The sequence below is a fragment of the Lithobates pipiens genome, unplaced genomic scaffold (genome assembly GCF_037356315.1).
Source record: "Lithobates pipiens isolate NorthernLeopardFrog02 unplaced genomic scaffold, aLitPip1_a1.2 Scaffold_23, whole genome shotgun sequence".
Lineage (NCBI taxonomy): Eukaryota > Metazoa > Chordata > Amphibia > Anura > Ranidae > Lithobates > Lithobates pipiens.
In genome coordinates this window covers 118,855,808-119,432,523 of record NW_027507785.1, presented here as the reverse complement: position 1 = coordinate 119,432,523, position 576,716 = coordinate 118,855,808, and the positions used below count along the sequence as shown (strand labels likewise).

Below are 576,716 nucleotides of genomic sequence, written 5' to 3'. Positions count from 1 at the left end.
CATCAGGGGCTTCATAGCTGGTAATCCAGGACTGATTCATTTTTATAAAAGTCAAACGGTTCACGAAATATGTGGACACACATGTTCCATGACAGTAACAAAACCCCCTACAGCACTGAATGCCCATTCCGAAAGCAGGCTGGATGCAGGGCACCCGAAACAACTCAATAGCATAATGGGAAAGTTTTGGCCAGTGGTCTATTCTCATGACCCAGTAAGTCAGTGGATCATCAGATGGAAAGCTCTCCATCTCGATTTTGGCCCCAAGGTTATAGTCCACCATGTGATGCAGACACTGCCGACAGGATGTGGAAGCTGACAGCCCAGGACGGTGAGGACTAAAAAAATTCAGAAATGCCTCACTTTAGGCGGATACCTTCTCCAATGCTCCTCTCTTGACCAACAGAAGACTCAAAACTAAGTTTTCCATGACACTGCAACCTAATGACAGCATCTGGAACTTCCTCCTCCCAGCCACGTACTACTCCCAGGGGTCCTGGTGTTGGAAAGCCATCACTTACAGATTGACACATATCTTCCTCTTCTTCAAAGCCTATGAAAGTGCCAGAATCCTCCTCCTCCTCCTCCTCCTCCCCCCCTCTCTCGCCCTGTGTGTTCTGTGACATAGGAATGATGGTGTCTGGATAAAGTGGGCCTTGAGAGAAAAGGAAGTCCTCTTCCTCCTGCTGCTCTGCCTCCAGTGCCCTGTCTATAATGCCATGCAGAGTCTGCTCCAGCAGGAACACAACAGGGATTGTATCACTGATGCATGCACTGTCATGGCTCACCATCCTTGTGGCCCCCTCAAATGGTGAAAATACAGTGCATGCATCCTTAATGATCAGCCATTGGCGTGGGGAAAAAAACAGAGGTGGCCTGAGCCTGTCATCATTGCGTTCTGGCACAGGAACTTGTTGACCACCCTCTGCTGCATGTATAGCTGCTGCAGCATTCCCAAAGTTCAGTTCCACCCGGTGGGCATGTCACAGATCAGGCGGTTTACGGGCAGGTGGAATTTTGGCTGAATTTCAGCCAACCGAGAACTGGCTGTGTATGACCGCCTGAAATGGCTACAGACTCTTCTGGCCTGCTTTAGTACATCTTGCAACCATGGGTACATACTTAGGAAACGCTGCACCACCAAATTGAGGACATGTACCAGGCATGGCACATGTGTCAACTTTCCCTGTCTAAGGGCGGGCAGGAGGTTTGAGACATTATCGGACACCATCATTCCTGGCTCCAGCTGGCATGGTGTGAACCACCTCTGCAAGAATCTCTGCTCCGGTGTGGTTCCTGTCCCCTAAACACACCAGCTGAAGCACTGCATGGCACCTTTTAGCCTGACTCTGGGAATAGCCCTTTGAACGCTTAGGGCAGTGATGGCGAACCTTGGCACTCCTGATGTTTTGAAACTACATTTCCCATGATGCTTCACTACACTGCAGAGTGCATGAGCATCATGGGAAATGTAGTTCCAAAACATCTGGGGTGCCAAGGTTCGCCATCACTGGCTTAGGGGGTACCTGATGTTCATAGGACAATTCTGCAGAGGAGGCCATGGAGGTGGTGGAGGAGGAGGTAGAGCTCATAGATCTGGCATCATCACCACCAGCTGTATGGAGATGTGGGGGCACAACAAGCTGCAGCGCTGTTAATGGAGGCTGCCGAGAGGTAATGACTCGGTATCGCAGGGGCAGACTGAAGTGGTTAAAGAAGAGGAGGAAGAGGAGGGACACATTTGTGCCCCTTTTGTGTGGCTTTTAGGTGCTCTTGCCAACTGGCTGAGTGGTTGGACGTTAAATACCCTGTTAACCACTTCCCACCCGGCCACTGCATATAAACGGCCGGGTGGGAGCTCTCTACTCCTGACAGGACGTTCCTGAACGTCCTGTCAAAGTAGCGGGCGCGCTCCCGCGCAGCTGCGCGATCCCGACGCGCGCGTGTCCCCCGCACACGCCACATCTCGGATCGGCAGGAGGGCAATGTGTCTAATCACAGCCATCGTAATGTAAACAAAGGGGGATGGGTGGCAGATAACCGGTGATCGCGCCGCCACGTGCCCACGCAGCGGCGCGATCCCGATCTGCCTGAGACCCCCGGAGACTGGAGAGCAGAATACAACAGGAGGGCCATGTGATTGGCCCTCCTGATCACATGACGACTCTGTCCAATCACAGTCGTCATGTAATGTAAATAAATAGAAAGCGGTTGTAACTGCTCTCATCTCTTCCTCTCCTCACACAGAACCTGTCAGTGAGGAGAGGAAGAGAAATCTGTGCTTCAGCCGGGAAGATCAGTGAGTTTATAGCTATTTGTCTGCTGTTTACCCACTGATCACCCAGCTAGTGTCCCCCAAAAAACACAGTGTCCCCAAAAACACCTATCATACAGAACAGTGGGCACATCAGCCTGCCATTTGACACATCAGCCGCCCGCCATCACCAGGCGCATCTGGCCCGACATCACCAGGCGCATCTGGCCCGCCATCACCAGGCGCATCTGGCCCGCCATCACCAGGCGCATCGGCCCGCCATCACCTGCCGCATCTGACCGCCATCACCTGCCGCATCTGACCGACATCACCAGACACATCTGACCGCCATCACCTGCCGCATCGGCCCGCCATCACCAGGCGCATCCGACGCCCGCCATCACCAGGCGCATCCGACGCATTTGATGCAACTGCCCATGTTCAATTCATATATTATTTTTTCTAAGAGCACCCAAAGTTCCCTGACCTATCTAAGATTCCAAGAAGATGTTATCACAGCCCCTGTCTATCCCCATGGCCAACCCACTCAACTAATTCGCTCTGATGCAGTAGCCAGACTCCATGAAAGGCACTTTCCCCGACATCCTCCCTCCTACCCAAACAGGTCGCAAACCCCCAAAAAAATGCAGTGTGTGTACAAGTAGAGGAATTCGCCGCGACACCCGATACTACTGTCCAGACTGTCCCTCCCAGCCAGGCCTCTGCATTGGAACTTGCTATCGAAGCTATCATACTTCACTACACTATTAGTAAAGTGAAGATGATTTCTTTCCAGTTTCCACTTTCTGCCATTTCTGTGTATGACCCGGACTGTTAAATGACTATGCCTCTGCCAGACATGTTTCTGCCTTCAACGTGAATTGACCTCGGCCTGTTAAATGACCATGCTTTTTGCCTGCCTCCTGAACTGATCATTTGCCCTGCCACTGTACAGCACAGGGGTCTCACATGTGAGGGGCTCCAGAAAAAGTTTTCCGAGTGGAGAAAACATTTTTCTCCAGGTTTTTCGTTTTCTCGGATTAGGGTCTGGAGGCTTCGTAGAGATTTGGGTGGGAAGAAGCCTCTACCCCTGTCCTCGGGTCTTACCTGACCAAGGCCCAATGTACAAAGTGCCGCCTCCTGCCATCTAAACTGGCCCTGCCTTTGCCTGCCACCTGAACTGGACATGCCTATGCCTGAACTGCCTGCTAAACCTTGGACTGTACTGAACCATGTTCATAAATTTCCATATCTGTCTGCTGCCTGGACAATTCCTGGACATTTCCTTTGGCTGTCTAGAAAATGCTTTGACTGCTCTGGAACAGTGTCCCTGCCTGCTAAAACCACAGGTGAGCCTTTTTTTTACCCTTTGCTCAGCAGAATGTATTTTGGGGTGTAATTCTTGGTGTGTACATGCTATATGTTAGAAGCCTGAAGGTGGTACTTGTATGTTGGGCTTCTGTATGCGGCCAGGCTGTGGAAAAGTCTGACATATGGGGTATCGCCATACTCAGGACGAGTAGCAGAATGTATTTTGGGGTGTTATTTTGGCTATGTACATGTTATGTGTTAGAAATATCTTCTAAATTGACAACTTTGTGGAAAAAAATGACCAGTTACACTTAACGGTAACGGCTTTTCTAGGAAATCTTCCAGGACGGCACACCTGAGATGACTGGTCCACCTGACAGGAAACACAATCAACAACAAGTTTAAAAGTTCCCATCCCTCCCTCAGACCCTCAGTTATGGTAAAGAAAAGCCCACACCGGTGTCAGAGGGAACATTCTGTGAGGAATGAATATACCACACCAATAAAACAAGGGTAGGGAAGTAGGCCTGCCGTCCTGGAAGATTTCCTATAAAAGCCGTTACCGGTAAGTGTAACTGGTCATTTTCTCCAATCATCTTCCAGGACGGCACACCTGAGATGATAAGCAAGAAGTTCAGGCCTACCTTTAGGGCGGGACAACCGCTTGTAGGACCTTCCTGCCAAATGCCAAATCCTGAGGGGACAACAGCTCCACTCTGTAGTGCCTCAGAAATGTCCTATGGCTCGTCCATGTTGCTGCTCTGCAGATCTGGTCGATTGAGGCACCTGCCCTTTCTGCCCAGGAGGTCGCCAGGGATCTGGTTGAATGCGCCTTAAGGCGGGCTGGCACTGGTTTACCTGCCTGCCTATAAGCAATAGATATGGTTTGTCTGACCCATCTAGCCATCGTTGCCTTAGAGGCTTGTAGACCCTTTCTCTTCCCTGAGAAGGTGATCAATAAGTGACTGGACCTCCTAAAGTCTCTCACCCTTTCTAAATAGACTAGGAGACAGCGCCTGACATCTAAGAAATGGAACCTTCCTTATTCTTGGGATTCTGGCAAAAGGACGGGAGAATAATCTCCTGTGAAATAACGAAGCCACTTTTGGCAAATAAAGGGGATCCTGAGTGAGGATTACCCTATCCTCTAGGATACGTAAAAATGGCTCTTTAATTGAAAGGGCCTGTATATCACCCACCTTTCTGGCCGTAGTGATAGCCAGAAGGAAGGCCAACTTAAATGATAAAAGTCTAACAGAAATTTGAGTCACCGGCTCAAAAGGCCCCTTTGTTAGGGCATCTAATACCAGGGACAGGTCCCATGGAGGGCAACTGACCGACCTGACTGGGACTACCCTTTCCCTGGCCAACAAAAATCTTTTTATCAGTGGTTCTTGTCCTAGCTCCCTGTCAAAAAACACGGACAGGGCTGCCACCTGGACTTTGAGGGTGCTGACTGCCAAACCCTGGTCCACCCCCTGTTGAAGAAAGTCTAGGATGGTAGCTATCATCTGGAGAGCCCCCTCCTTAGACTGCATACATTTTTCTGGTGACGCCTTTCCTACTGAGAAGAAGAGTGTCTATCACTCTCTCCGAACAGCCCCTGTCACGAAGTATTTCCCTCTCAATAGCCATGCTGTCAGAGAGAGACGTCCCGGTTCGGGGTGAAAGACTGGACCCTGACTGAGCAGACCTCGTTGCCCCGGCAGATGCAGCGGGGGAGCTACCGAGAGACTCTGAATGGTGGGAAACCAAACACTCTTGGGCCACCAGGGTGCTATCAGCACCAGGTCTGTCCTTGAGTAGGTTAACTTCTGTAGAACTCTGGGAAGGAGTACCAGTGGGGAAAAGGCATAAGCCAGCCTGAAATCCCACCCCTGTACAAGAGCGTCTATCCCTTCTGCTTCTTGATCCTTGTAAAGGGAGAAAAACCTGCGGACCTTCGCATTCCTAACAAATCTATTTCTGGCTTGCCAAAATGTCTGCACACCAGGAAGAAGATTCCTTTGCTCAATCCCCATTCTCCCTGAAGGATGGGCTGTCTGCTTAGGAAATCTGCCTGCAGATTGAGCGAGCCTTTTATATGAATCGCTGACAGTGAAAGGACCTTCCTTTCTGCTTCCCCAAGGATCTGTTGTGCTAACTCCCTCAGTTCGCCCGACCTTGTCCCTCCTTGGTGGTTTAGGTATGCAACCGTGACCAGGTTGTCTGAGAGGACCTGAACCTCTCTGTCCTGCAGCTGCTCTTGGAAATAGTCTAGGGCTTTGCCTACTGCCAGAAGCTCCCTGAAATTGGAGGATTCCCTGGCTTGGCTGCGGTTCCAGGACCCCTGGGTATATCGGTCTCCCAGATGAGCCCCCTCAAGCGCTGGCGTCCGTGGTCAAGACCAATGGGTCTACCTGGGACCAGGGGGCGACCTTTCAACAGATTGTGTGGGTCGAGCCACCACTGCAGAGAGAGAGAGACCTCCTCTGTGAGGGACACTCTCCTCTCCAATGTTTCTCTTTTTCCTCCCCATGAGGCAAGTAGGAAGGCCTGAAGCTGCCGAGAAAGTAGTTGTGCCCAGGTTACTGCCGGTATGCAGGCGGTCATGAGACCCAGCGGACTCATATCTCAGAGAGGCTTCTCCTCTTTTGAGAAGGGTGACAACCGCATTCTGGACCTTCACTACCTTTTCTATTGGTAGGAATACCCTCTGTGCCTGGAAGTCTAACAGGTAGCCTAGGTATAGTTTGGATTGAGATGGCGTCAGTGAGGACTTCTCCCGACTGACCATCCAGCCCAAGGTCTCCAGAGTCTCTAACATGATGTCTCTGTCTATCACCGCTTGCCTCTCATCCACACTGTAGATCAGCAAGTCGTCCAGGTAGGGTATTAACCCTATCCCCTGCAGGTGTAGGTATGCTACGACTTCGGCCATCACCTTTGTGAATACCCTTGGGCTTGCCGCCAGCCCAAAGGGAAGAGTTCTGAACTGCCAGTGTTGTACCTTCTGCTGTATGCATACTCCGAAGCGTAGGTACTTCTGGTGTTCGGGAGCAATGGGTACGTGTAGATATGCGTCCTTCAGGTCCAGAGTGACCATAAAGACTCCTGCCTGAAGATGTTTTCTTACTGAATAAATACTCTCCATTCTGAACCTCTTGGGAAGTAACGGTTGAGTCCTCTCAAATTTATTATTAACCGAAATCTGCCTGAGGGTTTTGGAACCACAAACACATGTGAGTAAAAACCCTGGGACAACTGACTGGCTGGTACTGGAGCAATAACCCCTTGCTCTGCCAGCTCCTTTAAATTTCCCAGTAACCCCTCTGCCCTGGCTGGGTCCCTGGGAAGAAAGGTAATAAGAAAATTCTGTGGGGGAAGACTCTGAAATTCCAGTCTGTACCCCTCCTTTAAAAGATTTATAATATATGGACTGTGTAATCCTTTCCCACTGGGGAAGGAAGTCGCTGAGTCTTGCGCCTACCCTTACGGTGGCGTCATTTGCCTTCTTTCTGAGAGGCTCCGGAACTGGAGAAAAGAATTGCACTTTTTTCTTTCCCCTTTCCAAGGTTCCACTTCTTCCTCTGTTCAACTTTCCCCTTGTGATGAGTCTGAGTGGGGGCCTTGAAAAAAATCTCTTACCCCTTTCCCTCTTGGGCCTCACAGGGAACTTCTTTTCCCTTTTCAGTAGACCGGGACAGGATATGATCTAGCCCTGACCCAAACAACAGGGAACCCTCAAAGGGAATGCCACATAAGCGAGACTTGGAAGTGAAATCTCCATCCCAGGTCTTTACCCATAGGGCCCTCCTGGTGGAGTTTAGAAGTGCTGCTGACTTAGCTGTGGTCCTAACAGTCTCCACCGCTGCATCTGCCACATACGCTACCGCTCGACTGATTACCTCCAGCGAGTCTACAATTTCTTTAGTCTCCTTACCCCGGGAGACGTGATCCATCAATCTGCCAAGCCAGGCGTCTGCATTTCTGGCTACACAGGCGGAGGCTAGGGCCGGCGCCATTCGCCTCCCAGGCCCTTATGAGTAATGTCTCAGACTTTTTATCCATCTGATCCTGGATGTTTCCAGAGTCTTCGAAGGATAAATCAGACCTCTTAGACACCTGTGCTAGGGCTGCATCCAAACGAGGAGTTTTAAAAAAAATCCTCCTCCTCCTCATCCTTAAAGGGACACCTTCTCTTCCAAGCTTTCAGTTTGAGAAGCTTACGTTCAGGTTCCTTCCATTCTCTGAGGACTATATCCTTCAGAGACTGGTGGATGGGAAAGGTTCTGGCCTGTAACCTTCCTAGGCCCCTATACACCCTATCCTGTGCAGAGGGGACCTGGATATCTTCTGAGGTATAAATGGCCTTTAATAGGCCTTCCATGTCCTCAGTCGAGAACAAGAGTTCCCTAGGCTTAGCCTCCCCCTGGCTATCCTGGTCTGAATCTTCCTCCCCAGTACTAAAATCTGGGACCTGACCTTCCTCCACCTCAGACAACAGGGAGACCTGGCCCTGGGAACTTTCCGTATAAGATGTGGAAAAGTTTTCCTGTGAATGAGGGGTCTCTCTCCCAGAAGGACCCTCATCCTGACTCTTCAATAGAGTAGTTTGGAAAGACTGGAGGGTGGCTAACATCTCTGACTGTAAGTGTCACGACCACTCTGACGTTTCGGCCAAACACAGGAGTCTTACCCGTCGGAACCCGTCGTGGAGAGTCCGTCGTTCCCCTTGGACGCGCGCTAAAGCGAACGAACGCTTTCGCGTCGACGCGAACGCGCACACACACGCACGCAGGTCACGAACGGGTGCACGTGTACGTGCAAGGGCGCGCTGACCCGTCGTACGTCCGTTTGGCGCCCTAAGGCCTTCTTTAGTCACTGGCTCCCTCCTACCCGTGCTGTCCAGTCTACAGCGTGTCCGTGATCTTGCTTCCAGTATCTGTACCCGTTACCTTGGTTCCTGATATCCGGCTTGTTCCTTGACCCTGATCCGTTGCTGCCTGCCTACGACCTCTGCTTGTCTGACCACGTCTCTGCCTCATCCTCTGTACCTTGCTGACCGATTCCTGCTGACCCGGCCTGTACCCGACTCCGCTGTTCCTGTTGCCTGCCTGAGTTCCTGTGTTACCGGACATCTGCTCTCCAGCCAGTCTCCGCACTTGTGCCTGCCCGCTACAGTCAAGCACCTCCTGCTCTGCCAACTTGCTGTCGGTGCCCAGCTGATTCTCCGGACCAGTACTACCTGCCAGGCACTTGTGCCCCCTGAGCTATTGAATACCTGTCTCCACCTCCAGGGGTTCTTTAACCAGGGGATACGAGGGGCCGCTCCCTGCATTCCAGGCTCAACTACTAGGTACGTGACAGTACTGGACAGCCATGTCCGAGCCTGCGCAGGGAGCCTCCCCCATGGACGAGCTCTGCCACCATCTGGCCGGCCTTACCCAGGCAGTTAAGAACCTTCAAGAGGGCTACGGTAGACTGGAGGAACAAATCCAGGCGCTATCCGCCTCTGCACCAGTGGCTCCTGGGGTCCATGCCCCACCGTCAGTCGTGATGCTCCCACCTGAGCCCAGGGTCCCAACTCCGGAACGATTCGCAGGAGACCGGAGCAAGTTCAGGGCGTTCCGCAACTCTTGCAAACTCTATTTCGCCCTACAACCCAGAACATTCTCTCTTGAAGCGACGAAAGTGGGATTTGTCATCTCCCTGCTAAGCAACGAACCCCAGGCCTGGGCACACCGTCTGTTGGAACGGAAGGACTCATCTTTAGACTCCATGGACATCTTCTTCCAGGCAATGTCCAGGCTCTATGAGGACCCCCAGTTAGCCGCAACTGCAGAAGCAGCCCTACATGCCCTGCAACAAGGTCGCAGACCTGTGGAGGACTACGTCTCAGAGTTCAGACGATGGAGTGCAGACACAGATTGGAACAACGCGGCCTTGCGGTACCAGTTCCGCACGGGTCTCTCCGAGGCTCTGAAGGACGAGCTGGCACGTGTGGGTGTGCCCGAGACCCTGGAGGCCCTGATAGACGCTTCTATCCAGATTGACAGGCGTTTGAGGGAGCGCCGCCAAGAACGATCTTCCGCAACTTTCCGTCCGATTTGGATGCTACCACGGGTGCCTAGTCACCCAACCCCGCCTGCTCCAGTCGCATCCACATTGGACACCCCGGAGCCCATGCAGCTGGGGCTACTCCGCCCATCTTTGACTCCAGAAGAACGCCAGCGTCGTCGGGTCAACAATCTCTGCCTATACTGCGGAGAACCAGGGCACTTTGTTCGTTCCTGCCCAGCCAAGACGCGTAAGTGCCTCCTTGTCCCACCTGTTCCCTCACCTGTGTTGCCTGATAACATCTCCCATCTAGCTGTTCCTGTTCTCTTACAGCTTCCAGGAAGGACTGTCTCAACCCACGCGGTTATTGATTCCGGGGCATGCAGTGGCTTTGTAGATTCGTCCTTCGCCCGAAAGAACAGGATCCCTCTTAGACCAAGGGAGAAGGGGCTCTCGGTATACCTGGCCGACGGGTCTACCTTGGAATCAGGACCAGTAACCCAGGAGACCAGTCCTCTACCCGTTGTCATTGCCGGGACTCACCAAGAACTCCTTTGCCTAGATGTCATCCAGTCTCCTCTGTTCCCCATCATCCTAGGCATGCCCTGGTTGAAGGCACACAACCCACGCATTGATTGGGCCACCGGAGTAATTGAATTTTCCTCGGACTACTGCCACCGGCATTGTTGCCCGACCCCCAACGGGGACTCTTCTGTCCTTCTCTGTTTGGATTCTGATGAGGAAACCCGACAAGCCGTGCCTGAGCAATACCACGCTTTTTTGGACGTCTTCAGTAAGAAGGGAGCAGAAACTCTCCCGCCTCATAGGCCTTATGATTGCCCTATTGAACTGCTCCCGGGGGCGGAAATCCCCTTCGGAAGGATCTTCCCCCTATCCGAATCCGAGCTGAATACCCTAAAGACCTATTTGGACGATAATCTCGAAAAGGGGTTCATCCGACCTTCCACCTCCCCAGCCGGCGCTGGGATCTTCTTCGTGGAAAAGAAGGACCATTCTCTGCGCCCATGCGTGGATTATCGGGCGCTAAACAAGATCACCGTTAAAAATCGCTACCCTCTGCCATTAGTACCTGAACTTTTCCAGAGACTGGGTTCCGCTAAGCTGTTCACAAAACTGGATCTTCGGGGTGCCTACAACCTCGTCCGTATCAGAAAGGGCGACGAGTGGAAAACAGCCTTTCGTACCCGCTTCGGACACTACGAATACTTAGTGATGCCATTCGGGCTGTGTAACGCCCCGGCTACGTTCCAGCATTTTGTCAATGACATTTTTAGAGACTTTCTTGATTTGTTTGTGATTATTTACTTGGATGACATACTAATTTTTTCCTCCACTTTAGCCATCCACAGAGAACATGTCAAGAAGGTTCTGACCCGCCTCCGTTTCCACGGCCTGTACGCCAAGCCCGAAAAATGCGTTTTTGAAAAAGAGAGTATTCAGTTCCTCGGCCTGATTATCTCAGTTCGAGGGGTAGAGATGGATCCCCAGAAGATCTCTGCAATCCAGGACTGGCCTGCCCCCTCCGATAGGAAGGGAGTTCAGCGATTCGTGGGCTTCGCGAACTTTTATCGCAAGTTCATAAAAGGATTCTCCTCTATCATCGCCCCCATTACCGGGCTAACCAAGCAGGGCTCTAAGTTCCGCTGGACCCCTGAGGCACAAGAGGCCTTCAAGACCCTGAAGAAATTGTTCGTCTCAGCTTCAATCCTGAAGCACCCTGATCCCACTCTACCGTATACCCTTGAAGTTGACGCTTCGGAAGTAGCAGTCGGAGCTATACTCTCCCAGAGGCAGGGACCCAAGTCCTTACTTCACCCAGTCGCCTTTTTTTCCCGCAAATTAGCTGAAGCCGAAAGAAATTACGACGTTGGTGATCGCGAGCTTTTAGCAATTAAGTCTGCACTTGAGGAGTGGCGCTATCTGCTAGAGGGGGCTATCCACCCAATTCTGGTCTATACGGACCACAAAAATTTAGAATACCTGAAGACAGCTAAAAGGTTGAAACCTCGTCAAGCCAGGTGGGCACTCTTTTTCTCGAGGTTCGTATTCCATATAACTTACCGTCCCGGATCCAAGAATACGAAGCCTGACGCGTTGTCTCGCATGTTTAGCCAGCCGGAAGATTCGTCTCCCATCGACACCATTCTCCCTGCTGGAAACTTTCTCTTACTCCAAGGAGATGTGATCTCTCAAGTCAAGCAAGCCTCCATGGGCGCCTTACCTCCACCCGGCATTCCGCTGTCTTCCAACGATGACCTTATGTGGCATGGGAACAGGATCTTTATCCCCCAGGCAGTTCGGACCCTGGTTCTGGCCTCCTGTCATGACCATCCCATGGCTGGCCACTTCGGAATATTCAAGACACTAGAATTGCTCAGGCGCAATTTCTGGTGGCCGCGGATGAAGGAAGACTGCAAGAGTTACATACAGGCCTGCACCACCTGCATTCGGAGTAAGGGCGACAAGTCTAGAGCCTGGGGCTTACTAAGACCACTACCTGTTCCTGATAGACCATGGAGAATGATCTCCATGGATTTTATTGTTGAACTTCCCCCTTCAGAGAACCATACAACGATCTTTGTCGTAGTCGATAGGCTCACTAAAATGGCTCATTTCTTGCCCATGAAGGGCACCCCCTCAGCCACGGAGACAGCTAACGCTTTCATAAAGGAAATAGTAAGACTTCATGGCATCCCCGCCAACATCACATCTGATAGGGGGGTGCAGTTTACCTCCAGATTCTGGAAGGCACTCTGTGGAACTCTGAAGATCGACCTCTGCATGTCCTCGGCCTACCACCCGCAGACCAACGGTCAGACCGAGAGGACGAATCAGACCTTAGAACAGTATCTTCGCTGCTTCTCGTCCTTCTCACAAGACGATTGGGTCTCCCTGCTACCCATGGCCGAGTTCGCCTATAATAACACAGCCCATTCAGCTACCAAGCAGTCTCCTTTCTATGCGAACTTCGGGTACCACCCGTTGTTTTTGTCTGGCAACCTTCCCGAATGTTCGGTACCAGCGGTTCAGAAGAGGCTTAATTTCTTTGAAGAGAATAATAAGCTCTTACAGGAAACCTTGGCTAGGTCGCAAGAACATAACAAGGAAGTTTTCGACAGAAGGAGAAGAGGGGAGCTGGACCTTAAGGCCGGGGATCGGGTCTGGTTGTCCACCGTAAACCTCAGACTATCCTGTCCCTCCAAGAAATTGGGCCCAAGATTCCTGGGTCCCTTTCCGGTCAAAAGGAAGCTAAATGACGTGGCTTTTGAGCTAGAACTCCCTGAGTCCTTCCGAATTCATCCGGTCTTCCACGTATCGCTTCTCAAGCCTGCAGTCAAGGACCCCTTCTCTGACAGGATTTCCCGTCCTCCGGAACCTGTGTTGGTCGATGGGGAGATGGAGTTCGAAATTGAGGCCATCCTGGACTGTAGGAAGAGAAGAAACCAGGTCCAATTCTTAGTCAAGTGGAAGGGGTACGGACCCGAAGAGAATTCCTGGGAGCCAGAGGCCAATATCCATGCCAAGAGACTCATCCGTGCCTTCAAGAATTCCCACCCGGACAAGTGGGCTCGGTTGGGCATCCGGGGGCTGCCCCTTGGGGGGGGGCAATGTCACGACCACTCTGACGTTTCGGCCAAACACAGGAGTCTTACCCGTCGGAACCCGTCGTGGAGAGTCCGTCGTTCCCCTTGGACGCGCGCTAAAGCGAACGAACGCTTTCGCGTTGACGCGAACGCGCACACACACGCACGCAGGTCACGAACGGGTGCACGTGTACGTGCAAGGGCGCGCTGACCCGTCGCACGTCCGTTTGGCGCCCTAAGGCCTTCTTTAGTCACTGGCTCCCTCCTACCCGTGCTGTCCAGTCTACAGCGTGTCCGTGATCTTGCTTCCAGTATCTGTACCCGTTACCTTGGTTCCTGATATCCGGCTTGTTCCTTGACCCTGATCCGTTGCTGCCTGCCTACGACCTCTGCTTGTCTGACCACGTCTCTGCCTCATCCTCTGTACCTTGCTGACCGATTCCTGCTGACCCGGCCTGTACCCGACTCCGCTGTTCCTGTTGCCTGTCTGAGTTCCTGTGTTACCGGACATCTGCTCTCCAGCCAGTCTCCGCACTTGTGCCTGCCCGCTACAGTCAAGCACCTCCTGCTCTGCCAACTTGCTGTCGGTGCCCAGCTGATTCTCTGGACCAGTACTACCTGCCAGGCACTTGTGCCCCCTGAGCTATTGAATACCTGTCTCCACCTCCAGGGGTTCTTTAACCAGGGGATACGAGGGGCCGCTCCCTGCATTCCAGGCTCAACTACTAGGTACGTGACAGTAAGGCCCTACATTCTTTCACAACCTGGGCGGTCTCCTTGCCTGTGAGCTTAAAGATACATCTGTCGCAGAAAGGCTTGCTGTGGTCTTGTGCTAATTTAGAATTACAATAACCACAACGCCTGGACTTCGAAGTAGCCTTTCCTTTAGACCTACAGGCTGACCCCTGGGTAGAGCCTTCAGTCCCTGGAAACAGTAAAAAATAAACAATTAGCTACTCATGTCCTAAAGGGGCAAGGGGGGTCTGCCTCAGAGTACCCTGCCCCTACAAAACACAGCTGGATCACTCACCCCCTGTGGCGACCTCAATGGCTGTTTGCTCAGACGGACCTTCCACTTCCATAGCGATTTAGCTGCCCTGCAGGATCGCTGGATCAGGTGCTGTCTTGAGCGTTCCCCTTGTTTGTCTTGGAGATGCTGCAATGCATGAAGCGCTTCACCAGAAATGCTGCCTGGGTGCTTTCCACTGCACCCTCTGCCGTTTAAATGACTGCTGATTGGCGCCATTTTTTGGAGGTCCATCACCCGGAAATGACGTCAGGCCCTCCCGCCGGACTTCCGGTCTTGCGCAGTGATGCTGGAACGCACGCCGGCGTCCAGACTCAGCGAGATCTCCTCTATCCGAAAACTCGATGCCCGGAAGTGACGCGTCTTTCGACGAACTTCCGGACATGCGCAGTAGTGCTGGAACGCACGCCATCCGCGTTCAGCACTGCTTGGAAAGATGCAGCTCACCGCCTCCACCAACGAACACAGTTCTAGGTAAGGCACAAACACAAATGGGGAGCAGCACGATTAGGATAACTCCCCTGTCCCCTGCGGCTGAAAACAAGGCTTTCCTGAGGAAAGACCTTGAGTGAGGATTACCATATCCCCCCCCAGGTGCCCCTGGGGGTTACACGAGACCATCACAGACCCTGTCTGTCTGAGTCCCAGGAAAAATAACCCTGTTTAGAGAAAAACGGGGTCCCAGAAAAAAACAAAAAAGGAGAAACTTGGTTTCGCTGCCATCCTGTGGGAAACACAATCAAGAACTGAGGGTCTGAGGGAGGGGTGGGAACTTTTAAACTTGTTGTTGATTGTGTTTCCTGTCAGGTGGACCAGTCATCTCAGGTGTGCCGTCCTGGAAGATGATTGGAGAAAAATAGGTTTTTATTTTCTTTCCACATTTTCCAAAAACTTGTGGAAAGAAATGATATGTTCAAAAGACTCATTATGCCTCATAGAATATACATTGGGTTGTTTTCTTTGCAAAATGGAGTCACTTTGTGGGTAATTCCATTGTCCTGGTGCTCCAGGGCCTTCAAAAATGTGATAGGTACTCAGGAAATGAAATGTGTAATTTATGCCTTTAGAACGCCTGATGGTGCTACATGGATGTTGGGCCTCTGTATGTGGCCAGGCTGTGGAAATGTCTGACACATGGGGTATCTCCATACTCAGGACGAATAGCAGAATGTATTTTGGGGTGTAATTGCAATTATGCCTGCACCATGTGTGAGAAATAACTTGTAAATATGATAATTTAGTGAAGAAAAAAAAAAAATATATATATATATATTTCTTAATTTTCCAAAGCATTGAGGGGGAAAAATTGCAACTTCAAAAAATTCACTATGCCTCTTACTAATTACCGCAGACTGTCTTCTTTCCAAAAAGGGGTCATTTGGGGGGTTATTGTACTGTCCTGAAATTTTAGGGCCTCAAGAACTGAGATAGGCCATCAGTGCATTAGGATTGATACATTTTCAATAATGCATAGCATGGCTTGTAGGCTCTATAACTTTCACACAAACCAATGATCATACACTTATCAGGATTTTTTTTTACCAAAGACATGTAGTAGAATACATTTTGGCCTAAATTTTCGCCAAAATTAGATTTTTTTGGTTTCTTTTAAAAGAGAAAGTAGAAATTTTTTTTTTTTTTTCAAAATATTCGCTCTTTTTTCGCTTATATTACAAAAAATAATAAATGAAGTGGTGAATAAATACCACCAAAAGAAAGCTCCATTTGTGTGAACAAAATGATAAAAAATTCATTTGGTTACAGTGTAGCATGACTGAGTAATTGTCATTCAAAGTGAGAGAGCACTGAAAGCTGAAAATTGGTCTGGGAAGCAAGGGGGTTTAAGTGTCCTGTATTGAGGTGGTTAACCACGTGGTACCCAAATGGTTGGTGTTTTTGCCATGTTTGATGTGCCCGAGACACAGTTAGCAGATAGTAGCAGTGCAATCTGCTGCAGATGTGCTGAAAAAGGCCCAGACAGCTGAGCTTTGGGGAGTGGGCTGGGAGATAACAGCTGCAGAATGTGATGGAATAGGGTGGCTGCTCTCTACTCTCTTGATGTCGACCTCCTTGGGGTTGTGCCGCCTCACCTTCAGTTTCCTCTGCTCTATCATGTTAAGCAGATTGCATTTTCAATCACGATTTGGTGTCATTGTGTTGAGATCTCTGGTGGAGGTATATGCAATCTATTTGGATTAATTTCTATCACATTTTGCAAGAATCTTCATGTTGGTGGATTTGGAATCACCTATCAAAAAACGTTGTTGTGCTATACTGATGGGAAGCTTATGATTAATTTTGAATTAATTGTTAAATAGTCACTTGATCACTATTGGTATCAGATAGAGATATTGTTTGCACTCATTTCAGTTATATGTTATAATATTGTGTATTATGTTTTTTTCCTATGGTTTACTTGATAGGATTTGCACTAATACATTTAAATTAAGTAATTAGAGCGCCCCATAAATCACTATTAATACCGAATGCACTGTATATAGGCTATAGTGAATGCAGAGTGTAATATATATATATAGTGACATTGGGTTGTTTAGCTCAAGTGGTTAGATGCATTTTCAGTCCACATCAGGCAGGCATTTATAGTTAAGGGCCTGGTAGCCCACGTTTATTAACCACTTGCCGCCCGCCCTATAACAAATTGACGGGGGCAAAGTGGTTTCATAATCCTGATCGGGCGTCATATGACGTGATCAGGATTATGAGCCGCTGCGCGCCCCCGGGGGCGCGCATCGCGGCGATCGTTGTTGCGGGGTGTCAGTCTGACACCCTGCAACTACGATCTCGGTAAAGAGTCTCCGACGGAGACTCTTTACCACGTGATCAGCCGTGTCCAATCACGGCTGATCACAGTGTAAATAGGAAAAGCTGGTGATCGGCTTTTCCTCACTTGCATCTGTCAGACGCGAGTAGAGGAGAGACGATCGGCTGCTCCTCTGACAGGGGGGGTCTGTGTTGATCGATTATCAGCACAGCCCCCCCCGAGGATGCCCACACTGGACCACCAGGGATGCCACCAGACCACCAGGGATGCCCAGGACAAGGTATGCCAACCTAGACCACCAGGCATTCCAGTCAGTGCCACAATGGATGCCAATCAGTGCCCACAATGGGCATCACTGATTGGCATGCATTATTGTTTGGCACTGATTGGCATCCATTAGTACAGTATATTATAATACAATGCCGCCTATCAGTGCCCATCCATGCCCACCTGTGCTGCCTACCCATGCCCACCTGTGCTGCCTACCCCATGCCCACCTGTGCCACCTAACCCATGCCCACCTGTGCCGCCTAACCCATGCCCATCCATGCCAATCCGTGCCAGCTATCAGTGCCAATTTGTGCCACCTATCAGTGCCCATCCGTGTCGCCCATCAGTGCCACCCATCAGTGCCACATATCAGTGTCCATCAATGCCACCTCATCAGTGCCACTTCATTGGTGCCACCTCAAAAAGCAAAAAATAAAAACCGCAGAGGTGATCAAATACCACCAAAAGAAAGCTCTATTTGTGGGGAAAAAATTATAAAAATTTCATTTGGGTACAGTGTAGCATGACCGCGCAATTGTCATTCAAAATGCGACAGCGCTGAAAGCTCAAAATTGGTCTGGGCAGGAAGGTGTTTAAGTGCCCGGTATTGAAGTGGTTAAAGGAAAAACAAAACAATAGTCCATCCAGGAATCCCACGCAGGGGTTTAACTTCATTCAGCACACAAATTAAAACAGACCAAGCCACCTGGCTCTCAATTGTCAAATTGTCAGCAGTTCCTCTGCTTGCTCCCAACAGATTTATCAATTCTTTCCAGCCCCCTGGACTCACCGACTTCCTTAGTCTTCCTGACTCTCAAGGCTGTCAGCCTTTTCCAGCCCCTTACATGGACTGCAGTCTCCCACAGGGCAGACCACTCTCCAAACACAGGCTTGTCTTCAAGCAGCAGCAAGCTGCTCACACTCTACTCCCAACAGCCCTTCGTTATATGGGCTGTGTGCAGCTGGGCACACACCCTGCTAGCTATCGTCAAGATACCCGGACACAGGGTTGGAGATCCCGTCCCACCCATGACTCTCAGGGATCTCCAAACGACAGAATCCCATTTGGAGCTAGCAAAACCTGGAGAAAACTGACAGAGCAGTTTTCTCCATTTAAACACTACACTCTGTAGTCTTGCAGTCCGCAGATATGCAAACTCTGTGTCTGTGTCTCTTTTTCCTCCAATTTCATAAGGACAGAGCCTCGCTCTGTCACAATATATATATATATATAGATATATATATATATATATATATATATATATATATATATATATAATATTAATACACCACCTCAAGTGTATTAGAAACTGTGCACAATGTATTATATACTGTGTACACCACCTGAAGTGTATTCAAATCTGTACACACTGTATTATATACAGTATACACCACCTGCACTATATTAGAAACTGTACACCGGCTGCACTGTATTATATACTGTGTATACCACCTGAAGTGTATTAGAAACTGTACACGCTATTATATACTGTGTACACCACCTGAAATGTATTAGAAACTGTACATCGGTTGCACTGTATTATATACTGTGTACACTGTCTGAAGTGTATTAGAAACTGCACACACTGTATTATATACTGTGTATACCACCTTTACTGTATTAGAAACTGTACACCGGCTGCACTGTATTATATACTGTGTACACCGCCTGAAGTGTATTAGAAGCTGTACACACTGTATTAAATACTGTGTACACCGCCTGAAGTGTTTTAGAAACTGTACTCACTGTATTATATATTGTGTACACCACCTGCACTGTATTGGAATCTGTACGCCAGCTGCTCTGTATTATATACTGTGTACACCGCCTGAAGTGTATTAGAAACTGTACACACTGTATTATATACTGTGTACACCACCTGCACTGTATTAGAAACTGTACACACTGTATTATATACTGTGTACACCACCTGCACTGTATTAGAAACTGTACACTGGCTGCACTGTATTATATACTGTGTACACCGTCTGAAGTGTATTAGAAACTGGACACACTGTATTATATATTGTGTACACCACCTGCACTGTATTAGAAACTGTACACTTGCTGCACTGTATTATATACTGTGTACACCACCTGAAGCATATTAGAAACTGTACACACTGTATTACAGGCTGTGTACACAGCATGTACTGTATTAGAAGCTGCACTGTATTATATACTGTGACACCACCTGAAATGTATTAGAAACTCTACACTGGCTGCACTGTATTATATACTGTGTACACCACCTGAAGTGTATTAGAAGCTATATACACTGTATTATATAATGTGTACACCGCCTGTACTGTATTAGAAACTGTACACCGGCTGCACTGTATTATATACTGTGTACACCACCTGAAGTGTATTAGAAACTGCACACACTGTATTATATACTGTGTACACTGCCTGCACTGTATTAGAAACTGTATACCATCTGCAATGTATTATATACTGTGTACACCACCTGAAGTGTATTAGAAACTATACATACTGTATTATATACCATGTACATCATCTGCACTGTATTATATACTTGGTACACCACCTGAAGTGTATTAGAAACTGTATACACTGTATCATATACTATGTACACTGCCTGAAGTGAATTATAAATTGTACAAAACCGAATGCACTGAATATATAGGCAGGTACTCGGGTACTCTGAGGGGTAGTGGAAGGTACTTAAGTACCCTGATGGGCTGGTGACAGTTACTTAGCTACTCTGATGGTCTGGTGACAGCTACTCGGGTACTCAGATGGGCTGTGACAGGTACTTAGATGGGCTGGTGACAGGTCCTCTATATTACTGGGGTGGACAATCAGTGTGATTGGGGGTGCATTGTAAGCGGAATGTGAGGAAGAGAACCCGGTAACAGCTCGTTACAGCAGTTTGTTTACATTCTGTGACCGGCTATGATTGGACACAGCCGGTCATGTGGTAAATAAATGTATTTGTGTAACATTATATCATGGTTACATAACATTTTATATTATAGTAAATAGTGATCAGCTGAATTGCCCTGGGTTTGGGTTCAGGCAGGGCTTGGCAAACTTCAGTCAAGTTTAGATGTCAAACATTAGTTTTCATTTTTCAAGCCAAGAGCAATTTCATCCAATACAGAAGATTTTTTTTTTTTTAGGACTCTCGTTTTCCAGAGTTTAGCCTTTGCTAGAGGGGCACCCCCTCCATGTTGAGGCCAGGTATGGTTCAAGAGGGGGAAGTGCGTGCTTGTTTACCCCCATTATGGAGACATTTGGGATCGGTGTTCAGTTTTTCTTTAAAAATACAAACACTGCCCCTGGCCCGATTCAATTTTTACAATTTCTTTTTTCATTGGTACATGTTTTCCAGGGCAGTGCCCATGTCCCAATTATCATTAAGCCAGGAAATGGGCCTTTTTAACTTAACAGATTTGGCTCCCATTGATAATTACAGTGGCCCTGTGTCCCATGATGTACGATAAAGAAAATATGATTTTTATAACAGCTTACCTGTAAAATCATTTTCTTTGAGTACATCACGGGACACAAAGGTCCCTTCCCTCTTTAATACACATATATTACTTTGCTACAAAACTGAGGTACTCCCAGTAAGGGGAGGGGTTATATAGGGACTAAACTAAAGGAAGCTAAACTTCCTGTCTAGGGTGTGCTAGTGTCCATCACCTAAAGGTGCCTATATAACCCATACAGTAATTACTGTCGCTCTGTGTCCCATGATGTACTCGAAGAAAAGAATTTTATAAAAGTAAACTGTTATAAAAATCTTATTTTATGCATCTACATTACTTACAATTGTATATGTATGCCTTATACTATAATGTATGTACTACAGTGCATCCGGAAAGTATTCACAGCGCTTCACTTTTTCCACATTTTGTAATGTTATAGCCTTATTCCAATATGGATTAAATTCATTATTTTCCTCAAAATTATACAAACAATACCCAATAATGACAACATGAAAAAAGTTTATTTGAAATCTTTGCAAATTTATTAAAAATAAAAAACAAAAAAATCATGTACATAAGTATTAACAGCCTTTGCCATGACACTCAAAATTGAGCTCAGGTGCATCCTGTTTTCATTGATCAACCCTGAGATATTTCTACAACTTGATTGGAGTCCACCTGTGGTAAATTCAGTTGATTGGACATGATTTGGAAAGACAAACACCTATCTATATAAGCTCTCACAGTTAACAGTGAATGCCAGAGCACAAACCAAGTCATGAAGTCCAAGGAGTTGTCTGTAGACCCTTGAGACCGGATTGTTACGAGGCTCAGATCTGGGGAAGGGTACAGAAAAATGTATGCAGCATTAAAAAGGCCCAATGAGCACAATGTCCTCCGTCATCCGTAAATGGAAGAAGTTTGGAACCACCAGGACTCTTCCTGGTGGTTTGCCTGGTTCACCTGGCCACAGGAGTGCATACCTCTGCATTACTACTCATCCCTGAACTTTCCTTATTTTATGGGGCCTTGCTGTGAGTTAAATTTTGCGCTGGTGATCTTTGATCCTGTTGTTCAGGTAGATCTCCACCTTTTGTGATTTTGCAAGAAAAGAAATGTGGGAGCTACAAATGCTGACTTGTTTTTAACCACTAGAGATCCGCGCTATAGCCAAATGACGGCTACAGCGCGGACCTCCTTTGCCGGGACTACGTCTATTGACGTCGTCCCGTGCACGAGCGGCCTGCACGCCCCCTGAGGGGCGCGCCGCGCACTCTGTGATCAGCGAGTCTATGAGACTCGCCTGATCACAGAGCGAAGCAAGGGGTCGATCCTGACCTCTTACCACGTGATCAGCTGTCAGCCAATGACAGCTGATCATGTGATACAACGGAGCCGGTAATCGGCTATTTTTCTCCTCGCGGTGACAGCGCGAGGAGAAAAAAAAAAGAGCCGATCGCCGGCGGCCATGATCGGGACATCAGTCCCGATCACGGCCAGCTTACCAGTGCCCACCTGCCCCCTGCCAGTGCCACCTCAGTAATTAAAAAGTGCCCCCCCATCAGTGCCACCCATCAGTGCCCATAGTGCCACCCATCAGTGCCACCCATCAGTGCCCACAGTGCCACACATCAGTGCCACCCATCAGTGCCCACAATCTGCCTTAACAACGATGCTGCACCCTAGTGCCACATATCAGTGCCCATCAGTCCCATCCATCAGTGGTACCTATCAGTGTCCCTTAGTGCCACCCATCCGTGCCACCCATCCGTGCCACCCATCCATGCCATCTTATCTGTGCCCATCTTTGCCCATCAGTGCCGCCTTATCTGTGCCCATCAGTACTGCCTTATCTGTGCCTATTAGTGCCGCCTTAACTATGCCTATCAGTGCCCACCAGTGCAGCCGATCAGTGCCCACCAGTGCCGGCTCATCAGCGCACTTCAATGAAGGAGAAAAATGACCTGTTTGCAAAATTTTATAACAAACTATTAAACGTGATTTTAAATTTTTTTTTTATTTTGCATCTTTTTTTGTTTGTTTAGCAAAAATAAAACTCCCAGCTGTAATTAAATACCACCAAAAGAAAGCTCTATTTGTGGGAAAAAAATGATAAAAATTTCATTTTGGTACAGTGTTGTATGGCCGCGCAATTGTCATTCAAAGTGCATCAGCGCTGAAAGCTGAAAATTGGTCTGGGCAGGAGGGGGGTTTATGTGCCCAGTAAGCAAGTGGTTAAAGGTGTGTTCTTTAAGTTTGCCATTCTAAACCTTTACCTAGAGCAGTGATGGCGAACCTTGGCACCCCAGATGTTTTGGAACTACATTTCCCATGATGCTCATGCACTCCGCAGCGTAGTTGAGCATCATGGGAAATGTAGTTCCAAAACATCTGGGGTGCCAAGGTTCGCCATCACTGACCTAGAGAGTCAGTCTCCTGGTACAATTGTACACCCAGCATAGTGGGAATAGTCACATGTGCTTGTTGCAGGTAAGTGATTCAATGGGTAGTTAAGCCACCTCTCAAAATGAGAGCTCAAGAGTTTCTACCCTTAAAAACAAGTCTGTAAGAACACATCCTATATTTTATTTTCACAGGTCTACTTTAGGAATTGCCGTCTACTGAGATGAGAAACTATTACTGTCATTTTGTCAACCATTCAACCTTTTTGGAAGTGACAATAAGTGCGCTCCTGTGACTCACAGGTAAGGTATAGACCAAAAAGTTCTGGCCCTACTTCTCCTTCAAGAGACTTGTTTTACAGTGCTTTTATTTTTCTACATATTTTTGGTAAAACAATTGCAATAAGCATATATTGATTGGTTTGTGCAAAAGTTAAAGTGTCTACAAAATAGGGGAAAGATTTAGGGCCCATTTTTTTTTTTATTATTGTTTTTACTGCGACATTGCGGCGGACAAATATGACCCTAAGTGACACCTTTTGGTGACCAGTGAAAACCAATACAGTGATCAGTGCTATAAAAATGCACTGATCACTGTATAAATGGCATTTGCAGGGAAGGGGTTAACACTAGGGGGCAATCAAGGGGTTAAGTGTTCTATAGGGAGTTGTTTCTAACTGTCAGGGGAACGGACTGACTGGTATTAGAGAGAGATTGCGGTTCCTCGTCTTTCTTTCCTCCCCTGTCAGAACAGGGCTCCACCTTGTTTATATTGGCAGATCCCTCTTCTGCTTCTCCTCACCGCGATCGCCGGTGGCCAGCGGACATCGGACCTGCAGGCACACTCCCTCACCCACAGTACCACATGCACAGACCAACGTACAGGTACGTCAGTTTGCGCAGCCAAGCTGCCTTGCCGCAGTATATATGCGGAAAGCAGTCAGCAAGTGGTTAATGTTTTACATTTTGAACACAAATCACACAAAATGTATCACTTATTGTTAAGTCTCGTTTTTGTCCTATAAAAATAACAAACATGTTATACTTACAGTGGATTTGCGCAGAGAAGCCCAGATCCTCCTCTTCTTGGGTTCTTCTTCTGTGATCCTGGCCCCTCTCTCCGAAGAGTGCCCCTGCAGCAATCAGCTTGCTATGGGGGCCCCCGAGCCGAGTCACAGCTCCCTGTATCCATTCAGACATGGAGTCCAGACCTGCCCCCACTCTCTCCTGATTGGCTAGTTGACTTGACAGCAGTGGGGGCCAATGGCGCTGCTGCTGTGTCCCAGCCAAACAGGAGGAAGAATCTCGGATGTCTGAGACACTCGTGGACATTACTTGACAGAGAGGGACCTAAGGTAAGTTTTAGAATGCATCAACTGCTTAGAGACTGCCCCGCGTACATTTACTGCAGCAGGGCAGCCGCTCTATGACAGATCACATACCTAATACGTGATCTGACACTTTCGGGTCTGGGGCCCAGCGGCAGGTACCGTGGACTTGATGTCTGCCAGCACCCGCCGATCAGACAAAACACAGTCAGAACAACAGGCAAGGCAGATTGTCGTTCTGTCAGAGGGGAATATACTGATCCTGTGTTTCTGCTAAGCAGGAACATGGATCTTTGCCTTCCCCCAGTCAAAGCACCTCCCCTATAGTTAGTAAGCACAACATAGGCATACATTTAACCTTTTGATCGCCCCTGATGTTAACCCCTTCCTTGCCAGTGTTATTAGTAGAGTGTCAGTGCATTTTTTTTAGCACTGGTCACTGTATTAGTGTCACTGGTCCCCAAAAAGTGTCAGGTGTCTGATTTGTCCGCCACAATATCGCAGTCCTGCTATAAGTCGCTGATCGCCGACATTACTAGTAAAATAAATAAATAAAAAATCCCATAGTTTGTAGACGCTATAAATTTTGTGCAAAATAATCAATATACGCTTATTGGAAATTATATATATATATATATATATATATATATATATATGGGAAGGATCCATGAAAGGAAAATTACGGTAAGTATGGATAACAATTTTCCTTATTCCTGGACCTCCCCATGTCAGCCATGTCAAATATTGATGCACCAAGCAATATTAAAAAGGGACGGAATACAAAAAATAAGCCAAACCCTCAATGCAATGCTACTAAAATTTTTAATGGGCAACAGCCACTGTAATAACCATAGAGACAAATGTTTCCTCAGGCGGACAAGCCAAATTAAGCCTGTAATGCCTAATAAAAGGTGCTGGGTAGTGATGGACGAACTTCCGACGGGACGTTTCGCGAACGCGAAACGCGAACGGACACAAACGTTCGCGAAAACGACCGTTCGCCGCGGGCTCCATTGACTTCAATGGGAGGCGAATTTCGCAAACCTTTAGGTCGAATTTGCGGCCACGGGGTAATTATTAGGGGGTAGCACGTAGTCCCACCACCTGGACAATAGCATAATACATGTATGAGGTGAATTTGGGATCGATAACTACAAGCATTTTTTTTTTATTTGGGAAATTGTTCTGACAATTCAGGACTATGGAGCTAATGAAGGCAATGGAGGAGAGGGAAGGTCAGGGACCAGGGTAGGCAAACAAGAGGGTGCAGGAGATACAGAGCACTGACAGCAGCACCGTAATACAGAGCACTGACATCAGCACCGTGACATACAGCGCTGACAGCAGCTCCGTGACATACAGCGCTGACAGCAGCTCCGTGACATACAGCGCTGACAGCAGCTCCGTGACATACAGCGCTGACAGCAGCTCCGTGACATACAGCGCTGACAGCAGCTCCGTGACATACAGCGCTGACAGCAGCACCGTGACATACAGCGCTGACAGCAGCTCCGTGACATACAGCGCTGACAGCAGCTCCGTGACATACAGCGCTGACAGCAGCTCCGTGACATACAGCACTGACAGCAGCTCCGTGACATACAGCGCTGACAGCAGCTCCGTGACATACAGCGCTGACAGCAGCACCGTGACATACAGCGCTGACAGCAGCTCCGTGACATACAGCGCTGACAGCAGCTCCGTGACATACAGCGCTGACAGCAGCTCCGTGACATACAGCGCTGACAGCAGCTCCGTGACATACAGCGCTGACAGCAGCTCCGTGACATACAGCGCTGACAGCAGCTCCGTGACATACAGCGCTGACAGCAGCTCCGTGACATACAGCGCTGACAGCAGCTCCGTGACATACAGCGCTGACAGCAGCTCCGTGACATACAGCGCTGACAGCAGCTCCGTGACATACAGCGCTGACAGCAGCACCGTAAGCAGCCCCAGGAGGAAGTCAGCACAGCACAGGGATGGTGTGATCCCCTCATAATAAGAACCCCCAGGACGAAGTCAGCACAGCACAGGGATGGTGGGAGCCCCTCATAATAAGAACACCCAGGAGGAAGTCAGCACAGCACAGGGATGGTGGGAACCCCTCATAATAAGCAGCCCCAGTAGAAATATGACACCGCTCAACCTCTTCAAAGAGGAGGGTAGGGGCATATAGTACGGTGTGCTTTTTTGGGTCAGGGAAGTGAGCCAAATGAATTAAGAAGGTCTGTGTGCTTGATTCCAAAAATTGTTTATAGACATATACATGGTCTACTGATCACATGTGTTGAATTCCTCCGAGATCCATGCCTCATTCATTTTTAGAAATGTGAGGTAGTTAACACTGTGGTGAGCTAGGCGAGTACGCTTATCGGTCACAATCCCCCCTGCTGCGCTGAACGTCCTTTCGGACAGGACACTGGATGAGGGGCAAGCCAACAGTTCGATTGCAAATTGGGCAAGCTCTGGCCAGAGGTCAAGCCTGCCCACCCAGTAGTCTAGGGGTTCATCACTCCTCAGAGCGTCCACATCGGCCGTTAACCCAATGTAGTCGGACACCTGACGGTCTAGGCGTTCCCTGATGCTGGATCCGGATGACACCTGTCGATGGGTCGGCTGAAAGAATGACCTCATATCCGAAGTCACCAACACATCTTCAAACCGGCCTCTTCTTGCAGGCGCTGTTGGATTGGTACCCGCAAATCCTTCTCTGGGAGTGGGAATTGCTCCTCTGCCAGCGCACGCAAAAGCAGAATGCAGCATTTCTCGAAGCAAGGCCTGGAAGTGCTGCATTCTGACAGCCCTCTGCGACGGCGGTAACATTTCCGCCATTTTGTGTTTGTACCGGGGGTCTAAGTACGTTGCCACCCAGTACTGGTCCTTGACCCTCATGCTTTTTATACGGGGGTCCCTATTAAAACACTGGAGCATGAAGGCCCCCATTTGCACTAAAGTGGAAGCGGTGTGGTGGCCTGGCTCCTGCTCATCATCCAGGATAATGTCGTCCTCTTCATTCTCCTCTCCCCATCCTCGCACAACAGGGATCCCAGAAAGGTTTAAAGCATGCTCTTCTTGCTCCTGCTCATCCGCCCCGGCACCATCCTCCTCTGACTCCTCATCAGACTCCTGTTGTTGACTTGTCTCAGATAGAGTAGCCCCCCCTGGGAATTCATCCAGCATTGCGACTTCCTCATCTTCCCGCTCCTGCTCCTCCACAGCCTGATCAATGACACGACGCAATGCACGCTCCAGAAAGAAGGCATAAGGTACCATGTCACTGATGGCGCCATGGCTGCGACTGACCAGTTTGGTGATCTCCTCAAATGGCCGCAGAAGTCTGCATGTGTCGCGCATGAGCAGCCACTGGCGCGGTGAAAAAAAACCCAGCTCCCCAGAACCGTTTCTTTCGCAGAGTTCATACAGGTAGACGTTAACTGCACGTTTCTGCTGGAGCAGCCTATCAAGCATATAGAAGGTTGAGTTCCATCGCGTCGGGCAATCGCAAATAAGACGTCTGACCGGCAGATGGTGTCGCCGCTGAATGTCAGCAAGGCGAGCCATGGCCGTGTAAGATCTTCTGAAATGGGCCGAGATTTTCCTTGCCTGCCGCAAGATGTCCTGGACCCCAGGGTATTTGACAAGGAATCGCTGCACGACCAAGTTTAAGACGTGTGCCATGCACGGCACGTGCGTGATTTTGCCCTGTTTCAATGCGCTAAGCAGATTGGCACCGTTGTCACACACCACTTTACCAACTGTCAAATTGAGCGGTGTTAGCCACTCATCTGCCTGTGAACGCAAAGCTGAAAGGAGTGCCGGGCCAGTGTGGCTCTTTGCTTCCAGGCACAACAGACGCAGCACGGCATGGCAACGTCTCACCTGGCATGTGGAATAGGTTCTGGGGAGCTTGGGCGGTGCAGTGGAAGAGACGCTAGCAGCGGAAAAGGAGGAGGCAGCTGAGGAGGAGAGGGAGGAGGATGGAGTAGGAGGAGGAGAAGAAGAGTCAGGCCTGCATGCAATCCGTGGCGGTAAAACCAAATCTACACGGGTGCCACGGGTTACATGCTTGACGGCCGTCAGAAGGTTCACCCAGTGGGCAGTAAAACTGATATACCTTCCCTGCCCGTGTTTGCTAGACCACGTGTCTGTGGTCAGATGTATCTTGGCACCGACACTGTGTGCCAGAGATACATTCACTTGCCGCTGAACATGGCCATATAGCTCTGGGATGCCCTTCTCTGAGAAATACTTCCTTCCTGGGACCTTCCATTGTGGTGTTCCAATGGCCACAAATTTGCGAAAGGCCTCCGAGTCCACCAGTTTATATGGCAGTAGTTGGCGGGCTATGAGTTCTGACAAGCCAGCCGCCAACCGTTGGGCAAGAGGGTTATCCGGCGTCATCATTTTTTTACGCTCAAACATTAGGCCCACGGAAGCCTGCCTTTTTGCAGAAAAATGTGAGCTTGGCGTGATGGAAGGTGGAGTGGAGGACAATTGTGAGGAGAGAGGAGAAGGAGAAGTAGAAGACGAGGCTGGACGGTGAGAGCCTGCAGTGTGGCTTTGTGTGTTCCGTTGCTCCCACTGGGCTCGGTGATGGCTGCTCATGTGCCTTCTTAAGGCGGTCGTCCCTAGGTGAGTATTGGGCTTACCGCGACTAACGCGTTGACTGCAAAGATTGCAGATGGCAACGCTATTGTCAGCAGCGGACACGTTAAAAAAAGCCCACACTGCGGAGCCATGTGCCGGTGTCCTGGGAGCGCCAGATGTGACCGTACATGGTCGATGACTCGCTCCTGATACATTTGCAGTCTGCTTTGTCCCTGCTGTGCAATGTAAGTCATTGCTGCTTCTCCTCCCTATCTGCTGGTCCATATCTCCCTCTGAACTCCCCTCCTCTTCCTCTCTTGTGGGCACCCACGTGACATCACTAGACACGTCATCATCAACGTCACCTTCCCCACCGCTATAAGTAGAGTAGGCAGCAACACCGGGGACCAACCTCCTCCTTGGGCTGATCTGGGTACTGGCGTCAGACTGCTGAGTAGCGCTTGTTGCTACCTCCTCTTCCTGATCCAATACCAAGAGTGGCTGCGCATCAGAAATGTCCTCTTGATATGGATCGGAAAATAATTCCAGTGACTCAAGCGGAAGGTATGTGGTGGTGGTGGTGGTGGTCGTGTTGTTGGTGGTAGTGTCTTTGGGGGTGCACATAGCAGAGAGTGAAGAAGAGGGTGCAGATCGAGAGGATGAGGAGGGTGCAGAAGAGTAAGGCTGAGCGAGCCACTCAACCAAGTCTGGTGCATCCTTTAAAGTAATTGAACGCACCTTCTGCAACTTCCCACTTTGGCTCAAGCCTGTTGCTCCTGCCCTACCCCTACCACCCCTGCGGAAGGGCCTGCCTCTTCCTCTGCATGTCATTTTTTAAATGACCCTGTGACAAAACTCTTAGTCCCTATACCGCTGAAGGACTGCTGCAGTATAGGTGAGCGGTCAGCAGTGGTGCACGTCAACCCTATCTATTGTGGACCTATAGCGGTCCTTACAGAACAGCAGACTGTACCGCACTCAAGCCTATGTACCGTAGCACCCTATACCAAGTTACCAGTCCTTATAAGAACTTTTGTGGACCAAGCAGGTTGTGTATTAGTGTTTAGCAGACTGTACGTCAGTCCCTATACCGCTGAAGGACTGCTGCAGTATAGGGCAGCGGTCAGCAGTGGTGCACGTCAACCCTATCTATTGTGGACCGATAGCGGTCCTTACAGAACAGCAGACTGTACCGCACTCAAGCCTATGTACCGTAGCACCCTATACCAAGTTACCAGTCCTTATAAGAACTTTTGTGGACCAAGCAGGTTGTGTGTTAGTGTTTAGCAGACTGTGCGTCAGTCCCTATACCGCTGAAGGACTGCTGCAGTATAGGGCAGCGGTCAGCAGTAGTGCACGGCAACCCTATGTATTGTGGACCGATAGCGGTCCTTACAGAACAGCAGACTGTAACGCACTCAGGCCTATGTACCGTAGCACCCTATACCAAGTTACCAGTCCTTATAAGAACTTTTGTGGACCAAGCAGGTTGTGTGTTAGTGATTAGCAGACTGTACGTCAGTCCCTATACCAATGAAGGACTGCTGCAGTATAGGGCAGCGGTCAGCAGTAGTGCACGGCAACCCTATGTATTGTGGACCGATAGCGGTCCTTACAGAACAGCAGACTGTAACGCACTCAGGCCTATGTACCGTAGCACCCTATACCAAGTTACCAGTCCTTATAAAAACTTTTGTGGACCAAGCAGGTTGTGTGTTAGTGTTTAGCAGACTGTGCGTCAGTCCCTATACCGCTGAAGGACTGCTGCAGTATAGGGCAGCGGTCAGCAGTGGTGCACGTCAACCCTATCTATTGTGGACCGATAGCGGTCCTTACAGAACAGCAGACTGTACCGCACTCAAGCCTATGTACCGTAGCACCCTATACCAAGTTACCAGTCCTTATAAGAACTTTTGTGGACCAAGCAGGTTGTGTATTAGTGTTTAGCAGACTGTACGTCAGTCCCTATACCGCTGAAGGACTGCTGCAGTATAGGGCAGCGGTCAGCAGTGGTGCACGTCAACCCTATCTATTGTGGACCGATAGCGGTCCTTACAGAACAGCAGACTGTACCGCACTCAAGCCTATGTACCGTAGCACCCTATACCAAGTTACCAGTCCTTATAAGAACTTTTGTGGAACAAGCAGGTTGTGTGTTAGTGATTAGCAGACTGTACGTCAGTCCCTATACCAATGAAGGACTGCTGCAGTATAGGGCAGCGGTCAGCAGTAGTGCACGGCAACCCTATGTATTGTGGACCGATAGCGGTCCTTACAGAACAGCAGACTGTACTGCACTCAGGCCTATGTACCGTAGCACCCTATACCAAGTTACCAGTCCTTATAAGAACTTTTGTGGACCAAGCAGGTTGTGTGTTAGTGTTTAGCAGACTGTGCGTCAGTCCCTATACCGCTGAAGGACTGCTGCAGTATAGGGCAGCGGTCAGCAGTAGTGCACGGCAACCCTATGTATTGTGGACCGATAGCGGTCCTTACAGAACAGCAGACTGTAACGCACTCAGGCCTATGTACCGTAGCACCCTATACCAAGTTACCAGTCCTTATAAGAACTTTTGTGGACCAAGCAGGTTGTGTGTTAGTGATTAGCAGACTGTACGTCAGTCCCTATACCAATGAAGGACTGCTGCAGTATAGGGCAGCGGTCAGCAGTAGTGCACGGCAACCCTATGTATTGTGGACCGATAGCGGTCCTTACAGAACAGCAGACTGTAACGCACTCAGGCCTATGTACCGTAGCACCCTATACCAAGTTACCAGTCCTTATAAAAACTTTTGTGGACCAAGCAGGTTGTGTGTTAGTGTTTAGCAGACTGTGCGTCAGTCCCTATACCGCTGAAGGACTGCTGCAGTATAGGGCAGCGGTCAGCAGTGGTGCACGTCAACCCTATCTATTGTGGACCGATAGCGGTCCTTACAGAACAGCAGACTGTACCGCACTCAAGCCTATGTACCGTAGCACCCTATACCAAGTTACCAGTCCTTATAAGAACTTTTGTGGACCAAGCAGGTTGTGTATTAGTGTTTAGCAGACTGTACGTCAGTCCCTATACCGCTGAAGGACTGCTGCAGTATAGGGCAGCGGTCAGCAGTGGTGCACGTCAACCCTATCTATTGTGGACCGATAGCGGTCCTTACAGAACAGCAGACTGTACCGCACTCAAGCCTATGTACCGTAGCACCCTATACCAAGTTACCAGTCCTTATAAGAACTTTTGTGGAACAAGCAGGTTGTGTGTTAGTGATTAGCAGACTGTACGTCAGTCCCTATACCAATGAAGGACTGCTGCAGTATAGGGCAGCGGTCAGCAGTAGTGCACGGCAACCCTATGTATTGTGGACCGATAGCGGTCCTTACAGAACAGCAGACTGTAACGCACTCAGGCCTATGTACCGTAGCACCCTATACCAAGTTACCAGTCCTTATAAGAACTTTTGTGGACCAAGCAGGTTGTGTGTTAGTGATTAGCAGACTGTACGTCAGTCCCTATACCAATGAAGGACTGCTGCAGTATAGGGCAGCGGTCAGCAGTAGTGCACGGCAACCCTATGTATTGTGGACCGATAGCGGTCCTTACAGAACAGCAGACTGTACTGCACTCAGGCCTATGTACCGTAGCACCCTATACCAAGTTACCAGTCCTTATAAAAACTTTTGTGGACCAAGCAGGTTGTGTGTTAGTGTTTAGCAGACTGTGCGTCAGTCCCTATACCGCTGAAGGACTGCTGCAGTATAGGGCAGCGGTCAGCAGTAGTGCACGGCAACCCTATGTATTGTGGACCGATAGCGGTCCTTACAGAACAGCAGACTGTAACGCACTCAGGCCTATGTACCGTAGCACCCTATACCAAGTTACCAGTCCTTATAAGAACTTTTGTGGACCAAGCAGGTTGTGTGTTAGTGATTAGCAGACTGTACGTCAGTCCCTATACCAATGAAGGACTGCTGCAGTATAGGGCAGCGGTCAGCAGTAGTGCACGGCAACCCTATGTATTGTGGACCGATAGCGGTCCTTACAGAACAGCAGACTGTACCGCACCCAAGCCTATGTACCGTAGCACCCTAGACAGACCAAGTTACCAGTCCTGATAAAGAGCTTTGTGGAACAAGTGAGTTGTGAATGATTAGCAGACTGCAGCAGAAGGGCAGCAGTCAAGTATAATATTCTTTCTATATTTGGAAGAAAGAATATTATACGTGTACAAGCCTATTACCGTACCACTGATACCAGTCCTGAAAAGAACCTTTGTGGAACTAATAGTAACAGCAAGTCTTTAAAATTATCCTCACTGCCTGACACACTGCTTCCTGCCTGTCCCTATACAAATTGGCAAAAAAGAGTAGGCTGGAACGATTAGCTGGAACAGCTCTTTTGTGGACCTGATAGTAACAGCTAATGATGATGATGATGATGATGATGAAGAAAGACTAATCTGGCTGAGCTGTCCCTAAAATAGCAGCATACAGCGCTCTGTCCCTTTATCTAAACTGACAAAAGAAACTCAGGCTGCTGACCTAACACCTATACCAGTCCTGAAAAGAACTTTTGTGTACCAAATAGCTAGCGTTTTCTCTGTCCCTACTCCACACAGGATCCTTTCCCTACAGTGACAGAAGAAAGAATGTAAAATGGCCACCGGATCGGGTGTATTTATAGGTTAGGGGGAATGTCCAAGTGTCCATGAGCTGTCATGTCTCAATTGGTTGTCCTGTAACACATGATAAACGTGTCACGAAAGGTTAAAGTTCTTGTATACATTAAACACGTAAGTCCGCCGGGGCGAACGACGGAAAAAGGCGTTCGAACCCGCGGACGGCGAAAGTCGGAAATTCGCCGCGAAACGACCGCCGGGCGAACCGTTCGGCCATCACTAGTGCTGGGTGCGCTCCAGCTTGCTGCTCTGCAAACTACCTCAGGGGCGACCTTTGCGTTTGCTGCCCAGGATGCTGCCATACCCCTCTTTGAATGTGCTTTGATCTCTGAAGGAGGAGGAAAGCCCAGCGTTTTGTATGCAATATGTATGGTCTTTGACAAATCAGGAAGACACAACTCTGGATGTTGCCTGCATACCCTTTTAGGCCCCATTGGGAAAAACTTCAACTGATCTGCTCTTAGTCCATTTCAGGTAGGTTGAAACCACAGAGACCAGGTCTAAACTACTCCACTCATCATCAGCTGTATGCTCCGGAAAGGTTGGGAGAATGACCTCCCAGTTCATATGAAATTATATGGCAACCTTAGATAGTAAGCTTGGTATCGGCCTAAGGACTATCTTGTCTGGGAGCACCAAACAATATGGTTCTGTAGATGAGAAGGCGCACAACTCGGAGACTCTTCTGGCCAAGGCAACGGCAAGTAAAAAACAAAAAAAAAAAAACTGTCACCAATGGATGTAGAGCATATCTTGAACATGACATAGCCGACAAAGCGGGGATTTGACCCTTCAGGGAATTATAGGCTAACCCTTAGAGACCACTCCGCAGCAACTCCAAAATGTTAGATACTTAAAGAGATCCAAGGTCCCAACCCTTTTTTGTAGTATTCCAGATCTGGTGATTCGTGGACCCCTTACGAGCCTGTAATAATGTCTCCACTACACCGCCTGAGAGACCCAAGCCAGTTAAAGCCTCCCTTTCACTTCCAAGTTAATAACTTCATCCTCCTGCGGTTCGGGTGTCAGGCCCACTCCACAGGAGATTTTGACAAGGAGGCAGTGGGATTGGCGAGCCCAACTTCATCATCCAAGCCAGAGGGAACCAGGGCTCCCTGAGCCAGTAAGGTAAGACTACTATTGCTGTGATCCTTTCTCGCTGAATCTTCAGCAGGATTTTGAGAGCCAATGGAAGCAGCAGAAACACATACACCAAGGGGAAGTTCCAAGACCTGGACAGAGCACCCTGACCCAATGCCTGTGGATGCCAGGTCCAGGAGAAGAAGCAAGGCAGTTGAGTTGAAAATTGTCCTCCAATGTCATACGATCTATTGATTCAGGACCCATTCGTTGTGATCCTCAAGGCCTCGACTCAAGTGATCTGCTAAAACATTCCCAGGCCCTGGGAGATAAGATGCTGTAAGAGAGCCGAGATTCTTCTCTGTGCATAGGAAGATTGACATGCCACCTGAAGGAGAGGGCGACTTCTTGTGCCTCCTTGATGAGACACATAAGGCATCGTAGTTCTTATCCAAAGAATCTTGATAGCTTGACTTCTCAATATATGTTGGAACGCTAAGAGAGCGCATCTGACAGCATCCAATCCCAGGAAATTTGAACTCTTCGCCCCACCACTGCCTCCTTGTCTTCGCCCCACCTGCTGTCCCAGGCAGTGTGCCCCACAGGCTGCCAGACTGGCATTGGTCATCACCACTATTGGTTCTGAGGCCTTCAACGGAACTCCCCAGGAAAGATTGCGAGCTACTGACCACCAAACCAGGGACCAGATTATCGTAATTTAAACAAAAAACTGTTTGGGACTTTAAATGAGGCACGGGTAAGCGCCTCCATCCCGGTATAAGGTAAATTTGAAAGGAAGTCGGGACTTTAAAAATGAAGCGGCTGAAGTGTGGAGGTCAGAGTAGAAAAATAATTTAATTGAATTCATAACAATGTATGATACAGAGTAAATTCATATACGGTATATATTCTACTTGACCTCCACACTTCAGCCGCTTCATTTTAAAGTCCCAACTTCCTTTCAAATTTAGATTATCGGAATTGGCAGATAGATTTCCTGGAACAAGAAGTGACAATCCCACTGTAGAAGAAAGTTGCATTGAAACCTCCTTCTGCGCCACCTGACCACATGGGACTACCTGGCTCCCTTCCATGAAAAACTGTCTGTAAGTACTGGCCTCTCTGAATCCTTCTTTGGATCTCTTGTTAAACCAAAAGGGCTGCTGTTGTCTTTTACTCTTCTGTGGGTTTAGGCTAGATCTGCTGCCGAAAACCCTCTGAATTGCTGATTCTTGCTGAAGTCTTCCCAAAGAGTAGCTTCCCGTCGAATGGAACCGAACATAGACTGTGCTTAGAAGCCTTATTGGCTGACCAATGCTTCAACCATAAGGCTCTGCGGGCTGTGATGGAATGAGCCATTATCTTTGCTGTCATCTTTTGAACCAGCTCCCTGACCTGGTCAACAGCCAGTTCAGCCACAAAGTCTACAGTAGTCTTGAAAACTGCAAAATAGAAGAACTGCCACTTCCCAGACTTCCATCTGAACATCCATCCACCAGCTCCGCTACCCACAGTCTAAGGATGGATTCACACCCATGCACTCCCAGCGCTCCGTGCATTCCGCAGTCCTGCACCACAGAACACGTCCCATAGGAGACCATGGTAAATGAAGGGTAGTGCAAAACTGAAAAAAGCACCAAAAACTGTACAGGTGCGAATCCAACCCAAATGCTGCTGCCATAGAAGTGAGCACTACCACCAGCCTTCAGGCTGCTCTGGCCAAACTATAAAACCTTTTTAGGTCTGCATTTATTCTGCCATCCATAGGATCCCTAAAGGAGACCGAATCCTTCAGCAGAACCGGAATGTGGCAGGTGAATCTAGGTAAAGAAGCATCCACCTTAGGCATAGTGTCCCAAGGGTTATAGCTTCAATACTCTATTATGTACATTGAGCTTCTTCTCAGGCCCTGCCCACTCATCGTCAAATACTTCTTTAATTTCAGAAATGAATGGGAAGGAAGCTAAAGATTTCTTTAAATATGGGTAGTATCTCTGCTGTTTCTTTGGAGGCAACAATTCTTCCTGCCACTTCATCGCATCCACCAAGGGGGGAACCAGTGCAAAAATCAAACGTATGTGATTCTGAGACCATCTCCCCTTAGATCTGAATCGCTATCGACGTCAGAGTTAGAACGCACTGAAAACACATGATCTGAATCTGCAGATGCTGAAGATACAGCAGGATGAGCAGGATTCCTTGAAACACTGTTTAACCCTTCCTTGACTGCGTTCTTAATGTAGGATTTAACCTGGCGTGCATTTGCAGCATTGTCCTGAGCCACCTCCTTGAAGCAAGATGCACACCCGCTTTCCTCTGATGACCTCAGCTGAGCAGGCCCAACAGGATCCTGGGCTGGTGATGAAGACATATCCGAAGAAGAGGATCTTCTTCTCTGTCTGCGCCCGGATTTGCTCTTTCTAGAGGCTTTCTTATGTCTTGACCTCTCTTGGCTCGGGTCAGAGTGACTAAAGTGAGGTAAGGGCGAGGGAGATGTGGAATGCTATGACAAAAGGCATCTATCCAGCTGCATGCGACTCTGCGATTTGTCATGTATAGTCCCCTTTTTACTCCTTTGAGGCTGGAATGCTGATTAGGAACCTCTTTGCGGGCGTTTAGCTCACACTGGGCCCTTCTCTCTGTACAACACAGAGGATGTGCTCTCTTTAAAAAAATAAAATAAAAATAAATAAATAAAATAAACTTCTCCATCTGAATCTTCAGTGCTAAGACAGCAAGGCAGGTAGGGAAAACTCCCCAGATCTTTAAAGGCACAGTAATGATAGTCCTGGAAATCAGGCTTACCAGAGCAGAGTAACAGATTGATCAGCTGCAGGCTGAGATTAACCTAGAGGACAGAGCCTGCTGCAAACCAGCAGTGAGCATTCTGGTTTTTGCTAGGCAATCCAAGAGGAAGCTACCTCTGACCTCACCTGCTCAACTCTGAGCTTCCTGAAAGGAATACATGTGGAGGTGGTGAATTACAAGTCCCAGCGAGCCAAACCACTGCCTGAACACACAAAAACATGGAAGGAGAGAGTGCCAGCACTTGCCTAATGAAGGTATATACAGTAATTTATACTGCCAGTGACCTTTGCCAGTAATACACATTCATTTATACTGTACCATACAATCCCAGCACCACGGCAACCCACCTCCTCAGGAGATTTACAGTCTATATGGGGGGGGGGGTCTTCTGATCCGGGAGAGGCTGAACCTGAACAGGATGGATGGTGGATGGAGAAAAAAAATAAAAATAAAATAAAAATAAATAAATAAAAATAAACTTTAAAAGGCATCCAGACTGAGGACAAAAAAAGAACACTGGTGTGGGCAGGCAGCCGCCCTTTATGGGCTAAGAAAAAGGTGGACCTGGAGGGGTCAGAGGGGGCGGAGCTGACCCATAGTAGGCTGACATGGGGAGGTCCAGGAAATCGTTTTATAGCAGAAAGTAAAAATGTTTTTTTTTTTTCAAAATGGTCTGTCTTTTTGTTTATAGCGCAAACATAAAAACCACAGAGGTGATCAAATGGCACCAAAAGAAAGCTCTATTTGTGGGGAAAAAGGGACAAAAATTTTATTTGGGTACACTGTTGCGCAATTGTCAGTTGAAGTAACGCAGTGCCCTATCGTAAAAAATGGCCTCGTCAGGAAGGGGGCGCTCTTGGCGTAAACCTTCCAGAGCTGAAGTGGTTAAGGTAAAAAAAACCTTCTGACTTTATAATTCCTTTAAATTATAAACAACACAGCATTAGATAAAGGCTTCATTTTTATTTAACAATCATGCACACCTTTTTTTGTCTTTTATGTTTTTCTGCCGCGCAGCAAAGGGACACAATTTTTCTAGACATAAATGTATCATAATGCTTTGAAAGATATTTCTTTTTATTATTTTGGACAGTTCATCTTTTCACTTTAAAAGGGAGGTTATTTTTAAATGATGCTGTAAGCTTGAGGATTTGTAAGTTCAAAATTGGCTGTCAGGCTGGAAAGCGAAGCACAACATCTGGTTCATTTTTCAGTGTGCTTTAAACTACTTTATTATCAGAGGGCTTTACAGTTGGTGTGCTGTGGTGCTGTGAGTCTTATTGGCAGTAGCGGATTGAAGCTAATTGTAATAGGCTAATAGGATAAGGCTGCTGGGCAGAGTTGTGCCTTCCTATGTGCAGTTTCCCACTATGGCCACCAGAAAGCAGCCTTGTTGCTCTAAATGTCAGATCAAATCATCTTAGATGAGTAAGGGGATCTGCATACATTTTAAGGATCATCAAATCTGTGTGTGTGTGTGTGTGTGTGTGTGGGGGGGGGCTTCTCTCTATCCCCTTTCCAGTGCAGCGCTGGCTGCTTTACGGACCTACTGGTGTGCCAAACACTGTCACATGGAAGGCATTCTTATCACTATGCAAATACTAACTGGGTAAAAAAAACACCATTAGAATCTGAAATACCCAGACCTTTAAAGCAAATTCTTGGAATTCCTCTTTAATACCTTTGTAAAAATGTGTATTGGCGTTCTTTAAGATGGAACATGCATTAATTAAACACATATCAGACTACAAATTTACACTAAAGTCTTTTAAGCCTTGAGCGTAGCTCAACATATCACCAGATGCAATATTTACAAAAGACCCACGTCTGTACCTTCAGGGGGAATAAGACTTCCCAATTTAGTATGGCTGTCTATGATTATAAAATGATGATTTTGAAAAAAAAAATTGTATGGTTCTCAAGGGGTTTGCCTATGTCATTTTGATCAGTTATAAATAAAAAGTGGAGAAATACAGTACATGTCATTGTAGGTACTGGCAAGGTATAGGAGATTGTTTTGTTTAGTAGATTCCCTGCCACATTGAACTGGCAACATTGCAACATCGCATTTTTTATTTTTCAAAATGGTTCTAAAGGCTGAAGGTTTTTGTTTTTTTGTTTACCTGTATGCATTCTTTGCATTAATCACTTCAGCCCCGGAAGGATTTAGCCCCTTAAAGCAGAGTTGCACCCAAAAAGGTAACTGCTGCTTTTCCGGTTCCTCCGGTGTCACAAATAATTGAAGTACTCTGGACGGCCGCACTCCAAGATAAATTAAAATGCCTTTTATTCGTGAAGCAGAATCACACAAAAGTGGGTCATAGCAAAGCACAATATATAACGTGTTTTACACTACCAAGAGTGCTTACTCATAGCACATTTGGCACCTTTTGGGGGGGGGGGGGGGAGGGGGAGCATATACCTGTCTAATACAGGTATTTTGCTCCCACTTCCGGGCATAGATACCCGAGTCACCCGCCGGTATCTACGCCACTTCTGGCGCCTTCTCCGTTCCCACACACATGTCCCCGAAGACAGCAGGGACAAGTGGGATAGCGAGTCGCAAGGCGAGTTGTGCATGCACAGTAGGGAACCAGGAAGTGAAGCCGCAAGGCTTCACTGCTGATTCCCTAACCGAAGATGGCGGCGGTAGTGTCAGGGCTGGCTTAGCCCTTCCTCCCCTGGGCTGGCTGCTCTGCTGTCGGCTAATTGCCAGCTCTCTTCTCTTTCCACAGTTACCAGCTGTTCCCGATGATGCTCGTCTGACCTGCCTATTTAAAGCCTTCCTGCTCACTTTTTCATTTGCCTTCGCGTTGGTCACATAACAGGGAACCATCTCCTGCTGTTTGTTTCAAGACCGGCTTGCTGACATCCCACCTGGATTCTTATCCTGCTTGCGGTTGCTCTCCTTGGATCCCTGACTTCCGGCCTGGCTGATTACCCGATCTGGTTAATGAACTTTGGACTGGCTGACTACCCGATATGGCTACAGGACTCTGGCTATGCTTGACTACGCTTTTTTCTATTTACCTATTTACCAGCGTCTATGGCTGGGTATTTCAGGGTATCACCGAGTATGGCTGGGTATCTCCGAGTATGGCTGGGTATGGCAATTTATGGCAGGGTATTGCAGAGTATTGGCGGGGTATTGGTGGGGTACTACAGAGTAATAGCAGGGTACTGCAGAGTATTGGGGGGTACTCCAGAGTAATGGTAGGGTACTGCAGAGTAATGGGGGGTACTGCAGAGTAATGGCGGGTACTGCAGAGTAATGGCGGGTACTGCAGAGTATTGGGGGGTACTGCAGAGTAATGGGGGTTACTGCAGAGTAATGGGGGGTACTGCAGAGTAATGGCAGGGTACTGCACTGCAGAGTAATGGCAGGGTACTGCACTGCAGAGTAATGGCGGGGTACTGCAGAGTAATGGCAGGGTACCGATCTCTTTCCCCTCCGCTGTACCGATCGGTACAGAGAGGGGAGGGAGGAACAGGCGTCATAACATGACGCCGGTTTGTTTCCAAGTGATCACTCCGTCATTTGACGGAGCAATCACGTGGTAAACGGCCGCTCATCCGTGATGCGACCCGGCGGTCACGGATGCTCTCAAGTGCGCACACCTCGGGACACGCGAGAGCAGAATTCTGGGAGGCCGTTAATTAACGGCCTCTCAGAGTTAAACAACCCCCCTGAAGCCGTTAATCGGCAATGGGCAGTTGTTAAGTGGTTAAAGCTAGATCACTAGCTATATAGGTGAGGTGAATATAGTGGTGTATACTGCAGTCAGGGCACAGACAACAACCACTACACAGCAGCAAGATAGGAAATCAGCCAAAAACGATTGGTGTTTACTGTGTTGAAGGTACACAGAACACCCACTGCTTCAGATGCTAAGTAACACACTACACGAGGCCGCCTCAAAGGCGGCCTTATATAGTGTGGGGCGTGCACTACACAGCCTGAGCTATGATTGGCCACAGGCAGGATGCCTGTGGCCAATCATGGCTCTCCTCGCTGCCGGCGCTGCGATTGGCCAAGCATGCGGGGTCACAGTGCATGCTTGGCCAATCATGGGGCAGCAATGCACTGCGCCACCGCAGTGCATTGTGGTCCGCGCACGCGTCACTCGAATTTTGACGCGAACGGCCCAAACGTTCGGAATTCGCCGAACGGCCGAACAGCCGAACAGCCAATGTTCGAGTCGAACGTACGTTCGACTCGAACACGAAGCTCATCCCTACCCTGGACTCACCTGTCTATGGATTTCATTGTGGAATTGCCCAACTCCCAAGGTAACTCTGTTATCCTTATGGTGGTTGACCGGTTCTCAAAGATGTGTCATTGTATTCCACTTAAGAAGTTGCCCACCTCTAAGGAACTGGCTTCCATTTTTGCTCGGGAGATCTTTCGCTTACATGGGCTACCCAAGGTGATTGTCTCGGATAGGGGCAGTCAGTTTGTCTCCCGGTTCTGGCGAGCCTTTTGTGCACAGTTGGGAATCCAGCTTGCGTTCTCTTCTGCGTATCACCCGCAGTCTAATGGGGCCGCAGAACGAGCCAATCAATCATTGGAGCAATTCCTACGTTGTTATATTTCTGACTATCATAACAACTGGTCTGACCTATTACCTTGGGCAGAGTTCGCTCACAACAGTGCCTTGAATTTTGCCTCCCGATTGTCTCCATTTATGGCGAATAATAGTTTCCAACCTTCCATGTTGCCTGAATCGTTTGTTCCGCAGAGTATTCCTGTGTTAGAGGAGCATCTTCGTGGTCTTCGTTCCACTTGGGTACAAGTTCAGGAGGCTTTGCATCATGCTAATGATAGGTACAGACTCCATGCTGACCGCAGACGCCTGCCTGCGCCTTCCTACCAGGTTGGGGACAGGGTCTGGCTGTCATCTCGCAACCTCCGGCTTCGTGTTCCCTCACTGAAGTTTGCACCTTTATTGGGCCGTTCCGTATCCTTCGCAGGATTAACCCAGTAGCTTACGCGTTGGACCTTCCTCCTAGTATGCGCATCTCTAATGTGTTTCATGTCTCCTTATTGAAACTGTTGGTCTGTAACCGATTTACCTCCTCGGTGCCATGTCCTCACCCTATTCAGGTTGAAAACCATGAGGAGTATGAGGTACAATCCATTGTTGACTCCCGTAGGTTCCATGGGGGCATACAGTACCTGGTGCATTGGAAAGGGTACAGTCCGGAGGAACACTCCTGGGTTTCATCCTCTGACGTACATGCCCCTGTTCTCCTCTACGAGTTCCATAGACGGTTTCTCCTCAAGCCTGGTGGCCCTCCGAGGGAGAGGGGTCATTGAGGGGGGGGGGGGGGGACGGCAGGGCTGGCTTAGCCCTTCCTCCTCTGGGCTGGCCGCTCAGATGTCAGCTAATTGCCAGCTCTTTTCTCTTTCCACAGTTACCAGCTGTTCCCGATGATGCTGGTCTGACCTGCCTATTTAAAGCCTTCCTGCTCACTTTTTCATTTGCCTTCCTGTTGGTCACATAACAGGGAATCTCCTGCTGTTTGTTTCAAGACTGGCTTGCTGACATCCCACCTGGCTTCTTATCCTGCTTGCGGTTGCTCTCCTTGGATCCCTGACTTCCGGCCTGGCTGATTACCAGATCTGGTTAATGAACTTTGGACTGGCTGACTACCCGATATGGCTACAGGACTCTGGCTATGCTTGACTACGCTTTTTTCTATTTACCTTTTTATTTTTATTAATAAACAAGTGTGATTTGATTGTACATCTGTCTCAGTCTGTTTCATCGTTTCTGACCGGCAGCAACAGTCAGCCGATGGATAGATCGGCTTTGGGTGCCGACATTGTGGGCGCCCTGGACAGGTAAGTGTCCTTATTTTAAAAAGTCAGCAGCTGCATTATTTGTAGCTGCTAACTTAAGAAAAAAAAAATGGTGGACCGCCGCTTTAACCACTAGCCGACCAGCCGCCGCACCTCCGCTTTAACCACTAGCCGACCAGCCGCCGCAGTTATACTGCGGCAGGTTGGCTCCGCTGGGCAAATCATCGTAGCTGTATGTCACTCCTTTAAGACGTCACAGCAGCTACGCATCCCTGAAGCTGATGCTTGTGCCCGGTGGGTGCGATGGCCGCTGGGTACCCATGATGGCTTGTGACAGAGCGAGAACCGGGATCTGTGTGTATAAACACACAGATCCCGGTTCTCTGAGGGGAGAGGACACAGATCGTGTGTTCATACTAAGTATGAACACAGATCTCTCTCCTCCCCTAGTCAGTCCGATCCCCCCTACAGTTAGTAAACACCTAGGGAACACAGTTAACTCCTTGATCACCCCCTTGTGTTAACCCTTTCCCTGCCATTTAGACAGCAATCAATTACTAATTTTAGCACTGATCGCTGCATAAAAGTCAGTGGTCTCAAAATAGTGTCAAAAGTGTCCAATCTGTCCACTGCAATGTCACAGTCCTGATAAAAATCGCAGATCGCCTCCATTACTAGTAAAAAACAAAAAAAGACATAACTCTATCCCCTATTTTGTAGATACTATAACTTTTGCGCAAATCAATCAATATATGCTTATTGCTAATTTTTTTACCAAAAATATGTAGAAGAATACATATTGGCCGAAACTAAGGAAAAAATTATAGATATATTTTTTTAAATTTGGATATTTATTATAGCAAAAACTACAAAATATTTGAAACGCGTAGAGCTGTCAACTTCCGTTTTGTGTACACAATATTCAACAAAGATTGGACGTTCCTTCTTTATTTATCTCTTAGTGTTTTTGTATTTTTTCCAAGTGACACTTTAATGTGTCACATATCCATATATTTACTATTTAGTCCTTGTTGGAATGTATATTTTGATGAAATTTAAAATATTAATGTATGGTTATGTGCAATAACATGTAAATATATGACTATTTGTATTTATTAAAACCCGTTTTTTATTTAAATTTATTTTTCTGCTTCCGTGTGCCTCATATAAAGTCCCGCCCATTGCTTCCTATTTTTGGTATCGGACGTTGTTTGTCTTATGGCTGTGCTCTTCTTTGTTATGTTCCAGGGTTGCAACGCGTACTGGGGTTTCCCCCCCGCCCTGTTCTGACGTAGGGTGGGGCCTCCTTCACTGCGCGTCAACGTCATGTCTCCGGCGCCGGATATCTGGCGTCCTCGTGGCGTACTTGTACTGGCTGCCTGGTTTTTCACCTCCGACCATCGGAGGGCTCGGTCTGACCCTCGCAGCTGCCTAACCTGGTTGGTATGGCAGGCAGCTGGACACCGTCCTTGCCCCCTCACCGTCCTTGCCCCTCCTTGCCGTCTCCACCCTCTGTAGGTTCTCACACTTTGGTCTTTTTTATCTCTCCTCCTTTGCAACTACATGTACAATGGTTTCCTTACGCTTCATTCACGTATTTTTAGGTACTCACACATTTGCATCTCCTTTTTCCTTCTTTGTTTATATTTAATTCCTTTTTCTTTTCTTTTTTTTCTTCCATCACTTGATTTCGTTCACTGACTCTTTACTTCTTTAGTCTTCCCATTTTTTTACTTTTCTCACTATATTTCTCACTTTTTAACCTTTTCTTGCCCTTTTGTCACTTTTTTTCTTAATTTCATACTTCACCTTTACAGTCACTTGTCACGCATAGATTTTTGATTGTTTATTTTTTAGATGTCCCTTCACTACGAGCCACTCTACTTTCAACACTGAATCCCGTGCCATATTCTACACTCTGACCTGCTTGGGGTGTCATTTGTGCTCTCTGGGTTTCGCCTGGGTTGTGCCCCCTCAACCCAGGTCTATGGCATTTTTGGCCAGCCTGACTACCAGTGTGCCACACCACCTCTGCGCAAGTATATATGTAAGTCTGTGGGTCAAGTGTACATATGGGTTTTTTTCATATGGTATATTTGTCCACCTTTTCCCAGACCATGCAAAATATGGTTGTTTTCTCTATTCTTAGGTTACCATTACGGTCTTGCTCCTGATGAGTGACTAAAAGGTTACAAAATGCGTAGAGCTGTCAACTTCCGTTTTGTGCAGACAATTTTCAACAAAGATTGGACGTTCCTTCTTCATTTATCTCTTAAGCCGCGTACACACGGGCTGACTGTCTGGCCTACTTAGTCCGCCGAAACACATTTCAGCAGACAGTCCGCTCGTGTGTGGGCTTCAGCGGACTTTTTCAGCGTGCAGTCTGGCGGACTAAGTATTTCGGAATTTCCGTAATACTGTCCGTCGGACTCGCATTTCGGCGGACAATCCGCCCGTGTGTGTGCCAGTCCGCCGTACTTTTGAAATGAGCGGACTTTTCCCGCTCGGAGAAAAGTCTGCTCATTTCGAGCGGGTATCCAGGTAGGTGGGGCCCGCGAAGGAGACGTCGCTGGCCCCGCCGCCTGGTATGGACTTAAAGGGGAACCCCAACGCCGAAAAAAATCAGCGTGGGGGTCCCCCCCAAGTCCACAACAGACCCTTGTCCGAGCACGCTACCCGGCCAGCCAGGAAAGGGGGGCGAGCGAGCGCCCCCCCTCCTGAGCCGTACCAGGCCGCGTTCCCTCAACATGGGGGAGAAGAAGAAGAAGAAGAAGAAGAACGGAAGGCGACGGCGGCGACAGAAGACCGGGCCACTGCCTGTAAAAGAGCTATAAGAAGCCGCGGTGGCCCGGCAGAAGAACCGAAGAGGGGGACAAGACCCCTGAAGTCGGGAGAAGAGGCCGGCGGCGAGGAAGAAAGCCGGACTTCTCCGCTAGCAAAAGAGCTACAAGAAGATAGCGGAGGAGTCCGGCGAGAAGACCCCCGAAGACGGAAGACCCCCGGAGCTGTGTAATAAAGTATTTTATCTCGTGTGTTGTGTTTTTTTTGGTACTTTTATTTTACAGGTGAATGGGTAGGGGTACATTGTACCCCATACTCATTCACATAGGGTGGGGGGCCGGTATCCGGGGGCCCCCTTATTAAAGGGGGCTCCCGGATTCCGATAAGCCCCCCGCCCGCAGACCCCGACAACCAACGGCCAGGGTTGTCGGGAAGAGGCCCTTGTCTCATCAACATGGGGACAAGGTGCTTTGGGGTGGGGGGGCCGCGCGGCCCCCCCTTCCCCAAGGCACCCCCCCATGTTGAGGGCACGCGGCCTGGTACGGCTCAGGAGGGGGGGGGCGCTCGCTTTCCTCCACGTGTGTGGGCGAGTCCGTTCATTTCAAAAGTAGGGCGGATAGTATGGCGGACTTAGTACGCCGTATTAGTCCGCTCAAAAAGTGCCGTGTGTGGGCAAGTCCGTTCATTTGAAAGTATGACGGACTGTCCGTCGGATTGTCTGACGGACTAAGTTGGCCAGACAGTCCGCCCCGTGTGTACGCGACTTTAGTGTTTTTGTATTTTTTCCAAGTGACACTTTAATGTGTCACATATCCATATATAATTGGTGCTTATTGAATGTCAAGTTCTTCATTTATTTACTATTAAGTCCTTGTTGGAATGCATATTTTGATGAAATTGAAAATATTAATGTATGGTTATGTGCAATAACATGTAAATATATGACTATTTGTAGTTATTAAAACCCGTTTTTTATCGAAATTTATTTTTCTGCTTCCGTGTGCCTACTATAAAGTCCCGCCTATTGCTTCCTTTTTTTTCTAAATATTGAACCCGGGATGGAGGAGGGGATCTGAATGGCCCCTACTACCTCATTTAAAGTCCCAAATATCTTTGCTCCTTTTTCTTAATTACAAAATATTGTGTTTTTTGCAAAATTGAAATTTTTTTTGGTTTATGGCACACAAAATAAAAACCACAGAGGTGATTAAATACCACCAAAAGAAAGCTCTATTTGTGGGGAAAAAAAGGACATACATTTTGTTTGAGTACAATGACACACGACTGCGAAATTGTCAGTTAAAGTGACACAGTGCCGTATCGCAAAAAAATGGCCTGGTCAGGAAGGGGGCAAATCCCTCCGGGCCTAAAGTGGTTAATGCCCAGGCCATTTCTTGCGATACGGCACTGCATCCATTTAAATGAGAAGTGCGCGGATGTGCTTCGTTATATACACACAAAATGAATACACTTTTTTCCAAACAAATAGAGCTTTCTTTTGCTGGTATTTGATCGCTTCTGCGGTTTTTATTTTTTGTGCTATAAACAAAACAAGACCGACAATTTTGAAAAAAAAAACAATATTTTTTTACTTTCTGCTATAATACCACTGAGGAGGTAGCGGGGGTGGCATTGAGTCGCAGTCTGTGTTTCTGTGAACATACAGAGCCAGCTTGGGAGCAAGCCCACACAAGTGCCCCCCTATCAAAGTGGCTTTCTATGCTGGGTATTTTGTGGTGTCAAATATGCTGTGTATTTGGAGCCAGTAAGACCAGGAGAGGTCTGAAAAGAGGAGGATCCAGATTGCTCATTGCAAAACCACTGTACAGAGCAGATTAGTATGACATGTTTGTTATATATTTTTACAATCACTTTAACCACTTGAAAGGTTTTATCCAGAGGGCATTTATTGCTATTCGGCACTGCGCTGCTTTAACTGATAATTGCATGGTCATGCAAGGTTATACACACACAATATTTGTGTTTTTTTTTTTTTTTACACAAATAGAGCTTTCTTTTGGTGGTATTTGATTACTACTAGGCTTTTTATTTTTTGTCATATAAACCAAACAAGACCAACAATTTGGAAAAAAAAAAACAATATTTTCTACTTTCTGTTATAAAAAAAAAAAATCGAATTTCATCATAAATTTAGGACAAAATGTATTCTACTACATATATTTTGTAAAAAATAAATAAAAAGTCTATATTGGTTTGCTTGAAAGTTATAGCGTCTACAAGCTATGGTATACTGTATATACTGGAATTTACACAGCTTTTACTTTCTGACTGCCTATCACATTTCTTGAGGTGCTAAAATGCCAGGGCAGTACAAAACCCCCCAAATTACCCCTTTTTGGAAAGTAGACACCCCAAGACATTTGCTGAGAGACATGTTGATCCCATAGAGGATTTTATTTTTTGTCACAAGTTTTAAAAAAAATTATTTAAATTTAAATGATCACCGTTTTGGAGGCCCTGAAATGCCAGTATAGAACAAGCATCACCCCCAAATGACCTCTTTTTGGAAATTAGACACCCCAAGGAATTTAATAAGAGGCATGGTGAGTATTTTGCCGATATTTTGTCATAAGGTTTTAAAAATGAAAAGAATAAAATAAAAATATAAATTTTCGTTTTCTTTTTCCAAAAACTTGTGGCAACAAATGAGATCTAAATGTGAAAAAACTTTCTGCCCTATCCCTATGTATAAACCACTCAACTATTTCTACTCAACACTTTATACTATAGGAAGCAGTTAGCACCACTATTCATCCAACCTCCTGTACAAAATGCAATAAATATATATAGTCACAAAAAAATGCAGCGCTCTCCTTCAATAAAGTGCGTTCAAATTATATATATATATATATATATATATATATATATATATATATATATATATGTGTGTGTATATATATATATATATATATATTACATTTAAGTGAGTCCATCTTTTCTTTTAAATATATATACAGTCCATCAATAAATGATACAATGTCCATAACAAAAGTGCAGTCCCACAAACCAAAAATTCTTCAGTAATTGCCTCTTTTTTTTTTATAAATTCTTTATTTTTTCATCTTTTCTTTCCATAGATTTCACATTACATTTCGTTATATATCTACAACTTCTTTAACAGCTATGTCTTATAATATTTCAATCCATACCTCAATTCCATGTCATCCTCCCCCATCCCTCACCCTTCCCTCCCCCCACAACCCGCCTGCTCTATCATATTTCAAATGTTTTACATCATACTTTCTCTATAATTTAGATATGGAGCCCAAATCTTCTGATATTTCTCATCTTGATCTCTCATTGTCATTGTTAAATTTTCCATTTGTTGGATTTCTGCAATTCTCAGAAACCACTGTGCTCTATCTGGAGGGCTGCTTTTTTTCCACAGAACCGGAATACATGCCCTTGCTGCTATCAATAAGTGTCTCAGCAAAGAATTTTTGAATCTTTCTATTGCCATTGGGATATCCAGCAACAGAAAAGTTGCCGGTTTATCTCCCAGGTCAATTCCTGTAATCCTTACAATAGTATCAGCTACCATCTCCCAGAACACTCTAATTTTTGGACATTCCCAAAATATATGTAGTAGTGTTCCCTCTGCTCCATGACATCTCCAACATGTTTCTGATATCTGGGGGTAAATTTGATGTAACACTTTTGGTGTTCTATACCACCTAGTGAGGATCTTATATCCCCCTTCTTGATATCTGCTTGCCATCGAGGCCTTTTGATTAAACAGCAACATCTTATCCTTTTGTTCTGGGGAAAACCTAGTCCCTAAGTCTCTTTCCCAAGCCTGCAGAAAGGGCAATTCTTGTGGAGTCTCCTGTTCTATTAACATACTATAAAAATAAGACATCAAATGTCTCAGTTCCTCTCCTTTCAAACAGATCTCTTCAAACTCAGTCAATGCCATTATTTCTACGTATACTTTTGATTTAGATCTAATAAAGGCTTCTAATTGCCTCATTCTGAAGGGATCTAGCCCTAATGTCATTCCTATTTCAATATCTTTTTTAGTCATTAACTGATTGCCTACCGAGAAATGACAAATTCTGCTCATGCCTCTGTCTCGTATTGTTTTAAATTTTGGATTTGTTATTCCCGGTAGAAATGCCGGGGTACCCAGGATGGGAAGGAGCGGGCTGGGAATTCTTGAAATAGATGTTTTTCTGAATACTCTTTTAGTTATTCGTAATGTCTCCCCTAGTATTGGCTGTTTTCTCATTCCTACTGGTATTTCTGTATCTGGAATCCACACTAATCCTTCCAATGGGATATCTATCGCTGCTTGTTCTGTCTGTATCCACGGTTTTTCATTTTTAAGCCTACACCATTCCACTACTCTGGCTAAATGTGAAGCTTCCTGGTATTTTATTGGGTCTGGGAGTCCTATCCCTCCTTTTCCTTTGGGGAGTACTAAAATATCTCGATCACCACAGTGCGCTTCACCCCACCTATAGGTGTCTTCTCACCTGCTTGGATGAACCTCACTAATTACAGGAGGTCTATATGTGCTTTGCAGTGTTATACGTGGCACCGCATCCACTGGCTGTACACTCCAAATCTGTAGCTCTTAGCATGGTATCAATCATATAGGAGGCAAGAGGACAGAACCAAAGCGCAAATCACTAAAAAAAATATTTATTTCCATATAAAATCCACTCACGTTTCAAAAGTAAAAATTTTGCATTTCACAATACAAAACACAAAAATTGTATTGTGAAATGTTCGTTATTTACTTCTGAAATGTGAGTGGATTTTATATGGAAATTAAATACTTTTCATTAGCGATTTGCACTGGTTCTTTCCTCTTGCCTCCCATATGATTGACACCATGCTAAGAGCTAGGGATTTGGAGTGTACAGCCACTTATAACACTACAAAGTGCATATAGACCTCCTGTATTTAGTGAGGTAGATTCAAGCAGGTGAGAAGACACCTATAGGTGGGGTGAAGGGCATTGTGATGACCGGAGTCAATTACTGAAGTGTTTCAGGTATACAGGTATATGGGACTGCACTTTTGTTGTGGACATTGTATCATTAATTTATTGATGGACTTTATATATATTTAAATTTAAAAGATGGACTCACATACATTTATTTATATATATATATATATATATATATATATATATATATATATATATATATATATATATATATATATTTATTTATATATTTTACACTGTCTTCAGATATTTTTGATGCACTATAATTTGAATGCACTTTTTCACTTTATTGAAGGAGAGTGCTGCACTTTTTTGTGACTATAACAAATGAGATTTACAAAATACTCACCATGCCTCTTTGCAAATACCTCTGAACCTGTTATAAAAAAGGAGGATCCACCATCATGGGGTTTGGTGTTTGCCTGCCGACATCCCCAAATTGTAGAACAAAAAAGGTTTGAAAAATTATGATTTTAAAGGCAAGCAACACACCAATATGCGTAAAACTTATCACAATTTATTGAAACCGTTAAAATCATGTAACTCGAACATGGACACAACAATTGTATTATATAAAAGAAAACATGGCTGTATTACACAGACATCAGGGTATATAGAGGGTTACAATCAGTAGATTTCTCCATTCAACCCAATACGCTTCAGGTAGGTAACCTTTCTTTGGGGGTATTTAATGAAGAAGATATCTGCTTATTTCTATAAAAAGAGATAAAACATGACATTATAGTGACATGTCATACAAGGCATACAGAGATTTAGAAAACAGCCATGTAGTACTGTTGTTGAGAATGTAGTATAAGAGAACCCAGATGGACCAGAGGAAGTGCACTAACTGAGGGTAGGATCCCCAATGACACCCCACGGAGGTCCCAACATGGGGGGCACCCTGACAGGTGATGGGTACTGTGGGTAAAAATGGACATATATCGGTGTAATGAATTTGAAAACCAAAACTTCCGACGGGACGTTTCGTGAACCACAAACGTGGCCAAAAGTTCGCGAACCGCAGGGTTCGCAGTGGACCCCATTGACTTTAATGGCAGGCGAACCTTAAAAACCTCCAGGTCATATTTTCAGCCACAAAATACTTACTAGCTGGGCACACATAGTCCCACCACATGGACACTGACATAACAAAAGTATTAAGTGAATCTGGGATCGACATTGACAAGTATTCATTTTTTTTTTTTATCTGTGAAATTTTGACAATTCAGGAGCGCATGAAGGCCATGGAGGCGAGGCAAGGTCACGGCAGGCTATGAAGGGGGTGCAGGAGATGATCAGTGCCACAGTCAGGGCAGGGCAGTCCTGTGCCAGCGTCCCAACCTGTGCTTGAGCCCCTCCCTCTGCCCGGCCCTTACCCCTACCTATGCAGGGCTCCACTGCGGTGGTCCGGAGGTGCCAGTCCAGTGCTGATCCTCAGCCATGGTGCTGGCACTGCCTGCTGATTGGCTTCTCTGCTGCTATCTCCCTCACTGAAACCAGCACCGTGATAGAGACTGAGCACTGACACCAGCACCGTGATAAAGAGCACTGACACCAGCACCGTGATAGAGAGTGCTGAGACCACACCAGCACCAAGATAGAGAGAGAGAACTGACACCAGCACCAAGATAGAGAGAGAGCACTGACACCAACGCCGTGATAGAGAGCACTGACACCACACCCGCACCGAGATAGAGAGCACTGACACCACACCAACACCGTGATAGAGAGCACTGACACCACACCAGCACCGAGATAGAGAGAGAGAACTGACACCAGCACCGAGATAGAGAGAGAGCACTGACACCAACACCGTGATAGAGAGCACTGACACCACACCAGCACCGAGATAGAGAGCACTGATACCAGAAACTTGCTGCAGGATCCAAAAATATGACACCGCTCAAACTCTTCAAACAGGAGGGAAAGGGCATATAGTACGGTGTGCTTTTTTTGTACAAGGAAGTGAGCCAAAGGTAGAAAAAAGGTCCATGTGCTAGATTATATAGATCGTTTATAGAGTTATGCATTTACATGGTCTACTGGTCACATGTGTTGAATTCCTGCGAGATCCATGCCTCATTAATTTTTATAAATGTGAGGTAGTCAACACTGTCGTGAGCTAGGCGACCACGCTTATCGGTCACGATCCCCCTGCTACGCTGAACGTCCTTTCGGACAGGACACTGGATGAGGGGGCAAGGCAACAGTTCCATTGCAAATTGGGTAAGCTCTGGCCAGAGGTCAAGCCTGCCCACCCAGTAGTCCAGGGGTTCATCACTTCTCAGAGCGTCCACATTAACCCGATGTAGTCGGACACCTGTCGATCTAGGCGTTCCCTGATGCTGGATCCAGGTGAGACCTGTCGATGGGTCAGCTGAAAGAATGATTTCATATCAGAAGTGACCAACACATTTTCAAACCGCCCTCTTCTTGCAGGCGTTGTTGGATTGGTACCCGCAACTCTTTCTCTGGAGGTGGGAATTCCTCTGCCATCGCACGCAAAAGCAGAATGCAGCATTTCTCTAAGCAAGGCCTGGAAGTGCTCCATTCTGACAACCCTCTGTGATGGTGGTAACATTTCCGCCATTTTGTGTTTGTACCAGGGGTCTAAGGTACGTTGCCACTCAGTACTGGTCCCTGACCTTTATGCTTTTTATACAGGGGTCCCTGTTAAAACACTGGAGCATGAAGGCCCACTAAACTGGAAGCGGTGTGGTGGCCTGGCTCCTGCTCATCATCCAGGATAATGTCATCCTCCTCATTCTCCTCTCCCCATCCACGGACAACAACAGGGATCCCAGAAAGGTTTAAAGCATGCTCTTCTTGCTCCTCCTCATCCACCCGGCACCATCCTCCTCTGACTCCTCTTCAGACCCCTGTTGTTGACTTGTCTCAGATAGAGTAGCCCCCCTGGGAATTCATCCAGCATTGCGACTTCCTCATCTTCCTGCTTCTGTTCCTCCACGGCTTGATCAATGACACGACGCAATGCACGCTCCATAAAGAAGGCATAAGGTACAATGTCACTGATGGCACCATGGCTGCGACTGACCAGTTTGGTGATCTCATCAAATGGCCGCAGAAGTCTGCATGTGTCATGTATGAGCAGCCACTGGCACGCTGAAAAAAACCAAGCTCCCCAGAACCTGTTCTGCTGCAGAGTTCGTACAGGTAGTCATTAACTGCACGTTTCTGCTGGAGCAGCCTATCAAGCATATAGAAGGTTGAGTTCCATCGCGTCTGGCAATCGCAAATAAGACGTCTGACCGGCAGATTGTGTCGCCGCTGAATGTCAGCAAGGCAAGCCATGGCCATGTAAGATCTTCTGAAATGGCCTGCCGCAAGTTGTCCTGGACCCCAGGGTATTTGACAACGAATGGTTGCACGACCAAGTTTAAGACGTGTGCCATGCATGGCACGTGTGTAATTTTGCCCTGTTTCAATGCGCTAAGCAGATTGGCACCATTGTCACACACCACGTTACCAACTGTCAAATTGAGTGGTGTTAGCCACTGATCTGCCTGTGAACGCAAAGCTGAAAGGAGTGCAGGGCCAGTGTGGCTCTTGGCTTCCAGACACAACAGACACAGCACAGCATGACAACATCTCACCTGGCATGTCGAATAGGTTCTGGAGATCTTGGGTGGCGCAGCGGAAGAGACACTAGCAGTGGAAAAGGAGGAGTCAGCCTAGGAGGAGAGGGAGGATGGAGTAGGAGGAGGAGAAGAAGAGGCAGGCCTGCATGCAATCTGTGGCGGTAAAACCAAATCTACACGGGTGCCACGGGTAACATGCTTGACGGCCGTCAGAAGGTTCACCCAGTGGGCAGTAAAAGTTATATACCTTCCCTGCCCATGTTTGCTAGACCACGTGTCTGTGGTCAGATGTATCTTGGCACCGACACTGTGTGCCAGAGATACATTCACTTGCCGCTGAACATGGCCATATAGCTCTGGGATGCCCTTCTGTGAGAAATACTTCCTTCCTGGGACCTTCCATTGTGGTGTTCCAATGGCCACAAATTTTCGAAAGGGCTCCGAGTCCACCAGTTTATATGGCAGTAGTTGGCGGGTTATCAGTTCTGACAAGCTAGCGGTCAACCGTTAGGCAAGAGGGTTATCCGGCATCATCATTTTTTTACGTTTGAACATTTGGCCCACGGAAGCCTGTCTTTTTCCAGAAAAAAGTGAGGACGGCATGATGGAAGGTGAAGTGGAGGACAATTCTGAGGAGAGAGGAGAAGGAGAAGTAGAAGAGCCTGGACGGTGAGAGCCTGGAGTGTGGCTTTGTGGGTTCCGTTGCTCCCATTGGGCTCGGTGATGGCAGCTCATGTGCCTTCTTAAGGCGGTCGTCCCTAGGTGAGTGTTGGGCTTACCGCGACTTATGCGTTGACTGCAAAGGCTGCAGATGGCAACACTATTGTCAGCAGCGGACACGTTAAAAAAAGCCCACACTGCGGAGCCATGTGCTGGCATCCTGGGAGCGCCAGATGTGACCATACATGGTTGATGCCTCGCTCCTGATACAATAGCAGTCTGGTTTGTCCCTCCTGTGCGATGTAAGCTCCGCCTGCTTCTCCTCCCTATCTGCTGGTCCATATCTCCCTCTGAACTCCCCTCCTCTTCCTCTCTTGTGGGCACCCACGTGACATCACTAGACACATCATCATCGACGTCACCTTCCCCACCACTATAATTAGAGATCTCGGAGTAGTCAGCAACCCCGGGGACCAACCTCCTCCTTGGGCTGATCTGGGTACTGTCGTCAGACTGCTGAGTGATGGTTGTTGCTACCTCCTCTTCCTGATCCAATGCCAAGAGTGGCTGCGCATCGGCAATGTCTTGTGATGGATCGGAAAATAATTCCTGTGACTCAATCGGAGGTTATATGGTGGTGGTGCTGTTGGTGGTAGTGTCTTTGAGGGTGCACACAGCAGAGAGTGAAGAAGAGGGTGCAGATCGAGAGGATGAGGAGGGTGCAGAAGAGTAAGGCCGCGTACACACGCAGGGACTGTTCGCTGAAACTGTCCGCTGAAACCAAGTTTCAGCGGACAGTCCGCTCGTGTGTGGGCTTTCAGCGGACAGTTTCAGCGAACAGTCCGCTGAACAAGGTTTTTCGGAAATTCCGAAAAACTGTCCGCTGAAACCTTGTTTCAGCGGACAGTCCCCGCGTGTGTAGGCTTGTTCGTCAAACAAAGTTGCGCGCATGCTCAGAAAGGATTTTCACGCCGAAAGTTATAATGCAGTGTATAGGACGTCGTATTTTTCGTCCCGTCGTACGTGCCGTTCACGTCATCGCGCACGGTTTCAGCAAACTGTTCGTCCGTCGTGTGTGGCCATGTCCGTCCATGCTAATTTTGAGCGGACTGTTTGCCGAAACTGTTTGACGGACAAAGTTGGGCGAACAGTCCCCGCGTGTGTACGCGGCCTAAGGCTGAGTGAGCCACTCAACCAAGTCTGGTGCGTACTTTGACGTAATCAAACGCACCTTCTGCAATTTGGCACTTTGGCTCAAGCCTGTTGCTCCTGCCCTACCCCTACCACCCATGCGGAAGGGCCTGCCTCTTCCTCTGCCTGTCATTTTTTAAATGACCCTGTGACAAAAGTCTCTAGAAAAGTGCAGTATATGTGGAAGAAGGTATATAACACCCTGCTTCAATCTGTCGTTTTGGGGGGCCACTGGTCTATCACACCAGTTATAATATTTTTTTCTAATTGCGTTTGTCACTCTTTGTAGTATCGCTGCAGAACCGCTCAGCAGTCACAATTCTGCACAGTGGAAATGCACTATACTATGCTTTCTATATTTGAAAGTATTTTATACGTGTATTACACCCCTATATACTGCACACCAAATAGTACACCTATACCAGTCCTTAAAAGGACCGTTGTGGACTTAATAGTAGCTAGCTAGTAGCTAGTGAATTGCAGACTGTCCCTGCTCCAAAAACCAAACTGTCCCTCCCTACACTGAGAAACAAGTGTACCAGTCCTTAAAAGGACCTTTGTGGACCTAGTAGTAGCTAGCTAGTAGCTAGTGAATTGCAGACTGTCCCTGCTCCAAACTGTCCCTCCCTACACTAAGAAACGACAGCTGCAGAATCGGTCAGCAGCACAGCAGTGCACTATAATATGCTTTCTATATTTGAAAGAAAGTATATTATACGTGTATTACAACCCTATATACTGTACACCTATACCAGTCCTTAAAAGGACCTTTGTGGACCTAGTAGTAGCTAGCTAGTAGCTAGTGAATTGCAGACTGTCCCTGCTCCAAACACCAAACTGTCCCTCCCTACACTGAGAAACGACAGCTGCAGAATCGGTCAGCAGCAGAGCAGTGCAGTATGATATGCTTTCTATATTTGAAAGAAAGTATATTATACATGTATTACAACCCTATATACTGTACACCTATACCAGTCCTTAAAAGGACCTTTGTGGACCTAGTAGTAGCTAGCTAGTAGCTAGTGAATTGCAGACTGTCCCTGCTCCAAACACCAAACTGTCCCTCCCTACACTGAGAAACAACAGCTGCAGAATCGGTCAGCAGCACTGCATGCAGTACACTATAATATGCTTTCTATATTTAAAAGAACGTATATTATACGTATATTACAACCCTATATACTGTACAAGTATACCAGTCCTTAAAAGGACCTTTGTGGACCTAGTAGTAGCTAGCTAGTAGCTAGTGAATTGCAGACTGTCCCTACTCCAAACTGTCCCTCCCTACACTGAGAAATGACAGCTGCAGAATCGGTCAGCAGCACAGCAGTGCACTATAATATGCTTTCTATATTTGAAAGAAAATATATTATACGTGTATTACAACCCTATATACTGTACACCTATACCAGTCCTTAAAAGGACCTTTGTGGACCTAGTAGTAGCTAGCTAGTAGCTAGTGAATTGCAGACTGTCCCTGCTCCAAACACCAAACTGTCCCTCCCTACACTGAGAAACGACAGCTGCAGAATCGGTCAGCAGCACAGCAGTGCAGTATAATATGCTTTCTATAATTGAAAGAAAGTATATTATACGTGTATTACAACCTTATATACTGTACACTTATACCAGTCCTTAAAAGGACCTTTGTGGACCTAGTAGCTAGTGAATTGCAGACTGTCCCTGCTCCAAACACCAAACTGTCCCTCCCTACACTGAGAAAAGACAGCTGCAGAATCGGTCAGCACTCAACAGCACAGCAGTGCACCATAATATACTTTCTATATTTGAAAGAAAGTATATTATAAGTGTATTACAACCCTATATACTGTACACCTATACCAGTCCTTAAAAGGATTTTTGTGGACCTAATAGCTAGTGATTAGACTGACTGTCCCTGCTCCACACAGCATCTTTTCCCTACACTGAAAAAAGACAGAATGTAAAATGGCTGCCAGATCAGGTCTATTTATAAGGTAGGGGGTATGTCCATGTGCTGAAATGTCTCAATTGGCTGTCCTGTACCCCATGATGGATGTGGCCTGGGTCAGAGTTCTTCACAATGTAAAGGCATATGTCCACCGCGAACAGCGCCAGAAGTCCGCCAGTTTGGCGAATCGCGAACGAGCAAAATTTGCCGCGAACCGACCACCAGGTGAACCGCAAGGCCATCTCTAAATGCCTCCTTATTAAAGGCATACCAAAAGACTAGTTTATAAATGCATTACCTGTGTCCCTGCAGAAATAAAGAGTTTTTCTGTTGCACAGGGGAAAGGCAGACTGTTCACAAAACGACTATCTAGTAAGGGTCACTGCCCATAGTATATAAATAAATACAGAGGGATCATAAGGATGCATGCCTCCACAGGAAATACCCAGAAATGCACTTTTGTGTGGTCAGGAATGGGCTTTCCTTCTTGTAAGGGTGTTAGACAACCTAGTAGTGGTTCAGGTCATCAATTCACTGTCTGGGTCCTCCCATCCTGTAATCCCACTTTTGCAACATCTTGTTTTGTGTTGTCTTCAGCTAAATGTGTTTTTGTGTGCTATGCATCTTCCTGGGGCAAAGAATACATTGGCTGACACTCTCTCTTGCTTTCTGTTGGACAGGTTCCAGAAGTTGGCGCTGTGGCGGATTGCGTTGGAGTCACCTCCAGTTTGATTTGAAGATCCTTGAGCGAGTCGATGTGGTCTTCATACACCAAGGTCTAGCGTGAGTGGGGGGAGCTTCTTCAGCGGGCGGGGGTGGATATTGTCAGTTCTGAGATCAAACATCTCTTGATTTATTTTGTTTGTCTGAGTTTCACTGATGGTGTGACTATTTCCACCATGAACCGCAAGTTGGCCTGGGTGGCCTTGCTTTTTAAGTTTTGGGGCATCCCGGATTTTACCAAGGAGTTTTTAGTAAAACAGGCCTTGAGAGGTTATCGAAAGGGTTCCCGGAGGCCAGACGGCCGCCAGCCAATCACTTTTGACATCCTACAATCCTTGCTCATACAGGTGATTGCGGTGTGTTCTTCTGGTTTCATAGCTATGTTATTCCAGGAGGCCTTCGCTTTGGCTTTTTATGGAGCCCTCATGGTGGTCCTAGTTGGTCAGTACATCCAAGACTGCTCAAAGAGGCTTGCCAGCGGCTGATGTCCGCTGTGATGGCATTTCCATGGACCTGTTTATCCACTGATCTAAGATGGATCAGGCAGGTAAAGGGGCGCATTTCACGTTTGCATAGGGTTCAGGGTTCGCCCATCTGCCCAGTTTTCACGGTTGTGGAGTGTATACAGTTTTGCCCTGTGGGAACTGGTTCTTTTCTCATTCATTTGGATGGTTTGGCCCTGTCCACTTTCCTGTTCTTGTCAGTTCTTCAACGCTGTCTAAGCCCTTGTACACACGGTCGGACATTCTGACGGAAAATGTCCGATCGGAACGTGTTGTCAGATAATCCGACTGTGTGTGGGCTCCATCGGACTGTTTACGTCGGAATATCCCACGGACAAAGTTTTAGAGCTGGGCTATAAAACTTTCTGACAACATGATCCGATCGGACTTTGTCCGATTGTGTGTAGAGAATTCCGATCGGACAAAGTGCCCTGCATGCTCAGATCAAATTTCTAGACCAAAGCTATTGGCTACTAGCCTGAACATAGTCCCGTCGTAACAAAATAACGTCATCACGTTCTGAAAGATCGGATTTTCAGACAACTTTGTCCGACCGTGTGTATGCAACACAAGTTTCGGACAAAATCCGTTGGACAAAATCCGATGGATTTTGTTGTCGGAATGTCCAACCGTGTGTACCAGGGCTAACAGCCGCTGGGCTGGAGGCACCCAGTTACTCTTCTCATTCATTCCGCATCAGGGCGGCCACTGAGGATTTGACAACGCGGTGGTAAGACGCATCAGCAGGTGTCCGTCCTCATTTTGGTTTAAGCATCACCGTGTGTCTTATGTGTTAGTTCTATTACGTGAGCTTTTGTGGCTTTTGTGGCAGGTTCTGTGTTATGTCTAATGTTTTATGATTTCTTTTCAGCTCATGCTTGCCCCGTCTGGATTTTGGGCCACTCCTTCATTCATTGGGGGGGCCAAGAGGGCTAATGTCAGGCATAATGGCCCTCAGCTGGGCTTCCCTAGGTCCAAGGCTAGCATCAGGTGGATAGGTGTTTTGGTATTGTTGTGGAGTAGGATGGTCCCGGTGGTACATAGGGTTTCACGATGGGACATGGCCCTGAACATCCTGGTCTTGCACACTGGAGGCAAGGATCTGGGTGTCCGGTCTAGCAGACACATTATTCGGGACGTCAAGTTTGACATCCTCCAGCTGCAGCTGGCTTTTCCTTACACAGTGATAGTTTGGTCTGACATTATAGGCCACACGTCTTGGCGTTTTTGCCAGGTCTGTGGATAAATTGAACAGGGCCAAGAGTTAAGGTTAATAAGGAGATTGGTAAGTTCATAATGCGAACTGCAGTTTTGTGGTTCAGCATCGGGAGCTGGAGGTGAATACCTGGCAGTATTTACGCAGCTACGGTGTGCATCTTAATGCAGTGGGCACGGATCTTTGGTCTCTAGGATTACAAGACGGGGTACAGAGGGCATTGCATTTTTGGCAGGGCACAAAGGTGTGAGGCTTCACACTTTGCGCTGTGGCGGTTTGGGTCTTTGGAGGCATTTTAAAACAACCTGCTGTGATTATCTTATTAGGGACCCATCTAAGGTATGGAGTCCCCAGTAGAATGCCAGTTACGGCGGATTAACTGGTAATTACAATTGTGGTATTTGCAGAATGGGGCTTATCCCCGGGGCCAGTGTGGTGCGTCTGGGGACCTGTAAGTAGTTATGCAGACACAAAGTAGATAATTTAATACTTGGCGCCTCCAAGCATTGGCAACCTTAATTTTATGGTTATTGTAATATTTTGGTTTCCTGTTTTAAGGAATGTTTGTTATATATTTTGTTATTGTTTTAATAAAGGGGCTGAAATGGCCAATTTTACTCCAACATTTGTGTCATGGTTCTTGGTAGTTTTAGTTGGGGTAAAAAGGGTGGGGTTGTATAGCATTTAGTGGTACAAAGGGTTAGGATTACATCCTGGGTACCTTTGTCATGCTTCCCATTTCTGTATGCCTTGTATTATATGTCACTATAATGTCATGTTATATCTCTTTTTATAGAGATAAGCGAATACCTCCTTCATTAAATACCCCTGATGAAAGGTTACCTACCTGAAACGCATTGGATTGAATGGAGAAATCTACTGGTTATAACACTCTATACACCTTGATGTCTGTGTAATACAACCATGGTCTCTTTTATATAACACATTTGTTGTGTCCATGTTCGAGTTACATGATTTTAATGTTTTCAATAAATTGTGATAGGTTTTACATATATTGGTGTGTTGCTTACCATTAAAATCCCAATTTTCCATGGGGTAAAACCTTTTTTGTTCCAAAACTGTGATAGGTAGTCAGGAAGTGTAATGAAGAAATAACACCCCTTAAAAGCCTGAAGATGCTTACTGGATTTTGGGGTCCTGTACATGGCTAGACTGCCAAAATGTCTCTCACATGTGGTATCCTCATGCTCGGGAGAAGTTACAGAATGTGTCTTGGGATGTAATTCCACATATACACATGGCATGTGTGAGAAATATCTTAAACTATCTTATTAAAGCGGCACCTTTGAGTAAAAAAAAATTTTATTTCCAAAAACTTGTGGCAAAAAATAAAATCTTCCGTGCACTTAACATGCCTCTCAGCAAATACCTCAGGGTGTCTACTTTCAAAAAAGGGTCATTTGGGGGTGTTTCAACTGTCCTGGCACTTAATCCTCAACATTAAAAGCTCATGCCACACATCACCCACTTTTCTAACCACTTGAAGACCTAACATGAAAAAAATCTTTTTTTTAATAAACATATAACGTTATATATTCTTTAAAGCAGAGGCCCTAAGAGCCGGTTCACACAGCGGGCGATGCGAGGGGACACGACTCGCCTCGCCTCGCTCTCGCAAGTCGCCCCCGTTCTGTACAATGGAACCGTTCTGAGAGGAGCGACTCGAGTCGCTCCGACTCAGAAAAAAGGTTCCTGTACTACTTTTGGGCGACCTCGGGGCGACTTGCATTGACTTCTATACAGAAGTCATCTGCAAGTTGCCGCCGAGGTCGCGGCAGGTCGCGGCGAGGCAAGTCGGAGTCGCCTCGCCTCGCCTGCAGTGTGAACCGGCCCTAAAGAATAAAATGGTGTGTGTTGCAAATTTTTATGCCACAAAGTGTTTGCGCAGCGTTTTTTTAAATGCCAAGTTTTTGGAAAAAATACATTTTTTTCAATTTTAATGCACAAAACACAATATATTGCCCAATTGCTTGGTAAAATCGAAAAGATGATCTTACGCCGAATAAATAGATACCAAACATGACATTCTTTAAAATTGCGCACGCCCATGCAACATCGACAAATTACATAAATGTTTAATATCCATATGTGACACTTTTAAAGCCTTTAAAGGTTACCACTTTAGATGTAAACAGGAGGTCTAGTGCTAGAATTACTGCTCTCGATCTGATATTTGTGGTGATACCTCCCATTCATGGTGCTTTTGCTGTTTACATACCGACCATATACTGATGCTTGGGTTCGCCTTTGCACACAAGCACGTCAGGATGGGGGTGCTTAATTTTATTTTTTTAATTATTTATTTTGCTTTTTTTGAATTTGTACACTGTTCATTTCATTTTTTTTAATTACTTTTATTGTTATCACAGGAAATGTAAATATCTCCTGTGGTAGCAATAGGCAGTGACAGGTACTCTTTTCTGAAAAATCTGGGGTTTTCAGATTCTAGATCTTTCCTCTGCCCTTAAAGCATCTGAACACACCAAGACCAGTGTGATCAGATGCTTTCCCAATTTAAAAATGGCTCTGTTTATATCCGGCAAAGTAATGAAATGCTCATAGCTTCCGGTTTCTCAGACCATAGAGGTGATTGGGGGGTAATGTCCTCTCCTGCTACTTGTAAAAGCAGTTCAGTGGCTAATTAGCTGCTGGGATTGCTTTTATATGAAAGCTAACCAATGATACCAGGATGATTCCTACATGCATGATCCAGGTATAACCACTCAAAACTCAGCGACGTAAGATTACTTGTCTGGTCCTTGTGGGGCATGCAATGTTCTTTTTTTATGCAGCCTGATTGATGTGGATGAAGAAATCTCTGCCAGAAAAATGGTGTGGTATGCTCACCATTAGAATATATACCGCCCTGCATCCACCCACTTCTGATGTTGGGCATACATGTGATGTCCTTTTTTTTGTTCAGCCCACGGATTCCTCAATTCACGTGGGTGAACAAATCTCTCTATGCCGAAGCATAGGAGTGATCCATCCAGCCCCCCCATGCTTGGGCATATACATTCTTTTTTTTAAATGATAACTCTCCTCCAGCAGCGCTGCAAGCACTGGCATATGTATCCTGAAAGCACACTCTGCTGCTGTCAGAATAAACAAAAAAGGTTAGTGCTGCAGCTGAATGGCATTACTGCAAAGCAAACAAAGGTTAACAATAAAACAGAGTAAAAACAGAACATTAACTCACTAAAAGGACAACTACTTTTATAACTTTTTTATTTAGTTTTTTAGTTTTTTTTCACTTTTAATGTTTTTTTTTTACTTTTTTTTAAACTTTCTTTGCAATTTAACCACTTGCCGTCTGCCCACCGTCAAATGATGGCTGGGTGGTGCGGCTTTCGTTCTGGACTTCATATGAAGGCCTCTCAGAATGACCTCTCGCTGATCACCAGTGCCCTGATTACAATTAAGTGCCCACCAGTGCCAGCAATGATTGCCCACTACTGCCAGCAATCGGTGCTCACAATTGCCACCAATTTGTGCCCACAAGTGCCAGCAATTAGTGTCGACAAGTGCCAGCAATCAGTGGCCATTAGAGATGCCAGTCAGTGTTGGCGATCAGTGCTGCCCATCAATGCCCATCACTGCTGCCCATCAATGCTCATCACTGCTGCCCATCAATGCCACCCATCAATGCCCATCAGTGCTGCCCATCAGCGACGCCTATCCATGCGGCCTATAGGTGCCCACCAGTGCTGCCTATCTGTGCCCAGTGCCCATCAGTGCCACCCATCAGTGCAGCCTATCAGTGCTCATCAGTGCCACCTATCAGTGCCCATAAGTGCGGCATATTCATGCCTCCTCATCAGTGCCAATAATTGCAGCCTCATCAGTGCCTATGAGTAGTGATGGCCGAACGGTTCGCCCGGCGGTCGTTTCGCGGCGAATTTAGGCTGTTCGCGATTTGCCCGATCGGCGGACTATTGCTGCCATTCGCCCCGGAGGACTTCCGTGTTTTCTGTGAAAAAACTTTGACTTATGATGACACATCCATCATGGGGTACAGGACAGCCAATTGAGACATTACAGCACATGGACACTTGGACATTCCCCCTAACTTATAAATACACCCGATCCGGCGGCCATTTTAGATTCTTTCTTCTGTCACTATAGGGAGAGGTTGCTGTGTGGAGCAGGGAGAGATTGCAGTGACCCAAATCGCTAGCTATTTGGTACACAAAAGTTCTTTTCAGGACTGGTATAGGTGTTAGGTGTATATAGGTTTGCTGTGCTACTGACTGCTGCAGCAGCCTGAGTGTCTTTTGTCAGTTTAGAGAAAGGGACAGGACGGTGTGTGCTGCAGGGAGAGTCAGTTTAATCATTAGCTGTTACTATCAGGTCCACAAAAGTGCTATTCCAGTAACCAGTTATTGTTCCAGCAGCCTCTGTTTTGTCAGTTTATATAGAGACAGGCAGGAAGCAGTGTGTGAGGCAGTGAGGGTCAGTTTAATCAGTAGCTGTTACTATATTAGGTCCACAAAGGTTCTTTTCAGGACTGGTATCAGTGGTATGGTAATAGGCTTTTACACATATAATATTCTTTCTTCCAAATATAGAAAGAATATTATACTTGACTGCTGCCCTTCTGCTGCAGTCTGCTAATCATTCACAACCTACTTGTTCCACAAAGGTCCTTTATAAGGACTGGTAATAACCTGGTGTAGGGTGCTATAGTACATAGGGTTGAGTGAGGTACAGTCTGCTATTCTATAAGGACTGGTATAGGTCCACAATACATAGGGTTGAGGTGCACTACTGCTGACCGCTGCCCTATACTGCGGCAGTCCTTCATCAGTATAGGGACTGACGTACAGTCTGCTAATCAGTCACACACAGCCTACTTGTTCCACAAAGGTCCTTATAAGGACTGGTAACTTGGTCTGTCTAGGCTGCTACAGTACATAGGGTTGAGTGAGGTACAGTCTGCTATTCTATAAGGACTGGTATAGGTCCACAATACATAGGGTTGAGGTGCACTACTGCTGACCGCTGCCCTATACTGCAGCAGTCCTTTATCAGTATAGGGACTGACGTACAGTCTGCTAATCAGTCACACACAACCTACTTGTTCCACAAAGGTCCTTATAAGGACTGGTAAGGTATAGGGTACTACAGTACATAGGGTTGAGTGAAGTACAGTCTGCCATTCTATAAGGACTGGTATAGGTCCAAAATACATAGGGTTGAGGTGCACTACTGCTGACCGCTGCCCTATACTGCAGCAGTCCTTCATCGGTATAGGGACTGACGTACAGTCTGCTAATCACTCACACACAACCTACTTGTTCCACAAAGCTCCTTATAAGAACTGGTAATAACCTGGTGTAGGGTGCTATAGTACATAGGGTTGAGTGAGGTACAGTCTGCCATTCTATAAGGACTGGTATAGGTCCACAATACATAGGGTTGAGGTGCACTACTGCTGACCGCTGCCCTATACTGCAGCAGTCCTTCATTGGTATAGGGACTGACGTACAGTCTGCTAATCACTCACACACAACCTACTTGTTCCACAAAGGTCCTTATAAGGACTGGTAAGGTATAGGGTACTACAGTACATAGGGTTGAGTGAGGTACAGTCTGCCATTCTATAAGGACTGGTATAGGTCCACTACTGCAGCAGTCCTTCATCGGTATAGGGACTGAGAGTTTTGTCACAGGGTCATATAAAAAATGACAGGCAGAGGAAGAGGCAGGCCCTTCCACAGGGGTGGTAGGGGTAGGGCAGGAGCAACAGGCTTGAGCCAAAGTGGGAAGTTGCAGAAGGTGCGTTCAATTACTTTAAAGGACGCACCAGACTTGGTTGAGTGGCTCGCTCAGCCTTACTCTTCTGCACCCTCCTCATCCTCTCGATCTGCACCCTCTTCTTCCCTTTCTGCTATGTGCACCCCCAAAGACACTACCACCAACAACACCACCACCACCACCCCCACCACCACATACCTTCCGCTTGAGTCACAGGAATTATTTTCCGATCCATATCAAGAGGACATTTCTGATGTGCAGCCACTCTTGGTATTGGATCAGGAAGAGGAGGTAGCAACAACCACTACTCAGCAGTCTGACGACAGTACCCAGATCAGCCCAAGGAGGAGGTTGGTCCCCGGTGTTGGTGCCTACTTCGAGATCTCTACTTATAGCGGTGGGAAAGGTGACGTTGATGATGACATGTCTAGTGATGTCACGTGGGTGCCCACAAGAGAGGAAGAGGAGGGGAGTTCAGAGGGAGATATGGACCAGCAGATAGGGAGGAGAAGCAGGCGGAGGTTACATCGCACAGGAGGGACAAACCAGACTGCTATTGTATCAGGAGCGAGGCATCAACCATGTATGGTCACATCTGGCGCTCCCAGGATGCCAGCACATGGCTCCGCAGTGTGGGCTTTTTTTAACGTGTCCACTGCTGACAATAGTGTTGCCATCTGCAGCCTTTGCAGTCAACGCATAAGTCGCGGTAAGCCCAACACTCACCTAGGGACGACCGCCTTAAGAAGGCACATGAGCTGCCATCACCGAGCCCAATGGGAGCAACGAAACCCACAAAGCCACTTCTTCTTCTCCTCCTCCTCCTACTCCATCCTCCTCCCTCTCCTCCTCAGCTGACTCCTCCTTTTCCGCTGCTAGCGTCTCTTCCGCTGTGCCGCCCCAGCTCCCCAGAACCTATTCGACATGCCAGGTGAGACGTTGCCATGCCATGCTGCGTCTGTTGTGCCTGGAAGCCAAGAGCCACACTGGCCCGGCACTCCTTTCAGCTTTGCGTTCACAGGCAGATCAGTGGCTAACACCGCTCAATTTGACAGTTGGTAAAATGGTGTGTGACAACGGTGCCAATCTGCTTAGCGCATTGAAACAGGGCAAAATCACGCACGTGCCATGCATGGCACACGTCTTAAACTTGGTCGTGCAGCGATTCCTTGTCAAATACCCTGGGGTCCAGGACATCTTGCGGCAGGCAAGGAAAATCTCGGCCCATTTCAGAAGATCTTACACGGCCATGGCTCGCCTTGCTGACATTCAGCGGCGACACAATCTGCCGGTCAGACGTCTTATTTGCGATTGCCCGACGCGATGGAACTCAACCTTCTATATGCTTGATAGGCTGCTCCAGCAAAAACGTGCAGTTAACGTCTACCTGTATGAACTCTGCGGCAGAACCGGTTCATGTGCGACACATGCAGACTTCAGCGCCCATTTGAGGAGATCACCAAACTGGTCAGTCGCAGCCATGGCGCCATCAGTGACATGGTACCTTATGCCTTCTTTATGGAGCGCGCATTGCGTCATGTCATTGATCAAGCTGTGGAGGAGCAGGAGCGGGAAGATGAGGAAGTCGCAATGCTGGATGAATTCCCGGGGGCTACTCTATCTGAAACAAGTCAACAACAGGAGTCTGAAGAGGAGGCAGAGGAGGATGGTGCCGGGGCGGATGAGGAGGAGCAAGAAGAGCATGCTTTAAACCTTTCTGGGATCCCTGTTGTGCGTGGATGGGGAGAGGAGAATGAAGGGGACGACATTATCCTGGATGATGAGCAGGAGCCAGGCCACCACACCGCTTCCACTTTAGTGCAAATGGGGGCCTTCATGCTCCAGTGTTTTAATAGGGACCCCTGTATAAAAAGCATAAGGGTCAAGGACCAGTACTGGGTGGCAACGTACTTAGACCCCCGGTACAAACACAAAATGGCGGAAATGTTACCGCCCTCACAGAGGGCTGGCAGAATGGAGCACTTCCAGGCCTTGCTTTGAGAAATGCTGCTTTCTGCTTTTGCGTGCGCTGGCAGAGGAGCAATTCCCACTCCCAGAGAAGGAGTTGCGGGTACCAATCCAACAGCGCCTGCAAGAAGAGGCCGGTTTGAAGATGTGTTGGTGACTTCGGACATGAGGTCATTCTTTCAGCCGACCCATCGACAGGTGTCATCCGGATCCAGCATCAGGGAACGCCTAGACCGCCAGGTGTCCGACTATATCGGGTTAACGGCCGATATGGACGCTCTGAGGAGTGATGAACCCCTGGACTACTGGGTGGGCAGGCTTGACCTCTGGCCAGAGCTTGCCCAATTTGCAATCGAACTGTTGGCTTGCCCCTCATCCAGTGTCCTGTCCGAAAGGACGTTCAGCGCAGCAGGGGGGATCGTGACCGATAAGCGTACTCGCCTAGCTCACGACAGTGTTAACTACCTCACATTTCTAAAAATGAATGAGGCATGGATCTCGGAGGAATTCAACACATGTGACCAGTAGACCATGTATATGTCTATAAATAATTTTTTTAATCGAGCACAGAGACCTTCTTTCTTCATTTGGCTCACTTCCTTCTCCAAAAAAAGCACACAGTACTATATGCCCGTACCCTCCTCTTTGAAGAGGTTGAGCGGTGTCATATTTCTACTGGGGCTGCTTATTATGAGGGGCTCCCACCATCCCTGTGCTGTGCTGACATCCTCCTGGGGCTGTACCTCTGCTGTGCATATTATGAGGGGCTCCCACCATCCCTGTGCTGTGCTGACATCCTCCTGAGGCTGCTTATTATGAGGGGCTCCCACCATCCCTGTGCTATGCTCATTATGAGGGGCTCCCACCATCCCTGTGCTATGCTCATTATGAGGGGCTCCCACCATCCCTGTGCTATGCTGATTCCTCCTGGGGCTGCTTACGGTGCAGGTGTTAGTGCTGTGTATCACGGTGCTGATGTCAGTACTCTCTATCACGGTGCTTTTGTCAGATGACTCTATCACGGTGCAGGTGTCATTGCTGTATGTCATGCTGCTGATGTCAGTGTTCTCTGTCACGGTGCTGCTGTCAGTGCTGTATATCACGGTGCTGGTGTGAGTGCTTTATGTCACGCTGCTGATGTCAGTGCTCTCTGTCACGGTGCTGCTGTCAGTGCTGTATATCACGGTGCTGGTGTGAGTGCTTTATGTCACGCTGCTGATGTCAGTGCTCTCTATCACGGTGTTGTTGTCAGATGACTCTATCACGGTGCAGGTGTCATTGCTGTATGTCACGCTGCTGATGTCAGTGTTCTCTGTCACGATGTGACCAGTAGACCATGTATATGTCTATAAATAATTTTTTTAATCGAGCACAGAGACCTTCTTTCTTCATTTGGCTCACTTCCTTCTCCAAAAAAAGCACACAGTACTATATGCCCGTACCCTCCTCTTTGAAGAGGTTGAGCGGTGTCATATTTCTACTGGGGCTGCTTATTATGAGGGGCTCCCACCATCCCTGTGCTGTGCTGACATCCTCCTGGGGCTGTACCTCTGCTGTGCATATTATGAGGGGCTCCCACCATCCCTGTGCTGTGCTGACTTCCTCCTGGGGCTGTACCTCTGCTGTGCATATTTTGAGGTGCTCCCACCATCCCTGTGCTATGCTCATTATGAGGGGCTCCCACCATCCCTGTGCTGTGCTGACTTCCTCCTGGGGCTGCTTATTATGAGGGGCTCCCACCATCCCTGTGCTATGCTGACATCCTCCTGAGGCTGCTTATTATGAGGGGCTCCCACCATCCCTGTGCTATGCTCATTATGAGGGGCTCCCACCATCCCTGTGCTATGCTCATTATGAGGGGCTCCCACCATCCCTGTGCTATGCTGATTCCTCCTGAGGCTGCTTACGGTGCAGGTGTTAGTGCTGTGTATCACGGTGCTGATGTCAGTACTCTCTATCACGGTGCTTTTGTCAGATGACTCTATCACGGTGCAGGTGTCATTGCTGTATGTCATGCTGCTGATGTCAGTGTTCTCTGTCACGGTGCTGCTGTCAGTGCTGTATATCACGGTGCTGGTGTGAGTGCTTTATGTCACGCTGCTGATGTCAGTGCTCTCTGTCACGGTGCTGCTGTCAGTGCTGTATATCACGGTGCTGGTGTGAGTGCTTTATGTCACGCTGCTGATGTAAGTGCTCTCTATCACGGTGTTGTTGTCAGATGACTCTATCACGGTGCAGGTGTCATTGCTGTATGTCACGCTGCTGATGTCAGTGTTCTCTGTCACGGTGCTGCTGTCAGTGCTGTATACCACGGTGCTGGTGTGAGTGCTTTATGTCACGCTGCTGATGTCAGTGCTCTCTATCACGGTGCTGCTGTCAGTGCTGTATATCACGGTGCTGGTGTGAGTGCTTTATGTCACGCTGCTGCTGTCAGTGCTGTATATCACGGTGCTGGTGTCATTGCTGTATGTCACGCTGCTGATGTCAGTGCTCTCTATCACGGTGCTGGTGTCAGATGACTCTATCACGGTGCAGGTGTCATTGCTGTATGTCACGCTGCTGGTGATCATCTCCTGCACCCTCTTTGCCTACCCTGACCTTCCCTCTCCTCCATTGCCTTCATGCGCTCCACAGTCCTGAATTGTCACAACAATTTCCCATATAAAAAAAGAATGCTTGTAGTTGTCGATCCCAGATTCACCTCATACATGTGTTATGTCATTGGCCATGTGGTGGGACTATGTTTGCACAGCTTTTAATTATTTTGTGGCTGCAAATTTGACCTGTAGATTTGCGAAGTTCGCCTCCCATTGAAGTCAATGGGGCCCGCCGCGAACGTTCCGGTTCGCAAACTATCGGCCGTCGCAGTCCGCGTTCGCGAAACGTCCTGTCGGAAGTTCGTCCATCACTACCTATGAGTGCCTCCTCATCAGCGCCCATCAGTGAAGGAGAAAAATTATTTATTTACAAAACTTTCTGACAGAAACTAAGAAAAACTATTTTTTTCTACATTTTTGGTCTTTGAGTGATTAAATTCCACCAAAAGAAAGCTCTATTTATTTGAAGAAAATGATAACAATTTCAAATGGTTACAGTGTAGCATGACCATGCAATTGTCATTCAAATTGTGACAGCGCTGAAAGCTGAAAAATGGCCTGGGCAGGAAGGGAGTTAAGTGCCCTATTTTGAGGTGGTTAACCACTTAAGCCCCGGACCAATTGTCATCCTAAGGACCAGAGGTCTTTTTACAATTTCGCACTGCACTGCTTTAACTGGTAATTGCGCGATCATGCAATGTTGTACCCAAACAAAATTTGCGTCCTTTTCTTCCCACAAATAGAGCTTTCTTTTGATGGTATTTGATTGCCTCTGCGATATTTATTTTTTACGATATAAAAGGAAAAAGACTGACATTTAAAAAAAAAAAAGATATTTTCTACTTTTTGTTATAAGAAAAATCGAATAAACTAAATTTTAGTCATACATTTAGGCCAGAATGTATTCAGCCACATGTCTTTAGTAAAAAAAAAATGTCAATAAGTGTATATTTATTGGTTTGCGCAAAAGTTATAGCGTCTACAAACTAGAGTACATTTTCTGGAATTTACACAGCTTTTAATTTATGACTGCCTATCTCATTTCTTGAGGTGCTAAAATGGCAGGGCAGTACAACCCCCCCCCAAATGACCCCATTTGGAAAGTAGACACCCCAAGGAAATTGCTGAGGGGCATGTTGAGCCCATTGAATATTTTTTTTGTCCCAAGTGATTGAATAATGACACAAAAAAAAAAGTTTACAAAAAGTTGTCACTAAATGATATATTGCTCACACATGCCATAGTTATATGTGGAATTGCACCCCAAAATATATTCTGCTGCTTCTCCTGAGTACGGGGACACCACATATGTGGGACTTTTTGGGAGTCTAGCCGCATGCGGCACCCCGAAAACCAATCACTGCCTTCAGGATTTCTTATGCCGTGTACACACACGATCAAACAATCAGTGGAAAAGTCCGGCAAACTCAAGTCCGCCGGACAATCCGCCCGTGTGTAGCCTCTGGCGGACTTTTTTTACCCAAAAGTCCGCATTTCGGCGGACAATCCGGCTGTGTGTGTGCCAGTCCACCGTACTTTTGAAATGAACTGACTTTTCCCGCCCGGAGTGCGTCTCCAGGTAGCCGGGGCCAGCGAAGAAGGCGTCGCTGGCCCCGTCACCTGGTATGGACTTAAAGGGGAACCCCTACGAAAAATCGGCGTGGGTCCCCCCCTAGGTCCACATCAGACCCTTGTCCGAGCAGAGCACCAGAGGATGCTGGGACTGTGACATCATAATAGGCGGGGACATCATCTGGTGATGTCCCTATGTAAGTCGCCGTGTGCCGCTTCACTGCCATTGTGAGCAGAGGATGCAAAGAGGCAACATCTGAAGAGAAGAAGAGAAGAACAGAAGACGGCGACAGCGGCGACAGAAGACCTGTAAAAGAGCTAGAAGAAGGCGCGGTGGCCTGGCAAGAAGAACCGAAGAGGGGGACAAGACCCCCAAAGAGGAGGACAAGACCCCCGAAGTCAGAAGAAGAAGGGCGGTGGCGGCGAAGAAGAAAGCAGGGCTCCTCTGCTAGCAAAAGAGCTAGCAGAAGATAGCAGAGGAGTCCGGCGAGAAGACCCCCGAAGACGGACAGAAGACCCCCGGAGCTGTGCAATAAACTATTTTAACCCGTGTGTTGTGTTTTTTTTTACTTTTTTTTTACAGGTGAATGGGTAGGGGTACATTGTACCCCATACTCATTCACATAGGGTGGGGGGGCGCCCGCAGACCCGGGCAACCAACGGCCAGGGTTGTCGGAAAGAGGCCCTTGTCCTCATCAACATGGAGACAAGGTGCTTTGGGTTGGGGGGGCAGCGCGGCCCCCCTTCCCCAAGGCACTCCCCCATGTTGAGGGCATGTGGCCTGGCACGGCTCAGGAGGAGGGGGGCTCGCTCGTCCCCACCCCCTTTCCTGGCCGGCCGGGTAGCGTGCTCGGACAAGGGTCTGATGTGGACCTAGGGGGGACCCCCACGCAGATTTTTCAGCATAGGGGTTCCCCTTTAAGTCCATACTAGGTGGCGGGGCCAGCGACGCCTCCTTCGCTGGCCCCGGCTACCTGGAGACTCGCTCAAAATGAGCGGACTTTCCTCCGCATGTGTGGGCGAGTCCGTTCATTTCCAAAGTACGGCGGATAGTCCGGCGGACCTAGTACGCTGTATTAGTCCGCTGAAAAAGTGCCGTGTGTGGGCAAGTAGCTCGTTCGGAAAGTCCGTCAGACTAAGTGTGTACGCGGCATAAGGGTGCAAATTTTTGATTTCACTCCTCACTACCTATCATAGTTTCGAAGGCCATAAAATGCCAAAATAACACAAAACCCCCCCAAGTAACCCCATTTTGGAAAGTAGACACCCCAAGGAAATTGCTGAGGGGCATGTTGAGCCCATATTTTTATTTTTTTGTCCCAAGTGATTGTATAATGACACAAAAAATAAAAAGTTTACAAAAAGTTGCCACTGAATGATATATTGCTCACACATGCCATAGTTATATGTGGAATTGCACCCCAAAATATATTCTGCTGCTTCTCCTGAGTACGGGGATACCACATATGTGGGACTTTTTGGGAGCCTAGCCGCGTACGGCACCCCGAAAACCAATCACTGCCTTCAGGATTCCTAAGGGTGCAAATTTTTGATTTCACTCCTCACTACCTATCACAGTTTCGAAGGCCATAAAATGCCAAAATAGCACAAAACCCCCCCAAATGACCCCATTTTGGAAAGTAGACACCCCAAGCTATTTACTGAGAGGCATATTGAGTCCATGAAATATTTTATATTTTGCCACAAGTTGCAGGAATATTACAATTTTCTTTTTTTTTTTGCACAAAGTTGTCACTAAATGATATATTGCTCACACATGCTATGGGCATAAGTGGAATTACACCCCAAAATAAATTCTACTGCTTCTCCCGAGTACGGGATACCACATGTGGGGGACTTTTTGGGAGCCTAGCCGCGTACGGGACCCCGAAAACCAAGCACTGCCTTCAGGATTTAAATATAAAACGCTACCAAAAAAAACTGTTAGCGATTGCAGGGATCAGGCCTGACTCTGCAAATGCTGCAGTTATGTGTTTAGTGTTTTGTAAGTGACAGTGATCAATCGATACTGCACTTGGGTGAGCTGGGCGGAGGGGCAAAACGCAGGTGCTAGCAGGTGTCTGGGCTGATCCCGCTAACAATGCATTTTTTTGGAACCTTAAACTGCTGGGGACGCTAGTATAGATCTGATCAGATATTGATCTGTTCAGATTCTGTACCACTACGGGAGGTGTATGCTTTGCGCATGGGTGTTAGCGGTACTGGCACTAACCTAGCACTGCCTGGGGCGACGCAGACCCTAACCCTAAAACCTAATTGATATCACCCGCTGGGTGATCAGGGGGTTAAACCTTTATTGGGTAATAAATGGTGGGTGCCCTGATGCTATAAAAAGCAAACTAACTAACCAGAGTCACCCGTAACACTTATACGGTGATCACTGGTGAAAGGGTTAACTAGGGGCAATCAGGGGGTTAAAATCTTTATCAGGTAGTATATGGGGGTCCCTGACGCTATATAAAAACCTGACGGGAACCTAAATAACTAACTGGCTAACCAGTGTCACCAGTGACACTTATACGGTGATCGCTGGTGAAAGGGCTAACTCTAGGGGCAATCAGGGGGTTAAAACCTTTATTAGGTAGTATATGGGGGTACCTAACGCTATAAAAACCAGGAGGAAGCCATTGGGTGGAGATCAAATAAGTGTCTAAAAAGTGTCACGCTTGTATAAAAATTGTCCACGTAAAAGTTGTGATAGGGCATTTAATGGGTTAACTGGGGGACAATCAGGGGGTTAAAATGTACCTATCTGTAGTTTAACTGTGTCTGTGTGGTGCTCACTATGACCGATCTCTTCTCATACTGGAACCGAAAAGACCTACAACAGGTCCCCAACTGGGCAGCAGGCAGCGGCAGATTTCCAACTCTCTTCCCCAATGTCACTTGTCTTTGCAGGGAATTCACCAGCCTCAGACACAACCCCACCTTAAACGGATGATTCAAGGCGCACACCGGCCTTTTGAAACTTCCACAGCTGCTCCGTGCATAAGCCTGGCCACAGGTCCATATTGAAGATAAGTGGCTTCTGTTCACTTGGTGTGAGCTGGGTGAGTATCTCGTTGCAGTGCCCACAGCGGATCCAGCCACTGCAATAGTAGACACAGTCGCTCCACCCCTTCGATCATCCCGAGAGCGAATCCCCCTCGACGCTCCAGCCTAACACCAGTGTCCACCAGTGTCAGCTCCTGCAGATCAGGCAACCAAGTCAGCATTGGGTACACACGTGCACCTTCCACCATCTTGCTCCTCTCTTTCAGTTATAGCAGGGCACTCTTGGTCTCCTCTGGGGCGTAGCTCCACCTCCAAGCTTCCAGACTGGTTGGAGCCCTCAGATCCAATAGAGCCGGCCATTTCCCGTGTGCTCCGCTGTAACCCCTTGTTAACTGTACTGAAGTTTGCAGACACAACAATGATGATGATACACTGGCACTTGCAGAACTTGTCTGGAAATGTCGCTTGGCACCGATTGTGGCAGCAAGCATTTACCCTGGTTTCCAGGAGCAACAGCAACATCTATAACATTCATCATATTGTAGTTAGCAGGTTTAGGACAGTCAACATCAGCTGTAGTTGGGCAACTGATAGAACCCCTCCTGCAGGTCCCCACTGGCTTACCCCGATTACCATGGGCAACAGCATTTTTGTGCACTCTTTACTCCACTTCCACTGACGGGCACGAGTAGAGGAGAGCTGATCAGCAGATACTTTGAAAACATGGCTAACAAGCAAACTGAACCGAAACCACCAGTTTACTTATGTAGCTTAAATCAAGAGGAAGATTTGACTCAGTTTTCATCAATTCTGTTGGCTAGGTTTATCAAGCTTTTTTTTTTATTGTTGTCAGCTGATGAGATTTTTGGCTTGTTCCTGCTTTTCACTGTAAAAAAGTTGAACAGATTTTACAGTTTAATAGTCTTAGCCTATATACCTATTATACAAGTTTAAGAATTTTTTTTGAAGGACCATACTTTATTTGTTTTGCACCTTAATGAAAGTGTATGCAAGTTATGGTATAAAGTTTAAATGTTGATTGTTTAAGTATAGGCATAGCAACATTAGTGTTAGGACAGTAGTGTGAGGTATTGTTGCAACTAGGCACATACATTTTGTAACAGGTGTAATGGTAACATGTACTGGGCCTCTCACAAAGCTGTGTGAAAGGACAAGGATGCCATGTTATTCAGAATTCACCCATGACAGTTTGTCATACAAGTTGGTGAATAGCAGCAGTGACCCCCTTTTATTCATCCCCCCAGGAAACAAATGATACAATACACACACTGATAGCTAATGCCAGAACCTCATTATCAGATCAGGACGGGAGCAGACCCTCTCATGCCTATTAGCCAAATTTACACTTTATTCTGGAAACCCTAAGAAAGCTGTCTGACTTGCCCTCTTGAGTGATTAGAGCATTACAGTGGTTGTAAACCGCTAAAGAATAATAAAAAAACAAACAAAAAAAAGACAGTGGCATAATGTGCTAGTATGCACTGGGTTCGCGGTCTCCGGTGCTGTGAGGGGCCGGAGCAGTGATGATGTCACTCCTGTGCATGCATGCAAGAGCCACTGTTTCTGGAACGGGCTCTGAAGGTCCGGCACTGTAAGCCGGACCTTCAGAGTGCTAGCGCCGATGATGTCATCAGCTACATGCACTCTGAATATCTCCTAAATGGTGCCAGTTTAGGAGATATTCACAGTACCTACAAGTAAAGCCTTATTATAAGCTTACCTGTTGATACAAGTAATGTAAAAGAGTTTATATCCATTTTAACAGGTACTTGGTCATAAATACCTTAGCTGAAGTAGCAATCCACATTGCTGGCCTTTTCCTCTGGGTAGAATCTATAATCCCAGTTTATTTCATAACTCATGAATTAATAAGAGTACAGACAGAATAAGGACATATTTACCTCCCTTAAATTGTAACATTTTTAATCCAAACACCCCTATAATAGGCAATATGGGGAGCCAACGAGACAGAACAACCTAGGTAAAGTAAATCTACGAAACCTGCCATATTCATATCGATTTCAAAGCTTATTTCATGCTGGACAATAATATGCATGTTAGCAAACTGTAACCTGTAGGTATTCAGTGATATTGATACTTATAGAAAACTGTACCTGGGACACAGTCATAAACACAGTGACATTCCAGGGCCCACTCCTCATCCACTTAATTGGTCAGATGGTCTCTGTCAACACCCCCCTCGATACCAAAGAAAAGTGGACTGTAACCACATTGGACATCTCTCGTGTAACCTCAAACCAAGGAATATCTGTCAAGTTGTATGAGAGGCAATATACAGTATCACCTTGCTCATTGACTAAAGTCTGCTGAAACAAGGACTTGCAAGTATTTTTCATTTTCAACTCCTTTTTGTTTCTCTGTTGCATTATTGTTTCTTTGTAATACCCTTTTCCTGTAAATATTTTATTTGCACCATTTTTTTACCTCTTCATTATTAAACCATATTTTGAAAAGGGTTAAAACTGTCTCTAATGCCTAATTCAAACTCAAAGGGGGTTATTTACTAAAGAAAAATCCACTTTGCACTGAAAGTCCACTTAGGTCCTGATGGGTTTACTTCCTCTTTGTCTCCCTGCAAAGGTAAAGCATAATGGGCTACTATGCATCGCATAGTAGCCCATTGTGTGTCACTTACCTGACACAGGAGCCAGTGATGTCACCGCTGTCCCCTGTAGTCCGGAGCCTCCATCTTCTTCTGGGTATCGTTGCTCCAGCCACTCACAGTGCCGGAGCAGCGTTGACGTCACTCCCGACATGCGCATGGGAGCCGCCACTAATGGCAAATCGCTGTTAGCAGCGGCATGCCGCTAACAACAATAGCGCGCCTGCTCGCCGCTGTCTACAGCGCATGCGCCGTAGACAGCTGTGACTGTCTTTTAGTAAATATCTCCTAAACTGTGTAGGTTTAGGAGGTATTTACTTGGACCTACAGGTAAGCCTTAATCTAGGCTTACCTGTAGGTCAAAGTGGTTTGTAAGGGTTTACAACCACTATAAGGAAGACATTCTTGGGAGAAGCAAAGAGTTCCATGTTGAAGAAAAACAGAGTTCAAGGCAAGATCATGGAGGGGATTGTCCGGGGAGCTGTCCAGCATTCCAGGTGGCTCAGCATGGATAAGACACTACCAGACACAGCAGAGCTTGTGGATTCAGACCTGGTTCCTGACAATAATGCAGAGTATCCCTTGGCTCAAATGCTGGTATGCCAAATGTCACTGCAAAAAAACACTCATTGCATATGCCTTTTTAGTGCCTACCTGGGCAATTTTATCAAGCTTGTCATTTGGGGAGGAGCACTCTTTTGCAAAGTCTTGGACCCAGTTCTACTGTCAGTCTTGAACCCCCAAAGACTCCAAACCTGTGAACAAGTCCTTCTTGCAATTAGGGGACACCTCTTTTTCTCAAAGTAAGAGGATGTCTTTTGGCATTTGCAACTACTTGGTCTGTAGGCATCATGGTCAATTGGGTGAAGGATGTAGTGTTCAGAGATCTCAAGCTAGAATTTCAAGCTCTACCTCCACCTTGCTTCATATTGTCAAGCCTGCCAACATCCCTCTGCTCCATGCTGCTTTGACACAACTCTTCTCTAAAGCCGGCCATAACATGTTTGAATCTCTACTAGTTCAGCAGGGACCAGCCAAGATTGAAACCATCTATGGGCAGGCTGATTGTACCCAAGTTAACTCATCAATCATCTTGGGTACAACTAACATATCGAATTTTTGGCATGCGATTATTGCCAGCAGCTATATCCGCATTTGGGCAACCCCTTCTCAGCATTGTTAGCCCTTCTGTCATTAGCTCTCAGTCCTTCCCAGCACCCCTCTCTATTGCTTTGGGCCTTGACCTTGAAAGAAATACTCATATCATTCCTATGGATCAAGTAGTCCCTGGTGTGACCCACCAATCTCTTCAGGTGTATGGGATGGTCTTTTCCCCTCTCCTAGGGGACTCCACTTGCCGGGTTGTCCCCATACCTACGACTTCAGTCTGGCTTCCCAGTACAGATAGTTCCCTCTTTATCAGGGGACCCTGCTATGGGGCAATGTCCTGGATTGGACATCACATAGGTACTGCAATGCCTTTACCTCCAGGAGGGTGTGGTCCTCCCTGCAACATGACAAATAATTGGCATGTACGATGTATGTCACAATGAGTACTATTCTTGGCTACACTGTCCTTTTCAAAGACAGCACATTTGCATTTAGCTATGCTCAACCGGTAGTCTCCACACCAAAGGGAGAGGTTAATATCCCATATCCTCATATTCTATATATCATCATATCCTCATCACTTATGCGGCAAGCAGAAACTATTGCTGGAGGGCTCTGCATTTTCAGCAAGTGGAACAGACTGGATCCCTGTTGAAGGTATCCCTTGTTGGGGATGGAGTACATCTAGAGCCTGAGACGTAAACGCCAGGTATTATGTCCTCCTTCTAGGGCTGATCTGCAACCTCTTGAGAAAGATTCTCCAAATACTTTTTCTTGTTCTGCCTCTGTTTGAGTGCATGTTCTCAGCAAAAAAGGAAACCTTTCTTGTTCCTGCTTGAAGAGTAGGGATGAGCCGAACACCCCCTGGTTCGGTTTGCACCTGAACTTTCGAACGGACCGAAAATTCGTACGAACTTTAGAACCCCATTAAAGTCTAGGGGACTCTAATGTTTGAAATCCAAAGTGCTCATTTTAATGGCTAATATGCAAGATATTGTCCTAAAAAGGGTTTGGGTACCCGGCTCCTGCCCCATGGGACATGGATCAATGCCAATTTTTTTTTTTAAAACGGCTGTTTTTTCGGGAGCACTGATTTTAATGACGATTAAAGTGAAAAGCGAAATATTCCTTTAAATATCATGCCTGGGGGGTGTCTATAGTATGCCTGTGAAGTGGCACGTGTTTTCCGTGTGTCTTGTACGGATATTAAGGGGAACACCATACCCAAATAAAAAAAAATAAAGGAGTGAGGCCCCCAGACCCTATATACTCAGAACAGCGTTACACAGGCAGTGTAAACAAGACAGGGACTGTGTAGGTTTGTTGTGTTAAGTAGAATCCGTTTGTAATTTTGAACTGGTACATTTTTAAAGTAGCTCCAGTCAAAAAATCTATTTTTAAGCTTTCTGGAAAACATAGGGAAGGGTTATCACTCCTGTATAATTTTTTTTGTCCGTCTTTTTTCATCTCCCTTCCTGTTGTCTCCTTCCGTTTGCAAGCAGGAGACATTTGTAAGTCGGATGTTTGAAAGTAGGTGCCTGCCCTATATGCTCTGCAGAAATGTGGGCCTAAGGTGTTGGTGTTGCCACAACACTGTAAGCCCTCAAAGTGACTCTTGGTGGGGGCTGGAGCGCCCTGCTGTGAACAATTATATCCAGAATTATAATTACATGCCATTGTTGAACAGTGGTAGAAAAATTGGGCCTTTGGTGGTTGTGGTGGAGGTGCTAGTGCCACAACACTATAAGTCCTCACAGTTACTCTCAGTGGATGCAGGAACGGGCCCTGCTGTGAAATATTATATCAAGAATTGTAATTACATGCCCCTGTTAAACAGGGGCTGAAAAATTGGGGCTTAGGCACTGGTGCCACGACACTGCAACCTCTCCCAGATACTCTAGTCGGAGTGCAGGAATGAGCCCTGCTGCAAAGTATTGCATCAAAAATTGTAATTACATGCCCCTGTTAAACAGGGGCTGAAAAATTGGGCCTTAGGCACTGGTGCTTGTGCCACGACACTGCAACCTCTCCCAGATACTCTAGTTGGAATGCAGGAATGAGCCCTGCTGCAAAGCATTGCATCAAAAATTGTAATTACATGCCCCTGTTAAACAGGGGCTGAAAAATTGGGCCTTAGCCACTGGTGGCGCCACCCAGAACCAAAAATGTTCTTCCGAGCTATCTGCAGGATCATCGAGGAGGAAGAGGATAGTCAGTCAACATAACAGGACAGTCACTCAGCATCAGCATAGGCAGTCTTTAAGGGACGTGACATTTCAAAAAAAATTATTCGGTTTCATCAGCTTCAGGTGCTTGGTAGCTGGTGGTGATCCAAGACTGATTCATCTTTATGAAGGTCAGTCGATCAACCTAGTCGGTGGACAGGCGCACCTTGTGATCGGTTACAAAGCCTCCAGCAGCACTGAAGGTGTGTTCCGAAAGAACGCTGGATGCAGGACAGACCAGTAGCTCAATTTCATACTGTGCAAGCTCTGGCCAGTGATCCATCCTCAAGACCCAGTAAGCCAGAGGATTGTCGGTGGGAAAGGTGTCCAAGTCTGACTGTGCCCCTAGGTATTCCTGCACCATGTAAATCAGACGCTGGCGATGGTTGCTGGAACCGATCATACCTTGGGGCTGCGGACTAAAAAATTGTCCGAATTCATCGGTCAGACGGCCACCTTCTCCACAGCTCCTTCTGTGACTGACTGAAGCCTCAGCAACACGTTGTCCAGGACTAGGAGTTTGTAACTTCCCAGTCTCTGGGAACGCGTTGCACAGACCTTTCTGCAAGGCCTCCCATAGATGTCTCATCCTCTGCTCCCTCTGCGACGGCAAGATAAAGTCTGCAACCTTACCCTTGTACCATGGATCAAGGAGAGTGGCCAACCAGTAATGGTCCCTCTCCTTGATCCGAAGAATACAAGGATCCTTTCACAGGCTTTGCAGGATCAGGGAGACCATGCAGCATAGGTTAGCTGAGGCATTCGGTCCGGAGTCCTCTGGGTCACTAAGGACAACATGATCCACAGCCACCTCCTCCCAGCCACGTACAAGTCCACGGGTTTCTTGGGACTGTAATGCCACGTACACACGACAGGACTTAAGTCCGGCAGACTTTCAACGGAGTTCTGACGGAGTTCTGACAGAGTTCTGACGGACTTTCCGAATGAACGGACTTGGCCACACACAATCACACCAAAGTCCGACGGATTCGAACGTGATGACGTATGACTGGACTAGAATGAGGAAGTTCATAGCCAGTAGCCAATAGCTGCCCTAGCGTCGGTTTTAGTCCGTCAGACTAGCACACACACGAGTGGATTTCTGGGTCCGGCAGAGTTCTGTCAGAAAAATTTGAAACATGTTCCATTTCTAAAGTCTGTCAGACTTTTGCAAATCAAAAGTCCGCTGCAGCCCACACACGTTCGAATAGTCTGCCGGAATCATTCCGTCAGACTTTTGATGTTGAAAAGTCTGGTCGTGTGTACGGGGCATTAATCATCCCTAAAAGACTGCTGCTGATGATGCTCAGTGCCAGGCTCCACCTCCATGCTGACACAATCCTCCTCCTCCTCCTCTTCCTTGTCCTCTTCCTGTGTGATGGGTGGGACAGCAGGAACACTGTCTGGATAAAGGGGGCCTTGAAAGGCAAGGAAGTCCTCCTCTTCCTGCCTCTGTTCTGCCTAAAGTGCCCTGCCCATTATTTCAAGCAGCGTATGCTCCAACAGGTGGACAAAAGGTACAGTGTCACTGATGCATGCACTGCCACTGCTCACCATCCTCGTGGCCTACTCAAATGGTGACAGGACAGTGCATGCATCCCTGATCATGCCCCCCTGTCCTGGTGAAAAAAAAAACTGAGCTCCCCTGACCCTGTCCTGGTGCCGTAGTCGCACAGGTACTCATTGATGGCCCTCTGCTGTTTTTTTTTTTTTTAGCAAATCAGATTGGAGGTAGGCGGGTGTAAAAGAAGACAAATCTGTTTAAATCTGCCTTTTCATAGAGGTGAATGGAGGGTCCAATTGAGTTGGACTGATTGTGTGAAAGGGGCCTTTCACACTAATGCAGTGCAGTGCACCCGTGTCTTTCCTGCGGGTTAGCTACACTTTGCCATAGACTTCTATTATATCCTGCAGGTGTGGTGCCCTTTCTGAAGGCACACCAAACCCACAGGTAATAACAGAAGTCTATGCCTCAGTGCAGGTAACCTGAAGGTGCACTGCACCTGCGGATCAGTCTGAAAGCAGCCGGTAACCACTGCGCAAATATGCCCATATATACAGTGAAATTTTAGTAATAAACTGACCTTTAATAAGTCTTCCATTCAGGTATCGCTTGCCTTTGCTGTCCCCGGCAGAGTGAATTTGGTATCACTCCGACTGTGGTAAGAGACGGCGCTATACAGGAAGCATCAGCTTATACAGCTCTACTCCACAGCTGCTTGCTTTGCCGGCTTCATTAACAACACAGATGCTCTGGGCTTGCCAATCTGCCATTCCATGGAAGGAGGTCACGAGCCACATCAGGGGGCTCCGCGGGCCACATGTGGCCCCCGGGCCACTGGTTGGGCACCCCTGATCGATACCATTAAAGTGGTAGTAAACCGCTGCATTTATAAAAAAAAAATCCCAAAATCCATTATGAAAAACCTTAGAACAAAAGCCTCCATCGGTGTACAGTCACTGCTTCCAAATTCACCCGGTCTTTCTTCCGGGTTCTCAGGCTGCAGCTGCTTGAATGACTGAGCCGCAATTATGTCATTGCAACAGGACAGCACAGCACTTTGAAGCCATGGCACAGGTATGCTGTTCCTTCAGAGCGCATGCGTCGGTGAGGTCACTGGCTGCCAGAGTGAATATCTCTTAAACAGTGCATGCTTTGGAGATATTCATTTTACCTACAGCAGGCATGTCCAAAGTCCAGCCTGTGGGCCGCAAGCGGCCCTTGTTCCAGTTTGATGTGGCCCCCACAGTGCGAAGAGCCAATCACAGGCACTGTGACTATTCCCGATCTCTGCATCTGCGGACTGCATTATTTTTATTATTGGCGGTGGCAATGTGCACTGTTGGCTTCCTTGCGGGCTTGGGCACATAGACTTGTGAACACGGCCAACCACATGCCCTGGCTCATACTAAGAATGAGCGTGGCACTCGGAATTTGTAAAGGCTAAAGAAGATAGATATATTAACAGCATAAAAAACATAACACGCTCGAGCTTTGGGGGCCACAGATGTATATACTTGGGGGGCCACATCAAACCGGAATGCGGTTCCTTTCCTTTTTAGAGATACAGAGAGAGAGAGATAGATAGATAGATAGATAGATAGATAGATAGATAGATAGATAGATAGATAGATAGATAGAGCCTGAGCTCATTGTTACCCTGAGCGGAGAAGAGAAGATATACAGTATATATTATATATCATTATATATCATTATATATTGTCATCAATGTTATGAAATGAATGGTATGCCATTTGCAATAAACTTTGCATAAAATATTTAATTTGCATTTAATTTTAATGGTTCAAAAAATGTCAGGCAAAATGGTCGGCCCTCACGCATGTTCACTTCATGAAATCTGGCCCTCTTTGAAAAAAAGTTTGGACACCCCTGACCTACAGGTAAGCTTTATTATAACCTTACCCGCAGATAAAAATCACAGAGTGGAGTTTACTACCACTTTACTTGGTGGCAACAAATTGCCACAAAGCATAACCAGAGAATTTTGTTGCTGCCACAGAGCAGCTTGTGCAACATGGCGCCAATGTGGACAGATTATTGCTGTGGCTTTCTTTGTTACTTGATTCTGAGCTGACACTCTTGGCTCCGGTGTGATTCTGCAGTCACAGGTAGCTTTGCATAATAAATATTTTAACTTGTTACACAGTGGAAGATTATGTGTATTTTTTTTTAGAATGAACAGAATGTCATCTGACCTATGTAAATCATAGTGCTATCATGGTATGCTGTGAATTGCAGTTCCACAATTAAGCGGATAGCCATCAATTGCTTCCTTTCGTGCTGCAATGTATTTTGACTTTGTAAATAGTGAGGACAACTAATTACTGCAGCATAAATCTAATATTAGGGGCAAAACAATAGAATGGTATCGCCTGCAGCTTGTAAGGTATAACTAATATATGAAAGAGGCCTTATCGAAATTCTGTGCTTCTAATTTCAGGTTGTAAGAATCTTCTTAGTTGCTAAGGGCATAGACTGAGTCACAGAACTCCAAGGAGACGAGCAGCTAGTAGGCCTATTTAATATAGTATGATGAGCGAGACTGTATTATAAAACTACATATGATGACTTCATTTTGTCAGCGCTTTGTATCATTTATTACATTTGTTAACCCATGCAATCGTTTCAGTGCCCTAAAGACAGACTGTTAAATGTCAATGTTTATGCAGACCTAACTTTATTCTTTATAGTGTATATTTCATTTCATTAATTAATAGTAGACCATATCTATTAATGCGATTAAATAAAACAGAGCTTGACACAGTGTGTTCTTGTTACCAGCCAGTGAGAAATACGTAATGAATTTTTATGTAATAACAAGGTGTAAGAATCAGTGATGTGCCGCTATTCCTACTGCAGCTACTCTTGTGATTCCCACACTGTATAGCTAAGATGATGTCTCTGTTATTCACTTTTGCATCTTCTGTGTTTCCTGCCTGCTCTTCAGACTATGGAAGACCATCAGCACAATGCCGTGATCCTTCCTGTGTCATCCTCTTCCTAAAAGCTGCCTAAAAAACATTAGGTACCCAGTGCCCAAATACACGTTAAATTGGAAATTGTGTTCAAAACAAACAAAATAACCTAGCGGCGGGGAAAGTCCCACACTTTGTCTGATTTCTGTGCAAAGGATCATGGGAAGATAATATAAACCTAGATTTCAGGTAATTATATCAGCTTAAAACCTTTGCACACAGTCTGTATTAAAATATTCTCCTGTAACAGGCTATATCTGTGCTACTGGATCCATAATTGGCTCCAGGGGTATAATAGAATGATTTGCATAGCCCCGCCCACTATTCTAAACTGGAGAATGAACCCCTTTATTTTAGATGTGTGTTGGAAGAGAGAATGGTCTTTTGTTATAAGAAGGCTATGCTGTGCTAAGCAATTACACTGTCACGGTTTTGAAAAATGGAAACATACTGAACCGAGCTCAAGAAATTAAAGCTGAACTCCAGCCAGGAGGCATAAAATAGTATTAACAAAGTGCTTTTTTAAATTTCTTTCACTATTTTTTCGCCCCCAAAACCGTCCCTCGTGTCTTCTCTGTAACTGACGGGTTGTGCAACCAGGTGCCGTTGTTTACTTCATTTAGAAATGGCTTCCTGTCATGTTTCCTCTTCTGGAGAGGTTATAGCGATAATAAACACAAAAACAAAAATGTAATATACAACAGATTACTAATCTTGAGATGTGGTGGCTGCATTCGTTTTCTTTTTTTAGTTTTTTTCCACCTCTGTTTTCACCTGGTGATCTGGCCAGTAACACACATCCTGTTTTAGAGTGCCCCCACTCTGGATGAAGGAGCACAGAGGTACCTTTGGATGGCAGCGTTGTCTGCTGAATGAATGTAATGGCTAGAATGGCCTCAGTAGCGGTGCTGACCGGTCCACCAGGATATACAACAACGCCATACACTCTGCAATACTGTAACCACTTAAGGACCGCCTCCTGTACATATACGTCGGCACTTTGAAGAGGGATATCTCGGTAACAGCAGCAGCTGCTGCCACAACCTAGGTATCCCTCTTTACAGGAGGCGGTCCTGTGTCCGATAACGGTGGTCTCCACGGCAGGTTCACCACGAGATCACCGTTATCGGTGGCGGGAGAGGTGCCACCCCTCTCCCGCGCCCTTTGCCGCTTACCGGAGCCGTCGGTAGTGGCGGAGGCGATCGGGTCCTATCGATGGCTGGGTATGGATGGCGCAAATACGGTGTGAAAAAAAGTATTACAATGACCGCCATTTTATTCTCTAGGTTGTTAGAAAAAAATATATATAATGTTTGGGGTTCTAAGTAATTTTCTAGCAAAAAAAACTGTATTAAACATGTAAACACCAAATCTGAAAAAGAGGCGTGGTCCTTAAATGGTTAAGGAGATGCCAGCCCCTGTGATTTTCAGTCTTGTGTCTGCTGCTTAAACCCGACTGCTTCACTATACACATGATGCTAATTAGCGCTTTACCTGGTTACCTCCGAGGAGTTTGTGGTTGGCAAATGTAGGCCATTTTATTAAAGCCCAAGTCTAGGAAAAAGTAAAAAGTAAAAAGTATATGTAGCACCCTCTTGTGTGTTCTGTTTCAATATGTTTATTGGAAAGTTGAATAAACAGGAATAAACAAGAGTCTACAATCTGCTCCTTGTGCGCCCTCGCACCTCTTGTGTGTTCTAGAAGTTGGTACGTTAGGATTTAGGCCCCATACACATGGGCCAAATGTCAGGAATAGGCGATTAAAAAATAAATAAAAAGGTCCAACATTCGGCCTATGTGTATGTCAGTCTGTCGAAAGTTCATGCTGGAAAAACCTGCAGCCACCCGACTTCCGATCAGCGCTCTTGGCCAATGGCAAAAAGCGATGATCGGAGTGTTTGGGCCCTATCAGAACACAACATCTCAGCGGGGGTGATCACTGGTTAGTACAGTGGCTCCGACTGAAGCTGTTTGACCAAAACTGTCTAACCGGGGCTGCATGAAAAAAACTGTATTGTGTACCCGGCTTTAGAGTAGGTAAAATACAGTTTGGCTCAGAGCTAACCCTGCGCCATGGATTCTGGCTCAAGTTTCAGTAAGGTTCAGGGTTGGGTGACTCATCTTCGCAGCTCTCTGGTGCCCCCCCCCCGGTCTAGAAAGTTGGAGAATCTCCTAGAATTAGTGGGAGGAGGTTAGGAGGAGCTGCAATGACTATTCATGGAGCCTCAGCCAGTCCTCAGAAGTAGGCTTGAAGGGGGCTGAGACCACTCCAAAAAAAGACATGGGCCATGCCAGCAAGGGCAGGTGAGTGTAAGATGGAGATACAGTGTTGAGGAGGCTGTCGGTGGCCCTCAGGGGTACCCCCTAGACTGGAGGGGAGGTGTCCTGCCTTGGGCCAGAACTCGGGTGCTGGAAGGATCCTGCCAAAACACATGGGAGGAAATCTTTCCTTAAAGTGATAGTAGAGTCTTTTTTTTTTTTATAACAAACATTATATTTACCTCGTCTGTGCAGTTGGTTTTGCACAGAGCAGCCTGGATCCTCCTCTTCTCGGGTCCCTCTTTGCTGCTCCTAGACCCTCCCTCCTTTGAGTGCCCCTCAGCCAGCAGCTTGCACCCAGGCCAAGTCAGAGCTCCGTGTATCAATTCAGATACAGAGCCTCAACCTGCTCCACCTCTTTCTCCCCTGATTGGCTGACTGACTTTGATTGACAGCTGCAGGAGCCAATGGTGCCGCTGCTCTGTCTCAGCCAATCGGGAGAAGTGTCCTGGAGGGATGAGGGGATTGCGGACATTGTCGGAGAGAGAAAGGGCTCAGGTAGGTAATTAGGGGGTACTGGGGGGGGGGGGGGGGCTGCTACAAGCAGAAGGTTTTTTATCTTAACCACTTCAGCCCCGGAAGAATTTACCCCCTTCCTGACCAGAGCCACTTTTTGCGATTCGGCACTGCGTCGCTTTAACTGACAATTGTGCAGTCGTGCGACATGGCTCCCAAACAAAATTGGCGTCCTTTTTTTTCCCCACAAATAGAGCTTTCTTTTGGTGGTATTTGATCACCTCTGTGGCTTTTTATGATTTTGCACTATAAACAAAAGACTAGCAACAATTTTCGAAAAAATTGCATTATTTTTTACTTTTTTCTAAAATAAATATCCCCCAAAAATATCTAAAAAAAAAATTTTCCCCTCAGTTTAGGGCGATACGTATTCTTCTACATATTTTTGGTAAAAAAAAAATCAAATCGCAATAAGCGTTTATTGATTGGTTTCCGCAAAAGTTATAGCGTCTACAAAATAGGGAATAGTTTTATGGCATTTTTATTGATATCTCAGCAGGCACTTAGACACCTAGACACCTTACTGCCCAAGCCAATTTTCAGCTTTCAGCACTGTAGCAATTTGAATGATGACAATTGCATGGGCATACAACACTGTACCCCAACAAATTTTTTATCAATTTGTTCCCACAAATAGAGCTTTCTTTTGGTGGTATTTGATCACCCCTGCAATTTTTATTTTTTGCGCAACAAATAAAAAAAGACAGAAAATTTGGAAAAAGAACAAGTTTTTCTTTGTTTCTGTTAAATTTTATTGTAAATAAGTACGTTTTCTTCTTCAATGACGGGCACTGATATGGCTGCACTGACGGGCACTGATAAGGCAGCACTGATGGGCACCAATGAGTTCGCACTGATGAGGTGGCACTGATGGGTACTCATAGGTGGCACTGATGGGCACTCATAGGTGGCACTGATGGGCACTCATAGGCAGCACTGATGGGCACTCGGTGGCACTGATGGGTACTTATGGGTGGCACTGATGGGTACTTATGGGTGGCACTGATAGGTGGCACTGATGGGCACTGATAGGTGGGCACTGCTGGACAGTCATCAGTGTCATCAGTGGCACTGATGACACTGATGGGTGGCATTGCTGGGCATCACTGATTTCATTTGTTACATGATGGTGCCAGTCAGTGCCCATTTTTGGGCGCTGATTGGCACAGATTGGACATTCATTTGCACATGTGGATGGCCAGGGGTACATACGTGGCCATCCACATGATGCCCCCTTCCCTGGTGGTCCTGGCGGCATCCTGGTGGTCTAGTGTGGGCATCTGAGAGGGGGGCTGCGCTGATAAACAATCAGCACAGACCCCCCTGTCATGAGAGCTGCCGATCTGACAGACGTGAGTGAGGAAAAGCCGATTAACGGCTTTTCCTGTTTACATCGTGATCAGCCGGACACGGTTGATCACGTGGTAAAGAGCCTCTGCCGGGGGCTCTTTACCGAGATCAGTGTAAAATCTAAAATCTAAAATCTAAAATCTGATTGGGAGCCAGTCAGATTATTCTGCAGTGATTCAGATGGAGCAAGCAAGTTGTGCAGGAGGAAAGTAAAGGAGACTGTATATAGCTGTATATAGCAAGATGTCCTTGAAGTTGTTGCTGAAGTCAAGTGAGCATCCCATAACCTCCTATCCCTATCCAAATATTAATTCTCAAATTAATAACAAAAACAAAGTCATGGACTGTTCTCTGACTCTGGGTGCTTGTGAAGATTCGGTGTGCCTGGCTGTGCAGGAGTGGGGGATCCAAGCTCATCAGCAGTCCCTACAAGGTGTGCTATATATATCTTACAGTGGGGCTGCTCTGCACTGAAAGTGTTAAATGTTCATTTAGGTTTAGGGACCAGGAAAAGCAGTTTTACTTACCCAATCCTCTGCTTCCCTGTTAGATAGTGCTCCGCTATGCTCTTGCGATGTGCTTAAGTCTAATGCAGGGATGTAGGCCCTGAATTGGTTGTGGTGACATCAGAGGGTATCCAAGTACTGGAGAACAGGGTAGAAGTGGCTGCAGGGACTGGTCTTGCAGCACAGAGGGGCCTGTAGGAACGGAGGAGTCAGGTAAGTAAAACAGTTTTTTTTCTAGCCCGCTAGGCATAAACTACCATTTAACCCATTGCTGTGCAGGGGCAGCCTCACTGCAAGTGGAGGATTTATACTTTTGGCAGAGTTCAGCTTTAAACTTGGGGTCTTCAAATAGGATCGCCCATGTCAGACAATAGTGATGGGGCGTGGTATGACAGTGGCACCTGATTGTACTACTCCAGAGGGAAGCAGGCAACCCACCACCCCGACAATATTGACCCCTTCTTCTTGGCAGGATTCCCCCTGCAACAGATACCAAAGTATAAAGGGCCAGGTTAGGACATGGGTGTATGGGCCAAGACACTGCAGGACCTGATCCATTCATCTGGAATCCTGCCTACTCAGCAGACACAACTGGCCTATAATGATTTAAAAATCAAAAAACATGTTATACCTGCTCTGTGTAATGGTTTTGCACAGAGCAGCCCATATGCTCTGTTTCTCGGGTCCCCTGCTGGCGCTCCTGGCCCCTCCCTCCTGTTAAGTGCCCCCACAGAAAACAGCTTGCTATGGGGGCACCTGAGCCAAGCCACAGCTCCCTGTGTCCATTCAGACACGAAGCCGCAACCCAGGCCCCACCTCTTTTCTCTCCTCAATGGCTGAGTGACTTTGATTGTCAGCAGTGGGAGCCAATGGCACCATGCTGCTGTTTCAGCCAATGAGGAGGGACACTGCTGCAACATCGCTGGATCGAGATGGGGCTCAGGTAAGAATTAGGGGAGCTGAGGGGGCTGCTGCACACAGAAGGTTTTTTATCTTAATGCATAGAATGCATTAAGATAAGAAACCTTCTGCCTTTACAACTAATTTAAGTCTGCACCTCCCAGAGGAAGATCAGGATTCCTTTGACAAGATATTTAAAGCGGACCTTCAGTAATTTTTTCAACTTTCCATCTATTAAATCTTCTGCCCTTGTTGTTTTAACTTTGGATAGTAAAAATTTTTTTTTCTGCCACTAAATATCTTTTACAACCCACTTCCTGTTTCTTGTCTGGTTAAAAAGCCTAGGGTTATGGCATCATGGGCAGCTCTCTCGCTCTCACTCTCCAGAGAGTTTGCCAGGAAGGGAGGGGGGATGAGTCATAAGAGGGCAACGAGAGCTGCAGGGCTGCAGAGCTGGAGGTGTGCCTCTGTGTAAATCCAGGACGTGAACATGCAGCAGCCTTAAGCTGCCCACAGTTAAAATGGTTGCACCCAGACTTAGTGGAGGGAGATTTCTGCAGCATATTTGGCAAGTACAAAATCACAGTATATAAAATAATATGAAAAGTGGTTGGAGGGAAGCTTCAGAATGGCAAAGATGTTTTTATTATAAATTATGTGAGCAGATTGCAGTTCCTCTTTAAAGCTGAACTCTTAAAAAAACATTTTTTAGTCATTTGCTATGTAAAAATAATCTACATCTAATGACCTGTGTCTCATGTGCAGATTCTCCTGCATTGGGTAAAACTCTTATTTTCATTCAACCATTACACTACTATAAGCACCAAATTTCCAGCCCTGAAACTTACAGATTAGGCTCTAGTAGAGTGATGGTAGTGGCTTGCCCACTTTGTCTGTTCATGGAATACAAGGCATTTTGTGAATGAATGAGGTGAGGGAGGGCATATGACTGCCACACCCTCCCTTTGTCCATTCATGGAATGCCTTGTATTGAAAATAAGAAATTTACTCAACACAGCAGCATCTACACATGGGACACCCACGCTTTTTTCTACACAGCAAAAGTTAAAAAAAATATATCATTTCTAGCATTCAGTTCTAACTGCTAATAGCCAAACATTAGGGGACCTTAGAGCTCACTTCATCAGCAGAAGGCGGAGAATGGGAGAATCTATTCCACAATATGCACTGGAACTTCAAGGCATAGCATGGGAGAGGCTGAGTAGGGTGGCCTGGCTGGGGTGATGCAGACAGATAGCTGAAGGAACATTCTGTAGATGAGCTGCTGTCCAGCAAGATCATAGAAACCTTTCTAGAGAGTAAGGAGATGCCCTGGGTGTGTGGGCGGGACTTACCAACCTCAGGGGCAGACAAGGTCATCATTCTTGTGGTGTTGAGGCTTTTAAACTGGGCCACATTCAGAGAGACTGCTCCAACCATACAAAGTAAAAGCTGTTAAATTAGTATGTCCTACTACAAGGAGTCAACAGATGCAGTTAAGACTGAATTCTATCTCTACTACCTCAACTAAGTTCTGGCCATTGTGCCCACAGAAGAACTTGAACACACTACAACTTCCTAGATATGGGAGTGTAATAGCCTTTCTGAAGTCCAACACTTTCTTAAAGACTGGTCAGGGGTGGAACTATAAGAGTACTAGAGACAGAGATATCTACACTGTAAAACCCTCAAACCCATGAGATCTAGAGAAAGGCTGAAGGACCCACATAGATGACCATCAGAGGTTCAATTGTTGCTGCTTCTTGCTTTTCCATCATTACTTCTAAGGCCGCGTACACACGGGCGGACTGTCTGACGGACTTGGTCCGCTGAAACGTGTTTCAGTGGACAGTCCGCTCGTGTGTGGGCTTCAGCTGACTTTTTCAGAGGACAGTCTGGCGGACTAAGTCTTTCGGAATTTCCGTAATATTGTCCGTCCAAACTTGGTTTCAGCGGACAGTCCGCTCGTGAGTAGGCAAGTTGGACGGACTAAGTATGGCGCATTCTCAGAAAGGATTTACACGGCCGAAGGTTGCATTGCAGTGTATTGGACGTCGTATTTCTAGTCCCGTCGTACGTGCTGTACACGTCATCGCGCAAGCTTTCAGCGGACTGTCTGTTCATCGTGTGTGGTCAAGTCCGTTCATTTAAAAGTAGGACGGACTGTCTGTCGGATTGTCTGACGGACTTAGTTGGACGGATAGTCCGCCCGTGTGTACGCGGCCTAAGACTCCCAGGAAAAACTATGCATCCTGACAATAATACATAGCCCAATGGTCACCCAGCTCAGGTCCATGCTACCACTCTGGGGCCTGAGGACAGAGACTGGTACCTCACATCTTGGAAGATGGAGCCCATGCTCAACACCTTAAGCTCTCCTAGAGATATAAGTTTAGGAAACCACTGTGTGCCTTGAGCAGAATGAACTTGAATGGTCTGCAAACTTACCATGGACAGTGAGTTAAAGTGGGGTGGCATATAGCAGAGTGCCTGCACATGTCCAGGGAATAATTGCAAACAGGCAGCAGAGCCAGAGCCTAATAGCACACAACTTCTCCAAAAGACCCAGCTACTAAGGGAGTCTCCCCAGTTACTACCAGAGTACTCTAGATCCAGTGGGGTGGCACTGTTCACCTGTCTTACTAGAACTACCCTGGACTTCACTGTAAGGGATGATCTTAATGAAGATAATTGCAAGTAGTAATGTTCTGTACTATTTTACTGAAATAGTGATTCTCTTATCTCTCTGTTGTTATAGGGTCTCACAGAGACTAAGCTAGGCAGCCACATAATACCCTGATTGAGTAACAAAGATATTGCCGTGAAGAGTTTTGTTTCTGTAGTTTTCATAATTTTGAAGCATATGCATGTTATTTTGTCATCCAGAGCTTGTTGTGCCTTATATATTCTAACTTTGCACTAGTTTAGTAAACTGCAATTTACAGTTACTCTCTGATCAATTGTCTGATTACCCATTCTGTTAAATATACTGTACATAACTAAAATAAATGCAATTTTTTGAGCTCTTCTTTAAGCTAGTCCTTGAAATAAGACTTCAGTTTCATATGTGTGCTGAACAGTTAAACAAACATATGCATCTTCAAGCATGCTCACATTGCAGTGGACAGAGAGTGTGTAGGTGGCATTATCTCAGTGAAACCATAGTGATTGGAAAAATTAAACCAAATCAACCTGCTATTCCCCGAGAACAATTGGCTGGAGATTTTGTATTGTATTCATGAATACATTATGGGTAGCTTAAATCAAATCTCTCACGTCATATACACCGACCAATTAACCATCTCCTAAAAGAAGCATCACAGTGTGGATGAACATAACTTTAGTTAGAAGAACATCAGTTTCTGAGCAAATTCTCTTAAATGCTTGACTTTGCTCATGGTTCCCTCTATTTCCATCATACCAGATCCCTATTTTGACACGTCTCATTTGGTGGTTGGCAGCTGCCGAGGATTATGAGATGACCTGGGATGAAGGGTTATGCAAGCAGGACCTATTAACTTAGCCACCCTGTCACTATAGTAAACCACCCCCTATAGAAAAAAAATAGTAAATGTTTACCTTTTCTGCTGTCTTCTTCAGTACCGAATTCCACTCCATTGATGAGATACCCCCCCCCCCCCCCCCCAAAAAAAAAAGTCCACTAGGGCATTGACATTTACAGGAGTGTGAAAATCAAACATGATATTTTGCTTTGCATTAAAAAAAAAACAAGTTTGCTTTAAGATACTGATTTACTAAAGTGTGACACGGGGTGATATACAGTAAAGTGCATTTGAATTCACGTTAAAGATACAATCCTGTATGGGAAAAGTTTCATGTTTTTCAATTTCCTGCACAAAAGTGAGTCACATTTTAGTAAATCGGGCCCAAAGTCTTCATCCTCCAGAATTTTGGCTGCTTTCTGTGCACACAATTGCTATTTGCATGTTATGAAGTAAAGCTCTCTAGTGGGGGAAACTATGAAAAATGGTCCAATATGTCTGACCAAAATGACTGTCCAGTGATAGCGTATCCTAGATGACCACTTTATCTTAAATCATTTTTTTAATTGGTGAGTTACATGCTTTTTATTTGTACAATATAGATGTTTGCAATCTGTTTTATTCTGTCTCTATGCAAATATAGATCAGACTGCGGTGAATGTTAGTGTATCTGTTAGATGAGACACAGAGCTAATGGCAGTGAATGCTGCAGGTGGGTGGACGCTCAGTTGCCCCCACACAGCTCCTGCTGCATGACATGAGATGCTAGGTGCAGAACATTCCTCACTGTGATAGTGGACTGCAGGGGATAAACAGGCCTGCAGTGCGGGAGAGAGAGAGAGAGACAGAGCACAAGGGGAGAGGGAGGAGGGAGATAAACGGAGAAGGAGGGGGATAGATACAGAAAGGGAGGGTGGGGGAGTAAAAAAAAAGAAGGATAGAAGCAAAGAAGAAAGAGAAAGGAGAGAGAAAGGACAGAGGCACAGGGGGCGACATTGGGGCTTATTAGGTGGGATTTAAGATATGGGGGAGGGTGGGAGACACAGTGATAGAATTGGACATGTTAGATTTAAATAGACTGCAGTAAAAAGAATTTAACCTCTTGTGGGAAATTTATCATCAACTATTACACTATAGTTGTTTTTTTTTCTTGCTTTCAAGGGTTAATAGATATTGCCATCTTCTAGGAGCCAATATATCAGAGACAGGGTTTTCTACAGTGCTTGGTTGCCATAGATAGTTTGGTAGGAAATTAGGACCTGACATTTTTTTCTTCTTCTGTACGGTCTGTTTTGACAAATACTTACCGTCCTTTAAGGTTTTCTTGGTTTTCTAAATGATAATTTATCACTGAATGTATAAACCAATGTAATGAGCATATCATTATGGCTGCTATTGATGTTATCACGTAAATTCACTGGAAACCTCTGATCATGTTTGCTGTGAGAGCCTTCTGATAACAACCTTCTGATAACAACCTTCTGATAACTGCTACCAATCCTTTTGAATGCAGTTGAATCCTTTACAGTAGCAGTGACTATACAGTATGTGCATTTCCAAATCTCCTTTGGTGGGAGCCAAAAGTGTACACAGCAAAGGGTCCATCTAACACCAAGCCACTTAGTTTTGTACCACAAACACACACATATACACAGACCCACACAATGCACACACTAATCACACTAGGTATTTTTAAACCAAAATGCCATCCCTGTTGGAGACCCATCAGTGCAGGATTATCATTCTTGTACCCTTCCTGTACTTGCAGATGAATGGGAACTGCCATTGGTGAACTAACTCTAGTTCCTGGGCTGTCATGCTGACCCATAGCTCCGAATTGTCCCTCATTTGGAAGGACAGTCCCTCTTTTGGGAACAAGCCCCTCTGTCCCTTGTTCCTTCTTAGTTACCCCTCCTTTTTGGCCTAATGTATAGGCCTCTATTAAAAATGTACTATTTATTAAAAGTAAGTACATACACCTTTCACCCAACCTCCAATTTATTGCATATGTTATTAAGAAAATCTGGTATAAAGGAAATCTAGTGGTGAAATCTGTTTAATCAATCATATTTTGAATATTAATACTGTGTGATTCACATGATTGAGGGCATGGTAGGGGTGTGGCCCTGCCCACATGCTGCATGCTACATTGTGTCCCTATTTTCCATCTTAGGCCGCGTACACACGGGCGGATTGTCTGTCCAACTTAGTCCGCTGAACCGTGTTTCAGCGGACAATCCGCTCGTGTGTGGGCTTCAGTGGACTTTTTCAGCGGACTGTCTGACGAACAAAGTCTTACGGAATTTCCGTAATTTTGTACGTTCAAACTTGGTTTTGTCCGTCCAAACTTGGTTTCAGCGGACAGTCCGCTCGTGTGTAGGCAAGTTGGACGGACTAAGTATGGCGCATGCTCAGAAAGGATTTACACGGCCGAAGGTTGCATTGCAGTGTATAGGACGTCGTTTTTCTAGTCCCGCCGTACGCGCTGTACACGTCTTCGCGCACGCTTTCAGCGGACTGTCTGCTCATCGTGTGTGGTCAAGTCCGTTCATTCAAATTTTGAACAGACTGTCTGTCGGATTGTCTGACGAACTTAGTTGGGCAGACAATCCGCCCGTGTGTACGCGGCCTTAGAAAGTTGGGAGGTATGCTGACCTAATGGCTTCAATATATAAATGAGTACATCAGGAATTGTGACTTCACATCAGTTAAAGTAATTTTTGTGAGTGTTACTTTTTAAAGTATACATCCTGCCCAAGAGCAGACACATCAATAGATACCTTCCATTGCTTTCATGTATAGAAAAAGCCTCTTTATTGCTCTTCTCTCAGGGACGTAACTACGGGGGTTGCAATTTGCGACCCGGCCCCATGCTCCAGTGGCTAGTGTGGCTCCTCTGTACATCTGGATAAGAAGGGCGATGGGGGAGGATAATAGAGGAACCAATCCCCTCCTTTTCCTCCTGCAACCACTGAAAGCCTGCTTTTCCTCTTCTCCCTCAAGCAGGCATCCAGCGGCTGCAAGAAGAAAATGGAGGGGATCGGTTCCTCTGCATGACACCTCTGCTCTCCCTACTATCCAGCTTCTTTTGCTTTCTTCTACTCCCGAGCCCCTGTGTGCTCCCCTGCCCCCTCCCCCCTCATCCCCCAGTAGCTCTGCTCCCCTCCCCTGTCCTGCCAGCTGCTGCAGGGGATGTGTCAGGATGGAGAACGGGGAAAGAACCAGTAAATATGTAATCTACCGACCCCTTCCTTTTCTGAATGGACAGAGTCACTAATCAGTATTGATCAAAGATTCTGCCCATTCATATCTAAAGCATAGAACACAGTTTACTATGCTTTGGTCTGTGAATGAACGGGAAGCTTTGTACAGAGCTATTCCTGTCCATTTATTCTGTGTCCTCAATTTCGTTTATCTGTCTGAAACATGAGAGGTCTGTTTAGACCCCTGATATTTCACCAAAGCCTCCCAATGGGGGTCCTAAAATAATTGTAAAAAATAGAAAATAATTGTAACAAATAACACCAGTGACAGAACTGCCACTTTCCCAAAGGTAGCATTTGCGATCGGGCCCTGGCATTCTGCCACTGAGCTCGAAAGGAAGGGGTTCATGGGGGCTTCATGTTTCATGAGTTCATGGGGGCTTCATGTTTTTTTGCACTGGGCTCTGTAGGTACTAGTTAGCCCCCTCTAATTTAGTTTCACCTTGTTACTGTTCAGTTTTCTGGTTCGATGATTATGTTCCACTGAAAGTAATCCCCCCTGTCCAGTGAGAGTGTCTTTATTGGAAACTGAGGTAGTCTCATTGGACTTCAATATCAAGGTGAACTTCGATCAGGAGGGCCACAGAGGAAGCTTGTGGTGTCTGCTCTTGAGCTACAGGGCTACTGTTGATACTTTTTTTTTTACTTTAAAACTGAATAAATTTCACTTTGAAAGTATCTAGAGCACAGTGCCTTGAAAAAGTATTCATACCCCTTGACATTTTCCACATTTTGCCATGTTACAACCAAAAAAGTTATTGTATTTTATTAGGATTTTATGTGATAGCCCAACTCAAAGTGGCACATAATGTGAAGTGAAAGGAAAATGATAAATAGTTTTCATTTTTTTTACAAATAAATATGTGAAAAGTGTGGCGTGTATTTGTATTTAGCCCCACTGAGTCAAAACTTTGTAGAACCATCGTTTGCTGCAATTACAGCTGAAAGTCTTTTTGGGGATGTCTCTACCAGCTTTGCACATCTAGAGAGTGACATTTTGCCCATTCTTCTTTGCAAAATAGCTCAAGCTCTGTCAATTGGATGGAGAGTGTCTGGCGTCTGTGAACAGCAATGTTCAAGTCTTGAAACAGCTTCTAAATTGGATTTAGGTCTGGACTTTGACTGGGCCATTCTACCGCATATGCTTTGATCTACACCATTCCATTGTAGATCTGGCTGTATGTTTAGGGTGGTTGCCCTGCTGGAAGGTGAACCTCCGCCCCAGTCTCAAGTCTTTTGTAGACTCTAACAGGTTTTCTTTTAAGAATGCCCTGTATTTGGCGCCATCCATCTTCTTATCAACTCTGACCAGCTTTCCTGTTCCTGTTGAAGAAAAGCATACCCACAACATGATGCTGCCACCACTATGTTTTACGGTGAGGATGGTGTGTTCAGTGTGATGTGCAGTGTTTTCCACCACACATAGCGTTTTGCTTTTAGGCCAAAAAGTTACATTTTGGTTTCATCTGACCAGAGCACCTTCTTCCACAACATGTTTTCTGTGTCCCATATGGCGTGTTCCAAACTGGAAATGGGACTTCTCATGGCTTTCTTTCAACAATGGCTTTCTTCTTGCCACTCTTCCATAAAGGCCAGATTTGTGGAGTGCACAACTATTAGTTGTCCTGTGGACAGATTCTCCCACCTGAAATGTGGATCTCTGCAGCTCCTCCAGAGTTACCATGGGCCTCTTCGGTGTTCTCTGATTAATGCTCTTCGTACCCGGCCTGTCAGTTTAGGTGGACTGCCATGTCTTGGTAGGTTTGCAGTTGTGCGATACTCTTTCCATTTTCAAGTGATGGATTGAACAGGGCTTGGGATATTTTTTTATAACCTAACCCTGCTTTAAAGGTCTCCACAACGTTATCCCTGACCTGTCTGGTGTGTTCCTTGGCCTTCATGATGCTGTTTGTTCACTAAGGCTCTCTAACAAACCTGAGGGCTTCACAGAACAGCTGTATTTATACTGCTGAAACTACACACAGGTGTACTCTATTTACTAATTAGGTGACTTCTGAAGTTAATTGGTTACACTAGATTTTAGTTAGGGGTATCAGAGTAAAGGGGGCTGAATACAAATGCACAGCACACTTTTCAGATATTTATTTGTAAAAAAAATTGAAAACCATTTATCATTTTCATTCCACTTCACAATTGTGTGCCACTTTGTGTTGGTCTATCACATAAAATCCCAATAAAATACATTTATGTTTTTGGTTGTAATATGACAAAATGTGGAAAATTTCAAGGGGTATGAATACTTTTTCAAGGCACTGTAAATACACAATACATTATTCCAGCAACAAAAAAATTCTCAATGTTTGTAAGGAGAGTAAAACTTGGATCCAGATGGATCGCTCTGAATGGCAGACTGGCAATCTGGAACATTTTATTACATATAGGAATATGTTACTGACAATCAGCCACGCAATGAGGGAGATTTACGCAAACCGGTGCACACAGAATCTGGTGCAGCTGTGCATAAAGTAACCAATCAGCCTCTAGGCTTTGTTGTCAAGGCTTAATTGAACAAGCTTAAAGAATATGCAAATCCAACATTTCATACTCCTGATACGTACCATGTACTTGTATGTAAAATGGCCCTGTTCTCGTCGTATTGCTTCCTTTGTGTGAAATTCCTGGTGATCCTGCCAGTCCCTCTGCTTAAAAACTGACTACACTCGGCATGGGAGCAAAGCATTGTCAGTTCTCTAGCTGTGCCTGCTCTCCTCCAATGATCAGACTTGCTCACACACACCCCCCTGCACTGCCTAGCACTGGCATGACCAGTGTAATGCTGTTTCTCCTCCCTCACCTCTCTGCTGAGAACAGATGCCATGTGATCACTTATAAAAAGGAAAAAAAAAGGTATAATGTTTTTTAAATCTATATACAAATGTTCCACCTTTCATTTCTATTTTAAACTTGATTGTTTTACAAGGTAAGGGTTTACATACACTTTAGGTTAGAAGCCAAGTGGTTACTACCAGATTCTGTGTGCACCAGTTTTAGTAAATCTTCCCCAATGTTGAAGCATGAAGAGGATGCTTAACAAGTATATCTAGTTGTAGTTTGCCACATCCAACTGGATTTACTCTGTAATGCTGAAACATTTTGAAGCTTGTCCAAGCCACTATTTCAGTTCTGAATGTCAGGAAAATTTTCCAGCATTGTTATCCAAACAGGTAGCACCAACAACTTGCAACATTTCTGTCTCTTGTGTGAGATAAATGCTGCTACCCTGTCTTTTGCTAGCTGGTGTTTTTATTTTCCCCTTACCAGGTCACAATTGTGCATAAGATGTTAACAGAAAAATGTCCTAGTTTGAAAATGAGCTTTAATGAAATGTTACTCCGAATTCTTGCTTACCATTTAAATGAAAATCCATAAACATTCTTAGGGAGTTTGCACTATATTTTGGTGCACACTGTTAAACATGAAAACATATATAGTTAATTTTGATGTAGCATTGATCTCTCTGTATAAAGGTGGCAACTGAAAGTTTCTCTAAGAATTGTTCAATTTGAGTGTACTGGTCCATGGGATTCTGGGAGATTCCGGGAGCCCAATTCCCATGATGATTGATAATCAGTAGCAGCTTTGCTAGAATTGGAAACTCAGCATTGGGTAGAGTAAAGACGTTCGTCTTTTAGGCTTGGTGAGCAGCATGTGGCTCACAGCAGGGGTCCGGTGCATCCTGGTTCACTGATTCAGGCCCGATTTCAGCTCGAATTTTGGGCTGAATTCTGACCTGAAACAGACCAAAAGACGCACAGCATTTTTGTCTAAAATGCACCGGACCCGCTGCAGAGATATGTGAACCAGCTCCATAGAGAGCCAGTCAAAATCTCCTGCTATTCCCTGCATCCAATTCGCAATGGTGTAGAACCCAATCTCATTGAGATCTTATAAAATGGACAACATAATAAATAATGATTTTGTTTTAATTAACTTTTTTCATTATTTATTTTTTTTTTTTTACAAGCCTGCATTTTATTTAATATATGTGCCACTGGAAATGAATGGTAATTCCAATGCATATTGTAGGCACCTTCTTAAAGTGCCCTCTATTGCTTAAAGGCATGTAGAATGGTGGTCGGGGGGGGGGGGGGGGGTTGAGGGGTAACACACTCTATAACTGTCCATCCAATATGCCATTTATTTTAGGCAGCTATCAATGAGGGGGGCAATAAAATAAATAAAATAGTCCAATGATTATTATTACAGAAGCTCTGTCAACATCTAGGACTGGGATGTTTCAGGACTGGGAAGTACTTGTTAGATCACCATGCAATCCTATTTTGAATGACATCACAATGGATTGAAAATGTAAAATCCACTGGAAACCACATGATTATAAAGAACACAAGTTATATAAACGGATATACTAACTATTAACTAACTAAATTACAATGTGCTGTGGGAGAAGTGGAAGATGCGGAGTGGGAAGAAGTCCTAGATAATTAGAAATTGGTCTCACCTAAAGTTTCTGACCGACTCACCCAGATGTATATTCTACATAGGGCCTAAGTGACTCCAGTTCATGTTTCACGCTACAAGCCGTCTTATAGCTCCTCTTGCCCTCTTTGTTTACAAGTAAGTCAATTTTTTCATCTCATATGGTCGTGTCCTGTGGTTCAGTCCTTTTTAATCAGATTTTTTTACATGAACTCATGCCCCCCCTGTCCTTACATCCCAAGGCATGCTTGCTGGTTATCTTCCCAGAGCCCGATATAAACACATTTTTAAAAGCTTTTTTTTTGCATGAAACATTATTCACTGCTCGCAAAGTGATTGCACATAATGCAGGCAACCCCTACTCTATTTGTAACGTGGGTACGGGAGGTGAATTCTACCCTCTCATACAAAAAAATGATCTATGTCCACAGAGTATGCCCGGCTAAATACAACAAGGTGTGGGACAGATGGTTAGCGCAACCAGCCACATGCTTTTAAGGCAGTATCTGAATTATGTTATCATTTTGAGTTGTTTACTCCTTAGTCAATAAAGTTGTTTTTTGAACGTGAAACTACATGTGTTGTGGTGTTCAGTGATGCAAGATTGTTGTTCCATTTCCGGATTAACTGCACAAGTACAAGGTTTCCAGCTGCCAGGGCAGCTTAGAAAAATACAAATAAATAGGGTTGTCATTTCATCAGCCAGTTGCAGTGCTGTTCTCGTGTTATTTTTTGACATATAACAGTTTGACTGGGTGTACACCTTTTTTTTCAATCTCTTTGGCATCTTACCTCACTGTATTTCTTAAGCAAATTATTTTTTGTAGATCTGTTTAAACGTTTCTTACCTGGACATCCTGCCAGTAACAGCACTTCTTGTTTAATGCTGATAAATCACTAACACTAATACTGCCTAGAAATTAAAAGCATATCAACCTCCTTCTGTTGACTGTTGGGCTGCTTTTTCTGATAGACCGAGTGGAAAGCCCAATGGCCAATGGAAGAAGCGTAACAATGCTGCTGCTAATTGTGAGGCAGTGGCTTTGCATTTTTCTGTTACTGGCATGTTTTCTAGATAAAAACTTTTGCAATCAATGTAAAAAAAAAAGTGGTACAAAAATTGTATACAACATTACACATTACACTAAACGTACTCAAAACAGATGTTGGTTTACATACACTCTAAATGGTTGTTTCACCCAAAGTGATCGTTTAGTTACAGAAGAAGTCACAGACATGGATCTTCCAGGATCTGTTTCCACCTACCTTGGATTTTGTGTGTGCCCTTTCACCTTCTGTTGGTTCTGCTCGATCCCCTGAATCCTCCTTAAAATATAATACTAATATAACCCAAAAGGGAGACCTTTTCAAACCCATACCATACTATGTGGACCTGTTGGTGAGCCCATAAAGATTCAGATAGCTTCATAGCCTTATCCATGTAAGCATCTTTACTTTCACTACCAAACACATTTGTAGGTAGACAACATGCTATTACATACATTGAGTTCATTGACTTTTTTAGTGTTTTTTAAACCATACTGTATGCTTGCATGTATTAATACTTGCTTAGAGGTCTGTCTAAGCTTTCTTTTATAACTCCTTATCTAAGAACGTTGAATTCTCTGGTAATCGTATTTGTTTTCGAGGACTTCCTTCCCCTGTCTACTCCCCTTCTTTTTTCCTATTCCCTTTTAACTGAAACTTTGCCTTCATACCATGGCCTGGGTATTATTAGTTTATTGGCAATATGATGTTTATAGCCCCTTTCTATGTATACACTGTAACATAGTGTTTTGATGTATGACTTGTTATATTTGTTCTTTTACTTTATATACTCTTTAAAACTTTTGAATAAAAAGACATTTGACCTAAAACCCAACAGGGAGTGCAGGACCCTCCTGTAATGAATACACGGGCAGTGCAAGTCTCGAAACTCAGGGACAGAAATCTCACTGCTGGAGCTGTTGAGATATATAAGATATATGTAGGAGATATAAGGCAATTTTACTCTTCAGCAGTTGCCAAACATTGAAAACAGTGATCCATAAACTAAGGCCCATAGGGTGGGTGCTGCCTTTTGCTTCATGTTAACCAGTCCTTGGGGCACAAGTGCATTATTTCTCCCACTGAAACCAAGAATTTGACACTATTTCCTTTACTGCCAACAATAGGGGCCATCAGTGATGGGGCACTATTCCTCCCATTGATAGCTAGGGTGGGGCACTATCCTCTAGCTGATACCAACAATTAGGCACTATTTCTACCACTGACTCCAGGGATGGGGCATTGTTCCTTCTAACCACAGGTGTTAGGTATTTTTTTAATTTCATCACTCACCAACTCTAGGGCATTTTCTATTCCCAGTAACCACAGAGCCTAGGGAATAGTTTTCTCCCACAGACCACTGATGCTAGGAAATTTCCTACTCCTAATGACCACAGTTTTACCTACTGAAAGTTTAACAGTGAACTGGCTCTTTGTTAAGAATGCCTGAGGACCCCTAATTTAAAGTGTATGTCCAGCCATGTAAAGAGCCTACAGAAGTTCTATCTCTTGCTCTCTTTTTCCACAAAATAAAATAAACTAAAATTTTGGCTGTAAGGACACATTTAAAATAAGTCTTGGTTAGAATGTCCCTTTAATTATCCATACCGCTACCATAGCTAAAGTTTTACTGATGCAGTATGTGATAATCATTATGGGCGGTGTAATAATGTCCATAAGCATGTTAAGCCAATATACAATCTTGTCTTATAGCTGTCTGTTTGTAAAGATTCACCACACATTAGCTAAAACATTCACTTGTTTCAAAAAGATTTACAACATCTAGATATCTTCATATAAAATGCTAGGGCCAGTAATATTTCTATTTTTATAAAGCAGAGAATGTTATACGATTTGCCAGTTAAGTTATCTGAACAAAAGTATTGCAATAAATTCATCCATGGTGATGCTGCAGTGATGTTATTTCTGAAGCTGGTCATACACATTAGCACATGATTTAAAGTGGTTGCAAAGGGTGAAGATTTTTTTTTACCTTAACCCCTTCCTGACCGCCGCACACCGATGTAGTCTCTACTTTGGGGACGGATATCGTTGTTATGGCAGCAGCTAGCTGCCATAACCCCAGTATCCCCGTGTTTGGCTGGTGGTCCGGTACAAGATAAAAGTGGTCTCTGCAGCGGAATCGTTGCAAGATCACTTTTATCGGGCCCCCCTCCCTCCGCGATCCAATGCCCTCCACCATTTACCGGAGCAGTCGGCAGCGGAGGAGGCGATCGTGTCTGTCCCCTGGGCTGACATGGAGACGAGTGAGGGCAAGATTGCCCCCGCCCATCTCCATGACACTGCAGGGAGGAAGCAATGTCAAAACGTCACTTCTGACCATAGCTCTTAAAGGGCCATTTTATTTTTTTAAATTTTTTTAGATGACAAATAATTTTTATTTTTTTTATTGCATTTTAGTGTAAATATGAGATCTGAGGTCTTTTTGACCCCAGATCTCATATTTAAGAGGTGCTGTCATGCTTTTTTTCTATAACACCCCTTTCACACCAGGGCGTTTTGCAGGCACTATAGCGTTATCCGCCCTAAAGAAGCTGCACCATTGTGTGTAGTGTGAAAGCCCCGAGGGCTTTCACACTACAGCGGTGCGCTGGCAGGACGTCAGAAAAAAGGTCCTGCCAGCAGCTTCTTCTGGAGCGGTGAAGGAGCGGTGTGTTTACCGCTCCTCCACCGCTGCTCCCCATTGAAATCAATGGGGCAGCGCTGTAATACCGCCGGCAAAATGCCGCTATTGTGGCGTATTGCTGGCGGTTATAACCCTTTCGCGGCCGCTAGCGGGGGTAAAAGCGCCCCGCTAGTGGCCGAAATGCGCCGCAAATCCGGCAGTAAAACGCCGCTAAAAATAGCGGCGTTTTACCACCAACGCTATGGGCGGTGTGGTGTGAAAGGGGTCTTAAAAAAGATGTTTACATTGCTTGTAATTGGAATAAAAGTGACAAATTTTTTTTTTTACAAACTGTAAAAATAAAAAGTAAAAGCTAAAATATGCAGAATCGAATGCATACGTGAGTAGCGCCCGCAGATGAAAACGGTGTTCAAACCACACGTGAGGTATCGCCGTGATCGGTAGAGCGAGAGCAATAATTCTAGCCCTAGACCTCCTCTGTTATGCAACACATGCAACCGGTAGCATTTTTTAAATGTCGCCTATGGAGATTTTTAAGGGTAAAAGTTTGTCACCATTCCATGAGCGGGCACAATTTTGAGGCGTGACATGTTGGGTATCAATTCACTCGGCATAACATTATCTTTCACAATATAAAAAAAATGGGCTAACTTTACTGTTGTCTTATTTTTTTAATTAAAAAAAGTGTATTTTTTCAAAATAAATTGCGCATGTAAGACCGCTGCGCAAATACGGTTTGACAGAAAGTATTGCAATGACTGCCATTTTATTCTCTAGGATGTTAGAAAAAAATGTATAATGTTTGGGGTTCTAAGTAATTTTCTAGCAAAAAAAAAATGTTTTTAACTTGTAAACACCACATCTAAAAAAGAGACCTGGTCTTACAGTGGTTAATGCATTCTGTGCATTAAAAGAGTACAGCCAAAGCTCATTTGGCTGTACTTCTCCTGTGGATCACAGAGGTGCAGTTCGTTCTGCGCTCCTGTGACCCGTTTTCAGTAGATAGTGGCCTGAAGCCCACTGTCAGCTGACGTCACAGAGCAGGTCCAGGCTCAGGCAAGGTTGTGACAATGAAGTCAGGATCCACCCACATGCCGGACTGTAACCCGGCTCAGCCTCTCAGCGAGCTGCTGAGAGCCTGAGCTGGCCACTCCCTCTTCCTCCACAGCTCAATACTCCAGTGAGCGGTTGAGGGAGGGGACAGTCGCCAGCTCTCTGCTCCCTGAGAAGCCCTGAGAACTGAGTGATCAGCAGTGTTTGATTGCTCAGTTCCCAATGTTAGCACCAGCAGGGACACTTGCAGCAATGATGCATCCACCTAGGTGAGTATGATTAAAAAAAAACCCAACCCCATATTTCTCTTTTAAGGTAAAAAAACATCTAAGTGCAGCACCTTCCCAGCCCCTTCCCAGCCCCCCTTATACTTACCTGAGTCCGATCTTGATCCAGAACTGTGCATGAGAGCAGAGCCTGTCTTCGCTCTCTCCCTCCTCATTGGCTCAGGAACCAATGGCTCCTGCTGCTGTCAATGACAGCCAGGGATGAGGGAAGAGCTGAGCTGAGCTCTGTGTGTCTATGTGTGTGTGTCCTGCACAAGTACTCTATTAGAAAGAAGCTTGCTATGGTGGGCACACGGCTGGGAGGAAAGGAACCAGGAGAACTGGTGGGGGAACGCAGAAGTGGAGGAGTGTGACTGCCCTGTGGAAAACCATTGCACAGAGCAGGTAAGTATAACTTGTTGTTCTTTTAACAAAATAAAATTTGATCCTTTACAATCACTTTAACCATCTCACAATATATCCTGGGTCAGTTTCTCTCTTAAACAGGTACTATCTAGTTGCACAACCATTCCTGTTTGAGGAAATGTAGGGGGAGCCATGCGTAGACAACATTAGCTAGGTTTTTTACCATTCTTGGGAAAACGTACTTAGGCCTGTTGAGTATTACTTCATAGACAATTGATTGTCGTCTGTTCTAACCAAAGAAAGCCAGATCGGGTAACTATTATCTATTGCTTATGATGTCTTTAGTCCATATCAGCTGAAGATTCAGAGGAGTCCATCATGTTTATTTACCCTTTACAACCTTTAGCGGTAATCTTCATGAATCCAACAAATGCCTCTACACAATGTGAGTAAATCCAGATCTTCGAATGTGCCTGGATTTGTCAGTTTATTTTCTAAATAATTTACCTTGTTTTTGGGACAGTGTGCTACAGGGCAGGGTCTCCATTGACATATAGTTTTGGTCTATACCAGCAAACGCCCCAAGGTTCATCAATGGTCACATTATCTTAGCCACACACTTCAACCTTACAAACAACACTATACACATCACAGGCATCACTGTCAACAGCAGTCTCTCCATTTCAAAGACATTGCTACACCATGACAGGTATACACATCACAGGTACAGCAAGGGCAACTTTTAAACTCATCTCTTGTTTGGATGTCACAGTGTTTAGCGGAGACAAAAAATAAATAATAACAATCATGTTATATCCCAAGACCCCATAATGAAAGAATTCACCATATCCACCTTCTCTCCAGGACTTCTGTTACATATTTACATTTATTTATATCTGATTTTTTTTAGTTGTCGTTTTATTAAAAAAAGAACAAAAAGAAAATAAAAAAGGTTGTTTTGTTGAATTATCCTTATAAATTAAATGGTAGTCAGAAAATCCCTACTAGCTTCCCCAGTGTTTGTTTTGGGACTTTAGCTTATAGTTTCGACCTGTGCCTCCCAGAGAGGGCCAGAAACCACAAGGTTTATAAACAGATAGGCAAACACAGACAATGCCAGGCCAGGCGGTTAAAACCAATTTTCATATCATTAAGCAAATTAATAAATAATCTACAAAAAATATTTTGAGATGGGCTGATTTTCATTTTTTTCAGATTTTCCCTGAGGCCCCAAAAACTAAAGGTTCAGTCCACTCAAAACTAGTATTTCAGCTAATGGGTGGATACTGATGGGCTAAAGCACGTGATGGCTTTGTACATATCTCAAGGTATATGATAGTGAGAACTCTGCACGGGAAAAGTTGGAGGCACCTCATGTAGAATAAATGCAAACTTCAGCAAAGAGAACCAGGTTCTTTTGCAATGGCTGAAGAAGGTAGGTGGATACGGACATACAGACACAGAGTTCTCACTGTCAGAGTCCCCAAGAAGCCACTATGTGTTTCATCCTGCTGCCATCCACTAAACCTGAAATGACAGTTTCACATGGACTACCCCTGTAAAAAAATAAATAAAATTGGGGCAGTTTTTTTTTTAAAGGGACATTCAAGTGTAACTTTCATTAAGATAGATAAATAGATACATTAGCAAGCAATAAAAATTTCACCGACACACAGAGTTGGATTCTTTCAATTATAATCCATGTGTGATGTTATATAATTCATCGTATTGTTTCATATTCTAGTCTCTATAACTCTTATTACTCAGTATAAACATCTTCCCATAATCCTCTTACTATGCCACATAATCCTCCTATATAATTCCTCTTACTATGCCACATAACTGCTCCCTATAACTTCTCTATAAACTGTTAGTTGATAATCCTATATCTCTAATTGCAAACAATAAATCTCAGTTTGGCAGTATTTAACCTCTTGCAGTAAGCGTCTCAGCTATCGTGTAGTCTGAGAAGAGAAATTTGCAATGACTGCATCATTTTCAGCACACTGCATGATACAGTCAGGGCTACATTGTGCAACGCTGTTAGCGGGTAACTGTGCGAGCAGCAGAGTTTGTGCAGTTATCAAAATAGCACGCTGTATGCAGTATGTTGTAAAGTACAGTAAAGAATAAACTGTCATTTTGCATCAGATATAATTTACATTGTATGCTGTCTGATTTTTTTTTTAAGGCATTGCAAAAACAAAGATTATGTGTCAAATGTAATAATCTATAGCAAGATAGCAACCAATTCAATTTCAGTTTACAGTTGCCAGAATTGTGAGATTGGTTCCTTTGGGCCAATGCATATTATTGTAATAATACTATAAAATACACGCTTATGTGGCTTTTCTACTCCTGAAAGTATATTAAAGGCTAAACCACTGCTACTCCAGGGTAAGGGACAGTGCACTGTGCATGCTCAGTTTTGCAAACAGGGAGACACTCGCTCCTGTGATGTTGGGGGGAAGCGTATAATGTCTAGAGCTTCTGTGAAAGTACCCAGGACAGGAATGTCAGCAAATATTGGAGTATCTGAGCCAGAGTTCAGTGCTACCGAAAATGGCCTACAAGTATGGCTCTTCCAGCAATCAGTATTTTTTTAAACTAAACAGGTATTTTTATTCTACTGGGGCCCCTTGTCTAAACAGTAATTTTTATGATAAAGGTCAGCCAACCATTACATACTGAAATAAAAACCCAAATCCTGCTCATTTAAAGCTGAACTCCAGGATAAGTGAATTATGTCTAAATTCTTGAGTGCTGGGGTGCTTATTATTTGTTAGCCTATGTGTCCACAAGAACAGGCATTTAGAGGAGTTCAGTGGGTGGGGCATTTAGAAGCAGAAACCCCCCCCCCCCCCATAATCCAGGAGCAGATTTGTGGCAAAAAACTTTTGACGCACCAAAACGTGTGTAAACACATCTAAATGCGCCTGGTCGCTACATGCTTTAGGTGCTTGAAATTGAATTAATTTCAGTGGCCAGACATTTTTTTATTTTGGACAATAAAATGAATTAACACTCAAGCTCTTGAAAGTCTTAAACGTGCTACATGAGTTTAAAAGCGTTTTTTTTTTCTTCGCTCAAAGTGTTGCTGCCAGAAGAAAAGGAGTTTAGGAGAGTTAGCAAAAACTCCAGTGTGGATGAGGCTTTTCTTGAATCTTGGTGTGCTTTGTGTATTCCATATCTTTGCCTCTGTACAGAAACTTCCTGTAATAAAGACCGGCCCCTGCTGATCTCTGCCCTCTGCAGGATGACTGGGCTCGTATCTGCCCCTTCCTGTAGCTTTCTGCAGACATCCTGTAGTAGGAGGGCCTGCTGGGTTCCTCCCACAGCTTTGCTTTCTGCACAGGCTATGTGGAGCACAGCGGTAAGGTCGTTGCTACTTTTACAAAGCAATACCTAAGTTTACCAAGACACTTGGTGCACACTAAGTGGATTTATATTCTTTGCATCTATTTATGAATATATTTAAATAAATGTGTATGTCCTGGGAGTTCAGCTTTATATTCAAAAGTAGTAACATAAGTGTGGAGGAACCATTTCTACAGTATCCAGTGCTCTGTGCTACCTCTAAAAGTCATATGACCTAAGGCCAATGTTCACAAATTGTCTTCTGAAGAGGTGATTTTCTCGAACTTTTTGAGGTGACCGACATTAGAGAGACCCTTGTGCACTGGGTACCAGTATGGATATTAGGACACAGGATGTGGGTGTTATTTCAGTAAAGGTCCAAATAATGTTCTACTCCTCCATGTGCAGTAAGTAGGGTTTTATATGTTACTATATGGGTGTTTAGAAAGGAAAAGGAAAGGAAATTTAAGGAGAAAGGAAATTTAAGCATACAGAAATAGGAAATACAATGCTGTAAAAACGTGTTTGCATATTTGTCACACTTAAATTTCTCAGATCATCAGATTAATTTTATATTACACAAAGATAACCCGAGTAAATACAAAATGAAGTTTTTAAAAGATGGTTGCATTTATTAAGGCAAAAAAGATGTCCAAACTTGCTTGGCTTTATGTGAAAAAGTAATTGCCCCCTAAAGCTAACAACTGGTTGTGCCACCCTTGGCGGCAACAACTGCAATCAAGCATTTACGATAACTGGCAATGTGTTTTTCACATTGCTGTGGAGCAATTTTGGCCCACTCTTCTTTGCAGAATTATTTTAATTCAGCCACATTGGAGGGTTTTCCAGCATGAACGGCCTGTGTAAGGTCATGATACAGCATCTCAGTTGGATTAAAGTCTGGACTTTGACTAGGCCACTCCAAAACCTAAATTTTGATTTGTTTGAACCATTTGGAGGTGGACTTGCTTTTGTGTTTTGGATCATTGTCCTGCTGTATAACCCAAGTGCACTTGAGCTTGAGGTCTTGAACTGATGGACGGACATTTTCCTTTAGGATTTTCTGGTAGAGCTCAGAATTCATGGTTCCATCAATTATGGTAAGTTGTCCAGGTCCTGAAGCTGCGAAGCATCAGCAGACCATCACTCTACCACCACCATGTCTGACTGTTGGTATGATGTTCTTGTTATGAAATGCTGTATTCGTTTTATGCCAGGTGTAAGTGAACGCACATCTTCCACAAAGTAAAATATTTGTCTCATCAGTCCACAGAACATTTGCCTAAAAGTCTTGGGGATAATCAAGGTGTTTTTTGGTAAATGTGAGATGAGCCTTTGTGTTCTTTTTGGTCAGCAGTGGCTTTGGTCTTGGAACTCTCCTATGGATGCCATCTTTGCCTAGTCTCTTTCCTATTGTGTAATCATGAATACTGATCTTACCTGAGGCAAGTGAAGCCTGCAGTTCTTTAAATGTTGTTCTGGGTTCATTTATGACCTCCTGGATGAGTAATCGTCATGCTCTTGGAGTAATTTTTGTAGGCCTGTTCACCACTGTTCCAAGTTACCTTCATTTGTGGATAATGGCTCTCTCTGTGGTTCACTAAAGTTCCAAAGCCATATAAATGGCTTTGAAACCCTTCCTAGACTGATGCATGTTTGTTTCTAATCTGTTCTTGAATTTTTTAGATTGTGGCATAATGTGTGGCTTTTTGTGATCTGTTAGCGTGCTTCACTTTGTCAGACAGCTTCTAGTTATGTGATTTCTTGATTCAACAGGTCTGGCAGTAATCAAGCCTGGATGTGGCAAGTGAATTTAACTCAGCTTTCCAAAAAATGGTGCTTAATCACAGTTCATTCATGATTTAGCATGGGAGGGGGCAATTACTTTTTCAGATAGGGCGAGGCAGGTTTGAACAACTTTTTTCCTTTAATAAATGAAATAAGAATTTAAAAACTGCATCTTAGATTTACTATTTTTTTTAATGATCTGAATCATTTAAGTATGAGAAATATGCAAAAAAATAAATAAAAAATCAGGAAGGGGGCAAATGCTTTTTCACAGCATTGTATATACTCATCCTGCATTTTCTTGATTGCCCTAGAAACACATCTTTTAAAACACATTTAATTTTATAAATACAGTTAGTAATAGGCTGTGCCTGGTATTCCAAGGATCACCATAAAGAATTGTGATGATCCACCTACAGATACAACCATTTTTTATTTTGCCCACTAAACCTCATCTTTTTTTTTTTGAGTATGGTCTCATGTATTCTGCTGAGTTGTAATCAGACGCAACATATACCTTTTTTATTCAGATTTTCTCTCTAGTAGATATCTAGAAAATTGCTATATGTATTCACATCTGCTGCTATCTGAAAGTACTCAGAGACTACATCAGAAGTCATCGCCAACTTATTTACTCTTTTCTGACTGAGTTAAACCTGTCAGAAATGTTAAACATTTGAACCACTAGTCCTACATAACAACCAACACCACACGATGTCTGCTATTTACATTTAGACTCTATTAGACTCTATAGAGCTTCTTTGATTGAGTTCAGATTTTTACAGGGGCCTGGCTTCCATGACTTCTAATTTAACCTACCCTATCCTGTCCAGTAAGAGTTCAAAGAACATAGAATTGCTCTTACTGAACAGGGGAATGGCAGATATAACGTATCATTTCACTTTTAAATGCTTCAGCTGACTGACATTGATAGGGCACATGGCAACCTATGTGGATCCCATTCCAGTGACTGATCTGCTGTATTGGCCCATGCACCATGGGAATCCTGATATGTGTATATAAAGGTCCGACCACTGTTTGTTTAGTTTGAACCAGCTCTTCTTTGCTGATTGAAACTCTTTGATCTTCTATCCCATCTAAAGACTGCTATATTATATTTTAATGAACAAAATTCATCTTTCTTATTGTACTTGGGCTCTAGCAGTCGAACAGTGCTATAAAAGCAGGGGGTTCATTACATTTTCCTACAGACCCAAGAGCCACCAATGACAACATCTGTGCAGATTCTTTTCCCTGTCTGGATGACCACACATGTAGTAAGGAAAGATTTTCTCAATTGTTACCTATTTTTAAAATGCAACAGTCTTATATACTTTATTTATAAGTCCTAAACATATGGGTTAGTAAGGATTGTGCTGGTAGCTGGAAAAGCTAGTTGTTGCTATCTTTGTGTTTCTTTGCATTGCAAACTGTATCCCATACAACTTCCATTTGAAATCCTGCCATATATTTGCACTAATGCGTTGATGCAATATTTGTATATGTAAAATATACACTGTATAGTGGATAAGTAATTTAAATATATACCATACTTGTAGCTCATCTCCAGTGCTGATTTGATGCAGCACTAATCTACTTTATGTTTGTAAAGAAAATTAAATATATATTCTTTTTATAATAAAAATGTTTCCAATATGTAAGATAGATGTCACAAATCTTATTAAACATACATTCCCTGTAAATTAAATACATTGACTTAACACTATATGATAATAGAAAAATAAATAAATATATATATATATTTTTCACATACATATATTTATATAGAAAGTGATATAAATATATACATTTATATATATAGATATAGTTATACCTATATATTTCTATGTATAGACTTTTATATGTATGTGTTTATATTTCTTTGATGACTGAAGGAAAACTGACTAGCATTTATGTTTTTATTTTCTGAGATTTCTTAATAATGTCTTTGATGTGGGAATATTATTAATCTTTGTTACAGTGCAAATGTTTTCTAAAAAAAATTGGTTTTAAAAACCTGGCTTGGCATTTTCTGCATCCGTTCTTATGCAGCCCCTACTAAATTTGTAAAAGAAAAAAAAAAGAATAAATAATAATAAATTAAATAATTTCAGACAAAAATATAGTATAATTAAATAAAACAAATCCTATGACCTACCCACTTTTCCCTACCCAGAAAAAACATGTTTGTTCATTGAAAATCGCTTCACATTTTTTTTTCTCCCCTTCCCCATTTATTTATTTTTTTTGCCCCAGTATTCTCGTCCTTTTGCTTTGATCGTTTTTTCTTTTTAAATGAATCAGTTAAATGAACAGGTACATAGAGGGAATTCATGCATTTTTTTCTTCGTTTGGTTCATTCTATCCTTTTTGGGAATTTTTTTTAATGTGTTTTGATTTTTTTTGTCTTTTTTTTAAGAAATCTGTTTTTTCTTCTTCTTTTAGCACTTTGTTCTCTGTACTTGCACGTTCTTGCTCAGTTTGGGTCTCTAGCCCTTTCAGTCTCTTTCATTCCACCATTGAACCTTTGTTTAACCCTTTCACTCTTACCAGATAAATATAATGAAAGGGTTAAATTCTACAGTTTGCTTGTACAGGGTAAAGGTATACAAAAAAATACCAAATTCCATGAAATATTGAAAACCCTCTAAGCAAGATAAGAAATTAAAACATTATACTTCATAATTCCTTTGCACGTGTGTGTGTATATGTACGTATGTGTATACACACACACACATACTCTGTCATTTTGCCTTTGCACACAGTAATGGTATACACGATGGTGATGCAGTATGTTGTTCAATGTGGCTATATATTGTTATCACGTTCCCAGTAAATATGCTGCATAAATGTTTTTAATAGTAATGTTTAAACATGGGTACCCACTATCATATGTTTCTTTTGTTTTGCAAGGCAATTTTTATAATTATTGTTATTAATCCCCATACAAGCAAAACTGTGTGTTTAGACAGAATGCATTTTTCAAAAAATAGAACCCCAAAATGTTATATATTAGCATGTACCAATTAAAGCCTTTAAAGGTCTTCCACATGTTTCTAAATTATGATGTTTACTGCATATTTGATGCAACAGTGGTTCTTATATTTAAAGTGACATAAGCTGGTTCTAGACATTGGATATGACTTTCTGATTTGGTAAGATGTTCTGTTTCAGACAATCCCATAGACCATGTAGGATATTTGTTTCAAAGCAATTGTGTGTAGTTATGCTAATGGAAACATTTTGAGGCTATTTTTGAAAAAAAGCCCCTGCCCTAGCCATATAGATCTGTGTATCAGACTTTGTTTAATTGCTTTGTACAATAAATTTCGCTGAAGGTCAAGTGAAGAACGTATTTTCCTTTATGTTGAGTTTCTGGGATGGCTTCATGCTCTTTCCTGGCTCTGGCTCTTATTTTAAAATAGAAATGTTAAAATTTGATTTTAGTTTATGGGGTTTAAAAATATGAATAAAAATTGAAGGTTACTAGTATATGACTTCAGCAGTTTCTTTTTACACTTATTTCCATTTTTACGTGGTTACAGTAGTCTAGAAACGGCTGGGCTACTATTGAATACCAAAACATTTGAAATTAGCATTTAAATGTTGTAGTGTCTGTGTAGAAATGGGAAGGCTAGCTTTGGAACCTAATTTAGAACCAAAAGAGTTCACTTGTTGATTAAAATGACAGCCAAAGGCTTGATACACAGATCCTGATCTCTAGACCACACTACTTTAGCTTTCTGACCCTCTTTGTTTTATCCCTCTTTGTCTTTCTTTTCTTGCTCCATCCTGTTTCATACTGGGGTGGTCCTGCGGTTGGCTGTGTTGGTGTGCGCAGAGTCCTTATTATCTTTGGGTATACAGTTATGAACTTGGAGGAAGCTGTTATCCGAGTTATAAGTGGCCGTGGGGGTTCCAGCCGACTTGAGGGGGTCGCGGCTCAGCGTGTACATGGAGATCTCAGTGGAGGGAAGGGTGTTGAAGCCCTTAAGGCCCACAGGAGAGGCATCACGGGAGTGGGATGGCTCCGTAGATCGGGAACTGGAGCGGCTACGCCTCTGATAACGATAGCGATAGCTCGGAATGCGAGTGATTGCAGAGGACTGGAGGTAGTCCGTGGCCCGTGCTGTGGCCCTCAGTTGTTTGTGGCGGTCAATGAACATGTGAACAGCAAGCACTCCCACCATTTCAGCAATAATGAAGGAAAGGGCCCCAAAGTAAAAAGACCAGCCATATGAGTAGCTGTTTTTCTTTGAGTCGCTTTTGGAAGGGTCACCTGCATTGGCTGATATGTAGACAATGATTCCAATGATGTTGCTTAGACCTGTTAAATTTATACAGGAGAAAGAAGGTTAAAGTATTATACTATAAGAAGATGCCAACTGTAATTCAGAACTAGAACACATATAACATGGTAATTCTTAATGCTATGCGAAACATCACTAAAAGCGTGGTCCTAGGCATTAAGTCTTCTCCTTCAGTCACTAGGCAATCAGTATGTCCACCAACTTAGAGGGCAACTGGGGACATGCAATTGAGTTAAGAACTATGGGGAACTTGTGAAAAAGTGGAAGTATAGACAGTCAGCTGAATTCAAAGATAAAAAGAACATACATGTTTACTATTTTATCTGCAATGGGATTGGGATTTTTAGCCACTGATTTACACATATTGGCCATAATGTTCAGCCACACCTCTATTTTAATTGGACAGAGGTGATGATGCCAATTCATTGTACAAAGGGCAGGGAGGCAACACAAAAAGAGCATTGCTAAACTGGGAAAAAACTGCCTGGTACAGTTTCAGAAATGTGTGTGAATCACAAGACTGGCTGAATAGGATTGCCAATCCTTTTGCAGGTAAAACAGTAAACATATATGTATTTCAATGTTGTTTTTAGCTGTTTACTTGAAGTCATGCTTTAACTGGTATTCCTACCTTATTTGGGCAAAAAGACCTGTTTGTTCAGTTACCTCTATTCTGCATCCACCACAGCTCCTCAGTATAAAAGGAAAGCACTTGATGAAAGAAGGTGAAGTATTTTATTTTAGCACATTCATTACATTTCATCCAACATTTCAGATGTTCTGACAGCACGGCTTCTTAAGCAGTGGGACAGACACAAATGAAGAACTGTGCAGCACTAAGTCAAAAAGCCCTGAGTGAAAGTGTATATCCTACATCCTGGAACTTTCATACATAGATGCCATTGTCTTATTCTGCCTTTGGATGCTGTCAGATAAGACAAAATGCTGCTACATCCATGAATATAGATAGATAATAAAGAGACAGGCTTTTTTTTGGTGAGACACTTGCTGGTAGGATTGTGGATGGGTATATGTGTCACCTAGGTTTCTCACATACACATGGTGAGTGGCGCTAGGGTTTGTGTCTGTTATGGTCAAAACAAATTTTGTTGTTTTTTCAGATCCTAATAGGCCCTGTTCTGGGCCCCGGAGCTTTTGTAGAGCTTTGGGATAAAGCCTCCAGTCCTTTAGGTTCAAGGGCTCTCTCTGCTGTTACAGCCTGCTGCTGGGTGAAAGGCTGACTATTGACAGAATGCTAAAGGGGCTCATGAGCAGATATTTTTGTTTGCTTTATGTTATGGATTTGCTGTACAAGGCCCTCCTGTATTAGGCTAATTGTTTATTGCTTTGCTGAACAAAACTGGAAAAACCTGCTTGGATTGTTACTAAGATGTGCTTGTCTAGCGCATGCTGTACCCTTCACATTGGAAGCAAAAAAAAAAACATTCAGAAACATAATTTTATTTAATAAATATTTTTACAAATACCTGGATCACTAAAAAATTTTATCGATCTAAAGTCAGACATGTTAAAATATTTTTTAGCACGAAGCTTTCTTTAGGCTGGGCTTTTATAAGGATGTGGCTCATGGCAGGGGTTAGGTGCATCCATGTTATCTGTTTCACGAATTGGGCCCAAAATATTTCCTGAATTCGGACCTGAAACAGAGCCAAAGATGCCCTGGGCCCCTGTGCAATCCGCACCGCAGCCTCCATAGAGAGCCGGTTACAATCCCCTGTCATGCAAGTTGGATGCGGTGAAAACTTCATCCAATTCGCATAAGTGTGAACCCAGCTTTAAGAGAGGAGAAAGCTAACGTCTCGGCTGGTTTTAGCATAGAGTGGATAGCCTTAAATGCAAAAAATCTCAGCACAGGAGATGTGAGTATGCATATGAGTTTTCATTAGGGAGTGTCAGTGTGAGAGTAGGGCTAAAAAATGGGTTAATGTGAACATTGGGGTTACTGGGAAAGTAATTGTGATGTGATGGGTGAGGTTTCTTAGAGGGTAACGTGAGGATTGGCGTTACAGGGAGGGTTAAACTGACCAAAAAGTAAATTATCACTTCGTGGCTGGCCCTGAAGCCATTCTCCTGCTTGACATCCTTTGAATGAAAAATCAAAGGAGTTGTGCAGAAAAGTTTCAGCCAAACAGTGTCTGTATTCAAATAAATGCATAAATGCAACCACCGTACAATAGTCACAGTGGAAAATTGGTCCAGATTCTGAAGCTGAAAAGGGAAATGTGAGGGATAGGGTTAAAGGTTAGTGTGAGAAATTAGTGTATTTATGAGGGTTAGAGGTACAGGAAGGGTTAGTGTCAGGGTTGGGGTTACAGAGAGCATTGGTGTGAAGGTTGGGGTTACAGGTAGGGTTAGTGTGAGGGTTGGAGTTATAGGGACATTTAGTGTAAATGTTGGGGTTACAGAGGAGGGTTAGCATGAGGAATGAGGTTACAAAGAGGGTTATTATAAGCAGGGCTTTTTTTCAGCAGGAACGTGGGGGAGCACAGTTCCGGACACTTCCAGTAGTGAATGTATGCAATGGCAAGGGGTGCTGGGGTGTGACATAGGGTCTACTTATGCTGTCTGCTGGGTTATCTATTGTGCTGGAGGGGATCTATTTTTGCTTGGCAATCTATTGTTGCTGGTTGAGGACCTGGGGGGGGGGGTTACTGGGGGTCAATTGTTGCTGGAAGGGATTTACTGCTTCGATAGTGGTCTACTGTTGCTGGCTGTTGGAGAGCCTATTAATTATGGCTGCTAGGAGATCTGTTGCTACTGCTGGGGGGTCTATTGTTTGGGGGGGGTCTATTTCTGCTGGCTGCGGGGGATTTATTTTCTTTCTTTTGTTGTTGTCATTACCAAATTCCATTAAAATTACTTAGCACTACAAAATGATACTTGGCTCTATATTCTCTAAAAGGGGCCATACTGGGAGCTGGGTAGGGGGTGGAACCAAGGGTCCGTGCTCAGAGGTGGGTAGGGGCAGAACCAAGGGTCAGTGCTTAGAGGTGGGTAGGGGGCAGAGACACAGAGTGACTTAGGCCCTTTTCACATTGCCACAACTTGAAAGTCGCATGATTTTTATTTTGAATTTACAGTGATTTTGATGTGATTTCAGAGAATGCCTGTGTAAACTTGAGATCTCTGGACCGCATCAAAATCGGACCAAAGTAGTACAGGGACTACTTGGAAGTCAGTGCAACTTTAAGGTGCACAGATATGACTGCTACTCATTGGAAATCATGGGGTATGACTTGTCATGCAACTTTGCAGTCCCAAGTTGCAGGACAAGTCTCACAAGTGTGAAAGGGGTCTTAGAAGGTGGGAGTTCCTGGACCTATTCTCTGAGAAAAAAAAGCACTGATTGAAAGTAATAGGGTTACAGGGAGGGTTACTGTAAGGAATGGGGTTACAAGGAGTATAAATATGGGGGTTGGGGTTTCAGAGAGTCTTAGTGTGATTGTGGGGGGACCCTATGGTAGGGTGCAGCATGGTACAGAGAACACCCAGATGAAAACCAGTGCTGAGTTTTCAGCATAGAGGCAAAATATATAACAGATGTGCATGCATTTTGGACTAATTTTCACAAAATTTTCAATGAAACCCTATAACTCCTGTAAATTACAATTTTGCATCCTAGGACCACTTTAGAACACTTTTTGCCCAGACAGTATAAACAGTACCAAACAAAAGTATCTAAACAGAAAAGTATTAATTCTGTATGAAGAATGATATATTTTACCTGCAGACACAAAGAAAATTCCAGCACTTAATATGATATTGTGTCGGGTTTTGTAGAACTCGCTGGCAGCAATGCAAAGCCCTCCCATGAAGAGCAGAATTACACTGAGGATAGGGAATATACTGGAAGCCCTCACAGCCCCTGTAAAAAGAAAGTGTAAAAGTAATGGAGATCATATATTTATGTTCAGACTTTAAACCTTCTAACAGTATTATTATACAGGAATATTTATTATTATACAAGATTTATATAGCGCCAACAGTTTGCGTAGCGCTTAACAAAATTAAGGCAGACATTACAGTTAAATTACAATTTGCTACAAGAGGAATAAGGGCCTTGCTCATTAGAGCTTACATTCTAAATTGATACAAAAGGTAATAGCTGTAGGGGTGAGCTGATGGAGAAAGTAAAGCAGTGTATTAGTTAGAAGCAGGATAGGATTCTTTAATGAGAAGGGTTTTCAGGGATGGTCAAAAGATGGATAGATTAGGGGACAGTCGGACAGATTGGACAGATTGGAATAGCGAGTTCCAAAGGATGGGAGAAGCTCTGGGGAAATACTGAAGGCAAGCATGGGAGGAGGTGACAGGGGAGCTAGAGAGCAGAAGGTCTTGGGATGACCAAAAAGAGTGGCTTGGTTGGTATTTTGAGACTAGGTTAGTGATGTAGCTGGGGTCATAGTTATGGATGGCTTTGTAAATTATTGTTAGTACTTTAGTATAGCATTAAAGGGGTTGTGGCATCAAAAATATACCATGATTATGATTTGTCCTGGAGTAGACTCAAAGGTTATAATAATAGTGCTAGAAACATTTTTTGTATTCTGCATTGCACTGGTTCATGTACTGTTCATTACAAAATGACTAAACATTGTTTAAACGTGTTTTACAGAGAACCAGCAAAACCGAGTCCCACTCTTCTGCTTACTCACCAGTGTCTAGCCTCCTGTTGTAGACTAAGTTGTGGCAACTATTGCGCTGCTTTGCATTCTCTCAATACATCTGTCCTTTGTGCGCTGTATTGCTTGCCATTCATTGAGGTCAGAAATGGCCACCTAAATATTTCTTTTATTTCTCTTGTGACAAATTTCCTTTACGAAAAGCACTAAAATGGTATACGCAATAAACCTTGCTGGTTTTCTAAGAATGGATTTCTAAACCATATATTAAATTTTTCCAGCAGGATGTAGTGATTTTTGCTCAGGATGTGGACACATATGACTTTCTTTTAAAATGTCTGTCATCAGAATGGGCTGCCATTGCCTGCCTCTTTCTAAAAATGTTAGATGCCTGCCTGTGTCTGACCCAGAACAAGCCTGTTGTAAATGTGTTCTAAGAAAGTGTCCGAATTACACAGAAATGTACTTTTTCTGGATCAGCAAAGAAGTCAAAGCATCAGAATAATAGCCAAGGAACTAGCATTTTCAAACGCAAAGGTCAACAATGTCTACTCCATTGATCTCCCACAAAAGGGGTCCTTTAATATTTAACATTTTCAAATTTTTTTAAAATATTATTTTACAGGAATAGTTTGTGTTCTTCAAACACTCTATTTTTTTTCTCACGCCCACGTGCAAGAGCCCTTAAGGAACAATAAACCTAAGCCCCATACACACTATCAGTTTTTCTGCTGAGTTTTTCCTTCAGGTTTACCAAAACCATGTAGTAGAAGGGCCTGCCTGATTGCATACAAATTGAAACTCCTAAGGTTTGACCTCATATTATATGGTTTTGGTAAATCTGAAGGAAAACCTCAGCAGAAAAACTGATTGTGTATGGGGCTTAAGAGCATTGTTATTAAAACAGCTACTGTTAAAACCAATATTTGAATGTTTCAGAAATGCAATAGAACTGAAGAAAAGTTCTGCCTATTTGGGAGGTATTATCCTGTGCACAGCTTAATCTGTCTTATAAGCACAATAAAACTACTGCGGTCCACCTTTCCTCAAATTATAGGTGGCAATAGGTTAGCATATTTAAAAGGGATCTTTAATGTGTATTGTTCATGTTCCCTTGCAACTGTCTGTCTTATCTCTGACTCCATTTGGGAGGAAACACTGTAGAAAGAAGAAAAAAAAAGTGTTTTAGGGAGGAAAACGAGGTTGCTTGAATGGAACCGGTCACAAACTAAGAGTGATCATAAATATTGCATGTAAAGTGGGAAAATAATTATTTGATGCCCTGCAGATTTTCAAAGTTTGTCAACCTACAAAGAAATAAAGGGACTATAATGTTTTTATCATAGGTGTATTTTAAATGATAGAGAGAATATCAACCAAAAAAACAAATTTCTTCCCCCAAAATTGGCAAGTCGAGTTATTTGTCAAAGAGCAAATTTTGGTCTCATCTGACCACAGCACTTTCTCCCAATCTTTCTCTGAATCATTTAGATGTTCATTGGCATGACTGTACACGTGCCTTCTTGAGGAGGGGGACTTGCCGTGTTTGGAGGAAGAAAAATGCTGACTATGACCCTAAGAGAAATTTGTATGAACGACAATTTTGTGCATTATTTTGTGCCACATCCAATAATAGAATTCAAAAACAAAAAACCCCTCAAATGGACTTTTAAGGCACATATCAAATAAAAAAGTATAATAAGGTACAAGAAAAACGGAAAATTTATATCAAATACTTACCGTAATTTTCCTTTCCTGATAGGCTCCATGGCAGCATACGTGTGGGTAGCCCCGCCTCCACGATTACCCAATAGGACCCAACTCCCATAAATCTTTGCTCCTGGCCACTATCAGTGTTCCGTAACTAGCCGACTCCAGACATTTGGGAGGGAACTCCTGCTGCCATGGAGCCTATCAGGAAAGGAAAATTACGGTAAGTATTTGATATAAATTTTCCGTTTTCCTGAAAGGCTCCATGGCAGCATACGTGTGGGAAATAACTCGCCAAACACACCCGGGTGGGCAAAATGTCGAGCAAAGAACAAAAGTTTATTTAGCATTGTCAACCGACAAAACTTGCAAACCAAAATTAACAGAAGACAGAGCCGCTGGCTCTACACAGTAATGAAAAACAAAGGTATTAATAGAAGACCAAGAGGCCGCTCTGCAAATAACTTCAGGCGCCACATGGCGAGAAGCTGCCCACGATGTTGAAATACTCCGTGTTGAATGAGCCGTTAATGCCTCAGGAGGAGCCAAGCCCTTTGCTCTGTACGCCCTCTGAATGATCTGAACGATCCAGGTAGAGATAGATCTAGCCGAAGCTCGCAATCCTTTATTCTTGCCATGAGGGAGAACAAAAAGAAATTTCGTTTGTCTAAAGGGAGCTGTGACTTCCAAATATTGTTTCAGCGCGTGTCCTACGTCCAGAGGATGAACATCCTGACTCTCTGAGTTTTTGAAAGTGGGAAGCACAACTTCCTGATTCTCATGGAAGACCGAGGTTACTTTGGGATGCGATCCCAACATGGGAATCAATACTGCCCTATCTGGAAAGAAAGTCAGAAAGGGTTCTTCCGAACCTAGATTCCTAATCTCAGAAACTCTCTTGGCTGAGGTTATAGCTACCAAGAAGATGGTCTTGAGAGTGAGATCCCTTATGGACAGAGGCTCCGTAGAATCCTTTCCAAGGTTTGAGAGAAAATCCAGCACTAAAGGGAGGTCCCATTTAGGAAACCTTGGTTTTCTTTGGGGTCTGAGCCTAGTAGCTCCCTTGAAGAATTGTTGTACCAGTGCATGGTTTGCCCAGGAAATACGTAAAGGCTGAAATAGCCGATACTTGGACTCTCAATGAACTGATAGCTAGAGGTAAATCAAGGCTTGTTTGAAGAAAGCTTAGTATGTCTTGTATTGTTGGAGAACTGCAAGAATTTTCTCTGGAGGACATATGGGCCGAAAACTTGGACCATATACGCTCATATACCCTATTAGTACTCCCGCGTCTGGAATTGAGAAGGGTTGGGATGACCTCTTCCGGACAACCAAGAGCTTCTAGCCTTTCCCTCTCAAAAACCATACCTTGAGGTTCAGACATGATGGGCATGGATGTAACCTTGTGCCTTGAGATAGCAAATCCGACCTGAGAGGCAGGGGAACTGGCTCTTGATAACTGAGGAGCAGCAGTAGAGGGAACCAAGGTCTGTTGGGCCAGAAAGGAATTACTGCGAGAATCTCCACCTTCTCTGACCTGAGTCTCCGAAGGAATTGCAGGATCACCGGAACTGGAGGGAAGGCGTAAGCTGTCTGAAACTTCCAATGTTCTGTGAGGGCATCTATCCCATATGCCTGGGGATCCCTGAACCTTGAGTAATATTTCGGAAGCTTCCGATTGCACGGGGAAGCGAACAAGTCGACTTCCAGGGACAATCCTAAGGTCAGGAGCCAATCGAATACTTCCCGGTGTAGAGACCACTCGTTGTTGTCCAACTCGACACGCGATAGGAAGTCCGCCTGAACATTCTGCACCCCTGGGATGTAGACTGCAGAAAGGTTGGACAAATTCTTCTGAGCCCAATTCATTATTGGCTCCGTCTCCTGTAACAGGGACCAGCTGCGAGTTCCCCCTTGCTTCTTTACGTAAGCCACCGCGGTTGTGTTGTCCAACCTTAGCATGACCGAGGCATTCGCTGTCAGATGATGGAATGACCGAAGCGCCTGGAAGGCCGCTCTTAGCTCCAGAACATTGGAGACGACTCTCTGTGATGGAAACGTCCACCTGCCCTGAGCGACCTCCGAAAGGCAGTGAGCGCCCCATCCTTGGTTGCTGGCATCTGAAGTTACCGTGACCCATGAGATGGGAATGATTGAATGGTGGTTGCGCAGGTTCTTCCCCTGTAGCCACCAAAGAAGAGACGTCCTCATGGCTGGAGTGAGGAATATGCGCTGTGTCTGGCTGGATAAGTCCCACTGTTGTAGAAACCCCTTCTGAAAGGGACGAGTGTGCCACTGGGCCCACTTTACCATGGGAATGGTGGCTGACATTGTGCCAATCACCCTCAGACATTGGAGGGCCGAGAGATGGGATGCTGCAAGGGCTGCATGAATCCTGTCTCGTATGACTCCAACCTTCTCTTCTGGAAGGGCGATAGTACCTTCTGCTGTGTTGAACTGCGCCCCTAGGAAAACAAGAGACTGAGTTGGATCTAGGTGACTCTTTTCTAAGTTCAGAAGCCACCCGAACTCCTGTAGAGTGGAGATGACTAGGTCTTTGTGCTCCAAGAGCTGATCTTTGTTCTGGGATAGCAGAAGAAGGTCGTCGAGATAGTGATGGAGACGAACACCTTTGACTCTGAGAAAGGCCACAACTGCCAAAAGAACTTTGGAGAAGACCCGTGGGGACGTTGTTAACCCAAAGGGAAGACATGTAAATTGAAGATGTTGAATGCCTACTGCAAAGCGGAGGTATTGTTGAAACTCCTTTGCCACGGGAACATGGAAGTAAGCGTCCTTCAAATCGACTGATATCATCCAGTCCCCCAGATACACGGACTGCTGGATGGTAAGCAGAGATTCCATCTTGAACTTCTCTTTGCGAATGAAGGAATTGAGATGGGTCAAATCTATTACCGGCCTCCATGTGCCGTTTTTCTTTTGAACCAGAAACAAAGGGGAATACATGCCCTCTCCACGTTCTTCTTCTGGAACGGGAACGGCTGCGCCTTGATCCAGTAAAGAGTTCACGTAGGTCAATAGGACTTGTTTCTTCTCTTTTGATTCTGGAAGATTTGTGGGAATAAATCTTAGCTTTGGGGTGCTGATAAAACCCCACTTGTGACCTGAGGAAATTGTTTTTACAGTCCAAAAATCCCGAATTGAGGCCGCCCAAACATGCCTGAAGTGGAGAAGACGAGCCCCCACCTGACAAGTTTGAGCGGGCCCAATTTCAAAAGGATTTCGCGGAATCCTGCTTGCCGGACGAACCCCCTTTTGAGGTATTTTTGAAAGAAGATTGCCTGGATCTCCATGACCTTGAGAATTCTCGACCAGGTCTATAGCTCCGCGCCTCCCTGGCACGATCAGGGCCTTGTCTTCTAGGAAATGGACGCCTTTGATTTTGAAGACGTCTGTCCTGGGGAAGAAACCCAGATTTCCCACCTGTAGCCCGGGATATGGCAGTATCCAGCTTGTTACCAAACAAAGATGACCCCTCAAAGGGAATACGGCACCAGGCCTGTTTGGATGCTGGATCCGCCAGCCATGGACGGAGCCATAACGCACGGCGAGCTGAGACTGCTGCTAACATATCCCGAGATATCAGGCGGATAACATCAATAGATGCCTCCCCCAAAAAGGCAGACGCCATCCTGATTTCTTGAATAGGGGAGTCTTTTGCTGATTCAATAGAAATACCCCTCAGGAATTCCTCTACAGAATCAGCCCATGATTCTATGGCCTTGGATACTGCTGCCATTGCAAGCACTGGTTTGCAAGCCATTCTAGAAGTCAGATATATCCTCTTAAGGTCTGAATTGATCCGCCTTTCCAAAGGATCTTTAAAGGATACCGTATCCTCTAAGGGTAGGGTTACATATCTCACCAAACGCATGAGCGCTGCATCCACCAGTGGTGCTGACTCCAGGTGCTTCACATCCTCTTCTTTAAAGGGATATAATTTCAGGATTTTTGACTGCATGGAACCCTTTTTATCCACCTTGCTCCATTCCTCGGTAATAATGTCACCCAACTCTGAAAGGAAGGGAAAAAAATTGTCGCTCCTTATTGAGCTGTTTAAAGAACTTTCTCTGCTTTGGTGGGGAAGTAATAGGGTCTTCCCACTTCAGAGCCTCTCTCACTGCTTTGACCAATGAAGGCACCAGTCCATAGTCAAAACCTAAACCAGGATCCTCACAGTCAGATTCACTATCTGAGATGGGAGCAGATAGGCGGCTTGGCTGAAAGGATTCCCATGTCTCCTGCAATGGGTTCTCTCCAGGTGGAGGAGCCAATAATTCTGACGGGGATTCACACAGCTGTAGAGCATCCCTCTCCTGCAGAGACTCCTTCACAACCCGTCTTACTATTGACTCCAAACGCTGGTCTGCACCATCCCTTTCATCTGCAGCTTTGGAGAAGCAATGATCGCATAAGGATACGTCCGAAGGAACAGGCATCCTGCACCCCCAGCATGATTTTTCCGTACGCTTGCTGGAGTGAGCAGCAGGGGGGTGAGAATAATTCTTATTATGCTGTTCAGATCTTGACCTATGCTGGCTAGATCTTGAGGAGGATTTATGGCGGTGTGATCTTGATGATCCACTGCGTCTAGAAGTGTTAGGTTGTGGATCAGACCCAGAAGGGCTGTAAGGGTAAAACAGACAGAGAGAGAAAAGGATATACAGTCAATCCTACCTATGCCAAACACTCTCTCCAATATATAAAAAGCATAAATACTAAAAGACCTACCTAACATGAGCGGGCTGGCCACTAGGAGGCAGTAAGGCGTCCATATTCACAATAAACCCACAGTTTAAGAAACACTGCAACCAAAAAAATAAAACACACATTTTTTTTTTTTTTTTTTTAAAAAAGCATTTCCCCAGCCTAAGGGACACGCTCTTACCTTAAACCGCCGCGCTGACAGCCCCGGGAAGTCGCTGCGACCACTGCAAACATTCCCAGGGTTCTGACAGCTTCCAAAGCCTTTTAAATTTGGTGCCCGTGACGTCATCGCCGACGTCAGACGCGAGGCGCTCGCGCGCATGCGCGGGAACCAAGCCTCGGTCTCATACCGGGTTCGCACATGCGCAGAACGCCTGCATAACCCGGAAGTAGGAGAGAGGTTTGCTTGGAACGCGGAAGCGAACGCAAACGGCATGGAGGAGACCGCAAGACAAACAAAAGAAATACACACAAATACAATGCTGCCATGGATAGATAAAAGGCTCACCACTCCACCAACGATCACCTGGCCGAACGGACTGGAACACACACACGCCATACCTCCAGCAGATAATGGTCACCCATAACAACGGGACACAGACCGTGCGCACTCAGGTAGGAAATCCTTTCTTCAGCGCTACTCTGCAAATACTCTCCATACCCTGCTTAACAGTCAGGGCCTATCGGAGGAAAATTTCTCAGTCAATCAGCCAATCGATCGTCGTGAAGTTTTATTTCCAGGAAAGAAACCATCTGGTCCTACTGGGGAGGACAAAAAAGGAACACTGATAGTGGCCAGGAGCAAAGATTTATGGGAGTTGGGTCCTATTGGGTAATCGTGGAGGCGGGGCTACCCACACGTATGCTGCCATGGAGCCTTTCAGGAAACAGTAATTTATTAATTATAAAGTATCATAAAAACATAAAAAGTACATTAACATAGAAGCCACCACTGCACATAAGGTAAGTTGTGATACTCTTGCACCCGATGCGTTTTGGAGTAAAAATATACCTCCTTCCACAAATTGCAACTACACTGGAGTGCATACACTGCTCCCTCAGTGTGACAAAATCCTTTTCCATCAAAGAACGTGTATAGCACCCAAACCAGCATACACGTTCTTTGATGGAAAAGGATTTTATCCCTGCAGGAACTGTTATGCCTGTCGTCACTCAAAACATTTTCAGAAAAAGTGAACTGAATTTGTGGCCACCACTACAGGCCAATCATATACCATTTGTGATTTTATAAGTTGTCACACTGAGGGAGTAATGTATGTACTCCAGTGTAGTTGCAATTTGCAATATGTTGGCAGAACCAAGAGAGTCCTGAAAGTAAAAATACAGGAACATGTGCAAAACATAATAAATGGCTTCCCTAAACACAATGTATCAAAGCATTTTGCATTAAAACATAATAAAGATCCATCTCAACTCCAGTTTTGGGGTATATAAAAATATAAAAAAGCATGGAGAGGAAGTCATATAATTAGAACAATAAGCCAGAAAGAATCAAAATGGATATATACTATGCATACACTTACACCTGGGGGTATGAACATAGAGTTTGACCTGAAATGCTTCCTGAGTAATTTCTAGTTTTTTATCAACAATTTTATTCCCAAATTTTTATCTTCTAGTAATTCTCAGGTTTCTATTATGTCTAATTTTAATATAATAGATTATTGGATGTATGTATTTAGAGATTCTTTTCTGTGCCACCTTGACGGCTGTCTGGGTGGACATGTGTTATGTCACCCCGGGCTGCTAGGCTGGAAGCCTGAGTCCTATATCAGGGACACATACCAGGGACCCAGCAGGATAGCGGGGGCGACGCTTGAGGAGTATACAGCGGGATAGCTGTGGAAGAGCTCAGGGGGATCCAGTGACGACTGGAATCTGGAAGTCTAGTGAGAGACTGGGAGCTCAGTGAGTGAAGATCTACAGTGAGATACTGTGAGATAAGAAATGGACTGTTCTGTATTACCAAGAGTTACTTACAACTACCTTTTATTGACTGTTGCAAGATTGGTTGCCATAGGAGACAGCGGTCTTACTTATACATTAGTGTTATCTGGCTGGAGTCTTTCCACTGTATAGCTGTCTACCTATAGAAGTCTCAGAGCCCACCAATTAGCACTGCATTTACTCAAGGGTGTCTGGCCCTAACCCTCTCTCCCACAGTTCTGTTAGGAGACAATAAATCTCTTGTTCGCATTCAAAAATTGACTGTCACCCAGCATTTCTTCTTGCATTACACCTACCATGCCTGGTAACCCACTTTACAAAGAAGGATGTCTGCTCTCCCTGACTCTGGGCCTCTAGGGGTCAGGGACCTGCAACACCAACAAGGGTTTCTTCACCAAGTACTAAGTCATGTTTTGCTTGGGAATCAAATATTTATTTGACTCACTGAACTGCAACTCAATTAATAACATTTGTTGCATGGTGTTTTTTTTGTTTTGTTTTTTAGATTTTTGGTTGATATTCTGTCTATCATTTAAAATACACCTATGATTAAAATTATAGACCCTTCATTTCTTTGTGAGCATACTTACAAAATCTACAGGTGATCAAATAGTTATTTTCGCCACTGTATATAATATATACATAATATATATTATGGGTAGAGATGACCTCTGGTGTGTTCGCATGTCCTTAATTTCCCATGATGCGTGGTAATAATTAGAGATGAGCTTTAGCGTATTTGGAAGCTCATCTGAACCTACATGGCCAAGCCTGCCAATAGGCTATCACCTGTAATGGAGCAGTCTGCAACAGGTGCATTCTCCACTCAGCAGCCGCCCTTATACACACAGCAGCCGTCTGCGGGGCAGGGAATGCCTCAGTCATAGGTGATTGGCCCATTAGGAGTGACAGCGTCCTGGCAGGCTCAGTCATGTGAATTCAGATGAGCATCTGAACACACTGGAGCTCATCTCTATTTATGAACCAGGAATCATGGGAGGATAAGGCACAGCACAAATATCAATATCTTAAGGCTTACATCTCTGTTGTTGTAATGATTTTACATGGATAACCAACAAAAACGGCAATATTTTTGACCAGATACTAGCATGTGTCTTTGAACTATCTGTCTACCTATAGAAGTCTCAGAGTCTGCCAATTAGCATTACATTTACTCAAGGGTGTCCTGGCCCTAACCCCCCCTTCCACAGTTCTGTTAAGAAACAATAAATCTCTTGTTCGCATTCAAAAAGTGACTGGCGCCCAGCATGCCTTCTTGCATTACACCCATCATGCCTGGTAACCCACGTTACAAAGAAGGATGTCAACTCTCCCTGACTCTGGAGGTCACCATTAGGCCTCTAGGGGTTGGGGACCTTGCTACACCAACAAGGGTTTCTCCACCAAGTACTAAGTCATGTTTTGCTTGGGGATCAAATATTTATTTTACTCACTGAACTGCAACTCAATTAACCACTTGCCGACCAGCCGCCGTTATTATACTGCGGCTGGTCGTCACGATCCTGCGAACTGTCGTAGCTGTACGTCGGCCCTTTAAATGTCGGGGGAGCCGATGTGTGGGGACGGCAATTGTGATGACCACTGGTCACGCGTAATCGCAGGCATGAGAGCCAGAACAGGAATGTGTGTGTGTAAACACACAAATCCCTGTTCTGTGAGGAGGGGAGAGACAGATCGTCTGCTCCTACTAGCTAGGAACAATAATATCTTCTATCTGTTTTATCCCCCCACAGTTAGAACACAAACGAGGGAACACATTTAAACCCTTGATCGCCCCCTAGTGTTAACCCCTTCCCTGCCAGTGACATTTATACAGTAATCAGTGCATTTTTACAGCACTGATCGCTGTATAAATGTCAGTGGTCCCAAAAAATGTGTCAAAAGTATTCAATTTGTCAGCCGCAATATTGCAGTTCTGACCATTACTAGTAAAAAAAATGTATAAAAATGGCATAAATCTATTCCATAGTTTGTAGACACTATAACTTTTGCACTTATGTACGCTTATTATGTTTTTTTTTTTTTACTAAAAATATGTAGCAGAATATATAATGGCCAAAACTGATGAAGAAATTTGATTTTTAAAAACATTTTTAGGGATTTTTATTACAGCAACAAGTAAAAAATATTAGTTTTTTTCAAAATTGTCGCTCTTTTTTTTGTTTATAGCACAAAAAATAAAAAACGCAGAGGGGATCAAATACAGTGCTTTGCAAAAGTATTCACCCCCTTGGCTTTTTACCTATTTTGTTACATTACAGCCTTTAATTCAATGTTTTTTGTAATCTGAATTATATGTGATGGATCAGAACTCAATAGTCTAAGTTGGTGAACCACTCTATCCAATAAGATACAACTACAATGACCTTAAGCTACTCTACGGAGCAAACACTCAACTCCCTGAACAAGGCATTACTGCAATCAGCAGACTCGGTAGCCCCAAAATGCAGGGCTCTCATCAGGAAGAAAAACTCTGGATGGTTTAATGGCTCCCTCTTCCTACTAAAGCAAGAACGCAGAAGAGAGGAAAGAACATGGAGAAGAAATCCCACGAGGAAAACCACTCAAAAAACAAAGGTCTCACAGAGAATTATCGCAAAGCAATCTTCAAAGCTAAAAAGAATCACTTGTCATATACAATCTCAACGGCCTTAAACTGCCCGCGGGAACTGTTTAAAATAGTCAATCAATCAATGAACCCGGTATGCCTAGAGCCCCCAGCAAATGAATCCCAAGATTACTGTGACAAACTGTCGAATTTCTTCATTGATAAAGTCGAAACCATCAGGAAAACAATTTGTCAGAAGAAAACAGCCAACCTCAGCCATCAAAAACAAAAAGAGGATATCTACACCAACATTCCACAACCGCCAAAATTTTCACTTACCCCAATTACCGCGGACACCACGAAAAACATCATCAATAAACTTTGTGACAGTACCTCACCAATTGACATCATCCCCACAAAACTACTGAAAGAATGTTCCGACATTGTGGCTCCCACTATAACGCACCTCATAAACCAATCATTCCAAGAAGGGATCGTTCCTAGCACCTTCAAACAAGGCATCGTCAAACCTCTGCTAAAGAAACCTAACCTCGACCCTCAGGACCCAAACAGGGCCAATTACAAGCCTTAACACCATTTCGAAGATCATGGAGAAGCAGTGGATGACAGAGAGTCATGTCTCCTGGTAATGTTAGACCTCAGCGCAGCGTTTGATACAGACCACAATACTCTACTCGTCCGCCTCACAGAAGTAGCCGGAGTCCAAGTCGCAGATCTCCAATGGTTCGTGTCCTTCCTAGGAAATTGTTCACAGACAGTGAAACTAGGAAAATTCTTCTCTGAATCCCGGGCAGTCACCTGCGGAGTCCCTCAAGGATCACCTTTGTCACCAGTTCTCTTCAACATTTACATCCACCCACTCCTCCAAATCGTCAGATGTTCAGACCTTTGCTTCCACTCATACGCTGACGACACGCAACGTTATTTCCGTATCACTGGACAAAAAGATCACCACCAACAACTAGAAAACTGCCTCAATTCAGTAGAAGACTGGATGACCACCAACTCCCTCAAACTCAACGAATCAAAGACAGAGCTTCTTATCCTACACCCAAATCATAATTCCGTAACCAAAACCTCCTGGACTTCACCCACAGTCTTTGGGCAGACCATCTCCCCAAAGACCAAGGCCAAGAGTCTTGGGGTTATTTTAGACTCACAAATGTCAATGGATGCACAAATAGGAGCAGTAGTCAGTGGATCTCACCATCTGCTACGCATGCTATGCAGACTCATCCCTTTTATCCCAAAGAATGACAAAGCAGTGGTAGTTGGAACAATCATTAATTCACGACTGGACTACGCAAACTTTCTTTACATAGGATTACTACAATATCAACTGTGTTCAATACAGTTCCGCACACACAGCTCATGTGTAAGGTAAAGTCTACAGGTTTGGAAATATCAGTTTGTAAATGGATAGAAAACTGTCTAAAAGACAGAATTCAGAGAGTAGTGGTTAATGATTCTTACTCTGAATGGTCTAAGGTTATCAGTGGTGTACCCCAAGATTCAGTGCTGGGACCCTTACTTTTTAATATATTTATAAATGATATTGGGTCTGGGATCAAAAGTAACATTTACGTCTTTGCCGATGACACCAAGCTATGCAGTGGAATAACGTCCTTACAGGATGTCTCCAATTTACAAGCCGACCTCAATGCTCTGTCTAATTGGGCGACTATGTGGCAGATGAGGTTTAATGTTGAGAAATGTAAAGTTATGCACTAGGGGGCTAAGAATATGCATGCATCATACATACTAGGGGGAGTACAACTGGGGGAATCCATAGTGGAGAAGGATCTGGGGGTTTTGGTAGATCATAAGCTCAATAATAGCATGCAATGCCAAGCTGTGGTTTCCAAAGCGAGCAAAGTCCTTTCCTGTATTAAGAGAGGTATGTACTCCAGAGAGAGAGATATCATCTTGCCACTGTTCAAATCATTAGTAAGACCTTATCTGGAATATGCCGTTCAGTTTTGGGCACCAGTTCTCAAAAAGGATATCGGGGAACTGGAGAAAGTGCAGAGAAGGGCAACCAAACTGATAAGAGGCATGGAGGAACTCAGCTATGAGGAAAGATTAGAGGAACTGAATTTATTCACTCTTGATAAGAGGAGATTATGGGGGGGATATGATCAACATGTACAAATATATAAGGGGTCCATATAGTGAACTTGGTGTCGAGTTATTCACTTTACAGTCAACAAAGAGGACAAGGGGGCACTCTTTACATCTAGAGGAAAAGAGATTTCATCTCCAAATATGGAAAGGTTTCTTCACAGTAAGAGCTGTGAAAATAGGGAATAGACTCCCTGCAGAGGTGGTTATGGCCAGCTCAGTGGATTGCTTTAAGAAAGGCCTGGATTATTTCCTAAGGCCGCGTACACACGCGGGGACTGTTCGCCCAACTTTGTCCGCTGAACAGTGTTTCGGCGGACAGTCCGCTCGTGTGTGGGCTTCAGCGGACAGTTTCAGCGGACAGTCTGACGAACAAAGTTTTTCGGAAATTCCGTAAAACTGTCCGCTGAAACTTGGTTTGAGCGGACAGTCCGCCCGTGTGTAGGCTTGTTCGTCAAACTAAGTTCCGCGCATGCTCAGAAAGGATTTACACGGCGAAGGTTGCATTGCAGTGTATAGGACGTCGTATTTCTAGTCCCGTCGTACGTGCCGTTCACGTCATCGCGCAAGTTTCAGCGGACTGTTCGTTCGTCGTGTGTGGCCAAGTCCGTCCATGCTAATTTTGAGCGGACTGTCCGCTCAAACTGTTTGACGAACAAAGTTGGGCGAACAGTCCCTGCGTGTGTACGCGGCCTTAGTGTACATAATATAACTGGGTACTGACATTTATAGGGAAAGTTGATCCGGGGAAAATCCGATTGCCTCTCGGGGGATCAGGAAGGAATTTTTTCCCCTGCTTTAGCAAATTGGATCATGCTCTGCTGGAATTTTTTTCCTTCCTCTGGATCAACTGTGGGTATAGAATTGGGTATATGGGCTGGTATGATATTAATATATATGTATATATTTTTTTTTTGTGGTTGAACTGGATGGACTTGTGTCTTTTTTCAACCTAACTATGTAACTATGTAACTACTTAACTTGCGCGATTACAACTGATCCAAAACACGGCGGCAAGGCTGATAACAGGAAAAAAAACCTGGGAATCAATCTCTCCTTCCCTGAGGAGCCTACATTGGCTAACCGTAAAAAATCGGATCACATTCAAGACTCTCTGCCTCACCCATAAATGCGTGCATAGAGAAGCTCCTCAATACCTAGCTGAGAAAATAAACCATTACACACCAAACCACAGTCTTCGATCAGCCAACAAAAACCTCCTCCTTATGCCCAAAACCCGGTACAAATCTAAGGGGGATCGGAGATTCACTGTCCAAGGACCTTGGCTATGGAATGCTCTACCAATCAACATCCGCCTGTAAGAAAACCACCTGGCTTTTAGGAAAAAACTCAAGACCTTCCTCTTCTAGCTGATGATCAAAGCTCGTCACAGTGCCTTGAGGCGATTCAGTTCGCGTTGTGCTTCATACAAATATTTTATTCATTCACAAAAATATATACATAAAACTATTTTTCAGAAATAAAAAACTGATAATTGGCATGTGCTTATGTATTCACCCCCTTTGTTATGAAGCCCATAAAAATCTCTGGTGCAACCAATTACCTTCAGAAGTCACATAATTAGTGAAATGATGTCCACCTGTTTGCAATCTAAGTGTCACATGATCTGTCATTACATATACACACCTTTTTGAAAGGCCCCAGAGGCTGCAACATCTAAGCAAGAGGCACCACTAACCAAACACTGCCATGAAGACCAAGGAACTAAGGGACAATATTGTTGAGAAGTCAGGGTTAGGTTATAAAAAAAATCCAAATCTTTGATGATCCATAGGATCACCATTAAATCTATCTTAACCAAATGGAAAGAACATGGCACAACCTGCCAAGAGACGGCTACGCACCAAAACTCACGGACCGGGCAAGGAGGGCATTGATCAGAGAGGCAGCACAAAGACACATGGTAACCCTGGAGGAGCTGCAGAGTTCCACAGCAGAGACTGGGGTATCTGTACATATGATGACAATAAGCCGTACGCTCCATAGAGTTGGGCTTTATGGCAGAGTGGCCAGAAGAAAGCCAATTCTTTCAGCAAAAAGCAAAATGGCACATTTTGAATTTGCAAAAAGGCATGTGGGAGACTCCCAAAATGTATGGAGGAAGCTGCTCTGGTCTGATGAGACTAAAATTTTACTTTTTGGCGATCAAAAAAAAAAACGCTATGTCTGGCACAAACCCAACACATCACAACACCATCCCCACAGTGAAACATGGTGGTGGCAGCATCATGCCATGGGGATGTTTTTCAGCAGTCGGGACTGGGAAACTGGTCAGAGTTGAGGGAAAGATGGATGGTGCTAAATACAGGGATGTTCTTGAGAAAAACCTGTACCACTGTGTGTGATTTGAGGTTGGGATGGAGGTTCACCTTTCAGCAGCACACACTGCTAAACCAACACTTGAGTGGTTTTAGGGGAAACATGTAAATGGGTTGGAATGGCCTAGTGAAAGCCAAGCCCTCAATCATATAGAAAATCTATGGTCAGACTTAAAGATTGCTGTTCACAAACGCAAACCATCCAACTTGAAGGAGCTGGAGCAGTTTTGCAAGGAGGAATGGGCAAAAATCCCAGTGGTAATATGTGGCAAGCTCATAGAGACTTATCCAAAGCGACTTGGAGCTGTGATAGCCACAAAAGTTGGCTCTACAAAGTATTGACTTTAGGGAGTGAATAGTTATGCACATTGACTTTTTCTGTTATTTTGTCCTATTTGTTGTTTGCTTCACAGTAATAAAAAAACATCTTCAAAGTTATGGGCATGTTCTGTAAATTAAATAATGCACATCCTCAAACAATTCATGTTAATTCCAGGTTGTGAGGTATCAAAACACAGAAAATTCCAAGGGGGGAGGGGTTAATACTTCTGCAAGGCACTGTACCACCAAAAGAAAGCTCTATTTGTGGGAAAAAAAGACATCAATTTTGCTTGGGTACAGCATTGCACGACCGCCCAATTGTCAGTTAAATCAACGCAGTGGCGTATAGCAAAAAATGGCCTGATCATTAAGCATGCAAATCTTCCGGTCCGTAAGTGGTTAATAACATTTGTTTTATGTGTTTTTTTGGGGGGGATTTTTTGATGATATTCTGTCTATCATTTAAAATACACCTATGAAAAATTATAGACCCTTAATTTCTTTGTAAGTGAGCAAAATTACAAAATCTGCAGGGGATCAAATAATTATTTTCCCCACAGGCATTTCAAATAAAGTCCTTCATTATATGTTCTACCACCCATGTTGTTTACCTCCTAACCTGTCCTTGCGGATTACAATACATAGGGCATACGGCAAGACCACTCCAAGTAAGATTAAATGAGCATATTGGAAATATAAGGAGAGGTTTTAAAGGTCACCCGGTTTCCAGGCATTACTTGGAGGTACGTAATAAAAACCCAGGGGTACATGGTTTATAGCTATCGATAAACTCAAATCACATTGGAGAGGTGGACCAAACAGACGTGCCATTTCCAAACTCAAAATGATTTGTATATATTGCGTCAAATGTCTTAGACCTTTGGGCCTAAATGCTGACATTAAAATCAATGCTTCTTTTGACAATTCTTAATTTGTACATTTGTACATTTATATATAGATTTTTATGGTTTTATTTATTTTTATCTATGTAACTTTATATGTAAAGCAATTTTTATGTTTACATGTATTTTTCTTGAATTTACAGTAATGTACCTTATGTTCACTAGAGGTCCTCATCTCAAAGTGACGATAGGCTAATATTACATTTTTATTGGGTATTTTAACATAAATAGGTTATTAATTAATGCCAGTTTTTTTAGTATAATTTTTAACTAAATTTATTACCGTTATTGCCTTCTATATGAATTTAGAAATAGAATATCCTTTGTCTACGATTAATAAAATAGGTAGACATACCCGGAAGTCACATTGAGGTTTGGCTTCCTGTGTGTGAAGAGAGTTTATATATTTAGGCTGTAAGATAGCTGCTAGGTGAAAATGAGGGTGGAATGACTTTTTGATATGGCTGCCATGTGAAAACGAGGCTTGGTTGTCTCTCTATGTGTATATAAGGTGATGGCTTAGCGCTTAGCCCGTGTCCCTGGAAGACGTCACGTATGACAAAACATGTCGGGTGGAGCTATGCGCTGAAGTCATCACGCCCCACGTGACCCTGAAAGTGTGGGTGTTTCGGATTTTATTGCCGGCAAGTGTTTTTTATGATGTTTGTAACATCCAACCAGAGATTATATACCGTATATACTCGAGTATAGGCCGACCCGAATATAAGCCGAGGCCCCCAATTTACCCCCAAAAAAACTGGCAAACTTATTGACTCGTGTATAAGCCGAGGGTGAGACATGCCTGTCCATCCCTGTGTGTGTGTCCGTCCATCCCTGTGTGTCCGTCCATCCCTGTGTGTCCGTCCATCCCTGTGTGTCCGTCCATCCCTGTGTGTCCGTCCATCCATCCCTGTGTGTGTCCATCCATCCATCCATCCCTGTGTGTGTGTGTGTCCATCCATCCATCCATCCATCCCTGTGTGTGTGTGTCTCCATCCATCCATCCATCCATCCCTGTGTGTGTGTGTCTCCATCCATCCCTGTGTGTGTGTGTGTGTGTGTGTGTGTGTGTGTGTGTGTGTGTGTGTGTGTGTGTGTGTGTGTGTCCAGCCTACCTTTGTCCCGAGCCTCCGTCCCGTGCCTTGCCTCCTTGCCTCCGTCCCGTGCCTTGCATCCGTCCCGTGTCGTGCCTTGCCTTGCCCCCGTCCCGTCCCGTCCCGTGCCGTGCCGTGCCTTGCCTTGCCTCCGTCCCGTGCCCTCTTCGTCGGCGGCCATTGTAAAATTCAAAAGCTGCGCCGCCGCCTTCGCCTGTGATAGGCGGAACACTGAATTTCCCAGCAGCCTGTGTTCCGCCTATCACAGACGTCGTATCATCCTCGTCCGTAGTACGAGGATGATACGATGTCCGTGATAGGCGGAACACAGGCTGCTGGGAAATTCAGTGTTCCGCCTATCACAGGCGAAGGCGGAGCCGGAGGCGCGGCTTTTGAATAGAATGGCCGCTGTCTGTCTGCTCGACACGCTGATCGAGCGGGCAGACAGCGATGACTCGAGTATAAGCCGAGGGGGGCACTTTCAGCCTCAAAAAAGAGGCTGAAAATCTCGGCTTATACTCGAGTATATACGGTACAATAAATCAGCTTTTTTGAAAAACAATAACGCACTATTGGAGCCTTTGTTCTTCTATATGCTCCATGCTTACTTGAGAGATTGCGCTTTTGTGGAAGGGGGAGCAGATGGTAGCCATATATCGCAGAGGACGCCTGGAGTCTACCTACACACCTTAGAGCCAAGACCCATCTCAGACCCCACCGAGGGCTATATCTGCAGGCGTGTGTGACCTCATTACAACAGGAGGTCCACTCCTTTCGGGTAAGAGTCTCTATCTCTTTCCCTTGGTGGTGGTGGAAGCTCTAAGAATCTCTTTTCCATCTTTCTGGATCTCTACCGTCATAGAACTTGTTTTATTTGCCATTTTTCAGAGACTCTATTTTATGAATCACTCTTCACTTTATTGGTTTCAGTGAGTTATAGTGTGTTAATTTTTCAGTTTTACATTTTGTTCACTAGTTTTGAATAGCATGACTATTTTCGTTTATTAGTATATAATATATACATAATAGATATTATGGGTAAAGGTGACCTCTAGTGTGTTCGGATGTCCTTAATTTCCTATGATGCATGGTTCATAATTAGAGATGAGCTCTAGTGTATTCGGAGGCTCATCTAAATCTACATGGCCAAGCCTGCCAATAGGTTATCACTTGTAATGTCTGCAGCAAGGGCATTCTCCACTCTGCAGCCGCCCATATACACACAGCAGCCATCTGCAGGGCAGGGAATGCCTCAGCTATACATGATTGGCCCATTAGAAGTGACAGCGTCCTGGCAGGCTCAGTCATGTGAATTCAGATGAGCATCTGAACACACTTGAGATCATCTTTAATTATGAACCAGGAATCATGGGAGGATGAGGCAAAGCACGCACTTCAATATCTTAAGTCTTACATCTCTGTATTGATTTTACATGGATAACTAACAAAATCTGCAATATTTTTGACCAGATAATAGCATGTGTCTTTGAACTAGCTGTCTACCTATAGAAATCTCGGAGTCTGCCAATTAGCATTGCACTTACTTAAGAGTGTCCTGACCTTAACCCTCTCTCCCACAGTTCTGTGAAGAGACAATAAATCTCTTGATCGCATTCAAAAAGTTACTGGCGCCCAACATTTCTTCTTGCATTACACCCATCATGCCTGGTAACCCACTTTATAAAGAAGGATGCCAGCTCGCCCTGACTCTGGGGGTCACCATTAGACCTCTGCGGGGGTGGGGGACCTTGCTACATTTGTCGTCCATTGTGGGGAAAAGGCATTATTCCTGCAGCAGTCACCCCTAACAACCGGCTACAGCTACATCAGGATTTCGCATAGCTCTATGGGATGGTGACAAGTAACATCTTTACTGCGTATAGACTGTGTTATTGAGCATTCCACCAATGTGGGGAAGAACCAACATGTCTCATTGCTCATGGGAGAATGTAAGCTTGGTCTTTTGTCACTTTACGCAAGTGCTGCAGGAGTTAAAAAAGACTCCATTAAAGTTTTGGCATGCCACAAAGAGAAAGAGGTGGGTGCTGAAGTTTCCCGAAAGTGTGTGGACCAATCCTTTGGCAGGGGGAGGAGACAACGCTCTGCAGAGGATAAGGAAGTGCTGCCATGTGCATCCGATTGTTGGGTGGAAAGATAGTGCAGCTTGGAGATACCATGTCGGATTGGAAGAGGTATGCTTTAGGTATTGGCTCTGGTCTGAGTGGGTCTAAGGGCATCCTGACTGACACCAGAGTTTGGTATACACCTAGGGGTAGCCTTGCCCTGTATATGGCCGGAGGTTATGAGGCCTTAAGACTGATCTCCGGGAAGTGTTCCAGTTTGGCCACACACCTGCGGCCTCGGATCGTCTGTAGATGCTGCAAGGAATCCTTGCTTGAGGTAGTCACACCGGTCCAACGTCTGCAGACACTACAGGCAGATTGGGACAATAGTTTCACCATCCCGGCTGGTGACGGCATTAAAGCTCCATACTCAATATCAGTTTTTCTGCTGAGTTTTTCCTTCAGATTTACCAAAACCATATAATATGAGGTCAAACCTTAGGAGTTTAAATTTGTAGTCAGGCAGGCCCTTGCACTACATGGTTTTGGTAAACCTGAAGGAAAAACTCAGCAGAAAATCTGATAGTGTGTATGGGGCCTGAGAGTCCCCCTGCTATCACCTGGCAGCCGCCAAGATGGTGCCGGCCCGCCATATAGCCCAGGACACAGCAGAGGTTCCCAGCGTGGCTGATCCCCCTCTACAGATTATTGTCACACCATGCCGCCCTTCTCACCACCCAGTGATCTCTCGCCCTGCCTTCCCAGATCACTGGCAGCCTCACCAGACAGAGAGGACACCCCGCAGAGCCTAGAGCTCCCAGCTTCACCCTCAGCTCCCATCCAATCTGTGTTTCAGCCCAGGAGACAAGGAGGAACAGAGGCAACTATCCACGCATCTGAACACAGTGAGTACACTCTATTGCACACAGCAACCAGCTCCCTCTCCATGCCTCTTTTGAACTAAGACTGTGGGATTTCTTGCAGCAGCTACCCACAAGAACTGATTTGGAATAAATTGTTCAGAGAATGGAGACAGCCATGAAGAGTGAGATACAATCTATCAGACAGGATACAGCAGTGCTGGACTCCCATGTCACTGTAGTAGAGCAAGAACAGGTTATACTGTCCCAATCTGTGAAAACCCTGCAGACTTCCCAATCTGAACTAACTGACCAGATCATACAGCTGCATCTACACCAAGATGACCTGGAGAATCACAGCCGCAGGCAGAACATCGGGTTGAGGGGATTTCTCGAAAGTGTCCCAAATTCATAATTGCGCTCAACAGTGCTTAATGTCTTTAACCGTTACCTAGACCACCCACCAGACTCTGAGATCATCATTGACAGAGTACATAGAATCCTGGGCCCACGATCGGATCCATCCGACAGACCAAGAGACTTCCTATGCTGTTTACACTCCTTCACCCTCAAGGAAGATATATTACAGAAAGCCTGGTGGGTGGGAGTCCTGGAATTTGATGGCGCAGCTGTCCGCCTCCTACCTAATGTATCCAGAAAGACCCTCCTAATGCGACGATCACTCAAACCTCTTCTAGATGGTCTCGGGGAGAAAGGTCTCACATACAAGTGGGGTCACCCATTCCACCTCAAAGGCCCGTTCCTTTGCGGCACCCTTCGGAGCTTCCAAACCTTTTTTCCTTTGCTGACTTTGAACCGATTCCAGTACCCAATTGGCTGCTTACTGTTACCACCAGAGATCCAATGCGCCAAGCTCCCCCGGGTAGAACACAAAGGGCCCACTATAGTCGACTGTCGACGTGGTCGTGGGAACCACTCTAAAGCTAGACGAGGGAGAAACTCCCGCTCACAACCCCCGAATAATGAAGAAGTGGCAGGCTGATCCTACATACGCAAACTGCAGAAACCCATACAGTTCAGTATTCCTTTTTTCATGTTTCCCAGGTTGAATTTTGAGTTTAACTCTCTTTTATTGTTATTCACGGGGGTCATGCCAGGAACAATATGTGTAAGGCCTGTGAACTGAGGGCCTTCCAGCGTACCATTCAGCCTACAACTGGTCCACGGATGAACAAAGGCTTCTCTGATCCCACATAATCAATGGCATGTCTCCGTTTTTTTTTTGACTGACCCAGTACTACGCTTGTTACCTTCAATTCTGACCTAATGCCTCTCACATAGGTATACTCCGAAAGTTCTGCTGGAGCAATGGTCCTTGGACTATGTGCAAGATCAGTTGCTCCCCTTTTTTCTTTTTAGGGCTGGTCACCACTACCGAATAGTAGGTTATGCTATTCCCTATGATGATGCACACACACACATATATATATATATATATATATATATATATATATGTTTGGGGATATGTATGTACTAGCGAGGGTATTTATGTATATATGTGTGAAAATGTGAGGACGTAAATGTTCTCTTAACTGACACCTTGCTATTCACAAGTTCCACAATTTGGTTACAGTTTTTCAGGTACCGCTTTGAGGCCATGGCCCTGCCTTGGGGTGGCCCCAGCTGACCCGCGGTGCCTAGATTTGGGTACCGCTTGGCTAGGCAGCCTCGGGACTGGGTCGTGGAGCCGGTGTTATCCTCAGTTACGGCTTGATACCAAGGCAAATACTTTGCAATTTCGGCTCGCAAGTCCGTCTTCACCAAAATTTTCTTTTTTTTTTCCCCAGCCGGGTAATGATAATAGTGCCTTAATGGCATGACCACAAAGTCTGTGGGGGCCCATATGGCCAGGGCCTGGAAATCAGCTGTGCCTTACCAATCCCCGCACTAGGCACACTCTGCCCAGGTGGCAGTAGCTTCTCTCTGCGGAGTTTACATTCTTGACTACTAGATCTCTTCTTATCCTTCATCTTCTTTTTCTAGTATCTTTTTTCTCTTCTATTTTTTTCTCTCCCCCACCTCTCCCTCTCCCCATCCCCCCATCCCCCCCTTCCTTTGCACCCCGGGAATTCAACGCAAGTTGAGATAGTCTTATGCCACGTACACATGATAAGATTATCCGGCGGACAAACCGCCGGACTTTGCAGCGGAGGTCCCCCGGACTTTCCGAATGAGCGGACCTGCCCACACAGGACTGGACTTTTCCGGACTTGCCCACACACAGAGAAAAGTCTGTTGAGATCTTTCAGGTAGATGGGACTAGCATAGGAGGTCAATGTCACCATCTCCATTGGCGAGATTGACACCTCGCTAGCCCCGTCACCTGGTATGGACTTAAAGGGGAAGCCCTACGCTGAATAAAATGGCGTGGGGGTCCCTCCCCAAAGTCCATATCAGACCCTTATCCGAGCACGCAGCCTGGTCAGAAAAGGGGGTGGGAACGAGTGAGTGCCCCCCTCCTGAGCTGCACCAGGCCGCGTGCCCTCAACATGGGGGGTGGCCCCCCCACACCAAAGCACCTTGTCCCCATGTTGATGAGGACAAGGGCCTCTTCCCGACAACCCTGGCTGTTGGTTGTTGGGGTCTGCGGGTGTGGGGCTTATCGAAATCCGGGACCCCTTTTTAATAAGGGGGCCCCAGATTACTGGCCCCTCACCATGTACCCCTACCCATTCACCTGGTGAAAAAAGTTTAAAGAAAAAAACACAACATGTTTTTAAAATAATTTATTGGACAGCTCCGGTGGTCTTCCGTCTTGGGGGGTCTTCTCACCGCACTCCTCCGCTATCTTCTGCTAGTTCTATTACTAGCGGAGGAGCCCGGCTTTCTTCTTCATCACCACTGCCGTCCGGGGGTCTTCTTCTAACTTCGGGGTCTTGTCCCCCTCTTCGGGAGTCTTGTCCCCCTCTTCGGTTCTTCCTGCCAGGCCTCCACTATCTTCTTATAGCTCTTTTACTAGCGTGGCCCGGTCTTCTGTTGCCGCCTTCTCTTCTTCTGACTTCGGGGGTCTTTTAAAATAGTTAAAATAATTAAAAAGAATTAAAAAGAAACTGTCCATAGGGGGCTGCCAGTTCTGAGTAGAAATGTAAAAGGTTCTCAGAAAAAGACAAATAGAAGAGGAACAGCACCTTCTAAGTGCAGTAAAACTGTACATTTTAATAACATTTTTAAAAATCAATACACTCACAAAAGTGGTTCATAGATGGGCATTGTAATTATTTCAACATCCGCTAGTCGCTGTCAGAGAGGAGAGGCCATCATCTGTAATTCCGGCAGAGGGATAGATGATGGGGATGGTCCCAGGCCCGGAAACACCGCTTTACGTGCGAAGCACTCCCAGACGTACATACCCGCTCTTCTCTCGCCATTGGGCTCCAGAGTTCATTTATCTCCAGAACTTGCAGATACCTTCCGTGCTTTTTACTCCAAATTGTATAATTTGGATCCAATTTCCACCCCTCAGTTTTGGATATCTGCTTTGGATATCTGCAATTATCTCCAAGAAACTGACCTTCCTACGCTGACGGCAGAGGAGCGAGCGGACCTGTCCAAACCTATTATCACAGGGGAATTCGTAGCCGCAGTAGCTGACACCAAACCCGGTAAAGCTCCCGGACCGGATGGTTTTACCCTCCCCTACTACAAATTGTTCCAGGACACATTGGCACCGTCATTCCTTGCAGCCTTCAATGCTGAGATTGATGGACACAATCTCCCTGCAGACATGCTGCGCACCTCTATATCTGTGCTGGGTAAGGACCCACTACTATGTGCCAGTTACAGGCCCATTTCACATTTGACTATTCACTAAAATCCTTGCCTCTAGGATGAATGCTTTATTACCATGTCTAATCGGAATAGACCAAGTCGGTTTCATCCAAACTTGAAAGGCCAGGGACAACACCACCAGGACACTGAACATCATAGAAAAAGCTATGCTGCTCCTTTCCACGGATGCCGAGAAGGCTTTTGACAGGGTGGACTGGTCCTTCCTACTGGAGACACTTAAATTTGTGGGTATGCCAGATCCCATCCTGTCATGGATTTCGGCCATCTATGATAACCCCACAGCCACTGTTCGTGTAAATGGCCAAGACTCCAGCCCTTTCTCTATCGCGGACTGCACCAAACAGGGGTGCCCCCTGTCTCCAATACTGTTCGTTCTCTCACTGGAACCTTTTCTACATCATATCAGAGGTAATCAGTCCATAAGAGGCTTTCAATCGGGTCAATGTCAACACAAAGTTGCAGCTTATGCTGACGACATTTTATTCTACATTACCGAGCCCCTCATCTCTCTACCCTCCCTGTTACAGGAGCTGAAGTGCTATGGCACCCTGTCTAATTTTAAGGTTAATCTACAAAAATCAAAGGCCTTAAGTGTTTCCCTGTCAGATTCTACCATTTCTAACCTACGCCCCTTGTTCCCATTCAATTGGGCTGCACGCTCAATACAATACCTAGGAACAAAAATCTCTGCAAAATTACAAGACATCGTCACCCTGAACTTTCAGCCCCTTCTATCGATGCTCGCTGCTGACCTTGAGAGGTGGAAATCTCTATTTCTTTCCTGGTTCGGCCATTGCAATATACTTAAAATGAATACAATGCCCAGACTTCTGTATTTATTGCAGGCGTTGCCCATCAAGATACATCAGACATTCTTTCACACCGTTCGTTCAATATTCATCAAATTCATCTGGCGTGGAAAACACCCACATCTCGGTAGAGCACTCCTGTTATGACCAAAGATTAGAGGAGGCCTCAGATTTCCAGATCCAGCTCTATACTATACTGCGGCACATATGACCAGAGTCATGGACTGGTGCCTTCACAGTGACTTGAAGCCCTTGGTGTCACTGGAACAGGAGGCAGCCAGAGCCCCACTAGCTGGTCTACCTTGGGCTGGGACAACTCCTGCCATCCACTTGACTACTCACCCACTGATTGGACCAACTCTTGTGGAGCTTAAAAGGTTTTTTCTGCTTAGCCTCATTAAAAAATGATGCCACTTATTGGTCATCCAGATTTTCTACCTGGCCTTTCTGACCCGTCCTTCCGATCGCAAGCCCCATGGGGACTTATGAGGGCCTCTTCGCTCCTGTGTTCCTCCGGCTGGCTAACTACGGAGAACTTGCTCTCAGGTCAGGCACCACTCCGATTAGACCACTGGAGCATCAACCAGCTATCTCACTTTCTTGGCTCAATGCACAAACCAACCTACTTTGTCAGAAAACTCCACTCTTTTGAGGAACTTTGCTTGGGTGATTGACCGATCTAGAGGTCCTTATCAACCTCCTACAAATCCCTGTTAGACCTTCATGCCACTGAAGACCCCCCATTCTTAGAAAAATGGGAGAGAGATTTGCAAGTCACCTTCACAGAACCCCAAAAAGATTGCATACTCTTTTTTGCACAGAAATCTTCGCTGTGCAGAAAATATCAAGAGACCGCATATAAAATAGGGACGCGCTGGTACAGAACTCCTTCCGTACTGGCTAAGATATTCCCTGTGCAAACTGACCGCTGTTGGCACTGCAACTTACACTCAGGCACTCTATTACACATTTCCTGGGACTGCCCTGTACTCCAAACTTTCTGGCAGCCGGTTCTTAAGCTTGTACAGAAACTTACAGATATCTCCATTTAGGATAACCCAGCTGCGGTTCTCCTAAACCTTACCCCCCTGTCAAGGAAACGTTACCACAAATCCCTCCTCAAGCATTTCTTAATGCTGCCTGGGCCAGCATCCCACCTCTTTGGAAGCAACAGTCTGCACCAGCGGTAGCCCATTGGCTCGCAAGAGTGAAGGACATTGAGCAGATGGAAGATCTGACCTCTGCGCTGCGAGATAAGTTGGAGGACCATACGTCCAGATAGTTTCATTCGAACCTCTTTCGCTTCTCTGACGAATCCTACCAATACATCGCAGGTTCCTCTGTCCAGGATCCCGATCGACAGTTCAGCACTATCGAACTTGGCTCCCAGGGGGCAAATGCCCCTCCCCCTCCTCCTTATATGTATATATATATATGTGTGTGTGTATGCACATGTGAATATATATATATATATATATATATATATATATATATATATACACACATCGTATTTATTGGCGTATAACACACACTTTTTTCCCCCTAAATCAGGGGGAAATTGGGGGTGCATGTTATACGCTGATCTCCCGCTGTTTCTATACCCTTCTGCCGCTCTCTGCGGCTTACGGGTATTTTCGGCTATCTTCGGCCGTTCTCGGCTATCTTCGGCCATTCTCTGCTATTTTCGCCCATTCTCGGCTATTTTCGGCCATTCTCGGCCATTCTTGGCCATTCTCGGAAAGCCGAAAGCCACCGAGAACAGCCGAGTGTGGTCGAAAATATGCGAGAACAGCCGAAAATAGCAGAGAACGGCCGATTGCGGCCGAAAATACCCAAAGGCCGCCGAGAACGGCCAAGAACTACCAAGCGCCGCCAAGATACACAGGACATCCACTCTGTATCTCAGCCATTTTTAAATGGCAAACCCACTAACGAGGCTGCAAATGACTGACAAGGCTGCAAATGACTGGCAAGGCTGCAATAGAAGGCTGCAAATGACTGACAAGGCTGAAATGGAAGGCTGCAATGCAAGGCTGCAAATGATTGACAAGGCTGCAATTGACACTGACAAGGCTGCATTGATGGGCATTTAAATGTATTTTTTTTTCCTTAAACTTCCCTCCTAAACTTGGGGTGTGTGTTATACGCTGGTGCATGTTATACGCCGATAAATACGGTATATATATATATATATATATATATATATATATATATATATATATATATGTATGTTTGTGTGTGTGTATATATATATATATATTTTTTTTTTTTTTCTCTCTCTCTTTCTCTACCTCCCTCCCCCTTTTTTCTCTCTTCCCCCCTCTCTTTCTTCCCCCCTACTATTTTTCTCTTTCCTCTTTGAAAAAAAAAGTTAGATGAAGCCCACACACGATCGGAATATCCGATTAAATGATTCAGTCGGTCCTTTTCTGCCAGAAAGTCCTGTCGTGTGTATGCGCCATAAGAGTTATTATGGGGAAAAAGGTTACCTCCATTGATGCTTTATCATCAAGGCTTGTTTCCACATCAACCCAAAATTTTGTAAATCCAATTGTCATTGGGACAGAAATTGAGGTGAAATCTTCTGAACAGGGTCACAGACAAAAAAAAAAAACATTACAGGGGTGTTAACCGTTCCCTATGCTATCCAAAAAGCTTAAATATATATATAATATATATATATATATTTTTTTGGCTGGAGCTACACTTAAAAAATGTACTTGTTCCGACTTACAAACAGATTCAACTTAAGAACAAACCTACAGACCCTATCTTGTTTGTAACTCGGGGACCGCCTGTATATATTAATAGATGAGGATGTCATAGTGTGCTTTTGCGCTGTTTTGCTGCTCTCGGGTGAGGGTAATTAACATTTGCTTAACATTCACAAATGTATATTATTATGTTATGGGTTGGGACTGCAGGATTGGAGTCCAACCAAGTTGAGAAGGTTCAGCCAGATGAGGAACCAGTTGTGGTCGGACATAGAAGGTAGAAGCTGACGCCACTAAGGGTCCAGAGATTTTACTACTGGAGACTACAGTGAATAAGCTTGAGCAAGTACCAGAGCAGTCTTCTCACCAACCGGGGATGGTGAAGAAGTTGGAAAGCTTCAGCAAGTGCCAAGCCAGGAACCCAGCAGAATAGCGGGGGTGACGCTTGAGGAATATACAGCGGGATAGCTGTGGAAGAGCTAAGGGGGATCCAGTGACGACTGGGATCTGGAAGTCTAGTGAGAGACTGGGAGCTCAGTGAGTGAAGATCTACAGTGAGATACTGTGAGATAAGAAAAGGACTGTTCTGTATTACCAAGAGTTACGTACAACTACTGTACCTTTTATTGACTGTTGCAATATTAATTGCCATAGGAGACAGTGGTCCTACCTATACAGAAGTGTTATCCGGCTGGAGACCTTCCACTGTATAGCTGTCTACCTATAGAAGTCTCGGAGTCTGCCAATTAGCATTGCATTTACTCAAGGGTGTCCTGGCCCTAACCCTCTCTCCCACAAGTTCTGTTAAGAGACAATAAATCTCTTGTTCACATTCAAAAAAGTGACTGGCACCCAGCATTTCTTCTTGCATTACACCTACCATGCCTGGTAACCCACTTTACAAAGAAGGATGTCAACTCGCCCTGACTCTGGAGGTCACAATTAGGCCTTTAAGGGTCGGGGACCTTGCTACACCAACAAGGGTTTCTCCACCAAGTACTAAGTCATGTTTTGCTTGGGGATCAAATATTTATTTTACTCACTGAACTGCAACTCAATAACATTTGTTGAATGTGTTTTTTTTGGTTGATACAGTGCCTTGCAATAGTATTCACCCCCTTGGCATTTTTCGTGTTTTGTTGCCTCACAACCTGGAATTAACATGGATTGTTTAAGGATTTGCATCACATGTTTCCCCTTAAACCACTCAAGTGTTGCTTTAGCAGTGTGTTTGGGGTCATTGTCCTGCTGGAAGGTGAACCTCCATCCTAGCCTCAAATTACACACAGAGTGGTACAGGTTTTGCTCAAGACTATCCCTGTATTTAGCACCATCCAACTTTCCCTCAACTTTGACCAGTTTCCCAGTCCCAACTGCTGAAAAACATCCCCACAGCATGATGCTGCCACCACCATGTTTCACTGTGGGGGTGGTGTACTTTGGGTGATGTGATGTGTTGGATTTCCACCAGACATAGCGTTTACTTTGATGGCCAAAAAGTTAAATTTTAGTCTCCCCAGACCAGAGCACCTTCCTCCATACATTTTCGGAGTCTCCCACATGCCTTTTCGTAAACTCAAAACATGCCATTTTTTTGGTTTACTGAAAGTAATGTCTTTCTTCTGGCCACTCTGTCATTGAGTCCAGCTCTTTGAAGCGTAAGGCTTATTCTCGTCTTATGTACAGATACTCCAGGCTCTGCAGTGGAACTCTGCAGCTCCTCCAGGGTTACCTTAGGTAACTGCCTCTCTGATTAATGCCCTCCTTGCCTGGTCCGTGAATTTTGGTGTGTGGCCATCCTTCTTGGCAGATTTGCTGTTGTGCCATGTTCTTTCCATTTGGTTATGATAGATTTGATGGTGCTCCTACGGATCATCAAAGATTTGGATATTTTTTTATAACCTAACCCTGACTTGTAATTCTCAAAAACATTGTCCATTACTTGTTTGGAGAGTTCCTTGGTATTCATGGCATTGTTTGGTTAGTGGTGCCTCTTGCTTAGGTGTTGCAGCCTCTGGGGCCTTTCATAAAGGTGTGTATATCTAATGACAGATCATGTGACACATATATACATAATATATATTATGGGTAGAGAGGACCTCTGGTGTGTTTGGATGTCCTCCATTTACCATGATGCATGGTTCATAATTAGAGATGAGCTCTAGCATATTCGGAGGCTCATCTGAACCTACATGGCCAAGCCTGCCAATAGACTATCGCTTGTAATGGAGCAGTCTGCAGCAGGGCCAGTCTCCACTCCACAGCCGCCCATATACACACAACAGCCATCTTCGGGCAGGGAATGCCTCAACCATAGGTGATTGACCCATTAGGACTGACAGCGTCCTGGCAGGCTCAGTGATGTGAATTCAGATGAGCATCTGAAAACACTGGAGCTCATCTCTAATTATGAAACAGGATCATGGGAGATAGTGATGGCCGAACGGTTCGCCCGGCGGTCGTTTCGCGGCGAATTTCCGACATTCGCGGTCCGCACGTTCGAACGCCTTTTTCCGTCGTTCGCCGCGGCGGACTTACGTGTTTAATGTATACAAGAACTTTAACCTTTGGTGACACGTTTATCATGTGATACAGGACAGCCAATTGAGACATGACAGCACATGGACACTTGTACATTCCCCCTAACCTATAAATACACCCGATCCGGTGGCCATTTTACATTCTTTCTTCTGTTAAGATAGGGACAGGTTCCTGTGTGGAGTAGGGAGAGATAAACCACTAGCTATTTGGTACACAAAAGTTCTTTTCAGGACTGGTATAGGTGTTAGGTGTTGATAGGTTTGCTGTGCTGCTGATTCTTGCAGCAGCCTGAGTGTCTTTTGTTAGTTTAGAGAAAGGGAAAGGACGGTGTATGCTACAGGGACAGCCAGATTAGTCTTTCATCATCATCATCATCATCATCATCATTAGCTGTTACTATCAAGGTCCACAAAAGAGCTGTTCCAGTAACCACTAATCGTTCTCTTTTTTTGCCAATTTGTATAGGGACAGGAAGGAAGCAGTGTTGTCAGGCAGTGAGGGTAATTTTAAAGACTTGCTGTTATTATTAGTTCCACAAAGGTTCTTTTCAGGACTGGTATCAGTGGTACAGTAATAGGCTTGTACATGTATAATATTCTTTCTTCCAAATATAGAAAGGATATTATACTTGACTGCTGCCCTTCTGCTGCAGTCTGCTAAACATTCACAACTCACTTGTTCCACAAAAGTTCTTATAAGGACTGGTAACTTGGTATAGGGTGCTACGGTACATAGGCTTGAGTGCGGTACAGTCTGCTGTTCTGTAAGGACCGCTATCGGTCCACAATAGATAGGGTTGACGTGCACCACTGCTGACCGCTGCCCTATACTGCAGCAGTCCTTCAGCGGTATAGGGACTGACGTACAGTCTGCTAATCACTAACACACAACCTGCTTGTTCCACAAAAGTTCTTATAAGGACTGGTAACTTGGTATAGGGTGCTACGGTACATAGGCTTGAGTGCGGTACAGTCTGCTGTTCTGTAAGGACCGCTATCGGTCCACAATAGATAGGGTTGACGTGCACCACTGCTGACCGCTGCCCTATACTGCAGCAGTCCTTCAGCGGTATAGGGACTGACGTACAGTCTGCTAAAAACTAATACACAACCTGCTTGGTCCACAAAAGTTCTTATAAGGACTGGTAACTTGGTATAGGGTGCTACGGTACATAGGCTTGAGTGCGGTACAGTCTGCTGTTCTGTAAGGACCGCTATCGGTCCACAATAGATAGGGTTGACGTGCACCACTGCTGACCGCTCACCTATACTGCAGCAGTCCTTCAGCGGTATAGGGACTGACGTACAGTCTGCTAAACACTAATACACAACCTGCTTGTTCCACAAAAGTTCTTATAAGGACTGGTAACTTGGTATAGGGTGCTACGGTACATAGGCTTGAGTGCGGTACAGTCTGCTGTTCTGTAAGGACCGCTATCGGTCCACAATAGATAGGGTTGACGTGCACCACTGCTGACCGCTCACCTATACTGCAGCAGTCCTTCAGCGGTATAGGGACTGACGTACAGTCTGCTAATCACTAACACACAACCTGCTTGTTCCACAAAAGTTCTTATAAGGACTGGTAACTTGGTATAGGGTGCTACGGTACATAGGCTTGAGTGCGGTACAGTCTGCTGTTCTGTAAGGACCGCTATCGGTCCACAATAGATAGGGTTGACGTGCACCACTGCTGACCGCTCACCTATACTGCAGCAGTCCTTCAGCGGTATAGGGACTGACGTACAGTCTGCTAAACACTAATACACAACCTGCTTGTTCCACAAAAGTTCTTATAAGGACTGGTAACTTGGTATAGGGTGCTACGGTACATAGGCTTGAGTGCGGTACAGTCTGCTGTTCTGTAAGGACCGCTATCGGTCCACAATAGATAGGGTTGACGTGCACCACTGCTGACCGCTCACCTATACTGCAGCAGTCCTTCAGCGGTATAGGGACTGACGTACAGTCTGCTAAAAACTAATACACAACCTGCTTGGTCCACAAAAGTTCTTATAAGGACTGGTAACTTGGTATAGGGTGCTACGGTACATAGGCTTGAGTGCGGTACAGTCTGCTGTTCTGTAAGGACCGCTATCGGTCCACAATAGATAGGGTTGACGTGCACCACTGCTGACCGCTCACCTATACTGCAGCAGTCCTTCAGCGGTATAGGGACTGACGTACAGTCTGCTAAACACTAATACACAACCTGCTTGTTCCACAAAAGTTCTTATAAGGACTGGTAACTTGGTATAGGGTGCTACGGTACATAGGCTTGAGTGCGGTACAGTCTGCTGTTCTGTAAGGACCGCTATCGGTCCACAATAGATAGGGTTGACGTGCACCACTGCTGACCGCTCACCTATACTGCAGCAGTCCTTCAGCGGTATAGGGACTGACGTACAGTCTGCTAATCACTAACACACAACCTGCTTGTTCCACAAAAGTTCTTATAAGGACTGGTAACTTGGTATAGGGTGCTACGGTACATAGGCTTGAGTGCGGTACAGTCTGCTGTTCTGTAAGGACCGCTATCGGTCCACAATAGATAGGGTTGACGTGCACCACTGCTGACCGCTCACCTATACTGCAGCAGTCCTTCAGCGGTATAGGGACTGACGTACAGTCTGCTAATCACTAACACACAACCTGCTTGTTCCACAAAAGTTCTTATAAGGACTGGTAACTTGGTATAGGGTGCTACGGTACATAGGCTTGAGTGCGGTACAGTCTGCTGTTCTGTAAGGACCGCTATCGGTCCACAATAGATAGGGTTGACGTGCACCACTGCTGACCGCTCACCTATACTGCAGCAGTCCTTCAGCGGTATAGGGACTGACGTACAGTCTGCTAAACACTAATACACAACCTGCTTGTTCCACAAAAGTTCTTATAAGGACTGGTAACTTGGTATAGGGTGCTACGGTACATAGGCTTGAGTGCGGTACAGTCTGCTGTTCTGTAAGGACCGCTATCGGTCCACAATAGATAGGGTTGACGTGCACCACTGCTGACCGCTCACCTATACTGCAGCAGTCCTTCAGCGGTATAGGGACTGACGTACAGTCTGCTAATCACTAACACACAACCTGCTTGTTCCACAAAAGTTCTTATAAGGACTGGTAACTTGGTATAGGGTGCTACGGTACATAGGCTTGAGTGCGGTACAGTCTGCTGTTCTGTAAGGACCGCTATCGGTCCACAATAGATAGGGTTGACGTGCACCACTGCTGACCGCTCACCTATACTGCAGCAGTCCTTCAGCGGTATAGGGACTGACGTACAGTCTGCTAAACACTAATACACAACCTGCTTGTTCCACAAAAGTTCTTATAAGGACTGGTAACTTGGTATAGGGTGCTACGGTACATAGGCTTGAGTGCGGTACAGTCTGCTGTTCTGTAAGGACCGCTATCGGTCCACAATAGATAGGGTTGACGTGCACCACTGCTGACCGCTGCCCTATACTGCAGCAGTCCTTCAGCGGTATAGGGACTGACGTACAGTCTGCTAAACACTAATACACAACCTGCTTGGTCCACAAAAGTTCTTATAAGGACTGGTAACTTGGTATAGGGTGCTACGGTACATAGGCTTGAGTGCGGTACAGTCTGCTGTTCTGTAAGGACCGCTATCGGTCCACAATAGATAGGGTTGACGTGCACCACTGCTGACCGCTCACCTATACTGCAGCAGTCCTTCAGCGGTATAGGGACTGACGTACAGTCTGCTAATCACTAACACACAACCTGCTTGTTCCACAAAAGTTCTTATAAGGACTGGTAACTTGGTATAGGGTGCTACGGTACATAGGCTTGAGTGCGGTACAGTCTGCTGTTCTGTAAGGACCGCTATCGGTCCACAATAGATAGGGTTGACGTGCACCACTGCTGACCGCTGCCCTATACTGCAGCAGTCCTTCAGCGGTATAGGGACTGACGTACAGTCTGCTAAACACTAATACACAACCTGCTTGGTCCACAAAAGTTCTTATAAGGACTGGTAACTTGGTATAGGGTGCTACGGTACATAGGCTTGAGTGCGGTACAGTCTGCTGTTCTGTAAGGACCGCTATCGGTCCACAATAGATAGGGTTGACGTGCACCACTGCTGACCGCTGCCCTATACTGCAGCAGTCCTTCAGCGGTATAGGGACTGACGTACAGTCTGCTAAACACTAATACACAACCTGCTTGGTCCACAAAAGTTCTTATAAGGACTGGTAACTTGGTATAGGGTGCTACGGTACATAGGCTTGAGTGCGGTACAGTCTGCTGTTCTGTAAGGACCGCTATCGGTCCACAATAGATAGGGTTGACGTGCACCACTGCTGACCGCTGCCCTATACTGCAGCAGTCCTTCAGCGGTATAGGGACTGACGTACAGTCTGCTAAACACTAATACACAACCTGCTTGGTCCACAAAAGTTCTTATAAGGACTGGTAACTTGGTATAGGGTGCTACGGTACATAGGCTTGAGTGCGGTACAGTCTGCTGTTCTGTAAGGACCGCTATAGGTCCACAATAGATAGGGTTGACGTGCACCACTGCTGACCGCTCACCTATACTGCAGCAGTCCTTCAGCGGTATAGGGACTAAGAGTTTTGTCACAGGGTCATTTAAAAAATGACATGCAGAGGAAGAGGCAGGCCCTTCCGCAGGGGTGGTAGGGGTAGGGCAGGAGCAACAGGCTTGAGCCAAAGTGGGAAGTTGCAGAAGGTGCGTTCAATTACTTTAAAGGATGCACCAGACTTGGTTGAGTGGCTCGCTCAGCCTTACTCTTCTGCACCCTCCTCATCCTCTCGATCTGCACCCTCTTCTTCACTCTCTGCTATGTGCACCCCCAAAGACACTACCACCAACAACACGACCACCACCACCACCACCACATACCTTCCGCTTGAGTCACTGGAATTATTTTCCGATCCATATCAAGAGGACATTTCTGATGCGCAGCCACTCTTGGTATTGGATCAGGAAGAGGAGGTAGCAACAAGCGCTACTCAGCAGTCTGACGCCAGTACCCAGATCAGCCCAAGGAGGAGGTTGGTCCCCGGTGTTGCTGCCTACTCCGAGATCTCTACTTATAGCGGTGGGGAAGGTGACGTTGATGATGACGTGTCTAGTGATGTCACGTGGGTGCCCACAAGAGAGGAAGAGGAGGGGAGTTCAGAGGGAGATATGGACCAGCAGATAGGGAGGAGAAGCAGCAATGACTTACATTGCACAGCAGGGACAAAGCAGACTGCAAATGTATCAGGAGCGAGTCATCGACCATGTACGGTCACATCTGGCGCTCCCAGGACACCGGCACATGGCTCCGCAGTGTGGGCTTTTTTTAACGTGTCCGCTGCTGACAATAGCGTTGCCATCTGCAATCTTTGCAGTCAACGCGTTAGTCGCGGTAAGCCCAATACTCACCTAGGGACGACCGCCTTAAGAAGGCACATGAGCAGCCATCACCGAGCCCAGTGGGAGCAACGGAACACACAAAGCCACACTGCAGGCTCTCACCGTCCAGCCTCGTCTTCTACTTCTCCTTCTCCTCTCTCCTCACAATTGTCCTCCACTCCACCTTCCATCACGCCAAGCTCACATTTTTCTGCAAAAAGGCAGGCTTCCGTGGGCCTAATGTTTGAGCGTAAAAAAATGATGATGCCGGATAACCCTCTTGCCCAACGGTTGGCGGCTGGCTTGTCAGAACTCATAGCCCGCCAACTACTGCCATATAAACTGGTGGACTCGGAGGCCTTTCGCAAATTTGTGGCCATTGGAACACCACAATGGAAGGTCCCAGGAAGGAAGTATTTCTCAGAGAAGGGCATCCCAGAGCTATATGGCCATGTTCAGCGGCAAGTGAATGTATCTCTGGCACACAGTGTCGGTGCCAAGATACATCTGACCACAGACACGTGGTCTAGCAAACACGGGCAGGGAAGGTATATCAGTTTTACTGCCCACTGGGTGAACCTTCTGACGGCCGTCAAGCATGTAACCCGTGGCACCCGTGTAGATTTGGTTTTACCGCCACGGATTGCATGCAGGCCTGACTCTTCTTCTCCTCCTCCTACTCCATCCTCCTCCCTCTCCTCCTCAGCTGCCTCCTCCTTTTCCGCTGCTAGCGTCTCTTCCACTGCACCGCCCAAGCTCCCCAGAACCTATTCCACATGCCAGGTGAGACGTTGCCATGCCGTGCTGCGTCTGTTGTGCCTGGAAGCAAAGAGCCACACTGGCCCGGCACTCCTTTCAGCTTTGCGTTCACAGGCAGATGAGTGGCTAACACCGCTCAATTTGACAGTTGGTAAAGTGGTGTGTGACAACGGTGCCAATCTGCTTAGCGCATTGAAACAGGGCAAAATCACGCACGTGCCGTGCATGGCACACGTCTTAAACTTGGTCGTGCAGCGATTCCTTGTCAAATACCCTGGGGTCCAGGACATCTTGCGGCAGGCAAGGAAAATCTCGGCCCATTTCAGAAGATCTTACACGGCCATGGCTCGCCTTGCTGACATTCAGCGGCGACACCATCTGCCGGTCAGACGTCTTATTTGCGATTGCCCGACGCGATGGAACTCAACCTTCTATATGCTTGATAGGCTGCTCCAGCAGAAACGTGCAGTTAACGTCTACCTGTATGAACTCTGCGAAAGAAACGGTTCTGGGGAGCTGGGTTTTTTTTCACCGCGCCAGTGGCTGCTCATGCGCGACACATGCAGACTTCTGCGGCCATTTGAGGAGATCACCAAACTGGTCAGTCGCAGCCATGGCGCCATCAGTGACATGGTACCTTATGCCTTCTTTCTGGAGCGTGCATTGCGTCGTGTCATTGATCAGGCTGTGGAGGAGCAGGAGCGGGAAGATGAGGAAGTCGCAATGCTGGATGAATTCCCAGGGGGGGCTACTCTATCTGAGACAAGTCAACAACAGGAGTCTGATGAGGAGTCAGAGGAGGATGGTGCCGGGGCGGATGAGCAGGAGCAAGAAGAGCATGCTTTAAACCTTTCTGGGATCCCTGTTGTGCGAGGATGGGGAGAGGAGAATGAAGAGGACGACATTATCCTGGATGATGAGCAGGAGCCAGGCCACCACACCGCTTCCACTTTAGTGCAAATGGGGGCCTTCATGCTCCAGTGTTTTAATAGGGACCCCCGTATAAAAAGCATGAGGGTCAAGGACCAGTACTGGGTGGCAACGTACTTAGACCCCCGGTACAAACACAAAATGGCGGAAATGTTACCGCCGTCGCAGAGGGCTGTCAGAATGCAGCACTTCCAGGCCTTGCTTCGAGAAATGCTGCATTCTGCTTTTGCGTGCGCTGGCAGAGGAGCAATTCCCACTCCCAGAGAAGGATTTGCGGGTACCAATCCAACAGCGCCTGCAAGAAGAGGCCGGTTTGAAGATGTGTTGGTGACTTCGGATATGAGGTCATTCTTTCAGCCGACCCATCGACAGGTGTCATCCGGATCCAGCATCAGGGAACGCCTAGACCGTCAGGTGTCCGACTACATTGGGTTAACGGCCGATGTGGACGCTCTGAGGAGTGATGAACCCCTAGACTACTGGGTGGGCAGGCTTGACCTCTGGCCAGAGCTTGCCCAATTTGCAATCGAACTGTTGGCTTGCCCCTCATCCAGTGTCCTGTCCGAAAGGACGTTCAGCGCAGCAGGGGGGATTGTGACCGATAAGCGTACTCGCCTAGCTCACCACAGTGTTAACTACCTCACATTTCTAAAAATGAATGAGGCATGGATCTCGGAGGAATTCAACACATGTGACCAGTAGACCATGTATATGTCTATAAACTATTTTTTTAATCAAGCACACAGACCTTCTTAATTCATTTGGCTCACTTCCTTGACCCAAAAAAGCACACCGTACTATATGCCCCTACCCTCCTCTTTGAAGAGGTTGAGCGGTGTCATATTTCTACTGGGGCTGCTTATGATATCCCTGTGCTGTGCTGACTTCCTCCTGGGGGTTCTTATTATGAAGGGATCACACTATCCCTGTGCTGTGCTGACTTCCTCCTGGGGGTTCTTATTATGAGGGGATCACACCATCCCTGTGCTGTGCTGACTTCCTCCTGGGGCTGCTTACGGTGCTGCTGTCAGTGCTGTATGTCACGGTGCTGCTGTCAGCGCTGTATGTCACGGTGCTGCTGTCAGCGCTGTATGTCACGGTGCTGCTGTCAGCGCTGTATGTCACGGTGCTGCTGTCAGCGCTGTATGTCACGGTGCTGCTGTCAGCGCTGTATGTCACGGTGCTGCTGTCAGCGCTGTATGTCACGGTGCTGCTGTCAGCGCTGTATGTCACGGTGCTGCTGTCAGCGCTGTATGTCACGGTGCTGCTGTCAGCGCTGTATGTCACGGTGCTGCTGTCAGCGCTGTATGTCACGGTGCTGCTGTCAGCGCTGTATGTCACGGTGCTGCTGTCAGTGCTCTGTATTACGGTGCTGCTGTCAGATGCCTCTATCACGGTGCATGTGTCATTCCGGTATGTCACGCTGCTGGTGATCATCTCCTGCACCCTCTTCTTTGCCTACCCTGGTCCCTGACCTTCCCTCTCCTCCATTGCCTTCATTAGCTCCATAGTCCTGAATTGTTAGAACAATTTCCCAAATAAAATAAAAATGCTTGTAGTTATCGATCCCAAATTCACCTCATACATGTATTATGTCATTGTCCAGATGGTGGGACTACGTTTTACCCCCTAATAATTACCACGTGGCCGCAAATTCGACATGAAGGTTTGCAAAGTTCGCCTCCCATTGAAGTCAATGGGGCCCGCGGCGAACGGTCGGTTTCGCGAACGTTTGGGTCCGTTCGCATTTCGCGTTCGCGAAACGTCCCGTCGGAAGTTCGTCCATCACTAATGGGAGAATGAGGCACAGCACACACATCAATATCTTAAGGCCTACATTTCTGTTATTGTAATGATATTACATGGATAACCAACAATAACTGCAATATTTTTGACCAGATAATAGCATGTGTCTTTGAACTTGCTAAAATCAATTTTGCTTTTAATCATGTTTCATCATAGCTAAGATATGTCTAAACTCAAAAACGAAAAAAAAAAAATGTATTGTAGCTTACCAGTCCTTAGATGCTTAGGCTGCATTTTTTTCCTATTTTATACAGTATTTTTACCTGGTAATCCTGCCAGAAACACACATATTTTCCTAGAATGACAATGCTTGTTCACTGCATTGTATCTAGGGAGTGTCAGCCTTGTTTAGACTGTAAGCACCTCCTCATCTCCATTACATTTGGTGAATGTGTTTTGTAGTTTACAAAAGATAGCTGGGAAAACTAATAACATTGTGAGCGATATCAGTTCAGTGCACAGGAAGTTACAAAGACAGTCATTTTTTGTCCTTGCAGAAAATGTACTTGGCCTGAAAAAGAAAACTAATACAGTCAAGCCATCAAATTCAAGGAATGGTAAGCTACAATATATTACATTTTTGTTTTTGGGTTTAGATATCTTTTACATTCAGTTTATAGCTGACCTCAAAAAAAGTATGAAAACAGATTTTAATCAATTTACAGTACTCAAAAATTAAAAGAATAATTATTATTATTCCCCAACACCAGTAAATGGGAATGATTCACTTAAAACATAATCCATAAACAAAGACAATTAATACAAACCAAAGTTAGAGGGGGGGCTTTATGAGCGGGTAGCCCTTTAAGCTAGACAAAAGGAACTGATGACCTAGGGGTGCTACTGTCAAAACAGAGATGGGACTCCATTTGTAAAACAACGAAAGGGGAAGGGAGGGAGACAGTGCTACCACTCTGATGTAGTAAGTTCCAAGAAGGTTTATTTACAAAGAAAAGTTAAAAATGAATACTCACAAATAGGGATGAGCTTGGTGTTCGAGTCAAACGTATGTTTGACTCGAACACCGGCTGTTCGCAGGTTCGGCAAATATCAAACGTTATGGGCCGTTCATGCCAAATTCGTGTGGTGTTCACGGCCCACAATGCACTGCGCCATCACAGTACATTGCTGGCCATGATTGGCCAAGTACATTGCTGGCCATGATTGGCCAAGCATGCACTGTGACCCCCCATGCTTGGCCAATCACAGCACCGGCAACGAGGAGAGCCATAATTGGCCACAGGCAGGATGCCTGTGGCCAATTATAGCTCAGGGGGTTTAGTATACGCCCCACACTATATAAGGCCGCCAGTGTGGGGGAAGAGCAAGATAGGCAGGGACAGTGTGTTCTTTTCTCAGGTATCTGCAGGAGTTAAAGTGGGTGTTGTGTGCCTCCAGCACAGTATACACCTGTAGCTACCCTTTATTGCTGGTGTTCTCTAATACAGGCATCTGCAGGAGTTAGTGGGTGTTGTGTGCCTCCAGCACAGTATACACCTGTATCTACCCGTTATTGCTGGTGTTCTCTAATACAGGCATCTGCAGAAGTTAGTGGGTGTTGTGTGCCTCCAGCACAGTATACACCTGTATCTACCCTTTATTGCTGGTGTTCTCTAATACAGGCATCTGCAGGAGTTAGTGGGTGTTGCGTGCTTCCAGCACAGTATACACCTGTATCTACCCTTGATTGCTGGTGTTCTCTAATACAGGTATCTGCAGGAGTTAGTGGGTGTTGCGTGCCTTCAGCACAGTATACACCTGTATCTACCCTTTATTGCTGGTGTTCTCTAATACAGGCATCTGCAGGAGTTAGTGGGTGTTGCGTGCCTCCAGCACAGTATACACCTGTATCTACCCTTTATTGCTGGTGTTCTCTAATACAGGCATCTGCAGGAGCTAGTGGGTGTTGTGTGCCTCCAGCACAGTATACACCTGTATCTACCCTTTATTGCTGGTGTTCTCTAATACAGGCACCTGCAGGAGTTAGTGGGTGTTGCGTGCCTCCAGCACAGTATACACCTGTATCTACCATTGATTGCTGGTGTTCTCTAATACAGGCATCTGCAGGAGCTAGTGGGTGTTGTGTGCCTCCAGCACAGTATACACCTGTATCTACCCTTTATTGCTGGTGTTCTCTAATACAGGCACCTGCAGGAGTTAGTGGGTTAGTCGGCTCAACTTGTCTAGCTGCCAAAAATAAGCACAAGCGTGTCCCATGGCCACGTGCTGCAATGATGCACTGCGGAAAAAAAAAGGAGTGGGCTGCGCTAAAAAAATAATAAAAAATTAATAAAATGAATAATTATAAACGGAAAAAATCCTAAAGTGAGAAACTTCCTAGAGTTTCTCACTTTAGGATTTTTTCCGTTTATAATTATTAATTTTATTAATTTTTTATTATTTTTTTAGCGCAGCCCACTCCTTTTTTCTTCCGCAGTGCATTATTGCAGCACGTGGCCATGGGACACGATTGTGCTTATTTTCGGCAGCTAGACAAGTTGAGCCGAATAATGCCGAAGACTAGGTAGAGTGGATGACCAAGCCCTCCTCATCCTTCTCTCTCACCCAGGCTCAGGGTACTAGCAAAGCAGCTGCCAATGCGTCCTCTTCCCTCGTCTCAATGTCATCAGTCACTCCTTCCCTAGACCCACCATGTCCTCCTGAGGAGTCCCATGAACTGTTTGAGCACAGTGTTGGGTACATGCTCCAGGAGGATGCCCAGCGTTTTGAAGGCTCTGATGATAATACCTAGCTAGAGGAAGGCAGTAGCGTGAGCGCAGAGAGAGGGGATGCTCAAGAAGGACAGCAATCTGTCAGTCATGTTCAGTGATGAATAGGGAGGGGATGATGAGGTCACTGACTCCACGTGGGTGTCTGATAGGAGAGAGTAGGAGGAGGAGGCACATCTCCATCGAGGCAGGATGCCCTCCGGGGGCCAGCTTAGGGGCAGCACACCGACTGAATCACACCGCAGAGCTCCGCCTGTGCAGGGCACTGCCTCTGCACGTTATTCCAAAAGTTCTTTGGTGTGGGCCTTTTTTTGAGATGAGTGCATCAGATCGCACTGCTGCTATTTGCAACATATATCTCAAGCGTATCTCGCGTGGCCAAAACATCAACCGCTTGGGCACCACATGCTTGACCAGACATATGTTGACCTGCCATGCCGCTCGTTGCCAAGCGTACCTTAAAGACCCACATCAAAGAACAAAGCGAACCTCTCCTTGCTCCTCATCAGCTGGGATCTCCAACCCCACTAGACCTTCAGTACTCTCTGAAACCTGCACTGAGAGGAATTTCCCTGCCTCAGCTGCTGGATCATCAAAAGAAGTTCACTCCCAGCCATCCACATGCCCAGCGATTGAATGCTAGCTTGGCTAAATTGCTAGCACTTCAACTGCTGCTTTTTCAGTTGGTAGACTCGGCCCCCTTCCGTGAGTTTGTGCAATGTGCAGTTCCTCAGTGGCAGGTCCCCAAACGCCACTTTTTCTCACGGAAGGTGATTCTGGCTCTCTACCGGAATGTGGAAGGCAATGTCCATGCCTCGCTGGACAGGGCAGTCAACGGTAAGGTGCATATTACCGCTGACTCATGGTCCAGCAGGCATGGACAGGGACGTTACCTATCTTTCATGGCCCATTGGGTCACTCTTCTGACAGCTGAGAAGGATGCAGGGCAAGGTGCAGTAGTGTTGGAGGTTGTTCCTCCACCACCCCTCCAAAATGCTACTACTGGTTGTGACACACCTCTCTCCTCCACCCCCTCCTCTTCTTCTTCCTCTATGGCCTCTTCCAGTGCTCTGTCCTCAGAACCAGCGGTGCTCCGTAGGTGTTCAAGGGGCTATGCAAGTACGCAGGCAAAAAAATGCCATGCCGTGCTTACGCTAGTTTGTTTGGGGGAAAGGAGCCACACTGGGGCAGATATTTTGTCAGCTCTGCAGGGGCAGGCCGAGAGGTGGTTGACACCACGCCAGCTTAAGCCAGGAATGGTGGTTTGTGACAATGGCACCAACCTCCTCTCCTCCGACAGGGACAACTGACCCATGTGCCCTGTGTGGCTCATGTCCTTAACCTGGTGATGCAGCAGTTCTTGGGTAGGTACCCGGGCTTACGAGATGTCCTGAGGCAGGCCAGGAAAGTCTGTGTGCATTTCGCTGATCATTTAATGCCAGTGCTTGGCTGGCTGAGCTCCAAAAGGAGTTGAACCTGCCCAAGAACCGCCTTATATGTGACATGCCCACCAGGTGGAACTCAACGTTGGCCATGCTGCAGTGGCTGCACACGCACCTGTGCGACTATGGCACCAGGACAGGGTCAGGGGAGCTTGTTTTTTTTTCACCACACCAGTGGGGCATGATCAGGGATGCATGCACTGTCCTGTCACCATCTGAGGAGGCCACGAGGATGGTTAGCAGTGACAGTGCATGCATCAGGGACACTGTCCTCTTGTCCACCTGTTGGAGCATACGCTGTGTGGAATAATGGAGAGGGCACTTGAGGCAGAACAGAGGCAGGAAGAGGAGGACTTCCTTGCCTCTCAAGGCCCCCTTTATCCAGACAGTGTTCCTGCTGTCCCACCCATCACACAGGAAGAGGAAGAGGAGGAAGAGGAGGAGGAGGAGGAGGCTTGTGTCAGCATGGAGGTGGAGCCTGGCACTCAGCATCAGCGGCAGCCGTCTTTTAGGGATGATTTACAGTCCCAAGAAACATGTGGACTTGTACATGGCTGGGAGGAGGTGGCTGCAGATCATGTTGTCCTTAGTGACCAAGAGGACTCCGGACCGAATGCCTCAGCTAACCTACGCTGCATGGCCTCCATGATACTGCATAGCCTGCGTAAGGATCCTCGTATTCCTCAGATCAAGGAGAGGGACCATTCCTGGCTGGCCACTCTCCTTGATCCATGGTACAAGGGTAAGGTTGCGGACCTTATCTTGCCGTCATAGAGGGAGCAGAGGATGAGACATCTCCGGGAGGCATTGCAGAAAGGTCTGTGCAACGCATTCCCAGAGACTGGGAAGTTACAAACTCCTGGTCCTGGACAACGTGTTGCTGAGGCTTTGGTCAGTCACAGAAGGAGCAGTGGAGAATGTGGCCATCTGACCGATGCGTTCAGACAATTTTTTAGTGCGCAGCCCCAAGGTATGATCGGTTCCAGCAACCATCGCCAGCATCTGATTTACATGATGCAGGAATACCTAGGGGCAAGGTCAGACTTGGACACCTTTCCCACCAAAAATCCTCTAGCTTACTGGATATGAGGATGGATCACTGGCCAGAGCTTGCACAGTATGCAATTGAGCTACTGGCCTGTCCTGCATCCAGCGTTCATTTGGAACGCACCTTCAGTGCTGCTGAAGGCTTTGTAACTGATCACAGGGTGCACCTGTCCACTGACTCGGTTGATCGACCTTAATAAAGATGAATCAGTCTTGGATCACCACCAGCTACCAAGCACCTGAAGCTGATGTAACCGAATAATTTTTTTTTGAAATGTCACATCCCTTCAAGACTGCCTATGCTGATGCTGAGTGACTGTCCTGTTATGTTGACTGACTATCCTCTTCCTCCTCAATGCTCCTGCTGATAGCCTGGAAGAACATTTTTGGTTCTGGGTGACACCACCAGCCCAATTTTTCAGCCCCTGTTTAACAGGGGCGTGTAATTACAATTTTGGATGCAATGCTTTGCAGCAGGGCTCATTCCTGCACTCCAACTAGAGTATATGGGAAAGGTTGCAGTGTTGTGGCACCAGCACCAGTGCCTAAGGCCCAATTTTTCAGCCCCTGTTTAACAGGAGCATGTAATACAATTTTTGATGCAATGCTTTGCAGCAGGGCTCATTTCTGCACTCCAACTAGAGTATATGGGAGATGTTGCAGTGTCGTGGTACCAGCACCAGTGCCTAAGGCCCAATTTTTCAGCCCCTGTTTAACAGGGGCATGTAATACAATTTTTGATGCAGTGCTTTGCAGCAGGGCTCATTCCTGCACTCCAACTAGACTATCTGGGAGAGGTTGCAGTGTTGTGGCACCAGCAAACAGTGCCTAAGGCCCAATTTTTCAGCCCCTGTTTTACAGGGGCATGTAATTACAATCCTTGATATAATATTTCACAGCAGGGCCCGTTCCTGCGCCCACCGAGAGTAACTGTGAGGACTTATAGTGTTGTGGCACCAGCACCACCACCACAACCACCAAAGGCCCAATTTTTCTACCACTGTTCAATAATGGCATTTAATTACAATTCTTGATATAATCGTTCACAGCAGGGTGCTCCAGCGCCCACCGAAAGTAACTGTGAGGACTTATAGTGTTGTGGCACCAGCACCACCACCACAACCACCAAAGGCCCAATTTTTCTACCACTGTTCAACAATGGCATGTAATTACAATTCTTGATATAATGGCCAAAAAAATTATACAGGGGTGATAACCCTTCCCTATGTTTTCCAAAAAGCTTAAAAATAGATTTTTTGACTGGAGCTACACTTTAAAAATGTTCCAGTTCAAAATTACAAACAGATTCTACTTAACACAACAAACCTACACAGTCCCTGTCTTGTTTGCACCACCTGTATACTGCTATGCTGAGTATATAGGGCCTGGGGGCCCCACACCTTTAATTTTTTTAATTTAGGTACGGGGTTCCCCTTAATATCCGTACAAGACGCAAAGGGGCTGGTAATGGGCAGGGGAGGCTACCCATGCCATTTTTCTTAATGATTTTCATCCGTATTGCCGGAACCAGATATTACATTAAAACCGCAAGCATTTTTAAATGACTTTTTTTCCGTTAAATGTCATCTTGTGCAGGGACTGTTCTAAACACGGGAAACACGTGGCACTTCATAGGCATACTATAGACACCCCCCAGGCATGATATTTAAAGGAATATTTCACTTTTCACTTTAATCGTCATTAAAATCAGTGCTCCTGAAAAAACGTCCATTGAAAAAAAAATATTGGCATTGACCCATGTCCCCTGGGGCAGGAGCTGGGTCCCCAAACCCTTTTTAGGACAATATCTTGCATATTAGCCATTAAAATTAGCACTTTTTATTTTGAATGTTCGAGTCCCATAGACTTCAATAGGGTTCTAAAGTTTGCACAAATTTTTGGTCCCTTCGAAAGTTCTGGTGCGAACTTAATCGGGGGTGTTCGGCTCATCCCTACTCACAAAGTATAAAAAAACACACATTTATATATGGGAGTCCTCGGGCGAGTGTAAGCCTGTGGTGGAGGCACAGTCCTAAAAGGGTGCAGCTAGATGGATGGATAATGAGCTGCTACAGGCACAGAGTCCGGACATTTGTGCCACTAGCTGTTAATGGAGAAATTGCTCTGACAGCCCAGTAAGCATGTGTAGTGCCGCAGCTTACTCGTTCCTGATGTCAATGGCCGATGGATGGTAATGTCCACCTGGAGTCCAGGGTCACAGAACATGTTTCAAGAGATGTTCCTCTTCCTCAGCTGACCCCAAATGGACTATCCGCTCTGTTTAAATAGCCCCTCAAAAAGAAACAACCCAGGACTCCAGACACTTGAATGAGCTGTCTCAGTTACTGACGCTCTAGGTTAACTACAAGATGCGGACTGTAGCAATACATCCTAAGCACAGCCTGTCCAGGCAGCCATCCAGTCTCCTTACACCCTTGGCAGCCTAAAGCTGGCAGAGAGAAAACCATCCAAACACAGCTTGTTTAATCACTTCAGCCTCGGAAAGATTTTCCACCTTCCTGACCAGGCCATTTTTTTTCGATACAGCACTGCGTCGCTTTAAATGACAATTGCGTGGTTGTACAACGTTTTTTTCCCACAAATAGAGATTTCTTTTGGTGGTATTTGATCACCTCTGCAATTCTTTTTTTTTTTCGCTATAAACCAAAAAAGAGCAACAAAAAAACAATATTTTTTACTTACTTTTTGCTATAATAAATATCCTCAAATTAAAAAAAAAAAATTCTTCTTCAGTTTAGGCCAATATGCATTCTTCTACATTCTTGGCAAAAAAAATCGCAATATGCATATATTGATTGGTTTGCGCAAAAGTTATAGGGGATATATTTATGAATTTTAAAAAAAACATCTTTTACTACTAATGCCAATCTGCGTTTTTTAGCGGGACTGCAACATTGCGGCAGACAGATCACACACTTTTGACACTTTTTTGGAACTATTGACATTCATATAACGATCAGAGCTAAAAATAGCCACTGATTATTGTATAAATGTCACTGGCAGGGAAGGGGTTAACTCTAGGGGGTGATCAAGGGGTTAAGTGGGTCCTAGGGAGGTGTTTCTAACTGTGGAGGGATGGGACTGACTTGGAGTAGAGAAAGACTGCTGTTTCTGATTACTAGGAACAGCAGATCTCTCTCTACTTCCCTGGCAGAATGGCAATCTGTCTGTTTACATTGACAGATCCCCATTCTGTCTCTGTGAGGAGCGATTGGCCATGCGCATCAGCTCTGGCGTGGCGCCGAGGGCGTACAGCCCCTAGAGCTCTTAAAGTGACTGACGTATACCTATGCTGTTTTGCCCAGGAGAGCCAACCTGCTGCAGTATAATGATGGTGGCTGGTCAGCAAACAGTTAATCAAACATCAAGCCTTCCTCCACCCTCGATAGACTGGAGCCGACAGAGAGCAAAAGCATTACAATTATCAGAAGCTCCCAAATCTGGACACACACTATACATTCCCCATCCAATTTCCCATACAACTCTCCTCAAGACCCACCAAAACCACACAACATGAAGTCAACACCCAAACACCTTCAAATTGTATGCAATCAGGCAGGCCCCTGCACCACACAGTTGGAGACAAATCCAAAGGAAACCAATCAACAAAAATTGCATAATGTGTATCCTACTTAAATATCCGGGTGCTGTGGAACACAAGGAGATAGAAATTGGTGTACAATGTACATCTGGGATAATGAAAGTGACTAATGAAGCAACATTTATAAATAAATAGATTAGAATCAACAATCGATCCCAGAGAAAATTATGAAATACTTACTTTAGAACGAGGCCCCAACATCTCACCCGATACACACTGAGGGAGCTGACATGTTCCCTCTGCGTGTCTTCCAGATATCGCGGCTCCGGTGCTGTGAGTGGCCGGAGCGGCGATATCGTCACTCCCGTGCATGTGCGCGGGAGATTTCTTTCTGGCAGGGTCCAGGCTTCCAGCCAAGAAACAAGGTGCAATCAGCGGCTCATTGCCAGGGGAATATCTCCTAAACCATACAGGTTTAAGAGATTTTTTTTTAACTACAGGTAAGCCTTACCTGTAAGTAAAAGTGAAAAAATATACTATACAACAGCTACAATACTTCATAGTTTCATAGTTAGTAAGGTTGAATAAAGACACCAGTCCATCCAGTTCAACCTGTGAGTGTCTACAATTGTCCCTATCCCTGTACATTGCACACTCACATAGGTCCCTACCCTCAAGGAACCCACAATCCAAGGTCCCCATTCATATACTAGGGCCAATTGTGGACAGAAGCCAATTAACCTACCTGCATGTCTTTGGATTGTGGGAGAAAGCCGGACTACACCACTGTGCTGCCCCGCACCACTGTACTACGCCTTAATTAATGAAGAAATAATAAAGGAGTAGCCCACACCTGGCCATGGAGCAACTTTTGATTCAATTGTTCAATTACTTTTGAACATTTTTGATATATTTAAATATATTTAAATATATATGTACCTAACTGTATGTATATATATCTCTATATATACAGTATATATACATGCGCACACACACACATATAAATATATACACATATGACATATGTATACACATCTATAGATCTATAGAAAAAGTTGTGCTCTGCACAAAATACAAGATACAAAATACAATAGAGTGTGACCAACAAAAAGGTAATATAATTCGATAGGATCAATAAGCATAAACGAGTTGGATTACAGAAAACCAATCTTTTGATGATAATAAAAAATAAAAATATTATTGAAATAATGAATAAAAAAAAATGTCATATTGAAATCAATAGGTTTAGAATGAACATCAGACATGAATATTATCTATACCTCTCCAAAAGTATCCATATCTCCATGCTTGTGTAAAAATGCAGGTGCAAATACATTTGTAAAAGGGAATTTAGGGAGGTGGTCAGTTTTGTTGGTTAGCTAGGAATTGCACCAAAGAGGAGGACTAATGTTCCTAAAGTCTAGTCCTCTTTCAGAAGTTCTCCCAAAAAGGTAATAACATGAAATCTATCAATGAGGCATTTGTTAATTATCGTTCTAGGTGTGGAGTTGTTAAAAATTGGTCTTCTCTGGTTACCCTCCTGGAACTAGGCATCTCCCAGGGCCCCATCTTTTCTACCACGTTCACCAACAATACCAGGCTATCCGCCAAGTGCTAGGGAGAAACTGGGGAATTTTACACTGTGATCCTTTACTCACCAAAAGGATCCCTGAGCAGTATAAGGTGGTCTTCAGGAAAGCAAAAAACTTTAAGAACATGATTGCAAAGCTTAGGCAGCTTAAACATGATCCACATGGGTTCTATACCCACCTTTTGGACCTAAAAGGGGTCTTCCAATGCTGCAAGTGGGGTTGCTTAATTTGTTCTTTTATCTTATGTGGTCAGGACTCCTTTTCTGACCATATGGGCAGTTCCTTCCCCATCAATGAGTTTTTGACATGTTCATTTTCCTTTGTCATCGATGGCATGTGGTCTACAAAATGTGGGGAGGAATGCTGAGAGCTTTAGTTAGCACAGAAGGAGTATTGAGAAAGGCTCACCTAAGTACAGTGCCGCCAGACATTTCACTAAACAACACCATAAGGACTGTAGGGGCCTGAACCTTGTAGCCATTGCGTCTATGTCATGTAAACTCCTGGAAGGTGAGAGATTCAGGAAATTTCCAGGGTAACATTCTGGATCTTCAAATTAGATTCTCTCACCCTAGAGGGTTAAATGAGGAGCTGGATGTTTCCACCATTTCATGACACTTTATGGAATGTAAGTCAGCCATTTCCCCTCTGTTGGTTTAGTGTGTATATTCTGACTGTTGGAGTTGTAATATTTGATGTAGCTTGCTTGTAAATGAAAATACACTCATATTGGTTTATCAATTTCCCTTTTACGAATGTATATGCACCTGTATTTTTACACAAGCATGGACATATGGATATTTCTGAAGAGATATAGATAACATTCATGTCTGATGTTCATTTTAAATTTATTGATATATTTATATATATATATATAATAATATAATAATAATAATAATAATACATATATAAATTGTAGCGCTGACTCCCGAAGGAGCGACTGGTTTTGTTGGGCTTACCGTTACCTTCTTCACATCGATTTGCGTCTAGGGGGTTCCCATGGTAGATGGCCCAAGAACTATAGAGACTGACGACAGACCCGCTTAGGGATTTTTATTTGCAAAGAATGTAGTTAAACAACAATCTCTCAGTATAGGATCAGAGGGTTTAGGTGGAAAGTCCAGATACTCTTAGGCCGCGTACACACGCGGGGACTGTTCGCTCAACTTTGTTCGTCAAACAGTTTTAGCGGACAGTCCGCTCAAAATTAGCATGGACGGACTTGGCCACACACGACGAACGAACAGTCCGCTGAAACCGTGCACGATGACGTGAACGGCATGTACGACGGGACTAGAAAACGACGTCCTATACACTGCAATGCAAACTTCGGCGTGTAAATCCTTTCTGAGCATGCGCGGAACTTAGTTTGACGAACAAGCCTACACACGAGGGGACTGTTCGCTGAAACAAAGTTTCAGCGGACAGTTTTTCGGAAATTCCGAAAAACTTTGTTCAGCAGACTGTTCGCTGAAACTGTCCGCTGAAAGCCCACACACGAGCGGACTGTCCGCCGAAACACTGTTCAGCGGACAAAGTTGAGCGAACAGTCCCCACGTGTGTACGCGGCCTCAGTGTCAAAGACGGTATGAAAGAACTCTCTTACTTTGAATAAATCCAGAGAATAGCCATTCATAGCTGGATCTTCACCCTAATTGGATAGTCCTTCTCTCACCAGGCCTAGCAGCCAACAGGGTGCTTGAGTCAGGAACAAGTTCTGCCACAGATTTAATGATAGAACACGTGTAGGAATAAGTCTCTGCCACAGACTTTGTTATAGTACATGAACAAGGAAACTTGAATACTTGTAGAAAACTTGTGTGGTACCAGTATCTGGCAATACCGCACGAGATTGGATTTGCTTAAGTCCTTCAGCTTTACCAGGCCCTTTTTGAGCTCTCCACAACTTGAGATGGCATCGGACCACCTCCGAATCCTTCCTCTAGTTTACTTGCCTCGGGCTAGCCAGCCCGGAGATGTAAAGTTGGGTGGATCTGCACCCCAGGCCATAGGGGTCCTGGGGGCTGCTCAGGAGGATCAGGACCATGTAGTCAGAACATACTTCTGGACCGGAACTCCAAAACACATGACATCCGCATCTTAAGTACCCTCTCTCAGAAAGCCCAGCAAGAGTGACACTCCCACTGGGCTGGCTCTGAGAGAAAGTAATCTTAAAGCACCCAACCAGACTTACCATGCCTGCCAGAAGTGGCAGCACCCCCCATGGCCAGGCAGAACACCCTGTAGTCTAGTCACACTGATGCTGAGGTCAAAATTTGGAGTAATTAAACCCAAACCAAACTGCGGTCCAGGTGTAACATTAAATTTCAAAAACACATGGCGCGTGCTCTTCAGGAGCCGGTGCTACATTTTATATATATATATATATATATATATATGTGTATATATATATATATATATATATATATATATATATATATATATATATATATATATAATGGATCTTTTATACATATATACTTTTTTTTCTGGGATCGATTGTTGATTTTAATCTATTTATACATTTTGCTTCATTGGTCACATTCATTATCCCAGATGTACATTGTTTTTATCTTCTTGTGTTCTGCAGCACATTGCACCCTGACATTTAAGTTTGATAAACATCATGCAATTTTTGTTGATCAGTTTGCTTTGGATTTGCCTCCAACTGTGTGATTTAGGGGCCTGTCGGATTGTATACAAGGTGTTTAGGTGTTGACCTCATGTTGTGTGGTTTTGGTGGGTCTGGAGGAGAGTTGTACGGGAAATTAGATAGGTATTGTATAGTGTGTGTCCAGCTTTTGGAGGTTCTGATAATTGCAATGCTGCTCTTTTGCTCTCTTTTGGCTCCAGGCTATTGGAACTTACTACACCAGAGTGGTCGTGCTGTCTCCCTCCCTTTCTCTCTCAAAAATTTAAAGAATGACTGAATTATTGTCTCCTGTTATCCTCTGTACATCAGTATTCTGATAGGAAGACAGAGGGTCATTCTGAGCCAGTTGGAACCCAGCTACTTTGAAAAAAGCTATCCTCTACATCATGGGTGCTCAACCTGTGGCCCTCAAGCTGTTGCAAAACTACAAGTCTCATCAAGCCTCTGCCTTTGGGAGACATGCTTGTACCTGTCAGCTTTGCAATGCCTCATGGGACTTGTAATTTCATAAAAGCTGGAGGGCCACAGGTTGAGCACCGATGCTCTACAATACATGATAGTAGAGTAAATGAATTACCTAATCAATGTCCTGCTCCTCCTTCATTGTTCAATCACAGTATGCGGTGGGTCCTAGTTGAGCCTGCATTGCTTTAAGCAATTCTTTCCTTTGCCAGTGTTGAGAGAAATTACAGAACTATTGAACTATTTAGTTCATAAAGAACTTAACCAGTGATCAAAAACTTTGCTCTGGTCTATCTCTAGAAGACAAGTTATTCCCTGATTAAACGCAACCATCTTGCCATTTGCACAGCACAAAAAAGAATAAATTAGTCTGTCAGTCATAGCCATAATGACCGTAATATCTCGCTTTGTCTAAATTAGTGGCCAGGGGAGAGGTTAGAGATGGACATGAGTGCTTTCCTGTTGATGTTTGACTAAGTCAGAAATTAAACATTGGTTACATTACTGATAAGCATACTAAGGCCCTTTTACACCGGGTATGTCTCTTCAGATCAGCAGGGGATCCATAGACAGATACCCTGCTATACCAGAGCCAAGTGATACAAATGCCACTTTTGTCCATGCATTTTTGCCTTATTGACCATCTTACGTCTATGAACAAGTGGATATAAACAAACATGTGTCCATTTGATTGACCCCTGCAGTATGTATAGCAAGACTACCTGAGGTGGAACGGTCACATCTGTTATGTTGGTATATACTTGAAGAATCAAATCCCAAAAACTTTTCATAGAGGGGCATGCCCACCAAATATGAACCCAAAAGAAAAAAGCAGCGCTCTAAGAATACCTATAGATAAGGCAATGTTCAAAAAATATAGTCATTTATTGAATGCTCTAAAAACAGTATTCAGTCTAAAAACATATATACGCAATTGTGACAAATGTGACAAATATTCCTAGCGTGGCACACCAGTCATTGTGTAAATTGAACCACTTCAACATGAATTGTATACGATACCGCCAGATGACCCACGGTTAACATCTCTCACTGGCTCCAATCACCAATGTGTGCACTGATATCCCAGAATGTGAAGCAGGGTTTGGTGCTTGCAACAGACTAAGCTCCAGGTAGTGACTTTGGCTATAGGTTATTGTATCCCACTGTGCACTACAGACTATGGATGTGTATCACATACTGATCCTGCTTCAGTGGATTGAAAGCTGGGGCTGTGACGGCATCCCATCAAGACCTCCAATGTATCAGAACACCACCGCTAGACTCCGTTAGACTCGCAGGGAGCTAGTGCCGAAAACCGTAAGTTGCGATCACACGGAACCAGGAAAAGGGCAGATGTAATCTCCGAAGGGCTGAATCATAATGCTTGGGATTGTCATGGTCACAGTTGTTATGACAATCCCAAGCGTTACAATTCAGCCCTTCGGAGATTACATCCGCACTTCCGGGTACACTGGTTCCGAATGATCGCGACGTCCAGTTTTCGGTACAAGCTCCCTTCGAGTCTAGCGGTGGTGTTCTGATACATCGGAGGCCTTTACGGGATGCCGTCACAGCCCCAGCTTTCAATCCACCAAAGCAGGCTCAGTATGTGATACACATCCACAGTCTGTAGTGTACAGCGGGATACAATAACCTGTACCCAAAGTCACTACCTGGAGCTTAGCCTGTTGCGAGCACCAAACCCTGCTTCACATTCCGGGATATTGGTGTACACATTGCCGATCGGAGCCAGCAAGTGATGTTAACCCTGGGTCATCTGGCGGTGTCCTACACAATTCATGTTGAAGTGCTTCAATTTACACAATGACTGGTTTTCCATGCTAGGAATATTTGTCACATTGACAATTGCGTAAATGTTTTTAGATTGAATACTGTTTTTAGAGCATGCAATAAATAATTATATTTTTTGAACATTGCCTTATCTATAGGTATTCTTAGATGCTGCCTTTTTCTTTAGGCTTATTATTTATCCATTTTCTCCTAAGTGGTTGGCAGCTGCACGAGACACCTAATTTTGTTATTAATATTCCGATACGATCTGAATCTGATCTGATACAGACTGTACATTCTAGCGCCCAAAGACTTTTTTTTGTGCATTACCACCAAATATGCACTAGTGGGCCTCAACTAAGTTGGCGGCACCAACATAAATTTGTAACTGAGAGGGATATAGGTAGTGCAGAAGGGTAGGGCAACTATACCACCTGGTTTGGAGTTTAAAGTTGGTCTCTTGGACCTTGTTAGCCAGAGATAGATGATGAGTGAGTGCAAATGATTCTTCCCAATCCTCCTCAAAAATCTGTACATTGAGATCAGATGCCCATTTAGCTGCATACTCCTGGATATTGGGGTGTGTGTGCATGCTAAGACAACTTTTTAAATGACAGAGAGGGCATGTTCAGGTGGAGAGTCTTGTAAAAGTGAAGCTTCCATAGGCTTGGGATTCCTAGTCAACAAATCTTTCTTTGGAAGGGATTGAACAAAAAGCTAATTGTTGGTATTCCATCCATTGAGTGAAAGATGTCTGGCCTGAGGCCATAACCAACGAAAAGGGTGGTAGATATCTCCCACGTAGTGCCTGTACCAGCCGTCGCTGTCCGATTTTGTTCCAGATTAAGAATTCACCTAGTCAAGACTGCAGCTGCATGATATAGATAAAGGTCCAGTGCCCCAGCCCCTCCTTTTGCACTTAGGGAAAGACAGAATTGTCCTGTGAAGTTGTGGCTTCAACTGAATTGATTAATTTTGAAAATGCTATTTGCAATTTTTTTAATAAGGTGGGGGGGGGTTGGGGGTAATGGGGAGAGTTTGAAACAGAGAGAAACCATGGGACAATATTCATTTTCAGAATATTAATCCTGCCAAACCAGGAATACATGTTACAGTCACGTTTTTGAGATCATTAAGAGTCCGGAGGTGAAGATAGTTCTTCACCTTGAACAGTTGGGATAGATCCAATAGGATTTTTATGCCAAAATATTTAATTGCAGACAAACAAAATTTAAATGGAGAATTATCTTGAAGGCTTTGAAACTGCAATGGCTGTGAGGATATGTTAAAGATATCAAACTTGGAAAGATTGACCATGAAATTCCTGAATAGTCTAAGCCCTTGTACACTCGGTCGGAGAATCTGTCGGAAACTGTCCTATCGGACTGTGTCGTCGGATAATCCGACTGTGTGTGATATGCATCGGACTGATTCCGTCGGAATATCCGTCGGACCCAATTTTCCAACACGTTGGAAATATTTCCCGACCAACTGGTTCGATCGGACATACTCCGATCATGTGTAGAGAATTTTGATCGGACCAAGTGCCACGCATGCTCAGATCAAATTCCTACATCAAAGCTATTGGCCACTAGCCTGAACGCAGTCCCATCGTAACGAAATTATGTCATCACGTTCTGAATGATCGGATTTTTGGACAACCTAGTCCGACTGTGTGTATGCAACAGTTTCGGACAAGATCCGACGGACAAAATCCGACGGACAAAATCTGACGGATTTGATTGTCGAAATCTCCGACCGTGTGTACAGGGGCTAAAACATTGAAATTCCTGTAAGACCGAGGCCATAGGCATGTGGGGGTTAGTAATATAGGACAAGGACATTCAACAGCCAATACAGAAGACACCCTTGGCATGTGTCATTGCCTATGGAGAAATCCAGGTGTCAATGAATCATTGATCCGGAACTTCGCATTAGACTTAGATTACAGGTTAAGTATTTTGTGTGGTAGGGCTGGACCCAGCTCTTTTTGGATCAATGTTTGTTTGAGGAAAGACTAACTGACTATCAAATGCTTTCTCCATGTCAATGGAAAGAAGGCATAAATCATGAGCAGAAAGGTCTTGAGTATATTATCAAGTTACACTGAATGAACCCCACTTGATCTGTCTGTATCAGGTCCAGCAGGAGGGGCTGCAAGCGAGATGCAATCAACTTTGCTTATAAATTTACATCAACACTAATCAGCAAGATGGGATGATAACTGGAACAGAGGTTAAAATCTTTGGTTTAAGAAGCAGTGAAGTATGTGCTTCCAAGGTTTGAGCAGGAAACAAGTTATCTTCAGAGATTGAATTGAAACCCTGGAGCAGGAACAGGGAAAGGTATTCCTTATATGTTTTATAAAACATATGCGTAAAGCCATCTGGGCCTGGACTTTGATCTGTAGCAGTGTAAGTTATGGTAGCTAATATCATAATAATCATGAAAGGACCGTCTAAGGATTTCCTAGTGTCAGTATCCATTGTGGGTAAGATGGTGTCTTTCTACGTAATCCAGGAGCCAATGGTTAAAATTAGTTAAGTCACAGTCAGAGGTTTGGAGGTTAATTCGTCTTTGAAGGTCTTAATACTGGGAATAAATGTTTGTGTCATGCATAGATGAGGGGAATGTGCCAACTGTCTACAACATTTGTTGTGACTGTATCTTCCTAGCGAAATCTGTTCTTGGTAATTGTGGTGAGCAACATCACAGAGTTGTAGCAAAGATGATCTGGTGGACAATATGAAGGCCATGAGCTTGGATGATGGGGATGATTTATGGAGGACCATTCAGAAATATAACCCCCCCCAAATGAATCAATCCAAGGCAGATTCAGTTATCCCTATTGGCACCACTGTAAGGCCGCGTACACACGCGGGGACTGTTCGCCCAACTTTGTCCGTCAAACAGTTTCGGCAAACAGTCCGCTCAAAATTAGCATGGACGGACATGGCCACACACGACGGACGAACAGTTTGCTGAAACCGTGCGCGATGACGTGAACGGCACGTATGACGGGACGAAAAATACGACGTCCTATACACTGCATTATAACTTTCGGTGTGAAAATCCTTTCTGAGCATGCGCGCAACTTTGTTTGACGAACAAGCCTACACACGAGCGGACTGTTCGCTGAAACAAGGTTTCAGCGGACAGTTTTTCGGAAATTCCGAAAAACCTTGTCCGTCAAACTGTCTGCTGAAACTGTCCGCTGAAAGCCCACACACGAGCGGACTGTCCGCCCAAACACTGTTCAGCGGACAAAGTTGGGCGAACAGTCCGCCCGTGTGTACGCGGCCTAAATGTGAAATCTTGGTAGTGGTGAGTGACTTTTATATTACAACAGATAGGAACCACAAGTCTAGTTTTTCAGAACAAAAATCCCTTGAATAGATACGGTTCCTACAATATCATATGAGTTAGGTATGATTTCTTTGCCTATATTGCACAACAAAATTAATTTATATTGCATGAATAAAAATGCATAATAACTCCTAGTAACTAATAAGATGTTCTTTTAAATATTTCCATTATATTGCTGTAAACTCATTTAAAGTTGGCTGCTATGGCTATGAATTACCCACCATGCCTCCTCAAAACTTATTAAACTACAACTGCTATATAAATTAACACAAGTTATGTATAAGAGAAACAGATTGAGTTGTGTAATTATTGTTTGTTTTCATGTTCATTTGGTTTTACAGTCTTCATACACTAATTTGGATTATATCATTACTCTCTCATGTTTTTTTCTGCATCTGTCTCTGGTATTTTAGCCTAAATTCTACATGTGAATACTTTGTATTGTTTGGTTGATAAACTGAGCTCAGTGAATACTAATACTTAATTTCAAAGCCAAGTATAACCAGCTTGTAGATAAACAAACACAACCCAAAATGAAAGCACAGTTGAACTGTCAGTTTTAACCACTGACTCTTCTGCCCCTTTCAGTCCAGGCTATTTTTCAGATTTCAGCACTGTCACACTTTGAATGACAATTACTTAGCCATGCAACACTGTACCCAACCGAATTCTATATAATTTGTGGGGCAGATAGAGCTTTGTTTTGGTGGTATATATTTACAACTGGGTTTTTTTTATTTTTTTACTATGTATATAAAAGAAAAAAAACCTTTTATTTTTTTTTTATTTTTTTTAAGTGTGTGTTTTTTTTCTTAGTTTCTGTTATAAAATTTTGTAAATAAATAATCTTTCTTCATAAATTAACCACTTCAATACCAGACACTTTCCCCCCTTACTGCCCAAACCAATTTTCAGCTTTCATCGCTGTCGCTTTTTAAATGAAAATTGCGCAGCCATGCTACACTGTACCAAAACATTTTGTTTCCACAAATAGAGCTTTTATTTGGTGGTATTTGATCACCACTGCGGTTTTTATTTTTTGCTAAACAAATGAAAAAAGATTGAAAATTTTGAAAAAAAACAGTTTTCTTTGTTTCTGTCATGAAAAGTTTTCTAAATAAGTACGTTTTTTTCATTCACTGATGGGCACTGATGAGGCTGCGCTGATGGGCACTGATAAGGCAGCACTGATGGGCACTGATGAGGTGGCACCAATGAAGTAGCACTGATGATGGGCACTAATATGCAGCACTGATAGGTGGCAGTGATATGCGCCACTGATGGGCATTGATAGGTGGCACTGGTGGGCACTGATAAGCGACACTGGGCACGAAAAGGCTGCACTGATGGGTACTTATGGGTGGCACTGATGGACACTGCTGGATGGCACTGATGGACACTGATAGATGGTACTGATGGGCATCACTGATAAGCAGGCATTAGTGATGGGCAATGATTGGCATCATTTGTGGGCACAGATTGGCATCCCTGGGGGCCTGGGTGGTGTGCCTGGTGGTCATCAGTGGTGGGCATACCTGGTAGTCCTGGGTGGGCATCCTCGGGAAGGGGGGGCTGCACTGTGCTTCAGTGCAGACCCCCCCCCCTGTCAGGAGAGCAGCCAAGTGGCTCTCCTCTACTCAGACACATTAGAGGAAAACCTGATACACGGCTTTTCCTGTTTACACCATGATCAGCTGTGATTGGACACAGCTGATCACATGGTAAAGAGCCTCTGTCAGACTGACACACCACAACAGTGATTGCCATGCTCAGATCATTATCCTGAAAGGCGTCTTATGAAATCCAGTCAGGATAACGAACCACCGCCCGGCCGTCATTTTGCTATTGGCTGGGCAGTAAGTGGTTAAGGCCAAAATGTATTGTGCTATATTTCTTTGATTAAAAAAAAACAATTAGGTATAAATTATTTAGTCTGCGTGAAAGTTATAGAGTCTACAAACTATGGTATATATTTATTGATCAATCCTTATGTTTTGACTGCCTATCATTTCTTGAGGCCCTAAAATGTAAGGAGGAAAGGATCCCTACAAAAAGACAAATACCCCCAAAAAGTAAAAGTTTATTTTTCTACACAGAGTTGTCAATCAATAAGATGTTTCTTATTACAATTACACCCAAAAACACATTAAGCTACTCCTCTGGAGAATAGGGATATCACATGTGTGAGACTTTTTCACAGCCTAACAACACAGAGAGGCCCAAATCCAAGGAGCACCTTAAGATTTTCTAGGGGCATAAATAACACATATAATTTCCTGTCTACCTATCACATTTTTTTGGAGGCCCTGGAGCACCAGGACAGTGGAAACACCCACAAAATTACCACATTTTGGTGAAGCAAACATCCCAACATATTTTCTAAATGCATAGTAATTCTTTTGGAACTGTAATTTTTTTTTCAACAAGTTTAAAAAAACAAAAAAATAAATAAATAAAAAAGTACAGTATTTTGTGAGTTCCATATTTTGGGTTAGATCAAGAATTTTTTTAGATTCTTCAATTGTGATGGGCTTCCACTCAGATGGATGGGCATGGGATTGTTGGTGATGTACTGCTGGGCACACAGACTACATTGGTCCACATTTTCATTGAGAAAATCTTCTTTGAAAAACGAATGAAAAAACTGAATGGGTGTAAAAAAATAGATTTCTGCCTGAATATATGGTTGAGCTGTAAATGGGGGGGGGGGGAGGGGGTGATAAATGTTGCTGTATTAAAAGGAAGCCATAAAGGATCTGCTAGTGGCTCTGGAACCCTAGTATGCACCTTTGTGAATGATGTGACACCCCAATACTTTTACTTCGACTTTCATCCAGATTTACTGTGCCACTGGTGCTCTCCACTTCTCCAGGATGTAGCGCACTGCTGGTGCTTGCCTGATGCTTAGAACACCTGATTCTTTTTGTAGGGACCCTTTCCTCTTGTGAATCAGAGGCGGTTACCATACCCCTGCTCTACGTGGGTTCATATTCAGAATTCAAATTTGACAGTGACATCTTCCCTGCTACCTGCTACTTTCATCAGTCATGCTTGGAATCAGAAAGGCCACCCCACTTGTGAAACTTTTTTTGGGCATGGTGTTCAGGTTCTGGTGAACATTTTACTGGCTTGAATGGCTCTGCTGGCTAATGGTAAGAACAGTATTGTTAGCTTCATTGAGTCTGTTGACAAGGGCACTGGTGTGGCAGTAATTACGACACTGGTGAAGGCGTATACTGGTCTGGTGTCACTGTAATCAGGAACACTGGCTCTGTTGACAATGACACTGGTGTAACACTGGTGCTAGTGTATACTGGTCTGCTATCACTGCACTTAAGGACACTGGCTCTGTTGACACTGGCACTGGTATGGCAGTGGTCAGAACACTGGTATGGCAGTGATTAGGACACTGGTAATGTGGTGATCAAGATGCTAGTATGGCGGTGATCAGGACACTGGTGCTGGTGTATACTGGTTTGGCAACACTGTAATCAGGGTCACCGGCTGATGGCAATGGTCTGACACTGACACTGGTGGCTGGCTGCACTGTTTATTTGCACTACACTGCTACACTAGTGATCTGTAAGCTGGCTACCACTGGTGTGTGTGTGTGTGTGTGTTTAAAACTGTGATGAGCTGTGTAATACTCACAGATCCGTTAATGGTTTTCTCTCCTCTCACAGATAATCTCTGTGGGCGGAAAGAGAACTGATGCTTACTTTCACTTTTTTTACATATACGATTGCTATGATTGGACACACCGATCACATGGTACATTGGTCCTGTACCCGGTATTGTCATCCACTGTGTCCCCCAGACAATAGGCTCACCGGTGCACACTCTAGGAGCCATGCAAGAGGTGCCGATTGCTGAGGATGTATACCTGCATCAGCAAAGCTCCTGTGTGACCGTGTGTGTACATTGGCCGAATGGTCTCTCTATGGATTCAGACGCTCCATGAAGCATGAACGTTTATAACTGCAGAACTACAGTATAGGCCAGATTCAGTAGGGGGCACATCTGGCCATTGCAGACAGACTGTTTCTATACAAAGAGCAGGGATTTCTAAAGAAAACAAACTGTAAAACAAGCTTTTCTTTTGTTGCATTTGGACAGTATTTAGCTGATTTAAGCTGAAAATTCAGTTGGGCTTGAAAGGGTCAGGCTACTCAAAAGTGATATTTTAGTTTTAGGTGTAGCCTGTTGTGCTGAGTCAGGCACTTTTTTTGTGACAACACCAACAGTGAAATCTCCCTACTATAAATACGAACTGCTCCAATCCACTCCTGCCAATCTTTGCATGTCGACCACATCGCCTATTGTTAAATTCTCTTCTGTGCCTTTCCTCCAATCAGCTCTCACACAGTGTAAGCCCAGACACCACACCCACTGCTGGAAGAGGAAGAAAGATTTCTAACACAATCTGCACTTTCCAAAGAGTGTAGAAAGGGAAAGGCAACAGATATACAAGTAAAACTTTATGTAAGGAGATTTGTTTTATCCCTGTGTATCATCTTAGGCTATTCACTTGACTGGGTATAGGAGAGGGTTTGCAACCACTGAATGCATTAAGGTAAAAAAAACTTCTGTGGTGCAGGATACCCCCAGCCCTCCCTTATACCTACCTGGGCTGCATTTCCCACCAGAGCTGTGCATTAGAGCGGCATCTCTCTCGGCTCTATCCCTCCTCACTGGACAGATTGATAGCAGTGGAAGCCAGAAGTTCTGATGTTGGAGCAGGGCACTTTGTAAGGTAAGTGTGCCATAATGTGCAAACATCCTATGTATTTTTGGCGGTACAGCAGGAGCTCCTGGGAAGCCTAAATCATTTAGTACTGCCTTGCAGAGAGGTGATAGGAAAAAAAATTATAGCAGGTAGGTATTTATGATAGAATAGATGCTGTGTCTCTTCTGCTGTAAAAACATATCTGTGGTCAAAATATGAAATCATCTATTCATTTCTACAATGGATTTAAATGATTTCTAGCCTACGCCGATTAATCTGAACAATCTAGAAGTTTGTAAACTTACTTTGTGAAGATCCCTACATATTTGTTTCCTTGACTTCTGTAACACGGGCTCCCTATTTTAACAAAATCATGCAGCGCTGCAAGATTTAATTTGTTTATTCAATGTGAAAAAAATCTATTGAATAATAAAAATGTATAAAAAATAATAAAGTATCCTGTGTTGTTTAATATAATTCCAACAAAATTCTTCAATCCGTGCTCCACATTTATCTTCTGTGAATAAACATACTATGTGATGCACACACCTTCACCACCAGCAGCTCACTTTTTATTTTGAGCTATAAAAGTTAGGTCAAAATGTGCCTGTCCATTTAGGGGAATAACATGCCCTGGGATGATGTGAAACTTGGTCAATTCCTAAGGATTACTCCACATTCCAAAATGGTTCCATTGGATTATATAATGGTCAAAGACAAAATCAGTGCTTTCAGTAATCACCTAAAAATTTATTTGCAAAGAAAAATAATACAAGATACACTCACATGATAATGTGCACTACAACTGGTGCTATCTCCTTATATACCAATAGAGGCAATATAGATGGAGGCTGCGGTCTGTATTCACAGGACCATCTGCATATTCAAACCTTTTTCTGTCTCCTTAATTGTTGGAGTTTGCTCCATTTGGATAACTCTTAACGTTCACCAATTAGGGCAAGCCAGTTAAGATGACCAAGACTCTAGACCTGGAAGAAGGCTAGGAGAAGATGGAAGCGCAGGAAACATAGTAATGAGGGGAAGCGCAGATGTCTCATCGTTGGAGTAGGGCACTTTGCATGGTAAGTTTGCTAAAACTTTGCAAATATTGTGTGTGTGTGTGTGTGTGTGTTTTTGAATGTTATGGCAAAAGCTTCTGGGAAGCCAAGATTGTTTAGTGCTGCTTTAGGACCACAAGTGAGTTGAAGCAAATAAGTAACTGTGGTTCTTGTTCTGCAGTGATGCACGCATGCACTTACTGTATATGCTATGGTTAAATATAATTTGTTATATAAAGGTGTGTTTTGTAATGTTTAACAAACATGCAAATGTTTTAACACCTTAGAACTTGTAATATTGAAATATGTTGGTGATATTACCACTAACCGTACCTTGCCTTAGTTTAACATCTCTGAATCACTCACAAGAAAATTACAGGTGTGACTTCAACGTGACACCACAAAAGATAATTGTAATATATATCGGCTTTAAAATTCTAGTGCTTTAGCTCTAAAAGGCATCTGCAGAAATTTCAGACACAGTAATTGGTGGTAGCTTTCTACTAATGTAGACTCATACATGCAAAAAGAAGGCTCAGAGTGATTTACTCAATGTTCTACAGGCCACCAGACATTAAACAGCCAGTTATGTTTAAGGGAACTTTCAATCACTGTTAAAGCATGGCAATTTACGTCGGCACAATGGCACGGTTGGGCAAGTGGGCGTATAGGTACGCCCCCTTTAAGACATTGTGAGTGCGTGCTCCGTGACCGTGCCCACAGACTCGATGTCCGCCAGGGGCCTGCGATCGTGGAGTGGAAGAACAGGGAGATGCGTTTTGTAAGCAAGGCATTTCCCCGTTCTGCCTAATGACATGACAGGGATCTACTGCTCCCTGTGATCGGGAGCAGTGATCTCTGTCATGTCAGTGGAAGCCCACCCCTCCACAGTTAGAACACCTCCATGAGACACACTTAACCCCTTGATTGCCCCCTAGTGTTTAACCCCTCCCTGCCAGTGTCATTTACACAGTAATAAGTGCGTTTTTATAGCACTGATTGCTGTATAAATGACAATGGTCCCAAAATGGTGTCAAAAGTGTCCGATGTGTCCGCTATAATGTCGCAGTCATGATAAAAATTGCAGATCGCCACCATTACTAATAAAAAAAATTATAATAAAAATGCCATAAATCTATCCCCTATTTTGTAGACGCTATAACGTTTGCTATAACTTTTGCGCAAATCAATAAATATACGTTTATTGTGATTTTTTTGATTTTTTTTTACCAAAAATATGTAGAAGAATACATATAAACTGAGAGATTGTTTTATTTTTTTGGGGGGGGATATTTATTATAGCAAAAAGTAAAAAAAAAAAATTCAAAATTGTCGCTCTTTTTTTGTTTATAGCAAATAAAATAAAAACCAGAGGGGATGAAATACCACCAAAAGAAAGCTCTATTTGTGGGAGAAAAAAAGGACATCAATTTTGTTTGGGTGTAATGTTGCACGATCGCGCCATTGTCAGTTAAAGCGGCACAGTGCCGTATCGCAAAAAGTGCTCTGATCAGGCAGGGGATCAATCCTTCCGGGGCTGAAGTGGTTAAAGTGTATCATATAGTCAAAATGTAAAATTGGATATTAATTTCCACATTGTATTTCAATTATTTCTATCCTACTCCTATTAATCTAAACAAACTTGAAATTTGTAAACTTACTATGTGAAAATTCCCACACATTTACTTCCTTGAATTCTGTGATAGTTATTCACTATGCCCTGTTAATAGGCACTGCTGTGTCACACATTTCACAGAACCTGCCTTCTGAACTACAGAAGTGCAGAGAGGAGGAGTCTAAGGAGATAGAGTCAGTATAGGAATCACTGCTTGCCGGTAGCAAGGTACCATGGGATATATAGTCCTTAGAAATTAAAATTAAACAGCAGAGGAGAAGCTACAACGAATGCACGGAATGCAGTAAGTTGTGGAAAGAGATGGCCAGCAGACAGGCAAGTAAGATTATATTGTATTGTCAAATCTATTTGCATTGCTTTCGCAATGATGGTGTTATAAAATGAAAGTGTATGCTCTCACCATATATTTTCTTCACGTTTAGTGAAATATTTTGTTTTTAAATCAACACCAGGGATGGTGAGTTCAATGAATGTGTTGGTGGCTGCTGTGTTCATTGAAAACTTAATTCCCCCCACTTTTCCAATGCTCCCTTGCAACTGTGATCTTCCAGTGCTTCCAGGGGTTAATACAGACTGCTGGACCTGTTACAGGTACGTGTCATCCTTTCCACCCCCTGCTCTATTTTTTAAAGCTGTACTATAACTTCCCAGATTGAATAGCGTTGAATGAATAGAGGAGGCAGACCTTTCATTCATCCACCCGCTTTTATAGAGTGATTTTAATTGCCAAAAGCGACATTATTGCTTCTCTGAATGGAACAGGAGTGTCTGCGACAGGCCCAGTGGCTCGTATAAACCCTGCAGCACCAGAAGATTACAGTTGTGGAGGTATTGTGGCGGCAGAGGACTGACAGCAGTCACCAGCACAAGGGACACTTTTCATTCATTATAAGTACCATCCCTGGTGCTGATTTAAAAAAAATATTTCTCTAAACTTCAGCTTTTAAAGCCCAATTGAATCTTCAGTTTAACTTTAGCCAAACGCATTTCTGGTGCATCAAAACAAAAGGTGTTTAAAGATATACAGGTAACTGATCCCTGCCTATTGGAAAGCTCCAGCTCTGACTCAGCAGTGGATATGTCAGACCTTTGCAGAGAGAGCACTGCTTCTACACAGAGAGCAAGGGTCCTCCTCTGCAGCATGCTGGCATGAGCTGTGGCTGTGTTTTAGGGCTCACTCACACCAGCCCACAACTGAATACAATCTGTTTTAGGCCCCTTTCACATATCCGGACCATTTGTCAGTTTTTCAACTGTTGATGGATGAAAAATGGACATCAATACATCTCTATGTGTGATCGTCCACTTACATCAGTTAACATCCGCATCCCTCAACATCCGTTTTTTTTAAACGGATCAAACCGATCAAATGAAAAACAGATGTAAAATGACAAATGGTCAGTTTTTCATTCGTTTTTGCATTGGTAGTGGATGTCAATAAACTGATGAACAGCGGATGAAAACCTGATAAAAAAAACCTAATGAAAATCTGATGAAAAACGAATGAAAAACTGATGAAAACCTGATGAAAACCTCACCTGTCTTTTCTTTGAAAAGACGTGACTGAACTGATGAAATGAACGGTCCGCGTGTGTGAAAGGGCCTTTAGTGTGCAGGCTGGTGTTTGATGTGTACAAGCAGTGGCAGGCAGTGCATTTTATCGTTATAGTGTAAGGCACTGTTTACAGTTTTTAAAATAATTGAAGTGTTGCAAATGACATTTCATCAATTTTTTTGCACTACTGTGAAACAGTGACTAATGGTAACTTCAGGTAAGCATGTCTGCGTTTTTTACACTACACATTGCAACCCACTTTGAGGCTGTGATGTGTTGTGAACAGGGCAAATACATACAACATTTAAAAATTTTTTTTCCAGGGAAACCTTTTTTCACTGTGCATCCAGAAAGCCATTGTAGGCAGAGAATGTACTTTATTAGGGGTGGGGCATTCATTTAAATGGCCATGGTTTTACAAGCAGCATATCATTAAAATGACATACTTTAATGAAATGTATATAAGGGAGCTGTAGTTATGCTATGGCAGTATAGCGTCAGTCTAGGGCAGAATGTAGCATAAGGCTAGGGCTGTACAGTGCCAGGCTAGGGCAGAATGTAGTGTCAGGTTAGGGAGGCATAGTTTCAGACTAGGGCAGTATTGTGTCAGACAGGGGCAGCATAGTATCAGTGGGTAGTACTATATATGCAGTAGAGGAGTGAGGAGGGTTTAACGGTGGCCAGTATATGCAGGAGAGGAGTGTGATGTGTATGATGGCAGTTAAAATGTGCAAGAGAGAAATGTGGAGTGTATGATGGCAGTTTGTATGCAGGGAAAGGAGTGTGGTGTGTATGATGGTATGACTAGGAAAGGAGTGTGGAGTGTGTGGTGGAAGTGAGTGCGGAGAGTATTAGGGTATGTGCAGAAAATGAGTGTGGAGTGTAAATTGCTATGTGCAGGAAATGAGTGCAGAGTGTATTACAGTGGGTATGTGCAGTAAAGGAGGAGTGTGTAACGGTGGCCAGTTTATGCATAAGAGAAGTGAAGAGAGTAATATGGTGCCTAGCATGTGCAGTATGCATGTTTTTGACAGCATAGCAGTTTTGACTATATGCAGGAGTGAAATGCAGAGTTTTTGACAGTGTGTAGTTGGTACAGGGAGAGTGCAGATGGTATAAAAGTACATGGTGTGAATGAGTCCAAAGGACTCTTTCATACAGACGGCCAAGAAGGCAGTTAAAAAAAGGCCACTGAGCAGCGGTTTTTGGCCACAGCATTTTTATCTGTACTGGAAAATTCACCCATTAAGTTTAATGGGGGTGCACCGCAACTGTGAACCAAGCACTTGGCTCGCAATTGCAGCACAATTCTTGTACTATAAAAGCCCCCTAGCGATTGGAAAAAAAAGCAGACAGAAGGCTGCATGATTGCTTTTTCAGAGGGCAGCAAGCACTGCCACCCACCTGAAAGAGATTGCTCTATCACTGCAGAGGTCACTGGGCAGTGGCATACATAAAGCAACTGAGTCATGCTGCAGGCACTCACCACCTTCCCCACCCTCCTTACCACCTTAACAACCTGAAAAAATCCCTTATGACATGCCAGCCATTTTACTTCCCCTCCTGCAATTTACATCCCTCCCAGCAGGATTTCTAAGGCTGGGTAATGCTTTCATGTTCTGCTGCCACTTGTGAGCAGTGGTTGGTAATATGGATGCTTGACCTCTGTTTCCTTCCTTCAGCCTGCTCTGGAGCATAGAGGAGGAAGACAGGGGGAGCAATGGAAGGTGCTCAGGGAGCTAGAGTCAACATTGCAGTGCCATGGGTGAGAGGAAGGAGGCACTGGAATATACTCAGGGAGATAAAGGTAGCGTTGGAGACTGCTGAGGGACAGATGAGCACTAAAGAGTGCTGGAGAAGTTGGAGCCAATGCTGGAGACTGCTGGGGGAGAAGAAGGGAGCACTGTAGACCAAGAGAACTCTGGAGAGTGCTGGATGGAGGGCGGAGATTCAATGGGAAGAGGTGTTAATTAATTTAGCTGCAAGAGCAGAGAGAGTGTAGCTGTCGCTGCAGCCTTGTTTCCGAAACACAGCTCGGGACACAAAAGGGACAGGACAGATAACTAAAAAAGGTACTGAACTGGAAAATCCGGGACAATTGGCATGTATGCCCTTAGAAATCCCTTTTATTTTATGTGCCATAGCAGTGAGCCTGTGTTGATCTGTGTAGATTAGCATAGGTCACTGCAAATGGTGTGACAGCCCTAAGGAAAATAAACTGTGGTAAATAGAGCGCCTTTTATTTTGATAAACCTGGAATTTATTTTGCTTATTTAAACTGAAGGTTCAGTTGGGCTTTAAAGGCCGAATTCCACACAAAAACTAAATATACAGTTGAACACATCTGTGTGAACTGTTTTATGCGGTAAATAATTTTCAATTCTGTTCAGCTAGCTATATGAATCTCACACCACTGTCATAATGCAGAGCCAGAATCAGTTCCTGGATCATACTTCTGTAGCACCCTCTACCTTTGGTAGGTAGGTGCTAGAGTAGTGTTTGTGTTTTTACTGCCAGTGCAGGTAAATTTAGGCAGGCCTAGGTGTGAGCTAGACCTGTTTGTTATTGAACTGGGGGCAGGGGAGTGGTTTAGTGTAGCAGCAGGTGACTGACATGTGCTTCAGCTCTCTGGCACCTCCTCTGGTTTTCAGAAGGTTCTGGAAAAGAGGCAGGGCAGAGTGCAGGAGTGACATGGGGTGTATCTGGGAGCCCTGACCAATCCCCAACTAGGATTGGCAGGGGGCAGGCCTCCTATATATACCTATGGTCAGCCTGTTGTGGGAGGAGTTGCTGAGTGGAAGAACTGAGATGATGGCCTGTTAGGCTGTGGTGGCCCTTGTGGCACCCCCTTTCTGGGGCGGGGGGGTTGACCTCAGGTCTGGAGCTCGGGAGCTGGGAGGGAGCTTCTCTTTAAACTGTCATTGAGAGGTGTCCTGGAACAGGAGCAGGGGGAGGCCAGTGTGGAACAGGGGCAGGGAAGTCTTTCAGGAAGGATTCATGCCGGGGTCAGCGAGAAGCAAAGTGAGAAGCTCTGGGAGAGACATGCCAGGATTGGATGTGGAGTCAGAGGGCGAGACTTTGGTGTTGTTAAAGTTAAGTCGCTGCAGTCAGGAGGGTTGGCAGGATTTGCATTGGGCATAATGGGAGCAGTAGTGCACCAAGTATCAGTTAGCACAATTTAGCTTCATCTAAAATGGTTGCTATCACAGAGGGGACTGCAGACCCCCGCCTGCAAATGGCTAATAGAAAAATGTTAGGACTTATTCAGAGTGAGCCCTAGCCATGTGCTAATGATGACAGGAATCTAGAATTGGACAGTGAAGGAAAACAAGGGATTTCAAGTAGTGTGTTGGAGTAGATGTGCAGTAGAACAGACTTGTCAGTCTGGATTCAATTACCTATATTCTACTAAGAAGTATTCATCATTTAGGCATCCAATGTCCCTTTTCCCCATCCAACTTTAATCCCTTAATAAAAACAGCAAAACAAGCAAGTTCATTAACTGGAGAAAGTGTGCCTAAAATGGATGCCTGACCAAGCAGGGTGATGTGTGGATGCTGAAACACGCAGCAACCCCACGGGGGCACCACTACATTTTGGAGGTCCCACCAAGATCCTACACTTCTGAGACACCCACTTGTTTACTGTACAAGCTGATTTATTGTCTAATGTGCAGACTGAAGGCAGACATGTAACACTCAAAGCTGCATAGCTACAGTAAACCAGGAGAGTGATACTTTCCTGACTGCGGCAAGGCTGTATAGATCGAAGACACGTGCACTGCCGAAAAATGTGTTTATTTTCATTTCATTTGTTTTTTGGAAATTCAGAAATTCGAAATATTCTTAAATTCAAAATTTTGGAATTCGTCAATTCAGAATTCGTAGATTCAGAAATTCAAAAATTCATAAATTTGATATTCGGAAACTCAAAAATGTGCAAATTCGAACATTCGGAATTCAGAAATTCGTTATTATGAAAATTCCTAAATTTGAAAATGTGAAAATCCAAAAATAAGAAAGGAAAATCCAAAAATTTGAATGAAAATTCAAAATAATAACTAACTAATAATAACTAACTATTAAATTATAGGTAATGTAATGTTCTTTCAAATTTGGCTGTTAGTGAATGTAACGAATACAAATTTATCTGAAGTTATGAATTATCCAAAATAAAGAATGCCACATCTAAACAAGTGCAACATAACTAAATAATAAATAATAAAATGTTTTTATTATTATTATTGTTATTTATTATTATTAATTTGTTACGTTCCATTTGTTTAGATATGGCATTTGTTATTCGTATTGCTTACAATCACCAACAGCCAAATTTGAAAGGAAATTACAATACCTATACTTTAATGGTTAGTAATAGTTACGTTTTATTATTAGTTAGTTATTAATTCAGATTTTTTAGTTTTTGGGTTTTTGAATTTTCGGATTTTCATTCTTATTTTTGGATTTCTGAATTTTCAGATTTCTGGATTTTTTAATTAAGATTTTCTGAATCTCCGAATTTCCAAAATTTAGAATTTTTGGATTTTCAAATTTAGAATTTTCGAATTTCAGATTTTCAAACTTGTGAAATCTTGAATTTCCAAATTTCTGAAATCTAGAATTTTAGAATTTCCGAATTTGCGAATATTTGGAAAAATTTGGAAATGAATGAATTCTTCTAAATTTGTTAACAAACAAATTGCCCGTGTCTAATAGATCGTTAGATTGGCTAAACAGCACTACTTACCCTTTAGCAGGTACAAAATTCACATATGTATTTTACTTGTACTTATCCGTCTAAAATCCAGATTTTTTTTTTTATCATTACTACTAATCTTAGTACTTAGTCTTAAAAAATAAAAAAACAAACAGGTTTATACTTACAGTACCTGCTCTGTGCAATAGAATTGCACAGAGTGGCCGCAAATCTCTTCTTCTTGGGTTCCCTGCCAGTGCTTCTGGCTCCTTCCCTCCTCCGATTGCCCTCCCTCCAAAGCTGCTTTCTATGTAGGCACTCTTGTTGGCTTGATCCCGAGCCTTGCTGTCTGCCTCTACTGCTATTGACACAGACAGCGAGATTCAGCCCCTGCCCCTGCTCTTGCGTCATTGGCTTTGATTTAAAGCAATGGGAGCCAGTGACTCCTACTGCCTTAGCAAAGCCAGGGAGACCTGGAAGAGAGGGGAGAGAAGAACTACAGACAGGCACAGCACTGGATAAAATGAGGGCTCAGGTAAGTAAAAGGGGGAGTGGGGGGGGATACTGATGCCTAAACATTTTTTACCTTAATGGAAGAAATGCTTTAATCCTACACTTCCACATTGCAAGTCTCCCGTTTAGACCAGAGATCTTCATATTTCTAAACAAGGGGCCAGTTTATAGTCCTTCAGATTTTGGAAGGCTGGACTGTGGCCAGTGGGTGTAGAAACTGCACCCACATCATGAGGAGTAGACAGTGTCTCAGTTTGGTGGTTAGTTTGTGTAAAAAAGTTATATTGTGCCTGTGGTCAGTAGGAAGAGGAAACATGCCTCATCAATGGTATTAGTGGGAGGAATAGTGCCCTTTTGCTGGTAATAGTGGGAGTAAACGTGCCTTTGTCGGGTGGCAAAAGGAATATTCAATTTATCAGCCACCAAATATCCAGGCCTGAATGAAGCCTTGAGCTTCAAGCCTTTTTTATAAACCTCTTTTTTTCATATATAACCTTTCTTTCTCTTTCCTTTAATTTGAATTCTGGGGTATTGAGATGATTTGTTTGTTATTAATTTTGATTTCAATGTAAAGGTCATCTGAGCTCGCTAGGTAACAACAAAGTCTTGGAAATGCCCAGGAGAAAACCAAAGCCTACTTACCACCAGCTCGCAGACAACCAAATTAACCTGTCTAACAGTATGCGTTAAAAACAGTCCACCTGCTCTCATTTCTCCATTAGAATACATGTGCCTCCACTGTGAGGACACTTATATTTTAGTGTTAGGTCCACAAATACCAGGGTGCCATGATGTGGCTCTGTGGCTCAGGCATGCGTTTGCAAATACGTGCGGACTAAACACCTGTTTTTGATGCATACCGTTAGACAGGTCAATTTAGTTGTCTGCGAGCTGGTGGTAAGTAGGCTTTGTTTTTTTCCTGGGCATTCCCCAGACTTTGCTGTTAAAGGTCATCTGAGGAATTTTATTTTGCCACTCTGATTGGATATAAATGCATTGATACAACTGATTCTTATATTTTGTAGATGTGTAGACTGCTGTATTAGGTAAGTGGTCATACAGATGCCCAGGGCGCCACTCCTATGGGGAGGGTATGGTGATTTTTATTGTGGCTCACCCTAGTGGGGTGACTGACTGAACCTCTTTTTCCCTTTGTTGAGTGCTCCTGGAAATATATAGAGGGCCCCTTGTTTTTGAACTTTTTTTTTTTTTTTAAATCAAAAGGTTTTTATTGCAAAAGAAAAACACAGCAAATCCAAACAAAAATGACATTACACTTCAATTTGATATTGAAAAATCTTGGTTTCATAACCATTAGTCATACCCTTCAATAAGCAGGTAACAGTTATGTCGTGTACACAGGACCGGACTTTTCATTAGCAAAGTCCCGACGGAACTAATCCATCGGACATATCAATCATGTGTGGGCTTCATCAGACCTTTTCTGTCGCAAAATCTGATGGACTTTAGAAATAGAACATGTTTCAAATCTTTCCGCCGGAACCAGTTCCTATCGAGAAAACCGCTTGTCTATATGCAGGTCCGACGGACCAACAACGGCGCAAGGGCAACTATTGGCTACTGGCTATTGAACTTCCTTTTTCTAGTCCCATCGAACGTAATCTCCTTAAATGATCGGACTTTGGTGTGATCGTGTGTAGGCAAGTCCGTTTCAGCGGAACTCCGTTGGAAATCCATAGAATAGTCCGTCAGAGTTCATTCTGACAGAAAAGTCTGGTTGTGTGTACGCGGCATAAGTAGCCTTTGTAAGGCACATCCATTGTTCAATTCCATATGGTGATTCACTGCGAACCCTTGCCATTGTACTGGCAGCCATATCACTTCTCAAGCAAGCATTTCTCCGGGCACCCACTGTATCTAAGGGCATCTGAGCAACGTCAGCTGTACCAGTTCTCTGGGACTAATTCCTGGTGTATCAAGCCATGCGGCCCATAATCTGTCAAATTTCCCAGGATTCCACCTATGTTGCTATATATACTTTTCCAGGATAAGGGTATTACCCATGTGCTGAATCCAGGATTTAACTGATGGCAGAATGGCGTACTTCCTTTTAATTAATATAATTTTTCTAGCTTGGAATAAGGCTCTCGCGAAGGCCATCCTTGTAATTTCCTCTGGGATTGCCCCCTCCAGAACACCTAGAAGGCAACACAGCGGATCAAGAGGGACTTTTGTTTAGAATACCTGGTTAAGCGTGGCCAGGACCCCCTTCCAATATCTATGGCATTTGGGGCAACGCCAGAGGAGATGTATCAGGTCACTATTTAACATTTGCCACACAACGAGTCAGGTAGTTTGCCCATTTTATAGAGTTTTAATGGGGTATAGTGAGCTCTTAACAGGATATACAATTGGGAGACAGCTCATCCAATGTGAAAGGAGCTTCCAGTGCTAGGCGAGCCTGACGGGTCAGAACTGGTAGGGATATAGTTTCTAGATAGCCCTGTAGTGCCTTATCAGAGTAATCATTACAAGGCCTGTACAAGTCTGCGTAAAAAGATGCTAGTTACGCGATTATTAGCTCTAGATCATTCACCAGCCACCCAGTGGAACAGCGAATGGCTCCTATGGTTGGGGAAGACTGTTGGGACCCAGCAATCCTAGCTAACAAGTGACCTGTTTTCTCATCTTCCTCATAGAAAGCCTGTTTACTAAAAAGCGTTTCTGCTTTGCAGTGGATAATCTCAACCAACAAACTGCCGCACTGAGCCCTATCCTGCATCCTTCTGAGTTGCATGCAGAGTTACCCATTGTGCTGTGAACTAAATATATTGTCCCTGGCCATGCTTGCTGGACCATGTGCCAGCAGTAACGTGGACTTTGTGGCTAACTGCCTTGCCCAATGATGCCACAACATTGCCTTCTATGTGATGGTACAGAGCTGGAATGGCCTTACGTGAAAAAAATAGCGACTGGGAACCTGCCATTGTGGTACAGCACATTCTGCAAATTCACAAAACGGGACAGAATCCACCAGATGGAAAGGTAGAAGTTGTAGAGCTAGCAGATTTGACAAGCTTGCATTTAGATGCTGGGCATGTGGGTGGCAGTGACTGTTTATGTATTTTTTTTCCACTGCAGCAGATGGGGCAGGGAAATTTGCTGGTTATAGTCTACAGCTGGTAGAGTGCTACTGGCATATGTGCTGCAAGGACCTGGGACACCAAGCGCTATACCATCATCCCTGCCAGTGGAGGCTGCTGAGAGGTTATGATGTATCGCGGGGGCAGACTGAGGTGAGTAAGGAGTAGAAACAGAATTGCGCCCCTTTTGTGTGGCTTTCAGGTGCTCTTACCAATGGGCTGATGGGAGGTTAAATGCCTTGTCAAGCATATGGTACCCAAATGACTGGTGTTTTTGCCACACTTGATGTGCTTGAGACAAAGTTGGCAAATTACAACAGTGCGATCGGCTGCACATGTGCTAAAAAAGACAGCTGATCTTTGGTAAGTGGGCTGGGAGATAACAGCTCCACAATGTGATGGAATAGGGTGGCTGCTCTTTACTCTTCCATGATGGCTACCTCATTGGGGTTGTGCCTCACCCTCACTTTCCTCCTCTGCTCTATCCGGCACCCAAGTCATGTCAGTAACCTTATCATCATCCCCTCCATCCTCATTATCATGGGAGACAAAGTGGAAATTCATTACGGCTGGGGGAACATGACTGCCAATTTTTGTACCAGTGTTTTCCCCTCTCTGTAGGCACATGTCCCTGCCTTCCTCAACCTCAGAATCAACATCTGAATTCAGTAATAGCTATGCATCAGCTCTTGAAGTACTGACCTGGCTTGTTCCTGACTATTCCTGTTTTCCACCTTTGACCATTTTCCTTTCTCCGCATCTGTACTTGATCTGATCGTTTTGTGTATGACCCGGCTTATCTGATTTTGCTTACGTTCCAGCCCCTCCAGAGCTACCAAGTTTCTAGCACCTGTCCAGCTACCTTTGGGACCTGCTTTTCGGCTAAGTACCAGCCTCTTCCCTCCCCATGGAGGCACGCTGCCATCTGGCAGACTACCGGATCAGCAGCCCAACAGCAAGCATGTTTACCGGCACTCATACGACTCGTACACTATATTATACTGCAGTAAAACTGCACTGACGCACTGCAATATACTGCTTCATACATGCAGTAACAAACAGAACTATACTGTGTTAAACGTGCACTAACACACTGAAATATATGGCAACAACTTGCAGTAATGTACTGAAATATACAGCGTTAAACTTGCAGTAAAGCACAGGAATATACTGCATTAAACGGCACGTAACGTCTGAAATATATGGCATTTTAAACTTGCAGGAACGCACTGAAATATACAGCATTAAACTTGCAGGAACGAACTGAAATATACAGCATTAAACTTGCAGTAACGTACTGAAATATATACAGCATTAAACTTGCAGTAATACATGGAAATATACTGCATTAAACAACAGGTAATGCAATGAAATATATGGCGTTAAACTTGCAGTAACGTACTGAAGTATACTGCGTTAAATGGACACTAACGCACAGAAATATACCGTGTTAAATGGCACATACTATGTAACTATAACACACTGAAATATACGGTGTAAAACTTGCAGTAACGCACTGAACTATACTGCATTAAATGGCACGTAAATCACAGAAATATACGGCATTAAACGTGCAGCAACACACTGAAATATACTGTGGTAGATGTGCATTACCTGACAGAAATATATTGCGTTAAATGTCACGTAACGCACACTGAAATATACTGCGCTAAGCTTGCAGTAACGCACTGAAATACTCCTCATGTTTCTCAACCTGCACCGGGCAAGGATGTGGTACCGAGGAGGTGAATCGGCTGCACACCAAAGGTTTCAATAAGGAGACATGAAAAACATTAGAAATACACATGTTAAAAGGAAGGTCTAATGCGGAAGCCACTTGGTTGATCCTACGTAGAGTACGGAAAGGCCCAATAGATTAGTGCCAGTTTCAGTGAAGGAACACAGAGTCAGCGGTTACAAGATGATAGCCAGACCCTCTCTCCAACCTGATAGGAAGGCGCAGGTAGGCATTGGCAGTCAGCATGGAGTCTGGCATGTTACAAGGGCTCTTGGACCTGCACCCAAGTGGAGCGAAGATCACGGAGATTCTCCTCTAATGCAGGAATTGTTTGAGGAACAAATGAGTCAGGCAACATGGATGGCTGGAAATCATAATTCTCCATAAACTGAGACAATCGGGAACCAGTATTGATGGCACTATTGTGAGCATACTCCTCCCAAGGTAGATGGTCTGACCAGTTGTTATGGTGGTCAGAAATATAGCAGCATATAAACTGCTCCAAGGCTTGGTTGGTTCTGCGGCTCCATTAGACTGCGGTTGATACGCAGAAGAGAAGGAAAGCTGAAATCCCAACTGTGCACAAAAGGCTTGCCAAAACCTGGAGACAAACTGGCTACTCCTGTCAGAGATGATAACCTTGGGTAGCCCATTTAATCTCCCAGCAAAGATGGATGCCAGTTCTTTTGATGTCTGCAACTTCTTTAGTGGAATACAATGTGACATTTTCGAGAACTGGTCAACCACCATAAGAATAATTGTGTTGCCCTGGGAGTTGGGTAACGCCACAATAAAATCCATAGACAGGTGAGTCCAAGGCCTCTCTCTAATGGGTATGGGTTGTAGGAGGCCCACTGGAAGGTGTTGTGGTGTCTTACTCTCTGCACACGCAGAACAAGCAGCTACAAAGGTGGTTACATCAGCGCGGAGACTAGGCCACCAGAATTGTTAAGAAATAGCCCAAATGAGTTTATTCTTGCCTGGGTGGCCAGCCTCATTGGGAGAATGGTAAGATACTGGATCTGAGCAGCACAAATTCTGTCACCAAAATTTGAGGTGAGACTGGTGCATATAGTAGCCAGATTTCAATCGGGCGGTATTACAGGAACAGGCACCGACTCCACCTTGGAAGCGGAGGAAAACTGTTGCGACAGTGCATCAGCCCTTACATTCTTGGTACTGGGAAAGAATGAGACTGTGTGATTAAAGCTGGGAGATATCTGGGAGATAAGCGTTTAGCCTCAGATCAGAATGTGAGATTCTTATGGTCAGTCAAAATGAGGACCGGCACAGTGGTACCTTCAGGGGGAGATGCCTCCATTCTTTAAGAGCTAAAATAATTCTGCAGGAGACAATTTCTTTGAAAAGTAGCCACAAGGATGCATAGCGCTCTTAGAGGTAGAAGGACACCCACTCCAGTCTCAGATGCATCAACCTCAAGAATGAAAGGTAATGTAGGATCAGGTTGTGCCAACACAGGAGCTGAAACAAATGCAGCCTTGAGAGACTCAAAGGCTTTGATGGAATCCGGAGACAAATTCTGTGGGTTATCGTCCTTCTGGTCATATTAGTCAGGGGTCTGACCAGAGAAGAGAAGTTCTGAATACATTTTCAATAATAATTGGCAAAGCCAAGAAAAGATTGTAACGGACATAGAACTGCAGATAATTTCTCTAGGTCCATCGAAAAACCGTCAGTAGAAATGTCATAACCCAGAAATGTAGCCTGTTCACGATGAACTTCTCTAACTTACAATACAGGTTATCTCTCAACCTCTGTAGCACATGGGATACATCTGTGTGGTGGCTCTCTAGGGATTTAAAATATATGAGAATATCGTCGAGATAAACCACCACACATTGCTGCAACATATCTTGGAGGACATCATTGATTAACTCCTGAAAAACTGCAGGAGTGTTGCAAAGGCATTCATAATGTTCTGTACATGTGTCGCCCTCCTTGATCCGTACAAGATTGTATGCCCTTCTCAGATCAAGCTTCCTGAAAACTGTTGCTCCCTTGAGGCGGTCAAATAATTCTGTAATCAACAGAATTGGGTAGGTGTTCTTAATCGTGATGCGATTGAGTCCCCTATAATCGATACAAGAACTCAGTTCACCACTCTTCTTTTTCACAAAGAAAAAGCCAGCACCAGCAGGAGACGAAGATTTGCGGATGAACCCTCGAGAGAGCACATCAACAATATAGTCCTCCATAGCTTTATCCTCCGAGACAGACAAACCCAGCCATGGGGAGGTATAGCATTAAATTGAAGGTCAATTGCACAATCATACAACCGATGTGGAGGCAAACTACCGGCTTGACCCTTGTCAAAGACATCACTAAATTTGCGGTACTCCTCTGGTAAGTAGGAGAGGGAAGAGGTGCACGAGACCTTTGCCACTTTCCAAAAACATGTGCATTGTGGCGACCAGGAAAGAACCTCAGCACAAAGCCAATCAAAAGAGGGGTTGTGCCTCTGTAACCAAGGATAACCAATAACCACCAGATAATGAGGAAAGGAAATGACTTGAAATTGGATTATCTCACGGTGAAGAGCCCCTATGGCCATGGTCAACAGAGCAGCCTCGTGAATCACATGAGCAGGCTGTAGAGGTCTCCCATCAATAGCCTCAATGGCAAGTGGAGTGGCACGAAGCTGCAATGGAATCAAGTGCTTAGACACACTGTGCACTGTCTATGAACAGGCCTGCAGCCCCAGAGTCGATTAGAGCCTGTGTATCAATGGACGAATCAGACCACGAAAGGGTAACTGAAACTAGAGGCTTATCCTTCAAGGTAACTGGGGATGTAACAATGTCACTTAGGGTCTGTCCCTTACAGGAACTTAGGTACAAACGTTTTCCCGAACGGGTAGAACAAGACTTCAAAAAGTGACCTGCCTGGCCACAATAACGGCACAATTTCTCCCTCCTCCTAAAGGCCCTCTCATCCGCAGAGAGATGTGTGATAAGTATGAAGCCCAAATGCATGCTTTTACTTCACTGGCAGACTCAAACGTGATCAACTTCTCCAGATCTGTAGGTATGTCACAGGCTGCTAATTCATCTTTGATGTCATCCAAGAGACCATAAGCAAAAGCAACCACGAGGGCCTCATTGTTCCAAGTGAACTCTGCTGCCAGAGTACAGAATTAAATGGCGTAATTGGCAACAGTTCTTTTACTTTGTTTGATGGACATTAGGCTCTTGGCAGAAGAAGTGGAGCATGCAGGAACATCAAATACCTTTTTAAAGGTAACAACAAGCTCTGAGTAACTCAAGACAATAGATTTTTGCGCCTCCCATAGAGGGTTTGCCCAGGCAAAGGCTCTATCAGAAAGTAAAGAAATGATGAAGTCTACTTTGCTTCTGTCCATGGGAAAAGCCTGGAGCAGCATCTCAGAGTATATCCTAAGCTGGTTCAGAAACTCTCTGCATTAAACTGGATCGCCCCAAAATCGCTGGGGAAGCGGAGCAGAACCGGACACTTACAGAGGTAATATTCAAGGCGGGTGCCTGTACAGAGACTGGAGCAGCATCAGAGAAGGCCTGAAACACAGGTTGTACCGGAACAGCCACAGTGGGAGGATCCAGGTGAGTAGTGTGAATCAGGAGCATCTGTAACGCTATGGCAAACAGATCCATGCGATTATCCTGCTCATTCAACCTGGAAAAAATATTACCACTAGGTGGCTTGCCTGCATCTTCTGAATTCATGGCCTTTGCCTACTGTCAGGAACCATGAAACAGACTGAGACAGAAAATGCAGTAAAAATCACACCTTTTAATAAAATGGTAAAAATGGTACAACTGGTAAATGTAGTCAAAACATAGCCAGGGTTCGGTAGCCAGAGATCAGTGTAGATAGAGGCAGCAGACAAGAGGGAAGTCAGCTAGGCAAGTCTTCTACAGGAACACAACAGAGAGTCTCTAGATATGTTTGACCAAGGCAAAGGCAACGGATGAAATAAACCAGGCAGTTTAAATAGCCAGGAGGGGCTGGCTGTGGGCTTGACTGACAAGCAGGAGATGATCATCAGGTGAGCCACTGTGGAACGATGAGTTCTGGCAATTAACCGAAAGCTGAGCAACCTGAGTGCAGAGAAGGATGGGCTGAGAGCCCAGCCCTGACAGTAACGCACTAAAAATATACGGCTTTAAACTTTCAGTAACGCACTGGAATATACTGTGTTAAACAGCATGTAACACACTGAAATATCCGGCGTTAAACTTGCAGAAAGGCACTGAAATATACAGTGTTAAACTTGCAGTAACGCACTAAAATATACTGCAGAAAGAGGCTTGGCATGTAACGAACTGAAATATACGGCATTAAATTTGCAGTAACACTCTGAAATATACTGCGTTAAATGGCACGGCACGTAACACGCAAATATATGGCGGTAAACTTGCAGTAACACACTGAAATAAACCGTGTTAAATGTGCACTAATGCACAGAAATATACGGCACATAACCCACTGAAATATTCAGCGTTAGACTTGCTGTAAAGCACAGAAATATACTGCATTAAACGGCACATAATGCAATGAAATATACAGTGTTAAACTTGCAGTTACGCACTGAAATTTGCTGCATTAAACAGAACGGAATGCAATTAAATAGACGTGTTAAACTTGTAGTAACGCACTGAAATATACTGCATTAAATGGCATGAACGCACTTAAATATACAGCATTGAACTTGCAGTAAAGCACAGAAATATACTACATAAAATGGCACGTAATGCCTGAAATATATGGCGTTAAACTTGCAGTAACGCACAGAAATATACTGCTGTAAATGGCATGTAACACACTGAAATATACAGCATTAAACGTGCAGTAAAGCACAGAAATATATTGCATTAAAAGGCATGTAATGCACTGAAATATACTGCGTAAATGGCACCTAACACACTAAAATATACGGCGTTAAACTTGCAGAAACACACTGAAATATACTGCATTAAATGTGCACTAATGCACAGAAATATACTGCATTAAATAGCATGTAACGCACTGAAATATATGGCATTAAATCTGCAGTAACGCATTGAAATATACTGCGTTAAGCAGCATGTAATGCACTGAAATATATGGTATTAAACTTGCAGTAACGCACTGAAGTGTACTGCATTAAACATGCACTAACACATAGAAATATACTGTGTTAAATGGCACGTAACACACTGAAATATACTGCGTTAAATGGCAGCTAATGCCCTGAAATATACTGTGTTGAACAGCACATAATGCGCTGAAATATACAGCGTTAATCTTGCAGTAACTCCCTGAAATATACTGTGATAAACAGCACATAACGCACTGAAATATAGGGCATTAAACTTGCAGTAATGCAGTGAAATATACTGCGTGACATGGCTCGTCACACACTGAAATATACTGCATTAAATGTTAGGCCGCGTACACACGCGCGGACTGTTGGCCCAACTTTGTCCGTCCAACAGTTTGAGCGAACAGTCCGCTCAAACTTAGCATGGACGGACATGGCCACACACGACGGACGAACAGTTTGCTGAAACCGTGCGCGATGACGTGAACGGCACGTACGACGGGACGAAAAATACGACGTCCTATACACTGCAATGCAACCTTCCGACGTGGAAATCCTTTCTGAGCATGCGCGAGACTTAGTTGGCCGAACAAGCCTACACACGAGCGAACAGTCCGCTGAAACCTTGTTTCAGCGGACAGTTTTTCGGAATTTCCGTAAGACCTTGTTCGGCCAACTGTCCGCTGAAACTGTCCGCTGAAGCCCCACACACGAGCGGACTGTCCGCCCAAACACTGTTCAGCGGACAAGGTTGGGCGAACAGTCCGCGCGTGTGTACGCGGCCTTAGGTATCTCACTGGAATATACGAGGTTAAACTTGCAGTAACGCACTGAAATCCTGCCTTAAACAGCACGTAATGCACTGAAATATAGGGCGTTAAACTGGTAGGTAACGCACTAAAATATACTGTGTTAAACAGCACGTAATGCTCTGAAATATATGGCATTAAACTTTTACTGCTTTAAATGGCATGTAATGCATTGAAATGTTCAATGTAACACACAGAAATATACTGCGTTAAACAGCACGTAACGTAATGCACTAGGCCGTTAAACTTGCAGTATTACACTGAAATATACTGTGTTAATTGGCATGCAACGCACTGAAATATACTGCATTAAATGTGCACTAACTCAGTGTTTCTCTAATCCAGTCCTCAAGACGCCCCAACAGGTCATGTTTTTATGATTTCCCTCAGATGAAATGGCTATCGTTATTACTAAGGCAGTGAAACTGATCCATTCACCTGTGCAAAATAATGGAACGCCTCAAAACATGACCTGTTGGTGTGCCTTGAGGACTGGAGTTGAGCAACACTGCACTAACTCACAGAAATATACTGGGGTAAATGGCAGGTCATGCTCAGAAATATACTGCAGTAACACACTCAAATATACTGCATTAAACGGCATGTAAGGCACTGAAATACACAACATTAAACTTGCAGTAATGCACTGAAATATTCTGCTTTAAACATATTCTAACGCACAGAAATATACTACGTTAAATGGCACACAGCGCACTGAAATATACAGCATTAAACATGCAGTTATGCACTGAAATATACTGCATTAAATGGCATGTAACGCACTGAAATATGCGGCGTTGAACTTGCAGTACCATACTGAAAAGTTAAACGGCACGTAACCCACAGAAATATACTGCATTAAATGTGCATTAACACACTGAACTACACTGCAGTAAAATTGCCCTGGCAAAATAAACTGACACTAATATAAAAAGGAATGGTCACTACACTCACACTGACTGAACTATCACAACATTCACACTAAATCGATATTCTACACTGACAATAGAATCACAATAGCATAGTATAGCACACCAAGACCCCATACACACTATTAGATTTTCAGCAAGATATTTGTCTTTAGATTTACCAAAACCATGTAGTGCAAGGGCCTGCCTGATTGCATACAAATTGAAACTCTTAAGGCTTGACCTCGTATTATATGGTTTTGGTAAATCTGAACACAAAAATTGAATAGTGTGTATGGGGTCTAACTCTCTAGTAGCACTGAACAGAGCCCTGTTTTAGCTCTCTCCACACTCCGATATCACACTATAAATGGCCGCTATAGAATGAATACTATTATAGTGTGGGGTGGGACTAAGAGCAACAAGCCATGATTGGATAGTCATCATGACAGTGTCCAATCATGGCTCTGCCAGTGCTCTGTGCCCTGACTGGGCAAAGCTTTCACTGCTTCAGCCAATAAGGGATTCCAGTGGGGCAGGGCAGTGCATTAACAAACAGTCGAACTCCCTGATAATTTGGGTGTTTGTCGAACAATTCGCCCATCCCTAATGTACCTCTAATCATACATGACCACCATTTGAAATGTCACCTTTTATTTTAGACATAAAATTACCTTAACTTTTTGAAATTTGTTTAATTTGTTAATAAAAATTATTTGACCTTAATATATCACTAAAAAAGTGCTTAACTGTACAAGCCCCCCTAAAAAAGCACCGCTCTGCAACTAGGATGATAACACTTATAATTACTATGTAAAGAGATATATATATATATATATATATATATATATATATATATATATATAAATGCACCAACCATTAAAACATTAAAAAGCAGCTACTTAAAAAATGCACATATAAATTGAGAAAGTATTACAGTAGTATAACCAGAGCTAAAGTCCTCCTTGCATCAGATAAATACTAAAACAGCGCTAAAACGAAAATTTAAATATAAATAAAAAATTGATGGTAATGAAACCATAGGGCAATGGCAAACACCACAGCCAACCGTCTTTACGTAGCAGATGGATATGTGGACAGTTCAGATAATTCACAGTCACTTTTCTCTTAGTGTGCACCTTCCACCAGAGTAAGAATGCAATTATCCACCTCGTGAAGCACACACCCCTCTGGGGTACAAACTCACCAGACGCCGCTAGAAAGAGAGCCTTGTATCAGTGTCCAAACACTGCTTTGTGCTGATACCCCACTTATCCAGAAGGTCTACTGGTATAGATACTCCAATTGTATCATAAAACACAAGGATAGATGTACATAGCGTAATCCTGTTTATTGTAATGCAACATACCCATACAGCAGAAACCCCCCTTAATCCTAGCTGCTTACATTTAAAATGCAATCAACAAGCATAAAGAAATACAATAGAGGGTGCTATCACCATCTCCAGCCATCCGCTGGAAGTGTGCTGTTCCTTGCAGACACTGTATTACACTTCCGGGTAGAAGGCAGAGCGTGGTGGAGCGCACAACGTCACTTCCGGTTTCCGTGCTGGTCACTGATACAAGGCTCTCTTTCTAGCGGCATCTGGTGAGTTTGTACCCCAGAGGGGTGTGTGCTTCACGAGGTGGATAATTGCATTCTTAGTCTGGTGGAAGGTGCACACTAAGAGAAAAGTGACTGTGAATTATCTGAACTGTCCACATATCCATCTGCTACATAAAGACTGTTGGCCATGGTGTTTGCCATTGCCCTATGGTTTCATTACCATCAATTCTTTATTTCTATTTTAATTTTCGTTTTAGCGCTGTTTTAGTATTTATCTGATGCAAGGAGGACTTTAGTTCTGGCTATACTACTGTAATACTTTATTTATATTTATTTAAACAGCTGCTTAGTCTTATTTTATGTTTTGATTTCATCTCTATTTTATATTGGTAATTTTATATGTTTATTTATCTATATATATATATATATATATTTTTTTTTTAATGTCTGAGACATCGACATATGATATCGAATAGTTCAACACATCTACCTGCTGCTGGCACTGTAAGATTTAGGTGGCGCTGAGTGGGTGACCCATAGGCCATAGTTATACCTCATTTATCTATATAAATTGAGAACACAATACTAAAAAACACTCTGGAATGGAGTCCTTTATAATATTGTAGCAGCGCTCTTGTCAAAAGGATGAAATGACGAGCTCCCATGAACAGTTCATATAAGAGTCACCAAAAGCAAAGGAGATGAAATATAAATTGTGTTGTGATATAATGAGACCACCATCCACCGAACACTTCACCACATGAGGTAAAACTCCCCTTTGGGGGTGCACTCATCGAAAATATGGTAGTGATACGCCTTTGGTTATAAATATTTCTCCACCGCTGCCAACCAGCACTAGTCACGCTATATGGGGCTCCAGTAAAACCATGTGGAAAAATAATAATAAGACATCCACATAGCGTAATACTACATAAAGTTTTAATAAGACCAAAAAAACTCCCTTTACAAAATAATCAATTACAATAAAATGAAGCTGTTATAAAGTGTGATGTGCTAGTATAGTCACCTGGTCACCGGTACTCGAAGGAGAACTCCCGCTGTATACAACATCCTACTGTGATTCTACTTCCTGGTTATCCTGGTTATCCGGCCTGTGGAGTGCACACGTCACTTCAAACCAATGTCGTAGATCACGTCTTTGACGCGTTTTGTCACTTCCTGACTTCATCTGAGGGTGTGATCTACTGACCTCATGGCCACTTTTATGTAAAACAGTGAATCTCAGTGGCCAATCAGCCTCTGATACCTCCACACACCGATGCTAAAGCATGCAGCGTGTCTCACACCGCGATTGGCGCAGGCATATGTATCACAGGATTCTTGGCCACAGGATTAATGCTATACAAATATTGATAACAACATTAAAACAATATAGTGATGGTCACAGTCAAAACAAATTCAGCATTTCAATGATTGAATAATATTAAAAACCAATCATTACTCCATAATGCTGTATTTAAAATTGATAAAGTGTGTCAATAGACAATGCCTACTACCAGAACGGACATTAAGAGTATAACATAATTACATGATAATAAACTACAGTCAATTCAGGGCCCAGGTACATACTAAATCAATAAATATTGCAGGACTTACAAATGGATAATGTACTCCGTAATGATGTAAGTGCTGCAAAAATGAGACAAATCTCTATATAAAACCACTTTTAACCAACCAAGGGCAAGAAAAGTTTATGTAATAATTATCATGGAGGAGATTCACAAGACGTATGTATATTAAAAAGTGAATAAACATAGTCCAATTGTGAACTATCGAAAATATTGAAACTAGGAAAAATAGGGAAGAATATATATTTAAAAATCAAAAAATCATTATTATTTGAAAATGATTATATGGAACCACCTGATATACCCGGCAAACCAGGGCGATCAAAAACTTTAACTAATATCCATTTGAAATCAACAACAATCGACTAGGGAGAGAATATAAGATGCTGAAATCCTGATATATAAAACATATTTTAATATCCTAAAATGAAAAGGTGTAAAACAAACTTATAATAAGAATATGATGACAAAACTATGTATCGCTAATAAAACAATGTCGAGTTCTATATTAAGGCCTTTGGGGGAGAGAATATCTACCAAATATATCCACTGTGTCTCACGTTTCGACAAGTCGCGGACCAGGTTCAAACCCCTCTAATGTGGTTTAAGGTGTTCGACACCCCAAAACTCTAAACCAGTTGGATCCTGGTTGTGTTCAAGTTTATAATGTAAGGACACATTATGGTCCTTGAACCCTATTTTGTTATTGTTAATATGCTCAACAATCCTTACTCTTAACATCCTCTTAGTGCGTACTATATAAATAAGACCACATGGGCATTTTAAAGCATACACCACTGTTACAAGTGCTGTTACAAGTGATGAATTGTTTAATCTTAAAATTTATTTTGTTCGTAGGGGATGTAAAACTCTCTAGACCTCTGACTGGTCTAGACACATCCCTACATGGCTTGCACTTTCTACAGGCAAAAATCCATTATGATCCCAGAATGACTGAGGGCATTTTGGGGGATCTATGACTTTTTTTTTTTATCACTTTGTCTCCAAAACTGATGGTTTTCCTGTATGTGAATTGTGGTGTTGAAGGTAATGCCGTATTACGTTTCTTATCCATCAGAAGAATGTGCCAACGTTGCTTGAAAATATTCTATACTTCTTTATATTGGGCATGAAAGCCAGAAATTAAGCCCCATTCTTTATTATTCTTCGTGGTGGAGGGAATGACTGAATTTTTCTCCTGTAAACATATGTCTTTGGGAATTGCTCCCACTTCTTCAACCAATCTTTCCAATACCTGTGGGTTGTAGCCCCTGGCTTCAAATCTTTCAGTGAGGATTTTAGATTGTGAAAAGTAATTATCAACCTCGGAACAGTTCCTCTTCACCCTCATGATTTGTCCTCTCAGAAGGTTTTTAAGCCAGAGGGGGTGATGGCCACTAGAGTTAGGGAGCTATTTCTGTCAGTTTTTTTTGAAGTACACTTTTTTGTCTCCAGTCTTTCATTCCGCTGATACACGTTTACATCTGAAAAATTATTTCTTCCTCATGCCAAGTAGAGGTCAACTTTATGTTGTTATTGTTAGTATTTAATTGTTGTAAAAATGAATCTAAAAACTGAAGGGAACCAGCCCAGATAAAAAAATAAATCAGCAATAAAACGTTTGTAAAAAATCAACTCTGGTCACTTGTTTTTAAAAATTACTTTGGACCTCCCATTCTGCAATAAATAAATTCGCAATGCTCGGTGTAAATTTTGCGCCCATTGCCACACCTCTTTGTTGTGAATAGAATTTATTGTTATACGAGAAATAGCTGTGGCTTAGACAAAAATCAAGGGCATTTCTAAGGAAAATCTTTTGATTATGAGGGAGGTCCTCCCTTTTACTGAGTGCCCAATTTATTGCGAGTAAGGCATCATCATGTTGAATTATAGAATACAAAGATGCTACATCAGCTGTAACCAAAAGCACATGTTGTTTACCTGACAAGTCAACATTTAGTAGGCAATTAAAAAAATTCTTTGTGCCTCTCAAATATAAGCGGGTATTAACCACACTTTTCTGTAAGAAATGGTCTAAATATTGACCCATTCTCGAAGAGACAGAATCTATGCTGTTGACAATTGGTCTTGCTGGAGTCTTAGTAGGATCCTTGTGGACCTTAGGTAAGGTATATAGCGTCCGACTTACTGGAGGGCAACAAGTATCCCCTTTCTTTAATGGATAAGACCCCAGAATGAGATCCCATATCTACCAATACTTCTAATTGGTTTCTGTATGATTGGGTGAGGTCCTTATCCAATAATTTATACATTAAATCATTGGACAGCATATCCATAACCATCTCCATATCCATCTTTAAAGGACTGATCTTGATCTTACGAGACTTGGAACATTTAAAGCCCAAAAAAGAGGTGAATCTAAGACGTATACAAGATGATATAGACATGCTAGAGAAACACAAGGACATTACTATAAGGCCTGATGTCAAAGGAGGAGGAGTGGTGGTACTCTCCAAAGACTTTTATCATGGACAAATTATGGATATGCTGTCTGATTTAACGTATAAATTATTGGATAAGGACCCCACCCAATTGTACATAAACCAATTAGAAGTATTGGTAGATCCTACTAATCCTCCAGCAAGAGCAATTGTCAACAGCATAGATTCGGTTTATGAGGGGGGAATCTCCCTCATAATCAAAAGATTTTCCTTAGAAACGCCCTTGATTTTTGCCTAAGCCACAACTATTTCTGGTATAAAAATTAATTCTATTCGCAATAAAGAGGCGTGGCAATGGGCGCAAAATTTGCGCTGAGCATTGCAAATTTATTTATGGCAGAATGGGAGGACAAAGTCATTTTCAAAAACAAGTGACCAGAGTTGATTTTTTACAAATGTTTTATTGATGATCTCTATTTTATCTGGGCTGGTTCCCTTGAGTCTTTAGATTCGTTTTTACAACAAGTAAATATTAACAATAATAACATAAGGTTGACCTCTACTTGGCATGAGGAAGAAATACATTTTTTGGATTTAAACATGTTTCGGCGGAATGATAGACTGGAGACAAAAGTGTACTTCAAAAAAACTGACAGAAATAGCTATCTCCCTACCTCTAGTGGCCATCTCCCGCTCTGGCTTAAAAACATTCTGAAAGGACAAATCATGAGGGTGAAGAGGAACTGTTCCAAGGTTGATAAATACTTTTCACAATCTAAAATCCTCACTGAAAGATTTAAAGCCAGGGGCTACAACCCACAGGTATTGGAAAGATTGGTTGAAGAAGTGGAAACAATTCCCAGAGACATATGTTTACAGGAGAAAAATTCAGTCGTTCCCTCTACCTCAAAGAATAATAAAGAACGGGGCTTAATTTCTGGCTTTCATGCCCAATATAAAGAAGTGGAGAATATTTTCAAGCAACATTGGCACATTCTTCTGATGGATAAGAAACTTAATACGGTGTTACCTTCAACAACACAATTCATATACAGAAAAGTCATCAGTTTTGGAGACAAAGTGATAAAAAAAAAGTCATACATCCCCCAAAATGCCCTCAGTCATTCTGGGATTGTGATGGATTTTTTGTCTGTAGAAGGTGCAAGCCATGTAGGGATGTGTCTAGACCAGTCAGAGGTCTGGAGAGTTTTACATCCCCTACGAACAATAGAAATTTTAAGATTAAACAATTCATCACTCATGTGGTGTATGCTTTAAAATGCCCATGTGTTCTTATTTATATAGGACACACTAAGAAGATGTTAAGAGTAAGGATTGTTGAGCATATTAACAATATCAAAATAGTGTTCAAGGACCATAATGTGTCCTTACATTTTAAACTTGAACACAACCAAAAGCCAACTGGTTTAGAGTTTTGGGGTGTCGAAACGTAAGACACAGTGGATATATTTGGTAGATATTCTCTCCCCCAAAGGCCTTAACATAGAAGTCAACATTGATTGCTTTATTAGCGATACATAGTTTTATCTTCATATTCTTATTATAATTTTTTTTTTTACACCTTTTAATATTAGGTTATTAAAATATATTTTTATATATCAGGATTTCGGCATATTATATTCTCTCCCAAGTCGATTGTTGTTGATTTCAAACGGATATTAGCTAACGTTTTTGATCTCCCTGGTTTGCAGGGTATATCAGGTGTTTTTTATATAGTAATTTTCAAATAATAATGATTTTTAAATATATTTAAAATATATATATTTTTTATTTTTCATATTTTCAATATTTCTATGCATATTAATTTTAAATATTTTCTATAGTTCACAATTGGACTTTTTAATATACATACACCTTTTGAATCTCCTCCATAATAATTTTTACATAAACTTTTCTTGCCCTTGGTTGGTTCAAAGGGTTTTATATACAGATTTGTCACATTTTTGCAGCACTTACATCATTACGGGGTACATTATCCATTTGTGATTCCTGCAATAATATTGATTTAGTATGTACCTGGGCCTTGAATTGACTGTAGTTTATTATCATGTAATTATGTTATACTCGTAATGTCCGTTCTGGTAGTAGGCATTCTCTATTGACACACTTATAAATTTTAAATACAGCATATTGTATAGCGTTAATACCGTGGCCAAGAATCCTGTGATACATATGCCTGCGCCAATCACGGTGTGGGACACGCTGCATGCTTTAGCATAGGTATCAGAGGCCGATTGGTCGCTGAGGTTTGCTGTTTTACATAAAAGCGGCCATGACGTCAATAGATCATGCCCTCAGACGAAGTCAGGAAGTGATGAAATGCGTCAGTCGAGATCTATGACAAGATCTATGACACTGGCCGGGTGTGGCGAGCCTAACCAGGAAGTAGGATCGCTGTTGTATACAGCGCGAGTTCTCCTTCGAGTATCAGTGACCAGGTGACTATACTAGCACACCACACTTTATTACAGCTTAATTTCATTGTAATTGATGCACGCTTAATTTGTAAAGTTTTTTTTTTGTCTTATTAATACTTTATGCAGCATTATGCTATGTGGATGTCTTATTATTATTTATCCACAGGGTTTTACTGGAGCCCCATATAGCGTGACTAATATTTATAACCAAAGGCGTATCACTACCATATTTCTGGTGAGTGCACCCCAAAGGGGAGTTTTACCTCATGTGGATGGTGGTCTCATTATATCACAACACAAGTTATATTTAATTTCCCTCGCTTTTGGTGACTCTTATATGAACTGTTGATGGGAGCTTGTCATTTCATCCTTTTGACAAGAGCACTGATACAATAGTTTAAAGGACTCCATTCCAGAGTGTTTTTTTAGTATTGTGTTCTCGATTTTATTATATAGTTCCAATTTTCCTTCTAGCACCTTAAAAATTCATTTTTTCCTACCATATGACTGTATAATTAGTTTGGGATGTGGTGCTTTCTTTCTTGCACTTCTAGACAACTCCTTTTAATAGTGCTTTGTTATTGGTGTTAGTGGGATTAATAGTGCCCAATTGTTTATATCATCGTTGGTAGCAGTAGGAAAAGAAAAGGGTCACATTTGATTTGTGGGATACAGATTGGAGACCACTGGTTTAGACCAAGATCTTTCTGAAACCTAGAGCACACGTTGAGCTGTTGCGCAAACCATCTGGTTTTTTGTCTTTGCAAACAAGAAATTTGACTGCTACATCTCTACTTTTTCTGTATTTTTGCAATAATGTTTAATCCTCAGGACAGAAAGTAAATGTAAATCTTCCCTGCAGAATGAAAGGAAGAAAGAAGAATCTGAAAAAGGTTTCTTACCCTTTTGGAAATGGAGGGGAATGGTTGGAGTTTCACTTTAACTCTTACTCAGTAATTGCATGAGATGCTTGGACTGGTGACATTGTGTTGCACCCTCTAGTGTGTGCTAGAAGTAGTGTTAGTGTGGTTGTTAGTGTAGGGAAATTTTAGCTTGGCTGAGGGCCAGACTTGGGCTGTGAATCTGGGTCAGGGTTCAGTGACTCAGGGGGTCGCATGACTCATCTGGTAGCTCACTCTGGCACTTCCCCCTGGTCTGGAAGTTTGTAGAAAGGGAGGGGCTGTCATGCATATTTATGAGGCCTCAGCCAATCCCCAGCTTAGGCCAGCAGGGCCCACCCCAGCTTTGGGTAAGCAGAGCTTACCTCATAAATAGACATGATCCATACCAGCAAGGGGCAGTTGGGTGGAAGATGGAGATGCAGTGCTGAGGAGGCTGTCGGTGGCCCTTGAGGGTGCCCCCTAGTTTGGGGAGGGGTGGCCTGGGGCTCGGGTGCTGGAAGATTTGCCCTACAACACATGGAGGAAACCCTTCCTGGAGGCACAGGTGCAAAGAGAGAGGACAGCGGGAGCAGGTCAGCGCGTCTGGGAGATCTCCTTAGCAGGGCCGCTGATAGGGCAGTACAACCAGCCCCATTGTACGGGGCCCGCCCCCATCAGCTACACAGTGGGACCCGGGCATCTTACAGTTTGTTACTGCATTTAAAAAAAAAAGTTTCCTAAATTCCTCTCCCGCTCCTATATGCTTACAGAGGGGGGGTTATATAATTTTCCAGGAGGGGAGTGCAGGCGCAGCAGAGGGACTATTTCTTTATTTTCGGGCACATGTACATCATGCCGCCCCACTATTCTATTAGTACCGGCTGGCGGAGTGATACAGTGATTCTCCGCTCGTCTCTAGGCTGCATTCCTCATGAGATATAGAAGTTGGCTGACAGAGGAGAGCAGGAGGACAGCGTGGCTGCAATGGACACAGTGAGTGGGGAATAGAGGAAAGAATACTCACTGTGTCCTATCATGTATCTCACAGCACAGCAGGTTATCAGCATTACAATTATCACAGGTAGCACAATAAGCAGGTGCTCTGTCATGGCTCTGTCATGGCTCTAGGTCACATTGCTTTTGGGTGCTCACTGTATTATGGCTGTGCTTGGTTACAGTCTGTTACATACAGTACAGCCATAAGTTAACACAGTGAGCACCCAAAAGCAATGTGACCTAGAGCCATGACAGAGCCATGATAGAGCCATGACAGAGCACCTGCTTATTGTGCTACCTGTGATAATTGTAATGCTGATGATCATAAGAAACAACGAGATGCTACTTGAGGTTCGGTTCACACTGAGGCAGCGCGACTGCCTCAGGCGCCCCAGATGCGACCGCTGCAGCGACTTGCAAAACGACTTCTGTATAGAAGTCAATGCAAGTCGCCCCCAAAGTCGTTCAGGAACCTTTTTCTAAGTCGGAGCAACTTGTGTCACTCCGATTAGAACGGTTCCATTCTACAGAACGGGATGCTACTTGTCAGGCTCGTCCTAGTGTGAACCGACCCTTACACTTCATTTGGGGGAGCAGTAAACATGCAGCAGAGCTACATTTTTACGGCTCCCCAAACCAATCCCCTTTAACTGCTTCCCATCCAGCAATGTACCAGTAAATCGCTGGGATAGACGGATGATATCTTGGTCATCACTACAGCAATGATCAAGATATAATTTTTTTAGTCCCAGCAATTCTGCACAAAGTAAAGTAATCCTAATGGCTAAGAAGCCACTGGATTACTTTTACAGGCAGTGGAAGGGGTCCCATCACGACCTTTACTGCTTTTAAGATGTGACCAGTAGCATCCCGTTCCGGGGACACAGTGAGAGGGATGGATATTGTTCTTCCCACTGTGTGACGCCAGAAACGGGAAGTGACAAGGATGTTGTCACTGCCGGTTATGTAAAGAAGCCATCACTGGCTTGAACAAGCATCCTAATCAAACTGATCTTAGTTTGATCAGATGCTTTGGAGGGCAGAGGACAGATATGGGGTCTAAAAGACCTCATATCTCTCCATAAAGAGGACCTGTCATGGCCCATGCTATCACAAGTAATGTAAAGATGCAGTGTAAGATTTTTTTTTATTTGTACTAAAATACAATTTTAAATAATTTTAAACTGCCCCCCCTTCATGCTTATTAATTGCAAAAGCATGCATTGGCTCCACACGCACATGTAAATGGCAACAAACCTGCATTTTGTTTCAAGCCGGGATCAGGGGTGGGGTCGAGGGTGGTTGAAGGGGGCCCCATCAGGTAGGCTGTACGGGGCCCCATGATTTCTAACAGCTGCCCTGCTCCTTAGAGTCAGCTGGTGGGCTGGTGAGTGTCAGTCTGGAGGACTGTGGAGAGAAGTTAGCTTGAGGGGCTAGTGAAAGGGGCCGCTGCAGCCTGGCAGGTTGACAGTGCCTGAAGAGGTGGCGCTGGGATCAGTAGCCATAGCAGGTAAGATGGACACTGAACCTTTGCTACACAACCAAGGGGTCTCAGGTTCCTGCATGTAATGTAAGTGACTGTTGGATAATTCCCAGTGTTCCAGGTAAGTTCTGTAAGCAAGTGAGTGCTGGAGGAAGAAGAGGAGCTTTATATAGGAAGAATTGTCCCTTAAGTTTGTTCTGAAGTGAAATGGGCATCCCATATTCTCCCAACCCTCAATAAACAAAACAAAAACAAAGTCACGGACTGTTCTCTGACTCCGGAGTGCCTGTGGAAATTTGGTGTGCCTGGCTGTGCAGGGTGAGGGATTCCATTCTACTTACGGCTCCTTAGGAGGTACACTACACTTGCAAATTTCAGCCTGTATAATGGTAAATTGGATAAAGCAGTTTTTAGCAGTAGCACAGAAAAATAGGATTTGTCTGCATAAGGTTGCTCAGACTATACTGTTTCCTCCCAACTGGGCGGCAGATTGCAGATTTACTTGTTTGGATTAAAAGGACTTGGATCACTTTCTTAGAAAAACTATCCCACTATAATTAGTAAATAGTAGAAGTGGGGAATCGTTCTAGAGAATTAATCCCATTGTCATGTTAGGTCAGTAAGGATTCCGTTATCCTCTGCAAGGACAGCTGCCTTTCAGAATATGCACAGATACAACAGTGCAGTTGCTATGAGGCTCTGTTTGGCTGTGCCGAGAGCAGTCTGCATAACATCCAGTTGATTTCTATAGTTATCAGAAGTATTAGAACATGAGTTATAGGAACAAACAAAAAGTAGGGCAAATTTCTGTTGTCTTTCTTGCACATTTCCATAATAACGAAGAGAAGCAGTTTAATCAGCACTGAAATCAAATTTAATTCAATTCAAAGAGCCACTGCTTGGTTACAGTAGCCATGCAAACCATTATGAGTTTTCTTTAGCAATACAAAATACTGAAGCTGACACATATACAGTATATAATTTCCAATAAAAAAAATCCCCTAAAAGATCCTTACTGTAATTTGCAAAGCAATGCAGTAGCCTTAGCAGCCAGCTCAGGGAAAATGTAAAGTGCAGCTCTCAACCCCAATAAATATACAAAAAACTTCAATTGATACCACCCACTGACATAAAGTGCAATAATAAACAAAGAATAAATCAGTAATTCCACTATATGCAATAATAGACAATAAAATAAACACTCCACATTGTACACTTACACCACCTAAAAAATCCAAAATGCGCTCTAACTTTATAATTGCTGCTGGAAACGAATAGCCCAACATGCATCCAAAGAAAATAGCTTAATCAACATCTGAACAAATCATATAATGCTGTGACATAAATAGTATACTATATTATTTATTAATATATGCTGCATAATATTAAAAGCAAATAATAGTGATAAATGAAGTGCTTAAGGACTCTTTCACACTGGCAGGTGGTGGAGCAGTATAAACAGGCAGCGTCGCAGCTACGGCAATTTTAACTTGGGCTACAAAGCTTGACAGGAGGCTTTGCCTGTTAAACTCGTTTTATTGAGATCATTGAGGCCACAATCCAACCGCAAGCCAAATGCTTAAAAGACTGTATTGGAACTATAAGAATAGGGAAAGGGATTGACTTGGAGACCACGTTTTTGATTATTGTTATGGACTTTATTGCACTTAGGGCTCTTTCAGACAGGTGGTAAAGCTTACTACCCTCTAAAAAGAAATCTGCGGCGGATCCCTTTTAGGAGTGCTACACTGCAACTGCAACCCAAATGCTTAAAAGACCATAATGGAACTATGAGAGAAGGGAAAAGGATTGACATGGAGACCACAGTTTTTATGGACTTTATTGCACTTAGGGCTCTTTCAGACAGGTGGTAATGCTTACCACCCTCTGCAAAGTTATCTACGGTGGATCCCTTTTAAGAGGGTGGTATATCAACGGCTGGCAGATGTATTGGTGCTTTCGAATGCCTGTGTTTTTTTGTTTTATTTAATTGTGTTTTTTTTTTTTTCCATATTGTCGAAAAGTAATCGCACAATGTCAGATTACTGTTTGGCAATTAAAAAAAAAAAAAAAAACAAGCATCAGAATGCACCAGTAGAGCCACCTGAACACCTGCCAGCTGCTACTATAGCACCCTCTTAAAAGTGATCCGCCACAGATTGCTTTTTAGATGGTGGTAAGCATTACCAACTGTCTGAAATAGCCCTACGTGCAATAAAGGACATAGCATAAATCAAAAAACATGGTCTCCAAATCAATCCGTTTCCCTACTCTTAAAGTTCCATTATGGTCTAAAAGTCTTTAACCATCAGATCATAAGTGTATCTTCTCATAAATGTGCTAAAGATCTCATGATGTCATGCATCCATTCCTTTTCTTTAGATTTTGTGATCCAAAAAAAAAATATATATTCTCACACATACTCCCACTCCTCTGGGCTCTCGCTCACTTTGTAGTCCTGACCTAAGCTAACTTATATTAGTTAGGTAAGACAAGTGTGTCTCTCCTAAAGCTGAAATGCAGACACAAGAAATTTGATTCAAATCGATTCCTCAATAGCCACAGAGAATATAAATCCACTTTGTATTCTGTGCTGTACGTAACTTGTGCAGAGAGCAGAGCTCTGGGAGGGGCCCAGTAGGCTCCACCCACTAAAGACTGCCCACAGAAAACTAGCAGAGGGGGCAGATACAAGGCCAATTACCCTGCACAAAGAGTTAGCCCCTGTACACACGGTCGGAAATTCAGACGGAAAAGGTCCGATCGGACCATGTTGTCGGATAGTCCGACCGTGTGTGGGCTCCATTGGACTTTTTCCGTCGGAATGTCCGATCAACAAATTTTGAGAGCTGGATATAAAATTTTCCGACCATGATCCGATCTGACTTTGTCCGATCGTTTGTAGAGAATTCCGATCGGACAAAGTGCCACGCATGCTCAGATCAAATTGCGAGACCAAAGCTATTGGCTACTAGCTGCAAAGTAGTCCTGTTGCAACGAATGAACGTCATCACGTTCCGAACGATCGAATTTTCCGATAAATTTGTTGCGTATGCAACACCATTTTCGGACAAAATCCGTCGGAAAAAATTTGACGGATTTTGTTGTCGGAATGTCCGACCGTGTGTACAAGGGCTTAGAGTAGCAGTGACCGCTCTTTACGGGAAGCTCCTGCACAGAGGCAACATGTCACACTGGATTACTGCACAGAGCTAGGAAGAAGTACACAAAACACTCCAAATTCATGTAAGAGTGCAAAAGACAAATGTACTTAGACAATATTTGCTTATTGTGGAGTTCAGCTTTACACTGAACTGGACCCGGAAGCCTTTCTGTGACTGTTATGCCCCGTACACACGAGCGGACTTTTCAACATCCAAAGTCCGAAGGACCGAGTCCGTCAGACTATCCGATCGTGTGTGGGCTGCAACGGACTTTTGATTCGCCAAAGTCTGACGGACTTTAGAAATGAAGCATGCTTCAAATTTTCCCGAAGGAACTCCGCCGGACCCGGTCCCCTTCGAAAACTCCGCTCGTGTGTATGCTACTTCGACGGACTAAAACCGACGCTAGGGCAGCTATTGGCTACTGGCTATGAACTTCCTTATTCGAGTCGGGTCGTACGTCATCACGTTCGAATCCGTCGGAGTTTAGTGTGATCGTGTGTGGCCAAGTCCGTTCGGCCGAAAAGTCTGTCAGAACTCCGTCGGAACTCCGTCGGAACTCCGGCGGAACTCCTTTGGAAGTCTGTCGGACATAAGTCCTCTCGTGTGTACGGGGCATAAGCATTCCTGTTGGTCTTATTGCAAGAGTTTGCTGGGCTGTTTACCCTGTGCACACATCTAAATGCACTTTTTAGGTGAGCTCTTTTTAATATTGTAATAATACATTTGTCATACAGTTTTACCTGTGGCTGCTGCCTATATTTTAATGCTGATGTGTATAGGGCTGGACAGACCAGATAAGATTCACTAAGGTTTAAAGATGGTTAAAGACTTTTAGACAGCAATGGAACTATAAGTGTGACAAAAATTATCAATTTAGTGACCCCTTTTTTCAAATATTGTTATGAACTTTATTGCACTTTAAGCGGTATTAAACCAAAACAAAAAAATTATTATTTTGCAGCTTACCAATCATTAGATGTGGTGGCTGCATCAGTTTTCTTTTCTTTGGAATTTTTCCCTCTGTTTTCACCTGGTGATCTGGCCAGTAACACATCTCCTGTATTAGTGAGACACAACTCTGGAGGAATGAGAACAGGAGGTACAGCATACAGCAGCATTGTCATTCTGGGGGGGAAGGTAGTGTAGATTTAGATACACTGACAAATTGAAGCCAAACGGTGGCTCGAACTTTATAACCAGTTGCAGCAAACAGTTTTTTCTTTTTTTGGGGGGGGGGGGGGGGGATAAAGGTTTTGCATGAATTAAAAAAGGTGACTTTTTTTTTATTAATGCAAAACAAAAAATCATGGTTTGTCTCATCCATGTAAACGAATACATCCCGCTGGAGAGCTTCTGCTTTTGAAAACCAGACTTGCTGGCTGGATCACCAGATAAAAACAGAAGAATGAAAGCCTTAAAAAAGGAAACTAATACAGTCATCAAATCTAAGAATTGGTAAGCTGCAATATAATAAATGTGTGCTTTTGGCTTTGTCACTAATATTTGCGGTTTTTTGATTATTTATAATTATTCAGATGTTAATTACACTATTTGTTATGGATGCTCGTTGGGGTATTAGTTTTGAGATGCAATTATAAAATGGGCATCACATTGTAATTTTTGGTTGGTATAAATGTACACTGTGGAGTGTTTATGTTATTGCATATAGTGAAGTCACTGATTGATTTTTGGGTTATTGCCTTTATGTAGCTGGGTAGTATCAATTAAATTTTTTTATTATACTTATTAGGGGTTGAGGGCTGCATTATAGTTTATTAGATTTATCTATAATATCCAAGACCACAAGGAGAAATAAGTCCAATGGGTTCCTTGTCCTGTGAGCTAATTTAATTGCATAGTAGTAGCAATGTAGAGTTGGGTCATTCCCTTGCCAGTGATGCATAGAGGTTCTTGATGGAGGTTTTATATTACACAGAGGAATATATAAATTAATGAAAATGTATAATCTCTTTTTTTTTTTAACATATGCATTAAGAGAGATTTAGATATTAGTAAATGTTTTATTGCTAACAGTTTAAAAAACTGTCTCTGTGTAGTGTGTAATTACCAACATACATGTGCTCATTAAATACACATGCTCTGCTTCTTGCTTTCCAGTGATAAACCATGGCTGTGTTTAACTGATTATTATCACAATGCAGGTCTGTTGGTCTGCTGACACAATAAAGTGTTTGTGTGGACAAAATAAAAAAAATGCATTATGTTGATTCATCAGATCCTAATGACGACATTATCTGCATGGAGGGTATATGTTCTCCTTGTGGGCTCAATTCACAGAGTTATTTTACTCTTAAAATCTGAGATAAAATAATTCGATTTTTTCACACATTTTTTTTTTTTGCAATTCACAAAAAACACTATAAAAATAAAGCATGAGTTATTCATTAATGTGAGGTATTTTACTCATGAAACTATGCGGTATTTTATCTCATGACATGATATGGGATGGATACAGTGGAGAAGGATTAGAACCCCTTCAGGTTTTAGTGCTAATAAAGAGGTAAAATGGTTTAAACTGTAGAAATATGCAAACTCACAAGTCAGTGCGATCCCTGCAGCATATGTATTAATACAAAAGGAAAAAGATGACTAGAATAGCAGTCAAAGGGAAGCTGCTTTCACATGACACATGTGACGTATCAAAAACAACCAAGTTAAATTAAGGAAATACAAAATATCTTTATAAATGTCAAATATTGAATGAAAATAGTTTTAAAAATCACACACACATATTATATAAATACCATTTATCCACCATTAAAAAAAGACAGCTTTGTCATTGGGGAGAATTGCCTTCACGTCTGTCCCATAGCCAAAACAGGAAGTGAGAGGAAATCCCTACAAATTAAAATAATCACTTTGGGGGGCCCCCAGGTCACCAGAACTAGTGTCCCCATTGGAAAATTTCCCCCCATTACTTTTCTGGGGACAACCCAAAAATTTGTGATTTTCTTTCACTTTCAATGATAATGGTAAACAGGACAAATAGAGAGGGTGAATCTCCCTAACGGAAGCACAGACATCAATAAAAACCTGACAGGGGTGCTAATCCATCTCCACTTTATCCAAAACTAAAAAAATAACTGTTTTGCCTTTTTGTTATACTTTAAGTAAATCAGCCCTGATGATTCTGCACTTTTTCATATTTAGGTTTCTATGCATTACTGTTAAGAATCCAAAAAGGTAGAGACTACTCAAAATTGGCTAATATATTTTTATATTCCTTAGATACCTCATGCCTGGACCACTGCTTATTTAACTCATGTTTTTATTATTTATTTATTTATTTCCTTAGTGAATTGACTTTAACACCATTTTATGAGTTATTTACCTGTTTTTGGTTTGTGAGGTAAGTAACTCCTGAGGTATAAGGGAACTGACATTTTCAGAATCTCATGAGATAGTTGGAGAAAATGTGTCACATGATTCAATTATCTCATGAGATATTCTTTTGTGAATTGAGCCCTTTGCCTCAGTGTTTTTTTTCCAGGTGCTTTGATTTCCTCCCACACTCTAAAGACATTCAGGTGCAGGGGTGCTCAACCTGTGGCTCTCCAGCTGTTGCGGAACTACAAGTCCCATGAGGCATGGCAAGGCTGAAAAGTACAAGTATGACTCCCAAAAGCAGAGGCATGATGGGACTTGTAGTTTCACAACAGCTGGAGAGCCACAGGTTGAGCACCCCTGTTCTGGTGGGTTAACTGGCTCTTGTTTTAATTTGCCCTAGAATGTATATTTATGTATGAGAGTTAGAGACCTTAGTTTGTAAGTTCCTTGAGGGCAGGGACTATTGTGAATGTACAATATATACATTATCAGCGCTATATAAATGCCTGTAATAAATAAATAAATAAAATTAATATGCATTGCTTAGAAATTTTTCCATGTTTTATTGCTTTAAAGTGCAGAAAAAATATCTAATGATCCTGACAGAAATCAAGTGAACTCTGTTGGTAGCTGAAAACACTAAAGCCCCATACACACTATCAGATTTTCTGCTGATTTTTGTCTTCAGATTTACCAAAACCATGTAGTGCAAGGGCCTGCCTGATTGCATACAAATTGAAACTCCTAAGGTTTGACCTCATATTATATGGTTTTGGTAAATCCGAAAGAAAAAATATGCAGAAAATCTGATAGTGTGTATGGGGCTTTACTCTGCTACACTGAAATACCAAGACATATTGTTAGCCCTACTTGGGCTCTTATACTGACTTCTACCTATCTCTACCCCTCTCTGTCCCTCTCCATGTGCATACATTGAATTTATTGCCAGTAAAGAATATGCTTCCGCCTTGAGCCTGTGTGTAAGAAGAGGGCTTTTAGGAGATGTAGTTCTGAGGATGTTCCTGTGTGGGAACTGATGTAAAGCACCTTGCTGATCCCTACTCCTATCGGCTGTCCCTGCAAGACTTGACAAGGAGTAGTAAAAGCTGTTTCTCATGCAGGAACAAGGTAAAAATAATATTGCCGGGATATGCTCCTGAGAAGGAGAAGGAGGTTTTGGGATAAATGTAGGTAATGTCTGCAAAGCACTTCCTTGCATTGCTGAAAACTTACAGTACTTTGCAAATGTTTTACAAAGGCACGAGGAGATGTTGTAAAGTAAGAATGCTTTCAAAAATATATATTTGAATTGTTTATTTTTACCAGTTAATAAAATGCAAAGTGTAGAGGTCTCCCAACAATAGCCTCAATGGTAAGTAGGGAGGCACAAGGCTGCAGTGGCATCTAGTGCTTCAACACAAAGGCACTATCTATGAACAAGTCTGCAGTCCCAGAATCGATTAGTGCCTGGGTATCTATGGGAAAATCAGACCAGGAAAGGATAACTGGAACTAGAGGCTTATCTTTCAGGATAGCTGGGGACGCAAGGAAGCCATCTAAGGTTTGTCCCCTACAGGACCTCAGGTGCGAGTGTTTCCCAGATAGGTTGGACAAGACATCAATAAGTGACCTGCTTGGCCACAGTGAAGGCACAATCTCTCCCTTTTCCAAGGCCCTCTCTTTGGCAGGAGACACATGAAGCCCAGCTGCATGGGCTCTACTTCCCTGGAGGACTTGGGCCCAGGATGCATGGGAGGTGAGGGAGGTATGGGTGGGAAAGCAAAGCTCAGAGCCAAATGTACAGGTGACCTCCGGAAGCGCTCCTTAAGGAAGGTCTCTCTTGGAGTCTGATATTAATGAGAGTGCCAAATGAGATTCAAATGAGAATATACCTAGAAACTCCTCAAGATTGCTAGGTATATTCTCGAGCTGCAATCTCATCTTTAATGTTATCAGAGCAGCCACGGGAGAAAGCAGCCACAAGGGCCTCATTGTTCCAACCAACCTCTGCTGCCAGAGTATGGAATTCAATAATGTAGTCTGTAACAGTTCTCGTAATCTGTCTGTCCAGAAGGACATTGTCCTTGTGGACAGTGGGTTTTTTGTGTCTCCCATAGTGGGTTTTCCCAAGCCAAGGCTTTGTCAGAAAGAAATAATGAAGCCTACTTTGCTTCTGTCAGTAGGGTAAGCTTGGGGCAACATGTTAAAACATTGTATATTCCAAGCTGGTTGAGAAACCCTCTGCAGTGAGCTGGAATGCCCACGAAATGGTGGGGAAGCAGAGCAGAACCAGTCATACCTCTTACAGTGGTAGTGTTAAAGGCGGCTGCCTGAACAGAGACAGGAGCAGCAGCAGGAATGGCTTGCAACACTGGTTGTACCAGAGCAGCCGGAGTGGGAGGATCCAGATGAGCAGTTCAAATCAGGAGCATTGGTAATACTATGGAAAACTGATCCATAAGGTGGTCCTGCTAGTCCAATGTGGAAAAAATATTACAGCTAGGTGGATTGCCTGCATCTTCTGGATTCATGAGCCTTGCATAAGGTCAGGAACCATAATCCAGGCAGAGACAGAAAGTGCAGTTAAACATACCTTTAATGAAATGGCAAAAATAACACAGTTCAGGAACTTAGTCAAAAAACAGCAGCCAGGGTTTGGATGCCAGAGTGGGTAATCAGATGAGCTGGGGGTCAGGCAACCAGAAGTCAGCATAGTCAGGAGCAAAAATCAGGAACAGGAATCGGAAGGGAAGTCAGCCAGGCCAAGTCATTCAAAGCAGCACATGAAGGAACGCACTAGAGATCATAGACCACGCAAGGGCAAGTAGCAAATGAGCTAAGCTGCTTAAATAGCAAAAAGGGGATGGCTGTAGGCTGGAGTAATGAAGCAGGATAATGGCAAATAGGTGACTCAATGTGGTAACAACGAGCAGCTTCTGAGCAGTGAAAGAAAAGAGCTCATTGTTAACCACTTCAACCCCGTGAGGATTTACCCCCTTTGCGATACGGCACTGCGTTACTTTAGCTGACAATTGCACAATCGTGCAACACTGTGCCTAAATAAAATTGATGTACTTTTTTCCCCACAAATAGAGCTTTCTTTTGGTGGTATTTCATCACCTCTGTGGTTTTAATTTTTTGTGCTATAAGCAAAAAAATACAGACAATTTTGAACAATCTAATTTCTTCATCAATGTAGGCCAATTTGTATTCTGCTACATATTTTTGGTAAAAAAACAAACAATAAATGTATATTACATAGTTACATAGTAGGTGAGGTTGAAAAAAGACACAAGTCCATCAAGTCCAACCTATGTGTGTGATTATATGTCAGTATTACATTGTATATCCCTGGATGTTGTGGTCGTTCAGATGCTTATCTAATAGTTTCCCCTCACTGAGACCATCGCCTGTGGAAGGGAATTCCACATCCTTGCCGCTCTTACAGTAAAGAACCCTCTACGTAGTTTAAGGTTAAACCTCTTTTCTTCTAATTTTAATGAGTGGCCACAAGTCTTGTTAAACTCCCTTAATATTGATTGGTTTGTGCAAGTTATAGTGTCTATAAAATAGGGGATAGATTGTTGGCCTTTTTATTACTTACTTATTTTTACTAGTAATGGCAGTGATCTTCCATTTTTAGCGGGACTGCAACATTGTGGCAGACAGATTAGACACCTAACTGACATTTTTTACACTTTTTTGGGAACCAGTGACACTATTACAGTGATCAGTGCTAAAAATATGCACTGACATTGTACTAATGGCACTGGTAGGGAAGGGGATAACATCAGGGGTGATCAATGGGTTAAATGTGTTCCCTGGGTGTGTTTGCTAACTGTATGGGGGATGGGCTGCCTGGGACAACACACAGATCCATCTTCCTGCATAGCAGAAAGACAGGCTCTCTGTGTCATCCCCTGACAGAACGGAGATATGCCTTGTTTACTTGCTGCTTTTCTCCCCCACTGGCCAATTGGCGCATGCCCACGGAAACCCGTGTACAAGCCCGATGTACACCTATGGTGATTCACGCAGCCAAGCCAACCTGCCACAGTATAACTGTAGCGGCTGGTTGACAAGTGGTTAAAGTAGATCTAAACCTGGAAAACATTGTTTAATGAAGACTTCTACCTGGTACAGTGGAGGATGTCAAGTCATCTGTGCCTGGTCTTGTCACGAAGAGTTAATCCAGCGCTGAGCAATCCTCTTGTGTTTTTTTAGTAAGATAAAAAACAACACACGGATAAGTTTGTGTCGCCACATCCCCCACTGCTGTGACTGACATCTGATTTCCTTATCTCGTGTGTAGCATGAGAGAGAGAGAGTGTTACAATTCCAGCTTCACAGCCCTCCTTTCTTCTCTAGCTCTCCCAGTATTGGCTGCTCCAACCCTCAGCATGATTTGACATGTTGAAGTCATGTGGTGCCTTTCCTGAATTTTGACTGTATGTTAATTTAAAACTCAGGAATAGGAGAGTAGGAGACCCACCCACCAATTCCAGAGTTTTGCAGGGCTCCTACTACTGAAGGGGGTGACATTTGCAAGGTAGGGATACATGCAGGAGGTTTGCATGTATCTATACATTAATACTGTGTTATTGGTTTATACTGAGTGGGTGGTGGGTTTACATCCACCTTAAATAGCAGGAGCCAAGCCCTGACAGCGAACAAGAGAATATTTAAATCAAACTAAAATTAGGTGTGACTACCCTTTGGCTACAAACCAGCATCGGTTTTTAACCACTTAATAACCGGCCTATAGCCGAATGACGGCTACAGGTCAGTTTGTTATCTCTGAGAGGCCGTCATATGACGTCCTCCCAGAGAATCATTCCCGTGCGCCCCCTGGGGCGCGCACACCAGAACATCCGTGCAACACGGATCGCGGTAAAGGGGTAATGGCAGCGCCTTTTTACCACGTGTCTCTCCATCCAATTACGGAGCGATCACAAATGTAAACAATGCAGCTAGCGGGGGTCATCATAAGTTCATCGCTCTCCTCTCCTCACACCAATGCAGCGTGAGATGAAAGGAGAGCAATCGTGTGAAAAACGTTGAGTTCCAGCAGTGCCCATCAGTGCTCAGCAGTGCCCAATAGTGCCACAACAGTGCCACAACAGTGCCATCTGTCATCTGTGCCACACCAGAGCCCCCAGAGCCACACCAGTGCCACTACAGTGCACACCAGTGCCACCTGTGCCCATCAGTGCCACCTGTGCCCATCAGTGCTCATCTGCGCCACTGCAGTGCCACATCAGTGCCGCCTGTGCCCACCAGTGCCACATGTGCCCACCAGTGCCATCTGTGTGCTAATCAGTGCCACCAGAGCCACACCAGTGCAACCAAAGCCACTAGTGTGCCCATCAGTGCCGCCTGTGCCCGCCTGTGCCACCATAGTGCTCTGCAGTGCAGCCTCACCAGCCACCAGTATGGCAAAAAAATATTTTACTAGCGAGGAGGCCTACCAGCTTCTAAGTATGACTGATGAGAGCAGCGGGGAGCTCTCTGAGTCTCAGTCTGATTCAGATTCGGCCTATGAACCCGTTACAAGCAGCGGGTCTGATACAGAATCGGAAGAGGAATGTGTGCCCGTGAAAAGAAGGCGTTCTGGCGTGGAGCAGCAGCCTACTACCAGCAGTGCAGAGCTGTCCACCTCGAGAGCAGAGCCGTCCACCTCGAGAACAGAGCCGTCCACCTCGAGAGCAGTGGCGTCCACCTCGAGAGAAGAGCCACTACAACAAAGGTCAGGCACCAGTACGGTGTCATCTCAGCCCCAAAGGAATAGGGGCCATGCCAGCCTTTCCTATGCCCTTCAAAACCCCCTGTGGCTGCCCTCTAATTCCGGAGCAGCAAATATCCTCCCCTTCACCGCCCATCCAGGTGTCCAGGTGAACACCGATGATTTTGCCATGCTTGATTTTTTTCATTTGGTTTTCACTGTAGACTTACTATCGTCCATTGTGGCCCAGTGCAACCTCTAAGCACAGCAGCATATAGTAAGCAACCCTGGCTCTAGTTATGCCCGTCCCTTTTAGTGGGGAGAATTAACCGTAGAGGAATTCAAAATTTTCTTAGGCCTAACTTTTTCTATGGGACTTACAAAAAACAAAACAATTGTACTCCTATTGGTCTACCAAACCTGTCCACCACATGCCACTCTTCTCATCCCTTATGCCAAGATCACGATACCTAATGATTATGCGGTTCCTCCACTACAATGACAACACCCAGTGCCCTCCCTGAAATGACCCAGCTTTTGACAAACTATTTAACCACTTAACAACCGCCCTATAGCCGAATGACGGCTACAGGGCGGTTTCTTAACTCTGGGAGGCCGTCATATGACGTCCTCCCAGAATTCCGCTCTCGCGCGCCCCCTGGGGCGCGCACTCGAGAGCATCCATGACCGGACCCGGCGCATCACGGATCACGGTAAACGGCCGCTCATAGCGGCCGTTTACCATGTGATCGCTCCGTCAAATGACGGAGTGATCACATGTAAACAAACCGGCGTCATTTTATGACGCCGGTTCCTCCCTCCCCCTCTCTGTACCGATCGGAACAGCGGAGGGGGAAGAGATCGGTGTCAGCAGCGATGTGGGCTGCATCTGCAGTGCCCACATCACTGCTCACCGAAAATTAACCCCTGAATTCCCTGCCAATACTCTGCAATACCCTGCCATTACTCTGCATTACTCTGCAATACCCTGCATTACTCTGCAATACACTGCATTACTCTGCATTACTCTGCAATACTCTGCATTACTCTGCATTACTCTGCAATACTCTGCATTACTCTGAAATACTCTGCAATACTCTGCATTACTCTGCAATACCCTGCAATACCCTGTATTACTCTGCATTACTCTGCAATACCCTGCAATACTCTGCATTACTCTGCAATACCCTGCATTACTCTGCATTACTCTGCAATACCCTGCAATACTCTGCAATACCCTGCAACACTCTGCAATACCCTGCAACGCTCTGCAACACCCGCCAATACCCTGCAACCCTCTGCAACACTCTGCAATACTCTGAAACACCCACCAATACCCTGCAACACTCTGCAATGCTCTGCAACACCCGCCAATACCGTGCAACACTCTGCAATGCTCTGCAACACTCTGCAATGCTCTGCAACACCCACCAATACCCTGCAACACTCTGCAATGCTCTGCAACACCCGCCAATACCGTGCAACACTCTGCAATGCTCTGCAACACCCTCCAATATCCTGCAATGCTCTGCAACGCAATACTCTGCAACGCCATACTCTGAGATACCCAGCCATACTCTGAGATACCCAGCCATACCCAGCCATAGTCGGTGATACCCTGCAATACCCAGCCATAGACACCCCCCCCCCCGCCGCCCTCTGGTGCTTCTACCGACTCGCCAATACGATCAAATCCAGAATCTTTTTTTTTTTTTTCAGGCTTCCCAGCTTAGAGGTGAGATGCGGGGTCTTATTGACCCCATATCTCACTGTAAAGAGGACCTGTCATGCCATATTCCTATTACAAGGGATGTTTACATTCCTTGTAATAGGAATAAAAGTGATCAAAAAATTTATTTTTGGGGAAAAAAATGTCAAACTAAAATAAATAAAGTAAAATGAACAATAAAATATATATATATTTTTTAAAGCGCCCCTGTCCCCATGTGCTCGCATGCAGAAGCGAACGCATACGTAAGTCCTGCCCACATATGAAAACGGTGTTCAAACCACACATGTGAGGTATCGCTGCGAACGTTAGAGCGAGAGCAATAATTCTAGCCCTAGACCTCCTCTGTAACTCAAAACATATAACCAGTAAAAAAAAATTAAATCGTCACCTATGGGGATTTTTAAGTAGCGACGTTTGGCGCCATTCCACGAGCCTGTGCAATTTTGAAGAGTGACATGTTAGGTATCTATTTACTCAGTGTAACTTCATCTTTCACATTATGCAAAAATTTTCCAAAAAAAAGCATTCGAAAAATTGCTGCGCAAATACCGTGCGAGATAAAAAGTTGCAACGACCACCATTGTATTCTCCAGGGTGTTTGCTAAAAAAACATATATAATGTTTTGGAAATCTATGTAATTTTCTAGCAAAAAATGATGATTTTTACATGTAGGAGAGAAAAGTCAGAATTGTCCTGGGTGCTCCAGAACGCCTGATGGCGCTCCCTGCATGTTGGGCCTCTGTATGTGGCCACGCTGTGTAAAAGTCTCACACATGTGGTATCGCCGTACTCGGGAGTAATAGCAGAATGTGTTTTGGGGTTTAATTTGTGGTATGCATATGCTGTGTGAGAAATAAACTGATAATATGACAATTTTGTGAAAAAAAAAAAAAGTAAAAAAAATCTTGATATTGCAAAGAATTGTGGGAAAAAATTACAACTCCAAAAAGTCATCATGCCTCTTACTAAATACCTTGAAATGTCTTCTTTCCAAAAAGGGGTCATTTGGGGGGTATTTGTACTTTTCTGGCATGTTAGGGTCTCAAGAATTGAAATAGGCCGTCAGTACTTCAGGTGTGATCAATTTTCAGATATTGGCACCATAGCTTGTGGACTCTATAACTTTCACAAAGACCAAATAATATCCACCAATTTGTACTTATTTTTACCAAAGATATGTAGTAGTATAAATTTTGGCCAAAATTTATGAAGAAAAAATTACTAATCTGCTAAATTTTATAACAGAAACAAAGAAAAAAATAATTTTTTTTACAGAATTTTCTGTATTTTTTCTTTTATAGCACAAAAAATAAAAAACCCAGCGGTGATTAAATACCACCAAAAGAAAGCTCCATTTGTGTGAAAAAAAGGACAAAAATTTCATATAGGTCCAGTGTTGCATGACTGAGTAATTGTCATTCAAAATGTGAGAGCACCGAAAGCTGAAAATTGGTCTGGTTATTAAGGGTGTTTAAGTGCCCAGTGGTCAAGTGGTTAAAATTCGGCCACTCCTAAATTATTTCTCTGAAAAATTTCCCCAATTATATACCCCCGAACAGAATATATCCGTGGATGAGTCCCTTGTAAAATTCTCAGGCAGGCTTGGCATCAAACAGTTTATCCCCAACAAAAGGGCCCGATATGGGGTTAAAATTTACAAACTTTGTGACCGAGCCACGGGGTACATTTACTCCTTCCTGGTGTATGAAGGGAAGGACTCCCAACTGCACCCCCCTGAATGCCCAGAGTACATCGGAGCCAGTGGAAGAGTGGTCTGACAGCTTGTCTATCCACTCCTTGGAAAGGGATACCATCTTTTATACTAGCTTGCTCCTCTTCCGCAATCTTCACCGGAGAGACACCCCAGCATGTGGTACAGTAAGAGCCAATAGAAAGGGCTTCCCGCAAAAACTCATCAATGAAAGGCTACAACGAGGGGAGATGGCATCTTTGCGGAACCAGGAGCTATTGGCTGTCAAGTGGAGGGACAAACGAAACGTCCACATGCTGACGACAATCCATAATGACACCTACATGGAAGTCTCCAGAAGAAACAGCTCAATCCAGAAACCAGCCTGCATCTACAATTATAATTTGTTTATGGGGGGAGTGGACTTCAATGATCAGATGACTGAACCCTACCTTCCCACAAGAAAATCCCGCCACTGGTATAAAAAAGTGTCCATTTATTCTTTCAGTTTGGGCATGTATAACACTTATGTTATTTACCAAAAATCTACAGAGAACCCCATATCCTATCTGTACTACCAAGAAGAAGTTATTTCCGCCCTTTTGTACCCTGAAAGCCCACCAGAAACTATTTGCTCTGATTGCGTGAGCAGACTCCACGAGCACCACTTTCCTGACAAAATACCCTCCCCCCGTGAAACAGGCTGCAGACATCAGAAGAAATGCCGGGTGTGCTCCAGTGGAGGAATTAGAAGAGACACCACATTTTATTGTCCCAATTGTCCTTCCCAACCAGGCCTCTGTATAGGTGAATGTTTCCGCCGTTACCATACTTCTCTACACTATTAGGGAAGTATGATAAACGTAATTCTTATTTCCTGTCATTTTCCTCCACACCCCTTATGCCACTGCACTGAACTGTACATACCTCTGCCTTCTCCGGAACCGACCCTGGCCTGTTATACGACCAAGCTTCTGCCTAACGCTAAACATACCTCTGCCTTCTCCGGAACTGACCCTGGCCTGTTATACGACCACGCTTCTGCCTAACGCTAAACTGTATCTACCTCTGCCTGCTCTGGAACTGACCATGGACTGTTTGATCACGTTTTTTGCCTGCCTCTTGGATTGATCTTTTACCCTGCTATGCTAGTGGGAACAAAGGGGTCTCACATATGTGAGGGGCTCCAGAATTGTTTTTCTGGATGAAGAAAACTAATTTTTTAGTTTTCTCATTCCCGGATTAGGGTCTGGAGACTCGGAGGCTTCAAAGAGATTTGGGTGGGAGAAGCCTCTACCCCTGTCCCCATTATTTCATGGCCTGCTACTTGAAACATGTTCCTGCTTACTACCAGGATGGACAATATTCCTGCCTGCTGCCTGGACAATTCCATTCACTGTCGCTGACCACGTCCCTGCCTGCTGCCTGGATCAGGGCTCTCCTCCTGTGGACAATTGCACTACTAAAACCGCAGGTAATTTTTTGTTTACCCCTTACTCAGCAGAATGTATTTTAGGGTGTAATTCTTGGTATGTATGTGCTATGTTAGAAATATGAAGGGCCTTTAAAAATGCGATAGATTGTAAGGAAATTGGATGCGCAATTTATGTTCCTAGAACACCTGATGGTGCTTCTTGGATGTTGGGCCTCTAAGTGGCCAGGCTGTGTAAAAGTCTCACACATGTGGTATCGCCATACTCAGGAGGAGTAGCAAAAAATATTTTGGGGTGTCATTTTTGCTATGTACATCCTATGTCTTGGAAATATATTATATATATGGACAACTTTTTGTAAAAAAAATGCATTTTCATTTTTTTCCCACATTTTCCAAAAACTTTGGGGGAAAAATGAACCGTTCAAAAGACTCATTATGCCTCATAAATTATACGTTGGGGTGTTTGATTTCCAAAATGGGGTCGCTTTGTGGGCGTTTCCATTGTCCTGGTGCTCCAGGGCCTTCAAAAGTGTAATAGGTGGTTGCGAGATTAGATGGGTAATTTATGCTCCTAGAACGCCTAATGTTGCTACTTCAATGTTGGGCCTGTGTATGTGGCCAGGCTATGTAAAAGTCTCACACATGTGGTATCGCCATACTCAGGAGTAGCAGAATATATTTTGGGGTGTCATTTTGCTATGTACATGCTATGTGTTGGAAAAATCTTATAAATGCACAACTTTTTGTAAAAAAAAATGCATTTTAATTTTTTGGCCACATTTTCCAAAAACTTTGGAAAAAAAATGAACCGTTCCAAAGACTCATTATGCCTCATAGATTATACACTGGGGTGTTTGCTTTTCAAAATGGGGTCACTTTGTGGGCGTTTCCATTGTCCTGGTGCTCCAGGGCCTTCAAAAGTGTAATAGGTGGTTGAGATATTAGATGTGTAATTTATGCTCCTAGAACGCCTGAAGTTGCCACTTCAATGTTGGACCTGTGTATGTGGCCAGGCTGTGTAAAAGTCTCACAACATGTGGTATCGCCGTACTCAGGAGGAGCAGCAGAATATATTTTGGGGTTTCATTTGTGGAATGTAAATGCAGTGTGAGAGAAATAACCTGTTATAATGACAATTTGGTGTGAAAAATTTTTTTAATAAAAAAATGTCCATATTGCAAAGAATTGTGGGAAAAAATGACAACTTCAAAAAACTAACTGTGCCTCGTACTAAATACCTTGGAATGTCTACTTTCCAAAAAGGGGTCATTTGTTTTTTTTTGTACTTTACTAGCTTGTTAGGGTCTCAAGAAATGAGATAGGCTGTCAGTACACCAGGTGTGATCAAATTGATGCATTTTCAGCGATTGGCACCATAGCTTGTAGACCCTATAACTTTCACGCAGACTAAATAATATCCACTAATTTGGGTTATTTTTACTAAAGATATTTAGTATACATTTTTGGCCAAATTTTATGAAGAAAAATTACTTATTTGCAAAAAAATGTAATGAAGAAAAATGCATTTTTTTACAAAATTTTCGGTATTTTTTCATTTATAGCACAAAAAACCCAGAGGTGATCAAATACCACCAAAAGAAAGCTCTATTTGTGTGAAAAAAAGGACGAAAATTTCATATGGGTACAGTGTTGCATGACTGAGTAATTGTCATTCAAATTGTGAGAGCACTGAAAGCTGAAAATTGGTCTGGTTATTAAGGGTGTTTAACTGCCCAGTGGTCAAGTGGTTAAACTCTCACACTTTTTACACTTGCACATAGTTTGGAATTTTGTAGAATTAGAGCGTGGTATACCAAGCAGGTGCTAATGATCATAAGTTTCATATGTAGGTTGAAACACGGTCATTACCCAAGACAGAAACAGCTGTGTCATACACCATGGCAAGACTGAGCACAACTACAAGACACAAGGTAGTTATACTGCATCAGCAAGGTCTCTCCCAGGCAAAGATTTCAAAGCAGATTGGGGTTTCTAAGATGTGCTATTCATGCTCTTTTGAATAAGCACAAAGAATCAGGCAATGTTGAGGATCATAGATGCGGTGGTCAGTGAAGGAAACTTAAAGAGATTTTAAAGCCAGAAGGCTTTTTACCTTAATGCACTCTGTTTGGCCCGCCAAATGACCACAATGCACTGCACCACCGCACAGTGCATTGAAAGCCGAGATTGGATGAAGCAATTAAAATTTTGCCCAATTAGGGCACAGAGCACTGTCAGAGCCATGATTGGAGAAAGTAATGATGACTCACCAATCATGGCTCATTGCTCTTAGTCCGGCCCCACACTATAAAAATGTTCCCCCATAGCAGCCATTTTAGTGTGATATTGGCATGGAAAGGAATAGAAGAGGGCTCTGTTTAGTGCTACTAGCGAGTTAGTGTGCTTTAGTGTGCTATTGTGCTTCTATTCAGTGTAGAGTATCAGTTTAATGTGAATCTAGTGATAGTTCAGTGTGAGCGTAGTATGACCATTCATTTTTACTTTAGTGTCACTTTAGTGTGAATCTAGTGTGACCATTCATTTTGACTTTAATGTCAGTTTAATTTGTCTGGGCAGGTTTCCTGCAGTATATATCAGTGCATTACTGCAAACTTATTGCAGTATATATCAGTGCATTACTTTACGTTTAACTCAGTATATATCAGTGCGTTACTGTATGTTTAATGCAGTATATATCAGTGCTTTACTGTATGTTTAATGCAGTATATATCGGTGAGTTACTATACATTAAACGCAGTGTATATCATTACGTTACTCTACGTTTAACGCACTATATAACAGCACGTTACTGCACGTTTAATGCAAAATATTTAAGTGCATTACTGCTTTTAATGCAGTATATATCAGTGCGTTACTGTACGTTTAACACAGTATATTTGAGTGTATTACTGCATGTTTAACGCAATATATTTAAGTGTGTTACTGCACATTTAACGCAGTATATTTGTGTGTGTTACTACACATTTAATGCCGTATATATCAGTGCGTTACTGCACGTTTAAGGCAGTATATTTGAGAGCCTTACTGCATGTTTAATGCAGTACATATAAGTGCGTTACTGCATGTTTAATGCAGTATATATCAGTGCATTACTGTATGTTTAACGCAGTACATATCAGTGTGTTACTGCATGTTTAGCACAGTATATTGAGTGTGCCTGTGTAGTGAGCACTCACATTAAAGTGCACCAAACACCACTTTCCAATGATTAAAGTGCATCTCCAGTGATAATGAGGAAGGGGATGATGATGAGGTCACTGACACGACTTGAGTGTAGGATAGAGCAGAGGAGGAAAGAGGGTGAGGCACGACCCCAAAGAGGCAGCCATCGAGAAAGAGCAAAGAGCAGCCACCCTATTCCACCAGATTGTGTAGCTGTTATCGCAAGGCCCACTTCCTACAGCTCAGCTGTTTGAACCTTTTTATGCAGCTGATCGCACTGTTGCAATTTGCAAACTTTGCCTCAAGCACATCAAGCATGGCAAAAACACCAGCCATTTGGGTACCACATGCTTGATAAGACATTTAAACTCCCACCACTCAGCCAGTTGGTAAAAGCAACTGAAAGCCAAATAAAAGGGATGCAATTTTTCTCCTCCTCACTCCTTACCCTTCCAGTCTACTGCCGCTCTACCTCATGACCTCTCAGCAGCCTCCACTGACAGGGATGATGGTATAATGCAGGGGGGCCCAGGTACTTGCAGCATGATTGCCAGTAGCACACTACCAGCTGTAGACTACAGCAGGCACATTTCTCTGCCCCATCTGCTGCAGCGGAAAATAAAATACAGTCACTGCCACCCACATGCCCAGTGTCTAAATTCAAGCTTGTCAAAACTGCCATTCTATCTGGTGGATTCTGCTCCCTTCTGTGAATTTGCAAAATGTGCTGTAACACAGTGTCAGGTTCCCAGTTGCTATTTCTTTTCACGTAAGGCTATTTCAGCTCTCTACCATCATGTGGAAGGCAATACTGTGTCATCATTGGGCAAGGCAGTCAGCCGCAAGGTCCACGTTAGTGATGGACGAACTTCCGACGGGACGTTTCGCGAACGCGAAACGCGAACGGACACAAACGTTCGCGAAAACGACCGTTCGCCGCGGGCTCCATTGACTTCAATGGGAGGCGAATTTCGCAAACCTTTAGGTCGAATTTGCGGCCACGGGGTAATTATTAGGGGGTAGCACGTAGTCCCACCACCTGGACAATAGCATAATACATGTATGAGGTGAATTTGGGATCGATAACTACAAGCATTTTTTTTTTATTTGGGAAATTGTTCTGACAATTCAGGACTATGGAGCTAATGAAGGCAATGGAGGAGAGGGAAGGTCAGGGACCAGGGTAGGCAAACAAGAGGGTGCAGGAGATACAGAGCACTGACAGCAGCACCGTAATACAGAGCACTGACATCAGCACCGTGACATACAGCGCTGACAGCAGCTCCGTGACATACAGCGCTGACAGCAGCTCCGTGACATACAGCGCTGACAGCAGCTCCGTGACATACAGCGCTGACAGCAGCTCCGTGACATACAGCGCTGACAGCAGCTCCGTGACATACAGCGCTGACAGCAGCACCGTGACATACAGCGCTGACAGCAGCTCCGTGACATACAGCGCTGACAGCAGCTCCGTGACATACAGCGCTGACAGCAGCTCCGTGACATACAGCACTGACAGCAGCTCCGTGACATACAGCGCTGACAGCAGCTCCGTGACATACAGCGCTGACAGCAGCACCGTGACATACAGCGCTGACAGCAGCTCCGTGACATACAGCGCTGACAGCAGCTCCGTGACATACAGCGCTGACAGCAGCTCCGTGACATACAGCGCTGACAGCAGCTCCGTGACATACAGCGCTGACAGCAGCTCCGTGACATACAGCGCTGACAGCAGCTCCGTGACATACAGCGCTGACAGCAGCTCCGTGACATACAGCGCTGACAGCAGCTCCGTGACATACAGCGCTGACAGCAGCTCCGTAACATACAGCGCTGACAGCAGCTCCGTGACATACAGCGCTGACAGCAGCTCCGTGACATACAGCGCTGACAGCAGCTCCGTGACATACAGCGCTGACAGCAGCACCGTGACATACAGCGCTGACAGCAGCTCCGTGACATACAGCGCTGACAGCAGCTCCGTGACATACAGCGCTGACAGCAGCTCCGTGACATACAGCACTGACAGCAGCTCCGTGACATACAGCGCTGACAGCAGCTCCGTGACATACAGCGCTGACAGCAGCACCGTGACATACAGCGCTGACAGCAGCTCCGTGACATACAGCGCTGACAGCAGCTCCGTGACATACAGCGCTGACAGCAGCTCCGTGACATACAGCGCTGACAGCAGCTCCGTGACATACAGCGCTGACAGCAGCTCCGTGACATACAGCGCTGACAGCAGCTCCGTGACATACAGCGCTGACAGCAGCTCCGTGACATACAGCGCTGACAGCAGCTCCGTGACATACAGCGCTGACAGCAGCTCCGTGACATACAGCGCTGACAGCAGCTCCGTGACATACAGCGCTGACAGCAGCACCGTAAGCAGCCCCAGGAGGAAGTCAGCACAGCACAGGGATGGTGTGATCCCCTCATAATAAGAACCCCCAGGAGGAAGTCAGCACAGCACAGGGATGGTGGGAGCCCCTCATAATAAGAACACCCAGGAGGAAGTCAGCACAGCACAGGGATGGTGGGAACCCCTCATAATAAGCAGCCCCAGTAGAAATATGACACCGCTCAACCTCTTCAAAGAGGAGGGTAGGGGCATATAGTACGGTGTGCTTTTTTGGGTCAGGGAAGTGAGCCAAATGAATTAAGAAGGTCTGTGTGCTTGATTCCAAAAATTGTTTATAGACATATACATGGTCTACTGATCACATGTGTTGAATTCCTCCGAGATCCATGCCTCATTCATTTTTAGAAATGTGAGGTAGTTAACACTGTGGTGAGCTAGGCGAGTACGCTTATCGGTCACAATCCCCCCTGCTGCGCTGAACGTCCTTTCGGACAGGACACTGGATGAGGGGCAAGCCAACAGTTCGATTGCAAATTGGGCAAGCTCTGGCCAGAGGTCAAGCCTGCCCACCCAGTAGTCTAGGGGTTCATCACTCCTCAGAGCGTCCACATCGGCCGTTAACCCAATGTAGTCGGACACCTGACGGTCTAGGCGTTCCCTGATGCTGGATCCGGATGACACCTGTCGATGGGTCGGCTGAAAGAATGACCTCATATCCGAAGTCACCAACACATCTTCAAACCGGCCTCTTCTTGCAGGCGCTGTTGGATTGGTACCCGCAAATCCTTCTCTGGGAGTGGGAATTGCTCCTCTGCCAGCGCACGCAAAAGCAGAATGCAGCATTTCTCGAAGCAAGGCCTGGAAGTGCTGCATTCTGACAGCCCTCTGCGACGGCGGTAACATTTCCGCCATTTTGTGTTTGTACCGGGGGTCTAAGTACGTTGCCACCCAGTACTGGTCCTTGACCCTCATGCTTTTTATACGGGGGTCCCTATTAAAACACTGGAGCATGAAGGCCCCCATTTGCACTAAAGTGGAAGCGGTGTGGTGGCCTGGCTCCTGCTCATCATCCAGGATAATGTCGTCCTCTTCATTCTCCTCTCCCCATCCTCGCACAACAGGGATCCCAGAAAGGTTTAAAGCATGCTCTTCTTGCTCCTGCTCATCCGCCCCGGCACCATCCTCCTCTGACTCCTCATCAGACTCCTGTTGTTGACTTGTCTCAGATAGAGTAGCCCCCCCTGGGAATTCATCCAGCATTGCGACTTCCTCATCTTCCCGCTCCTGCTCCTCCACAGCCTGATCAATGACACGACGCAATGCACGCTCCAGAAAGAAGGCATAAGGTACCATGTCACTGATGGCGCCATGGCTGCGACTGACCAGTTTGGTGATCTCCTCAAATGGCCGCAGAAGTCTGCATGTGTCGCGCATGAGCAGCCACTGGCGCGGTGAAAAAAAACCCAGCTCCCCAGAACCGTTTCTTTCGCAGAGTTCATACAGGTAGACGTTAACTGCACGTTTCTGCTGGAGCAGCCTATCAAGCATATAGAAGGTTGAGTTCCATCGCGTCGGGCAATCGCAAATAAGACGTCTGACCGGCAGATGGTGTCGCCGCTGAATGTCAGCAAGGCGAGCCATGGCCGTGTAAGATCTTCTGAAATGGGCCGAGATTTTCCTTGCCTGCCGCAAGATGTCCTGGACCCCAGGGTATTTGACAAGGAATCGCTGCACGACCAAGTTTAAGACGTGTGCCATGCACGGCACGTGCGTGATTTTGCCCTGTTTCAATGCGCTAAGCAGATTGGCACCGTTGTCACACACCACTTTACCAACTGTCAAATTGAGCGGTGTTAGCCACTCATCTGCCTGTGAACGCAAAGCTGAAAGGAGTGCCGGGCCAGTGTGGCTCTTTGCTTCCAGGCACAACAGACGCAGCACGGCATGGCAACGTCTCACCTGGCATGTGGAATAGGTTCTGGGGAGCTTGGGCGGTGCAGTGGAAGAGACGCTAGCAGCGGAAAAGGAGGAGGCAGCTGAGGAGGAGAGGGAGGAGGATGGAGTAGGAGGAGGAGAAGAAGAGTCAGGCCTGCATGCAATCCGTGGCGGTAAAACCAAATCTACACGGGTGCCACGGGTTACATGCTTGACGGCCGTCAGAAGGTTCACCCAGTGGGCAGTAAAACTGATATACCTTCCCTGCCCGTGTTTGCTAGACCACGTGTCTGTGGTCAGATGTATCTTGGCACCGACACTGTGTGCCAGAGATACATTCACTTGCCGCTGAACATGGCCATATAGCTCTGGGATGCCCTTCTCTGAGAAATACTTCCTTCCTGGGACCTTCCATTGTGGTGTTCCAATGGCCACAAATTTGCGAAAGGCCTCCGAGTCCACCAGTTTATATGGCAGTAGTTGGCGGGCTATGAGTTCTGACAAGCCAGCCGCCAACCGTTGGGCAAGAGGGTTATCCGGCGTCATCATTTTTTTACGCTCAAACATTAGGCCCACGGAAGCCTGCCTTTTTGCAGAAAAATGTGAGCTTGGCGTGATGGAAGGTGGAGTGGAGGACAATTGTGAGGAGAGAGGAGAAGGAGAAGTAGAAGACGAGGCTGGACGGTGAGAGCCTGCAGTGTGGCTTTGTGTGTTCCGTTGCTCCCACTGGGCTCGGTGATGGCTGCTCATGTGCCTTCTTAAGGCGGTCGTCCCTAGGTGAGTATTGGGCTTACCGCGACTAACGCGTTGACTGCAAAGATTGCAGATGGCAACGCTATTGTCAGCAGCGGACACGTTAAAAAAAGCCCACACTGCGGAGCCATGTGCCGGTGTCCTGGGAGCGCCAGATGTGACCGTACATGGTCGATGACTCGCTCCTGATACATTTGCAGTCTGCTTTGTCCCTGCTGTGCAATGTAAGTCATTGCTGCTTCTCCTCCCTATCTGCTGGTCCATATCTCCCTCTGAACTCCCCTCCTCTTCCTCTCTTGTGGGCACCCACGTGACATCACTAGACACGTCATCATCAACGTCACCTTCCCCACCGCTATAAGTAGAGTAGGCAGCAACACCGGGGACCAACCTCCTCCTTGGGCTGATCTGGGTACTGGCGTCAGACTGCTGAGTAGCGCTTGTTGCTACCTCCTCTTCCTGATCCAATACCAAGAGTGGCTGCGCATCAGAAATGTCCTCTTGATATGGATCGGAAAATAATTCCAGTGACTCAAGCGGAAGGTATGTGGTGGTGGTGGTGGTGGTCGTGTTGTTGGTGGTAGTGTCTTTGGGGGTGCACATAGCAGAGAGTGAAGAAGAGGGTGCAGATCGAGAGGATGAGGAGGGTGCAGAAGAGTAAGGCTGAGCGAGCCACTCAACCAAGTCTGGTGCATCCTTTAAAGTAATTGAACGCACCTTCTGCAACTTCCCACTTTGGCTCAAGCCTGTTGCTCCTGCCCTACCCCTACCACCCCTGCGGAAGGGCCTGCCTCTTCCTCTGCATGTCATTTTTTAAATGACCCTGTGACAAAACTCTTAGTCCCTATACCGCTGAAGGACTGCTGCAGTATAGGTGAGCGGTCAGCAGTGGTGCACGTCAACCCTATCTATTGTGGACCTATAGCGGTCCTTACAGAACAGCAGACTGTACCGCACTCAAGCCTATGTACCGTAGCACCCTATACCAAGTTACCAGTCCTTATAAGAACTTTTGTGGACCAAGCAGGTTGTGTATTAGTGTTTAGCAGACTGTACGTCAGTCCCTATACCGCTGAAGGACTGCTGCAGTATAGGGCAGCGGTCAGCAGTGGTGCACGTCAACCCTATCTATTGTGGACCGATAGCGGTCCTTACAGAACAGCAGACTGTACCGCACTCAAGCCTATGTACCGTAGCACCCTATACCAAGTTACCAGTCCTTATAAGAACTTTTGTGGACCAAGCAGGTTGTGTGTTAGTGTTTAGCAGACTGTGCGTCAGTCCCTATACCGCTGAAGGACTGCTGCAGTATAGGGCAGCGGTCAGCAGTAGTGCACGGCAACCCTATGTATTGTGGACCGATAGCGGTCCTTACAGAACAGCAGACTGTAACGCACTCAGGCCTATGTACCGTAGCACCCTATACCAAGTTACCAGTCCTTATAAGAACTTTTGTGGACCAAGCAGGTTGTGTGTTAGTGATTAGCAGACTGTACGTCAGTCCCTATACCAATGAAGGACTGCTGCAGTATAGGGCAGCGGTCAGCAGTAGTGCACGGCAACCCTATGTATTGTGGACCGATAGCGGTCCTTACAGAACAGCAGACTGTAACGCACTCAGGCCTATGTACCGTAGCACCCTATACCAAGTTACCAGTCCTTATAAAAACTTTTGTGGACCAAGCAGGTTGTGTGTTAGTGTTTAGCAGACTGTGCGTCAGTCCCTATACCGCTGAAGGACTGCTGCAGTATAGGGCAGCGGTCAGCAGTGGTGCACGTCAACCCTATCTATTGTGGACCGATAGCGGTCCTTACAGAACAGCAGACTGTACCGCACTCAAGCCTATGTACCGTAGCACCCTATACCAAGTTACCAGTCCTTATAAGAACTTTTGTGGACCAAGCAGGTTGTGTATTAGTGTTTAGCAGACTGTACGTCAGTCCCTATACCGCTGAAGGACTGCTGCAGTATAGGGCAGCGGTCAGCAGTGGTGCACGTCAACCCTATCTATTGTGGACCGATAGCGGTCCTTACAGAACAGCAGACTGTACCGCACTCAAGCCTATGTACCGTAGCACCCTATACCAAGTTACCAGTCCTTATAAGAACTTTTGTGGAACAAGCAGGTTGTGTGTTAGTGATTAGCAGACTGTACGTCAGTCCCTATACCAATGAAGGACTGCTGCAGTATAGGGCAGCGGTCAGCAGTAGTGCACGGCAACCCTATGTATTGTGGACCGATAGCGGTCCTTACAGAACAGCAGACTGTACTGCACTCAGGCCTATGTACCGTAGCACCCTATACCAAGTTACCAGTCCTTATAAGAACTTTTGTGGACCAAGCAGGTTGTGTGTTAGTGTTTAGCAGACTGTGCGTCAGTCCCTATACCGCTGAAGGACTGCTGCAGTATAGGGCAGCGGTCAGCAGTAGTGCACGGCAACCCTATGTATTGTGGACCGATAGCGGTCCTTACAGAACAGCAGACTGTAACGCACTCAGGCCTATGTACCGTAGCACCCTATACCAAGTTACCAGTCCTTATAAGAACTTTTGTGGACCAAGCAGGTTGTGTGTTAGTGATTAGCAGACTGTACGTCAGTCCCTATACCAATGAAGGACTGCTGCAGTATAGGGCAGCGGTCAGCAGTAGTGCACGGCAACCCTATGTATTGTGGACCGATAGCGGTCCTTACAGAACAGCAGACTGTAACGCACTCAGGCCTATGTACCGTAGCACCCTATACCAAGTTACCAGTCCTTATAAAAACTTTTGTGGACCAAGCAGGTTGTGTGTTAGTGTTTAGCAGACTGTGCGTCAGTCCCTATACCGCTGAAGGACTGCTGCAGTATAGGGCAGCGGTCAGCAGTGGTGCACGTCAACCCTATCTATTGTGGACCGATAGCGGTCCTTACAGAACAGCAGACTGTACCGCACTCAAGCCTATGTACCGTAGCACCCTATACCAAGTTACCAGTCCTTATAAGAACTTTTGTGGACCAAGCAGGTTGTGTATTAGTGTTTAGCAGACTGTACGTCAGTCCCTATACCGCTGAAGGACTGCTGCAGTATAGGGCAGCGGTCAGCAGTGGTGCACGTCAACCCTATCTATTGTGGACCGATAGCGGTCCTTACAGAACAGCAGACTGTACCGCACTCAAGCCTATGTACCGTAGCACCCTATACCAAGTTACCAGTCCTTATAAGAACTTTTGTGGAACAAGCAGGTTGTGTGTTAGTGATTAGCAGACTGTACGTCAGTCCCTATACCAATGAAGGACTGCTGCAGTATAGGGCAGCGGTCAGCAGTAGTGCACGGCAACCCTATGTATTGTGGACCGATAGCGGTCCTTACAGAACAGCAGACTGTAACGCACTCAGGCCTATGTACCGTAGCACCCTATACCAAGTTACCAGTCCTTATAAGAACTTTTGTGGACCAAGCAGGTTGTGTGTTAGTGATTAGCAGACTGTACGTCAGTCCCTATACCAATGAAGGACTGCTGCAGTATAGGGCAGCGGTCAGCAGTAGTGCACGGCAACCCTATGTATTGTGGACCGATAGCGGTCCTTACAGAACAGCAGACTGTACTGCACTCAGGCCTATGTACCGTAGCACCCTATACCAAGTTACCAGTCCTTATAAAAACTTTTGTGGACCAAGCAGGTTGTGTGTTAGTGTTTAGCAGACTGTGCGTCAGTCCCTATACCGCTGAAGGACTGCTGCAGTATAGGGCAGCGGTCAGCAGTAGTGCACGGCAACCCTATGTATTGTGGACCGATAGCGGTCCTTACAGAACAGCAGACTGTAACGCACTCAGGCCTATGTACCGTAGCACCCTATACCAAGTTACCAGTCCTTATAAGAACTTTTGTGGACCAAGCAGGTTGTGTGTTAGTGATTAGCAGACTGTACGTCAGTCCCTATACCAATGAAGGACTGCTGCAGTATAGGGCAGCGGTCAGCAGTAGTGCACGGCAACCCTATGTATTGTGGACCGATAGCGGTCCTTACAGAACAGCAGACTGTACCGCACCCAAGCCTATGTACCGTAGCACCCTAGACAGACCAAGTTACCAGTCCTGATAAAGAGCTTTGTGGAACAAGTGAGTTGTGAATGATTAGCAGACTGCAGCAGAAGGGCAGCAGTCAAGTATAATATTCTTTCTATATTTGGAAGAAAGAATATTATACGTGTACAAGCCTATTACCGTACCACTGATACCAGTCCTGAAAAGAACCTTTGTGGAACTAATAGTAACAGCAAGTCTTTAAAATTATCCTCACTGCCTGACACACTGCTTCCTGCCTGTCCCTATACAAATTGGCAAAAAAGAGTAGGCTGGAACGATTAGCTGGAACAGCTCTTTTGTGGACCTGATAGTAACAGCTAATGATGATGATGATGATGATGATGAAGAAAGACTAATCTGGCTGAGCTGTCCCTAAAATAGCAGCATACAGCGCTCTGTCCCTTTATCTAAACTGACAAAAGAAACTCAGGCTGCTGACCTAACACCTATACCAGTCCTGAAAAGAACTTTTGTGTACCAAATAGCTAGCGTTTTCTCTGTCCCTACTCCACACAGGATCCTTTCCCTACAGTGACAGAAGAAAGAATGTAAAATGGCCACCGGATCGGGTGTATTTATAGGTTAGGGGGAATGTCCAAGTGTCCATGAGCTGTCATGTCTCAATTGGTTGTCCTGTAACACATGATAAACGTGTCACGAAAGGTTAAAGTTCTTGTATACATTAAACACGTAAGTCCGCCGGGGCGAACGACGGAAAAAGGCGTTCGAACCCGCGGACGGCGAAAGTCGGAAATTCGCCGCGAAACGACCGCCGGGCGAACCGTTCGGCCATCACTAGTCCACGTTATTGCTCACATGTGGTCCAGCAAGCATGGTCAGGGATGGTATATTTAGTTCCTAGCACACTGGGTAACTCTACTTGCAACTCAGAAGGATGCAGGACAGGGCTCATTGCTGAAGCTTGTTGTGCCGCAACGTCACCATACAGCTAGTGGTGATGATGCAAGATTTGTCAGCTCCAGCCCACCTTTTTCTCCTCCTCCTTGCCCTCCTTTGCTGAAATGTCCCAGGAACCATAAGTACCCCCTAAGAGTTCAAGGAGCTATTCAATGAGTCAGGCTGAAAGGTGCCATGCAGCTCTGTAGTGGCAGGCCCAGAGGTGGTTCAAGCCATGCCAGCTGGAGCCAGGAATGGTGGTGTGCGATAATGGCACAAACCTCCTGTCTGTCCTTAGACAGGGAAACTTCACACATGTTCCATGCCTGGCACATGTCCTCAATCTGATGGTGCAGCACTTTTTAAATAGGTACCTGGTGTTGGAAGATCTGCTGAAACAGGCCAGAAGAGTCTGTAACCATTTTAGGCAGTCATTCACAGCCAGTGCTCAGTTTGCTGAAATTCAGTGGGAATTCCACCTGCTCATAAACTGCCTGATCTGTGACATGTCCACCAGGTGGAACTCGACTTTGGCAATGCTGCAGCAGCTGCACATGAAGCAGAGGGCCGTTAACTAGTACCTGTGTGAGTGTGGCACAACAACAGGCTCAGGCCGGCTTGGCTTTTTTCCTCATGCCAATGGCTGTTGATAAAGGATGCACACTGTACTATCACCATTTGGGGAGGCCACAAGGATGGTGAGCCATGGCAAAGCATGCATCAGTGACACAATCCCTGTTGTGTTCCTGCTGGAGCAGACTCTGCATGGAATTATGGACAGGGCACTCAAGGCAGAGCAGCGGGAGGAAGAGGGGGGCTTCCTTTCCTCTCAAGGTCCGCTTTATGCAGACACCATTCTTCCTATGCCACAGAACACACAAGAGATGAGGGAGGAGGAGGATTCTTGCAGCTTTGGAGCCATTGAAGCAGACCAAGAAATACGTTAACCCTTAACAGATGGTATTTCATCCCCAGAACTCTTGGGGTATGTGGCTGAGAGGAGGCAGTTCCAAATACTGTAATCCTCAGTGACCTAGAGGAGTCTGCTTCTCATGCCTCAACAAACTTGCGGTGCATGGCTCCCTCATTCTTCAAAGCCTTTGAAAGGACCAAAGAATACATGACATCAAGGAGAAGGATCACTATTGGTTGGCAAACCTCCTTGACCACCGTTACAAGGGGAAAGTCTCTGAACTCATCCTGTCCCCACAAAGGGAGCAGAAGATAAAATCTCTTGAGGAAACCTTGAAAAGGAGTTTATGTAACGCCTTTCCCGACTCTGGTAGGTTACTGTCTGGTGAAAAACGTCAATTTGAGGCTTCTGTTGGTCAAGAGTGGAGCAGTGAAGAAGGGGTCTGCCTCAGTGATGCCTTTTAATTTTTTTTAGTCCTCGGCGCCCAGGGCTGTCAGCTTCCACATCCCATCGCAGCGTCTTCATCATATGGTGGGAGATTATCTAGGGACACAAACAGTTATGGAAAGCTTTCCAGTTGATGATCTACTGGATTTCTGGGTCATGAGAATAGACCACTGGCCATAACCTGCCCAGTATGCAATAGAGCTGCTGGGCTGCCCTGCATCCAGCGTGCTTTCCAAACAGGCATTCAGTGCTGCTGGAGGTTTTGTGACAGATAAAAGAGCACGTCTGTCAACAGACTCCGTGGACCAGCTGACATTTATCACAATTAATAAGTTCTTGATTAGCAGCAGCTATTAAGCCCCTGATGTTGCTGATTAAGTGCTTTCTGGATCTCGAATCTCTGAAAGACTGTCTAAGCTGTCTAGCTTTGTCGGTGTTGATTTCATCTGGAAGAAACTTCTTGGTGTAGGTTTCATGGGCACGATTAACACCCAAGGACCAATTTTTCCACACCTGTTTGACAGGTGCATATCATTGCAATTTTTGACAGCAAGGCCAAGTCTTGTTTTCATCAAGAGTACCTGTATATGATTATGGTGTGAAGGCACCACCGACACCCAAAACACAATTTTTCTTAACCTGTTTGGCAAGTGCATAGTATTGCATTTTTTTACATCAAGGCCAATTCTTGCTTTCATCAAGAGTACCTGTATAGGGTTATGGTGTGAAGGCACCACCGACACCCAAAGCCCAACACCTGTTACTTCTATTCAAAGTTGGCAAAAGACACCAGAATGTGTCCAAAAAATCTCTAATCTGGTTCTGAGTGTACTAAATTGTGCCCTCATTATACAGACTGGTTCCCAAGCTGTAGTTTATAAAATAAAGAAAGCTTGAATGGAAAATGTCATATTTTTGACTTTATAAATGTAATTATTGCTGCAGCAGGCTCTATACACAGTAAACATGTGCCACATTACATGCAGACTAAGGAGACCCCCGGGCACTATATTTAACCACTTGCCGACCAGCCACCGTCATTATACGGCGGGAGGTCAGCACGATCCCATGAGCTGTCGTAGCTATATGTAGCTATCCTGCTGCACTTGGGGGGTGCCCGATGCTCGTGACTGGCGGTTGCGATGATGGCCGGCCACAAGCAGTCGTGGGCAGGAGAGGCAGAACAGGGACATGTGTGTGTAAGAATAGCCAGGAACCACACTCTGTCATCTCCTATTGTCATCCCCCCCCCCCCTACAGTTAGAACACACAGTCAGGGAACACAGTTAACCCCTTGATCGCCCCCTAGTGTTAACCCCTTCCCTGCCAGTGACATTTGTACAGTAAATCAGTGTATTTTTATAACACTGATCACTGTATAATTGTCAGTCGTCTCAAAAGTGTCCGATGTGTCCGCCATAATGTCACAGTCACAATAAAAATCACAGATTGCCACCATTACTAGTAAGAAAATAAAAATGCCATAAATCTATCCCCTATTTTGTAGATGCTATAAATTTTGCACAAAATAATCAATATATGCTTATTCTCCATGGAATTATGGACAGAGCACTGGAGGCAGAGCAGTGGGAGGAAGAGGAGGACTTCCTTTCCTCTTAAGGCCCACTTAATCCAGACACCATTATTCCTATGTCACAGAACACATAGAAAGAGAGAGGGGAGGAGGTTAAGGATTCTGGCACTTTCATAGGCTTCGAAGAAGAGGAAGACATACGTCAATCTGTAAGCGATTGCTTTCCAACGCCATGAGTTTTATGTGGCTGGGAGGAGGAAGTTCCAGATGCTGTCATCCTGAGTGACCCCGAGTAGTCTGCTTCTCAAGCCTTGGCAAATTTGAGGCACATGGGCAACCTCATTCTTCAAAGCCTGCGGAAGGACCCAAGAATACGTGGCATAAAGGAGAAGGATGAGTACTGGTTGGCAACCCTCCTTGACCACCGTTATAAGGGGAAGGTCTTAGAACTAATTTTGTCCCCACAGGGAGTGCAGAAGATAAAATCTCTTGAGGACATGTTAAAAAGGATTATTTTGAATGTTTTTCCTGACTCCAGTAGTTTACAGTGTCGTGGAAAATGTAGTTTTGAGAGGGACGTTGGACAAGACGTCCGCCTAAGTGAGGCAGTTCGGAATTTTTTTAGTCCTCGCCACCCAGGGCTGTCAGCTTCCACATTCCATCGGCAGCGTCTGCATCACATGGTGGACGATTACCTCAGGTGCCGAAACAGAGATGGAAAGCTTTCTAGCTGACGATCCACTGACTTACTGGGTCATGAGACTAGACCACTGGCCAGAACTTGCCCAGCATGCTATTGATTTGTTGGGCTGCCCTGCATTCAGCGTGCTTTCAGAATGGGTATTCAGTGCTGCAGGAGGTTCCGTTACTGATCATAGAACGTGTCTGTCCACAGATTCTGTGGACCGTTTGACTTCATTGAAAAATTAATCAGTTCTGGATTACCAGCTATGAAGCCCCTGATGCCGCTGTCACTGATTAAGTCTTTTTGGCATGTGGAATCTCTGCAGGACTTTGAGGCTGCCTAGCTCTGAGGATTATCAATCATTCATCTGGAAGAATGTTTTTGGTATAGGTTTTATGGGCACAATAAAAAAGACCAAAGACCAATTTTTCAGCACCTGCTTGACAGGTACATATCATTGCAATTTTTTTTTGCCTTCATCAAGAGCACCTCTATAGGGATATGGTGGCAAGGAGCCCCCGACACCCAAAGAGTAATTTTTCTGCACCTGTTTGACAGGTGCATATCATTGCAATTTTTTGCAGCAAGGCCAATTCTTGCTTTCATCAAGATTACCTCTAAAGGGGGTTATGGTGGAAAGGTCGCCACCGACACACAAAGACCAATTTTTATGCACCCGTTGCTTCTATACAAAGTCAAAGTGACAGCAGAATGTATTCAAAAAATCTCTAATCTTGTTCCCAGTGCACTACATTGTGGCCTCATCATAGACACTGGCTCCCCAGCTGTTGCTGAGCAAAATGAAGGCAGCTTGCAGAGAAAATTTCATTTTTTTGGCTTTATAAATGCAATTATTGCTGCAGCAGATTCTAGACATGGTACAGATCTGCCACTTTACAGGTAGAATAAGGGGAACCCCCCCAGGCACTATATTGGAAGGAATTTTTCATTTTTAGACTTTCACTTTAAAAATCAAAAAACTTTTTTTTTTATTGATACATGTCCCCCAGGGCAGGACTCAGACCCCTATAACCATTGTATGCCCAATTACTTGCATATAAGCCTTCAAAATGGGCACTTTTGATTTTTCACGTTTGGGTCCCATTAAATTTAATGGGGTACGTTATTCGGGTCCTAACTTTCGCTGTGTTCGGAAGTTCTGCTGCGAACTGAACAGGGGTCCGTTTGGCCCATCCCTAATTACAGGTTAGTACTGAAGTGGACAATGGTATGCTAATAATTTATGCACACCTTTTATGTGAGTGTGGGTTTTTTTTGTTTGAAATTATTATTTAAAATTGTGCATATTATTTTTTTGCTATGTAGCCGCAATCCTTTTTTTTACTTCTCAGAGATGAGGCATGGAAAATTTGAGAGAGCAGATGTGACTGATAAGAGTCTGATAAAGAGACGCAAGCTAGTTTGGCCTGTCTAATATATAATAGCTTAAGTCCGGACATTAAGGTGAGTGCATTTTTAATGGAAAGGTAGCTTGTGTGGAGCACAGTTTATTAAGAGAAGTTGTTAGTTCACCGTAAAGATTTTCGCATATGGACAGTTTCTGTGTGGACTGTTTTGGCTTGTCTGAGGGCCACTCTATGGTGGATATACATTTGCAGGATACAGTATTTTCACCACTTGGGTTTTGAGGATATGTGTTTATGATTTCATATCAATCGGTAACTTAAATTGTGTATGTCCTAGTTTCTGTATCACCATTTTGTACAGAACTGAGGGAGGGAGCCTGGAGAATGGGAGGTGGGGGTCTGGTTAGTCACACATAAAGGTAAAGAAATATATTGTTCACGTGAATAGTAGGATCTTTATGTTTCATTGGGGGACAAATGTTCCCTGAGTGAAAAGTTGTCCTTTAAAATGTACACTCCAGTCCAAGTTAAAATGAAGTACTCTATTACATACAGGGCACATAATCTATTTTATTAGTATTATTTTTTTGTCCAGGCATTGCTACATTACACCAGTTTACCCAGTCCTTTTCTCAGCTATCTACGGATCAGAGATACAGGAATACAGGTAATACTGGAGAGGGATTCTCACACCCACACTAGCCTCTTTCTTGCTCCTATGCAGAAATGATGATGTATAGAGTATCAACATTTAAATGTTCTCACAGCTATCAATCAGAGAAGTTTGATTTAGATTGGTCATACAGGAAGGAGAGAAAATGAAGAGGTTGCAAGGCACAGGCTATACCAGTGATGGCAAACCTTGGCACCCCAGATGTTTTGGAACTGCATTTCCCATGTTGCTCCAGCACTCTGAAGTGTAGTTGAGCATCATGAAAATTCATGGGAAATGTAGTTTCAAAACATCTGGAGTGCCAAGGTTCGCCATCACTGGGCTATACACATAATCTACCACTAAAAGTGTGAGTTACTGTTTGGATGCTGGTTGCAGTTAATTACAGGGAAAGCCAATTTAGGTCAATCAAGTGGACTTTTTAAAAAACAGCAATCTGTTGTCTTTTCTATATATGTTTTTTTTTATATAAATATTTTGGAAATTAGTTTAATCAAAATAATTATATCAAAGTGGTTTAAAAAATCTTGCTTCTATATATATATATATATATATATATATATATATATATTTTGTAATTTTATACTATATGTTTATAGATGTATGTGGTCTGCATGCCCCCTGCTGTCTATGTAGCGGTCTGTACGCCCCAGAGTGAGTATAATGTACATCATAATGCTTGCAATGGCATATGACCATGCTGACCAATGAGTACTTACCTTTGCTAGCATTATTATTGATGCTTATTCCGGGACTATGTATTGTGGTATACGGAACGCTACACCAGCAGCACATGGCCTCACTACTGCTATATACAATGGGGTCCAGGGGGGCAGGATATTTGGATATTTTTTCAAAACAAGGTGAACTTACCCTTTAAAGGATAAATTCACCTTTTGTAACATGTTACACCTGCATTTGAGGTGTAACATATTACCTTGAAGCAATCACCTGCACACCCCCTCACCCCTGTGTCAACTGGGGTGGGATCCTCTCCCTGTACCCGCCATCACATTTTAATAACAGCGTGGCTGTGCTTGGCTACACCCATACAGCTGCATCATTCTTTCACAGAGTTCTGTGAATGAATGAACCACAAGTCCCATCTGCCACCACAGCAGATGGCTTGTAGTTCTCAAGGAACTGCAAGGACACTGGTGAGCATCCTTGTAGTTCATTGATTCTTCCTACACTTTAGTAGCTGTACTGAAGGTCTGAAGGAGCTTGACATTGCACCCACAATCCACTGATCATGGGTGCAATGCTTTTCAGGCTGTAGTGTTAAATTTTTTTTATAAATGCACATTTTTTCTATGTGCAAAATTATGTGCATTTATTTTTTAACCAAAGGTGAACTTTAAGGTAAACAGTGCAATACGAGCTCACTGAAAACACTTAATCATTTCCCTTCCTCTAGCTTGCTATGATTAGCAGTTCATTGATCTTTTTTTTTTTAACCTGTCTGGGATTGTCTTTAATAGTTTCTTTGATAGACTACCTATTTTGGGCAGTCCTATGGATTTTATTTTCTATCTGTTAAATGTTAATTAATTTGTGAACCCTATCGGACCAATTTACTGAAGCATTGCAAATAAAAACAAAACAAAAAAAGAAACAGTGATGATATAGAATGTGCATTGATCCATGACAACCATAAGATTTTTTATGACTGAAATAGAGAATTCTAAATGGCTGCAAATGGATTACTGAACCATGCACATCACCATCGTCATCATCATCATCATCATCAATGATCATTAAATATGCTGTTTTACTGTGTTATCTCCCATTTTTTGCCATCATGGCTTATATTAAGTTAATAGGATAATGTAAACTATGTGCAAATTTAAAATACTGTATCTTACTGTTACTAGATACTAGGGTGAAATCATTAAACATGGGCTTACTTAGATGGAGGCTTACAAAGTGAAACTAAGAAGAAAATATTTGGGTTCCTCGGGAAGCTCGTAGTGAACACAGTCTGTGAAGAGCTGCTTCATTTCTTGATGTGTTATATAAAATAAGTGAGTCATTTCAGCAATGTTTTTTTAACATTTTGTAGCAGTAAAATGTCCAACAAATTTTAGTACTTTTAGAAGACCTGTGGACCCCATATATAATAAATAGAGGAAAGTAATGGAGAGAAATGTAAGGAAATGGGAATATAGTACCTGGGCTGATTCCAGCTGTCATTTTTCTTTACAGTGTAGAAAAAAAATACATTGGGCAACACCTTCACCTTTTCATCCCATTAAGCCCCTTTTACACGGGCGTCATCTGTTTAGTCCCATTCTTTCAAAGAATACGGTTACATCCCTTCACACACATTCCAATCCATTTAAAGGGATCTGGATGTTGTCTGTTCTGTTTAAAAATGGAACTGAACAGATGCAGATGTAAATGGATGCTTATCTGTTTACATCCGTTTGTCCATAGAAATTAGTTGCTTTCCGTTTTTTTAATCCGTAAAAGGATGGATGATAAATGGACACATGAATTGCCCGTGTGAAAGGGGTCTACATTTTTCCATGAGAACTTATGTTTTGTCCATTCAGGGTAAAGCAGCAGGTTTTGCAATAATGCTCTCGCAGCACATACTCTGCTTTCCTTTCACTTATTTAATTGGCTGGGAGTGAGGAAAGGAAGCCCTGTGTAAGCTCGGAGTCACTCTATTTGGAGCTTACATAGGGCTGTGCTAGTGCTGTTGGGAAGGGGGGCATTAAAGTGGCCTTTGTAGTAAAACGGAAGGTCCTTCTATAGTGTCCAGGCTCGGTCCCCCCTTAACAATTAACGGCTGACAGTATGTCTAAAAAGCATCTGTAAATAAAAAACTTCATACTGACTTTATTTGTTTTTCACAAGGCGCAACACCACCATCACCCAAGATTCCTAGGGAATGCAGAGCAGCCAAATCATTCCAGTTCTGTTCATTATAAGAGCATATTCTTGTGAGATTCGGACTGCTCTGTATCCCCCCTGGATCTTACTGCAAAGTGGCTGACCATTACTAACTTTTTTCTATAGGGAGATGATGCTGCCTCCTCCTGAATGAAAGTATTTTTTTCAATCCCAATTGGGATTTTACATTCTTCTGCAGCCCTGCAACAGCCATAGCCATGTTTGGCCTGTGGTTTTGGCACAGTCATATTGACATCAGTGTGTGAGTTTGACAAACAGTCTGTCAGGTTAAAAATTGACAGACTGTAAAATTGTTGACACATCATGGCTGCAGCAATGTAAGCATACCTGAGTGACCAATTTGGCTACTTGTAGATGAATGTTAGAGGAGGTAAAAACTGGGATCAGCCACCTGTTTTACCACCCCTGTGAACCTAGCCTTACAGGGATCTTTTGGACATACTATCAGCAAGTATTTTCTACAAGATAGATATACCGAACATTATAAGTGGACATTGCATTTTACTGTAAGGTCTGCTTTAAAGTCATTATGTAGCTTTGGACTCCATAGGCAAAACACTGATTTTCTTTAATATATTCATGTTAAGTGACAAACACATCAGTGTGCTACAATGTGTGACTAAATGAATTTTAAATAATTATCATAGACTTCAAACAGTTGTACAAGTATCTCAATCATATCTCAGTCATGCGTAAGCGCTTGATAGTTATCTCCCTGAGAGCAGAGTATTTGTTGTTGGTCTCCATGACAACATTGAGATGCTTTGTAAGAGGGATGGTGCAGGGTGTCCGCTACCCTCTGATGAAGTCCCATCTCTGGTAAGTAACGAGTAGGGGTGGAGCCACACGCCCATAATGTCATCATGTTTCTGCTGAGCCAATACTCAGCTGTCAGGGAGAAAGCAATTATCAGTGATTGGATCCTCTGACCACTATTGTGAATTGCCTTGCATGTTATACGACTATAATTAATGGTTTATTGGAACCAATATAAAAATATTCATACAGAGAACATCAGATTCAGTTTTATTTTTTGGGGATTTTTGGAGAGGTGCACAAAATAAAATTTGTTTGCCAGATTTCAATTGGTGGAACATTTTACGATGTACGTATGGCAGCACCTATGTGATTACTATCAAGTGCTTATAGACCTTCTGTAATTAGGATTTCTATTATGGAGGTGAGCATATATAGGAGAGCAGTGAGTGGTAAAAAAGAGTGTTTATTTGCACAATTACATTGAATGAAGAGTGTTCACGTGGTGGATTATTACATTTATTGGTTCACAATGGACTTTTTTTGAACACATGGACTGGAATAAAATATATTTTTTTGCACTTATGATTGAGATATTTGCACAGTTATTTGCAGTCTATAATAATAATTTAAAATGACTTTGGTCACACATTGTAGCACATTTATATATAGTAGACGTTTTGGATTGTTCTATTATGATTATATGAACATTATTTATGTGTTATTAGCACAAAGTTGATTAATTCTTAGTATTGTACTATTTCGGTGGGTGAATCACAGGATGCACTAGCTGCTTTATACCTCATACATACAGTATATAATAATTTTTTATTGTGCATTCTAGGTTTCATTTAAACAAATCAGTGGACTTACGGAGAAAATATTCGGCAGTGTCTGCTTCATAATCTGCATCTTCTGGAAAGTGGTCAATTTGTTTGCACACGCCCTTAAAATTACCTAAAGAGAAATGTGAAAAATGTGTCAGAATTTTCTTTGCAAGTTTACTGTCAACATGATGACCCATTCAAACACACTTGCACTAAACATTATACAATGCCATCTTTCTGCTGCCTATTGCTGGCTAATGTACAATGCAATGTTTATTTTTTAATTAACAGTGGACTCTAGGCAAAATATATATTTAAAAAATAAATCAGTGCAGTGCAGACAGATTAGAGCCCCTGCCCAAATGCAGAACATCTCTGGATTGGGTACACAGCAACAAAAAGCTGACAACATTCCTACCCCTTCCCACTCAGTACAACATTGTATAAAAGTTCTGGCTGGGGTTCCAATTTAAATATGATTATGTATTTTTTTCCTACCAGGCATAAAGGAAAATGCACACACCATATCAGTATTAATACATTTTGGGTACTTTAAAGAAAACCTGGTTAGAAACAAAAGATAAACCCTTTTAATATTTTTGCAACAATTCAAGTGCTCTTCAGTTTGCCAGAGTAAACCTGTCATCAACGCAGGCAATCCAAACTAAACATATATTATTAAAAATGCATAACCATAGGCTACCTTCAGTGAAAACAGCATGTCTAAACAATCAGTTGATTGTATGCAAATCCTGCTTTTTATGTAATTTTTGAGCTTAGCCCAGCAGCCCATTAAATGAAAGACCTATAAGGAGTGGATCCATGTTGATATGTACACGAAAAAGTAAGATTTGCTTATAACGTAAAGAGGAACTTCAGCTGTTTTTTTTTACAAATACTGTAGCTGCTGGCTTTTTAAAATCAGGTAAATACCAGTGCCTGGAGTCCAGTGCTGTCTTCCCACAGCTGGCTCATTTTTACCGCTTTGGATCCCCAATGCCACCATCTAGTGCAGTGATTCTCAACCAGGGTTCCGTGGAACCATAGGATTCATCCAAAGGTTGCTAGGGGTTCCTTCAGCATTGGGCAATTTCTGCCTCTCAGCTAAGTTCCCACTGACACCATTGATCTTTTTAGCCATCTGCAAGGAGGTCATTCTTTCCAATGACCACAAGTGTAAGGATCATTCTTCCCACTGACCATCACACTAATGTATCACGAGTTGCAGATCTCTAATTTTTAGCAGGGGTTCCATGAGACTGGAGAACTATTTCAAGGGTTCCTCTGTGTTGAAAAGGTTCAGAAAGGCTGATCTAGTGTATGGGAGCTGGCTGTGACTTCCTGAGGAAGCACAGCCAGCACCCCACTTTCCATGTGCATGCTCACACAGCAGTCTGTGAATGGTCCTGAAACCTTCTTGGATTTTCATCCTCTCCCAGTAGGAGGAAAGGGGACAGGGCAAGCAGCATCATTTTCACCTAGGTGAGGCTTGCAGAATGGAAGTATAAGTACTGGCTCCCCCCTTCAAAAAAACATGTAATTCAGTCTGAGGATAGGGAACAAATCAGCAGTACGGCATTTTTTTTTCTAGTGAAGTTCTGCTTAAAGCTGCTTACATGTCTGGGTCAATTTTTTTCAAGTGGACTTTATTCTTGAAGCAGTCTATTAGCAGCCATCTTTTATTCTCTAGAAGGGAGAAAAATGAAAGAAATCTGCCTGCAGCTCTTATTTTTATGTGTCAGTCCCAGAAGATGGCACATGGTGCTAGCTGTGGGTCAGAGAGGAGGGTTCGGCAATGAGAACTAACTCCTTCAGATACAAATATTGACTCTTGTAGTGAGTTCGCAATAATAGCGTCTGTATACAACAGAGAATCCTGCACATCGACGTAACTAACACTGCGTTCAGATCCGTAATTTGTATAGTTTGTTTTAGGAATCTAAATGCAGCAGTATTCTATGCTATGAGCCCTTGAACATAGCTGCAATTACATTTGTAAAACTGTGCTGTGTAAAGATCTGTACAAAAAATAGAAAACATTATGCTAGATCTTGCTGGCAGAAAGTTCCAGAGTAAAAAACATGAATATGGTCTATATAATGCTTGCGTTTACACATTTTTAGGCACATAAACATCTGTAAGTGTAAATGCTTATAGATTATGGAATGTTTTCAGCTCCCAGAATTGAAAGGAGGATGTGAAATATGTACGCATATGTATATGTGTAAAATACTGACCAGTAACACAGTTTTTTTTTTAATCTTTATTTTATCCAATATGAATGTAGCATTAGTTTACTGCCATTTAATGGCTGTGTGCACAGACTCATTGGCTGCATTAAGATCCATAAACAAAAAAGAACCTGAAGGCCTTAAAATGTTGTGTTTTGGGTGCCTTTTTTGCAAAATCCCTTACTAATCAGAATGCGCATTTCTTGAAGCACTTTACCGCCAGCAAGATCCAGCGTAGATGACCAGTAATTTCTTTCACATTATTTTTGTTAGGAAATAAATGTGCTTACAGAGAAGACAACAGACATCAGGGTCAAAAGTAACAGTTATCATAAAACCAAATGGTCCTATTATAGATCATAATTAACTAGTAGTAACAAAAGTAAGGTGCCGATATAACAGTACACTCCACTAGGTAGGTGAATAGAGATACAGCTTTAAACAATCAAGTATAACAGAAATAGGCATTGGGAAAACCCAAAAGTTGTAAAACTCAGCAAAAATGGTGATCAAGACAGCTTCTGAGGTCAACATACAATATATGTACAATAGAGGACAAAAGGCCAAGCCAAGATTCAGTTGGGCTTTCATGAGAGCCACAACTTTTTTTCATGTTTTTTAAATGTCATCATAAGCTCCATGTTCTGGTTTATAATAGGTCTTGGTTTCTGATGGCAAAGTGATGGACAGTTATTCACCCAGTGGCTTTTATAAACAGCACTGGATAAAGCACTGTCGGACAACCATTGCACCCATTAATGCCTGTGAACTGAGCCTTCTAAAGCTGACCATTGATGGGTTAATTCTTATCCGGCTCAGCAGGGGCAAAATTTGGTTCAGTATGTAGGCTCCTTGGCTCAACAAAAGTCAATTGCTTAATTTACTTGTGGCAAAGGGACATATTGGAACATTTACAGCCATGTGTTGTAGCAGGGGATTACATTCTTCATGGGATCTCTCACTAGCTAAGAAATATACAAGTGATGGGGGGGTAGAGCCAGCGCTCCTGCATGTACAAGACGCAGGTCCCATCAGTTCAGCAGTAGGGCCTGGGGGGAGAGAATGAAATCTTTTAGGGCCAGCTCACACCACATGTAGTCCAGTGCGTTTTTTTTTTTTTTTGCATGAAAAAATGCATGGGAAGTCATATGATTTCCAATGGCATAGTTCGCACCAGTGTGGTCAGTTCCAGAAAAAAATTAGAACATGCTGCATTTTTCCTGCACTGGACTGTACTGGAATGTGGTAAAACACATCAAAAATGCACTGGAATACAGTACACCGGAATGCATCAAAAATGCACCAGTACAGGGGGAAAAAAAACAGGGAAAAAAAAGCATGTGGAATGCATCTGGAAATGCATCAAAAACACACCCGAATACGCCAAAATGCATTTAAAAACCTGCATACAGAAACGCACCCGGAATAGCTTTGGAGTGCATTTTTGTGGTGTGAACCTGCCCTAAATGCCTTTGAGCGCATGTACAGTAATCCCAAGGGCTGTTGCTTCCAGTAATAAAGTACAAGTTCTCCAGGCCCCATTAGTTCAGCAGAAGGGGTTGGGGACAGATATGGGACTATTTACAAATTTTTTGGAGCATGGCTGTATGGTGCCCAGTGATTTCTAATAGCGGCCCTGCAAGTACAGACCATTTAACAGGACCTTTCATGCAGCTCTTATTATTATTATTATTATTATTAATAAACAGGATTTATATAGCGCCAACAGTTTACGTGGCGCTTTATGTGACTAAGGCCGCATTTACACCTAAGCGTCGCATCTCGTGTGCCAAAGTAGCTCAAGTACCTTTTTTTGACCCTGAACAATGCATGTTTTATGTAGCGTGGTTTTGCATGTTTTTCCTCGTTTTGTTGCATGAAAATGCAGTATTGCTGCCTGTGTTTAGGCTGCTATGAGAAATAATGGCACCTTTAGCACATTGGGCATCTAATCGCACTGGTCTTATGAAAGAGAAAGTGTTTTCTGACAACCTTTTTCTTAGTCACCTCAACTGACTGTCTAGCAATGTCCATCCATCACTCAAAATGTTACAATTCACACAAATGGTGAAGCTATATTAATTTGTACAGTTGTTGTAGAAAATGCTACACACCATCTTCACGTTCTATAATGGTGGCCATACACAGAACAATTTTATATACGATCGTACTGTCGATTGGTTTACTGTTCGGGAAAAAAGTAAGCTCAGATTAAAAATATTGTTTAGTGCGAAATACACTGTAGTGTATATTGATCTATTTTATTTCAATCAAACAGATCTAAATTTCTAAGTTTTTTCTCAAAATCGATGTGATGGCACAGTATGCGTTTTTCCAGTTTCTATTTATAGATGTCACAGAACCCTAAGGTGAATTTTAATATTTTTCAGTGTTCATTTTTTCCTGTGGCTGTTATTTCTTAGAATACAATAAAACTAATACAGGTTAGCAGACTTCACTTTATGAGACTACATGCAATTTCAGATAACTGTTAAACCAAGGTGGGCCTGCTGTGTCAATGGGCAGCACTTAATTTAAATAACAGTAATTTAGCAGTTACAGCAATCAGACTGTGGGGAAGGATAAGAACCTCTTTTAGGATTTTTTTTTTTTTTGCTGTTGGTCCTTGTTGAGATTACCTGTCATTGTGATACCTGTCAGTGAAATAGGAAGTAGGGACAAATCTCCCCAGAGCAACCACAAACAGTAATAAATACATGAGTGAGCCTCAAACCCTTCTTCACTTGGGCTTGTGTACACTTGGTTTGCCCTTAAAATCCATACCAGACCCTTATTTGTTATGGATAGAAGAAGTATCCAGGCAAAAAATAAAAACAGCATTGGAAAAATTTCAATAATCCTGCTCCTATTTCTGCTCTTATTACCTAGACCAGTGATGGCGAACCTTGGCACCCCAGATGTTTTGGAACTACATTTCCCTTCATGCTCATGCACTCTGAAGTGTAGTTGAGCAACATGGGAAGTGTAGTTCCAAAACATCTGGGGTGTCAAGGTTCGCCATCACTGACCTAGGCAATCTGAGTGAAAGTCCACCCCCCAACCCACAACCTTCTGGTACACATCATAGTTCCCAGATGGCTGTAGGACCATTCACAAAGTGCATTGTGACTTGTGTATGCACAGTGGGCAACCAGGTGTGAAGCCACAAGGACTCATAGCTGGCTGCCCACAGTTAACATGCAAGCGATGAGGAACTGAAGAATGGAAGAAGAACTGGTCCAAGTGAGAACAGTGTTGGATCCCTGATGTCTGTTTACTAAAAGTCAGCAGCTACAGTCCAGGGTAGCAATAATGCTGAAGTACAATCCTTTCTGACTCGGGGTGCACACAGAGCCTGGAATTCTCTGCCCACCCCCTCCAAATGCAAAATTCATGTTCCCTGTTGTTTAACTAGTAAATGCCATAATCTTTATAACTCATCAAGGTTCTAGGTTTACAAATTGAATAGTGGGGACCAGGATTAATCTAAGCTTGGAGATAAGTCAAGTCCCTGTGTACAGCCTGAGGTGGGATCCAAGTGGGCTCTACAAGAATCAACCTGAAGGCTAGTGCAGATGCATGTAGATACCACAAGTTACCTATACTTCAGCCGTGTGCTTCTTTTTGCCACCTTTTAGGCCAAATTTCCTTAATTGTTACATTGGTCTTTGATGTGATCACTCTAATCTGGGTTTTTACACCACTAACCACTATACCACACTATAGTCACCCACTTGGTAATGCTATCTAGATGCAAAACATGTTTGTGTTATGTAAGAAAAATAACATTCAACAACTAAATGAATCAGAATAATGTTAGTTATGTGGTCATGTTACACCTCTAGTCAGACTATGCATGTGAAAAAATAGGACAGTCTCTACTTTCTCCCATTCCTAGTCTGTCATGTGCTATTTTGTAACTCTTACTTATACGTATATATTGTAGCAGAGCATTCCAGAAAGAGCTGGAAAAAGTCCTGTTTCGGAGTTTATACATCTCTCAGGCTCCTCTCATACACATTCAGGGATCTCTGATCCACAATCCAGTTCGGAACTTGGTCCTCTCCCCAGGCCAAACTCACCGGTGACAGACAGCCAGTGCTCTCTGCCTGGGAAACACAGACAACACTGGTCTGTGAGAGCAAAAGGTTGGTAAAAAGCTGTTAAGCTATATCTGTTGAAGCTGACAAGCTGTAGGCTTGCTCAGCCTGGTAGTTAGAGCCTGTATATATTGTGTAGTTAGTGCCGAGACAGGGCTAGGTTTTTGTTTGGCTATTTTTTGTTCTATTTGTTTTTCTGAAACACTGTACAGTACCTGTATATAGACTTGTACTGTATATATCACCAATAAACACCGCACTTTGTCACTACCTCACTGGATTTGGTATCTGTGCATGAAATACTGCTCATCCCAGGGAGCTTTGTACCTGCTGAGAAATAAATTGTTACCCCAGCTCCACTGCTCCAGTGCTCTAGCCACGACGTTCAGGTCCCACAGATACGATACTTAAAACAGGAAGGCTGGCAACTCGGATGCTCTTGAATAAAAGTACTTTATTGGTTACATTGATACATGGGTACAGGGGTACAGACTATACCCTGATGCGTTTCAGCTAAGAAGCCTTCATCAAAGCATTGATGAAGGTTTTGATGAAGGCTTCTCAGCCAAAATGGGTCAGTGTATAGCCTGTACCCATGTAATCAATAACATACTTTTATTCAAGAGCATCCAAGTTGCCAGCCTTGTTGTTTTAAGCTTTGTACCAGCTACCTGTCCCCCAGGTTACATATGGTGGAGGCTGCGAATAAATTACTACTTAAAAGGCCAGTACCTAGAGTGACTAAACATGGAGGAAATCCTCAGACAATTGGTGTTATCCATGCTGCACAACAGCAAGCCAACGTTATCGCACAGGAGCAAACCAAGGTGCTGTGCCAACAGTTTTGTGCTTTACAGGAGCAATCGTAGAGGCTGTTTGAACAGCTAGCCACTGCTGCAAAAGCAGATAGGAAAACCCTGACTGAGATTGTGGAGACGCTAGCACAGTGGTCATCTGCTAAAATTGATGATGTTGAAGAAAAGCCCTCAGCGATCCATGTGGGTCACTTTCTTTTTTAGATGACTGTAGATGATGATCCAGAGGCCTTTCTGCCAATGTTTGAAATGACCGCTTAGAGGGAAGGTTGGCCTCAAACCCATTGGGCAAGACTGGTCACCCCCTTACTTTCTGGAGAATCGCAGAAGTCCTACTATGATCTGGAGTAGGCAGAAGCGAGAGACTATGAGAAGGTCAAACGGGAAATCCTGGAGCAGCTCAGTGTCACCTTTGCCGTTTGAGCACAGCAGGTTCACAGCTGGTTCTTCCAAGATGAGAGGCCCCCAAGATCTCAGATGTTTGATCTAATCCACCTGGTGTGGAAATGGCTACAGCCGAAATCCCTATCTGCTCCACAAATAGTGGAGCGTGTGGTCATGGACCAATTCCTGAGATCACTGCCAATTCCCGTGCAGAAGTGGGTGAGTCAAGGAGACCCCCAGTTGGCAGACAGCCTATTGGAGCTTGTTGAGAGATACTTTGCTGCAGAGAGCCTGGTCACCACCCCTACAGCTGCATGGACTTTCCACCCAAAGCCACGGTCTCCCCAGGCAACCGGTAAGACTGTTACAGGGGAAGTGGGTGGTAAGCATGGCAAGGAGATGGAGGGGAGGATTTTTAGTGCCAGGACTGAAGTTTGGTGTCCCAAACAAGGGAAGCCACTGCCTGTTGGAAAATCAAACCGGGCAACATCAGGTGTTTTCGTTGCCAGGAACTGGGAGACATTGCAGCAAACTGTCCATTGACAGATGAATCCATGCAGTGTGATGTTTCCCTTAGAAGGCAGTCTATGTTTGCTGCAGTGCCAAATGAAGGAAAACACATGTGCCAAATGATTGTTAATAATAAGCCTATTAAGACCTTGCTGGACTCTGGACGTTTAGTGACTTTTGTTAACCACTTAACAACCGCACTATAGCCGAATGACGGCTACAGGACGGTTGTTTAACTCTGGGAGGCCATCATATGACGTCCTCCCAGAATTTCGCTCTCGCGCGCCCCCTGGGGCGCGCACTCGAGAGCATCTGTGACCGCCGGGTCCACAGGACCCGGCACATCATGGATCACGGTAAACGGCTGCTCATCGCGGCCGTTTACCGCATGATCGCTCCGTCAAATGACGGAGTGATCACTTGTAAACAAACCGGCGTCATGTTATGACGCCGGATCCCCCCTCCCCTCTCTGTACCGATCGGTACAGCGGAGGGGGAAGAGATCGGTGTCAGCAGCGCTGTGGGTTGCATCTGCAGTGCCCACATCGCTGCTCACCGAATTTAACCCCTCAATTCCCTGCCAATACTCTGCAATACCAGCCAATACTCTGCAATACCCTCCAATACTCTGCAATACCCTCCAATACTCTGCCAATACTCTGCAATACCTGCCAATACTCTGCAATACCCCCCAATACTCTGCAATACCAACCAATACTCTGCAATACCCCCCAATACTCTGCAATACCCACCAATACTCTGCAATACCCCCAATACTCTGCAATACCCGCCAATACTCTGCAATACCCCCCAATACTCTGCAATACCCCCCAATACCAGCCAATACTCTGCAATACCCCCCAATACTCTGCAATACCCCCCAATACTCTGCAATGCCCGCCAATACTCTGCAATACCCGCCAATACTCTGCAATACCTGCCAATACTCTGCAATACCCGCCAATACTCTGCAATACCCTGCCAATACTCTGCCATAAATTGCCATACCCAGCCATACTCGGAGATACCCAGCCATACTTGGAGATACTCTGCAATACTCAGCCATACTCGGTGATACCCTGCAATACCCAGCCATAGACGTCCCCCCGCCCTCCGATTCTTCTACCGACTCGCCAATACGATCAAAGCCTGAATCTTTTTTTTATTATTTCAGGCTTCCCACCCTAGAGGTGAGATGTGGGGTCTTATTGACCCCATATCTCACTGTAAAGAGAACCTGTCATGCCATATTCCTATTACAAGGGATGTTTACATTCCTTGTAATAGGAATAAAAGAGATCAAAAAAAATATTTTTGAGGAAAAAAATGTCAAACTAAAATAAATAAAGTAAAATGAACAATAAAAAAATTTTTTTTTTTAAAGCGCCCCTGTCCCCATGTGCTCGCATGCAGAAGCGAACGCATACGTAAGTCCCACCCACATATGAAAACGGTGTTCAAACCACACATGTGAGGTATCACTGCGAACGTTAGAGCGAGAGCAATAATTCTAGCCCTAGACCTCCTCTGCAACTCAAAACATGTAACCAGTGAAAAAAAATTAAAGCGTTGCCTATGGGGATTTTTAAGTAGCGATGTTTGGCGCCATTCCACGGGCATGTGCAATTTTGAAGAGTCACATGTTAGGTATCTATTTACTCAGCCTAACTTCATCTTTCACATTATGCAAAAATTGGGCTAACCTTACTGTTTTTTTTTTTTTAAAGCACAAAACATGTTTTTTTTCCCAAAAAAGTGTTCGAAAAATTGCTGCGCAAATACCATGAGTGATAAAAAGTTGCAACGACCACCATTGTATTCTCTAGGGTCTTTGCTATAAAAACATATCTAATGTTTTGGGGTTTCTATGTAATTTTATAGCAAATAAATGATGATTTTTACATGTAGGAAAGAAATGTCAGAATTGTCCTGGGTGTTCCAGAACACCTGATGGTGCTTCCTGCATGTTGGGCCTCTGTATGCGGCCACGCTGTGTAAAAGTCTCACACATGTGGTATTGCCATACTCGGGAGTAAAAGCAGAATGTGTTTTGGGGTGTAATTTATCTGCTAAATTTTATAACAAAAACGAAGAAAAATTCATTTTTTTACAGAATTTTCGGTCTTTTTTCTTTTATAGCACAAAAAATAAAAAACCCAGCGGTGATTAAATACCACCAAAAGAAAGCTCTATTTGTGTGAAAAAAAGGACAAAAATTTCATATGGGTACAGTGTTGCATGACTGAGTAATTGTCATTCAAAATGTGAGAGCACCGAAAGCTGAAAATTGGTCTGGTTATTAAGGGTGTTTAAGTGCCCAGTGGTCAAGTGGTTAAAGCTGAGATGGTTGAATCTATGAATTTTCAAGAAAAAAAAAAAGTTGCTGTGATCTTTGCACATGGGGATACCCGGGAGTATCCTATATACACTGTTCACTTTAAAACTGACTTAGGTGCAGTGACCCATCCGGTTGGACTTGTGCTCCACTTGGTGCATGAGGCCATCATTAGTAAGGACTTCCCTAAGTTTTGGGGACTGTGGGATCGTCCCGACTCACAGTAACTGATTCAGTGGTAGAGCCAGAAGTCTTGGCCAGCACCAAAAATGCGGGGTCAGGAGACTCCTCTCAGGGTTTCCCGGGTCTTCCTTTCTCAGTTACGGCAGGAGAACTGGAGAAGCCTGAGGAAGTCCCCATGACCAGTGAAGGTGGTCAGCTGTCTGCTGACTCTGAGGCTACATTAGAGTTTGCTGACCTTAATGAGCACAAGGAAAACTTTGGTACCGAGCAGAGAAAAGACCCTACTCTTGCCAGTGCCTGGGAAAATGTAATAACGATTAACAATCTATCTGTCGAACCAGGGGACAGGCCTTGTTTTCCTTATTTCAGCAGCAATAAGGATTTACTATATCATGTCTATAAAAAGAATGATGAAATTGTTGAACAGTTGGTGCCTAATGCCGCGTACACACGAGCGGACTGTATGGCGTACTTAGTCCGTCATACAATCCGACGGACAGTCCGTCATACTTTCGACTGAACGGACTTGACCACACACAGATGCACAAACAGTCCATCGAAAGCTTGCGCGATGACGTGTACAGCACGTACGACGGGACTAGAAATAGGAAGTCCAATACACAGCAAAGCACCCTTCCGCCGTGTAAATCCTTTCTGGGCATGCGCCATTCTTAGTCCGTCGAACTAGCCTACTGACGAGCGGATTGTCCGCTGAAACCAAAGTACGACGGACAGAATTCCGAAAAATCCGAAATTCTTAGTACGCCAGACTGCACGCTGAAAAAGTCAGCTGAAGCCCACACACGAGCGGACTGTCCGCTGAAATGTGTTTCGACGGACTAAGTACGCCATACAGTCCGCCCGTGTATACGCGGCAAAAGCCATACAGAAGGGTGGTGTTGGAACTTGCCCATGGGAACTTGCTAGGAGGTCATTTAAGGGTTGAGAAAACCACTGAAAGGGTGTTATGCAGGTTTTACTGGCCCGGGATACAGAAAGATATTGAGAATAAAGGTCCAGTTTGCATCAGCCTGATCGTCATTCTTTTTCCCCTATCATGGAGGATTGAATGCACGTTTTCACTGTTCAGTGTCTGTATGAATGAACTATATTTATATGTATTGTGTATATTTTCTGTTAAGGATTTTAAAAAAAAACCCTGTTTGTCAATGTTTCTAAACAAATTTTAACTTTTTATACAAAAGTTTATGTAAGTCCTTACCGTACCATGAAAGTCCACAGTTGCCTCAGATCCTCTGCCAATTGTTTTCTTCAAATGTATAGGACGACAGTACTTTAATGTTTTTTCTATTATACAGTAGCATTTATCTATTGAGAATTATTGTCAACCATGTCCTGTGTGTCAGATGTCAGCCCCACTACCTCACTTCTGAAGTCTTTAGTGCCTTTATCCATTATTGAAGTGCCCTTTGAGAGGATTGCCATGGACCTTGTGGGTCCACTCCTCAAGTCTGCCCTGGGTCATCAGCATATTCTGGTAATCATGGATTATGCTACCAGTTACCCCAAAGCAGTTCCCTTATGCACTGCATCTGCTAGGAACATTGCCACAGAGCTGTTCATGGTGTTCAGCCCTGTTGGGATCCCTAAGGAGGTCCTTACAGACCAGGGCACCCCATTTAAGTCACAAATAACTAGGGAGCTGTGCAAGTTTTTTAAGGTGACGCAATTGCGAACCTCTGTGTACCACCCTCAAAGTGATGGCTTAGTGGAACGCTTCAATCAAACATTAACGAGCATGTTAAAAAAGGTTGTTGACAAGGATGGGAAAAACTGGGACTTCCTGATTCCATACTCGATGTTTGCCATCAGGGAGGTTCCCCAGTCACCCTCGGGGACTCTTAGACATAGCCAAGGAAACCTGGGAGGGGGAGCAGACACCCCACAAAAGTGTCATTGAGCATATCACTCAAATGCAGGACAGGATTGCGACAATCATGCCTATGGTAAAAGAACACTTACTGCAGGCCCATATAGAGAATATACAACATGGTGGCCCAACCCAACAACTGTGTTTTCTCACCTGGTGACAGGGTCCTGATGTTGGTTCTCACTGTTGAAAGCAAGTTTCTGGCTAAGTGGTAAGGCCCCTTCAAACTAATTGAAAGAGCTGGGGAGGTCAATTACAAGGTTTATCAACAGGGTAAGAGGAATCCCGAAGAAATGTATATAGTATATACCAAGCTGTCCCTTTAAGCTAAACACAAGCAGCCAGCACAGCAAAGGATCAATATTGCAAAATAAAACTTAAAGATATTACTGAGAGAAAATTATACACAAAATATTAAGTGCAGAACATGTAACACTGATTCTGTGACACAAAGAACAGTGTTAAAATAACCAAAATAATATAAAGAAACAATTTGATAAAAAATCGCCCTTAGAAATAGGAGAAATATAATCCTATTAATAAAAATCCAATAAATTGGTGATGGTGATACAAACTGTGAAATAATATATGTTTGATGTGTGACTTTTAGTGCAAAAGTAGACAAATGATCCGCCACCATAGGTTCTTAAAGGCTTACCAGAACAACTGGACCTAGATGGGCATACACCCACTGAATCAATCAAGCTTGGATGGTATTAAACCCATGCAAAGATTATCTCCACAACCAGGCAATCCAGGGAGCCAATAAATAAACTTCCAATATTCCTTCCCGACGCGTTTCGTCCAATATGACGCAACGCATCGGTAAGGACTACTGATGCCACTGTTACTGCCAATCTCTACTCTAGAGCGCTTGTTTGTCATCATCAAATGTGAGTGTTATTCCTTCATTTAATAAATATGCTGAGTTTTTTTATGGAATCACGCTATGTGCCCTCCTGTCTTCTTTTTTTGATTACTATCCGTTTGGGCCCATTAACCCATATAAATATAATTGGAAGTGTATTTATTGGCTCCCTGGATTGCCTGGTTGTGGACATAATCTTTGCACGGGTTTAATACCATCCAAGCTTGATTGATTCAGTGGGTGTATGCCCATCTGGGTCCAGTCGTTCTGGTAAGCCTTTAAGAACCTATGGTGGCGGATCATTTGTCTACTTTTTCACTAAAAGTCACACATCAGACTGCATATATTATTTCACCATTTGGATCACCATCACCAATTTATTGGATTTTTATTAATAGGATTGGGACTTATATTTCTCCTATTTATAAGGACAATTTTTTATCAAATAGTTTCTTTATATTATTTTGGTTATTTTAACACTGTTCTTTGAGTCCGAGAATCAGTGTTACATGTTCTGCACTTATTATTTTGTGTATACTTTTCTCTCAGTAATATCTGAGAGTCTTCAAGTGAGCGCTGCACTTTTTCACTTTAAAAGGAAGCCCAAACAAATTTACCACATAAACCTATTAAAGCCCTGGAAGGATAGACTGGCATTAACTGCGAGGTCCCTCCCGGTAATGCCTAAGAGCCGGTTCACACAGGGGCGACTCAGATCCGACTTCAGGTTGCCCCTAGTCGCGCTACATGTAAAAATCAATGTAAGTGAATGAGAGCCGTCTTAATGCACACTACTGAAGTGTCTCTGACTTCAGAAAAGGTTCCTGTACTACTTCTATCCGACTTGTAGGCGACTGGTACCCATTGATTTCAATGGAGGTCACCGCCAAGTCGGATCTCCGTCTATACGGAGGCGACCCTCACAGAATTATCAGCTCTCAAAAGGGAACTCCACGCCAAATTTATTAAAAAAATTTGGCGTGGGTTCCCCCACCTAGAGCATACCAAGCCCTTAGGTCTGGTATGGATTTTAAGGGGAACCCTCTACGCCAAAAAAACGACGTGGGGGTCCCCCTCAGATCCATACTGGACCCTTATCCGAGCATGCTACCCAGCCGGCCAGGAAAGGGGGTGGGGACGAGCGAGCACCCCCCCTCCTGAGCCGCACCAAAGCACCTTGTCCCCATGTTGATGAGGACAAGGGCCTCTTCCCGACAACCCTGGCCGTTGGTTGTCGGGGTCTGCGAGCGGGGGGCTTATCGGAATCCGTGAGCCTCCTTTAATAAGGGGGCCCCCGGATCCCGGCCCCCCACCCTATGTGAATGAGTATGGGGTACAATGTACCCCTACCTATTCACCTGTGAAAAAAATGTACAAAAAAAAACACAACACACAAGGGTTAAAATAGTTTATTGCACAGATCCGGTGGTCTTCTTCCGTCTTCGGGGGTCTTCTCGCCGGACTTCTCCGCTATCTTCTGCTCTTTTGCTAGTTCTTTTACTAGTGAAGGAGCCCGGCTTTCTTCTTCGCCGCCGCCCTCTTCTTCCGACTTCGGGGGTCTTGTCCCCCTCTTCGGTTCTTCTTGCCAGGCCAACGCGCCTTCTTCTAGCTCTTTTACAAGCGGTGGCCCGGTCTTCTGTCGCCGCTGCCGCTGTCTTCTGTTTTTCTCTTCTGGAGATGTTGCCTCGTCGCTGTCTCCGGTCACTATGACAGGACACGCGGCGTGCGGCGACTTATATAGGGACATCACTGGATGATGTCCCCCCCCATTATGATGTCACAGTCCCAGCATCCTCTTATCGGCTCTTTACACAGATCGGGGGTCGCGCTGTGCCCTAGCAACACGGCTCGGCAGGGATTGCCACTCTGAGTGCCCCCTCCCGTGGGCACGTGGAAGTATCTGTTCAGGTGCGCTGTCATATGATGTCCACCCAGAATGAGAGCCGCACTGTCCCTTCGTCGTTTGACGGTGAGGGGAGGGCGGCAAGTGGTTAAAAAAGATATTCGGCCTATGTGTGTATGTCCGACATTTTGCTGGCTTCTTTCGGACGTGTATGCTGGTAAACCAGCATCCGACCAACTCCAGATCAGTGCTCTCAGCCAATGGAAGAGAGCGCTGATTGGAGTGTTATGGCGGGGGGTTAGCGATCCCCTGTCAAAACACAACAGCTCAGTGGGGGAGATCGCTGAACTAATCTCGCATGGTTAGTACATCCGCTCTGATCGTGTTGAACGAAAAAAATAATAGTGTTTACCCGGCTTAAGAACAGTTAGATGGTTGATAGCCTCACCTCCTTCATTCAGAGATTCAAGTTCATTAACATACAATGTACCACCCAAGCACAGTACAGAGTTAACTATGGCAATTATTACTCCCCAGCCCCTCCTTAACATTACAGAAAAGTAAATTAATTTTATTTGGATTTTATGTGATAGATCAACACAAAGTGGCACATAATTGTGATGTGGAAGGAAAATTATAAATTGTTTTCAACATTTATGAAACAAATATGTGGAAAGTGTGGCGTGCATTTGTATTCAGCCCCCTTTACTCTGATACCCCTAACTAACATCTAGTGGAACCAATTGCCTTCAGAAGTCACCTAATTAGTAAATAGAGTCCACCTATGTAATTTAATCTCAGTATAATAGCATATGTTCTTTGAAGCCCTCAGAGGTTTGTTAGAGAACCTTATGTAACAAGCAACATTATGAAGGCCAAGGAACACACCAGACAGGTCAGGGATAAAGTTGTGGAGAAGTTTAAAGCAGGGTTAGATCCCTAGTTTAATCCCAAGCTAGAAATGTCTCATGGAGCACTGTTCGATCCATCTTTCGAAAATGGAAAGAGTATGGCACAACTGCAAACCTACCAAGACATGGCCGTCCACCTAAACTGACAGGCCGGGCAAGGAGAGCATTCATCAGAGAAGCAGCCAAGAGGTCCATGATAACTCTGGAGCTGCAGAGATCCACAGCTCAAGTGGGAGAATCTGTCCACAGGACAACTATTAGTCGTGCACTCCACAAATCTGGCCTTTATGGAAGAGTGGCAAGAAGAAAGCTATTGTTGAAAGAAAGCCATAAGAAGTCCCATTTGCAGTTAGAGAGAAGCCATGTGAGGGACACAGCAAACAAGAAGGTGTTCTGGTCAGATGAGACCAAAATTTAATTGTTTGGCTTAAAAGCAAACGCTATGTGTGGCGGAAAACTAACACTGCACATCACCCTGAACACACCGCCCCCACCGTGGTGGTGGCAACATGTTGTCGGAAAAGCTTTTTTTCAGCAGGGAAAGGGAAGCTAGTCAGAGTTGATGTGAAGATGGATTGAGCCAAATACAAGGCAATCTTAGAAGAAAAAGTCCGACGGAACAATTCCGGCAGACTATACGATCGTGTGTGGGCTGCAGTGGACTTTTGATTCGCAAAAGTCTGACAGACTTTAGAAATGGAACATGTTTCAAATTTTTCCGCCAGAACTCCGCCGGACCCAGTTCCTACCGAGAAATCCGCTCGTGTGTATGCTAGTCCGACAGACAAAAACTGACGCTAGGGCAGCTATTGGCTACTGGCTATGAACTTCCTTATTCTAGTCCAGTCATACGTCATCACGTTCGAATCCGTCGGACTTTGGTGTGATTGTGTGTGGCCAAGTCCGTTCATTCGAAAACTCTGTCAGAACTCTGTCAGAACTCCATCAGAACTCCATCGAAAGTCTGTCGGACGTAAGTCCGGTCGTGTGTACGCGGCATAAGAGTGTGTAAAAGACGTGAGACTGGCACGGAGGTTCACCTTCCAGCAAGACAATGACCCTAAACATACAGTCAGAGCTACAATGGAATGGTTTGGATCAAATCAAATTCATGTGCTAGAATGGCCCAAAGTCCAAATCTAAATCCAATTGAGAATTTGTGGTAAGACTTAAAAATTGCTGTTCACAGACGTTATCCATCCAATCTGACAGAGCTTGAGCTATTTTGCAAAGAAGAATGAGTAAAAATTCCACTCTCTAGATGTGCCAAGTTGGTAGAGACATCCCCAAAAAGACTTGCAGCTGTAATTGCAGCGAAAGGTGGTTATACAAAGTATTGCCTCAGGGGGGCTGAATACAAATGCACGCCACACTTTTCACTTGTAAAAAAATGTTGAAAAACATTTATTATTTTCCTTCAACTTCTTAATTATGTGCTCCTTTGTGTTGGTCTATTACATACAATCCCAATAAAATACATTTACATTTTTGGTTGTAATTTTACAAAATGTGGAACATTTCAAGGGTTATGAATACTTTTTAAAGGCACTGTAAATAAGATTTTTCAGTAAATAAAAAGGTAAGCAGCAATTTTATATATGTTTTAAAGTTATGGTATCTAAATGGGAACATGTAACAAATATAAACCAAGTGTTATCCCAATTTGGCTGCAAAAGTAGAAATACACTTTAAGGGGCATTTTTACAACCCTAAATCTACAATTATTGGACACAAAATTGTGCCCATTTACTGAATGAGAAATATCCAGAAAAGAAGAAATGGTCAAAAAAATAAAAATTGGATAGTCAGTTATTTCTTGATAATGTGACAGAGGAACCAAAAAAAAAACCCTCACTTAAAGCACTGTAAAGTGCAGTATTCCCTTCATAAAACAGAGGGCATGTACATGTCATAACTTCCATCACAAATCCACAATAAAAACAGACAAAGTTATACTGCCTACTACCCTAAAAGGAGCAATAAACAGCTTCTAATATTTTACCATTCAATATACAGGTACACTCTTCACTGGAGCTACATAATCTCCAATAAACGTATATATTCTGCCCTCTCGTGCATCCAAAACATACTGTATATGTTAATACAAACACATATAAGGCTTACATATATTAGGGGCCAAATCACATTTCTTTGTTACTTCAAGGGTACAATGCTGTGTTATACATTCGGAATGGCTCCCCAATGCACCTGCATTGTAGCATGCTGCAGTGTATGGCAATGCATTGTAGTGCATTATCCTACAAAAAAATGTAATTTCATTATGGACATGTTTGGGTGCACAGGCAGCCCATTCAAAACAAATAGGCTGCCTTAATGCAAGCCACAATAATGCATGATAATGCGTGTGTGTTACCGTACTGCACAAATGTAAATGAGCCCTAGATGTATCCTCAGTCCTGTAATTTCTCATGTATCACCATAATATATTACTTTGGTGGCAACATCAGAATTACAGTACTCACAGTATCTCATAAAAGTGAGTACATCCCTCATATTTTTGTAAATATTTGATTATATCTTTTCATATGACAACACTGAAGAAATGTCACTTTGCTACAAAGTAAAGTAGTGAGTGTACAGCTTCTATAACAGTGTAAATTTGCTTTCCCCTCAAGATAACTCAACACACAGCCATTAATGTCTAAACCGCTGGCAACAAAAGTGAGTACACCCCTAAGTGCAAATGTCCAAATTGGGCCCAATTAGCCATTTTCCCTCCTTGGTGTCATGTGACTCGTTAGTGTTACAAGGTCTCAGGTGTGAATGGGGAGCAGGTGTGTTAAATTTGGTGTCTTTCACTCTCACTTTCTCATACTGGTCACTGGAAGTTCAATATGGCACCTCATGGCAAACAACTCTCTGAGGATCTGAAAAAAAGAATTGTTGTTCTAAATAAAGATGGCCTAGGCTATAAAAAGATTGCCAATATCCTGAAACTGAGCTGCAGCATGGTGGCCAAGACCATACAGCGGTTTAACAGGACAGGTTCCACTCAGAACAGGCCTCGTTATGGGTTTTTTGGGAAATAGACGTATGAGGGCTGCTAGCATGGCTGCAGAGGTTGAAGGGGTGGGGGGGGGGGGGGGGGGTCAGCCTGCCAGTGACCAGATCATACACAGTACACTGGCTCAAATTTGTCATCCCATAAGGAAACCTCTTCTAGAGATGATGCACAAGAATGCCCGCAAACAGTTTGCTGAAGGCAAACAGACTAAGGATTACTGGAACCATGTCCTTTGGTCTGATGAGGCCAAGATAAACATATTTGGTTCAGATGGTGTCAAGTGTGTGTGGCAGCAACCAGGTGAGGAGTACAAAGACAAGTGTGTCTTGTCTACAGTCAAACATGATGGTGGGATTGTCCATGGTCTGGGGCTGCATGAGTGCTGCGGCACTGGGGAGCTACAGTTCATTGAGGGAACCATGAATGTCAAAATGTACTCACTTTTGTGAGATACTATATGTTTATATTTTAGATCCCATACTTCTCCTTATAGGAAGGAACTCCACCCTTACTATCAAAAATAATTTTTTTTAAATCATGTCCCTATATATAAAAAAAATATATATATACTAGTCCATGGAGTGTCTCTCCCTGCAATGCTCCTTTTCTGCACTGCCATCTTGCATTGAGACCCCAGGCTGCCATCTTGGATTGAGATCTGGAACATGTGCAGACATGTCTCAGGGATCCATGCCTCTGCATGTGCCGGCCCCCCAGCACATGCACAGACACGCCATAAGCCCTGCCAGTAAACTGGCAAAGATCATGTGCCATGTGAAATCCCGCAAGCTGCCTCCTGGAAGGTATGATGTGCAAGTTCCAGGGGACAGTTTACAGGACAGTGCGCATGCACACATATGTCACAAGGGATCCCAGAATGACCCGTGGCGCCTCTGCTTATACGCGGGGTCCCAGTTTGTCATTCCTGCCGAGGTGAGAATTAAAGAACTGGACTTTTGAAAAAAAAAAAAAAGTACCTTAAACAAAACATTTTTTTTGCAGTTGTGTTACAGGGAGGGGGAAAGAGGCAGGAGAGAGGAACTTTAGAAAAGGGGTGAAGGTCTGCAGGAAGAGGAGTTCCACCCAAAAGTGGAACTTCTGCTTATTTGCCCCCCCCCCCCTCCAGTGCCACATTTGACAACTTTCAGGGGGGAGAGGGAAACGGGTACCTGTTTTTGACAGGTCCCTGTCCCCACTTCCAGAAGACAGTGCCGCGGCACCATCCCTCGGAAGTTCAGCCTCCACCTCCTTCCTGCAGGGCCAATTAGGGAACTGTCTGTGAAGCCGAAAGGTTTCCCTTAGTGGAGATGTAAGCCCTTGTACACACGGTCGGAAATTCTGACAAGCAAAATCCGATTGTACATAACGTGATGACGTAATTTCGTTACGATGGGACTACGTTCAGGCTAGTAGCCAATAGCTTTGGTCTAGGAATTTGATCTGAGCATGCGTGGCACTTTGTCCATCGGAGTAGGCTACACATGATCAGAGTATGTCCGATCGGAGCACTTTGTCTGAAAATTTTACGGACAAGTTGGAAAACTTGGTCCGTCGGATACTCAGACGGAAACAGTCCGATGGAGACCACACACAGTCGGATTATACGACAAAACGGTCTGATAGGACACATTCCGTCGGAATCTCCGACCGTGTGTACAAGGGCTCAGTTTCCCTTAGTGGAGATGGCGGTCGCAGCACCCAACAGACGATCCGAAGATCCGCTGGGGGGCCGACATCGTGGGCTCCCTGGACAGGTAAGTGTCCATATAATAAAAGTGAGCAGCTACAGTATTTGTAGCTGCTGACTTAATTTTTTCCCCCAGGCTGGAACACCTCTTTAAATCAGTTGTAGACATAAAATCACTGGAAACTAGGAATGGCCAGTGTGCTGCTCCAACCACTCTGCCTTCCTCTGACTCTGCATGGCTCTCTAGGTATAGCTGCCTCCATTGGGGGTGACAGAAAGTTGGCACTTCTCTGCTTTAATAAATGACTCAGGTTTTGCAATGAATGTAAGAAGTCAAGGCTTGATAGCAAGCATATTAGCTACAAGTTCTATGTATCGACTATAGATCTTTATTCATTCTTACATAAATCATTTTCACCCTGGTTCTGAGAATTGGTTATTTTCATACAGTATATCTCAAGGTCTGTTACCTTTCCAGTTAAATGTTACAGTTTAGGACTACAAGTTAAAGAAATATTGATTTGTCATATGGCATTGCTATTGAAGGATTCATGTTGCAATGTTTTCAGGGTCACCTTGCTCCTAGCTATGTTTCCAAGCCCTCTTCATCTACATCTATCATTTAATTTGCAGCACCTGCCTCAGACTTACCCATCAGTGTAGCACCTTGTACAGAGCATCAGACTGTCACCTACTGTGTATTTATGCAGATTTTCCAACATTATAGCTTGATGGTATAATGGATTTTCATGAATACATTAACTAATCACCTCATCATCATCATCATACAAAACGTCCTCTGAGGCAACTATTTACAAAGGTCAAAACCAGTATTTCTTTAGTTTTTTTTTCATAGAAAATATGTCAGCATTTTTTTTTCTATTACAACCCAAATAATTTGTTAATACACTAACCAATTTGACACTTTTTCTATTAGCAATTATAACAAGGAGCCCCAATAGACAAGCAGGTCCCATACATACATACATCAGATGGATCGCACAGGAAAACCAAATTTTATTTGAGGAACATTTCAAGAGGGACAATATCCCGCCACAAAAATTTATATTTCCTCCACTGCAAGCACTTCTAAATGCCACAGATGGATCATTATTGGTTGGCAACCCTCCGTGACCACCGTTAGAAGGGGAAAGTCTCGGAACTCATCCTGCCCTTGCAGAGGGAGCACAGGATGAAATATCTTGAGGACACCTTAAAGATGAGTTTATATAACACCTTTCTAGACTCTGATAGGTTACAGTCTCATGGAAAAGGTATTTTTGAGGCTTCTGTGTGCCAAATGAGGTGGAGAAGGGGGGCCGCCTAAGTAATGCATTTAAAACATTTTTTAGTCCTCTGCGCCCAGGACTATCAGCTTCAACATCCCATCGGCATCTGCATCATATGGAGGAAGATTATCTTGAAGGCAAAAACAGACATGGAGAGCTTTCCAGTAGACGATCCACTGGGTTACTGGGTCATGAGAATAGACAACTGGCCAGAACCTGCCCAGTATACAATTTAGCTGCTGGTCTGCCCTGCATCCAGTGTGCTTTCAGAACAGGCATTCAGTGCTGCCAGAGGTTTTGTGACAGATAAAAGAGTGTGTCTGTCCACAGACTCCGTTGACCAACTGACATTTCTCAAAATGCAGCTCTTTGACAGGTGGATCAAATTTAATTTTATTACAGCAAGGCCAATTCTTGCTTTCATCAAGAGTACCTCTGTAGGGTTACGGTGTGAAGGCACCACCAACACCCAAAGCCCAATTTTTCTGCACCTGTTACTTCTATCCAAAGTCTAGAAAGACTTTATCTAAAGAAAATTGTTAATTTTGGCCTGAGTGTACTATATTTGGCTTCTTCACATAAGGCTGGCTTGTTATGGTGCAAAACGTTTTTATTTCCATCAAAAGTCTGCCAAAGAGACACCAGAATTTATCCAAAAATCTATAATCTTGTTCTGAGTGCACTAAAATGTGGCCTCATCATAAAGACTGACTCCCCAAGCCATTGTTTACAAAATAAAGAAAGCTTGCAGGGAAAATCAATTTAAATGTATTTTTTTTCTTTATATATGTCAGTTTTGCTGCAGCAGGTTCTATACCCGGCACAGATGCGCCACTTTACACGCAGACTAAGGGGACCCCCAGGCACTATGTTTAAAGGAATTTTTCGATTTTATTGTTTCACTTTAAGCATCATTAAAATCCCTGCTCCTTTAAAATGATCTTTTTAAAAATCATTTTTTGGATTTATACATGTCCCCCTGGGCAGTATCTGGGCCCCCATACCCTTTTTATGTCCAATAACTTGCATATAAGGCTTCAAAATGGGGACTTTTGATTTTTAAAGTTCAGATCCCAGGGGGTGTTCGGCCCAACTCTATAGATCGAGTAATGAGAGTAGGCACATGACAGGTAAAGTGGGTAGCTTTGTCAAAAATGAGTTTGCCTTCATTTGCCAAATTCTGCTTGCTCAGTGGCGGATTGCTCCACTGATCCCTGCTGAGCAAGTGGATGACAGGTCCATCTGCGCTTACTGAACAGAGCGGAGATGGACCCAGTCCTGCTCAAAACAGACCGCCTCATCCGATCATATCTGATCCACCATAAGTCTGGATTTTGCAGACAGGATCGGATCAGATAACGGTGGATATCAGCGGACACATCCTCCACTCCACAGGGGTGAATGGAGGGTTCGATTAAAAAAAATAGACAGGCTGACCTGATCGGACAGCCTGTGTAAAAGGGCCCTAAGGGATTTAAGCGTACCTAGACCCAAAATGCAAATTAAGAGATTTTTACCAGTCCTTGGATATGGTGGCTGCATCTTTTTTTTTTTTTTAGCTTTCTCCCTTTTTTCACCTGGTGATTTTGCCACAAACTCACTTCCTGTGCTAGGGTGGTAGTGCTCACCCTACTCTATCAGCACAACAGGAATATAATATGACTACAGAAAATGCCCCCTGTCCTTGCCAAAATATAAAGGTGTGGGGTTCTGTAGTCCTCAAAGACAATAATAAAAAAATATAAAGACAGGATTTGTGGCAAGATCAACAGTTTTTTAAACACATTTTTAATAAAACATATTCAATTGTGTCTTTACCAGACCAAAATTAATCAAATAAGAGAAGTTCATTGTTATGGTTTACAAACTCCTTAACCACTAGAGCTCTGGAAGATTTTACCCCTGTCATGACCAGCCCCTTTTTTTCTATTCAGCACTGCGCTACTTGCCTTAACTGGTAATTGCACAGTCATGCAACTCTGTTTGTTATCTTTGCAGAGATAACATACACAGATGTTCCCTCTGTACAGAGCCCTGTGTTGATTGTCAAAACAGGGCTCTGGGCTGTGATTGCACACAGCTGATCAACAGATCCCAACCATGAATCATTAGCTCAGACTTGTTGATAGGCTCCCGCTGTGTGCAATTGTAGTGGGTGGCAGTGAGGGGCAGGCATGCGCATGCTCTAAACCCGGAAGCAGGCAGCAATGTACGTCGCTTTTCCTGTATGGGAAGCCCATCCACAGTACATTGCAGGGCAGTCTGCAAGTGGTTAAGAAAGCAAATCAAGGTCCTCTGCAACTTAGAACTGAAAAGTAATGTAAGTATGTTTGTGCCATACCTGTGGGATCCTCGCAGAAACTGGAATTTGCTGTGGTAGACACTGCTACAGTGATTGCCAAATGCTTTTGGGTCCCATGCCAAGTGGCTGACCTGCTGCTTACTGAACACAGGAGGCCACTGGCTCAGCAAGGGTGCAATTTGCATTCATTGAGAATTCATTCTCTGTGGATGCAAATTCTAGTCTAAATTGGAGGTGGAGATGGTAAAGTCACTGGCCCCGCATCTCCACCTCCCCCAATCAGAGAGTTGACACAAAGGAGAGCAGCGCCAATCCAAGTGCAGCAATGTAAAAACATTTATTTCAGTGTAGACAATTGGGAACTCACAAGATCATAGCTTTGTCAGCGCATTGAAATATTATGGAGGTTCATCCTTTCATATGGGAAGGCGGTCGGCTCGCAGGTGGAGAGGCAGCTGGTTTGTCAGATTGCCTGATGAAGGAGCATGCATGCTCGGAACTCTCACTCCTCTCCACTCCTTCTCCAACCGGAAGTGACGTATATCGCTGCCCCAGAGCCGTTCTGAGAGTCTGGAAGCACTGAGAGTCACCAGCGTCAGTCTACCAGTTGTTTCCCCACCTGCGAGCCGACTGCCTTCTGATATGAGTGGATGAACCTCCTTAATATTCCAATGCGCTGACAAAGCTAAGATCTTGTGAGTTCCCAATTGTCTACATTGAAATAATTGTTTTTACATTTCTGCACTTAGATTGGCACTGCTCTCCTTTATATAGGCTGAGTGGCTGCATGCTCCAGTTATTCCAGCTGCAGAAATCCTCAAATTCTTGCCACTGGAATCCAGAGAATTCAGCTAACTGGCTGAGTGAAGGAGGCCTTAAGGTAGTCTAAGTGGTTGCTCAAGTAATGCTGGCCATAGCAGGAGCCGGGCTTCGAACCATGCATAGCAGGCTGAATGTACCAAGTTGATCTATCGACTTGAGTGCAACCATCGTGTTCGATTTTACTTGTGATTATCGCTAGCGGCTGCTATAGCTGCAAGCAATAATCACTGCCTTCTCCCGGCAGGGGGGAGGGGGGTAAGAATACAATGTCTCAGGAGGAGGGATTTCCCTGTCAGCCCTGTCTGTGCTGATGGGGGAATCATGCAAATTTCTTTCCTTACAGGAAAGAGCTTGCAGCAGGTGCGTGCTGCCAGCGGCGCACACGCGATGGCACGGTGGCAATTTCAAAGGGTCATACAGGTACGCCCATTTGTGCAGCCGTCAACGACCATTCTGTCAATGTATAAGTACATGCGGCAAGTCGGGAACCGGTTAATATCTCTGCACAATCTAATTGAATTGCCCTGTCTCATTCTCAAGATGCATTCTTAGCAAAGTGAAAGAGTAACTCCACTTTTGTTTAGAAAAAAACATTCCCCTCTGGGTGATCTATGTACATTACAAGGATTTTAACAAGCTTTGTTGCAGATTCCTACCTTTTGTTATTCTGAAGAAATCTGTTTGTGTGTCTGTGTCCATGTGGTAAGTGAATCTAATGGGAGTGGATTCATAATACTCAATCAGCTCCTGCACTTGGAGGGCTCTAATGAAGAAAATTGCAGGTCTGCATCCCTTTAGGCGTGATTTTCTATTGGGAGCATCTCACCAAAAATTGCATTTTTGTTGCAGGGAATGCCTGATATCTGACTTGAATCTTAGTGCAGACTTCTGGGAAAATAAGTGAGCCAATCACATAAGCAGGAAATTATGTTTCTGGGGGGCGTTCTGTAAACATTCTGTGTACAGAACACCTCCATGTAGCCATATTGCATTACATTTTACAGAAACTTACAGAGCTGCAGATTGAAAAGGAAATTTTAATAACATTCAAATGCAATATGACTTGAGTTGCAATTGTATACGCTATATTATTTATTTATTTATTTTCTATTTTTTTCCCCACAAAAATGGAGTTACCCTTTAACCAAGTCCAAACTTAGGTCTCCCAAAGATATAATTAATGTTACAATTGAATCCAACACCAGTAACTAAATGGAGAGAATAAATAGTAATTTCTATCTATACAATGGGTTTTTATTTCTCTATATTCAACTAAGAATTAAACTAGTGTGCATCCCTCTTCTACAACAGTTTGACCACCCGGGAGACATATTTTTGTCCTATTCCCCTTCCATAACCCATCTTCTTCACAGACGCAAACACACCAAAGACTGCTTCTTATAACAAAGAATCATACTCATAGCTCTCATGCTTTTGCCACATCCATAAATGTGTTTCTCACCTTTTCAAAGGACATGGGTATCAGAAGAGAACCATTTCTCACTCTTCTTAATAAATCGTCATAAGTGAAACAAACAGATCACATCTTCTTAGACTACAAACACCCAAACTGTCAGCCTGGCAACTGCAAAATCTTAACAAGTCATGGTGCCTATGATGTGTCCTTGGAAACGATAAACCTTTTTTAACCACTTCAATACCAGGCACTTCCCGCCCCTTCCTGCCCAAGCCAATTTTCACCTTTTAGAGCTGTCATTTTTTAAATGACAATTGTACGGTCATGCTACACAGTACCCAAACAAACGTTTTATCATTTTGTTCCCACAAATAGAGCTTTCTTTTGGTGGTATTTGATCACCTCTGGGGTTTTTGTTTTTGCTAAACAAATAAAAAATAATAATAAAAAAGATGTTCTTTGTTTCTGTTATAAAAGTAAGTTTTCTCCTTCACTGATGAACACTGTATAGGCTGCACTGACATCCACTGATGGGGTGGCACCAATGATGATGGGCACTAATATGCAGCACACTGATGGGCACTGATAGGTGGCACTGATATGCAGCACTGATAGACAGCACTGATGAGCTCTTATAGGTGGCACTAATGGGCACTGATAGGCGACACTGATGGGCACGGAAAAGCTGCACTGATGGGTACTTATGGGTGGCACTGATGGGCACTGATAGGTGGCACAGATGGGCACTGATAAGTGGCACAGATGAACACTGATGGGTGGCACTGATGACACAGATGGCCATCGCTGATAAGGAGGCACTGGCAGGCATTACTGACAAGCAGTTAGGCATCATTTGTGGGCACTGATTTGCATCATTTGTACGCACAGATTGGCATACCTGGTGGCCATGAGTGGCATATCTGGTGGTCATCAGTGGTGGGCATCCTTCGTGGTCCTGGTGGCATCCCTGGTGGTCTTATGTGGGCATCCTCAGAAGGGGCTGTGCTGATAATTAATAAGTGCAGACCCCCCTGTCAGGAGAGCAGATCGGCTCTCCTCTAGTCACGTCGTCAGACACAATAGAGGAAAAGCCGATACACGGCTCTTCCTGTTTACACCGTGATCAGTTGTGATTGGACACACCTGATCATGTTGTAAAGAGCCTCTGTCAGAGGTTCTTTACCAAGATCGGTGTTGCGGTCTTTCAGACTGACACAACGCACCACCGGTCGCCGCCCTGCGCACCTACACGGGCGTGCGCCTGCTCGTTATCCTGAATAACATCATATGATGTCCAGTCAGGATAATGGAAACACCGCCCGGCCATCATTTTGCAGTAGGCCGGACGGCAAGTGGTTAAGGTTTACAATTTTTATTAACATACTCTTAACATGCTAACAACAAGGAGTGTACATTCATTCTCACAATCTCTTGTATTGGCTCCAGCCTCCCCTATTTAATATGCACAAAATTATTGATTATCTTACTCTAGTCATCATATACTGTATGGTAAGCAGAATATACAGTATGTCAGGCTAATAAAGTCATACTAATACTCATATATCAGAGAATAAGTGTATTGCTACTTTCTAATGCCAAACTCCTTTAGCAATAAGTGGACGGAATTCTCAGATCCTTCTAATAAAGAGTCATTGGTACAGTGTTAATTTAGTTTACTAAAATATTTTCATTGATTAAATTAATACTATTTTAGTCTACTAAAATATGGCTAAAACTAAAACAATTCAGATGACTAAAATATGACTAAAACTAAAATGCCATTTTAGTCAAAAGACTGTAACTAAAACGAAATTGAATGTATATCATGATGATTAAATCTGTGTCTGTAGTGCATGTTCAAACCTTAATATCATAAATAATAACATGTTATTATATTTTTACTCCAGGAGTATATAATGTTTGGCAGTTCTAAAGAAATAATGCATTCAAATTTAACTAAACCCATCAGATTTTAATAGACTAAAATATAACGAAAACAATTCAGATGACTAAAATACGACTAAAACTAAAATGGCATTTTAGTCAAAAGACTAAAATATCAGTAAAACTAAAATAACATTTTAGTCAAAAGACTATAACTAAAACTAAATCGAAATTTGATGTCAAATTTAACACTGCATCCAGTGGCGGAACTACCGCCATAGCAACACATGCGGGCGCTATGGGGCCCGCAGTCAAGTGGGGCCCGGTGAGGATAGGCTCCGTGGCTCCGCGGGAGATAGCGGGTGAGAGCGGGCTGTCCGCGGGTGGTCCGCGGGTGGTCCGCGGGCGGCCCGCGGCTCCGCGGGTGGTCCGCGGGCGGCCGCGGGTGGTCCGCGGGCGGCCGCGGGTGGTCCGCGGGTGGTCCGCGGGCGGCCGCGGGTGGTCCGCGGCTCCGCGGGTGGTCCGCGGGCGGCCCGCGGGTGGTCAGCGGCTCCGCGGGTGGTCCGCGAGCGGCTCCGCGGGTGATAGTGGGACTGGGAGGCAGATGAGAGTGGGCATGAGTGGGCTGGCCAATCAGGGAGCTGACGGGCGGGGGAGCATAGAGATGACATCATCTCTCGCTGCCCTCTCATCCCTGTAGTGCAGTTCCCCCTCACTGTGCAGGCAGCCAGGAAGCAGAGAGATGACATTATCTCTCTGCTGCCTGACTGATAATCTGCTGCCTAACTCTGTGACACAGCAGGAAAGTGGCAGAGCAAGTGACAATCCATAATGTGTGGCAGGCGACGTGGCAAGTGACAACCCGGGACGTGGCAAGTGACAATCCGTAACGTGTGGCAGGTGACATGGCAAGTGACAATCCATAATGTGTGGCAGGCGACGTGGCAAGTGACAACCCGGGACGTGGCAAGTGACAATCCGTAACGTGGGGCAGGTGACATGGCAAGTGACAACCTGGATGTGGCAAGTGACAATCCGTAACATGTGGCAGGTGATGTGGCAAGTGAAAATCCATGACATGGCAAATGACAATCCATAATGTGTGGCAGGCAACGTGGCAAGTGACAACCAGGGACGTGGCAAGTGACAATCCGTAACGTGTGGCAGGTGACATGGCAAGGGACAACCTGGATGTGGCAAGTGACAATCCGTAACATGTGGCAGGTGACGTGGCAAGTGAAAATCCGTGACATGACAAGTGACAATCCGTAATGTGTGGCAGGTGGCGTGGCAAGTGACAACCCGGGACGTGCAAGTGACAATCCATAATGTGTGGCAAGTGACAATCTAGGATGTGGTAAGTGACAATCTGTAATGTGTGGCAATCTAGGACGTGGCAAGTGACAATCCGTAATGTGTGGCAGGTGACGTGGCAAGTGACAACCTGGATGTGGCAAGTGACAATCCGTAACATGTGGCAGGTGACGTGGCAAGTGAAAATCCGTGACAAGACAAGTGACAATCCGTAATGTGTGGCAGGTGACATGGCAAGTGACAATCCGTAATGTGTGGCAGGTGACGTGGCAAGTGACAACCCGAGACGTGGCAAGTGACAATCTAGGACATGGCAAGTGACAATCCGTAATGTGTGGCAGGTAACGTGGCAAGTGACAATCCGGGACGTGGCAAGTGGACAATCCGCAACATGTGGCAGGTGACATTCTGCAAAGTGTGACAAGTGACAATCTGCATCTGGTGGCAGGCGACGTGGCAAGTGGACAATCCGCAATGTGTAGCAGGTGATGTGACAAGTGACAATCCTTAATGTGTGGCAAGTGACAATCCAGGACGTGGCAAGTGACAATCCATAATGTGTGGCAAGTGACGTGGCAAGTGACAATCCAGGACGTGGCAAGTGACAATCCATAATGTGTGGCAAGTGACGTGGCAAGTGACAATCCAGGACGTGGCAAGTGACAATCCATAATGTGTGGCAAGTGACAATCCAGGATGTGGCAAGTGACAATCCATAATGTGTGGCAGGTGACTTGGCAAGTGACAATCTGGGATGTGGCAAGTGGACAATCCGCAACATGTGGTAGGTGACATTCCGCAACGTTTGACAAGTTACAATCTGCATCTGGTGGCAGGCGATGATGGCAAGTGACACGCTCAGGGATCCCACTGATTTTGCATTATGGTGAGTTGAACTATTTCATTTTATATAACAGAACAGAAATTGGTTAAAAGGCCTGGAGGTCAGCAATGTGTTCCCTTCAGGGGCTGCATACAGTATACTGCATACTTTGTTGTTCAAAATTTATATAAGCTGTTGCCTGGGTACTGTGCCACATGGGTGTGGTAGTCTGTTGTTTAATAGCATTAGTTCATTTTTTTTTGGTGGGGGGGGGGCCCATACAACATTTTGCTATGGGGCCCTGTGATCTCTAGTTACGCCCCTGACTGCATCAGTATTATGAAACCTCCAAAATGTCTTGTGATCTTAAAATTGCACTCCGGGATAAGTAAATCTTGTAAACCTTGTCTAAATACAATATGCATGTGCATTCTTACTTGAATCTTGGTGTGTCTTGTGTATTGCTTTCAGATTTGTAATTTGCCAAATCTAAGGTGTTTGTGAAGCATCTTCCATTAATAAAGACCAGTTACTGCTGCTCTCTCCCTTTGTGTAGGGTGACTGGTCTTGTATCCGCCCCTTCTGTAGTTTTCTGCAGGCAGCTTGTAGTGGGTGGGGCCTACCGGGTCCCTCCCACATATCTGCTTTCAGCACGGGCTATGTGCAGCACAGTGATGACATAACCCCTGCATTTATAAAGTATTATCTGGGTTTACAAAGCCATTTGATGCACACTAAATTCATTAACATCCTTTATAGCTATTAAGGAATATGTTTATGTGAAAATGTTTGTGCCTGGAATTCAGATGTAAAACACTGTCCTTTGGGCATATATTTGTATGGATCGTATACTATTACTTTGATATACTGAATTTATCTGAGGTAACTATTAACAAGGGTTTAAAACACTTAAAACACTTAAACTGTTGTTGGGTTTACATATAGTGAAGAGTAGTAGATATGGGGGAAGCCCAATTCACATGTCTTAAAAACTAAGAAAAACTGCTCAAGCCAATCCAGTGATATAGCCGCTTATTTTTTGGTTTGAATGAAGCTCAGAGTAATTTCCAATGAGCCCATGACCTCTAGGCTCCATCTCACCTTCACACCATGGGCTAATTAGTTCTAAGTACACATGGGCTAATTATTTGGTGATTTTCTCTGCAGCATTCAGAGGGAGGGAAATGAAGAAGACCTGTGATGTCACCAGGCTGAACCAAATACTCCTGAAAAACGTTCTGTACACATTTTTTTGTAAAGGGTGCTGAGTGTGCTCCAAATGAATTTGGGGGCTGGATGAGGGTGGATTAACCAAAGAGCTTGTATTCCAAAACACCTGAGCAGTGCCACAGGCTGATCACCTCCATTGCCACGCAGCCATGATGTAGTAATTCATGCAAAAGGAGCCCTGACCAAGTATTGAGTGCATACTATACTGTACACGGACATACTTTTCAGTAAGCCCACATTGCTGTAATAAAAATCCTTTTTTTATTGGCCTTATGTAATATTCAAATTTAAATAAATGCTTGAAATATATCACTCTGTATGGCTGATATGCATCTAGCATCGATATAAAATACTGCAAATAAGTTTCACTTTTTGAATTGAATTACTGAAATAAATTTACTTTTTGATGATATTCTAATTTTATGAGATGCACCTGTATATGAATGGCATGTATGCAAATTGCATTGTGATAAATGTGATTTTGATGAGTGGGTCGGGAGATGGTGGGTCTCCATAACAAGTTATCATCTGCAAATGTACAATAATTGGGTGACAAATCTAATATCTAATAAATCTTACAAGTGACTTGTATTTTCCATTGAAGAAATGAAAACTGCAGATGAAGAAGAATACACTGTGAAAACTGTGTTTTTGGCAAAGTCGGATGGTGAATATGGTGTATGGGAACCTCAACATCACTATCAAATATAGCAGTGACGTGATTAAGTGGTCAGCAGGAAGAACCACTGATTAGCAGATCAACACTACTAAAAATATCTGAAGAAACCTCGGTGACAGACTTTCTTTAATATTTGCTGTATTTGGAAACAACACTAATTGCTTAAATACAGATATTCTACAGATGGGACATGCTTTAATTACACAAATGGCAGTATGAAGCACGTGTTACAATGGTTTTCTCTAGCGCAACACATTGGGCATGACTAGAGCAGTTTGGCAGATTCTGAGCAGAGTGAAGAGAAAACAGTTGCTCCATTTGCCCCAAATAGGCTTCCAGTCACAATTAACAATTTTTTTTCTATCTTATGCATGCACTAGTACGATGGTTTTCTCCATATTAAGGAAATATATGTGTGTATGAGATTTGTGTATCTGTATCTCATGCAACTCCAAAAGTCAGTTTATTTATGTCCAGGACACTTATAATATGAAAAAATACCTAACACAATTCCCTCAGCTTTATTATTTGCAGAAAATTTTAAACCCTTTAGGGTTTCATTTATCAGAATTTTCACCCAATATTTACACGTTTTTCAATACAATACATTTTGAAATATATTTAAATGTTGGGTGAAGACCGATAAATAGATCCCCTTTTTCAGAGTTTAGAAGCCATTTTCACCCAAACCCTATATGACAGTTTTGCATAGTTCCTGGAAAGTTGAATTACATGCTACGTGTCATCACCTTATATGAGGATTGTAGTCGTGAGTAGTGATGGCCGAACGGTTCGCCCGGCGGTCGTTTCGCGGCGAATTTCCGACTTTCGCCGTCCGCGGGTTCGAACGCCTTTTTCCGTCGTTCGCCCCGGCGGACTTACGTGTTTAATGTATACAAGAACTTTAACCTTTCGTGACACGTTTATCATGTGTTACAGGACAACCAATTGAGACATGACAGCTCATGGACACTTGGACATTCCCCCTAACCTATAAATACACCCGATCCGGTGGCCATTTTACATTCTTTCTTCTGTCACTGTAGGGAAAGGATCCTGTGTGGAGTAGGGACAGAGAAAACGCTAGCTATTTGGTACACAAAAGTTCTTTTCAGGACTGGTATAGGTGTTAGGTCAGCAGCCTGAGTTTCTTTTGTCAGTTTAGATAAAGGGACAGAGCGCTGTATGCTGCTATTTTAGGGACAGCTCAGCCAGATTAGTCTTTCTTCATCATCATCATCATCATCATCATTAGCTGTTACTATCAGGTCCACAAAAGAGCTGTTCCAGCTAATCGTTCCAGCCTACTCTTTTTTGCCAATTTGTATAGGGACAGGCAGGAAGCAGTGTGTCAGGCAGTGAGGATAATTTTAAAGACTTGCTGTTACTATTAGTTCCACAAAGGTTCTTTTCAGGACTGGTATCAGTGGTACGGTAATAGGCTTGTACACGTATAATATTCTTTCTTCCAAATATAGAAAGAATATTATACTTGACTGCTGCCCTTCTGCTGCAGTCTGCTAATCATTCACAACTCACTTGTTCCACAAAGCTCTTTATCAGGACTGGTAACTTGGTCTGTCTAGGGTGCTACGGTACATAGGCTTGGGTGCGGTACAGTCTGCTGTTCTGTAAGGACCGCTATCGGTCCACAATACATAGGGTTGCCGTGCACTACTGCTGACCGCTGCCCTATACTGCAGCAGTCCTTCAGCGGTATAGGGACTGACGCACAGTCTGCTAAACACTAATACACAACCTGCTTGGTCCACAAAAGTTCTTATAAGGACTGGTAACTTGGTATAGGGTGCTACGGTACATAGGCCTGAGTGCAGTACAGTCTGCTGTTCTGTAAGGACCGCTATCGGTCCACAATACATAGGGTTGCCGTGCACTACTGCTGACCGCTGCCCTATACTGCAGCAGTCCTTCATTGGTATAGGGACTGACGTACAGTCTGCTAATCACTAACACACAACCTGCTTGGTCCACAAAAGTTCTTATAAGGACTGGTAACTTGGTATAGGGTGCTACGGTACATAGGCCTGAGTGCGTTACAGTCTGCTGTTCTGTAAGGACCGCTATCGGTCCACAATACATAGGGTTGCCGTGCACTACTGCTGACCGCTGCCCTATACTGCAGCAGTCCTTCATTGGTATAGGGACTGACGTACAGTCTGCTAATCACTAACACACAACCTGCTTGGTCCACAAAAGTTCTTATAAGGACTGGTAACTTGGTATAGGGTGCTACGGTACATAGGCCTGAGTGCGTTACAGTCTGCTGTTCTGTAAGGACCGCTATCGGTCCACAATACATAGGGTTGCCGTGCACTACTGCTGACCGCTGCCCTATACTGCAGCAGTCCTTCAGCGGTATAGGGACTGACGCACAGTCTGCTAAACACTAACACACAACCTGCTTGGTCCACAAAAGTTTTTATAAGGACTGGTAACTTGGTATAGGGTGCTACGGTACATAGGCCTGAGTGCGTTACAGTCTGCTGTTCTGTAAGGACCGCTATCGGTCCACAATACATAGGGTTGCCGTGCACTACTGCTGACCGCTGCCCTATACTGCAGCAGTCCTTCATTGGTATAGGGACTGACGTACAGTCTGCTAATCACTAACACACAACCTGCTTGGTCCACAAAAGTTCTTATAAGGACTGGTAACTTGGTATAGGGTGCTACGGTACATAGGCCTGAGTGCGTTACAGTCTGCTGTTCTGTAAGGACCGCTATCGGTCCACAATACATAGGGTTGCCGTGCACTACTGCTGACCGCTGCCCTATACTGCAGCAGTCCTTCAGCGGTATAGGGACTGACGCACAGTCTGCTAAACACTAACACACAACCTGCTTGGTCCACAAAAGTTTTTATAAGGACTGGTAACTTGGTATAGGGTGCTACGGTACATAGGCCTGAGTGCAGTACAGTCTGCTGTTCTGTAAGGACCGCTATCGGTCCACAATACATAGGGTTGCCGTGCACTACTGCTGACCGCTGCCCTATACTGCAGCAGTCCTTCATTGGTATAGGGACTGACGTACAGTCTGCTAATCACTAACACACAACCTGCTTGGTCCACAAAAGTTCTTATAAGGACTGGTAACTTGGTATAGGGTGCTACGGTACATAGGCCTGAGTGCGTTACAGTCTGCTGTTCTGTAAGGACCGCTATCGGTCCACAATACATAGGGTTGCCGTGCACTACTGCTGACCGCTGCCCTATACTGCAGCAGTCCTTCATTGGTATAGGGACTGACGTACAGTCTGCTAATCACTAACACACAACCTGCTTGGTCCACAAAAGTTCTTATAAGGACTGGTAACTTGGTATAGGGTGCTACGGTACATAGGCCTGAGTGCGTTACAGTCTGCTGTTCTGTAAGGACCGCTATCGGTCCACAATACATAGGGTTGCCGTGCACTACTGCTGACCGCTGCCCTATACTGCAGCAGTCCTTCATTGGTATAGGGACTGACGTACAGTCTGCTAATCACTAACACACAACCTGCTTGTTCCACAAAAGTTCTTATAAGGACTGGTAACTTGGTATAGGGTGCTACGGTACATAGGCTTGAGTGCGGTACAGTCTGCTGTTCTGTAAGGACCGCTATCGGTCCACAATAGATAGGGTTGACGTGCACCACTGCTGACCGCTGCCCTATACTGCAGCAGTCCTTCAGCGGTATAGGGACTGACGTACAGTCTGCTAAACACTAATACACAACCTGCTTGGTCCACAAAAGTTCTTATAAGGACTGGTAACTTGGTATAGGGTGCTACGGTACATAGGCTTGAGTGCGGTACAGTCTGCTGTTCTGTAAGGACCGCTATCGGTCCACAATAGATAGGGTTGACGTGCACCACTGCTGACCGCTGCCCTATACTGCAGCAGTCCTTCAGCGGTATAGGGACTGACGTACAGTCTGCTAAACACTAATACACAACCTGCTTGGTCCACAAAAGTTCTTATAAGGACTGGTAACTTGGTATAGGGTGCTACGGTACATAGGCTTGAGTGCGGTACAGTCTGCTGTTCTGTAAGGACCGCTATCGGTCCACAATAGATAGGGTTGACGTGCACCACTGCTGACCGCTGCCCTATACTGCAGCAGTCCTTCAGCGGTATAGGGACTGACGTACAGTCTGCTAAACACTAATACACAACCTGCTTGGTCCACAAAAGTTCTTATAAGGACTGGTAACTTGGTATAGGGTGCTACGGTACATAGGCTTGAGTGCGGTACAGTCTGCTGTTCTGTAAGGACCGCTATCGGTCCACAATAGATAGGGTTGACGTGCACCACTGCTGACCGCTCACCTATACTGCAGCAGTCCTTCAGCGGTATAGGGACTGACGTACAGTCTGCTAATCACTAACACACAACCTGCTTGTTCCACAAAAGTTCTTATAAGGACTGGTAACTTGGTATAGGGTGCTACGGTACATAGGCTTGAGTGCGGTACAGTCTGCTGTTCTGTAAGGACCGCTATCGGTCCACAATAGATAGGGTTGACGTGCACCACTGCTGACCGCTGCCCTATACTGCAGCAGTCCTTCAGCGGTATAGGGACTGACGTACAGTCTGCTAAACACTAATACACAACCTGCTTGGTCCACAAAAGTTCTTATAAGGACTGGTAACTTGGTATAGGGTGCTACGGTACATAGGCTTGAGTGCGGTACAGTCTGCTGTTCTGTAAGGACCGCTATCGGTCCACAATAGATAGGGTTGACGTGCACCACTGCTGACCGCTGCCCTATACTGCAGCAGTCCTTCAGCGGTATAGGGACTGACGTACAGTCTGCTAAACACTAATACACAACCTGCTTGGTCCACAAAAGTTCTTATAAGGACTGGTAACTTGGTATAGGGTGCTACGGTACATAGGCTTGAGTGCGGTACAGTCTGCTGTTCTGTAAGGACCGCTATCGGTCCACAATAGATAGGGTTGACGTGCACCACTGCTGACCGCTCACCTATACTGCAGCAGTCCTTCAGCGGTATAGGGACTAAGAGTTTTGTCACAGGGTCATTTAAAAAATGACATGCAGAGGAAGAGGCAGGCCCTTCCGCAGGGGTGGTAGGGGTAGGGCAGGAGCAACAGGCTTGAGCCAAAGTGGGAAGTTGCAGAAGGTGCGTTCAATTACTTTAAAGGATGCACCAGACTTGGTTGAGTGGCTCGCTCAGCCTTACTCTTCTGCACCCTCCTCATCCTCTCGATCTGCACCCTCTTCTTCACTCTCTGCTATGTGCACCCCCAAAGACACTACCACCAACAACACGACCACCACCACCACCACCACATACCTTCCGCTTGAGTCACTGGAATTATTTTCCGATCCATATCAAGAGGACATTTCTGATGCGCAGCCACTCTTGGTATTGGATCAGGAAGAGGAGGTAGCAACAAGCGCTACTCAGCAGTCTGACGCCAGTACCCAGATCAGCCCAAGGAGGAGGTTGGTCCCCGGTGTTGCTGCCTACTCTACTTATAGCGGTGGGGAAGGTGACGTTGATGATGACGTGTCTAGTGATGTCACGTGGGTGCCCACAAGAGAGGAAGAGGAGGGGAGTTCAGAGGGAGATATGGACCAGCAGATAGGGAGGAGAAGCAGCAATGACTTACATTGCACAGCAGGGACAAAGCAGACTGCAAATGTATCAGGAGCGAGTCATCGACCATGTACGGTCACATCTGGCGCTCCCAGGACACCGGCACATGGCTCCGCAGTGTGGGCTTTTTTTAACGTGTCCGCTGCTGACAATAGCGTTGCCATCTGCAATCTTTGCAGTCAACGCGTTAGTCGCGGTAAGCCCAATACTCACCTAGGGACGACCGCCTTAAGAAGGCACATGAGCAGCCATCACCGAGCCCAGTGGGAGCAACGGAACACACAAAGCCACACTGCAGGCTCTCACCGTCCAGCCTCGTCTTCTACTTCTCCTTCTCCTCTCTCCTCACAATTGTCCTCCACTCCACCTTCCATCACGCCAAGCTCACATTTTTCTGCAAAAAGGCAGGCTTCCGTGGGCCTAATGTTTGAGCGTAAAAAAATGATGACGCCGGATAACCCTCTTGCCCAACGGTTGGCGGCTGGCTTGTCAGAACTCATAGCCCGCCAACTACTGCCATATAAACTGGTGGACTCGGAGGCCTTTCGCAAATTTGTGGCCATTGGAACACCACAATGGAAGGTCCCAGGAAGGAAGTATTTCTCAGAGAAGGGCATCCCAGAGCTATATGGCCATGTTCAGCGGCAAGTGAATGTATCTCTGGCACACAGTGTCGGTGCCAAGATACATCTGACCACAGACACGTGGTCTAGCAAACACGGGCAGGGAAGGTATATCAGTTTTACTGCCCACTGGGTGAACCTTCTGACGGCCGTCAAGCATGTAACCCGTGGCACCCGTGTAGATTTGGTTTTACCGCCACGGATTGCATGCAGGCCTGACTCTTCTTCTCCTCCTCCTACTCCATCCTCCTCCCTCTCCTCCTCAGCTGCCTCCTCCTTTTCCGCTGCTAGCGTCTCTTCCACTGCACCGCCCAAGCTCCCCAGAACCTATTCCACATGCCAGGTGAGACGTTGCCATGCCGTGCTGCGTCTGTTGTGCCTGGAAGCAAAGAGCCACACTGGCCCGGCACTCCTTTCAGCTTTGCGTTCACAGGCAGATGAGTGGCTAACACCGCTCAATTTGACAGTTGGTAAAGTGGTGTGTGACAACGGTGCCAATCTGCTTAGCGCATTGAAACAGGGCAAAATCACGCACGTGCCGTGCATGGCACACGTCTTAAACTTGGTCGTGCAGCGATTCCTTGTCAAATACCCTGGGGTCCAGGACATCTTGCGGCAGGCAAGGAAAATCTCGGCCCATTTCAGAAGATCTTACACGGCCATGGCTCGCCTTGCTGACATTCAGCGGCGACACCATCTGCCGGTCAGACGTCTTATTTGCGATTGCCCGACGCGATGGAACTCAACCTTCTATATGCTTGATAGGCTGCTCCAGCAGAAACGTGCAGTTAACGTCTACCTGTATGAACTCTGCGAAAGAAACGGTTCTGGGGAGCTGGGTTTTTTTTCACCGCGCCAGTGGCTGCTCATGCGCGACACATGCAGACTTCTGCGGCCATTTGAGGAGATCACCAAACTGGTCAGTCGCAGCCATGGCGCCATCAGTGACATGGTACCTTATGCCTTCTTTCTGGAGCGTGCATTGCGTCGTGTCATTGATCAGGCTGTGGAGGAGCAGGAGCGGGAAGATGAGGAAGTCGCAATGCTGGATGAATTCCCAGGGGGGGCTACTCTATCTGAGACAAGTCAACAACAGGAGTCTGATGAGGAGTCAGAGGAGGATGGTGCCGGGGCGGATGAGCAGGAGCAAGAAGAGCATGCTTTAAACCTTTCTGGGATCCCTGTTGTGCGAGGATGGGGAGAGGAGAATGAAGAGGACGACATTATCCTGGATGATGAGCAGGAGCCAGGCCACCACACCGCTTCCACTTTAGTGCAAATGGGGGCCTTCATGCTCCAGTGTTTTAATAGGGACCCCCGTATAAAAAGCATGAGGGTCAAGGACCAGTACTGGGTGGCAACGTACTTAGACCCCCGGTACAAACACAAAATGGCGGAAATGTTACCGCCGTCGCAGAGGGCTGTCAGAATGCAGCACTTCCAGGCCTTGCTTCGAGAAATGCTGCATTCTGCTTGTGCGTGCGCTGGCAGAGGAGCAATTCCCACTCCCAGAGAAGGATTTGCGGGTACCAATCCAACAGCGCCTGCAAGAAGAGGCCGGTTTGAAGATGTGTTGGTGACTTCGGATATGAGGTCATTCTTTCAGCCGACCCATCGACAGGTGTCATCCGGATCCAGCATCAGGGAACGCCTAGACCGTCAGGTGTCCGACTACATTGGGTTAACGGCCGATGTGGACGCTCTGAGGAGTGATGAACCCCTAGACTACTGGGTGGGCAGGCTTGACCTCTGGCCAGAGCTTGCCCAATTTGCAATCGAACTGTTGGCTTGCCCCTCATCCAGTGTCCTGTCCGAAAGGACGTTCAGCGCAGCAGGGGGGATTGTGACCGATAAGCGTACTCGCCTAGCTCACCACAGTGTTAACTACCTCACATTTCTAAAAATGAATGAGGCATGGATCTCGGAGGAATTCAACACATGTGATCAGTAGACCATGTATATGTCTATAAACAATTTTTGGAATCAAGCACACAGACCTTCTTAATTCATTTGGCTCACTTCCCTGACCCAAAAAAGCACACCGTACTATATGCCCCTACCCTCCTCTTTGAAGAGGTTGAGCGGTGTCATATTTCTACTGGGGCTGCTTATTATGAGGGGTTCCCACCATCCCTGTGCTGTGCTGACTTCCTCCTGGGTGTTCTTATTATGAGGGGCTCCCACCATCCCTGTGCTGTGCTGACTTCCTCCTGGGGGTTCTTATTATGAGGGGATCACACCATCCCTGTGCTGTGCTGACTTCCTCCTGGGGCTGCTTACGGTGCTGCTGTCAGCGCTGTATGTCACGGAGCTGCTGTCAGCGCTGTATGTCACGGAGCTGCTGTCAGCGCTGTATGTCACGGAGCTGCTGTCAGCGCTGTATGTCACGGAGCTGCTGTCAGCGCTGTATGTCACGGAGCTGCTGTCAGCGCTGTATGTCACGGAGCTGCTGTCAGCGCTGTATGTCACGGAGCTGCTGTCAGCGCTGTATGTCACGGAGCTGCTGTCAGCGCTGTATGTCACGGAGCTGCTGTCAGCGCTGTATGTCACGGAGCTGCTGTCAGCGCTGTATGTCACGGTGCTGCTGTCAGCGCTGTATGTCACGGAGCTGCTGTCAGCGCTGTATGTCACGGAGCTGCTGTCAGTGCTGTATGTCACGGAGCTGCTGTCAGCGCTGTATGTCACGGAGCTGCTGTCAGCGCTGTATGTCACGGAGCTGCTGTCAGCGCTGTATGTCACGGTGCTGCTGTCAGCGCTGTATGTCACGGAGCTGCTGTCAGCGCTGTATGTCACGGAGCTGCTGTCAGCGCTGTATGTCACGGAGCTGCTGTCAGCGCTGTATGTCACGGAGCTGCTGTCAGCGCTGTATGTCACGGAGCTGCTGTCAGCGCTGTATGTCACGGTGCTGATGTCAGTGCTCTGTATTACGGTGCTGCTGTCAGTGCTCTGTATCTCCTGCACCCTCTTGTTTGCCTACCCTGGTCCCTGACCTTCCCTCTCCTCCATTGCCTTCATTAGCTCCATAGTCCTGAATTGTCAGAACAATTTCCCAAATAAAAAAAAAATGCTTGTAGTTATCGATCCCAAATTCACCTCATACATGTATTATGCTATTGTCCAGGTGGTGGGACTACGTGCTACCCCCTAATAATTACCCCGTGGCCGCAAATTCGACCTAAAGGTTTGCGAAATTCGCCTCCCATTGAAGTCAATGGAGCCCGCGGCGAACGGTCGTTTTCGCGAACGTTTGTGTCCGTTCGCGTTTCGCGTTCGCGAAACGTCCCGTCGGAAGTTCGTCCATCACTAGTCGTGAGATATCATCTGCAGTATTTCCTGGAAGAGGGGGTGGAAACACAAACTGCTTTGATGATATGATATGATATCCCACTGGTAGAGCTACTAAGAGATTTAAGAATTTGCAGGTGACTCAACCCACTGCTATCTTTCCAAAACTGACATAAACTGAGATTGCTAAATACAGACAAATGCTATCAAAATAAAAATGGATTGCACAGTGGCACCAGGAGGTGACTTTTTTTAGGTACCTCCATATCCCCTTCATCTGGAGGTCCCCTGTAGGCAGGGCTGTAGATCTTTTTTTTTCCTGGGGGGGAGGGGGGCGATTTCTGGTCTTTCAAACTTAAAGGCACTTTTATGTTGGGTAAGACTTCCCCATATATTTGGACTTTTCCCGGTTGCCGTGATATTTGTACTTAAGGCGTAGCCCATTTGAAGATAGTGAGATTTATTCTGCTCTTTCTTGTTACGCCTTTGAACCTTTTTCAGTGTCCTGAGGAAGCCTTTTATGGTGAAACGCATAGATGCGACACACAAGGGCTCAATGTACAAAATGTATCATATTTATATTTATATATTTTTTTGTTACTTTCTCATTTGTTTTCATGCCTTAAAAGTCCGACCTTTTGGTACCTATTTGGTATCCTTTTTGTTCCCCTTAACAGTAAACACATGGTCACAGCTTACCTCTGGCACTAGGGAACCCTGGGTTGGTCCCGTAGCACCTGAAAGCTACCTAGTTTGGAGAGAGACCATTCCGCCAGCCTGCATCTGGGTAAGTGCATCCTTATCGCCAGTGTAGCACCCTGTTTAGGAATTGCACCATATAAGCCTTAGAGGACCTGTTTAGGCCCCTTTCACACCGAGGTAGTTTTCAGGCGCTAAAAATAGAGCCTGTGTAGCCTGTGTAGCGCCTGAAAAAAACGGCCCCTTTCACTCCAGTGTGAAAGCCGGAGGGCTTTCACACTGGAGCGGTGCGCTGGCAGGACAGTGAAAAAAGTCCTGCTAGCCGCATCTTTGGAGCGGTGAATACACCGTTCCTAAACTACTCCTACCCATTGAAATCAATAGGGCAGTGCAGCTATACCGCCAGCAAAGCGCTGCTTTGCGGGTGGTTTTAACCTTTTTTTGGCCGCTAGCGGGGGGTTGAAACCGCCTTGCTAGCGGCCGCATACCGCCACTAAAATGACGGTAAAACGTCATTTACTGCCGACGCCCGCACTGCCCCAGTGTGAAAGGGGCCTTAAGGAAGCAATGCTCAAACATACTGTCACATATGCGTTTGTCATTTATTGTCTATACATATACATCGGCATTTTAACCTATTGCTGTTTTTTGACAATATATTTTAGCACACTGCCTTGCCTCGATCTGTCAGTTTGAGTGATCTCCTGCCTGACAGATAAATTATAGATTTGGCAGCAGCTCAAGAGACAGAAAACGTTGCCAAAACTACCGAACACCGATGCCAAGGGAAATTGTAGGTTGTCTATTGTAATAACTGGGGGGTATTGCTTGTCCTGACATGTGCTGGAGGGTTATTATTGCTGGCCCTACACTTGCTGGGGATTATTTCTGGCCCTGACACATCTTGAGAGTTATCATTGGTGGTACTAGCATTTATTCTGGGCATTATTTTTGCTGCCACTAACACCAACAATGGTGTTTATTTTACTCATTTTACTTATTTTACTCCCGCAATCTGTTCAGTGTACCCCCAGGCCCTATTTTGTCTTAAACATAGCAAAACAAAGGGGGTGATGTGACGCAACATCCGCTTTATTGATAATGCACACTTTTGTGCCATGCTCACAACAGGGTACTTTATTGTGGAGGCTACGGTCTGTGTTCTTATTTCATCGTTAATGGTTTCTCTATAACATTGCATATTTTATTCTCTGCCTAAACATTTCTCATTATGTTATGTCTGCTTTTATTATAACATGGGATTCAGGATTAGGAACTTAGCTCTCCAGTTTATACTCCCTCCACCAGCACACACTCACTATACTCTGGATTTTATAAGATAAGTATTTTATTGGGATTTTATGTAATAGACCAACACAAAGTGGCACATAATTGTGAAGTGGAAGGAAAATAATAAATGGTTTTCAACATTTTTTTTACAAATAAATATGTGAAAAGTGTGGCATGCACATGCATTTGTATTCAGGCCCTTTCACTCTGATTTGATAACTAAAATCTAGTGGAACCTATTGCCTTCAGAAGTCACCAAATTAGTAACTAAAGTCCACCTTTGTGCAATTTAATCTCAGTATAAATACAGCTGTTCTGTGAAGCCCTTGGAGGTTTGTTAGAGAACCTTAGTGAACAAACAGCATCGTGAAGGTCAAGTAACACACCAGATAGGTCAGGGATAAAGTTGTGGAGAAGTTTAAAGCAGGGTTAGGTTATAAAAAACTATCTGTAGCTTTGAACATCTCACAGAGCACTCTTCAATCCATCATTCAAAAATGGAAAGAGTATGGCACAATTGCATGGCCACCCACCATCCACTTACAGGCCAGGCAAGGAGAGCATTAATCAGAAAAGCAGCCAAGAGGCCCATGGTAACTCTGGAGGGCCTGCAGAGATCCATAGCTCAGGTGGGAAAATCTGTCCACAAGACAACTATTACTTCTACACTCCACAAATCTGGTCTTTATGGGAGAGTGGTAAGAAAAAAATAAAAACATGGAAAAAGGTGCTCTGGTTAGATGAGACCAAAATGTAACTTTTTGGCCTAAAAGCAAAATGCAATGTGTGGCAGAAAACTAACACTGCGCATCCCCCTGAACACTCCATCCCCACCGTGAAACATGGTGGTGGCAGCATCATGTTGTGGGTATGCTTTTCTTTAGGGACGGGGAAGCTGGTCAGAGTTGATAGGAAGATGGATGGAGGCAAATACAGGGCAATCTTAGAAGAAAACATGTTAGAGTCTGCAAAAGACTTGACACTGGGGCGGAGTTTCACCTTTCAGCAGGACAACGACCCTAAAAATACAGCCACAGCTACAATGGAATGGTTAAGATCAAAGCATATTCATGTGTTAGAATGGCCCAGTCAAAGAACCACCCTAAATCCAATTGAGAATATGTGGCAAGACTTGAAAATTGCTGTTTACAGACGCTCTCTATCTAATCAGACAGAAGAATGGGCAAAAATGTCTCTAGATGTGCAAAGCTGGTAGAGACATCCCCAAAAAGACTTGCAGCTGTAATTGCAGCAAAAGGTGGTTCTACAAAGTATTAGGGTTGATTTACTAAAACTGGAAAGTGCAAAATCTGGTGCAGCTGTGCATGGTAGCCAATCAGCTTTTAACTTTAGCTTGTTCAATTAATCTTGAAGCTGGTTGATTTCTATACAGAGCTGCACCAGATTGTGCACTCTCCATTTTTAGTAAATCAACTCCTTTGTGTTGTTCTATCACATAAAATCTCAATAAAATACATTTAAGTTTTTGGATGTAACACGACAAAATGTGGAAAATTTCAAGGGGTATAATACTTTTTCAAGGCACTGTAGTCTGTGTAAGAGATGGGGGGTGACAGAAATTGAAATGTCCAGAGTGTTGAACAATGTGCTAAAATATTTCACTTGGTATGTGCTCTGACAAGCTGACAAACAAGCTTTCCATTGAAGTGAAGACCAGGATAGGGTGGTAGGTAAGTTCGGTATAAGCTGGGGTGAGAAGGAGATAGAAAAGGATCAGTGGACTAAGAGCAGTTATCCCTTAAAGAAAATATAAACCCAGTCATGAATTCTCATACATTTTAATATGTTAATGTACCGGTAATTTCAAATATTTTTCAAAATCTTTAGCTCTTATAAAAAATATACCCATTTATAATGCTATAAAGGTACTTGCTCAGGCACCTCCTGTTATGAGGTGACAAGACTCTGCCAACTCTGATTCTACATTGTCATGTCCTTAATGGAGACTAAAAGTGAACATGCTGACGACGTACTCTACATTGTGAAAGTCTGCTGCAAGTTCTGGTTCAGTTATATTGTGCAATAGTCATCTCACCACAGGGGTCACTGTGACTTGCAGAGCTCTTGCTGTAGTCTTACGACTGCAACATTGCTCTTCTTAGAGACTTGCCAAGCAAATTTGCTTCAAATTGGAAAAGTGTCAACTAGAACTTGTGCTTTAACCACTTTCCACCTGGCCAATGTATATCCCAATGCGCTCGTGTCAGACAGACACGGCACATCTCCGATCGACAGGAGGGCTCTGTGATTGGCCCTCCTGATCACATGATGGCCATGTCCAATCACAGTCGCCATGTTATGTAAACACAGAGCCGGTTGATAAGCAATCGGTTCTCCTCTTCTCACACGGAAGTTGTCAGTGCGGAGAAGAGAGCGGATCGCTGCAGCCGGCTGGTGATCAGTGAGTATGAGCTGTTTTTTACAGCTTTTTACTCACTGATCACCAACCTAGTGTCAACACCAGGGGCGGACTGACAACTCATGGGGCCCCCGGGCAATAGGAGATTATGGGGCCCTTAGGCAATAGATTATGGGGCCACACAGTATACACACACACATACAGTATACACAGACACACAATATACACACACAGTATGCACACACAGAATAAGCATACACACACTGAAAAGGTACTGGAGAGGCAGGGCAGCTATAATCAGCTATAATCACGGCTTTTTACATACTGTCCCTGGTTTTATTGAGGCTGGCAACCCTGATGGGGCCCCTTAGTGGCATGGGACCCTCGGGCAGTGCCTGAGTGCCCGAATGGTCAGTCCGTCCCTGGTCAACACACATGTCACCCCACAATGTCCCCAAAACACATGTCCCCAAATAATAAAAACACATGTCCCCCACATATGTCCCACTAAAACCACATGTCCAAATGATTATCTGCACACAAATGTCCGTGATCACCTGCGCACATCTGTACATGATCATTTGCGTACATATGTCCGTGATCACACAAACCAATTATTATTCACTTTTTTTACCAAAAACATGTAGCAGAATACATTTTGGCTTAAATTTATGACAAAATTCGATTTTATTGGATTTCTTTTAAAATAGAAATAAGAAAATATTGTTTTTTTCCCAAATTTCTGCTACGGAGTAGTGAATAAATACCACCAAAAGAAAGCTTTATTTGTGCGAACAAAATAATAAAAATGTAATTTGGGTAAAGTGTAGCATGACCGCGCAATTCTTATTGAAAGTGTGAGAGCGCTGAAAGCTGAAAAATGGTCTGGGAAGGAAGGGGGTGAAAGTGACCAGTATTATAGTGGTTAAGTGATCTGCAAGTGCACAACTTACCAGTGAAAATGTGCAGCAAGTTAACAAGACCTACAATTCAACACTGCCACAAATTTGTGGCAAGTTATCCTTGCTATATGTAAAGCTAAGCATTTAATAAGCAAATATGGCTGCCCCATATGCACACGTCATTTCAAACTCTACATAAAAATAAAACATTAACAAAGACTGATGAGATTATTTCCATCAAGCTGATTTCTTACATGTATATCAATACAATCATTGAAAAACGCTATATATTTAGAAGGCATCATTGTAGGGTTTACAAACATTTCATCCCCCTGCGTTTCCTCTTCTTGCAGGGCTAGTTAGAGAGTTGGATCCTGTGACTCATTTATGAATAAAGAGCAGCCTGGGCTTTCAAATCAATAATTACAATAAATGCAGCCACTATTATTATAATTCCAGAAGGGGGTGATTAATGGTTCGGCCCTTCAGAGTCTCAGTCAATGTTCCATGGTAACCCACTGATGTTAGCAGCAGGAGGCTGGTAATACATAGAATTTAGCAGCAGGCCTGATTGGTGGCTTGTCCATAGTCACAGCATATAGAGAAAAAACAGTATCAAGCTGAAGATATACAGACAAAACAATGGAAAAATGTAGAAAATATATGATATGCATGTGTTTACATGCAGGGTATATACATACATATGGGTATGTGCTTGAAGGAACTACGAACAATACCAGTTGGGGCATACTACTGGCACCCTTTCACACTGCAGGTGTTTTTCAGGCGCTAAAGGGCTAAAAATAGCGCCTGTAAAGCGCCTGAAAAATTCCTCCCCAGCAGCTCCAGTGTGGAAACCCGAGTGCTTTCACCCTGGAACGGTGCGCTTTGCAGAACGTTAGAAAAAGTCCTGCAAGCAGCATCTTTGAAACGGTTTAAGAGCGGTGTATACACCACTCCTCCACCACCACTGCCCATTAAAATCAATGGGCACCCCTGCTGAAGCACCTGCAGAGCACTTCGGCAGCGGTGCTTTTCGTGCGCATTTAAGCCTTTTTTCGGCCGATAGAGGAGGTTAAATGCGCCCCGCTAGCGGCCGAAAAAGCGCTGCTAAAGCGCCGGTAAAGGGCCGCTAAAACAAGTGGTGCTTTACCGCTAGCGCACCCGTGCTATAAATGTGAAAGGGGTCTTAATGTAAAACAGATAATCACAGACCTGTGTTACCCTTACATAACTATTTACTGTACATTGGCAGGATTTTGTACAAGTTCCAATAAGTGGTGATTTCGATTTTAAAGTGGTAATAAACTCATAACTAAAAATGTAATACATTACAACTTACTAATCTCTAGATGTGGTGACTGTATTAGTTTTCCTTTTTATTTTTTTCCCTCTGTTTTCACCTGATGAGTTTTCCAGTAACATGTACACACTAGATGAAGGAGCAACAGAGACACTTTTGGACAGCAGCATCAGTCTGGAGGGGAGTGTTAGCTGCACTAGCAGATTTACATACACTAACAAAATGAAACGAAACTCCAGCTAACACTTTATAAGCAACAGTTTTATTTTGCCTTTTTGGATGAGGGTTTTACATAAATAAGTAAAAACTGACGTCGGCACATGCAAATACGGTTTAGGAGATATCCAGTGTAGCTACAGGTGAGCCTAATTATAGGCTTACCTGTAGTAAAAAGTGGTTCTAAAGGGTTTACAACCATTTTAGCCTCTTGAGATCCGCGCTATAGCCGAATGACGGCTACAGCGCGGACCCCCTTTGCCGGGACGACGTCTATTGACGTCGTCCCGTGCACGGGCGGCCTGCGCGCCCTGTGATCGGCGAGTCAATGAGACTCGCCTGATCACCGATCCGAGCAAGGGGTCGATCCCGACCCCTTACCACGTGATCAGCTGTCAGCCAATGACAGCTGATCATGTGACAAAACAGAGCCGGTAATCAGCTATTTTTCCTCCTCGTGAAAAAAAAAAAGCCGATTACCGGCGGCCGTGATCGGGACATCAGTCCCGATCACGGCCAGTGTATCAGTGCCCACCTGCCCCCTGCCAGTAACCCCCGGAGAATTAAAAAAGTGCCACCCAGCAGTGCCACCCATCAGTGCCCATAATGCCACCCAGCAGTGCCATACATCAGTGCCCACAGTGCCATACATCAGTACCCACAGTGCCACCTATCAGTGCCCACAGTGCCACCTATCAGTGCCCACAATCTGCCTCAACAACACTGCTGCACCTCAGTGCCACATATCCATGCCCATCAGTGTCATCTACCAGTGCCTATCAGTGCCGCCCATCAGTGCCACCTATCAGAGCCACCTATCAGTGCCCATCAGTCCCATCTATCAGTGGTACCTATCAGTGCCCCTTAGTGCCACCTATCCGTGCCACCCATCCGTGCCACCTATCAGTGCCCATCAGTGCCGCCTTATCTGTGCCCATCAGTACTGCCTTATCTGTGCCTATCGGTGCCACCTTATCTGTGCCTATTAGTGTCGCCTTAACTGTGCCTATCAGTGCCCACCAGTGCTGCCTATCAGTGCCCACCAGTGCCGCCCATCAGTGCCCACCAGTGCCGCCTCATCAGCGCATTTCAGTGAAGGAGAAAAATGATCTGTTTGGAAAATTTTATAACAAACTATTAAACATGATTTTTTATTTTATTGTATTTTGCATCTTTTTTTGTTTGTTTAGAAAAAAATAAAACTCCCAACTGTAATTAAATACCACCAAAAGAAAGCTCTATTTGTCGGAAAAAAATGATAAAAATTTCATTTGGGTACAGTGTTGTATGGCCGCGCAATTGTCATTCAAAGTGCATCAGCGCTGAAAGCTGAAAATTGGTCTGGGCAGGAGGGGGGTTTAAGTGCCCAGTAAGCAAGTGGTTAATGAACGCAGTGAAACTTCACTTTGTAAAGAATGCACAGTCAGGTGCAAGGAAAAAAAAAACTGCATTCTTGCTTACGCATGATTGGATGATGGAAATCAGCAGAGCGTGAGCACAGTCTCTAAGCACTGGGGGAAATGAGTGCAACTGCACTCTCAAAGAGTATAGGGCAAGATTTACTAAAACTGGTGCCCTCAGAATCTGGTGCACGGTAGCCAATCAGCTTCTAACTTCAGCTTTTCAATTAAGCTTTGGCAATAAAACCTGGAAGTTAATTGGTTTATATGCTGAGCCAAACCAGATTTTGAACAATGCAGTTTTAGTAAATACCCTCCACAGTCTACGTGCCTTTAGTAAATCAACTTGACTGACTCAGGAAGCAGAGAAGACACTATATCAGGATGACAGCCAAGCGACTCATATTTTCAGAAGGAATGGTCAGAAATGGCAGCCAGCATGATCCTCATGACAGGTTTCCTTTAAGCCACGGTTAGGCAACCTCGGCCCTTCAGCTGTTTTGAAACTACAAGTTTAAGCTTTCAGAAATAAAAAGCAAACTGCACAGTCCTGTTTGTTAAAATCAACATAAAAGCTTTGTAGGAAAAATGCTCCAAAACAGACAAACTGTCTGGCAATTCCCAGAGGAAGTGCAAATCCTCCGAAAATATGTAAATGATTTATTTGGATTTATTCTGACATGTATCTCTATCTGTAGTTCTTTCAAATCTAATGATTTTTTTTTTATAGAAAACCAGTAACAGAAATAAATAAACAACCTGTTATACCTATACATTTTCTAAATATTGTATTGCAATATACTTTTGAAAGTTGCCCATCCTTTTATGTAACCTTACCTATATAAGCTTTGCATGCATATCTTCGTGTCTCCTGTACTTTTATGTATAGATTTCATTTGTAAGGCTCCATTCACACCTAGGCGATTTGAATCGCAGGCAGAACTGCTGTGATTCTGCCCACGATTCCAAATCACGCCAAAACACGGGACGCATTTGCAATGCCATTACTTCTAGTCGCAACGCGCAATGCTGTGCCCAAAGGAAGCTCCTGCTCCTTTTTGAGTGACGAGCTTCACGCGTTGTAACTTTGCTGTGAATGTAGCACGATTTATCTTGCGACAATCATGGCAAAATCACACTGCAATTGGGGTGCCACAAAGAAGTAATGGCATTGTAAACACGTTCCGTGTTATGGCGAGATTTGGAATCACTAGCAGAATCACAGACAGAGTCTCGTCGATACCGCTTGCGATTCAAAACGCCTTGGTGTGAATGGAGCCTAATTGTTATTGCAGCGCCCTGCTCCTGATGAGCAGACGCTATTGTCTTTTTCAAACTTAAATTGTCTGAAGCTGTAGTTTGGCTCAGACTAATTTCTCTAAAAGTTCTGGTTTCTGTACCAGTCCAGCTGGGTTGCACTGATTTCCACTTGACCGTAGGTGCCGCTGTCACCGTCGGTGGGTGTGGAACAGCAGCAGGCTGGATGCATTGAATGCCATCTCTTGCTTGGAAATAGTTCAGTGGGTGTGGTTTCCCTGCTGTGCATTCTGGGAGAGGGTATTTAAGGTACCGACGCCCTTTTTTTGGGTTTGTTTTCTGGGGTCCGCTACCCCAACCTCATGGCCCTCTTGGCCTGGGGCCTGTGTCGCATGGATCTGTGCCTCGGGGGTGACTGGCCCGAGGCTTTGCAACTGAGAGTGTAGGCCCAGGAATGTCTTGGGGCCTGCTGATCCAGGGGTAGTCCTGTGCTGTCTCGCCTGCGGGGAGAAGCCAAAAAACTGGAGGATCCAGGGGAGGACTTCTCAGGTGGAGGACCGAGTGCAAGGCTGGTGTCTCTGGAGGAGCCTGGAAACTCAGTTTGAGGACGCAACCTGGATCAATATCCTTACAGTGTCGCCGGGCCGGCTGAAAGAATCTGGTACTGTATCGTAATTCTTCCTAAAAACTCTCAAGATCTCTAAGTTCAAGTGACAAGTCTGTGGCAGAGACTTTGTTGAGCATCTCATCGGCTGCTAGGTCATGTGTATTCTGTCTTTCTTTGGTGATATCTCTAAATAAATCTTCAAAAAGGACTAAGTGTCTGATCTATCATCATTTGGGCTACTTTCCATGGGACCCCCCCTAAGACGAAGAGGCGAGCAGGAGAGGTAACGGTAAGCCCGAATAAAACCGGCAGCTCCTTCGGGGGTTAGTGCTACATTATTTTTTTATTTTAGCCCTGAATACATTAGTTCGTAAACAAAGTATATAACTGAAACATACTTAAATAAGATAAAAAGTATAAATCAATGACTTTGTCCTTTTGCATCTCTCAGTATTACTTTCTCGTGCCTACTGTGCATTGGGAACAATTCATCACAATCTACATTTCAAAAACTCTGCAACTGCAGATAGTCTTGTCAGTCATCCATATGTGAACATGAAAGGACTAGCCAAAACTTGTTTGGACATTTTTATGTCTGAAATTCCAGGCACTCTAGCCTAGCATCATTTGGCAGGCCCTTTAATAGAATTGGCCATACATGTGTAGAAAATCCAAATGTATGCCACTAAGTCAAACATTAATTATGCCAATTGACATTCCAGATTAGCAGATAAATGCTGAATGCCTTTTATTTACTGGGAATTATAATAGATACAGGCAACATAGCATATAAGGCAGGGGTCTCAAACTGGGGTCCCTCCATCTGTTGCAAAACTACAAGTTCCATGAGGCATTGCAAGGCTGACAGTCACAAACATGACTCCCACAGGCAGAGGCATGACGGGACTTGTAGTTTCGCAACAGCTAGAGGGCCGCCAATTTGAGCCTGTCCATTTCCATCTGATTGTCATCCGATCCAATCCACTAGATGTATGGGGAATGGATACCCCATCTGTCTGTTTTTGGCAGACAGGATTGGATCGGGTTGCCCCAGGTGTCAGTGGACATCCGCTGCTCCATAGAGAACAATGGCTGGTCCGATCAGGTCCGCCTGAAAAACTGACAGTCAGACCTGATCGGACCCCCCATGTGAAACCAGCCTAAGGCCCCTTTCACACTGGGGTGGTGCGGGCATCGGCGGTAAAGCGCCGCTATTTTTAGTGCCGTTTTAGCGGTGGTCTGCGGCCGCTAGCAGGGCGGTTTTGACGGTGGTATAGCCGCGCTGCCCCATTGATTTCACCACTCCAAAGATGCGCCTAGCAGGACTTTTTTCACCGTCCTGCTAGTGCACTGCTCCAGTGTGAAAGCCCTCTGGCTTTCACACTGGGGTGAAAGGGGACGGTTTTTTCAGGAGCTACACAGGTGCTATTTTTAGCGCTGTAGCGCCTGAAAACCGCCCCAGTGTGAAAGGGGCCTAAGGCAGTACAAACTGATTACTTTGCTAAATGAATGTTCACCGAATTTTATAAATACAATGAAGCTGTGTTCATCCCAATCATCCAATCAAGTACAAGAAAACAAATCAATTTTTTCCTTTTTTCATTTACCTAACACAGTGACCCTGAATAACTATTGGAATAGATCACATTCAAGTGAAAATTCACTTTGCAAAGACGACTATGTCATATGCAAATTAAAAAAAAAAACTGAATTCCTTACTTTTCCATTGAGAGGCAGAGTAATTTTTAGACAGATAGGTTATACTGCCATGTACAGGAAAATTGGACACTGGCAACAAAAAAATTGTTGGCCAAGACAGGATAATTGTGCTAACAATCATCACGTTTCAGTTTTTTCGTTAGTGTCCTCAGAAGAGTGGACTCTGCTCTTCTCTGTTTATTTGAAACATTTTGTGTAATTAACACCTGCTGGTAGGTCCAATTCAGTTATATGAAATCTTCAAAGTCTTTCCAGCCAGTTCTCCAGTGTTCTTTCATGGACAGCCTAGAACAGTGATGGCGAACCTTGGCACCCCAGATGTTTTGAAACTACATTTCCCATGATGCTCCACTACACTGCAGAGTGCATGAGCATCATGGCAAATGTAGTTCCAAAACATCTGGGGTGCCAAGGTTCGCCATCATTGGCCTAGAATTTGTGAAAGTTTCTTCAGTCATCTACATCTGTTGGTTGGTTCAGGCAGGATATGGAAATCCTAAACAGCTCTCCATTATCTATACTGGTGTTCTCTCTGCAAAAGTCCTGCAGTCAGCAGTGACTACCCATCCATATTCCAGTTAATGCAGGACTCCGCTGTTCAGGTCAAGTCAATATGTCTGCAGATTCCTTAGGAAGTTATCAGTACAGATGTGAAGCAGTTTTCCTATCCTATCTGTGGAACTCACAGTTGTGGGTGACTAGCAGATTTATGCTGAGTTGAGGTTTCCTCTGTTTGGTACTGAGGCTGTGCATGTGGTGTTTGCTACACAAGTGACTGCAGGTGACTGGCCATTTTTTGGGAGTTAAAATTCTCCTTTTCTTTCTAGCTTGCTTATACTTTATGCACCTTACAAAGTGATCCCATGGGGGAGCAAACAGCAAACAGGATAATGCGTGGATGTGTGGGGCATGTGGGAATGTGCACATGCTTTTTTACATAGTAAGTAGAATGATTTGGATAAGCAGTGATATTGCTATCAGCAGTACATTTGCTTCACACCTTATGTCTCTTCCAGTGTACTCACAGTTTTTAGTGTGGAATTACACTGGCATGTGATACCTACTCTACAACGTGCAATCTCTATGCTAATGCAAGCGGAGCACGTTCAGATTGTACTTAATGTTAATGCAGGCTGAGTAACAGACTATGGTCAGTACTCTATGCTAACGCAGGCTGAGTAACAAACCATGGTCACATTGTACTTGGAGAGTTTCATGCTGGTTAATTTTCAACAGCTCTTGTTGATTCTTGTTTGAGGTTTTTCCCATTAAGCTCCAACTACCCAGACACAAATGTTAACTAATGTTCACTCTGGTGAGGAGAGGAGGAGTCATTCTGCATATGCAAGTGAACCACAGGACTTAGGTTCATGTATGATGGGGGCTCCTTATGGTCTGGTTCAGCTGTATGCTGGGGACCCATGGATCATTACTGTCTGTTTTTCCTCCCTCCTCTGCTAAATCCAACTTTGAAAAGTTGAACTTCTGTGCGAGTCAGTATCCCTCTGCAAATTCGTTATTAGATGAGGACTTTATATCCTCTCTAAAAGCAGAATTAGTTTAGATCAATTTCTGTCTGCTATACACAATCTGAGAATTTTTTGGATTTTTTTTTGCACTAGTCAGTTTTATCCTTTAACAACATTGATGTTTATGATTGTACTTTGTTAAACATTGGAATATGCATGGAATAATGGCTGTAATTTTTAATTTCAGCTGTGTTAGTATGATAAAAGTTTCTAATTTTGCATGATTCTCCTACCCATACAGTCAGTACCCATACATAGTCACTCTAGTTAATGTTCTGTACTGTGGAATTCTTGAGGTCTTCGAGAAACAATGTCTCTTAGGCTTGGTTGTAGATACCATTTATCTAGGATCCTGCAAGAGACTTTCTGATTTCTTTGGACATTAAAGATGCATACTTGCATATTCCCATGTTTCTAGAACATTCACATGTCCTATGTTTTGCTGTAGAGCTACTACATTACCAGCTTGTGGCCCTGCTCTTTCGTCTCTCATTTGAAATACAGGTGTCTACAAAATTATCCCTAGTATTAGCCTTGTTGTGCTCTTAAGGCACCCCCATTGTAGGATACTTAGATGACCTCCTGATGACAGAACAGTCAGTGCCAACTATGGCAGACAACATGGCTTTGAATATCCAGAAGTTGCAGATCTGACCTGACCTGAGCCTTCAGAAATCATCCCTAGAACTGACTTATTGACAGCTTTAGCTATTGATTAGATGTGTATTCCTAAGGTAGAAAATATGCATTGTACAATCTAGATATTGTAAACAAAGCAACACTTAAATGGTAACTACACATAAAATAATTATAATCTGCTGTCAAGGTGATATTGAGTGTCCACATCCTTTGCCAGCATTTACCCTTCCGTCTCTGATCTGTGTTTGTGGGGATGTGGTCAAAGAGGAACATTCCTCTATATATGGTGGGCTTGTTCTTTTGGTCTATTGTTGGTAAACACATATTGGACAGTCTGGTTATCGAACTTGCTCTCTCACCAAAACATTTTTTGCTCCACATCCCCTCATCCCTCTCTCCCCCTAGAAACGCAGTGCTTTCCTCCACCTTCTCAATGCCGCAAAACACCTCATACCAACCCATTGGAAGAATCAGCGCATCCAGAGTGAGCAGAAATGGATTGGGAAGGTGGCGGAGATCATGGATTACCACCTGCAGGGGCAACTGAGAATGTTTTGACTCTATTTGGGCCTCATGTATCTGGCTCGGCTCCAGTTCCCACTAGTTAGGATCTTGGCTTGCTAGCCTTGGTGGATCCTGCATTTTGGCAACTTGTCCAGGTGAACCAGAACCAAAAACCCTAATACTGTAGTATTTTGTCAGCCAAAGAACCAGGTGTAACTGATGCTTCCCGGATGCCTCCTCTATGTTTCATATGTTCTTTGCCTATTGCAATATTTTTTCCTAGCTTTCTATGTGTACCCCTCCTCCCTCCCCCCAAGTTTGAGGGGACTGTCCACCTAGATCGAATATCTCAAACAGGGGAAGACTTATAATGGTTATATTGTACTGTTTTACATTGCTCCTTTTATTGCCTAAAATGTAAACTACAGATTATATAAAAAAAATGGTAACTTCACTTTCGTGCAAAAATAAATAAATAAATAAATAAATAAATATACATACATACATACATACATACATACATACACACACACACACACACACAAATCCAATTGAGAATTTGTGGTTGGCCTAAAAATTATTGTTCACAGATGTTCTTCATCCAATCTGACAGAGCCTGAGCTATTTTGCAAAGAAGAAAGGACAAACATTTCACTCTCTAGATGTCCAAAAGGTTGGTTCTACAAAGTTTTGACTAAGATGGGCTGAACACAAATCCACGCTACACTTTTCAGATATATGTAAAAATTTTGGAAAACCCTTTATCATTTTCCTTCCACTTCACAATTATGTGCCACTTTGTGTTGGTCTATCACATAAAATCCCAATAAAGTACATTTATGATTTTGGTTGTAACATGACAAAATATGGAAAATGTCAAGGGGTATGAATACTTTTTCAAGGCATTGTACAACTCATATCATACTTACCTCCACTGTGCAGTACGTTTTGCACAGAGTGGCCCTGATCATCGTCTTCTGGGGTCCCCCAATGGCAGCTGCGGCAACTCCCCGCATCAGTAAACCCCCTAGGAGAAGCACCCCCCCTGCAGGTTACCTTGCGGGTGCGTTCCCGAGTCCAGCATTTGCGTCCATAGACACAGAATGCTGGACTCGGCCCTTTCCCCCGTCGCCCACATCATTGGATTTGATTGACAGCAGTGCCAGCCAATGGCTGCGCTGCTATCAATCTATCCAATGAAGAGCCGGGAACCCGGCCAGAGAGGTAGATCGTGCCTCCGGGACGGGCTCACGTGAGTAAAACAAGGGGGCGGGGGGGCTGCTGAGTGGCAGAAGTTTTTTAACCTTAATGCATAACAACCCCTTTAAAGGAGAAGTCCAGCCTAAGCTTGTTTGGCTGGGCTTTTCCTTTGGGTCACAGGAGTGCAGTTCGTTTTGCACTCCTGTGACCCATTTTCAGCAGAAAGTCCGCTCTCTGCTTATGTTACTGGAATCAATCCAGGCACCGTGTCATCACGACAATAAAGTCTGGATCTGCCTGGTGCCTGGACTGATGCCCGTCTCAGCCTCTCAGTGAGCCGCTGAGAGACTGAGATGGACGCACCCCACCCCTTCACAACTCAGCGCTTCAGGAGCAGAGAGGAGAGCTGCTGATTGACAGGCAGCAGCTCTCAGCTCGGGGATCTGTGAGAACTGAGCCATCGGCGATGTTCGATGGCTCAGTTTTCAATGCCGAAGCGCCAATACTGCATCCACCTAGGTAAGTATGATAGGTAAATAATAATAAATAAAAAAATACTTCTCTTTTAATGGCATTAATAATTTTCTTTCCTATTCAATCTTTAGCCACTGTCATTTCTATAGAAATCAATGCAATATAGGGGTAGAGATATACAGATATATTATTATTATTATACAGTGGATATGGACAAATCTCCTCCTGCAGCTATTGTATTTTGGCAGCTGGCCTCAACTGCCAATTGTATGACCTGCTCTTTCAAAATTTTAGTTGATGGATGTTGTGCAGGAGGGTGGTGACATCATCAGGAACCAGCTGAAATTCATGAAGTGTATAGAAATCTCTATTTAGAATAGAAGTTACTCAAATGTACCAAAAAATAAAACAAAAATAGTCTTTGCACTAAAAATGTCCAATCCAAAGTGATAACACACTGACCAAGGAATCCCTTATTGTGAATTCTTAATGTGAAGCAATCTGGCCAGCACTATGCTCCTTGCAGCTCAGTGGTCAATGGGAAATTGATAGCTGTGAAGCCAAAAGGGAATACGAGCGCACAGGCTCATGGTGCAATAATGTCTTTTTATTGGATATAAAGGAATAAAATCAATACACTCACAAGTGAAGGTGAATCAACAGCATCAAACAGTTCCTCCAATAGAGAGCCTTAACGAGGAACACATTCGGAGTGGATGAGAAAACCTAGATGAATGGCTGGACTGGGTCCACAGGCTCATCAAGCAGCTGCCTACAAGCCGTGAACGAGCCGCTCACTGGCTAAAGAGACAGTTAGGAAAGGGCTGCGGGGTACCTACAACACTTGTCCCAGGGAAAGCTTTGATGGAGCCAACTGACAGAGGATGCTGTAGTTGTCAGAATAACGTGTTTCGAAGGATGTGGCCTCCTTACTCAGATCTACACTCAAATGCACCACCTATAAATGGCACAGGATGAGTTCTTTACAGCAAATAGGGTCAATTCACAAAGCTTTAGCACAAGGTTAAGGCACTGTATTTTAGCCATGTTACTGTAATTTTAAAATTTTATTGGATTGTCACTATTTTATAAAATAGGTAGACTTATCAGGGTGTTGTAGCTTTGCTAACTGAGTCTAAGGCCCCTTTCACACTGGGGCGGTGCGGGCGTCGGCAGTAAAGCGGTGCTATTTTTAGCGCCACTTTACCATCGTTTTAGCAGCAGTATGCGGCCCCTAGTGGGGTGGTTTTAACCCCCGCTATCGGCCAAAAAAGTGTTAAAACCGCCCGCAAAGCGCTGCTGCACCATTGATTTCAATGGGTAGGAGCAGTTTAGCACCGCTCCTTCCCAATCCAAAGATGCAGCTAGCAGGACTTTTTTCACCGTCCTGCTAGCGCACCGCTCCAGTGTGAAAGCCCTCCGGCTTTCACACTGGAGTGAAAGGGCCCGTTTTTTTTTCAGTCGCTACACAGGCGCTATTTTTAGCGCTGTAGTGCCTGAAAACCGCCTCGGTGTGAAAGGGGCCTATTGTAGCTTGATGTTAAAGGTATATAGAAATCACATGCCTAAAATCAAGGCTATACAGTGGGCCCAAATGCAGAATGCAAGCCAGAGGCTACTGAGATCTATAAAACCCACAATACAAACAAATGTGTGCTGCCTCTTTTAGACCCCTTTCACACTGGAGGCATTTTTCAGGCACTTTAGCGCTAAAATTAACGCCTGTAAAGCGCCTGAAAAAAAGCCTCATCTGCAATCCCAGTGTCAAAGCCAGAGGGCGCTGAACTGGCAGGACGTCAAAAAAAGTCCTGCAAGCAGCTTCTTTGAGCAGTTTCTTTGAGGCCCCTGCCCATTGAAATCAATGGGCAGCACCGCTGAAGCATCTGCAAAGCACCTCAGCAGCGCCGATTTGTGGGTGCTTTAAACCCTTTACTTGGCCACCAGTGGGGGTTAAAAACAACGGTAAAGCGTCGCTAAAACTACCGCAGACGCCCCGCACTGGCAGTGTGAAAGGGCTCTTAGCTGATAGAGACATCATAGGAATTCCACTGGTACAAGAGGGCAGAAAATATATATGTGATCATTAGCCAAGGTCACAGCTGGAGCTCCCAAGGGGTTTTAGAACTGGTAATAGTTGATATCTCAGATAGCCCTCTGGCTATGCCACTGGTCAAGAGATTATTACGTTTTCAAATTGACCTTCTGTTTGCGTGCAAATCATTCTGTGAAAAGGGCTTGAAATGATCAATTCACTGAGGGATTTTCATAAAAGAACACAGGCTAAAATAGGGCAATGTAGGCGCTTTGCATATTTTCTGCTAAGGTGTGCATTATTTATAAAGCATGATTCTGCACTGTATTCAGAGGTAAATAACAAAGATGTATTTTCTTGTTAAATAAAGCAAAGAAGCCACCCTTTTCCAGCTTACGCTTTTATTTGCACCCCATTGTGTATGTGCGTGCGCAGAAGCCTACTTCCTTTAACAGAATATTCCACAAGTAAAGACAAAGGGGTTTATTTACTAAAGGCAAATCCACTTTGCACTACAAGTGCACTTGGAAGTGCAGTTGCTTTAAATCTAAGAGGTAGATCTGAAATGAGTGGAAGCTCTGCTGATTTTATCATCCAATCATGTGCAAGCTAAAATGCTGTTTTTTATTTTTCTTGCATGTCCCCCGCAGATCTGCAGCAACTTTACTTCCGAGTGCACTTGTAGTGCAAAGTGGCTTTGCCTTTAGTAAATAACCCCCAAAGTCTCTTTAAACCCCAACCCCTGGCCCATTTATACTTACCTTTTACACACTCTCCACCTGCTCTCTGGAATCGTAGGAGCCACAGCATCATACTTAGTGCTTCCTGGTATATTGGGACATGTAAACTTTTATGCAGTACATGGGCCTAGTAGCCAATTGCCAAACCCAAACACTGTGAATTGGGAAAGACACATTATCAATCCTGTAACTAACCATAGGGGTGCGTAGCCTATTGAAATAGGGTGTGCACCCTAAAGCTCAAACACACATGCCTTCCTCTGCAGCCTCAGCTGCACTGGGAAGGGAAAAAATGGGAAGCGCTCTGTGCCGAGAGGCTGATTGAGCACAGTGAGTGAGTGTGTTCACTGTGTTCATTTAGAAAAGGAAAGGGCTGGTAAATGGCATATTGATTATGATTAGCCCCTTCCCCTGCTCTCCATCCTGAAATATCACTTGCAGCATCCGGGGGGAGAGCAGAGGAGGAAAGCCAGCAGCACTGCGGTGGGGGTGGGAGGGAGTGCCACACGGGGGGGGGGGGGGGGGGGGGGGGAGTACACCCCCTGCATATGCCTATGCATCTAACATGAAAATAACACAGGTTAGAACAGCAAAGGAAAAGAGCAGCAGGGGAGTGTATGTGGGATGGGTGGAGATTTTTAAGAGTTTTCCATTTAATTGGGGACAAAGCGACAGTCTCTTTAATAAATGATTCTTTTTTATCTGCTTTTCTTAGCTGTGCAGTAGACATTCTTAAACTCAAGGGAAGGCCTGATTTACTAAAGTGAAATGAATTTGAGCAGGATAGACTACTACACTTGCATAGCAAGCTGAGGTCATGAATGTACTGTTCAGGCCTAAAGCAAATGCAATACCTGAACCTATTTAAAAATTGCAAATTGAAGTTCAATGCATATATAAGGTGCATTAAAGCCCACTTGAATGTTCAGTTTAAATAAGCTAAATATATCTTATCAAACAAAAGGTGTGCAAAGTCTTATGCCCTGTATACACGGTCGGACATTCCGACCACAAAATCCATCTCATTTTTTCCAACTGATTTTGGCTGAAACTTGTGTTGCATACACACGGTCTGCAAAATTGTCAGAAAACCCAATCGGAACAAGGTGAGGTAAACATCGTACGACGGGATTACGTAGAGGCCAGTAGCCAATAGCTTTCGTCTCCAAATTTTTTCTGAGCATGAGTGGCACTTTGTGCGTCGGAATTCTCTACACACGATCAGAAAAAGTCAGATCGGATTTTGTTATCTGAAAATTTTAGATCCAATACAATCCGATCTGACCTTTTCCGTCGGAAATTCCGATTGTGTGTATGGGGCATAATGCCCCATACACACGGCTGGAAATTCAGACGGTAAAAGTCAGATCGGATTATGTTGTTGGAAAATCCGATCGTGTGTGGGCTCTATCGGACTTTTTCTGTCAGAATTTCCAACAGAAAAAGTTTGAGAGCTGGATCTAAAATTTTCCAACAACAAAATCCGATCGTACTTTTTACGATCGTGTGCAGTGAATTCCGATGCACAAAGTGGCACGCATGCTCAGAAAAAATTTGGAGACAAAAGCTATTGGGTACTGGCCTCTACGTAGTCCCATCGTACGTGTATAACATCACCTCGTTCCGATCGGATATTCCAAAAACTTTGTGCGACCGTGTGTATGGAAGACAAATTTCGGCCAAAATCCGTTGGAAAAAATCTGACGGATTTTGTGGTCAGAATGTCCAACAGTGTGTATGTGTATTTTTCGGTACAAAGCAGCCATAGGTGGAAAAACCTGTCCCTCCCCATTTTTTCGCTCCAGTGACTTCACCAACGCAGTGGCCATAAGTGAAAAAAATACCAGTTAATTAAGCCACAGATCTTGTGGGCCAATATCTCCTAGTATTCTTTGCCTGTGCACAAGGAGGGAGTTATGGAGATGAGTGGGGGGGGGGGGGTCTGTGTTCTTTTAATACATCAGAATTTACGTAGGCAGGGCTGACACCACATGCTTAGGAATTTAGAGCTCTGTTGTCATATCAAACAGGAGGGTAGGACACTATGTTTCTGGCACGTCAACAGTTACTTTTCTGTATCTGCGGGGAAATGTGCACGTATTCCAGTGATGTACTAAATTTTTTATGTTTTTTTTTTATTTTTCCTTGGCATGGGTTTTTATGAAAAAGGTTCTGTCACATCTGGCTAAATCTTTATGGTTAATAAAGATTAATAAATACACTATGTTAAACACAAACACCCCAAAGCATGTACAGATACCAACTAATATAAAGGTGAGTACTGTAATAAAGAGTGCGATTCGGGGATTATAGAGACTGGAAATGGAAAACATAGTCCTAATAGTGATGGATGATGTGTATGATATTCACTTCCATGTCTGTATATGAAATCTGCTGACAATGGGGATCCTGCCCCCCCGGAGAGCTGTAAGAGCCGATGGTCTACACAGAGAAGTATGTATTGTCATAGGACAGGTGTTACACGGGAAAGAGGAAGTACTCTAGGGAAGCCTTCAGTTTCATTTATTAACCACCTTCCACGGAGAACAAACTCTACTCCAACAACAAGAGCTATGGTGAGCTAGAATCCTTTTATCTGCAGACTCGGTGTACAACAGGGACTGGACATATACGAAGAAGGTGACAGTAACATGTTAAAGGTTTAGTTCACCTAAAACGAATGCTCAGTGTTTTGTACAGTATATTATGAAGAAGAAAAAACACTATGCATCACATTTATGAACATCTGTCATAAATATAGGCCTTCATATTCCCACATGTAACCAAGGAAGCTTCTAGACCAGTGATGGCGAACCTTGGCACCCCAGACGTTTTAGGACTACATTTCCCATGATGCTCAACTACACTGCAGAGTGCATGAGCATCATGGGAAATGTAGTTCCAAAACATCTGGGGTGCCAAGGTTCACCATCACTGTTCTAGAATTTGCAAAAAAAACCCCTAATGGTGGACTTTTTAGGCACATAGAGAGTAGAATAGTGTTTTAATACAAATATGGTTTATTAAATATATACATAATAACATATTAATCATGTAACATCTGGAATTCATCTGTAGCATTTAACATGAATGTACATACAATAGTGTGAAATACTCTTGCACCCAACGCGCTTCAATATTTGATATGGCACTAAAAAAACATTACATTGCCGTTCTAAAAAACGGCAAAAAAAAACATTTCTAAAAAAAAAAAGTTGTAGAATTTGCTGCCGTCTTCAGATTGAGCCCCCGTTCCCACCTATGCAAATTAGATGCGGCTTACACCGCATCCAATTCGCAGGACATTTCAAAATACATTCATTTTATTGAGGCTGGTTCACACATCTGCGGTGCATTTGCACTCCGCATTGCAAAAAAAGTGTGCGTTTTCTAGGCAGTGCGGTCCAGCTCAGGTGCGAATTCAGGCCCATTATCTTCTATGGGCATGCATCTGATTCGCAGATGTGTTCCGTTGTGAACAGGATAAATACTGAAGCAATCCTGAGCTGATACTGATCAATAACTGACATGAAACGCTGAACAACTGAGTTTTCTCTTCGCAGGGAAACCTGAGCTTCAATTCGCACCGCACATGTGTGAACTCGGGCTTAGGGAATCTGTCAAGCTAAAAAAGAGGAAAATAAGCCCTGTTTATCACCTCAGATACCATTTATTAATAAGAATGCATACTATATATATATATACTCACAAGCCAATCTGGTCTCATTGTGAATCACACACACACTGGCAATGAGACAAATGCAGGCAACACTCTATGGTGGAGGCAGTAGCTAATGCATTTCAAGGGACATGCCCTCTTCATCAGAGCCCTGAGCTCTGGTGAAGAGGACATGTTCCCTGAAAAAAATTAGCTACCACCTTTGCCACCTGCATCTGTCTCGTCGACACTGACAGTTTGTGTGGTCCATAATGAGACTGATAGTTTGGTTTTAGATACAGTTAGATATACAGACACAGTTAGATACACTTGTGTACAGAAAATAAAGACAATTGTTTGTTAGTACTGATGGGGGAACACCTCCGGCTGCACTATTGTATTCTGCATGTGGGGGTGCGGGAGCACTCCCAGATGGCAGAATACCCCTGGCAGTGAAGGTATGTGAAAAAATCCAACATGCTGGTTGAACCCAGGTGACTGATCAATCAACTTGGGTACAATCAGCCTGTCCATACAAGGCTCGAATCTCAGGGGGTCCCTGCTGAGCCGGCCGAGATATGGCCGGCTTTAGAAATATAAAAGGGGCTAATCCTCTAGAACTTTATTTAATGTCCCATTTAATGTATCTATTTAATGATGCAAAAAATGTAATATATAGTTCAGATAGATTTATGGAACATGCAATGGCAACAGATGCAAGCAAGTGTTCACTGTTTATAGTTTTAAGTTATTAATTTTATGTAAATAGGCAGCTCGGGGGGAGACAGGTGTAGCTGAAGAGGCTTCAGAAAGTGATCTTTCCAGTGAAATTAGCATACTTGAAGTTTATAAACTGTAATAATGAGCTCATGTTTCTCCTCTACATCTGTGGAACTTTTTGGGACATTCTCCTGACAGCTAAGTCTGTAGTGAAGTCATAGCATAGAGCAATGGTTCTCAACTCCTGCCCTCAGGACCCACTAACAGGCCAGGTTTGCAAGATAACTGAAATACATCACAGGTGATAGAATTTGCTGCTCAGTGATTGCGGTATTCTAATCTGCATCTCCATAAGGTAATACTTAAAATCTGGCCTGTTAGTGGGTCCTGAGGGCAGGAGTTGAGGACCATTGGCATAGACTCAGTGACTCAGGTGTTTCTACTGTATAGCCTGGTTTCCTACATCAACAAGACATCAACAGGCCCTGACAGCTTCAGACCCCATTCACACTTGTGCGACTTGTCATGCGACTTTGGACCCCAAAGTCACATTGCAATTCGCACCCCATGTTTCCCAATGAGTACCGTTCATATCTGTGTGACATTAAAGTCGTTTCTGCACTACTTTGGTCTGACTTTCATGGTGACTTAAGGGCCATAGACTTTAATGTAAACCCTCAAAAGTCGCATTAAAGTCACACCTGCAAATTCATACCAGACCTTTATCCGAGCGTATGGGCCAGCAGGTCACGAAAGGTTAAGAGAGCGCCCCCCCTGCTGAAACATACCAGGCCACATGCCCTCAACATGTGGGGGTGCTTTGGGGCAGGGGGGGCTCTGCCCCCTTAAAGCACCTTGTCCCCATGTTGATGGGGACAGGGGCCACTTCCCCACAACCCTGGCCGGTGGTTGTGGGGATCTGCAGGCAGGGGGGTTATTGGAATCTGGGGCCAATGTACAGGCATACCCCACTTTTAAGAACACAATGAGGTTTATTTACTAAAGCTAGAAATTGCAAAATCAGGCTCACTTATGCATAGAAACCAATGAGCTTCTAACCCCAGCTTGTTCAATTAAACTTTGGTAATAAAACTTGGAGGCACATTGGTTTCTATGCAGACGTGCGTCTGATTTCACACTTTCTAGCTTTAGTAAATAAACCCCATTGTGTACTTAAAAGTGGGGTATGCCTGTACTTATTTAATATACTTTTTAGCTCAGTGCCCCTTGTGCTATATGTACACTTGTGCCATGCTATGACAGTTATACATATTGGACAGTATAGCCCTAATGATTGCACGACTGACCACGCCCAGTCTCTGTACCGATTGGGTGTTTTTTGTACTATTCTGTCCTGACAGTATAAATTTTCCTCTCTAGAGGGGGGCGGGTTTGCCTGAAGAAGGAAGTGGTGCCTCGGAAATGCGTCGCGGCCCACCCCGTCCTGATTTGGTCTTTTGCTAGCTCTGTGAAAGCAGGTGTGAGAGCTGGAGACACTGCTGGTTATACACCTCCATATAGCAGGTCTGAGCTTATCCCCATAGTAGTCTTCTCATTCCTTGTGGCGGCTGACTGCTTGATTGGTGATCCACATCCACCCTGTGTGCAGCTTGCAAGATACTTTATGTAAGTGTATCTGAATAAAGTGTTACTGCTTTTACTATTACACTGACCCAGGCGCCGTCTTCCTGCTGTTTTTGTTTGTCTGAGGGAACTCCCATTCCCTGCTGAGGAGCTGCCGGTGACTGTGTGCAATCCCCATCCACCTGTGGATCCATCTGTCCTGTGGACTTCTCCTTGATATCCTTTACTACTATGGACTGTATGGACTAATTCTTATTAATTCATTTTGGGTATATCTTGTTTCCCCCCCCATCCCTGTTAATAATCCCTTATGATCCACAGTACCTGACAGTTCTGTATGATATATTGCTTGTATTCATCTGACCTGCTCCTCTGACCAATTCCCCTCGGTCCAATGCAAAACGGCCGAATGGGCGGCCGTGGACCCTGCAAGGACCGCTCACAGACACCTTGCAGATCCCTGACTTAAATACAGTAACAAATGGAAGCTGAACTCCAGCTAATACTTTATAATAAGTTACAGTGAACATTTTTTTCTTTTGGGATAGAGGTCTTACATAAGCTGATTTTAGTCGCCAATATCTCATCTTGTCCTTTAAAAAAAAGTTAATTAAATTTAAAATAAATAGCAGATATTTAAACCAGCTTCAGTGCTTCTTTTGGGAACTTTACTAGTGAGCTATCTGTCCTAGCCCTTGTTCTCTGCACCTGCGATGACTATTATGTTGGGTTTCCATTCTCCCCATTGGATGTTTTATACATTTGGGCGACACAGTGGTGTAGTGGTTAGCACTCTCACCTAGCAGTAAAAAGGGTCACTGGTTTGAATCCCAACCACGACACTACCTGCCTGGAGTTTGCATGTTCTCCCTGTGCCTGCGTGGGTTTCCTCCGGGTACTCTGGTTTCCTCCCACACTCCAAAGACATGCAGGTAGGTTAATTGGCTTCTGTCCCAAATTGGCCGTAGTATATGAATGGGGACCTTGGATTGTGGGCTCATTGAGGGTAGGGACAGATGTGAGTGTGCAATGTACAGGGATAGGGACAATTGTAGACACTCACTCAGGTTGAACTGGATGGACTGGTGTCTTTATTCAACCCTACTAACTATGTAACTATGTAACATTCTGTACCATAGGGAATGTTACCCTTTAACTAGAATCAACATAAGACAGGGATTCCCAAAATCCTGAAGTGTAAGAGAAGGACAATTTCTGGTATCAGAAATGATCTTCAGCAAAAAATCTGCAAGCAGATTAAAAAAACTGTATCTAATGAGACAACACTTTTTATTGGCAAGGGCATTTTAACTGCTTGAAAGAATGTTCCTAATGGGAACAGAGCAATTTAAACCTTCTAGCACTTTGATATTCACTGGAAGCCACCATATTTATGTCATATTGAAATTAGAGCTATATCTGACTGCAAATGTTTTTAAATACCAAAAGGATTTAGATAATAAGCATTTTCCTGTGTACCATAGACGAAAAAAGCTTAGGCTGCATGCAGACTGGGTGTTTATCCCTTGTGTGTCAAATCCTGGCAAATACTTTGTTCTGGTCATATGTCCCTGAGCACATATGGCCCTAAACATGAGTACCACTTGGTAAAGCATTCAGCCAAGTCCAGCTAAAGCATGTTTCAAAATGTCATAGACCTTTGCCTCCCAGGCACGTAAAAGTGCTGGGATCTGATGCGTAGGGGCCAACAGCAACAGCAAAGGTCTGACGGAACAAATCCGCTGGACAATTTGATCGTGTGTGGGCTTCATTGGACCTTTGCTGTCTAAAAATAAGATGGAGTTTAGATTAAGAACATGTTTCAAATCTTTCCGACAGACTCGAATCCGGTCGAAAAATCAGTTCGTCTGTATGCTAGTCCGACGGATGAAAACCGACGCTAGAGCAGCTATTGGCTACTGGCTATGAACTTCCTTATTCTAGTCCGGTTGTACGTCATCATGTTCAAATCCATTGGACTGGTGTGATCGTGTGTGGCCAAGTCCGTTTGTTCGGAAAGTCTGTCGAAAGTCCGCCCAAAGTCTGTCGGGAAGACCGACGGACCTAGTCTGCTGGAAAGTCCGATCGTGTGTACGTGGCATTAGAGTTGTATAGATTTTAATTTTGCCAAAATGAGAATTCTCAAGCATCCTTAGCAACATAATTGTCACTATAATTCAGAAAGCATTGTAATACCAGAAAGAAAAGTATGCTAAAGGCTTTAAATACACTGAATTATCTAATGCTTGGGGACAAAATTGTGTTTGTCATTTATTAGCCCTGGTTTGAAAGAAGTCATTGGATGAGCCTCATCTTCCATTAAGAAGCCATTCGCACTTGAACTGAGCATCTATGGTCATTTTAGGGCTTTTTTTGCACTTTTTGAAGGATAGAGAGTTTTTTTAAGTTTTACCAATGGAAAGCTAGTTGCTAGGCATGAAAACACAAAAAAGAAAGTATGTTATATGCATTTTCACATGTGTTAGATGAATTTTCAGGTGCTCTCATTGAAATCTATTAGGCCTGATGCATGACTCTGCCCCAAAAGAAGCTCATATAGTTTGAGTGTGAATAGGCACTACCGAACACAACGGAAATCCTAGTGTTAAGCGTGGAAGTGCTTTTAGTAAAGTTTCACATTTCTCAAGTGTGAGTGGCAATCTGACACCAGTATTGCCTGCTTTAAAGCTGTGGTAGTGCAGTGGAGAAACCCAGTAGCAGTAGTGTGTCTGTGTAAACATGCTATAGAGTCTATGGAAAGTAAATATACTACATAGCATATAAATATTAGATGAAAGGTCAAATTAAACATCAGTCTCATGTCTATGAGAAGCTCCTGATCCTAATGGCCAGTCAATGTCAGGGTGGACATTTTTTCAGACAGCTTATAAAACGTGTGTTGATTATTGCTCATGGTGAAACCCAAGTTGAAGATATGAAAGTAGAAATAAAGTCCACTATACTAATTTCCCCTCCAATGGTGCAGTATCAGTTTTCTCCCTCATCAGTGCCAACATAGTCACCTTGCATTCTTCCAGGTTCCATTTTGATTGGCCAGCCTGCTATAATGTAATATCTGTGCTTCGTGCACACAGGAGTTAGTTCATGCCGGCACAAAGGCAAGCCAAGAATGTACACTAAACTGCACTGCTTTCTTTTAATCATATAATTGTGATTTTCTGAATTTATTGGACTGAAATGAACTGTCACTTTTTAGAAAAATAATGATCCTTATAGTGGTGTGTTAGCTTTGTGAATGGAGTCTATAATATGTCTCTTCTGCAAGAAAAGAGAAACGAAAAAGCCTTCCTGCTTGCAAATTTTTTTGTTTAAGGTAAAGTACAGATTTCCTTATTTCAAAACCTCACAATGTTACAGAGTGGAAAGCAAATCTTTATTGGCTTGCATCAGAAGGATGGGTACTGGCAACTCCTTGTAGATGAACAGTCATCACTTTTATGTACTTTAAATACACCTTGGGGATGACACGTGTTCATTTGGCTACCACCTGGATCAAATCTGCTGATGAATCATTTCAGAAAAAGATGCAGGACTATCTGGACACATAGACCGCCTAGTAGCATATGAGATGATCACAGCTGCCTTGATCAAACAGGATCATGATAATATGGTAATTCAACAGGAATACATTGTACAAGTTCATAAAAGAAGTGACATACACAGAACACATCATAATCATTAGAAAGGCAATGGTAACAGAACGGTACACATTTTAAACACAATACAACACAGACACAAACTGGGGGGAATTTACTATAACTGGTGCACACAGAATCTGGTGCAGCTGTGCATAGGAACCTATCATCTTCTAGAGTTTATTCTCAAATTCAATGGAACAAGCTTAAGTCAGAAGCTGATTGGATATTATGCGCAGCTTCGCCAGATTCTGTGTACCCCAATCTAAGCCCTTGTACACACGGTCGGAGATTCCGATAACCAAATCCGTCAGATTCTGTCGGAAAATCCGACATTATGACGTTATTTCGTTACGACGGGACTACGTTCACGCTAGTAGCCAATAGCTTTGGTGTAGGAATTTGATCTGAGCATGCGTGGCACTTTGTCCGATCGGAATTCTCTACACATGATCAGAGTATGTCCAATCGGAGCATTTTGTCGGAAAATTTTACCAACAAGTTGGAAAACTTGGTCCGTTGGATACTCCGATGGAAACAGTCCGATGTAGACCACACACAGTCGGAATATCCGACAAAACGGTCCAATCGGACACATTCCGTCAGAATCTCCGACCGTGTGTACAAGGGCTTAGTAAATCTACCCCTCTAATGCCTGGTACACACAATGAGATTATTGGATGAATGATCATCCGTTTTTTGTTTTTTTTGCATGTCAGTCTCATACGAAAAAGAGTTTACTAAAGTTGCAAAAATTCAGAACAGAACAGAACAGAATAAATATTTAGAAGTGATGTAATGTGTTGTAGTGTATTTTTATTGTAATTTCGAATGACAACTGTACTGATTAAGCAAGAATCGGACGATCTGGCATTGTACGAGAAATTTTCATGCTTGTCCAATTGGATAATATTGGTTGAGCTGTCTTAATCAGCTCTCGAAAGCTCTGTACTAACGATCAGATTATCGTAGCAAAAGTGGTATTTTTCATACGATTTTCTGATCATGTGTACGGCCATTAGAGTCTCTAATATTCTAATTAAGCATGATAAGGTATTAAGTGTCCTGATTAAATGAGAATCGGAAGATCTGGCATCATACGAGAAATTTTCATGCTTGTCCAATTGGATAATATTGGTTGAGCTGTTGTAATCAGCTCTCGAAAGCTCTGTACTAACAATCAGATTATCGTACCAAAAGTGGTATTTTTTGTATGATTTTCTGATTGTGTGTACGGCCATTAGAGTCTGTAATATTCTAATTAAGCACAATAAGGTATTACGTGCAATATACTCCTCATTAAGCATCTCTGCCAGAACCATTGTGAATACTACTTAAAGGAGCTACCCCCACCCCACCTCCTGCAATTATTATTTTTAATATATATTGAGGGATGTTTTTTTTTCAGTCTGCACATAAGACTGTCTAGAATCAGCTGTGCATGTGCAGTGAGAGTCCAACAGGAGGCCAGCTGCTATGACCCGGAAGAGACAGCCCGCCTCCTGATGACGTCACAGAGAAGATGGTGATGCAGGACCCAAAGTACAGTGACTTTCGGCAGACCACAGAGAGACAGGTGATTATGTTAATCCATCTCAAACTGGCATACCAGGTAAGAAGGGGTTCATATTGCAATTAAACCCAGGGGGGGTAACGTTTCTCTTTAAGCTGACTTCCAGACAGTTTCAAGTAGTTTATACTACATGGCAATAACCTTATTCATTTTATCTAAAATATAACTAAAGGCAAAACTTTTTAGTTTTGGATAGAATGGAGAGAGATTAGAACACTGTCAGGTTTTTATTTCTCTCTGTTTTCCCTTTAGGGAGATATGCTTTCTTTATTTGTCCTGTTTACTGTCACCAAATGTGAAAGTTAGGGAAAGTGCAAATTTTGGGTTGTTGCCAGAACAGTTCCATTGGGGAGACTAGTTCTAGTGACCTTGATGACAATCAGGGTTTACCTCATTTTGGAGGAATTTCCTCTCACTTCCTGTTTTGGCTTTTGGACAGGACATGAAGGGAAATCTCACCAATGAGACACAATAAACTGGCATGACCCTCCTTTACTCTATCCAAAATGTAAAAAAAAAGTTTTGTTTTTTGTTGTACTTTAAAGATCTCCCCTATGACTGGACAAGATAGGAGTCAAAACAATGATTGTATGAGAATACTGTCCCTCCTTCATCCAGTATGAGTGCTGCTGTACAGGAGATAACTGGAAACTAATATAAATGCACATTTGGGTACTTAAGTTAGTTGTATGTAAAAATACACATATTTTTTATTTAATACATACCTGGGTTTAATAGTTTTTCTAATATCTGAAGAAATGACGGACAGGTGCACACTAATGATGTCACAATCTTTTACAGTTTATTATATGGACAACCATAACAATAGTCCCCACCCAGATACCACCTCCTGTAATGCACTTCACACAATATAGCCTGGTACACACCACAACCCACTGGGTTGAAAAAAAAGAAGCTGAGATCAGAGCCACTTTACTAACAACCCGATGTTAGTACAGTGATCTCCGTGCTATGCTATTGTGTTCTGATAGGGAGACGGCCCCTCTGCCAGAACACTCCCATCAGCACTCTCAGGCCGCGTACACACGCGCGGACTGTTCGCCCAACTTTGTCCGTCCAACAGTTTCGGCAAACAGTCCGCTCAAACTTAGCATGGACGGACATGGCCACACACGACGGACGAACAGTTTGCTGAAACCGTGCGCGATGACGTGAACGGCACGTACGACGGGACGGAAAATACGACGTCCTATACACTGCATTATAGCTTTCGGTGTGAAAATCCTTTCTGAGCATGCGCGCAACTTTGTTTGACGAACAAGCCTACACACGGGCGGACTGTTCGCTCAAACAAGGTTTCAGCGGACAGTTTTTCGGAAATTCCGAAAAACCTTGTCCGTCCAACTGTCCGCTGAAACTGTCCGCTGAAAGCCCACACACGAGCGGACTGTCCGCCCAAACACTGTTCAGCGGACAAAGTTGGGCGAACAGTCCGCCCGTGTGTACGCGGCCTCAGCCCTTGGCTGAGAGCGCTCATCAGGAGTCGGTCGGCTGCTGGTTTTCCAGCATGCATATCCCACAGAAGCCGGCCATGTTGGACCGGCTGCCATGCACACAAGCCCGAATGTCGGCCGGTTCAATAAAATGTCGCCCAACATCTGACCCGTGTGTACTAGGCTTAAGGCTTAGTTTCTATGACTAAGGCCTACTGATTGAAATGCAATAATGAAGACCCATTGGGTGGTGGAGGTGGTCTCTGGATGGGGACTATCACTATGTTTGTCTGTGGAATAAACTGGTGAATATGGTGAAGCCATTAGTGTGTGGCTGTCCTTCATTTCTTCAGTGTTTTTTGAGTGCAAATTACTCCTCTTCAGCCCTGGCACCAGCATTCCTGAGATCTAGCTGGCAGAGAGCTGGCTTTCAGAGTAAAGAATGGTGCTTTATTTCTTCAAAGCCTGAAAACTGTTGACAATGATAATATGTTGGCCTATGTCTACAGTGGTGTGAAAAAGTGTTTGCCCCCTTCCTCATTTCCTGTTCCTTTGCATGTTTGTCACACTTAAGTGTTTCGGAACATCAAACCAATTTAAACAATAGTCAAGGACAACACAAGTAAACACAAAATGCAATTTGTAAATTAAGGTGTTTATTATTAAAGGTGAAAAAAAATCCAAACCATCATGGCCCTGTGTGAAAAAGTGATTGCCCCCTAAACCTAATAACTGGTTGGGCCACCCTTAGCAGCAACAACTGCAACCAAGCGTTTGCGATAACGTGCAATGAGGCTTTTACAGCATCCTGGAGGAATTTTGGCCCACTCATCTTTGCAGAATTGTCCTAATTCAGTTACATTAGAGGGTTTTCGAGCATGAACGGCCTTTTTAAGGTCATACCACAACATCTCAATAGGATTCAGGTCAGGACTTTGGCTAGGCCACTCCAAAGTCTTCATTTTGTTTTTCTTCAGCCATTCGGTGGTGGACTTGCTGGTGTGTTTAGGATCATTGTCCTGCTGCAGAACCCAAGTTCGTTTCAGCTTGACTACACGAACAGATGGTCGGACATTCTCCTTCAGGATCTCTTGGTAGACAGCAGAATTCATAGTTCCTTTTATCACGGCAAGTCTTCCAGGTCCTGAAGCAGCAAAACAGCCCCAGACCATCACACTACCACCACCATATTTTACTGTTGGTATAATGTTCTTTTTATGAAATGCAGTGTTCCTTCTACGCCAGATATACTTGGACACACACCTTCCAAAGAGTTCCACTTTTGTCTCATCGGTCCACAGAATGTTGTCCCAAAAGTCTCGGGGATCATCAAGATGTGTTGTGGAGAAATTGAGATGAGCTTTGATGTTCTTTTTGCTCAGCAGTGGTTTTCTCCTTGGAACTCTGCCATGCAGGCCATTTTTGCCCAGTCTTTTCCTGATGGTGGAGGCATGAACGCTGACCTTAACTGAGGCAAGTGAGGCCTGCAGTTCCTTGGACGTTGTTGTGGGGTCTTTTGTGACCTCTTGGATGAGTCGTCGCTGCGCTCTTGGGGTAATTTTGGGCGGCCGGACACTCCTGGGAAGGTTCACCACTGTTCCATGTCTTCGCCATTTGTGGATAATGGCTCTCACTGTGGTTCGCTGGATTCCCAAAGCTTTGGAAATGGCTTTATAACCCTTTCCAGACTGATAGATCTCAATTACTTTCTTTCTCAATTGTTCCTGAATTTCTTTGGGTCTCGGCATGATGTGTAGCTTTTAAGGATCTTCTGGTGGACCTTACTGTGTCAAGCAGCTCCTATTTAAGTGATGCCTTGATTGTGAACAGGTGTGGCAATAATCAGGCCTGGGTGTGGCTAGAGAAATTGAAATTGAACAAGGGGGGCAATCACTTTTTCACACAGGGCCATGATGGTTTGGATTTTTTTCACCTTTAATAATAAACACCTTCATTTACAAATTGCATTTTGTGTTTACTTGTGTTGTCCTTGACTATTGTTTAAATTGGTTTGATGTTCCGAAACACTTAAGTGTGACAAACATGCAAAGGAACAGGAAATGAGGAAGGGGGCAAACACTTTTTCACACCACTGTATATGTCTAGGGGCCAGGAACACATGGACTACGAGACTTTAAGGTCTGCCAATAGAACACCTAATCAAGATACTTTGTTGTCATATGACACATCTGATTGTGACTGTTTAATCCTATATTTAAAGTTAGAGGCCACTGATCACGTTTTCTGATTGCTATTTTTTATTAAATGTAGAAATCCTGCCAACCACCAAATAAAATATTGTACAAGTATTGATAAACTCAAGTCTGTATTTCCTAAACATAGTATTTCAAGAGAGTTTCTGACAATAAGCATGAAAAATAAGTACTTTCAGCTAAAAAATGCCATCTCATTGTGGAACTCATGTATTTCACGTATTAGAGACAAGCTCTAATACGGACAAGCTGAATGGATGAGTCAGACCCCAAACTTCTTTCCAAGAAGCAGTAGGACATTGCTATTATCCCAGACAAATATAGAAATGAACACCACTCCATAATTGGATAAAAGAGTCTAAGATAATTTTCATGGTTGCAGTTTTGACCTTTATTGTTGGCTTTGATTTTAGTAGTCTTTGGAGAACTGTGCCCATTAAACTGACAGAACTGTGGAATAGTGTTAATTTTTTGAAGCATGTTGGAAATTATTTCTGCTGGCGGAAGTTTTTAAGATTATATTGGAACTGTACATCAATTCTTTAACATGTTTACTACATGTGGTGACCCGTTTAATAATAAAATAATTATATTTATAGTATTTATTCTTGGAACTCCCAGAATGTATGACATATGTATTGTATTATTGTTTTCAAATTCTTGTGCTTTTTAATACAAGAAATGTGTTAAATATTTAAAGGGCTCCCTTTGTTAATTTATAAGATTAGATTTGATCATCCTTTTCATTTTATTGATTTTAATTCAACTGTAGTGTACTTATATTTAGGATATGGTTTGTGGTTGATATTTAGCAATCTTTTATTATATTTGTATTTTTTAAGCTTGGGCTTTTATGTATTTATCAGGTTTCCTCTATATTTTGGAAGAGCATTGTGAACTACTAGCTGCTTTGGTTACTTTGTTTATTAATGTAAAATGTATATATTTTTAAAATTGTATATAACAGTGTTATAGCTTTTTAACTAGTTATATAAATAACATATTTACTGATGTTAATACTCAGATAAATATGAAATATTGCATGGGAAATGTGTATATTTTCAGCTAGGGGGCAGAGCTCTAGGCTCTGTATCACATATTGGTGCCTGTATAATTCCTGGGTCAACACCTTGTGACAAACCTAAGAGCAGGACACCACTTTACATTTTTTAGCTGTTGTAATGGTGGCTGTCTGTAATTCTGACCACCACTGAAAAGGTCTGCCGTCTACTACTGACTACCAACGGAAGTGAATTTTTTTCTCAAGGACCCCCAATGAATTTGTTTTAGCAAGGGTTCTTCAAGACCTGAAAATTATTATAGGGGTTCCTCTGGGGTAAAAAGGTTGAGAAAGACTGCACTAGATGATTATTATTATAATGGCTTTCACAGCCTGTGAAGTGCTAGCCAACGCAAGTATAAATGAAGCCTAAAGGGTGTTTTTTTATTTTAACCACTTGCTTACTGGACACTTAAACCCCCCTCCTGCCCAGACCAATTTTCAGCTTTCAGCGCTGATGCACTTTAAATGACAATTGCACGGGCATACAACACTGTACCCAAATGAAATTTTTATCATTTTTTTCCCATAAATAGAGCTTTCTTTTGGTGGTATTTAATCACAGCTGGGAGTTTTTTTTTTTGCTAAACAAACAAAAAAAGATGCAAAAAAATAAATAAAAAATCATGTTTAATAGTTTGTTATAAAATTTTGCAAACAGGTCATTTTTCTCCTTCATTGAAGTGCGCTGATGAGGCGGCACTGATAGGCTGCACTGGTGGGCACTGATAGGCTGCATTGGTGGGCACTGATAGGCTGCATTGGTGGGCACTGATAGGCTGCACTGGTGGGCACTGATAGGCATAGTTAAGGCGGCACTAATAGGCACAGATAAGGCGGCACCGATGGGCACAGATAAGGCGGCACTGATGGGCAAAGATGGGCACAGATAAGATGGCACGGATGGGTGGCACGGATGGGTGGCACTAAGGGGCACTGATTGGTACCACTGATAGATGGGACTGATGGGCACTGATAGGTGGCACTGATAGGTGGCTCTGATAGGTGGCACTGCTGGGCACTGATGGGCGGCACTGATGGGCACTGGTAGATGACACTGATGGGCACGGATATGTGGCACTGGGGTGCAGCACCTTTGTTGAGGCAGATTGTGGGCACTGCTGGGTGGCACTGTGGGCACTGCTGGGTGGCACTGCTGGGTGGCACTGTGGGCACTGCTGGGTGGCACTATGGGCACTGCTGGGTGGCACTGACGGGGGCACTTGTTTTTTAATGAGGTGGCACTGGCAGGGGGCAGGTGGGCACTGGCAGGGGGCAGGTGGGCACTGGCAGGGCTGGCCGTGATCGGGACTGATGTCCCGATCACGGCCGCCGGTGATCGGCTCTTTTTTTATAGCCGATTACCGGCTCCGTTGTATCACATGATCAGCTGTCATTGGCTGACAGCTGATCACGTGATAAGGGGTCGGGATCGACCCCTTGCTCGGATCGGTGATCAGGCGAGTCTCATAGACTCGCCGATCACAGAGCGCGCCGCGCGTGCCCCTCAGGGGGCGCGCAGGCCGCTCGTGCACGGGACGACGTCAATAGACGTAGTCCCGGCAAAGGAGGTCCGCGCTGTAGCCGTCATTCGGCTATAGCGCGGGTCTCAAGTGGTTAAATTACAAACGTTTTTCTTTCTATAGTCACATCCACAGTGGTTTGCTATGGAGCACACATAGAAAAATAGTATCGGAGAGTGCCAGCCTGGGAACCCAGAACTGGAGGTAAGCAGCCACTCTGTGCAAATACCCTTGCACAGAGCAGGTAAGTATAAACCTCTTATTTTAAATTAGTAAATGTGACTCTACAATCACTTTGATTTAAAAAATGTTCTGATGAACAATTTGTCTACGAACATTTGAATGAAAATCTAACAGTATATGGTCAGACCATTAATTATTTGCATATAATTAGCCAGTAAGTACTTTCTGACAAGCCAGCTTTTCTGATAAACACTGGGATTGTCTTATTGCCAGCATGGGCTTTGTATTCATTTCTGGTCCAGTCACGCTGGTCTTCATGTATGCAATCGTCAAGTTTTCACACTAGTAATCAATACCATGAATAGTTCAGTTCTACAGACATGGCAATAGAGCTGTATAACATATCCTTCATTTACAGTATGTGTCTCTACACTACTAGGCTTAAAATGTTTCCTACACCCAACACTTTTCCCTTGCGCTGATATTCCTACCCACAAAGCTTAAAAAGTCTATATCAAATGTTTTATAGAGATTGTGACCTCAGTTCAGCATGTATGGCCAGCATTAGCAGGAGAAGGCTGGTGATAAGATACCAAGACACAGTAGGGACCTGTAATGGATCATGCTTCATTATTTTTAAAATACATTAGGTCCCAGTATAATCTACAAGCAGCAGTAATAAACATGGCCTAATAATCCTTCCTGTTACTTACAGTTGTTTACACTGTTATGTTAAGCATTTTAATTAAATTGCCCTTCTTACTTTCCAGAGATTTTTTATTATCCTGTTAGTAAGTATTACTTGCGTTAGCAGACTTTAACCTGAGCTAATTTATAGAGGTTAAGACGTTATTTCAAGCCAAACTGCTAGTGAAATTATTATTTGAGTGAAACTGCAATGAAGAAATGTGTCAGCCAGCACTGATTTTAGTAAGTACAAGGATGTCTATTATCCTAATGGTAAAGTCAGGTACTGTATGTACATACGTTCTTCCTCCTTCAGTCAATATGCAAATACCAACTTTCTAAGTGTTGCAGCTTAGGAACTGGTGAGAGGCACCAAGCCTCTGAGCTCCAACTTGGAAGTAAAGCCAAGGCCTGTGTGCTCTGTGTACTTGGGTTCATGGCACACAGAACAGATTTCCCTGTTTAATAAGAAAATGTGTTGTCACCCTTTGGTGCCTAGTTTTAGGTCATTGGAAAATTACCTATACTTAAAGTGGATCTTAACACTTCTATCCCTTACAGTCAAGGAAGTTGCCATCCTAGCTTGTGCTTGATCTGCAATCGACCTAGTGCTGCACATGTGATCAGTGTACCTGGCATTTGATGGCTTAACAGTTGAGAGATCAAGCAAATGTGACAGTTATTATTCCCGGCATGCCTCAAATGGCTCTGTTTTGAGAAACCACTTAATTAATTATTATTATTATACATGATTTATATAGCGCTGACAGTTTATGCAGCGCTTTACAACATTAGAGCAGTACAATTACAATACAATTCAATACAGGGGGGAATCAGAGGGCCCTGCTCGTTAGAGCTTACAATCTAGGAAGGAGGGTCAAGTTATACAAAAGGGCAATAGCTGTGGGGGATGAGCTAAAGGAGAAAATAGTGCAGTTGTTAGATGGAATTAATGGGTTTGGTTCCACTTTAAAGCAAACTTTTACTTTTTCCATGCAGGGCAAGGCAACAGGTTAGCTGTAAATACCCCCACCCCAGGACTACATACAAACTTTTCCTTCACTTCCTAGCTACTCTATTCAGTCACTGGGAGTGCGAAAAGGTGCCCTTTGTAAGCTCTATGTCACAGTGACGGCACAGGGCCAATCACCAAACACAGCATTGTCACATGAGGAGAAAAGGATTGAAGCATTTGTGCCTAAATAGAATAGTGTCTCTAAATGTAGGTTCCATGCACATTATATGCTAAAAAAAATGCCAGAAAAATGCTGGATGAAAAATGCTGATAATAGCATTTTTGTGCAGGCTTCTAGTAGCATTTTAATAGCTTTTAGAAGCATTTAGAAGCTTTTTGGAGCATTTAGGAGCATTATCATTTTATTGGCAGGGCAGGACTTACCATTGGGCTTGACTGGGCTCAAGCCCATGGGCCCCGCCCAATAGGGGGCCCCGCTGAGATACATAGCCGATTGTACTCGGCTCTGCTCACAGTCACGCCCAGTCCCACCCTATGATGGACATAACAAAGGGAATGGGCATGACTGTGACCCGAGCTGAGTACACTCGGCTACTCTCGGCTCTGCTCGGGACTGTGAGAGGACCCGAGAGCCACCGAGAGGACCCGAGAGCCACCGAGAGGACCCGAGAGCCACCAAGAGGACCCGAGAGCTACCGAGAGGACCCGAGAGCCACCGAGAGGACCTGAGAGCCACCAAGAGGACCCGAGAGCTACCGAGAGGACCCGAGAGCCGCCAAGAGGACCCGAGAGCCGCCAAGAGGACCCGAGAGCCACCGAGAGGACCCGAGAGCCGCCAAGAGGACCCGAGAGCCGCCAAGAGCCACCAAGAGGACAGGAGAGCCGCCAAGATACACAAGACTCTGTATCTTGGCGGCACCATTTTTAAACTTCAAGACTGCAATGACAAGGCTGCAAATGACACTGATAAGGCTACATTGATGGGTGTTTAAATTTAAAAGTTTTTTTCCTTAAACTTCCCTCCTAAACTTGGGGTGCGTGTTATACGCCCATAAATTCGGTAATGTATAGAAGGTAGGGCCCAAAAGTGACTCAAGCCCAGGGGCCCCCACCACCCTAAGTCCTGCCCTGTTTATTGGCATAGTACTTGAAGAGAAAAGAAAAATAAAAAGCTAAAAAAAAAATGTTAGCAGCATTTTAGTAGTGTTTAGAAGCAGTTAGGAGCATTCAGTATATTTTTCTGCTGGAAAAACGCTCCAAGAAACTTTACAAAAACAATTTTATTTCTGCTCCTAGAAGCTGAAGCTCAGAAAATGTTAATAGCCTAAACGGCAGAAAAAAATGCTAATAACAGCTTCTAGGAGCTTAAAAAATGCTACTGTGCATGGAGCCTTAATGTCTAACTTATTTCAAAGGTTCATGTCAATTTCAATTGGCAATTTCGTACACCAGGGATTTATATCTGCATAGATAAGCAGCTACAGCAGCAACCCCACAGCTAGCTACAAATTATAATGGAAAACATGCAGAGAGCTTTGTAGCTGCTACAAAGTTGCTAGTATGCCATGGCCTAAAGGGCTAATGCACATGGGTGCTTTGTCCATATAGTAAGAATAAAACAAACAGGCATATTCTGGCAACTGGAAAACAGTTGCTATATATAGCTGGCTCATGGCAGCCCTGCCAAAATCAATAATAGGCTGAACTGGACAGTGACTGTATACCTCAAACACAAGAAATTCCACATTTGGGGCATATGTCTTTAAACTCATGAAGGCCCGAATGCAAGTATCACTTGGAAAAGCATACAGCTGCTGATATGGGCAAAAGCGCCATGTCCCTAGCAGTGAATTTAAGCCTGTCAACAATATGAAAATGTCTGTGCAGAAACTGACACTTCCAGGAGTGTCAATCTCTTGTGTCCTATGCAGTGTCCAGAAGCTCCTCCTGACATCACTATGGGACACAGTGGTGACGTGGGTGTAAGCTGGAAGAAAATGGAGGAAACCTGATTAGATCCGTTTCCCATAGTAACTGATCTGGCTGTTACAAGATAAAGATTACACTTTGGTGCTATATGCATTACCACATCAAACATCATATCTTGATATGCTGAGCTGACCTTGATCTTAGAATACAAATTTGAAAAAAACACATGGTGTGCCTTTTAGGCCTCATGCACACAGACGTTTTTACAGCTGCTTTTTTGAGCGTTTTTTGCAGCTTAAAAAGGCCTGTCCATGTTAGTCTATGGCTTCATGCCCACCTAGGCGTTTTTGAGCTGCAAATGGCATAGGCGTTTTTAAGCTGTAAAAAAAACCCAGGACCAGTGCATTCCGTGGTGCGGAGCTAGAGCTGTAAAAACGCGAATCGCGGGAAAACACGCAAAAACGTGCACAAACGCGCAAAAACGCGCAAAACCGCGCAACATATTTTCTTTGTTTTCTGAGTGCTATAGCCAAGAGATGTGTTTCTTTAAAAATGCTACTTAACGCTAACGCTAAAAAACGCGCAAAAACGCCAATGCAAAACGCGGTAAAAATCGTGTTTTTAACGCCGATTTTTCCAGGCGTCGGAGCTAGCTTTGCAGCCAGTTTTTTAAAACGTCCGTGTGCATGAACACTTAAACATCTCTTTGGATTTTTTTGCACGTAGCTAAAAAGAACAGTAACATTAATATAATTGCTATCGTTCATATGCATGATTCCTGCTTTAACAGAGGCAGAAAAATACAGTCTTCCTGGGCCTATCTAGACATAGGATTTACTAATGTCATTAAGGTCAGATAGCACATATTCCAACACTGTTTGATGTTCAGCCCTTGGGGGCTTCCATAGAGACAACATCACCTGTTCTAAATTTGAAAGTTTCCCTTTTTCCTCTTCTTGGTGATTTCCTTGAATCAGTTTATAACCTTTAATGAAACCTGTCATGATAGAAACATGCGAGCTGGCATTGTTGATTGTGGTTGTCATCCTGATCCTGGCTTCACTACTCTGTAAATTACTGGCCTAGATCATCTAACATATAATATACATCTCTGCTCTAGGTCATGGCTTACCAAATAACAACTCTTCAGTGGAAGCTCCTGCATTTCTATTCTAATAGGTTAATTTATTGAATAATGACGACATAATATAACTCCAAAGCTGTGACATTGGTCAAAAGACTGGCTGTCAGAGGGAAGCTGAAGAACCGTTTCCTACTTGTATTTATTTAAAAAGTCAGTCCCCCGAAAAGTTAAAGGTTAGCTATAGGTGGACCCTGGTGGGATGTGTAAACATCTTTTTATATATGCCTCAAGTGAGATCTCCCTGCCATAATTGCAGTTCACCTCTTTTACATGCTCCATAATATAATATATTAAAAGGTGGAGTGGAAACTCCTCCAAATGGCCACAGCAGCTAGGTAAACCAAGAAATTCTCCTTTTCTTTCTCCAATATTTAATCATTACAAACCCAATAGGGGAATGGAAACCCCTTGTAATGGAGACAGCAGGTCTGCAGACCCAGAAACGACAGAAGTACAGAAACGTCACCAGTAGCATTCCTGAGAGATGTTAGAAATGGCCAGGTGATTTAACTCTATATATATATATATATATATATATATATATATATATATATATATATATATATGTAAGAAGGCCAGTATGGTGGCCTGAATTTATGGGAGGAGCCCGGGGGGTATTTAACCAGCCCACTCGCCTGTGGTCTTTGTCGGTTTCCTGTGCGCAATACTACGTCACTAGGCCGACTGCTCGAGTTTCGTTGCCATTCGGAAAAACTTCTCTCTACTAGAAGTCTCGTGGTTTTCGTTCCCGTTCGTTTTTGTACAACGTCTCTGGCTCGACTGCCGCAGGTAAGGGTCTCGATTGACCTTCCTTTACTAGAAACATTTCTATTTTTGAGTGTCGTTAAAACCTGAAAAATTTTGAGTCATTAGTTACGAAACCAGGTCGTTAATCACTCAATGCGCACCATTTTCGCAGCGCCCTTCATTTCACGGGCCTAATTTCAGTAGAAATTGCTTGAACTAAAAATACTGCACTGTTGTTGTAACTTGTTATGTTGTCTGCCTCATCACCGTGTTCCACAGGCAAATCGTTGCCAGTCGCATCACACGGCACAACGATTCGTACCTCTGCCACGGCTGGCTCACGTAGGTCATTTCATAATTTCACTCATTTCTGTCACACACTGCGCTCCGATTCGAATCCAGTCGCATCCGCTAAATGCGCCGATTCGTTCCGGTGTGCCCCTAGTTGCTCGGCCTCATTTCGGTACGTGCTCCAGAGCCCACTCGCTGCCAATCAAGCTGGGTCTCTGTCATGGGAATCATTTCACTGTCACCTATTACGTCCCGAATTGAAACCAGGCGCATTCTCAAGCACGGGTTTCGGTCGACGTGTCCCAGTTGCGTTGGCCTCATTTCAGTACATGCTCTAGAGCCCGCTCGTTGACGGTCGCAGGCTGCGTCCTCTCCGATTCGCATCTCTATCATGGGAAACATTTCATTGTCATGTAGTGCGTTCAGTGCGAATCCGGTGGCATTTCTGTGCATCGATTCGTCCGGACGGCCCCAGGTATTTTTTTTGCCTCATTTCAGTGCATGCTCCAGAGACCGGTTCGGTTCCAGTCGCAGTTCGCGGCCGGCCGATCTAGGCCGCTGTCATGACAGAAGTTGTTCGGTTCATTTCACTGTCACGCTCCGCGCTCCGGTTCGAATCCAGTCGCACATACACATGCACCGATTCGTTCCGGTTCGCCCCAGGTTATTTCCCACATTTCAGTACGTGCTCCAGAGTCCGCTTTGTTGTCAGTCGCACTTGCGACGCGACCATTTCGTGCCTCTGTCATGGCAATCATGCTTCATTTCACTGTCACTTACAGCGCTCCGACTCGAATCCAGTAGCATCCGTGATGCATCGATTCGGTTCGGCGTGCCCCAGAGGGAACGGCCACATTTCACTTTTTCCAACAGGTTGCCTTATTGTACGGTCACAATTACAGCACTTATTCACGCTCCCGCATTGGACACGGGTCATCCCACAATTCGTCCTTTACGCAAATGATACGTCGGATTGGGACAGCAAAAAAAAAAAAATTAAAAAAATATAAAAAAAAGGAAAAGGAGAGGAAAAAATGATGATAAATAAATGGCGGTGATAATAAAGGAGTTGTGGCAAAAAATGTCTACTCACCGGTGCACTTCGGTCGTATTAGCCAGCCGTTTACGTCACTCTTCAGTTTACTTGTTAGGCTCCTCACCAATTGTCATCTGTTGTTTCTCTCTCCAGGTCAGTCAAGTTCAGTAGGTCCACCCTGCACCAGCTTGGACGTTATCTTCCCAGGTAAAAAAAAAAAGAGAGAGGGGAAGGCATGGAAGAGGCAACAGCAACCATGCTGGTATACATATATATGTATGTAAAGGCACGCGACGATATATATATATATATATATGTATACATGTTCGCTCCCGCCTTAGTACTCAGCAACAGGTGGATTCGCTTGGTAAAATAGAGAAACAGTCTTGACTTATGTCACCCTCTATAGGTTCCGGTCGTCCATCCTTCATCCCCAAAGAGATAGGACATCACTCCTAGGGCACGATTCACCTGGAGCCATGTCCCAACTCGGCAGCGAAGACCTTACCGCCCCCTTGTCTCCTCGCCCGCCTTCAGTGAGCGACAGCATACAGTCCTTCAGGGGTTGGACTATCCCCAGGCTGACAGCGGAGCTGAGACGCAGGGGCATTCCCTTCCCCGCTACGGCTAGGAAGGCAGAGCTTTTTAGGCTCCTCTCTACCCCGCCAGCTACGGCCGGGCCTAGTACCCCGCCTCAGGCTACTCTCCAGTCCATCTCAGCGGCTATAGGCCAACTGCATGCTATGGTGTCGTCCCTAACCAATACGGTCACGGACGTCCAGGCCAGAGTGACGCTCCTAGAAACTCACCCAGCCACAACCACCCCTGTTCCGGTTCCAGTCCCGTCACCACTGCCGACAGGTAACGAAGGAACATGTCCCGTGGTCTGTCCAGCACATCTGGTGCTGGCCGGCATAAGGAAGGACATCTTGGACGGCAAGGATGTCAACCTTGCCTCCCTGCTTATTTCGGTACATGACCTTGCAGAGAACAAGGCTTACACCTGGGGAGATGTCTCCGTAGTCCTCAAAGCTAAGGACCCCAGGCTGAATCCTAAACTTTCCATCCCAGAGTTTGCCCTAGCCTTTGGGATGCTGAGAGACGTCATTTGCTCAGCATCCCCTGCCAGGAGGGAAGAGCTGGATTTGTACCTCCACACGGTGGTGGACCTAGGATACAAATACGGAGGCTTCTCCTTTTACGACTATCATCGTTCGTTCTCAGCCAAGGCAGCCGCTAAACTGGCACAGTTCCAGCCACACACAGACTGGAGCCTTATGGACACCGAACTGTTCTGCCGGCATTTTGCCGGCCTTCGTTCACCCCTGTGTGCCATCTGCCAGTCCTCTACCCATACCGCTTCCTGGTGTGCCAACATACCGGTTAGTCGCCCGGTAGAGTTCCCCTCCACCTCTGGTGCAGCCCTAGGCCCATCAGGCTCTGTGCCAAAGAATCAAGTAGACAAGTTTGGACGTACGGTCCGAACCGTAGGGGGAGCGGCCATCTGCAATAATTATAACTATGGTTCATGCAATTTTAGCCAGTGCCGCCTACTGCACATCTGTGTCGTATGTCACAGAGCGCACCCCAGAAATTTGTGCGAGGTCAAAGCGCACAAGGGCTCATGACTGAGCCGCATAGACGTCATATGCTTGGGCTTCTACCTCACTATGCATCCCACTCCTTCACTAGCCACCTTCCTCATCAGTGGCTTCACGACAGGCTTTCACACCGGCCTCATCTCCCTACCCCACCAAACCTACGAGTGCAGAAACCTCCGCTCAGCAGCCTCTGACGAGCAGGCCATTGACCAACTGCTGCAAAACGAGGTAGAACGAGGCTTTGTCATAGGTCCCTTCACACAGCCCCCCTTCAATACGTGGAGAGTTAGCCCTATTGGGCTTGTCAAGGGCAAATTTTCTAATAAAAATCGTTTGGTGTACGACCTGTCTGCGCTTCGTTCTTCCCACATTCCCAGCTTAAACTCCTTGATTCCTTCCGAAGAGTTCTCATTAAAATACGCCTCTGTGGACATGGCGATTCAGGCCATCCTTAAAGTAGGCACAGGTGCGTGGCTGGCCAAAGCCGACATATCCGACGCCTTTAAACTGTTGCCTATCCACCCGTCCCTCTGGTGCTGGCACGGAATTAAATGGAGAGATCAATATTATTTCGCCACTAAGTTAACGTTTGGCTTCAAAAGCAGCCCTTGGCTGTTCGACACGTTCGCTCAGTCTCTTGAGTGGATTCTCCTGCACAAGGTTTGTTGTCAGCAAGTTATCCACTACCTGGATGACTTCCTATTGATTGAACAGCCGGGCACACCTCCAAGGGACCTCGACAAAATAAGGACCGTCTTTGGGAACCTCAATGTTCCCATTGCTGAACATAAGGTGGACAGGCCCGCACAATCAATCACCTTCCTCGGAGTCAATCTAGACACCAGCTCCATGCAGGCCAGCCTGCCCCTCGACAAACTGACCCGCATCAGGGCAGTTCTCCACGAGTTCACCCGCACCAGGGGATGTACAAGGAGGCAGCTACAGTCGCTGTTGGGCATGCTCAACTATGCCATGCGTATAATTCCACAAGGTCGCTCCTTTGTCTCGCGCCTGTTGGTCTACCTTTCTCAGGCACAAGACCCGGATCAATTCATCTGCCTAGATACCACAGCCTTAGCAGACCTGTCGATGTGGGACGAGTTCCTGTCCACCTGGAACGGTATCTCTCTGTTCATCCCATGTATCTCACCTCTCTCGCCACAGGTAGTGACCGATGCCGCAGCCTCCACAGGGTTTGCGGCAATTTTTGGCCACCATTGGTTCGCCGGACCCTGGCCTTCTCAAATACTCAGGATCCCTGGGTTTAGTCAGTCTTCATCCCTGTTCGAGCTCTACCCCATGGTAGCAGCCGCCCAGCTCTGGGGTCATACCTGGACAGGACAAACTGTAGGTTTTACCACCGATAACCAGGCCACAGCCGAATTTGTCAACAAAGGCAGGTCTAAATCTCTCTCCGTGATGTCCTTCCTACGCAGGCTGGTGCAGCTGTCTCTGCAGCATCAGTTTAATGTTTACTGCACGTTTATCCCAGGAAAGTACAACCTTGCAGCTGACGCACTGTCCCGCTTTAATTTCCTGTCCTTCTTTCAGCAGGTTCCCAGTGCAGATACGGCGTCAACTCCTATCCCGCATTGGTCTCAGTTGACCCTGGACTAGAGCCGCATCTACATAGAGCCACTCAGCTCATCAACCGTTCACTATCGGAAAATACTCTGAAAGCCTACCGGGTAGCCTGGAAGGCGTTCAATACATTTCTGGTTGCCTCCACAGTAGGCACCCCCACAGATGCTAGGCACATACTAGCCTTCACCTCATAATGCCATAATCAACTGGCCTTGTCCTTCAACACCATCCGTTTATACTTATCTGGCATACAGCACTTCCTCTCACTTCAGGATCCTACCAAACCGTCCATCTTCTCGTCCCACACGATCCGAGCCATCCTGCATGGCATCCAGAAGCAACAGCCGCCAATAAAAGTCAAACGGCTCCCCATCACCAGTTCCATCTTCAGGGACATGTCCACCATGCTTACCAGCTACCCCTTCGGTGTTCTCCCCAGTCTGGTCATACAGGCAGCCATTTACCTGGCCTACTATGGCTTCCTACGGCCCAGCGAGTTCACTCATAACAGCCCACACAGTCCAGTCCTTCGCAGACGTCATCTGCTCCGTCACCAGGACCACTTCATCCTCCACCTCTCGGTAACCAAGACCCAGCAGACAGGCACCGGCGTAGATATCCATCTCTACAAAATCAACAACGCCTGGTGCCCGGTCGCTGTGCTTACACAGTTACTCTCCCAGCTACCCGAGCTCCCGAACTCTAGCCCTCTTTTGCCCTTCCCGGTCAAACCATTAACGAACTGCCAGTTCATTAAGCATGTTAGGATTCTCCTCCGCAACTTGCTCCTCAATCCCGGTGAGTATTCCGGCCACTCCTTCCGCATCGGAGCAGCTTCATCCGCATCCCGACATGGGGTCCCAGACCACGTCATCAAAAGATTGGGCAGGTGGAAATCGGCCTGCTTCACTCGGTACATCCCTAACCCACAGGTAGAGATGTCTCGGGCATTCACTCAACTGGCTCAATAAAGATTAAGCTGGAAACAATAAAACTCTCTTATCCCTACCTAAGTGTTTTGCCCCCTTATTTTGGTATACCGTCCATTAGACCAGGGCACACTTTCAGGTCCATTTCATATAGGGTATCTCATGATAAGTTTGTATTGTTCGGATACGTATCAGTGATAGGGCTTCAGCCATAAGTAAGGCCAGTATGGTGGCCTGAATTTATGGGAGGAGCCCGGGGGGTATTTAACCAGCCCACTCGCCTGTGGTCTTTGTCGGTTTCCTGTGCGCAATACCCACCCTCCCATCCCCTTTTTTAGGGCATTTATCAAAACATTTCTCTTCAAACACATTCATTTCTAATTACTGGGTATGCCCCCTTATTTTGGTATACCGTCCATTAGACCAGGGCACACTTTCAGGTCCATTTCATATAGGGTATCTCATGATAAGTTTGTATTGTTCGGATACGTATCGGTCATAGGGCTTTAGCCATATATATATATATATATATATTTTTTTTTATATATATATATATATATATATATATATATATATATATATATATATTGTGCACCTACACCATCCCATCTCGTGTGTGATATATAATATATATTACAGCCAGGAGGCTGAAGTAAAGTATTTTTTTTGGCTTATGAAAGTGGACTGCTGACTAACAGGGTAACACTGTTTCTTGCACTGCTGGAATCAGAGGAGGTCTGTCAAGTAGGTTGTACACAATCCTATGGCTTCTAATTGCAGGGCCCTGCCCACCCCACCAGGACATTAAGCACCTCGGGAGGGTGTCATCCACCTAATGTACAATTGATACATCACCTGAAGCCTATTAAGTAATATATTAGCACGCATTACTAATGGCAGAGGATATGGAAGCAGAATGTACTGGCATTTGAAGACTAGATCCAGGTGAAACCACTGTGCTTACTGTATGTGTAGTCACCTATAGATCAGATGGACAGTAATGTTAATGTTGTCCAGAAGACATGCATACATCTTTGATGCCGCTAGACAAAATGCTGTTACTGGCAAAAAAAAGTAATCTATGGGGCTTTAATATTATTTGAGATTTAATGGTTGTTCTCCTGAGTTGAGTTGCTTCTCCTTAGAATGCAATGTGTTCAGCAGTGTAACAAGCCACGGCCCGGTCCCCTCTACACTACTGCATCCAACTGTGTATAGCAGTGGTACCTATGGTCTTTCTTATCTATTGGCATTTCTGTGCAATAAGTTTGCCCCGATCTCCTCCAGTGAAACCTTTGCACAAATATAGTGAAAACAGGGCTTTTTACCTTATCTACCCTACCATGTCCAACATGTATGATCTAATATAGTGTTTTTCAAATATAATAATGTATGTATTCATTTGTACATACCTTTTTTTCCCAATAATCATAATGGGCTTGGTCAAATTTATTAGATTTAAATTACACATGTATATATTGCTTTATTTTTTTTTTATTATTTGTATGAATCTAAAAATATTTAAATCATTATTTTATTTTTATTTATTTTTTACTAATTATATAATTGAAGTAAAATTTTCAAAGAATTCTGTGTATATGTTTTTCAAGTATTTGACTAGACCAACAGCAGCTCAAAGTCAACTATGATGAAAGCAGACCTTTATCAGTGAGTTCTGTATTGTTTTTTACTCCTTTTGATTCAAGTAATTGATCAAGTGTGTGTGTAATCATATTTTTCCTGCTCCTTGGGCCTATTTCATAGAGGGATTTTTATATGAGCTTCAGAAGACTGATACTTTTGTTGCATCTCTCCTTACTGATAGTAAATATTAAAACTCTGCATATGAAATAACTTTATAATTACCTTATTAAAAACTTACTAAATAAAACTCCTTTTGAAATTGCAATCTTTAGCACTAAACACAGATCATAACAATACAATATACAGTATGAAAACGTTATACATTCCCTTTAAATAATTGAAAATACTTAATGATGTAAACAATTTTATGACTTGTTATGATGAATTTACTATAAGTGGCAAAAGTTTCCCTTGACCCATCAAAAGAGCCTTGAGGCACATATACCTCTGACTGAAAACCAGCTATTTCAAATATAGATGTCATTAAAGAGTTTTTTTCCTTTGACATGCTCATTTGTGTTTCAACTGACAATTCAGCACACCACATAACATGAAGAATGCACAGGCTTGCTATTCATTTTATTGGGGCATAAGTCACAGATACACTGTGATAAACATACTTCGGGGATTGAGAAAGGTGGAGGAGTGAGGTTTATCTGAGATCACCAGGAATGATGCCCACAGGAATTAAATCCGCACATTTCAGTAATAAGCCTTAACACCTTAACCACTACATTGCAACACCTCTACTCTCATTCACTCAGGAGAACCTTGACTTGTTAAATGTATCTTTTGGTTCTTTTTTTTTCTCCCTTGATCAAACATCCCCAGTGACAGTGCTACAGAAAAGGAATTGGCTGCGCAGCTTTGGTTCTGATTGTATCAGTAGAAAAGAAAAATCATTTTACGTCAACATTGCAGTGTTTAAAGCAGAACAGTAGGAAGGTATAAAGGACCCCCTATTTAATCTAGGTAAGTGTTCAGTAAAAATCCAGAAATGCATTGAAAAAATACTGTAATCTCTCTTTGTACATCAACATTTCTCCTGTACATCAACATTTCGAGGAAAGGGCAGCACTATTGACCAATCAGGCTTTAGCATATTATACAGTGCTCCCAATCTAACAAATAGAATTTGCCGACCGGAGCAGAGAGCATAAACGTTCCATCATCAGCAAGCTTCTGTTTCGTCACTATCTGATCATAGATTTGACAAAAATATATTGCTTTGACTGCAGTGAGAAATGTAAAGTGAAGGGCTGCTACTCTATGATGTATCTAATATGTATTGTATCTATAAATTTAGCTATTTTCTTATACAAGGGGTGTACAAGCTTTCTAAGCAAAGGGCCAGTTGCTGTCCTTCAGGCTTGGGGGGGGGGGGGTTGGGGTAGACTGTTATCAGTTGCATTAGCAAACCCCTTGGCCTCAGTGGGATTAAGCAATGCCAAATCATTGGTTTAAGTTGGAGGAATGGTGCCCCATTGTTGGTATCACTTGGAGGAGCAGTGTCTGAGTTGTTGGTATTTAGGTGAGGAATAGTGCCATGTCATTGATATCTGTACAGTGCCTTGAAAAAGTTTTCATAACCCTTGACATTTTCCAAATTTTGTCATGATACAACCAAAAACTTACAGTCATGGCCGAAATTGTTGACACCCCAGAAATTTTTCCAGAAAATCAAGTATTTCTCACAGAAAAGTATTGCAGTAACACGTTTTGCTTTACACAAAACATTTGGGCCATGACTGTAAATGTATTTTATTGGGTTTTTTGTGATAGACCAACACAAAGTGACACATAATTGTGAAGTGGAAGGAAAATTATAAATGATTTTCAAAATGTTTTACAAATAAATATGTGAAAAGTGTGGCGTGCATTTGTATTCAGCCCCCGAGTCAATACTTTGTAGAATCACCTTTCCCTGCAATTACAGCTACAAGTCTTTTTGGATATGTCTTTACCAGCTTTGCACATCTAGTGACATTTTTGTCCATTCTTCTTTGCAAAATAGCTCAAGCTCTGTCAGACTGGATGGAGTGTGTCTGTAAACAGCAATTTCCAAGTCTTGCCACGGATTTACATTTGAATTTAGGTCTGGACTTTGACTGGGCCATTCCATTGTAGCTCTGGCTGTATGTTTAGCATTGTCCTGCTGGAAGGTAAGCCTCTGCCCCAGTCTCAAGTCTTTTGCAGACTCTAACAAGTTCTCGTCTAAGATTGCCCAGTATTTGGCTCCATCTAGCTTCCCATCAACTCTGACCAGCTTCCCTGTCCCTGCTGAAGAAAATCACCCCCGCAACATGATGCTACTACCACCATGTTTCATGGTGGGTATGGTGTGTTCAGTGTGATGTGCAGTGTTAATTTTCTGCCACACATAGCGTTTTGCTTTTAAGCCAAAAAGTTACATTTTGGCTCATCTGACCAGAGCACCTTCTTCCACATGTTTGCTGTGCCCCCCAGATGGCTTCTCACAAACTGCAAATGGGACTTCTTATCACTTTCTTTTAACAGTGGCTTTCTTCTTGCCACTCTCCCATTAAGGCCAGATTTGTGGAGTGCACAACTAATAGTTGTCCTGTGGACAGATTCTCACACCTGAGCTGTTGATCTCTGCAACTCCTCCAGAGTTACCATGAGCCTCTTGGCTGCTTCTCGGATTAATGCTCTCCTTGCCCGGCCTGTCAGTTTAGGTGGATGGCCATGCTCTGTGAGATGTTCAAAGCTTGGGATATTTTTTTATAACCCAACCCTGCTTTAAACTTCTCCACAACTTTATCCCTGACCTGTCTGGTGTGTTCCTTGGCTTCCATGATGCTGTTTGTTCACTAATGTTCTCAAACAAACCTCTGAGGGCTTTACAGAACAGCTTTATTTATACTGAGATTAAATTACACACAGATGGACTCTATTTACTAATTCGATGACTTCTGAAGGCAACTGGTTCCACTAGATTTTAGTTAGAGGTATCAGAGTAAAGAGGGCAGAATACAAATGCATGCCACACTTTTCAGATATTTTTTTGTAAAACATGTTGAAAACAATTTATCATTTTTCTCGTATTTCACAATTATGTGCCACTTTGTGTTGGTCACTGAATAGGGGGTGTGAATACTTTTTCAAGGCACTGTATTTCTGTAGGAGGATAGGTGTCAAATCATTGGTGTCAGTAGTTGTAATAGTGCCTCATGCGCTGGATAACAGCAAACAAAGGGCCACATCTGGCTCACAGACCAGAAGGAAAAATCTACTAAAAATGAATATTATACTGTATTTAGGGGCATATTTATAAAGCAGGGAATGTAACATTCATCAAACATTCACTACACTATCAACGAATCATTGTAGTTTAAAAACACCTAAAGATCTATACTGTTTGAGTGTAACCAATTTTGCATGTGATTTTAAATAAATGGAATTATGCTGTCGATCCCTTCTGCCATTCCCTTTACATGTGAGAGTAAACCATCATCCTGAACATTATTATTACACTAAAGGAGTGGTCCCAGAGGAGGAACACAAGTCCCAGCAATCCTAGAAGTGCTGCTGCACATAAGGAGTGCTCCCAGTGGAGGAATACAAGCCTCAGCAACACCAGAATAAGTATTAAGCGCATATGACTGATCTCATATGTAAGAGTCCACAACTGTTGGTGAGTGGGGACACGGGAGGGGAGTATGCACTGAAACGTTTGTTTCAGTTAAATGAATAGCACACAGCACTATGAAGAGACTGCATTTGTGTTCATTCCTGGGAAATAAATGTGGATATGGACTATTTTTTGCATGTAGTTAAATTAATTGTTTTTTTACGCATGGTAGTATTTAATTAGACAGTGCTTTAGTGTTTGTTTGTAATACTTTCCATGTAAACACTGACGCAAGAAGATAACATACATGGTGAAAGCTTCCTAAGATCCCCCAAAGCCATGGTCCTTAATCTGTTATGGCTGCTTCCAGGATTGAGCTCAGAGCTCTGCCACACCTCCCACATCAAATGAATGCACTGAGCCTCCATAACCAATAGAAAACCTTTCTCTGAAGGGGGCCCGTCAGAGTTTAGAGATTAAATTTGCATACTGAGTAAACTTTCACTACCTGCTTTTACCTCCTGAGGTTTAATATTAATAAGTACACTATTAAAGTACAGCCCAGTTTGTCTTTCCTATCACAGGTTTCTGAATCCTGTTATAAATAAAAGTAGCATTTGTCTACACTCTGTTGTGTTTGTTGATTCCACCGTATTTGCTATTACATGTAAGATTTCACTGAGCTGCCAATAAATTAGTGTAATTGGGGTAACCCAAACCCCAAAGTGCACATATTAATTATGTCAGTGGGAATGTGACAGGTGGTTGTGAACAGTCAGGCATCCTGAGCCTGCGAAGGACACGGGGGGTGAGTTTAGTAAAAGACTCTGTTAATATCTTTCAGCAGGGAGCATTTGTTTTTTTAATAAAGTATCCATCCCTCGGTCCCCAGCTCAATTCATCTCAGGTCTGAAACCAAGGGCAGGGAAAGGCGGGGGATCTTGGATGAGAATGAGAGAACACTGAAGGCTAAAAGGAGGGGTGGAAGTGCTACAGATATGAAAGAGTGGGAGAAAGGCAGAAGGTAAGAAAAAAAAAAGCGATAGGGAAAAAAGTTAAAATGCATTTTATAGGGACACTATCATTGTGATAACGAAGAGCAACTTAATCAAAGTGAAGTTCTATGACATCCATGTATTGTTTCTTATAACTTTTAGGAATCACCGTTGCAAGGCCTCTGTGTCTAAGATGGCAATGTTTCATATATCTGGACAAATATTTAACAAAATTAGAAGAATCTTTGAGGATGACAAGAGGAAACTGCCAGCTTACCTTGCTTTTGAAAGGGAATGCCCTGAACCATCTTTGCTATTCGTTTTGTTATTGGTCTGGGACAAACCTGGACACATTAGATGTTTTGGTCAGTAACATGCTAAGTGGTTTCTTTTCCTTAGTCCCTGTCTCCCTACTGTGCTTTCTGTCCCTGCCTTCCCCTTATGTATTGGGTTGTCATTCAATCTGGCTTCTAATCCCAGTATTAAAGATCTAGGGGTTACCATTTGAGGTTGAGTTAGCCCCACTTCTACCTCGTTCTTTTCCCTAACACCCTGTAAGAGGCTAATAGAAGCACCCAGGGGCTTGTCGATACCAGACTTTAGGCTTTTTACACAGGTCCCTGTGTAAGACCCACTGTCAGAACCTTTATACCATATATTTTCTGTTGAGTTTTGAATGTGCAATTGTTATTGGTCTCTGCATCTGGATTGTTCTCGCTATATTTGTGTTGATGCCTCTTTAATTTTATCATAAAATATATCACTGTGTGAGAGAGGAGCAACCTACCGTGTGGGTGGTCTTACACCCTCCAATGGTGTGTGCTGCTAACATCAGGAGACCCCACGAATGTGGATGAAGCTGGATGATCATATAGGAAGGTTTGAGATTGTTTAATACAAATGTGCTGCTTGCTGTGCTAGCAGTTGTGGATCTGGTGAGTGTGGTATCATTCTCAGTCACAAGCAGTGTGGAAGTCTTGGATTAATTCACTGGACTTTTTTGTACTTTTCAGTCCCTTTTATTTATTCCACACCTTTGTTCATCATTTTTTTCATTCCATTTTCTCACAGTTTATGCTGTCACACAGTGATATTCTTGTGATATATTATCACTTTAAAGTGTTTGTAATCCCAAAAAAAAAGAAAAAAAAAGAGATCCTGTTCCCTTATAGCAATATAGCAAATTAAACAGCACAGTACTTGTCCTGTCTAATCTGCCCCTCTCTAAACGGTAAAAAACCTGGCTGATCCTGTCACTTCCGGTGTCTCCCTCTGTGTCCTGGCCACGATAATCATGGCTCCTGAGCCCTGACCACCATGGTCAGTTTACGTCACTCTGTCATCTGCAGCTCTCCTCTGCCCCCCCCCCCCCCCCCGCCTGACAGTTCCTTTGTCTGTCTCTGTCTCCGCTCTGCTCCCCCCCCCTCCTGCCACTATTAGTAGAAAATAAAATATTACAAATTGTCATTGCCAGCTCATCTATTATATATATTATTAAAACAAAGCATGTAAATACCTTTTTACAGCTATCTTCATCACGTGACTCCTGGCTGCTCTGCTACTCCAATCCAGGGCTACAGAGGGAGGGCCTGAGTCACCACGTAACCTCCCTGGCTGCTGTCAAAGGCTTATATCGCCCCCACCCCCCTGCTGTAGCCCTGCATCAGAGTAGGAGACCATCCGGGAGTCACGTGGCCTGAAGATAGCTGTAAAAAACGATGAGCTTTGTTTTAATAAAACACTTATACAGTGTGTTATGCCTAGATATAATAGCGGGGCACCCAGTAAAATCCATTTTTGTGGTAACAAACACTTTAAGGATATATTTATTTTAAGGCGCTGTGCTTTGTTTTAAAGACTGCTTTTGGGGTTTTGTATACTTTCCCACTGCTAACTGGCCGAATGTATCTGCATAGACTGTAAAGCCTAGGACCCACAGGCTGAATGTCAGGTGACAGCTGGTCTGTGTGTATGGCAGCAGGTCCGACGGAAGTTTTCAAACTTTTTGTGGTCGGATGTCTTCTGTCTAAGGGTCAGGACCATAAAAGGTCTGCCAACTGGCTCTCGATCTATGCTCTCAGCCAATGACTGAAAGCGCTGACCACAGTGTTCTGTCGGGGGGTCATTCCCTTGTCAGAACACAATAGCACAGCAGGGGAGAGTGCTGTACTAACATTGGGTTGTTAGTACAGTGACTCTGAACTGTGCTGTCCATTTTTTAGTTTAACTCGTTGGGTTGAGCAAAATAAAACTAGTAGTGTGTATGGGGCTTTGTGTTTTACACAAAGCCCCATACACAAAATGTTTTACACGTGGATCATAGTCATAACTCATTAACAATTGATATTTAATAAAATATTCCATTAGTTAAATAAATAATGACTACAAAACCTGTGGTTTAAATTGTCCGTGGCCCTTTATTTATAGGTATAAATATTAAATCAATTAATATCAACTTTTGTAAATAATCAATACACTTAGCATGTATTAAAATCTTCTTATTAAACATAAAAAAAGTATGTGAACCCTTTTGGAATGATATGGATTTCTGCATAAAGTGGTCATAAAATATGATCTGATCTTCATCTAAGTCACAACAATAGACAATCACAGTCTGCTTAAACTAATAACACACAAAGAATTAAATGTTACCATGTTTTTATTGAACACACCATGTAAACATGCAAAGTGCAGGTGGAAAAAAGTATGTGAACCCCTAGACCAGTGATGGCGAACCTATGGCACGCGTGCCACAGCTGGCACGTCAAGCCCTCCCTGTCGGCACGCCAGGGGAATCCCCCAGCCAGTCAGTCACTTGCACTGACGTTGCAGGCAGGGAGGAGCCGGCTCTCTTCCTTGCTTCATTGCTAGTGACATCGGCAGGGGAGTGGACAGCCAGTCATCTTATTCGTTGTGTGTCATTTAAGTGTAAAATTCTTCTTTCTCCACCATCCAGACTCTGTTCAGCAGCTTATTGCCTCCCCCGGACCCCTACACTTCTGGTAAGGCATTCAGGGATTCCTTTTTGCAGGTACCCTATGTCAGCTCCCCCTGCTCCAGGACGACTTTGGTTCAGTCTGTCCTAGTGCAGCCTGTGAAAAAGAGAAGGGGGAGGGGCGGTGCTGGGAGCTGATTTTCCATGGGGAGAGGTGCAATGGCTGCTAGCTGGCATCCAGGGATATCGAGGAATGGCCGGATGTCGGGGATTCCTTCAATGCTGTCTGGGGAGAGCTGGACGATGAGGCAATAGAAAGGTAAGGAGGAGGGTGGATCCTCCGATTTACATTGTACTGTGTGGGGGCATGTTAGTAGTGCAGGAAGCATGTGTCATGTACAGTAGGTGAGTGTAATGGTCATGTAGGTGAGTGCATGTGTCATGTAGGTGAGTGCATGTGTCATGTAGGTGAGTTCATGTGTCATGTAGGTAAGTGCATGTGTCATGTAGGTGAGTGCATGTGTCATGTAGGTGAGTGCATGTGTCATGTAGGTGAGTTCATGTGTCATGTAGGTGAGTGCATGTGTCATGTAGGTGAGTTCATGTGTCATGTAGGTGAGTGCATGTGTCATGTAGGTGAGTGCATGTGTCATGTAGGTGAGTGCATGTGTCATGTAGGTGAGTGCATGTGTCATGTAGGTGAGTGTAATGGTCATGTAGGTGAGTGCATGTGTCATGTAGGTGAGTGTAATGGTCATGTAGGTGAGTGCATGTGTCATTTAGGTGAGTGTAATGGTCATGTAGGTGAGTGCATGTGTCAGGTAGTGCATGTGTCATGTAGGTGAGTGCATGTGTCATTTAGGTGAGTGTAATGGTCATGTAGGTGAGTGCATGTGTCAGGTAGTGCATGTGTCATGTAGGTGAATGCAATGGTCAGCTAGGTCAGTGTATGTTGCACAGTGCATTCTGCATTCTTTTTGGTCCCTTAGGGCTCATTCAAAGCTGGCAGGTTTAATTCTGTGTTGGCACTTTGAAAGAAATAAGTTGGTTTTGCGTCGCGGTTTGGGCACTCGGGATCAAAAAGGTTCGCCATCACTGCCCTAGACTAATGAGATCTCCAAGAGGTAATTGGAGTGAGGTGTCAGCCAACTGGAGTCCAATCAATGATATGAAATTGGAGATGTTGGTTACAGCTGCCCTGCTTTTCACAAGAAGCATTGCCTGATGTGAATGATGCCTCGCACAAAGGAGCTTTCAGAAGACCTACAATTAAGAATTGTTGATTTGCATAAAGCTGGAAAGGGTTATAAAAGTATCTCCAAAAGCCTTGCTGTTCATCAGTCCATGGTAAGACAAATTGTCTATAAATGGAAAAAATTCAGCACTGCTGCTACTCTCCCTAGGAGTGGGCGTCCTGTAAAGATGATTGCAAGAGCACAGCGCAGACTGATCAATGAGGTGAAGAAGAATCATTGAGTGCCAGCTAAAGACTTACAAAAGTCTCTGGCATATGCTAACATCCCTGTTGGTGAATCTACAATACGTAAAACACTAAACAAGAATGGATTTCATGGGAGGATACCACAGAGGAAGCCACTGCTGTCCAAAAAAAACATTGCTGCACGTTTACAGTTTTCACAAGAGCACCTGGATGTTCCCCAGCAGTACTGGCAAAATATTCTGTGGACAGATAAAACCAAACTTGAGTTGTTTGGAAGAAACGCACAACACTATGTTTGGAGAAAAAGAGGCAAAGCACAGCAACATCAAAACCTCATCCCAACTGTGAAGTATGGTGGTGGAGGCATCATGGTTTGGGGCTGCTTTGCTGTGTCAGGGCCTGAACGGATTGCTATCATCGTAGGAAAAATAAATTCCCAAGTTTATGAAGACATTTTTCAGGAGAACTTAAGGCCATCTGTCCACCAGTTGAAGCTCAACAGAAAATGGGTGTTGCAACAGGACGACTCAAAGCATAGAAGTAAATCAACAACAGAATGGCTTAAACAGAAGAAAATATGCCTTCTGGAGTGGCCCAGTCAGAGTCCTGACCTCAACCCAATTGAGATGCTGCGGCACGACCTCAAGAAAGCGATTCACACCAGACATCCCAAGAATATTGCTGAACTGAAACAGTTCTGTAAAGATGAATGGTCAAGAATTACTCCTGACCGTTGTGCACGTCTGATCTGCAGCTACAGGAAACGTTTGGTTGAAGTTATTGCTGCCAAAGGAGGTTCAACCAGTTATTAAATCCAAGGGTTCATATACTTTTTCCACCTGCACTGTGAATGTTTACATGGTGTGTTCAATAAAAACATGGTAACATTTAATTCTTTATGTGTTATTAGTTTAAGCGGGCTGTGATTGTCTATTGTTGTGGCTTGGATGAAGATCAGATCACATTTTATGACCAATTTGTGCAGAAATCCATATCATTCCAAAAGGGTTCACATACTTTTTTTTGCAACTGTATATAAACCTCATAAAACAGGCCACTACAGGGAGGGAGGGTGGGATGTGCTCCTCTTCTGATCGTCGCCATCTTCTGCCCCACTAATGACGCATCCTCTTTTCTTTTATAGGCTGAGATTTTTGAGGCAACTGTCAGTTTTTCAACCAATCTCTGGTAAGTATTATTTTTAATTTTTTTTGTCTTGAATAACTTTAATTTAATTTACAATTTTATATGTCTAACATGATCCCACAGGTGGTGGGGGCGGGTACATTTCATGCCCCGCCCTTCACCTTTATTCTTACCAAGCAGTAAAAAGCTTCACAGAAGCCCTCACTGATCTCTCTAGCTGCATGTACTGTGAAGTAATGTATCCTTAAGAATCAGAACAAAGACTTAAGTTGGACTTCAGTTGGTTTCTATTAGCTTACAACACCTAGTGTTTGTTTGCATTTGAAGGGTGGAAGGCTCCCAAATTTCTCTTCCATACAAAAAAAATGGACAAGCAGCAGTGATTTCAGTGTTTATGTTTGGAAAATGCCCCTACTGTCAGTTCTGGTCTGGTGTTTTAAGAAGAGGACCTATGTTTTAAGACCCTGTCCTGAAGCAACCACCTTATCCTAAAAGGTATTTGGATCAGGGTTAACATGTCAGGGGGCTGAATGTGCATGGGTGTCTTGCTATGGCTATACCAGCCTGTATGCCCAGTGCGTAAAAGGAGCCATTGTTATGCAGAGACTCATGTGTTTGTGGTGAATCTTTAACCAAGCAGATCAATTCACTTATCTCATTAATTTAAAATTAAGTACAAATTAGTTCTTTTCTAATATAATTTAGAATGAACAGTTACAAATATTAGACTGATAAGTGTTTTGTTGAATTTGTATTCAGTCCTGAATTTTTAAATAACCAGTGAAAAAAAATCCTTTTTTAATGCATTCAAAATGTTCTATGAATTAAAATACCCTTTTCTATCAGATATGCATATAAATGAATGCAGTGTTACACACTATAGTACCAAAGCTGAGCTCCAGTTTAACAAATAATTCCATAGTTAAAATGCATACATGTAAACTCACATAAAAACACAAGGAGGAACAAGCATATTTTTCTATGCTTTTTTGTCTTATTTGGTAAAAGGTGTGAAATTCTCTGCCACCAGTTCTGTGATATGGACACCCGTACAAAAAAGGGCAGCCTTCTGGGACCTTAAGTGTGGCAAAAGCACCACAGCAGAACCTGGGCAGAACCTCAGTCTGTCGGTTGAGAACTCCAGGAGAGGCAGCACACTGACAAAGTCACCCCTCTGTTCACTGCAGAGTCTATTTTGACCCTAATCAAAAAATATACCAAACTGCTGTTATTTATATTACAGATGGCTTATATAAAGATAGTTTAAGGACTCTAATGACCTACACAGCAAATGTATTCATCTATGGCACAGGCGGCTTGGGCACAGAAGTCCAGAAGCTATACAGGACTGTCAGGAAAGGCCTGCCAGCAACCAAGATGGCGGCCGGAGCAGATCCCCTTTGCTCCTTGTCCCACTGAGGACAGCATGGGCGTATTTGTGTGCACGCGTGCCAATGCAGGTTGGGATGCCACCACGAGTGCATGTGCCTAGTGAACCTTGGCACCAAAGTGGCTATTTAAACTGGCTTATTCCTCAAGATCAGTGCTGTCTGGTCTATAGCGTTTCCCGTGTCTCCTGCTATCCATTGCCTGTACCAGTTCCTGTTGACCTACCTGGCTTGCTCCTGACTACTCCTGTTATCCACCCGCATCTGACCCCGGCTTGTCTTTGATTACGTTCCTGCCTGTTCCTCCTGCCACCTTGCTGCCAGCCTGTTTTCAACCCTGCCTGCATATGACTACGCTTCTGCATCAGCACCTATTCTGGACCTGTTCTCCGGTCTGATTCAGCCTGCATGCACCTGACTGTACTCCAGTCATTACCAACACCAAGTTCCGCTAGCTTCTGTACCCATGCTCCTGTCCGTGGCACCCAAGTACCAGCCTACTCCAGTCTCCAGCCTGTCAGCTGTTCCTGGTCATCCTGCTCTGTCAGTGTTCTTCCACAGCTCTGCCTTAAGTTCCGGTTCAGCCTCCCTGATAGTAACTTGCCAGGCACTCATGCAACTTTGCACTCCCTTGCCACCTGTCTGCTCTACCAGGGGCCTTGAGTCAGAGGTGTAAGAGAGGCCTTTCTCTGCATAACACACTCTACTGGTATGTGCAAGGACATTATAAAAAGAGGCTTATCAGAAGATTTGACAAGATTGGACAAGATTTGACATGCTCGTGAAATGCAAGTGCTGCATTGAGGCAAAAGCCACACGTGCTCCACTTCCACAGGCATCTCAAAGAAAAGCTACCCACCCCCTGCAGCTCATACACAGTGACGCATGCAGTCCAATGAAAACTCCCACGTCAGGCGGGAACAGATATCTACTGACTTTCATTTATTATTATTCCAGGTACACAACTACTTATCTGATGAAACACAAAAATGAAATATCAGGGAAACTTCAAGAGTTCATTGCCATGTCTAGCAACAAAACACAAACACATTAAAGATTAAAGTACTGAACCATTCTTTTAAACATTGTGGGATGGATTTGAATGGTCAAAGAATGAGAATGTGCAGTTTGATTCAAGCAGAAAAAATAACACTCTCCAACAGTTTTTCTGATTGCTTCAGATAACGTTATGCTATAACTCTGTCTATCATTTCTGCCGTCTTTGTGGCCCTTCCTGATAGCTCCATGTATTAGATAGCTATTTCAAGTAAGCCATGTTTTACCCCCTAATTACTTCCTATAATTCCACATAACAATTGTATACACATTTCCTGCTGCTCCATAAAGATCACTCCGCATAACATTTCCTATACATCGATATTTATATAACCAGTGCCCCATGAAACTGCTTCCTATAAGTTTTCCTTCTGTAGAGAAACTATTTCTAATATGCCTGTATATTGAATCTAGTTGTCCAGCAACTCTTGTATTTGTGAAAAATAATATGTAATGCTATATTGAGCGAAATATGAAGGCTGACATTTTTTTACATTTTGAATATGCTATTTGATTGTCTGTCTCTGTTTTCTGTATTTTGACTCACTGGCCTGGCAAAAGACCACAACAGAAAGTGTTAGGACTCTTAATCCAACTTCCATCACAGCCAGGCAACTGGGGATTTAAGAAGAAATCAGTAGTGGCAGTCTCCATATTTTTTGTTTCCAATAGTTTATTGGGCAGATTTTAGGTAATGCATATCAAACAATTACACATGTTTAATAGAGAGAGTTATTAGTAAACTACCCCTTTATATAACAAGTCGTAACGTCCAACATTTTGTAGTCAAAAAGAGGGACATGATTTAGCACCTCTGCCATGTTACATGGACCATGAAGAATAAATACAAAAAATTATTGGCTGAACCCAGTTTTATTCCTCTCTTCACTACTTTTCTTTTAGGACTCCACACAGGCATATGATTTTATGTAGGATCTTGCAAGGAGCAAATTCCTAGGTAAAATCTTGTCAGTACACCATACGAATGTACTGTTTGTGCTGTTACATGTGTACAGTACAAGTGTGCCCTATTTGCTAGGCAAAAAGGTGGCTCCTGATGCCTAGCAACCTTGGTTACTAGTGTGCTTGCAGCCTCATTCAGCCTATCATCCTAAGCTGCTAGGATGCAGGTGGCTCCTGCTGCCTAGCATCCCAGGTTGTTAGGACACAATCCCGATGCTTACCATCCTTGGTTACTAGGACACAGATGGCCCCTACTGCCTAGTATCCTAAGTTTCTAAGATGCAGGTGCCCCCCTGCTACCTAGTATCTTTGGTTGCTAGAATGCAAGTGGTTCCTGATGAATAATGTCCTAGGTTGCTAGAGCTCAGGGGCACCAGTCACCTATTATTCTAGGTTGCTAGGACACAGGAAGCTTCTGCTGCCTATCGCCCTTGGTTGCTAGGATGCAGGTGGCTCCTACCTCCTAGTGTCCTAGGTTGTTAGGATGCTTACAAAGTTAAATATGTTCCATATGCAGGACTGTAGATTTATATCTACATTAGATATATATTTATATTTATATTTATATATTTTTTTCTAGATTATGGAACTGTGCATAGCTGTGCTTATTAGGCCATAACATATTGTACTGCTGTGTCTAAATTCAGAAAATAATGTATGCATTATGTGAATAAGCTCTTATACTGGCTTTTGCAAATAGGAAATGCAACAATTTAGAAGTCAGATGAAAGATTTAGTATAGCATGAGGCCTATAGAAGTTAAATTGTACAATATATATATATATATATATATATATATATATATATATATATATATATATATATATATACACACACATACAGAGGTATATATATATATATATATATATATATATGACAAAAATAGAGGGTCTAATTATGAGGAAATAGGGGTAGTGGGATATTGTTCCGAAAGAGGCATAAGTCACTCCAAATAAGCGACAGCTGGTAATGATGGAAAGTACCTCCAGCTGCCCAACATATCCTCGGTTATTCTCTAGAGTACCAGGAAAGCCCCAATCCCTGATATGGTCTACCAACTGAGAGCCCCAATCCCTGATATGGTCTACCAACTGAGAGCCCTAATCCCTGATATTGTCTACTAACTTCAACTAGAAGTCGGTTCTCTAACACATTAATTCTCAGTTCCCACACCTCACCTACTGATTAGTCAGGTCATGATATAGCTCTTATAGTAGGCATTGTATAGTTGTTCTTTTGCCTAGGTCCAGTTTGTCATCCATTCCACAGTTCTGTCAGTATAGGTATAGATTTTTTGGGCTCCGTGGATGCCCTAGAAGACAGCTAGAGGTATCTGCTATAGCACTGCAGAGGTAAATTACTATGCTCAGGATGACTACGGGTACACTTTAAGCTTCTTATAGACAGGCAGATCAGTGAAAACAACAAGAGATGAGAAATCTTCCCATCATTGTCACGAGAGCCAAACCAACACAACATTTAATCTAATCCAAGTGGTGTGGAAACTCATCACATAGCAAACACTTCATTCTATTTTCTGTGAAAGAATGGGAACAATTTTGAATCAACTACAGTGCTTTTCCAACATTCTGAGAAATCTCAGCAAGTGAAAACAGACATTTTCAATCTACGCTCATTCTCATTATCAGAGCTGAGCGAATCAATCTGCAATTCGTCATGATGAGAGAAGGTCAAGGATGGTCAGGTGAAATAAGAAATAAATCTCACTAAGCACCTTCAATGAATATTTGAACAGTGAAATGTAAAGATAACCTGTGTTTTGCACACTAATAGAAAAGAAACAGGGTTATTTTAATGGTGGCCCACGCAGAGGCACATCACCTTCCATTGTTTCCCCATCTGCTCTGTTCTTTGGCTGGTAGCATATTAAAATACCTGGCAATTCTAGGTATGTGGAAGGGTGCATGTGACTCTCCTCTCTCCCTCCCATGTGTTGGCGCTAGTGTTTGGTGATTGGCTGCTCAGGCACATGGCATTTTTTTGTGTGGATAGAAAGAGAGAGAGTCCTTAGCCTTCTGCTCATGGTTGTGACTTGGAACCTAAGCTGGCCATACACTGTTGGAAATTATTTTGTTTTAAAGACATTCATTCAATTTTGTAGTTATTAGTGGGGGTCAAATCAATGTTTTTTTCCCACCACAGTGATAAAAACATTTGAATGAGCAGGATGGAGAATGCAATTTTAATTTGGAAAAATCCATTCACTCCAAAAGTAAATGTTAAAAGTATGCTTTTTTTAAAGTACTTTCAAACAACATTTCTCATATTGAATGTACTCATGAGAATTTTTGTACAAATGTCCGTAGATTCCAAAATGTGTACATTCTATTTGTGTATGGCCAGCTTTACACAGGTCTTCCTCTCTTTGCTTCTGGTGGCCAAATATGACTACAAAAGAGTGAAAGCAAGGCAAGCCAAGTATGTGCAGTCTGTGGGGTTGTCATTTAAGTGAACCTGTTGCAAAACATCGAAAAATCCCATCGTGTATAACACACATACCGGTATTTAGTGTGCAATTACATTTTTTAAAGAATAGACATTTCTTTTATTCTAGATATATCAGTTACATATCTTACATCACACAGTATGATCTAACACTTCAGTAACAAAACATGTGCAGTATATTTTATGTACACCCAGTTTGATCATTGAACGTAATCAGTTGCACCCAGAATTTAAGCATCTTGCTTCCAATGTTTTCACTTAGTCGCCCATTCAATTAACGTAGGCTGAATTAAGTAAATGATGTTCATTCAATTCAGTTCAGATTAATTCATCTGGGAAATTAGTGTGAAAACCAGGAGCAGAGCACTCTGTCTTGGGTAAAATGAATCATGTTGTCAGCTATGATCCACTAAACCTAAACATGTTGGACTTGTAAAGATAGATCTGCCCGGCAACAAGGAATCCTTGTAAAATGTACTCACATATCATCAATTTTAACAGGCTAGAAAGTTTAAAACTGACCACACATAACATAGCAACTACTAGCTTATACCATTGCATAACTAGCATTTTTTTGTTTATCTACGGAGATATTTTTTTTATTTTTTTTTTAAATGTATTCATGTCTCCAGCAGATTGGGACTAAAAAGCAGCCCTGGTTTAAAAGTACACAGCCCATATTTGTGTATTAATCAACATCCGGCAAATAAAAAAGAGAAATAATAGTAGGTATGCAAATGGCTGCCAATACATTATGATAGAGTGGGCAAAACACAAAAGCTGCAGTGGATTCTGGTATTTCATTAAAACAGACCCAACTAATTCTGAGCAGCTCCTAAAAGCTCACAACAGACCATTAAGACTGAAACAGGTCTTTTTGGCAATTGCCAAGGTAGCCAGATGGCCATGCTTAGCCTACTTGTAAGGCCTTGTAAACAGAGGAACAACTGGTGTGCGATTCTACGTAAAGTTTTACATTGAGCCAAATATCTCAGATGAGAAGTCATCAAAATGTTTGTATTGTTTTACTACGTAATGAACAAAATGAGAGTGTAGCCAATTACACTCTTGTTTCTACCATTGGAATTTGATTACAATCTTTTTTAAAAGGCCTTATCACGTGTCTAAAATGTGATTGTAGTAAAGCCCAAATATGTTTATTTTAGTTGTGAATTGAGTGGGGAAGGATGTCTTTGACTTCACTGGGAAGATTTCCCCTCACTATGGGGATAATTTACAAAAATTGGAGAGTGCAAAATCTGGTTCAGCTCTGCATGGTAGCCAATCAGCTTCCAGGTACTTTTGTTAAACAAGCTGAAGTTAGAAGCCGATTAGTTTCTATGCAGAGCTGCATCAGATTTTGCACTCCAGTTTTAGTAAATCAACCCCTGTGTGTCCCTGTGACACAAGAAATTAGTAAACAGGGATCACCAGGACAGACAATTCCACCCAGCAATAAAAACCTTACAGAGGGTTTAACTGTAGAGGCCCCACTGTACTATTAATTGTGTTTTTATTCGTTTTCCTGTGCCCATTTAAGAGATTTTTCATTACTTCCTGTCATATTGAACCCCTGTTTGCAGACCAGGAAATTGGGAGAAATCTACTCAGTAGGAACACAGATTACAAAAGAAACTTGACAGAAGTTCTAGACCAGGGGTGGCCAACCAGACGAAGACCAAGAGCCACATTTTTTACCGAGTTACCGCAAAGAGCCACATCATACGCATGGGCACACATGAACATCACCCCATCCCTTCCTCATACACACATACTTTTGCTCAGCTGGATTTATTGTAAATGTCACACACTGTTTTAACACTACAAAGACCACAGGTCAGTAATCTTCCTTTGAAAGTACATCCATGTGACAGAAGACAGCAGCTCATCTAATTTCCAAAATACAAATTGTCTTACAAACAGTGAACTGGTCAGGATAACAATAAACAGTTAATGGGTCTTCTAGCCTGAACTAGCAGTAAATTCTTCCAAAAAACATCACAGAAAGCATGCAGCACACACAGAGCTCTGGATAAATAAGTGAAAAGAAGCTGAAATGGTTAACAGCCAGCAGTGTGTCACACTATCAACAGACAGAGAATGTGCTGAGCAGATCTTATCAGTGTTCAGGTGAAACCGTTATTAAAAAAAAAAAGTACAGAGCAAGACAGAGGGAGAAGGGAGGACAGATCAGTAACCTGCACACTTGTGGCCATACCTTTTTGTATCTCATCGGCTTCAGATACAGCGTGTTTCTCCTTCCTCTGCCCCCCTTCAGCCTCACTCCACCGCCTATGTATTCAAATGTGGCGGGCTGGGGACACTACATGCTGATTGGCTGTTGATGTGTGGGAGGAGCGGAGGAGTGCAGAGACTCGGGCTGCCTGTCACCGCAATGAAACAGCCCGAACCAGCCCGAACGCAAGAGCCGCAGGAAACCGATCAAAGAGCCGCATGCGGCTCGAGAGCCGCGGGTTGGCCACCCCTGTTCTAGACCTTCCTTTTACTATTGCACAGAAAAACAACTCACAAAAAAGTATTGGTTTCACCAAGGAATTTAAACTCCGACATATACTATTCAGTTGTTCAATTTCCAATGACCTGTAGCTTGCACTTCTCTACCTCAAACCCCCCTCACTTTACTTACTAAATCACAATTTAAGCTTATAACATACATGCTCTTAGCAGCTGAACAAATTATTGCTAAAACACAGAAAAAAAAAAATTGTTTATTTTGTGAACGTTAATCAAAGCATGGAATCATTCTTTATACATGAGAAATTTACAGGCATACTTATAGACACCCAAAAAAAAATATCTAAAATATAGTCCCCATGGATGCAGCATGCCCATATCTCACTACAAAATTAAACTTATGCTTCTCTTTAAATATTACCATAGGGAAAAGCACATTAGAAACTCTGGAGGCTTCTCCTTTCCCTTCTAAATCTCTACTCTTATCTTCGTACCCCCAATGGGGGGGGGGAATGTTCCCTTGGTGCCCAAAATATGACCTGCTGGGCTCCAGACCTCAACTCGGGTCATCAGAACAGTGGGATGCACACCATCAGACATTATTGATCAGCTCATGGACTTCTGATCCAGATCACTGCAATGGAAGCTGCTGTAGTCTCCTTACACAGGACATTAAATTACAGAAATTAAAATTAGACTTGGGAAATTTAAGATTAATAAATCACTGGGACAAGATGGCTTGCACCCGAGAGTACTTAGGGAACTCAGTCAAGTAACTGCCAGACCATTGTTCCTCATTTTTACTGACAGTCTACTGACTGGAATGTTACCAGCTGATTGGAGAACAGCCAATGTAGCACCAATATTTAAAAATAGCCCAAAATACATCCCTGGGAATTACAGACCAGTTAGCCTAACATCAATAGTATGTAAACTCTTGGAGGGGATGATAAGGGACTATATACAAGATTTTAGTAATGAGAATAGTATCATTAGCAGTAATCAGCATGGATTCATGAAGAATCATTCTTGCCAAACCAATCTATTAAACTTCTATGAGGAAGAGAGTTGGCATAAAGGAAGGCCCATAGACGTGGTGTATCTGGATTTAGCAAAAGCATTTCACACAGTTCCCCATAAACTTTTACTGTACAAAATAAGGTCTGTTGGCATGGACCATAGGGTGAGCAGATGGACTGAAAACTGACTTCAAGGGTGAGTTCAGAGGGTGATGATAAATGGGGAGTACTCGGAATGGTCAGGGGTGGGTAGTGGGGTCCCCCAGGGTTCCTTGCTGGGACCAATCCTTTTTAATTTGTCCATAAACGACCTGGAGGATGGGTTAAACAGTTCTATCTCTGTATTTGCGGACGATACTAAGCTAAGCAGGGCAATAACTTATTTGCCAGATGTGTAAACCTTGCAAAAAGATCTGACCAAATTAATGGGGTGGGCAACTACATGGCAAATGAGGTTCAATGTAGAAAATGTAAAATAATGCATTTGGGTGTCAAAAATATGAATGCAATCTGTACATTGGGGGGAGAACCTCTGGGGAAATCTAAAAGGATATGGGGGTCCTAGTAGATGATAGGCTCAGCAATGGCATGCAATGCCAAGCTGCTGCTAACAAAGCAAACAGAACATGTATTAAAAAGAGGATTCATTCCAGAGATAAAACGATAATTCTTCTGCTCTACAAGACTTTGGTCTACACCTAGAGCAGTGATGGCGAACCTCGGCACCCCAGATGTTTTGGAACTACATTTACCATGATGCTCATGCACTCTGCAGTGTAGCTGAGCATCATGGGAAATGTAGTTCCAAAACATCTGGGGTGCCAAGGTTCGCCATCACTGACCTAGAGTATGCTGTCCAGTTATGGCCACCAGTCCTCAGGAAAGATGAACTGGAAATGGAGCGAGTTCAAAGAAGGGCAATAAAGCTAATAAAGGGTCTGGAAGATATTAGTTATGAGGAAAGGTTGCTAGCAACTTATTCTCTCTGGAGAAGAGACGATTGAGAGGGGATATGATTTCAATTTACAAATACCACATTGTTGACCCCACAATAGGGATAAAACTTTTTCATGGAAGGGAGTTTAACAAGACTCGTGACCACTCATATAAGAAACCATTATAACCATTATAAGAAAAGAGGTTTATCCTTAAACTTCGTAGAGGATTCTATACTGTAAGAGCGGCAAGGATGTGGAATTCCCCTCCACAGGCGGTGGTCTCAGCGGGGAGCATCAATAGTTTAAAGAAACTATTAGATAAGCACCTGAACAACCACAACATACAGAGATATACAAGGTAATACTGACATATAATCACATGTTTTTTTTAACCTCACCTACTATGTAACATTGGCATACCTCATCTTTTTTTTTTTTTGAAAATATTTTTATTGATTTTAAGACAGACAAACAGACATTCAACAGGTAACAGTGACATGCCACATTATTAGGACTAGACCCACGCAGGGGCCAGCTAGTTGCTTCCAACATAATAAATCTACCGCTGTAGCACGTCCACAAACAAACAACAACTAACTTAGTGCTTGGTTGGCTCCCACTCGATGAAGATAATTAAGGACCAAATTTCTCAGTCGGGCCGCAAGGGACAGTAGAAAAAGTGATCTAGACCCACAGTAGTGGCTATACCATATAAAAGTATACAAAGAAGTAGAGCAATACTAGGCACCCCCTACAACAAGAATCCCATCCACCCATAGAATGGCAACACTTACATGTTCAATCTGTGGTCGCTGTGGAGGCCTCAGCCAGCCATCTGGCCCACACTCTCATGTATTTTTTGGGACATCCCCTATTCTGGTATGTTTCCTTATAATGTGGTAGTACTTTATTGACATGAGTTTTCCACAACAGCATTGATGGCGGGGCCTGCTTTTTCCAGCATAAAGTGATCATTTTCCTGGCATAAAAAAGTAGGAGTCCTATCAAAGTTCTGTCCGCTATCCTGGGGGCCAACCCCTCTACTAATCCCAGAAGGCATATCCGCGGGGTTTGGGCTACATCTATTCCCACCACTTCTTGTATTACAGATAGCACCTGTGACCAGTAGCCTTGTATTGCCGGGCAGGACCAGAAGATGTGTATGAAGTCACCCGGATCCCCAGTACATCTCCAACATTCCGAGGACAGGGAGGTTCTCATTTTATGTAATCTATATGGGGTAATATATGCCCGGTGTAGTATTTTGTATTGTATGAGACGTTCTCGAAGTGAGACCAGGATTGTGAAGGGAAAGTCCCACATGTCCTCCCAGTCCTCGGAATCCAGATCCGGAATGTCCTGAGTCCATCTTTGACGGAGCTTTGACAGATCTGGAGAGGAGACCCTAATGAGGTGCGCATAAAGGACCGAAGTCGGTTTCCTGGCGCATTCAGACCTTGTAACCTTTTCCAGAGCGGACTGCACTATTTGCGTGGCATTGGGTAACACTTGAGCTTTAAAAGCATGAGATAGCTGCATATATCGGAATACATGCGAGGGGGGTATATTGTTGCGAGATACCAAGTAATTAAAGGGGTGTATAGTTGTGCCGGTGGTGAGGTCAGACATGAGTTTAATACCACATTTGGCCCAAACTTTGGGGTCTGGTAGCGAGTAGAGATGGGGTAAGGTAGGATTGTTCCATAGGGGGGCGTGCGGGGAGATCGCAGTCCGTGGAAACCCTTCCAGTCCCAGTCCCGCCCTCCAGGCCCTTAAAGTCGTGTGCATGGAGGGTGTCAGGTTGTAGGGGGCTTTGGGGCCCCGCAGGGGTAAATGTGTTAAGGCCTCCACGGAGCGGACCACCGCAGCCTCCAGAACCGCCGCAGGGTTGGATGCGTCTGGTACCATCCACCAGACTACCGTGACTAACTGCGCTGCCAGAAAATATTTCTGGCAGTCAGGAAACGCCAACCCCCCCCCCCCCCCCCCCCGCAGCACTGGACGCATCAGCGTGGATAGTTTAAATCTATGGGGGCCGGGGGCCCCAGAGGAAAGAGGAGAACATGCGGTTCAATTTTGTAAAAAAAAAGGAAGGTATCCATTGTGGGGAGTTACGGAATAGGTAGGTAAATTTAGGTATGATCTTCATCTTAATTAGGTTAATGCGGCCTAAGAGGGATAGAGGAAGGTTTTCCCAGGTTTTCAACCTGGCCTTAACTCCTTGGATCACCGGATCTAGGTTAAGGGGGATAAAGCTGGATGCAGCTCTTGAGACCCTCACCCCCAGGTATACCATGTCTTCTACCCATTGCAGTTGGAGATCTGGCGGGGCTAGCCGTTTTGCCTCAGGGTCAATAGCAAGCAACTGGGACTTCGTCCAGTTCACCCGCAGTCCTGTTATTTTGGAGAAGTCAGTCAGAACTCGCAGTGCTCCTCCAAGGGAAGGGCCCACGTCATTCAGAAAGAGTAGGAGATCGTTAGCGTAGAGTGCTACCCTCTCCTCCAGCCATGCTATTTTTAGCCCTTTTATGTGGGGCGAGACCCGCAGTGCCTCCGCCACCGGTTCCATAGCAATGGCGAATAGTGCTGGAGAGAGAGGGCAGCCCTGCCTGGTACCCCTGGACAACTGGAAGGGAGCCGAGACATCCCCCGCCAGTCTGATGGCCGCCTTTGGGGATTTGTATAGGGTTTGTAGCCACCCAATAAAAACCAACGGAAATCCCATCCTCCGCAGAATTTCCCAAAGATAAGGCCACTCGATTGAATCGAATACCTTTTCGATATCAAAGGAGGCAACCGTTCTAGTGCCCACATTATCATGTATGGCATGCAGATTGGTGAATAGTCTGCGGAGGTTGATATCCGTCGATTTCTGGGCCATGAATCCAGTCTGGTCAGGGTCTATAATGGAGGGTAGAAGGGGGTTAAGTCTAACGGTGATCAATTTAGATAAAATTTTGAAGTCAGTGTTGAGAAGAGCAATGGGTCTATAGGAGGCGCACTGTTTGGGATCTTTATTGGGCTTAAGAATTAGAATAATATGAGCATCTGCCATGGAGGGTGGGAGTGCTCCCCCCTCCAGACACTGGGTATACAGGTCAGCCAGCAGAGGGGCCAGCAGATCCGCGTGGGATCGATAGAACTCGACAGGCAGACCGTCAGGGCCTGGGGCCCTCCCAGCCGCCAACGAGTTAATAACCACATGTACTTCCTCTGCAGGAATAGGCCTGACCAGACGGGACCTCTCCTCATCCGAGAGCCACCCCAAAGCCAGGGGGTCTAGGAGAGGCGCCATCTCGCCCAGATCCACAACAGGAGGGAGCGTGGTACTGTATAGTGTCTGATAGAAGGCGCGAAACTCTCTTAGGATACCCTCCCGGGATGTAATAGATTCCCCAGTAGGAGAAACTAATTCGGGGATCAGGGTCATAGGGGTATCATGGTGAGACATCATTGCCAGTAGCCTACCATTTCTATCACCCTGCTCAAAAAACCTTTGTTTAGTGTGAAATACCTCCAAACGGGTGACCTCAGAGAGGTGGAGGTGAAGATTCCTTTTGGTGGACTGTAGCCACTCAAAATTGGAAATCGAGGGGTCAGACCCATAAACAGCGGATGCCTCCTTGATCTCCTCCTCCAACTGGGTTGTAGTGGCCTGTTGATTCACCTTTACTGCCTTAATTTCTGACATATAGTGCCCTCTAGTGAATGCCTTGAAGGCATCCCAAACTGTGGGAGGAGAGGATGACCCCGCATTATGTTCCCAATATTCTCGCAGTATTTGTGGGATTCGCCCTGCTATCTCTTCATGGGAGGTCCAATGGACCCCAAGGCGCCACAGGGAGCCGCTGCGCCTCTCCGTCGTCCGCATAGTAATCTTGAGGGGGGAATGGTCAGACAGCCCACTAGGCAGGTATGTCGCCTCTACTACGTCTGATAACATAAGTTGATTTGCAAACGCATAATCAATTCTAGAGGAGGTTTTATAGGACGTAGAGAAGCATGAGTAAGCTTTAGTGTGTGGGTGCAGCCATCTCCACACCTCCGTAACTCCCGCCGCGTGTGTCCATCCCAGTAGGTCCCCCCTAGAGGACTGCGATGGAGTGGGCCTATCAAGATCAGGGGAGAGGGTGTTGTTAAAGTCCCCCAGGATTAGTAATTTAGCTGGACAGTACGGGGTAATCCTCTCCAAAATAGTATACAACACTTCCGGCTTAAAAGGTGGCGGGATATACACTCCTACCAAAATATACCGTTGTTGCCAGGCCGTGAATACCACAATCACAAATCTGCCATGGGGGTCCGTGTGAACAGCTTCAACCGTACACAGAAAGGATTTGTTTATCAGGATGGAGACCCCCCTGGCATATGAGGAATACGAGGCATGAAAAGTTTTCTGAACCCAATGCTTTTTCAAGGCCATAAGCTTACTCCCCATCAGGTGGGTCTCCTGTAGGATCAGTATGTGTGGGTTGTGCGTCTTGATATACTGGAACATCAGTGCCCTTTTAAACTTGGAGTTGAGGCCTCGGACATTCCAGGATACCACCGACATAGTTCCCTGATCACGTAATGCCATGATTCCAGGGGGGAGATTCTAACGTCCGAATGAGTAAGTCCCACCTGAGACCCGCCCGATAAGTAGTTTTAGAGCAAGAGCCAACCGCACATAACATACACCAAGCATAAAAAACATTACAACTTCCCAAGCACTGGGTGCTTTTCCTACCGGTACCCGGTGTCCCCCAAAAACACTGGGGGTGGACCAGGAACCGGTCTATAGCATACCTCATCTTTAGGCAAATGATTCCCATAGTAGTGGGAACTAATATTTTAAGAGTATAAGTGAAAATATATACTCAGTGCTTGTCTCAACTATCTGACTCAGCACACCTTAGATCTCCTAATCAACCTATCTGGCTCTACACACAGCCAATCCCTGGCTATTACACTGTTTTGCCTTCCGGATGGTCTGCTGTGAGCACAACATCACCTAAAATACCTCCATGAACTCTATTCTCAAGGCTCCTTCAAGGCATTTTTGGTATTATAACAGGAACTGGGTGTCCCAGCAAACTGGGAACTTTAGATATTTACAGATTCAGCACACAGGAGAAGCTCAGTTTGGGCTTCAAGAAATGCACCTTTCCAACTCTAAATTAATGAAGGTCTGCCATACGTGGATCGAAATGTAACCAGTTAAGCAGGGACTGGACGGATTTCAAGCCATGTATGGGCAGGCTGATCATACCATCCTAATCGACTTGGGCACAATCAGCCTGTCAGATTCTTCTACATATGATTACTGCCAGCAGCTATAGCCTCTAGCAGTAATCATTGTATTCTGTGGGCCCTGGAAGGCTCCCTACCCTCCGCCCCACCGCTGGCAGAATACAATAGCCCTGCAGGAGGCATTCCCCCATCAACAATGAATGCGTTCCTTACACCATCGAGTAATCTATGGCTTGCCTTACACAGTTCATGCACACCTCATCTCTACCTTTATCTTCTTCATTTGGATAAGCAATGTCCTCCTGTCCTCAAGGCATAAACATGATGGCAATCTAATATTCCAGATTTCTCTGTAGAAAACTGGCAAAAGTTTTTTTTATTACTCATATTCTCATACAGTGATTTATGCCTGAGATGAACGTATTCAATTACGATACGTGCATAGGACATAGAACATATCACACCCCACAATGGCTGATTTAAATGCGTAAGAGGGACACACTTGCCTGTCACAAATGTTTTAAGGAATCTGGGGATTTTCTTGATATGGTCTGGAATTGTAATAGAGTGTCCGTTCTGGCCTCAAATTATTGCCTTTATTTCCACTACCTTTGAATTCCACAATATGTGCTATCTCAAATGGTGTTTGGCATTTTCAAAGACTAAAGCTGGCTACATATTGTACAATTTATTTTGTTGAAATTCCTTTAGATTTACCTTCAACTATGTAGCTCAAGGGCCTGCCTGATTGCATACACATTTAGGTTTGGCCTCATATTATACGGTTTTGTTATATCTAAACGAAAATTGTACAAGAAAATTGTATAATGTGTAGCCAGCTTTAGATATTCTTGCAATGCGAAGGCACTTTTTACAGATCCTTCTGTACTTACTATGCTGTGAAAAGATGGCACTGTTTGGCTCAGATGTAGAGGCGGCTGGCTCGACATGGGCTCAGGTGGAGGGGCAAGTTGGCTTGGCTCAGGCAGGGAGGTGGGCCGGATTCGGCTTAGGCAGGGGGCTTGGGTCTGCTCAGCTAGAACGGGAAAGCGGGCCAGCTCGGCTCAGATGGGGGGCAGGTAGGGTCGGATCTGTTCCGCTCAGCTTGGGCTCGGAAGGGGGGGGAGCCACTGGCCCAGTGCACACTGCGTAGCCACATAAAGGTGCCTTGCAAGGGGGGGGGAGAGAAGAGGATCCTGCCAGCTCCAGGGCAGAAGTGCCTTTTTATCCATGCAGGCTGCTGGTGGGGGTGGGTAAGTTATAGTTGATCTTTTTCAGGAGCCCTACTCTTCCAGAGAATATGTAGGTATGTAGGGCACCTCTCAAACCTGCTGCTTGTATGTAGTGCACCTCTCAACCCTGCACTCTGTATGTAGTGCATCTCTCAACCCTGAACTTGGTACATAGCGCACCTCTCAACCCTGCACTCTGTATGTAGCACATCCCTCAAACCTGCACTCTGTATGTGGTTCACCTCTCAACCCTGCACTCTGTATGCAGTGCACTCCTCAACCCTGCAATCGGTACATAGTGCACCTCTCAAACCTGCACTCGGTACGTAGCGCACCTCTCAACCCTGCAGTCTGTGCACAGAGCATCTCTCAATCCTGCACTCTGTACGTATCGTATATTTACTTAACAAGAAAGTAATGATGTGTACAGGGCCTATAGTAGAAAATCATGTTTTATCCTTATTTTTTTTTTATCACAGTCAGATCAATGAAATACACTTCTGCATAAAACATTTCATGAGATAATTTCAGAGGGCATGTTTAGGGGCAGAATCATGGGTGGGGCAGGGTAGGGGTTGGGTGCGCAACTGGTGGCGAGTAACTCTAAAGCCTGGTACACACTAAGAGTTTTTTTTGCACGCAATCCAGTGGTTGCACGCAAAACAACTGACAGCTCTGGTCCGAGCTGCTGTACAAACACCATCCGACATTAGTACAACAATCTCCACCGCTGAGCTGTTGTGTTCTGACAGGGGGACACCCTCGGGATGCCCCCCCCCCCCCCCGTCAGAACACTCTGACCTGCACTCTCTACGATTGGCTGAGAGTGCTGATTGGGAGTCGGCCGGCTGCTGTCCGACAAAGACGGCCAAATGTCCGGCTTCTGTCGGACAGACCGACATACAAACGCGCCAAATGTCTCCCAACATTCAGCCCATGTGTACCCGTTTTAAGGCCAGGCTATTAGCTCAGGACTTGAAATTTCAAGCCCTGCTTTTTTGTGTAGTTTTCTTTTATTTTTTTTAAATCAGAAAAAAAAGTTTTTATTTTGTTTGTTCATTGTGTCTAATACATAACATACTGGCTATTACAGAGTATAATAGAAAAGCAATTATTAGCACAAGGTATTTGGTCAAGCATTGAATCATATATAGAAAATCTGTGACAAAACTTACAGATAATGTGCAATTATGCTGAAGAATAAGCACAATGAATAAAAGCAAGACACCCATTTAAAGTTTCAAAAAGCTCCGCATAAGGAAAAGTAAAACAGTTAAATATTTTGAATGGCTTCTCCATGTTCCCAGATTCCTAGTGACAAGCTCAACATTCTACCCAACCTGCCCATTTTACGAATGCTATCTAGCTTCCTAACGGCGCAGATATTTATTTCAGCCTTTGTGAAGCAGTTTTTTCTAGTTGTTAGCCTTGTAAAATTCTATCCTTCACTAACTGATGAGGTGCTAATCCAAGTACCTCCAGCCAGGCCCGCCACATTGTATCAAATTAACGGGGTGGATTTCTGTGCTGGTATGTCAGTTTTTCTCTAATTAACATTCTATTGACCTGCTCAATCCATTGATGCCTAGTGGGGACCCTGGGCAAAAGCTGTGCAATTAGTTTGCGCGCAATATATAACAGGCGAAGAATTGCCGCGTGTATTAAGGGGGATAACATCTCCTCATCCAAGGCACCCAGTAGGCATATCTTAGGGTCAAAAGTGGCAAAAGCGTATACTTGAGAGATTGTATCAAGGACTTCCTTCCTATATCGGAAGAGCTTGGAGCACCTCCAAAGCATGTGTAAAAGGTTGCCATTGTCTCTCTGATATTTTGGACATAAAGGTGTGTCATGTACACCCCATTGGTGGAGACATGTCGACGTCCTGTATGCCAATGTAATGTGTAGTTATCTTTTTGCTTCTGTTGTAACCTTTTGCTTAACTAATGCTTGTAAGTGTTATATACATCCAGGGCCGGTGCTACCACTAGGCGGATTAGGCAACCGCCTAGGGCGCACTGCTACCTAGGGCGCCTGGCCGCTGGCTATTTTATTCCCGCACTGTCCTCCATAGAGTCATATCAAGCAGCCCTGACTCTCCGCCCTTATGTGTTCCCAGTCCAGACAGTAATCCCCCCTCTGCTCTTCTATCAGCCAGCGCAGCGAGTGTCATATGTCCAGCAATCCCCAGGGCGCTCTCTGACGTGTGACGTTGGGGAGATGTGGGGGTGACCGGGCATCCATTGCTACATGCCAGTGAAAAGCGAGGGGCTGGCCGAGGGCAGATAAGCCAGAGAGCCCGGGACTCTGGAGAAGAGCTCCACCGTGGCACCGCCTCCTCTTTGACCTCGCCCCCTGACCCCGCCTCCCCCAGGCGCAGCGTACCCCATGCTTCCAGAGCATGGACTGTTCCAAATTCCTCTCCACTCTCTGATGTGAGGCACGAATCTGGAGGACAGGCTCGCCGCTCACTGGGGGCACAGAGCTGTCACAGACGAGGGGCAGGAGGCACAGGCTGCTGCGGGAGCCACTGGAACTGGACGGATAAAAGCAGGAGACTGGCATCATGTTATGGAAGGTACTCTCTGTCATCATGCACACCTGCAGACAAAGACTGGGACAGAGGTGGGACTGCAGGAGCAGGGCTAGGGGTCTCTCATCTTCCCCCAACTCTCCCTCCCTCTCTCTAAGCCCCTCTCCCTTCTCTCTCAGCCCTCCCCCTCTCTCTCAGCCCTCCCCCTCTCTCAGCCCCCCTCCATTCTCTCTCAGCGCCCCCTCCCCCTTCTCTCTCAGCCCTCCTTCCTCTCTCAGCCCTCCCCCCTCTCTCTCAGCCCGCCCCCTACCCCTCTCTCAACCCTCCCCCCTCGCTCTCAGCCCACCTCTCTTGGCCCTCCCCCTCTCAGCCCCCTTCCTTCTCTCTCAGCTCCCCCTCTCTCCAAGTCCTCCCCGCTCTCTCAGCCCCCCTTCCTTCTCTCTCAGCTCCCCCTCTCTCTAAGCCCCCCCTCTCCCAGCCCCCCTCGCCCTCAGCCCCCCTCCCTTCTCTCTCAGCTCCCTCTTTCTCCAAGCCCCCTCCCTTCTCTCTCTGCCCCCTCCCTACTCTCTCAGTACCCCCTTTTCTCTCAGCCCCCCTCTCTCCAAGCCCCCTCCCTTCTCTCCAAGCCTCCCTTTCTCTAAGCCCCCTCCCTTCTTTCTCAGCCCCCTCTCTCTCAGCCCCTCCCCTCTCAGTCCTCCCCTCCTCTTAGCCCTCCTCCCTCGATCAGCCCCTCCTTCTCTCTCAGCCACCCCCTCTCTTAGCCATCCTTATATTCTCAGCCCCCCTCTCTCTCTCAGCCATCCCCCCTCTCTCAGCCCTCCCTATTCTCTCAGTCCCCTCTCTCTAAGCCCCCCCTTCTCTTCCAGCCCTCCTTTTTCTCTCAGCCCCACTCTCTCAGCACACCCTATTCTCTCAGCCCCACTTTCTCTAAGCCCCCTCTCTTTTCTCTCAGACCTCCCTATTCTCTCATCCCCCCATTCTCTATCAGCCCCCCTCTCAGCCCCCACTCTCTTAACCCCCCTCTCTCTCAGCCCACCCATCTCTCTACCCCCCTCTTTAGCCCTCCCTCCATTCTTAGCCAGCACTTCCTCTCTCAGCCCCCACTATCTCAACCCCCCCTCTCTCACAGCATCCCTCTCTTTCAGCCCCCTCTCAGTCCCCCTCTCTCCCCTCCCCAAGTCACATGTGTTACAGGGTCACGGGCGGAACCAAAGTGGGGGGGGGGGGGGGGGCGGCAAAATGAGATTTTGCCTAGGGTGTCAAAAATTCTTGCACCAGCCCTGTATACATCTAATGTTACATGTTACACCTGTAATTAGGGTGTAACATATTACTGTGCACCTCTCTCTGCTCTTCCCATTCCAATCCCCTGGACCCACTGTAACAATTAGTTGTCTGTAGGAGCCTGACATTGCATCTGCAAATTGCTGATTGCAGTTACAATGCTCTGCAGGTTCCTAAGAATAAATAAATAAATGCTAATTATTTTTTTTTTACCTGCAAAACATGTGCATTTATTATTTTTTAAGCAAACTTGTCCTTTAAGATTCATGAAAACTGTGGTAATTTGATAGGTCTTCTGTAACAGTCTGTGATTTCCAGTATCAGTACCAGGGTCGTACCACAGGGGTTGCAGAGGTCACAATTTTCGACCCAGCCCTATGCTCCAGGGGGCCCATGCGGCTTTTATGTTTAACTGGTCCTATGTTCTGTCTGTTGCTACCCTATGTTTTTCCCCTGAAATCTGAAGCTAATCATACATCTCATAATCTGACTGTACAATCTCCTTCAGATCAGGTATGATTATACGTCTGTGGGCACAGCGCAACCTGTGTAACATTCCTTTGGCTAACCTGGGGGTGGGGTTAGAGTAAAAAATCAGTCATGCAAAAAGGACTTTTTTCCAGACCATTCTTAAGCTATAAAAGTGGCAACTTTATAGATCAATTGAAGGTTTCATTTAATTTTATGTCGAAATAACCTAGCAGTTTAAAAAAATAGAGTGGTTTAAATCTACTCTCAGGAAATGAGATTTAAATTATCCCACCAAATGCAGCAGAATAATCGAATGTTTTTTTCGATGCAACTGCCATAGTTTTTTTTTGTTCAATTTAATTTTAATTCGATCTTTCAATAAACTGTAACGAAACTGTAATTTATTGCCCAGTTTTGATTTTACAACTGTTCAACGTCTGGCTTGGTTGAACTCATGGCAGGTATATTGCTTTGTTTCTCAATTACTTAGATTGTATTTGTGATTCCTAATAGTTTGAAAGTGGTTGAAGTTGACTGAAAATTGCCATGTATATGGCCAGCTATATTGTTTCCCCTAGATCAGTACATTCAGGCATACATTTACCATGAGGCACAGTAGGCCTCAGTAACCTAAGAAGTCATAGTTGTCAAGTGCCTGGATCTTGTGGGACAGTCCTCCTGGGATTTTGGACATTGTCGCACAGTGACCTCATAGCGTGGGTTATCCAGCACGCTGTATACCCTGCTGTAAGTTGCTGACAGTTTACATAGTCATAACTGCTCATCCTGCCTATAAGGTCTGTGCATACCTCCTGCAAATCTGATAGGCAGCCCAAGGACCAACTAACATGATCTATCTATTTATTACAGAGGCTTTTAAATGTTCAGGTTAAGCTCTGGCTACAAAAGTGTTTTAGAAAATTAAATGGCAGTATCTGCAGCTGTGAACCACTCTACATTCACAGTCATTTTGTGGGCTAATTCAATATTCATGAGAATTTGGTCCATCCATTTACTGGTTGCTCATGACATCAATAAGGCACAAAGCCTACGAATTGATTAATAACAACTGACATCACTGAAGCATGACATGCATAGTAAGGCCTAAACAAGCTTAGGCTTTGAGCAGCAATGTAACATAAATAGTTTCATACTTAATCATTTTTGTTCTGTTTTTTTTCCCTTTATTTGCTGGTTGTTCTGCAAGGCTGATTATTGATCCAGTAAGGAAAAAAAAAAAAAAAGCACAGATAATGCAAGATCAGCATGCAGGATGAACAGTCACTTGTAAGGCTGACTTCATCCATTATATCTAGGGCTTGCAAACCTCAAAGCTGAGCATTAAGCCTTGAGAAGTGGTCAGGCATTTCTTCAGGCAAGGTATAACCTCAAGATTTTCAATAAGTAGAAAAGCATTTATTGTGATGGTATCCCATTAATACTGACACAAGTTAATTGAATACAATCATACAAACAGCCCACATGAGAACGTATTTAGGAGTTTGTGATGCAAAAATTGACCAAACATGCTATATCAATGTTCACTGTTGTAGTTTGACCAGAACTGTGGTACTAGATACTAATAGGGGCTTTGGAGTTTTAATCTCATACTCACTACTTTACTCCTGAAATATAAACTCCTTCCTCAAAGCTAACATTCCCCACCTCAATACTTCCTGTACCTAAAACCATGGATCCTCCACCACCTCACCTCTTCTCCAGACCTCCACCACCTCTAATTTACATTTAGTTACAGGAGAATAGGAGTAAACAGTACTCCATCAATTACCACCAGAAGCTTGCCCTTGAGATACATCAAAACAGCCTTTCTGAACTTTTTACCATACAAAAATCTATAAAATAAAATAAAAATAAATAAAATTTTCAGGTCTCAAGGAACCTCTGTAGCAATTATTATATCTACAGCTCGGTGATCAATAAGTTCTAGATATAAAAATAAAATAAAGGACATGCCATACTTGATATTTTTGACTAGGACAGAAAGCATCTCTAGACAGTGGAAATTGTGGTGTTCTTACATTGCTGGTCAATAAAGTGCCACCTTTCATTGGTGGTCAGTGGGAGAAAGCCCCAATATTTTAGTGGTCAGTTGTAGCAGAGCACCCTTGGATTTGTGGTCAGGTGGGAAATGGCCACCTAATACTGATAGTCGGTGGAAAAAATGCCCCTTACATTGAAAATCTGTATAGTGCCTCTGATGGTCAGCTAAAAAAAAGCTACAGTAAAGACAGCTAAAAAGAACATTGGTGCAAATATACTTAATTAGAGATGACAGGATGGGCTCAGGAAGGTCTGCTAAATGACGTTGGGCCTGGAACTTAGCAGGCACCTTTGAGCAGGAGACCAATCTGCCACTGCTCAAGAAGCCCCTAGCAGTTTTGGAAGGAACGCTAAGATTTCACTGAACTCTGGTTAAGAAAGACTGCACCTAAGCAATATAATTGCATAATTCCTCAAGGTGAGGGAGAGCATGTTTGAATAGGGCTTGATACGTTTTCTGAGCTTCCCTTAGCGGAGGAACAGATGCAATTGCAACTAATTTGCTAGACCTGCTCCTTTGCCACTGTCTATGACACACAGTTTTGGGAATTTTTCTCTGTACTAATTCTCTGTAAGACATTTTTGTGCTACATGGTCTGCATTTTACATTGGATCATGCCATTATAGACCTATTTTATTGACAGAAATTAGAGGGTATGGTTTCGGTTGACAATAATAATTTTGGCAGTGCTCAGTTTGCAACATAAATCCCAGGTAGATCAATCTTGAACATCTAGTGCCTATTCTGTATATCCTGCCTAATAGTCAACTGCTTCACAGGGACATCAGTGCTGCCATGTGGTATATGTTGAGCACACAAAACATGGCCGTAAGGATTATACAGTATATCTAATTTAGCTGGCAAAAGATGACTCGAGTAAAGAACAAAATTCAGCGAGGAGCGGACGAGATTCAAACCATGTATGGGCAGGCCGATTGTTCCCAAGTCAATCCATTGAACAAAACAGCCTTGTAGGAGGGATTCCCCCATTAACACTGTCTGTGTTTATGGGGAACTGAGCGACTTTCTTTCCTGCAACCCGTGGTTGCAGGAAAGAAAATTACATCATCCATATCGAGCTTAAAGTTGTACATTGAGTGCAACTGTCAGCATATGCAACATCTGATTCTAATGTCCAGTGTCCCTGTTGCCAAACATTTTTACGGAGTTGTACAATTTAAATATAACCCTTATCAGTGGAATTTAAAATGGAAGTAAACCCTTCCAAACAACTTTGACCTACAGGTAAGCCTAGATTAAGGCTTACCTGTAGGTCCAAGTAATATCTCCTAAACCTATATGGTTTAGGAGATATTTGCCCGAAAATGGGCACCGCTGTCTACGGCGCATGCGCCGTAGACAGCGGCGCGCAGGCGCACTAAATGCGGCAAGTCCAAGAATGGATTTGCCAAATTTGTCTACTCCCGTGCGCATGCGCGGGAGTGACGTCATCGCGGCTCCGGCGAATGGCAGCGTCGGAGCTCCGAGACGCGACTCCCGTGCGCATGCGCGGGAGTGACGTCATCGCGGCTTCTCCGCTGTCATTCGTCGGAGCTGCGAGAGACGCCACAACCAAGATGGATGCGGCGGACTACAGGTGACAGCGGCGACTTCGCTGGCTCCTGTGTCAGGTAAGTGACACATAATGAGCTACTATGCGATGCATAGTAGTCCATTATGCTTTACCTTTGCAGGGAAAAAAAGAGGAAGTAAACCCATCAGGGTTTACTTCCTCTTTAAAGACCCATTTTAAAGAACAAAAGTGGTTCTAATGGCAGGACATTTTTACCTTAAAACATTCCCTGCATTAAGGTAAAAAATTACCCAGTATCTGTATCGCCCTCTCACCTACATAAGTATTTACCAATCCTTTTTTGATCCAGCACTGTGCCTGAGTGCAACAACACTTCTCTCTCCCTCTCTCTCTCTTCTCACGGGACACAGGGAGAACAGCAGGAGCCATTGGCTCTTGCTGATGTCAATCAAATCTTGTAGGGTTGTAGGGAGGGAGCATGGAGTGAGGCCGAGCTGCGCTGTGTGTCTAGAGACTCACACAACCCGACTCTGGGGCTGAACCTGTAGGTTTGCTACCAAAGGAAGTGGCTTCCTAGCGTGGTGCACTGGTGGTGAGTGGTGGAGAAGAGGATCCTATAGCTCTGGTGGGGGGACCCCAGAGGAGAAGGTTTGGGGCAGCTCTGTGCAATGTAATTGCACAGAACGGGTAAGTATAACATGTTTGTTATTTTAGAAAAAAAAAAAAAAAAAGATTTACAACCAATTTAAGGTTAATGATAATATTCAGTTTATGAATTCCTTTTTTATTTCACATGCCTTTATTGATAATTTTTTTCACCTCTGCTTGTGAATCTCGTTATCCAGTGATGGTGAACATTACATAGGTTGGGACAAGCTATTATATGGACAATGGTGCCTAAATGGTGTGCCTTTATTTTTAGGCCTCATGCACACGGGATGTTTATTTAGCTCTCCTAGAAGTCAGCAGCGTTTTTGCAGAAAAAATGCATGGAGCGTGTAAAAGTGTCTTAAGCTTTTACAAGCTTTTAGGAGCTTTTACAGGCATCAAGCTCTTGAGCGTTAATTCATTTCATTGGCCAGAGTAAATAATTTATTCTGGTCATTAAAATGCACCAAGCACCAATATTTAATAGCTTTTAGAAGCTGTTAACAGCTGCTAGTAGCTTCAAACATTTTTTCTGCCCAAACTCTGCTGTTCCTAAACACACTGGCAGTGGGCTTTTTCCCCATCTCTAAAATCTCCTGCCGCTAAACGCTGCTAAAAGCATATGTATGCATGGTCACATAGGCTAACATGGAGAGGCAGGAAAGAAAATGTCAGAAGCGACCTAGAAGCAGTTGTAAAAACATCCAGTGTGCATGAGGCCATAGAGCCAGTTCACACAAGGTGACTTGTCAGGCGACTTAGCTGCCTGACAAGTCGCGTCCCGTTCTGTAACTATGGAACTTGCGTCCCTCTGACTTAGAAAAGGGTTCCTGTACTACTATTGGGGCGACTTCAGGTGACTTGCATTGACTTCTATACAGAAGTCATTTTGCAAGCCGCCGCTGGAGTCGTGTGCAGGTCGCTGCAAGTTGTGCTGCCCCTGTGTGAACTGGCTCTGATTGTTCAAACCTTTATTCCAAGAGAATAAACAACTGTTGCTGCAGCTGCAGTCTAAAATTAGGCTTCATGCACACTGGATGTTATAAAAACGCCAGTAGCGTTAGCTGTAGAAAGCTATAGATGTAGAATTCCTTTTTCAGCGTTTTTGCAGTAACGTTTTTCGGCGTTTTTTAGCTTTTTTATTTTTAGCAAAACTATACTCCCACAAAAGCTTATGATAGATGCTGAATAGCCACGTTTTCAGATTTTTTTGAGTTTTTCCAGCTTTTATCAGAGTTAGAGCGCTTTCAACTCCTCTTAAAACCCACTAGTTCTTTTCAGCCAGAATACGCCCCAGCCAAAAAATGCTGATAAAAGCCTATATATGCATGGATACATAGGATAACATGCTGGGGAGTTTACTGGCTGCAGAAAAAAACACCTGAAGCCAAAAACAGCAGCTGTAAAAATGTCCAGTATGCATGAGGCCTTATAGTTCTACCTAAATATAGAGATCCTTTTGCCAGACCATTCATTTCAACAAAAATCTTCCCCTAGTATATGTGCATTAAACATATTTTATGTATGTTATTTACTTGTAAAAGCCTCTCCTGTGTAGTCATTCCAAAGCCCAGAGACTGCTGCTGGTGCCACCATCTTGGATTTAATGTCAGGACCCCCAGTAGTCTCAGAACTGTCGCTCAAGTGACATTTTCTATTATTCCCCTTTGTTCTTGCTCCAACAGCTACCTAATAATTTATGGAAATGAAAAACACTGCAAGTAAGCATTTAAAATACTTGATTTTCCTGCGCTTTTACCTGCAGGGTCTTTTCAAATAAAGTGAAAAATTTACGGATCTGTTGGCAGGATCAGCTAGTACGAAAACTATGTTACAGAGAGGATGCATTAAAAGACAGACTGCAGCATAGTATTTTTTCCTTTTTGCCTATAATGGACTTCAAACTAACTCTCTCTGCCCTTGACAGCATGGTATTTTGGCCTGTCGTATTAGTACTCAGAAAATCGCATTCTGCACCAAAAACAAACAGTTCTGAGGTGTTACTCACACCTGCTCCTTGCCTCGTGAGTTTTAGTCACATTACTAATTACATCTGTATAACATATAACATGTATTTTGATGGAAAACGTATCAAAGATGCAGCAAGCACAACTTTTTTTTTTTTTAACGTAGCTGCATCACATCACCAATGAGCAGATGGGAATTGGCACTAAAGCGGTACTAAACCCAAAAGCAAACATTTCTTCTATTGCAGTTTAAAAATTTACCCTGCCCCCAGACTGACAAAACTGCTGTCAAAAGGTGTCACTGTGCTCATTAATCCAGAGTGGGGGCATCTCTAATATAGGAGATGGGTTACTGGCCAGATCACCAGGTGGACACAGAGGGAAAAGGCCTAAAAAAATAAGACGAATACAGCCACCACGTCTAATGATTGGTAATATATTATATTTTTGGTTTAGGGTTTAATACCGATTAAGGCCCCTTGCACACAAGTGTCATAATTTATTGATGTTTATTGATGCCCACGAGCAAGGGGACAAAAATTGCATCTAAAGACCTAGAGTAAAATTTTTCTTGATTGCCAGTATTGTAATATACTCACTTATAACTCACTCGCATAACCATTAAACGAGTAAATACGCAAGTAAATTACTGCACCCAAATGTAAAATTTTCTATTTTTGTTTTACTGCTCTGTACTCAACACTGTATTACTGATCTTTACACAGCTGTGTCCCATAGACAACAATGCATCTCATTTTAGATCAGTAAAAAGCATTTTTTACTCCTGTGTGCAACAGACCTTAGGCATCCCAACCTGAAAACATGGTCTAATACTTTACTCACCCCCTACCTGTGAGCAATACAAGTTTAGCAAAGTAAAAAGCATGCTTTGTAAGAGGCACTGAGGTTCCATAAGGTGCCTGTTCTTACTGTTCCAATGCTCCCACCGTGCCATGCAATCCACCACTGTATACCCTAAGGCAGGTAGGTAGGCAACTTGGGGCCCTCCAGCTGTTGCAGAACTACAAGTTCCATCATGCCTCTGGGAGTATTTGTAACTGCCAGCCTTGCAACGCCTCATGGGAAATGTAGTTCCACAACAGCTGGGGGGCCCCGGGTTGCCTACCCCTGCCCTAACAAAAACCTGTACTTTCACATAGTTGACATTTGCAAATAATTAGGAGGTAGATCTTGAAGGGCTTACAAAGAACACCTTAAGGCACGATCGAAAAGTGGGCATTGTTTCAAACTCAGAGGCTTATGGTGTTGCACATGCCCCCCTATGCTTTGTTATGTTTCAGATTAAATAGGGTCCGGGGAGGGGGGGGGGGGTACACTAAAGAGAAAAAGATATTTAGTTTATGTAAACATTTAATTTTTTTTTAAATACCATAACTCTGGAATCATAGGGGTTGATTTACTAATGGCAAATAGACTGTGCACTTTGCAAAGTGCAGTTGCTCAGGACTTAGTAAATGAGGTAAGGCTTCACTCTCCAAAGAATACCCAATTATGCCCAAGGAAAATAAAAACAAACAGCATTTTTGCTTGCACATCATTGGATCTTCTGCTCATTTACTAAACATTGGAGCCTGCTCTTGCAGAGTGCAAGTGCACTTTGCAAAGTGCACAGTCTATTTGTCTTTAGTAAATCAAACCCATAGTTACATAGGTAGGTTGAAAAAAAGACACAAGTCCATCTATTTCAACCAGTAAAATGTGATATTTGAAGTTTACGTTTAAGTTTAAGTAGAAAATAATACTTTTAAAAAATCAGCTCTAAAACTGATCAGCACCGAGGCCTAGTGGTTAGCACTTCTGCCTTGCAGTGCTGGGGTCTGTGGTTCTACTTCTGGTCAGAACACTTTCTGCATAGAGTTTTCACATTTTTCCTGTGCTTGCAGAGGTTTACTCTGGGTACTCTGTTTTCGTCCTGCTAGTAGGTAAGTGGCTCCTTGTAAAAATGAACCATGAGTGTGCATGCATTGTATGTATGTATGTATGTTTGTGAGAAAGATACCTAAGATTATAAGTTCCTTGAGGACAGGAGTGATGTGAATAAATGGTATTCAAAGTTTTGTGTAAATTGTTTGCATTATATAAATGCCTGTAATAAATAAAATTGCCCATCAAGCCATTTTTAGCCACATAAGGTTATGGTCTAATGTCTGTGGGGCAGTCTTTGACACTCTCTCATAGCTGTGCTTCATTTGAAAACCTTGTGTGATGTCTATTGCTTTCCCCAGGATACAAAGGTACAAGAAAGTTTGTATACCACATTGTTCCTGATCCACTGTCTTAATAGGAACACTCATGTAATTGTTCCTTTTTTTTTAGAGCTGCAGGGGTGAGCCAAGAGATACCCATAAGACAATCAGATTGTACTTGAATGTCCAACTGTTCTTTAAAAGCAATCAGTGAGGTGCCTATGCTGTCCAGTAAACATTTCACCTTTGCCAAAATCAGAATGTTACCTCAATTTACCTTGATTTAGCTTTTATGCAATCTCTAACAGAATAAGCAAATCCAGCTTCAGAGAGGGTACGTCCTGAATCCTCTACTGTGTAATGTCCTCCCTCTGTGCTTTTTGCATCTCCAATCACATTCAGACTTGCAAGGAAGATTTGAATCTTATTGCTTTTTGTGAATTCTTAGTAATGGCATCAAGGAGGGTGTTCCGGCATCACCAGCAGAAGTGTTCCAGGATCACCACATAAGAGGTAAAAGAAAGCAGGACTCGAAATTCTGCCGCTTCAGCAGGGACTGGCTGAATTTCGATCAGTGTGTAGCCACCCACACTTGACAGAAGTCAATCATTAGAAAACTTTTTTGATCAGTGGCTGCAGCCAATCAGTCTAGCTGTTAGAATGTCCTGGTGGGGGGATTTCTCCATTTGCCCCGCTTGCATGGATGGAGGAATTTGTTGTTTCTTTTTTTCATTCAGCTCGCCAGCTGAACAAAAATATATGACCCATAGATGGGCAGCTTCGGATTTTGTTTTGACGGCAGTATAATTTTAAATATTATGCTGTTTATTGTGTACTAACATAGATTTTTTTTTTAAGTACCCACGGGATGATAATCATCTAAAAAAAATCATCTTTTCAACATAGAGGAGCCCATGAAATAATAAAGTCTCTAGTTATTCCTGCTAAAAATGACTATATCAACACCTCACTGATTATTAGCATGATGGTCAGTGAGAGGAGTGTTCCTTACATTTGTGGTCAGTGGGAAGAAATCTCCCCAAAAGATCATTGGTGTCACTGTTTTTTTATCTGAGGGGTAGAAATTGTTCATTGCTCAAGCAACCCCTAGCAAGCTCTGTAGGAACTTTAGGGTTCAATGGAACTCTGATTGAGAAAGGCTGGTCTAGAAACCCAAACATACCATTCATTCTGTTGAATCTACAATATATATGCAATGTACATTGATAAATGAAATCCTACTAAGTACCCATAAAAACAACTCATTTACTAAAACTGGAACACTCAGAATTTGGTGCAGCTGTGCATGGCAGCCAATCAGCTTCTCACTTCAGATGGTTCAATGAAGCTTTGACAATAAAACCTGGAAGCTTATTGGTTTCTATACAGATCTGAACTCCCCAGTTTTAGTATATAACCCTCAATGTGTTGTTCACATATTTTCTCTACTACAGGATGGAGTCTTGTTATTGTCTAAAGAAGCAGAGACCCCTGGTTTCCAAAGGAAAGAGTCCCATTCAAAGACAGGCTTTCCTTTTTTCATGGAAACCTCTTTATGTATCATAGATTGTTTGGAATAAATAAGAATAAAAAAAACACTGCATTCAGTGAAAGATATAACCACTATGACATCTGAGAGCAAAGGTTTTCCCTCTCTGTTCTTACCAAAACTGGAACACATATAGACTCATTTAACACACTGGCTGTTTTCTAGCATATACAAAACTCAAAAACAATAAGGATATGATCACTGATCTCTTTATGCATTCAGTATATAAAGCCTGATGCCTAGAGGTGACCTTAACATATTTAATGTTCACCTTTAGTCTTCAGAGTCCCGCTGCCTCCACTATGCAATTTTTCAGTTATTATAAAAATGAAATCAAGATATTAATTTACTCATCATATCCTTTCCTTGATTGCTTCTGCAATTGATTATCTGCACCGCAATTAATCTAAAGCCCTGCCAGCAGACTCCTTTATACAACAGCTACCAGCATAATACAAATACCTACACTGGTATCTTCTATCTCAGAGAATAAGATGCAAAGCTCTGTCTTTGACCTTCAAAGCCCTCAGTGAAGCTCACCCCCTTACATCTCAGCCTTCATCTGTAAATTATTATAACAGTGTTCCCTCTGCTTCGCCTATGATTTGAGCCCTCTTATAACCACTTCTTACTAGGTCTGTAACATCTATAGCCCTGCTGCTGCAGATATTGAATTATTCAACTGAAAAGCCATATTGCTGAGTTGCCTGTTAGCCATATCATGTGGTGTTATGACATTCACTTTCCGATAGCCCAATAGTGTTTATGTATGTGATCTAAGCATTGCTTGCGACTGTCGCATATTGTATGTATATGACAGGTGCTGAGCCCTGGGTTGATTTAGATTTTCCAGCATGTTGGAAAATCTCTTGAGGTCAACCTACGATTATTTCCTTTCCAATGGGAGAAGATGTTTTTTACCCACGGCTTGCGATACTGCATGAATCAGGAGCATCATTCTTTTTCATTCGACAAGATGGGCTTAGAGGATGGGCATATGAAATAATTACCTATAGGATCTGCCTGTCTATAGGTAGTCTTAGAAGCGTTGACGGTGTTATGACTTTGTAAATATATATCTATATCTATAAATAGATGTAGATATATATATATATATATATATATATATATATATATGAGATACAGACTTTTTTGGGGGGAATTTCAGTTTACTCGTGTTTACATATCTGCAATTGATGGCGGTGGCTCACTTGACTGACCATCAGTATACAGATATAAAAGCGCCAGCTAAGTAGAAATGCTTATAGCCAAATAGCCTGGGTGCAGTGACCTTAATATAATATGAAGGTCTAGTGCCAGTGATGCTTTATGATGTACAGGCCTGTTCATGGTTCTCTGTACAGAAAGGGAGATTTAAAAAACAAAAGTGGGACTTGTGCTCCATCTCTTTTTCCCTGCTCTCTTCTGCATTGGTCCTCCCACTCTCTAAAGGTCTTCTCTTTTCCCTCTTTTTTTTTTCCTCCCCCTGTCTCACACCCACCCTTTTCGCCTCCCCCCCCCCCCCCACCCCTCCTCCCTCTCTTTCCTTCACCCTCCTCTTTCCTTGTGCTCTCTCTCTCTTTCTCTCTACACACACCCTGTGCAGTCTTTGAAAATTAGACAATCCTCTCTTAACCAGGCAGTTAAACTGAACATTGCGCATGGCTCCTCTCATCTCCACTAACTCCTCTCCTAAAATGTAGACACCTGCAATGCTGAAAAAAATCCACATTCTCATTCCACCAAAGACTATCATTCAAAAACTGTAACCTGACCAGACTACCCCACTGTTCCATCTGTCTCCTCGGGTCCATCACCATTCCAAAAAAAAAGAAAAAAAGAAGAGTAACCATTTCACCGCCAGGCAACGGCTGCCCAAGCCGCTAGCCATGCAAAAGGTCTAATGGATCAGCTGGCTGCTTAAACAAAAATTCATATGAGCATCTTATAAATGTTTAATTGTAACCACTAGCCACTTTGGGGACACCTAATAAATACGAGCATCAATTGAAAAGGTTTCCTGGAAGGAGGGAGGTGGGAATGAGGTGTTGTGGATGGTGTAAACTGTGGAGTGAGGGAAGAAGAAGAAGAAGAGGAGGAGGAGGAGGAGGAGGGGGGCCCTCAGATCTATCAGGGTGAATTCATAGCTATTGATTTTCTCCTGCCTGGGGAGGGACGGCATATTCTATTCAGTACAATGTTCCTCTGCAGATTATGTTAAGAGGCTGGCTTGGCTGAGGAGAGGCTCAGCGGATGCGCTATGCGTGTTTAATGCGTCAAACTGTTCTCATCGCTCAATGGAGACACTTAGCAATTCAGAGCATGTCCCATCACAGCCCAGCTCCAGAGAAGGAAGGGCCAAAATGTCCCACAGGCTGACAGCCTGCGCTGGAGACTGTGTGTCTGTCTTGATAGCTGGTGTAGATGATATTATACTAAGAAGACATGTGTGTGTGATTGCATATATATATATATATATATATATATATATATATCACATTTACCTTTCCTTTAAATCCCAATATGTAGTGTAACTCTCGTATGTCTGTACCTGTGCTGTAGTGACCTTTTAGATTTGTCTAGGCTTACAGACATTTATCAGTGGTTTGGTATTTGTAGTAAGTGTAATGTTCGACCTATGTGGGTATGTGAGTTTGTGACTTTTGTGTCTCTATTCTCATTAATTATATATATATAAAAAAAAAAACTGTTTAGCATCATTTTCATTTTTTTGCGGCCATAAGAAGAACATTGGACACATACACCTTATTGTGTATAGTATATGTGCATTTTTTTTTTTTTACATTTTGTGACATGAAATATAAGAAGCTGTTTCCAGTTCACTTTAGCATATATATATATATATATATATATATATATATATATATATATATATATATATATATATATATATATATATATATATATATATATATATATATATATATATATATATATATATATATATATATGTCTAAGTGTACACCCGGTGTGGACCAAGTTGGGTTCATGGCTGTCTGGCCATATCTGAATGTGTACAATGTGAGAAAAAGTATATGTGTAGGAGGTGTAAAGGGTATGTTGTTTGCAAATTTGTGAACATATGTGTCTAAATTTTGTGTCTGCAACTCTGCAAGGTCTGGACCCTACATATGGTGTGTGGTACTGTGTGTATGTGCTTGGCATACGCTGTATAGTGTGTGTATTTTAGTATATGTGCGTGGACATGTGTGCTGGCAATCTGTTCCAATCTCAGCCAAGGTTAGCAATAAACATACACAGGAGTACTGGTTCACACAACATTTTGTATGTTTAGCGAAGACAGAATATGCAAGAGGATCTATTCTATGGCGTTTTTCCTCTGCTTATGGAAAATGAAAAATGTTGTACCATCTTTTGGAATAATTTTAAAGTGATGCTGTATATTCAGTTCCCATAGATGTCATATTTCATCCAGTGTTTTGTGTATGTATGCGTTTACTGTGTTGTAAGGCTGGATTGCTGACCTGCAGTGATTGAAAAGGGGAGTGGTGGGGGAGGGGCTGGGTGGTCTGTGTACCACTATACTAATCATACTGTTACCTCACTCTGCCTGGCACACAGTCCTCATCTCCCTTCAAGTGGGCTGTGTTTAACCCTTCCGCTTACATGGCAATGCACTGCAGGGCTTTCTGGCTGGACACATGGTTAAAGGAAGGGTGGGTGAGGGGTTTCCAATCTACTAGTGATGAAGCAGCTATCAGCAACACAGCAAAGTAATAAAGGGAATAACATAACAGCCATAGGCCTCTTATAACATTATAACACAATGCAGTTGAATATATACTGTAATGACCAGCAATAAAAGAGACATTCAAATGGCACTATATATATATATATATATATATATATATATATATATATATATATATATATATATATATAAAACATATACAAACACACACTTTACACAAATAGACCCACAGGAGCAAACTGGACCATGCTCTATAGGATTCTTTTTTGCCTTCCTCTAGGCCAACTGTATAAGGAGGTTTTCTATTTATTCTGTTTGTTTATTTGGATATTGGAAGGAAGGCCTTATGTTTTTTTTCAAAATAACAATTATTATATATATATATATATATATATATATATATATATATATATATATATACAAACACACACAGATACCATAGCGCAATCTTCAATTAGCTCACAAGGCCCCAACCTACTATTCACAACATATCAGTATATATATATATATATAAAATCTTTAGAAGCTGAATAAGCTATATGCTAACAGACAACCCCTTTAAGGATGCAGCGCTATGTAACATCTACTCTCTCACCATTGGCAGACCTACCCCTACCTGCAGATGTGGAGTAAGTAGGGTGCTTTAGGCCTGTACAGCACTTAATCTATTCTCATTGATTTCTTGATCAGCAATGCTTGACATCCATTTTACATAGGAGGCTTTAGCCTGCTCAGGTATGGTTGCAGTCTCCCATTTTTAGCATTGCTCCATAGCTGAGAAGGCATGGCTCAGTGCAGCTGAAAAGCCTCCCACACCACTGCACACACCATGTAGTCAGAGTAATGTATTCTACACACCTTTTACTACACTCTGTGCCCCACTGCTTCCATCTTAACAAAATCTATCATTCACATCATCACAATGAACCGCTGGAAGTGGATCAGTCTCTCTCCAATCACCCCTCCCCCTCCCCCCCCCCCCCCCCCCCCCTTCCAGTTTATTAGCTTAGTCTAGCCACCCCTTGTTTAAAAAAATGAAATGATAAGATGGAGGAATATGTAGTTTTCTGATTCTGGGGAGAGGGAGGGGAGCAGGGAAGATAGGAGGAGGGTGAAAAAAATGTAAGAGAAGAAAAAAAAAGGCTTTTTAGCCAGTCACCAAAATACCTTCAAGGCAACATGTTCTCCACAATCCAGAATGGGTCATGACTTCTTCATTCTTTTTGCTGGTTTCATTTTCACTTATAGATTTGCTCTTGCAGACCCCTCTGGAGTATAACCAGTAGTCTGTGCCCACAGCAATTGTCATTAAACTGAATGCAGCGAATGCTCCCACAGTGGTCAGGAGCATCTGAACACCTCTATCAAACAGACCCATAATTCTTCATTCTATAGACATCCAACAGTCTTCTGGTGTAGGGGGTGCAGGAGCTGAATAGGTGGTAGATAAGGGGGGGGGGACCTGGAGGGTCTCAGCTAGCAGTGGATAGTGCCCAAAAATATGAGGTATCCTAATAGAAAAATAGCAAAAGTAAACCTGGAAGGTTTGTGGATGGAGAGCTCGTTGTCCATCAGATCATGTCCAAATGCAGGTTTGCAGGAGAAAAAAGGGGGGGGGGGGACAAAAAAAAAAAAAAGAATATGAAAATAGTGCAGACAGACTGACAACACACAGGATAGCAGCTAACAGACAGAGAGGCTCTAATCTCTCTTAATCCCTTTTCCTAAAATTCTGATCTTCAGTTTCCATAAGTGATGGCTAATTGGGAATCTCTTGTCGGCAGGAATAAAACAGCAGCCTTCTCATCACCAACCATCAGCAGCATCAGGACCAAGGCAGCAAGGGGAGGCTTTAGGGTTAGGGATGCAGGCTCTGCTTTCCTTCTTTTGCTCTGCAGCCTGCGCCATGTAAAAAAGGGGGAAAAAAAAAATCTGAGGTTTTTTTTTTCTTGTGTTTTTTTTTTCTGCTCTTGACAGATCTTTTCTTCTCCCCTCTTCTGGTTGTCTGCTGTTGTGTGTGTGTCTGATGGAGTGTGGGATTCCTCCCCTGCTGTTGATTACAGCACAAGTATCCTGTGGATGCTGGAAGCTTTGGCTGGAGACGGACTGCGGCTTTTGCAATCCATGGTGGTGTCGGTGAGGATCAGCAGTGCGAGGCCCCCTGTGCGCTGTCCAGGCTGGCGGTGTCGGCTGGGCTTCCTCCGCCGCTGCTGCATGGAAGTGATGATGGAGGACGTGGTGCTGAAATGGACAGCTCCGAGTATAGACAGCTCCTGGAACGGACAGCTCCTACAATGGACAGCTCCTAGACACCAGCGCTGCTGCTGCTGCTGCTGTTGCTGGAGAGCACTTTCATGTAGGACCTCCTGTACTGGAAACCTTCATGTCCCTCCTCTCATTGCTGTCCTAAGTCACCACCCCACTCAGCTTCTAGGAGGGATTGGGGGGTGTCAGATCTTACAGCCCCCCCCCTTTTTACCCCCCCTCAAATCAAACTACATCTCAGATGAGAGTCTGCACCCCCAATTTACACCTCTTGTATCAGCACCGTCTGTGTTTTTATTTATTGTGTCTCCTTTCAACAATGGGTGTCCTTTTCATTGCAATCAGCCTAATGGTGGCCATACATGCTTCAATAAATGATCGTTTTCTTTTTAAATCGATCTCTTCTTATAGGAAGTCCCAATCTATATGCCACAACCCGTTTGATCGATATGCCACACACGGGGAAGTGGATTTCGATCAATATGTATGAATGTAAATTATTAATCACAATTTAATCTTATAATCTAAATGATCGATCAATGGTGGACACACACGCTTTGATTTTATTATCTGATCCATGGGTGATTTGATCAAAACGATCAACTCTGAAAGCAGTCAAATAGATATAACTTCCATACCTATGCATTTGTAGTGCTTTTTTGCATTTTGCAGATTTTCACAACAGAATGTGTTCCATAGGATACCATGTTAAATGGACTGTAGTGCAAATCTGCAAAATGCAAAAAAGCACTAACAATGCATAGGTGTGAATGCAGCCTAAGGGCCCGTCCCAATCTCTATGCGCCAGTCCCTAATTTCCATGCAGGGCACCAGATGCATACAGTTCTACAAATTTTTTTGTTTTGTGAAGCACATGATTTGAGCCAGAAGCTCTAATTGGTTTAAAAATGGTTGGGCTTGGGGCGCAGAGCACTGTTTCCTGAGCCCACCCACTTGTAACAATAGTGAATCAACATTGGCTGTTGTCTTCCTGCTTCTCCTCCCAGCCAATCAGGGCAGGAAGTGGGCCCTGAGACCGGATCGGCTGGGAGGAGAAGCGACCGGATTGGCCATGAGGAGAAGCCGGGGAAGCCGACAAAGCTGCCCGCAACTTGGATGGGCTAATTGGTTTAAAAAAGTTTGTGCTCGGGGCGCAGAGCACTGTGTCCTGAGCCCACCCACTTGTGACAATAGTGAATCAACATTGGCTATTGTCTTCCTGCTTCTCCTCCCAGCCAATCAGGACAGGAAGTGGGCCCTAAAACCGGATCGGCTGGGAGGAGAGGCGACCAGATTGGCCATGAGGAGAAGCCGGGGAAGCCGCCAAAGCTGCCCGCAACTTGGATGGGGTAAGAAGGCTTACGAGCGGGCTGGAAAACAGGCTTGCAAGTGGGTGAGCGGGTGGGGGTGGGGGTTGTTTGCCGCCCACCCAAAAAATGTGACGGTTTCAGTGCAATTTTTAAAAGCAGTCCAAGTGGTTTTGTTCACCAGTTGAGGTGCAATTTTTACTTGAAATGGCACCAGAACCGGACTGGAAAAAGTACAGGACTCTTTTTAAAAATGAACTATGGCCGTCCCGGACATATGTCAACCGACTCCATAGAAAGCTGGTTCAGTTCACATGTCATGCAAATCGGATAAGGTTCAAAATGCATCCAATTCGCATTTATGTGAACCGAGCCTTACACTCAATTTAAATTTGATTTAATCAAACTCAGGGTGGAAAATTATTACTCAATTGTTCATGAATACACCATGCAACCAATTGTATTCATGAATAAAATATCTCAGTGCTAAAAGGTTGATAGTTGTCCACGCTGGCCAATCGGCTCGTTTTTGATCAGACCAAATCTAAATTGAGTTTACAGCATTTACAGGAACCAACCCCCTTTTCTCCTGCAGAAGCTGAAAGGAGGCTTCTCCACCTCTCCCACACACCGGCATTTAGCTGCTACCAGAGGAAAGGCGATTAGTTCCAGTAAATGACCCCCATCTCTTCCAGGTTCCCCTTCTTTCTGCTGACTGGGCCCCCCTGCAGCACTGCCGGCTTCCCCTCCTCTTCTTTCACTATACACTATGGAGAGCAGGGGAAGGGGCTGGTAAATATGTATTTTACCAGCCCCTTCCTTCTTTGAATGAACACAGATCGGTACCAATCACTAACTGTGTTCATTAATAATCTAAGCTTAGCAAACTGTGTTTAAAATGCTTCAGTTTTTGAATGAATGGGAAGCTCTGTACAGAGCCATTCCTGTTCATTCATTCTCTGCAACTGAGGCGTCAGAGATGGAGGTTGAGAACTGTGTTCCCAATCTGTTAGACCTCTTCTATTTCACTAAAGCCTTGCAATAGAGAAAAGAAAAATGTAAAAAATAATTAAACAAATAAAATTGTAAGAAATAATAAAAATTAACTACTGACACTGTCCACTGCTCTACTGACTGACACTGTCCACTGTCCTACTGACATCAACCTCTGCCCTACTGACACCAGCTTCACCCCCTACCAGGGCCATCTTAATGAGAGGGCACACCTGGGCACTACCCAGGGGTTCCAGCTGCATGTGGGGACTCTGAACTTTCCCCAAAGAATCTGCTCCTTGAGTCCACGCTGCCTGGAAATTGGGGGCCCCATGATGGCACTGAGAGTGATGGATACACAGGGGAGGCAGGCTGGAAGTGGTGCGCCGTGCTGTGCAGAACAATACCTATTATTTCACAGCCAGCAGGGAGGGGTGGGGCCAGAGCACCAGTGATGCTCTGACCCCATCCCATGCAGCTTGAATGCTTGGGACTCGGAAGCTGCGGTTTAGGAGCTGGAGTGGGAGCTGCTGAGTTGGCAGCACTGAGAGCCCATCTGTGGAAGTGGCATTGTGGATGGTGTCACGGTGAGCCCAGCTGTCCAGCACTGTTTGCACTGAGGGGCTTGGAATGCCCAAAGAGATATCTCCCTCCTCCTTCTGCCTGCATGACTTGATTGGTATAGGTGTGTCCTTGTCACAGTGCTGGAGGTGGGCACATAGCCAAAAGTTCACATGCACTGTACCTCCACTGGAAAAGGGGGTACTACATCGATGGAATAATGGTGCTGGGGGGTCTCAAGGATGTATGGGGGAAAACAATGCTGAGAGGGGATCTGGGGTGTATCAGGCGTAGCCGTGTTTGGGGTATCTTGGGTGGCTATAGTGCTAGAGGTCAGGGATGTAGGTGGGTCACAATACAAGGGGTATCTTATGGTATATGATAACAGTGCCGGGGGAAATAACTAGGGTGCAGAGAGGATTCAGAGTGCTGGTGGGATATTTGGGGTGTAGAGGGGTCAGAGTGCTGGGGGGATATGTGTGGAGCAGAGAGGGATAAGAGTGCTGGGGGAATATCTGGGGTGCAGAGTGGGATCAGAGTGCTGGGGGAATATCTAGGGTGCAGAAAGGGATCAGAGTGCTGGGGGATATCTAGGGTGTGGAGGAGTCAGAGTGCTGAGGGGGATATCTAGGACGTAGAGGGGTCAGAGTGTTGGGGGGATTTCTGGGGTGTAGTGGGGTCAGAGTGCTGCAGAGATATCTGGGGTGTACAGGGGTCAGAGTGTGGAGGGGGATATCTGGGGTGTAGAGGGGTTTGATCGCACTGTACAGGTTTGATCTATGGTGTTTTCCATGCCCTTACAATGCATCTAGATATAAGGGCACAAAAAACACCGTAGGTTAACCCTGCATGAACGATTTATTTATGCCGACTTTGGTTAATTGAAACTGTCACAATCTGTTGCCTATCACTTGTCCATGCCATTTCTGCTCACTCGATCACTGTTCAATTGGATACGTTTGTCAAATGAAACATCAATCACTCTGTTTTATCACACCATGCATGGCCACCGTTAGGCTCAACACACACATTAAAATCTGAAACATACAACCTCTGCAGAATCAAATTTAGATTTACCAAAACTATGTGTAGCACCCTGAGGTTTAGTCAGGTATGCTCCTCACAAATATACTTGCCAGGAGTAATAACCCTGGTCAATTGTTAGAGATTGATTGATTTATCCCTAAGCTTGGCCTGGTTGTACTTTTCTCTTCCATCACTAGGTGGCTGGGCACTTGGTGGTACTAGATATGAGAAGGACAACCCAAGGTCAGGTCATGGGTATATGGAATATCTCAGCCAATGGGCAGATATTTTCTTGAATCCCTTGGGCTGCTGGGAGAGCCTATATATTCAGGTGGAGTCATGTAATCTATGTTCTGTGCCACCTGGATGGCTGTCTGGGTGGACGTGTGTCGTGTGCCCCGGGCTGCTAGGCCAGAGATTGGGCCTATCTCAGGGGCATCTGGCTGCTAGGCTGTGTGAGGGCCTATCCAGAATAAGAGAGCAGTACAGGGTTGAGATTGTGGCTTGCAGTCCAACCAGAAGTGACGGTTCTGCCATCTGGAGAACCTGTCAGTGGTCAGAGGTAGAGGGGAAGCTGTCACAACAAAGGGGCCAACCACCTTATTACTAGAGACCACAGTGAGTAACTGAACCAAGTACTGAAGCAGCATTTTCACTGAATGGGCACAGTGGAGAATCGGGAAACTTCAGGTGGTGATCAGGTCAGTGCAGGGGCGGACTGACCATTCGGCCACTCGGGCACTGCCCGGGGGCCCGGGCCACTAGGGGCCCCCATCAGGGTTGCCAGCCTCAGTAAAACCAGGGACAGTATGTCAGAATCTGTGTTTTTTGTTACTTCTTTTTCTGAAATGTCCCTTACCGACATCCTTTTGGTCTAAAAATCCTGAGATTATAGCTGCCCCACCTCCCCAGTACCTTCTCAGCCAATAGAAACATGTCTGTGTATACTGTGTGTACATGTATGTGTATACTATGTGATTGTATACTGTGTGTGTGTGTGTGTGTGTGTGTGTGTGTGTATACTATGTGGCCCCATAATCTCTGATTGCCTGGGGGCCCCAAAATCTCCTATTGCACGGGGGCCCCATGAGTTGTCAGGCCGCGTACACACGGGCGGACTGTTTGCTCAACTTTGTCCGCTGAACAGTGTTTCAGCGGACAGTCCGCTCGTGTGTGGGGCTTCAGCGGACAGTTTCAGCGGACAGTTTGATGAACAAAGTTTTTCGGAAATTCCGAAAAACTGTCCGCTGAAACTTGGTTTGAGCGGACAGTCCGCCCGTGTGTAGGCCACTTTCGAAATGAGCAAACTGTTCCCGCTCGGAGGAAAGTCTGCTCATTTCGAGCGCGTCTCCAGGTAGGCGGGGCCCGCGAAGGAGACGTCGCGGGCCCCGCCGCCTGGTATGGACTTAAAGGGGAACCCCAACGCCGAAAAAAATAGGCGTGGGGGTCCCCCCAAAGTCCACAACAGACCCTTGTCCGAGCACGCTACCCGGCCGGCCAGGAAAGGGGGGGGAGCGAGCGCGCCCCCCCCTCCCCAGCCGTACCAGGCCACGTGCCCTCAACATGGGGGGTGCCTTGGGGAAGGGGGGGCCGCGCGGCCCCCCCACCCCAAAGCACCTTGTCCCCATGTTGATGAGGACAAGGGCCTCTTCCCGACAACCCTGGCCGTTGGTTGTCGGGGTCTGCGGGCGGGGGGCTTATCGGAATCCGGGAGCCCCCTTTAATAAGGGGGCCCCCGGATACCGGCCCCCCACCCTATGTGAATGAGTATGGGGTACAATGTACCCCTACCCATTCACCTGTAAAATAAAAGTACCCAAAAAAAAAACACAACACACGAGATAAAATATTTTATTGCACAGCTCCGGGGGTCTTCCGTCTTCGGGGGTCTTCTCGCCGGACTCCTCCGCTATCTTCTTGTAGCTCTTTTGCTAGCGGAGGAGTCCGGCTTTCTTCCTCCCCGCTGCCGGCCTCTTCTCCCGACTTCGGGGGTCTTGTCCCCCTCTTCGGTTCTTCTGCCGGGCCACCGCGCCTTCTTATAGCTCTTTTACAGGCGGTGGCCCGGTCTTCTGTCGCCGCCGCCTTCCGTTCTTCTGCCGGGCCACCGCGCCTTCTTATAGCTTTTAGAGGCGGTGGCCCGGTCTTCTGTCGCCGCTGTCGCCTTCCGGTCGCCTTCCGTTCTTCTTCTTGTTCTTCTTCTTCTTCTCCAGGAGATGTTGACACGTCGCTCTCTCCGGCCGGAATGCCAGAGCCGCGCTGTGCGGCCACTTATATAGTGACAATGGGGCGGTGTCACATGGTATATGTCACATGGGTTGGTCACATGGGTTGATGTCACATGGGGACTATGACATCGTAAGGGGGCGGGGTCACCATGTGACCAACCCATGTGACATATACCATGTGACACCGCCCCATTGTCACTATATAAGTGGCCGCACAGCGCGGCTCTGGCATTCCGGCCGGAGAGAGCGACGTGTCAACATCTCCTGGAGAAGAAGAAGAAGAACAAGAAGAAGAACGGAAGGCGACAGCGGCGACAGAAGACCGGGCCACCGCCTCTAAAAGAGCTATAAGAAGTGCCCTCACACATGGCTTTTTGCTATGCACAACTATCACATGCCCTCCGGGCCCAATTTGGGGACGGGTTTCCCAGTACCCAGGAGATGCCCTTGGTGGGTGTTGTAGTGGGGGAGGATCCTGCCAAGCTTATCTCAACTATATACACTCTCCTTAGAACGCGTACGGTGACCGGGATTGCGGAGGTAGCTAAGCATAGATGGGAGGAGGACGTTGGCCCACTGGACACTGAAGAATGGGAGGACATTCTCACTAACGTTGGTCTGGTTTCCCCGTGGTTGTCGGACCGGCTGACCCAACTCTACATTATACACAAGGCATACCTCACCCCGCTAAGACTGAGCAAGTTCAGCGTGACACAGGACCCGAGATGCCCACGCTGTGGGGATCACTCGTGTACATTTTATCATCTAATCTGGGCTTGTCCGGACGCTCAGGCCTATTGGCTGCGCGTCATCCAATTTTTACATGACCACATGGGCTCTCCTCTGCAGGTTGATCCCAAGGTTTGTCTACTGGGCCTTCTGCCTGACACACGGAACACTCGCTGTCATACCACTTTTCTACATGAGACCCTGTTTAGTGCTAGAAAACTGATTGCTAGGCTGTGGCTACGCACCACACCCCTCACCATTGGAGCATGGATAGCCGAGGTGAATCTGTCGCTGCCCCTGAAGAGGGTCATATACACAAATAGGGGTTGCCCCAACAAATTTACCAGGATATGGGACGGGTGGCTTGCCAGCCCGGACACTTGTGTGGAGTCTGCCTAGAGACGTACGTGGAGGGTCCTGTAGGAGGTCGAGGTACGAAAACTATCTATTGCCGGCAGTCCCGGTTCACTGGGGGTGATGACCAGTGGGTGGCGGGGATGGGAGGGTGGCGTGGAGATACTGGTGCTATAGAACTGGCCTACATTAATTCAGGGTACGGCCTCCTGAGTGGTTATGCTCCCCGGGCCATGGCGACGGTTGCCTGAAGGCTTTGGGGGGTGGGATATTGGGGCGGGTTTGACTGCAGCTCGATCAATGTAGCTATAATATGTATCTGTACGCTGTGTAATATCTGTGTCTGTGAATTGACTACCGTGATGTTTTTTTATTGTATTATTTGCTGTATGACCTGTTGTTCTGGTCCACCAATAAACTTGTTGTCTTTAAAAAAAAAAAAAAGAGCTATAAGAAGGCGCGGTGGCCCGGCAGAAGAACGGAAGGCGGCGGCGACAGAAGACCGTGCCACCGCCTGTAAAAGAGCTATAAGAAGGCGCGGTGGCCCGGCAGAAGAACCGACGAGGGGGACAAGACCCCCGAAGTCGGGAGAAGAGGCCGGCGGCGGGGAGGAAGAAAGCCGGACTCCTCCGCTAGCAAAAGAGCTACAAGAAGATAGCGGAGGAGTCCGGCGAGAAGACCCCCGAAGACGGAAGACCCCCGGAGCTGTGCAATAAAATATTTTATCTCGTGTGTTGTGTTTTTTTTTTGGGTACTTTTATTTTACAGGTGAATGGGTAGGGGTACATTGTACCCCATACTCATTCACATAGGGTGGGGGGCCGGTATCCGGGGGCCCCCTTATTAAAGGGGGCTCCCGGATTCCGATAAGCCCCCCGCCCGCAGACCCCGACAACCAACGACCAGGGTTGTCGGGAAGAGGCCCTTGTCCTCATCAACATGGGGACAAGGTGCTTTGGGGTGGGGGGGGCGCGCGGCCCCCCCTTCCCCAAGGCACCCCACATGTTGAGGGCACGCGGCCTGGTATGGCTCGGGAGGGGGGGGGCGCTCGCTCGCCCCCCTTTCCTGGCCGGCCGGGTAGCGTGCTCGGACAAGGGTCTGTTGTGGACTTTGGGGGGACCCCCACGCCGATTTTTTTCGGCGTTGGGGTTCCCCTTTAAGTACATTCCAGGCGGCGGAGCCCGCGACGTCTCCGTCGCGGCCCCGCCTACCTGCACACGCGCTCGAAATGAGCGGACTGTTGCCTCGTGTGTGGGCGAGTCCGTTCATTTCAAAAGTTGCGCGGACTTAGTACGACGAACAAAGTTTGCCGTATTTGTCCGCTCAAAAAGTGCCGTGTGTGGGCGTGTTCGTTCATTCAAAAGTTTGAGCGGACTGTTTGACGAACTTAGTTTCGGCAGACAGTCCCCGCGTGTGTACGCGGCCTCAGTCTGCCCCTGGATCAGGGACCCAACCAACGGAGATGACGCTTGCAGAGCAGCCTTGTGAGTGAAACCAGGGGCCGAGCCGGTCAGCAGGGGTGAAGCTTGAGAAGTATCTGGAGCGCAAATCTAGGGATCCAGCAGGGAAGCGGGGGTGACGCTAGAGGGAGATACCACCGCAAATATTGGAAGAGCTCAATGGATTCAGAGTCAGTGATTTAGAGCGTCTATAGAGAGACCGGGAGCTCAGTGTTGAAGAACTACAAGAGGCAGTTGTAGTGAAGCTGAAGGAACGGTTATGTTTGAGTTAGGAACTGTTAAAGTGGCTGTAAACCCTTACAAACCACTTTGACCTACAGGTAAGCCTAGATTAAGGCTTACCTGTAGGTCCAAGGAATATCTCCTAAACCTATACAGTTTAGGAGATATTTACCCAAAGACAGCCACCGCTGTCTGCGGCGCATTGACCTCACTGTGGCCCCATTGACCTCACTGGCAAAATCACCAGGTGAAATTAAAGCAAAAACACTAGGAACAGAAAATGAATGCAGCTGCTGCTTTTAGAGCTTGATACCATACAGGCAAAATACTCCCATATAACTGTACGCTGGATCTTTCTGGCAGGAGCTATCATTAATTTACGTGCATATATGCCCCTTTACATGTGTTTATGCACGTATGTGTGTAAATTATGCTGGTGAGCTTCTCTATGAATGCATTTTTTATGCCTCTGAATGCTGCTCTAAACTTTTAACCTAAATGCTACAATAAACAAATTTCCTTTAAAAAAGTGTAATTTTTTCTACCTGTGTAAATGAGGCCTAAGGATTAGTAAGCTGCAATATAGTTTCAGGTTGGTTTCTAGGTTTATTACCACTTTAAGGAAGGGGGGAGGAATCACATTTATCTTGGCTCTTTCTTTTCTCTATGCACGATTTTTAGTTAATGAGAATTAGCTCAGCAATAACACCCTCTGTCTCAATGGGTTATATTTAGGTTGACTCTTTAAGGAAAAGAAGAAAATCGTTTAACCCCAAATAGACTAGAGAATTGGGAGGCAAAAGAAGTTAAGGTGCTGCGGTGAGTTTCCAAAAGCCTTTAACTCTGTCGTTGCTGGTAAACCCTGGCCCATCTTCTGCAACCATCAATGTCACAAGAGGGGTGCTCTCCAAAGAGCAGTTTCTTACTGTCCTACATTGGTAGTTAAGATATTACAGGATCTCATAAGCTTGCCGCTTAATTATTTCCAAGTTAATTGGGATAATCATCCTGCACTGCTGACAACCCAGTTATAGCATGCTGAATGCTTCAGGAGAGGTGGAAGGGTGGTGAAAAAGATGGGAACATTAACCCTTTGCTGGGTGACTGCGTTTGAAGCTTTTAAGTTACAAAATGACAAAACTAGAAAATACAAGTCAGTGTTTAAAAGCAAGGCACCTGAAATTTAGGGTGCATGTTGATGCTTTCATACTGTCATATTTATATAATATGGTTGTTTTTTTCTCTAGCGTAGGAGCCCATAGATTAAAAGGCTACATTCACACGGCCAAAATCAGTGGATAGTTTGCTGTGTTTTATGGTGGCTAAATACTGCCTCTAGAAAACAGCAACACTTTGTGTTATGGTCGCATACAAACTGGCTTATTACCTGCGGCCAAATCTTTGCAAAAACACTGAACCCGGACACACACTGGCTGGTCATTTATTTGTGTAGAGCAGTGGTTCTCAACCTCAAGCTTCAAGTACCAACAACGGCCATGTTTTGGGAACTTCCTTCAGATAAAATAGCTCTCATCAATACCATGTCATTGATATTAATTTAAAGCAGCTGTGCAAAGTAAAGGAAAACCTGAAAACATGGTCCATTGGGGGTACTTGAGGACTGAGGTTACCACTGGTGTAGAGTACAAAACTGACAGCCGTTGCTGACAGCTGCAGCTGCTTGTACGCAGTGTGGGCAGATAGCATTTACAGCACCACCTGCTGGCTGCTGCTATTCAGCCTTGTGAATTAAACCTTAAAGGGATTGTAAAGTCATTTTTTTTTTTTTTTTTAAATAACAAACATGTTATACTTACCTCCACTGTGCAGCTCGTTTTGCACAGAGTGGCCCCTCTTCTGGGGTCCCTTGGCGGCTGTCTCAGCTTCCTCCTGCAGGTACTTCTCACGTTCATGCGAGCTCCCTCACATGGTGGGAAGCACCTGCGGGCGCGCTCCCGTGATACAGCCAGCGGCTGTATAGCCGCTCGCTGTATCACACGGCCCCGCCCCCCGGCGCTCCGCGTCAGTGGATGTGATTGACAGCAGCGCGAGCCAATGGCTGCGCTGCTTTCCATCCATCCACTCCAGCCAATCAGCGGCCAGGCTGAGTGGTGAAGAGGATGTCGGGATCGAGCGCAGGATTTTCAAGGGGTCAGGTAAGTAAAACGGGGGGACTGGGGGCACAGACAGTGTCAGATGTTTTTTCACCTTAATGCATAGAATGAAAACATTTACCTTTACAACCCCTTTAATGATTTTGGCTAATTCAGGGTACCTGTGTCTCTGGGTACTTTATGATTCCCACATAATTTAAATGTAATAATTTGATAATCAGATCTTTGAATGATTGAACTGTATGTGGACACTCCAGACACTTTGAATCAAAGTTTTTGAGGCCATATTAAACCAGAAACAGTTGGGCAGGTTGCAAAATGTTCTATCATTTCGGTAGGGCCACGGTGTGTAATTGAATGGTTTTGTTTCAATTCAGCCTTCTAGAACATGGAAGAAATCCATTCAACTGAAAGAAGATTGGACAGCCGTTCCATTACCGTGGTCATTCTGATCCAATTGTAGAAAGAAACTCTGTGGCATCATCAAAAGAAATCACCCTGAATGCAGTTGGAGATTTTGATTGCATCTAAAAAAATGATGTATGTAACCAGCATTAGGACTCTGAATACAGAAAATTGTTATCCATCCTTACTAACGTAATTTTCCTTTGCTGGATCCTCCCCATATCAGCCTACTATAGGTCAGCTCCTCCCTCTCTGACCCTCTCCAGGACCACCTTTTTTCTTAGCTTTCTCAAAGGAAAATAGGGTGAGGAATCCCCTGGTGACATGGGTAGGATCCAGGAAAGTAAAATTAAGTAAGTATGGATTCCAATTTTCTGTTTTCCTGGACCTCCCCATGTCAGCCTACAATGGGATGTAACAAGCATCACTCTGCAGGGAGGGAAAATCACACAAAAACCTCAAACTCACAATGGAATGCTGCTTAATATATTTAATAGTCGACAGCCGCAGTAATAACAGTAGAACCAAATGCTTCTGCGGGCGGAAGAGCCACATTCAGCATAAGCTGCCCAGGATGCTGCCACACCCCTAGTCGAATGCTCTTTGACTTCGGAAGGAGGAGGAAGGCCCAGTGATTTGTATGCAACTTGTATAGTCTTACAATCCAAGAAGACATAATCTAGATGGTGCAGCCGTGCCCTTTTTTGGACTTATAGGAAAGACAAAAAGTTGGTCTTGCTTCCAAAACATCTTAGTCCTCTCAAGATAAGTTGATAAAGAGTTTACTATATCTAGCTTCCTCCATTCATCCTCCAACACATCCTCCAGGAAAACTGGAAGAATTGACTCCCAAATCATATGAAATTAAGTAGCCACCTTAGGGAGAAAGCTCAGAACTGGTCTGAGGACAATCTTGTCTGGAAAAATCAAACAGTAAAAAAAAAAATCTTTCTTAATGTTAAATGGAATAATGAACAGGAGGAAGCTGGTTTCAAAAGGAGGAGCCAGTAATGCTTTTAAGACCAAAGTCAAGTCCCATTTATGAAAAAAAGATTTCAGTGGAGGCCTAGTCTTTATGGCTGCCTTTAAAAAGCAGACTACTAAAGGATGCAACGCCCATCTTTTATTTGACATAGCCGACAGGGCAGAGACCTGGACCTTCATGGAATTGTAGGCTAATCCATTATCGAGACCATACTTCAGGAACTCCAAAATGTTCAAGACCAAAGGGGATTCGAGCTCCCAACCTCTATCCACAGAGACACATCGAAAAGCCTTCCAAACTCGGTGATAGGTTGAATTTGTTGACTTCTTACAAGCTTGGAACAAGGTATTCAATACTTGCTCTGAGTGGTCCAATCTGCTCAAAGATCTCCTTTAAATCTCCACGCCATTAACTTCAGTCTCCCAGGGTTTGGGTGACATACCCCATTCTGTAGCAGGAGATCCTGACAAGGAGGTAGTGGGATTGGTTTACTTATCTTCATTCTCCAAACCAGTGGAAACCACAGCCTTCTGGGCCAGAAAGGTAGAATCACAATTGCGGCAACCTTCTCTCGATGGATATTTAACAGGACCGTGAAGACCAATGGGAGCGGAGACAACACATACACCAGGGGGGAACTCCATGACTTGGACAGCGCATCTTGGCCGTATGCCTGTGGAAGCCAGATCCGGATGAAAAAGTGAGGCCATTGGAAATTCTTTTCTTACGCCATGAGATCTAATGTAGGTGCCCCCCAGGCCTCAAAGATCTTGCTTAGGTATTTGGGATTGAGGCCCTACTTGTTGTGATCCAAAAAGCTTTGACTTAAATGAACTGCTAGAACATTCTCAGGCCCTGGGAGATCTCTGTAAGAGAGTCAAGATTCCTCTCTGTCCACAGGAAGATCTGGCATGCCACTTAAAGAAGGCACCGACTTTTGGTGTCCCCTGATGAGACACATAAGTGTCAGTTGTTCTGTTGTCTGAGGGGACTTTGACAGCCCATCCTTGTAACACAGGTTGGAACACTAGCAGAGCGGCTTCCAATTCCAAGAAATTCGAACTTTGCACCATATGAGGCCTCCAATGGCTTTGTACCTGCTGCCCCAAGCAATGTGCCCCCCAGCCTAGAAGACTGGCATATGTCGTCACCACTACTGGTTCTGGGGACTTCAGCGGCATTTCCCGGTAAAGATTGCGGGAGACCATCCACCAAGCCAGGGAATGATTTATAGGGACCAGCATGTAGATCTTCTGGATCAACAAGTGGCAATCCAATTGGAGAAATAAATTGCATTGAAAACCTCCTTCTACATCATCTGGCCCATGGAACCACCGGAATCATGGCAGACAGAACTACAAGATACTGCATGCATTCCTTGGACATTACAGAGGATCTGACTATTATTTCCTTTGTTCCAATCTGAACTTCTTATCTTCCTCTGGGGAAGATATACACGACCCCGGACCATGTTGAACTGTACTCCGAGATATTCCAATACTTGGGTTGGATACATCTGACTCTTCCGATAATTGATTAACCACCCAAAACAGGTGAGCGTTTCACAGGTGAGAACTACAGGTTCTAGAAGAAGATCTTCTGTAGGATCCAGAAGTAGCATGTCATCCAGGTAATGGAATATTTGTATGCCCTGCACTCTGAGTGTCATGGTGACAGCCAACAGTATCTTCAAAAAAATTCTGGGAGCTGGGTAGAGGCTGAGACATTGGGAGACATTGAAATTGGAAATGCGAGCCATTCACTTGCAAACCTGAGGAAACAATGGTGAGCTGTGTCTATGGGCACATGTAGATAAGCATCTGCCAGATCGATGGAAACCATCCAGTCCCCCTCCTTCACCACTGAGATATTCTCCATTGACTATCTTGAATGGCAGAATCTTCATATAGGAATTCAGTACCTTTAGGTCTAAGGGCCTGAACCCCCCTGAAGCTTTTGCCACTAAAAACAAAGCAGAATAAACTCCTTTGCCCCACTCTTGCCTTGGAACCAGAAGAATGACTCTTGGTGCCAACAACTCCTTTATATACACTAGCAAACATTGCTTCTTTTCACATGCTGGGAGCGGAGTTTCCACAAAAAAGGCCTATGGGGGTTTTGTTCCAAAATTGAGATGGTATGCGTTTTGAATGATGGTCAAAATCCAGGCGTCCTGTATTGTGTCTGCCCAAACCCCCTCAAAATGAGCTAGCCTTGCTCCTACTTGAAGGGATTGGGCAGAGACACCTTCAGAGGGTTTTCTCCAGCCCTTTCCATTGCCTAAAGAATGGCCTACCAGGTCTGTAGGAACTAGCCTCTCTGAAACCTTCTTTGGCCCTCCTAGCAAAGCAAAAGGGCTGTAGTTGTCTCCTTGATTCCTGTGGGATTAGGCCTGACTTGCCACCAGGGACTCATTGGATAGCTGATTCTAAAGCTTTGCAAAAAGGTAGCTTATTTTCATATGGAACTGAACAGAGGCTGTGCTTAGAGGCATTGTCTGCGGACCAATGCTTTAACTACAAAGCCGTACGGGCCATCACAGAATGAGCCATCACCTTTTGCTGTCATCCTTACTTGGTCCACAACTGCTTCCGCCAGAAATTCCACAGATGTTTAAACGATCTGCAAGGGAGAAGAATTTCCACTTCCAAACTCATCCTCCAATTTTGTTACACTGTCATGTACCTGGGTGTCTTCGACCCGGGATGTTCCTGGTCCCACTGCTGCAGTCTTACCTGTTGTGCCATGGAGGACCTCTAAAGTTATTGCAATGTTCTCCCAGCTTGATGCATTGCCTTGGACTCACTAGCTCCACCTGCTGCCAAATGCAGACAATGTACAAACAAGCAGCCCATAAATAGCAGTTCTTCCTGTTACTCAGTGCCCGTTTGTTCCCTGGGTGTCTTGATAACTCTGTGATTTCGACTACCTTTTATTGAACCTCTGCCTGAATTCTTGACCATTCTCTAGCCTGTTGATTTGGCACTTCACCGCCACCCTGTGTATGACCTCCACCTGTCTGATCATTCTTTGGATTTTGATTTTGTACCGCTTTGCCTGATCTGTTGCTGACTTGACCTGCCTGACTACATTTTTGTCTGAATCCTCAGCATACAAGCTCCACTTTGGACATTACCTACCAGAGGTATCTTACATTACAAATGGGCCACAATGGCAGTGGATAGGGATGGGCTTTATGTTTGAGTCAAACATGAGTTTGTCTCGAACATTGGCTGTTCGCCAGTTCGCCGTTCAGCGAACAATTTTGAGTGTTCGCGGCAAATTCGAAAGCCGCAGAACACCCTTTAAAAGTCTATGGGAGAATTTAAAAGTGATAATTTTAAAGGCTTATATGCATGGTATTGTCATAAAAAGTGTTTGGGGACCTGGGTCCTGCCCCAGAGGACATGTATCAATGCAAAAAAAAGTTTTGAATACTGCAGTTTTTACGGGAACAGTGATTTTAATAACGCTTAAAGTGAAACAATAAAAGTATAATATTCCTTTAAATTTCATATCTGGGGGTTGTCTATAGTATGCCTGTAACGGGGCGCATGTTTCCCGTGTTTACAACAGTCTGACAGCAAAATTACATTTCAAAAGGAAAAAAAGTAATTTCAAATTACACGCGGCTATAATGAATTGTCGGTCTGACAATACACATAAAAGTTCATTGATAAAAATGGCATGGAATTTCCCCACAGGGGAACCCCAAACCAAATTTTTTTTTTAAATGCGTGGGGGTCCCCCTAAATTACATACCAGGCCCTTCAGGTCTGGTATGGAAATGAAGGGGAACCCAACGCCAATTTTTTTTTTCAAAAATGGCGTGGGGGTTCCCCTCAAAATCCATACCAGACCCTTTAGGTCTGGTATGGATTTTAAGGAGAGCCCCATCCCCAAAAATCCATACCAGACTCTTATCCAAGCATGCAACCTGACAGGCTGCAGGAAAAGAGTGGGCCGCCCTCCCTACTGAACCGTACCAGGCCACATGCCCTCAACATTGGGAGGGTGCTTTGGGGTAGCGGCCCCCCCAAAGCACCTTGTCCCCATGTTGATGGGGAGAAGGGCCTCATCCCCACAACCCTTGCCTGAGGGTTGTGGGGATCTGCGGGCGGGGGACTTATCGGAATCTGGAAGCCTCCTTTAACAAGGAGACCCCCAGATCCCGGCCCCCGTGTGAATTGATAATGGGGTACAAATGTACCCCTACCATATCACAAAAAAGTGTCAAAAGGGTTAAAAAACACAAGAGACGATTTTTGACAAGTCCTTTATTCATTTCTTCTTCTTTCCACTTCTTCTTCCATCTTCTTTCTTCTGGTCTTCCTTCGGAGTTCTTCTTCTTCCTCAATCTTCTTCTATTTCATCTTCCTCTTCCTCCGCTTTTCTTGTCCCGCATCTTGCTCCGGCTTCTTTTCTGCTCCGTCCGCACGATCCGCCTCGGTGGGAGTCTTCCGCCGTGTGACGCTTCTGTTCTTCTGACACTTCTTATATAACGGAGGGTGGGGCCACCCGGTGACCAAACCCCCCTCTGGCGCATGGGAACTTCCCTATGGCTTTCCCCGTGTTGTCATAGGGGGACGGGGTTCCCTGTTTACGAAAACAGGATGACCCTGCCTCCCTCTGACATCATGTCCCCTGGGGCAGGACCCAGGTCCCCAAACACTTTTTATGACAATACCATGCATATAAGCCTTTAAAATTAGCACTTTTGATTATTCATGTTCATGTCCCATAGACTTTAACAGTGTTCACGTGTTCGAACAAATTTTTTGCCTGTTCGCATGTTTGGCTCATCCCTAGCAGTGGATCCTGCTGAGATTGTTAAGGTGATTTTACATCAGTGACAATTGATTGGAGCTCCTGAACAGCATCTTTCTTCTCTGGACACCAAATTAGATGAACCTTGTGCTATGGTCCCTCTGCACCAGTCCAGACTAAGGCTCCTACTTGTGCTCCAATCCAACCCGCCTTTTCTGTACCACCCAACCTTCCCTTGCTTGAAAAAGATGCAGAGATGTTTTAAATGTTTGCCGTTTGCATTTCCACAACAAATCTGGGACTTTTAGCACTTTGTCTGCCAAAGTGACTTTTGTAATTTCCTTGTTAAAGGGGAAGGCCCTGACCTGGGTCTCTCCTTACCTGGAACACAATGATCCTGTGCTGCAAGACACTGGCAAATTTCTGGCTTCTCTCCAGACTGTATTTTGCAAGCCAGATAGAGATTCTACAGGTGAGTACTCACTTTTGGACATACAGCAAGGTACAAGGTCTGTGGCACAGTATGCTATTGAGTTCCGTACTCTGGCTGCTGAGACTAATTGGGACTCAAGGGCAGTACATGCATTCTTCTGAAATGGTTATACAGATAGCAATCAAAGACAAATTAGTCTATAAGGATTCCCCAGAAGACCTTGAAAAATTCATAGAGCTGTGTGTTCATCTGGATGTCCGGTATCATGAAAGGTGCCAAGAGAGACTTAGAACTTGCAAGCTTCCTAGGCCAGTTTACCATTTGGCCCCTAACTTCCAAGCACCACCTCAGCCAGAACCTGAAATGTCAGTTGAACCCCAGGCACCTGTGGAACCCATGGAAGTCAATCGTCTCCACCTAACAGAGTCAGAGAAACAAAGGAGGCATGCATTGAGCCTGTGTCTGTACTGTGGACTTAAAGGACATTTGTTATCTGTCTGCCCTTCCTGTCCAGTAAAAGGCAGGGTCTAAGCAGGGTTGAAGGAGCTGGGTTAGACCTTACAGGTATATCCTCCAAGACCAAGATTACTGTTACTGCAATTATCAATTTAGCCTGTAAACTTGTCTCCTGTGAGGCTTTTGTGGATTCTGGAGCCACTGGCATATTCCTGGACTACACTTTTGCTAAGGAAAATAGCATCCCATTTGTTCCTAAGCCTAGACCCCTGAGCATTACCACCCTGAATAGACAATCATTGGGAGGTGGGCTTGTTCGAGACTACGACAATCACCCTTTAGGTGGTCGCACTCTACAAAGAGGAAATTGTCTTGTCTCTTATTGATTCTGCACTTCTGCCCGTTATGCTTGGTTATCCATGGTTCTTTTGATTGGGGAAACAGAGAACTAGCCTCTTGGGGGCCGTCCTGTTATCTAAACTGTTTGTCCTAACCCAAAAGGCTCTCTGTTTGTCTGTTTCTGTGGCCATCCCACCTACCTTGCCTTATGAATACCATGAGTTTGCAAATGTATTTTGCAAGCAAAAGGCAGAGGTTTTACCTCCACATCGTTCTTTTGAATGCACAATTAATTTGATTCCTGGAGCACCTCTTCATAAAGGAAGGACCTATCCCCTGTCATTGCCTGAACAAAAATCCATGGGGGAATATGTAAAAGACAACTTGAAAAGTGGTTTTATCTGACCCTCTTCTTCTTCATCTTCAGTAGGAGCAGGTTTTTTCTTTGTTGAAAAAAAAGATGGTGGTCTTTGACCATGCATAGTCTATTGAGGGTTAAATCAAATCACTGTACAAGACTTCTACCCTTTGCCTCTCATTCTAGAACGTTTGATGTACTTAAGTGAGCTGTTATCTTCTCTAAAATGGACCTCCAAAGGTCTTATAATCAGATTTGAATTAGAGAGGAAGATGAGTTAAATACACCATTCAACACCTGCAATGGACATTTTGAGTATCTGGTTATGCCATTTGGACTGTTTAACGCCCATGCTTTCTTCCAACATTTCATGAATGACATTTTTCACGATTTCAGCAACAGTTTTGTGATCATCTACTTGGACGACATTTTAATTTTTTCCAAGACTCATCTAGACTGAGAACCACCTTTACGTGAAGATTGAGAAATGCAGTTTCCATCAAAGACTTTCTTTGGATACATTATAATGCTGTCGGTTTCCAAATGGACCCTTTAAAACCTTCTGCTGTCTTGCAATGGCCCCAATCGACCACTTTAAGAGAGCTCCAAAGCTTTCTAGGGTTTGTAAATTACCACAGACACTTCATCAAAGGTTTTGCTTCCATTGCTGCCCCCCTTACTGCTATGACTAAGAAAGGTACAAATTGCAGCCCTCAGAAGCGGAATCAGCTTTCCAGCAATTAAAAGACATGTTCAGCAGGGCTCCAGTTCTTCAGCATCCAAATCCCGATCTCCAGTACATTATGGAGGTTGATGCCTCTGAGGTAAGAGCAGGTGCCGTTCTGTTCCAGAGACAGCCTAAGGTCTCGTACACATGGTACGAAAATCAGAAGGGAAAAGTCTTAAATCGAGCTGTCTGAAGATTTTCGGATTGTTAGTATGGTGCATTCGACAGACAATTTGACTTTTACATCAGACAAAGCTGGATGTGCAAGCTATAACATTTTTGTTGGATGTGAACTCAGCATCTGAATTTGGGATGGGTAGTACAGAAATTGTCACACAAAAGTCGAAAGTACAAACACGCATGCTCGGAATCAGGGAACGACTGGGAAGATTTTGGTCTTGTAAACTACCATTTGTGATCTAGAATTAACATTTGTGATACGGCAATTGATGAAATGTCAAAATGCAGTGCACATTCTCATCTTCTGTAATGGGATAATGAAGCTGCTTTGCTAGTGATACTGATGTAGTTATGCCAAACGTATTTTAAATGGCATTTGTTTTGTACGATCTGAAAATCGTGAATCAACCATCACCAAATTTCTCGAACTTCTACTAACACAAAATTAGCATAAGGGGCCCAAAGGATGGCGCTTGAGAAATGAACTTCCTCTTTATACTCTCTTTATATATTCGTGTTTGTCAAACGACAATTTTTGGATAGTTAGTATGCCAAACAAAATCCTGCACACACACTTTTGACAAAAGATCAGACGCTTGGTCGTCCAACAATCAAAGTGTGTGTTCGAGGTCTAAGTCCAGTAGAATCCATCCAGTGGTGTTTTTTTCTAGAAAGTTTTCTCCAGATGAGATGAATTATCATGTTGGGAATTGAGAACTACAGGCCATCAAATTGGCATTGTCTGAATGGTGACATCTTCTGGAAGGGGCTCCCAAGCATTTTTCTATTTTCTATTTTCACTTTAGGCTCGATGGGCTCTGTTTTTCTCCCTTTTTAATTTTCTTTCTTATGTCACTGGACATAAAAACAAGAAAGCTGATGCTCTTTCAGACAGTTCGCTGCTTCTGAAGAAGATTGACCTATCGAGCAGTACATAATCCCACCTCACCAAAATAATTGTACAGATCTCTACGGCTCTTTCCCACAGTTACAAGAAACCCAGAATCATGTCCCCCAAGGATTGAAGATACCACCAGGTTGCCTGTTCGTAGCCCCTAGCCTCAGAAAACCTGTACTCCTCTGGGCACATGTTGGTGTATTATCCGGTCATCCTGGTGTCACAATCACTTTTAAGACCTTTGTGACATCATGTCTGGTGGCCTCGTATGAAAAAATATGTTACTGACTATGTGGCTACCTGTTCAATTTGTGCTGCTAATAAAGTACCCCACACATTGCCTACTGGACTGTTAAAACCACTTCCTGCACCTCGCCAGCCTTGGACACATTTGACTATAGACTTCCTTACAGACTTACCCAAGTCTAAGGGCATGACTGCTATATGGGTCATAGTGGATCGCTTTTCCCAAATGTCTTATTTTGTACCACTCCCTGGATTACCTACAGCGCAAGCACTGTCAAACCTCTTCCTTTCCCATATTGTGAAACATCATGGCATACCTACCAATGTCATCTAAGACTGCGGATTCCAGTTTGTTTCCCGATTCTGGAGAGTATTCTGCAAGAAACTGGGAGTAATGCTCTCACATCAGCCTCAAACAGATGGTCAAACTGAACGCATAAATCAGACCCTAGAAACCTATGTTTGATTTAATTGTCAATGCGTTAGACTCCAACTGGTCTGAGTATTTGCCTGAATTCGCCATTAACTGCGTTTGCACAGTGCTCTTCATACCACACCGTTCTACGCAGTCCTAGACTATCACACTCAGACTTTTCCCCTACTTCAGCCTTCTTCTGGTGCACCAGCAGATGATCAGTGGGTGAAAAATATTCTGCTACACTGGAAAAAGATTTGTTTATTACTACAGAAGTCAGCAGGCAAGTATGCGCTTTTCTCTAACAAACGAAGACGCCATATACCTCCATATGTGGTGGGGGACAGAGTTTGGCTATCAACCAAATACGTGAAACTGAAAAAACCTTCTACCAAATTGGGCACTCGATCCATCATTCCTTACAGAGTTATTGCTCGAGTCGGGCCAGTCTCCTATCGGTTGAAATTGCCCTCCTCTGTCTGGATACATCCCGTATTCCACGTTTCCCTACTCAAAAAGGCAATTTTCAATCGCTACTCCAGAAAATAACAGCTACCTCCTCCTGTTCTTGTTGATGGACAAAATGAGTTTGAAGTTTCTCAAATTCTTGATTCTAGAAGGCAGAGCCGTGGCCTACGGCCCTGTCTTGTACCTAGGTGTCTTTAAACCGGAATGTTCCTGGTCCCACAGCTGCAGTCTTACCTGTTGTGCCACGGAGGAGCTCTGGAGTTATTGCAATGTTCTCCCAGCTTGATGCACTGCCTTGGACTCACTAGCCCCACCTGCTGCCAGCTGAGGACAATGTACAATCTAGCAGTCCATAAATAGCATGTCCTGTTACTCAGTGGCCATTTTTTTGGACTAGCTCCCTGGATGTATTGATAACTCTGTGATTTGGACTACCGTGTATTGAACCTCTGCCTGAATTCTCCAGCCTGATGATTTGGTACTTCACCCCCAATCCGTGTATGACCTCCGCCTGTCTGACCATTCTTTGGATTTTGTATCACTTTGCCTGATCTGTTGTCCACTTGACCTGCCTGACTACGTTTTTGTCTGAATCCTCAGCATACAAGCTCCACGTCAGACACTAAAGTACTTATCACAGATACCTTACATACCCACACTCTGAGTGCTGCCGCTACAGAATTGAGTGCTACCGCTGGCCTATGCGCTGCCCCCACCATAGTATACAATCTTTTTAGATCTGTATCAATTCTTTGATCCATGGGCTCTTTAAAAGTAACAGAATCATCCAGTGGCAGTGTAATGTGGCAGACGAGCCTTTGCAATGAAGCAAGTGTCCCATAATTCCGCATCTTTAGTGCTAAAAGGATAAAACTTAGAAACTTTACTGTGGACATTCAGATTTTTCCAGGCTTTGCCCATTCATCCTCAACCACCTCCTGAATCTTGAAAATGAGGGGAAAGGAAGGCATAGACTTCTTTAAATCTGGATAATATCTCCGCTGCTTCCTCTGGGATGAGGCCTCTTCTTGCCACTTCAACGTTTCTTTCACTGCTTCCACCAAGGGGGAAACCAATGAAGTATCAAATGCATATGATTCTGACTCAATATCGATATCAGAGGAATCAGAGTCTTTATCGAGTCAAAACGAACTGATGCTTCCGGCTCGGAGTCTCTGGATGCTGAAGACAGTGCAGAGCGAGCGGGTTTCTTTTGAAACGCTTTTTAATCCTTCCTTGTCTGTGGCCTTAATGTAGGACTTCACGTGGCATGTACCCGTCGCATTGTCTTGAGCCGCTTCTTTGAAGCAGGAAGTGCATAGCAGTTTCCTTTTTTTGTATTTTCAAGGACAAAAAAAGAACACTGGCTTAGGCAGACAGCTGCCCTTTATAGAAAAAGTGGTCCTGGAAGGATCAGAGAGGGCGGAGCTGACCCATTGTAGGCTGACATGAGGAGGTCCAGGAAAAAAGCTTGTACATACTAAGTGCAGTGCTATGTGCTTTACAGCATTTTTCACAATGTAAAAATAAAAGATGTGATAAAAATCCATTGTTTTCAATGGGGTCTGCTTGGGAAGCACTAAAAAAATGCCCTGCATCATGCATGCTGCATCTTTTGTGCTTTGGTCTGACTTTCCTGTTAAAAGCAATAGAAAGGGACTTTCATAATACATGTAAAATACGTCTACAATGCAATTAGGCATGCATGTGTAATTAGGGTTGCCACCTCATCCCTTTAAACCTGAACACATATTAATTACACAGGTTCTGTGGCTGATTAAGATGGTAATTAAACTCACTTGGTGCATTATCTGCATTAAATTAGCATCAGAACCTGTGTAATACATATGTGTTCAGGTTTAAAGGGATGAGGTGGCAACCTTGTGTGTAATCCTGGCTGCTGATAGAAATCACGGGGCCCCATACAGCCTACCTAACAGGGCCCCCCTTTCCGAAAATATTAAATGATATTTTTGCAGCCATGGCAGAAATTATACCCCCCATTGAACAAAACCTATTCAAGTGAATAGTGGCATGAAGGCAATACAGTATCTGCACTGATATCAGTACTGATCGCTCAGTGTCCATTTAGGGTGGTGTGTTCATTCAAGATAGTGAGTGCCCTGCTCACCATCCTGAAATAACCCACCTGCGTACTCTCAGCAGTTGCCAGTGGGAGAGGAGAGAAAACTGCAGCACTGCAGAGGAAAGGGACACACAGGGGTCCCAGGCAACATGGGGCACAGATACTAGAATCGATCCTCCTGCAGTGCAGCCAGAAGAAGAAAAGTCACAAGTGTCAGCAATAAGGCAGTACCACTGGACCTCCTGCCCTGCCTTTTGAACTGATGAGGCCTGGTCCTGGTACAGGAGGGCTGGTTGTACTGCCTTATCAGTGGCCCTGTGTGTAATGTATGTTTAAATGCAGGCCTCTAGTGTGGGCCTGGTGAAATTGGTCAGACTGGGAAACAATCATCTAATATCTATGGCCAGTTAAAGGTGATGCTAGTGTCAGGGTTGTTTTCTCAACCCAGGGATATGCTTGTAAATCTGATATTTTCAGTTTGCCTGTCCGTTTACATCCAACAGCCATCCAATCCGATCCGCTAGACAGATGGGGAACAGATCCCCATCCATCTGTTATTAGTGGAAAGGATTGAAAGGAACCTAGTTCAGCACAATTCTTTAGGACTTCTGAACCTTGAAATTTTGTGTTTTTCTGCATTTTCCAATGCAATGAAATATGTATACAAGAGAAAAGAGCAAAATATCAACATATGTCAACCCATGCATTTTAGTGTGAACCTATTCTAATGACCATTTAACTGCTTAGTTATGCTGGGGATTATATCAGCAGTAAGGATGATCCGAACCGCCCCCCCCCCCCCCCCCCCCCCCCGATTCGGTTCGCACCAGAACTTTCGAACGGACCTAAAATTTGTGCGTACTTTAGAACCCCATTGAAGTCTATGGGACTCGAACGTTCAAAATAAAAAGTGCTAATTTTAATGGCTAATATGCAAGATATTGTCCTAAAAATGGTTTGGGGCCCTGGCTCCTGCCCCCGGGGACATGGGTCATTGCCAAAAATGTTTTTAAAAACGGCAGTTTTTTCGGGAGCACTAATTTTAATGACGATTAAAGTGAAAAAAAAGTGAAATATTCCTTTAAATATCGTGCCTGGGGGTGTCTATAGTATGCCTGTGAAGTGGCACGTGTTTGCCGTGTTTAGAACAGTCCCTGCACAAAATGACATTTAACGGAAAAAAAGTTATTTAAAACTGCTTGTGGTTTTAATGTAATATCTGGTTTTGGCAATATGGATGAAAATCATTGAGAAAAATGTCATAGGTAGCCCCCCTGCCCATTACCAGCCCCTTTGGGTCTTACACGGATATTAAGGGGAACCCCGTACCCATATTAAAAAAAGGAAAGGCGTGGGGCCCCCAGGCCATATATACTCAGAACAGGAGTATACAGGCGGTGCAAACAAGACAGGCGCTGTGTAGGTTTGTTGTGTTAAGTAGAATCTGTTTGTAATTTTGGACTGGTACATTTTTAAAGTGTAGCTCCAGTCAAAAAATCTATTTTTAAGCTTTTTGGAAAACAGGGAAGGATTATCACCCCTGTATAATTTGTTTGGCCGTCCGTCTTTTTTCATCTCACTTCCTGTTGTCTCCTTCCATTTGAGCCCTGCTGCAAAACATTGCATCAAAAATTGTAATTACATGCCCCTGTTAAACACGGGCAGAAAAATTGGGCTGGTGGCACTGGTGCTGGTGCCACGACACTGCAACCTCTGCCATATACTCTATTTGTAGTGCAAGAATGAGCACTGCTGCAAAGCATTGCATCAAAAATTTAAATTACACGCCCCTGTTAAACAGGGGCTGAAAAATTGGGCTGGTGGCACTAGTGCTGGTGCCACGACACTGCAACCTCTCCCATATACTCTATTTGTAGTGCAAGAATGAGCACTGCTGCAAAGCATTGCATCAAAAATTGTAATTACATGCCCCTATTAAACAGGGGCTGAAAATTGGGCTGGAGGCACTGGTGCCATGACACTACAACATCTCCCATATACTCTATTTGTAGTGCAGGAATGAGCCCTGCTGCAAAGCATTGTATCAAAAATTTTAATTACACGCCCCTGTTAAACAGTGGCTGAAAAATTGGGCTGGTGGCATCACCCAGACCCAAAAATGTTCTTCCAAGATATCAGCGGAGGAGGAAGAGGATAGACAGTCAACATAACAGGACAGTCACTCAGCATCAGCATAGGCAGTCTTCAAGGGATGTGATATTTCAAAAAAAATTATTCGGTTACATCAGCTTTGGGTGCTTGGTAGCTGGTGGTGATCCAAGACTGATTCATCTTTATGAAGGTCAGTCGATCAACCGAGTCGGTGGACAGGTGCACCCTGCGATCGGTTACAAAGCCACCAGCAGCACTGAAGGTGCGTTCCGAAAGAACGCTGGATGCAGGACAGGTCAGTAGCTCTATTGCATACTGTGTAAGCTCTGGCCAGTGATCCATCCTCAAGACCCAGTAAGCCAGAGGATTTTCGGTGGGAAAGGTGTCCAAGTTTGACCTTGCCCCTAGGTATTCCTGCACCATGTAAATCAGACGCTGGCGATGGTTGCTGGAACCGATCATACCTTGGGGCTTCGGACTAAAAAATTGTCTGAACGCATCAGTCAGACGCCCACCTTCTCCACCGCTCCTTCTGACCGATGCCTCAGCAACACGTTGTCCAGGACCAGGAGTTTGTAACCTCCCAGTCTCTGAGAACGCGTTGCACAGACCTTTCTGCAAGGCCTCTCGGAGATGTCTCATCCCCTGCTCCCTCTGTGACGGCAAGATAAGGCCCGCAACCTTACCCTTGTTGTGTGGGTCAAGGAGAGTGGCCAGCCAGTAATTTTCCCTCTCCTTGATCTTAAGAATACGAGGATCCTTCCACAGGCTTTGCAGGATCAGGGAGGCCATGCACCGTAGGTTAGCTGAGGCATTCGGTCCGGAGTCCTCTGGGTTACTAAGGATAACATGATCCGCAGCCACCTCCTCCCAGCCACGTACAAGTCCACGGGTTTCTTGGGACTGTAAATCATCCCTACAAGACTGCTGCTGCTGATGCTGAGTTCCAGGCTCCACCTCCATGCTGACACAATCATCTTCCTCCTCCTCTTCCTGTGTGATGGGTGAGACAGCAGGAACATTGTCTGGATAAAGGGGGCCTTGAGAGGCAAGGAAGTCCTCCTCTTCCTGCCTCTGTTGTGCCTCAAGTGCCCTGGCCATTATTCCACACAGCGTATGCTCCAACAGGTAGACAAGAAGTACAGTGTCACTGTTGCATGCACTGTCACTGCTCACTATCCTTGTGGCCTCCTCAAACGGTGCAAGGACAGTGCATGCATCCCTGATCATGCCCCACTGACGTGGTGAAAAAGAACTGAGCTCCCCTGACCCTGTCCCGGTGCCGTAGTCGCACAGGTACTCATTGATGGCCCTCTGCTGCATGTGCAGCCTCTGCAGCATGGCCAACATTGAGTTCCACCTGGTGGGAATGTCACAGATAAGGCAGTTCTTGGGCAGGTTCAACTCCTTTTGGAGCTCAGCCAGCCGAACACTGGCATTATATGATTGGTGGAAATGCACACAGACTTTCCTGGCCTGCTTCAGGACATCCTGTAAGCCCGGGTACCTGCCCAAGAACCGCTGCACCACCAGGTTAAGGATGTGAGCCACACAGGGCACATGGGTCAGTTGTCCCTGTCGGAGGGCAGAGAGGAGGTTGGTGCCATTGTCGAAAACCACCAATCCTGGCTTAAGCTGGCGTGGCGTCAACCACCTCTTGGCCTGCCCCTGCAGAGCTGACAAAATATGTGTCCCAGTGTGGCTCCTGTCCGCCCAAAAAAACAGCGCAAGCATGGAATGGCATAGTTTTGCCTGCTTACTACCTGCGTAGCCCCTTGAACGCCTATGGAGCACCGCTGGTTCCGAGGACAGAGCACTGGAAGAGGCCATGGAGAAAGAAGAAGAGGAGGGGTGGAGGAGAGAGGTGTGTCACAACCAGTAGTAACATTTTGGAGGCGCAGTGGTGGAACAACCTCCAACACTACTGCACCTTGTCCTGCATCCTTCCCAGCTGCCAGAAGAGTGACCCAATGGGCCGTGAAAGACAGGTAACATCCCTGTCCATGCCTGCTGGACCATGAGTCAGCAGTAATATGCACCTTACCGCTGACCGCCCTGTCCAGCGAGGCAAGGACATTGCCTTCCACATGCCAGTAGAGAGCAGGAATCGCCTTCCGTGAGAAAAAGTGGCGTTTGGGGACCTGCCACTGAGGAGCCGCCCATTGCACAAACTCACAGAAGGGGGCCGAGTCTCCCAACTGAAAAGGTAGTAGTTGAAGTGCTAGCAATTTAGCCAAGCTAGCATTCAACCGCTGGGCATGTGGATGGCTGGGAGTGAACTTCTTTCTACGGTCCAGCAGCTGGGGCAGGGAAATTTGCCTGCTACAATCGGACGTGGGTGTACTGCTAGCAGAGTGCCCGCAAGTACTTGGCCGTGACACACCTAATTCTACACCTTCAATCCTCTCAGTGCAGGTTTCAGAGAGGACTGAAGGTCTAGTGGGGTTGGAGATCCCAGCTGATGAGGAGCAAGGAGAGGTCTGCTTTGTTCTTTGGTGTGGGTCTTTGAGGTAAGCTTTTAGAATAACACGCAGAGGCAGCGCCCTGCACAGGCGGAGCTATGCGGTGTGATTCAGTCAGTGTGCTGCCCCTAAGCTGGCCCCGGGAGGGCATCCTGCCTCATTGGAGATGTGTCTCCTCCTCCTCATCTCTCCTACCAGGCACCCACGTGGAGTCAGTGCCCTCATCATCCCCTACCTCTTCATCACTGGAGCAAACCTGGCAGTATGCTGCAGCTTGTGGAACATGACTGCTGGATTGCTGTCCTTCTTGAGCATCCCCTCTCTCTGCGATCATGCTACTGCCTTCTTCTAGCTGAGTATCATCATCACAGACTACAAAACACTGGGCATCCTCCTGCAGCATGTACCCAACACTGTGCTCAAAGAGTTCGGGGGACTCCTCAGGGGGACGTGGTGGGTCTAGGGAAGGAGTCACTGATGATGACATTGAGACAAGGGAAGAGGATGCATTGGCAGCTGCTTTGCTAGTACACTGAGGCTGGGTGAGAGAGGATGAGGAGGATGAAGAGGGCTTGGTCATCCACTCAACCAAGTCTTCGGCATGATGCGGCTCAACACGTCCAGCTCCCGAAAATAAGGACAAGCGCGTCCCATGGCCACGTGCTGATGACAATGCACCGCGTCCACGACCAGCACTGTTGTCTCTAGACACAGAGCCTGGTTGCCCTCTTGTATTGGCTCGTACCTGTCTGCCTCTCCTTGTTGGCCTTCTAGAGATGGTAATGGTCTGCAGGGAGATGGGAAAACCAGCAATTGGGTAGTGTATATTGTGCTGGAGGCACAAAACACCCACAACTCCCGCAGATGCCTTTATTATAGAACACCAGCAATAAAGGGCAGATACAGGTGTATATTGTGCTGTGCTGGAGGCACACAACACCCACTAACTCCTGCAGATGCCTTTATTATAGAACACCAGCAATAAAGGGCAGATACAGGTGTATATTGTGATGTGCTTGAGGCACACAACACCCACTAACTCCTACAGATGCCTTTATTATAGAACACCAGCAATAAAGGGCAGATACAGGTGTACATTGTGCTGTGCTGGAGTCACACAACACCCACTAACTCCTGCAGATGTCTTTATTATAGAACACCAGCAATAAAGGGCAGATACAGGTGTATATTGTGCTGTGCTGGAGGCACACAAGACCCACTAACTCCTGCAGATGCCTTTATTATAGAACACCAGCAATAAAGGGCAGATACAGGTGTATATTGTGCTGTGCTGGAGGCACACAAGACCCACTAACTCCTGCAGATGCCTTTATTATAGAACACCAGCAATAAAGGGCAGATACAGGTGTATATTGTGCTGTGCTGGAGGCACACAACACCCACTAACTCCTGCAGATGCCTTTAATATAGAACACCAGCAATTAAAGGGTAGATACCAGTGTATACTGTGGTGTGCTGGAGGCACACAACACCAACTAACTCCTACAGATGCCTTTATTATAGAACACCAGCAATAAAGGGTAGATACAGGTGTATATTGTGCTGTGCTGGAGGCACACAACACCCACTAACTCCTGCAGATGGCAGATGGCTCAATTAGAGAAGAGCAATATAGGTAGATACAGGTGTATACTGCACTGAAGGCACACAGACAACACCCACTAACCCTTGCAGATTGCTCAATTAGAGAAGAGCAATATAGGTAGATACAGGTGTATACTGCGCTGAAGGCACACAGACAACAGCCACTAACTCCTGCAGATGGTAGATGGCTCAATTAGAGAAGAGCAATATAGGTAGATACAGGTGTATACTGTGCTGGAGGCACACAACACCAACTAACTCCTGCAGATGGCTCAATTAGAGAAGAGCAATATAGGTAGATACAGGTGTATACTGTGCTGAAGGCACACAGACAACACCCACAAACTCCTGCAGATGGCTGATGGCTCAATTAGAGAAGAGCAATATATGTAGATACATCTGTATACTGCGCTGAAGGCACACAGACAACACCCACTAACTCCTACAGATGGCTGATGGCTCACTTAGAGAAGAGCAATATATGTAGATACAGGTGTACACTGCGCTGAAGGCACACAGACAACACCCACAAACTCCTGCAGATGGCTGATGGCTCAATTAGAGAAGAGCAATATATGTAGATACAGGTGTATACTGCGCTGAAGGCACACAGACAACACCCACAAACTCCTGCAGATGGCTGATGGCTCAATTAGAGAAGAGCAATATATGTAGATACAGGTGTATACTGCACTGAAGGCACACAGACAACACCCACTAACTCCTGCAGACACCGGAACACTACACAAGGCTGCAGCGCTGGAGGCCTTATATAGTGTGGGTCGTGTACTACACAGTCTGAGCTATAATCATGGCTCTCCTCCCTGCCGGCGCTGTGATTGGCCAAGCATGTGGGGTCACAGTGCATGCTTGGCCAATCATGAGCCAGCAATGCACTGCGATGGCGCAGTGCATTGTGGGCCGTGAGCGCCACGCGAATTTGGCACGAACGACCGATAACGTTCAGTAGTTGCTGAACGTGTGAACAGCCGATGTTCGCCTCGAACACCAAGCTCATCCCTAATCAGCAGCTTCCCAAATACTGCCTGTTCTCTGCCTCCTACTTCTGGTTTTCATACTGCCTACTCTCAACCTGCTTCTCTCTCCCTTACTGTCTGCTTCCTGGCTCCTACTTCTCCTTTCCATATTGACTACTCCCTGCTAGTGATGGACGAACTTCCGACGGGACGTTTCGCGAACGCGGGCCGATAGTTCGCGAACCGTAACGTTCGCGGAGGGGCCCATTGACTTCAATGGGAGGCGAACTTTGCAAACCTACAGGTCAAATTTGCAGCCACAAAATAATTACTAGCTGTGTAAACATAGTCCCACCACATGGCCAATGACATAACACATGTATGAGGTGAATCTGGGATCGACAACTACAAGCATTCTTTTTTTATATGTGAAATTGTTGTGACAATTCAGGACTGTGGAGCGCATGAAGGCAATGGAGGAGAGGGAAGGTCAGGGTAGGCAACGAAAAGGGTGCAGGAGGTGATCACCAGCAGCGTGACATATAGCAATGACACCTGCACCGTGATAGAGTCATCTGACACCAGCACCGTGATAGAGAGCACTGACATCAGCATCGTGACATACAGCAATGACACCTGCACCGTGATAGAGTGATCTGACACCAGCACCGTGATAGAGAGCACTGACATCAGCAGCGTGACATAAAGCACTGACACCAGCACCATGATATACAGCACTGACAGCAGCACCGTGATGGAGAGCACTGACATCAGCAGCGTGACATATAGCAATGACACCTGCACCGTGATAGAGTGATCTGACACCAGCACCGTGATAGAGAGCACTGACATCAGCAGCGTGACATAAAGCACTGACACCAGCACCATGATATACAGCACTGACACCAGCACCGTGACATACAGCAATGACACCTGCACCGTGATAGAGTGATCTGACACCAGCACCGTGATAGAGAGCACTGACATCAGCAGCGTGACATAAAGCACTGGCACCAGCACCATGATATACAGCACTGACACCAGCACCGTGATAGAGAGCAATGACATCAGCAGCGTGACATAAAGCACTCACACCAGCACCGTGATATACAGCACTGACACCAGCACCATGATATACAGCACTGACAGCAGCACCGTGATGGAGAGCACTGACATCAGCAGCGTGACATATAGCAATGACACCTGCACCGTGATAGAGTGATCTGACACCAGCACCGTGATAGAGAGCACTGACATCAGCAGCGTGACATAAAGCACTGACACCAGCACCATGATATACAGCACTGACACCAGCACCGTGACATACAGCAATGACACCTGCACCGTGATAGAGTGATCTGACACCAGCACCGTGATAGAGAGCACTGACATCAGCAGCGTGACATAAAGCACTGGCACCAGCACCATGATATACAGCACTGACACCAGCACCGTGATAGAGAGCAATGACATCAGCAGCGTGACATAAAGCACTCACACCAGCACCGTGATATACAGCACTGACACCAGCACCGTGATATACAGCACTGACACCTGCACCGTAAGAAGCCCCAGGAGGAAGTCAGCATAGCACAGGGATGGTGGGAGCACCTCATAATGAGCATAGCACAGGGATGGTGGGAGCCCCTCATAATATGCACAGCAGAGGTACAGCCCCAGGAGGAAGTCAGCACAGCACAGGGATGGTGGGAGCCCCTCATAATAAGCAGCCCCAGGAGGAAGTCAGCACAGCACAGGGATGGTGGGAGCCCCTAATAATAAGCAGCCGCAGGAGGATGTCAGCATAGCACAGGGATGGTGGGAGCCCCTCATAATGAGCATAGCACAGGGATGGTGGGAGCCCCTCATAATATGCACAGCAGAGCTACAGCCCCAGGAGGAACTCAGCACAGCACAGGGATGGTGGGAGCCCCACATAATAAGCAGCCCCAGGAGGATGTCAGCATAGCACAGGGATGGTGGGAGCCCCTCATAATAAGCAGCCCCAGGAGGATGTCGGCATAGCACAGGGATGGTGGGAGCCCCTCATAATAAGCAGCCCCAGGAGGAAGTCAGCACAGCACAGGGATGGTGGGAGCCCCTCATAATAAGCAGCCCCAGGAGGATGTCAGCATAGCACAGGGATGGTGGGAGCCCCTCATAATAAGCAGCCCCAGGAGGAAGTCAGCACAGCACAGGGATGGTGGGAGCCCCTCATAATGAGCATAGCACAGGGATGGTGGGAGCCCCTCATAATATGCACAGCAGAGGTACAGCCCCAGGAGGAAGTCAGCACAGCACAGGGATGGTGGGAGCCCCTCATAATAAGCAGCCCCAGGAGGAAGTCAGCACAGCACAGGGATGGTGGGAGCCCCTAATAATAAGCAGCCGCAGGAGGATGTCAGCATAGCACAGGGATGGTGGGAGCCCCTCATAATGAGCATAGCACAGGGATGGTGGGAGCCCCTCATAATATGCACAGCAGAGCTACAGCCCCAGGAGGAACTCAGCACAGCACAGGGATGGTGGGAGCCCCACATAATAAGCAGCCCCAGGAGGATGTCAGCATAGCACAGGGATGGTGGGAGCCTGTCAGGCTGGCACTTACCGAACCGATGAGTCCGCTTGGGCAGAGGGTGGTCTCCCGTACGTGTCCGACTTACAACCCCTGATAGAGCAGACAGGTGGCTGAGAGTGCGGAGTGGTAAGAGAGCCTGTGATATGGCTCCAGGAGCAGGAACTTGCAGGAAGCTTCTGGCAGCAGGTGTGTAGATAGGACACAGGCAACTGGGTACAGAGCAGGAGCAGAGCAGGCAAGTCCGGGTGCAGGCAGGGTACGGCAACAGGCGGGCAGCAGAGGCACAGAAGGAGCAGGCAAAAGAGAGGTCAAACAGGCCGAGGTCAGATGCAGGCAGAGGTCAGCGGTGTCAAGGGAAAGCCGGGTCGTCAGGAGGTAAGCAAACAGGAACACAGGATACGAACAACGGGACAGGAACCGAGAAGCTGTTGATCAGGCAGCACCTGGGAGATGTCAGTGGCAGACCTAAATAGGCCGTTTGGCGCCAAGCACCGCGCACGGGCGCGCGCGGGCGCGCGCACGGACGCGCGCGCACCCGCGTGCCCCCGCGCGCCCCCGAACGCCGGCAGACACACCAGCGGTACCCGAAGTGCCCACCACAGCGCGCTGACGCGCACCAGCGCCAGCAGGGGCACGTGAGGGCACACACCGACGCGCACCAGCGCCCACAGGAGCGCGCAACACCGCACGCACAGGAACACGCACCCCAGCACGCACCGCAGGACATCGGCGCGCACCAACACGGGCAGCACCGCGACCATCCAGGTAACGACCCTGACAGTGCCCCCTCCCTAAGGGCAGACTCCGGCTGCCCAGATGAGCCGATCTGGAAACCTGACGGTTCTTGAAGGCCCGCAAAAGTTCCTGAGCATGTAGATTGTCCTCGGGTTCCCAGGAGTTGTCCTCAGGTCCATAACCCTTCCACTTGATGAGGTACTGGGTTACATTACCCCTCTTCCTGCAATCAAGGATTGCTTCAACCTCAAACTCCTCTTCATTGTTCACTATAACAGGTTCGGGTGGGTCGGTGGTGCGGTCAGCAAAGGGATTTGGGGTAACGGGCTTCAGTAGGGTCACGTGAAAGACCGGGTGCACTCTAAAAGAGTCAGGCAGGTTAAGTTCATATGCCACTTCGTTTATCTTCCTTTTTACAGAAAAGGGGCCCATGAATTTAGGGCCTAACTTCTTGGAAGGACAGGCCATCTTAAGGTTGACTGTAGATAACCATACTTGGCTGCCGGGAGCCAGAACGAGTTCTCCCCGTCTCCTTTTGTCAAACACCCGTTTATAGCATTCCTGGGACCGGGCCATGGTTTCCTTTAGGAGTTGGTTGTTTTTAGAAAAGAAGTCCAATGTCTCGGAAACTGCCGGAACAAGGCATTCTGGGACTGAGCTGGGCAAGAAGGCTGGGTGGAAGCCGTAATTGGCAAAGAACGGTGTCTGGTTGATGGCGGAGTGCAAGGAGTTGTTATAAGCAAACTCCGCCATGGGTAGTAGCGAGACCCAGTCATCCTGCGAGAAGGAAGAAAAACAGCGGATGTACTGCTCCAGGGACTGATTGGTTCTCTCCGTTTGTCCGTTTGTCTGGGGGTGATAAGCGGAGGAAAAGGCCAGTTCAATTTCAAGAGACCCGCAGAGCGCTTTCCAAAACCTCGAGGTGAATTGGGCGCCTCGGTCAGAAACAATACTTGCCGGGATCCCATGCAGCCTTACAACTTCTTTGACAAAGATCTTGGCCGTCTCCATAGCCGAGGGAGTGCCCCTCATCGGGAGGAAGTGGGCCATCTTGGACAGCCTATCTACGACAACAAAGATAGTAGAGAACCCCTCGGAAAGGGGGAGTTCCACGATGAAGTCCATCGAAATCATTTTCCACGGTCTCTCAGGGACAGGTAAAGGTTTCAGTAGGCCCCAAGCCCGCGTCCGGCTGTTTTTATTTCGGGAGCAAGTGCTGCACGAGTCCACATAATCCTTGCAGTCCTTAAGAAGTTGAGGCCACCAAAAGGTGCGCTGAATCAGTTCGGCAGTCTTCCGGGTACCAAAGTGTCCGGCCATCTTATGGTCGTGGCAGAGTTCCAACACGTTTACCTTCAAGGCTTCAGGGACTACAATCTTGCCTTTATGCCAGAACAACCCCTCACTACAGCTGACCTCGGGGCTCGGGGGCATTCCAACAGAAGCCTGTCTGATCTGGGAGATAAGGTCCCCTTGGAGGAGCAAGAAGTTCCCAGAAGGGAGAATAGTATCAGGAGGCCGAGTCTCTTCAGGGATAGAAAACATACGTGACAGGGCGTCCGGCTTGACATTCTTAGAACCAGGTCTATAGGTGATATGAAATTGAAACCGGGAAAAAAAAAGAGCCCATCTGGCTTGCCGTGGTCTAAGTCTTTTGGCAGTTCTCAAATATTCCAGGTTTTTGTGGTCGGTGTAAACCAGGATGGGATGTGCAGCACCTTCCAATAGGTAACGCCACTCCTCCAGAGCCGCCTTAATGGCCAGAAGTTCTCGGTCCCCAACATCATAGTTCCTTTCGGATGATGACAGTTTGCGAGAAAAGAACGCCACCGGGAAAAGAAGGGCCTTGGCACCCTGCCGTTGAGATAACACCGCCCCCACAGCGATTTCCGAAGCATCCACTTCAAGAACGAAGGGTAAGGCTGGGTCCGGATGTTTTAGAATAGAGGCAGAGGTGAACAGCATCTTAAGTTTTTCGAAGGCCAGCTGTGCCTCAGGGGTCCAAGAGAATCGGGTACCCTGCCTGGTCAGTTCGGTGATGGGAGCAATAATCGCAGAGAAGCCCCTGATAAATTTCCGGTAAAAGTTGGAAAAACCGACGAAACGTTGTACGCCCTTCCTGTCCACAGGTGCAGGCCAGTCCAGGATGGCAGATACTTTTTGGGGGTCCATCTTGATGCCCTCCACAGACATAACCAGGCCCAGGAATTGGATGGACTGGCGTTCGAACTCGCATTTTTCGAGTTTCGCGTAGAGCCCGTGTACCCTGAGACGAGCTAGCACACTACGGACATGTCTACGATGGTCTTCCAAGGATGAGGAAAAGATTAGGATATCGTCCAGGTATGCAATTACGTATAGGTCCAGGTAGTCGCGAAAGATATCGTTGACAAAATGTTGAAAGGTTGCGGGTGCATTACACAGCCCGAAGGGCATGACAAGGTACTCGTAGTGCCCGAAACGAGTACGAAACGCTGTCTTCCACTCGTCTCCCTCTCGGATACGGATTAAGTTGTAAGCTCCGCGAAGATCCAATTTCGAAAAGATGACTGCAGACCCCAGCCTCTGGAACAACTCGGGTACTAGGGGTAAAGGGTAACGGTTTTTGACAGTTATCTTATTCAATTTCCGATAGTCAATGCAGGGACGTAAGGAATGGTCTTTTTTTTCAACAAAAAAAATGCCAGCACCGGCAGGGGAAGTAGACGGACGGATAAACCCTTTCTTTAGGTTTTCGTCAATATACTCCTTCAGCGTGCCTAACTCCTGTTCCGTTAATGGAAAAATTCTCCCAAAGGGGACTTCGGTACCTGGTAACAGTTCAATAGGGCAGTCATAAGGCCTGTGGGGGGGAAGAATATCTATATATCGGAACGGTCTGAAGCAATTTTGGATCAACATCCAAACAGAGAAGTGAAGAGGAGTTGCATGTCGGTCGGGCCAAGCAGTGTTGTTGACAGTAATCGGAGAGAAACTTGATTTCTCCTGTGGCCCAGTTAATGCTTGGATTGTGGGCCTGCAACCAGGGTATCCCCAGGATAATTGGAAACAAGGGGGAGGAGATGGCATCCAGACGCAGGTGCTCCTGGTGACAGATGCCCATAGTAGCCAGCAGAGGAACAGTCTCTTGAGTGACAGGACCGGAACTAAGGGCGGAGCCATCGGCTAGATGTACAGCAAGCCCCTGGGCCTTGGGTATGAGCGAGATGTGATGGTTGGCAGCGAAAGTCAGATCGATAAAGCAGCTGCATGCTCCGGAGTCAATGATGGCTGACACTGGAAAACTCCCTCCTGGAAGATGCAAAGTGAGGAGAAGGGCAAGGTGAGAACTGGGTTTTCGTAGAACAGAGGCACACGTGAAGGAAGAGGAAACACACTTACGTGTCTTGTTGGGGCAAGCCCTGACATAGTGCCCAGGTTCACCACAGTAGAGACATAAGTTAAGGGTACGTCTGCGCTGCTTTTCTTCAGGGGTCAACGAGGGCCGGAGTAACCCGAGCTGCATTGGTTCCGGAGCTTCCTGAGCGGGAGCAGAAGAGGTAGAAGAGAACTGACCAGCAGAACTGGGAACCTTGGGGAGCACCCAGGTGGGACGGAAGTGGCTGGAGGACCTCTCCGACCGGCGTTCCCTTAACCGGCGGTCAATCTGAATGGAGAGGTTGACTAACTCATCCAGGGTTTGTGGTATTCCTACCCGTGCCAACTCATCCTTAAGGGGGTCAGAAAGTCCCATCCGGAATTGGTGACGCAAGGCGGCGTCATTCCAATCCGTGTCGGAGCTCCAACGGCGAAACTCCACTGCATAGTCCTCGGCCGCTCTGCGACCTTGTTGGAGAGAGTGTAGTGCGGCTTCTGCAGTCGCAGTCAACTGAGGGTCCTCATAGAGCTGAGACATGGCCAAGAAGAAGTTGTCAAGGCTATCCAGGGTTCCAGATTTCTGCTCCAATAAACGATGGGCCCAGGTTTGAGGCTCGCCGGACAACAGGGATATAACAAAGCCCACCTTGGTTGCCTCTAGAGAGAATGTCCGGGGCTGCAGTGCGAAGTACAATTCGCAGGAGTTGCGAAACGCACGATACTTGGTGCGATCGCCGGAAAACCTCTCGGGTGTAGGTACCCTTGGCTCTGGAGGAAGCATCACTACGGAGGGTGCAGATGAAAGACCGGTGGGGGAGGTTCCTTGAGGGTTAGATGAGGAGGACAAGGCTTGGACTTGTTCCTCCAACCTTGAGTAGCCATCCTGGAGACTCTTCACGGCTTGGGTCAGACCGGCCAAATGTCTGCATAACTCATCCATAGGGGAGGCCCCCTGCCCGGACTCAGTCATGGCTGCCTGATACTGTCAGGCTGGCACTTACCGAACCGATGAGTCCGCTTGGGCAGAGGGTGGTCTCCCGTACGTGTCCGACTTACAACCCCTGATAGAGCAGACAGGTGGCTGAGAGTGCGGAGTGGTAAGAGAGCCTGTGATATGGCTCCAGGAGCAGGAACTTGCAGGAAGCTTCTGGCAGCAGGTGTGTAGATAGGACACAGGCAACTGGGTACAGAGCAGGAGCAGAGCAGGCAAGTCTGGGTGCAGGCAGGGTACGGCAACAGGCGGGCAGCAGAGGCACAGAAGGAGCAGGCAAAAGAGAGGTCAAACAGGCCGAGGTCAGATGCAGGCAGAGGTCAGCGGTGTCAAGGGAAAGCCGGGTCGTCAGGAGGTAAGCAAACAGAAACACAGGATACGAACAACGGGACAGGAACCGAGAAGCTGTTGATCAGGCAGCACCTGGGAGATGTCAGTGGCAGACCTAAATAGGCCGTTTGGCGCCAAGCACCGCGCACGGGCGCGCGCCGACGCGCGCGCGCGCCCCCGAACGCCGGCAGACACACCAGCGGTACCCGAAGTGCCCACCACAGCGCGCTGACGCGCACCAGCGCCAGCAGGGGCACGTGAGGGCACACACCGACGCGCACCAGCGCCCACAGGAGCGCGCAACACCGCACGCACAGGAACACGCACCCCAGCACGCACCGCAGGACATCGGCGCGCACCAACACGGGCAGCACCGCGACCATCCAGGTAACGACCCTGACAGAGCCCCTCATAATAAGCAGCCCCAGGAGGATGTCAGCATAGCACAGGGATGGTGGGAGCCCCTCATAATAAGCAGCCCCAGGAGGAAGTCAGCACAGCACAGGGATGGTGGGAGCCCCTCATAATAAGCAGCCCCAGTAGAAATATGACACCGCTCAACCTCTTCAAACAGGAGGGTACGGGCATATAGTACGGTGTGCTTTTTTTGGACAAGGAAGTGAGCCAAATGAAGAAAGAAGGTCTGTGTGCTCGATTAAAAAAATTGTTTATAGACATATACATGGTCTACTGGTCACATGTGTTGAATTCCTCTGAGATCCATACCTCATTCATTTTTAGAAATGTGAGGTAGTTAACACTGTCGTGAGCTAGGCGAGTACGCTTGTCGGTCACGATCCCCCCTGCTGCGCTGAACGTCCTTTCTGAGAGGACACTGGACGAGGGGCAAGCCAACAGTTCGATTGCAAATTGGGCAAGCTCTGGCCAGAGGTCAAGCCTGCCCACCCAGTAGTCCAGGGGTTCATCACTCCTCAGAGCGTCCACATCAGCCGTTAACCCGATATAGTTGGACACCTGACGGTCTAGGCGTTCCCTGATGCTGGATCCGGATGACACCTGTCGATGGGTAGGCTGAAAGAATGACCTCATATCAGAAGTCACCAACACATCTTCAAACCGGCCTCTTCTTGTAGGCGCTGTTGGATTGGTACCCGCAACTCCTTCTCTGGGAGTGGGAATTGCTCCTCTGCCAGCGCACGCAAAAGCAGAATGTAGCATTTCGCGAAGCAAGGCCTGGAAGTGATCCATTCTGACAGCCCTCTGTGACGGCGGTAACATTTCCGCCATTTTGTGTTTGTACCGGGGGTCTAAGTACGTTGCCACCCAGTACTGGTCCTTGACCCTTATGCTTTTTATACGGGGGTCCCTGTTAAAACACTGGAGCATGAAGGCCCCCATTTGCACTAAACTGGAAGCGGTGTGGTGGCCTGGCTCCTGCTCATCATCCAGGATAATGTCGTCCTCTTCATTCTCCTCTCCCCATCCACGCACAACAACAGGGATCCCAGAAAGGTTTAAAGCATGCTCTTCTTGCTCCTCCTCATCCGCTCCGGCACCATCCTCCTCTGACTCCTCTTCAGACTCCTGTTGTTCACTTGTCTCAGATAGAGTAGCCCCCCTGGGAATTCATCCAGCATTGCGACTTCCTCATCTTCCCGCTCCTGCTCCTCCACAGCTTGATCAATGACACGACGCAATGCACGCTCCATAAAGAAGGCATAAGGTACCATGTCACTGATGGCGCCATGGCTGTGACTGACCAGTTTGGTGATCTCCTCAAATGGCCGCAGAAGTCTGCATGCGTCGCGCATGAGCAGTCACTGGCGCGGTGAAAAAAACCCCAGCTCCCCAGAACCTGTTCTGCCGCAGAGTTCATACAGGTAGACGTTAACTGCACGTTTCTGCTGGAGCAGCCTATCAAGCATATAGAAGGTTGAGTTCCATCGCGTCGGGCAATCGCAAACAAGACGTCTGACCGGCAGATTGTGTCGCCGCTGAATGTCAGCAAGGCGAGCCATGGCCGTGTAAGATCTTCTGAAATGGGCCGAGATTTTCCTTGCCTGCCGCAAGCTGTCCTGGACCCCAGGGTATTTGACAATGAATCGCTGCATGACCAAGTTTAAGACGTGTGCCATGCATGGCACATGCGTAATTTTGCCCTGTTTCAATGTGCTAAGCAGATTGGCAACGTTGTCACACACCACTTTACCAACTGTCAAATTGATTGGTGTTAGCCACTGATCTTCCTGTGAACGCAAAGCTGAAAGGAGTGCCGGGCCAGTGTAGCTCTTGGCTTCCAGGCACAACAGACACAGCACAGCATGGCAATGTCTCACCTGGCATGTCGAATAGGTTCTGGGGAGCTTGGGCGGCGCAGCGATAGAGACGCTAGCAGCGGAAAAGGAGGAGTCAGCCGAGGAGGAGAGGGAGGAGGATGGAGTAGGAGGAGGAGGAGAAGAAGACCCAGGCCTGCATGCAAACCGTGGCGGTAAAACCAAATCTACACGGGTGTCACGGGTTACATGCTTGACGGCCGTCAAAAGGTTCACCCAGTGGGCAGTAAAAGTGATATACCTTCCCTGCCCGTGTTTGCTAGACCACGTGTCTGTGGTCAGATGTATCTTGGCACCGACACTGTGTGCCAGAGATACATTCACTTGCCGCTGAACATGGCCATATAGCTCTGGGATGCCCTTCTGTGAGAAATACTTCCTTCCTGGGGTAGTGCACCTCAACCCTATGTATTGTGGACCTATACCAGTCCTTATGGAATAGCAGACTGTACCTCACTCAACCCTATGTACTGTAGTACCCTATACCTTACCAGTCCTTATAAGGACCTTTGTGGGACAAGTAGGTTGTGAATGATTAGCAGACTGTACCTCAGTCCCTATACTGATAAAGGACTACTGCAGCAGAAGGGCAGCAGTCAAGTATAATATTCTTTCTATATTTGGAAGAAAGAATATTATACGTGTACAAGCCTATTACCATACCAGTCCTGAAAAGAACCTTTGTGGACCTAATAGTAACAGCTACTGATTAAACTGACTGTCCCTCACTGCCTCACACACAGCTTCCTGCCTGTCCCTATTTAAAGCGGGAGTCCGCCGGGACTCCGCGTTTTTTTTTTTTTTTTTATAGCCAGCAGCTACAAATACTGCAGCTGCTGACTTTTAAAATAGTGACACTTACCTGTCCAGCGCGCCCGCGATGTCGGCACCCGAAGCCGATCTCTAGATCGTCTGTCGGGTGCTGCCGCCGCCATCTTGGGTATGGGAATCAGGAAATGGAGCCTTTCGGCTTCATTTCCCGGTTCCCTACTGCGCATGCGCGAATCGCGCTGCGCAATAAGGACGGTCCCCGCTGCCTCTGGGATCTGTGTGTTTCCCAGCAGGCAGCGGGGCACTTGCGGAAAGGGGTGGGCACTTGCGGAAAGGGGCGTAATCTACGCCCCTTTCCGCAGAGAGCTATCCGGGAAGTGGGTGCAGAATACCTGTACTGTACAGGTATCTGCACCCCCCTCCCCCCTGAAAGGTGCCAATTGTGGCGCCGGAGGGGGGGAGGGTTCCGATGAGCGGAGGTCCACTTTAGGGTGGACCTCCGCTTTAAACTGACAAAACAGAGGCTGCTGGAACAATAACTTGATAGCACTTTTGTGGACCTAATAGTAACAGCTAATGATTAAACTGACTGTCCCTGCAGCACACAGCGTCCTGTCCCTCTCTCTACACTGACAAAAGACAGGCTGCTGCAAAAATCAGTAGCACAGCAGTGCCTCAAACCTATATCCTGAACTAGACCTAACACCTATACCAGTCCTGAAAATAACTTTTGTGGACCAAATAGCTAGCGATTTGGGTCACTGCAGTCTCTCCCTGCTCCACACAGCAACCTCTCCCTATAGTGACAGAAAAAAGAATGTAAAATGGCCGCCGGATCGGGTCTATTTATAAGTTAGGGGGAATGTCCAAGTGTCCATGTGCTGTAATGTCTCAATTGGCTGTCCTGTACCCCATGATGGATGTGTCATCATAGGTCAAAGTTCTTTTACACAGTAAACACGGAAGTCCGCCGGGCGAATGGCAGCAATAGTCCGCCGATCGGGCGGACGGCGAACAGCCGAAATTCGCCGCGAAACGACCGCCGGGCGAACCGTTCGGCCATCCCTACTCCCTACTTCCTACTTCTCTTTGGCATATTGCTTTCTCATTGCCTTCTATTCCTCTATACCCTACTGCCCACTCTCTGCCTCCTGCTTCTTTCTTCCATATTGTTTCTTTCCTGTGCTTTACCACTTACTTACATTCTGTTTGCTCCATGTTTCCTAATTGTCTTTCCCATGCTGTCTGCTCCCAGCCTCCAAATTCTATCTTCCATACTGTCTTCTACATGCCTAATACTTTTCTCTTTCATACTGCTTACTTCCAGCCTCCTACCTCTCTCTGTAATACTCCCTGCCCTTGTCCTCTACTTTTCCTTTCCATTCTGCCTGTTCCCAGACTCCTGCTTCTTGTGTGTGTTCATTTTGGCTGTTTCCTGCCTCCTACTTCTCTCTGCTATATTGTCTACTCCTAGTTTCCTACTTTTCTCTTCCATACTGCCTGTTTCCTGCCTCCTACTTCTCTCCTCTATACTGTCTACTCCTAGCCTCTTACTTCTCTCTTCCATATTGCCTGTTTCCTGCCTCCTGTTTCTCTCCTCTATCTACTCCCAGCCTCCTACTTCTGTCTACTCCCAGCCTCCTACTTCTCTCTTCCATACTGCCTGTTTCCTGCCTCCTACTTCTCTCCTCTATACTGTCTACTCCCAGCCTTCTACTTCTCTCTTCCATACTGCCTGTTTCCTGCCACTTACTTCTCTCCTCTACACTGTCTACTCCCAGCCTCCTACTTCTCTCTTCCATACTGTCTGTTTCCTGCCTCGTAATTCTCTCTTCCATACTACCTTCTTCATAATGATTGTTCTCTGCTTCAAGCTTTTCTCTTGTATATGTAGCCCTACCCCTGTAGGAGTCACTGGGTCCTCTGTTTTACTCACCTCAACCTTATCAAGAACTTCAACCCCTCTGACACACCAGGTTAAGGGAACAAACATACAAAATGCATAAACACACAAAACATCTTCTCGTTTCATCCTTTATCTCTCCTTAGTGGCCCTTTCATGTTCCTTACCTCTCTGGTCCATACCCGCTGCTTGCAGCCTCCCACTCCTGTCTTTTATACTGCCTGCTCTCTGCTGTCTACTTCTCTCTTCTATACTGCCTGCTCTCTGCCTCCTACTTGTCATGGTCGGTCCCGAGTTCCAGCAGCCCGTGGAAGACTTACCCACAATGTTGGTCCGTTGAGCGCTAATAGGTCTTCCCGGGCGCGCGTTAGCGCGAACGGACGCACGCGGGTGCGAGCAGGTACGATCGGGCGCACGCGGGTGCGCAGGGTTGCGAACGTGCGCACGCGGGTGCGCGGGGTCACGGTCGGTTGCACGGTTTGACGTGGGTGCGAACGGACACGCCGTGCGACCGTCCTTGGCGCCCAGAAGGCTTCTTAAGTGATTCATTCTAGTGGCCCGTTGCTGTCCTGTCTACAGCGTTCCTGAGAGTTGCCTCTGATTACCTGATCGTTCCTGTCTCTGATCCACTTCGGCTTGTTCCTGATTATCCTGCTTGCTGCCAGCCCTGACCCCTGGACCTCCTGACTATTCTTCTGCCTCCTCCTTCGGTACCTCTGCTGCCAGCCCGTTGACGACCCGGCTTGTGTTGACCCCGCTTCTGCCTGCTGTTCCAGTCCGTGTTCTGTGACCGCTGCTGCCTGCCGCCTGCTTGCCAGCCGTTCCGGTGTGCCCACCTGCTTGCTGCCAGCTGCTGACCTCCAGCCACTCCAGAGTCACCTGTCTTCATCCACTGCTGTCTGACGCCAGTTCCTGGACCAGGCCCACCTACACGGACTTGGCACTTGTGCCCTCTGCCCTCCAGAGCCCCTGTTCCCACTCCCAGGGGATCTCGAGCCAGAGGCTTACGAGAGGCCGCTCCCTGCACTCCGGGCTCCCACCACCAGGTACGTGACACTACTTCTCTTTTTTCTATATTGCTTCCTACTTCTCTCTTCTATACTGCCTACCCCCAGCCTCCTAAATCTCTATTCCATATTGCCTGTTCTCTGCCTACTACATTATTCTTCCATTCTGCCTTTTTCCCATTTCTTACTTCCCTCTTTAATACTGCCTGTTACCATTCTCCTACTTTTCTCTTCCATACTGTATGCTTTCACCTCCTTACTACTCCCTTTTATACTGCATACCACTGATGTTTGTCATTGGGGACATCACTGTGAACACAATTACAGTGATCGGGATGGAGAATGTTCAAATATAGTTGCACTTGCAGGCAATGTATAGGCAGTAGGCACACTAAAAGCTATAGACCCAGGTTGGTTGGCACCATCTTTGGAGCAAAACTCACAACCATTCATAGGATTCAAACTGATTCTCTGTGCATGGTTTGTAATGTTTGCCTGCCATCATCACCTACAGTAGTTCCGCCACTGTTTAACCACTTTCAGACCGGACCATTTTGCTGGTAAATGACCAGAGGTCTTTTTACACTTTGGCACTGCGCTGCTTTAACTGGTAATTGCGCGGTCATGCAATGTTGTACCCAAACAAAATTTGCGTCCTTTTCTTCCCACAAATAGAGCTTTCTTTTGATGGTATTTGATTGCCTCTGCGATTTTTATTTTTTGCGATATAAACGTAAAAAGACCGCAAATTTTGAAAAAAAATGATATTTTCTACTTTTTGTTATTAGAAAAATCCAATAAACTCAATTTTAGTCATACATTTAGGCCAAAATGTATTCAGCCACATGTCTTTGGTAAAAAAAAAGTCAATAATTGTATATTTATTGGTTTGCGCAAAAGTTGTCACATCTACAAATTAAGGTACGTTTTCTGCAATTTACGCAGCTTTTAGTTTACGACTGCCTATCTCATTTCTTGAGGTGCTAAAATGGCAGGGCAGTACAAAACCCCCCCAAATGACCCCATTTTGGAAAGTAGACCCCCTAAGGAAATTGATAAGAGGCATGTTGAGCCCATTGAATATTTTATTTTTTTGCCTCAAGCGATTGAATAATGACAAAAAAAAAAATTTTTTTTTTTTTTTACACAAAGTTGTCACTAAATGATATATTGCTCACACATGCTATGGGCGTATGTGAAATAACACCCCAAAATAAATTCTGCTGCTTCTCCTGAGTACGGGGATACCACATATGTGGGACTTTTTGGGAGCCTAGCCGCGTACGGGGCCCCGAAAACCAAGCACCGCCTTCAGGCTTTCTAAGGGCGTAAATTTTTGAGTTCACTTCTCACTACCTATTACAGTTTTGAAGGCCATAAAATGCCAAGATGGCACAAAACCCCCACAAATGACCCCATTTTAGAAAGTAGACACCCCAAGCTATTTGCTGAGAGGCATGTTGAGTTCATGGAATATTTTATATTTTGCCACAAGTTGCGGGAAAATTACAAACTTTTTTTTTTTTTTTTTTTTTTCACAAAGTTGTCACTAAATGATATATTTCTCACACATGCCATGGGCATATGTGAAATGACACCCCAAAATAAATTCTGCTGCTTCTCCTGAGTACGGGGATACCACATATGTGGGACTTTTTGGGAGCCTAGCCGCGTACGGGGCCCCGAAAACCAAGCACCGCCTTCAGGCTTTCTAAGGGCGTACATTTTTGAGTTCACTTCTCACTACCTATTACAGTTTTGAAGGCCATAAAATGCCAAGATGGCACAAAACCCCCACAAATGACCCCATTTTAGAAAGTAGACACCCCAAGCTATTTGCTGAGAGGCATGTTGAGTCCATGGAATATTTTATATTTTGCCACAAGTTGCGGGAAAATTACAAACTTTTTTTTTTTTTTTTTTTTTCACAAAGTTGTCACTAAATGATATATTGCTCACGCATGCCATGGGCATATGTGAAATGACACCCCAAAATAAATTCTGCTGCTTCTCCTGAGTACGGGGATACCACATATGTGGGACTTTTTGGGAGCCTAGCCGCGTACGGGGCCCCGAAAACCAAGCACCGCCTTCAGGCTTTCTAAGGGCGTTACAGTTTTGAAGGCCATAAAATGCCAAGATGGCACAAACCCCCCCCAAATGACCCCATTTTGGAAAGTAGACACCCCTAAATTTAGGGGTACACTAGTGAGACTAGGTAATAAATGGCGGGTGCCCTGAAACTATAAAAAAATAACTAACCAACCAGCGTCACCTGTAACAGTTATATGGTGATCACTGGTGAAAGGGTTAACTAGGGGGCAATCAGGGGGCTTTATGCGGTAGTATATGGGGGTCCCTGGCGCTATAAAAAGCTGCGGCGAACCTAAATACCTACCTGCCTAACTAGCGTCACCTGTGACACTAATACAGCGATCAGAAAAACGATCGCTTATTAGGCTGGGTTCACACTGGAGCGATGCGGGAACGCCACGAATGCGCGGCGGGTTCCCGCATCGCATGCCTCCCGGCGGCAGTTCACACTGCCCTATGCGAACTGCTGGGAGTGTCAGTGAAATGTTACTGACACCCCCAGATCAGTTCGCATATCGCAGTGCGATCTGCAAACTCGGATCGCATGGTGTGAACACCCATGCGATCCGATTCTGCTGCGGGCCAAAAAAAGGGTCCCGTGCGAATTTGCGGCGGGTGCGGCGGGTGTGGCGGGTGCGGCGAATGGCTGAACTCGAATCGCACAGAGATCGGATGTGATTTGCACTGCAGTGCGGTGCGAATCACATCCGTTCTCATAAACCGCTGCAATGTGAACCCAGCCTTAGTGACACTGGCGACGGGGGGTGATCACGGGGTTAAACCTTTATTGGGGGGGTTAGGGGGGTACCTTAGAACTAAAGGGGGCTAACCCTAACTGCCCTAACAGTTATTAGTCACAAATGACACCCGCCGGGTGATCAGGGGGTTAAACCTTTATTAGGTAATAAATGGCGGGTGCCCTGAAACTATAAAAAATAACTAACCAACCAGCGTCACCTGTAACAGTTATATGGTGATCACTGGTGAAAGGGTTAACTAGGGGGCAATCAGGGGGCTTTATGCGGTAGTATATGGGGGTCCCCGGCGCTATAAAAAGCTGCGGCGAACCTAAATACCTACCTGCCTAACTAGCGTCACCTGTGACACTAATACGGCGATCAGAAAAATGATCGCTTATTAGGCTGGGTTCACACTGGAGCGATGCGGAAACGCCGCAAATCCGCGGCGGGTTCCCGCATCGCATGCCTCCCGGCGGCAGTTCACACTGCCCTATGCGAACTGCTGGGAGTGTCAGTGAAATGTTACTGACACCCCCAGATCAGTTCGCATATCGCAGTGCGATCTGCAAACTCGGATCGCATGGTGTGAACACCCATGCGATCCGATTCTGCTGCGAGCCAAAAAAAGGGTCCCGTGCGAATTTGCGGTGGGTGCGGCGGGTGTGGCGGGTGCGGCGGGTGCGGCGAATGGCTGAACTCGAATCGCACAGAGATCGGATGTGATTTGCACTGCAGTGCGGTGCGAATCACATTCGTTCTCATAAACCGCTGCAATGTGAACCCAGCCTTAGTGACACTGGCGACGGGGGGTGATCACGGGGTTAAACCTTTATTGGGGGGGTTAGGGGGGTACATTAGAACTAAAGGGGGCTAACTCTAACTGCCCTAACAGTTATTACAGTCACAAATGACACCAATGCAAAAAAAAAAAAAAAAAAATGACATTGGTATCACTGTGACTGGGGGGCAGGGGTAATTGGGGGGGTGATCGGGGGGTAAAGGGGGGGTGTGAGTGTGCCTGGCATGTTCTACTGTGTGTGTAGAGTGTTGGTGCAACTCACCGATCCGCTCTCCTCCGTGTCGGAACGAAAAATACCGACACGGAGGAGAGAATACATCACTTCCTCTCCTGTGTTTACATTACAGGAGAGGAAGTGATGTCACGGGGGATTCCTATTCGTCGGGAGCGATCGCGAGGGGGTGGCCATGAACGAATGGCCGTCCCCTCGTCCGGGATCGCTCCCGCACGAATACCGACCGCCGCAGGCACCGGGCGGGGGCCCGATCGGGCCCCCGACCCGCGGGAGGCAAGGGACGTACATGTACGCCAATATGCCTGCCCGTGCCATGCTATCGACGTACATCGTCGTGCGGCGGTCGGCAACTGGTTAAAATATCATGGAATAATGAATAAATCTATGTTTAATAACAATTATAAAACAACATGTACAATGGGAATTTATAAATGGACATTAAAGCTGAATTCCAGGCATTAAAACGTTAACATGAATTCACTTCTCAGTCACCCTAAAGGGTATAAATTCACTTTTTGTAAACCAAAAAACTTAGCTTTTGCCTGGTAAAGTTAGCAGTGACACTGTTATCCTGCAGATAGCAGACCTGTACAAGGGAACCAGTAAGTCCTCCCACTATAGGCTGCCTGCAGAAAACTACAGGAGCAGAGAAAATACAAGTGTCCAGTCTCTATTACAGAAATAAACTGAAGGAAATATATAGAACACATCAACATCCAAGTAATAAAAACACATTGTGTTGAGGTAATATTTTCTTATCCTGGAGTCCAGCTTTAATTATTTTAGCTCTTCCTGTAATACAAAGTATGATATCTGGATGTTAATACAGGAAAAGTAAACATAGGGCTGTAAATCATCTTTTAGGAAACTGACACTCTACAAAAATGAATAGAAAGTCGCCAAACCTAGAAGAGCTATTTTAGGCTAAGGGTTTTCCTCTAGTGTCTTTTAGGTAAATCCACAGACAAACTGCTAAATCCATTGTTGAAATACTACTATTTTCCATTGGGATAAAAATAAGAACATAACTAGTCAGATTTAAAGCATTAAGGCTGGGTTCACACTAGTGCGAATTGGATGTTCACATCCATATCGCACAGCAGGAGATTGTGACCGGCTCTCTATGGAGCTGGTTCACATATCTTTGCAGCGGCTCCGGTGCGATTTGCACAGGAGCCCTGTGCATCTTTTGGTCCATTTCAGGTCCAATTTTCAGGTCCAAATTCAGCCAAAAATTCAGACGGAAAGCAGACCTAAAACAAGGACACACCGGACTCCTGCTGTGAGACGCTGTGTGCTCATATGTGAACCCAGCCTCGCATTGTAAAATACATATTTCATAGGCTTCCTAAATATCAACTATTGAATAGTATAAACTACTATTCATATAATACAGATAAAACAGATGGATAATAAGATAATATAGTTGATATACAACTGCAAGTGTTTCTTGGTCTCTGTGAAGTAGGTAGCAATACTAATGCTGCTATATTTCATTATTAACTTTCACACTAATTACAGGTGAGAATTCTTGTAGTGTGAAGAATGTGAAACCAAACGAATAGCTTACATTTTATGGATCTGCTGTAATGTTTTACATTTTAACACAGATTTTAAATGTACTATGTGGTTTTATATGTATTTTTTTTTCTTTTTGTTTCACTGACGTAAGCTCCTGTTGCTGATTGCTTTAAAGACTCTCCTTGGCAATGATAATGGGTAAGACAATCAGTGATCTTTAATAATGTTTAGAAGCTATCAAGGCTTTTAAAGCTCAATAAGGGGTTTACAGGGGTGATCCCTATATTACCTCTGTCTTAACATCACCTACCATAAACACATATGCTTCAGAAAATATTTTTACAGTTTTGTGTGTGTTTAGCAACAGGACTTGCTGAGGATACAACCACTTCCAGACCTATCTAACTATGGGTTCCAGGTGAAGCTTTTACTCCATTTAGAATATAAGCTTTGCTCTTGTCTTATATTTTGTAGAAAATTAAGCAACATTTCTTTTAGGAAGAAGGAAAAAAAAGTCTTATTGTTTTTCCTTTGTTATTGCGTTCCTTGATCCTAAAGTAGGTTTACTGAAAAATAAGTATTAAACAGCTACACTGGTCCTTAAAAGTTATTACGTTAAATAATAATGGGAAAGAGAACGTTAAAAACTGTGCACTAGGGGCTGGTGTCTTTTATGCCCTGTACACACGACCGGTTTTCCTGTCGGAATAAACTCTGAAGGTTTTTCCGAAGTCGTTCGGACGGAATTCCGCTGAAACTGTCTTGCGTACACACGATCACACCAAAGTCCAATCATGGGGGGGGGGGGGGGGCGTGTCCAGATGTAGAAGAGACAGGACATGTCCCAGAGTAGCTCAGAGAATCCTGGCATAATCCGTAGCCATCCTGCTAATTCCACCGCCTGGAGAGCCTCCAAACACTCTCCACAAACTCCTGGACATCCCCTGCACTAGCCCCAGCTAAAATTGCGGTATTTGGCCGGCTGAGCAGGATTCCACAGTGCTGCGGCCAGCTCCACACTTCAGAGAACGGCCGCCATCTTGAGGCCTACTGAGCCTCCTACATCCTGGAGAGAGACGCTGAATCTTCCCACATCCAAGTCGGCTGCCCCTGGCGGATAGCTGGACAGTGCGGAGGCCAGAACAGACACCGGAGGATCCACAGAGGCTGATTCTGGGTGCCCGTGGCCCACCACCATCTTGCGGCCTACTGTGCCAGGCGCATCCTCCGCAATAAGGTACTGTGCCCCAGTGCCACCACACTGTCTTATCTGTGCCACTATCAGTGCCTTAGCAACATTACTCTGCCTTCCCTGTGCCTCCGCCCTTGTGGGAGTTGTCCCCTGCTGAGGGCCCTGATCCAACATAGGAAGCCCATCACCGCTGCACCTGTCCTCCTGCTTTCAGAACCCCTGGAGCCTGCCTGCTATCCCCCATTAAGAAGACTTTGCTTCTGTACTAGTGCATCATTATTGTTTTAGGACCCGTGGCTGGGCCCTAAAACTCCTCGTGCCCCCCCCCCCCCGGGGGCTGCCTCATCTGCAAAAGGATCCACAACTAGGATGGCGATTGGTCCGCAGGCGGTCGCGTTGTCGGGGGAGATGGTGGCTCTCACGGGAGCGAAGATCCTGGAGGCCATTACATCCTGTAAAGAAACCCTGACAGCAAAGATTGACTTCTTGATGGTGGTGGATGTCAGTCTCATTCACCAAGATATGGACAAATTTCGGTCCCGTATCGCTGAAGTGGAGGACAGGGTCTTCACGGTGGAGGATACGGTCCGGTCATTCTCCATGGAGGTAACGGCCCTGCAGCTCCAAGTGAAGATGCTTCAGGAACGTGCTATAGATACCGAGAACTGCCTCAGGCAGAACAATATCCCCATACTTGGCCTGCCTGAGAGAGCTGAGGGCCCCAGGCCCGCTGAGTTTACTGAACAGTTACTATCCACCACAACGTGCCACACATTTTCGTAGTAAAGAGGGCCCACGGGGTCCCGTCGCTCCCTCCAAGGCCTGGAGCCCCTCCGCGCCCTTTCTTGCTGTGGCTGTTAAACTATCAGGATCACATCTTGGAGGCGGCACACGCCATGCCTGAAATTAAGTATGAGAATACCAGACTGTTTTTTTCCCCGGACTTCTCCCAGGAAGTACAGCAACGCTGCAAATCCTTTACCAATGTGAGACGTAGACTTCGAGTAAAGGGCATTCGATTTGGCCTTTTGTATCCCAGCAGGCTACGGATCACCGATGGCGAGAGCACTCATTTTTTTGACACCCCAGAGGCTGCGGCGGCTTGGCTGGATACCCGCTAATCATACTCAGCCGAAGACAAATTGATTGACTACAGCCAGCAGTTCAAAAGAACTGTCTCCTGGTAACTCCCAGCATTAATCACAATCACTTTCTGTCCTCAGTCCTTCTTCTACCAGCTACTGGGTGGCACAGTGGTGTAGTGGTTAGCACTCTCACCTAGCAGTAAATAGGGTCGCTGGTTTGAATCCCAACCACCACACTACCTGCATGGAGTTTGCATGTTCTCCCTTTGCCTGCATGGGGTTCCTCCGGGTACTCCAATTTCCTCCCACACTCCAAAGACATGCAGGTAGGTTAATTGGCTTCTGTCCAAAATTGGCCCTGGTATATGAATGGGAACCTTGGATCGTGGGCTCCTTGAGGGTAGTGTGAGTGTGCAATGTACAGGGATAGGGACAATTGTAGACAGTCACTCTGGATGGACTGGTGTCTTTATTCAACCTTAGTAACTATGTAACTGCACCCCCCCCACTTTGGATTCCGCTCCCTGGGTCAAGACGAACTTCCTCGGAAAGGGTTTGTAATCCACCTCTGGCCCTGTGGCCCAACTCTTAGAGGTCCCAGTGGCCCAAAGACTCTGTTTTTTTTCCAGTTATGAGACTAAACCCTACATCAGTTTATATTGTTCTCTGGCCTATTTTTTTGGTCTCTGAACTTGGTGTTCCTGATGTTAGGGTAGGGTGTTATATGTTCTGGGGGCAGGGGTTTCTATGCTCTAAAGACATGAATATGTACTGTGCTACTCAAATGTTGCTGACTATATGTGCCAAATTTAAGTTTATTTACATCTACTGGTTAGATAGGCTCATCCTGCTCCTGTTTCCCCCTGGTGTCCCATGATGACCCCCTCGGATGCTGAGTTGTTAACCATTCTGTCATGGAACGTTGGAGGGCTTAACTCCAAATACAAAAGATCACTATTATTCCAATACTTAAAACTGCATAACCCCCACATGGTGTTGCTGCAGGAGACGCACTTAGTAAGGTTCTGGCTCTGGTAGTAAGGTTCTGACTCTGAAAAAACCCTGGGTGCAGAGGGCGTTTCATGTGACCTACTCCTTGTATTCACAAGGGGTATCTATACTAATCAGTAAATGAGTTTCATGTTTAATTCATGATGTCCATTTGGATCCCCAGGGGAAATAAGTTATGGTGGTGTTGAGTATTTATAACAAGAAATATATTATTGTGAATGTTTCTCTGCCTCCTCCGAGCCAGATACACATTCTGTATACATTATACGAAAGGCTAGCTCCGCACTACCCAGCGTGTGCTCTGTTCATGGGAGATTTCAATGCCACACTGTCCCAGGACCTGGATAGACCTTCCCCGCAGTCTACCTTCAATCCTGATCTTGGTACGTGGGCTCAGGCCACAGAGTTCCAAGAGGCATGGTGGTGCTTCACCCCCAGGATAGAACATACTCCTGCTTTTCATCCACATTCAAAACATCCTCCCAAATCGATTTGGCTTTTGTCAATGGTGCCCTCCTGGCCAACATCCAGGAGATCAGTTACCTGCCCTCTGGCCTATCTGACCATCACTCCCTTAAATTGACCATTAGGACCACCAGGTCACTGAACAAAGCCCTCTGGAAGTTACAACCGAGGTGGTCCATGACAGGGTTTCTCCCTCCTTGCAGGACTACTGGGTGCACAATGCGGGGTCAGCCTCCCTGGGGGTGGCATGGTATTCTTCCAAAGCTCACAGCAGGGGTCAATATATCTCGGCTGTGGTGGCGGTGAGGGCGGAACTTGGGGACAAGGTTTCTGACCTACAGTAAAAAGTTGAGGAGGCTCTAATTTAATATTTGGCCTCTGCAGCGGTCCCCAACTTCGAGCATCTCTCAGAACTTAGGCGAGAACTGCATCTCCATGTTTCAGACACCACCAGGCTTGCAGACAGGAATATTTTGAGCATGGAGCCAAGAACAGCAAACTTCTAGCGATGCTAGCACAGCAGGATAGGCCCTTAGCGGTTATACCAGAAATACTCACGGCAGAGGGAGTATTAGTCACCTCCCAGGAAGATATTCTGTCTGCATTCACCAAGTTTTACACCTCTCTATATGTTTCCTCACTCCCTGACTGCTTTGACCCTACACCTATGATCTCCATGTTGGACAAGCGAGCCCTGGGATGGCTCTCCGATGCGGAGAGACAACTCCTTGTCTCAGAAATCACCCCAGACAAAGTCATCAGGTCTTTCCCAGCAGGTAAGACCCCGGGGCTGGATGGACTCCCCATGAAGTATTATAGAGCCCACACGGAACTGCTTGCCCCCAAACTAGCTCAGATGTTCAGATGTTCCAAACCTGTCTCCAACAGGGCTCCTTACCATCCTCTATGAGGAAAGCACATATTGTTCTTATACCAAAGCCTAATAAAGACCCTAAGTTGTGCGCCTCCTATAGGCCAATAGCACTCCTAAACTGTGACCTAAAAATACTAACCAAGTTACTGGCCAGCAGGGGCGGACTGACAACTCATGGGGCTCCTGGGCAATAGGAGATTATGGGGCCCCCAGGCAATCAGAGATTATGGGGCCACACAGTATACACACACACACACACACACACACACACACACACAGTATACAATCACACAGTTTTACTGAGGCTTGCAACCCTGATGGGGCCCCCTAGTGGCCCGGGGCCCTCGGGGCAGTGCCCGAGTGACCAAATGGTCAGTCCGCCCCTGCTGGCCACTAGACTTAATAGAGTAATAAAATCTCTGATTGACTCTGATCAAACAGGCTTTATGCCAGGTAGGTCGACAGACATTAATATACACAGACTGTTTTCTAATATCCATACCCCCCATACTAATCAGGGCACTAGGACCATTGCCACCCTCGATATGGAGAAGGCATTTGACACAGTGGAGTGGGTGTATCTGTGGGAGGTGCTTAGAAGAATGGGTTTCCCACTGAAATTTATTGCCTGGATGCGCACACTGTACACCAGTCCCCTGGCATGTATTAAACTGAATGGCTCTCTGTATCCTCCATTCCCCCTGCAGAGGGGCACCAGACAGGGATGCCCTCTCTCCTTGTTTGCCGTGGCCATGGAACCTATTGCTGAGGTCCTCAGGAGCTCGGCCGGGGTCCGGTTCTTAGGGTGGGCTGGCTGGAAGAGAGAGTGGCTCTTTACGCGGATGATTTGCTGCTTTTTTTAAATGACACTGGTGACTCTCTGCGGGGTGTACTCGACACTGGTGACTCTCTGCGGTTATAGCCACTCGCTGTATCACACGGTCCCGCCCCCGGCGCTCCGCGTCAGTGGATGTGATTGACAGCAGCGCGAGCAAATGGCTGCGCTGCTTTCCATCCATCCACTCCAGCCAATCAGCAGCCAGGCTGAGTGGTGAAGAAGAATGGTGGGGGCAAGCGTGGGATTTTCGAGGGGTGAGGTAAGTAAAACGGGGTGGCTCGGGGCGCCGACATTGTCAGATAGAATGCATTAAGGTGAAAAAACATTTACCTTTACAACCCCTTTAAGATGAATGTCCTCCCCAAATTCATGTACATTTTTAGGAATTCCCCACAATGGCTAACTAAAACCTTCTTCGACTCTCTTAGACAGCTCTTTCTCTCCTTTATTTGGGGGTCTAAGCCACCTAGATTCAAATACACTACTCTGACCAGGCCGGTGAATAGTGGGGGGTTTAGCTCTCCCTGACTGCCACAAGTATTTCTTGGCCACTCAGCTTGTAACCGCCCATTGGTGGCTGCAGCCAGACCTGACCAACTCTGCAACGGTGCTGGAGGCAGCTGTGGTGGGGTCTCTGGAGGCCTGGAAGGGGTTGTTATTCAGGGGGCCAAAAACACCTCACTGCCTCACCCCTTCTATGAGCGCCACTATACGGGTGTGGAGGATAGATGAGGCGCTGAGGGCACCCCAGCCAAACTCCTGGTCTCCTCACACCCCCCCTGTGGCTGAATCCTAACCTAGCAGAGTTCAATACTATGCCGGATTGACAGGCCTGAGCCAAATACAACATTTTGACCCTTGAGCATATTATCACCAACAGAGAGCTCACTCCCTTCCATGAATTATGTACCAAATTTAATGTACCATTTCAGGTATATTCAGGTCGCTCATGCCTACAGGTGTCAGTTCTTAGGCCAACCAATTACACTGGAATACTCGGAGATGGAAACCACCCTTCGGGTGAAAAACCTGGAGAAACCCACGTCTCAGATATATGGGTCCCTGCTGGCTGCTGCCATCCCCAAGCTGTCCTCCCTCCGCAGGAGATGGGTGGGAGACATACCGGAATTGGATGAAGATGACTGGAGGGAGATTTGGGATTATCCGTTCTCCCCTCTGGTCTCAGCCAGGGACAAACTGGTCCAATACAAAATTGTACACAGAGCTCACTACAGGCCCCACAGGCTGCACCAGATGTCGCCGGCGCATTCTCCGGCGTGTTGGCGCTGCTCATACCAGCCGGGGGACTTCTTTCACATTTTCAATTGCAAATTACTGGAAAGAGGTACTCCAGGTAATCACCAAGGTCACTATGACTAGAGTCCCTTATGACCCTAAACATTGTCTACTGGGACTGGTGGAACAAATGTCAGTGCTCAGAGCCAGAAAAACACTCATATCCCTGCTATTGTATTATGCACGTAAGGCCATCACAATGAACTGGAAACAAGCGTCTCCTCCCTCTGTCAGATTCTGGAAAAATCTAGTGAATGCCAGTTTACCCCTTTATAAAGCCACCTACTCAGGCAGGGGTTGCCCACAAAAATTTTAAAAGGTATGGACCTGTTGGTTGGATGACAATACCACGGCGACAGATACAATAACCAACCCCTAGAGTAGCAGCATGCTTTAGAATGTTAGTATATTGATCCAACTACTCTCATGTCACGTTATCCTGCCATTATAGTTTTGAGCACAAATCTTCCTGAACCAAACCTCCCCCACATTGGGGTATAGATAAGTAAGATTGTTATGTTCTATGGTCTGACCTGTTGCAGCCTGTTGCTGCATCACAGGTAGTTTGTATATGATGTATGATATGCTCTGTTGTGGTCTGTTGCCACTTCAGAGGATCTACCCCTGCATGGGTAATGTTTAGCCCCTATGTGGGCAAAGTTGTATGCTAACTGAAAACTCTGATCATCAAGAATGCAGTGACGTACAATACGTACGATGGGACAAGAAAAAGGAAGTTCAATAGCCAGTAGCCAATAGCTTCCATCTCGTACTTGCTTCAGAGAATGCATCGTTTTTGGTCCGTCGGAATAGCATACAGACAAGCGGTTTTCCCGATAGGAATTGGTTCCGTCGGAAATATTTAGAACATCTTCTATTTCTAGGTCTGTCAGAATTTTTAAAAGTCAGATGGGGCATACACACGATCGGAATATATGATGAAAAGCTTCCGTCTGACTTTTTCTGTCGGACATTCCACTCGTGTGTACGCGGCATTAGGCTGCCCATAGACCACAATTGGAAGGTTGGATTCCCAATTGGTGTTCTTAGGAGAAAGTACAACTATATTTGGTTGTACATATGTGTCACTGAGCAAGTCTCATTAGGGGCAGGCTTTTTTCCAATGGAAAAAAAAGCATATGGAGTAATCTATTTCAGCTAACTGCCTTTCCTTCAGATTAGTTGGTTGGGGAGTTTCTGCAAAGACTGCAGAGTTTTCAAGTCATTGGCTCCCGATCTGACTTCAACTTGATGGACCAGATGGCAATCATATCAGGTTTCTAGCACATTTAATGTAGCCTCTGCATCAGTGTCCTTCCTCTTAGGGCTCGTCATCATACCTATAGTGAACTAGGAGACACTACAGCAGGGCAATATATGTTATGCTAAGGGCTGGATTTCCATTACTGCGTCCTGGAAGCATGCAACCTTTAGTGCCCAAAAGAACCCTATTCTGCCAGGATCACCTCTGCTAGAAGGAACATTTTGTTTTGCTTATCCCTAACTAGCTTAGGATATTGTCACAGTGTAAATTTGCAAATATGAGATGACTGCATTTCTAGTGATAACGGGAAAAAAAGGGGAGCAATAACTATACAATAAATAAAAAGTCTAGATACAAGCCTACTCTGCCTAATTGTAAATCTGGACCAGGTTATATTATAATATAGACTGGTACACCAAGCATGCCTCTTGCATCTTCAGAAACATTGCTACAGAAATGTAAGTAATATACAAAGTCATATTTGAGCCCGCACCAAGGGTTTTTCCTATTGCCAAATTGGCAACTGATCATACTTGATCTTACTCAAAACTGCGCAATAATAGCCAGTTTTGCATGAACTTACCGTGTAAAAAACAGTGATTCAGATTTATATTATATACCAGATTTAACATTTGTAGACTTGATAATGAAATCTGAGAGGAAACGTTTGATAGATATAGTTGTAATAATGATGTTGTGCATGTGTTTTACAGTAGTGAATATGGAAGAGAATTACGGAGGTTGCTAAGGAGAATGATTCAAGGTTTCACCGAGTACAATTGCTAACATTTCAAATTATGTTATATGATCTGTGTGGGATTGACAGGAGAGATCAGAATTTTGTGCAGATTGTAAATCATGAAAGAAACCTTGCAGGATTTGAGAACTGTAATGAAACTCAGAACGGAAAGAACAAAGAGTCAGTAGCTTGAATGAAATGTTCATCTATGTGGGCATATGTTCTTCTCTGGCAGCTTTAGTCTTTGTTATGAGTGTTTATATATACGTGGGCATGTCCTACATACTTGCAAACAGCAGACAGACATGTGAACAGGCAATGTGATGTTGCAGTAAAATATTTGGGATATACTTCAGTTGAAGAAGACTACCACAGGGCAATTATGGCCACTCTGGGGTCCTCTCATCTATTTCTTGACCTCTGTGTTTTTAACTATGGCTTATCTCTTCTTTAACCCCTTGCCGCCGATATACGTTGACAGAATGGCACGGACAGGCATATTAACATACCTGTACGTCGCTTTTAAGATACAGCATTGTGGGTGCGTGCGCGCCCGCTGCAAGCTCTGTGAGTGTGATCGAGGACTCGATGTCTGCGGGGATACCCCCAATCGTCTCACGGAGAGGAAGAATGGGGAAATGCTGATGTAAACAAGCATTTCCCCATTCTTCCTAGTGACAGGACACTGATCACAGCTCCCTGTGATCAGGAGCAGTGATCAGTGTCATGACACATGTAGCCCATTCCCCCTACAGTTAGCCCCCTTCACTGCCAGTCACATTTACACAGTAATCAATGCATGTTTATATCATTTTTATAGCACTGATCACTGTATAAATGTGAATGGCCTCAAAATAGCGCCAAAAGTGTCCAATGTGTCCGCCATAATGTTGCAGTCATGATGAAAATCACTGATCGCCGGCAAAAAAAAAATATTAATAAAAATGCCATAAAACTATCCCCTATTTTGTAGATGCTATAACTTTTACACAATCAATATTCGCTTATTGCGATTTTTTTTTTACCAAAAATATGTAGAACAATACGTATCGGCCTAAACTGAGGAAAACATGTTTTTATGGGGGATATTTATTATAGTAAAAAGTATTGCTTTTTTTCTCAAAATTTTCGTTTTTTTGTTTATAGCACAAAAAATAAAACACGCAGAGATGATCAAATACCACCAAAAGAAAGCTCTATTTGTGGGGAAAAAAGAACGTCAATTTTGTTTGGGAGCCACGTCGCTGCCAATTGTCAGTTAAAGCGACGCAGTGCCGAATCGCAAAAAGTGCTCTGATCTTTGGCCAGCCAAATGGTCCAGGGCTGAAGTGGTTAATCATTTCCAGTTTCTGTACAGAAAATAAGGTGAAACACTGTTCAGTACCATATGGCCATTAGAGCAGTAGTTACTATGCTAGGTTACTATGTTAGACAGACTGAAATGTTTCTCTGTAGGTGGTAGATCATCACTATGGACGTAAGCTGATGTGTGTTCATTTACATCAGGGTCCGTTCAGGTTCATAAGGCTGCACAAGTTTGCATCCAGGTCCATTTTGTGGACCTGACCAGGGATAGGTAGATATAGATGGAGGCACGTCTGTTTACCTCTGGCTGCGCATAACGTTTACCTGGTCCTGCATTTTCCTCCATCACAAGATAGGAAAGAACAGAATGGATATTTCTGTTCTGATATGACTAAAATAGAACAGAAATGCTAGTGTGAAAGAGGCTCAAAGACCAATACTCCTGTTCTCTAAGGAAAAAAAAAACACAGCTCAGTCTATTGACAAATGCTTAAACTTTGCCTGATAACAGATGCACTCACTTGTTAATATGCTGGACACAGCATCAGAAGAAATATATGCATAAAGCACCCAATAAACGCGGCTGCATCTGCATCCCACCAGGCTAAGATGAAGATGCACTGTCACTTCCTGGTTACTCTATCCACTTAAGCCCCGGACCATTTTGCTGGTTTAAGACCAGAGCACTTTTTGCGATTCGGCACTGCGTCGCTTTAACTGACAATTGCACGGTCGTGCGACATGGCTTCCAAACAAAATTGACGTCCTTTTTTTCCCTCAAATAGAGCTTTCTTTTGGTGGTATTTAATCACCTCTGTGGTTTTTATTTTTTGTGCTATAAACAAAAAAAGAGCGTCAATTTTGAAAAAAACGCATTATTTTTTTCTTTTGGCTACAATAAATATACCCAAAAAATATATTTAAAAATTTTTTTTCCCTCGGTTTAGGCCGATACGTATTCTTCTACATTTTTTTGGTAAAAAAATCACAATAAGCGATTATTGATTGGTTGGCACAAAAGTTATAGTGTTTACAAAATAGGGGATAGTTTTATGGCATTTTTATTAATATTTTTTTTTTACTAGTAATGGAGGTGATCAGCGATTTTTATTGTGACTGCGACATTATGGTGGACACATTGGACATTTTTGACACATTTTTGGGTTTTCCGTGACCTCTTGTATACTTGTGTTATAATATGTAAAGAAATTTGTAAATATGGTGCTCACAAGTAAGCAAATACATGCAAATAAGTAAATATAACTGGGTGAAAATTATGATATGCAAACAAAGTCCAAATTAAATAACCAAATGTATTTAAATCTATGGTGAAGCGGAACCACAGATGCTGCAAAACTTTTTAGGTGCAGAAAATCACAAATGCTCCAAAGCTTTTCAGGTGCAAATCAACACCCGCTTATGTGTCCCCACTCACCAGATCACGTTGCTTCAGGCTTAGCAATGGTATCCATAGATGTTCAGGAGTGGTGATATACACATCAGATCAAGAGCATTCTTAATGAAGGTTCTCAGCACCAGGTACCCCAAAAAGATAAGAAAATGCAACTGATAGTGAAAGTACCATTTAAAAAAATTTATTCCACAAGAGAATGGGTACTTACAAAATTTCAGGTTAAAATAGGCATGTAAAATGGGGTTGTGGATGTATTGGAATGCGGCTCATAGCGTGCGTTCCACAGACCAGGAAGTGCGTTCCATGGAGCCAGAAATGACGTCAGTGCCACCAGAAATGTGTCATTGTCACAGATAACCTCATGGATTGAACCTTCTTTATCTGACTGATCCCTACCTTCAGGACTAAAGGTGATTCAATGTATTTTTGTGATTTACCAATTACTATAACCAATTTATTTGTGTCTATTCTACCTTTGTGGCCCCTTTGATGTCCCTTACCTGAAAAAGGGTTAACGCTTCCATTCACTAAACTCTTTTCTTTGGAGATTTATGCTTTGTCTGTTGGGGTAGGAGTAGGCACTGACCCTGCAGGTTTTTTTCTAAAGGTTTTTGGATGTTGAGAGAAACTACACCAATAGAGGCTAAGAGTTTCTGGTTATCAAACTTGCTCTACAAAAATGGTGATATTTATTGGAGTGTTAACCATATTGCATCATTATATACATATCACAAAAACCTTAAATATCTGCAACCAGCTTGGTCTTTGAATCCCGAACAAGCTTGATGGGCACTCCTCTTTGTAATGTTTCATTTTGACATTACTTTTAAGTAACACGTGATGTTGCACCAGGTCCTTTGATGTTGTCAACCCAGAGACTCACCTGAACTTTAAGCATATTATTACTCCAAACAGGTTTTTGGCGACTACTTATCTCCAGCACTCCCACATTATCCCAGGGAAGATGTTTGTAGCACTTAATCTTCACCTCAATTCTTCACTTTCAGGACATTCTGTTGAACAATGTACTTATGATTTCCTTTAGCACTATTATTGGTGGTTATCTGATCATAAGGATGTCAAGAATTATGCGCAAGCATGTGCTGTGTATGTGCTATCCAGGTTGACAACGTCCTACCTGGATGGATTACTCCTTCTTATGCCTATCCCAGATTAACCTTGCTGTTACATTTCCATGGATTCTATTGTCGATTTCCCTCCCTCAACAGACTCCACTGCTATTTTGGTAGTGGCACTGCCACTAATCCCATCAACCCCCCAGCACTGCCACTGATCCCATCCCCTCGCCAGCACTGCCACTGTTCGTATCCCCCAACAACACTGCCACTGATCCCATACCCCCCTAGCACCACTGCCACGCGTTTCACCTCCCCAGCACTGCCACTCATCCCATTACCCCCCTACCAAACCCCCATGACAACCACCACCACCACTGCCACTGACCTCATCACCCCCCAGCACTCAGCACTGCCGCTGATCCCATTACCCCCAGAACTGCCACTGATACCATCAACCCCCCAAGCTCTGCCACTGATCACACCCCTCAGCACTGCCACTGATCCTTATCCCCTTGTCAGCACTGCCACTGATCCTGTTACCCCCACCACCACTGCCACTGATCCTATCAACCCTCTCAGCACTACCACAGCTCACACACCCCCTCACCACCACCACTGATCCCATCCTCCCCCAACCACTGTCACTGACTCCCACCCCACCACTGCCACTGATCCCATTCCCCCCACCACCACTGCCACTCATCCCATCCCCCCACCACTGCCACTGATCCTATTACTACCACCACTGCCACTGACCCAATCAATTCCCCAGCACTGCCACTGATCACTTCGAAAACCACAGCACTACCACTGATCACACCCCCCCCCCCCCATAGCACTGCCACTGATCCCATCAATCCCCCAGCACTGCCACTGCTCACTCCCCCAGCACTGTCACCAATCCTCATCCCCCCACCAGCATTGCCACTGATCCTGTTTCCCCACCACCTCAACCACCACCACCCAGCACTGCCACTGATCCCAGCAACCCCCAGCGCTGCCACTGATCCTCATCCCCTCACAAGCACTATCACTCATTTCAATGCCAGTGCACTGCCACTGATCCCATTCCTAGCACCACCACTGCCACCATTGCCACCACCACTGCCATTGATCCCATCATGAGGAGGGGGCCTTCATGGTTTCTTGCTCTGGGACCCTGAAGGTTCTATTTACACCTACATAATTCTCAGTCCATCGCTACTTGGCAGTGCCAGCAGCATGACATTTGTTATGACAGTGATATTTTTAGTCTGTAAGAGTGTCATTCGTTCTGATCACTACTGTAAGGGGCAATGTCCCACTGACCCCTGATTAATGTAATTCTTGCAGGGATTCTCTGAGACATGAAAATTATTTTAGGGGTTTCCCTGGGGTAAAATGAGGAAGTCTGCTCTGTCCTTATTTTATAATACCTCTCTGCAGAACGTCAACTTTCTACTTTAATTACTTGTAGAAAAACAAAAAACTGCGCTCTGAGACAGTGGAAAGCAGCTAACACTGACTAGACAAATCGTGTAAACAAATAAAAAATAATAATAGTGCAGCGCTGTAGTTTGAAAAAATGATACAGTGCAATAAACAATTATTAATAAAAATTATGTGACATAGAGAACTGTTAATATGCACACAAATGACAAAACACAAATGCAACAATAATTGAATAGTCAATACCGTGCTCTGATCAATAAAACAAAACTCCCGAACATGTATGTAGGCAATCAATGGCCACACATAGTGTAAAACTGTATAAAAGCGTTTTATTGTAAAAACAGGTGTATACTTATGCCTTGTACACACGGTTGGACATTCTGACAACAAAATACATCAGATTTTTTCCAACGGATGTTGGCTCAAACTTGTCTTGCATACACACGGTAGCACAAAGTTGTCGGAAAATCCGATCGTTCAAAATGCGGTATGTAAATGCACATGTACGACGGGACTATAAAGAGGGCAGTAGCCAATAGCTTTCATCTCATAACTTATTCTGAGCATGCGTGGCACTTTGTCCATCGGAATTGTCTACACACTATCGGAATTTAAACTGATTTTGTTGTCGGAAAATTTTAGATCCTGCTCTCAAACTTTGTGTGTCAGAAATTCCGACGGAAAAAGTCAGATGGAGCCCATACACGATCGGATTTTCCGACAAAAAGATCGCACGTTTTCAGTCGGAAAGTCCGACTGTCTGTACAGAGCATAACACAGGCCTGCTTGATTAATGCATATAAAATCCAAAGATGCATAAAAAAAGAGACTGCAACAGCTCACGAGTGTAGAACAACGCGTTTCATCCTATTGGACAGCATCTGGGGTGTGAGGGTCGTGTGCAGACAATGCAGTATATGTAGATATCCAGTAACAAATGGACACAAATTGACTAGTGGGGACTCCTGAAAACGGAACTGAATGATGTTCCAAGATGGCACCGGCATGAGTTCCATGTCTCACCATCATTCTCCATTTAATGCAATGAGAGGAAAAACAATGCCTTGAACATTGCATTACAAACCTCACTATCACACTGTAAAACAGCAACATGGAGCCGGCGTGCGTTTCACGCCTCACCATCACTCCCCATTGGGATACAATGAAAGGAACAACAATGCCTTAGACATTGCATTCCAAGCCTCATTGTCAAACTGTGAAAAAACACAAGGGAGCTCATGATCAAAATCGGAAACAAAAACATTCACGGGCCCCCTCTGGTCACAGGAAGGAATAACACAACATGGAACAATATTAAAAATCGATAAACTGAATCTTCCTAATCTGATTATAAGCACAGACATATTATACATGATCTAAACAGTATCTATATGTAGATCTTAAATTTCATTGAGGTCGATCAGCACAGCATCAGCCTGACTCGACAAAAGTTGTGTTGACAAAACAATATAGTACGAATAAGTGAATGTTGTTTAGGCATCACAACCATTATAGCGACATCTAGTGGGAGCATGTGATTTAGGCACAGATTAATCTATTATGATAAATATAAAATAAATAATTGGACGTGAATTAATTAAAATGAATAAAATATAAATGGTATAATAATATCAAAAAATGACAAAAATACAATGCAAAAATTATGCACTAAAAATTTACTAGTGAGCGTGGAGTGGGCTCAACAAGCCCTGTTAATAAATGCATTGATGTCATACTCCACATTCATACCATAAGGAAAATAAGACATGAGCTCATATATCCAATAAGTTTCAAGTTGTGAAATCCCTCTCTTAGCTGAACCACCCCGCCATGGTGGAGTATATTTATTTGTCTATCACCAAAAATTGAGTTCCTTTAGGATCCCTATTATGGAATTGGACATAGTGTTTGGGAACACTATGATTACTCTTCCCACTTTTGATGTTATAAATATGTTCATTAACTCTAGTAGAAAAATTTTGAATAGTTCTTCCCACATGATGTTTACCACAGGGACAAGTGATTAAATAAACCACATTCTTAGTGACACAAGTGACATACGGTTTGATCAGATAGGAGCGATGAGTGACGTTCGATGTAAAGGATTGAGTTTTTCTTTTTCCGTGTGTATTACTGTATGAAGACATACATAAAAAAAATTTAATGGATAATAGCCTGTAAAGTTATAGAAAATAGTGGCTTAGGAAGGGGGATTGATAATATTAGGGGCAACTCTCATCTGTAATGATTGAGCACCTCTATTAATTACACCAGCTCGTTCAGGTAACAATGGCCCTATAATACTGTCATTTTTCAAAACATCCAAGTGTTTGTTAAAGATGTTTTTATTTGATGATGTTGAATAGAGAAAGATGTGAAAAAAACATTTAGGGTCAAAAGAGTTATGGTTACGGGGATTCGATTAAAACAGTTTGCGCCTGCTTAAAGTGCATACTTTCTGACTCTCATGATCGAGAGCTTGATGAGAATATCCCTTTTCTAAAAATTTGTCTTTAAATGTAATCGCTTGTACCTCAAAGTCTTGAATATTGGTACAATTACTGCCGTAATCTTTAAAATTGGCTACGCGGGACAGAACACAACCAGCTGTCTCAGGAAGGAGTTCCTGTCGGCTGATTTGAAATAATTTCTAGTAATGAGTCTGCTGCCATCTACTTTGATCTCCAAGTCTAATGCCATGTACACACGACCGGAAAAGGTCTGACAGTCTTCCCGACAGATTTACGATGGACTTTCGAAGGAGTTACGATGGAGTTACAACCGAATGGACTTGTCCACACACGAACGGACCGAAGTCCTTTCGTTTTGAAAATTATTACGTAAGACGGGACTAGAAAAGGAATTTCAATAGCCAGTAGTGAATACCTACCCTACTGTCGTATTTAGTCTGTCGGACCAGCATACAGGGAAACGGTTTTCTCGATAGGAATTGATTCCGTCGGACAGATTTGAAACATGTTCTATTTCTAGGTCTGTCTGAATTTTTTAAGAAAAAAGTCATATGAAGCCCACACACGATTGTAATATCCGACAGAAGGATTCCGTCTGACCTTTTCTGCCGGAAAGTCGTGTGTACGCGTCATTAGAAGTGAATTTTCTCTCAACTGACTTCAAATGTTAATACAATGCCTCTGTGGTTGGCATTAAGGTGAGCCATATATGAATAGAGAGAATCTAAACTACCATTCCAAGGGAGGAGGATGACGTCTATGTAGCGAACCCAGAGGACCAGTTCCGGTCTCTTCTGGGCATAGACGACATCCTCCTCCTATTTGGACATAAATAAATTGGCCAAGCTGGGGTCATATTTTGCCCCCATTGCTACCCCTTTCTTTTGGAGGTAATATTGACCATTAAACCAAAAATAATTATGGCTGATGGCAAAAGATAATAATTCCACGATGAATTGTTTTTGAATATTTGGCAATGTATTTTTCAGAGAGGTAATATTATACTGCATCAAATCCCAAATGGTGGGAGAAGCAAGTATATAAAGATGCAATGTCCGCAGTAACCAACAGACATCCTTCACTGATCTCAATGTTGGCTAGAAGTTGAATGGTGTTCTTGGTTTTAAATAGGATGGCATTTTTTACTTGAATTACTTGCCTTCCGACTGTATACTCTATAAATGGCCAGATGCCTCACTCCTGAGGGCATGAGAAAGGTTTAACACAGCCTCCCATTTGTGTGCACCCTCTTCTCATGAATGCAAGCCAGTGGCGGCAGCTATCTAACCAGAGTGTGGACCTAGACTGGGGTAGAAGGTAATGAGGGGGAGTTTATTCCAAGCAAGTAAAACAGGCTGGGATACACTTTCACAGCCCACACTACCTCTGGTCATCACTAGAGGGAAACTCCACTTTAATCCAGCTGACTGACCACACACAGGCAGATACGAATCTTACATACAATCTGGTAGGGATGAGCCCGAATTCCGAACATTATGGGGCGTTCGCGGGAAATTTGAGCGCCCACGGATAGCCCCATAATGCCCTACAAGATCGCAGTGTATTGACAGATGCTAATTGGCCAAAGCATGCACCTGACCTGCATTCTTTGGCCAATCACAGCGCGCTCTGTTGTGAGAGCCATGATTGGCCAAAGGCAGGTGCCTTTGGCCAATCATGGCCAATCATGGCTCAGGGGGTCCACGCCCCACACTATGTAAGGCTGCTTACATAGCGCCCGTACATAATGTAATGAATGGGAGCAGCAAAATTACATTTCTTGCAGCTCTAATGAATTGTCAGATCCCGGCAATATACAAAAAAATCATTGAATTTTTTTTTTTAAATGCCATGGCAGTGCCCCCTAAAATGCATAGAGGCCCTTCAGTTCTGGTATGGATTTTAAGGGGAACCCCATGCCAAAATAAAAAAAATGGCGTGGGCCCCCCCAAAATCCATACCAGACCTTTATCCGAGCACGAAACCTGGCAAGCTGCAGGAAAAGGGGGGAGGAGAGAGTGCCCCCCTCCCAAGCCATACCAGGTCACATGCCCTCAACATGGGGAGGGTTCTTTGGGGTCCCCCAAAGCACTTTGTCCCCATGTTGATGGGGAGAAGGGCCTCATCCCCATAACCCTTGCTCGGACACCTGGTGATGTAAAAGGGTGACCCCACCCCCTCTGACATCACGTGATTCCACATGACAACAGAAAGGGGCGGGTCACCTGGTTACGTTACCGGGTGGCCTTGCCCTTGGCTATATAAGCGCTGTCAGCGCAAAAAGGCTGCAGTAGCAGGGGCGCCTCCCGTCGAAGCTCCTGTCGAGTTTTTCCATTTCTTTTTTGTTTTTTTTGGTCCGTCTGCACTGTGTAAATAAAGGAATTGTCAAAAATTGTCAAAAATTTTCTTTTTTGGTGAATGAGTAGGGGTACAATGTGATCTGGGGCCCTCTTGTTAAAGGGGTCTTCCAAATTCCGATAAGCCATTTGCCCGCAAACCCCCACAACCACCAGGCAAGGGTGGTGGGGATAAGGCCCTTGTCCCCATCAACATGAGGACAAGGTGCTTTGGGGGGACCAACAAAGCACCCTCCCCATGTTGAGAGCATGTGGCCTGGTATGGTTCAGGAGGGGGCCGCTCTCTCATCCCCCCCTTTTCCTGTGGCCTGCCATGAGCCGCAAGCAGTTTTAAATTAAATTTTTTCCTTTAGAAATGCCATTTTGCTGTGGTACTGTTATGAACATGGGAAAGATGCGCTACTTTACAGGCAAACTAAGGAGATGCCCCAGACAATATATTTAACCACTTGGGTACCGCGCTATTGCAAAATGACGGCAATAGCGCGGACCCACATTTCCGGGACTACGTCTATTGACGTCGTCCCGGATACGAGCGGCCTGCGCGCCCCCTGAGGGGCGCGCACGGCGCGCTCTGTGATCGGCGAGTCCGTGAGACTCGCCTGATCACCGATCCGTGTAAGGGGTCGATCCCGACCCCTTATCACGTGATCAGCTGTCAGCCAATGACAGCTGATCATGTGATAAAACGGAGCCGGTAATCGGCTAGTATTCCTCCTCGCGCTGACAGTGCGAGGAGAAAAAAAAAAAGCCGATCGCCGGCGGCCGTGTTCGGGACATCAGTCCCGAACACGGCCAGCAATTTAAAAGGACACCTGCCCCCTGCCAGTGCCCACCTGCCACCCGCAGTGCCATCCTGAAATAAAGTAAGTGCCCCCCTGTCAGTGCCACCCAGCAGTGCCCATAGTGCCCACAGTGCCACCCAGCAGTGCCCACAGTGCCACCCAGCAGTGCCCACAGTGCCACCCACAGTGCCACCCACAGTGCCACCCAAAATCTGCCTCAAAGGTGCTGCACCCCAGTGCCGCCCATCAGTGCCCAGCAGTGCCGCCCATCAGTGCCCAGCAGTGCCGCCCATCAGTGCCCAGCAGTGCCACCTATCAGAGCCACCTATCAGTGCCACCTATCAGTGCCCATCAGTCCCATCTATCTGTGGTACCTATCAGTGCCCATCCGTGCCACCCATCCGTGCCACTTATCCGTGCCACCCATCCGTGCCATCTTATCTGTGCCCATCTTTGCCCATCAGTGCCGCCTTATCTGTGCCCATCGGTGCCGCCTTATCTGTGCCTATTAGTGCCGCCTTAACTATGCCTATCAGTGCCCACCAGTGCAGCCTATCAGTGCCCACCAATGCAGCCCATCAGTGCCCACCAATGCAGCCCATCAGTGCCCACCAATGCAGCCTATCAGTGCCGCCTAATCAGCGCACTTCAATGAAGGAGAAAAATGACCGTTTGCAAAATTTTATAACAAACTATTAAAACATGATTTTTTTTTTTTTGCATCTTTTTTTGTTTGTTTAGCAAAAAATAAAACTCCGAGCTGTAACTAAATACCACCAAAAGAAAGCTCTATTTGTGGGAAAAAAATGATAAAAATTTCATTTGGGTACAGTGTTGTATGCCCGCGCAATTGTCATTCAAAGTGCATCAGCGCTGAAAGCTGAAAATTGGTCTGGGACTGAGGGGGGTTTAAGTGCCCAGTAAGCAAGTGGTTAAAGGAATATTTCATTTTTATTGTTTCACTTTAAGTATTATTAAAATCAGTGCTCCTAAAAAACAGCCGTTTTTAAAACTTTTTTTGCATTGATATACCGTATTTGCCGGTGTATAAGGCGACCGGCATATAAGACGACCCCCTAATCTTACAGGACAAAAATGCTTTTAAATCTGTACTTACCGTATAAGACGACCCGGCTTTCGAGGCTTCCGAGGCTTCATATTTCTTCCTTCTTCCTGCATTTGCTGGAGCCAATCACGGCGAGCGATGTATTCTATTAATGAATACAAAGCCTGCTTGGATTGGCAGAGGCTGTAACATCATCAGCCCGCGCCGCTCTGACTCTCCAAGCCTGCTCGGATTGGCAGAGGTCATTACTCCAATCCGAGCAGGCTTTGTATTCATTTGAATACATCGCTCACCAGGATTGGCTCAGCGGTATATGCTGTATGTAGCCGAAGCTACATACAGTATTACCGAACACCCAGCCGGCATCCGAGGAGCTGACCCGGCGTATAAGACGACCCCTGCTTTTTGGCCAATTTTTTTACGTGTAAAAGGTCGTCTTATACGCCGGAAAATACGGTATTTCTCCATGTCCCCTCCGGGTCCCCATACACTTTTTATGGCAATAACTTGCATGTAAGCCTTTAAAATGAGCACATTTGGTTTTTCATGTTCGTGTCCCATAGACTTTAATGGCGTTCGAACACATTTTTTGCCTGTTTGCATGTTCTGCTGTGAATCGAACCGGGGGGTGTTTGGCTCATCCGTACAATCTGGTGCACTCTGATGCCGCGTACACACGATCGGAATTCTCGTCGGAAAAAGCTCTGATGGTTTTCCAGACGGAGTTCCAATGGAATTCGGCTCAAGCTGTCTTGCCTACACACGGTCACATCAAATTCCAATCGTTTATAACGTGGTGACGTACAACATGTACGACGGGACTAGAAAAGGGAAGTTCAATAGCCAGTAGCCAATAGCGTCTGTCTCGTAGTTGAATCTGAGCATGCGTGATTTTTGGTGTGTGTCGGAATTGCATACACACGATCAGATTTACCGATAGAAAGTTTTTCCGTCTGGAAAATTGAGAACATGCTATTAATTTTTGGCTGGCGTAAATTCGGACAGCTAAATTCGGATGGAACATACACACGGTCGCATTTTCCGATGAAAAGCTCTCATTTGTCTCTCATAAGGGTTAGGGAGCAGTTTAGCAATTAGCACACACTTCTTGGATACCTCCAGCTATCCTGTGAGCTAGAACCCCTGTGTTAATCACTCTTCCTACTGTCAACACACACCCCTACACCAGACACACATAACAAACAGTAGCTTGCTACCATCTAGCAGTTTGTCTGCTGACTGGTTTGCTAGGCCACACACACACAGATCTCTGGCAGATCTGCTAGTTTACAATCTGCATGCAATCTGCCAACACACAGTACAATTGCATACAGATTGATAATGAACTTAGATAGAGCACATAGACACTAAAATGCATCAATCTCTCCAGGGATATGAGCTCTAGCTTGGGACACAGAAGTCACTTATTGATTTTATAACTCAGTGTAGCGCTACTCCCACAGGAGCCATTGGTGAATAAGGGATTCCCCACCCTGCACAGCCAGGCACACAGAATCTGCATATGTACAATACTTACGTACTTACGTACTTACCAGTGTCCGCTCCTGCAGATCAGGCAACCAGGTGAAAGCTGGGTACACATTTGCACACTCCACCATCTTGCTCCTCTCTCTCGCTGCTAGCAGGGTGCGCTGGGTCTCCTCCAGGGCGTTGGCTTCACCCCAAGCTTCCAGACTGGCTAGTGCCCGCAATGCTGATAAGCAGGCCTTTTCCTGTGCGCTCTGCTGTAACCCTTTGCTCGCTGTACTGAAGTTTGCAGGCACAATGATGATGATGATAATGACCAGACATGCCGCTCTGCACCAATCGTGCCTGAGCAACTGGGAGAAGGTGGCAGGTCCCTTCACTGGCACTAAGGGGCCAAAAGCCCAACCTCTAAAAAACAACCCCACAACATAATCCGCCCTCCACCAGATGATTTGGAGGGGTGGCTCAATTCTTTTAATATAGTGTGGATGAGCGAGTTTGGACTGGAGGAACTTTACTGGCCTGCCTAGAGTTCTGACCTCAACCCAATAGAACACCTTTGGGATGAATTAGTGCGGAGACTGGGAGCCAGGCCTTTTCGTCAACAGTGCCTGACCTCACAAATACGCTTCTGGAAGAATGGTCAAACATTCCCATTGACAGACTCCTAAAGCTTGTGAACCACCTTCCCAGAAAAGTTGATGCTGTTATAACGGCAAAGGGTGGGCTAAGTCAATATTGAACCCTAGGGACTAAGACCGTGATACCATTAAAGTTCATGTGTGTGTGTGTAAAAGCAGTTGTCCCAATACTTTTGGCAATATAGTGTATCTCACTGTAGTTAGCAGGTTTAGGGCACTCCTTCCCATTAGCCATGGTTGCACAACTGACAAACGCCTTCTTGCAGGAACCCGCTGGCTTACCCCGATCACCACTAGCAACAGCAGCCATCTCTGTACATACTTTACTGTCTTTAGCAGGGTTTTGAAACATAAAGTCTTTTTCCATGCCATAAGCAGATCGCTGGGTGTATTTGTAATTCATGGGTGTGATCACCCTCAGTGGTTGCCACGGGTGACAGCACATGTTAAAGTACACTGAAAGCAGATTTAACATAGGTGCTTGCCCCAGCCGTGGTTGGAGCCACTTGGTCAGCAAGGCAACAACAACCCCTTCTGCTGGTTGCTAAGTGCAACAGCACTTGACTTTTGAGCAGTCACAAATGGGCAGAGAACACAAGTCCTTTTCTCAGTTTTTTAACCCCTTCAATGGTCCTGGACAAAATGCAGTACCTAGCTCGTTGAGGAACTCCAGTTGATAGGAGTAATGACTGGCAGGTTAGTCATGGGCGAATATCCTGGATGACTCCCCCAAATGCGGGGGTAACACTACCTATGCTAGCAAGCTAGATGGTGCTACATCAATCCGTTTTCTGACACTAGTGCATCAGTCTGATTGTGAAAATGCTGATAACTGCCTGGCTGTCACGATAAGGCTATAACAGTTTTGAGGATTTTTCTTTGATTCTACCTAACCTACAAATACAGTTATATATGTACATGTAGCCCAAAATGTATACGAGTTGTACACCAGTTGCAGTATTTTCAGACCAGTTCAGCCAGCAAAAGTGTCCTGATTGCCATCACACCAGTTCCAGTATTGCCAGAGTAGTCTGAGGCCGCGTACACACGGGCGGACTGTTCGCCCCAACTTAGTTTGTCAAACAATCCGACAAACAGTCCGCTCAAAATTTGCATGAGCGGACTTGACCACACACGATGAACGAACAGTCCGCTGAAAGCGTGCGCGATGACGTGAACGGCACGTACGACGGGACGAGAAATTCAACGTCCAATACACTGCAATGCAACCTTCGCCATGTAAATCCTTTCTGAGCATGCGCGAAACTTAGTTTGTCGAACAAGCCTACACACGAGCGGACTGTCCGCTCAAACCAAGTTTCAGCGGACTGTCTTACGGGAATTCCGAAAAACTTTGTTCGTCAGACTGTCCGCTGAAACTGTCCGCTGAAGCCCACACACGAGCGGACTGTCCGCTGAAACACTGTTCAGCGGACAAAGTTGGGCGAACAGTCCGCCCGTGTGTACGCGGCCTGAGCCAACAACAGTATCCCTGATTGCTGCCACACCAGTTCCAGTGTTATGAGACCAGTGCAGCAAGCAACAGTATTCAGATTACTGCCACAACAGTCCCAGTGTCACTAGACCTGTGTAAGACATCAACTATGTTTCTGATGACGCTCACATTAATACCTGTCTACCCAGACCAGTGTAAGGTTTGATTCACACTAACGCGTTTTCTGATGCATTTTGCATTTTGCAGAAATGCAGGGAATTTTTTTTAACATGGGTTCCTATAGAACATGTTCACATCAATGCATTTATCTGCCTCTGCATTATGGGAAAGGGTTGGGGACTTTTTTTCATGCAAAATGCAGCGTTTTGCATGTAATAGAAGTCAATGGACCTGCATTAAAAACGCAAGTACCGCATTTTTACCACGATTTTGCAGCGATTTGCGTTTTTTTTTAAAAACAAATTTTAATTTCTTTTTCACTGTATATAGCTGGTTGCTAAGCAACCACAGTGTAAAAAAAAACAGGAAAAAACGCAAAACGTGCCAAAATCGCTGCAAAATTACGGTAAAAACTTGTGTCCAAAAACGCGACAAGCACCGCAAAAAACACTGCAAAAACGCTCAAAAGCAACATGCATGGATGTGAATCGAGCCTAAGTCGGCAAGTGTCCACGATTGCTTCCACACCAGTACTAGTTTTGACAGACAAGTGCAGACAGAAACAGTGTTCCTGATTCCTGCCACAACAGTCCCAATATCACCTGACGAGTTTAAGCCAGAAACAGTGTTCCTGATCAACACCACACCAATTGTAGTGTTGTTAGACCAGTGCAGTAAGAAAACATGTTCCTGATTGCGGCCACCAGTTCCAGTGTGGCGGCAATCCAGTTCCAGTATTGCCAGACTAATGTAAGCCAGAGTAAGCAGGATGCCTGTGACCAATTATACCTCAGGGGCTTTAGTACACGCCCCACACTATATAAGGCCACCAGCGCGGCGGCCTTGTGTAGTGTGTTCCGGCGTGCAGGGAGAGAAGGATAGGCAGGGACAGTGTGTTCTTTTATTGTGAATCTGCAGGAGTTAAAGTGGGTGTTGTGTGCCTCCAGCACAGTATACATCTGTATCTACCCTATATTGCTGGTGTTCTCTAATACATGCATCTGCAGGCGTTAAAGTGGGTGTTGTGTGCCTCCAGCCCAGTGTACACCTGTAGCTACCCTTTATTGCTGGTGTTCTGTAATATAGGCATCTGCAGGAGTTAAAGTGGGTGTTGTGTGCCTCCAGCACAGTATACACCTGAAGATACCCTTTATTGTTAGTGTTCTCTAATCCAAGCATCCGCAGGAATTAAAGTGGGTGTTGTATGCCTCCAGCACAGTATACACCTGAAGATACCCCTTATTGCTGGTGTTCAGGGAGAGAAGGATAGGCAGGGACAGTGTGTTCTTTTACTGTGCATCTGCAGGAGTTAAAGTGGGTGTTGTGTGCCTCCAGCACAATATACACCTGTAGCTAACCTTTATTGCTGATGTTCCCTAATACAGGCATCCGCAGGAGTTAAAGTGGGTGTTGTGTGCCTCCAGCACAGTATACACCTGAAGTTACCCCTTATTGCTGGTGTTCAGGGAGAAAAGGATAGGCAGGGACAGTGTGTTATTTTATTGTGAATCTGCAGGAGTTAAAGTGGGTGTTGTGTGCCTCCAGCACAGTATACACCTGTAGCTACCCTTTATTGCTGGTGTTCTCTAATCCAGGCATCTGCAGGAGTTAAAGTGGGTGTTGTGTGCCTCCAGCACAGTATACACCTGTAGCTACCCTTTATTGCTGGTGTTCTCTAATACAGGCATCCACAGGAGTTAAAGTGGGTGTTGTGTGCCTCCAGCACAATATACACCTGTAGCTACCCTTTATTGTCGGTGTTCTCTAATACAGGCATCTGCAGGAGTTAAAGTGGGTGTTGTGTGCCTCCAGCACAATATACACCTGTAGCTACCCTTTATTGCTGGTGTTCTCTAATGCAGGCATCCGCAGGAGTTAAAGTGGGTGTTGTGTGCCTCCAGCACAGTATACACCTGTAGCTACCCTTTATTGCTGGTGTTCTCTAATCCAGGCATCCACAGGCGTTAAAGTGGGTGTTGTGTGCCTCCAGCACAGTATACACCTGAAGATACCCCTTATTGCTTGTGTTCTGTAATACAGGCATCTGCAGCATTTACAGTGGGTGTTGTGTGCCTCCTGCACAGTATACACGTGAAGCTACCCCTTATTGCTGGTGTTGTTCTGTTTCTGTAACACAGGCAGGCAGCTGCTGTAATTACAATCAGTGTACTGTGTCATCTGCTCAGTGCGCACCTAAAGCTACCCAATTACTGGTTTTCCCATCTCCCTGTAGGCCATTGCTATGTCTGGAAGGCCAACAAGGAGAGGCAGACAGTCACAAGCCAATAAAAGAGGGCAAGAAGGCTCTGTGTCTAGAGACAACAGTGCTGGTCATGGACACGGTGCATCCTCATCAGCACGTGGCCATTGGACAGGCTTCTCCTTATTTTCGGCAGCTGGACTGTTGAGCCACATCATGCCAAAGACTTAGTAGAGTGGATGACCAAGCCCTCCTCATCCTCCTCATCCTCTCTCAACCAGGCTTAGGGTACTAGCAAAGCAGCTGCCAATGCATCCTCTTCCCTCGTCTCAATGTCATCAGTCACTCCTTCCCTAGACCCAACATGTCCTCCTGAGGAGTCCCCCGAACTGTTTGAGCACAGCATTGGGTACATGCTCCAGGAGGATTCCCAGCGCTTTGAAGGCTCTGATTAGTGATGGCCGAACGGTTCACCCGGCGGTCGTGTTCCTGATTCCTGCCACAACAGTCCCAATATCACCTGACCAGTTTAAGCCAGAAACAGTGTTCCTGATCAACACCACACCAATTGTAGTGTTGTTAGACCAGTGCAGTAAGAAAACATGTTCCTGATTGCGGCCAACAGTTCCAGTGTGGCGGCAATCCAGTTCCAGTATTGCCAGACTAATGTAAGCCAGAGTAAGCAGGATGCCTGTGGCCAATTATAGCTCAGGGGCTTTAGTACACGCCCCACACTATATAAGGCCACCAGCGCGGCGGCCTTGTGTAGTGTGTTCCGGCGTGCAGGGAGAGAAGGATAGGCAGGGACAGTGTGTTCTTTTATTGTGAATCTGCAGGAGTTAAAGTGGGTGTTGTGTGCCTCCTGCACAGTATACATCTGTATCTACCCTATATTGCTGGTGTTCTCTAATACAGGCATCTGCAGGAGTTAAAGTGGGTGTTGTGTGCCTCCAGCCCAGTGTACACCTGTAGCTACCCTTTATTGCTGGTGTTCTGTAATATAGGCATCTGCAGGAGTTAAAGTGGGTGTTGTGTGCCTCCAGCACAGTATACACCTGAAGATACCCCTTATTGCTGGTGTTCAGGGAGAGAAGGATAGGCAGGGACAGTGTGTTCTTTTACTGTGCATCTGCAGGAGTTAAAGTGGGTGTTGTGTGCCTCCAGCACAATATACACCTGTAGCTAACCTTTATTGCTGATGTTCCCTAATACAGGCATCCGCAGGAGTTAAAGTGGGTGTTGTGTGCCTCCAGCACAGTATACACCTGTAGCTACCCTTTATTGCTGGTGTTCTCTAATCCAGGCATCCGCAGGAGTTAAAGTGGGTGTTGTGTGCCTCCAGCACAGTATACACCTGAAGTTACCCCTTATTGCTGGTGTTCAGGGAGAAAAGGATAGGCAGGGACAGTGTGTTATTTTATTGTGAATCTGCAGGAGTTAAAGTGGGTGTTGTGTGCCTCCAGCACAGTATACACCTGTAGCTACCCTTTATTGCTGGTGTTCTCTAATCCAGGCATCTGCAGGAGTTAAAGTGGGTGTTGTGTGCCTCCAGCACAGTATACACCTGTAGCTACCCTTTATTGCTGGTGTTCTCTAATACAGGCATCCGCAGGAGTTAAAGTGGGTGTTGTGTGCCTCCAGCACAATATACACCTGTAGCTACCCTTTATTGTCGGTGTTCTCTAATACAGGCATCTGCAGGAGTTAAAGTGGGTGTTGTGTGCCTCCAGCACAATATACACCTGTAGCTACCCTTTATTGCTGGTGTTCTCTAATGCAGGCATCCGCAGGAGTTAAAGTGGGTGTTGTGTGCCTCCAGCACAGTATACACCTGTAGCTACCCTTTATTGCTGGTGTTCTCTAATCCAGGCATCCACAGGCGTTAAAGTGGGTGTTGTGTGCCTCCAGCACAGTATACACCTGAAGATACCCCTTATTGCTTGTGTTCTGTAATACAGGCATCTGCAGCATTTACAGTGGGTGTTGTGTGCCTCCTGCACAGTATACACGTGAAGCTACCCCTTATTGCTGGTGTTGTTCTGTTTCTGTAACACAGGCAGGCAGCTGCAGTAATTACAATCAGTGTACTGTGTCATCTGCTCAGTGCGCACCTAAAGCTACCCAATTACTGGTTTTCCCATCTCCCTGCAGGCCATTACTATGTCTGGAAGGCCAACAAGGAGAGGCAGACAGTCACAAGCCAATTAAAGAGGGCAAGAAGGCTCTGTGTCTAGAGACAACAGTGCTGGTCATGGACACGGTGCATCCTCATCAGCACGTGGCCATTGGACAGGCTTCTCCTTATTTTCGGCAGCTGGACTGTTGAGCCACATCATGCCAAAGACTTAGTAGAGTGGATGACCAAGCCCTCCTCATCCTCCTCATCCTCTCTCAACCAGGCTTAGGGTACTAGCAAAGCAGCTGCCAATGCATCCTCTTCCCTCATCTCAATGTCATCAGTCACTCCTTCCCTAGACCCACCATGTCCTCCTGAGGAGTCCCCCGAACTGTTTGAGCACAGCATTGGGTACATGCTCCAGGAGGATTCCCAGCGCTTTGAAGGCTCTGATTAGTGATGGCCGAACGGTTCACCCGGCGGTCGTTTCGCGGCATATTTCGGCTGTTCGCGATTCGCCCGATCGGCGGACTATTGCCGCCATTCGCCCGGCGGACTTCCGTGTTTACTGTGTAAAAGAACTTTGACCTATGATGACACATCCATCATGGGGTACAGGACAGCCAATTGAGACATTACAGCACATGGATACTTGGACATTCCCCCTAACTTATAAATACACCTGGTCCGGCGGCCATTTTACATTCTTTCTTCAGTCACTATAGGGAGAGGTTGCTGTGTGGAGCAGGGAGAGATTGCAGTGACCCAAATCGCTAGCTATTTGGTACACAAAAGTTCTTTTCAGGACTGGTATAGGTGTTAGGTGTATATAGGTTTGCTGTGCTACTGATTGTTGCAGCAGCCTGAGTGTCTTTTGTCAGTTTAGAGAAAGGGACAGGACGGTGTGTCTGCTGTAGGGACAGTCAGTTTAGTCATTAGCTGTTACTATCAGGTCCACAAAAGTGCTATTCCAGTTATTGTTCCAGTAGCCTCTGTTTTGTCAGTTTACAGTGGTGTGAAAAAGTGTTTGCCCCCTTCCTCATTTCCTGTTCCTTTGCATGTTTGTCACACTTAAGTGTTTCGGAACATCAAACCAATTTAAACAATAGTCAAGGACAACACAAGTAAACACAAAATGCAATTTGTAAATGAAGGTGTTTATTATTAAAGGTGAAAAAAAATCCAAACCATCATGGCCCTGTGTGAAAAAGTGATTGCCCCCTAAACCTAATAACTGGTTGGGCCACCCTTAGCAGCAACAACTGCAACCAAGCGTTTGCTATAACGTGCAATGAGGCTTTTACAGCGTCCTGGAGGAATTTTGGCCCACTCATCTTTGCAGAATTGTCCTAATTCAGTTACATTAGAGGGTTTTTGAGCATGAACGGCCTTTTTAAGGTCATACCACAACATCTCAATAGGATTCAGGTCAGGACTTTGGCTAGGCCACTCCAAAGTCTTCATTTTGTTTTTCTTCAGCCATTCGGTGGTGGACTTGCTGGTGTGTTTAGGATCATTGTCCTGCTGCAGAACCCAAGTTCGTTTCAGCTTGAGTACACGAACAGATGGTCGGACATTCTCCTTCAGGATCTCTTGGTAGACAGCAGAATTCATAGTTCCTTTTATCACGGCAAGTCTTCCAGGTCCTGAAGCAGCAAAACAGCCCCAGACCATCACACTACCACCACCATATTTTACTGTTGGTATAATGTTCTTTTTATGAAATGCAGTGTTCCTTCTACGCCAGATATACTTGGACACACACCTTCCAAAGAGTTCCACTTTTGTCTCATCGGTCCACAGAATGTTGTCCCAAAAGTCTTGTGGATCATCAAGATGTGTTGTGGAGAAATTGAGACGAGCTTTGATGTTCTTTTTGCTCAGCAGTGGTTTTCTCCTTGGAACTCTGCCATGCAGGCCATTTTTGCCCAGTCTTTTCCTGATGGTGGAGGCATGAACGCTGACCTTAACTGAGGCAAGTGAGGCCTGCAGTTCCTTGGACGTTGTTGTGGGGTCTTTTGTGACCTCTTGGATGAGTCGTCGCTGCGCTCTTGGGGTAATTTTGGGCGGCCGGCCACTCCTGGGAAGGTTCGCCACTGTTCCATGTCTTCGCCATTTGTGGATAATGGCTCTCACTGTGGTTCGCTGGATTCCCAAAGCTTTGGAAATGGCTTTATAACCCTTTCCAGACTGATAGATCTCAATTACTTTCTTTCTCAATTGTTCCTGAATTTCTTTGGGTCTCGGCATGATGTGTAGCTTTTGAGGATCTTCTGGTGGACCTTACTGTGTCAAGCAGCTCCTATTTAAGTGATGCCTTGATTGTGAACAGGTGTGGCAATAATCAGGCCTGGGTGTGGCTAGAGAAATTGAACTCAGGTGTGGACAACCACAGTTATAGTATGTTTTAACAAGGGGGGCAATCACTTTTTCACACAGGGCCATGATGGTTTGGATTTTTTTTCACCTTTAATAATAAACACCTTCATTTACAAATTGCATTTTGTGTTTACTTGTGTTGTCCTTGACTATTGTTTAAATTGGTTTGATGTTCCGAAACACTTAAGTGTGACAAACATGCAAAGGAACAGGAAATGAGGAAGGGGGCAAACACTTTTTCACACCACTGTATATAGGGACAGGCAGGAAGCAGTGTGTGAGGCAGGTCAGTTTAATCAGTAGCTGTTACTATATTAGGTCCACAAAGGTTCTTTTCAGGACTGGTATCAGTGGTATGGTAATAGGCTTGTACAGGTAAAATATTCTTTCTTCCAAATATAGAAAGAATATTATACTTGACTGCTGCCCTTCTGCTGCAGTCTGCTAATCATTCACAACCTACTTGTTCCACAAAGGTCCTTTATAAGGACTGGTAATAACCTGGTGTAGGGTGCTATAGTACATAGGGTTGAGTGAGGTACAGTCTGCTATTCTATAAGGACTGGTATAGGTCCACAATACATAGGGTTGAGGTGAACTACTGCTGACCGCTGCCCTATACTGCAGCAGTCCTTCATCGGTATAGGGACTGAGAGTTTTGTCACAGGGTATAGGGACTGACTTACAGTCTGCTAATCAGTCACAACCTACTTGTTAACTTGGTCTGTCTAGGGTTCTATACTGCAGCAGTCCTTCATCGGTATAGGGACTGACGTACAGTCTGCTAATCAGTCACAACCTACTTGTTCCACAAAGGTCCTTATAAGGACTGGTAATGTATAGGGTACTACAGTACATAGGGTTGAGTGAGGTACAGTCTGCCATTCTATAAGGACTGGTATAGGTCCACAATACATAGGGTTGAGGTGCACTACTGCTGACCGCTGCCCTATACTGCAGCAGTCCTTCATCGGTATAGGGACTGATGTACAGTCTGCTAATCAGTCACAACCTACTTGTTCCACAAAGGTCCTTATAAGGACTGGTAACTTGGTCTGTCTAGGGTTCTACAGTACATAGGGTTGAGTGAGGTACAGTCTGCCATTCTATAAGGACTGTGTGGCAGCACGCAGGTAAAATCACCTGGTTGTATCCAGGATGGGAAATATGTGTGCCCTAGATTCAGGCTTTATGCAGACTTGTACAACTAGAAGGGAAGAGTTAATGAGCCCAGCTGAAGTAAGTGGGCTCATTAAGATCTCTACAAAAAACCCCAGCATGCTTAGGGAGATGCTCCATCCTGGAACCAGTTTTGTGTTGTATAGACTGGGGAAGTGTGAAATCTGTTCTGTGCGGTGAGTTAATGCCTGTGTGGCAAACCTCTACAACAGGGACTGGTGCAGCACAAGGCCGCACTCAGTTGTTAGACAGGGAATCTAAGTGTGTAGTTAGAGGTCAAGCTGACCAGGATTTATTTTCATGTTTTATTTTTGTTTGGCTGTTATATGTATCACTGCATGTAGCATAAATAAACCGCATCTTTTGTTTTTTTTGCACCTACAACGCTGTCTGCTGTGCCTGATTTTGTGTTGTGAACCCATCCAGGGGGTCACACACACCCACTGCCGAGCTAACCCCTCACAGTTGGTGGAGAATTTTGGCAGTTTTTTTTTTTTAAGGCCAGCATGGAGGAGATACTGAGACAGCTGGCTCTAGCAAATGCCAATCAGCAGCAGACAAATGCGAGTTTACAAAGGAGCCTTGCAGCTCAACAACAGAGCCTTGCAGCCCAGCAGCAGACAAATGCGAATTTGCAGCAGAGTCTGGAAGCTCAGCAGAAGGCTCACCAGCAGAGTTTGGAAGCTCAGCAACAAGCCCAGCAGCAATCTGAAGCCCGCTTCATAGACCTGTTGCAGAAGCAAGAGCAGAGTTTTCAACAGAAAATAGAGACATTGATACAGCAACGTCCGCAGACCAATGAAGCAAGTGGTTACAATAATACCGCATCCTTTGGTGTAAGCCGTTTACTGACAAAAATGACTGGAGAGGATGATCCGGAGGTGTTTTTGACCACATTTGAAAGGACTGCTGAAAGGGAAAAGTGGCCTAAGGAGCAATGGGCTGGACTGGTGGCCCCTCTGTTAACTGGGGAATCGCAGAAAGCTTATTATGACCTAGAGCCTGACCAAGTAAAAGACTATGTGGTACTAAAAACAGAAATACTGGCACGGCTGGGTGTCACTCTGGCCGTCCGGGCTCAGCGTGTGCATAATTGGACTTTTCAGGTTGGAAAACCTCCCAGGTCTCAAATGTATGAGCTCATTCACCTGAGCAGGAAGTGGTTGCAGCCAGAGACTTTGACCACACCAAACATTGTGGAACGTGTTGTTATGGATCGTTTCCTGAGAGCTCTTCCTACTGCCATCCAAAAATGGGTAAGCCATGGAGACCCAGAAAATGCAGATAAACTTGTGGATCTGGTTGAGAGGTACTTGGCTACAGAGAACCTGACCACCTCTTCCAGGGACTCACGGACTTTCTACCCTAAGACCAGATCATCCCCAGTGGCGGGTAAGATGACTCCAAGAGGTGAGGGTGGAGAGAGTGAGAGGGTGGGAGTTCTACCTAAGGTCTGGCGGGAGCAACCCAGGAAGCCCATGCTGCAAGAGGCAGCGAAAAAGATTATTTGCTACCGCTGCCGGCAAGAGGGACATATTGCAGCCAATTGCCCAGTTGTGGATGAGCCTATGCAATGTGACTTTATAAGGGAAAGACGTCAGTCGCTGTTCGCGACAGTTGCATGCACTGCCATTCGGGGACCTGAGAAACATTTATGTAAAATGTGTATTAATGGTAGAAATGTTGATGTGTTGCTGGATTCAGGTAGCCTGGTATAATTGATAAAAGAGGATTAGTTACTACAGAGGTCTCTGGGAAGAACAAGGTGGCTGTTATTTGTGTGCATGGGGACACCCGAGAGTATCCTGTAACTTCAGTGTTTTTTGAGACCCCCAAAGGTAACCTCTCTCATCAGGTGGGGTTAGTGTCTCACTTACCACATGATGCTATTGTGGGAAGGGATTTTCCAAAGTTCTGGGAACTCTGGGATTGTCCAGAGCCCCCCACTGGTGCCCCTATAGACCAGGAAGATGACCAGAATTCCTCTGGGAGTGGTGAGGACTCTCCTGAATTTCCCTTGTCGGTATTGGCGGGGGAAACTCGAGAAACTGGGGGGGAGCCAACATCGTCAGATGAAAACATGCCGTCTGTGGAGTTTTCAGATCTTGAGGTTCACAGGGAAAATTTTGCCACAGAACAGTTAAAAGATCCCACCCTAATAAAGGCACGGGAAAATGTGGTGAAAATAGATGGCGAGTTAGTGAACCCAGATAAGACCTGCACTTATCCGTACTTCACTATGGAAAGGGACCTGCTGTATCGAGTGGCTCAAAGGGCAGAAGAAACCATTGAGCAACTTGTGGTGCCCAAACCTTACAGGAAGTTGGTGTTAGAATTGGCCCATGGGCACATTCTGGGAGGTCATCTGGGGACAGAGAAAACCAGAGAGAGGATATTGCAGAGATTCTATTGGCCTGGGGTCATGAAGGAAATAGAAAATTATTGTTCCTCCTGCCCGGTGTGTCAGAAGTCGGCACCTATGCCACATTTCCGTAACCCGCTGGTACCTCTTCCTATCATTGAGGTCCCCTTTGAAAGGATCGCAATGGATTTGGTAGGTCCGATAATGAAGTCCGCCAGGGGGCATCAGTACATTTTGGTTATATTGGACTATGCCACCCGTTATCCAGAAGCAATTCCTCTTCGAAATACCTCGGCCAAAACCATAGCCAAAGAGCTATCTCTTGTTTTTAGCCACGTGGGTATTTGTAAGGAACTGCTTACAGACCAAGGTACACCCTTTATGTCCAGGGTTATGAAGGAACTATGCAAGTTGTACAAAGTGACACAATTGCGTACATCTGTGTATCACCCCCAAACAGATGGGTTGGTTGAAAGATTCAACAAAACCCTAAAACAAATGTTAAAGAAGGTGGTGGATAGAGATGGAAAGAATTGGGACTGTCTAATACCCTACCTGATGTTTGCCATTAGGGAGGTACCCCAATCCTCTACGGGTTTCTCACCCTTCGAGTTGCTCTATGGGAGACACCCAAGAGGGCTGCTGGATATCGCCAAGGAAACTTGGGAAAATGAGAGTTCTCCTCACAGGAGCGTGATTGAGCATGTCGCCCTGATGCAAGATAGAATTGCACAGGTAATGCCAATCGTAAAGGAACATTTGACCCAAGCGCAGTTAGCACAGCAGAGAGTGTACAACCGTGGGGCCAAGACCCGTACTTTTTCCCCAGGGGATAGGGTCTTGGTGCTAGTCCCTACGGTTGAAAGTAAATTTCTGGCCAAATGGCAAGGTCCATACGAAGTAATTGAAAAAATTAGTGAGGTGAACTACAGGGTTAGACAGCCAGGAAGGCGAAAGCCGGAGCAGATCTATCATGTCAATCTGCTGAAAGCCTGGAGGGATAGGGAATCCCTAGTCGCAGAGACTTTGTCACAAGCTCAGCCTAATTGCTTAGTTCCTGAGGTTGGAATAGCAGACACCTTATCGAAAGCCCAACAACAGGAGGTTAAAGAGTTTGTACTTCGTAACAAAGAGATTTTCTCTGAGCGGCCGGGACAAACATCTGGCATAGAGCATGACATTATCACCCCGCCAAGAGAAAGGGTAAAACTAAAACCTTATAGAATACCAGAGGCCCGACGGGAGGCAATACGTGGGGAGGTTCAAAGGATGCTGGAATTGGGTGTGATAGAGGAGTCCCAGAGTGACTGGTCCAGTCCTATCGTACTAGTGCCCAAACCTGATGGGAGCTGGCGGTTTTGTAACGATTTTCGACAATTGAATAAAGTTACAAAATTTGACACCTACCCCATGCCGCGTATAGATGAGTTGATTGACCGGCTGGGAACAGCCCGATATATGACAACTCTTGATCTCACCAAAGGGTATTGGCAAATTCCCCTGGCCGAGTCGGCCAAGGAGAAAACTGTGTTTGTAACCCCAGATGGGGCATTCCAATATAAGAGAATGCCGTTTGGGTTACAGAATGCACCGGCAACGTTCCAGCGAAAAATGGATAAGATTCTGAGGCCCCATCAGAAATATGCTGCAGCTTACCTGGATGATGTGATTATCCATAGCACAGACTGGGTCTCACATTTGCCAAAAGTACAAGCAGTCCTAGACTCTATCCGGGAAGCTGGGTTTACGGCCAATCCAAAGAAGTGTACCATTGGACAGGAGGAGGCCAAATATCTTGGGTACACTATTGGGAGGGGGTGATAAAACCCCAAGTCAATAAAGTCGAGGCCATACAGAGTTGGCCACGTCCCAACAGCAAGAAACAGGTACGAGCCTTTCTGGGAATCGCTGGCTATTATCGACGATTCATTCCCCATTTTGCTTCTCAGGCGGTGCCTCTCACCAACCTGACAAAAGGGAAAGAGTCGGTCATGGTTAAATGGTCCCCAGAGGCTGAAGAAGCATTTCAGTCCTTAAAAACAGCCTTATGTAGCCAGCCAGTGTTGTACTCACCAGACTTCTCTAAGGACTTTGTGGTACAAACTGATGCATCAGACGTTGGGTTAGGAGCAGTGTTATCCCAGGTCTGGAACGGGGAAGAGCACCCAGTCATTTACCTCAGCAGGAAGTTGAAGTCCCATGAGGTAAATTACGCCACGATTGAGAAGGAATGTTTAGCAGTGAAGTGGGCTCTAGATTCCCTTCGGTACTATCTGCTAGGTAGGCACTTTGACCTGGTGACCGATCACGCTCCTTTAAAGTGGATGTCTCAAAACAAGGAGACCAATAGAAGGGTAAATAGGTGGTTCCTGGCCCTACAGGAATTTAACTTTACAGTTAAGCATCGCCCTGGTGTTCAAATGGGGAATGTGGATGCTTTGTCTCGGATACATTCGTGTCTGACTGCTTGTGTTACAACTCCAAGGTTGAAACAAGAGGGGGGGGGGTATGTGGCAGCACGCAGGTAAAATCACCTGGTTGTATCCAGGATGGGAAATATGTGTGCCCTAGATTCAGGCTTTATGCAGACTTGTACAACTAGAAGGGAAGAGTTAATGAGCCCAGCTGAAGTAAGTGGGCTCATTAAGACCTCTACAAAAAGCCCCAGCATGCTTAGGGAGATGCTCCATCCTGGAACCAGTTTTGTGTTGTATAGACTGGGGAGTGTGAAATCTGTTCTGTGCGGTGAGTTACAACAGGGACTGGTGCAGCACAAGGCCGCACTCAGTTGTTAGACAGGGAATCTAAGTGTGTAGTTAGAGGTCAAGCTGACCAGGATTTATTTTCATGTTTTATTTTTGTTTGGCTGTTATATGTATCACTGCATGTAGCATAAATAAACCGCATCTTTTGTTTTTTTTGCACCTACAACACTGTCTGCTGTGCCTGATTTTGTGTTGTGAACCCATCCAGGGGGTCACACACACCCGCTGCCGAGCTAACCCCTCACAACTGGTATAGGTCCACAATACATAGGGTTGAGGTGCACTACTGCTGACCGCTGCCCTATACTGCAGCAGTCCTTCATCGGTATAGGGACTGACGTTCAGTCTGCTAATCAGTCACAACCTACTTGTTAACTTGGTCTGTCTAGGGTTCTATACTGCAGCAGTCCTTCATCGGTATAGGGACTGATGTACAGTCTGCTAATCAGTCACAACCTACTTGTTCCACAAAGGTCCTTATAAGGACTGGTAAGGTATAGGGTACTACAGTACATAGGGTTGAGTGAGGTACAGTATGCCATTCTATAAGGACTGGTATAGGTCCACAATACATAGGGTTGAGGTGCACTACTGCTGACCGCTGCCCTATACTGCAGCAGTCCTTCATCGGTATAGGGACTGACGTAGGGTCTGCTAATCAGTCACAACCTACTTGTTCCACAAAGGTCCTTATATGGACTGGTAACTTGGTCTGTCTAGGGTTCTACAGTACATAGGGTTGAGTGAGGTACAGTCTGCCATTCTATAAGGACTGGTATAGGTCCACAATCCATAGGGTTGAGGTGCACTACTGCTGACCGCTGCACTATACTGCAGCAGTCCTTCATCGGTATAGGGACTAAGAGTTTTGTCACAGGGTCATTTAAAAAATGACAGGCAGAGGAAGAGGTAGGCCCTTCCGCAGGGGTGGTAGGGGTAGGGCAGGAGCAACAGGCTTGAGCCAAAGTGGGAAGTTGCAGAAGGTGCGTTCAATTACTTTAAAGGATGCACCAGACTTGGTTGAGTGGCTCGCTCAGCCTTACTCTTCTGCACCCTCCTCATCCTCTCGATCTGCACCCTCTTCTTCACTCTCTGCTATGTGCACCCCCAAAGACACTACCACCAACAACACCACCACCACCACCACCACCACATACCTTCCGCTTGAGTCACAGGAATTATTTTCTGATCCATATCAAGAAGACATTTCTGATGCCCAGCCACTCTTGGTATTGGATCAGGAAGAGGAGGTAGCAACAACCACTACTCAGCAGTCTGACAACAGTACCCAGATCAGCCCAAGGAGGAGTTTGGTCCCCGGTGTTGCTGCCTACTCCGAGATCTCTACTTATAGCGGTGGGTAAGGTGACGTTGATGATGACGTGTCTAGTGATGTCACGTGGGTGCCCACAAGAGAGGAAGAGGAGGGGAGTTCAGAGGGAGATATGGACCAGCAGATAGGGAGGAGAAGCAGGAATAACCATGTACGGTCACATCTGGCGCTCCCAGGACACCGGCACATGGCTCCGCAGTGTGGGCTTTTTTTAACATGTTCGCTGCTGACAATAGCGTTGCCATCTGCAATCTTTGCAGTCAACGCATTAGTCGCGGTAAGCCCAACACTCACCTAGGGACGACCGCCTTAAGAAGGCACATGAGCAGCCATCACCGAGCCGAGTGGGAGCAACGGAACACACAAAGCCACACTCCAGGCTCTCACCGTCCAGCCTCGTCTTCTACTTCTCCTTCTCCTCTCTCCTCACAATTGTCCTCCACTCCACCTTCCATCACGCCAAGCTCACATTTTTCTGCAAAAAGGCAGGCTTCCGTGGGCCTAATGTTCGAGCGTAAAAAAATGATGACGCCGGATTACCCTCTTGCCCAACGGTTGACGGCTGGCTTGTCAGAACTCATAGCCCGCCAACTACTGCCATATAAACTGGTGGACTCGGAGGCCTTTCGAAAATTTGTGGCCATTGGAACACCACAATGGAAGGTCCCAGGAAGGAAGTATTTCTCAGAGAAGGGCATCCCAGAGCTATATGGCCATGTTCAGCGGCAAGTGAATGTATCTCTGGCACACAGTGTCGGTGCCAAAATGCATCTGACCACAGACACGTGGTTTAGCAAACACGGGCAGGGAAGGTATATCACTTTTACTGCCCACTGGGTGAACCTTCTGATGGCCGTCAAGCATGTAACCCGTGGCACCCATGCAGATTTGGTTTTACCGCCACGGATTGCATTCAGGCCTGACTCTTCTTCTCCTCCTCCTCCTACTCCATCCTCCTCCCTCTCCTCCTTGGCTGACTCCTCCTTTTCCGCTGCTAGCGTCTCTTCCACTGCGCCGCCCAAGCTCCCCAGAACCTATTCGACATGCAAGGTGAGACGTTGCCATGCCATGCTGCGTCTGTTGTGCTTGGAAGCCAAGAGCCACACTGGCCCGGCACTCCTTTCAGCTTTGCGTTCACAGGCAGATCAGTGGCTAACACCGCTCAATTTGACAGTTGGTAAAGTGGTGTGTGACAACAGTGCCAATCTGCTTAGCGCATTGAAACAGGGCAAAATCACACACGTGCCATGCATGGCACACGTTTTAAACTTGGTCGTGCAGCGATTCGTTGTCAAATACCCTGGGGTCCAGGACATCTTGCGGCAGGCAAGGAAAATCTCAGCCCATTTCAGAAGATCTTACACGGCCATGGCTCGCCTTGCTGACATTCAGCGGCGACACAATCTGCCGGTCAGACGTCTTATTTGCGATTGACCGACGCGATGGAACTCAACCTTCTATATGCTTGATAGGCTGCTCCAGCAGAAACGTGCAGTTAACGTCTACCTGTATGAACTCTGCGGCAAAACAGGTTCTGGGGAGCTGGGTTTTTTTTCACCGCACCAGTGGCTGCTCATGCGTGATGCATGCAGACTTCTGCGCCCATTTGAGGAGATCACCAAACTGGTCAGTCGCAGCCATGGCGCCATCAGTGACATGGTACCTTATGCCTTCTTTATGGAGCGTGCATTGCGTCGTGTCATTGATCAAGCTGTGGAGGAGCAGGAGCGGGAAGATGAGGAAGTCGCAATGCTGGATGAATTCCCAGGGGGGGCTACTCTATCTGAGACAAGTGAACAACAGGAGTCTGAAGAGGAGTCAGAGGAGGATGTTGCGGGGGCGGATGAGGAGGAGCAAGAAGAGCATGCTTTAAACCTTTCTGGGACCCCTGTTGTTGTGCGTGGATGGGGAGAGGAGAATGAAGAGGACGACATTATCCTGGATAATGAGCAGGAGCCAGGCCACCACACCGCTTCCAGCTTAGTGCAAATGGGGGCCTTCATGCTCCAGTGTTTTAATAGGGATCCCCGTATAAAAAGCATAAGGGTCAAGGACCAGTACTGGGTGGCAACGTACTTAGACCCCCGATACAAACACAAAATGGCGGAAATGTTACCGCCGTCACAGAGGGCTGGCAGAATGGAGCACTTCCAGGCCTTGCTTCGAGAAATGCTGCATTCTGCCTTTGCGTGCGCTGGCAGAGGAGCAATTCCCACTCCCAGAGAAGGAGTTGCGGGTACCAATCCAACAGCGCCTGCAAGAAGAGGCCGGTTTGAAGATGTGTTGGTGACTTCGGATATGAGGTCATTCTTTCAGCTGACCCATCGACAGGTGTCATCCGGATCCAGCATCAGGGAACGCCTAGACCATCAGGTGTCCGACTACATCAGGTTAACGGCCGATGTGGACGCTCTGAGGAGTGATGAACCCCTGGACTACTGGGTGGGCAGGCTTGACCTCTGGCCAGAGCTTGTCCAATTTGCAATGGAACTGTTGGCTTGCCCCTCATCCAGTGTCCTGTCCGAAAGGACGTTCAGCGCAGCAGGGGGGATCGTGACCAATAAGCGTACTCGCCTAGCTCACGACAGTGTTAACTACCTCACATTTCTAAAAATGAATGAGGCATGGATCTCAGAGGAATTCAACACATGTGACCAGTAGACCATGTATATGTCTATAAACAATTTTTTTAATCGAGCACACAGACCTTCTTTCTTCATTTGGCTCACTTCCTTGTCCAAAAAAAGCACACCGTACTATATGCCCGTACCCTCCTCTTTGAAGAGGTTGAGCGGTGTCATATTTCTACTGGGGCTGCTTATTATGAGGGGCTGCCACCATCCATGTGCTGTGCTGACATCCTCATGGGGCTGTACCTCTGCTGTGCATATTATGAGGGGCTCCCACCATCCCTGTGCTATGCTCATTATGAGGGGCTCCCACCATCCCTGTGCTGTGCTGACTTCCTCCTGGGGCTGCTTATTATGAGAGGCTCCCACCATCCCTGTGCTGTGCTGACTTCCTCCTGGGGCTGCTTATTATGAGGGGCTCCCACCATCCCTGTGCTATGCTCATTATGAGGGGCTCCCACCATCCCCGTGCTATGCTCATTATGAGGGGCTCCCACCATCCCTGTGCTATGCTGACTTCCTCCTGGGGCTGCTTGCGGTGCTGATGTCAGTGCTCTCTATCACGGTGCTGCTGTCAGTGCTGTATATCACGGTGCTGGTGTTAGTGCTTTATGTCACGCTGCTGATGTCAGTGCTCTCTATCACGGTGCTGTTGTCAGATGACTCTATCACGGTGCAGGTGTCATTGCTGTATGTCACGCTGCTGATGTCAGTGCTCTCTATCACGGTGCTGGTGTCAGATGACTCTATCACGGTGCAGGTGTCATTGCTGTATGTCACACTGCTGGTGATCATCTCCTGCACCCTCTTCTTTGCCTACCCTGGTCCCTGACCTTCCCTCTCCTCCATTGCCTTCATGCGCTCCACAGTCCTGAATTGTCACAACAATTTCCCATATAAAAAAAGAATGCTTGTAGTTGTCGATCCCAGATTCACCTCATACATGTGTTATGTCATTGGCCATGCGGTGGGACTATGTTTGCACAGCTATTAATTATTTTGTGGCTGCAAATTTGACCTGTAGGTTTGCGAAGTTCGCCTCCTATTGAAGTCAATGGGGCCCGCCGCGAACGTACCGGTTCGCGAACTATCGGCCGCGTTCACGGTCCGCGTTCGCGAAACGTCCCATCGGAAGTTCGTCCATCACTAGCTCTGATGATGATACCCAGCTAGAGGAAGGCAGTAGCGTGAGCGCAGAGAGTGGGGATGCTCAAGAAGGACAGCAATCTGGCAGTCATGTTCCACCAGCTGCAGCATACTGCCAGGTTTGCTCCAGTGATAAAGAGGGAGCGGATGATGAGGTCACGGACTCCACATGGGTGCCTGATAGGAGAGAGGAGGAGGAGGCACATCTCCAACAAGGCAGGATGCTCTCCGGGGGCCAGCTTAGGGGCAGCACACCGACTAAATCCCACCGCAGAGCTCCGCCTGTGCAGGGCGCTGCCTCTGCGCGTTATTCCAAAAGTTCTTTAGTGTGGGCCTTTTTTGAGACGAGTGCATCAGATCGCACCGCTGCTATTTGCAACATATGTCTCAAGCGTATCTCACGTGGCCAAAACATCAGCCGCTTGGGCACCTCATGCTTGACCAGACATATGTTGACCTGCCATGCAGCTCGTTGGCAAGCGTACCTTAAAGACCCACACCAAAGAACAAAGCGGACCTCTCCTTGCTCCTCATCAGCTGGGATCTCCAACCCCACTAGACCTTCAGTCCTCTCTGAAACCTGCACTGAGAGGAATGAATGTGTAGAATTAGGTGTGTCACAGCCAAATACTTGCGGGCACTCTGCTAGCAGTACACCCACGTCCGATTGTAGCAGGCAAATTTCCCTGCCCCAGCTGCTGGACCGTAGAAAGAAGTTCACTCCCAGCCATCCACATGCCCATGCTACCTTTTCAGTTGGTAGACTCGGCCCCCTTCCGTGAGTTTGTGCAATGTGCGGTTCCTCAGTGGCAGGTCCCCAAACACCAAACACGGCTCTCTACCGGCATGGGAAAGGCAATGTCCATGCCTCGCTGGACAGTGCGGTCAGCGGTAAGGTGCATATTACCGCTGACTCATGGTCCAGCAGGCATGGACAGGGACGTTACCTATCTTTCACGGCCCATTGGGTCACTCTTCTGGCAGCTGGGAAGGATGCAGGACAAGGTGCAGTAGTGTTGGAGGTTGTTCCGCCACCACGCCTCCAAAATGCTACTACTGGTTGTGACACACCTCTCTCCTCCACTCCCTCCTCTTCTTCTTCCTCCATGGCCTCTTCCAGTGCTTTGTCCTCGGAACCAGTGGTGCCCCGTAGGCGTTCAAGGGGCTACGCAAGTACCCAGGAAAGAAGATGCCATGCCGTGCTTGCGCTGGTTTGTTTGGGGGACAGGAGCCACACTGAAACAGATATTTTGTCAGCTCTGCAGTGGCAGGCCGAGAGGTGGTTGATGTCACGCCAGCTTAAGCCAGGAATGGTGGTTTGCGACAATGGCACCAACCTCCTCTCCGCCCTCCGACAGGGACAACTGACCCATGTGCCCTGTGCGGCTCACGTCCTTAACCTGGTGGTGCAGCGGTTCTTGGGCAGGTACCCAGGCTTACAGGATGTCCTGAGGCAGGCCAGGAAAGTCTGTGTGCATTTCCCCCGATCATTTAATGCCAGTGCTCCGCTGGCTGAGCTCCAAAAGGAGTTGAACCTGCCCAAGAACCGCCTTATATGTGACATGCCCACCAGGTGGAGCTCAACGTAGGCCATGCTGCAGTGGCTGCACATGCAGCAGAGGGCCATCAATGAGTACCTGTGCGACTACGGCACCAGAACAGGGACAGGGGGGCATGATCAGGGATGCATGCACTGTCCTGTCACCATTTGAGGAGGCCACGAGGATGGTGAGCAGTGACAGTGCATGCATCAGTGACACTGTACCTCTTGTCCACCTGTTGGAGCACACGCTTGAGGCAGAACAGTGGCAGGAAGAGGAGGACTTCCTTGCCTCTCAAGGCCCCCTTTATCCAAACAGTGTTCCTGCTGTCCCACCCATCACACAGGAAGAGGAGGAGGAGGAGGCTTGTGTCAGCATGAAGGTGGAGCCTGGCACTCAGCATCAGCAACAGCAGTATTTTAGGGATGATTTGCAGTCCCAAGAAACCCGTGAACTTGTACGTGGCTTGGAGGAGGTGGCTGTGGATCATGTTGTCCTTAGTGACCCAGAGGACTCCGGACCGAATGCCTCAGCTAACCTATGCTGCATGGCCTCCCTGATCCTGCAAAGCCTGCGGAAGTATTCTTCGTATTCTTCGGATCAAGGAGAGGGACCATTACTGGCTGGCCACTCTCCTTGATCCACGGAACAAAAGTCAGGTTGCGGACCTTATCTTGCCGTCGCAGAGAGAGCAGAGGATGAGACATCTCCAGGAGACCTTGCAGAAAGGTCTGTGCAACACGTTCCCAGAGACTGGGAGGTACAAAAACTCCTGGTCCTGGACAACGTGTTGCTGAGGCTTTGGTCAGTCACAGAAGGAGCGGTGGAAAAAGGTGGCCGTCTGACCGATGCGTTCAGACAATTTTTTAGTCCGCAGCCCCAAGCAGAGGCGGCTCTAGACTTTGTGAGGCCTTAGGCAAAACTTAGACATGAGGCCCCACTCACACCCATAATGGCAAAAATATTTGAAAAAACTATTAAAAATTAACTGTATAAATGCATATATTAACTTAAATCCTATGAATTCACAGTTGCTATAAATTTCTCTAACCAATTATTTTTTAATCAACTATCATAACATAGGGTGGGTGGGTAGGTATGATTATATATATATATATATATATATATATATATATATATATATATATATATATATATATATATATATATATATATATATATATATACATATATATATATATATATATATAGATATATATATATAGATATATATATATATATAGATATATATATATATATATATGTTACACGCACACAGATATAGATCAAATTGTGCAGCTGCCTACTTATTATTCTCTGTGCTGTCTGTCTTGTAAATGTAAAATAAATGTGTCAACAAACTTATTCTTGCATATAACCTGTTTAATGCAACAAGGATGCAACAAGTGATTTTTTTTACAAAAATGGAAAACATAAAAACATAGAAATATGTAACTTGGCATATTTGCTCAGTAGTGCATGGAACATAATAGGTGTAAAGTGCAATATTTCTCAAGTAAGAAAATAACTCAGTTTCTTGTTTTCTTTAGCAAAACATCAATAAAATATAAAAAAAACCTTAAATTGGAAGTTTTGTCAGAAAATTAAGTCCTGGTAGATTTAGTGTCTATACTGTTTAAAATGTAGTAGTAGTAGTACACTGTCTCACCCCACTTTGCACTTCCTTAGTTGCTCTCCATTTTTAGACACTGTTGAGTTTGTAGAGGCCAATCTGCTGACAGCCTTAAAGTGACATTAAACTCTCCTATCCTATACAGCCAAGGAAGCTGCTTCTGTTTGATCTGCAGCTACCATGGTGCTGCTCCAATAAATGCCTGTCAATTCTGTACACGTGTCTATTTACGGTGCCTGCAGGAAAACAGCCTGGTGTAAGAGTGCCCTATTAGAATTCTCAGGCACTTACTGAAAGTCAATCAAAACAAAAACAAACAAAAAAAAACTTTGTTTCAATATACAATGCCACAATACATGTGCTAACTATAGTTGGGGCTCATACACAAATCCCCTGGAAAGTTTTAACAGTAATACATTTTTTTTTAATGTTTCAATATCAGAAGTTTCAAAACATTCTCCTACATTTGGCAGTTGTAAATTCATCTATCACAGATGAATAATTTAATTTTGAAGCCAGATCACGTTCAATGGACAAAACTGCTAAGGCAGATAATCTCTCTTGGCTCATAGTTGATCTTAAGTAAGTTTTTATTAATTTTAGTTTTGAAAAGCTCCTCTCAGCTGATGCAACAGTAACTGGAATTGTTAAGATGACTCTCAATGCAATATAGATGTTTGGATAAACGTCAGTTAAATTGTTATCAATGAGATATTTCAAGGAATCGGACATATTCAATTTTGGAGGTACAGTACGCATACACATTCGTAGCTCTTCATACAATTCCAGACCTCTTATGTCAGAATCAGAAGAATTAGGTAAAGTAAGTAGGGCTTCAAGTTCTTTGCAGTCTTCTAATAAGTCTTTCTCAGATTTCATGCATAAAGAGGAGATATCATATAAAAATCCAAAATTGCTGACATAGCTTTTTAAACCTTCAAAGCGAGGCTCAGCACTAGCACGAATCTTGTCGACAATAACATTGAAATATTCTGCTCTAAACCTGTCTGCAGGGTTAACAACTGCTTCATCTGGACACTCATAATCAAACATTCTTTTGGTCCTGCGTATCCTGCACTGTCGAAATTCTTTTGGAATGTCCATTTCTTCAGCAATTTCTCTGGCAGTAACAATGGCAGAATTAAAGCCATGTTGGCGATATTCTTTCAGCCAGCACAGGAAGGCCTCCAAATGTTTTACTGCAGTGTCCAGCTGCATACAAGACTTTTGCCACACCTTGCTGATAAGGTTGATTTTTACTAAAATCTCATACCATACAATTAATGACAGAACAAACTCGTATGACAAAATTTCTTCTTTTAGTGAATTACATTCACTACAGAAAGCAGGATCAGCATTCATCTGTGTCATCTCTTCCAGGCACTCAGCAATTTCTTTTAGCTGGTAACGGACAGCCTTTACACTCTCGACTCTGCACTCCCATCTGGTTTCTGACAATGGCTTGAGGGTAATATTTACCTTCTCTTTTAAAATTGCCCATCTATTGGATGAGCCAGAAAACAATGTGTAAAGTCTTTGCAAAACGCCAAAAAATAATTTGGCTTTTACACAAGATGCTGCTGCATCACCCAGAACCAAATTCCAACTATGGCAACCACAGGGTGTAAAAAAAGCTAAAGGATTGATATTTAATATCCTAGTTTTTACACCACTTTTCTCCCCTCGCATGTTTGCTCCATTGTCATATCCTTGACCACGGCAATTTTTGATGTCCAAACCTGATTCCTCAATTTCCAGCAGTATGGTTTTAGTTAACTCTTCAGCTGTCGTTTTCTCAACTGGTAAAAATCCAATAAAATGCTCTTCAACATCTCCAGATATTTCATCAACATGTCGTAATACCACAGTCATCTGTTCAATGTGGCTCACATCCCTAGTGCAATCCAGAATTATGGAATAATATTTAGCTTGAAGAATTTTTTCAATTACTTTTTGCTTGACAAGTTTGGCCATCAATGAAATTAGTTCATTTTGTATGTTTTTTCCCAAGTAATGGTTGTGAATACGTTTCGCTTCAATTCGTTGCAAGTGTTCACGAAGAACAGGATCAAACCTTGCACAAAGCTTTATTAGATCGATAAAATTGCCACTATTCTCTTCCTCTAAATTATCTCTGTGTCCTCGAAATGGCAAGTTATGGCATGACAAGAATTGAACAGTGGCTATAAGCCTTTCCAGAATTTCATGCCAACGTTGCTTTTCCAGGAGTATTTGCTTTTGCACCGATGCATCAATAGTTTTCCCACATCTAAATCTTTTCTCAGTTTCCATCCATGTGATGATGTTCTTTAAGTGGTCAGAACTGTGTTCATGCAAACCAAGACGATTGCTCAGGTTCTTCCAGTCATTGCAGCCATTAGACACTAAAGCGCTCCCTAATGGTGAGAACAAACGACAGGCAAAACAGAAAACACAGTCCTTGCTTTTGGAATAAACTAACCAGCGCCGGTCTTGTGTTTCCTTGTTGCTTAGAACCCTGGTGTAATGAAAGGTAGAAAAATGTCTTTTTCCACTGTCTAATGGAAAAGTTAAATTTTCTTCCCTTACTGGTCCTTTCTGTATAAAACAGATTCGGTCTTTATCTTCCACTGGAAAAGTCCATTCTCCAGGATCATAACTTAGAGGCTGATATGTAGACTCTGATTGCTCAGAATCAGGAACACTAGGTCTTTCTTGAATTCCTTCTTCTGCGCTACCCCAAATGGCATACGATTCAGATTCAACAGAAGTGCTTGGCTGTGAATCATCTTCTATTTCAGTCAAAACTGATTCCATCGTCTCGTGTTGATGCTCAGGCACCTCTTGACTTGTATTTATCTTGCCTGTCTTCAAAAACTTATGCATAGAGCCACGTAGCTCTTGTTTGCATTCCTCAAAAGCAATATTCTTTTTTCTTTTTTGGTGACCAGATTCAAATTTTCGCCCTTTGTCACGTTCTCTTCCACCTTTTTGCATATTTGTTTTAAATTTATGGAAAACTAAAGTAAATTCTGCTAATCTAGTAATTACACACAGTGTACTAACACACAATTTTAGAACAAAATAAACAAAATGGTAAAAAGACCAATGCTGGAACAGAATTTAATTGATTGAAGTGATTTCTGCTTCTGGTCTCTCAATTGGTCAAACTGTTTTCATGCTAAATCACTTGCTGTTGTCACACCCTTTATAAGCAAACAAATTCACTGGTTAACAAGGGTACTTGCATAATGAGTTTTTCAGTGTATATCTGACAAAAAGCTAAGAGGCAGTCCAATCCAGTTAAGAGGTAGTCCGATCTGTGGGACAGTCAAACCCAGCTGAGGGACAGTCAAACCCAGCTGAGGGACAGCCAAACCCAGCTGAGGGACAGCCAAACCCAGCTGAGGGACAGCCAAACCCAGCTGAGGGACAGTCAAACCCAGCTGAGGGACAGCCAAACCCAGCTGAGGGACAGCCAAACCCATGAGGGATAGTCAAATCCAGCTGAGGGATAGTCAAATCCAGCTGAGGGATAGTCCAATCCAGCTAAGGGAGTGCGACAGTTCAATCCAGCTATGGGACTGTGACAATCCAATCCACCTAAGAGACAGTCCAATCCAGCTAAGGGAAAGTCCCAGATAAGGGACAGTCCGACCCAGATAAGGGACAGTCCGACCCAGATAAGGGACAGTCCGGCCCAGCTAAGGGACAGTCCGGCCCAGCTAAGGGACAGTAACAGATAAGGGACAGCCTGACCCAGCTGAGGGACAGTCCAATATAGCCGAGGGACAGTCCAATCAGATGGGGGACAGGCCAATCAAGCTATGGGAGTGCGGCAGTTCAATCCAGCTATGGGACTGTGACAATCCAATCCACCTAACAAACAGTCCAATCCAGCTGAGGGATAGTCCAATCCGGCTGAGGGATAGTCCAATCCGGCTGAGGGATAGTCCAATCCGGCTGAGGGATAGTCCAATCCGGCTGAGGGATAGTCCAATCCAGCTAAGGGAGTGCGACAGTTCAATCCAGCTATGGGACTGTGACAATCCAATCCACCCAAGAGACAGTCCAATTCAGCTAAAGGACATTCCCAGATAATGGACAATCTGACCCATTTAAGGGACAGTCAATCCAGCTGAGGGACAGTCCAATCCAGTTGAGGGACAGGCCAATCCAGCTATGGGAGTGCGGCAGTTCAATCCAGCTATGGGACTGTGACAATCCAATCCACCTAACAGACAGTCCAATCCAACTAAGGGATAGTCCAATCCAGCTAAGGGAGTGTGACAGTTCAATCCAGCTATGGGACTGTGACAATCCAATCCACCCAATACACAGTCCTACTCAGTTAGGGACAGTGTGACCCATCTAAGGGACAGTCCAATCCAGTCAAGGGTCAGTCCAATCAGATGAGGGACAGGCCAATCCAGCTATGGGAGTGTGACAATCCAATCCACCTAAGGGACAGTCCGACCCAGCTGAGGGACAGTCCGACCCAGCTGAGGGACAGTCCGACCCAGCTGAGGGACAGTCCAATCCAGCTGAGGGACAGTCCAATCCAGCTGAGGGACAGTCCAATCCAGCTGAGGGTCAGGCCAATCTAGCTATGGGAATGTGACAGTTCAATCCAGCTATGGGACTGTGACAATCCAATCCACCTGAGAGACAGTCCAATCCAGTCAAGGGTCAGTCCAATCAGATGAGGGACAGGCCAATCCAGCTATGGGAGTGTGACAATCCAATCCACCTAAGGGACAGTCCGACCCAGCTGAGGGACAGTCCGACCCAGCTGAGGGACAGTCCGACCCAGCTGAGGGACAGTCCAATCCAGCTGAGGGACAGTCCAATCCAGCTGAGGGACAGTCCAATCCAGCTGAGGGTCAGGCCAATCTAGCTATGGGAGTGTGACAGTTCAATCCAGCTATGGGACTGTGACAATCCAATCCACCCAATACACAGTCCTACTCAGTTAAGGGACAGTGTGACCCATCTAAGGGACAGTCCAATCCAGTCAAGGGTCAGTCCAATCAGATGAGGGACAGGCCAATCCAGCTATGGGAGTGTGACAATCCAATCCACCTAAGGGACAGTCCCAGCTGAGGGACAGTCCAACCCAGCTGAGGGACAGTCCAATCCAGCTGAGGGACTGTGACAATCCAATCCACCTAAGGGACAGTCCAAACCAGCTAAGGGACAGCCCAATACAGCTATGGGAGTGTCACAGTTCAATCCAGGTATGGGACTGCGACAATCCAATTCACCTAAGGAATAGTCAAATCCAGCTAAGGGACAGTCCCAGCTAAGCGACAGTCCAATCCAGCTGAGGGACAGCCAAATTCAGCTATAGGAGTGTTACAGTTCAGTTCAGCTATGGGACTGCGACAATCCAGTACACCTAAGGGACAGTCCAAATCAGCTAAGGGATATAGTCATAGTCTGACCCAGCTGAGGGACATAGTCCAACCCAGGTGAGGGACATAGTCCAACCCATCCAATCCAGAAAAGGTACAGTCCCAGCTAAGGGACAGCTAAGCCCACCTGAGGGACAGTCCAAACCATGACACAAGAGAAGGTCAGAGACTGTGTATGAACAATGATACAGGAGATGGTCGGAGACTGTGTATGGACAATGATACAGGAGATGGTCGGAGACTGTGTGTCGACAATGATACAGGAGATGGTGAGAGACTATGCAGACAATAATACAGGAGATGGTGAGAGACTATGCAGACAATAATACAGGAGATGGTGAGAGACTATGCAGACAATAATACAGGAGATGGTCAGAGATTGTGCAGACAGTGCTACAGACGATGGTCAGTGCGGACAATGATACAGGAGATGGTTTTATTATGGTAATGACAAGCAAACTCTTACCTGGTTAACACGATATCAAACGTTGGAGCCACAGACAGGGAGCTGACAGACAATCACCCCAGAAAGATGCAGGAGATGGTCATAGACTGTGCGGAAAATTATACAGGAGATGGTCAGAGACTGCACAGCCATGATACAGGAGATGGTCAGAGACTGTGTGTGGACAATGATACAGGAGATGGTCAGAGACTGTATGTGGACAATGATACAGGAGATGGTCAGAGACTGTGCGGCCATGATACAGGAGGCAATCAGAGACTGTGTGGCCATGATACAGGAGACGGTCAGAAACTGTGCGGCCATGATACAGGAGACGGTCAGAGACTGTGTGGCCATGATACAGGAGACGGTCAGAGACTGTGCAGAAAATGATACAGGAGACAGTTTTATTATGGTAATGACAAGCAAACTCTTACCTTGCCAACACGGTATGAAAAGTTGGAGCCACAGACAGGGAGCTGACAGACAATCACACCACAAAGATACAGGAAATGGTCAGAGACTGTGCGGACAATGATACAGGAGACGGTCAGAGACTGCGCGGCTATGATAACAGAATGAGCATAATTGATAACTTATCAGTGTAATGCTTCTTCATCGTCAGCAGGTTTAGGGAGAGGGTAAATAAAACTGCTGTATTACTTAATTGTAATAAAAAAGGTGGTACTGTCACACCATTCTGTACTGTCTGGCAGAGGAATATGAATCACAAAAATAGCTGCACAGAATTATAAATCTTTTGGTGGAGGAAACATTTCACATATGTGTGTGAATATGTGTGTGAAAGCAGAACTGCAGCAAGATAATGAATTAAAATAATTAAAATGAAAAAGAAAATAATCCCTCCAGTTTGAATGACAGCCAGCCTCATTCAACGGCATTCAACTGGAATGTACATGCCCTCAGCCTGTCATTCAACAAGTAAGGAGAAGGGCACAATGATGATCCCATCCAGTGGTGGCTGGTGCTCAAATTTTTTTTGGGGGGGTGCAAACTGAAAAAAAAGCAGCAATTGCAGGCTCACTGTGCCCATCAAACACAGCCACTGTGTCATCAATTGCAGCCACTGTGCCATCAATTGCAGCCACTGTGCCATAAAACACAGTCACCAAGCCCATCAAATGCAGCCACTGTGCCATAAAACGCAGCCACTGAGCTCATCAATAGTTGTCACTGTGACAGGGTACAGTACAGACAACGATGATGAGACCAATAGACAGAGATTGGGTACAGTACAGACAGACAGCATGTCTAAGACGGAAAGGATGGAGTGTAATGGAAGCTAATAAAAAGTAATGGAAGTATTGGATAGGAAAGTTAGGAAAAGGTGAATATGATCCAGAAAGGAAGAGTCACCCATAATACTAAGCTTTTGCTGACTCGCACATTGTGGATCATGTTACAGGAAATGGATAAAGATATGGCTTGTGCCATGATGGGCCCATTAGCTACTAAGGTTCATAGAGAACCAACCTTCAGTATGGTGGAACTATTCTAAGCCCCTGTACACACCGACTGAAAATGTCCGATCGGACTGCGTTGTTGGATAATCCGACCGTGTGTGGGTTTCATCTGACTTTTTCTGTCGGAATGTCCGACCAACAAAGTTTAACAGCTGGATATAAAATTTTCCGACAACATGATCCGATCGGACTTGGTCCAATCGTTTGTAGAGAATTCCGATTGGACAAAGTGCCCAGATCAAATTACGAGATCAAAGCTATTGGCTACTAGCCGCAACGTAGTCCTGTCGCAACGATCGAACGTCATCACGTTCCGAACAATCGGATTTTCCAACAACTTTGTCCGACCGTGTGTATGCAACACCAGGGCTAATTCTATTGATCTAGCAAAAGGCATACCAAAACCTCAGTAAAGCAGATGACAAGTTATTCTTTTTTTTTTGGGGGGGAAAATAAAAGTGTCTTGTTAATCACTTGCTTACTGGGCACTTAAACCCCCCTCCTGCCCAGACCAATTTTCAGCTTTCAGCGCTGATGCGCTTTGAATGACAATTGCGCGGTCATACAACACTGTACCCAAATGAAATTTTTATCATTTTTTTCCCACAAATAGAGCTTTCTTTTGGTGGTATTTAGTTACAGCTCGGAGTTTTATTTTTTACTAATAAAAATTACAATAAATCATGTTTAATAGTTTGTTATAAAATTTTGCAAACAGGTCATTTTTCTCCTTCATTGAAATGCACTGATGAGGCAGCACTGGTGGGCACTGATAGGCACGGTTAAGGTGGCACCAATAGGCACAGATAAGGCGATACTGATAGGCACAGAAAAGGCAGCACTGATGGGCACAGATAAGGCGGCACTGATGGGCAAAATGGGCACAGATAAGATGGCACGGATGGGTGGCACGGATGGGCACGGATAGGTACCACTGATAGATGGGACTGATGGGCACTGATAGGTGGCACTGATAGGTGGCACTGCTGGGCACTGAGGGGCAGCACTGATGGGCACTGTTAGATGACGCTGATGGGCACGGATATGTGGCATATGAGGTGCAGCAGTGTTGTTGAGGCAGATTGTGGGCACTGATAGGTGGCACTGTGGGCACTGATAGGTGGCACTATGGGCACTGATAGGTGGCACTATGGGCACTGATGGGTGGCACTACAGGCACTAAGGGCCGGTACTGATGGGTGGCACTTTTACTTTAATTAGGTTGCACTGGCAGGGGGCAGGTGGGTACTGATAACTTGGCCGTGATCGGGGCCGATCATGGCCGCCGGTGATCGGCTTTTTTTTTTACTGGCTCTGTTGTGATCACATGATCAGCTGTCATTGGCTGACAGCTGATCACGTGGTAAGGGGTCGGGATCGGCCCCTTGCTCCGATCCGTGATCAGGCGAGTCTCATAGACTCGCCGATCACAGAGCTCGCCACGCGCGCCCCTCAGGGGGCACACAGGCCGCTCGTGCACGGGACGACGTCAATAGACGTGGTCCCGGGAAAGCAGGTCCACGCTGTAGCCGTCATTCGGCTATAGCGCGGATCTCAAGCGGTTAAAGATACATGAATGAATAGGTCAACATTTTCAAAAGATTCATTTCAGAAAAGAAGCACTTTGCCATGAATGCAGAAAACAATTTAAACTCCTCCAATAATTCATAATAGGACTTGTGGATGCATTGCTGTAGTTTTTTTCACACGCACACACACACACACATATATGTATATATATATATATATATATATACATATATATATATATATATATATATATATACACACACATACATATATATATATATATATATATATATATATATATATATATATATATATATATATATATATATATATATATATATATATATATATATATATATATATATACATATATGTGTGTGTGTGTGTGTGTGTGCGTGTGAAAAAAAACTACAGCAATGCATCCACAAGTCCTATTATGAATTATTGGAGGAGTTTAAATTGTTTTCTGCATTCATGGCAAAGTGCTTCCTAAGTTCCTTATATATATATATATATATATATATATATATATATATATATATATATATATATATATATATATATATATATATATATATATATATATATATATATATATATATATAATATTAATATTAATTTATAGTTAGAATACCTGCTCCTGCTCCTCGCCTCGGTCCCCTGCTAAAGCCAGCAGGACAGGGAGGAGCAATACACGATGTTCTCTCTCTGCTTGCAGCAGTGCAATCTGGGAGTTGTAGTCTCACTGTCTCTGCAGAGCACAGGCACCAGATGGCCCTATTGAAGTCTGTGTGCTGTGCTCTGTTGGAGAACTACAACTCCCGCCATGCATTGGGGCCGCCATCGCTGACTTGGGGAAAGGCTGGAGGACGGCGCTGTGGCAGTGGAGCCTGCTATTGGATGCAGGCAGCTTGAGCCATGCCCAGCACCACCATCCACCATGATAGATTGTAGTCCCGCCTCGTCTGCCGCCGCGGATCGCGGCGGTGGCACGCCAGAAAGCACCGTGCACGAGTCAGCTCACCATGCGCAGAGCGCCCGCCGCCCGCTCACCCTGCCGCTTGCGAGTGCCGCCCAGTTACATAATGATGATGATGATGACAGTGAGTCAACACACAGACACACTGTCACACAACAACCGTAAATGCAATATGCAAATTAGGCAATCGCGCGACGGCGAGGCCCTTTCTGTGGGCGAGGCCTAAGGCAATCGCCTAATTTGCCTAATTAAAGGGCCGCCTCTGGCCCCAAGGTATGATCGGTTCCAGCAACCATCGCCAGCGTCTGATTTACATGGTGCAGGAATACCTAGGGGCAAGGTCAGACTTGGACACCTTTCCCACCAAAAATCCTCTGGCTTACTGGGTCTTGAGGATGGATCACTGGCCAGAGCTTGCACAGTATGCAATTAAGCTACTGGCCTGTCCTGCATCCTGCGTTCTTTCGGAATGCACCTTCAGTGCTGCTGGAGGCTTTGTAACCGATCACAGGGTGCGCCTGTCCACCGACTCGGTTGATCGACTGACCTTCATAAAGATGAATCAGTCTTGGATCACCACCAGCTACCAAGCACCTGAAGCTGATGTAACTGAATTTTTTTTTAAATGTCACATCCCTTCAAGACTGCCTATGCTGATGCTGAGTGACTGTCCTGTTATGTTGACTGACTATCCTCTTCCTCCTCAATGATCCTGCTGATAGCTTGGAAGAACATTTTTGGTTCTGGGTGACGCCACCAGCCCAATTGTTCAGCCTCTGTTTAACAGGGGGATGTAATACATTTTTTGATGCAATGCTTTGCAGCAGGGCTCATTCCTGCACTCTAACTAGAGTATCTGGGAAAGGTTGCAGTGTTGTGGCACCAGCATCAGTGCCTAAGGCCCAATTTTTTAGCTCCTGTTTAACAGGGGCATGTAATTACAATTCTTGATATAATATTTCACAGCAGGGCCCGTTCCTGCACCCACCGAGAGTAACTGTGAGGACTTACAGTGTTGTGGCACCAGCACCACCACCACAACCACCAAAAGCCCAATTTTTCTACCACTGTTCAACAATGGCATGTAATTACAATTCTTGATATAATCGTTCACAGCAGGGTGTTCCAACGCCCATCAAAAGTCACTTTGAGGGCTTACAGTGTTGTGGCAACAACAACACTTTAGGCCCACATTTCTGCAGAGCATACAGGGCAGGCCCCTACTTTCAAACATCCAACTTTTAAACGTCTCCTACTTGCAAACGGAAGGAGACAACAAGAAGTGAGAGGAAAAAAGACAGACGGCCCCAAAAATTATACAGGGGTGATAACTCTTCCCTATGTTTTCCAAAAAGCTTAAAAATTGATTTTTTGACTGGAGCTACACTTTAAAAATGTACCAGTTCAAAATTACAAACAGACTGTCTTGTTTGCACCGCCTATATACTGCTGTTCTTAGTATATAGGGCCTGGGGGCCCCACGCCTTTCCTTTTTTTAACTTGGGTACGGGGTTCCCCTTAATATCCATACAAGACCCAAAGTGGCTGTTATTGGGCAGGGGGGGCTACCCATGCCATTTTTTTCTCAATGATTTTCATCCGTATTGCCGAAACCAGACATGACATTAAAACCGCAAGCAGTTTTAAATGACTTTTTTTACGTTAAATTACATTTTGCGCAGGGACTGTTCTAAACATGGGAAACACGTGCCACTTCACAGGCATACTATAGACACCCCCCACGCACGATATTTAAAGGAATATTTCACTTTTTTTTCACTTTAATCGTCATTAAAATCAGTGCTCCAGAAAAAACAGACGTTTTAAAAAAAAAATGTGGCATTGACCCATGTCCCCTGGGGCAGGAGCCAGGTCCCCAAACCCTTTTTAGAACAATATCTTGCATATTAGCCATTAAAATTAGCACTTTTTATTTAGAAGGTTCGAGTCCCATAGACTTCAATGGGGTTCTAAAGTTCGCACAAATTTTCGGTCTGTTCGAAAGTTCTGGTGTGAACCAAACCAGGGGGGCGGGGGGGGGGGTTGTTTGGCTCATCTCTACTGATCACTGCCACATAAGTGACAGCGTAACTAGACCAGTGCAGCCAGTAACAATGTTCCTGATTGCCACCACACCAGGGCCAGTGTCACCAGACCAGTGCAGCCAGCAACAGTGTTCCTGATCATCTTCCCACCAGTGCAGTGTTGCCTCTGCTTGCTGCCTCTACTGACCCTGGTCTGTTTATTGACCATGTCTCTGCCTGCCACCTGAACTGACCCATGTGCACATCCCACTGACGATGTTCATGTGAGACACCAGTCCTTCCCTTGGGGACAACTGAACCCCTGGAATGACAGGAACTCTTTCGTTCACCCTTTAGTCAGCTTCCTGTACATCCTAGCCAGTCAAGATAACATTGTGCTATGGGAGCAACCACATACTAGTAGCTCATGCCTGTTTGACTTTCAGAACGGGGACTGCTGTAGGTGAAGCTACACTAAACTATATTCCCTAACCACTCCTACAAAAGCAACCATTACAGTACACTGTTTTTGATTCAATATTGGTTGATTTTTGTGATACACAAGATACAATGGGCTCCATTCACAAAGCGGTATCTTACCACATCTGAGTATGCGGTAAAATACCGCACAGCGTTTTTTAAAAAGTATTTTAGCATTCACTGAAAAACACTACTAAGATGGCATGGGCCCCCCAAAAAACCATACCAGGCCATATGCCCTCAACATTGGGGGGTTGCTTTGGGGCAAGGGGGCTCTGCCCCTCTCTGCCCCGCCGGCTGGTGGTTGTGGGAGTCTGCGGGTGGGGGGCTTATCAGAATCTGAAAGCCCACTTTAACAAGGGGGCCCCCAGGTCCTGGCCCCACCATGTACCTCTATTCATTCACCAAACAAAAGTGTAGTGTAAACAAGGACAGAAGGGAGTTTTTGACAAGTCCCAGTGTAGAATCATCGTCAATCACGATGTCGACCCAATAGAACAGTGTTTCTCAACTCCTGTCCTCAAGGCGCCTCAACGGGTCATGTTTTCAGGATTTCCCTCAGATCAAACAGCTCTGGTAATTACCAAGGCAGTGAAACTGATCAAATCACCTGTGCAAAATAATGGAGAGCCTGAAAACATGACCTGTTGGGGCGCCTTGAGGACTGGAGTTGAGAAACGCTGCAATAGAAAAAAAAGGCTCCCTGCAAGCTCTGCTGTTTGACAGTTCTTAAATAACTAAGGGGTGGTGCCAAAGGGTGAGGTCACTGTGTGGCGCCGCCTCTTAGTTATATAAAAACTGTCGTGGTCATCAAGAGTGGAGCTTTTTTCTTGTTTTATTTTTCCAGGTCGGTGGTGGTGGCAGTGTGTCTGACGATGGATTTACACCAAGACACATTTTGAATTTTTTTTATTTTTAATAAAAGACTTCAAAAACTGCCTACTGCCTTTTTTTTTCTTCTACTCATTCATACAGGAAGGGTAATTATACTGTGGCAGTATCCTGCGAGCCGCCATAGCTATACGTTGGCTCCTTAAAGCAGGATAGCAGGTGCGCATGTGCCCGCTGCACTGCAGGGGTGCCAAAGCTCGTGGCCGATGGTCGCAATGACCGCCGGCCATGAGCGATCACGGGCATGAGAGGCAGAACAGGGATGTGTATGTGTAAACACACACACATCCCTGTTCTGTTCTGTAAGGAGAGACAGATTGTGAGTTCCTAGTAGCTGGGAACCACAATCTGTCATTTCCTCTAGGTCAGTCCCCTCCCCCTACAGTTAGAAACACACATATGGAACACAGTTAACCCCTTGATCGCCCCATAGTGTTAACCACTTCCCTGCCAGTGACATTTTTACATTAATCAGTGCCTTTTTATAGTAATGATTGCTGTATAAATGCCAATGATCCCAAAAATGTGTTAAAAGTGTCCAATGTGTCCTCCATAATGTTTCAGTCCCGATAAAAATTGCAGATCGCCGCCATTACTATTAAAAAAAAATAATAAAAATGCTATAAATCTATCCGCTATTTTGTAGACGATATAACTTTTGCGTAAACCAATCAATATACGCTTATTGCATTTTTTTTTACCAAAAATATGTAGAAGAATACATATCGGCCTAAACTGAGAAAAAATTGGTTTTAAAAAAAAAATGGGGATATTTATCATAGCAAAAAGTACAAAATATTGTGTTTTTTTCAAAATTGTTGCTCTTTGTTTTGTTTATAGCGCAATAAATAAAAACCGCAGAGATGATCAAATACCACCAAAAGAAAGCTCTATTTGTGGGAAAAAGGATGTCGATTTTGTTTGGGTGCAGTGTCGCACGTCCGTGTAACTGTCAGTTAAAGCGATGCAGTGCCGAATGCCAAAAAATGGCCGGGTCATTCAGCAGTCAAATCTTCCAGCGCTGAAGTGGTTAAATATTGTATGCCGGGACAATACTTATTTACTGCATGCATTTTTTTTTTCTTTTGTGAATTGACTTTTATGAATGGAGCCCAATGCCTGGTATATAGTATAATCAGTCCAAACACTGGAAAATTCAAACACACATGTTATCTCAATAGACTGGTCTGAACTATCCTGAACTTTCTAGCTAGGATAGCTCCGCAGCCGCACTTATAGACTCCTCTTGTATATGGTCAGCTGCAGACCATGAGATTTGATGGCTGCTTACAATTGGTAGTGCACTGTGACTGGAGGGGGCCCGGGGGGGGGGGGGGGGGGGGGGGGGTTGGATAAATAACAAACATGTCATGCTTCCCTGATCTGTATTAAAAAAATAAAAATAAATGGGCTGTTTAGCCTAAAATGCCTGGGCCTATTTCTTGTCCCACTCCGGGCCTGATCATGGGATAGATGTTGTGGAAACACTAATAGCTGAAAAGCTTGTTACTGGCTAGGTTACATGGCTAAGGTAAACCCAAGGTCTGCGAGCCATTCTGCATTCTTGCTATCACAGTGAGGCCCTCAGACAACAGTCTCCCCTGGAACTTTATGACCAAAGGCAGTAGAGGATAGGCATCTGCTAGGTGACTATTCCTTGGGTGAGCGAGGGTGTCTACTTTTTCCACCGATGGGTGAGGGCAGGAAGAGAGGCACCTTGTGAATGGATGGTGATGCAAACAGACTCAGCTGAGGGTGGCCCCATACTTAAATGATATGGGCAAGATCTTCCGATTAAAGACCCATTCATTGGGAAACAAGTAATGGTATTAGTGGTGACAATGGTCCCGGATAATGAACCTACTGGACAGGATCAAGTGAGAGTCTCCTGAAATACCCATCACCACAGGCTCCTTTGCATGTGAATAGTAATCTGTATTGATTACATCAATACAAAATGACTGCAACAGGACTCTACATTCCAGAGGCTCCTTTGCATCTGAATTTGTAATCTGTATTGATTACATCAATACAAAATGACTGCAATGGGTAATGGAGTCCTGGAATGTAGAGAGGACCAAACTAGTAAAGAGAACTCACCTGAGCCTTGACCTCCTATGAGGAGGAATGCAAAGATGCAAAGATGCAAAGGAGCCTTTTTTGCCTGCACGTCTGCATGGCAAAAAGGAAATTCTTTGGAACGTCCAGAGAATCCAGTGTGCCAAGGGTAGCATAGGGATGCAAGACATTATCGTTTCGTGGAGACCACTGCATGGGATGCTGACAACTGCTTGGTCCATTCAGAGAAGGAGGAGAAAAGTACTCACTTGGGCATTGAACTGGGCCTCCGTAGCAATGACTAACAAGGTCTGCTCCAACTGTCTTGCCATCTCCTATCCAGCCAAAACTTCTCAGGCTGGCCAGAACAATCCTCTTTTGAACTAATAGATCACCTGGACTCTGAGCCAACAGTAGAATACCATCCAAGTAATGATTTCAAGCATTAAAAATGTCCATCTCCCACGAGACTCAGTTTCTTTAAATTCAACACCGGTCTTCTTTACAAGAGACACAGAGGAGAATAAAGACCTGTAAATCTCTCTGAGGGAGGACATTGAATCATTACCCATTGCAGTCATTTTGTATTGATGTAATCAGAGAGGACATCCACATTCTGAATGGAATGTGCTATTCTTGAAGTTGTCCATTCTGGCAAAAGGATCTTGAGTCCTGGAATGTAGAGAGGACCAAACTAGCAAAGAGAACTCACCTGAGCCTCAACCTCCTATGAGAAGGAAGGCCAGACTAACCACTGACTGCTCTTGGAATAGTTCTTAGCATTGGGATGTACATGTGACTTTTAATCATGACCAATAAAGAATGTTCGACATTCCAAGGATGTGTGCCGTTTTTTGAAACATCAACATTGTTATATTTCAATCAAGAGCCGACTGCGAGCACCATCCATCTACACAGCAAACTGAGGACATCCAGGGTTGAGCAGAACTAAGTCTCTTGGAATAGTCAAAGCTTGTGGTCAGGGGAAAAAACATGTCATCATACAGGCACTTATGACCACCCTGCCTGAGGACAAGTTTGTTGACTAAGGGCTGGGCTTTAAAGCCCTCTTCATTATCACTGAATGCAGCATTGCCTTAATGGAACATTGATAACAAGAAATGCTACTTTGGCCACAAAATCCACCGAGCACGTACGCTCACCAAGAGCGCTAATAATCTGCTCTTTCAGCAATTCATGGGTGATGGTGACCTTGAGATTCTTGGTTCCAACTGTACTGCGTTTGCCATAAAGTCCTGCGATCATTGGCTTACAAGCACCCCCTGCCTCTCGAAACAAATCTCTCAGATATCTGTCAATTCATCGATCAAGGACACAGCCAATGGAAACTGAATCTTCCTGGGGAAGATTAACACTACTGACAAAATGCATAATGATAGCATCCATACTTTTGTAGTAGGGTGCAGTTCTCTAAAGTGTGTGTTACTGCAACACGTTAAGTGCATTACCTCAATTCAGTGCCATTCTTTTGACCAGAGAATCTGCATTTCCTTCCAGGGTAGAGTATAATTTTGCCGCTGCTTATGTGAAACTTCATATCACTACTGCAACTCCTTTTAAATCAACCTCTTCACCTTTCCATTCAATGGGGATTATGGACGGCCATGTCTTAAAAACGGGAAGTATGTTCTGACTTCAAAGGCAGTCATTTATATCTTCCCATTACTGCCTTAACGAATGACTGAACCCAAGAGACACTCAAAACCTGCTTAGCCTCTTCAAGGAGGACAACTGACCCTCTTCTACCTTTGGTGTAGCCAGGTGTAAGGCAGGGGTCAATGGCTTGGATAAAGGTGCCCTCAGAGCCAGGTACAAGATGACTGTAATGGGCTCGGGGGGCTCCTTTGTTAGGAAGGCTAATTATGATGCCTGAACTCATCTGCAGGGTTGCATCCTTGATGTTGTGCCCAGAGTCCGCTGGCAGAAGTGGCTGGAGAACACAGTCACTAACTAATTGCCCATGAAGGGCTATGACTTGCTAGCTTACAACATCCTTTGTACTTAGAGGGGTCTTGACGGCAAAATCCACAGACATGTTAGTCTAGTAATAGGTCCACACCGCAGACCCAGCACTTCTTACTCTTTTGTAGCGGTTAGCGCTCAGGGCAGGAGAAATGTCGATACTGGTAACTTTCTGCCCCTCTTGGGTGAAACCTGCAGGGCTGTATGAGCTGTCCAGACTGGACATAACATGGCAACGCTCTTTTAGCTTGACCTTAAGCAGAAGAGCAAGAGCAGGCTAGGTTGCATCAGAAAACAAAAACCGCATTCATGGAAAGACACTCTTGTTCCTCTTCTTACTTGCCAGACTGATGGTCCTTACCTGAGCACATTGAGGTCTTGGCTGTATGGCAGACAGTTCCTATTGGAGCAAGGATGTCAGTACTGCGCAGAAAAATAAAGGAAGGAGAATGAAATAAGATAACAGATCACAGACATGTGCCAAAATCGTCTTCCATCTCCCCCATTCACCTGCAGCATAAGCAAGGGTAAACATAAGATGTTTCTAGCGCAAAATCTCCCTCACTAATGCGAGAGCATGGACATGCCAAAAAATGATGGCCGCCACACAAGGCCTGCTGTACAATGCATGCGTGGACGCCATAGTCAACCCTGAGACTGGAAACAGCCAGAAAACCTGGACCAGATTGTGCATGCATGCTGGTCACAGGAAAAACCACAGATAAAAGAAAAAAAACTGCAAACAAAAGAAAAAACCCAAATCGCTCCCATGCCAAAAAATGATGAAGCCTAATGAAGGTAGAGGCAGTGGAGGAAAAGCAAAAAGGGTTAGCACATGCCTGTGGGAGAAAAGAAAAGGCAGTACTAACACCAGCACCAGGATTCAACTCAGGTGTGCAGAGAAACAGCAGCATGGACTGCAGAAACCAATCACCAACTAAGGTGTGCAGAGAAACACATGCATCATGAACTGCAGAAACCAAACACCAGCTCAGGTGTGCAGAAAAAGAAATGCATCATGGACTGCAGCAACCAAACAACAGATCAGGTGTGCAGAAAAAGAAATGCATCATGGACTGCAGCAACCAAACAACAGATCAGGTGTGCAGAGAAATGCATGCATCATGGACGCCAGCAACCAAACACCAGCTCAGGTGTGCAGAGAAACACATGCATCATGGATTCCAGCAACCAAACACCAACTCAGGTGAAACACATGCGGTTCTGACATCTCTAGTTAGAGAACAGCTCCCAAAAGAACACCAGAAGGGGCTCCCCACCTTGGTTTGTTTAGAACCTAAGATGTGGGACTGTGCTCGGGAGAAGCTGAACCCAGATGGACACTGACACAGTCAGTAGGTAGGGACTTATCGGAACATCACGGTCTTGCGAGTGTAGATCTTGAGGACAAAAAGGAGACTGGGAGAGATTGCTCTAGCTTTCCTTTTATCTATTTAAACAGGTACTGTGGGTGGATATAGGGGCGGAGCTATATCACATGTATGCTGCCATGTTGGCATCAGGAAAAAGCAATGAATACAATGCAGTCAAACTTAGCCTTGCTGATTGCTTGGCGTAATGAAAAATGCATGTTCACGAGGGTACATGCGCTCTCAGGCACACATCAAGCAGCTTCCGTGGCTCCGGATTACCTTTGGCTCCTGGCAGGCATGTACCATACACCCAGGAACCATTAGAAGTACTGCTCGCAGCACAAGGTCTCCCCGGCCACAGGAAATGGCAAGATGGCACCTGAACCTCTGGCAGCAGACATGGAGTCTCAGGCAGACAAGCTGCATCAATTCCCTACTGACTTGGTAAGCCCATTGTCCATTGACTCTGATGCTCTGCTGGCCAAGTTCCGCTCCATAGTGTGGGATGAGATTATCATGGCCTCCCGCAAGCTTTCTTCAGACCTGGTGAAAGGTCTTAGCCCTTGTACACACGGTCGGACATTCCGATGGACAATGTCCGATAGGACCATGCTGTCGGATAATCAGACAGTGTGTGGGCTCCATCAGACTGTTTCCGTCAGAGTATCCGACAGACCAAGTTTTCCAGCTGGGCTATAAAATTTTCCGACAACATGATCCGAACGGACTTTGTCCGATCATGTGTAGAGAATTCCGATCGGACAAAGTGCCACGCATGCTCAGATCAAATTCCTAGACCAAAGCTATTGGCTACTAGCCTGAATGGCAAAATTCATCACGTTAAGTACGATCAAATTTTCTGACAACTTTGTCCGACTGTGTGTATGCAACAGTTTCGGACAAAATCCGACAGATATGGCTTCGGAATGTCCGACCGTGTGTACAAGGGCATAAAGAGCTGGGCCACTGCACAAACCAATTGGGGCAGTGCATGGACTTGGCTACCACAGTACTTGAGGGCCATGAGGAGGAAGTAGACAAAATGACTGCTGAAGTGAGAACCTGAGGGATAGGTTAAAGGATGCTGAGAACAGGGCCCGCAAAGATAACCTCCCCATTCGTGGAGTCCCTAAGGTCATTACTAATTTGCATGGTACTGCCACCACTTTCATTCAGGTACTGTCACCTAAGATCCCTCACTCCCAAACCCACTGAAGGTCCACCGAGGGACCTTATTTTTAAATTTCGCACTAAAGAACGACTTTTGCAGTCTGCAAGGGAGCTTCAAGACCTTTCCTTCCCAGGCAACCCCCTTTAGTTGTTTCTCCGATTATGATTGCCAAAAGGCAAAACCTGAACCCCTACCTACAGATCCTGCAAACCCATGCCATCAAATACAGATGCGGATTTCCTTTCAAGTTCTCATTTTCCTACTAGGGTCGTCAGTTCCATGCCTCTTCCCTACCTGATCTTCAGCAACATTTTCAAGAACTGCACCTCGTCCTCCCTCCTTCTCAGAGGCATCATCCTCATCCTCTCGTCCCCAATCTTCCCAGCCTCTGCGCAGGTTACCTAGTTTGTCCTAGCCTACCTCTCAGGCACTTTGTGCCCTGCAGGCTCAACGTTTTCAGGATGTACCCACGGGTTGATAGTGCCCGTTTTGTCTACATGATTAGTTTAACCTGCTGAGTGCCTGTGGATCCTATTGGGCCTTCTCAGTATTTTCTATTTTTGTTTTTTCTCCATAACTACTATTGGCGATGGCTTTTGAAACACAAGTCATCATTTTGGGCTAATGTGTGGCTGAACTGGGTCCCAATGTTTGTCCCTCCTGTTCACCAACTCCTTTTTAGACCATTATTTTGTTTTTTATTTTGTTGTTTTATATAGTGTGCTAGTACTCCACCTCAGGCCGTCCCGTTAGAGAGATGGTGGCTCTGGGTAGTTGTGACCCGCATTTATAAATGTGCCATGATATTTGTAATGTGTTATCACCATCCTGGGACGCTGTTGAGTGACATGGGAGGGGTGGACACTCCCTCACCTGACAGGGCTGACAGGGCTGTTTTACATGCCACCTACCTGATGATAGTCTCAGACCCTTTGCTCCCTTTTAGTTGCTGCAGAATGTTGAATATGATCTACCACCCCTGGGCTGGGGCTGGTCGGCTTTGGGTTACGCTGTTTATTTTTTTCTTCGGTAATGATATCTACTTTATAAAAAAAAATACTTTTCAGTAGTCCAGCTGCTAAATATGGTCATTCTATAAGGTACTGGTTTTGTTTTCACCCTGGGTGGCCCCACGTGAGGGGGGCAGCCCTGGGTGATTGTAGACTACCTTTGTTTAAATGGTATAGCAGCATCATTGTGCCTTTACAGTAGACAAGAGTGCTTATAATGTCTCTTGTCAGTCTTAATATTTCCAGTAGCCGAGTGGTTCTGATGGATCACTGCACCCCTAATGAGCCGGCACTTGGCTAAGATGACAGTCTTGGCCAACTTCCGGCCTCTGGGTGGGCCCTTTGTCCCACTAGTTGTTGCATTTAAGCTTTTTTGGTTTCTTATGCTTCCGAGTTTTGCTCAACCTCTTTATGTTTTTCTGTATGATTCTCTTCTTTTTTCTTATGCTAGACTCCTTTTCCCTCTATTCTTCCTCATTTTTCTTTGAGTCCATGGGGTATGTGGTTGGAGCAATATTTGGTTCATTTTTTTTTTCACCATGACGTTGAGATGTTTGTCTCTGAATCTTCAGGGTATGAACTCCCCCCCAAAAAATGGGTGAAGGTCTTCAAATATCTAAAGAAACAGTGGATGGACATAGCTTACTTGCAAGAGATGCATTTTTCATCTTCCTCCTGCCCTAAATATTTCAATGCTCAGTATCCCCAGGTCTTTTTGGCTAATGGCCCAACTAAAGAAAAGCGGAGTGCTTATAGCCATTCACAAATCGGTTCCCTTTAGTTGCAGTAAACAGATAGTGATTCAGAATGGCAGGCACCTCTTGCACCAAGGCATTATTCATTATACTGAAGTTACTATTATGACTTAATATGCTCCTAACTTAAATCCAGGGCCCTTTCTGACCCATATTTGCTCTTTGTTGACATCCCATCAGAGGAGTACCCTTCTTTTGGTGGGTGACTCCAATATGGCATTTAATCCTACCCTGGACAAATACCCATCGGAATGTACCGCTCCATCACCCGATGCCAAACGCACTGAATGCATTGAATGAAAGCTTATTATTCAGAGAATTACCGTATTTATGTTTATTGAGGATTGTTTTGTTTTATTATGTACTAACAATTAAGCTTCAAACACACAATACAAAAATTGGATGAAAAATACCACTTTTGAAGTGTTCGTGCATATGAGCATATCATTTATTTATTTTTTTTGGTGGGGGAGTGGATCTTGGGTGGGAGTTCCCACACTTTTTTCTCCAGGACTTGACCCCTGGGGTGAGGTGTTTAGCCTCAGACAAGAATGTGAGATTCTTATAGTCAGTAAGAATGAGAACCGGCACAGTGGTACCTTTGAGTAAATTTCTCCATTCTTTTCAAGTCTAAAATGATCGCTAATAGCTCTCTGTCACCAATCTTGTAATTGCACTCCGCAGTGACAATTTCTTGAAAAAGTAGCCACAAGGATGTATAGCGCTCTCAGAGGTAGGACGTTGAGACAGAAGGGCACCAACTCCAGTCTCAGAAACATCAACCTTAAGGATAAATGGTAAGGTAGGATCAGGATGTGCCAACACAGGAGCAGGAACAAAGGCAGCCTTGAGACTCTGAAAGACCTTAATGGACTCCGGAGACCAACACTGTAGGTTACCTTCCTTTCTGGTCCTATCAGTCAGCTTGACCAGAGACGAGAAGTTACAAATAAACTTACGATAATAGTTGGTAAAGCCAAGAAAATGTTGCAGAGGAGGTAAATCCATGGGTCAGGGCCACTGTAGGACTGATGAAAGTTTCTCTGGGTCCATCAAAAAAACAGCAGTGGAAATTACATAACCCAGGAATTTAACCTGTTCACGATGGAATTCGCACTTCTCCCATTTACAATAGAGATTGTTGTCTCTTAGTTTCTGAAGCACACAACAGACATCTGTGTGGTGGCTATTCAGGGACTTGGAAAATATGATGATATCGTCGAGATAAACCACCACACATAACTGCAACAAATGTTGGAAGACATCGTTAATAAATTCCTGGAAAACTGCCGGGGCATTACAAAGGCCAAATGGCATTACAGGTACTCATAATGGCCTGTTCTGGTATTAAACGCAGTTTTTCACTCGTCGCTCTCTTAATCCCCACAAGATTGCATGCCTCTCTCAAATCAAGCTTCGTGAAAACATGAAAGTGAAAGTGTTGCTCCCTTGCTCCAAATAACTTTATAATCAGTGGAATCTAATAGGCCTTCTACATCATGGAAACAATTGAGACCCCTATAATCAATACAAGGTCTCAGTTCAGCACTGTTCTTCTTCACAAAGAAGAAACCAGCACCAGCAGGAGACAAGGATTTGCGGATGAAATCTCGAGAAAGTGCGTCTGCAACATACTCCTCCGTGGCCTTATCCTCCAAGACCGAAAAAGGGTAATCCCGGCCATGAAGGGTTATGGCACCAGGTTGAAGGTCAATTGCACAATCATACGAGCGGTGTGGAGGCAAACTACCAGCTTGACATTTGTCAGAGACATCGCTAAAATCACGGTACTCCTCCGGCAGGGAGGAGAGAGAAGAAGTGCACTGGACCCTGGCTACCTTCTGGAAGCATGTCGTACTGCACTGAGGCGACCAGGAGAAAAACCTCAGCATGGAGCCAATCAAAAGAGGGGTTGTGCCTCTGTAACCAAGGTTAACCAATAACCAGTAGAAACTTAGGGGAGGAAATAACTTGAAATTAAATTATCTCATGGTGAAGAGCCCCTATGGCCATGGACAACGGAACAGTCTCATGAGGCACATTGGCAGGCTGCAGAGATTTCCCATCAAGAGCCTCAATGGCAAGTGGAGTGGCATGGAGCTGCAGTTCAATCAAGTGCTTCGATACAAAGGCAGCATCAATAAACAGGTCTGCAGCCCCAGAGTCGATTAGAGCCTGTATCTCGACGGACGACTCAGCCCAAGAAAGGGTAACCAAAACCATTTTTATTTCTGAATAACTGGGGAGGAAACTAAGGTCTATCCTTGACAGGGCCTCAAGGTTTGTGCATTCTCTGGACGGGTAGGACAAGACTTCAAAAAGTGACCTGCCTGGCCACAGTAAAGGCACCCTCTCTCCCTCCTCCTAAGGGTTCTCTCATCTGCAGAGAGACATGTGAAGCACAAGTGCATGGGTTCATCTTCACTAACCGACTTGGTACCAGGAGGCATGGGAGGTAAGGGAGGCAAGGGTGGGACTGCAAATCTCAGAGACAAATATACAGGAGGCTTCCGCAAGTGCTTCTTAACCACTTCCCGACCAGCGCACACCGATGTACGTCAGCAGAATGGCACAGGCAGGCATATTGGCGTACAGGTACGTCCAATCTTAAGTGCCGCCCTGCCATCGCGAGCTCGCGTGCTGGTCGGGACCCCCATGAGTCCGGTTGCGGGTCCCGTGGACTCGATCGCCGCGGACATACCCGTGATCGCCTCACGGGGCGGCTGAACTGGGAGATGCCGTTGTAAACAGCATCTCCCCGTTCTGCCTAGCAACAAGTGACACTGATCTCTGCTCCATGTGATTGGAGCAGAGATCAGTGTTCACTAAAAGAAAGCCGAGCCCCCAACAGTTAGTAACACACCCCTAGGAACACTTAACCCCTACACTGCCACCCACTGGTTAACCCCTTCACTGCTAGTGTCATTTACACAGGAATCACTGCATTTGTATAGCAGTGATTGCTGTATAAATGACAATGATCCCAAAAATGTGTCAAAAATGTCCAATGTGTCCGCCATAATATCGCAGTCACAATAAAAATCGCTGATCGCCGCTATTACTTGTAAAAAAATAAATATTAATAAAAATGCCATAAAACTATCCCCTATTTTGTAAACGCTATAACTTTTGCGCAAACCAATCAATAATCGCTTATTGCGATTTTTTTTACCAAAAATATGTAGAAGAATACGTATCGGCCTAAACTGAGGGAAAAAAATGGTTTTTATATATTTTTGGGGATATTTATTATAACAAAAAGTGAAAAAGAATGCATTTTTTTCAAAATTGTCGCTCTATTTTTGTTTATAGCGCAAAAAATAAAAAACGCAGGGGTGATCAAATACCACCAAAAGAAAGCTCTATTTGTGGGAAAAACAGGACATCAATTTTGTTTGGGAGCCACGTCGCATTACTGCGCAATTGTCAGTTAAAATGACGCAGTGCCGAATCGCAAAAAGTGGTCTGGTCTTTGGCCAGCAAAATGGTCCGGGGCTGAAGTGGTTAAAAGAGAGTCTTTCTCTGAGTCTAGAGTCAATGATGATGGCAAACGTGATCAACTTCTCCAGCTCAGTGAGTATATCTCGGGCTGCTATCTCATCCTTGATGGTATCTAAGAGACCATGAGAAAAAGCAGCCATGATGGGCCTCATTGTTCCAAGCAACCTCTGCTGCCAGAGAAAGGAATTCAATGGCGTATTCGGCAACAGTTCCCATACTCTGATGGTCATGAGGCACTTGGCAGCAGAAGCAGAGTGTGCAGGAATGTCAAATACCCTTTTAAAGGAAGCCACAAATTCAGGCTAACTTAAGACAACAGGTTTTTTTGTCTTCCATAGAGGGTTTGCCCAGGCCAAGGCTCTCTCAGAAAGCAAAGATATCACAAAATCTACTTTGCTTCTGTCCGTGGGAAACGCCTGGGGCAGCATCTCAAAGTATATCTCAACTTGATTGAGAAACCCTCTGCATTGGACTGGATCACCCCCAAATCCCTGGGGAAGCAGAGTGGAACCAAACATACCTTGTATAGATGTAATACACGGGCCGGTTACCTGCACAGAGACTGGAACAGCAGCAGGGATGGCCTGCAACACAGGTTGTACCGGAGCAGTCACAGTGGGAGATTCCAGGTGAGCCGTGCAGGTCTGGAGCGTTTGTAACGCCATGGAAAACTGATCCATGTGGTAATCCTGCTCATCCAATCTGAAAAAAATATTACCAACAAGTGGATTGACTACATCTTCTGAATTCATGGCCTTCGCCTACAGTCAGAAATCATGAATCAGACCGAGACAGAAGTACAGTTAAATCACACTTGTTTAAGAATAATAAAAAAAGGTAAACAGACTAAATATAGTCAAAGCATAGCCAGAGTTCAGGAACCGGAACATATATTCAGACAAGCCAAAACATCAGGGAACCAGAGATGAGTGTAGTAGAACAGCAAGCAGGATCTGGAGTCAGAAGGAATGTCAGTCAAGCAAGTCTTAACAGGGACACAGTGGAGCATCTCTAGAGAATGATATGACCAAGGCAAATGCAGAGATCATCTGGGCTGGGCAGCTTAAGTAGGCAGGACTGATGAGCAGGATATCATCAACAGGTGAGTCACTGTGGAGAGATAGGAGCTGGCAATTAGCCAACAGCTGAGCGGCCAACTCAGAGAAGGAAGGGCTGAGCCCAGCCCTGACACCATGATCTTGTTTTGGTTGTTTGTACCTCTATCCTTTGTAAACCTCAGCACTCTCCCTGGGTTATGAATGACTTGCCTTTGTCTCTTAAGTAGATACAGGCAGACATCATGCAAGCCTCTGCAGATTATTTACGTCTCAATGAAGGTTTGGTCTCTTGTCCTGTGACTCTTTGGGAGGCATATAAAGCGGTCCTGGGCTTAGATATGAAGATATTGACCAAGATCTTGACCAACCGTTTAAATTCCTTTCTACCTCGCTTGATCAAGAAGGATCAAATTGGTTTTGTTCCGTGATGACAGGCAGGAGATGTGACTAGACGAAGGGTACAACTCCAATATATAGCTCATAGCCACTCTTTCGCTTTTGTCTCTTGATGTGAAAAAGGCCTTTGATACCTTATCATTTCCTTACCTTACGACCGTACCCTGGCATTATGGTTTTGGTACTTCTTTTTTGAGATGGATAATGGCATTGTACGACTCACCGCAGGCTAAAATTAAGTATTATGGGTTTGAATCATCCCTATTATCAGGGTGGCCCGTCAAGGCTGCCTACTGTCTTTGCTTTTATTTATCTTGGTGTTGGAACCCTTGGCGGAGGCGGCTCATAATCATCCAGATATAACAGGTATCAAGGTCACTGGCTCAGTTAATAAGAGTTCCTTATTTGGTGATGACATCTTGATGATCTTGACTTCCCCCAGAGTTTCCCTACCTAATTTACTATCCGTTCTGGTTTGTGTCCCTTTCAGGACTTCATGTCAACCCCCAATAAATCTAAAGCTATGTCAATTAATCTTTCTCCCTTGGACCTAGTGGCTTTAAAAGATGCTTTTTCATTTCAGTGGCTATCCTCTCTGCCTTATTTGGAGATTCAGCTTTCTCCAATGTATGCTAGATTGTACTGGGCCAATATCCTCCTTTGTTTAGAGTTATCCGCTATGTTGTCTTCCTGGACTCATTTCTCATTAGGAAAGTGGAGGTTCCCATGTCCTACATTCCGAAACTGCTTTATTTTTCTGAGTCTTGCCAGTCCCCTCACATTATTCGCATACATCAACGCAAACTTTTGAAGTTTATTTGGGGATCCAGTCGACCTCAAATTAGTAAAAAGGTTCTGTACGCCTGTAGGGTAAACGGTGGCTTTTCCATCACTAACTTATAAGCGTACTATACTGCAGTGAGTATAGCTCACCTCCACGAGAAAAACCAAATGCCGTTATGGGCAACTGTTGACTTTGTGGATTTTTATTCTGTACCTACCTGTACCTTATTGTCCTACTGTGGTAGGGCCATGTTTAACTAATTCCGTTCGCCTGTGGGATACGGTCAAATTTTCTGCAGGCTTGATCTCTCCACACCTCCCTTTACTTAGTCTTCTTCATTGCCCTTATTCCCCCCGGGTTGCGACAACCCGAGACAATTTTCCTGGTGGACTGAAAATGGATTTGTTGATGTTCACTCCTACTAGGATATTGATATTTGATCCCTTAAGTTCTTCTCATGATATTCCCCTGTGAGAACACTTTTGTTATCTACAACTTAGGCACTTTTTCAGCAGCTTATAAAATTCTGACCTACCCCATACACCTTGACCCCCTTTGAGAGCCTTTGTAGAGCCCAACTCACTCCCCAGGTTTATAACCAAATGGCGAGTATAGCCTCAGGTTCAAATAAAACATACATCAAACTTATAAAAGTACCATCATCCAAATTTGTAATTGTAAAATACTAGAAGATGTGGAAGTGTCTGGGCAGTTGCTGATGCTGACCCCTAAATATCCACATCTATAAGGCTTTGCGTTTGAATGGACTATCTTGGTACTTGATAGTAAATAACAAATTAAAGAAACGGATCTAAACTCCACTAAAAAACACTCACCAAGCTACTTTAGCTGGCCAACAAATTTGCATGGGCTGGGTGTAACAAAGGACCTTATGGATAAACCAGGGTATGGTACGGGTAGCTCAAAAACGGTAATAATGGTGCAAGGACCACTCAATAGCCAGAAGAGCAAAGGCAACTCTGAATAGTTCTGAGATCTGTAAAAATACAGAAATATGGTAATATAAAAAAATAAATAAAATAAAATGTGCGCACGACTGCGCGCTGCTGCGCATGTGTGCGCTGAAAGAGTCAATAGACTACATAGTCAAGGCTCATCCGCCGCAAGCAGAGACAACACAAGGCGGAAGTCTAGCCAGGGAGAGCACGTATCCGCCGATGGGGAAACCACAGAAAGGGCCCTGGGGAACCTGATTCACTACTGGGGAGTGAATCAGGTTCCCCAGGGCCCATTCTGTGGTTGCTTGTGGCGGATGAGCCGTGACTGTTCAGTCTATTGGCTCTTTCCGCGCACACATGTGCAGTAGCACGCAATCGTGCGCACATGTGCAGTGGCGCGAGATCGTGCACCTGTGCTGTGTGGGAGAGCTGACCCTGTGACATCAGACGCCTCCGTTCGGCGGTGTGCACTGAAGCCGGCAGGGTCGGGGAGCTCATATAGTGGTCATTTTCAGACCACTTGTGAGCAGTACAGACTCTCCACGCTGGGCTGATGTGATGGACGGTTGCTGGTAAGGGTTAGTGTCCCTTTTCCCCCTTTTAGTGGTGTGAGACCAGGACCTCTTCAGCGTTCTGTCTATTGCCTTTGCTCTTCTGGCTATTGAGTGGACCTTGCACCATTACTACTGTTTTTGAGCTACCCATACCATACCCTGGTTTATCCATACCATCCTTTGTTACACCCAGCCCATGCAAATTTGTTGGCCAGCTAAAGTAGCTCGGTGAGTGTTTTTTAGTGGAGCTTAGATCCTCTGGTGGACAAGGTGGTGACTATGGGGTTATCTTCTTAATTTTCCTCACTTTTCCTTATTTTTCCTTCTATCACACCTCTCCTCACCTTTTCCTCCCCTACTTTGATTTGCTATCCTCTCCCCACCCTTCCCCTCCCACTCCCTCCTTCCTTTCCCCCTCCCCTTTTTTCCCTTCTCCCCCCTCCCCTCTACTCGCCTCCTCTCTCCCCCTTTTCCATACCCTTTCCACCTGTTCCCCCCTTCCCATTCCCCTTGTTTGCCCTATTTCCCTCCCTCTTTTTCCTCTTATCTTTCTTATCCTATTCTACTTTCTCGTCTTAGTCATTTCTTCTCCCTTTTTTTCTCTTCCCCTCTTTTTCTCCCTCTTTTTTCATACTATCATACAATCGGTTTCTTCGCCACCTGGTCACACCTGTGTGTGTCCTTAACTTTTTATAATACAATTCCTAAACCTATTATTATCTTTCAACCAGAGTCTATTAGGTGCAATCCCCCGTATCCTCCACGGGGGGAATTTGATGGGTCCTTTGGTCTGCTGCTTCCGTCTGTGTGGGTGAGCCGGTCTCCTTAGTTTTGATTGTAAAAAATGTTTTGTTATCTATCTTTTGCATATATGTTTGCTTTGTTGATTATGTTTTGCTCAAATATATAATTTATTCTATAGACTATCCTCCTGAAGAACCGGTTCGCCATGAAACCGGTTGAGGAATTTTGTATACCTCTCTTCAACAGAAAACTCTATGGGGGAACCATTGCATTTGTAGCATTGTTTAATTGTGGTGTATACGATTTTAAAGATTTATTGTTTGTATTTATACATTTCCTGTCTTCATTAAATATCATATATTTCTTATTATTTTCTTATTATACGCCAGGTAGGTTGGCCCATTTTATTCCAACCTACTCACCTCTCTGTTTCCGGGGATGTTCCCAGGACGGCACACATTTGGTAGTCCTGTCCAAAGGTATGCAGGTTATGGGTCAGAGTTTACACTCTTCTCCAAAAATGATTTCATATCAATCTTAAAAGGCAACCCTACGAAACTCTCCAACTGCGGAACTGCTTTGTCCGGAGCGTCAACTGGTTCTACATCTTTTTACTGCAATTAAGTTAACTCATTAAATATAACTCATTAAATATCATATATTTTTTATTATTTTCTTTCATTTGTTATTCACTATCAAATACCGAGATAGTCCATTCAAACCCAAAGCCTTATAGATGTGGATGTTTAGGAATCAGTATCAGCAACTGCCCAGACACTTCCACAACTTCTAGCATTTTACAATCACTCCCCAGGTTTGATATCATTGTTCTATTCTTCAATAATCTCCTCTAAAAAAAAACACCATTGAGGTCTTACTATCTACACGTGGGAGAGAGAACTAGGGTAACAGCTGGATCCAGATGACTGGCAGAACATGACTATAACATTAATTAACCAGTTGCCGACCAGCGCAAGACGATGTACGTTGACAGAATGGCACGGGCAGGCAAATGGGCGTACATGTACGTCCCTTTAAATTTGCCGCCCTGCCATCGGGAGCGCGCCGCCGGCGGCGCGCTCCCGCGCTGGTCGGGACCCCCGTGAGTCCGGTCACGGGACCCGCAGACTCGATCGCGGCGGGCATCCCCGCGATCGTTTCACGGAGCGGCCGAATGGAGAAGTGCCGTTGTAAACAACATTTCTCCATTCTGCCTAGCAACTAGTGACGCTGATCTCTGCTCCATGTGATTGGAGCAGAGATCAGTGTTCACTAAATGAAAGCCCAACCCCCCCACAGTTAGTAACACACCCCTAGGAACACTTAACCCCTACACTGCCACCCACTGGTTAACCCCTTCACTGCCAGTGTCATTTACACAGGAATCACTGCATTTATATAGCAGTGATTACTGTATAAATGACAATGGTCCCAAAAATGTGTCAAAAATGTCCGATGGGTCCCCCACAATGTCGCAGTCACAATAAAAATCGCTGATCGCCGCCATTACTAGTATAAAAAAAAATAATAAAAAATTATTAATAAAAATGCTATAAAACTATCCCTATTTTGTAAACGCTATAACTTTTGCGCAAACCAATCAATAATCGCTAATTACGATTTTTTTTTACCAAAAATATGTAGAAGAATACGTATCGGCCTAAACTGAGGGAAAAAAATCTTTTTTTTATATATTTTTGGGGGATATTTATTATAACAAAAAGTAAAAAATAATGCGTTTTTTCAAAATTGTCACTCTATTTTTGTTTATAGCGCAAAAAATAAAAACCGCAGGGGTGATCAAATACCAAAGAAAGCTCTATTTGTGGGAAAAAAAGGACGTCAATTTTGTTTGGGAGCCACGTCGCACGACCGCGCAATTGTCAGTTAAAGCGACGCAGTGCCGAATCGCAAAAAGTGGTCTGGTCTTTGACCAGCAAATTGGTCCGGTCTGAAAGTGGTTAAGGCTCAAACAAAGTTTTTATACTTGAGAAAGCTTAAAAAATACTTTACAGATAGTATTATACGCCAGGTAGGTTGGCCCATTTTATTCCAACCTACTCCCCTCTCTGTTTCCGGGGATGTTCCCAGGACAGCACACATTTGGTGGTCCTGTCCAAAGGTATGCAGGTTATGGGTCAGAGTTTACACTCTTCTCCGAAAATTATTTCATATCAGTCTTAAAAGGCAACCCTACGAAGCTCTCCTTTGCAAACCGATTGCGGAACTGCTTTGTCCGGAGCGTCAGCTGGCTCTACATCTTTTTACTGCAACTAAGTTAACTTTAGCAGGGGCTTGGAAAACTCCTGTACTTAGTTTTGAGGAGGTAAAAAACTGTATGAATGATATCATGGTAAATTAAAAGTTGATCACTATCCTTTCAGAAACACATGATAAATCTCTTTGGGTTTGACAACCGTGGGTTGCATATGTTCAACCTTCCAGATTCAATACTGTGCGCCTCAGGATTTAATACGTTCCTGACGCATGCCCCGTGGAGTCACTCTCTTCTCACCTTTTCCCTTTTTCTCCTCTCTTTCTATCTTTTTCTCTCTTTAGATTCTTTCTCCATGCTCACCTTTTTAAATTTATCAGGCCACCAGGCGCTGTGCTGGTTGGGATGGTTACAGTTCAAACAACATTGCATTTTTGTGTTGCATTTTCCTTTATGTGCAAAGCTAGTTTTTTTTTGTTGTTGCAGCATGTAACATTTCTTTGAGTTCCAAGTCACTCCGGACTATGAAATTTGATTCATTGCTCTTACATGAGGCCTCCCATGGAACTTGTAGGTTGCTGAGCTTATCTGTTGGAATGAATATCAATAAATCTTTTGTAAAAGAAAAATGCAAGTTCACAGTTGATGATTTCCTAACACTTGCTAGGATTTCTTGGGCTCAGATTTTATACAACACTTCAGAATAACACAATAACCTTACTGGAGCTTAGCAGGTGTGAGCTTTCTAGTAATACAAAAATCACACTCCCCTAGAATTCATAAAGACTGGTACAGGCAGATTTTGCAAAAGTGTCCCCATGTGTTCTAAAAGTGATGGAGAATGTGCCAAACTCATGTACCTGTCTAGAACTTATACTTGAACTTGAATCATATTCCACTGTGCCATGTTTAGAATGCACGTGAGACACTTACGCAAATTTAGTGCAGGAGTCGCTTTAGTGCAGGAGAACCAAAAGTGTTGCAAATGCTTCATGAATTTAAGCAATACATTAAGAAGAGGGATTAATGCCAGAAAAGTGGTGCAGAAGCTTTAATAAATTATGTCTATTCTATAACTCTGTAAACACAATTTGTTTCATACAGTTTGGACATTTGCCCTTGTGAAAAGCTTTGAGCTGATGGGATCACATGGACTTGATGTTCTTTTATTTTTCAGCAGTTGATTATGTTGATTTGAGCACTTAGGAGTTCCAGTCTTGTTTTTTTCTTTTCAATAGCTTGCCACCATATGTATGCTACTATATTTTATAGTAATGAGTTGATCCACAATGCGTTAGTTTAAATTATAGGATACGTCTCAACCAGGTCTTTGCAAAAAGATTTACTGGATAATATCTATAAGAATCTGTAATGCCCCATACACATGGTCGGATTTTCCTACAGAAAATGTTCGATGGGAGCCTTTTGTCGGAAAATCCAGCCGTGTATAGGCTTCATTGGACAGTTTCCATCGGAATTTCCGTTGCACAAAATTTGAAATCTGGTTCTCAAATTTTCCAACAACAAAATCCGTTTGCGTAAATTCTGATAGTGTGTACACAATTCCGATGCACAAAGTGCCACGTATGCTCAGAATAAATTACGAGACAGAAGCACTCGGTCTGGTAAAACTAGTGTTCATAATGGAGATAGCACATTCGTCACGCTGCAATTTTTTTAATAGTTTAATGCAGCGTATTCTCTTCTTCTTTAGAATACTAGAAGAATGAAATTGTTTTGCTGCCACATATTCACACAGTTCTCACAAAATGATTCCTTTATTATTGATCTCATGAATAATATTAATTTTGTTTGTCAGATCTCCATAATAATGTTTATAATTTTTGTTTCTTTTTTTTTTTTTATCAAGGTCTGCATTTATTTTATTTTTTTCTAGTGCCCTCCATAATATTATTTCTCATTTTATGTCAAGTTACCACAACACCATTATTATCCTGTATTTTTTAACCTCAAGGAGGTTGGTTGGTGTTGGTGCCCCTTGTTAATATGACATTGTATTTGGGAAATGTACCTGCCTACTCACAAACATACTGTCCTTTTTTGAAGTAAAACACATGTATTTGTGAAAAATAAATAGCCATTTATTCTGGGCCTGAGGAGTCCAAATAATAGTGAGCACAATCCGATCCAGGACTGCAAGAGATCAGGAACAGCAGCAGATGACATATCTGTCCCCAGGCTGTGGTCATACAACAGCCTACATCTTTTGTCAGACCAGACTGAACCCAGGCCATCACTCTCTGGTCTTCCTTACACGCTTCCTTCCAGGCTGTGTCTCTGGTGTTGGAGTTGTGACAGGAGGTGGAGGAGGAGGAGGAGGAGGAGGAGGATCATGGTTCAACTCACGAACATGGCTTTGGCTTGTGAGTTTGCCCCTCAACCCCACATTTAGGGCTTGCAAGATAACTTCCTCACATAAGAGGCATTGGCTCTCCTCCATTTCCAGCTTTGCAGCAGGCTGTCATGTAGGCATAGTTCTCTTGAAGACTGGGGGGGTTTCTGAGGTCTGCAGTAGCCTTCAGAAATATGCCAAGTGCTGCCTCCTCCAGGTTACTCCTCTTCCTGGCACTTTTTTGTGAAAGGCTGAGGGGAGGGACCTGGGATTTGGGCAGGCCACTGGGCCAGGCCACCTCCTGGCTGTCACTTTCCACGGCCTCCTCCTGGCTGAGACTTTCCTGTGTATGAAAAAGGGACATTGTTTAATTTTTGGTTCATCAATCACACACAATTTTCAGCTCATGACTGTTGCGAATTGAATGTTAATAAATAGAAAAGACTATCATTTTGACCCCAGCATTTTTCAGTCTTTTCCCAAGCATTTGTGGCCACTACTGTCTATTGATATGTAAAACACTTTGTGAAATCAGAAATTAGTTATCAAAACTAACATATATTTAACATCATTAATTTGGAAACAAGAAATATTTTGAAGAATGCTATACCTGACTCAAGCTGGGCTCCTCCACATGTTGCTACCTGGAAGGCCTCAGCTGGGGGGGGAAGGAAGCCTTGAAGGAAGACTGGAGAGTGCTGGCCTGGGTTCCCTCTGGTCTGACAGTAAATGCAGTCTGTCCTAGTACCACAGCCTGGGTACATAAATGTCATCTGCTGCTCCTGATCTCAGGGAATCCTGGACCTTCTTGTGCTCCTCATGCCACCAATTTTGGATGTTAACCACTTCAGCACCAGAAGGATTTACCCCCTTCCTGACCAGAGCACTTTTTGCGATTCGGCACTGCGTCGCTTTAACTGACAATTGCACACTCGTGCAACGTGGATCCCAAACAAAATTGACGTCCTTTTTTCCCCCCAGAAATAAAGCGGTGGTATTTGATCACCACTGCAGTTTTTATTATAAACACACACACATATATATATATATATATATATATATATATATATAAGCACTATAAACAAAAAAAGAGCGGCAATTTTGAAAAAACAAACACATTTTTTACTTTTTGCTATAATAAATATCCCCCCAAATTATATTTAAAAAAACTATTTTTTTTCCTCAGTTTAGGCCGATTCAGACGTATTCTTCTATATATTTTTGGTAAAAAAAATCGTAATAAACGATTATTGATTGTTTTGCACAAAAGTTATAGCATTTACATAATAGGGGATAGTTTTATGGCATTTTTATTAAAAAAAAATTTAAAGGCGGCAATCAGCGCCATTGTGACTGTGACATTATGACGGACACATCGGACATTTTTGACACATTTTTGGGACCACTGTCATTTATACAGCAATCAGTGCTATACAAATGCACTGATTCCTGTGTAAATGATACTGGCAGTGAAGGGGTTAACCACTAGGCCGCTGGCCACCTCTTACAGGGCATAGAACAGGTATGTGATTCTACCTGTACGATCCCTTCTGCTGACGTATATCAGCGCCAGGTGGTCAGCAAGCGGTTATATACTTGATGTCTGCCATGGGGATCACAAATTCAAGCAGTTTCTCCAGCACTGCCTGCCTCTTTGTTGGATTATTAAAAAACGGGTGGTTCACCTGCCACAGACAGGGCAGCTCCTTGAACATATCAATGAATATTCCTAGAAATTTCCTATCATTGAAGGGATCCATTTTCTCTGCAAGACACAACACAAGACAAACCCTAATGTCAGACTAAACTCTCCTAATCTTGACCCCATATAGGCCTCAATCTATAAGCAGTATAGGCCACTGATGCACCAAGTTAAAATTGTACCTTCGTTATAACGATCGTCGCTTCCGTTACTCCATCCTCCGCTCACAGATCATACGTACAATGCACGCGTGTTACACTTTCTATACACTGCACATGTGTGAACCCGCTACTGATGTACTTTCTGGTCTATTCCCCACCCCTTCTCTTTTTCGGAGCAGTGGGAGAGCACATGGCGGAGAGACAACAGCTGCATAGACAAAGAGGCCAGAGCCCCAAACCTCCCAATCCCGGAGAAGATTGAAGGCCTCTATTATGGCCTTTATAGAGATGGTGGAGAAGGTGGACATCTTCAAGACGGCCGACTATGATGGGAAGTATGGACCGCACCCAAACGCAAATGTGAGAAAAGCCAAGATCATGCCTAAAGTTGTGAAGAGTCTACACAGGAATTTTGGGGTACGACGATCCAAGGATCAATTGAGGAAACAATGGTCAGACCTCAAATTGAGGGAGCATGATCAGTATAGAAAAAACAGGAAACTGCTTCTAAAAAGTATTTTGTTGTGTGTTCCTATTCTTCTTCTTACGATCGTGCTGCTCCATGTGCTTTTCTTTACTGTTGTACAGTTTAAAATTGCAACTTTCATGTTCATGGGCACAGTAATCAGTTGTAGGAAACATCATTCATTCACCCACTTATAAGATGTTTTTGCCAGATACAGGTTAACTACATTTGTTCAGGCCTATTTGTATTAAAATACATTTGTTGTCTAGATGGGTTTGTAACTAGAATGAAATGCAAACTTGATTCAATATAAGGACAGCTGTTTATGCATCTGGATGCAGGAGCACTAGTGTGTGACACCAGAATCAAACTTTTTAGGGTGCCCCACACAGGTGCTCCAGTGGATACTAGGGGTATCTACATGTGTAATACTTTAACAAAAAAGGTAAGTATTCCAGCTTTAGAAAGGAAATAAAATGTTCTTCAGCTTGGAACTCTGTCAAAACAGGCAATTGTATGACACTTCCAAGCAATGTTTCATATTCCTATTTCTGCCTTCCAATATCTGTGTGCTAAGTATGCCTATTTTTTTTTTCAAATAGGGGAGAAAAGACTCGGGACATCTGAGGACACCACACCTCCTAAAGAAGGGAAAATCACAAAACCACAAGCAGAGGTTGAGGAGGGAGAGGTTTATGAAGTGTGCGCAATTGTCACTACAACAGGTGAGTGTCTGAAACCACAGTTTCAGGTAAGAGATCTATTGCTGCATATTTCTAATACATGGTGTGTTTTTTTTCTTTTAGATGGTGTGGATGTTGTAGAAGAAGAATCTCATTTTACCAGTGAAAGTGCCCAGATCCTCATCGGGGAGAGAATGGGGTGCAATCGTGATTTCGAAAATATAAAAGAAAACATCAATGATGTTCAACAAAAAAATAAAGAACATCATTGATGTTTTAGGCAGAATATAAAACACACAATAATTGTACCGTTTTATTGTGTATTTTTGCATAGAAATTTTTTTCTTTCAAAAAATTTAAAAGCCAAATTTTGAATATGCACATGGTGTGTCAACATGTGCTATCTGCCATCAATGGATGCATTTTGTGGGTGCAACCCCTTCCTCGCAACTCAATTAGGTGAGAGGAAAGGCTTGCACCCCCAAAACACGTCCACTGATCCCCCATGATGGGAGCTAGCACATGTTGACATTAGGTATGTGATCAGGAGGGAAATCCCCAGTTTGAATCCCAATTTGTGTGCATCTTCAAAATTTGGCTTTTACAGGGGTGACATCACCCCATCTGATGAAGGCAATATCAACACAGTTTGGACATACTCATGTCTGATATTGCCTTCACTTTATCAAAGTTTAACATTGTAAGTTCCTGAGTTGTGTATGTTATGCTTTGAAACATGCCTGTTTAACGAAAAAAAGGATATTTACAATGTGAAAAAAAAAGTTATACACCAAAGATGTTGGTCTGTTCCAAAACCCTTTTCTAACCTACATGTGAATGTGCTTTGAGTAAAAATGTTTTCTACTCAAGAATGTGTGGCTTCTTCTTTCAATGCTCAATAGGGAAATTTGTAGTAAGTTGGTTTTTACAGAGACAATGGGGGTTAGTTACTAAAGGCAAATCCACTTTGCACTACAAGTGCACTTTCAGTGCAGTTTCAAGTGCACTTTTTCAGTGCAAAGTGGAATTTCCTTTAGTAAATAACACCCACAGTGCTTTCTTTGCCCCAATCAGGCCATTTTCATGACTCTGCAAAATTCATTCATTGTGCTGAAAATGATGAATATTTTTGTCACTAATGCATTGCATACATTAACAACAAAAACAAGGTGTGTGTAGCAAACTCACAACACAGTTCACTGAAGAAGAGATTGCCACCTCATCTATCAAATTACATTTGCACTATTGAAGAAAATGTCGGATAACCTAGGAGACAGCTAAAAGAAACCCAGGCAGTAAATCAAAGGAAATCTTCTTTCAGTTTAAGTTAAAAAATGTAGGATAAAATGCTTCTTAAACAGTTTATGACATATTAATGTCCCCCCACCCGCAAAGTACTCAACATACTTCTGTCCTACTTCACGGGAGCTTTGGGGGGCAAGCCAGGACGGCCAGCTTCAAGCGCCGTCAGGGTTTGTTGTTGAAGTGCGGCCTCAGGCCCAACTGAGGTCACATAGTTCATTGAATTTCTCCTTAAAGAGGTGTGTAGAATGCAGCATGCAAGGATTATCTGGTTAAGTTTATATTCCGCAATGCTGATTGGCGTAACGAATAGGTGGAACCGGCTGGCCATTATCCCAAAAGCGTTCTCTACCACTCTTCTGGCTCTGGCCAGACGGTAGTTATAAACCCTCTGGTTCAGGGTGAGGGTCCTCATGGCTTTAAAACGGTCGGCTGGTAAAAACGAAATAACAGAAAGCACTGAAACACAAAGGCCGGAGCTGAAAAACAGAAATGAGTGGACAAGAATGCACTGAATATCAAATATGTAATATAAATACGAACCCACAAGCACAAACTGAAGAGCAGGAACGATTGGAAAAGCAGGAGGCTGAAAAGCACGAATCATCTGTCACCAAACTTCTACTAACACGAGATCAGCGGAAGGAGCCCAAAGCGTGGGGCACGTGGTATTGAGCTTCCTCTTTCTAGTGACGTCCTACGTGTTGTACATCACCACGTTCTTGACGTTTCGCAAATTCCGACCAACTTTGTGTGACCGTGTGTATGCAAAACAAATTTGAGCCAACATCCATTGGAAAAAAGTCATGGATTTTGTTGTCAGAATGTGCGATCATGTGTACGCGGCATTAGAATGACCATTTGAAAATGTTACCTTGACTGATCCGTTGACAACTCAAAAATGTTGGATTTCCCTTTACTTTCTGCTGCTGTGATAATGGTCTACAGGACAAATAGTAAGGGTGAATCTACCTAGCAGGGGCACAGACAGCAATGCATGAACCACGAAATGAGTAGGAAAGGTATTGTAGTGCTTAGATGTTCCAGTGGGCATTGTTTCTTAATTCTCCAAGAAGTGGAACGTTCATCAAACTACACAGACCTCATAAAGCACAACCTCCCACTTTAGTGTAGCCCACATACAGTAATACTTACCTTCAGCTCTGCTCTGTTCTTCACCACATGGCCCTACCTAGTGCCACACAATATTTGCAGGTGAAAGTGCATCTAACATCTACTGTGTATGCACATCAGTAGTTTGTATGGCTGGAAGCTGTACTCTTCTGGATGGCTGTGGACTGCCAAGAGAACAGACCAGTCATAGGAATACATGGAATGCACAGTGCAATACCAAGATAGCAGCTGTGAAACCAGGTAAAAACCTACTTACTTTCACTTTCCATTCTTTAATTCCTACTGTACCTATATTAATTATTTTTCTATAGGTTGGCTTAAAAAAATAGCTCTACCCTAATAAGGAAAAGAAGGAATGATTCCATTGTATAAAGTGCAAAAACAACTGGTGTTTACTTCAAAAGTCTGATTTCCAATCAGAGATTTTATAGTGACTATCTAGGGATTGCTAGAGAGCTGTACCATGTGAGACCAAAAAAAAGCATAAACTGTCTTTGTATTCTAGTACTGTTAGACAATGGAATAGCAAAGGTAATGGCTTGGTGTACTTTAAAAGACCCTGCAAGCGAAGAGGTACATTCTCATCTTCTGCATCCTGTATCTCTTGCCTCCCCACATTCCAACAGTACAGCCTTTATCAGTGGCTTCAGAATTCAACACATCTTGAAATGTCAGATGAGCGTGCGCTGTGGTTGCTTCTGACCTTTGCATCACTGCTGAGTCCTGTAGGGGTCAGAAAAAGCAACCATGGTGTGTGGAGATAGGCACAAGAGCGTCATTTGGAAGAGATGGGTAATGACCTCCGTTGCCTCCAGCCTGTGATGCCTACATTTAAAAAGGGATCAAAGTCTTTACCTATTACAAAACAATCTGATTACCAGTTTAACTTCTATAGTGGGGAATATACTTGAAAGTTTGATAAAAGACCACATAGAAGGGTTTTTGTTATACAATATTTTAAGCAATGTACAGCAAAGTTGTCAAACACATCTGCTTTCTTTTATTTTATGAGGGAGAAAGCCAAAACTCAGAAGTGGCTGTGGATATAGTATACTTGGACTTTGCAAAAGTGTTAGACACATGGCTATTGTGTAAGGTAAAGTCTTAGAAAATGCAGTTTTTAGAAGGATAGAAGTGTGTTCATAGAGTAGTGATTAATGCTTCATACTCTGAATGGTCTAAAGGTCATTAGTGGTGTACCCCAAGGTTCAGTGTTGGGACCCTTACTTTTTAACATATTCATAAATAATATAGGGTCTGGGATTAAAAGTACCATGTCAGTGTTTACAGAAGACACCAAGCAATGTAGCAGAATAACATCCTTAGAGGGTGTCTCCAACTTGCAAGTAGACTTCAATGCACTGTTTCATTGGGCAACTATATGGTAAATGAGATTTAAGGTTGATAAATGTAAAATTATGCGCCTGGTACATTCCAGGAGGAGTACAACTGGGGAGAGTCAATGTCTGAGAAGGATCTTGGTGTTCTGGTAGATCATAGACTTAATAATAGCATGCAATGTCAAGCTGCAGTGTCATGTACTGGTGCTAGAGGCCAATGGAGAGAGAGGGCTTCCCTTGCAGCTAAGTTCCAGACCAACCTGAGGGTGGAAACAGGAGAGATCAGGCCCAAAGTAGCACAGGTTACATACTGGACTGTATAGCTGGTGTGCTGGCGTAGAATCAGCAGACAGGAGGTGCCCGTGAGGTGTTGCAGCATCAGGATAATGGAGACTGCAGCACGGTCAGAAGGTAGCCTAGGTCATGAGCTGGATGGGTAGCAGAGCAGACGTGGTCAGGTGGATATCTGGGGTCGAAGACAGGAAGCAAACAGGAGATAGGTCAAGGACAAGTCGGGTCGGTAACATGAGACACAGGAAAAGGAATATCATGGAGATAACGCACTGGAGAAGCCGAAGCTCAACCAGCAACTAAAGCCACTAGCAGAATTCCTTATACAGGCTCATGTGACCTGCTGGAAGAGATGTTGGATCCTAAAGTCCTTCTCCTGCCATAAGTGCTGGTAGAGCTGCTGGGTCCTAAAGTCCTTCTCCTGCCATAAGTGCTAGTAAGGATGCTGGGTCCTAGAGCCCTTCTCCTGCTGTTGTTTCCCTGACAGTGGCCCCCACCCATGGGCAGCCTCCGGATGCCCATTTGGGCAATTTTCTCTGGGTACTTGGCCGGAAACTCTTGGAGGAACCTAGGGGCATGTACATTTGCTTAAGATTTCCAGGAGCTCTCTTTGAAAGGATACCTCTTCCATTTAATTAGGAATTGGGTTTGTCTCCCTCACTTCCTGCAGTCCAGGGTTGATTCTACATCAAATTCTGTGTCCTCTCCAATTGTCAGAGGTGGCTCTCCCTGGAAATGGCTCTGGAACAGTTGATTTAAGCAAGGTGTGAAAGATTGGATGGATCCTATAAGAGTCAGGTAGAGACAGTTCCTACGCCACTGGGTTTATTTCCCGTTTGATCTGAAAGGGGCCAATATACCTTGGCCCTAGCTTCCACGAAAGGCAGGCCAATTTTAGGTTTGCAGTAGACAGCCACACTTTGTCCCCTACCTTGAAGAAAGGATTCATCCTCGGTTTCCGAGTGTTTTTTGTAATCCACTTGGGCTTTCTGTATGGACTCCTGGAGTACCTGATAATTGCTTTGTATGTGTCAGGGCTGGGCTCAGCCCTTCCATCCTCTGAGCTGGCCGCTCAGCTGTCGGCTAATTGCCAGCTCCTATCTCTCCCCAGTGACTCACCTGTTGATGATATCCTGCTCATAAGTCCTGCCTACTTAAGCTGTCCAGCCCAGATGATCTCTGCCTTCGCCTTGGTCAACATCACAGAGACTATCTCCTGCGTTCCTGTTAAAGACTTGCTTGGCTGACATTCCTTCTGGCTCCAGATGCTGCTTGCTGTTCTGCTATACTGATCTCTGGCTTCCTGACTTTCTGGCTTGTCCGACTATCCGCTCCGGTTACTGAACTTTGGCTATGTTTTGACTATGTTTGTTCTATTTACTTTTATTATTAAACAAATTTTACTTAACTGTACTTCTGTCTCGGTCTGATTCATTGTTTCTGTCAGTATGAAAACCAGTCTGTCCTGCTAGGTGGGTACAGTAGTTTCAGGCATGGTTTCAGGCAGGGCAGCAGGGTGGAATCTATAATTGGCCCAGAATGGGGACTGGTTTGTAGCTGAATGGACAGTTATTATAGGAAAATTCTGCCAGTGGGAGCAGGGATGCCCAGTCATCTTGGGAAAAAGCTGAAAAGCAGTGGAGGTATTGCTCCAGGGTTTGGTTTCCGTTCCGTTTGCCCATTACTTTGGGGATGATAGGCGGATGCTAGGCAGAATACCACTTCTAAGGCTTTACACAGAGCTCTCCAAAACCTGGAGGTAAATTGCACACCCCAGTCCGAAATGATGTTCTTTGGGAGTACGGGAAATCTGATGATCTCCTTGATAAAAGTGTGAGCTGTTTCAGCCACAGAGGGACTACCAATCATTCGTATGAGGTGGGCCATTTTGGTTAGTCGTTCTGTCATGGTTATGCAGTAATGTTTGTCAGCTTACCTCTCCTCCATGTGTTCACCTTTAGAGGCCAGTCACTCTCACATGGCTGCTTAAATAATCTTCCATCAGCATAGCTCCACCCCAGCTTCTAATTAGGAACACTATATTTACCTGTGTATTGCAAGCCAACCTCGCTTATCAATATTGTGATTTGGCTTCCGTGTGCTCATTGCTTTGTGTCCTATGTCTGATACTGTTTACTGATCTTGGCTTGTTCTTAACTATTCCTGCTTGCTTGTGACCCTGAGCTTTTGGCATGTTCTCTGTCTATTCCTTTCTGCTAGTCACCCTGACCTTTGGCTTATCTACTTACTATACCTTGTTGTCCTGGACTTCTTCTTCCTCTCTGTCCTCCTGTAGACTACTGTGAGTGTGAGCTGGGAGACCCTGGGGGCCGTGACCTGGAGCCAGTTGCAGCACAGTCCATCCTTACCACTAGAGGCTCTGGTGAACACCTGCTGGCTCTAAGGCCGCATACACACGCGGGGACTGTTCGCTGAAACTTTGTTCGTCAAACAGTTGCCGCAACAGTCCGCTCAAAATTTGCATGAGCGGACTTGCCCACACACGAGCGGACTGTTTCAGCGAACTGTTTGCCAAACAGTTCGCTCAACTTTTGAAATGAACGGACTCGCCCACGTAAGGCGGAGGCAAGTCCGCCCATTTCGAGCGCGTGTACAGGTAGGCGGGGCCCGCGAAGGAGACGTCGCGGGCACCGCCGCCTGGAATGGACTTAAAGGGACACCCAACGCCGAAAAAAATCGGCGTGGGGGTTCCCCCAAAGTCCACAACAGACCCTTGTCCGAGCACGCTACCCGGCCGGCCAGGAAAGGGGGGGCGAGCGAGCGCGCCCCCCCCCTGAGCCGTACCAGGCCGCGTGCCCTCAACATGGGGGGTGCCTTGGGGAAGGGGGGGCCGCGCGGCCCCCCCACCCCAAAGCACCTTGTCCCCATGTTGATGAGGACAAGGGCCTCTTCCCGACAACCCTGGCCGTTGGTTGTCGGGGTCTGCGGGCGGGGGGCTTATCGGAATCCGGGAGCCCCCTTTAATAAGGGGGCCCCCGGATACCGGCCCCCCACCCTATGTGAATGAGTATGGGGTACAATGTACCCCTACCCATTCACCTGTGAAAAAAAGTACAAAAAAAAAACACAACACAGGGTTAAAATATTTTATTGCACAGCTCCGGGGGTCTTCCGTCTTCGGGGGTCTTCTCCGGACTCCTCCGCTATCTTCTTGTAGCTCTTTTGCTAGCGGAGGAGTCCGGCTTTCTTCCTCCCCGCCGCCGGCCTCTTCTCCCGACTTCGGGGGTCTTGTCCCCCTCTTCGGTTCTTCTGCCGGGCCACCGCGCCTTCTTATAGCTCTTTTACAGGCGGTGGCCCGGTCTTCTGTCGCCGCCTTCCGTTCTTCTTCTTCTTCTTCTTCTTCTTCTTCTTCTTCTTCTTCTTCAGGAGATGTTGACACGTCGCTCTCTCCGGCCGGAATGCCAGAGCCGCGCTGTGCTGCCACTTATATAGTGCCAATGGGGCGGTGTCACATGGTATATGTCACATGGGTTGGTCACATGGGTTGATATCACATGGGGACTATGACATCGTAAGGGGGCGGGGTCACCATGTGACATCAACCCATGTGACCAACCCATGTGACATATACCATGTGACACCGCCCCATTGTCACTATATAAGTGGCAGCGCAGGGCGGCTCTGGCATTCCGGCCGGAGAGAGCGACGTGTCAACATCTCCTGGAGAAGAAGAAGAAGAAGAAGAAGAAGAAGAAGAACGGAAGGCGGCGACGGCGACAGCGGCGACAGAAGACCGGGCCACCGCCTGCAAAAGAGCTACAAGAAGGCGCGGTGGCCCGGCAGAAGAACCGAAGAGGGGGACAAGACCCCCGAAGTCGGGAGAAGAGGCCGGCGGCGGGGAGGAAGAAAGCCGGACTCCTCCGCTAGCAAAAGAGCTACACGAAGATAGCGGAGGAGTCCGGCGAGAAGACCCCCGAAGACGGAAGACCCCCGGAGCTGTGCAATAAAATATTTTTTCTCGTGTGTTGTGTTTTTTTTTTGGGTACTTTTATTTTACAGGTGAATGGGTAGGGGTACATTGTACCCCATACTCATTCACATAGGGTGGGGGGCCGGTATCCGGGGGCCCCCTTATTAAAGGGGGCTCCCGGATTCCGATAAGCCCCCCGCCCGCAGACCCCGACAACCAACGGCCAGGGTTGTCGGGAAGAGGCCCTTGTCCTCATCAACATGGGGACAAGGTGCTTTGGGGTGGGGGGGCCGCGCGGCCCCCCCTTACCCAAGGCACCCCCCATGTTGAGGGCACGCGGCCTGGTACGGCTCAGGAGGGGGGGCACGCTCGCTCGCCCCCCTTTCCTGGCCGGCCGGGTAGCGTGCTCGGACAAGGGTCTGTTGTGGACTTTGGGGGGACCCCCACGCCGATTTTTTCGGCGTTGGGGTTCCCCTTTAAGTCCATTCCAGGCGGCGGAGCCCGCGACGTCTCCGTCGCGGGCCCCGCCTACCTTGACACGCGCTCGAAATGAGCAGACTTCCCTCCGAGCGGGAACAGTTTGCTCATTTCGAAAGTAGCCTACACACGGGCGGACTGTTCGCTCAAACCAAGTTTCAGCGGACAGTTTTTCGGAATTTCCGAAAGACTTTGTCCGTCAAACTTCCCGCTGAAACTGTCCGCTGAAAGCCCACACACGGGCGGACTGTCCGCTGAAACACTGTTCAGCGGACAAAGTTGAGCGAACAGTCCGCCCGTGTGTACGCGGCCTTAGACTCTGCGCCCTGGGGAATCTTATGCTCTAGCTCCCAGTGGGATCTGTTTTGTTGCTCTAGTGGACCTGCCTTCCTGAACCACCCAGTGTTCCATCTGCAGCCATAGGGTCCACTACCTTGCGGTGCACTCCAGACCCCAAAGGGGTGCATCTGTCATCTGGACTCAGGTGACCTGACACGGTCTACCACAACCAGAATGATCGTGAATCTTTCAGAGGGAGGAAGATCAACAATAAAATACATAGAGATCATCTCTCAGGGGCGATTAGGGATAGGCAATGGTCTCAATAACCCCCAGGCTTTGACATTGTCGCCCTTGCTACTTGGACATATCATGCATAACTTGACATATGATCTGCAGTACTGACAGAGGTTAGGCCACCAAAGGGATCGCTGAATGAGCTTGTCAGTTTTGCAGGCCCCAAAGTGCCCTGCAATTTGGTAGTTGTGGAATGTCCTGAGAACCTGAGACCTTGCTTCCTGCAGTACGAAGATCTTGTCCAGGTGCCAAAGTAATCCATCCAGCCTCCTTAATTACTCATGTTCGGATTTGGGGCAAGATGCAGAAGCTTGTCCAATGTATGCCTTTAGGCTGGGTTAAATTAGCAAAAAGTTTTTGACAGATAAGATGGTGCTTGGAGGAGCACATTCAGTAAATTCGGGGAACATCCTGGACAGTGCATCGGCTATTCTGTTTGTGGAACCCGGGCCATATGTCAGGTGAAAATTAAATCTTGAAAAGAATAGTGCCCATCTGGTTGAGGTCTTAGGCATTTTGCAGATCTTAGATATTCTAGATTTTTGTGATCTGTCAAAACCATAATTGGGTGGTTAGCACCCTCCAACAGGTACCTCCATTCTTCGAGGGTGACTTTAATTGCCAGGAGTTCTCTGTCACCCACATCATAGTTTCTCTCATCCTGATTCAGTGTCCTAGAGCAAAAGGCTACAGGGTGAAGCAGGGCCTTTGGGCCCTGGTGCTGAGAGAGCATGGCTCCCGTAGCTACTTCGGCTGCGCCTACCTCGAGGACAAAGGAAAGAGCTGGGTCTGGGTGTTGCAACATGGGAGCAGAAGTGAAGAGAGCCTTCAGCTGTTCAAAGGATGTTTGAGAATCCTGGTTCCAGCAGAAGCATGAGTGAGCTGGGTAATCAGGGCGATGATAGTCGAGACATTTCTAATGAATTTCCTATAAAAGTTAGCGAAGCCTATGAACCTCTGGACCCTTTTTCTGTCAGAAGGTGCATGCAATTCCAAGATTGCTGAGACCTTTTGAAGATCCATGGAGATCCCCTCAGTGGAGATTATGAGTCCTAAGAACTGAATAGTTTCTCGAACTTCTCTGCTTTGGCATATAAGCCATGGGTTCTTAAGGTCTTTAACACTTTTCCGACATGCTCTCGATGGAGTTCAAGTGAGGCTGAGAAAATGTATATGTCGTCCAGATAGACGATTAAGAACAGGTCAAGGTATTCCCTGAAAATGTCAGTCACAAAATATTGGAAAGTTGTGTGGGCGTTACATAGCCCGAAGGGCATCACAAGGTACTCAAAGTGCCTAAAGCTTGTTCGGAAGGCTATCTTCCACTCGTTACCTTCCCTAATACGAACCAGGTTGTAGGCCCCCCATAATAACCCAACTTTGTGAAAACCCAAGCTGTTCGGAACTTTTGGCATAACTCAGAAACAAGAGGGAGTGGGTATCTGTTCTTGATGCTAATTTTATTAAGGTTCCTAAAATCAATGCATGGTCTAAGAGAATGATCCTCCTTCTCCAGAAGAAGATGCCGGCTCCAGCAGGCTAAGAGGAGGGGCGGATGAATCCTTTGGCTAGGTTTTCATATATATATTGTCGGAGGGCCTCCAGCTCCAGCTGGGATAAAGGAAAGGTTCACCCGAAGAGTACTTCTGCTCCAGGTAGCAACTCAATCGGGCAGTCAAAGGACCGATACGGGGGCAGGGCATCAGCAGCTTTTGTTATGTCCCTTTGACACAGGGTCTCTCAGGGTGTTGCTAGCAAACCTGCCAGTGTCTGCTCAGCAAGTTACACACAGGCTGGATGCACTTCTTAACCAGGGAAGGGTTTATTACGCACTCAGAAAGTGATGTACATTCTTACATGGTAGATTAATATACAACAGATCTCCCTCTCAGTATCATGCTGCTGCTTCCAGTCCCACACACACTGTGCATGACTTCCTGGTACAGCCCCTCCCCCAGCATGCATCAGGAGAAAGGGGCTAAGGGTCACAGTGATTCTGCATAAACATTACACCTCCTCTTTTTCTCGCAGAAAAAAAAATAAAACATAAAATATATATATATATATATATATATATATATATATATAAAAAACAAGAGAACAAATACACAACACATAAAGAACAAGGCAAACAGGATCAGGATCAGAACTATCACAGAGATAACGAACTGGAGGAGCCAAAGGTCAACCAGCAACTAAAGCCACTAGCAGGCCTCCTTATATAGGCCTATGTGACCTGCTGGAAGAGATGTTGGGTCCTAAAGTCCCACTCCTGCCATAACTGCTGGTAGAGATGCTGGGTTCGAGAGCCCTTCTCCTGCTGTTGGTTCCCTGACATGCAGTTTCTAAAGTTAGCAAAATACTTTCTTGTATTAAAAGAGGTATAAACCTCAGAGAGAGATATATAATTTTGCAACTGTACAAAACATTAATAAGACCTCATCTGGAATATGTTTTGGGCACCAGTTCACAGAAAGGACATTGGAGGAACTGAAAAAAGTGCACAGAAGAGCAATCAAACTGATAAGAGGCATAAAGGATCTCAGCTATGAGGAAAGATTAGCTGAACTGAATGTACTCTCTCTCGTGAGAAGAGGCAATTAGGGAGGATATGATTACCATATATATAAATACATAAGTGATACATATATTGAGCTTGGTGTAGAGTTACTGTATTTACTATCACATAGGACAAGAGGGTGCTCTTTAAAGAGGAAGTAAACCCTGATGGGTTTACTTCTTCTTTGTTTCCCCACAAAGATAAAGCATAATGGGCTACTATGCATCGCATAGTAGCCCATTATGTGTCACTTACCTGACACAGGAGCCAGCGATGTCACCGCTGTCCCCTGTAGTATGGAGAGTCCATCTTCTTCCGGGTGTCGCTGCTCCGGGCACTCACAGCGCCGGAGAGCAGCGATGACGTCACTCCCGCGCATGCACACGGGAGCCACTACTAACAGCATATCGCCGTTAGCAGCGGCATGCTGCTAACGCCGATAGTGCCTGTCTTTTAGTAAATAACTCCTAAAGCGTGTAGGTTTAGGAGATATTTCTTGGACCTACAGGTAAGCCGTAATCTAGGCTTACCTGTAGGTCAAAGTGGTTTGTAAGGGTTTACAACCACTTTAAGTCTGGAGGAAAAGAGAATTAACCTCAACATACAGAAAGGCTTCTTCACAATAAATGTGGAATAATCTTCCTCAAGAACTAGTTCTGGCCAGCTCAGTAGATTGTTTAAAAAAAGGGCTAAATTCACAAAATATAACTGGATAGCAACACTTCTTGGTGTTATTACCTATGATTGTTGATCCAGGAAATATCTGGGTGACCAGGAATGTATTTATTTTTCCCCCTGCTGAAGCTGGCGAATCCTCTGGATTTTGTATATGGAGGTTGTGTATTTATTTATTGAGTTCCTTTATTTATTTATTTTTTATTGGTTGAACTTGACGGACCTGTCTTTTTTCAATCTAACTATGTAACAAACTTAAAGTCAACCCATCTTCTTTCCAAAGTTTCGAAGGGACCCCTTTATATGGAAGTCTACATTTTACAGTTGTCGATAACATCCTTAGTAACCTGTTAATCCACAATAAAAGGAGGGGGATTAACTAGGTACATAAGGGGTTCTGTCAAGCCTACAGTTACTGACAGCACAAGAGAAGGGCACTCTTGTATGGATAGATATGTGGGAGGGGAAGTCAATTTGAAGGACTACCCAGATGTAAAAAAGAACTGGGCCTGATGTAAAAAAAAAAAAGTGTAGGATGTCTATCAGATCATAGCTATTTTTTTTTTACTTTAAAAAGTAGACAAACCATTGACAACACAACCTCATCCTATTCTTTAGCATAGAGTAACTGCTTTGTTTTAGAACTAGAAAGTCAATTAAATAGTTTTTATTCAAATGTGTTATTTTGTTATAAGTAAATAATACATACAGGCATACATTTAAAAATACTGTCGTAGAAATGGGTATACCTGTTTTATATCTTCTTGTCCATTTTCTTTCGTCCCCTCCCCCAGAAGACCCACACTCCCTACTTGCTAGGATGGATGGTCCTTGTCAGGAAACAATTCCAGGAGGTTCTGGCTGAGGAAGCTGCAGCCTAATAACACAAGCCTGGCATGTATCCTAATTAATGTATGTCACACTGGCTGTGTCAGGGTAAGAGCGCGATGCTCGGAAGATGGGGTAGAGTTTGAATGACACTGAAGTTGTAGGTTATTCTAATGAGAGCAACGTGCCAACATTTTTTTTATGCCACTCACATTACATATATGGCATACTGTACTAGTAACATGATTACATACAATTTGTGGAATAGAGGGTGATCAGAGCATGTGTCTGTAAGGTATGTCACACTTAAATAAATATAAATTATAATGCAATTTCTTACATTTAGAGGGCATTGCTTTCAGATCTATACAGAATAATTTATAATTGAAAGCATTGATGTTTGTTGCTTATATTTTGTAATCATGTAACAAGACATATTATGGTGAGTTTGACTAAAAGAACTTCAAAAGAACTCCATTAAACTAGTGTGAATCATCACAGTAGGCCCTTCTTAAAACACAAGGAGTTTGCAGGCTCATTTCCACCATAATCTAAAAAAATCAGAGGTCATGTCTCATTTTATGTAAAAACAAAAATATGGAGAATAAAACACTGCTACCTGTATAACATTTATCAAAACATATTTGTGAAATGAAAAACAATAAATATGCACTCACATATACACGATATTAAAAAGCGTATTGATGAAAGGCTGATAATTTTATGTCCGTCCCTCTCATTATCCTTGGATATTTGGATAACAGACTAACTAGGGCCCAAAATATTAAATTGTCCCATTATCCACTAGCCCCTCTCCTGCGAAACAGAGAATTTACCCCAGGCCTCAACCCCCCGCTTTTGAATGGTGGTCCAACAAGGGCCTATTGCGGATAGCAGACCTTTGTGACAACAAGGATATGATATCCAAAAGAACATTAACAGAAAAATACCAATTACCAGATACAGAACTCTTTAGGTGTATCCAAATAGATTACTTTATACAGACCCTAGCACGCAAAGGCAACCTTACAACTAAATAAATGATAAACTCCGAGGTCATATATAGGCTATATACACAATCTTAACATCAATTTCGGCTAAATTTACCTATATGACCAATGGGAAAAGGATATCCAGGAGAACCTAGAACTAGCAGAATGGCAATCGGTGGCGCAGGCTGCTTCCAGGTCGCTGATCAATACTTCAATAATAGAAGCAAATTACAAGGTACTATTACGGTGGTACTTGGTACCTACTGGATTGGCCACTTTTGTTCCAGGGGCATCATCCAAATGCTTTTAGGGCTGCGGTCAGGAGGGAACGGCATTCCATATTTGGTGGCAATGCCCCAAAGTACGGAAATTCTGGATCAGGATCTATAACTTTATTTCCTCCCTTACTCAGATAAACTTGACCAAGTCCCTAAAGCATGCACTATTAGGCTGTAAGATAGAGGAAGCCTCTAAAAACCAAAGACGGCTCCTTAGGTTTATCTTTGTATCAGCTAAAATCACAATAGTGAAAAAATGTCAGCAGCAATACCGTTTGACCAGTTTAAACATTAGCTTTCATGGATAATGTTAAACGTGAGACTAACAGCAATTATACAGGATAAATTGAAACTATTTGAAAAAGTATGGGATCCATGGATTGGTTATTTGACAAATGACCCCCGGAGACTCTCTGACTAAGAAATCTCTGAGGGGTAATAACATAGAGCATGGAGTCATCCCCCTCCCTTCCCTCTTATCCTTCCCCCCCTCCTCTCCACTTACTCCTATTCTTCTTTTACTTTCCGAGATTCTGGTATTATTGGGTGGGGGTGGCCTTTCTGCGGTTGGGGGATGCCAAAAAGCCCTGAACACCAGCTAGGGCAGAGGGACACCCACGCAAACAGGTTCTGGCAAGAAGCCCAACGTGGGTATCCAGCTGCATAACAGGCTTAAAGAAATCTAAACTGAGTTCCAAACTATATAAAGGTTGATAATAAAGAAACCAATACCCGGCCCCAGTCATCAAGGGGTGGACGGCTCGTGATTACAATGTATGTTTCTTAATATAGATAAGCTATGCATTGTTCATTTCAATGCCAAATCTCTATTATGTATTGCTGAAAAACTTAATAAAAAAGATTGAAAATCAAAAAGCGTATTGCTAGTGGCAACCTTCCAGGTGATCAATGGTGAGCAAACCTCTCCTCATCCATGTGATACACACAGACAATTGCTTATGTTGGCTCTTCCTGGTTTTTCCCTGTTCAACTTCATGTTTCCAAGCACCTTATATCACATCCACCCAGAGGTGATTGCTCAACATTGACCACCTGGAAGGTTGCCACCTTCTTGAGATGTATCAATAAGCTTTTTAATATCTTGTTTTTCATTTCATAAATATATTTTATTAAATGCTACACTTGGCAGTGCCATTTTCTTTCCTCCTTTTTGTTTTTACATGGTTTGCTGGTGGGAGCCTCCCCAGATCCTGCTTGGAAGAGTTTTCTCTATGTTGTTTATCATTCCATGCCTATTGTTATTTTTGGCAGATGCACTAGTGCCCCCCTTTACAAATCTATTTTATGTCTCATTTTAGAATAGTGGGCAAAGTCATACAAAGTGTCCTATTTTTCCCCTGATCCAAGTGTACATACAAGAATTTATGGTTTACAGCTCATATGCAGACCAATATTTTAGGCCATTTATTTCAAACTACATATTACGGTCTCAAGCATGTTGGTTAGTTCAGTGGAAACCATGGCTTCCATAGATTTCAGCTTACCAGTAAGATTATAAGGTGACGTGGACTTAAAGGAACCCAAAAGCCTACCATAAATCCTTATTAAGAAAGTAGAGATCTGCATGTCTCATCCTTATGCACCCTCTACCCTAAAATGAGTAATAAACCCTTTGAATCTAGCCATATTAATAGAAGTATTAATGATGTCCCTCATGCTCAATATAACTTTTAGCTGGACAGCTCTGATGCCACTGCCTGGATGAGAGTAGTGTTGTCATTCCTTTACAATATGACAATTAGACCTCATGCACTCTAGGCATTCAAAATGCCACTTTTGGGAGCATTTGACATGTTTTCTGCATCTAAATGCCCCTCAATGTTAGCCTTTGTCCATGCACACATAGGTAATTAGGCAATTACAGGCGTTCAGAAGCAGAAAAAAACCCAGTGCAAGCACATGCAAGAGCAGCAGCATCTTGGTTGAAAACAAAAAACACTTGAAGCGCCTGAATGCGTCTAAATGCGTTTACAAAAACAAAGTTTTAAGTGTGTTTTTAAAGCTGCTCTTCTCCTGCCAGGAGAAAGGTATTCATGTGAGCTGGACAAAAACTCAGTGTGCATTAGGCCTTAGAATCACTGATGTCATTACATCTGTGTAGGGTTTAGGTGTGTTATAACTTCACCATGCAACGTATACAGTACATGGAGATTGCAGCACACAATGCCCATCTTTTATATTTAAAAATTAGCAATTTTATACGCACAATTGTACATGATTGATGATTATGATTGGTGGCTTCAGAGCAACACAGAATAACTCTTGGCTAAAGTAAACCTGTCACACTTTGTTTTGTAGAAAAGTCCTTCTGGGTGATTGTGATTTTACTTTGTTATAAAGGCTTGACTTCCCCCATGTTTGGAGTTGAATACTGCCCCATAAACTAAGCCTTGTCCACCGATTACGGTGGTCCACTGACAGTGGCTCAATGACCTATAAGGGTGTCCTCATTAAACAGGGGAAGATGGGTGGGGCTTAGAATAGGTGGAGCTTGAAGCAGAGAGAGAGTTGGACCCTTAGGGGTCATTTACGGGGGCATTAAAAACACAGCATACACATAATACAGAATGTACATATCCACATGGAGCAGAATACAAATCTACAGGCCTATTCAAATGTGTGCAACTGGCAAAAAATAGGACACAAACTGCAGCTAGGGTCGTAAATGTCAGCGTTATTTACACTGCATGCATGTTAAGATTTGTGACAATGTTTACATGTAGACAGCGTACAGCGTTAATTCACCCTATTAGTCGCCATGTCTTACCAACAATGTGTAGCCAGTGACCACACTATTGATGTTGAGACCTTGGCCCTGAATGAGGCATCCCTGTGGTAACTGAACATGCGCAGAATGACCTGTGCCTTCAGCCATTCAAAATAAGCCAAGTTCACTCTGCTCATGCATCACCGCATTAAAGCCTCTTTCAGAACTGACATGTCAAAATCATTAGTGTGTAATCAGTGGTGTAGGAGCTGCTGGGTATGGATATTGACATTCTGATCTTAACCACTTAAGCCCCGGACCATTTGGCTTGCCAAAGACCAGACCACTTTTTGCGATTCGGCACTGCGTTGCTTTAACTGACAATTGTGCGGTTGTGTGACACTGCTCCCAAACAAAATTGATGTCCTTTTTTCCCCACAAATAGAGCTTTTTTTTGGTGGTATTTGATCACCTCTGCGCTATAAAAAAGAGCGCCAATTTTGAAAAAAAAACATTATTTTAAATTTTTTGCTATAATAAATATAAATATAAATAAGATCTGATTGGCCTATAGGAGAAGCGATAGTATTGGCTGCCGAGGAGGAAACTGACAAGAGGGAGCAGACGCAGGGTGAAGCCGCAGAGGAGGAGGAGACGCAGGGTGAATTTGATGAGGAGGAGAAGCAGAAAACAGTCAACTCTGCCTGCAACTTGGATGGGGTAAGTTGGGGGCTGGTGGGCGGATGAGCGAGCAATGGGGGGGGGGGGGGGGTGATTTTGACTGACTGACCGACCAAACAGGGGGATGGTGGGTGGTTTGTTTACCATCTCCCGTCCCCCAAAAAATATGGAGCACCAGCCACCACTACTATGAACATAGTACAAGCGTTACACGTATACAGTGTACTAGACAACTTTATATGCAGAATCTTGCTAACAGATCCTGTGATAAAGTTCAGTAATTATGTTCTTCTGACCAAGCCCTTAAGAACAAATGGAAATCAGAACTGTAGCAGCAAATACTTATTTTGGCTAACAAAATAAAAACAGGCACCCTATTAGCTGTGCTGAAGGCAGGGTTTTAAATGTAAACATTTTAGAACATTTGACAGGTTTACGATTCCACCTTCTGAAAAAAATCAATTGTTCTTCTAGTAAAACTCGCCACCTATCCATAGTGTCCCTTACAGAGTTACCACTATGAGCCCAACACTGATCTACTTCCTGTGAAGGTTGTCAGTGTCACATTCACTGCAGGTACATCATCATGTAGCTTGGGCTGAACAGCACAAACACACCATAATGTGAGGAAGGACTACCCATCACTAAGGAGCAAAAAGAAGAATCTAAGATGGCCTAAGGACTGCATGGTAAAAGGTTAGTATAGTTTATTTTTTTTTAAAAAGCAGGGGTGAAATTGGGGGTGTGAGGGAGGAGCTGGGAATAATAATGCCAGTTTACCCAAGAGAGATATTTTGGTGATAGTGGGCGTAATCCCTAGCGTCTTGTATGCGCTGAGATTTGCCTGCTATAATACCCAACTCTGTTCTTGACTCCTTGGAAGTTTTGGGTGTTTCTGCCCACCTATGCCTGTCTTCCAGCAGCTCCTGATGCATCTGCCAAAATATAAAATAACAAAACTCAGCAGGATGTATGGAAATCCCCCATAATGACCACAGTAGTTGTGTAGCCCAGTGACTCAAACACATAATGTAGATCTCACTAATAGGCTCCTGGTCAATAGAGCTCATCAGCATCTACTGCAAACTGAAATATCACCTTTTAAGATTTAAGATTTTTGTCACATTCAAGGGAACTTATCATGGATATCAGAATTTAACCTGCAACAAAGTATTCGGTTGAGCACTAAACTTATCAACCTTTCATATCCCCACATGCAGAAGTTCAAGTTTATACTTGAGGTTTAGTGTTCAAAATGTTTGAAAAACTTGAAAACAATTTATAGTGTATAACTACCTGATGCGATCTGACAATTCTGTGAAGATCAGAAAACTAAAAAGTGAATTGAGCTTTGGCGCTAAAACCTTTTTGTGTACTATGAATATAAATGCTGATACTCTGAAGAGTTAAACGTGACCTAATGTGGAAATCTCCCAAACTCCACTATATACGTGATATTTATCGAATTACGTGAAAAAAATATATGAATAAAATAATGAAATGTGTGTCTATTGTCTTGCAACTCAAACATGCACATGTGTAGTGAAAAACATGGTCAATCAATCACAATTACAAATATTTATGTGCTTAATAGAAAATCATATGCGAACCGATAATTATGCTCTATATTCAAAATCCTCAAAAGTGACAATCAAAAAAGCATTTGTGAAAATACCAAGAAAAACCAACAAAAAATCATATAATGTCCAACTAAAAATATTTTTCAAAATCGCATCATCTAGTTGCTGGAAAAACGCATGGAACTTTTGTCAGATGAGGAAGGTGAAGCAAGGTGACTAGTGCAAAAGGGTTGAATGCATTCCTCTCCGGTGCGCCACTCTGTGTTAGAAAAGAGATATATATATGCGCTCACCAGACACCAAACCCTCAGTGGGTTAACCGAACAGTCACAGTATGAGCCACTGTGCGGCTTTCTTTGGGCTCTGCCTCTGCTGTGCTGTGGGGATGTTTTACACTCTTCTTTCCGTAAATAGTCCGTTTAGCGTTTATACATACAAGGAAACAGAAGTACAGCCATAGTGCAATACTGTTGTATGAACGTTTTAGTTTATTTAAAATCAGGTTACTCACAATGTCCGAAAAGACAAATCGCTATGAAATTGGTTGCGCCGGCGTTGCTGCTTGTATAACAGTGTAAGGTGCACGTCCTAGGCCACGCCCTACGCGTTTCGTCAGAGCGACGCTCCAGATGACGTCGCTCTGACGAAACGCGTAGGGCGTGGCCTAGGACGTGCACCTTACACTGTTATACAAGCAGCAACGCCGGCGCAACCAATTTCATAGCGATTTGTCTTTTCGGACATTGTGAGTAACCTGATTTTAAATAAACTAAAACGTTCATACAACAGTATTGCACTATGGCTGTACTTCTGTTTCCTTGTATGTATAAACGCTAAACGGACTATTTACGGAAAGAAGAGTGTAAAACATCCCCACAGCACAGCAGAGGCAGAGCCCAAAGAAAGCCGCACAGTGGCTCATACTGTGACTGTTCGGTTAACCCACTGAGGGTTTGGTGTCTGGTGAGCGCATATATATATCTCTTTTCTAACACAGAGTGGCGCACCGGAGAGGAATGCATTCAACCCTTTTGCACTAGTCACCTTGCTTCACCTTCCTCATCTGACAAAAGTTCCATGCGTTTTTCCAGCAACTAGATGATGCGATTTTGAAAAATATTTTTAGTTGGACATTATATGATTTTTTGTTGGTTTTTCTTGGTATTTTCACAAATGCTTTTTTGATTGTCACTTTTGAGGATTTTGAATATAGAGCATAATTATCGGTTCGCATATGATTTTCTATTAAGCACATAAATATTTGTAATTGTGATTGATTGACCATGTTTTTCACTACACATGTGCATGTTTGAGTTGCAAGACAATAGACACACATTTCATTATTTTATTCATATATTTTTTTCACGTAATTCGATAAATATCACGTATATAGTGGAGTTTGGGAGATTTCCACATTAGGTCACGTTTAACTCTTCAGAGTATCAGCATTTATATTCATAGTACACAAAAAGGTTTTAGCGCCAAAGCTCAATTCACTTTTTAGATTTCTAGCCTATTCCTATTTATAGGGATAGGTTTCAAGCACAGGCAGCTTTAACCTCTTTTAGTTTATTTTCATTTTAGTTTTTTCTTAACCTGTCTAGTGAACAGGTAAAATTTGTCCATAGCGCAATCTTATTTTCTCTTATTGCTCTGTGAAGATCAGTGCCATTATTTTTGTCTAATAGCTTTACATGAAGCCTATTAGAATGAATTATGGCCCTGTAAATATTTCTACTTTAACCGGTGTAACTCAATTTTTTAAATTGATATAATGTATAATAATTGTCATGCAAGACAATTCACAATTAAACTGCAATTTAATGCGATAAAAATACCCTTCCTTTTCAATCTGAAGACTTCCTTGATTTTCGGTAACTTGCAAAGTAACTCAAATTCAAATTTATCTTTATTGCTTACAGTATTTCCTGCTGATAACATACTGCAGGCCTCTGAGTTATGTAATCAGTATTTCGCAGAATGTTCACCCCCCCCCCCCCCCCACTACACATAACACTGAGCACTGATTCTAAAGAAGGACTTAATAAAAAAAAAATCACACTTCACATAAATCAACAGGACATTTATTAAAGCAGCACTAGCAAATAACATATCTGAGTAAAAAGTCCACTTTTTTTGCTTCGAATAGCTAGTTCGAATTGCCTGTCAGAGCCTACAGCAGGGTAGATCATATTGCCCACCCCTTCATATTCAGTGGAAGGGTTGCATGTGAAGTCTAGGAATCGTGTCCTGGATTCCTGCAAAGTTCAGAAGCCGAGCAGTGAAGAATGGTGGCACTCTCAAAGATCTGGGGGGTTTGAGAAAGGGGAATTCTTCCCCAAAACACATTGCCATCGAGACCCCGCAAGCCGGATGTATTACTCCAGAGCTGAAAAGCTGGCACAGCTCTCCACTGCTCGGCAGGTCCACGGTTTCTCAACTCCACAGGAATCCAGGACAAAAATTCCAGACAACACATGCAACCCTTCTGCAGGCCTTGGAGGGTTGCTCAATATCGTCTACCCTGCTGCAGGCTCTGAGAGTCGACTCACTTCTAAGTGTTCGTGAGTACATTTTATTTTATTCATAATAAATATTTTTTTAGTTCACACACAAGGTTGTTACATTCTGCTTTCTTTTTTTTCTTTCTTATCCTTGTATAGTATGCAGACTGTCCCAGCCTGTTCCAAGCAGACATATCCTTCCTGAAGTAAGCCCTAGAGCACAAGTCATTTTTTTTTTTTATTTTGAACCTTAAACCCCTCCCACCCAGCCCCAGCATCCATTTAACAGGTTCTGCCCAATAATGTGACCATGGGATGAGCTTTATTTTCGGGTCGTACATGAGTTAGAATCAAACATTGGCTGTTCGCCCGTTCATCAAATAGTGAACAAGAGAGCAGCCCCCCCCCCCCCCCCGAACCGTAAAAAGCCACATGCCCTCAACATGGGAAGGATGTCTCCATGTTGATAGGGACAAGGGCCACATCCCCACAACCCTTGCCCGGTGGTTGTGGGGGTCTGCGGGGCTTATTGGAATCTGGAAGCCCCCTTTAACAAGAGGACCCCCAGATCCCGCCCCCCATGTGAATTGGTAATGGGGTACAAGTACCCCTACCATTTCACAAAAAAAGTGTCAAAAGTGTTAAAAAAGACAATAGCCAGTTTTTGACAATTCCTTTATTAATGTCTTCTTCTTTCCCCACTTCTTCTGGTCTTCCTTCAGTTTTCTTCTTCTTCCTCCATCTTGTTCTTGCCCCGTTTCTTCTCCTGCTTCTTCCTCCGGTCTTCTCCTCCAGCATCTTCCTCCGGTCTTCTCCTTCGGTATCATCCTCTGGATGATCCACCTCAAAGGGGGTTCCCGCTGTGTGACGCTTCTGTTCAGGTGACAGCTCGTATATAACCGAGGGCGGGCTCACCGGGTGGCCCCGCGCTCAGTTATATAAGAGGTGTCACATGAACAGAAGCATCGCAAAGCTGGAACCCCCCAGTGAGGCGGATCGTCTGGAGGACGAAGCGGGAAAGAAGAAGCCGGAGGAAGATGCTGGAGGAGAAGACCGGAGGAAGATGCCAGAGAAGACGGGAGGAAGAAGCAAAGGAAGATAGAGCAAGGAGCGGGGAAAGAACAAGATGAAGGAAGAAGAAAACTGGGAAAGAAGAAGAAGGGGCTTCCAGATTCTGATAAGCCCCCCCGCCCGCAGACCCCCACAACCACCGGATAAGGGTTGTGGGGATGAGGCCCTTGTCCCCATCAATATGTGGACATCCTTCCCATGTTGAGGGCATGTGGCCTGGGGGTGTGCTCTCTCGCCCCCTTTTCCTGCAGCCTGCCAGGTTGCCTGCTCGGATAAGGGTCTGGTATGGATTTTTGGGGGGACCCCCACGCCATTTAAAAAAAAAATTGGAGCAGTGTTCCCCTTAATTTCCATACCAGACCTGTAGGACCTGTTTGGCTCATCCCTAGTGACCACTGTGATTGGCTGTCATAGTGATTGACCATAGCAGGGCCTAAATATTGCCAAAGTGAATGTTACAGCTAACACCTTTTTGGATTACTTTTTTTTACCAGTCTTTATTTCATAATTAGTAGATATACTGATTGAACTTTGTACTTGCTATGTATGTGTTTCCAGGAGGTTTTTTGAGTGTGGAGAGTAGGACTCTCTGCAGTGGTGGCTGGTGCTCAAAAAATATTTTGGGGGGGTGGGTGCAAACAAACTGAAAAATTCTGAAAAAACCCCCCCATCAATTGCAGCCTCACTGTACCATCAATCGTAGCCACTGTGCCCATCAAACCCAGCCACTGTGCTATTAAACTCAGCCACTGTACCCCATAAAATGCACCCACTATGCCCATCAATCGCCACCACTGTGCCCGTCAAACATAGCCACTGTGCCCATCAATTCCCGCCACTGTGGTAAACGCAGCCACTGTGCCCATCAATTGCCATCACTGTGCCATCAAATGCAGCCACTGTGCCTCATAAAATGCAGCCACTGTGCCCATCAATTGCTCCCACTGTGCCATATCAAATGCTGCCAGTGTGCCCCCCGCAGTCCGCACTTACCTGTCACGGTGGGACAGCTCCTCGATGTCTTCTCCTGTCCTGTCCACCCATCCTCTGCTATGATTGGATGCCTGTCGTCCAATCACAGCGCTTGTCATTTCAGCCAATCAGGTGACGGGTAACAGATACAGGTACCTGATTGGCGGAGAGGCGGTTTAGTGTTAGGAAAGTGAATATTCATTGCTTTTCTAACACAGCTGAGTGACCGGCGAGCGCCCAGCCTATGGCTCTAATCAGGTGGTTCAAAACCACCCCCTGCCGCTGTATTTCAGTCGCCTGCGCCCGAAAGGGGGCAGGATGCCTGAATAGGGGGTGGCAGCGGCGGCCATAGATAGATTCATGCAATGCATGAATCTATCTATTGGTGCTAGAGGGGGGTGGCAGGAGAGAGGGGGCGGAGCCCATGCACCCTTATGGATGCACCACCACTGGCGCTCTGGGTAACAAGGAGACTTTATCAAACAGTACCTGACTGGCGCTTGAAATGTGATTAATGCACAACAGCAGCACTTCAGAAGAGGGAAGCACACTCTATAGGAAAAACAAAGCAGAGAAGAAGGCTCTTCTAAGTGCAGTAATAAAACACTTTAATGACAAGAAAGGGTTAAAAACACTTACAAGATAGAAGTGAAAAACAGGCATATCAATGAATCCATGTCCAGCGGGATGCCTCCTTGGCATAAAGACAGCTGCAGGTGGAAGTTCCACCTGACCAGAGGTGGGAAACACTGTCTCTGATCAGTGGCGGGACTACCAGGGTTGCAACAGTCGCACTTGCGACTTGGCCCTTGCATTCCGCCACTGTTAGGCCTCATGTACACTGCTGCTGGTTTTTCCAACTGCCCCTGAACTCTTCTCTATGTTATCTTATCTGTCCATCTACACAGGGCTGTTTACAGTCGTTTCTAGGCAGTTGAGTTTAGAGGCATTTTTTTGGAAGCCAAAAAAATATGTTCAGAAGCTGAGTTTACAGGCATTTCAAGCACCAAACGTGGCTAAACGTGATAACGTGTTTACCCGCATTTCGTTTACAGGCATTTTTCATTATTGGCTATTTAAAAAAAAAAAATATGATGAATCTGAATGCTCGGCTTCTGCAGGGGAAGGGGACTCAGAGAAGGGTGCAAGTTGTCAAAGCCTTTCTGTAGGCAAGCTTGGGTTTATCTGGTAACAGGGACTGGAGATGTTGGTCCTGTCTCAGAAGTGGCAGTGTTTTCTGACGATGTGTTCCATCTGCCTATGATGGGGAGTGAAATTGGGTGACAAAGTGAATTTCGGAGGTATGAGGATCAGTGGAATGACATGGTTTTGGGACATTGCCCTTTTATAAATTGCAAGCAATGTCAATGGTGTCCATGAGGTATCCTTTCTCAAGGAATTTGGTTTTAGGGATCTCACTCTGGGTGTCAGTTTGAGGCTTTGGTGAAGTTGTTCTTCAGTCATTTCCAATGTCACTGGGTATGGCAGCACCTAACCCATTCCTCCTTTTTAAAGATCTGAATAGGTTTGCATGCCACCTCATGCTCAAAAGGTTCTATAGCATTCAGTCTGCAAAAAAACAAGAACAAAACATCCAATCCACTCACTAGTCCCATAACTGTAACCACACCCAGTAACATTGGAAATTACTTTGCTTGTCTAGCACTACTAGAGAAACTGTACTTGGACAACAATCCAGATGCCTCCTTTCTTCATAATTTTGATATTGAAAACATTACTTATACCTAACATATCATGAGTCTCCCCCCCCCCCCCCCCCCCAGTACAGAACACCAGCTTAGGGTCTAAATCCACTTTTTACCCCAGCCAAGCCAAGAGAACATGCATTGAGACATTCTACCGAATTGTCTTTTGCGATCTCCTCGATCAATAAGAATAAAACCACGTCTAAGAAAACTGCCTCTGAGAAAAAAGCTCTAGACACACTCACCAACAACTATGACCTTGTCATCAAATCTGCAGACAAATGAGGAGGTATAGTTATACAAAGAAGAGTTGACTATGTCTCAGAAGCACATAGGTTGCTGCAGGGCCATCTTTAACATTGATTGGACCCTGGGCAAAACTTTTCTTGGGCCCCACCCCCCATGCAGTTTTGCTCTCCACCTACTTTAAGACATACAATAAATAGCAGCTAGACTCAAAATCAGTTTAGTGAATCAGACCAGGCAGCTATTGCGATTTGTTGCCAGAGGTTACAATGTATCATTGCCGCTCACTGACTGGTTGCTAGAGGTTACAGCACACATTACAGTTCACTGGTTAGTTGCTAGATGTTACAGCACATGATTTCTGCTTGCTAGAGATTACTGTGGATATGACCTCAGGGGGCAATGATATACATATCAATGCTGCCGGCAGGCGCTATTTACACGAATGCCGGTAATTTACATGTAAACACAGGGTCTGCAGGTCAGTTATCTGTACACAATAGGGCAGACCTGGGCAGCATTAGTAGCAGCACTTCACACTGAGATATTGGACAGCACAGGACTAAAAATCTCAAGGGGCAAGGGAATTTAAACCAGGATAGTTGGTAAGTATAAGGAAGCCGCTTTGGGCCCCACAACAATGACAGGGCCCAGGGCAGCTGCCCGTTTTGCCCTGCCTTAAAAATGGCCCTGGGTTGCTGTCAGAAACCAACACCTATATCAAGTTCTGCACCGACCCACTACCTAAATTCACCATAGAGGCAATCAACCTAGTCAGAAACTTACTTACAGACCACATCATCACTGAATTGGAAGCCTCCTTTCTGGTTAGGGAAGTCCACCACACTCCCTATTTCTTTCACCTCCCAAAAGGTACATAAGAGCCTTACCAACCCCCCAGGTCAACCCATTGTTGCTGCAATGGACAGTATAACCAGTGGGTTCTCCCATTATGTCGACCAATACCTCCAACCACTGGCACAGGCTCAGCAATCAAACATTAGAGAACTTTTCTCTCCCTACACATGGGAGCCCTCCTACATTTGGGTCTCCTTGGACGTTCAATCCTTAGATATTTCCATCCCACAAGATGTCAGTCTACGTGCCTTGCAGTTCTTTCTGTGTGAGGAGGACCCAAAGCTCAATCCCAGACAGGCGTCATTCATTCTGGATGCAAAATAATTTTGTCTAACCCATAATTACCTCCAATTTGATAGAGACTTCTTTTTGCAAGCAACTGGAACAGCCATGGGCGCCAACTTTGCACCCTTATATGCAGAGCTCTCAATGGGCTTCTGGGAACATAACCACATCTGGCACAAAAACCCATTTTCTTCCCCCATAGTATACTATGGAGGATATATAGACTATATCATCATCATCTGGGATGGTAATACCACACAAGTCAGTTAAATTGTCACCTTCAGCAACATCAATATGGGCCTCTCCTTCACCTCAGTCATTGACCAGGATAAACTTGCGTTCGTAGACCTAGAGATGTGTAATGGATGTGATCATGAGTGTTATAAGTGAAATGCCTATTTCTGGTACTCTTATAGATATAAGTGCGTATCTTTCATTATCAGTTATCAACCTTAATCATACTCATTTAATCATAATTAAGATGTCTGCCAGCTTCTCCCTTCATGTGGAACGAAACTGCAAGGGTTAAAAAGAGCAACGTCAAAAAGAAGATTGCGCCTGTTTTCGGAACCATGAGACTACACCCAAGAGGAAGAAGGGGCTGAAAACAAGACCCTATTTTAGCTACGAAAGTTTGCTTTTCCCTTTTTTAGACATAACCCAGCTAAAAAGCTTATACTCCGTCACAATAATGAATATGTATAATTTGTGGTTTGTACAAGCTGTCTTTCATCTAATTTTTGATTTGATAGTAAGATATCCGGCTCATTGTATATCAGCTGGAGTTCAGGAAATAAAAAAGGAGAAGTATCTGAATACTTAACTCTGTCTGTGTCAGTGTTTGACTTCAAGTGTGCACACTTTTATATTGAGGATTAATTTGGCCAGGGGGACAGAAACACAGGTACCGAGCGGTTCTAGTTCAGATCCAAAACAGCTGGTGCCCAACGTGGGGCTCGAGAGTCGGTCCAAAGGACAGCCGAAACGGAAAGAGACCGAAATAATACCAAATACGGGCGGGCCGGAGCCTGATCAACTCTGGATAAAACGGTAAGACATTTTCCTTAATAATTTGTCTACTGTTTAGTCCGCATCCGTATCTGGTTAATTTCTGTCTTGACATCGGCTTCCTGAGGCCTAAAAGACAGATATATCTTCTCTTGAGTCCATTTATATGAACCTGCAATTGTTTCTGGCCCCCCTGTATTCGGAGTGTTTTGTTTTGTTGGAGTTTGTCTGTTTGTCTTGTGGGAACCTTTTGTGAAGGAGGGATTGATTATATCATCATGGATGGAGGTGACGTGGTTAAACTCCTCTTGGGGGAATAAATAATTGTACTAAGAAGAGTACGGGAATTGTACCAAGAGTATGGGAAGACCAAGAGGGGGGGGTCACATACGCCCGAGGCGAGGAGATGGGATCCCGTGAGAATAGTCAATCCCATATTTCACCTTGGTTGCCACATTGATTGTTGGCGATGTCATGCCCTAAGTGTATCTGTGGACTGTGATGGTATTCAGATTAAATGTGCCTTATCCAGTGACATTTTTACTCGGCAAGACATTGGCAGTTATTGAGGCTGAGGCTAGAATAAGAGGACAGGGGAGCAAAAGGTGTCCCCTACAACCTCAGCAACCAGAAAACTAATAGGAGGCAGAGAAAGATAGAGTGAGGGATTTGGGTGTTGCACTGGGACGTATTAGGAATGTTTAGGAAGGCCCATTGAATATTGGTTGTTGATCGATTTTCATTGTATGTTTCCTCAATAACTGTCTTACAAGGGATCTTTTAATCATTATCTGGTCTCTCTCTCTCTGCCTTCACTAAGTGACTTATTACTAGAGATCTTTTTACTTCCTCATTGTCTATATCAACTTCAAGTCTCTAATTTTATCTCTCTCTCTCAATCTCCCTTCCTAGCTTTCATTTAACTTGAGAATTGTGAAGGATGAGGAATAAACTGATTAGGCCCACAGAGGGCCATCTAGCTTGTGACTTGGTGTTAGAATGGGAGGGAGAAGATGCCATTAAAAAGGGAAAGGAAAAGGAAAGAAATGAGCAAAAATATGGGAGATTGACATACATTTGGGTGGGAGATTACAAGTAGACGAATGGTGCTCTCTCTTGAGAAGGAAAAGAGGCCTGTTAAAAGATCATGGCCTACTAGGTATAGCAGACTCCTGGTTTAAGGTTGCGAAAGCTATTGCTGAAGAAGGGTTGATTGAGGAGGAAATAAACTAAAATGGCCGTATTGTGTACGTGTACAAGAAATTAGGAAAGAGGAAGTTGAGTAGACAGCCAACGCCCTATGATGGCGGCTGTCTTTCAGGAAATGAGTACCGCCCTTCGTCTACCGCCCCTCTTTCACAGACGGCGCCTCCCCTTACTGCCTCTATGCAGAAAGAAATAGACCAACAGGGAATACCTCCTCGGCCATGTTTGATGGTTGGCAAGGCACACCTATCTTTGTACCCCTCAGTCAACTGCCATCACTATAATACACCTCTCTCGCCTGACCCACCAGCACCGCCCCCCACACCAGAGCCCACACACATATACCCGGTGATAGACCAATCGACCGGGACATACTACAAGGCCCAACTCATCCCTATTTCTGCTCAACCAACTCCGCTGATGATGGCAGGTTCCCAGGATGGTAAGGCGAGCCCCACTAGCTCTTTCGCCCATTCTGTGACTGATTCAATAGACCAAACACAAGACCAGTTTGTGGTGGAGATGCCGGGGCCAGACCACATTGATGGGATGGATCAGGCATCGCCAGTTCATGCCGGTCCCACTCACCACAGCCCGGATACATCTGCAGTTCGTGGCGGTCCTTCCCACCATAGTCCTGACCAGAGTAACCAGACAAATCCCCATGCACAGAACATTGTGGTGTCCAGAGGTATAACTAGCATAGACACAAGTGCAACCACGGTCCCACTGGCCCCAAATACAGTCCCACCAAGACATATTGTTACATTCCCACAATATGACCCACATTCCGAGACTAACATGGATTCCATGTTCAACGACTCATATGTGTCACCACAATACCCTTCCTAACCTCCTCACCCTTCTCAACACTGGCTTCAAGGACTTGATTCACACTGGCCTGTACCTGGGGGAAGGGGTCTAACACGACCCCTCATTGGCCAACCACCCACACACAATGGACCACCCCCCAGGGGGATACGTGCGGCATGGGGGGCCTCCCTGATGTATGTAACTTTCACTCCCAAGAACGCTGCCAGCCTGGTTGCCGGCCTGCCGGACCCAGAAAAGTAGCCCATGGCTTTTTATAGAAGGATTGAGCAGATCCAGAAATCATATAGTTGTGCATGTAGGGATTTGAAAATTCTGTGTGAAATAAAAGCAGGGGATACCTACTGGCCAGTAATGGAGAAATGCTTTAATGAGAATATACGGTATGACCTCGATACTTGGAATTCGGGGGGTCGAATTCGTGGCCCAGTTGAAAACATGGGCTCAAGATCGCTTGGCAGATCAAGCGACCAGTATACAGGATATGACACAAGATAAGAGGGAAACAGTTAAGAAATTTCATACCAGAATTACACAAATGTTCAATGACCTGGGGTTCAGCAAGCAGATCAAAGCACATGTGCAGATGCTGACTGCTGCCTTTGTCTAGGGTCTTAGGGAACCAATCCGGAAGGGTCTGCTTCTAGCACGACCAGAGTACAAGACAATGGAGAGTGATAAGTTGTTGTTGGTGGCAAAGGGTCTAGAATCAGCACAGGGTAGTAAAAGAATTACTCCTCTCATGATGGCCTCTGGTACACCATATTTGGACTGCCCATCAAGACCAATGTTGCCACGCCTCTGTTACACCTGGACTGACATGCCCCAAGGTGCACAGAACTCTCCTACCCAGTTTGCCAAAGCAATGGGACTCATCCTGGACACGTGGATGAAACTCCACTTTAATTCACATTGTCCTCCTCCAGTATGTTGATGACCTCCTGCTGTGTGCGAATACCTTCGGTGACGCCCCCATATTTTCAGAGAGCCTCCTCCACTACCTGGCTGAACAAGGTTGTAAGGCTTCAAAGCAAAAAGTCCAGTGGTGTAGAGAGAAAGTGATTTTCCTAGGTCATTGCATCTCCCAAGGCACCCGACACCTTACTGAAGGAAGGGTTGCTACAATCAAGGCCATCCCCCTGCCTCAAGGACAGAAGCCGCTCCATGCTTTCCTAGGACTAATCTCCTAATGCCGTGCTTGGATCCCAGAAGCCTCCCTTTTGATGCAACCCCTCTACGAAGCTTTGAAATCCGACCCCTTCCTGCTTTCACCAGAGGCTGTGAACAACTTTGAAATTCTGAAGAAGATCCTTTCGACGCCCCCCACTTTGGGCCTACCTGACTATAGAAAGTCTTTCAAACTGTTTGTCTCAGAGAGACAAGGACATGCCACAGGAGTTCTAACCCAAACCCATGGCAGTAGACTCAGACCCATTGGGTACTACTCTGGCCAATTGGACTCAGTGGAGAGAGGGGGGACCCTCCTGCCGCACAGCTGTTTTTGCGGCCCAAATTCTCCTAGACAAGACTGCAGACCTTGTTCTGGGCCAACCCTTAACCCTCCTCGCCCCGCATGACATCACTGCCATACTGAACTAGACCCAGCCCAGACACCTTTCTTCACAGAGGCACCTCAGACTTCAGTGTGCCTTGCTTCTCCCCGACAACATTACCATCCTTCGATGTAATACTCTCAATCCATCCACTCTGCTTCCCATTCTCAGGGGGGGAACCTTTTTGGAAGAGGATCCTCACCAAACTGCTCATGACTTCTTTGAAGTGATGAAGATGGAGACATCACACCTACCGACAGTCAGTGAAACAGCCCTTGAGAACCCTGACCTGACAATTTTTGTGGATGGTTCTAGATATGCAGATGAGGCTGGACGGTACCACACAGGATATGCAGTCACTACTGAAGACACAGTTCTCCAGGCCTCAGCGTTACCCCCCTCTATGTCTGCCCAAGAAGAACTGCAAGCTCTAACTATGGCATGCAAATTGGCTGAAGGCAAGCGAGCCAACATTTACACAGACTCAAGGTATGCTCTGGGAGTGGCCTGCGGTTTTGGGATCATCTGGAAAATCAGAGGGTTCCTGACAGCTGCAGGAACACCTGTGAAACACAGCACAGCTATCAAGAACTTGATGGATGCCTTACTTCTCCCAACACAAGTAGCCATACCTAAAGTAAAAGCGCACGGCAAAATGGTCTCCCGAGAAGCACGAGGCAATCACCTGGCAGATACTGCCGCAAAGCAAGCAGCAGATGGGACACGAGAAGTGGTCAGCAGAGTGAATGCAGCACCTATCCTAGATGACCCGATAGATGATCTCGAAGAGACAACGCAAACTGTCATGACTCTGCAAAACCCTCCTGTGAGCAAAACTCACCTCAAGGAACAACAGGAGGCAGCTGACAAAGAAGAAAAGGATGTGTGGATCAAGAAAGGAGCCACAGAAGTTGAAGGAATCATGGAGTTGAACAAGAGACCGTGCCTACCACGGACAATGTTCCTTGCAGTGGTACAATGGGCCCATGGTGCCTCTCACCTGTCGAAAACGCTGATGAATGCCTTAATCAACAAATACTACCTAGCCCCAGGCATCACCCCGCTTACCAACAACTTCTGCAGATCATGTGCTATCTGTGCCAAATGCAATCCTGGAATAACAGAAAAGGTACCCTTGAAACACTTGGCGAAGGCCCAATACCCCTTTCAGCGGATACAGATCGACCACATCCAGATGCCAAGAAGCGGCCGATATGACTACGCTTTAACGGTCATTTGCATGTTTTCGGGATGGCCAGAAGCGTATCTGGTGGCCAACATGACTGCCAAGACTACCGCAAAAAGACTCTTGTCTGAAATAGCGTGCAGATATGGTGTCCCAGAGGTTATAGAGAGTGATCAGGGGCCGGCTTTCATGGCCTCAGTAACCAAAGAGATATGGACAGCCTTAGGGGTCACACTAGCCTTTCACACCCCATACCACCCTCAGAGTAGTGGGAAGGTGGAAAGACTAATGCCGCGTACACGCGTAGCGGACTATCCGGCGGACTTCCCGCTGGACTGTCCGCCGGACTTTCTGAACGGGCTACTTGCCCACACACGGCACTTTTTCAGCGGACTAATACGGCGTACTCCGCCGGACTATCCGCCGTACTTTTGAAATGAACGGACTCGCCCACACATGCGGAGGAAAGTCCGCTCATTTTGAGCGCGTCTCCAGATAGGCGGGGCCCGCGAAGAATGCGTCGCTTGCCCCGCCACCTGGTATGGACTTAAAGGGGAACCCCAACACCGAAAAAATCAGCGTGGGGGTCCCCCCAGGTCCGCGTCAGACCCTTGTCCGAGAGCGCTACCCGGCCGGCCAGGAAAGGGGGGACGAGCGAGCGCCCCCCCTCTCCTGAGCCGTACCAGGCCACGTGCCCTCAACATGGGGGGGTGCCTTGGGGAAGGGGGGGCCACGCGCCCCCCCCACCCCAAAGCACCTTGTCCCCATGTTGATGAGGACAAGGGCCTCTTCCCGACAACCCTGGCCGTTGGTTGTCGGGGTCTGCGGGCGGGGGGCTTATCGGAATCTGGGAGCCCCCGGATACCGGCCCCCACCCTATGTGAATGAGTATGGGGTACAATGTACCCCTACCCATTCGCCTGTGAAAAAAAGTAAAAAAAAAAAACACAACACAGGGTTAAAATAGTTTATTGCACAGCTCTGGGGGTCTTCCATCTTCGGGGGTCTTCTCGCCGGACTCCTCCGCTATCTTCTGCTAGCTCTTTTACTAGCGGAGGAGCCCGGCTTTCTTCCTCGCCGCCGGCCTCTTCTTCCGACTTCGGGGGTCTTGTCCCCCTCTTCGGTTCTTCTGCCGGGCCACCGCGCCTTCTTCTAGCTCTTTTACAGGCGGTGGCCCGGTCTTCTGTCGCTGCCGTCGCCACCCGCTGCTGCGGCCACCACCGTCTTCTGTTCTTCTCTTCAGATGTTACCTCGCCGCTCCCTCCGCTCACAATGACGGGGATCGGGCGCGCGGCGACTTATATAGGGACATCACCGGATGATGTCCCCGCCTATTATGATGTCACAGCAGCAGCGGCGGTGACGGCGGCCACAGAAGACCGGGCCACCACCTGTAAAAGAGCTAGAAGAAGGCGCGGTGGCTCGGCAGAAGAACCGAAGAGGGGGACAAGACCCCCGAATTCGGAAGAAGAGGCCGGCGGCGAGGAAGAAAGCCGGGCTCCTCCGCTAGTAAAAGAGCTAGCAGAAGATAGCGGAGGAGTCCGGTGAGAAGACCCCCGAAGATGGAAGACCCCCGGAGCTGTGTAATAAACTGTTGTGTTTTTTTTGTACTTTTTTTCACAGGTGAATGGGTAGGGGTACATTGTACCCCATACTCATTCACATAGGGTGGGGGGCCAGTATCCGGGGACCCCCTTATTAAAGGGGGCTCCCGGATTCCGATAAGCCACCCGCCCGCAGACCCCGACAACCAACGGCCAGGGTTGTCGGGAAGAGGCCCTTGTCCTCATCAACATGGGGACAAGGTGCTTTGGGGTGGGGGGGCCGCGCGGCCCCCCTTCCCCAAGGCTCCCCCCCATGTTGAGGGCACGCGGCCTGGTACGGGTAGCGTGCTCAGACAAGGGTCTGATGTGGACCTGGGGGGAACCCCCACGCTGATTTTTCCGGCATTGGGGTTCCCCTTTAACTCCATACCAGGTGGCGGGGCCAGCGACGCATGCTTCGCGGGCCCCGCCTATCTGGAGATGCGCTCAAAATGAGTGGACTTGTCTCCGGGCGGGAAAAGTCCGTTCATTTCAAAAGTACGGCGGATTGGCATACGCACGGCCGGATTGTCCGCCGAAATGCAAGTCCGGCGGGAAGATTGGAGTGCAAAACTACTTTCTAAGTCCGCCGTACTTTCGGGTAAAAAAAGTCTGCCGGAGGCTACACACGGGGGGGGATTGTCCGGCGGACTTGAGTTTGCCGGACTTTTCCACCCGATTGTGTGATCGTGTGTACGCGGCATAAATGGCACAATAAAGTCCAGGATGCTGAAAATGTCTCAGGAAACAGGAATGAGTTGGCCAGACAGCCCACCCATTGCCCTGTTCAGTGTCAGGTACACCCCAAGGGGAAAACATGGTTTATCACCCTATGAGATATTGTTTGGTGCAGCCCCCAGACTGGGTTGTTATTTTCCACAACAGTTGCAACTACAATCTGATGTATTAACTGATTATGTGACTGCTTTATCTTGAGAATTAACCCGTATCCATGCGCAAGTGTTTTCCTCTATCCCAGATCCTGAATTAGACACGGGATCGCACAGGTTAAACCCCGGAGATTGGGTATTGGTGAAGAAGTTTGTGAGGAAACACACCCTTGAACCCAGATACGATGGTCCTTTCCAAGTCCTTCTGACAACCTCCACATCAGTAAAAGTGTCCGGAAAGAACTCGTGGATACACGTCTCCCATTGCAAGAAAGTTCCTGTGCCGAAGAAGAAGGAGAGGCTGAGGGGACCAAGCCATGATCCTGCTTATCCTTTTGTTGTGATTTATGCTCAGGCCCAAGAGGTGGCCATAAAACAAAAAGATGGTATGACTCAATTCTGGTATAACTCATCTAACACACGTGTTGCTACATTCATATCCCCTTATGGTAAGATACTGGGCACAGACTATTCAGTCGGAACCAGAGACATAGCACTGGATCCGGGAACCTTGTATGTGTGTGTCACCGACACCTACTGGGGGTGACAACTGTGATTATTGGAGAGCAGTGGGTTGGAACACTGGAGACACAAACTGGGGATACGAGCCCGAAACCGCCACAAATAGTAAAGACAAGAATGGGAAATCACTTCTAGACAGAATGACAATTAACAAACAAGAAGGACGCTATGCTGAAAAGGAGTTTAGACTGACCATTGAAAACCCCAGCCCAGGAGACAGCGGGACCTATGTTTTCGGTATATGGTGGGGAAGTGGGTATTACAGCAATAGGAAACCTTTCCAACTAAAAGACATGTTCAACAATCCAAAGTGGACAGGTTCCCAGTTTACATCTAACTGTAACCCCCTGAGGCCCCACATGCGAACAATAGGGGACATGGTAGCCATAGCGAACCCTACCTTTGAGGATACTATGGCTGCAGAAACCGGATTTTCAGATGTCAACTTGTAGCTCGAATGGATGAGGTACAATGCAGGGAAGTACAACAGATCCAACTGCTATGTATGTGGAGGGGCTAAACCACATTTAGGAACAGTACCCCTAAATATACCCCCCCCGAATATGAGGCCTGCGTCCTTAGTCTGTTCACTAACACAACCACTAACTACTCCCTGTGTGAGCATTGGAAAAAGGAGCACCCCATAGTTACTAAGGCCCCCAAGCCAGCGGAAGGTATCACCATATACCCTGGTAACTATGCATGTTATGGGAAGTACCACGGGTGGGAAAACCCCTCGGGAACTTCACAGAGGGTTATTGTAGATCTTATAGTAAGGTGTCGGCAGATCTAGTGCAGAATCAAATCCAATCTCTAGGAGACATGTACTGGATCTGTGGGGATGTGAAAATCCGAGGTAGGATGACAGGACAGTAGACAGGAGAATGTGCATTGGCCAAAGCCATAATGCCCCTGCATATTCTCTCGCAGGACCCAGAGCCAAAAGGGAATAACGTACCCAAACCAAACAGAAAATGCAGGAGTGCCCCAGCAGGAAGTTTTGACCCCCACATATACATAGATGCCATAGGAGTTCCAAGGGGAGTCCCAGATGAGTTCAAAGCAAGAGACCAAGTAGCAGCTGGCTTTGAGTCACTGATTCCTATTATCACTGCTAATAAGAATGTGGACTGGATAAATTACATCTACTATAACCAACAAAGATTTGTCAATTACACCAGAGATGCACTGCAAGGTCTAGCCGAACAGATGGAAGTGACTTCACACATGACTTTCCAAAACCGTATGGTCTTAGACTGAAAAGCTGAAAAGGGGGGCGTATGTAAAATGATCCCCGAAACAAGCACATGTTGCACCTACATCCCAGACAACACTGGCCCAAATGGTAAAGTGACTTTAGCCATCCAGAAACTTGAGGACTAGTGATGGACAAACTTTCGACGGGACGTTTCGCAAACGCGGACCGCGAATGCGGCCGATAGTTCGCGAATCATAACGTTCGCGGCGGGCCCCATTGACTTCAATGGGAGGCGAACTTTGCAAACCCACAGGTCAAATTTGCAGCCACAAAATAATTAATAGCTGTGCAAACATAGTCCCACCACATGGCCAATGACATAACACATGTATGAGGTGAATCTGGGATCGACAACTACAAGAATTTTTTTTTTATATGTGAAATTGTTGTGACAATTCAGGACTGTGGAGCGCATGAAGGCAATGGAGGAGAGGGAAGGTCAGGGTAGGCAAAGAAGAGGGTGCAGGAGATGATCACCAGCAGCGTGACAGTCAGCACAGCACAGGAATGGTGGGAGCCCCTCATAATAAGCAGCCCCAGGAGGATGTCAGCATAGCACAGGGATGGTGGGAGCCCCTCATAATAAGCAGCCCCAGGAGGAAGTCAGCACAGCACAGGGATGGTGGGAGCCCCTCATAATGAGCATAGCACAGGGATGGTGGAAGCCCCTCATAATATGCACAGCAGAGGTACAGCCCCAGGAGGAAGTCAGCACAGGGATGGTGGGAGCCCCTCATAATAAGCAGCCCCAGGAGGATGTCAGCATAGCACAGGGATGGTGGGAGCCCCTCATAATAAGCAGCCCCAGGAGGAAGTCAGCACAGCACAGGGATGGTGGGAGCCCCTCATAATGAGCATAGCACAGGGATGGTGGGAGCCCCTCATAATATGCACAGCAGAGGTACAGCCCCAGGAGGAAATCAGCACAGCACAGGGATGGTGGGAGCCCCTCATAATAAGCAGCCCCAGGAGGAAGTCAGCACAGCACAGGGATGGCGGGAGCCCCTCATAATAAGCAGCCCCAGTAGAAATATGACACCGCTCAACCTCTTCAAAGAGGAGGGTACGGGCATATAGTACGGTGTGCTTTTTTTGGACAAGGAAGTGAGCCAAATGTAGAAAAAAGGTCTGTGTGCTCGATTAAAAAAATTGTTTATAGACATATACATGGTCTACTGGTCACATGTGTTGAATTCCTCCGAGATCAATGCCTCATTCATTTTTAGAAATGTGAGGTAGTTAACACTGTCGTGAGCTAGGCGAGTACGCTTATCGGTCACGATCCCCCCTGCTGCGCTGAACGTCCTCTCGGACAGGACACTGGACGAGGGGCAAGCCAACAGTTCGATTGCAAATTGGGCAAGCTCTGGCCAGAGGTCAAGCCTGCCCACCCAGTAGTCCAGGGGTTCATCACTCCTCAGAGCGTCCACATCGGCCGTTAACCTGATGTAGTCGGACACCTGACGGTCTAGGCGTTCCCTGATGCTGGATCCGGATGACACCTGTCGATGGGTCGGCTGAAAGAATGACCTCATATCCGAAGTCACCAACACATCTTCAAACCGGCCTCTTCTTGCAGGCGCTGTTGGATTGGTACCCGCAACTCCTTCTCTGGGAGTGGGAATTGCTCCTCTGCCAGCGCACGCAAAAGCAGAATGCAGCATTTCTCGAAGCAAGGCCTGGAAGTGCTGCATTCTGACAGCCCTCTGTGACGGCGGTAACATTTCCGCCATTTTGTGTTTGTACCGGGGGTCTAAGTACGTTGCCACCCAGTACTGGTCCTTGACCCTTATGCTTTTTATACAGGGGTCCCTATTAAAACACTGGAGCATGAAGGCCCCCATTTGCACTAAACTGGAAGCGGTGTGGTGACCTGGCTCCTGCTCATCATCCAGGATAATGTTGTCCTCTTCATTCTCCTCTCCCCATCCACGCACAACAACAGGGATCCCAGAAAGGTTTAAAGCATGCTCTTCTTGCTCCTCCTCATCCGCCCCGGCACCATCCTCCTCTGACTCCTCTTCAGACTCCTGTTGTTGACTTGTTTCAGATAGAGTAGCCCCCCCTGGGAATTCATCCAGCATTGCGACTTCCTCATCTTCCCACTCCTGCTCCTCCACAACTTGATCAATGACACGACGCAATGCACGCTCCATAAAGAAGGCATAAGGTACCATGTCACTGATGGCGCCATGGCTGCGACTGACCAGGTTGGTGATCTCCTCAAATGGCCGCAGAAGTCTGCATGCGTCAAAGTAGAAGACGAGGCTGGACGGTGAGAGCCTGGAGTGTGGCTTTGTGTGTTCCGTTGCTCCCACTGGGCTCGATGATGGCTGCTCGTGTGCCTTCTTAAGGCGGTCGTCCCTAGGTGAGTGTTGGGCTTACCGCGACGAATGCGTTGACTACAAAGATTGCAGATGGCAACGCTATTGTCAGCAGCGGACACGTTAAAAAAAGCCCACACTGCGGAGCCATGTGCCGGTGTCCTGGGAGCGCCAGATGCAACCGTACATGGTCGATGACTCGCTCCTGATACATTTGCAGTCTGCTTTGTCCCTCCTGTGCAATGTAAGTTATTCCTGCTTCTCCTCCCTATCTGCTGGTCCATATCTCCCTCTGAACTCCCCTCCTCTTCCTCTCTTGTGGGCACCCACGTGATATCACTAGACACGTCATCATCGACGTCACCTTCCCCACTGCTAAAAGTAGAGATCTCGGAGTAGGCAGCAACACCGGGGACCAACCTCCTCCTTGGGCTGATCTGGGTACTGTCGTCAGACTGCTGAGTAGCGGTTGTTGCTACCTCCTCTTCCTAATCCAATACCAAGAGTGGCTGCGCATCAGAAATGTCTTGATATGGAGCGGAAAATAATTCCTGTGACTCAAGTGGAAGGTATGTGGTGGTGGTGGTGTTGTTGGTGGCAGTGTCTTTGGGGGTGCAGAAGAGGGTGCAGATCGAGAGGATGAGGAGGGTGCAGAAGAGTAAGGCTGAGTGAGCCACTCAACCAAGTCTGGTGCGTCCTTTAAAGTAATTGAACGCACCTTCTGCAACTTCCCACTTTGGCTCAAGCCTGTTGCTCCTGCCCTACCCCTACCACCCCTGCGGAAGGGCCTGCCTCTTTCTCTGCCTGTCATTTTTTAAATGACCCTGTGACAAAATTCTCAGTCCCTATACTGATAAAGGACTTCTGCAGTATAGGGCAGCGGTCAGCAGTAGTGCACCTCAACCCTATGTATTGTGGACCTATACCAGTCCTTATGGAATAGCAGACTGTACCTCACTCAACCCTATGTACTGTAGCACCCTAGACCTTACCAGTCCTTATAAGGACCTTTGTGGAATAAGTAGGTTGTGAATGATTAGCAGACTGTACGTCAGTCCCTATACTGATGAAGGACTGCTGCAGTATAGGGCAGTGGTCAGCAGTAGTGCACCTCAACCCTATGTATTGTGGACCTATACCAGTCCTTATGGAATAGCAGACTGTACCTCACTCAACCCTATGTACTGTAGCACCCTAGACCTTACCAGTCCTTATAAGGACCTTTGTGGAACAAGTAGGTTGTGAATGATTAGCAGACTGTACATCAGTCCCTATACTGATGAAGGACTGCTGCAGTATAGGGCAGCGGTCAGCAGTAGTGCACCTCAACCCTATGTATTGTGGACCTATACCAGTCCTTAAGGAATAGCAGACTGTACCTCACTCAACCCTATGTACTGTAGCACCCTAGACCTTACCAGTCCTTATAAGGACCTTTGTGGAACAAGTAGGTTGTGAATGATTAGGAGACTGCAGCAGAAGGGCAGCAGTCAAGTATAATATTCTTTCTATATTTGGAAGAAAGAATATTATACGTGTACAAGCCTATTACCATACCAGTCCTGAAAAGAACCTTTGTGGACCTAATAGTAACAGCTACTGATTAAACTGACTGTCCCTCACTGCCTCACACACAGCTTCCTGCCTGTCCCTATATAAACTGACAAAACAGAGGCTGCTGGAACAATAACTTGAATAGCACTTTTGTGGACCTAATAGTAACAGCTAATGATTAAACTGACTGTCCCTGCAGCACACAGCGTCCTGTCCCTTTCTCTACACTGACAAAAGACACTCAGGCTGCTGCAACAATCACTAGCACAGCACTGCCTCAAACCTATATCCTGAACTACACCTAACACCTATACCATGATACCAGTCCTTAAAAGAACTTTTGTTGACCTAATAGATAGCGATTTGGGTCACTGAAGTCTCTCCCTGCTCCACATAGCAACCTCTCCCTATAGTGACAGAAGAAAGAATGTAAAATGGCCGCCGGATCGGGTCTATTTATAAGTTAGGGGGAATGTCCAAGTGTCCATGTGCTGTAATGTCTCAATTGGCTGTCCTGTACCCCATGATGGATGTGTCATCATAGGTCAAAGTTCTTTTACACAGTAAACACGGAAGTCCGCCGGGCGAACTGCGGCAATAGTCTGCCGATCGGGCGGACCGCGAACAGCTGAAATTCGCCGCGAAACGACCGCCGGGCAAACCGTTCGGCCATCCCTATTGAGGACTTGTCCAGAGAGCTAAAACAGATATCAGGGCTCACCAATCCCTGGGATCAGTATTTTACCTGGATAAAGGGGGGGTGGCAGGGATTGTTGACCCAGATAGGAATAGCTATCCTGGTAATGGCGGCTATAATCTGCTGCATTCTCCCCTGCATCAGGAAATGTGTGGAAAAGGCTGTTAATCAAGCTACCCCTACATTGGTGAACCAAGAAACCCCAGACGATGACGACGATGTTTATGTTAGACTCGATGATGCCTATGATGACAGTTATGTGTTACGTTCCGTTACAGTCACCATCCCCCAAGATGCAACACTGTAGGGCCATAGGGACAGACAGCACCTGGCTACATTTCACCAGCTGTATTGGGTGGGGGTGGTGAGCTAGTCACTGCCCTTTCCCTATATACAGCTTAAAAGAGTTGCAAAGGGGAATGAGCCGGTGGTCATAGGTGGTCTTTTAGTGTAAGGGACAATTTTGTGAAATAAGCATTTCAAGGGGGGAACTGTAATGGATGTGATCATGAGTGTTATAAGTGAAATGCCTATTTCTGGTACTCTTATAGATGATATAAGTGCTTATCTTTCATTATCAGTTATCAACCTTAATCATACTCATTTAATCATAATTAAGATGTCTGCTAGCTTCTCCCTTCATGTGGAACGAAACTGCAAGGGTTAAAAAGAGCAACGTCAAAAAGAAGATTGCGCCTGTTTTTGGAACCATGAGACTACACCCAAGAGGAAGAAGGGGCTGAAAACAAGACCCTATTTTAGCTACGATAGTTTGCTTTTCCCTTTTTTAGACATAACCCAGCTAAAAAGCTTATACTCTGTCACAATAATGAATATGTATAATTTGTGGTTTGTACACGCTGTCTTCCATCTAATTTTTGATTTGATAGTAAGATATCCAGCTCATTGTATATCAGCCGGAGTTCAGGAAATAAAAAAGGAGAAGTATCTGAATACTGAACTCCGTCTGTGTGTTTGCACACTTTTATATTGAGGATTAATTTGGCCAGGGGGACAGAAACACAGGTACCGAGCGGTTCTAGTTCGGATCCAAAACAGATGTACCACATTGACAACCAGATTCATGCCAACAATTACACCAAGACTACAGCTGGGAATAAGTTGCTTCATTATGACACCTGCCACCATCCACAATGGCTAAAAAATATTCCAAAGAGTCAGTTCAGCAGACTGAAGAACAACTGCACCAGAGCCTCAGACTACAACATCCAGAGCGAAGTCCATGAAACCAAATTCCTTGAGAAAGGATACCCCATGGACATCATTGACTTAAACAAGGGCAATGTCCAAAAACCAAGTCATTCCACTGATCCTCGCACCTACGAAATATGCTTTGTCACCCAATTTCACTCTCATCATAGGCAGATGGAAAACATCATCGGAAAACACAGGCCATTTCTGAGACAGGACCAGCATCTCCAGTCCCTGCTACCAGATAAAACCAAGTTTACCTACTGAAAGGTATCCAGCATTGAGAGCAAACTGGCCCTAGTAAGCTTAAAATAATAAACCCAAGCCACCTTCCTGGCTATCACCGGGATGTACCAATGCTGCAAGCCTCTTTGCCAAACTTGCAGCTTTGTCCAACACAGGCAAAAGGAGTTCCATGCCAAGGGCAAAACATACCCCATTAAGGAATTTTACACCTGTTCCTCCGAATATGTGTTATTGCTTATCCTGCCCATGTGGTCTCCTTTATGTGGGTAGAACCATTTGAACACTGTGCAAGCGCTTCAGTGAACACCACTGCTTCATTTCAAAAGGCAAGGACCATCATAGTGTACCCAGATATTTCTTTGGTTCATTGAGGCTACTCCTCTGGACCTCCCTCTGGCCAAGCGATTCGGTAAGCTCTGCCAGAGGAAAAGCTATTGGATATACGCCTTGGATGTTTTGTCCCCTGGAGGCTTGAACGAGGAGCTGGAAATTCAGATTATATTATAGTTGTTATAATGTGGCATCATGCCGCTGCATCTGCACTAGCCCCTAAGCATGACCACTTATGCCAATTGTCATCATGGGTTTTGCATATGTGCCTGTGTGGATGCCCCCACCTGCAGGGGCAGCCCTCTGGATATTTCAACACATCCACCACACTTACATTGTCCCCGATGTATAATGTTCATATGCTCACAACTCAGAAGGTGGTGAGCATAGAGAACATCAATGAGTATGGGGACCTCTAAATAAGAGAAATTTAAGGGCCTCTAATGCCGCGTACACACGATTAAACAATCCGCCCGTGTGTGGGCTCCAGCGGACTTTTTTTACCCAAAGGTCCGGCGGACTTAGAAAGTAGTTTTCACTCAAAATTTACGGCCGTGTGTGTGCTAGTCCGCCGTACTTTTGAAATGAACAGATTTTTCCCGCACGGAGAAAAGTCCGTTCGCTGGCCCCGTCACCTGGTATGGACTTAAAGGGGAAGCCCTACGAAGAAGAAGAGAAGAACAGAAGGCGGCGAAGACAGTGGCGACAGAAGACCGGGCCACCGCCAGTAAAAGAGCTGGAAGAAGGAGCGGAGGCCTGGCAAGAAGAACCGAAGAGGGGGACAAGACCCCCCAAGAGGGGGACAAGACCCCTGAAGTCGGAAGAAGACCCCCGGACGGCGGCCGCAACGAAGAAGAAAGCCGGGCTCCTCCGCTAGTAAAAGAGCTAGCAGAAGATAGTGGAGGAGTCCGGCGAGAAGACCCCCCAAGACGGAAGAAGCCCTGGAGCTGTGCAATAAATTATTTTTAACCCTTGTTTGTTGTGTTTTATTTACATTTTTTTTCACTGGTGAATGGGTAGGGGTACATTGTACCCCATAATCATTCACATAGGGTGGGAGGCCAGTATCGGGGGCCCCCTTATTAAAGGGGGCTCCCGATAAGCCCCCTGCCTGCAGACCCCGACAACCAACGGCCAGGGTTGTCAGGTGAGGGGGCCACGCGGCCCCCCTTCCCCAAAGCACCCCCCATGTTGAGGGCACGCGGCCTGGTACGGCTCAGGAGGGGGGGGGGCTCGCTTGTCCCCACCCCCTTTCCTGACCAGCCTGGTTGCGTACTCGGATAAGGGTCTGATATGGACCTAGGGGGGGATCCCCACACCGTTTTTTGGCGTAGGGCTTCCCCTTTAAGTCCATACCAGGTGACGGGGCCAGTGACGTGTCAATCTCGCCGCCGAAGGCGGCGACATTGACTTCCTTCGCTAATCCTGTCTACCTGGAGCCTCCATGTGTGGAAAAGTCAGTTCATTTCAAAAGTACGGCGGATAGTCCGACGGACTATACGGCGGATAGTCCGGCGGAAAAGTCCCGTGTGTGGGCAGGTCCGGTCGTTCAGACAGTCCGGCGGACTAATGCCACGTACACATGATCAAACAATCAGGTGGAAAAGTCTGGCAAACTCAAGTCCGCTGGACAATCCCCCCGTGTGTAGCCTCCGGCATACTTTTTTGACCCGAAAGTACGGCGGACTTAGAAAGTAGTTTTTCACTCCAATCTTCCCGCCGGACTTGCATTTCGGCGGACAATCCGGCCGTGTGTATGCCAGTCCGCCGTACTTTTGAAATGAACGGACTTTTCCTGCCCGGAGAAAAGTCCGCTCATTTCGAGCGGGTCTCCAGGTAGGCGGGGCTCACGAAGGAGACGTCGCTGGCCCCGCCACCTGGTATGGACTTAAAGGGGAACCCCAACGCCAAAAAAAATCGGTTCCCCCCAGGTCCACATCAGACCCTTGTCCAAGCACGGTACCCGGCCGGCCAGGAAAGGGGGGGACAAGCGAGCGCCCCCCCTCCTGAGCCGTACCAGGCCGCGTGCCCTCAACATGGGGGGTGCCTTGGGGAAGGGGGGGCCGTGCGGCCCCACCACCCCAAAGCACCTTGTCCCCATGTTGATGAGGACAAGGGCCTCTTCCCGACAACCCTGGCCGTTGGTTGTCGGGGTCTGCAGGCGGGGGGCTTATCGGAATCCGGGAGCCCCCTTTAATAAGGGGTCCCCCGGATACCGGCCCCCCACCCTATGTGAATGAGTATGGGGTACAATGTACCCCTACCCATTCACCTGTGAAAAAAAGTACAAAAAAAAACACAACACAGGGTAAAAATAGTTTATTGCACAGCTCCGGGGGTCTTCCGTCTTTGGGGGTCTTCTCGCCGGACTCCCCCGCTATCTTCTGCTAGCCCTTTTGCTAGCGGAGGAGCCCGGCTTTCTTCCTCACCGCCGCCCTCTTCTTCCGACTTCGGGGGTCTTGTCCCCCTCTTCGGTTCTTCTGCCGGGCCACCGCGCCTTCTTATAGCTCTTTCACAGGCGGTGGCCCGGTCTTCTGTCGCCGCCGCCTTCTGTTCTTCTCTTCTTATGTCACCACCGCCACCTTCTGTTCTTCTCTTCAGATGTTGACTCGTCGTTCCCTCCGCTCACAATGACTGGGGACCGGGCGCGCGGCGACTTATATAGGGACATCACCGGATGATGTCCCCGCCCATTATGGTGTCACAGTCCCAGAGGATCATCATTGTCATTGTGAGCGGAGGGAACGACGAGTCAACATCTGAAGAGAAGAACAGAAGGTGGCGGCAGCGACAGAAGACCCAAAGAGGGGGACAAGATCCCAGAAGAGGGGGACAAGACCCCCGAAGTCGGAAGAAGAGGGCGGCGGCAAGGAAGAATGCCAGGCTCCTCCGCTAGCAAAAGAGCTAGCAGAAGATAGGAGGAGTCCGGCGAGAAGACCCCCGAAGACAGAAGACCCCCGGAGCTGTGCAATAAACTATTTTTACCCTGTGTTGTGTTTTTTTGTACTTTTTTTCACAGGTGAAACTCATTCACATAGGGTGGGGGGCGGGTATCCGGGGGCCCCCTTATTAAAGGGGGCTCCCGGATTCCGATAAGCCCCCCGCCCGCAGACCCCGACAACCAACAGCCAGGGTTGTTGGGAAGAGGCCCTTGTCCTCATTAACATGGGGACAAGGTGCTTTGGGGTGGGGGGGCCACGCGGCCCCCCCCTTCCCCAAGGCACCCCCCATGTTGAGGGAATGCGACCTGGTACGGCTCAGGAGGGGGGCCACTCGCTCGTCCCCCACTTTCCTGGCCGGCCGGGTAGCGTGCTCAGACAAGGGTCTGATGTGGACCTGGGGGGGACCCCCACGCCGATTTTTTTCGGCGTTGGGGTTCCCCTTTATGTCCATACCAGGTGGAGGGGCCAGCAACGTCTCCTTCGCGGGCCCGCCTACCTGGAGACGTGCTCGAAATTAGCAGACTTTCCTCCGCGT

The 576,716-nt window shown here is 45.0% G+C and overlaps 1 protein-coding gene across 2 annotated transcripts; it reads right to left on the bottom strand.

The window, feature by feature from the left end:
• Positions 1-109,347: 109,347 nt before the first annotated feature.
• Positions 109,348-396,820, bottom strand: CACNG2 (calcium voltage-gated channel auxiliary subunit gamma 2). 2 transcript variants are annotated; one of them, XM_077452262.1, is made up of 5 exons: positions 395,610-396,820; positions 258,460-258,543; positions 223,710-223,724; positions 121,811-121,951; positions 109,348-118,082 (listed from the first exon to the last, which is right to left on the bottom strand). In XM_077452262.1, the coding sequence occupies exons 1-5, from the start codon at positions 395,818-395,820 to the stop codon at positions 117,553-117,555; spliced, it is 981 nt and encodes a 326-aa protein (XP_077308388.1). In that variant the 5' UTR covers positions 395,821-396,820; the 3' UTR covers positions 109,348-117,552. The 2 variants fall into 2 exon arrangements, with proteins under 2 accessions (XP_077308388.1, XP_077308389.1); XM_077452263.1 differs by lacking the exon at positions 223,710-223,724.
• Between the last annotated feature and the right edge of the window lie 179,896 nt (positions 396,821-576,716).

Bases quoted from the DNA above. Each gene is read 5' to 3' on its own strand.
- CACNG2 (XM_077452262.1), bottom strand. From the start codon at position 395,820: ATGGGTCTGTTTGATAGAGGTGTTCAGATGCTCCTGACCACTGTGGGA. The intron at 258,544-395,609 runs GTATTTTGGTGA...ATTTCTCTTTAG, and splicing joins GAGAACATGTTGCCTTGAAG to GTAATTTTAAGGGCGTGTGC. The intron at 118,083-121,810 runs GTAAAATATATC...TAAATTTAACAG, and splicing joins AATTTTCTTTGTGTCTGCAG to GTCTAAGCAACATCATTGGA.